Source organism: Sus scrofa, chromosome X, assembly GCF_000003025.6.
Source record: "Sus scrofa isolate TJ Tabasco breed Duroc chromosome X, Sscrofa11.1, whole genome shotgun sequence".
NCBI classification, from domain to species: Eukaryota; Metazoa; Chordata; class Mammalia; order Artiodactyla; family Suidae; genus Sus; species Sus scrofa.
This window is the reverse complement of record NC_010461.5, coordinates 100,623,996-101,165,230: the sequence shown is the minus strand read 5'-3', so window position 1 is coordinate 101,165,230 and position 541,235 is coordinate 100,623,996. Positions and strand designations below refer to the sequence as shown.

General features: G+C 40.3%; 1 protein-coding gene and 1 long non-coding RNA gene across 7 annotated transcripts; one reads left to right on the top strand and one right to left on the bottom strand.

Moving 5' to 3' along the window:
• On the bottom strand, positions 56,018 to 337,938 carry GRIA3 (glutamate ionotropic receptor AMPA type subunit 3). 6 transcript variants are annotated; one of them, XR_002340866.1, is made up of 17 exons: positions 337,110 to 337,935; positions 335,805 to 335,963; positions 260,836 to 261,075; positions 197,612 to 197,799; positions 165,522 to 165,575; positions 150,310 to 150,471; positions 146,083 to 146,250; positions 141,378 to 141,482; positions 140,367 to 140,474; positions 137,999 to 138,205; positions 126,632 to 127,008; positions 117,185 to 117,383; positions 81,381 to 81,628; positions 80,705 to 80,819; positions 66,372 to 66,486; positions 63,537 to 63,784; positions 56,018 to 58,200 (listed from the first exon to the last, which is right to left on the bottom strand). XR_002340866.1 is itself a non-coding variant. In XM_021080767.1 (17 exons), exons 2-16 carry the CDS (start codon positions 337,216 to 337,218, stop codon positions 63,539 to 63,541), a joined length of 2,685 nt encoding a protein of 894 aa, XP_020936426.1. In that variant the 5' UTR covers positions 337,219 to 337,236; positions 337,503 to 337,936; the 3' UTR covers positions 57,746 to 58,200; positions 63,537 to 63,538. The 6 variants fall into 6 exon arrangements, 4 of the variants coding, with proteins under 4 accessions (XP_003135404.1, XP_013841852.1, XP_020936426.1 ...); XM_021080767.1 differs by lacking the exon at positions 80,705 to 80,819 and having other exon boundaries at positions 57,746 to 58,200; positions 337,110 to 337,236; positions 337,503 to 337,936; XM_021080768.1 differs by lacking the exon at positions 80,705 to 80,819 and having other exon boundaries at positions 57,746 to 58,200; positions 337,110 to 337,236; positions 337,508 to 337,936.
• LOC110257741 lies at positions 470,671 to 539,600 on the top strand. The gene is made up of 2 exons (XR_002340681.1): positions 470,671 to 470,780; positions 539,498 to 539,600. It is a non-coding gene; the product is annotated as an uncharacterized LOC110257741 (long non-coding RNA).

Here is a 541,235-nt window from a genome sequence, read left to right as displayed (position 1 = left end):
ACATTTTTTTCTAACCACTACTCTAGCTGTGTCTTACAGATTTGATGTGTGGTATTTTCTTTTCTTTTTTGCCATTTCTTGGGCCGTTCCCATGGCATGTGGATGTTCCCAGGCTAGGGGTCTAATCAGAGCTGTAGCCACCGGCCTACACCACAGCTCACAGCAACGCCGGATCCTTAACCCACTGAGCGAGGCCAGGGATCAAACCCGCAACCTCGTGATTTGTTAACCACTGAGCCACGACGGGAATTCCTGTGGTATTTTCATTTTCATTCAGCTCAAAATATTTTTCAACTTCCCTTGTGGTTTATTCTTTGACCCATATATTGTTTAGAAGTGTGTTGCTTAATTTCCAAATATTTGCAGACCTTCCAGATATCCTTCCGTTATTGATATCTACTTTAGTTCTGTTGTGGTCAAAGAACTTACTTTGAATTATTTAAATCCTCTTAAATTTACTGAGACTTGTTTTATGGCACAGCAGCTGGTCTACTATGGTGTTACACGTGCACTTGAAAAGACTGGGTATTCTGTTTTAGTTGGACGCAGTATTTTATAAATGTCAATTAGGTCAAGTTGGTTAGTAGCATTCCAGATCTTCTGTATCCTTGCTGATTTTCTGTTTGGTCTATCAACTACTGAGAGAGGTATTTTGAAATTTAGAAATTTAATTGTGGATTTGTCTTATTATTTTAGATTAGTCAGTTTTTGCTTCATGTATTTTGAAACTCTGTGATTAGGCACATGCACATTTAGGATTGTATATTCTTGGTGAATTGACACCTTTATCAACATGGAATATTCTTCTTTACCTTTGGTAATATTCCTCATTCTAAAATCTACTGGGAGTTCCCACTGTGGCACAATGGAAACGAATCCAACTAGTACCCATGAGGATTTGGTACAACCCCTGGCCTCCCTCACTCAGTGGGTGGAGATCCAGTGTTGCCGTGAGCTGTGGTGTAGGTCACAGATGCAGCTCAGATCCCATGTGGCTGTGGCTGGTGTAGGCTGGCAGCTAAGGCTCTGATTTGACCTCTAGCCTGGAAACTTCCATATGCCTCGGGTGTGGTCCTAAAAAGCAAAATAAATAAATGAATAAGTTCTCTCACTAGCACTGAAGCACAAGTGGTTTCTGATGATACTGCATCATCCTCCCATATTCCCTAGGAAAGCACTGAGAGGTTTTACTTTGGTGAAAATCAGAGAAAGGGATATGGCCTGATCCTGGAAGAGTGCCACAGTGGGCAGCTTGGCTACTTGAAGGTGAAAGGAGAGGTGGAAAAGTTGCCAAAAAGTGCCCGGCCCACTTGGTGGTTTTACCTTGGGCTGGTTAAGTTAAGCTTCTCGGTTTTGTATTTGCTTGTTCCCTCCAGGTTCATTGTAGGAATATATCACAATTGATATTTCATTGTTTGACTCTTGGCAATAGTTGACTTGGTCGTACTTTCCATTTCGTTCACCTGCAAAAGGTAAGGTCGCTGGTTTGGAAGTCCGAGTCATAGTTGGTTGGGAGCAATTGTGCTTTTCCTTCTCTTGCCTCTTCATTGAGGATTTGTTTGGTTCCTGTGAACTCTTCAACACTGATCCAGAATATAAGCTCCATGAGTGTAGGAACTGACAACAGTGCACGGCACAGTGTGGGTGCACAATAACTATTCGGCCTATTTATAATTTCCTCCAAATGAATAATAACGTTTACATCAGATAAATAGATCATTATCACCTGCTTGATTCCCTGCCTTCACTGTCTTCAGTTCATCTCACTTGGGCCATTAACCTCCTCTAAACTGAGCCCTGAACTTGGGCTCTGGGCCCAGTCTTACCCTGGGCTGGAGAAGTATGAAAGGTGCTAGACAAGTGTTTCAACAGCTCAAGCATTAGCTTTGCTGCTGGTTCCGCTCCAGCCATGAGTACAGGTTTTGGTAACAGGATTTTTCTCTTGCTCCTTATGGCTAACCCTACCTATGCACCCAAGATCCATAAACAGAGTCCTTTCTCTGTATCCCAATTTGTCTAGAGTTGGTGTCCATATCTCATATACAAGACATCATAGCTGACTCCTTAATATCTGCTCCTCAGCCTGCTGTCATCTGCATCAACAAACATGAAACTAGGGGTTGTGTTAACCTTGAGGAGTTTAAGAGAGGTTAAAGACAGTGGGAAGAGGATTATTAGGAGAGCAGATGGTATTGTACCTAAACTAGGCCTTTTGGGAAAGTTTTCTTTAAATTGCTCTGCAACAGGAAGGGAAAAAGATCCTTTTCCTCTTTTCTCCTGTACTTGACCTATTGTTATCAGAATCCAGCCTGATACCAGCAGCTCCATGGTTGAGGTAGATTTACAATCTCTAGGCTTTCTTAAACTAATCTGAGACCCTAAGTACTTTTTGTTGTTATGGGAAAATATGTTTTCCCATACAAATAAATTTTGGAGCACATCCCATTGATAAATTAGAGGTGACTGGTAAGCTAATTCATCCATGCTTTTTTTCATCAGGGAGCCTGAGTAAATGAATTTCCAGATTGGTCTCTCTGTAACAATAGGTCCCACTCCTTTTCTATATCTCTTGATAAATAGCAGATTTTTTTTTCTTTTCAAGGTTAATATAATTATTTTTGACAGAAGATGAGTTAGCTGGAGAAAATTCTTTTTCTGGCTATTTTTATTTTGGTGGAAGTGACCATTTTGGATAGAATATTAGTTTAGAGCACCTTTAAAAAACCATTGGAGTTCAAACTTTTTCAAACACATTTTTTTTTCTCTTTAAAATAACACTCATCGAGTCAATTTTACATGGCACGTTTTCCCAGGGTCTATTTAATTGTTCAATTCTGTTGGCAGACATAAAATGTAGATATCTAATGTCCTATGAACAAAAATAGGCTAAACTTTGAAGAGAACATTATGGATAATAGAAGATATCATCCAGAGGGACCTGCCATGCAGTCATACTTCCAATTATTTTAGAGCTAGTATGTTGAAAGATGAAGTCGTTAGGAATATTTCAGGAGACACATCTTGCCTTTCCATGTGGGATATGTCTAGGAAATTCTGACTGGCTACTAGTGCAAATAGAGTTTAAATTCTTTCTCAAAGTAAGAAGTATATGTCCAATATGCATTCTGTGCTTTGGTGAAGTATTAAAGCTTGCTGAGGTATGAAATAAGTGATTTGCTTTTATGTGGATCAGAAAGCTTTCTTAGGACATTTAAAAACCACAGTTCAATTAACTAAACTTTCACTTACCTATCGCATTTGGCTTAACTGAAAAACATGCTAAAATTAAAGTGATAAATTTCCATTAAAATTCTGATTAATGTAGCTTAGTTAAATACTTGCATTATTAAAAATATGTCCTCTTTTGAGGAAGGATGGAGGATATACTTTGTTTTCAAGGGGGAGGGGAGGCTTGATCAGGAAGAAAGTGAAGTAAGATGGCAAGCACTGAAAGTGCTAAAATGAAGCATAAAAACATGATTCTTTCTTCCCTTCCCTTTTTTTTTTTTTTAAATCCAAAGGCCTTTATGGTTGAGAGCCTGTAAGCTAAACTTGTTCATTATCCTAGGTACTCCTGGTTTACTTTACACAATAAATATGTTCTTACGAAGTGCTCTAGAGCACACACATGCATAAATCAAATAATTTTCTTACTGACTGATGTTTTCACTTCCGATTTTCATTTGTGAACAGATTCTAATACTAACCCAGTCAGGTAGTTAATAAGAGGTACTTAAACACAGAAGGAGATCATATTGTTTCAGGGAACTCTAGTAATTATTTCATGAAATAAAGAAGCTTTAGGAAAATCAATGTGTACTCTTGTATCCTAAATTTGAATTTCATAGGTTGGCTTTTCTGAAAGTAAGGACCAGCTATATTTTCTTTCCTTAATTTTTTTCCATGGCCACTATGTTTATTGTGTTATCTCCCCCTGAATTCTAAAGACCAAGTTTTCTTTCTTCATTCATTCATTTTAGGTACTTGGCATCAACCTGCTACAATCACGCAGCAATCATTCATTTTACAAATGTTGATTGATTATGTAGGATGTGTGAGACACCTGTACTTGGCCCTGGGGCTCCATTCCTTGGAGCAAGATCTATGCCAAGGTGCTCATAGTTTGGTAAGGGAGGAAGATAAATCAATAGGCAATTGCTATGCAACATGTATAGTGCTTTGATAGGAAAGGTACAGGTTGCTGTGAAAGTATGGAAGATGGGTGAGAGGTTGGAAGAAGGGAGGTTCGAGGGAAATTGCTTGAACTAGGTGATGTCTAGAAAAGCACGAGTCCGAGACAAAGTAATTAGTTGGCACATGTCAATGTTTTACTCTAAACAAGTAATGAAAGAATCATCAGAGATATAAGAATGTTTGTTCAAAGAACATTTGAAAAGCAGGGATTTGTTTAGTTAGCTTGGAAAACAATGCCACAATAAAATGACTAAGTTAGATTTAAGACTGGCTAATGTTTTATAGTACAATAAACTGAAACTTTTGAGGTGAACCAAGCACCCTCGAACCTCCTCTTCTTAGTAGTTTTCTTCGAGTTAACCTCTAACTTTATAAGATTAAAAATCTCTGGACTCTAATCAGTTATGGTTAGTCAAAGTTACCTTGAGAGAATCAGGTGACTGAAAGGCTTATTAGAGAATGTGCTGCCATGATATTTAACAGGTCATGCAGTCATCATTTTTTTCTTATTTTTGAAGTTTGGGTTTTTTTGCTTTTTAAGGCCCACACCCACAGCATATGAAAGTTCCTGGGATAGGGGTCAAATCAGACTTGCAGCTGCTGACCACAGCCACAGCCACAGCCACAGCAACGCCATATCTGAGCTGTATCTGCGACCTATACCACAGTTCATAGCAATGCTGGATCCTCAACCCACTGAATGGGGCCAGGGATCTAACCTGTGTCCTCATGTATACTACTCAGGTTCATTACCTCTAAGCCAAAGTGGGAACTCAATTATTTTGAAATTTTAGATAACTTTTCCTATAAAGTCTTCCCTGTGACCTCAGACAATTTCTAAAGGTGGTCTTGGTAACAAAAAATAGCTGGCCTCATTGTGTTTCTGTGTCGAGATAGTAATTGAACTTAATTGCTTAATCATTTAGTTAATAAAAATTTTCTATAATTCTTAAAGATAATGGAAATTAAGATTTTTTTAAATTTTATTTTTTTTTTTTGCTTTTTAGGGCCACACCTGTGGCATATGGAGGTTCCCAGGCTAAGGGTTGAATCGGAGCTGTAGCCACCAGCCTACACTACAGCCACAGCAATGAGGGATCCGAGCCGTGTCTGCAACCTACACCACAGCTCATGGCAATGCTGGATCCTTAACCCAGTGAGTGAGGCCAGGGATCAAAACTGCATCCTCATGGATGCTAGTTGTATTCAGTTTCTGCTGCACCACAATGGGAACTCCAATAATGGAAATTAAATATAGACTCAATAGGGTAGATGATGTTATTGTTCAAAGTTATTTACTCCCCACCTTTCCCTTAAGAGGATTATGTATCCTTACCCATTGTCAGGTCACTTGCCATGCCTCCTGTGGGAGGAGTACAGATGCTGACTGACGTGCTTTAGCAAGAGAGTGTGATTGGATATGACATATGCCACATCCAGGTACAGGTTTAAGGTGATTATGTGGTTTGGTTTGGCCTTGTGTTTTTGCCCTCTGCCAAGAGAATAGTATAGCCCAGGTAAGGCCTCAGGCTGGGTCCTAGAATAAGAAGACATCTGTGTCTACAGAGAAAAGCTAAGAACTGAGCACAGTTGCAACTGAACCTCCAATAGCCTATGGCTTACATATAATATGAGCAAAAAATAAAGGGTGTAAGCCACTGAGATTTGTCCCTAAGATGAGGAACAATACAAGAAAGTTCACTCTCACTACTTTTATTCCACATTTTACTGGAGTTTTAGCCAGGGCAAATAGACAAGACAATGAAATTGAAGGCATTTAACTTGTAAAGAAAGGAGAAAAACTATCTCTGTTTGCAGATGGTATGATTTAGGTATATAAAAAAATAATAAGGAATCCACTAAAAACTATTAGAACAAATAAACAAGTTAAGCAAAATTGGAGGATGCAGACTCAATATGTAAAAATCAATTGTATTTCTATACAACAGCAATGAGCAAACTGAAAATGAAATTAGGAAAACAATTTCATTTATAATAGCATCAAAAAGATTAAAATATGTAGGAATAAAGTCAACAGAAGGAATGTAAACTTTATATTCTTGACTATAAAACATTACTGAAAGAAATTAAACATGCTATGAACATGCATACACATGTACTTAATTGAGTACCTGTTTCCAGTTCTTTGAGGTATATACTTAGCAGCGCTCTCCCCCTCCCAAACTGAATGTATTCCAATCTGTGCTTAGATGGAACAGAAGAAAGCTCAAGCCTAGGGACTTGATGTGCCATTAGACAGAGTTCAAGGTCAGTAGGAGAGCTGGTAATTAAGTGTGAAACCTTAGAGGCAGGGAAACTGCAGAAAGGCTGAGCCTCATCTCTGTCCACATTCTTAGCTGTCAAATTACACAGGCACAAGGGAGACTCAACAGGGGGCCAGGCTAAATGTCTAAGTGGATAACCATAAGAACAAAGCAGATGTAGCAGTTGCTGCATACCACAAGGGACACAAAGTTTGCAGTTTCAGTTCAGGTAAGTCAGTGGTCTACTAGAATAAAAACTCAGTAATCAGAAGAACATATCAGAATCCAGAGTCACTACATCATATTTTCTGTAAGGTCTAATTTTCAACCCCAAATAGTGCCATTGAATGAAACAGAAAAATGAGACCCAGGGCTAGAGGCAGTCAATAGAAACTAACTCTGAGTGGGCCCAAACATCAGAGTTAGCAAAGACTTTAAAAAGTCTATTGTAGATATGTTCAAATAATTAAAGTAAAATTTTCAAAGAATTAAAGGAAAATGTGATATCAACAACTGAGAACATTGTAACAGATATGGAAAACTACAAGGAAAAAAATAAATACTAGAACTGAAAAACACAATAACTGAAATTACTAGAAGGGCTCAACAACAAATAGGAGATGGCAGAAGAAAGAATTACTGGGCTGGGGGGCAGAGCTTCCTTGCCTGCCCACTTGCATCTCTCATAAGCATCCTATCTTAATCTTTTTCTTGCCTATCAAAAAAATAATTACTGGACTCAATTTCAAGAATCAATTTGAAGAACAGAGAGAAAGACAAGAAAAATGAAGATGTGGGAGAATATCAGGCAGTTCAATGGATGTGTAAAGTGATATCCCAAAAGTGGAGGAGAAACAAAGGCAGAAAAAATATTTGAAAATATCGTGGCTGAAAAATTTAAAGGATATCAAACACACCTAAAGTGGAGGAGCAGACCTTTGGTGCTACCTAGTGATCATCTAGGAAGTGCTGGCAATAATTTGGGTATAAAAGAACACCTTGATGATTTTATTACTTTGAATCTCTGTATTTGTGGTCTGTCTCAGAGAAGGGCAACATCAAGAGTTACCAGTTAATAAGACTGATGCCCCACAAGGAGAATGACCACAGACTTGTCTGTATTATTAGTCAGGAAAAAATACTTTATAATAACTAACATAAAGAAAATTAATAATTTTGTACACTTTATTTATTTATTTATTTATTTTTTGTCTTTTTGTCTTTGTTGTTGCTATTTCTTGGGCCGCTCCCGTGGCATATGGAGGTTCCCAGGCCAAGGGTCGAATCGGAGCTGTAGTCATTGGCCTACGCCAGAGCCACAGCAACACGGGATCCGAGCCGCGTCTGCAACCTACACCACAGCTCACGGCAACGCCGGATCGTTAACCCACTGAGCAAGGGCAGGGACCGAACCCGCAACCTCATGGTTCCTAGTCGGATTCGTTAACCGCTGTGCCACAACAGGAACTCCAATTTTGTACACTTTATAACCGTGGAAGCCCTTATTCTGTTTAATTATAAATGTTTACAATTTTAAAGTATGTAAAATCAGCATGGAAACAAGAAAGTTAACAGATTCTTGAATGATTGTATTTAGGTAGGGTGAGGAAAACTTGTGCCATCTCCCTAGAACGTGCAGAAAGTAAATAACACTTTACACCCTCATGGCTGAGAATAAACCATGCACTCAATGACCACTTTTTTTCCTAAGTTATTTGTCCTCTACATAGCTTCGTTTGTTTGTTTTTTAGGGCTGCACCCGAGGCATATGGAGGTTCCTAGGCTAGAGATGCAATCAGAGATATAGCCGTCAGGGTTCCCGTCATGGCGACTAGGAACTATGAGGTTGCGGGTTCGATTCCTGGCTCTTGCTCAGTACAGGATCCGGCTTTGCCGTGAACCTGTGGTGTAGTGTAGGTCACAGACGTGGCTCGGATCCAACATTGCTGTGGCTGTGGTGTAGGCCGGCAGCTACAGCTCTGATTAGATCCCTAGCCTGGGAACCTCCATGTGTCATGGGTGCAGCCCTAATAAGACACAAGGCAAAAGGAAAAAAAAAACAAATTCTTTTAAGTTTAGGAAAATGTTAATCACTTCAGAAACTAGCTTGAAAAGAGTTAAGCCTTTTTGCCTTACAAACAACATGATATCCTTAGCAATTAAAATTCAGGTCATCAGTGTTCCTGTTGCAGCTCAATGGTTTAAGAATCTGACTAGTTAGTATCCATGAGGATGCAGGTTTGATTCCTTGCCTTTCTCAGTGGGTTAAAGGATCCGGCAATGCTATGAGCTGCTGAGTAGGTCACAGACGCGGCTTGGATCTGGTGTTTCTGTGGCTGTTGTGAACTGTGGCTCCGATTTGACCCCTAGCCTGGGAACTTCCATATACCACGGGTGTGGCCCTAAAAAGCCAAAAAAAAAAAAAAAAACCCAAACATTTGGGCTATAATTTACATATAGAAAGTAGCTTACTGACAAAGGATAGAAAGAGTTGTTAGGTTTTAATCTAAGAAACTAGATGGGAGACATGGGCTTCAGTCCAAAGTGGTTACGACAAAGACTACAGGGCAACAAGAGGTAAAAGAAAAACCCCGCTTTGGTTTTGGTTTTAGATAGTAGTACACTCCGAAGATTGCTTCATTGGAGGAAAACCTAAGAATTCTTAAACATGATGTTAAAAGTTATTTGACATTGCACTTTTGGAGAAGTCAAAAGATTCACAAAGTGAGAAAATAATCTACTCTTTTAGAGCCATCACAAATTCTAAAAACATCTGGAAAACTTCCATGCCTAGTTTATAAAAATTCATGTTGGTTAAATGTTTGTTGAAATTCCTGTCCTGACTCTCCTTTGATGAACATAAACATTTATTACACTTTAAAAATCTAATTTTAAATTCAATGTAAGTCCATCTGGTGGCTAAAAATACAAATGAAAGGAGAGGCATTTCCAGAATGGTGGAACAGGACTTCTAAAAATTTGCTCCATCATAAAAACAAGGGCTTCCCGTCGTGGCTCAGTAGTTAACGACTAGTACCCATGAGGACATGGGATCGATCCCTGGCCTTGCTCAGTGGGTTAAGGATCTGGTGTTGCCATGAGCTGTGGTGTAGGTCACAGACGTGGCTCGGATTCCGCATTGCTGTGGCTCTGGCGTAGGCTGGTGGCTACAGCTCTGATTCAACCTCTAGCCTGGGAACCTCCATATGTTGTGGGTACAGCCCTAAAAAGACAAAAAATAAAAGGGAGGGGGAGTTCCCACTATGGCTCATTGGTAATGAATCTGACTAGTATCCATGAGGACTCAGGTTCAATCCCTCAATGGGTTAAGGATCCAGCATTGCTGTGAGCTGTGGTGTAGATTGCAGATGCGGCACAGATGCTGCATTGCTGTGGCTGTGGTGTAGGCTGGCAGCTGCAACTCTGGTTCAGCCCCTAGCCTGGGAACTTCTATATGCCATAGGTGCAGCCCCAAAAAGAAAAAAAATAGAAAACAAAATGATGGACCTAAGTCGTATTTATAAGCAATTACATTAAATACAAGTGGATTAAACACTCCAATTAAAAGGCAGAAATGGGCATAATGAATTAAAGGCACATGATCCAGCTGTATGCTGTTTATAAGAAACATACTTTAGGAGTTCCCATTATGGCCCAGCAGGTTAAAAATCCAACTAGTATCCATGAGGATGTGGGTTTGATCTCTGGCCTCCCTCAGTGGGTTAAAGATCCAGTGTTGCTGTGAGCTGCAGTATAGGTTGCAGATGCAGCTCAGATCTGGCATTGCTGTGGCTATGGTGTTAAGTTGACAACTGCAGCTCCAATTTGACCCCTAGCCTGGGGACTTCCATATGCTGTGGGTGCGGCCCAAAAAAGATAAAAAAGAAACATACTTTAGACTTATTGACACAAATAGATTGAAAGTAAATGGATGGAAAAAGACAATGACCTAGCATCAGTTCCTTTGAGGTATTATTATTTTAATCATTGAAATGAAATTTAATGGAAACATTTCAAACAAAAACATAGATGGAATAATATAGTGAACCTTTATGTCTTTGATAATTTCCTTGCTCTCTGGTATGACAGGAGTTTCCAGGCTCATTTTGTACATTTATTGCCCCGTACCTGGTATCAATCATTTCTCTAGGAAGCCTTGGTTTCTTTTATTAATTGGTTGTCAAATTTGCAAATTAGGAGAGTTCCCTTGTGGCATAGTGGACTAAGTATCTAGCATTGTTACTGCAATGGCCTGGGGCTGCTGCTTGGGGCATGGTTTGATCCCTGGTGCAAGAACTTCCACATGCTGTGGGTGTGGCCAAAAAAATTTGCCAGCTAGTGCTCATTGTCTTGCAGGCTTTCATATATTATTTGATAAAAGTATACTAGAAGGAAAAAAGTTTACAAGTCAGGGTACTTACTTCAGGCTCTTAAAATTTCCTTGTACTCAGCACAGGAAGCCTTTCTGTGACAGGGGAAATATTGGGGTTATAGGTTAACAAATACCCAAAGACTGATTTATTCATTAAAATATATCCCCATCTAATTAGTCTTTCTCTTGGTTAGGCACACAGTCTAGGTGATTCTATGAGATTTGAGTCTGTTCTCTGGAATGTCTATCACGAACAAGGTCATATACCAAAAGTGTTTCAAAACTTTGTTTATTGCAAGAAGAAACACATTTGAGTGAGGGAAAAACTGCCTCTCAGGTGGCTTTGCATTGAGAACTGTATATGTGTCCTGGTATAGCTATGATTCTTATTCCAGGTATGACAACTCTTAGACTTCCATCTCCTACTCAGGCCTCTCATCTAACATTGGAGGCTACTAGACATCTCTGTTTGGGTGTCCTACAAGCATGTCAGTTTTCTTTCTCACTCTTGTTCTTCTTCCCTGTATTTCAGTGAATGAGACCTCCTGAATTACCATGATCATGGTGGTTGAGTTAATTCATAAGACAGAGTCCTGCTCTTTTGGAGTTTGGTAACACAAATAGTTAACACATAAACAGAAACATGAATAAATACAGAAATTATTAGCTAGAGGTAAATACTATGTGGAGAACTAAATTAGAGTTGTGTGATATATTGTTACCAGATGGGAAGAATCAGTCTAGGCATTTCTAAGGAGGTGACATTTCAGCTGATATGTGAAGGATGCTAAGTGGCCAATAAAGCAAAATTGGGGAAAAGTCCTTCTAAGTAGAAGGAATAGCCAGTGCAAAGTCCCTGAGGTAGAAAAGTTTGATCTCTTCCAGGTACAGGAATATGTGTTAATGGGTAAAGTAGAGCAAGCAAGGGGGAGAATAGAAAATGGAGCTGGAGAGAGACAGGATGAGATCACGCAGGCCTGTTGTAGGCTCTGGTAAGGAGTTTGTATTTTATTCTCAATGCAATAGGAAGTTATCAGAGGGTATTAGGCAGGAGAGTGACCCAACTGGTTTATAGTTTCTTTCTTTTTTTTTTGTTTTAAATCACTTTAGCTGCTATGTGAACTAGAGGTAAATGGCTTTACCGTGGAACTAAAGGCAATGTGTTCACATCACCATATGTTTTGATAATATTTTGCAGAAGTAAGATATTTTAACAGCCATCAGTTATGGCTGCCACCTCTTCCCATTCCACCTTCCCCTCCATCATACTTCCTCTGTTGTTGGTTGTTGGCTGTGGGAATCTGGGGGATCTGGCTCCTGGACAGTTGATGGAAATGCATTGAGTTTGAGCTTAGATATTATTTATGAGATTCAAAATGATTTTTGTGAATAGTTAAATTATTGATAAAGTAGGAATGTTTTCCAGGAATACTCCTATTGCCCCGTCTGCCCAAAGTGCAGGGCCACACTTTGTGCTGCGATAACAAATGTACCTCTGGCATCTGGCACAGACAGAGTGTGGTTAGTGAAAGGGAAACAAAATTTGAGGTGTACAGGGCCAGAAAGTAGTCTGTGGAAAGTTCTTCCAATGACCAGAATGTAAAATTTTATGTGGAGGGTTTGGTTCCTATCGGTGCCTAATCAAAACACAAATTCTTGCCTGACAAGAATGGATGATAAATGATTACAAATCGACCACAAAAATTTTCCTCTATTTTTGGTGGAAATCAAACTAAAGAGAATTTATCAGAATTCCTGTGTTTGCAAGCCCAAACCTCTGGTGGTACTACCAGCAATGAGTATATGTATGAATTCTTGTGTTTTATGCTTCTCAATGTATCAGACTGGATTGTGTTTAGTATATATGATCCATGTTGTCTTGGTGGAGTCTAGCAGTTATGCATGCAACGGCATGTAAAATTGCCACTAATGCAACAAAATGGCCTGAAGAAACAAAGGTTCCAGTGACAAAATGCCTACATGAAGTCATCAGTACATCAATCAATGTATGGAGCATAAAAGAAATTTAATACCTAACAGACAATTATGTAGCTCAGTAATAGCATGTGACTTGCTCTTGTGAATGTCTTAATTTCATATTAAATTTGTGTATTTTTATTCAACATTTCGTTATATTGACCAACTAAAATTTGGATATGACAGGAATAAAGTATTCTAGTGAAAGTCAAAACCAAAAACTGAAAAAAGATTGACAGAAGCTTCAACATGTTAAAAACTCTTCATTGGAGTTCCTGTCGTGGCGCAGTGGTTAACGAATCCGACTAGGAACCATGAGGTTGCGGTTCGACCCCTGGCCTTGCTCAGTAGGTCAAGGATCCGGCATTGCTGTGAGCTGTGGTGTAGGTCGAAGACGCGGCTCGGATCCCGCGTTACTGTGGCTCTGGCATAGGCCGGAGGCTACAGCTCCGATTAGACCCCTAGCCTGGGAACCTCCATATGCCGCGGGAGCAGCCCAAGAAATGGCAAAAAGACAAAAAAATTTTTAAAAAATTAAAAAAAAATAAAAATACACATGCCAATGTGGACTCTTAGTCTGTGTAATAAAATCATCTGCCCATTATAAGCCTGTTCAAGCCTTACAACATGGTTATAATGACATTTTAAGAACTCTAAAATGTATTTGTGAAACTTGGAGAGAAAACCCAAACCCAAACGAGATAACAAAACTGTTCAAAAGGTTGGACTTTCCGTGCGGCTCACAACATAACTACTAGTTGTTGCTTCTACAAAACTGTTCAAAAGGTTGATAAAATGTTAATGCCATAAGGAAAGAGATTTTGAAACATCTCAGTAAAACAAATGAGAAATTTCTGAATCCTGATAGAGGTGTATTCCTGGGGTGCTGTATTCATTGACTGCAGCTGTGATAAAAAGCATGAAATTTAGTGGCTTAAAACAACACGATCAAATACTCGGTTCTGGAGGTCAGAAGTGCAAAATCAGTTTCAATGGGCTGAATTCAAGGTGTTGGCAGGCTTCTAGAGGCTCTAGGGAAGAACTCAGCCTTTGTCTTTTCCAGCTTCTAGGGTCTGCTTGCACTCCTTAGCTCATGGCCCTTCCTCTGTCTTCAAAGTCTGTAGCACTACATCTTCCTCTGACTTGGACCTTCCTGCCTTCCTTTTATCAGGACCTTTGTGATTACCTTGAGTTGACCCAGATTATCTAGGATAAACTCCTCATATTTAGATTCTTAATTTACATCCACAAAGTTCTTTTTGCCATGAATTTAACTCACTCACAGGTTCTGGGAATTAAGCTCTGGACATCTTTGGGGAGCATTATTCTCTCTATCACAGTCTGCCCTCTGGCTCCCAAAGATTCGTGTCCATCTCACATGCAAAATACCTCACTCCATCCCAAGGTTCTCCAACATCTCACCCCATTACAACATCAACTCAAGTCCAAAATCTCATCTAAGTCGCATCAGTTCAAAAGCCCCAAATATCACATAAATCATCAAATTTAGGTATGGGTGAGGCTCTGGGTATGATCCGTCTTGGGGCAAAATTTCTGTTCCTTTGTGACTCATCAAAGTAGAAAACAAGTATATACTTTTTTGAAAATACAATGCTGGGATAAACCCGGATACCTGTTACGTACACTCATGTTCGTAAATAGAAGAAAATGGAAGGCAGAAGAGAGTCCCCTGTTCTAAGCAGTTTCAAATCTAGCTGGGCAAACATTAGGCTTCAAAGCATGGGAAAAAACCTCTGTGGTTTGTGGTCTGGGCTTGCAGCTCTGCTCTCAGAATCATTCTTCCTTTTTCATGAAGTGTACCATGTGTTTGCAGCTGAGGCATTTTATTGGCCTGTTCCCTGCCTGCAAATTTTGGGAGTTGATAGTGGTGTCAGGGAGTTAATTATAGAACATTACATTGTTTTTCTGGATTTTGTGATGCTATCAGTACTTGTGAGTCTTCAAAATTTTATATTTTGTGGTGATTTTTTTTTCAGTCTAAATATTCTCTTCTATCTAATTTTGTATTCTTTTTATTAAAGGGGCCCTGCAAATTGTTATGAACTTCAGGTCTCATAAAGCTTGGATCCACCCCTGGTAGAGACCAGTGGATTTTAGTCTGTCTGTCTGTCTGTCTGTCTTTCTTTCTTTCTTTCTCTTTCCTTCCTTCCTTCCTTCCTTCCTTCCTTCCTTCCTTCCTTCCTTCTTTCTTTCTTTCTTTCTTTCTTTCTTTCTTTCTTTCTTTCTTTCTTTCTTTCTTTCTTCACCTGTGGCATATGGACGTTCCCAGGCTAGGGGTCGAATCAGAGCTTTAGCCGCCAACCTATGACAGCCACAGCAACGTGGAATCTGAGCCGCGTCTGTGACCTACACCACAGCTCACAGAAACGCCAGATCCTTAACCCACTGAGCAAGGCCAGGGATTGAACATGCGTCCTCATGGATGCTAGTCAGATTTGTTTCCTCTGAGCCACAATGGGAACTCCTATATTTATTTCTATATTTATGCCTCTCTCTATATATAACTGAATTACTTTGCTAGACCCCTGAAACTAACACATTATAAATGAACTCTACTTCATTTTTTAAAAAAATCTTATAACTCCTTAAGATCTTATTATCTCAAGAAAATAATAGGCTTGGGGAGATGTCTATCATTAATAATGTGGGATGCAGATTTACAAATATTTTAGATACTTTTTGATTACCGCAGTTTTAGGGGCTGACATTGTCTGATGTGACTAGATTGCTCATTGTCATCAATGAAGAGCTTGTCTTTGGAGCAGGAGCAATGTCAGCTCTGCCACTTTTTTATTATTGGCTTGTGCTTGTATCATTATTAGATTTATTTTCAATTAGCAATTATTGGTCATTTTCAGAGTTATTTTCATTCAGTTTCTTTGCAAGAATCTATTCAAGCCACTTGTCCCTGTTTTAAACATGGTCTATTTAAAACTAGATAATATAAATGAAACTCCTCTTAAGGAGTCAAAGGTAAACCCCAATTTCTTGCAATTTCCTGCAAGAGAATAAAGAGGTGAAGATGCCCCTGAGGGCCCCTCTGCCTTGTGGACTCTCCCTCCTCTCCGGAGTCCTCATGACTAGTTCACACATGAACTAGGAGAGGGCAGTGCTGGCAAAATGTCTTTGAAGATAGTTTAATAAAAGAGATATCCATGCACCTATCACCCAGAATTAGCATATGTTGATGTTTTATCATATTTATTTTGGATTTTAAATTTTTTTTCTTTCTGGATTTTTAAATTTTATTAAAGAGAGAAAACATAGTTTAAGTCAGGGTCCATTTGTACCTCTTCCTAATCCTTCTCTTGGTACCCGGAAGAACCACATCCTGAAGTTGGTGACCATTCTCCTCATCCATTTGCATGTCTGTGATTTTAATATATGCATGTACACTTAGACCAAAGCTAATACTGTCATGTGTTTTTAACCTTATATATGTTTTCTATATATATATATATATATATATATCACCCTGTACATATAATTACAACTTCCTTACTACCATTATGTTTTTGATATTCACTTGTGTTAATACTTACAATATCATATATTGATCAGTTGAAAAATATTGCTTCAGGAGATGCAGGTTTGATCCCCAGCCTGGGGCAGTGGGTTAAGTGATCTGGCATTGCCAACAGCTGTGGTGTAGGTCACAGCTGTGGCTCAGATTCAATCCCTGGCCCCAGAATTTCCATATGCCACAGGTGCGGCCATTAAAAATTTTTTTCTTAAAAAAGGATAAATACTGCTTCACTGAGTTATGCAGATCTTTCAAATATTGACGTATTTCATGATAAAATATAAAAATATTACATTTGTTACTATAACCATTGATCTCATCAGGAAAGTATGTGTTGGAAAGCTGTCAAGCTCATGGTGGCAGATACAAGTTTTCTAAAATTCTAATTTTTAGCTGAAAACTTGAATTTTATAGTTAGCAAAAAAAAAAAAAATGCTGTCAGTTGTTTGCCTTGAAGTGACAGGCTCACTTTGTTTAGAAAAAACGTCTGTCAGGAACCCAAGTCTGAATAACCAAAGTTAGACTGTCAATAATTCTTTTATGCAAAAATGGTGTTTTATGAAAAAAGTTGCTTTTAAATTGCACAAGTGTTTGTCTTTGAGGCAATTATAATTCAGAATGCAGCAGAAATGCTTTATACATGCTTCTCATTTTGTCATCCAAAGTATTAAAAACTCATGGGTCAACATTTGTAACATGAATGACTTTCATGGCTCCATTAAAGACATTCTTAAGTGCAACTGACTTTTTTTTTTTTTTTTAATAAAACTGCATGTGGTGGTGATGAATACAATGACTACTAGGACCATTTGGCACCACTCCCTAATTTCCCAGGGCTGCTTTAACACATTACGATGAATTTGGTGATTTAAAACAACACACCTTGGGAGTTATGCTGCAGCTCAGCGGTAACAAATCCGACTAGTATCCATGTAGGACCCGTGTTTGATCCCCGGATCCTGCGTTGCTGTGAGCTGTGGCATAGGCTGGCAGCTACAGCTCTGATTCAACCTAGCCTGGGAATTTCCATAAGCTGTGAGTGAGGTCCTAAAAAAGACAATAATATAAAGCAATACACCTTTACTCTCTTTCAGTTCTGGAGGCCAAAATCAGTTTCACTGCGAGGAAATGAAGGTGCTGGCAGGGCTACTCTCTCACTCCAAACTTTTGCTTTTTCCAGCTTCCTTCATTCCTTGGTTCGAGATGCCTTCCTCCACCTTCCAAGCCAGCAGTGTAGCATCTTGCTTTCGTCATATTTCCATCTTCATCTGTCCACGTCTCCCTCTATCTCCAGTATGTCCATCTTAAAGAGACAGGGAGGACCTGCACCACCCCAAAATTGGTTTGGATGACAAGCCTGATGGTGGTGTGCACACACCAAGAGGATAATGAAAGCTTTATTATCCTGATTGAGGCTTTTCTGGGGAGGGCGGGGAAAGACTCTCAAGCAGGTCTGAAAATGATTTGAGAGAGCAAGAAAAAGAGACTAGCTTGAGTTTCTTTTTTTTTTTTTCTTTTGTCCTTTTAGGGCTGCATCTGCAGCATATGGAAGTTCCCAGGCTGGGGTTGCATCGGACCTGCAGCTACCAGCCTACACCACAGCCTCAGCAACGTGGGATCTGAGCTGCACCTGCGACCTACACCATAGCTTACAGCAATGCTGGATCTCTAACCCACTGAGCAAGGCCAGGGATCAAACCCCTCATCCTCATGGATACTAGTTGGGTTTGTAATACACTGAGCCATAACAGGAACTACTGGGTTTCTTTCTTTTCTTTTTTCTTTTCTTTTTTTTTTCCTTTTTTCTTTCTTTTTTCCTTCTTTCTTTCTTTCTTTCTTTCTTTCCTTCTTTTTTGTCTTTTTGCATTTTCTAGGGCTGCTCTTGCGGCACACGGAAGTTCCCAGGCTAGGGGTCTACTCGGAGCTGTAGCCGCTGGCCTACGCCAGAGCCACAGCAACTCGAGATCCGAACCACGTCTTCGACCTACACCACAGCTCACGGCAACGCCGGATCCTTGACCCACTGAGCAAGGCCAGGGATCGAACCTGCAACCTGATGGTTCCTAGTCGGATTCGTTAACCACTGAGCCATGACAGGAACTCCACTTTATTTCTTTAACAAATAAATGAATACTTTTTTGGGGTATGGTTAGGGGATTGGGCCAGGGTGAGAGTTCCTGTGCACAAGTAGAGGCTTATGTGGTTTGACTCTCCTATCAGTGCCGAAGGAGGGAGTACACAGGCTTTTGTATCAGCTTGCCCAAATGTGAGGCAGAAGAGGGAGGAAAAAGGGGTCAAGCTTGAAAGTTGTCAGCAGTCAAACATCAGAAAATGGAGTCAGATTCCTCATTATAGGCCCCCTGTCAGGCGGACAGTTGTAATTACATTTAGAGCCCACACAGATGATCCAGGATAATCTATCTCAAGATCTCTAACTTAATCACATCAGCCAAGTTCTTCTTGTCATACAGGGTAACATTGACAGGTTGCAGGGCATTAGAAACTGGATATATTCGGGGACCATTATTCAGCCTACCACAGCCCACCATTGGTTTTGCATTATTAGTGCAAATAGCAACACTGTGAAAACGATTTCTTAGTATTAGGAAAACAGTTGTCATGGACCCCTTAAAAGGATCTCAGAGAACCCCATGTGTCCATGGGCCACACTTTGAGAACTGGAGCTCTGTGGTATGTAGGTAGCCATGGAATGGCTGAGTTTGTCGGGATGCACATCTTCAATTTTACTTGATACTGTCAAATTGTTTTCCCTGAAGGTTGTAGACATTTGCATTCCCACCACTTGTTTCCCCACATCCTCACCAACACCTGGTGTTATCACCTTTAAAATTCTTTGCCATTATGACAGATGTGACACAAATCTTGTTCTCGTTTTATTTTGTATTTCTTTGATTTTAAGTGAGGTGGTTGTTATTTTTTCATATTATCTATTGGCCAGATCGGTTTCCTCTTTCTCCACCTATTTTGCTATTGTGTTGTTTTTTTCTTAGTGTTTTAGTGAGCTCCTTATATATTTTAGATACTAATATATAAGTACAATAAATAATATAAATATATAAAATAATACAAATATGTTTTCCTAGTGTGGCTCATATTGTAACTATGTGGCTTTTATCATTTGAAAGTTTTAAATTTAAATATACTCAAAGATCCATTTTCCCTCTATTGTTTGTGCCTTTAGAGTTGAATTTAATAAATCCTTTCTTAGGTCTGCTAGAGTCTCTTAAATTTGTTTCTAAAAAGTTTTACAACATTCCATTTGGGTCTTTAAATCATTGGAATTTATTTTGCGTAAATGATGTGAGGTGTAGTTTTCTAACGTCTCATTTTCAATCCGGAAAGCACAACTGTTTGAATAATCTATTTTTTTCACCACTGAATTATGATCCCATCTCTTTCATATGCCAAATTTTATATACACATAGACTGTTTCTTGACTTTGTTCCAATTGTCTGCCTATATATTACTATAGCAATACCACGTTTAAAATATACTATTCCTGGAGTTCTTGAGGTGGCACGGCAGCTTAAGGATCTGGTGTTGTCTCTGTGGTGGAGTGGGTTCAATCCCCAGTCTTGCAAAGTGGTATGGGTAGCAGCTGTGGCTCGGAGTCTATCCCTGGCCTGGAAACTTCCACATGTCACAGGTGTGGCCATTACTAATCTTAAAATTTGGTAGAGCAAGTTTCCCTGTTCTTCTCCAAGATCATTTTGTCTATTCTTGACCCTCTACTCTTAATTCCAGTTGGAATTTTGATTGGAATTTCAATGAATTTGAGGAGAACTGACGTCTATATACAATTTCCACCTATGAACATGACATTCATTTATCTAGGTCTTCCTTTATACCCTATATATTATCTTCAGAAAGATCTTATATAACTTTTACTATATTTATTCCTAGGTAGCATAGAGTTTTGAAATTTATGGTAAATAAATTTTTTTTTGTCTTTTTACTTTTCTAGGGCCACTCCCGCAGCATATGGAGGTTCCCAGGCTAGGGGTTGAATTGGAGCTGTAGCCACCTGTAGCCGCCGGCCTACACCAGAGCCACAGCAATGTGGGATCCGAGCTGCGTCTGCAACCTACACCACAGCTCACGGCACTGCCAGATCCTTAACCCACTGAGCAAGGGCAGGGACCGAACCCGCAACCTCATGGTTCCTAGTCAGATTCGTTAACCACTGCGCCACGACAGGAACTCCAATAACTTAAAATTTTTAAAAATTAATTCTGCATTTTAAAGTGGTTGCTGCATAAATAAGAATATATATTGTATTAAATAATTTGTAAACTCTTTTAGTTCTAATTTTTTTTAGCTTTGGGTGGATTTTCTAATAGGTTATTTTGTCTAAGAACAATGATGATTTTGTCTCTTCCTTTCCAGTTCTAACGTATTAGTTATTTCCGTCTTACTGATATAATATGTCTATGACCTCCAATACAATGATAAATAATAATGCTAATAGGTTATCCTTGACTTCATCCTAATTTTAAGGGGAATGCTTCTAAAATTTCACAATGAGGAGTTCCCTTTGTGGCTCAGTGGGTTACAAACCTGACTAGTATCTACTAGGATACAGGTTTGATCCCCAGCCTTGCCCAGTGGGTTGAGAATCTGGTGCTGCCATGAGCTGTGGTGTGGGTCGCAGATATGGCTTGGATCCTGTGTTGCTCTGGCTGTGGCATAGGTCAGCAACTGCAGCTCTGATTCAACCCCTAGCCTGGGAGCTTCCATATGCCATAGGTGCGGGCCTAAAAATAAATAAATAAATAAATAAAAATTCACAATGATCTTTCATATAGGTATTTAGGAGAGACCCATTTTCATGTTTAAGTTCCCTTTTATTCTTGTTCCAACCTGTACCCCATACTCTTTAAGTCTATTCTGTTTTAGTTGCTATCAAAATATTTTCATCGTATATTGTATTTTTTAGGGTCTTTAAAGGCTACTGGCTGGCACAGTTATAATAACAGACAAGAATTTAAAGTGTGAATTAGCATCACTATAGCTAGTGGTTGAAAGAGAGGTTTTGAGTTATATCATTTGGATTTGCATCCAAAGCTGCCATTTACTGGGGATCCAGGTCACTGAAGATTTTTTTTTGTCTTCTGCCTTTTTAGGGCTGCACCCACGGCATATGGAGGTTCCCAGGTTAAGGGTCTAATCGGAGCTACAGCTGCCAACCTACACCACAGCCACCGCAACGCCAGATCCTTAACCCACTGAGTGAGGCCAGTGATCGAACCTGCAGCCTCATGGTTCCTAGTCAGATTCGTTTCTGCTGCACCATGACGGGAACTCCCCTAGAGATTTTTAAGTCTCAGATTCTTCATGTGCATAAGGGGTATGATAATATCTACTTTAGATTCATTCATTGAACAAATATTTATTGAGACAGTCCTGTTTTAAGCACTGAGGACAAACCAGTGAATGAACAGTAAAAATCCATGGCCTTATGAAGCTTATATGGTTGTAATAAGGATTGAAAGAATTAGTGATGTATTCCTAGTATTTGGCACAGTACTTAGCACATAATAACTTCTTGATAATTGTTATTTATTGCTATTATAATGCTATTATAATATTTATTTTGCACCTATATCAGGCTAGGTATTTTGCTAAGAAATAGGGCTAGAATTTTGGGGAACTCTCTCCTCAGGGCCCAAATTTCATCAAATCAAAACATTACAAGTAATGATTCAGAAGAAAATTGAGGATCTTTCCTTCTCATTTGGAAGCATTTTTGATTCATCTGGCACTTGAAGCAGATTTTCTTTTTAACAAAAAATTATTGTTGGACTTCCCGTTGTGGCTCAGCAGTAATGAACCTGTCTAGTATCCATGAGGTTGCGGGTTCAATCCCTGGCCTCGCTTAGCGGGTTAAGGATCCAGCGTTGCCATGAGCTGTGGTGTAGGTTGCAGATATGGCTTGCATCTGGCGCTGCTGTGGCTGTAGCTCAGGCTGGCAGCTGTAGCTCTGATTTGACCCCTAGCCTGCGAATTTCCATATGCCACAGGTGTGGCCCTAAAAAGAAAAAAAATATTGTTGAAATAATCAAATATTTTCAAATACAGAGAAAATAATATAATGAACACACAGTGCCTATTGTTCAGCTTCAACAATTATCAGTGATAGTCACTCTTGTTTCAATATATATCTCCACCCACTCTCCCCCAATATTTTGAAGCAAATCCCAGACATCATATCATTTCATCTTTAACTATTTCGGTGTGTAGGCACAGCTGTTTTAATCAACCCTGCACATTCTTACTATGACACTCATTATTCCCAGTCTATAGTCCGATATAGTAAGTCTTCTAAATCAGGAAGACTGAGATGGGCTTAGGAAAATCAGAAACTAATAGGCTCTTTTTCCATGAGGCAATTCTATAGTAGTTAAGATAGAAGAAGCACAGGGCCTTTGATAACTATTTTCCAGGAAAATAGAATTCTGGCAAGCATGATCAAATATGAAGCATTTTGGTTTCCGAGACAAAGGGTAAAAAGGTATTGCCAGTGAAAAGGACATAGAATTTTCTTTTGTTGTTCAAAAAGAGATTTATTTAGAGGAAGAAATTGTTTTGCTTTTGGTACATTGTGATGTCTATATGCTATCTCAACTTCATTTATATGGTTTAAAACAAGTAATAGATGTTTACCATCTCACTTCTTCTCCCTTCTTTCAATCTTCCCGAAAGCTCAAAGAGTGAGTGGCTAATTCAGTTACTGCAGTGGTCATCAACCTTTTTATGTGAAAGACCAGAGAGTAAATATTTTAAGCTTCGTAGGCTAAGGCAAGCCCTCATGACAAAACATTTTTTGACCAAAATGTCAGTAAAGGCAAAGTTCAGAAATCCTGGTCTAGGACAGGGCCCAGGCATTGATCTAGATGAAAAGTTCCCCAAGTGAGTTTGCAAGTGATGGCTTCTATCTATTCTCTATCTGTGGGCTGAGGGCTCAGTGACAACTTGGATAATTCATATCAACAGACAATTGTGAATTTTCAAGAAAATATGATTCTTGCTCTTCACTGACAACGTTTTTTTCCTTTTTCTTTTCTTTTTTTTCTTTTTAGGGCCACACCCATGGCATATGGAGGTTCCCAGGCTAGGGGTCAAATCGGAGCTACAGCTGCCGGCCTACACCACAGCAATGCCAGATCTGAGCTGCATCTGCGACCTACACCACAGCTCAAAGCAACGCCAGATCCGTAACCCACTGAGTAAGGCCAGGGATCAAACCCACCTCCTCGTGGATACTATTCAGGCTCGTTACCGCTGAGCTGCACCGGGAACTTGCAGACAACTTTTTTTTTTTTCTTAAGCTGTTAATAAAATGTTAAATATATGGGTTTGAGGTCCTTCTCCTTTGTTTTATCTCGTCCAACCTGTGGAATAGTATCGAGGACACTGAAGGCTTAGATAAGCCTTTCCTTGGTAACAGGGAAGTTTATAATAAATAGAGTTTATGTGTTTATTTGAAGAGCATCTGCTATGAAACACTTAGGAATCTGACTGGCTTAGGGAAGACTGGAAGCTTTCCAGAAGTGTCTACCTAACTGGTGCTTTCAAAGGAGACTGCACGAAGTCCTAAGAGGCATGAATCTGGAATTGGAAAATGTAGAAAATGTAACTTCTTCCAGTTCAGGCTAATGAGATGAGGTGGGGCCCAGGGAGTATTAGTGGAGGTTGATTAAGGCATGCAAAAAGCACCCAAGAGAAATACTGAAAGGATTTATATTGCGAGGATTCAAAACAGTGTAATGCCAGGGGAGAAGGAAACATTGTGTGGGTAACTCTTTCTCAGTTTGGTCCTCGGATCATTTACAAAAGAACTGCCTGGGTTATTTGTGAAAATACAGATTTTTCAGGCCCCACCCAAACCTTCTGAATCAAGACTAGTGTGGGGCCCTGGAATATGTATGTTTAACAGTCTCTCTGAGTATTTCTGACATGTCCCCAAAATTGAGACGCACTGGTGTAAGCAGAACTTTGGCTCTAGATAGAGAGTGATCAAGATAACAGTGGAATCTGAAATAAAGATGTCCTTTGCCTTAGGAAAGAATGTCTTCCTGAGAAGTTGTGTGTTAATAGATTTTCCAAATTTACATTTAGTGTACCTGCACCAGTGGGACTCATTATTACTCAAAGGAAGCCAAAGGTTTGGACTTTCATTGAATGAATGTTTATGTTCAACAATTTTTTTCAAATGTTTGGAGGAATGTAATGTCATAATATTAGCCAGCTCTCTAAAAGAACACAGGCATTTAAAAATATTCACTTTTATACCTATTTCTGTGATCCTTTAGCATTTTTGCCTTTCACGAGAACGTTTTGTGTCAATTTTAAGCTAAGAAAATAGAGTGAATTAGGTTTAATTAATTTTGACAACCATGATAACATGCTTGTTATGATTATATAAAAGAGAGTTTTGTGGCTTCCATATCTGTTGCATCTCATGTTCAAACAAAGATCTCACATTGGAGCAGAAATATGCTGATTAGATGAGTAACATTAAGTACAAAATTGTATTGTGCTGGGTGCATTTGAATTCTACACAAAGAACAGACTTGGATCTGATTATCCCTGTCTCTGATTGCTTTGTCATTCACAGTTTTGATAAATGGTTTAATCATTTAGTCAATTGATAATTTGCTATTGAGTCAACAGAATGTTAAATTGCAAACCTTACTTATGAAAGTCTGAAGACTAGTTGGATTCTCATCTGCTGCATTATTTAAGAGTGTATATACAATTGTTCTAATTTTTCCTACTGTCCTTAATCACTTCCACTTGATTTGATAAGGCCCTTGCAGGCTCTCTGTAAGATTTTCATTTTGACAGGATGATGATAATACATGGCACGTTGAGAATTACAGGAAATCCAATAGAGGAGAATAACGGCTTTATAGTGTGGAAATGTAGAGTCTCTATTTAGAAAATCAAATCAGTGGATAAATGAAACGCATTGCCATCTTGTTTCCAAATTATCTGTTCAATGAGGCCCATGTCATTCCACAATGGTTTCAGTGTAAAGGAATCCAGAAGAGTGTAGAGTCTCAGAATTAAAGATTATTAGGGTTGGGGATTTCCCACTGTGGTGCAGTGGAAACAAATCCAACTAGTATCCATGAAGAGGCAGGTTTGATCCCTGGTCGGGGATCTGGTGTTGCTGTGAGCTGTGGTGTAGGTCACAGATGAGGCTTGGATCCTGGGTTGATGTGGCTGTGGCCAGCAGCTGTAGCTCTGATTCGACCCCTACCGTGGGAACTTCCATATGCTACTGGTGCAATCCTAAAAAGAAAATAAATAAATAAATAAATGAATAAATAAATAAAATTGTTAGAGCTGGAAGAAACTTGGGATTTCTCAAACTGAATGGCTGAAAGGGCCAGGTAATTAACAAAAGTGAGTGACGGGCAGCAAACTGCAATATTAAGGGGAGCTCCTTCCCCCTGTTGCCTGTGGAAATGTGGGCTGTTTCCTAATCTGATTTTTTGAATGATGCCAAAATATGGTCCTGCCTGTTCATTCTCTTGCTGAGTAGCTTCCAGGACCTGGGACTCTTTCCTCTCAGTCACAGCTGATTGGACGAGGGAGAGAGATGCTTGCCTTTGAGGGATGCTGCCCGTCCATAGGCTGGCAGCTAACTTTTGTGGCCCAGGCTTAAGGCGAACAGGGACAGATTATTCCCTTGGGAAGTTTGATTCATGACACAAAGGAGATTTACCAGTTGGTAGGCTAGCAGAAAGAAGTAGACACAGAGATTGCAGCCAAGTCATGTTAATTGCAGAGCCCTCGACACAAGGTCATATCCTTCTGGAACTGAGGTCCTCAGAGTTGCTTGGGATCTAGACCCATTTACCACCTGCATTCCTATGCTAGGTAAGATATTTTCTGTTAACAGCGATCTGAACCTGAGAGAAATGGACATACTATATTCAGAAATGTGTGTGTGCAGGTTTCAGTTAATTGGAGACAATTGTACTTACTTTTCAGAGTGGTGTAAGAATTAAATAGAATATGCGAAATGGTCTAGCTTAGTACCTGACACATAGTAGACACTTTGTGTTACCTTCCTGGTTCCCTTCCTCTCTGCTCCTCCACCCCTCATGTATTTACATCTAATATTGGTTCCACCAAGGGCAGGACAGCAGTATCTGTGACTCAGGCCAGTGATGAATACAGTATATTAGCCAACTGTTACCTGAAAGGCCCCTGTCATTAACCCACATTTTTCCAGACTCATGTCTTGAGGGGAATTGGTGAAAGATTCTGCACCCTGACCCTGTCTGCCTGTATCTGTCAGGATGCAGTATAGGAAGCAGAAACCATGCTAGGTATTTTCAGTAAAAAGGGATTCAAAAAGGAAATTAGATTAAAAAAACACAAAAAAACAAAAAACAAACAAACAAAAAAAACTTGGAAAGGTTGGCGGAGTGAAATCTAGGCTAGGCTTAAAGTAATGGCACCCAGAATCTTATAGAACCGAGGCACAAGCTGGCTACTATCTCTGACACCACCACTGGAATGCTTGAGTTCAAGAACACAGCACCATGCCTGCGGCTCAAGGAACAGAAGCTGGAGTCAGGAAATATCATTGTCACTGATGTGCTGCATCTTGATACCCACAAACCTGGAGACTAGCTGCTGGTACACTGTTGCAGAACATTCTTATGTCTGCATGACCTTGACTGCCAGGGTAAAGGAGTCCATGGGAGCAGGGAAGTTGGTCTTGGCTTCATTTCCGCCTTCCAGATCTCACATAAATGCACATATTTGGTAGAAGCTATTTCAAACCCAGAACTTAAGCTGCAAAAGAGTCTGTGAATTGCGGTTTTCAGTTTTCCAGTCTTTAGAGAACAGAAGGCTCACTAGAAGGAAGTGGGAATAAAGGATGAGCGATCCAATACCCAGTGTCTGCAACACTGTCTACCATACTAGTTAGTGAAACCCTCAGGATCTCCCTGTACTGGGCCTGCCACCTGGTACCATCTAAATTCTAAACTACAGTGAAAACTATTGATGTTGCTAATTCTGATAAAACATTTTTGTTGTTTTGTGTCTGTCCTTTACCTTCCCCAGTTCTCACCTTGAGACTTGAAGGTGGCAAAAAAATTAAGGAGAAAGTATTATTTCTGCTAGTTAACAATTGTGGCACCACAATTCAATCAAATTATAACCTGACCTCACATTTCACCAAAACAAATTCCAGATGGAGTAAATAGTTAAGTGTAATTAATAAAACAAGCGACCCAAAGGAAAAAACCAAAATACATATAATTTAGGAGAAGGGAAGGCCTTTTTAAACATGGCATCAAGGACAGAAAACATAAGGGAAAAGACAAATAGATTTGAATTTGAATGTATAAAAGTCAAACGTCTATATGCCAAAGAACCAGAAAAACAATGACATGCTGACAAAAATTTGTATGGTATGACAAATGGTTAACGCTGAAGAGTGTTTACAAATCAATAAAGAAGATAAACATTCCAATAGAAAAAAAGGGCAAAAGACAAGGACAGGCAATTTACAAAGGAACAAATACAAATAGCTAATGGAAAAAGTAAGAGAAGTTCAAATTCATTTACAATAAAAATTGAAAACTAAAAAAAATGCCATGCCATTTTAAAAAATTTCCATTTTTTGCCTATCATTTGAACCTGTCAAAGAAGAGTAGTAATGATAATACCCAGTGTTGACCTGGGCATGAGGAAATAAGCACTTTTGAATCCAGCTGTTGGGAGTATAAGTTGGTATAATTCTTCTGGAGGGTAAGTTGGCAATATATTTCAAAAGTATTAAATACGAATGCTCTTTAACTGAGTTATTACAATTGTAGGCATCAATGCTAAGGAAATAATCAGATAGGTTATTTGTAAGGAAACTCCTACAATATTATTTTACAATGTTGAAAATTAAGAGATGATCTGAATACTTTAACAATATGGAATTGGTTAACTAATTATGATGCATCTGTAAGTGAATCAGTGCACCCATGTGTTGGACTACAATTTGGCCATTATAAATAATGTTGTAGGAGAATGACATGGAAAGATGTCCACGATATATCGCTAAGTGCAGAAAGCAGGCAATGAGTGTGTGTGTTTTGAGTGATAACAATGTATGATTCATAGAAAGACAGGAAGGAAATCAATTAAAATGTTAATGAGTTATTTCTGGGTGGTGAGGTGGTGGATGATTTTAACATTTTGTGCTTTTCAAATTTTTATTCCCTTTTTTGCATTAAGGAAGAATTAATGCTTCCTTAATGCTATTACCTAGGGAAAAAATTAAACATTGGTATTACAATGTAAGCTCTTTTGGTTTGTTCTTTTGTCTAAGGCAACTGAATGAGGATAAATAGCATGTGTTAGGTAGTAGTTTTGGGCCGGTTCCAGCCTATTTAGCCCTATGCTAAATTTCTATAAGCCATAGATTGTGCTGGTTTAAGGGGAAAAATGACTGGAAAACTTGCATTACTCCATCCTGCAACACAAAGACAAATGCTTTCTCTGACACTTGTTTTTCAACCTCCAATGGCCACTGAATGTCACTGTGGTTCCAAGGAAATGCAGTGAAGATCCAACTTCTTTGGTCATGGTAATGACTGTGGAGACTGCGGCAGGAAAAATACATAGGCAAATCAGTCCCAGAATTATCTAGAGGCCTGCACAATGCCTACAACCTCCTATTTCTACAAACAATACTTTGGGCTGATAAATGAGCAATGAGAACAAAGTGTTTGAGTCAACACTTCTCAGCATCTAGGACTTTCGAAGTGCCATGGACTAAGAACCAAAAGCCTCAGCTTGTGATCCTAGTTCTGTCAAACCCTGGTCAGATTCTTCAATGGACAGATGGGGAAACTGAGCTCAGAGGTGATGAATAGCCTCAGGAGGTGGAAGAGTGTCACCCAATAGGCAGACTAAGGAAGAGTGTCGCCCGACCAGCCAAGCAAGAGCACCAACTAAGGATGCCCTTCTTGGAGGCAGAGGCTGCATAGGATTCATCTCCATAACACTAGTGTGTGGTACAGGGTCTGGCACAATAGTAGGTGCTCGGAAAAGTTGGAATGACATCCCTGACTATTACCCCCCTAGCCTGGATTAGGTGTCCCTCCTCAATGGTGCCATAGTATTTGTACCTACTTCTGTCTTAACAGTTATGACGTTGAATTACAATGATCCATTTACATGTGGTTGGATGCTTGAGGCTAGGGAGTGTGTCTTTCGGTATAGGCCTCAGCACTTAATGCAAATGAAAGAGTTTTAATGATTCCTCCCTGCTCTTCCCAATTCCCCGCACACCCAAGGGGGTAGATCGCAGTAACTAGAAAATCCTCCCCCCTCTTTTTTCCCAGAATGAGCTGAGTCACAAGTTTTACAAGTTTGGAGAAGCTGGAGTTGGGTTAGGGGCAGGGAAGGTTAATGAGGCAAAGCAGCTGTAAGTGGATGAAGGAAAAAATATCCCATGGGTGGGATGGTTGGAGAGAGAGGCTGAGACTAAAAGACATGTCAAGAGGGGGTTGATGAGGTTGTATGTAATGTACATGTTTCTTCTATCTTCCCTGTGAAATCTTCACCATATTTTTTTTCTTTTTCCTTTTTTCTTTTTTTCTTTTTTTTCTTTTTAGGGCAGCACCTGTGGCATATGGAAGTTCCCAGGTGAGGGGTTGAATCAGAGCTGCGGCTGCCGGCCTACATCCACAGCCACAGCAGCTCGGGATCCAAGCCATGTCTGTGACCTACACCGCAGCTCATGGCAACGCTGGACCCTTAACCATGAGTGAGGCGAGGGATCGAACTCGTGTCCTCATGGCTTCTAGTTGGGTTCGTTTCTGCTGCACCACAACAAGAACTCCCTTTTTTCTTTTCCACCATAGTATTCAATGCTTGTCAGTAGCTTTTCTTTTGGTGGTGTGTGAAGTATCAAGATTTGTGGGCCAAAATCAGTGTGGCCCATGGCGAATTGCTAATCTGCAGGTTGCAGCAGCTCATCACACATTCCCTCCTGTTCCATGCTCTTTCCAGGAAAGCCAGTTTGTCTTATTTACATAGCCCTGTCATAATTGTGTATCCTGATATCTGAGAGCCTCAGAGACCAAGTGCAACTATGTAAAGTAACCCCCAAGTGAACAGAGTGGCTATTTCTACAGTGCTGATCCCTTTCTTTTTAGCTCATTACTTTGACTCATTAGTAAAAAGGGGAAAATAAGAGAGAGAGAGTTACTCTGAACTGTGAGTCCCACTGTCCCTTTCCTTGGACACTCCCTTGTCTGTTCTCCATATCATCCTGTTTCCTATCTGAACCATCCCCACTCCATCCTCTCTGCCTCTCCCCTGGTGATCTGCTCGCTGTTAAGTCTCCAGGCCATGACTCTTGTAGATGTCCTGGACTCCTCTTTTTCTTTTTCAGCCTTTATCCAACTCATCAGCAAATTCTTTGGCTCTACTTCAAAACAGAATCGGACATCTTCTTATCACTTGTACTGCTGCCACCCTGGTCCAAACTGTCATCTTCTCTCTCACAATATGGAGAAGGATATATTGCCTTCTTCCTGCACCTACCCTTGTCTTCTATGGTTTATTCTCAACACGGCAGTCGGAGGTCCTTTTCCCTTTCTTTCTTTCTTTTTTTCTTTCTTTTTTTCTTTCTTTCTTTCTTTCTTTCTTTCTTTCTTTCTTTCTTTCTTTCTTTCTTTCTTTCTTTCTTTCTTTCTCTTTCTTTCTCTCTCTCTCTGGTTTCTTTTTCCTTTTAGGGCCACACTTGCAGCATATTGAAGTTTCTGGGGCCAGGGGTCAAACTGGGGCTGCATCTGTGACCTACACCACAGCCAGAGCAACATGAGATCCTTAGCCCACTGAGTGAGGCCAGAGATCAAACCCGAATCGTCACAGAAACAATGTCGGGTCCTTAACCTGCTGAGCCACAAGGGGCAATCACAGATGTCTTTTTCAAAAACTGAAGTCAAATCCTATCACTTCTCTGACTGAGTGCCCAACAGCTCCCCATTTCCATCAAAGAAAAACCCAAAGTCCTTCTGGCAATCTTTAAGCCCCTCCATAAAGTCACTGATTTCATGTTTTTCTCACCTGATTAGTCACTGCACTGTAGCCCCTTAAGTGATTTCCTTGCTGTTCCTCAAACACGGCAGGTATGCTCTTGCTCAGGGCCTGTGCTTACCGTTCACACTGCCTGCAGTGATCATTCACTTGGGTCTCTGCTTAAACGCTGACCGCAACAGGAATATCCACTGTGGCTCAGCGGTTAAGGACTTGACATTGTCTCTGTGAGAATGTGGATTTGATCACTGGCCCCGCTCAGTGGGTTAAGGATCCGTGTTGCTGCAAGCTGCAGTGTAGGTGGCAGATGCGGCTTGGATCTGGTGTTACCGTGGCTGTGGTATAGGCTAGCAACTGCTGCTCTGATTCAACCCCTATCCCGGGAACTTCCATATGCCACAGTTCAGCCCTAAAAAGAAAAGAAAATGCTGACCACAACAGATTTTGTACAAGTCCTTCCTTTGGGACTGTGATCTCAGGAAGCAAGAGTGAGGGGAAAGTACATCAGGGGAGAAGCACGAGCCAGTATAAGGATCAGTTGGGGAACTGACCACAGTTATGGGTTGTTGTTTCCACAATCCTGCTGTGTATCTGGGAAGGTTTATGAAAGATGGCTTGGCACCATTCTCTGGGGGTGAGAAAAGGAAGAGCATTTCTCCATCAGCTCCACATTCCTCATGCAGGACTGGCTTTGTATTATGCAGGACTCAGTGCAAAATGAAAATGCAGGGCCCCTTGTTCTGCTTAGGCTGGAGGAAGAACTTGACAATGTTAGCAGGCCTCTCTTTGTTCCTCCATTACTCTTCTTTTCCATATGGCCAAGGAGCTAGGGAAAGTTGCATGTACTCCCTAGCACCATCTCTACCCCCATGGGGTCATGACAGCCATATGCTGGGGGATGAACAATGCAGTTTTTCATTCTTATTCTTCCTCAGGCCTGTGACTTTCCCTAGACTGCTATCTTCCTTCCTCTAGTTTGTGGCCTCAGTTGGGTGATGGATATTAATTTGGAAAATGACATGCTATCACCGACCTTGTGCTAGAGACACCTCTTCTTCCAAGTGTTGTTTTGAGTATGCAAACAGCAAAATAGGAATGGTCTTAACTTTCCATCTGTGGCGAAGACCACTGGTCGGTTGCTAAAACATATTCTCCCTTTCTTCCTAGGAACATGGTGCATGGCTATGCCTTCTTCAGTCCTCTGTGCAGTAGGCTTAGGCATTGGACTAAGTTCTCCCCAGTAGAATACAAATGCAAGTGATGTGTACCATGTCTAGGACTTAAGAAATTAAATATGCCCCTTTACACTACAACCCATGGCATCCTAACTTTAATCAAACAGATGACATTCATGTTTAAGAGATAGAGGGGCAGCTCCCTAAAAGGAAACCAGATCCCTATATGAGCATGGCTCACAACTACCTTGCTCATCTGGACTATGTACTTCTATTACAAATATACAAGAGAGATACATCACCTTCTTTTTTAAAATCACCCTTGTCAGTACTGTTTGTTATAGTGCTCATCATTTTGCCCTCAAACACTGTAAAGGTGCTTTATATAGACTCATGCCAGAGCCCCAAATTCAAGTTAGTACCTGCTTACTGCAGTTAAATCTTGCTTAGGTAAAAGCAAGCCTCATTACACCTGTAAACAGAGGTGGCATTATTCCCATGGTGGGAATGTTTGCACAGATGCAGCCATAATAGCACTTCTCCTTCTGGAGTTGGAAAATGACCTGGCCAAAATAACGGGTCAGACTGAAGTTGACGTCAAGGGTGTAGTCTGCCTCTGGAAAACCCAAATGGCCCACATGGAGACTGAATTCATGGAGACCTTAGCCTCATTAACAATAAGCACAAATCACTTGAGTTAATGATCCCAGGAGAAGAAAGTCTAAAAGTATGGTGACTTGTTTTCTTGAAAAGCAGTGAACAAAACCTTTACAATTCTGATAAAAGGGCCTAGATATGGAAGAGGAAAATCACATTTTTCATTCTAACTTGATTCTACGGTTACTAAAGATTGTATTCTGTGGGAAATTTCACTTAAACGGCTTATTAGAGCTTCAGATTTTCTTGACCAGAGAAAAGTAGGGTTGTCAAAGAGTTGCCAAACCTCAAAGACACTTGATACAAGGTATTCTGAATCTTTATGGTACAGAAAAGCTATCCTTTCTTTAGGTGGCTGGAAGTGGAATCTTTTGTCTTCCTAGAAAAGCCACAGAAGGCCTTTGTTGATTTCATGAAAGCAGAATTGTGGGTTTAAGAAACATCGGCTGTGTCACCTTCTTGAAGACACTGAGAAATGCACACCCTTTAAACATGAAAGAAGTAGAGTGTAAATTATGTTAGCTGGAAGTTTAAAGGGTGATCTTAGAAACGTAATTCTTTAGCAAGTAAGATTTACTCCTCTTTATAATTGGGGGAATAGGAGGTGAAACCACATAAAGAACTAAGCCCATGTAAGAATTAAATATTTGTTTGCCTTCTAAAGGAGATTGAAGCAATAAATCATAAAAATTTCTTTGAAAAAAGTCTTTGATAATAAATTTCCATCTCTCTCAGGGGGGAAAAAATGCCACCTGTTTAGCATCAGGTGGTATTAAGTAGTTGATGGAAGTTTTTCAAATAGGCAGCGTGTATTTTGAAGTCATTGGGGAAGTTTTGTGTATATTTTTCCTGAAAGTGAATGCCATTCTCTCCTATATGGAGTAACCAACATTTGTGTGCCATGAACTTCCTGTTACCTCACATCTTTGGATCCTGGGGGAGCAGTGGTTTCCCTTTATTGTCAGGCGATGTCTCGGTTAGCTTGGCTTTGTAACCAAGTCCTTCCCACCCCCACACCACACTCCCCCAAACTTAGTGGCTTAGATCATAATCATTTCACTTGCTCACAGTTCTGTTAGTCAGTGATTTGGGCTGAGCAGTTATTTTGCTGGTCCTCTTTGGGATCACCTATGCACTCTTCCCTCCCACTTCATTATCTCATGAAAGGGCCTTCCATGGGCAAAAGCTAACGAAACTAGCTGGAAGAGAGTCTTGAAATGTAGGTTTTCTGGCTTGCAGTAGTACAAGGGAAGATTATAGAAAGTTAGGTTTGGGGGGTTGTTTCCATTGTGGCGCAGCAGAAATGAATCCGACTAGGAACCATGAGGTTTTGGGTTTGATCCCTGGCCTCGCTCAGTGGATTGGGGATCTGGCGTTGCCATGAGCTGTGGTGAGGGCCACAGATGCAGCTCGGATCTGATGTTGCTATGGCTGTGGTGTAGGCCGGCAGCTGTAGTTTCAATTAGACCCCTAGCCTGGTAACTTCCATATGCCACGAGTGTGGCCCTAAAAAGCAAAAAAAAAAAAAAAAAAAAAAAAAAAAAAAAAAAAAGAAAGAAAGAAAGAAAGAAAGAAAATTAGGTGTGGGGACTTCCCTTTGTGGCTCAGCAGTTAGGATGCATGAGGATGCGTGTTCGATCCCTGGCCCCGCTCAGTGAGTGGGTTAAGGATCTGGCGTTGCTGTGAGCTGTGGTATAGGTCACAGACATGGCTTGGATCCCGTGTTGCTGTGGTGGTAGTGTAGGCTGGCAGCTGTAGCTCTGATTCAACCCCTAGCCTGGGAACTTCCTAAAAAAAAAAAGTTAGGTGTGGCCTTAAGTACCCACAGACAATGTGTGCATAAGTACCTACCTCAAAGGATCTTAGTTGAAATGATTAGTGAGATATTATGCACAAGTTGCGTAATGTAGTACCTGGCACACAGAAAGCACTAAAAAAGCGGTAGGTAGTGTTGTGTGTATTTCTGGGTCTAAATACATATTCTTATTTATCTATTTATTTATTTTTAAATTACTCAAATGAATTTATCACATCTGTAGTTGTATAATAATCACAACAATGATTTCACAGGATTTCCATCCCACAGCCCAAGCACATCCCACCACCTTCCAAACTGTCTCCTCCAGAGACCATAAGTTTTTCAGTGTCTGTGAGTCAGCATCTGTTCTGCAAAGAAGTTCAGTCTGTCCTTTTTTCAGATTCCACATGTCAGTGAAAGCATTGGATGTTGGTGTCTCATCGTATGGCTGGCTTCACTTAGCATGATAGTTTCTAGGTCCAACCATGTTGCTAAAAATGCTAAATACATATATATTCTTAATAGTCACTTTAAATGTATATAACTTGCTTCTGTTGAATAGTTTTTTAAAAACTGGAATTTTGTAATTTTCTTTTTCTTTTGAATTTTTCTCTTTATTCCCTATCCCTTCTTAGACCTCATTAAGAGCTCCATATAGAATATTTTCTGATTTATTTCAAAATGTTTAGCTGACAGAAGTAGATGTTAAGAATTTTTTCCCTATGAAATATCCTAAAAATGTAAATGTAGCATGCCAACACCTTTTAACATATTTCATTTTGCTTCAATGGCTATAACATGTGGGTTACCTCTTGTCTCCAACTTAAGTTGTTGAACTCTATTGAATATGAGTATCCTAGTGACTAATTTTCATTTCATTGCTTTGGGTTTTTTTTTTTTTTTTTTGCATTTTGTTGCTCAAATTTCTGAGCTTTAAAGTATGATGAAGTTTGCATTCACATAAATCTTGGAGATGACAGTAGCATTTAAATTTCTTTGTGAAAGCAGCTTCAGATCTGAGTTTTTTTTTTTTTTTCCTTTTGCTTTTTAGGGCTGCAGTGAGGCATGTGGAAGTTCCCAGACTGGGGGGCAAATTGGAGCTGCATCTGCTGGCCTACGCAACCACCAAAGCAACATGGGATCCAAGCCACATCTGTGACCTACACCACAGCTCATGGCAATGCCAGATCCTTAACCCACTGAGCAAGGCCAGGGATCAAACCCGGATCCTCATGGATACTAGTTGAGTTTGTTACTTCTGAGCCATGACAAGAACTCCACATCTGAGATTTTTCATTCCACCAAACTTGGCTAACTTCTCAAGACCCTTGGAGCATTCAAATGGTCTCTTATTCCTCTGAACTCAGTTTTTCCACTAAGGCCAGATTTCTAGGTCCATTCACAAAGGCAGTTTCTGGCTAGAAGAGCATTGCTAAACCTGGTGTTCTCATGGGCATGCTCAGCAGTAGAATAATGCCACTGAGTGGTAGGAAATGAATTGGAAAAGTGATAATGAAGTGAAAAAAAAGGTGGGGGGGAGTCCTGTATGAGAAACCAGGAAGCATTCCAACTCACGTTTGTCCAGATGGTTGTCAAATGTCAGATATGAGTTATGACAACACGATCTGCATTAGACAACTAATTAGACCACTTCTGCTCTTGTGCTCTGTCAAATACATACTGGTTGGTCCACTACCCTTGGCCTTACTCCACACATAATTGTCTCACTTTATATTTGTACTTGAAGCATCAACAGATAGATATATTTAAAATAATTCAGTGGTTCCTATTGTCTTTATGATGAAATTTGCATCTCTTGCCATGGTGGTCAAGGCCTTTCCTATTTGGCCCTTTGCTACCTTTCCATCCAGCCTAAACTCCTTCTGCTCTCCACCTCATGTTGGATATCACACCCACACCCATCCACAGCTCACCACCAATAATCAATAACCCCTAACCACACTCACCAGCCCTAACTATGCCCATTAAGTGCTGCTTACTGGGTCTGTCCATTAGCTCCACTCCACCACCAACCATATCTCAACAGCCCTGGTCACCACCACAACTTCTGCCCATCAGATATGTCTATCAGCAGCAGCTCTACTTACTCCATTTCCCTCTTTCACAACTTTGACTTAGTCCTATTGATTCTCTTTATTATCTCATTAAATGTCTCAGGGGGAGTTCCCGTCATAGCACAGCAGAAACAAGTCCAACTGGTGTCTTTGAGGATGTGAGTTCGATCCCTGGCCTCACTCAGTGGGTTAAGGATCTGGCAATGCCGTGAGCTGTGGTGTATGCTGCAGATGTGGCTTGGATCTTGTGTTGCTGTGGCTGTGGTGGAGGCTGGCAGCTGCAGCTTCGATTTGACCCCTAGCCTGGGAACTTTGGGGGATTAAGATGGTGGAGTGGAAGGACTGGAGCTCAACTTCTCTCCTAAAAACAAAATTTACAACCAAATACTGAGCAATCTACAACCAAATGGACCCGAAACGTTCAAAAAGATATCCTACTCCAGGAGATAAAGAGGAGGCCACATCAAGAGGTAGGAGGGGCGATTACACAATATAAGCAACCCCATACATCCCAGGTGGGAAGCCTCACAGACTGGAAACTAACTGGTTCACAGAGACTCACCTACAGGAGTGAGAGTTCTGAGCCCCACATCAAACTCCCACATGTGGGTATCTGACACTGGGAAAAAGAGCCCCCAGAGCATCTGGCATTGAAGGCCAGTGGGGCTTGTGTGCAGGAGCTCAATGGGACTGGGGGAAATAGAGACCCCATTCTTAAAAGGTGCACACAGACTTTCACAGGCACTAGGTCCCAGGGCAAAGCAAAGTCTCCATAGGAATCTGGGTCAAACCTGACTGCAGTTCTTGGAGGACCTCCTGGGAAAACAGGGGTGAATGTGGCTTGTTGTGGGGGAAGGACATTGGAAGCAAAGCTCTTGGGAATATTCATCAGCATTCGTTTCTCTGGAGGTGGACATTTTGGGAAAATCCGGCTCCACCCACCAGTAAACATGCTGGGAAGCCCCAAGCAAACAACAATTCCAGGTGAGATCACAGCCCCACCCATCAGTAAACATGCTGCCTAAAGACCCCCCAGGCACAGAGCTGCTTCTAATCTCACCCAGAGACAAAGCCTCACCCACCAGAGGGATAGGAATCAGTTCCATCTACCAGTGGGCAGGCATCAGTCCCTCCCATCAGGAAGCCTACAGCAAGCCCCCATACCAACTTCAGCCAGAAGGGGGACAGACACCAGAAGTAAGAGAGGCTACAACTCTATTATCTGTAAAAAGGTCACCACACCAAAAACCTATAAAAATGAAAAGACAGAGAACTATAACTCAGATGAGGGAGAAAGAAAAAACCCCAGAAAATCAGCTAAGTGACCAGGAGATTCTCAGCCTCCAGGAAAAAGATTTTATTTAGACTGTTGATGCTGAAGATGATGCAAGGCTTTGGAAATAAACTGGAGGCAAAGATGGATAACTTACAGGAAACACTGACCAAAGAGATACAAGATATAAAACTTAAACAAGAAGAGATGCAAGATACAATAACTGAAATAAAAAACTCACTAGAAGCAGCTAATAGCAGAATACAGGAGGCAGAAGAACGAATAAGTGAGGTGGGGGACAGACTAGTGGAAATTACAGATGTGGAACAGAAAAGAGAAAAAAGATTGAAAACAAATGGAGAAAATCTCAGAGAACTCTGGGACAATGTGAAAGGCACCAACATCTGTATTATAGGGGTGCCGGAAGGAGAAGAGAGAGAGAAGGGGACAGAAAAAATATTCCAAGAGATAATAGCCAAAAACTTCCCTAATATGGGAAAGGAGCCACTCACTCAAATCCAGGAAGCACAACGAGTACCATATAAAATAAACCCAAGGAGGAATACACCGAGACACATATTAATCGAACTGACCAAAATTAAAGACAGAGAAAATCTTGAAAGCAGCTAGGGAAAAGATACAAGTAACATACAAGGGAACCCCAATAAGGTTATTGGCAGATTTTTTCAGCAGAAACTCTGCAGGCCAGAAGGGAGTGGCACGATATACTTAACGTGATGAAAGGAAAAACTCTCCAACCCAGCAATGTTCTCATTCAGATTTGAAGGAGAAATCCAAAGCTTCACAGATAAGCAAAAGCTGAGAGAATTCAGCACTAAACCAGCTTTATACCAAATACTAAAGAACTTCTCTAGGCAGAAAAGAAATGGCCGCAACCAGAAACAAAAATACCACAAATGACAAAGCTCACCAGTAAAGGCTTATATATAGTAAAGATACGAAATCATCCATGCACAATTATGCCACCAAAATCAGAAATCGTGAGAAGAGGAGGGTACAAATGCAGGACACTGGGGATGCAGTTGCAATTAAGAGACCAACAACTTAAAACAATCTATTTATTATATATATATATATAGAGAGAGAGACTCATATCAAAACTTCAGAATAAATGCAAACCGAAAATCTACAATCAATACACAAACAAATAAGAAAAATCAACTCAAATAGCCTGGGAACTTCGGTATGCCACTGGTGCGGCCCTGAAAAGAAAAAAAAAAAGTCTCAGGCATCAGTCCCCTTCTAATTCCCTCACCTTGCTCTACATCAGCCCACCACCATCTCTCACCTGGAATACTGCACCAGCCTTCTGACTAGGCTCCCTGCCTCTGGGGAACCTCTGTCCAATCTGTCCCACTCTGCTAATGGGATTCTTCTGATATCTGAATACAACCCTATCCTCCTCCTTAGCACAGACCATGGTAGCTACTAGAGTTGTCTACTCAATATATCTCTCCACTCTTCTAGACACATGGTAGGATTGCACTTCCCCACCCTCTTGAAGTTAGGTGTGGACCTGACTCGTTTAGCCAGTGAAATGTGAGCAGAAGTGATGCATGACATCTTGGGGCAGAAGCTTTAAGAGCTAGTATAAAATTTGCTCTGTCCTATGTCCCTCTGGTTCCAGGTGGTGGCTGCTCTGTTGGGCTGAGTCCACGAATGTAAGGCTCGCAGACTACCCAGAATAGATATGTAGCATAAGTAAGAAATAAAACCTTTTTGTTTGAAGTCACTGACTGTGGAGATTTTACTGCCGCACAACCTGGCATGCTTTGAGTAATACAAAGACTATGGTAAAGTGCAGGCTCCTTAGCACGATACTGATAATCCTTTACAATCTAACCTCCACCTTCTGATTTCACTTTAAACTATTCCTTGCTCCACATCCAACATTCCAAACAAACTGCTGTTCCTGGCATGTGCTCTTGTGTTTCTCGCTTTGGTTATTTGCTCTTCCATCTCTGCTTCCAACACAGCTAGTCTAAAAACAGTCTCTCCCTCCTTAGACTTCCATAAGCATAATATGTGGATCATTTTCCTACTTGGATCAGAGTTTCTTATATACGTATCTTATCTGTTCTGCCTGGAATCTCCTTCATGTCAGCATTTGTGTCTGAATCATCTTGGTATACATCTACAATATTTAGAACAATGCCTCCCATCATGTTAGTGCTTAAAGATTTGTCAAATGAGTGTACTCTCTTCCTGAAATACACTACAGTTAGAATACTTGTCTTAAATTTTGTTGTAGGGTTCTGTTTTGTTTTTGTTTTTGTCTTTTTGTCTTTTTTAGGGCTGCTCCCATGGCATATGGAGGTTCCCATGCTAGGGGTTTAATCGGAGCTGTAGCCGCTGGCCTACACCACAGCCACAGCAACGCGGGATCTTTAACCCACTGAGCAAGGCCAAGGATCGAACCCGCAACCTTGTGGTTCCTAGTTGGATTCATTAACCACTGAGCCACCAGGGGAACACCATTGTAGGGTTTTTTCTTAAAGGACAGCTGTATTTAGGTATAAGTGATATACAAAAAGCTGTATGTTTTAAGTGCACAATACCATTGTTAACTGTAGGTGCAATGTACAGCAGATCTTTAGAACTTGTTCATCTTTTACAACTGAAATTTTTTTCACTCCCCTTTTCCTGTAGCCCTTAGCAACCACCATTCCTTCTTTTTTTTAGGGCTGAAGTTATGGCATATGGAAGTTCCCAGGCCAGGGGTCAAATCAGAGCTATAGCTGCTGGCCTACACCACAGCTGCAGCAATGCCAGATCCGAGCCGTGTCTCAGTGGATCCTTAACCCACTGAGTGGGGCCAGGGGTGGAACCCACATCCCCATGGATAGTAGTCGGGTTCGTTTCCACTGAGCCACAATGGGAACTACACCATTGTAATCTTTGCTTCAGTGAGTTTGACTACTTCAGATATATCATATAAATGGCGTCATATGTATTTGTCCTTCTGAAACTGGCTTATTCATTTAGCATAGTTTCCTCAAGGTTCATACATGGTGTCACAAATGGTAGGATTTCCTTCTCTTTTAAGGCTGAATAATATTCCATCATATATATAACCCTAACTCATATATATATACATATATATATATATATATATATATATTTCTCTTTATCCATTCATCCATCAATGGACATTTGGGTTGTTTCCATACCTTGACTATTGTGAATAATGGCAGAATTTATTTTGTACGACTGGATGGATTAGGGAGTAGCTGTGAGAAGGTGTAGGGTAACTCATTAGGGGGATGGGATAGAGAAGGATCTAGGGCAGGAAACAATACAGTTAATGCATTGTTACCTGACATCTGCTCACAACCTAACACTGTGCTAGGCACTGTGAAGAATTTCAGTAAAGAAGACATTATTCTTGACCCCAATGAACTTACACTCTGGTTTGGTGGCAAAGCATTATATGCATGTAGCCATGTAAAATTGGAGTTTATAGTACAAACTTGAGTTACTAAAATCCTGTTCCAGGCAGTGAATCTTCAACTATTCCTGTTGCACGTTCTGTTGCATTGCTAAGAATATTGTAAATATGTTCAAGCACTGTTAGTGACAGTTTACCTCAAAAACTTGACATGCACTTTAACTTAAGCAGTGTGGGCAATTCGCAAAATTGTGATTGTTATAAAACCAATCCACAACCAGTGGCAGCTGTTGTGAATTTGAAAAGACTGGCTGAGTTGAAACTTGTTTCTACTGGGTTTTCTGTGACCAGGTAGCATTTTTATCGCCAAAGCTCTTTGAAACCATTTGACATGATTTGAATGTATTGTGTGTGTGTGTGTGTGTGTGTGTGTATGTATGTGTGGGTGTGGTGTAGTGGTCAGTGGTGATAAATATTTAGCAATTATCCCAGGGGTCTAGGGGATCCTGATGTATAGCATTTGCCAATTTATGTGGTATAAATATTCTCACCCTGGCCAATTTTATTTTTATTTATATATGTTTTGTCTTTTGTCTTTTTAGGGCCACACCTGCAGCATATGTATGTTCCCAGGCTAGGGATGGAATTGGAGCTGTAGCTGCCAGCCTACACCACAGCTCACAGCAACACCGGATCCTTAACCCACTGAGCAAGGCCAGGGATTGAACCTGTGTACTCATGGATGCTAGTCAGATTCTTTCCTCTAAGCCACGACGGGAACACCCACCCTGGCCAATTTTAAACTACCAACTGAAAAGCACTGAAGGTGGAGTTGGGAAAAAATGTGAACAATTAGCTCTCAAAAGCTCCTGCAATCAGGGCTCCCTGCCTCCGCCCCCACCAGCACACCATTGTGCAGGGGTGCCGGGCAGTGAGGAGGGAGGCAGAATGAGGAATGAGGATGGGCAGGGGTATAAACAAGGAAAGGAAAGGTTTTAAAAACTCTAAAGGGGTCGTGGTTTTCTCTGGGTAGATGCCCAGGAGTGGGATTGCTGGATCAAATGGTAGTTCTATTTTTAGTTTTCTGAGGAATCTCCATAGTGTTTTCCACAGTGGTTGCACCTATTTACAATCCCACCAACAGTGTACTAGGGTTCCTTTTTCTCCACCCCCTCTCCAGCACTTATTGTTTGTAGACTTTTTGATGCTGGCCCTTCTGGCTGGTGGAAGGTGGTACCTCAGAGTGGTTTTGATTTGCATCTCTCTAATAATAAGCGATGTTGAACATTCTTTCATGTGTTTCTCTGCCATCTGTATGTCTTCTTTGGAGAACTGTCTCTTTAGATCTTCTGCCCATTTTTTGATGGTTTTTTTTTTTTTTTGGTATGGAGCTGCAGAAGGTGTTTATAAATTTTGGAGATTAATCCCTGTCAGTCGATTCACTTGCGAAGATTTTCTCCCATTCTGTGGGTTGTCTTTTTGTGTTGTTTAGGGTTTCCTTTGCTGTGCAGAGACTTTGAAGTTTGATTAGGTCCCATTTGCTTATTTTTGTTTTTGTTGTCAATACTCTAAGAGGTGGATCTGTGAAGATGTTGCTGTTGTTTATGTCAGAGAGTGTTTGGCCTATGTTTTCTTCTAAGAGTTTTATAGTATCTGGTCTTATATCTAGGTCTTTAATCCATTTGGAGTTTATTTTTGTGTATGGTGTTAGGGAGTGTTCTAATTTCATTCTTTTCCATGTGGCTGTCCAGTTTTCCCAGCACCACTTATTAAACAAGCTGTCCTTTCTCCATTGTATATTCTTGCTTCCTTTGTCATAGATTAGTTGGCTGTAGGTGCCATGACTTGCAAAGACACATGTACTCCAATGTTCATTGTAGCACTATTTACAATAGCCAAAACATGGAAACAACCTAAATGTCCATTGACAGAGAAATGGATCAAGAAGATGTGGTATATATACACAATGGAATATTACTCAGCCATTAAAAAGAACGAAATACTGGCATTTTTAGCAACATGGATGGACCTAGAAACTATCATGCTAAGTGAAGCCAGCCATACGATGAGACACCAACATCCAACGCTTTCACTGACATGTGGAATCTGAAAAAAGGACAGACTGAACTTCTTTGCAGACAGATGCTGACTCACAGACACTGAAAAACTTATGGTCTCTGAAGGAGACAGTTTAGGGGGTGGTGGGATGTGCTTGGGCTGTGGGATGGATGTCCTGTGAAATCAGATTGTTATGATTATTATACAACTACAGATGTGATAAATTCATTTGAGTAATAAAAAAAGAGAGAAAAAAAAAAACTCTAAAGGAAGAAGCAAAGTCAGAGGTTTGGATAATTTTGAACTACCTAAGCAGTTTCCTGAAAACAGAGTTATCATTAAGCTGTGCTGCTAAAGGTGCGAGACTTCTGTCTGAGCTACTTTGACAACTGTGACAGATAACTTCAGTCTTCACTTTAGGAGATTTTTAAGTACCGAATTTACGTTTTTAAGAAGTTGCTCACTTGGAAACTAGTCTATGGTGATACAAATCAGAATAGTGGTTACTTCTTGGGAGGGGGGACAGGAGAACTTTCTGGGATGCTGATCTAGGTTATAACTACTTGTATGTTCATTTTTATCTCAATAATAAATAAATAATTACAGAAAGTTGCTCACTTGGGACATCCTCCACCCTCCCTCCAAAATGTTTCTTCTAGGTGTATGTTAGCTAAAAAATAGCAGGAAGGGAGTGGGAAGCAGGGAAGAAATACAAATTCTCTATTAGGTGATGTACATACCAATAACTGCACTGTGTATGATGTGTTTTTGCAGAGTGTACATTTCACACCGTGCATTATTCATTACACACACAGTGGTATTAGCTAGGAAATTGGGTTCAGGTAAATAACACCAGGAAGTAATGACTGTTGACATTACATGTAGTAATCTGTTTTCCCAGAACAAACTGCAAATGTATTCTGTTTGGAATTAATACAGTATTTTAAATTTTATCCATAAAAATGACTTATGAGATTGAATCCATTAGTTTAATAGAATATCACAATCATTATTCCAAACTTATTTATATTGCAATCAGTAGAATGGGATGCCTCTTCTGAATAAGAAAATGAATGTGAATGCCAAAGATTTTCTCTTATTTAATTTTAATAATTGTAAATCATCATATGTGATATGTATTTTTCATATTTATGCCTGTAAGCAAATTCTACCAGAGAAAATAGAAGATAGGAGAAAGCCACATTAAAACTTGCAAGCTGTTTCTCTCAGATGGTTTTAGAGCTTTATGTTTCCACAATGAAATGATCAGCATCAAGGCATGTCCCCTAAATTAGGGTCAGGTATGGACCAGGGGTAATGAGCAAGGGAAGGCCCATGGCATGGCGCTCATTCCTTAAACCATTTCATAAGATCCTTGTATGTCATCAGGATACTTGTTGAGGCTAGAGCTTCCAACCAAGACCTTGGAAGATCCTGGAATGGCAAGTCCTTTTGCAGACAGTGTTCAAAAATGTTGGGTGGCATGTCGTTGGCTTCATTGCCTCCAGAAATTAGCCAATTAGCAGGCTTAAAATTTCCATATGCCATTCATCGCCTTAGTTTGTAGTATGACCTCTGCAGGATGGCCCAGTTAAAATATTCTGCCACTTACAAGTGTTTTTTAGCAGGTTTCTTGACTTGTCCATGTGGCTCAGTTTCCTCATTTGTAAAATGGAGAGAAAAAGAGTACTGACATCAGGCTTGTGATGATACAATGCCTAAACATGCCTCTCACATGAAGGCATGATTGATTTATCATATTGTCAAATCTCTCTCCTAAAGGCACAATTTCAAAGGCAACACTCAGAAAGAATGAATTAAATCAGAGACCTCTTCAGAGGTGCTGTGTACTCAGAGGAAGAAGAGCAGGATAAGGCAACAAGGAGTAGGATTAGGAATGGCCCCACTAACCATCACTCCCAGTGACCTGCTGGAGGATTTTTTTGTTTCCTGTCCCTGTGACTAAGCTTTACAGTGTTAGAAGTCAGTCCTTTTCCCCAAATGGGCTTCACTCCTATCGGGTGTCATAACAAGGATCCCACTGACCTACAAGCTACTGCTGACACTGACCATTTGGCTTCTTTGTGTTCAGTGACCAGCAGCCAAACTGACAAGACCTAATTGACCCTAGTCAGCAAGAGGAGAGGGATAATGTTCCATGATGAGAAGAGAGAGATGTATGTGTGGAACTCAGATGACCCACATGCGTCCCTCCCCACTCCCTGCTATTCCGCAGTCCATTACAACTATGATGAACACATGCAGCACCCGCAGTCTGAGAAGGGTGTGACTTGCCAGGGATTCAGAACTCTCAGTAATTAAGCCTTGGGTTAAACTACCAGATAAGTCCCTGAAACCTGCCAAGGTAAAAGCTGAGGGTGAGGGGAATTTAGAATGAATAATGGAAGAGGGAGGCATTGAATACCAGTTTGCAGTCCAAGACCAAGTGAATTGGGTGTTGGGAGGCTGTAGTTTACCCCACTAATTTCCCTCTTCTTAGGCCCATGAGAACCATGGTTGGGCTTCTCCTTGGTCACGTATGGAGATGTGGATGTGTGATACCGTGATGGACTGTGACAGACCCAGAGCTATGTTGATCAGATCCCTCTCCCGAAAGGACTCACTATCCAGCTATTTGCACCTTCAGGGTTGATCTCAGCTTTTAAGTCAAGGTCATGCTCTTCTCGGAGCAGCCTCTGGCTAAAGACTGAGCAAGGAAGTAGTAAAAGAGTCTAGCCACCTCTGTCCAACTTAGGACTCATCAAATGGGCATCTTTGCTTCAGAATTTTCTTGCTGGACTGGCAGACCTCTCTCAGCTCTGCACTGAGTCTGATGGCTCCCTTTACCACAATCCTGCTTCCTTCCTTTTTCTTTACAGATGCCACTCCTCAATACATTTCAGTGTTTGCTTCCCAACAACCCATCCTTCTTGAATTCTAGTTTTCTGTGTGGCTGGCTGCTTCTGGATAGTGTGGCATGTGATATGATCACTGAATCCCATGGTCACGAGCCACACCCACACCTTCTTTGCTGTGAAGTGGGATGTTGGATGGCTTGCTCTGTGGAATTTCATACTTGTGGATCAAGCATTCTATAAGCCCCTGGGTAGTGGTCCTCTCCACCCCCCAGCAATAGAGTCCAAATAATAGAGCTTCACCACCAGCAGCCAGGGGTTTGTAATTATTGTAACAACGGGCAAGATTAGAGTGGTAACCAAGTGGGCCTGCTCAGTGGAGAGCTAAGGAGATGGTTAATAAAACACAGCAACTCTAAAAAATAAAAATAAAACTCAGCATCACTAGAGGCAAAATAGATAGACAAAAGAGTATTGCTTAATGTATAAAATAAAATAAAAAGTGTAAGAATAAATGAGCAACCTAAGCTACGAGTTTACACTAACTTCTGGGGGCCCTGCTAGTGTGTTAAGTTCTGTGTCCTAAGAAAGTGCCTCCAAACCAACCAACTCTCCCTTGTTCTGTCTTGGGATAAAACATGTCTTGATCAAGCACCTTCAGAATCCAGTCCGGCGGCTATTTCCCTGATTCCTGCCAGCACTTTCTGGCTAGGTCTTCCAGTTCTTTCGGGGTATAGCCCCCTTCCTTCGCTATTACGTCCAGCTTGCTCTTGGAAGATTAATGCTGCTTGTAGACCTGTGACTTTGTGAGGGACAGACCTCTGTATTGTCTCTCATACGGAGGAAGTTTTAGCTGTTATTAGGGAAGACTGGGCCACTGCCACAGGCTCAGAAATTTTAGACAAGACTGGAGAATCAGAGTCTTCAGGAGCATCCACTTACCCATCCCCATCCCAGGTGCCAGGGTGCTGAGTTATTGCAACTAGGACCCTGACTTTGGCATAACATACCTGCCTCAGCTGAGCAATCAACAATCCTTGAAGTTCAGCCACGCTAATGATAAAATCCTGGGTTAGATCTGTACCTTTTTATGCTCTTCATTGCTTGAAATGAGAGCTCCTTTGCAAGCTAGAGACTATTGGGTTCTTGTGTACAGTTTTTGTTATTTGCCCTCAGCTTTTTATTATCTGTTTTTAGGGCATCAATGTCACTTTCATAATGTCATTTCCATTTTCTTTATGTTTTTAATTCTACCATACATTTCAAATGCTTGAATCACTCCCAGCTAGTACATCCTCCTGACAGGCACATGCTTCCAAAACACCACAGGTAAAAACTTTAAAAATTCAGCTACCTCATGCCAGGGGCTGTCTGTGCACAACCTCCTACCAGGAAGAGGGTCCTCATTACCAGTCAAGTGATGAAGGATCTATGGCCTTTCTTGGACCATTTATGTTGCCAAATATTACCTGCGAGAAGCAGGTGCTGAGGAGTTAGGAGTGCAAAAGGTTTATTTGGTGTATGGTCAAGCCATTCCATAAGGCTGTTCTCTTGCTCTTTGTACATCCCCTGCTCCACCAGTCCCTGCTTCACGTGCACCTTACTCATATGAATGTGCGTGCCCGCTGCTCTGACTAGTGAGTATTCTAAATCCTTAGGCCAGAATGACCTAGTTTATTCAAGGGAAACACCTGCCCTCCTGATGGTTGTTAACGTGAGAGGCAGGACAGACGTGCCTTATCTGGTTTCCCTGGTAACTGATGAGCCAACCTGATGTTAATTCCCAGTATAAATAGTAGCCTCCTTCTGCCCCAAGTAGTCAAGATGGTTGCCATAGTTTGTCTGCTGTACGTGGTGGGGGTGTGGTCCAGGAACTATTGCTTCAGACGTGTAAGATCCCTTGTCCAACAAACCATTCATGTCTCTGTCTATCTCTGGACTCTTTCTTTCTTCAGTCTTGAGGCTGGGCAACCACAAGGCTTGCAGGCCTGCATGGTGCAGCCCAACATTAGGGAATAACACCTGTGAAGGGATAGGGACAAGAAGCATAATTGAGTAGGGGGAGCCATCAGACTGTGATATGGACCTGACAAAGCCTCTGCCAGCCCAAGGGGGCACTCTGGAACAGCTTGCTCATTAGAGAAGTCCTATGTTGGGTGCAAATAGCTGGGCTTTTGTGCCACTGATTTGCTTGGTCATTAGCTGGGGGTTATCCTGAGACGGCATGTCTTTGATTATCACTCCTTTGCTCAGTCATTGGCTTCAAGCTGCCCCAATAAGAGTGTGACCCCAGTTCAAAAACTCAAGCAGATTCTGAAGAAGCTAAGAGCTGGAGGCTGTTAGCTACCTACAAGGAGGCAGCTGGCAGTTTTTTCTTGACAGGGAATATGAGGGATGTAGAGATATGTCTGCTAATGGACTAACCTAATACCATTGTGTGTGAGCTAAATTTACCTGTTTAGACGAAAATTTATATTGCCCACCCACTATCCAGTGGTTGAGTCTCACAGAGGAGACTAGACTTGCACATCTGAGTGTTCTGTGAGTGAACATACAACCTTGATATAGTACAGTAGCTTGGGGCATTGGCCAGGGAGGCCACCCATGGGGACGGTGATGGTGACTAGTGCAGGAGATATCCCACATCCATCCAAAGGAAGCTGAGGGCTTGGCTGCCTCTCTGGTGGGGCATGAGGTAAGGCTGATGTGGTGAGAAGAGAGACGTTGGAAAGATGGAAGGCTATGAAAACTGCCTTGGCTAACTGATTGATTACATGGAAGTTAGACCTTTTCAGACAGAAAATTTGTGAGTTTTTTAATTTTCATTTTGTGCGGGGTAAGGTGGCACTTCTTTTCTTTTTTCTTTTTCTTTTTTTTTTTTTTTTGTCTTTTTGTCTTTTCTTGGGCCACTCCTGTGGCATATGGAGGTTCCCAGGCTAGGGGTCGAATCGGAGCTGTAGCTGCCAGCCTACGCCAGAGCCAAAGCAACACGGGATCCGAGCTGTGTCTGTGATCTACACCACAGCTCATGGCAATGCCGGATCGTTAACCCACTGAGCAAGGGCAGGGATTGAACCCTCAACCTCATGGTTCCTAGTCAGATTCGTTAACCACTGCACCACGACGGGAACTCCAGGCGGCACTTCTTTGTCTTCAACACTACTTCTTAAGTTATGCCTCTGTTTTTTGTTTCCACCCCCACATTTCATTCATTTGTTCATCCATTGATTTTTTCAACAGATACTTAAAACTTTGTTTCAGTTATGGAAATAAGAGCGAAGATAGTATGATAAAAACAATGTATATATATAAAATATATATGTATGACTGGTTCACTATGCAGTACAGCAGAAATTGACACCACACTGTAAATCAACTATACTTAAAAAAATTTTTTTTTTGCTTTTTTTTAGGCTGCTCCCATGGCATATGCAGGTTCCCAGGCTAGGGGTCTAATCGGAGATGTAGCCGCCAGCCTACACCACAGCCACAGCAACACCAGATCTGAGCCGAGTCTGCAACCTACACCACAGCTCATGGCAATGCCAGATCCTTAACCCACCGAGTGAGGCCAGGGATTGAACCCACAACCTCAGGGTTCCTAGTTGGATCCATTTCCTCTGTGCCATGACGGGAACTCCTAAATTAATTATACTTCAATAAAAATAAGAGAAAAATTTAAAAAGAATCTGCCCATGATCTCAGCCCATGATCCAGTAGGTAAGCACTACTGAGATGGGAAAACTGAGGTAGAGTCTCTAGCCCAATCCTAAGGAGAGAGGGAAGTCAGGGAAGATTTCCAATGAGAAGTGATGTCAATTTAGTCTTAAAGACAGAGTGTGAGTTAGGCATAAAAGTGAGGGGAAGTAAATTCTAGGCAGATGGAGAAGCATGGTCAAAAACCTGGAAGCATGAAAAGACATGGTGAATGGTGAAGCCAGACATTTTAAGTAGTAGAATATAATGGGATCTTAGTGGATATTTGTGATGAAGTGGAGACTGGAGGTGAGGGGTGGTAAACTGTAAAACCGAAGACATGGGCAGGAACCAGATCACGAAGGGCTTTTTTTAAATGATAAAGTCATTCACTGTTACGCCAAAGGACAATAAGAACCCATTGATGCTGAGGTGTTATGAAATCCGAAAGATCATTGTGGCTGCAGTACAGAGGGTGAATTAAAGGAATTAAAGACTAGAAATGGGAGGAAAAATAAAAACTAAGAGGCTATTGTATTAAGCCACATAGAAAGTGTTTGCTTAAACCAGGGTGGTGATTTCATAGAAGTAGGCAGACCTCAGAGACGTTAAGGGGGTAGAATGATCAGGACTTGGCTGTGGGTAAGGATGAAGAAGGGAGCAGACCATGTTGATTGTTAGGTTTCTGGATTCACCCCCTGCCCTACTCTCTTTGTGTGGCCTAACCCTCTGTGTGATGGCAAGGGTAAAAGAAACACATCTAAAGAGCGGGCTGTTTACAGTGCTCTGTACGCTTACACAAACACACAGGCTTAGGTTTCTGTAAACCAAATACCGCTCTCCCCCCCCCTTGCTTGTTTTTTCTCTGATTCCATCCAAGTTCCTCCTCATATCTCCCCCAGGATGATCACAACCACCTCATGTTTCAGGGACTGGTTTGGGTACCTTGGTTGGAGTTGGCATATTCCTTCTTTGGTGACAATACCAGTTGGTTTTCTTCCACGAGTGCAAAGCATGCTGTGATTCTGGGATCCAAAAAGAGGAAAAGAATCACACACTTACTTTTCACTACATCTTAGAGCTGTACAAGTTGATGTTAAACAGATTCATCTGTTTTTTCATTGTCATTGTACTGTGGGTTCTGCTTTTTGAGTGCAAGCTGATTTTTTTCCCCCTCAGATTGTCAAATTGTAGAATTCTACCAATTTGGAATTCATTAAATTTATTCTTATTTTACTCTACATTAATGTAGTTTTAAATCAAGATAGAGATTCAGAGGGATCCCTGGTTTAGCAGTGAGGTGAGGGTAAGAGCAGAGATGATAGTTTCTGTGTTGGAAATGTTGAGTTGGATGTGCTTATGGGATAATCCAAGTGAGGAGGTGCATTAGATGTGGTCTGGAGTTCAGGAGAGCATTTTGAACTGGAAATGAAGAATTGGGGGACATAGGTGGAAATGGAAACCACGAGAGAGTACCCAGAGAGAGTGTACCAAGGGAGAAGAGATGAAGGAACATGGTAGAACTTGGAGGAAATTGACATTGAGAGAGAGGAGAGGGGAGCAGGGAGCAGGAATTGGAAGACAAACTAGCAGCAGGGTAGGAGGAAAACCAGGAAAGAATGCTGTCACAGAAGCCAAAGGAATAGAGACCTCCAAGATGGGAGAGGTTAATAGCACCAAATTCTGGAAAGAACTCAAATAAGATAAGGGCTCATGAGGTGGGTAAAGTCGGAGTTAACAAGGCTTTTCTGTAAAGAGGAAGTAAGTAAGTAAATATTTTAGACGTTGTGGCCAATAACTCTTGCAACTATTCAATTCTGCCACTGGAGGGTAAGAACAGTCACAGATAATATGTAAATGAATGGGTGTGGCTATGTTTCAATAAAACTTTATTAACAAAAATAAGTTGTGGCCCAGATTTGACTTGTGGGCCACAGTTTGCCATCCTTTATAGTAAAGTAGGACCACAGTTTATTGGTGACCTTGGCAAGAGTAGTCCCTATGGAATAGTGAGGCAGAAGTCATAGTACCATAATTAAGGAAGAGGTGATGGGGTGTAGCAAGCTTTTCTGAAGCTATCTTGTAAATGGGGAAAATGTGGGCCCTAGAGGGTTTACCAGGTCTAGAGAGTCTCTGGCCTTTCAGGAAAACTGTCACTCTCAAGGGGTAAGACTGCAATGTTGTTTGGAAATATTTGTAAAATTGTTTCACCCTATCAGCCTTGCATTCAAGCTTCTTGAGAGCCGCTGCCAGAACTTTAATTGATTTGTTCAGACTTAATGAATATTTATTAGGAAAAATTTAAATCAACCATTTTGCTACAGGACTGAAGCTCAATGAAACCACTGTAGGGGTAATTTTGCCAAAGCTGCTGTCATGGGGAGAGGATTATTTTTTAGGCTGTCATTGCAGGTTCTTTTATGCTTTTATAGCTAAGGCATTGTGAGTCAATAAATAAGCAAATAGCTCCTGTTTGGAGGGTGGGCAGGTTGTCAGGAAGGTGGTCATTCTGAGGTTCTTGGCAGCTAGAGGCTTACAGGGGCCAGTGTGACTCCTAAGTTCAAAAGGCTCATAGCTTCTGAGGCTCAGAGAGAAATTCAGTTAGGCTCCACCTGATTATATTAGGAAGTGCAAGTCCAAGGGCAGGGGCAGAGGGAAACTCTTCATTTGGGTCTCCCTCTAATTCTTTCTCTGAGCACAGCATTGAGCATGGATGTATATAGATTCTTTCTAGTCAGCATCTACCTCACTGCTAAGACTGCCAGTCTCTGAGGGCAGGAGCCAGGTGTGCTTTCCCCTTAGCCTGGAGAAGAGAGGAAGAAAGTGTGTTCCCTCACCCATCCATCATGTCCAGGGGATGTTTGGTTACAAAGAAGACAATGGCTGTCAAAGAACTTGCCTACTGAAATGGGTTCGTGAACTCTCAGTGTTGAGAATGCTAAGAAAGTGGCAGTGGGTTTGGGACAAACCCTCCTAATACCCTCCTCCATCCTCTCCTAACAACAGTGCCCTCCTAGGGAGACTTTTGAGAAAGTCCAATTGCACGGTCTTCACCAAATATAAATGGCTTTGGAGTTCCCGTTGTGGCACAGTGGAAAAGAATCCGACTAGGAACCATGAGGTTGCGGGTTTGATTCCTGGTCTTGCTCAGTGGGTTAAGGATTCAGTATTGCCATGAGCTGTGGTGTAGGTCACAGATTCGGCTTGGATCTGATGTGGCTGTGGCTGTGTGTGGTGTAGGCCAGCTCCAAATAGACCCCTAGCCTGGGAACCTCCATATGCTGTGAGTGCGGCCCTAAAAAGACAAAAAGACTAAATAAATAAATAAATAAATAAATAAATGGCTTGTCTGTGATTCTCACTCTTGGTTGTGTAGGACATCTTCTAGTCCCTCATTATTTCACTTTCAATGCTGATGGCAGGTTTTATTAATTCTCAGTGCTATCCATCACTCTTTTCCAAGACTTTGCCTTTTCTTCAGTCCAGAATAAAAGGGGTGAAACTATAAAGCCTCCCAGTACCCCCAGATTCAAAAGAGATTTCCTGATGGAACACCAAGTTCTGTGTTCTCCCACAACTGAAGGCAGATCTACTGCTGCTGAATTTCACATCTGCCAAGATCTGATAATAAATTAGTGCCCAGGAAGCCCGGTCCAACAGCATGAGGATAAGAAGGGAGGCGTATGGCTGAAAGTAGCTGAACAGTTGCCTCAGATTTTGAAAGCAACTCTCCAGCTTATAATAGCCTTTAGTGGTTTATGATCCTTATGAAACAGCATATCAGTGCATCTTCTGCTTCACTGAGTCTGGACTCTAAGGAATAAATGGTTTTGCTTTTGCTTCTCAGTTTGTTCTCTTCCTCCTCTATGTTCATCTCCCCAAGTCACAGTCAGCTCTTTGTCCCCACTCAATAACCAGGAAAGTGATTTGCAATACTTTCTTTCATTAGCCTACCAAGGTTTCCTTAAACACATTTGCCCTTCCTATTTGAAGACTGTCCTATAGACAGTGTGACCAGATGTGAGTGTTAACAGGGCAAGAAAACCAGTGCAGAGACCAAGGGCCATTCTCCTCTGGTGTACTTGGGAAGTGTGACATTTGAAGGTCAAAGAGTTTCTTGCAGACCTGGTTGGCGGGTCTGATCCTATGTGTCAGCAAGACAGGTAGCTACCTATGGTCTAACTGAGAAGGACTAAAAGCACATTTTTGCTTCTCCCTTCCTCCCAGGAGAAAGACTCTCAGACCCTGCCTAGACCCAAACTGTGCTCCGCCATCATGTGCTGCAAGACCTGAGTTGAACTTCTTCGAGGTAAGGAAGTGGAGTTCCTGTTAAAATAGAAATCTATTATTTTGGAAGATTTGGGGACAACATTTTGTACTTGAACCGACTGCCTCAGCCACTAAGGGGACCATCACTCTAGTCACTGAATCTGCTCCCTAGAGAATCGCTTCTCATTTTCTGGCACTGCTACAGGTGTCCTAATCAAGCAAAAGGAAAGTGGTTGAAGAGTTATAAAGCGTGAGTCGGTCACCAGGTAAGTGGCATTTCAGAGGATAGTGAAAATGGTAGTAATATGCTGAAGCCTACAGGCCAAATTGACTGTGATGTGTTCATATCTGCCTACACTGCAGAATCTTTTGAGAATTTTCCCTTCCTGCTCCTAATTTTCTCTCTCCAAGGCCTTATGTTCCCTAACCCCAGATACCTTTCTTTCTAACATCTCAACTGCACTCTTTTTCTTTCCTGGTTTAGTTGTAAATTATCCCCTTTCCCATTCTCCTATCATTGCCTCCTGTTTTCTTTGATCATCATAAAAAATTGGTCTGAATTTAAACATGGTATTTATTGGATAAAATTACATTCCATGTTCAGTACATACAATTCAGACTAGGTCACTAGCCTTTTGTTTCTCTCTCAGAAACCTTCTAAGATCAGTATAGTCCTAAATTCATTATTTCTCCCCCGCTCTCTAGATCAGTGGCCCTTGGTGAAATGGAGATTTTTCCACTGGGACATTGCTGTTATCACTCATTAAAGCAGCAGCACAAAATGAAGCCAATTAACTCAGAGTACTAGGGCACATACTCTGTGATGACATGGGAAAGTAATTGGGAGTGTTTTCAAAGATCATTAGTCTTGAGTTTGGGCATTTCTTGGGGAGGTCAGATCTGGTGATGGGAGGATGGGAGATCAGAGTGAGTGGAAGGCAGGTGTCTGAGGAGAGGATCCCAAAGGGTGGAAGCGATGATGAATAGGAAAGATGGCCCTGAAGTCAAATTTTCCTCCTTCCCATATTAACCAAAGTCCTGCTTCTTGCTGTTTGTTGGTACCATCTCACTGGTGGTGCTCCTGACCAACTTAATCTAGGGTCTCGGTGATACAGTTCCCTTTAAGTTACAGGTCTGAACTTGACTGCACTTGCACTTGGGATGGGGAGAGGCATAATCTTTTGTGATGGTTACCATGTGGGTGACTGTACGTCATTGGCAAATCTTCTGATGGGAAGAAAATTGGTGAATAATAACTTCTTGGCACCTGCATCCACGTAAAGTTTAAGCAGTCAAAGCCCAGGAACAGAATTCTTTCTTTACAGTTTTATTTACAAAATGTATTAAAACTTTGTACAATACCTCATGGCAATGAGGCTCTGTAATTTATGCCCACACATGCAATTTACGTGTTTACGGCCATTAGTTTGCTTGGTAATGTTTCTGTTCATTGAAGTACAGCTTTAACAACAAAAAGAAAACAACTGGAGAAAAAATCTTCAAGTGACTACCGCCAAACTCCCGTAGCTTGAAGTTAGTAGCAGAAATTTGAAGCAATCAATGTTTTTTTTTAAACATGCAAGTTTTTTAAAAAAATAACAAACCAATTTACCCGCCTCTTCATTCCCAGTGAAGTTTCCTCTCTGAAAAACTGATTTGAGTCAATAAACATCCACTTCTCTTTATATAGTGCCTATGAGAAGTTTGTATGTAGGTTGGTTTGTTTTCTACAACTTCATAGAGCGTCAGCTTCCCGTGCTGGGACATTATAGCATTCAGAAGTTGAAAGTCACAGTTTCATGAAAACAAAACAAAAACACGACAGCTTTCTTTTTTTTTTTTTCAATACCATTTAAAATTTGACAGGTGAGTAATTCGCTTATGACAATTTTTGGAATGAAAGTTTATATTACACTTTTCTGGACACGTTTCGTTGGAAACGAGACTTCTTTTCCTTTTCTGAAGACAAGAGCACATGTGCAGCAAGTCAACTAAAGCATCTAAGGGTCACACTTGGGAAATGAACTCAGGCTCCTAGTTTTTTACAGTCTGGAAAACTTCCCAATGCACATCACTGATGAGAGGAAGATACTGAACTACAGAAAGCATACGTCGTTATATAGGAGGTAATTAGTGAGCGGAGACTAGTTCCTCTGACTGTTCTGATGATGCCAATGGCAGGTACGCAGTTAGTTACTTGATAGCCCGTGGAGCAGTGGAGCGATCTTCGGAGTCAATAGAGTGACAGCTCCAAGCAAGGACGTGGGATTGCTGCTGAGGCCCTCGGTTTAGCAGTAGGTTTGGGAATGCATCTTAGTCTTGGCAAACTAGAAAAGGACACATGCAGTCTGACGGAGAGCCACGGGCAATAACAGGCAACGGCTGGTAAGACAAACCTAGCAAGAGTAAAAGTCAGATTGAGAACTGGGGTCTGAACCCACTGGCCCGCCTTGCGACGTGGTCCTGTCTCCGTGGTGTACACTTGAAAGGCATACTTAGCAGAGAAAGCAGAGCTAAACACAGTGTTGTTTCTGAGAAAGATATTCTAAACACATTTGGGAGTGTAGGCAGAATTTCCCTCACCTCAAGGCTAACTACTCAGCTATCCGGACCTAAAATGCACACTGAAGCAAGAAAAACAGATCTGTGAGCTGAAATTCCAAGCTTCTTAGAAAATCCCGGAATCCGTTTTGAGGAAAGCACCGAGAGGTATGCCTAATAGTGCCCCATCCCCTGCTACACACAAGTCGATTTCGAAAGCTCTGTTAATCCCTTTACCGAGTGGGAAGGTAGCAAAGCATTTTCACAAAACCATTTCAAAACACAGAAGTCACCGTTTAGTCCCTTTTCCAAAAGTGTTTGAATTTTCCTAAGTGTTGCATTTACATTCTAAAGATATACACATGTCAGCAAGATTGAAAGGAAACAGGTGCACAGAACATCACCGCCAACAGGAAATACCAAAAACATCTGGTCAACAGATCCTAGAAGAAATGCCAGTCTGTCCTCCCAGACAGAGGGAGTCAGATTTTTTTTTTCCATAAATCAGGAGGAATGAATTATTTTAGCTAAGATGGGCCTGTTTGCTGAATTGGAATTTTGAATTTGTGTGTGTGTGTATTCAAGAACATGGTGTTTGTGTACTGTGCAGTGGTATCAAAGAATGGCTTTTGTTGAATTGACTTTTTTTCAAAATAAGATTTGTTTTCGCATACTGGAATCTTGCACGTCCATTTTTTTGTTGGTTTTATTTTAATTTCTTTTCAAGCGAAGCAAAAAGATTTCAATGATGCTTTGCATTGTCGCGAGTCTCAGAGTATTCCATAAGGCACTGAAGGAAAAAAAAATCAGTTTTTCCTATTGAAAGGTCATTGCACCATCAGCAATATTCGTGTCATGCCCGACACCAAGGAGAGTGAAATCTGGCTCAGGATCCTTGAAGCAGCCACGTTTTCGGTGATTCCTCGCATCACATGCCTCCAGTGGGAAGGGATCTGCAAAGGCAAGGGGGAAATTTAAATTTGGATGGATTTCCTTTTGGGAATTGAAGTCTATCATGGCTCAGTATATCTTGGACAAGAAGCAAGGCTATTTTCTCAAACTGGCATCTCTAAGGCTGCACCTGGTTTGACTGGCTTTAGGCAACAGGTTGGTTTAAAAGCTTTCACTTGACCATAATGGAAGATAATATGAGAAAAAGGTGTCTATGTATATATGTATGACTGGGTCACTATGCTGAACAGAAATTGATTCAACACTGTAAATCAGCTATACCCTAATAAAGAATACATTTTAAAAAATACTTTCACTTGAAGCAAATGCTTTGCAGTAGGTAAAATTAAATTTGTTTTTTTTACTATGCATTGTGCTAAGGAATACATGGGCCTTGCATGAAGTCTAACTCAAAATGTTAATCGCTTAGCAAGTAGGTATACTAGAAAGCCTTAGTGGCATTTCAATATAGATACTCAAGATGACTCTACCATGGATTGCAGAACCTGTTTACTTAGGACAGAGTGTAAAGTGTGTTCCAGGGCTTGATCCATTGAAATCCATTTGACTGTGAGAGGAAAATGTGCTGCTCATTGCCAGAAAGGTGACAGCTTGTTTCTCTTGATATCTACAACCTTAGTTAGTGATGTCTGAAAATAGCACATGAACTTTAAAGAGATAGCACATTCCAAGTAGAGGCCAGAACAGTGATACCCATGAAGGGGCTTGGCATCCATGGAGTCTTTGTCCTGACATTCTGGGTCTGATTGACATGCTGATGCTGCCCTCCTTTTGGAGGCCTTAACTAATGCAACGGGTTCATTGGTCCCTGACTCTGAAACCTTAAGGCCAATTTCCTGCCTCCTTTTCAAGTTCACATCCTTCCTCTCCATCCTTTCCCTCTAGGCTAATGGGACATTTCCTTTTCTCCTGAGCTAACACTGTTTTTTTGTTTGTTTGTTTGGTTTTTTTTTTTTTTTTTTTTTTGGTCCCAATGGAATGATATGATCACTAGATACCACTGGCCCTGGAATAAAAGTATTATAAAAGTATTTGTAATATTAATGTCAATGATACATCTGAAGGCCAAAAGCCCCAAAGAGGGTAGAATTAGACTAACATGGAAGTGGATAAACCTCTTCCTTGGGATCCCTATGGTCCATGGTCATATCTATATCAGAAGTTTGGAGAAATTTTATATCTATGGCAGAAAGATCAAAGTCCCCTCTTCCTTCCCCATTGGCCATAGGAATGTCACTACCTAGCTGCACAACTTTGGGAAAACCACCTAATCTCTCAATGCGTCTGTTTCCTGCTTTTAAATGGGGGGGGGTATAGATAAAGTATTATCACTGAAGTATAAGTCTCCTGGGGACAAAGAACATCAGTACCTATTATCTAGACTGTTTTCTACTTAATGTAAGATGAGCTCTTAAAAGCAGGGACACTTTCCCAACAAGAATATCTATGGCTGCAGAAGGAAAATTGATTCCTTTGAAATGGGTGGCCTAAACAAAGGTAATATTTTCTAGGAAGGCTAACCAGAACTGTTTTAGAGGGAAGAAGGAAGCTTTTTCCTTAATTTCATGCATTTTGAGGTCTTGAAAATGAGAAAGATTTCTAAAATGCCAAAGAAACCAAAGAAGCCAGAAGTAATTGTGAATAGCAATGAAGAAATCGGAAAGAATTTCTTAGAACAATTAGCCCAGTCAACCCTAGGGTGTAGTGAAGCTGGAACTCTTGATAGTGGGTCCTCTGCCCAGGCGTGCTGGGACCACACTTGTGGTGGTTTATCAGTAAACAGACAGGCAGGGGGTGGTTAAGAGGTTATCTGCTCCCAAGTGGGTGCTGGACCTGAGGTGCACTCCCACAAGGGGCCCAACTCCACTGTCACCCCTAGCAAATTAGCAATGACTGATTTCTCTTTAAAGGATGGTTTTTTTTATTAATCAGATTTCACTTGGATCATAGTTTTGCGGCTGATTTGCCCTTGGGTCATTCTTCCTGAAGAATTACTGGTACCAGAAACTCCCAAGGCTGGCTCTGATAATTAGCAATAAAAGTAAAATCTCAGGGTGCCTCTCCATCGCTGTGCCCCTGAATAGACCCTGACAGATCTAGGCCAACTCAGGGAACTGGAAGCCTAATAACTGGGTAACAAATTAGAAGTCACTAGGAGATATCCAGAACTTCTTGGGAAATAAAATATGAATGGATGAAGAGCTCATCCTTCACGTAGCCAAGATTCCTCTAACGATACGTCACCAAACTGGCTGAGGAGGGCAGAGAAGTCAATTTTTCCCGCTCTGCCTGCTTTTATGTCTGACTGACACATGTCAGGTTTTTTCCTGGCATCTTCTGAGGCTCTTCCTTCCTGTCTGGGGACTTCACACAGACTTGGAGGACAGATTTGTTTGCAGAGGCTTTCCCCAGGTTTTCTTCTCAACCTAGGGATGACTGCCAAGGTGCTAGCTAACTGGGCTGGAACCACGTTGGCATCAATGTCTATTCAAATGTGATTTTTGCCTCAATTAGACTGAATTTTTGCCTCATGAAATGGATCAACCAAAATGACTACAGGAAAGCCAGGGTGTCCGAAGTTGTGGCAAGTTCATTTCTGAGGTTCTTCCCCCATGTTTACTGTTCTGGGCCTCCACTTCAGGACTGTAACATCCTGCCCAATGTTTGCTGACCCCAGTTTTTTCTTTTTTTTCCTCTTTCTCTCTTGTTCTCTCTCCCCTCCCACTTCTCCTTTGTCTCTTTCTTTTTGTCACTCTCCTCCTCCCACTCCCTCCCTGCTTCTATCCTTTCCTTTCCTCAAGTTACATGCTCTGAGGTAATTTTCTACAGAATCTTATTCCCTGGGCCAGCAACATCAACATGCCCTGTGAGCTTGTGAGAAATGTAGAACCCCAGGCTGAGGTAGGGGCTGTGTTTTTGTCAGCCCCCCAGGTGATTCACATGCACAGTGCCATCTGAGAATCACAGCTCTGGGATTTTAGTAAGAGACTGAGGCTATAGGAGGTGAGGAGCAGGGACATAGATCCTCACATGGAATGGCTGATAATAAAGAGGGTCTGGAGGCTGTGTGACCCTAAGCCCTTCTGCCCTTGTGTTTTAGAAAGATTCCTTTTGGGGAATGTAGGAGTGATTCAATATATACCCTCATGTCAAGTGCATAAGAAGTAGGGCAAATGGAGGCTTGGTGAAGTCCTTCAAGACATATTCGTAAACATGTGAGACATGGTTTCTGCTCTCCATTTAACGGGATCACATTGGGGCCTCAAGGTTTCTGGAGACCACCAGGCCATGTGTGATTAGAGGTGGCAGGGTTAGTAAAGAAAACGGGCTATCTCCCACATGGTCTAGCGGTTAGGATTCCTGGTTGGAGTTCCCATCGTGGCACAGTGGTTAACAAATCCGACTAGGAACCATGAGGTTGCGGGTTCGATCCCTGGCCTCGCTCAGTGGGTTAAGGATCTGGTGTTGCCGTGAGCTGTGGTGTAGGTCGCAGACGCGGCTCAGATCCCGCATTGCTGTGGCTCTGGTATAGGCTATAGGGGTCCGATTAGACCCCTAGCCTAGGAACCTCCATATGCCGCAGGAGTGGCCCTAGAAAAGGCAAAAAGACAAAAAAAAAAAAAAAAAAAAAAAAAGAAAGAAAGAAAAAAAATGGGATGAAGAAGAGCTGGCCTCTAGTCCCTAAACTGTCACTACCTAGTTGTGTTGCCTTGAGTGAGTCATTTGATGAGGCTGGAGCTTAGTTACCTGAAAGAGAAAATATTTTCTGACCCATTACCTCAAATGAGGCAGTAGATATGAAAGCGATTGGAAAACTGATATGCAGATTTAAGGTGTAATTATTTCTTTGGATGCTAGTATCTCAGGATTTGGGATAATTACGCTAGGCTGAAATCACCCATGTACTATCCTATGAGAAAGCAAATAACATGCCCCAAATTGTAATGGGCCTATACAACCTACTCAGGAGTAAAATATTTTAAGCACACTGGAACATTAAATGCATGCAAACAATGCTAATTACAGATGAATCCATGTATCGTACATTCAGCAACGCAGTGGGAACGCTTTGTTAGTGGGTTAGTCAGTGTACTGAGTATGTTGTGGCAAAAAGCTGAAGTCTGCAGCAGGAAAGAACAACTAGCAATTTCATCAAACAAAATAATGCCTTCCATGGTAAGGACGAATGATTTATTTGGATTAAATATTATTTAAAAATTGGATGAATTTAGATCCACACCATGAAATGTAAGTAGGTCAAAAAACAATTACATGTGTAGAAATTCAAGCACATTGACTTTGACTCATGAGGTCAAAAGTCTCCCATCTAAAATAAGGGCCACAAAGTTGCTAATTGTTCTATTCCACTTCAGATAGGTGTGTTAGTGATGAGAGATGCACTTGAAAGTAACAAAACTATATTCTCTTAAACACTTCCAGAATGGAGACATTGTCCTAATTTAAGCTTGCCTTTGAACGTGTCTAAATTATTGGTGAGTTTTGGCTATAGTAGCCAGAGTCAACATGGCATTAGTCATGTCTATTTAAGTATGGATTCGGGGACAGTCAGCAGCAGGGAACTTAGACTGTCCTTTGGGAGACACTTACCTGAACATCAGTTCCAAGAAAGGGACAACAAAGGAACTCGAGGATTAAAGATATTGTCTCAGGCTTACACTTAAGAGAACGACCACTCCCCTATGGAAACACTACATTCACCCCACTTCCATTCCTCTTTTTAATAAAAATTCCAGAGAGCTGCTTTCTCTAGAGCTGTCCTGTCCAACATGGTAGTCAACAGTCACGTGTGACTATTGAACACTTGATATGTGGCTGGTATGGGTTGAGATGGGACATAAGTATAAAACACAACCCTGATATCTAAGACTTGGTATGAAGAATAAAAGTAAAATTTTCTCATTTATTTTTATATTGATGACATGTTAAAATGATAATATTTTGCATATTCTGGGTTAAATACAATATATCATTAAATTAATTTCACTTGTGTTACTTTTGAAAATGTGGCTACAAGAGCACTTAAAATTACATGTATGGTTTATATGCATGGCTTGCAAGTTTTCCCATTGAACAGTGCTGCTCTAGAGAAATTTTTTTTTTCTCTTGGGTCACAGACCATAATTTCATTACAGCTATGCTATTAGAAAAGCATCATTGTTTGACAAGAAAACACAATGTTTTCAAATGGTTGCAAAGAATAGACAATTGAAACAATAAACCAAACTGGAAAACAAAGAGAAAAAGAGATTAACATACAGTAACATAAGCTGATTAGTTTACTAGACCTTAACCGTACCCCTAGATCTTAACACTCTCTGTTCCATACACGTTGTAGCCTTCTCTGTATGTAGCGTAATTTTGAGTGTTGGTGGCAGGAGCAGGCTTAAAGTTTTGGGTGTTCTTTGTGAGTTTCATGCGTTTGGACTCTGCCCGTGATTTGTAACAGAACTCTATCAAAGCCACCATCATGGCCAGCCCCAGACCTCCGACAAGTATATAGAAAACGCCTGCCACATTGCTCAGGCTCAGAGCGCTGGTCTTGTCCTAAGAAAAATGAACAATGCGATTAGTTCTTGGGGAAAACAAAGACAATAGGACATTATAATACATTACAACAATATAAGGTAGTCCTAAGTTGTAAAAAATAACTAAACATTGATGTAAGTGTTATGACTCAACTCTGGTAACTGGCTGATGTTTGACAATGGCTAGCAAGATGGTAGATTGTGCTTCTGTTGACAGTTGTGATCCTCACCTAAATGTTCTTTTATTTTAGACTCCTTAAATCCTTTGGTACCTCGAAATGGTGTCAATAACTAAATACAACAGCCCTTGGCCATGGAAGCAAAAGTGTAAACACAAGCACAATTTGTTCCTCTGCCGGCTTTGATAAACACCATTTGCCAGAGTTGAGCTGTGACATATCTCTGTAAATGTAACACTCTTGGCATTTGGGAACTTGAAGCACTCTTGCCCCTCTCTGCCCCGCAACACCCCTTTCTCCCTTGTTCTCCCTGTGACAAACTTGTCAACAACTAGTCTTTAAGATACTAGGTGAGAATGTTAGAGGTTCCTGATATTCCTATCTGGGGAGTTACTTCTCAAGGGTTTGTTAAAAAAGGATTCACTCTTCCCTTTCACCCAGTGGCTGAGAAATTGCTCCCTTTGGGGACTGGTTGCTAAGTTCTCATCCTCAGGGCGGCAAGTCTTTGTGCTGCAGGAACAAGGGCACAGCACAAAGAATTGGCTCTGTCCCCTCTTCCTGAGAGTTTAAGGAAACTATCGGGAGGACGCACTGGGTCCTGCATTGGCTCCATACAAATCAGAAAGCTTTTCTAGGAGGCTGATGATTAAAAAAAAAAAAAAATCCAGCTCATTTTTAGCTTTTACTCCAGGGAATGTAGAGAATAATTACGGGGAAAAAAAAAACCCTACACTTATCCACTTTCTATTTAAAATGGGGGGAAAATCGAGGAAGACGGTCAGTGACTTTCAGGTCAAACAGTGCAAATCTGACTATGCTGTCTGCCTGTATGAACTGTTGAACAATGGAAGGAAAAAAGTTGGTGCCTTGAGCCCTACCTTGAGGTAGGACACACCAAGGGCCAGGAGCCTTTCTTTGAAAAAATAAAATAAAATAGCATTTTGTAGTCTTTTTAGAGGGAATGTAACCATTTTGCTGCTGAATACAATTGAATGAAATATCCAAACTGTTAAGCCAGTGAACTGAATATCTTGTTCAAATGATAGCACAGTGAACAGATGATGGCCATGGCTGACACCCAGCACTCTGAGGCCCAGCAGGACCTGCTATAACTTAAAGAATTAAATGTAAAGATGGTATGGCCATGTTCTGATTCTATTTTCATAGGAGCCAGTCCTGTATTTAATTTTTACCTTAATACAAAGGCCAATTGGAATTGAACTGCATCATCGGGAAGCGGGGTATGGCCATGCTTCACGTCCAAAACAACCTTGTAAATAGTTACTCTTTTAGGATGAATGTCAGCTAGACAAGTGGTAAGAATTTCTGTTGCTCATGAAACAGTGAATCACCTCCTTAGGAAGGCTGGCGAAGCTATCAGCAAGGAGGTTCCACAGTCCATTAGGAAATGGACCAGTTTCTGGTAACTCAAGCTCTTCTGTTAGATTTTTATATGTATATGTGGTTTTTGATGGGGAAAAAAATGTCCTTTCCATAACCCATGTAAACGGTAACAACAGTTTCAACTTCCATGTATTTAAGTTTCGCAGAAATCCCTGTTGTGGGAGGTAGAAAACCAGCAGCAAAATGGTTCGCTGCACAAGGAAAATGAGTGGCATTTCATGAAATGAATTAACTGATACCACAATATTAGTTCAAAAAAAGGAAAGGCAAAAATTGAAACTAAAAAAAGAACTTTCTTAGGGGAGCAACGGGGGGCAGGAAGGAGGCGGGGAAGAGTGTTTCATGCTTATCAATGTGATGTTATCCTGACAATGTATACCCTTAAGGAGCATGCGACTGAATTTTAAAAGTATTACGTACAGAAATTCAAATGACACCTTTGGAAGAGAGAAGTGTGACAGACTTAATGAGATTCGAGATCCAAATAGATGCTGAACTCAATACGACAGCAGCTGAGAGGAGGCTAATCATTCCGCTTACAGAGACCAATCTTTGTTATTTATTTCTTTGACTGTTTTCAGGTGGGATGGACATATTGTATTAATAACCAAAGGCATTTACAGCTACAGAGTCTCTGACAGTGTAAGAGGTTCAGAAAAAGTACTGTCACAACTGCATCGTTTTGGGGGGTGGTGGTGGTTCTATTTTTGCTTTGAACTTTCGCAATGTGAAATACAGTAAAACCCCCTTATAACACAGCTCATGGTCGCATGGCTTTGGGAACGTGCTGGGCCAGATTGAGTTCCCTAAATGTAATGGTAGCTCTGCGGAGTTGATGATTGGTGTTACCCGGCAGGCCTCGGAGGCTGGGGTTTGCCTTAGTCCTTTAAGCGCTGCTGTTATAAAGGGGTCCCACTGTGCCAGGGAGTGTGTGTTGGGAAGGAAAGCCGTTTTAGGGTAGAAAATAAACAGTGGTTCAAAATGTGATTGCTAATCAGTACAAAAAGACCTTCAGCGACTGACCTTACTCCCGGAGTCCTTGGCTCCACATTCCCCCTTATCGTACCACCATTTGTTTTTCAGCTTGTCTAAGATGCCTTGTTCACTGAGTTTCAATACTGCAAGGTTTACAGGCGTTCTTCACGTGGGAAATAACATAAATAACATTATATTATGTTATTTTATGTTATTCAAGCTTCAAACTACTTTAAAACTATAGAAAGCGATAAAGCAGGGGGCCCTGGCCACAGAGTAATTTTAGACACTGCAGGCAACCTGAGCATTACCTTATAAAAATTAACACTACAGCAACGCTATATTTACCAGGGCCTGCCCATATCGCTTTGAGTAATCGGCACACACTGTTAAATAATGAGGATAGAAAAAAGGCACTCCTCAGCTAGGCTGTGTGTGGTGAGGAGGGTCTCCCCTCAAGTGACAATTGTCGGCGGCAGCTTGCAGTCGCTTTGTGACTGAAGGGTGTCAGGTTTGATCTAACTGGGTGTCTTGTTGTACTTCCAGACAGAAAGCAAGTTTTATGGAGGAGTGGGGGAGGGAACGGGGCCAGAAGGGGAAGCATTTCCACATGTGGATGCACAAGGATGAAGCTGAACAGAATATAAAGTATGTTCTATGTGAATAACATGACTTCTGATTAGCTGTCCTTTATTACACAAATCTGTTGCCCCGCTGAACATGATCTCCAGAAGAACTGTACTATGTACGTGTCTTCACTCCACAAACTGAATTCTTAGGCACATACCGGTCTCAGTATTAATGGTATAACGTGGACCTGTGAGTTTTGGGCTAAGAGTACTTTCAACAGTGAGCGAACTGGTCTATAGACTGTTTTTGAGTTATTGATCAGCTGTCTCTCTGTTATGGTCATATGTCTGTGGGCAACACGGATCACCAGAAAGTGAACCAGACTGTTGAAAAGGATTATTCATGTGGCATGAACTAAAATGTCAATCTGAGTCTGCCGCAGAGGGTAGCGCTGTAGAGGAAGTTTAGATAAGCCATTCTAGTAAGATGAGACTTCCTCAACTGAGAGGCCAACATAGTCCCAGGAGGCCAGACCAATGCTCCGCCATCCTCCACCTCTTAAAGTATAAGGACTGCATTCAGAGCCATTGGGCAAATGCAGGAAACCCTACTAGTCCAAGGATAATGGTTTTCTCTTTTAGGAATTTCCTCAGCAGTAAAAATGAGGAAATAATAACCTTTGCTCTGTCTTCCTTCTAGAGCTAATGAATCTTAAATGAAGTATCTCTAATAACTTTAAATTGAAAATGCATTATATAGAGAGGGTGGCATATTTCTATTATGAGGCAATGCATTACTGTGTGTTCAGAGCCGCATGAACAATATTGCCGATACTGGTGCATGTTTCTCTGAATGTCACCAATTTACAAGGAGGAAAACAGATACATTTATGGAACTAGGAACATTCCAGAGAATTTCTTAGCTTATTTTGGGTAACTTGGACCCACCAACATATGGAGTCATGGACAAGACTTTCTATAGTTATAGAGATCTGGCCTCTATCCGACCATGTCCCCAAAGCCTATTTTCAGCAGAAGGACCATCTCATCTTGAGATATTCTGAGAAAGGTGTCATCATTTAAAAATAATAGGCAATTTCAGAGCACTTGGGATTTGAAAAACTATAAACCTTTAATGTCAGGGAGGTGACATTTTCTTGGTTAGTGCAAGGCTTGGCAGCCCGAATATCTGCATTTTGTATCTCACTAGGAAATTGAGGTTCTTTTATAGTTGAAACAAGTTCCTTCAGTCAATGTTCAGAAGTGTAGGCTTCTTAAATGCTAGCCAGAGTTGCTTGGAATGCAGAGCAACAGAGATACTCGAATAAAAATTGGATCCTCGTTAGGATGTTACTGGCAGGGAAAGTTAAGTCTTAGACTTTTAAAGGATAGGCAGGCCGTCTATGGTCCTGAGATCAGTATTGGAACTCCCTTCTCTTCTTCCCCTCCCTGCACCGGTCTGGCCTCTTGCTCTCTCCTATCCCTCTATGAGTTTTTGCTTTACCACCACCACCACCTGTCCCCCAGTGCTGTGCCTTAAGCTAGGCATTGGCACCCAGGTTCAGGACTGTGACAGTTGCCTCAAATTGCAGGGGAGATGCTTCTTAGTAGCATATGGGTCACTGATACCATCAGGACCACAGGGAAGAGTACAAAGCATTTTTTTCATCCTCTCTTCTTACGGCAGTGTCTTCATGCCACTCTCTAAGCCCTTACTGGGCCCTGACCTCCCTCGAGCTACCATATTCTTCAAATTATTTATTTCCATTTCTTCGGTATAGCTGCTCTGACCAGATCTGAGAAACAGAGAAGTCTGACTGAAGGCAGTCACACTAAGGGCCAAACAGAAATCTCTCCATGGAGATCTTGGCTTGAAAAAAAAAATTATCAACCCTTAGGTGAGCTAGGATGATAGAAGTGTGACGTGTTAGTTTAGGGCAGTAGTCCTCAAAGTCTGGTCTGAGGACCCCTAGGGGATCCCTGAAACCTTTTCATCACAGGGTCTGCAAGGTCAAAACTATTTTTGTGATGATACCAAGGCATTCTTTGCCCTTCTCACTCTTATTCTCTCATGATTCACAGTGGGGGTTCCTGGAGGCTACATGACATGTGGTATCCCAACACACTGAATGAAGGAGCAGAAATGAGAATCCTCTTCTCTAACATTAAGACAGATATTAAAGATATTTGCAAAGATTGGACAATACCATTCCTCGCTAATTTTTTAAAAATAGTTATTTTTCACAAAAGTATGTTGTATATGAGAACATACATTGGGTTTGTTTTTTAAAAAATGAGTTAACGAATACACTACTTAAAAATTCTTCAGTTTTAATTTCTGATATGGTGCATATTAATAGACATGATACATGAGAACAAAATCTTTTGGGGTTCCCCATAAATTTTAAGTGTGTGAAGGGACCCTGGGACAAAAAAAAAAAAAGTGTGAGAAGTACTGGTTTTAGAGGAGGGAAGACTTTTCCCCCTGCTGGGGCCAATTCTAGGCTGTCACCCTCTACTCTTGCCAAAGCCCAGGCCAGGTTTGTCAGCAATTTAGCACCCTCCTTCTGACAAATGGCCTCTCCCTGACTTAGGCTGTTGAGTGGCTCCCACAGAATGGTTGGTAAGCTCTCCACTTCCAAGGCCTCCACAGTTATAGTGGAGGTTACCTTTGAGCAATGGTTCTCAATGGGGGGTCATTTTGTCCTCCAGGTGACATTGGGCAATGTCTGGAGTCATTTTTCGTTGTCATAAAGGCAGGGTGTGCGTGTGATGCTATAGGCATCTAGTGGGTAGAGGCCAGGGATGCTTTTAAACACTGATGTGCCAAGGACAGTTCCCATAACAAAGCCCCCAATGTCAACAGCGCCAAGGCTGAGAAACCCTGCCTTAGAGCATCCAGACCTCATCTGATGCCCCAGGACTTGAGAGAAATCTGACAAATGATATTTCCTTAGACATTTAGTCTTTGATTTGAAAAAAAAATCACAGGGCCTATGAAATCTGGCAGGGAACCAATGTGCATTTGGGAACTTCTAAATAAAAATGAAGGAGAAAAACAAACATTTTAAGCAGTGGCACAGCCAAAGAGCATAAAAGCTGTAATCAGAAATCACAGATAATACCACTTAACAAGGTTAGGATAGCTGCCAAGAAAAGAAAGTACTTTAAAGGCCAAAGCTCCTAGAATTGTATGTTGCTGCAGGGTAGAATAAATTCCCAAGATGACAGAGAAAAACTGCTTTTATCTACATAATTTTCTCTTACTGTACCTTACTGGATGTTTTGTCAAACTCAATTCAAGTTAATGAAATGTACTGACACCCTCCTCCCAATACACACACACACACACACACACACACACACACACACAATTTGGTATTTTAAAGGAAGTGGAATTAGATGGGCATTCGGTCATTTTTAATGTCATTTTCCTCATGCTGTCATTTTTGCTCCTCCAATATTTTCTCTCCCTTCCTTCATCTATGTTGCCTTCTTATTTGTGCCCACGTCTTGTGTCTCCCTCTGGATTGTGTAAGGGCAGGGACCGTGGCTTATATATTTGTATCTCCACTTAGGAGAGTTCTGTTAATAAATACTTGAGTAGAAAATTCTCTTTTAGCATTTTGTTTTTCAGCCAAGTGGCTCACACATAACAGTTAAAATTATTATTATTATTATTGATCAAGTTTAATAATCACTCTTAGAAGGTGGAATTGTGGTCTCTATAAGTAAAGATATGGAGGCACAGATAGATTAAGTAATCTGTGCAAGCCTGCATGGAAAAATATGGGGCAGGCTAGAAGGTAAATTAATAGACATCCAACTCTGCACTGTACATCTTCCAATGGAACACACAAAAGGGTAGCAGCCCTCATTGTTCTTGTTCTTAGGGCTTGGATGTTCATAATGAACATGGTCTCTTTAGGGACCCCCATGCTCCAAATAACTATCAGCCTAGCAAGGGCATATCTAGCAGCTGGGGCCTTCCAGCTGTGGTGCAGCAGTATGTCTCCAGGGGAATGTTTCAGAGCAATTACTGCGGGCCCTTAACTGGTACCTAAGAGAATTAGAAGTCAGAAATATTTATTGTACTCACTTCAACAGAGAACAGAGAGAATTAAACAAAATAGGTCAGATCCCTATCATGGAAATTAGTCAGGCAGTCTCCCCTCTGAAGGGCTTGCTGTGAATGTTTCGCTGAACAGGGCCCTCTGAAGACAAAAAGCAGGGTCGGCGAAGCTTAGAGAGAGAACAGGAGAGGCTTGTGATATGATTTCGGGGGCTCTGGGAACAACCCCTTGTCAACAAATATTTTCCTCACTGGTACCTGAAATTCCATCATGAGAACTTGGCACCTTTAAGTTTGGGCAACTTTCCTTGTTAAAATAGAGAGCTTCTTGAGAAATGGGAGAAGCAGCAGAGTAATGATTTACAAACTCCAACTCTTTGTTCCGTTTTGCTTAAAAGCTGTTCAGGGTGGAGGGGGAAGGTATAAACTTCTCCCATGTAAAGGGTGTAAATTGCACTTGCATCATAAAAATGTATATGGTTTGTTGATCAGATGGACAGAGTGAGAGCAAATGAGAACTGGATAGTCAGCAGGATGTGAAGGCAGCTCTGACCTGTAGCACCATGATGATTCCTGAGTGTGGGAAAGAGTCATGAAGTAGCATCTATTTTTTTTTAATATGGAGTGGTAATGCAACTCATAATGCTTTGAAAATGAGTTCTATTTTTGAAGAAAACATAACTAGTTGACACAAATTTCTGCTTATCTCTGCCATCCACACCTGGCAACAACATGGCAACAAAGCCCTGCGCTTATTAAGCCAAGGCATCCAGCCCCAGGTGGCGGTTGTCTGGGTTCCCAGCTTGTTTCTGGGAGCTATGAACCAGCCATTGCAAAGTTCAGTGTTATTGTAGTGATGGCCAGTGTTACATATGGAGACAGTCTGAGGATAAGAAGCCCATTTTTTTTCCCCTGTGAAATTAGAAACTGCTTATTTAAAAGAAACAAAGTAACTAAAATTTTTGATATATTTTAAAAGGACTGTCCAATTTACTTCTCAATTTTGATTTCAGGAAATACCTAAAATAGGTAGCTTGGAGCCATATTGGATTCTTTCTTATGAAGAAAGAAATGTGGAGAGAGTGATGTGAGGGTGGAAAAGAAGGAAAAATGGCCTTATGAATAAATGGCCAAGTTGATTCTTCCATCTGGTGATCCTAGACGTGTTGAGATAAGAATTTATACTATGGATATGGTTCTGGGCCTGAAAAATATAGGAATCCAAGGTGTAGTATGATTTATCTAAGAGACCTGCTCTCAATGGCTTCATTTCTCCTTTCTGAGCAGGGGCACCTAAAGAGCAAGTGCCTGTTTAATTAATAATGCGAGAATATCTTCAATGGTGCCCTTAGGAGGGATAGATATACGTGTAAAAACATAGGTCATGGAGAGAAACACAAGATCACAGAGAGGTAAAAGAAATACATGAGCAAGGTTGGTGCATTTACATAGTTAATTAGAAACCCGCTCTAACAAAACCATATCTGAATGATGAAAACAGAAATTTATCACAGACAAAAGTGGGAAGCCCTCCTTTCACCCTATGCTTCATCCAAACCTCACTTTAAGTGACTACATTTGCTTCTTGGTACCTAGTGATTTTTTGAGGGAACAACCTCTAAAAATTATCTTCAGCCCAGTGGAGGGAGGCCAGCCATCCTCTCTTCCACTTGCTTTCCTACTGAAGATATTTCAGGTTTTCATGGTGACAAGTCACCTTTCCCAGTTGCTCCCTTGCTTCCCTATTCTTTTCTGGAGAACTCTCAGCATTATTCAGGAAGTCACAGGCATGTACAGGAAGGCAGTCACAGACAACTCTGCTCAGGCAGGACTTCATTTATTAAGCTGAAGCCAATTGATGACCAAGCAAGAGAAGATTCTTTGCTGGATGAAAGGATTTACGTTACAGCCCTTTGTACTCTTTTCCATAGGTCACCTTGGAATATGTGTAGCGAAAGGATTTACCTCTCCATGTAGAGTACCTGTTGGAGGCTGGGCAGTTCAAAATATGCCCTCAACTACACTAGTATCTGGAGCCCCTTAGAATCTCTACCCATTTTTTTTTTTCAAAAAGGTTTGTTCACAGGATTCTAGGAGAATGAGGATTTAAGTTATTTTTATCCTTCAGCCTGAGCTTCCTCCACAACCTGGGAGCATGCACATTATGACTACTGACATTACTGGACTCTGGCCACCCAAGTGGCCCTCATTCCATGGGGGCAGCCACAATGATTTGCAGAGTTATGCAGTGCCTGGCTGCTAGATGCTCCCTCTGAGACAGTATTTATATAATGTAGTTCACAAATGAAGCTCAAACCTATTTAACTCCTTGCTAATGAGATCATAATTTAAGTGCAAAGAGCAAATTCAGTAATGCTTGTATATAACCTTAGGAGTTGAAATCTGTGAGTCATTTTACTAAGGGCCCACCCATGATAGTGACTGAAACCTATTGAGAAGCATCTGTGCCAGGGGAGCAGCCCCCATACTCACTTGGAGATATATGGATAAAGCCAGGGCACTTCAAATGATAACCTCTCAAATTCAAAGTGATAGACCCCGTGATTCCACAAGTTGTGAATTTCACTGATGGATTTCTGCCAAACTGGGCCTTTGTCCAACTTCTCCCTCTAGAACAGGAATCCTAAGCCATTATCGGTTGTGGACTATCTCACGTAACCCAATTTGTCTGGGAAGACTTCTTACTCAGTTTGTCCCTGACAGGGAGAAGGGGCTCAGGGAAGATGCTAAGCTTGTGGAGAAGTCAGTTTTGTTTAAAATGTGGCTACAGATAATTTCCAAAGTATGGTATTGATAGGATTCACTTGAAGACTGTTTTTAAGATCCGTTAAAAGTTCAAACCATCCCTGAAACTAACATAACATTGTAAATCAATTGTACTTCAATTAAAAATTCAAGCTATGACATTTGGTTAGGTGTTATTACATACAAGGACATTTTCTTTAGTTCAGCCCAATGGCCCTGAGAAAGAAAGGCATAGTCTGATAGACAGAAATTGATCTTTACCAGAAACTCACATGACACATGTTTCTGAAGACTTCTAGTTCATGCCCCTGATTCTAGGCAAAATATTCATTGAGAGTTTAACCTGATGGGTGCCAGCATCCTCTTTTCTCCCCAGTACTCCCCCCCCACCTTTACCATAACCCATAGAAAAACATCAGTTTTAGCTTACACTCCAATAGATCACAACAAATGGGGTCTATACATCAGATCTGAAAGCTGAATTCCAGTTGACATGCCAGGGCACATACTACCCTTTTCCAGCTTGCATCCTACCATCCACTTCTCTGAATTTCCAGTAGCGATGCTATATAGGACACACTGGCGGAGTCAATCTCTCCCTATCATTCTATCTATATCTCTTTTTTAAAAAAATGTAATGTATGCTATTGTCCTAGGTCTGTATTTTGAGAAATATTGTTTTAAGGCCAGGTGAAATTAAGTTGAAATTAAGGTAAATCTAGCACTTGGACCACACTTTTGCCACCTCTGACCAATGGGGATTTGCCTCATGTGCCAAGGGCCAAATGCTGTACCGCTCTCTAGAAAGTCAAAAGAGAATGGATTTTAATTGTTCTCCATAAAAGAAATCTGCCCCCACCCTGTTCCACCAACCTCAATTCCCACCCTCCTTGAACGTGTTTTAATCATTTCAAATTTTTCGTGTTTCTTTTCCATGGCTGTCCTACCTTTCAGAGAGTGTAGTTCTATAATCTTCTCTCCAAATGAAAGGGAATCAAATGATTTGATCTTAGAGGGGCAGAAAGGGCATAGACATAAACCATTTCACTCTGTCCCTGCAGCGGTGTCTTTCTTCTTGGCAATTGTACCAATAGCATTCTTACCTTCAGGCTTTTCAGTCCTTCTGCTCTTTCTGTAGTTCTGGTGTTGGACATTTGGTCTTTATTTGTCAAGAAGAAACACATTCAAGTTATCAGGATAACACCAAAGGCAAATAATCATGTCCTAATCATAGAAATCATGTTAAGGCCACACAGTCAACTTCAAAATCAATGACTAGAATGGATTAATTTTTTTTTTAAAAGTTTCCTTTCTGGATTACAATTTTTTTTCTGGTGGTAGAATTTATTCTTTAACACCATCTGGTAAAATCAATGGTTTTGGTAGTCACTGGACTGGTTCAGTTCTTAAGGCAAAAAGGTCCCTTGTTTGAAGCAGCCACTTGAGAGAAAGTGAGGGTTTGCTCTTGGGAAGAAGACCTGAGTTAAGTTCAAGGAGCAAATTTAGTCACTACCAGGAAAGAAAACTGTCAGTTTCTTCATACTTCCAGGAGGCAGCACCAGCATAGAGACATGCAAACCAACGAAGAGCATACCATACTCACCCTCCTCCTTGATCCCAAACCAGCCTCAGGGATTCATAAGAACTTCTTCTAAGACCCAGGAAGTGCCATCCATCTGTAATGATTCTTGGCTACACACATAACAGTGTCAACAGAGAGTCATTGGGATCCATCTGAACCCTGGGTATCCAAAATGTCTACCTTTAGGGATGGCTCCTGCCAATAAAAGGTCCGTCTTGTAGCAGGTAAAAGGCAGATGCAGATTCACATCCATTACCCAAGGCCCAAGAATGTCAAAGAATTCTGGGTGTGGAAGAGAAGTGGTTAAGAGACGGTGGCATAGGAGAGGAGAATTGTAGACATACATGGAAGAAGGAGAAATACACAGAAATCTGAGGATCTCATTTATACATACAGGAAACACAGTACCACCTCATTCATCTAGGTACCACCAAATAGAAGCTGAGGGCATTTGGAAATGGGCTGTCCTAAAGTATAAATTTTTTTAAACTATTTTTGAATAGAGGATTTGCTAAGCAAATGCATGGAATTTAATAAAAAAGATTGCTAGTGATAGGAGGAATGTGTTCGAATTTCTTAAGAGAACAAATTTTTAGCTATTTTAAAAGCGCCTATATGAAAGGAATTGCAAGCCATTTTTGGAATTTATTAAAAACAAGTTCCCTAAGTGCTTACATAGCATCACATTGGTTGGTTTATTCTAGTCCCTATATATTTATGAAGATGATAAACTGCATTTCTCTATAAATATTCTATAAATTTTAATGATCATCTGACCATTCGTTTAATTAATGGAAGCTTAAGGGACCTCCCTCAGATGCCTTACAAGTTAGGGCACCAATTGTACAACTCTCATTGCAGTCAAGAGGTTCAGGGTGGTGGTCTCATTTAAACATTCTGTTCCAATGTTCCCCAAAGCATACAAAGTGTGCTGGTTTTCGGCTTGGAAAATATGGCCACTGGAAGTCTATTTAAATGCCTGGATAAAACTGAAACCAGGACAATTCTAGGGTGAAGTAGGGTAGGGTTTAGAATGACTTGTTACCCCAGTCAGTAACCAGACCTCTTCTAGTAAGTTAAGGTTACCTGGGGAAGCTGAGCTGGTAACCTTTACCCAAGATTAGGGGAATGAACCTCTGTGGACGCGGGGAGCAGAATTTAAAAGTTTGAAGCGACAAGCAGCTGTGGAGGGAGGTTGATGTGGTAATTCAGCACCAAAGTTCCCATTTTGCTGTGATTTACAGTGACAGACTTTCACTGGCTGTGTCACAGACCCCCGGTGATCTGGGTTTATTGCTGAAACAATCTACTGGCTCTTAATTACTGTATTTGCACACACATTGTAATAAAGCACTAACACAAAAGGGTGATTTGCAGGTTAAAAATTCCCAAACCACAGCTCTAATTTCCATGATCCTTGCCTGTGCATTTACAGTCCATCAAGGAAGGATCAAGTCTGATTTGTTTAGGCCCTACAAGTGCAGGTTTAGGAAATTGGTAAAACCAAGCACCCCCTTTTTTTTTTTTTTAAAGTGGCCACACTTGTGGCATATGGAAGTAGCTGGGCCAGAGGTCGAATTGGAGCTGCAGCTGACAGCTTACCCACAGCCATGGCAACACTGAATCCAAGCTGCATCTGTCGCCTATGCCGCAGCTTGCAGCAATGCCTGATCCTTAACCCACTGAGTGAGGCCAAGGATTGAACCTTCATCCTCACAGAGACAATTATGGGTCCTTAACCTGCTAAGCCACAATGGGAACTCCAGAACCAAGCAGTCTTGATTCTAGACTGTAGGTCTGGTTTAGGGGCTACCTTCGTAACTGATCTTGTCTTAATTTCCTGTATTCAGGAAATTTTCTAAAGATCTATTTCATTAGTTGGAGCATGTGCACATTTAAAACAGCCTAATCATTGCTGGTTCCTTCCATAGAATAGTAACTTTTTGAGAATAGGCTTTGAACGAGTAATGTTTCATGCTGGGGGGAGGAGGGGGAAAATTCAACAACTTAATATAATTGCCCATTTATCATTATTTAAAGGTTGCAAGAGAGAGACAGAGAGATAAGTAATATATGTTTTTCTTCCTCTCCTGGTTTCTGAGATAATAGGTATAGAAGTGTTTTTGAAAAAGTAAAGGCACTCATAAATGTCAGGCTTTGTGATTATTGTCATTTTTAGTAATCAGTACTGAGGGCTGGAATGGCTTAAATATGCTATTTGCCTTGTAACCAAGGTAGTTGAGGATGAACCTGATTTTTATGGAAATATATCACACGCAATCAGATTCACATTGCTCATTGGATGGGTAGATGTGATAAATTGCTGTCTGCAATATTATCACAAGGGGTGACCCTGAAAGTCAGCAGAGATTTGTGACAGCATTAGCTGTGTGACCTTCTCAAAGTCACCACCATCTCTGGGTCTCACTTTCTCTATGAAATGATGGTATATCTGTCAATTGTCATATTAATGGGGGGTAGAATACATAAAGAAATGTAATTCTCCAGCCATTTTACTAATACAGTTAAAACTCACTGATTTGGACTAACGGTGGGGAAGGACTATCTGAATGGAAAAGTCCTGAATTACAAAATAGGTTTGAAGAATGACAGTTTCATTACTTTAAGTCTGTTTTGTAATTCAAACTCACTATAAAACATTGCTTTAGTGGAGGTCCTCGTGAGAACTACTTTAGCAGATAAATTTGTAATGAATATGATTATATCCAAAAGAATGCTTCCAACATTTGAAAAAGGTTTGTTCTCTTAAGGGAAAATTCAACTGACAATCTAGTCCAAACCCTTCATTTGCTTAACAAATCTCTCTTGGCCTCATCCTTGATAAAGTTAGACCGCGAACTGGTCCCTGGCCAGTTTATCACAAATTGTAAATTAGAAGGCTCCAAATTAATGAGGTTTCACTGCCTTTTCTACCTTCTCCACTGATTTGTTTTGGGAGTCACCACTCAATAGTGGTAAAACATTCAAGTTCATCCCTTGCCCCTTCTTTTGCTCACTCTCAGAAAACAGCAGGTAGCAAGAAGGAAGAAGATAAAGGCAAGTTCCTTGGTTATCCAGAAATGGAATATAAAATCGTTGGATATACAGCACTGATCCTACTATTATCCGTGGTTGAGAAAGGGGTCGACTTATTTCAAACTGTTGGCTCGAGAAATGACCTCAGAAAAATGATTTGAAAGACGCCTGGCAGGTAGCACTATGGTCAAAGAAGTTGGAACATTTAGGATCTACTGAAATATTTTCCTATTTGCATATCAAAAGTCAGATAACCTGGAAATCGTGGGCTGGCAATACGTGACTTGATAATTTTGCAGCAGTATCAGCTGAGGATATATTTGGTGAAAAGTAAAAATTCAGCCAAAAGCTTGCAGGTTTTGTTTGTTTATGTAACATCACACATCTGGTTATTTGAAAACTTCTGGGCCCTTGGCATGATGCGGCTGTTTTAGAGTCATCTTGATACAGTCCATGGCTCCTTTTTAACCATGCTGGGTATGAATGATGAATTCGTGACAATCATGTATCCAATCCAGCTCAATTTTCGCTCTGCAACTCACTTGAATGATATAATTAGGTTCTCTGTGGCCTGATAATAATGCAAGAAAAAGACCAGGAAGAGGGTGTTAAATACTCTATGCATCAGGTGAGCCATTGCAAAACCCAAATGAGCCAAAAACTTGGCTAAACTCTCAAGGCCATCAGTTGACACTGGTGGGAAGGGAAGATACTGCTTTTTGACACATAGTAAAACCTTGATTAATTGGAATCCATAAGGGATGAATGGAATTTTCAATAAGAATATTCATTTGGTTTCATTCTTGGCTAATAAGACTTTTTTTTTCCCCCTCAAAATTCTTGTATCCACTTTCTTGTCTCAGGCAAGCAGCCTCTAATGTTTGAGGCTCAATCCAGATGGAGAGACTCTTTAGGAGACAGAACTGAACGTGACCTAACCATAGGTCCTCTCTTGGCAAGTGCTTTAAAAAAATCAATTCCTTGTGATCTTCTTTTTGGTACTATTGCTGCTTTCTCATCAATGTGGAGTTCTGGGGGCGGGGAGCAATTCAGTTAGTTGGGGTACTGGTTAGGTGAGTTCTGGTTAATCAAGGTTTTACAATAAAGAGACCTCACCAAGGCTTGGTATGATTATGTTCTGAAGAAAGTTGTTTTTAAATTTATTTCTTTGCCAGTGCTCTGTATCAGTGTTTTCAAGCCCAGCTTATCCTGCAGACTGGCAAACTAACTTTTCCATCAGGATCCTGAGGAGTGGAGAGAGAGAGGGAGGAGAAGAGGTAACCATTGTCTCTGAAGGAGAAAAGTTTGGACTTGCCTGTCTGTTGGCCTGTGATTGGGAAACACTATTCTTCACCTTAAGATGCCCATGGTATCTTGGTCGTACAAGAGCCGATCTTACATGCTTCAGTATAATTCTCATGCCCTTTGGGCCATGGAGGATTCTGCTTTCAGGTTCTCTCCTGTACTTACCCAACGTGTCTTTCCATCACTTGGTATTGTGGCTTCTGGGCTTGCCCCTATTTCTTGTTGCTTGGATGAAGACTATTCATTTTTTCTACCCCTGAAGAGCATTAAGGAGCCAAAGGAATGCCAAGTAAGACGGGTTTTCTCATGATGGCAGCCTGGATAACAATTAGACCTACCTGAACCAAGAACACAGCTAAGGAAAAGCCAAATCAGGGATTCATACACATAGAGTATTGGTTAGGTGACGCACTTGTTTAAATATACAACATTTCTTTGCCAAGTCGTCTGTATATGTGGGGGCCTATTGAAGAAAGACCCCATTTAACTTGAAACCGAGCTTGTTCTTTGGCTTTCAAGTTAAGTGGGGCCAGCTTAAGCAGGCCACCACATATAGAGAACACCACCTCATCACTCACACACGTCACTGAAGAATCCAACGTCAGTCAGCCAACCGACTGCTGTGAGCAACCACCATGCCCTAGGGAAGAAGACAGGCTATAACCTGACTTTCCAGTAGATGGATTTGATTTCTCACACCCCTCACTGGAGGCAGGCGGGGACAGTCTTAAGGAAAGCCTCAGGCTCTTGAAAGCCTACGGCATTAAAACCCACACCACAGCCTTCTTAAAGCAAGCAGTCTGGTGTGTAGGGGAGGGAAGGGCTGTGGGTCGGGAGCCTCTGTCTGGGAGTTTAAGAAGGGACCCAAGTTAGATCAAAAATTTGGGCAATGCCCTGAAATCTTTCTGGTTCCCAAAGCTGCCAGGCAGGGGAATAACCTGGTCATTCTACTATATGTGCGAGTCTTGTGCTCTTTCCTCAATAATAATATAACAGTCTTGCCGATTACTCGTCACTAAGGGTACCCGGTTGTGGTGACATTGAGGCTGACCTTGGAGTCACCGCCCCCGCTGCCGCACTCTCCTTTGTCGTACCACCATTTGTTTTTCAATTTGTCCAAGAGGCCTTGCTCATTCAGTTTTAATACTGCCAGGTTAACAGCATTTCTTGAAACGATAAAACATAACTTGTAAGAAAATGCACAAATGCTTAGGAAATCGTTAACGTATAAAAAGGAGCACAAGAGGACAAATTGGCTAAATTTCACAGAACGTGGAGCTATAAAAATGTCTGTACAGCAAATACAGGGTTAAATATTGGAAGGTGGCATGGAGGATAACATTTGCTCAAAACTGAAGTGTGCGGGATGGGGAAATTGTCTTTGAGAAAAAAAGTAACAAGAACACCACATCCATGCAATTAACATTCGTCACATATGGCACCATAACTTGGCTTTTACCATTTAAATTGAAAAAGCCGTTGAACTGTAAAATTAAAACAGCAACAAACAGTCAGAGAGGACAACACAGAGAGAGAACATTAAAAAAAATGGATGCATTAAATAGATGAAACCATAATTTACCGTCTTATTTAACTCCATGGAATATTGTAGATTTTAAACTTTTAAAAGTTACCTCAAAATCCACAAGAAAGAAAATGACAACAAAATGCATCAGGGTAGGTGGAATACTATAACAACACGGATATTGTTATATTATTCCACCCACCTTAATGCTGAGCCTTTAGGGGTTGCCACACCATAGCCTTTGGAATCCAGATTTCCACCAACTTTCATCGTATCACATGGTTTTCTCTGCTCAATGTACTCATTCATGGTTGACTCCAGCAGGAAGGCGAATTTCCCCTTGGACTTGCGCACTCGGGCCACTCCGTCTGCTGTTGTTTTGGTAAACACAGATGGCTCTGCTGATTTCATGTAAGACCACATTTTCTCATAGACGGCAATTTTGGATCTCTGCAACAGAGAGAAGAATTCTTGGAGCTACCAGATATTAAAACTAGAGGATGCCTCAGTGCCGTGCTTTTTAAGCATTTTTGGTTGCCATCCACAGTAAGAAAAGCATGTTACACTGCAGTCCGGTAGGCATATTCATACATACATGGTTCTGAAATGGGTTTCTCAAAACCCCATTCATCTTTGCTATGTGTGATGCTCTCTGATTATTTTCTAATCTATTTGAATTCACTTAGAAAAATGCTGGTCAGGAACCACTAAATTGATTTCATGGCTCCAATAATGGGTTGCAATCCAGTTTGAAAAACACTTTCTTATTTCATTCTTTCTCTCAATTCAGAAATCACCCCTATAGTAGTTTGCTATGTGATTACTCTTTACCTGCCTGTAAAAACAAACAAGACAAAACAAACAAACAAAAAACCCCAAGGTCTTTGGAAGAGAGTGTACAACCATTTGAGTTAGCCCATTCCTGTAAGAAAGCACTGCCTTATTCTGAGCTGAAATTCGTTTCTCTGTAACTCTGACACTTTACTACTCTCCACTAGAGCTGTGCAAAGCAATGCTGTTCCTTCTGCATGATGGTCCTTCAGATATTGCAAGACTGTTGTTATGCTCCCTCTTCATCTCTTCATCAGGGCTAACTCCACTGATGTCTAATCCTATGCCCAGAACCCTCACAATTTTTGTCTTTCCCCCATAGGATTCTAGCTAGTGATGTCTCTTCAGTTGGAGTGTCTAGAAATAAATGTGGTACCCCCAATATATGACAAGGACAGAATGAAAAGAAAAACTGTTTGCTTCCTGTCATTGGAACATTATTTTCTATCAACATGGCTTGAATTTTCGTTAAGATATTTAGTCTTTTATCCATCCTTTCAACAAATACTTTTTGAGCACCTGCTGTATACAAAGCCCTCTACTGGGGGAGTAAAGAATATAAGAGAGTCCCTCCCTCAGCTCAGGTTGAGATCAAACCCAAACTGTTAGTTCCTTCTTCCAACCCAAGTTTCTTTTTTCTTAACTTTTGGAATTTAATTTCATTAAATATCATCTCAACTCAGGTGATCTTTAGAACATGTACTAAATACTCAAAGCTCTATGTTAAGCTTTCTGGAGCATATAAAGGAAGCATGGTTTCAATGACCCCATGACTTAAATTGGGAGCTAGATCCTTAGGAATGAAAACCCTAGAGAAAAATTCAAAAGAAACTTTGACCAGAAGTGAGATAGCATGGTGGAAGCTATAAACATATGCCTTGTTTTCAAGTGTCTTTGACGGGTTTTCTGGCCCCAACCTCAGCTTTTTGGACTGCTTATTTAGCTGCTTTTCTCTGGACTTTGGCCAGCTGCATTGCATCTTTCTTGAGGCTTGCTTGGACCTGCTCAAATAACCTTAGAATTATTTGAACTCCCAGAATAATCACTATGGAAATTAAGCATTGTGTTTATGAAAATCTGATCCTCACTGAGGCCCTTGCTGAGTCACTGAAACTATTCACTGAGATGAAATATGCTTGGTTAGCATAAAGATTAGAAAAAAATCCAATATGGCTGAAGCCAAATGGACAAAAGGGAGAGTGGTAGGAAAAGATCTTAGAAGGCTAATCAGAGGTCAGCTCTTGTATGACCCTATAGGTCATGGTAAAAAGTTTGTATGTGTCCTACATGTGGTAGGAAACTAATGGAGGATTTTGAGGAGAGATGTGATAAGATCTGATTTAAAATTTTAAAGCATTACTCTCACTGCTGTATGGAGACTTGACTATAGGGTGGGCCAAAGTGGAAGCAAGTAGATTGGTTAGAAGGCTATTCTAATGATCCAGGGGAGAGATGGTTGTGACTTGGACCAGGCTGGGAGCAAAGGAGGTAGAGGGAAAAGGTTGGATTCAAGATAGGTTTTGGGGAGACAGCAAACAAGCCTTGCTGATGGACATCTTCACCTGATGGTCCTAGAGACACTTTCAGATTGAACATTTCCAAACCAAACTTACTTTCTTCCTTGTAAGGCTGGCTCTCCTTCTAAATTCTACCAGCAAACTACCTAACAGCCAAGCTATAGAGTTTGTTTTTTTTTTATAAAATAAACATGTTATAACATCTCATTATAACATGTTTATTTTAACATAGAAACGCCTGTAGGATCTGTCCTTTGGCGTTTTTGTTTTGTTTTGTTTTGTTTTGCTTTTTAGGGCCACACCTGTGGCATTGTTCTCAGGTAGGGGTCTATTTGGAGCTGCAGCTGCCAGCCACAGTCATAGCCACAGTAATGCAGGTTCTGAGCAGCGTCTGTGACCTATACCACAGCTCACTGCAATGCTGGATCCCCCACCCACTGAGGCCAGGGATTGAACCTGCATCCTCATGGATACTAGTTGGATGCATTTCCACTCTGCCACAATGGGAATTCCTGTCCTATGGTCTTTCTATTGTCATTACTGTTGCAATGGGGCAGGCTCTCCTTAGTTTTTGGACTAGACTACATTGCCTCCTAGCTAGTCTCTCAGCTTCATCTTTCTCTTCAGTTTATCCTCCTGTGACTCTTTCCAAAATGTAGATCTGACCAAGTTACTTCATTCTTTAAAATTCTCTGATAATTCCCTATACCTACAGGCCCAAATCCAAACTCTTATGGATGATATTCAAGAGTCTTTATGATCTTGTCTACTTCTGTGAGTCAGCCGCAATGGTCTACTTACTTGTCACTGAAATATGCCACACATTTTCACGTTTTCTGCCTTCTACCTGAATTATCCCTATTCATCCTACAAGACCCTGAGTGAATATCATGTCTTCTGTGAAATCTTTCCTTACTCTCTCCTGGCCCCACAGAAGTGCTTTCTTCACTCTTCTCCCAATGTACTTTTGCTCATAGTAAGCTATAAAGCTCACTAAATTGCATTAAGGTGAGCTGGCTGTGTGTCTGTCTTCCCCATGTTCCTGGGTATTTTTGAGGGCAAGTTCATACCTGATTCATTTTGGCAGCGCTCTTGGAAGCTGGCACAATGCCTGATGCACGGCAGCACTCAAGACATATTTAAGTAAATCATTTATACTTTAATACATTTTTTTTTGTCTTTTTGCTATTTCTTTGGGCCGCTCCCGCGGCATATGGAGGTTCCCAGGCTGGGGGTCCAATCGGAACTGTAGCCCCTGGCCTATGCCAGAGCCACAGCAACACAGGATCCGAGCCACGTCTGCAACCTATACCACAGCTCATGGCAACGCCGGATCATTAACCCACTGAGCAAGGGCAGGGACCGAACCCACAACCTCATGGTTCCTAGTCGGATTCGTTAACCACTGCACCACAACGGGAACTCCAAAATTTTTTTAATTTTTAAAAAAGATGTACTTAGTAACTAAACCTTAGGTCTGATCAGGGTGACAACCAGACTTTTGGTCAAAGATATTAGAAGGTTGGTGAAAAATGACTACCAACACTAATTTTATAGTGCTGTAGAATTCTAGAGCTGAAGTTAATTTAAAGAGCATTGGAGCTTTCTCAGCTAAACCAATCAGGATATATGTTTTATAATCTGTGGTTTGTTTATTTGTTTGTTTGACACAGCCTGCCTTTGATGTCCATACCAATAACTTTCTTCCTAATAAGATGATTTTCCTTCTAAGATTGAAATCTCATCCATTGACATTTATGTTTATTTCACATCACATTATCCTCATCTGACATATGAAACAATTTCTAAGCATCATAATGAAATAGTCTTGGACTTCCCCTGTGGCTCACATCTCTCATAATGAAATATTCTCAATGACTTTATTTCAGTAGGAATTTCTTAGTCAATTGTTTAAAGAATTTTGAAAAGTCACAACCTAGAATAGATTTACAAGGAGATCCTGCTGAATAGCATCGAGAACTATGTCTAGATACTCATGTTGCAACAGAAGAAAGGGTGGGGGAAAAACTGTAATTGCAATGTATACATGTAAGGATAACCTGACCCCCTTGCTGTACAGTGGGAAAATAAAAAAAAATAAAGAATTTTGAAAAGTAATAAATAATTCAGATGCACAAAGATATAAAATATTATGTAAGAACACTTGTGCACCTGCCACAAAATTTAAAAAATAAAATATCATGAAGTTGATGGGCCAAAAGTAACCACTTTATAGAATCTAGTTTTTATCATTCCTTTGCATCTCTTTATACTTTTACAAGAATAAACTTTTCTCCTTTGTAATGGCTAAATGGCATTTTAATCTATGGATATATCATACTTTATTTGCCCAATTCCCTATTGAAGGAGTCTTAGGTTGGTTCCAATATTTTTTGCTATTATAGACAACACTGTGGTGGGTATGTACCTCTGTTCAGTTACAAGGAGGTATTTTGTGTTCTTCGTCTTGGCCCAATCAAATCTGAGAGAAAGGGAAAGGGAGTTAGAACAAGTTGTCTCTTACACAATTTGTAAACAGGTCATTGCTTCCAAAGATACATTTATAAGCCAAAGGCAAGGGGGTCTGTGAATTTTGATCTGAGTGTACTATAATTTGGACTCATTTACTTCATCATTTACTTGAGCTCTTTGATTGCTGATACAAGTTAAATGGTTTATTCCTTTAGGTAATGATGCATTTCTAGAAGAATAAATGGCAGTGCTTGATGTGGGTACTTGAAATGTGTGTGGTGTACATGCAACTGATATTAATGAACACAGTAAATGAAAGTTAGTGGCAGAAATGATTGGGTCCCAGTTGATGACTGAATTCTGATGGAGGTTAGAAAGGGGGAAAAGAAATGGTTCATCAGTGAGAATAATTGAGCTGAAATGTTTCTCTTCCTAACTAGCGGTTAAGTGACAGTCTAATGTTGAGTACAAAAAGAAGAAAAAATATCACTGGCATTTTTTTTGCAGTCTTATTTTGTCTGAAATATTGAAGGCAATAAAGGGATTGGATCTTAGCTCAATCATCTGGGAAAAATTTTAAAAATTATGGGCAGAATGTGTAACAGCAAGTTCATTTTTCTCCAACCCACCATGATTCATTTATTTCATCCCACAGAACACCATCTTGGATCTAAGAAGGAATAGACAATGGTTATGTAGTGAGGTCATAGGAGATTCTTTGAGCACTGCTAGATACTTAGCAAATGAAATCCAAAATGAGAAATGCACGAATGGAGGAGGAGTAGATGAACTCAAAACAGTAGATGAAATAGTGCTCTAGTGTCCATGGATTCCAGTCACTGTTCAAACTATTTGTAATAGATCATGAAGGTCAATGATATGGAGAAATTTGCTTTTTTGTTGAGGTGAGAGTTTGAATCTTGGGCCCTCTGAGGCTGGTGTGTGTGTGTAGAAGCAAGTGATTAGTGAGGACACTCCTTGGATCTCTTTTCTATGGTGTTGGTCACTCCTTGTCATTGTGCATGAAAATGTTCCTCTGTGGACCCAGGTTGGTACAAGGTTTAGTGTGGTGGTTGAGAGTGTGTGATAACCCTACTTGCCTAGTGCATAAATGATCTGGCCTCTATGTATCTTTCTTTCCTCATCCATAAAATGGGGTGATTTTTTTTTTAAATGCCCACTTCAAATGTGTATTAGGAGAAATTACGTGAGTTAATACATGCATCTCACTTAGAACAGTGCCTGACACACAGGAAGTGCTGAAAAACATTACACAGAAAGCGTAATTTGTTTTAGGGACAGAATTTCATAGCATTATAAATTATTCCAATCCCATATGTACCAAATCATTACTTCATTTTATGGAGGAAATCATATGCTCAAGTATTATTCACATATATGGATCTCCAAACATATCCCATGATCTGCCATCCACAAAAATCATTACCATTTAATTTGAATTTTAAAAATTTTGTTGATGGAATAAAAGTGGGCAGGATGCAAATTCCCTTTTACATTTATGTTTTATAGTTTAGTTGAAGTTCATACATTAAAGCCTCACTGATCAGTACACTGCTGTTGGAAGTTCCTATTCTGGCTCAGCGGTAACGAACCCGACAAGTATCCATGAGGATGTGGGTTCAAACCCTGGCCTCGCTCAGTGGGTTAAGGATCTGGCATTGCCATAAACTGTGGGTGTAGGTTGCAAAAGCCCCTAGGATCCTGTGTTGCAGTGGCTGTGGCAGCTGTAGCTCCGATTTGACCCCTAGCCTAGGAACTTCCATATGCTGCATGTGTGGCCCTAAAAAGCAAAACAAACAAACAAAAAAAACAAAAAAACACTGCTATTGAGGAGACCCCCCTGAATGAAATTCTTCCCTTCCCTGAGAGTTAAATGAGAACAGCTGCTTGGTCAATGGACTATCAGGTTGGAGTCAGTAGAGGAACAGGCTTAGAGACACAGGAGCCCTTAAAACCCTTGTTCAGCATTTTCACCCAGCATAGCAATAGTTTCTCTGCTCAAACACCTCTAGTGGTGAGGCACTCCCTAGCTTAGAAGAGGCTCAGGAAGTAGCTTACTCCATGGTAGGAGAGTTCAAATGGATGGAAAGTTCTTTTGGTTGGACTGACATCTCTCATGAAAGCCTCTCTCCCTTCCAATACTACTTCTGCCTTTTGCTTGAATTGGGCAGTCTCACCTCTCTGCTTCCATTTCTCCACTGTCTCCATTACTGCTTTGCAATGGTCATCCTCAGTGGACCCTGATCTTCTAAAGAGTAGGGATTATGTCTTTTTTTTGTCTCTGCATTCCCAGCATCTTGCGTAATGCCGGGCATGTAGGCTTGTCTGTTATCCCTGAACAAGGGATAATTTTTCTTGTTTTTTTTTTTTTAATTTTATTTCATTTTAGACCTTAGAAATCTATACATAGAACTTCCATATGACCCCACAATCCCACTCTTGGGCATATATCTGGACAAAACGCTACTTAAAAGAGACACATGCACCCGCATGTTCATTGTTTTTTTTTTTTTTTTTTCATAGTTGATTTACAATGTTGTGCCAATTTCTGCGGTAAAGTGACCCAGTCATATAGACATATATGAATATATATACATAAAGAATACATATATTATTTTTCTCATGTTATCTTCCATCATGCACAAGGGATAATTTTTATTTGAATAGGAGACTCACATTCCTAAAAGGAGTGTGGGTTTCCTGGTATTGTATAAGTTAACTTCTAGGGACAGGAGAAAGCCAGCTCTATGAACAGAACAAAAAGGGGAAAATGGCAAAAGTTTCAAACAAAAATGCCTTACCCTCATTCATTTTGCCTTCTCTAACTTTATTGTGGAGTTATTTATTACTTAACAATTTGGTCAATTTCTTCTCTAGATTGTACTTTTAATTGAAAGAATATCTTTTAAAACTTCAATCTGCTTTTTCTTTTGAGTTATTTAGCCCCCTCTCACATTTCGGCTTTTAATAAAGGTTCAGGTGGCATTACTAGCTGGTACAAATTTTAAAAGGTGGCTTTGGGCCTCTGTCTGCAGATTCTAGTTTGTATTCTGCATATTGGTGATGTCAAGAGAGGCCACAGAGGGCTTTTAGACTCCCTGCTCATTTCCACTAATCTACCCCAAAGTCAACACAAATAAGTCTGGGGAAAATTGTGTGTTTGCTTTGCAAACATTGTTTTCAGATAGACCCCAACGAGAATGCCATCCTGAAGGGCCTTCTACATAGAAATTCAGAGATTGCCCCTGGCTCAATAACTTGCCCCAGGTTACACAGTTAATAAGGAACAAAGCTGAGACCCCATCCAAGTCTACTGAATTCAAGGCTACAGACAGATTTTTTTTTCCACTACAAATCCAGCCTCTTTAGCTCTAACACTGACCATATCCTTTCTGGTCACCTTCAAAAATGTTTCTTATTTCTTATTCAAGTTTTTTTTTTTTTTTAAGTTGGGGCAAATGTAAATTAACCACTGTAACCCTGAGACAGAACCCTAGAGTCCACACTTCAATATGTGAAGGGATCAGAGCAATTTGAGACAGAAGAGGAAAAGCACATCTGGCAGCTAAAGAAATCAGTAGCTCTGATGAGGTGCATTTGGTAAAAGGAATCATTGAATTTTACAAGCTTTTTCCTTAAAGCAAAGGAAATGATTTCCATGTTGACTTGGAGCAAGGCATGCAGGAAATGATTTCATTTCTAAAGCACCAGAACCCCAATTTCATTGCCTTTCCCCCCCTTCACTTCTGTTTGTACCTTTCTAAACATTCAGATGACTGCTTGGTGGTGTCCTTTTGCCACAGACCATCGGTGGCTGCGCTGTAACTGGGTATTGGTGGAGGCTTAGGAGGAAGGGAATAGAACCCTGGCTTCTGGTCTTCATTTTTCTCTTGCTGTGTTAGAGTCCTGGCTGACTTATTTTGGGGGCTGGGCTTTTAGATAACTTAGGTGCAGGCAAGGTCACCTTTTGCCTAGATGTTAAGTCTTACTTGCAAACGTTGTCAAGTACACATTCCGAGTGCCCTTGCCTGCCTTTTTCACACAGTGCTCTAAAGCCCAGGAACAGCTTTCCTTCTTCCTCAAGGAATACTATGTCAGATATCCCCTTTCTGAAGGTGCAGATGAAAACCCAGATCAGTTTCTGGTCACCTTCCTAGTGTTCCTCCATGACATGCAAGGTCAGATTACTATTCTGATTTGTTTCCTGCTTCTCTGGTCAGGTCAGACTAAGAATCGTCCAGTGGGTTGAAAGTAGTATCGGGGCTGTATGACTTTGAAAGCCAGAGTCAACAAAGTCTTGGAAATAGTGGTTTTAAGGTCCTATTGCTCTAGTCTGAGCAACGGAAGAAGGGACACAGTATCCTCTACCCCCATGGCTCTTAATCAGCAATGGTTTTGCCTCCCAGGAGATTTTTTTTTTTTTTTTTGGTCACAACTTGAAGAGAGGAGCTGCTTCTAGTGGATATAAGCTAGGGGTGCTGTTAAACATCCGCAACGCATAAGACAGTGCCACAGCCAACAATAGTCAGTGATTAAACAAGAACACCCCGAATGTCAGCAGCACTATGCTTAAGAACCCCTGCTTTATGACTTTTGTTGGAGTCACCATTAAGTGGGCAAAGCAATAATGAACATTTGAGCCCATACTTTGTTCTGCGCTCTGTTTTAGGTGTTTTACATGTGTTAACTCAGGTAATACTCATGACAACTCTATGAAATAGATTATATTATTATCCCATTTTAAAAGTGCAGAAACAGAGGCACAAAGAAATTCAGTAACTTGCCCAAAGCCATATGGTTAGTAGAGAGAGCAGCTGAGATCTCATTCATGCAGGCTTCAGAGTCTGTGCTCACAGACAGCACACTGTTCCCAGGTGGGGTAGGTGGTGGTTGTAAATTGTATGCTAGGGCTGGATCAAATCCACATAAATTCTGTTTGAAATGGTTCTTATACTTTTGCATAATTTCAAGGGGCATGATATTTCTATTATTCCCTTCCCAAAATGTTAGATTGGAGACCAGGATGTCTTGCTCTTAACCAACATGAAAGCCCCACTTTTAAAAAGAAGTTAACAAGTTATATTCTTCTATTTTGGGAATGAAAATACATAAATATGGACCACTAGGGCTGTTATCAAGCAAGACCGTATCAACTTTTATTATTTCTGATACACTTCACTTGCTACCTGGGCAGTACCACCTCTTCTCCATTTATCTTACTAGGTATAAGATGCCCCCTCCCCTCCCCTGCTCACAGAAAAGGATTGGAAATATTTCCACTGAGCAATACATGATGGAAAACAGCAAAAAGGGTGACCCCATTGCAGGAGAACTTGCATTTCAGCAAATATCGAAACATAGCTAAAGGAACTATAGCCTAAATGCTGGACGCATCAACTGGTTAAGTGAGAGGTGTGTATTGAAAAGCTGCTTTTGCTCTCTACATACCCTCACCTTTACATTGCAGAATGTGTGGCTAAAGCTGCTTTTGCTCTCTACATACCCTCACCTTTACATTGCAGAATGTGTGCTACATCCTTTCACTGCTAATTAGAGCAAAGCCTCAAATTCCTCGACTTCCAAGCAAATGGATTGGCTTTAGGGCTGCCATCACTATTGAACACTCCAGGGTCATTTTCCTCAGCTTGATAGAGTTCTATTAATGAAATTTCATCTTCAGCAAAAGAGCCAATCCATCCTTGACCAATTGGATTTCAATTTCCAACTGTATCTTTATTTTCTATCACCAAGATATTTAAAAGAGAAGTTCAATACTCTTACTATTCTTGAATCAATTGATTGTAATGCAGAGGCCAAACCTGGAATGCAGAGCCTAGGAAATGTGAGGAACAAATACTCTCTCATTAAGGAGAAAAAAAATCTATCCTGGAATTTCAATACTTTGAGTTTCCACAGTGGCTGCTTCTTCCAGGTCCTTAGAGTGAGAAATATTTTCATACTAAGGGGAAAAAAGCAATGAAAAAGAAAAGAAGAAATTTTGCTCAGGGGTATCAAGAAAAGCCCAAATTTTTCACGTAGTGTTTTTTTTGGGAGAGTTAGTTTCCCAGAAGGTGAGCTGGAACTAATCTGAAGAGTTCTCTTAAAGCCAGCTCATCTATTCTCTATCTGTAGGTAATATATACCCAGCAAGCTACTGATCATTGCTCCTGTGATACTGATTTAATTGGCCTGAAGTGGGGGCCAAAATTGACAAAAAACTTCCTGGGTGATTCCAATATTCAACCTGGGTTTAGAACCATCAGCCAAGATTCTGCAACAGCAACAGCTATGCAATGAATACTGACAGTGAGGCAGCCATCATTAATTAAGCACTTATGTGTACTGGGAATGATGCTTCACACTTAACATGCATTATTGAGCATTCTTAAAATGACCTTGTGAAGCAAATCTTAGCCCCATTTTATTGATGAGGTAACTGGTGCGTAGAGAAGTTAATTTACTGGTTCCAGATAATACAGCTGGTGAAATTTCTAGCTCTGCCCTCTTTAAACTCCAGGTTCATTTATCCACCTGTCTTCCTGACATCCCCACTTGGATATCTCCTAGATATCTCCACCTTGGCAGGGCCAAAATGCAGCTCTTGATTCTTCCCCACCCCCATGTTCTCCTCCTCCAGTGTTCTCCGTCAGAGAAAATGGCGCTACCATCCAATTCTTTGAGTTGTGCAGGCCAAAATCTTTGTAGTTATTCTTCGACTTTTTCTCTTTGGTTGCACATCTCATGCCCTGTCAGCACAACCTTCAAAGTATATTCAAAATCCAACTTCTTCTTACCACCTACATCCTAGTCCAAGCCCATCATTTTTCACCTGAAATCTTGCATGGACTTCTTAAGTGGTCTCCCTTCTCCTCAATTTTCACCCTCTTGCCTAGCAGTCTGAAGGATCCTTTTGCATGTACATTGGATCATGTCATTCCTCTGCTCAAAGCCCCTGAAAGGACTTCCTATCAAACATAGAATAAAATCCAAAGTTCTTACCAGGGTTTAGAAACCCAGCACAATGGGCTCTAGTTTGTCTTTGCTGCCTTCATTTCTTAGCACACTTTCCCTCTCTCACTTCACCCATGCCACATGGGCCATTATCCACAAACCTACCAAGCCCATGGGCATGTCAGGGCCTTTGCTCACGCCTTTTACAGCTGGAATGCCTTTCTCCCACCCTCAATCAGCTGAGATGAAATAGCACTCCCAACATTTTGTCTTCTTACCTGCTTGGTTTCTGTTTTTGTTTATCATTTTACTTGCACCAACTGAAACATGTTATTTATGTATTTATTTTTTTGGTCTCATCCACTGCAATGAGCACAAGGACCGGTTTCATTTGAGCACTTAGAGCAAGGGCTGTCACATAGAATATACTCAGTAAATATTAACTGGATGCATAAATTATCTAAAAATATTAACTGGAGTGGCTGAGATTTAAATCTAGATTGACTCTAGAGACTATATTCTTTTAAATTTTTTTTTCTATTTTTGGCCATACCTGCAGCAAATGGAAATTCCTGGGTCAGGGATTGAATCCGACCTATGCCACAGCTACGGCAATGCTGGATCCTTAACCCACTGTGCCGGGCTGGGGATCAAACTGGAAATGCCACAGAGACAAGTTGGGTCATCAACACATGGGGCCACAGTGGGAACTCCCAGATCTATATTCTTAACTACATTATCATCATTGGTCTTCCCTCCAACCCCTTTCATAGCTTAGGGAGGTAAAGTGGTAATTCCAAGGTTGCGTAAATGTGAGGTTGTGGAAGTAGTACTCAAATCTAGGTATGTTAGCTTCCAAAACCTGTGCTTTTTCTACTGCTCCATACTGCTTTCCAGTGGAGAAATTGCTAGGACTACATTAACCAAAATGCCAGGGAAATGAATGAGGTTTACTTCTTTGAGCAGTCATTTTGACATGATTTTATATAGCCTTAATCTTCTTCGGTTCAACTTTAAAGTTTGTGCAATATGCTATGCGGTAAAAGGCACCTATATAATATTCCACCAGCCTGTCATAAGGCCCTAAATCCTACCATTAGAGATCATGCCTTCTGTTTGACTTGGGCAAATTAAATTCCTCTAAGGCTCTAATAATTATCTCCGAAATGGAGATGGAATATTAGATGATTTATTTAAAGCACTCTTCAGAGTGCCTGGCATGTAGTAAATCCTCAACAAATTAGATTATGCTATCATGGTGAATGGAAGGGTCACACAATCCATTACCATCATCTTTGTATGACTTGGTTTGTCAGAGAATTTTTGCCAGAGGAATACTGGAGGGAAGGAAAACCAAGACAGGTCCTGGGGAGGGCAGGCAAGATGAGGCACCACCCTGATGAATCAGGGCAGATGAAGGCATGGGCAGAAGAATGGGACCAGGTTATACGCTGTCTGTGGGACTGAGGCACCGACTGGAATCAAAGCAAATTCACTAGGTACTTCACAGGAAATACCTTATAAGGCCAAATGGGGCTATTGAAGTGTTCAGTTTCAACACACATTTCACCTTCTCCTGTGGCTCTCAATTTTGAACAGTTGGGTTGAAGATTTAAGTCTTTTCCTTTTTGCTGTATTAGGAGTGTTCCGGTAAGTATTATTTCTAAAGGTATTATGCTGATTAAAAAACGTGGCTGGCTGGGGTTTTGTCTGGCAAACAGACTGACTGTGAAAGCTGCAGGAAAATTGATTTTCTGGCATTTGTGTTTCCTGGCACAAACTCTGTGGCATGGAATCTCAAGGTATAGAAATTTCTGGTAAACGCAGCATGTGGAGGTGACTTCACAAAATGATTGTTTTTCACTAATCTTCACCACTGGGGACCAAGGCAATGGTTCCCATATGCAAAATGGCAGATAAAACTACCAATTTACTGTTATCTAATTTAGAGAAGTAGTCAGCCATTTAATTTGATACTTACACTCAAACACAAATCAACATACTTTTTTACAGCCTTATTCTTCATCTCAGGCCTTGATCCCTACCTGTCTTTATTCTGCCTCGACCAGCATGAGTGCTGTGGAGAAGCCACCCAGTGACCATTTGTTCTGCAAAAGGCTTGCTTGTCTGTGGAGAAATTTTCAGTGATGTGTTTCCCTTGGGTGCCTAGAGCAGTAGTCAAAAGCATAGGTTCTGAAGTTAGAAAGACATGGATTTGGTACTTATTAGCTCTGTGCCTCATTGAGTCTCAGTTTCCTCATCTGAAAAATGAGGATAGTAATAGAACCCACCTCATGGTATTCTCACAATGTTGAAATGAGAGATCGCTTATAATGAATTTAGCATAGCTCTTGACAACATAGTAAGCACTGAGTTAGTTAAGAAATTTTAGTTAAGTTAGAAACTTAATTAAGTTTCTCCCCCCGGCCTTATATCAGGCACCGTGGAAGACTGCTGCGGGTGTGGGGGATGGAGATTTGGAAGACACAATCCTTATGCTCAAGAGGCTAAGGTAACTAACAGTTGGAAACCTTGTCCAATAGCACTTTCTGAAATATTCTATGTGTTGTCCAATGTGGTAGCTTATAGCCACTCATGTCTGTTGAACACTTGGAATGTGGCTAGTGCTACTGAGCAACAGAATTCTAAATTTAATTTTAATTACTTTAAATAGTCACACGTGGCTAGTGGGCACCATATTGGATAGTGCAGGTCTACAGCTTAAGGAGAAGGCAGAGAGGTACTAAAAAACAGCAAAAGGGCACCAAGAACTATTTTGTCTGCTTCACAGTATCTTTCTTACTTTTGTTGCTGCATCAAATGCAAGTCCTTCCTGCACCAGTTGGAGGAGCTGGCTATAGCCTAAACTGAGGGGCAGAGGAGGAGGTGGAATAACTGCTGCCCAATTCAGAGCTAATCTGTAGCTCTGGAATAGTTTACCCAGCCTGTGTTTATGGAAGGCTCTCTAGGAAAAAGGTAGGTTGTGTTATTTGTGTGGGCCAAAATCTCTTGGGTGTATGCAGGAACTATTTCCTTTAAATTTATTCTACTTGTGTAAAATTGAAAATAAATGAACCCCTGGATATAGGTATGCCATGAAAGAATATTCTTGTTACTGCTCTCTGAGAACCATACTTTTCTTCAAAAGACCGTATCATTATACAAGGAAACATTTGTGCCAAAGAAATAGAGTATGCTCCCTAAACTTCCACCTGGCCTGGAAGGTGGATTTTTCTTTTTCTGGCTCTGTGAGTTGCTACATTAAGTTGCTGGAACACCCTTCTCTCTGATTCTCCTTTCCAAGGGAAAAATTACAACAGAGGTGGGTAGGCAGGTGACAACATTCACAATTTCCCCCTCGTTTTTGAAAAATAGTACTTTCCTGTATCAGCTCTAATAGATGGGTTGAAGTATTGAGTATAATCAAAATTGAAAGTGCTAGAATCTCCAGAGATGCTTTCCTCTAAAAATTCCAAATAACTTTGTCCAATATCCACTCCAAATGACTTTGCCTAGCATTTTCAAATTGTGTTAGAGTTATATCAAGGTCACAGCTATAAATTTGCCTTTTCTGAGTCACCAAAGGAAGGATGGGACCAGCATTTGGTATGGAGGTAAGACTGGGGGTGATTAGGTTGAATGTTACACATTCATACAGTGACCAAGGGCTTGAATCAAGCTATACCAAAAGCCCCACACTGAAACCAAGGCTGCCATATTGCCTATTTGTAAATCAAACTCCATTAGAAATACAAAAACAAGAAACAATAATGAGCTTCAGCCAAGCAGTTGTTTAAAAAAAATCATCTGTAAAACTAGATTGTTTTGTTTTCAGCCTGTGTATTTACTGCCACTGTTGAATAAAAACAAAAGCAAAGTGTGAAAGTTCTCTAAACTTAATCAAACCATTATTTCTTTTGACTTGAGTTTTCTGATAGTTATCACCTCTATTCAGTAAAGATCAATAGTCAAACTGCAGAAGGAAGCCATGTTGAACCCTGAAGGATTAAGAACAGTAAAGGGAGATGGAAAGCCTAGGTTGCAATTCCAAATTTCATGTATTTTATATTACCTGGGAAATCTGTGGCCTGTGGGATAATTTATTAGCAGATGTTAGTTTGAAGTGGATTTCTCTTAAGTCTCTCTTTCTTTGCTAGGACCAAAGAAAACAGAAACTTGAAAAACAGGCCCTCTATATCTCAAGCAAGACTGTTATTATCTGTTGCTATTTCAGAAAAGTCAAGTAGGCCAATAATAAAAGTTATGTATTTTCCTTAAAAATTAAAACTAATTTGACAAGATACATGCATCCCAGTGTTGAAAGCAACACTATTTATAGTAGCCAACACATGGAAGCAACCCGACTGTCCATCAACAGATAAAAGGATAAAGATGTAATATTTATAATATTATATATAATTACATAAAAATCTATAATATATTTTAATATTTTATATGACTGAGTAATATCCCTACAAAAGAATGAAAATCTGCCATTTGCAGCAATATGGATGGACCTAGAGAATATTATGTTTAGTGAAGTAAGTCAGATAAAGACAAATACTGTATGATATTACTTACATGTGGAATCTAAAAAAGAATTCAAATGAATTCATATGTAAAAACAGATATAGAGAAAAAACCAGCATTTACCCTCTTCCTGGGGAGCAGGAAGAGGGAATAAGCAAGATGGGGGTATGGGATTAAGAGAAGCAAACGACTGTGTATAAAATAGATAAGCAATGAGGATATATTGTACAGCACAGAGAATCATAGCCATTATCTTGTAATAACTTTTAATGGAGTATAATTTGTAAAAAAAAAAAAATACCATGCTGTACACCTGAAACTAACATAAGATAATAAATCAACTCTACTTCAATTTAAAAAAGGAAAAAAAATTTTCAGGTAAAAAAAGAAAAGTTATGTAAAGTCCTTTGAAAAACTCCAAACTCTCTTGCCTTTTATTCCAACTCTGATCAACCAGTGGTAGATCTTTGTCAGCTGGACTGCTTTCTGTCCACACCTCCCTTTCTCCATCACACCAGTGCCACAAATAGTACCTAACTCAACAAATTAAGAATGCTTATGCAGATCTGTTTGGTTTTCAGAGCCCTTTAGGATAATCTGTGCCTAAGAGTTATCTGGTTTCCTTCTTCATAATTAAATGGCTTGTTTCCATTAACCCAAGATTTTAAAAGTCATCTGCAAATTTCAATTTCCATCAGAACAACTTTTTCCAGCACAGTCCTGCATGTAAAGACAACACAATATTTCATTACGAATCCTCCTAGATAGTCTTTGAGGCTTTTTTTCTTTACCTTCTGCCTTGAAATTGCTTATCAGCGGACAAAGTGGATTGCCTCCCCCTCCTCCACCTAATGGCAATCTGCATTTCTACTGATTTCTATCCAGGTCATTCATTATCCACTCACTGCAAAGTATGTTATTAATGAGAATCAGGTAGGAGTCATGCTGTCCTCCCCAGGTTTAAATGAATCTTTAAGATGGTACAATCAAACAGATATGCAAAACAGGCCATTAATGCAACATTAAAGTTACAGATTTAAGCACAGAATCAGGGAATGCAGAACTTTGAAAGTTTCTCAGCGTTTCAGCATTGGCAATGTGGGGCATGAATATATAGTACAGCCTTATGAAGACATGGACTCAAAAGTATTGAACAATGACTGATGCTTGTAAGGGAGGCTCTATGATTAGCTTTTGGACTTCTGGAATGCTGTAACCATACCTATGTAGATTGGCTCAGCCTCAACAAGTAAATTTACCTATGCCTTTGAACTTTCCTTTCCCTGGTTAGTGTTGCTTTGCCTACATAAGAGCATGCCTTCCATCATGTAACAGATAAATTCCTAGAAAAAGCTGTGCCATGGATTAGATTCATTTTTGAAAATCAAAATTTATTTCTCTATCGATGCATGGGCTGTTTTATGTTTATTTCCGAGAGCCCTCCTCTTAGTTTTCTCTGACAAGCAGTTAATGATCTGTAAATACCAAAATGCACTAGGGGGAATCTCTGTTTTCCAGGGAAGAATATGTTTCTGATGTGAGTAATTACTATTTATTACTTTTATCATTTGTGAATTTGCTGATATTTGGATTACTTAAGGTAGGGTCCAGCTGTGTTTTGTAGCCAAAGGTTTTGGAATAAAAGGGAAGCCTTAAAGTTACCAAATGGTTTTAATAGTTCTTGTTAATCTCTGGGCTGGCAGAAGGGCAAGCCCAGTAATTGCTGGGAAGACAAAAAAGCCAGTACAAAGTGATTCAAGGTGGGAGGTCCTGATGTAATGCATAATATGCTGTACCCCTTAAGTGCCACTGGCCACTGAAAGAGGTATCTATGGTAACAGCAAGGGGCCCAGTGGAACAGAGTGGGAAAAAAGATAGATCAGACACTAGCCTTACCAAAACTATTCTGGTCTCCATAAAAGAGAAATTACTCTTCCGCAAGGGAGAAGGGTAGCATTCTCTTTTCAGTAGCTATCAGGAGACCCACATTTCTGTTTGAGAGATGATGGCACCCCAAAGGAAGTTAGAAGAAATGATTCCTCTTAAGTATTTGTTAGCATTTCAAATAATTTGTGGTGGGAACACTCTACCTACAGTAATACTTCCCCACATTGGCTTAACTCTATGAGGCTGATCAATGCCCACAGCTTGTGCTGATTAGAAAATTGACCACCTGCCTCCATAACCGATGGTGTGGACGAAGGCTTGGCAATCTGGCCTCTGGGCTGGAGAGCATTTCTCTCCTGCTTGGGAGTCAGAACATTCCTACTACCACCCTGGTGCAGCACACTTCTGTTGACTTAATACCTATAGCACATAAACATGGCAATGGCATTGTAGAATTAACAAAAGGGAGGGAGAGAGAAAAGATCACAGCAATCTCATCACTTTCTTTAAGGCCTATGCTTAAAATCCATGCTCTTTATAATACCCAATACCGACTTCAGTCTGGTTAGAAACGTTTACTATACCACTCTTTTCTAGAAAGATAAGCCCTCACTAACGTTCCTTAGCAGACGTACTGAAAGGAGAGGTCCAGCTCAAATTCCCTTCACCAGTGTCAACCCCACTTACTCACTCTGCCACTCAACAGTCTCCTACACGGGGAAGGTTGAACTCCTTGTCTCCCTAATACTCTGTAGGAAACAAATGCAATTGCATTGGTTGCCCAGTGCCCAGTCCCAGCAAGTAAAATGGGGAAAGGGAACAGGGCGAGAAAAAGGGAATGGTTCATTAGAAAATGCTCCCTGCTGAAGGGTGAGAATTTCCCGACTCATGGTTTATCTTTTCTCTCTGTACCAATTTTAGAGTAGATTCCTCTTCCTGAGAGCATTTATGCCCTCTTCATTTTGAGCCCTTCCTGGTGACTGAGTTCATGTCTACTCAGCTAAGTTCTTCTAGGATGGGAACTTGGAGGTGTGAGACTCCTTGAATCCTCCAAAAAGTAGTAACCAGCCTGTAGAATGACCTCATAATAAAAGGCATGGAAATGGACGAAGAGGGAGGGAAGTGAGGGATAATGTGACAATGAGAGAGCTTTGGCTAATGGCCAAGAGTTCAAAGCTCTTGTTGCCATTTCTCATTCTGCCCCTTCTCATTTTAAAGGACATTTCCCTTGCCCATAACTTCCAACCATATTTTCATCTTGAACTTCCCCAGGTGAAGTCCAGCTCTTCTGTTTGTCTACCTACTGTTCTCTAGCCTGGGACATTTTAAAGCTTGGGATTCCCTGAAGCCTCTGTAAAAATGCCGGAACTGCAGTCCTAACCACCTGAGACCCTGCAGGTTAAATGGGGGAAAGTTAGGGGAAAGGCTGGTAGGACAGCTTCTGTCACATTGGCAAGATATTTCAAGCTCCTGAGCAATGTCTGCCCCCTGTCCCACTGTTTTCTTTCTCTTTATTAAATATCTCGTGTCCCTACTTCCTTCCAGGTTCTATTGCTTTGGTTTTCCCAGGCTGACTAGCATCTAGGGATGTTCCCATAAAATCTTCCAAGTAGAGACATTTGAGGTAAAAATGTTCTCTGAAGCCTCTGTAAAAACATTAATACAGCAGCCCTGAGCACCCAAGACCCAACAGGTAAAAGAAGGAAAGAGAAAGTTAGTTAAGGGCAGTTAAAGGAAATTAGGAGAGAGCTTCTCTGTAGAGGGACTAGGAGTTTCCAGCTCTAGTCTACTACTTCTGTCCCATTTTTTTTTCCCTAAGAAATTCTTCTTACCTAAGTCATACAGATAGAAAATCTGATAACCAATACTTGGACCTGGCCACATCCACTCCTCTAGGGTAGGATAACCAATACTTGGACCTGGCCACATCCACTCCTCTAGGGTAGGAAGTTTAAATTATGGGGCTTGCTGAAGGGTCTGGGAAGACATTAACACAACAGTGCTGGTCACCTAGTCCCCATCCGGTAAATTAGAAATATAAAAGGAAGGGTGTCATACGGATCATAGGAATAAAAGCTCAAAATTGTAAGCATTTCAAGGCTTCTGGGTATTATTCCCCTGCAGCCTCATTTCCCTCTTGCTTTGAGTTTTCATGAACTTTTTGTTGACAACAGTCTCCAACCTGATACCACTGCTTGAGCTTCCCTGCACCTGAGTGCCAGCTCAACCTCAGATTCCAGCCCCTGAAGCAATCATCTCCCTTCAGTCCCTGTTGGTCAGAGGACTGTTCTTACTTTCTCTCCTACCCTGACAGGAACACTCAGAGGAGGAGGTTGCAACTCAGCCAGTCAGCTGGCATCACTCTCAAGATACTTCTTCTACTCAGACTTCTCTCCATCCCTCAGGCTCAGCCTCCAGCCTCTTCCTTACATCTTTCCCACATAGGATTAAAAGAAAAAAAGCAAATCCAAATCATCAAAGCAGAAATTCTCTTATACGTTGCATCGTCAAATGTTCTTTGAAGAATGGCTCTTAGTCATCTGTGTCAGAATCACTTGGGGTGCTAGTTTAAAAATGCAGTTTAATGGAACCTATGGAATAAACATCTTGGGGGAGGTGTGAGAAGCAATAATCTGTGTTTTAAAATAGCTCTGCAAATGATTTTCTCTTCAACCGGTGGTAGAAAACACTGGTCTAGTGTAGTCATTCATTAGATTATTGACTCCCCTATTCAACATCTCTGACAAATAGCCATTAGCCTATTTTTGGCCTATAGCCCTTCAAAGATGAACAGCTCACTATCTATGGAGACAACCCAATCTCTTTTTGGATTCCTCTATTAGAATGTTCTTTTTACAGTAAGCTAAAATCCCTATCCCTGTGATCTCCACTCTTGATTTTTGTTCTGTCCATTAGGGCCCCACAGAAGTATAACTCATCTTTAAAATGTCAACCCTTCAAATATGTGAAGATAATCCTAATATATTCTATAGCTGCATATTTTCTTCAGGCTAAATAGTTCTTGTGATGAGGGAAATAATCTCATAAAAATTGTAGATCAGTTCCTGTCGGTCAGCTCTTTGGGCAATTTCAGATAGAAATGTTTTAAGATGAGACCAGTAGAGAACTATGAGAAGCTAGGATTGTCCTCTTGATGTTGCTAAGTATCTGGAGGTGTCCCTTACCTTTAACAACTTTCCATGGATCCATATTGCACGAGTTTATCTAAGCTTCCTTGAATTTATTTATACTTCCCCTCCATCATTGATCATGCTATTCTCAACCTTCTTATTTGTACAATTGCCTGAAACCCCAGGCCAAGAAAATAAAGTAAAAGTGTCCTTTAGGATCTGGCCAGTGGAGCAATTTAATCCCTGGTGTTTTCACACATAATAAGCTTTAATTATATTTGCTAATCCCAATTACCCAAGTTGTGGGGCATGTGAGTGTGTGCAGTGTGCACCTGCATGTGTGTGTGTGTGTGTGTGTGTGTGTGTGCGCGAGAGCGAGAATGAGAGCACACAAGATACAAATATTTTGAAATTAAACTTCAAAATTCTGTGTAAGGGGCTTTAATATGATTATTATCTTCATGATTACCCTATTACTATCACATAGGAAAAGAGCTTTTTATTTTGGATAAAAGAATGTCTAATACAGTAGGGTCATTTTTAAATATGAAAGGTTCTTTCATTCAATTTGGTATTTCATTCAATTTGGTATTATTTGCCATAGCATAGATGGATTTTGCTTTTCAAAATTGATTCCTCAGACTCATTTAAAAGAAAGCAAAACATTCATTGGAGTTCTTTTTAATGAAGCTCATCTTCAAGATGTGAATTATGAAACTAGAAATAAGACAGTGCTCAGAGCACCTTGGTCTCAGGCAACTATTTACAATTTACTCTTGGCAGTCCATTGATTTCTACCATGATACTACTGTTTCAAGGCAATAATTTTTTCCCCAACATATATACATACACTATTTTGTGCAAACAAATCTTATTGTGAACACTACAGAGAACTAACAGCTCTTCAGTCAATAGTGGCCACAGTCTAACATGATATAAAGCCATGGTCTGTCTTCTTGTTGCTGTTGTTTTCGTCACATATATTCTTACCTACCCTTTGAGCTATTTCTAAATTCTTTTTTGTCTCCAAATATTTTTTAAATGCCTCATTTCCCAGAAATCTTTCCTGATTAATTCCTTTATTGCCTGCATACTCCCATGCATTCCCACAGTATCTAGGACAGAATTCTTTACCCAGTGAATTTGAGAATCATTGTTACTGAATGATACAAGAAGTAGTCTCTATGGGGGGTGGGGGGATGTGCCTGGGCTGTGGGATGGAAATCCTGTGAAATCAGATTGTTATGATCATTATACAACTACAAATATGATAAATTCATTTGAGTAAAAAAATAAAAATAAATAAATAAAATGGGGAAAAAAAAGAAAAAAAAGGAAGAGAGAAAGAAGTAGTCTCTAATCTGGACCACAGACTCAAGCGAAATAAAATTGAGAGTGAGATAGAATTTTGATAAAACTGGGAAGTAAGAATCAGCTTTGAAATGCAGGTTTTTCTAGGTGTATCAGCTCACTACCTTCAGGAGCATCTTCATTTAGGGCACCAAGGAGATAGGAGATGAGTTTTGAGGATAACATACAGATGAATACCTACAATCAGAACTAGAAAGAAATGCAATTGATCATCTCTATCTGAATCAGTCCCTTCAAACAGGTAACATTCTAAACCATTTAGAACAGGAGGGAGATGAGTTGCGTTCTGCCATCCATCACCTGCATTCTAGTGCAGTCTTGCTGAGGTATCAGAGTTGCAGCCCAAACATAGAAAGGGGAAGTGTGTTCCCCTACAATTTTGCTACTAGCTAAAATATCAAGGACTCCCCTGTGCATATATGTAGTGTGTGGTATAGACAAGAATTTAGGGTTATTTTCAACACATACATAATGCATACCTTCCACTTGACTTAAGTCATATATCAAGACAAAACTTTGTGATATTAACTAAAGTTCTGCCCCCAACATCAGATACTCAGTGACCCCCTTTCTACTGGGACACGGGCATCAGTGGCCTAAGAGAAGATTAGGATTGTTCGAACAGGAATAGGAAGAAAACAGAACAGAAAATGCCCTCATCTTTTGTTTCAAAATAGACTTTCAAAAAGTTACAGCAGAAAAAAAAAATAGAATTGGCACATGATCCAGCAATTCCACTCCTAGGTAAATACGAAAGGGAATTTAAAGCAGGGGTTTGAACAGATGTTTGTACATCAATGTTCATTGCAGCATTATTTACAATAGCCGAAATGTGTAAACAACCCAAGTGACCATTAAAAGATGAATGGATAAGCAAAATGTGGTATAGATAGATAGATGAGTTCAGCTGTAAAAAGGAATGAAGGTCTGGCACATGCTACAACATCAATGAACTCTGAAGGCATTATGTTAAGTGAAATAAGCCAGACACAAAAAGACAAATATTGTATGATACTATATAGATCCACAGAAATGGAAAGTAGAATAGTTGTTACTAGTGGCTGGGGGTGTGGGAGAATGGGAAGTTATTGATTAAAGTTTATGGAGTTTCCGTTTGAGGTGATGATAATATCTTGGAAATAGACAGTGGTGATGGTTGCACAATATTGTAAATGCAATTAATGCCACTAAATTAAAAACTTAAAAATGGTTAAAGTGACAGAGCCCCTGCTGACCTAGAAGGACTCTGATGTGAGAAAGAAATAACCTTGTCATGCTAGGCCAAGATTTTGAAGTTTGTTACAACAATGAATCTTTCTGACCAATACAGAAGAACAGACCAGGAATATGTGTAATGGGCAGATTAGAGAATATGGTAGGCAGGATTCCAAGATGGCCCCCATGACCTCTACCTCCTGGTGTTACCTTCATGATGATGTGTTCCATGGAAGAAGGGATTTGCCAGTTGTAATTAAAGTGACAGATCAGTTGGCAGAGAGACTAATTACTTGGGGCTGACCTAATCAGGATTTTTTCTAAAGCAGAGAATATTCTCTAGCTGATAGAATCGGGATTGAGAGAGATTGGAGGTGTGAAAGGGATTTGATACTAAAATGGGGGGAGGGCATGTGGCAAGGACCTGAGAGGGGCTTATAGGAGCTGAGAGTGATGCCTGGACAACAGCTGGCATGACAATGGAACACGTCCTAGTCCTAAAAGGAAATAAATTCTGCAAACAACCTGAGGGAACTTTGAAGTAAGCCTTTCCCTAATTCAGTCTCTAAATGAGTATGTAGCCAGGGGACACCTTAATGTCAGCCTTATGAGATTCTTGGTAGAAGACTCAGCTAAAACATGCCTGGTTCCTGACCCATGGTTGTAGTGAGATAATAAATATATATTGTTTTATTTTTATTGTTTTTTTTTGGCTGCACCTGCAGCATTTGGAAGTTCCTGGGCCAGGGATTGAACCCGCACTATAGCAGTGACAACACTGGATACTTAACCTGCCGTGCCACAAGGGAACTCTATTGTTTTAAACCACTAAGTTTATAGTAATTTGTTTTGTAAAAATAGAAAATTAATGTAGAGCTTAAGTGCTGTGTCTAAAATATGTGGTAAAATCAGGATGGACCCAAGCTGATATCAACATTCAAGGGGTTGGATTTGATGAGAAGGACCTACCTGGCAGCAGAAGATGCAGGGTGCAAGGGTGACTCTCATAGCCAGATGGCCTCTTGTGCTGTGGGTCTAGGGTTAAATTGGAATTCTGGCAAGACCTCAGGTCTTGCCAACCAAATGGTCAGGGGTCACTGGTTGAGTGTGAATCCCAGTGATAAGAACTAGAGATCCTGATTTAATGAGTAGTTTCAAGGTCTTTATTTACTTATAATTCTGCAGAATTATCTCAGAGGGATCAGACAGAGGCTGAGTAGACATTGCATTGTTCTCCATCTGTATCGTAGCTCTGAGTTTAAGTTTTATATTTGGGGTTTCTTGTAAACTTAATTTGGAACACATATTTTATTGTGGAAACTTGTTAGAAACTCCAAATTTAGGGAAAAGCTGTGTATCTTTAGGGAAATGTGGGAGCCTATCATACATAGGGCAGCAAGACTAATTTGAGAGCCCAAAACAAAGTGGTGATGGGGCCCTAAATTAATCATCAGGCCTGGATCTCATTATTTTTTGGCTGCGCCCACAGCAAGTGGAAGTTCTTAGGGCAGGGATTGAACCTGTGCCACAGCAGTGACCTGAGCCACTGCAGTGACAGCACAAGATCCTTAACCTGCTGAGCCACCAGGGAACTCTAGGCCTGGTTCTCACTGACTCAGAATCTGACTTGAACTGAATCTGCAGTATAACATTCTTTCATTGGAGTGATCAGTGACTAAGGTCCTGTTTGGCTTTACTATTATTTTCTTACTAAAGTATAATTAACATACAACATTAGTTTCAGATGTACAGTGTACTAATTCGGTATTTTTATATATTGTGAGATGATCACCATGGTTAAGTGTCTTTAACATAGTTATAAATTAGTTTGGCTGTAAAAGATCACCTATATGATACCAGAGAGGAAACATAATAGGTATATAGATATGTAATAAATATTATGTATATAAAATTCCTCACCTGCTCATCTAAAAAAACGGTTAAGGAGTTCTCACTGTGGCATAGTGGGTTAAGGATCTGGCACTGTTTCTGCAGTGGCTCGGGTTGCTGCTGAGGCATGGGTTTAATCCCTGACCTGGCACAGTGGGTTACAGATCCAGTGTTGCCGCAGCTATGACATAGGTTGCAGCTGTGGCTTGGATTCAATCCCTGGCTCAGAATCTTCCATATGCCTGGGTGCAGAAAACAAAATTAATTTTAAAAAATGGTTAAAATGGCAAATTATATATATATATTTATAATTAAAAGTAATGTAATATACCAAAACTCATTGAATGGTACATAAGTGGGTGAAATGTGTCTTTATTATCTTGAAAGCCAAATTTTAGATTAGTAAGAACCAAGTTTTTGATTAAAAAAGAAAGGTTTTTGAGTTTCCAAATTCCAATGTGAAGATTATACCATACTCAATAAATTAGAAAGCTGATGAATAAAGAGCCTGACTAGCTTCCCTTGGGGGCCAGATAAGAGCTGAGGCAGAGAGGAGTATAAGAGAAGTCAGACTGGGCTATACACCTCTGAGAAATGTCTCTGTGCCCTGTCCCCTCTCCTCCCACCCTCACCTCCGCCTCTCCAAAAGGGGGAGGGAGGATGGGACTCCCATGGCAGAAATAATGAGGCTTCCCTTCCTGGGGTTTAGCATAGGGATAATAAATAGAAGAGAACAGCCCACAGCTAGCTTGGTGCTGGTATCATAGAACAGCAATAGCTACATAAGGTCTCTAGGAGGAAGGAGTTGTCCCCAGACTGGTGGAAGGAAAGGAAGAGACTATTTCAGTAGCCCTACAAATGTCAGTGTTTGTGTGTGTGTGTGTGTGTGTGTGTGTATGCGTGCGGGGGGAAGACTACTTGACATCCAAACTGGATGGTACAGCTCAGTGGATGCCTGGAAGTGATCCTGATGATCTGGGGTTAGATGGCTGCCCCTGATGCCATGACACCATGTAAACTCCCTGGAACTTGGATATTATCCCAGGGAACAGGGAGTGAAAAATCCTGAAATGACTAGGAAATCACTAAATTTGCCTGAATTTATCTGGGTATATCTTTTCTGTCATGTGGCAAGAATTAGGTACCAGTAATAGGAATATAAAGAAAATTATGTTTTTGCAAAATGGAGTTTTCATTTGTGAAATTATACCCCTACTATCAAACCATCTTCTAAGAAGATCACAATAAGACACAGTAAAGGCATGCATCATCAGGGGGATTCTAGATTTCTAAAATGTTTTGATGATTAACTTTAAGACCTTTTGTTTTCCCACTTGGAAAAATTTCCTAACAAGTCCTAGTGTATTTGTACCTTTTCAACCATTGTTAACTACAGTTTACTTTGTTACTATAATTGTTTGCAGTTACTACAAGTATCCTTGTGTCAAAGAATGTAGGACTTATAGATTTCATTTAGTGACCACTAAAAAGAAAAGCCAAAAATCTGGGCTCTTCCACTTTGCTCACAAATGTTCTGTAATCCATCAGCAAATTCTGTGACTCTTATCTCCAAAATATATCCCAAATCTGACCACTTTACACAATGTCCATCACTAAACTCTAGCATGAAATTCCATTCTTTAGGCAATCTGGTCATCTTCCTGTCCATTACACATGCCAGGATTGTTCCTGCCCCAGGACCTTTGCACTTCTTATTCCTTCTGTTTGGAATACTCTTCCATCATATTTTCACATGGCTAACTCTTATCATTCAAGTCTTTAAGTGTTACCTCCTTAAAGAGGCTCTCCCTGAGCCATTCTCTCCCAAAGCTCCCAGTTAAAACAGTCCTTTCTCTAAGTCATTCTCTATCATAATATGCAGAGCACTTACTGGTACCTCCAAATTATCTTTTTTTTGTCTTTTTGCCATTTCTTGGACCGCTCTCGTGGCATATGGAGTTTCCCAGGCTAGGGGTCCAATCGGAGCTGTAGCCACCAGCCCATGCCAGAGCCACCGGCCTACGCCAGAGCCACAGCAACGCGTGATCTGAGTCTCGTCTGCAACCTACAGCACAGCTCATGGCAATGCCGGATCCCCAACCCACTGAGCAAGGCCAGGGACCGAACCCACAACCTCATGGTTCCTAGTTGGATTCGTTAACCACTGCGCCACGACGGGAACTCCCAAATTATCTTGTATAATTGTTTACATGCTTAACTGTTTGTCTCCTTCCAACAGAATGTGAGCTCCTTGAAGGTAGGGATTCTGTCATGTTTCCTCTACTGCATCCCTGGTGCCTAACTTAGTACTGTAGACACTCAATATTTCTGTATACACTGATTGAAAATGGAGAAGATGTTGAAGACTGGAATGAATCTAACCACAGGGCATCACCTAGTAGCCTTTTAGAAAAAAAAATTCGTATCAAGGTTTTCTTTATGTGAGTTTCTTTATCTTTCAAAAGTGAATCGAAACCAAGCATTCCAGTTAATTACATGTTTTTGTGAGTTGAGTTTCAGTAAGTTGAAATTTTAGGTCATCCTTATGGTCAAGTATTTCAACTTCTTATTGTGATGAAAAGGGATTGTAAATAATCAACCTCTGTAGGCTTGCCGGGTGAACTCAAGGAAAGTCTAATTGAACAGATGGGCTCCCATCCTCTAACTGGAAGGCTATCAGGTGATTTCACTTTGTCAAATAAGAAAAGCAAGTGTGGTCCAGAGATGAGTTCCTCTAGGGATAAGGGTTTAAGAATTCACAGCTGCTTGGGAATCTCCACCTGCCACAGGTGTGGCCCTAGAAAAAGACAAAAAAAAAAAAAAAAAAAAAAAAAAAAAAGAATTCACAGTTCTCCTGGAGTCCTGTGTGATGTTAATTATCCTGGTGTGGTCTGAGAGAGTTGGCAGCCTCAAAGAGAATGAAGGCTTAACCCCCTTAGGCTTTCTGAACTGTGAAATGCTCTCATAAGCAAGTAGGTTACCTGAGAGGACTAAAGGAGACAGGCTAATGAAATCCATATGGTTGGTTATTTTGGACAGATGGCCTGTGTGTCACCTTGGAAGCACCTGAAGTGTCTAGGTGGTCTTCAAGGGCAGCTTTAAATTGTGCAAGTTGAAGTTATTGAATCTGTAGATGACAATGGAATGACTAAAGATGGACTAAGAGATGAGGTCAGCAGTCAGATTTTACAGTAGGGGTAGGAATGGGATCAAGAGGATGGGGAAGGATATACCTGAGCTTTTTGTCTCCTCCCAAAGTCAGGAAAAAACCCCACCTCTCTTCCATTGAGCAAGCAGGGATTCTTTTCTTTTCGAGAAGTACCAGTTCCTCACATCTCCACAGAGCTTTATTTGGACAGTCTCTATGCTTCAATTACTCTGTTGTTGGGCCCAATTCATAAAGACTCCTGGGATTTGTAGACCCTTTCATACCATTAAAGAGCTTTTTGTGATATTATCCTCTTACCAACCCCATAAGGAGGGTAGAACAGGGAATAGTCCCCTTGAGAGATGGGGAAACTGAGACCAAATACCCCTTACCCAAAGAAGAACAAGAATGTCATAAATGGATGTGGAACTAGAAATCATTTTCATCTTTTCTTATTCTTTCCAGTTTTATCCACCTCATGACATAACCCTTGTTATATCAGAAGCTATAATGAGCCATGAATAATAGAGATTTGCTGCATTTGTGGTATTCAATCTGGTTTTATGGATGTCTTCCTTTTCTTTGCCTTATCTTGGATCCTTTTGAGATTGTCAAGGCAGGGGAAAATGGCATTTAAAAGTGTGTATAGATTTCCTTTTCTAATTGATCCATTAGGGGAAATAAAAACAAAGATCAACCAGGAGGTGATATAGATGCTTTAACGTGTGCTGCCCTAGAGGCTTGACTCATGCATAATACCCCACGTTTTTATGAATACTCACACCAGAAAGGCACTGAGATGGAATGGAAAGAGGCCCAACCTGGTCTCAGAATTCTAGTTTGTCCCTGTTGAGCTAAGTGACTTTCAGCAAGCCACAACGTCATCTTGCCTCAAGTGTTTCCTCTCTGAAGCAGGTGTAATAATGCCTGTTCTGGGTTCATGGCAGGATTGTGCAAATAGAATATGGCAACGTATAGGAATATATGTTGAAAATTGACAGCCCACTAGATTGTGAGCTCCCAGAAGGTAGAGGCCATTTCTGTTTTATTCATCACTTAGCTTGACCTTCCTGCTGGGGTTATAGAGAAACATTAACCCTACTGTTATTCACCAGGAAGCATACCCAGAGACTGGCACAAGCGGGGAACTAACTCCATAGAAATAAACACCATTAGCTGCCCTGGAGGGATGATAATCTAGTTCTCTGAGATGCCTATATTTTATGTCACTCAGTTCCCCCAAATAACCTCTAAATATGATGAGAAAAGCCTATCTTGGTATTTTCATGTGATTTGGCAAAAGGTAGAAATTTAATTTCTTTTATAGAGATGGCTCTTCAGTGCTTAGCCTGGAGCTTGGCACAAAGAAGGCACCAAAAAAAAAAAAAAAAGAGTTATTGAGAGTGATGAATAAGTAATAGAATCTAGGGCATTATTATTAGCCTGTCTTCATTGCCACATTTTCCCCTTTCTCTTGAAAAGCGGTATCAGGTGTGTTGTGTGCATTGCAGTCAGGTCAGCATCTACTTCCTTGGGGAGTGTCCTTTCCTTTCCGCTTGAGACTTGCCTGCAAGGAAGATCTAGGGAACCACAGACCGTGGCTGCTGAGGGATGGGAAAGACTAGCAGCTGTCTGAATGAATCATTCCCCCTTTGAGAGGCCTGTTTGGCCAGGCCTTAGCATTCTCACATTGTACCTGCTGCTCTACCGCCAGTCTTGACCTATAAGCTCTATGAGTCTTACTGTGTAATGTATTATATGACCCAGGAAAATAAGATATTTTGGGGGGGATAAGACAGCATCAAAACAGCCACATCAAAATTAAAAAACCAAATTTCTTAAAAAATTGTCAAATAGGATTTCCAGCTGTGGCACAGCAGGCCAATGATCTGGCGTTGTCTCTGTGGTGGTGTGGGTTCAATCCCCAACCCAGCACTGTGGGTTAAGGATCTGTCATTGCTACAGCTGTGGCATAGGTCTCAGCTGTGGCTCGGATTCAATCTCTGGCCCAGGAACTTCCATATGCCATGGATGCAGCTGAAAAAGAAAAGAATGTCAAATAATACATACAGTAAATGTCTCTGACCCACCATTCCTTGGTATCAACTCATCTCCTATTGATGCTCTTATCTGTTCCCTAGTGTGTGGTTTGGCTGTGTCCTCAAACATTTGGTCATATCCTATATGTCTTCATACTAATTAAATTTGGTTGCAGTCATCCAGGGACAGTGTCAATATCTCAAATTCATCATTGTACTTGGTGAGAAAATTTGTAACAAAATTATTTTTACATTTTAACGTGTTTCTTAAGGCAAGGGGATGGGTTAATGGGTAAGGGAGATCTGTTGTAATAAAATTTAAAGATGAATGGTTCATTTTCTTTCTTTTCTTTTCCTTTCTTTCTTTCCTTCCTTCGTTTTAGGACTGCGCCTGCGGCATATGGAAGTTCCCAGGCTAGGGGTCAAATCAGAGCTACAGCTGCCGGCCTACACCACAGCCACAGCAATGCCAGATCTGAGATGCATTTGCGGCCCACACCAAGGCTTGCAGTAACACTGGATCCTTAACCCACTGAGTAAGGCCAGATATCAAACCTGCATCCTCACAGAGGCAATGTTGGGTCCTTAACCCACTGAGCCACAATGGAAACTCCAGTGGTTCATTTTCTTGATCATGTCCAAATGTCAACATACTCAGCATAGGTACATTTGTGGAGAGATTGTTCTTCTTTCCCCATATACTTCAAAAACCCTGTATTTAGCTGTTGAAATGTGGACTCCAATTGAAAACGCATGCATGCAAGTGAGTGTGCATGTGCATGCGTGCATGTGTGTGTGTGTGTGTGTGAGAGAGAGAGAGAGAGAGAGAATAGAAGCAGAACACAAATACCCTTAGAAGGACTACTTCCCAAATCAATTTGGTAGCGTTCTTCTTTTTGCTGCCTACATTTTTAAAAAATTAAAAGATGAAGTGACCACTGACAAGAGTGACAGAGTCTAATATTGAGACAAAACATTATCCATGAGCAGTTCAACTGTGCTCTGTGGGGCTTACAGTGTCTGCAACTCAGAAGACAGGGCAGTTCCCTCAGTGGCCTCTAGATGAAGTTCAAATCTCTGTCCTGCCTGGGGCAGTGGAGCAAGTCAGTTTCTTCCCACTCCTTTCCATTAATATATATTTTCTTGGGGTTCCCATTGTGGCTCAGCGGTTAATGAACCTGACTAGCATCCGCGAGGCCTCAGGTTTGATCCCTGGCCTCACTCAGTGGGTTAAGGATCTGGCATTGCTGCGAGCTGTGATGTAGGTTACAGATGTAGCTCAGATCCTGAGTTGCTGTGGCTGTGGCATAGGCTGGCGACTACAGCTCCAATTGGACCCCTAGATTGGGAACCTCCATATGCCACGGGTATAGCTCTAAAAAGACACAAAGACAAAAAAATTTTATTTTCCTAAAGCATTTTAAATTAGCATTAACATTTCATTTAAAAAAGCAATCTCCTTTTATTCCCTGAACTATGTTCAGTGGGCATATAGCCAAGTGTCTGGAAAAGAAATCAAGCATTGTAGTTGACTTCTAATATTTCTAGGAGTCTGAGGGCAGAGAGAAATTTGGAATTGCTTTTTCTCCCACTGACACTTTTTTAACATGAATCTGTCTCAGGTTAAATTTTCAAAACCTGGTGGAGAATGATCATTTCGGTGCAGTTTTCCAAATCATAGTGGCGTTTCTCTGGGCAATGACAATGAAGCTGTCGACTTGTTTTTTAGCAAGGGTGCATCCTCCTCTGGTTGGGACATTTAGTTTTGGAGCTTCTGTCTAAGGAAATCAGTTTTCAAGTCAAGAAGGTTGATGGTAATATTTCAGATGTCTCTTCTAGCTGCATGCATTCTTGCTCAGTCCCTCCCTGCCTTTCCTTAAGGAACAGGTCCCTGTGATTTTATGTTGATTGTTAAGATAACAGCTAAGGATAGCTCAGAAAATGAGAGAAACAAAAGAATCATTTAAAGACATCATCATTTTAATTGCAGCCTTACCCAGGACAGGCAAAAATGTCTGCAGGGCAATTAGAAAGGAATTTTATTTTATTTATTTGTCTCTTAGTGGAAGAACTAGAGGGCTGGCCCCAGGCTGTTTTATGGTATTACTCTTTAGTCCCTGTGGTTTTAATATGGAGTGAGAATGGAAGAAAGGAGCTCATGTTATGTTTGTAAATGTTGCATGTGATCTTGTTTTATCCTCTCAAGTTCAGAAGGCAGGCTGTCAGGGGTCCTCACTATTTTTTGTATGTGGAGTTACTGTTCTTAAAATTGCTTTGAGATCATGGAGTGTTGAGGAGAAAGTGACATGCTATGGCAGTTAAGTCCCTGCATAGGAGAAGATCTATTTTTGCTGTCTGCCTTCTCTGATTTATGTGGTTCAAGGAGGGGTAGAGTAAAGGACATTGAGTAGACAAATGGCTTGGAGAACAATTGGTTGGGCCCCCCTCTGGTATATGAATCGAAAGCATTCCCTTTGTTAGGTTTACATAACATGTTCAGCACAGGCAGGCTAAGAGCTGATTGTCCTATACTGCTCAGTTCCACTCTTGGATCATCAACTTTTGTGTGTGCTGTCCTAAAGAACTTCCCCACAGAGTCCTTAATGCTGTCACTGGCAACCAATTGAGGAAAAAGAAAAGTGGCACGTGGGAATTAGAAAATGATTTGCACTTTTTATACCTAGAATTATCCAGCTCCTTTTCTAATCAGATTTTCAAAACAGCTCCATTTCCATACGAATTACTCATTGGCTGTAAAGTTCAGGAGGAATTGGTGAGCACTAGAAACTGCAAACCAATTAGAATGTGGCAATAGCTTTGCTCAGAATTGAATGTTGATTCAAATTGGCTCTGGTAATAAGATGCTCTTTAATGAAACCCTCATCGAATGGATTAGTAGATAGATGCTTTCCTAGTTTTTAAGAAAGACACAAAATGTGTGGGGGATGGGGTCTGGGCATGGGGACAATGACTATTTGGTCACAGTTTTAAGCCTTCGTGCTAATAAATCTTCCCAGAGAGCCTCTTTTGCCTGCAATATGGATGAATGGCCTTTGAAAGCTTAATGGGAATTGATGCCACCTATTGATTACCATTTAACGCACACCTTCCTAATTTCTAATCGTTGTTGAAGGAGAAATACTTTCCAGTGGAACAAGTAACCCTTACTGGAGGGTCCAAGTCTTGTGTCTTGATAGCTTAAGTGGTCAATTACTTCTTACAGCAACTTGATGCCTTTTGGGATGGCCAACATCAGCTTTGCTGAAGGTGGATACCAAACCAAATTTCCATGGAGCTGATTATGTGCTGACTACCCAGCAGATGGAAATCCCTGGCTTACTGCCTTGAAATGTGTAAGTGATTTCATGAGGGCAGGGGATTAGTCCCAGATAAGCTTCTGGAACTGTCATCATAGTGAGGGTCAAGGCCAGGTCAGTTCCAGAGGATCTTCATATCATTTTGATTCTTCTAAGACTGGGTCCCTTTCACTGGTTGGGGATTATAAGCCTCCCAATAAACAGTGGTAGAGGTGAGTTAAGGAAATCCTGAGCTAATAAGAATTCTTGAAAAGGTCTCAGGACCAACCTTTTTCAGCTATTACTATAATTTCAAGAAACACACTCCTCCTGGTGTCCCATGAAACAATTGGACAAATCCCATGATAAGAATGTTGAAATAGGAGTTCCCCTCATGGTGCAGTGGAAATGAATTGGACTAGGAACCATGAGGTTGTGGGTTTGATCCCTGGCCTTGCTCAGTGGGTTAAGGATCCAGCATTGCCATGAACTGTGGTGTAGATCACAGACATGGCTTGGATCTGCCGTTGCTGTGGTGTAGACCGGCAGCTTCAGCTCCAATTAGACCCCTAGCCTTGGACCCTCCATGTGCCGTGCGTGCGGCCCTAAAAAGACAAAAAGACCAAAAAAAATGTTGAAAAATATCAACTGTGATATCCGTAAGTTTTAATGATTTCTTAAAACAGGCTGGTTAGAACCAATATTTGTTTACTGTGAATCTTTGAGGAAAATCAGTAATTGTACCTGCCATCCAATAATTTGATTATTGGTTGGAGTGGATGGCTAAAGTTTTCTTCTCTACCTACTATACAAGTGACTTCTGGATCATTTCTACAACCAGTTACATGGGTTGGAGTAGCAGGCAGTGGTATGTATAGAATGCATCCATTTTCTCACTGAAACCACCATATTTTCCTGGTTGGGGCAACTGAAAATACGGTTGGGTTCTTAAACATTCCATTGGTAGCCTTTTTTATAGACTAGTTGCTATAGAGCAAAGATCTTAAGACTTTATGCAAAAGTAGTTTGTCCATCATATTATCCTTCTATGTTCTACTTCAATCTCCTTTCATCTCTCTCCTTGACAATGTTTATGCTTGACTAACTTCTGCTAGTGAATAGCTTGCTATTTCCCCACTAAGATTTGGCCAATGTGGGGGTAGAGAGGGGGAAAGAAATCTACTCAAGAAATTAAAACAATTAATTATCAGCATGTACATGAATACTTGAAACAACTGTAATACATTTCAATAGAAAACCAATGTCTAAAATAGAATATGTAATTTTATAGTCCATCACTCCTCAGATTCTTAGAGTCAGTTACCTGACTTCCGCGAGTTGCTTATACATAAAATCACTGCTTTTGTAAAAGCCAAAAAGGAGTTTAGTTCCCTCATTCTTCAAGTAAGGGGACCAAGGCCAACAGAAATTAAATGACTTGCCCAACGACAAACAATCACTTTGTTTGGGTTGGGATTCAAACCTATGTGTTCAAACTTAGCGCTCTTGACCTGCCCCTTGTGATGTTGTGTATGAGTCTTAGTTCTAAAGGACTGTGAATCAGGTCACCAAGGAAATACTGTATTTAAGATGCTCTGCTTTGACAACATTCCCACCCTTTCCCAACCCTCCCTTAAAACACTGTCAGTTTGCCTTTGTGAGCAGATGATGGAAACCAGCAGGCCCAGTTAACTGTAAAGCACTTACTCTGAAAAATTCTTTTGTTGAGCCGGAGTCCAGGGTCCCATATGCAATTTCAGTCTGCTTAGCTAAGTCTTCAGCACTCTCTATGGGAGAAACCATCCTCTCCACAGTCAGGAAAGCAGCAAGATTGGCAGTATAGGAAGAAATTATGATCAGGGTGAAGAACCACCAAACCCCTCCAACAATGCGTCCGGAGAGCGATCTGCAAAAAACAATCCAGACCCAGAGGGGTTGGATTTCAGTTGAAGAAATCGTCATCTTTATTTTTGGAAAGAGGAATGGGTTCAGTGCAGCTGATGAAAGAGGGAGGTCAATGATGTTGGGGAATTAACATGTCAAATAGAAGTAACACGTTAACAGCAACACCCCATGTTGAGATGTCATGTGATAATGGTGCATGCATGATGTTCTTCAGGCCTATACAAGTTTCAAAGCAAGACTGTTTATTTAATCACAGGAAAAAATATCTTCTTTGTACCAGCCCCTGCTTAGATGTACTCATCCTAGTCGCTTCCTATGAGCCTGGCTGGCACCTGTGGAAGACTGCTCTGTTTCCTTGAAGTCAAGTGGTTCCCAGCCTTGCCTGTACATTAAAATCACCTTGGATCTTAAAAACAAAACATAACAAAAAACAAAAAACAACTCTCATGCTGAGGCCAGCCAAGATCAATGAAATCAGAACCCAAGAGGTGGGACCCAGACATATATTTTTTAAAAAATCTCTCCAGGTGATTATAGTGTGCAGTCAACTTTGAAAGACACTGATGTAGGGTGATGTCATGGGAGAAACACAGAGTCAAAAACCTTTACATATTTGAAGAGAAAAGGGTAGGTGCTAATAAATGAGCACTATTGACTACGTTTAATAAATTTAATATAGACATTGCCATTCTGTGCTATTGGTCATCCATAAGGCAAGGGCCCAGAAGATAATAGCTATTAATTGTCTTCCTATAAATGATTAGTGGGGATTGAAACTCTTTCCTTTTATGGACTGAGACTAAGGACCTAAGACAGGCCCCATGTGAAGTAGGAAACTACTTGTGTAATAGGATTTGAGAAGCACTAAAAGTTTTGTCTCTTCTGTACCCTACCTTGCCCACCGAAATAACCAAAACAGAGCCGTCTTCCCTGGTCTGCCTTAGAAATTCTACTGTTGGAATTATTCACTGTGTTTTTTTCAGGAGGCTTGGTCAGAATGTAACACTTCACTTCAACAGCACCCATTACCATATTACCCTGGATTCATCTATCCAAATCAGTGGAGAATGGGACAGAAGATGAGGAAGTTTATTTATTTATTTAATTTATTTTTTTGTCTTTTTACCTTTTCTAGGGCTGCTTCCCAAGGCATCTGGAGGTTCCCAGGCTAGGGGTCCAATTGGAGCTGTAACCGCCGGTCTGCACCAGAGCCACAGCAACACCAGATCCAAGCCACGTCTGTGACACACACACAGCTTACGGCAATGCCGGATCCTTAACCCACTGAGCAAGGCCAGGGATCGAACCCACAACCTCATGGTTCCTAGTCTGATTCATTTCCGCTGTGCCACAACGGGAACTCCCAAAGATGAGGAAGTTTTAATAAGGGAAATTTTGTCCTGAAACATAACTCTGCATTGGCAATACTTGGGGTATTTGTTAAAATGCAGATTCAGAGTATCTGAGGGCTCAAAAATCTATACTTCTTAAGCCTCACTGGTGATTGCAGTGGTCTGTAGAACAAACTGAGAAATATTGTTCTTCTCCATTGGTGATTCTCAACTCAGCCTGCACATCAATACCATCTGGGGAATTTGACACAAAATAAAACAACCAAAAAAAAAAAAAAATCCTAGGCTCCACCCTAGACCAATCCAATCAAAATCTCTGGGGGTTGGACCTAAGCAGAAGCATTTTTGTAAAGCTCTTGTACAAGTAAGGTTGGAAATCATGGTCCTGCCTTGTGAGTGCTATTCAGGGAAAGGGTTTGTGGGAAGTTAGGGGCAGTGTGAGGGTACTGAATGCTCAGTGATGGGTTAGGGGGAACCTCATCCCCTTGGCGATGCTGCTGAAGGCTGGCTCTGTCTGCAGAAATGAAATCTGGTCCCTAGGTTTTGTAAAAACATTGCCACGTTATACTTAGGATAGTTCTGTTCTGTGGTGGAGCTGTATCCTGGTTAAGCTGTGTTCTCTCATGCCCAGAAAAGCTCCCAGCAAAAGAACCCACTCTGTCATAGAGTCAAGAATAAGCGTAGGAGCCTGGCTCATCTCCAGGCTCTGTGGGAAGAGGGCAGTTCTGGGCTGAAAGCTGGCAAGTCAAGCACTTCTCTGTCTGTACTCACATTTTACCACTTTAAAGCAAATTTAAATTCTTGTGTCCCTAAATAACCTTTTTTAGGCTGTGGAAAATTCAGTTGTTTTAGGTTTTACACTCTAATCAACTAATTTTGGCAGGTGTTTTGAGCCATAATATTCTTTCTTGATTAATTGTAACAAAACTACTTGCATTTTTAAAGCATGTAATTCCTGTTGGGCCCAGAATGCTTAAATGACCCTTATTTATTTCTGAACATAATCACTTTTAGCTTTTCAGATGTGCAAATATGCTTTGCCACAGATTTTCCCTAGCTAATAGTTATCCTCTCATTCACCTAGGAACATTTCCCTTTTAGTCAGAAGAGGTAAAGACATCTGGATGAGTCAGAAAGAAGGTGTCATATTTCTGAATGCTAAAAGTATACAGACTATTTCAATTATGAATTTGAACCTTTTATAGTCTTTCCCCATTGCTGCCGTATACATTTCATCTATGCTGGGCCAGTCTGATACTGCATCCTCTTTTACTGTATAAAAGATGAATGCTCAAAGTAGAATTCGTAGTAATAGTGTAATAAAAATGATAATAATTGCTAACATTTAAGGAGCACTCCCCTGTGTGCCAGACTCTTGTAATTGTTTACATGTGTCACTTTTAATCTTCTACCCCTATGCTTCGGCAATAGTTTACAGATAAGAAAAGGGAGGCATTCTACAGATAAAGAAACTGAGGTACAGAAAGGAAAAATAGGAAATAAATCATCTATACTTGCACAATAGGAAAGACATGCTCATATTTTTGTAGTATAAAGTACTCATATTTTGTATAAGAAAATCCAGAATCATGCGTAAATTAAAGGAGGAATTTTCCTACAAACACTGAGAAATATAGTTGTAGGAAAAGCAAATGCGTTTGGGTAATTATTGTTTATTATCTTTTATTCATTTGGAATGGAACTGTGAATGTCATCCTTATTTGGGATGATAGGGTTTTACTGAGACCAAGGCAAAAACTGATTTGGGAGTATTTCCAGAATCATGGTTTGGTATGGAAAAGGGTGTAGTCTTCTGCTGTGAATACTAATGGTAGTTTATGTATTGTCTACTTGAAATGTGGAAAACAACACAGTAATTTATGGAAATTACCCTTGTGCCATTCTATTGAGGCTAATGGACTATGACTGTGTCTATGTGATCTAAAATCAAGCCTGCACATCATAATCTGGTTATTTTGGCTGTCTTAATAGCTGATGCAGACAGTCCTGTGGTTGATCTATAGGACTCAGCTGAAATTGGCTGTTGACATGACTGAAAATAAACTTAAAAGCAAAATGGTCATTTTCATGGCTTATTGTCCACATGGCTATTGATTTTGTAAATTACGTGGTTAATATCATGATAGACTGATAATCATGGAGGATTTTGGTGAATATCCACATAGAAATGGGGAAATAGTATCCATACATCATTTCCACACTCCATTCAATGCTATGTCTATGACAGATTTTTTTTTTTAATGTACAGAATCAATCTTTGGCTCTTACAGTCTTCTTTGATGGGGAATAACAAACTGTCTCTTAAAGACTGAAAAATATGGCTTTCAGCCAGAAAAGTCATGAAATAGTTGTAATAAAAATCCTGCTATTACAATTAATTTATTACCACATCACTACTGCTTTGAAGTGAATTTGCAGTAGGATGAAGATACTGGTCATACATCAGCAAAGGAAAGGATATTGCTTTAAATAGGGCCCCCAACCCCTGTTGTCTTTGATCCCATTCATTTTTTTACCCTTGGTATATTTTATTTTTTTGCACATACTTTCCATTTTAAAGGGGAATCTATCTGTCAACTAACCTGGACAGATGCCCTGCCTGCTTCTCCAAAATATTTGATACCTTGAAAGCTTAACTGGAGAATAATGCCCTTGGAATAGTCTGTATACAGTAATTAAGTTCAAGTTAGTCTGTTCTTTACATTTTTTTTTTTCTGTTGTAATTCCCTCTCACGTCTTCAACATGGCTAGACCTCAGCTGTTCATGCAGCTCCAAGAGAAAGTCAGCAGGGGGAGCATTTGTCTGGAAGGACTTGGACTCGGCTGCTTAGCAGTTCTATCAACATTTTATGAAGGACATAAATTTCAGATTAAAAAAAAATGACAACCACCTGTCAATATCAGTAAGACACTGTGGAATAATACAATCAAAATATTTGCAAGTGGTGTAATCTTTAAGGAAAGTGCTTTATGGTTTCCAGAAGGAATGTTGCCAGTTATTTCTCATCCGAAATCAGCTATTTGGCACTGACTAAAATTTCAACTGTATTCTGAAGGAGTATTAGGAGCTCACATGCAAATGCAATATTAACTATTAGTATTTGTGAAGCCAGGATGGTTAAGAGCAGCCAGTTTAAAAATGATAATAGCTGACATGTATTGAAAACCTACTCTTATGTCCAGCACTGTCCTTTACAGATGAGGAATTGAGGCTTTTAGCAAGATTTAGTAACTTGCCCCACGTTACACAACAGCTAAGCAGATTGTGAATCTGGTGAGACTAACTCCAGCACCCACGTACTTAACCACTATGCTCCCTCCATCTGGCTACACCCACTGGCTATCCCCCCATCCCCCAATCAGGGGGAAGACGATTGAATGTAATCTGCTTATACTTCCTCCTGACTCCCCTGACTCCCTCCCCCACCCCAATTAGTTTGTGTATGGATATAACCTCAGCTTATTATATTGCTTACTCTATCAGTGACTCAGTCTCCCCCTGAATGTCACTCTGAAAAACTGGGGTAGTTGAAAATATCAGACCTACTATTGGCATGGACTCTTTAAGCTTCTAGGTTACTGTTAATAGCTTTCTTTGATGGAAAGGGAGCCTTGCTCTGTTTTCATCATGATGTCTCATTGCTGATTTCCCAGTCTTTTACTTTGAGTGAACACATGTTCTGGGGCATTTTAAAATGCTCCCTGCCTACCTTCTTTAACAGCCAGGGCAAAGGTACTGTTTCATCAGAGGTTGAGAGACAGGAAAACAGCTCTTGTGCATGAGTGCAAGGAAAGGAATGGAACCCACAGTGTACCTTTAGGTTGGTAGTGGGAGGCAGTGAGTGGTGGTGGAAATAATTGTACTGCTGGCTCTTAGAGCCTCCATGACCTTGGGTTCCATCACATTATCTCTTTGTGTATTGTTCCTTTGTCTCTGATATAAGAAAAGCAGTGTGAAGTAGAAAGAGCATGGGTTTGGAAACTGGAGTTAGGTTTGAATACTGGCATTGTCATTAGCTGTGTGTGACTGGGCAAATTATTTAACCTGAGCATCACCTTCGACTTAAAAATAAGTATAATGCCCACCCTGTGGTAGTGTTTTGAGGATTAAATTTCATATGATAATGCAGGTAAAGTACCCAGACGCAGTGGGAACTCAGAGATGGTTGTTGTTCCTCTGCCCTCTGTAAATGGAAGCGGTTGGATTAATTTATCTCTGACATCTCCTTCTGCTATGATATTTGACACTTCTCCTTTAAATTGTGATCTCATAAATCCTTGAATTGCTTCCATTTTGAGGAAAGTCAGAGTGTACAATGCATGCTCACACTCTAGGCTTCCTGGAGAGTTTGCATTCCAAGTGTGGCTATCGAACAGAAATAAAGTGTAATGCTGGCATTTGCAGCAAAGGCAACCATGAATCTTAGGGTTCAACTATGTTATTATCGGGAATTTATAAATCAGTTAATAGAGAAGCACATTACAGTGGGGTTTGCTGCTATGTAATTGAGCACAAATATATAACCAATAGAGCTTTCAAGACAAGGAGAAACATGTTTCCTCCTTACTTGTATGTAATAAATATGCTGAGAAGCATAACATTTTTATCAAGACTCTTAAAGATATAATTTCTTTTGAGGGACACAAAAGATAGTGTTGAAAGAGGGAGAACTCATATGGAAGGAAATGTAAAGCTCATAAAGGTAATAATTTATTACTCAAAAGCACAGTAAGGATAATACTTGTTACTCTAGACCAGCATTATTCCATAGGCTGTGTTGGGTTGAGTTGCGACCAGCATTTAAAAAAAAATGAAACAGAATAGAGAATATGATAATGCATGGCACACTGGAAGGGTAATGTCTGGTGAAACTTTCGTTATGTACATATATGTGTACTGAGTTGTGATGGAAAATGTGTTTTGTACTGAAAGCCATGGTCAAAACATTTGAAAGCCATTGCTCTGCAGGGTAGAATCTAGTGCAGTATAATAAAATCTGTATCTTGGGGGGAAAAAGCGTTTGATATATTTCGGTGCCATAGAGCTTAAATTCTGCTACCAAGAAAAAAAAAAAAAAGAAAAGAAAGAAAGAAAGGAAAGAATCTTTCCAGCTGGTCATTTTCAGGTCATCATCTTTTAAGTTATTACTTAATGAGGCAATATGCATAAATACTTCTAAGAACAAAAGGCCTTTTAAGAGTCTTGTTTGAGTATGCATAGTAGTATGCAGCACTCTAGTGGGGATATCACAAATTTAGTTTTGAAAATTCACTTATAGAAACCAATAAAATCTCCAGCCTTCATAAGTCTTTAGCATTGTCTCAACACAGATTACCAGCCATGTAAAAATCATTCAATTACAGGATCATTCAGAAATCCTCCTCTCTTGAAATGAACATTTAAAAAAAATAAGAAAGAAACAAGCAGAATGAACTCCCAGATGATATCACAAAACGACACACATTCTAAGCACAAAAGGAACAGGGAGTGAAATAATTTGGAGACTCTGACCAAGCAGATTGAGGGTGGCAAAAATAATGACTTAGACAAATGAGACTTGCCCCACACATGCTATACTAAAAAGCTGCTGAAGATGGTTACCAGTGATTTATACAGCAAAACTTCATTTTAAATGTTTTGTGCTCTAAGTGGATAATCTCAAAATGAAGTGCACTCTAACAACATGGTAGGCAACCTTCTGATTACTTCTAGTCTAAGTGAAAAAAAAAAACCCTATATGTTTGTATAGTTGACTCTGCTCAGTATTTGAATTAATGTTCAACTTTACCAAAGCTACAACTTTTTGTATTTTGTATTTATGTTTACAAAAAATGTTTTGTAAACATTTTTTTTGATTATAAAGATGTAACATTTGCTTACAATATTTTATGATTATGAGTGTGCTGCCATTTTTGTTTAGGTGAGTCAACACTTTAAGTGGGGGAGGTCTAGGACATTCACATTCAATATTTTCAATAGACTCACTGAGATAAAATTTGCATACTCTAAAATTCACCAGTGTGAGTGATTTTAGTAAATTTAGAGTTGTGCAACAATTGTTACCACCTAGTTTTAGAATATTTCCATCTGAAAAATTCCCTCATGCCCATCTGTAGTTAATCCTGATAGGGATGGGACTAGGGACTAGGCCTCATTTGCACCACACAAAATTTAGGGGGTTGCCAAAATCTCACTAATCAAGATAAATAGCGTTTTTGTACAATATTTTTTAAAAAAATACAAAATTAATGCAAAATATCCATGATGAACAAAATAGCAACTTTTATAATAAAGACTGGATCTAATCCCTGTACTTGATCTACTCAGCCTCACACGCCTCACCCTAATCCTGATTCTGATTAACCCCTATCTGCTCCTTCCAGGGCCCCAGAAACCATTAAGATGATTTCCGTCTCTGTGGATTTGCCTATTCTGGACAAATGGAATAATACAATATGGGATAGTCAATACATGGCATTCAAAAAGCGGAGTCATATGATACGTGCCCTCTTGTGTCTAGCTTCTTTCATATAGCATCATGTTTCCAAAGTTTATGTGGTAGCATGTGTTGGTAGTCTTTTTTTTTTTTCCTCTAGTTGTTGAATAGTTTCCCATTCCAAATGTGGTATGGATATGCCACATTTTGTTTATCCATTTATCTGTTGATGGACATTTGGGTTGTTCCACTTTTGGGCTAAAATAAAGCTCCTGTGAACATTTGTGTATAAGTCTTTGTGTAGATATATGTTTTCTTTTCTCTTAGGTATTAAATAAGAATGGAATTGCTATGTCATGTCTTAAATGCATGTCTAATTATAAGAAACTGTCAGACCATTTTCCAATTTGGCTGTAGCATTTTGCATTCATACTACTAACAGATGAGAGCTAAAGTCATTCCACACCATTGTCACTATTTGGTATTGTCTGTCTTGATTATAACTATTCTAGAGGATGTGTTGAGGTGTCTCAATGTGATTTAATTTGCGTTTCTCTAATGACTAATAATGTCAAGCATCTTTTCAAGTGATTATTAACCATGCGTATATCTTCTTTGGGGAAATGTCTATTTGAATCTTTTGTCCATTTTAGAATTGCGTTGTTTATCTTCTCTTTATTGAGTTGCAAGAGGTCTGTATATATTCTAGATACAAGTCTTTTATCACATGTATGATTGTTAACATTTTCTCCCACTGTGGCTTGTCTTCTCATTTTCTCAATGCTGTATTTTGAAATGCAAAAGTTTTGAATTTTGATGAAGTCCAGTTTATCAAGTAGGATTGTGCTTTTTGTGTTCTGAAAACTCTTTGTCCAATCCAAGGTCACAGAGACTTCTTCCCATGTTTTCTTTTAGAAGTTTTATAGTTTTAGTGAGGAAACTTGGGCAAGATACTAAAATGAAATAGTTTTAGGCAGTCTGGGAGCAAAATGAAAAGTGGAGGTCACTGAAAGGCAAAGGTAGGAGGGTTTTAAAGAGTTCTATCTTTTAAATTTTTCCTTACTCTCTGGACAAATGAGAAAATGTTCTAGCTCAATTAATGAGGAAACCATGCCTATTTGATCTGATCAAGATTTAACGTCCACTTTATCTGAATAATATCAGTATTAGCTGGCAATGTTTCCTTCCTCCAGAGTTCAGTGTTTGCTATAATGTGTATAAATATATGATACCATGGAAATGCATGAGGGACATTCAAAGCAACACCAATAACACACTCACTTCATGGACACAAGGAAGCAAAATGGTTTGATGATGATTTGTTGTCAGATGGAATGTTAAGGGAAGAAATCTGGACTAGATGGGTGAAGACCAGATGTGCATGAAGGGATCATGGTCATAGAATGCAAGGAGGCATTGGGTATGACATGGAAACAAACCTTGGAGAAATATCACATCCTTGCTGCATAAAGGCACCCAAGGAAAACCAAAGACTGTTAAATATTCCAAATTCATTTGGAGGATCCGGAGGGCTTTGCGGGTCACGAGGTTCTTCATTGTTGTCTTCCAAGTGCCATTCGTAAGGGCTGAATCGGCTGACTAGGAAAAGAACTACACTGACTCCAATGTAAGCGAAGACGATGCACATCCAGATTTCATAAGCCAAGGGATCCAGAAACGAGAATACGCCTGGTTTTGATTTCTGAGGCTTCTTGATCATGATGGAGATGCCCAAGCTCATAAAGGGCTTTGAGAAATCTATGACTTCTTCACGGACCAGTGTTATAGTGAGTGGAGCAACAGCTATATCGGCTCTCTGGAAAAAATAAAAAACATTTTCGACTTTTATTAGAGATAGTATTTCCATCAGTCACTCACCACTTAATATACCTCTTTGGTGGAAATATAAAATCTTAAGTCACTACAACCAACTGATTGTCAATGCTTTGGTTAGACAAGTAGCATTCAATGGGTCCTAAAATATTTTAACTTGGTTGTAAGTTGAGAGGACACTTTATCCTCTGAGGCGTATTGGCTCAGGGCAACTGATTCAATTTTTTTTCCTAAAATTATTTTCTACCTTGTAACTCAACTCATGCTCCCTTGTGACATATCAATGTTTAACTCTTATATTCTCATTTTAATTTTCATGCTCTTTTGTCTTATCTCCCTTACTTGACTGGAAATTCTTGTTTCTTAATGGGAAGCATAATAGTCTATACTTTTTCTATGTGCCTCCCTTCCTACCATGAGGTGCAACACAGGACTACAGTCCTCAACTGAATACTTGAGTGTTTGTCATTATTCTTGATTTATATGTTTGAGAGTATGTCTATAAAAACATAGGTTCTTAGAAGCCAGGGGCTCAATCTCCTATTTTTGTATCTATAACTGCAGAAGATCCTAAAGAAACTCTAGATGCCTAAAAAATAAGCTGTTTATTATTGATTATGATATATGCAAATATGAAAGAATTTTGCATGGGCAATAACAAGGGTAAAGCAGTTATTAGAATACACATTAATTTATATATTAAGCCATCATTTCTAGTGATAAATATCAGCATAGCATTCACATGTATTGGATTAATAAAATAGATGTGTCAGTAGTGTACTGCATAATTAGCTCTGGCAAAGGCAGAGAATGTTTTTATATTAGTCCCATGAAAATAGACAGTGGGAACATCTGCACTTATTTCTTTTGTCTTCTACAATATTTCCTTTATGTCAGTCATAGGTTTTAGTCTAGAGCCAGGCCTTAAAATGCACATTTAGAAAAATGCTTCTGACTAAGGAAAGGCTTTTGGATGGTATATCAGGTATAAAATGAAAACAGCAACTTTGATGATCTTTGTGTGTGTGTGCGTGTGTGTGTGTGTGCTTTTTAGGGCCACACCTGTGCATAGGAAGTTCCCAGGCTAGGGGTTGAATCAGAGCTGTAGCTGCCGGCCTATGCCACAGCAACGGGGGCGTGGGGGGGGGTGGGTCCGAGTTGAGTCTGCAACCTACACCATAGCTCACGGCAACACCAGGTCCTTAACCCACTGAACAAGGCCAGGGATCAAACCCGAATCCTCATGGATGCTAGTTGGGTTGGTAACCCGCTGAGCCACAGTGAGAACTCCAATCTTATTTTTTTTATGTTAAATAGAATTGTGCCTCAATATCTGTATCAGTAGGGAGAGGTGGAGGAAGAGTGACGAAGTCTGAGACAGGGTATTTTTTTATTTAAATGATGTTTTACTACTTTGATTTACAGATAGTGACTCAAACTGGTTAAGAAAAACTCCTTAATTAACTTAAAGGGAACTATAGTAAGAAACAGCCAGCTAGCAGTGTTTTAGTGCTTACTCTGTGTGAGGCAGTGTGCTAAGCAGCTAATATATGTTATGTCGTTTAATTCTCACAGCAACCATAAGGTTGGTACATGATCGTTCCCATGCTAGAGAAAGAGAAAGTGAGGCACTGGGGGCTGAGATTACAACCTTAGTCTTCCGATTCCAGAACTCACTCTCTTAACTGCCATAATATAACTCCATAGACACTTGCAGGTTTCTACTATAAATTACTTTTATATACAATAACCAACCTCAGCCAACACCTCTCAGGTTCATTTGAGTGCCTATTCTGTGCCAAGCACTATTCTTGGCACTAGGGATGAAGCAATGAGCAAGGCAGACAAAACAGACAAAAATCTGCTGCTGAAAGTATGCCAACAGCCTGCTGACCAAATCTACCTTGAAGGCTGACTACCATCTCAAACTCACCATTTTAAAAATTAAAAGTCCATTATCTATCACTGTAAGGTTGATTCTCCTTTAAATCTGTGAATGGTGCTTAGTTCAAACCTTCCCCAGTTCCTAATCCTCACCAGTCCTGTTTTCTCTATAGAAAAGCTTGCCTCTTCCTTTACTCAGAAGATGGAAACCATTTGAGATGAGCACCATCACCTCAGTGTCTTTCATTTCCTCTGCTATATCTTCACCCATCCCTTCCGTCATTCTCACCTCATGGAAAGTGAAGTCTTTCTCATGTCTAATCTACTTATTCCTTGCATCTCATACCCTTCTACCTCTTCTTTTTTTTTTGTAATGATTTTAATTTTTTTCCATTATAACTGGTTTACAGTGTTCACAGCTCTGCTTATTCTTTTACATTTTTTTTTTCATTCTCAATCAATTCCAGTGGTTCTCAGCATGTGATTCCCCAGACTAACAGCAGCAGAGTGGCCTGGGAACTTGTTAGAAATGCCAATTCTCAGGCCTGACCCTTTGTTTATGAAATAAACTTCGGTGGGGGGCTCAGCTGGCCCACTAGGTGATTCTAATGCTTGCTGTAATTTGAAAACCATTGACAGATCTTATTCGCTTAATAATTTCCTCCTACTTTGGTAATTCTATTTACTGACAAAGAAAAATGAAACAAATCACTTCTTCCACCTTCTTTTGATACTCTTAATCATATGATACCACTTCTTATCACCGCCTATCTTGAAAAAATATGCCTTTACTATCTCAATTTTAATACAGCATTTCCCTTATACACCCATGGCCTACCTCCCATCCCCTCCAATTTAGTGAAATTGCTTCTCGAACCGTACACTTGGCGACCAAATTTAGACTGCCCACATGAAACCACTGGCCTTCGGCACTGTATATACCACCTTTCCTTGGCTCTTTGATACTGAAGACTATGGGTTCTCCTCCTACTTCTCTTAATGTTCATTTTCTGTCTCTTCTTCCTAGTTCTGCTCTCTCAATTACGGTGCACCTTTGTACCCCCAGAGTCTATTCACAGGACCTGGTTTGGGACATAATTAATGTAGGTTTATGGGATAAGTAAATCTCCTTTAATGTTCTGTTCTTTACTTTCTCCCCTCAGTATTATTATGTATGGCTTCAGCTCTTCCTTCATTACACCTAACTCCCAATTCACCAGTTCCACATTTCTAACTGGAGGGAGCCAATCACAAATTTTAATATTTTACCCTTTTTCCTGGGGCCATACCTGGTGGTAGAAATGAAAGCAACTGAGGAGAATGGAATTGGCCACAAAGCTAGTGGGGAACGGGTTGGCAGAGAGAATCTGAATCAGCTAGAAAGAGCCTTGTCATGCCAAGAGAATTCGCAGATAAAGCCACCTTCTATCCCTGCCAACATATTTCTACCTCCTGCTTAGAACATGCAAATGTCCCGCTAGTATCATTTTCCATTTGATCTCATTTGATTTAATTACTCCATTTAACTAGTCTTTGATCTCTGAAGTCATAATAATGAATAGCTCTAAGAGAAACTGCCATTTCTTTGTTTTGGAAGAAAGAACTAAGGGACATTTGTGTGAGAAAATCACTTTGGATTGAATTTAGGGATGTTGGATTATTTTTCAAGCAGGTAAAGAAAGGATTTTGAAAATCTTGACAACTTTTAGGAGAAAAAACCCTACTTCTATTAACCAGATGATAAACACAGCTAAATGCTAATGAGACAAGGTAGGACTTCTGGTCTGGTTCCCCAGAACATGCAGCAAAAGAACAGACTCCCAAAGGAAGCCATTCCTAGTTGGAAGTACTTTTGAAGTAACCCAAGACAATGGGAAGAACCTGCTCCTCTCAGGAAATTTCCTTTTCTCTTCAGCCTGGCTTGTCCACCTTTATTAAATTGTTTCTTTCTAAGGAGCTTTTTCAAAGATGGCAGAGTTTGTCTGTTTTTTGGGGGGTGCTTTGTCAATGAAGAACAGTGTTAAATCTGTGCTTGTTTAAGCCTCATTGATGTGGACCTGGCTCCAAAATGAGAATTACCATGCTGAATCTTAAAAAAGCCATGCGGGCAGAAGATGACAAATCAAAAAGCAGGTGGAAGAAGTCTCAACTGATAGAGGGAAAGGGAGCTGCTAATCAAGCCTCAAGGACAGCCAACTTGGTAGGAGTCTTAACTCCTCCCATTTCTTGTACACTTGCTGAGACCAATGCAGCAGTACTGTCATGTTGGCTCATCATCAGCCTTGGAGAAGCCCTTGCCCTCTGCCACTCCTATTACTGCCTCCATATGAAATGGCTCTCGTAATGGTTGGTTATTTCAGAGCTCAAGGCCTGCTGGCATATCGTTTGTGGGGCAATCAACATGCTTCTTAGAGGAAATGGGGAGGAGCAGGTAACTAATGTCAGAAAATACCCAGGTAGCCCTCCTGAGACTGCCATAGCATGCAGATGAGTGGGAAGGTCATTTTCAAGGCAAGTTAAAGATTCTGGAGGCCAACATTGATGAAAAGTGAAAATGGCAACTCCCCAAATGGTATTCTTTTCCTGCTCCTGGTCTCTGCTCCTTATGAAACACATCTGTGGTTGGGAGTGAGCGTTAAGAATTATTGATGGGGCTAGGAAGCAGCTGAAATTCTGACTCATTCATGAAGTACCACACCTGTGGTCTTCTGAACCAGTCCAGCGGCCTTTTGTTCTCAAGCCTCTGGCTGTGCTACTAACAGCAGCCAGAAGGCTGTTTCCAGAAACCTAGGTGGGTAAGTAGATGGCGTGAGGGTGCTCCAGGTGATGGACAAAACCCCAGCAAACAGAAAGAGCTCAGGGTGAGAGTTTGCTAGCGCTTTTGCTTGCATCTTGACTACTTAAAGGATTCTAATCAAGCAGCTTAAGAGTGGCTGTGTGGGCTCAGTAAACACACCAAATTAGGTTTGATTTTTCCACTCACCAGTGGCAAACTCAGAGCAACTGCATTATTGGAGGGGATTTAGCCTGAGGGGATTTATAATCCTTTTCATAGGTGGGTTGCCAAAGTCGTAAATTTCATACAACTGAAAACCCAACAAACTCATATTATGGTCTGACAGGTTTAAGACAGAAATGACACTTAGTTTAAATGTCATTGAAAACAGGTGTGTGTGTGTGTGTGCGCGCGTGCCGAAAGGCTTATGTTATAGCTTAATCATCTGATGACCTGGTACAAAATTTTTAACCCACCTGGAGACTGTGTGTGAGCGGGAGCTTGTCAGCCACCATTTTAGAGCACTTGCCAAAAGTGAGAGGGAGAACATGGGGGGTGGGGGGCGGTCAGCAAGGCATTGGCATGTAGTGCATGAGATATTATATGTCATCTGAGAGAAGAGGCAGACATGACCTGACACCTCATTCCTATATCAACCAGAAGGTTCTAGTAGTCACTGACAGACATTTTATTTGGCAAGTTTAAATGTGGCAGAGAAAGGAGTGGGGCAGAATCGAGGTAGACAATAGGACTGTAATTGCTGCCTGTTGCAGGACAGGACCTAAGCTGCATTACTGGCTGGACTCTATGGGATATTTACTGCCCGCAATTGTTTGGATCAGGAAAAAGTGATGAGGTCTATTTAAATCCGTGCAACAACAAGAAGTGTCACAACAGGATCTTTTTGTTTCTTTATCCGGAACAGATGTCCCAGTCTGGATCTGTTGCTTAAGGGCTCCTTGTCCTTGGGGAGCTGAGAGAGGTAAAGACAAAGTGAAGATAAAGGAGTGTTCCTGGAGCTGGGTAGAGGCCTCGTGAGACTAAATTTGGTTGGAAATATTTCCCTATTCTCTCTACTCAGAATGGCAGACTTCCATGCGTCATAAATGCTCCTTCCTGGAGTTCATATGCCTCATTTGAAAGAGAGGGGTGCTTTTATCAGCCCATCAGCCCTTCTGCCAAAGCCCAGTGTAATCACCTGAAGAACAGAGGAGAATATTTGGCATCTGTTACTGTACCCTTGCTTCCCTGCCTTTTAGCTGGAAGGACAGATCGACTTTCTGCCTTTCTTAATGGAAAATGAATCTATCTTAGGATAGTGACAACCTAAGAGATAATTTCTTCTAGGTAGAGAAATGTCAGTGTGAATAGCATCTATAAAATTGCCATTTGTCCTGGGAGTGTGAAGGAGTCTGAGGATGCCCAGGGGATATGACCTGGAATCAACTGTTTCCCAACCCCATCTCCATTCCCAAGCTCTCTGCTGTCTTCAAAGCCAGAGGTACCAATTTGGGCAGTATTTTGTCTGGCCTTTCCTAAGGCAATTCCCCATCCCCCCTGCCCACCTTTGTCCTTAGTTCTAAGTGCTAGGAACATAAGGAACATGGCAGCTACTCACTAGGAGTGTTCTTTTGTCAATTAGGACCTCAATTTCCTCCCAGCCCTTGTCCTGAGTTTTTTTTTTTTTTTTCTTTTAGACCCTATCTCCTCTCAATGGGTAGAAAACCTGGGTGTTCAAATATTCCAAGTGATAACTAGAGATGTGTATTACTTTATCCTGGAGGCCACAGATAAACAGGATGGGTATCTCAGATGGAAAAGCTCATAATCCAATTAGATTGCAAACCCCCGAAAGCTGGTGGGATTATCTTTCCATAATCTGACAAGGTTAGTAAATGGAGCCAATGTGATCCAGTGGATAGAGCACTGGACCAGGAGTCATGAAATCTGAGTTATAGTCTAAGTTCTGCCAAGCTGTGTGGTTTTTGTGACCTTGTCACAATTGCTGCCACTATTCCTGACATCCCGTCCTATATCAGGCCTTGGTTTCCTGGTTTACCCAATGGTCAGTTCTAATGTTCAGTCCCTGGCTTGTCTCCACATTTATGTGCAAAGTGAATGAAAAGGTAGGCTAAAGCACATCTAAGAGCCCTGCTGGCAACAAAATGTTTTTCAGTGTCCTCTTAAAACACAGGCTATTTGGGATCCATAAAAACTTGCGGTCTGTAAGCCACAATTGAGCTGGAGACAATTACCATGTGGTGATGTTATAGATATCCAGCTCAAAATCAAAACTTCTAAAAGCAGGTGGACAGTTTCAAGTCCATGATGTTCTGAAGAGCTTACATAATGGGGGCACATTGTGTCGTACTGACGTTTGTTTCAAAAATAGCCTTCTTAGCGATACAAGGTGGCCCAAACATCAACCTCGATTTGATTTTCTTTAGAGAAAAAAAAACCCATTTAGGAAAAGAGACTGATTGGCTTCTTTCTTCTTTAACAAGTTTAATTCATCTTGACTCTTTCTTGCGACTTTATGGTGGATACTGAAATCTCCTTTGCAAAGCTTTTCCCATCTCTGCCTTTCTTCATTTTTTTTCCAACTCAGATCTGTTGTAAATACTAAACGTGTAAGAAAAAATACCCTAAAGGTAAAGCTGTGCCTATCTGTGTAGTTTTCATGTTATTGCAAGGAATAGTTTCATGTTTTCTGTCCTTCTGCTTATTAAGCACTTTGGGAAGTCACTGGGCAGTGGTGGGAGGGGGGATTTCTACCCTCCTTTTTCTTAAGCAACTTGCAAACCATAAGAGACCAGGTTGGCCAGAAATGAATGCCTGTTTGTACTTTTCTCCATTTCTATCAGTGATAGAGAAGTTGCGAGCTTCCCAATGCTACAAGATGAAAATTTCTAAATGAAAATGAATATGCACTTAGCTTAAGAGGTCATCCTCCCTATCAGAGCTCTCACTCCAAGCAATTTTCATAGTCACATGTCTGAGAGGAAAGTAGAATGCTGCAGTCCCCTCAAATTTTTTTTTTTTCCTTTTTAGGGCACCGGTAGCATATGGAAGTTCCTAGGCTACAGGTCAAATTGGAGCTGCAGTTGCTGACCTATGCCACAGCTACAGCAACACCAGATCCAAGCCAGATCTGCAACCTACACCACAGCTCACAGCAACGCTGGGTCCCCAACCTGCTGAATGAGGCCAGGGATCAAACCCGCATCCTCATGGATACTAGTTGGATTCGTTTCTGCTGAGCCACAGCAGAACTCCAGTCCCCTCAAATTGGTTGGTTTGCTGTCAGTTCCTGGGAATCCCCTTGTGTTATAATCCCAGAAATCACTGGACACACGTCCGAGGGCAGGGAGGAGGACATTTCTGTAAGGGGCTTCCCTAACTATTGCTTTTGTCTTTAGTTGAAAGAACTGGCGGAAAAAGATGGGTAGGTTCCTCTGGGAGAATTTTCACCTATTCAGCAATAGAGAGCTGGTTTCCAAATTAACAAATGAGGGACTCACTAATTCTTAAGCTCCCTCACTCACACAAACTGGAAAGAGGAAGAGAATATGGAAGTTAAATGGATGCAAGACAGAGGACATGCTAGAGGAGAAACCAAAATCTTTGGAAAAGAGCTGGTTTTTGTCTGAACAATGTCAGGAAATCTGCCTTGCTCTATGTCATGGTGTTTAATGTCCTATGCAATGCCAGGAGGGCACTGAGATACTTATAGATTCTGACAGTATTTCTTTTGAGACACTAGAAAGCTCTGGCAACTGAGCCATGATGGACTGATAGAGCTCATGCCAGTTATTCTGTCCTGGTAGAAACAGATCCACAATTCCTTGTCAGGCTTCTGTAGCCAAACACTCTTCCCCTAGAATGGCTAAGGTGCTGTGGGTATGTGCAATACATTTTAATGGTCTTAGGATGGGATGGGCCTGCAGCCTGTTGGCTATGAGGTAGTATAGGGCAATGGTTAAAGAACACAAACTTGAGCATTAGACACATGGGTTCAAATCACTGTGTCAGTACAAGCTGTTTGTTCTTGGCATGAGACTTCACCTCTCTAGGCTTCCATTTTTCACATCTGTAGAATGATGTTAAGAATGTTTAGAGGATTAAATTACATAATGCTTATAAAGCACTTGGCACAATGTCTGGTATCTGGTAAATATGCAACAAGTGGTAGCTGATAATAATAATATAAGTATTATAGCTTACCTCCAACCATGTATATTCAATTTAGTGAATACTGGCTAGGCATTATGACATGTCAGGTACCCATTCATTACAAGAAAAAGTGAGCATCTCTTAAGCACCAGGTAACGGGCTAAGAGCAGGGGAGAGCCATGAACAAGACAGGACCTCTTGGAGCCTGAGTGTTGGGGCGATGAGAGACAGGGGCTGGAAGAAGACTTGATGACCAACTTGCTAAGTAAGAGTTTAGTGCTATGTCAAGATGGCCCAGAGTTTCTCAGAGTCCTCAAAAGCATGATGCTCTGTTCTGTCTTCAGCTTCCCTCTCTCTGGCTTTAGAAGTTCTCTTTCTTCTAACTGGGTTCACTAGAATCTCATCTGCAATTCAGCCTTGACCCAAGACGGGCTAACTGGCTTGAGCCCCATAGCTGCAGCTAAGGTTCAAATTGCCTTGCAGCATGTCTAACTGGAGGACCGTGCCTCAATTTTGATACTCGAGGTCCAGTCTCATTTTAAGCCTTAATTCCCTTTCCGTGCCCTTATTTTTAGAAATGAGCTTCTGCCTTTGTTCTTGTTCCTGAGGACCTGTTCCAAAAACTTATTTTGTGACCCCAGTACTATATTACAATTGCAGAGCTATACTTTTTTCTTGCTGATTCCTAACTCAAGCACTAGAGTCGTTATCCTAAACCTCAGTGCAATAGCTAACTTGGACATTTGCTTCTTGCCAGATTCTTCTCAATATATCCACCCCCTAGATTCCTCTGTTTTCCCCTAAACTGTTGTCTGGACAGGGACTAGTCATTGCAAATAATCTTTGTTAGAACTAAACCTCTGCCACTGCTACCTGCTCTAGGGTTAGTTTTCTAGTGGCTGGTTCACCCAATGGGTGGTTCTCATTCCTGGTTTTGCTTGCCTCCATATGCCTCACTGGGTGGCCTAAGATATGATATTCCTAATCAGAGGCCAAAACTTTTTAAAACTAAGCCCCCGAGAAGCTCTTAAGATACTACTGAACCCCTTTTAAAATATCTATTAGCATAATTCTTTTATTATTGACCCATGAGCAAGCCCTTGAAAGAGCCATTCCATTCATTCATTAATTCATTCAAAATGTATTTATTGAACTTGTGTTCAATACAACTTCCTTATGTGCCAGGCCATGAGATATTGAAATTAATCAGACATGGCTTCTGTCTTCAAGGACTTCGTAGTCTAGTTGGAACAGCTGAACTTGTAAACAGATCATTATGCTACAGGTTCAAAAGTACTATAAGAAAGCAAAAAATACCATAAGGAAGCAAAAACCAGGGGCAGCTAACCGGACTACAGGTGGGTAAATGGGATTAGCGAAGGTGTCCTGAAAAAGGTGACATCTCTGAGTTCTGAAATGCTGGTAGAGAGGTGAAGAGAGGTGAAGGCACTTCCAGGCATGACTTCAGGGAACACCATATACTTTGCTACACCTGGAACATTGAGGTGAAGGAGGATGAGTACAAGGGAAGACTAGAGGAGTAGGTGGGGGCCAGATTATGAAGTGCATTATTTGTCATGCTAAGGAATTTGAATGTTATCCTGATTTCTAAAGTGAGAAAGTATAATAATGTGGATCTGATTTGCCAGGGTAAGAGCAGAGGCAGGGAAACCAAGAGTGTCAAATGGTAAGAAACATAACTAACATGATAACGGTGGGAATGAAGACTGTTTCTGGATTTGAGAGACAGAAGAGTAGAATTAATAGGCCATGCTGACTGCATATGAGGGGAGCAACAAGGAAAGATAACCTGGTTGCTTAGGCAACTAGTGAGTAGTGATTCTGTTGTGTTAGACAGGGAACTTGGAAGGAATGGATTTTCAATAGAAGGCAAGCTATACTTAATGCTGCCAAATAAAGTTCCCCAATTCTACTTTCCTTTTAGTAAAATAATCCTGTTGCCTAAAGGATGCTATTGACAAGCTACCTTTATAGAATTCAACTGTAGATTTGAGTGTTTTCTGTACAGACTATATGAAAACCATACAATTGGATAAGTATTGCACTTGAAAATTAAATTCTCTATCTTTGTTAGTTGGGAGGCATAGAAGTAAATAAAAACCGAGTTGAAAAAACTTACCCCATAGACAAGTTCCCCAACCATGCCATTCCATATTTTAGTCTCCGGATCCCTTGCACCATATTTCCCATCACCGACAATGGACAATTTGTATTTGATCCTTACATGTTTGGCTATTTCATAGGCTAAGTCTACACAGTAGCCTTCATATCGCTCATTTCCTTCCAGTTGCTCATGGTTCTTCTTATACATTACATACGGTGATTCCTTTGGGACCAGAAGGAAGATCAAAGGATTATTCCTATACATTTTTCTAAGACATAATACATATAATAATGATTTTTCTCCCTGTGGCTATTGAGGTTTGGTGTGTTGAGAGTCCTTAAAACGTTTATTTAATAAGCAGAAAAGGCTCAATCAACTATTCATGGGGGTACATGTTTCTTGGAGTCTTTTAATTCATGATTTAAAGAAGTAGAGAAGGATTTAAGTTCTTTCTGAGAGTTTGAAAGAAGAACAGTTTCCACCCATAAAGTCAAATTGGGCTGAAGAATTTCCCTTAGGTACATGAAGATGAACTGCCTTTGCTTTCTTGGGATTTACCATGTAGGAAACACAGCCAGCCCAGGCAAGCACTAAGGAAGCATGGTGATGTTTGTGAGGTCAGGGCCTGTAGCTTATTCATTTTTAAGTTCTCAGGGCCTAGTACAATACCTAGGACAAAGTGGGTATTTGATATATGTATTTAAATGAAAGGTAAACTTCAGCTGAATCTCCATTCAATTGATCACAATTTCAGACCTAGTGGCATGCTCCTTTTTAACCCAGGCTTGGAGTTCATTCAGAAGTGAAACATACTAGCTTTCAGATAAACTTTTCAAAATAAATGAAAATGCTATTTCATATCTCAATAGTGCTTTGAGTTTTCAGAAAAGATTTACATGGTGAATATTGCCTTGAAACATCTTATGCATAGGAGATTATTATTATTATGCCCATTCCATAAGTTAAAAAATAATGTAAACTGAGGCTCAGAGAAGTTGTTATTTGCACTGTTAAACTCAGGTTAGTGGTAGACCTAATATTGGAACCCTGAGCCACTCTTTCCTCCACACAACACTGTCTCCCCCACAGTGAAGAATTAGATTTTTAGTGCAGATGAAGCTTCAGTCCATGGTATGGAGGTGGTAAGGAGGATAATGACATCTAAAACTGTTCTGAATTTCTATTCTTTTTTATAAACATTAAAAAATTATAGTTGATTTACAGAGTTGTGCCAGTTTCTGCTGTACAGCAAAATAACTCAGTTATATATAACACAAACACACACACATATATGTATACATCCATACTTTTTAAAATATTCTTCTCCATCACGGTCTATCCCAGGAGATTGGATATAGGTCCCTGTGCTATAGAGTAGGACTTTATTGTTTATCCATTCTAAATGTAATAGTTTGCATCTACTAACCCCAAACTGCCAATCCATCCCACTCTCTCCCCACTTCCCCTTGGCAACCAAATTCTGTTCTCTATGTCTGTGATTCTGTTTCTATTTTATAAATAGGTTCATTTGTGCTATATTTTAGATTCCACATATAAATGGTATCATACAGCATTTGTCTTTCTCTTTCTGACTTACTTCACTTAGTATGATAATCTCTAGATGCATCCATGTTGCTGTAAATGGCACTATTTCATTTTTTTTTTCTTTTTATTGATGCACCTGCGGCATATGGAAGTTCCCAGGCTGGGTTGAATTGGAGCTGTAGCTACAGGCCTAGGCCACAGCCATGGCAAAACTGGATCCCAACCACATCTGTGGCAATGCTGGATCCTTAACCCACTGAGCAAGGCCAGGGATCAAAGCTTCATCCTCACAGAAACAATGTTGGGTTCTTCACCCACTGATCCACATTGAAACCCCCTTTTTTAAAAAAAATCTCATTCTTTTTCTATTTGTACCACATCATCTTAATCCATTCACCCGTCAGTGGACATTTAGGTTGTTTCCATGTCTTAGCTATTGTGAAGAGTGCTGCAATGAACACAAGGGGGCATATATCTTTTTGAATTATAGTTTTGTCAGGATATATTCCCAGGAAGGGGATTGCTGGATCATATGGTAATTCTATTTTTAGTTTTTTTGAGGAACCTCCATACTGTTTTCCATAGTGGTTTTGCCAACTTACATTCCTACCAACAGCATAGGAAGGTTCCTTTTTCTCCATATCATCTCCAGCATTTGTTTCTTTTTTTAAATGGCATTCTGTTCATCATCATGGCAAGATATTTCAAAAGGTTCCTAAGCTGACCTGTTGGACGTTACCACTGTTTGAACTTGAAGTCTTTCCTACTGGCTGAATAATGCTTTTCAGAAAACAGTCTCACTGTACAGAAAGCCCACCTACCTTCTGTCTGTACTTACCAGAATGGTAGTCACTACTATGGTCCGGTTCTCTGCAGATGCGCTGTCATTGCTGATTTGCTGATCTGAGAAAGGCACAAACCTTTCATACTCATTCCAGTAGCCAGCCTAGAAAGAGCAGACATTTGTCTGGTTGCATATTTTTCACTCAAAAAGTGATGCAAGAAATTTAAGTGCTAGTGTGGAACAAAACTTTGTTTTTAGTTGCTTGAACTTTACAAGAATTGAGGTCCTGTCTCCCTTTGTCTTGCCATCCCCATCAGAAACCCAGCACTGACACACAGATATGCTGTTCTTTTATCCTGGGGGTTTCCATCCCTACCTTGCCTGTACTGATATTTGGTAAAATAAGGTACCCCCACTGTAGGATGATCAGCCTTTTTGTTTCTTTAAACTCAGTAGAAAAATACTTTCCTCTGAACCATAGGAGAGACTGGATGTGGGAGGTGGGAAACCAGTTGAATGTCCTGTAGAAATGGCACAAGATATTTTATGTGCTAAGGGTTTGTCAAATGGCTACTAAATGCCCACTTCATGACTAACTCGCTATTAGTATGATAGAAGCAAAGTGATTAGTATGAAATTTAGCTGTAGAGAAAGGTCCTTTATCCAGCATCCTTTTGGTGAGTGAGTTGGCAAAATGGAGAGATTATTGACTTTCTAATTCTTTTGCTAAAATCGTGTGTGTTTTGGCAGCTTCTGTTTAAATAACAACATGCTATCAAGTTTGTAATTCTTTCCCCGTATTGTAGGAAGCTGTTAATGAGTCTTGAGTCTACCACTTTTATAGGCCCAGCTTCAGAGGGAAATAATCCTTTAAAAATATGTAGACGGAACAGGTTGAATACAAACCAGCTCTGCATCATATCTACACCATTCATTGAACGTAAAGGCAAAAATGACGTGTGCAAATTTGCTTTGGGTGTGTTTCCTAAGACCTATTTTCTTGCATCTGAGGGCTGTCACTTTCTGAGAGATTTTTTTATTTGGATATATGTTTTGGTTACTTACTTTCCGAGAGCCAGTGACTTTCATTTCATACACATCGATGGTATAATTTGTCCTACGTCCATAAGTGTCAAATTGGATGTTGCCAGTCATTCCTTGTACTTGCACCTGGTAGAAAGGGAAAGTGTAAAAATTTAAAATAGCACCACATTATGGCCTTCTAGGTCTCTGCTATGGGGTCTCCTGACAGATCATGGAATCTTGGAGAATGTTTTTCTGGAGCCATTGAGCTGTATCCACCAGACCAGGTCTGCACAGACCTTCATTTGCTCCCAGTATTTTCTAAGTATGCCTTTTACTTAATGAAGCTTCAAGTGAGTGTGACAGGCACTTACTTATGATATAGTAAGGGGTCCACCAATATGTTTTCAAGGACCTGAAATTTCTACCATTAGTCTCTTCTGAAGAGAGTAGACTGAAGAGTATTCTTTATGCTATTGGACAGAGCGTTCTTCTGAACTATGAGTTCCTTGGGGGCTGTGGCTGTGTCTTATCTTAGTATTCCCAATATCCAAACATTAACTGGTTTCAGTAATGTGGGCTCTGGAGCTCCTAGATTTATATCCTAACTTCATTACTTACTAAATGTATAACCTTGGATATGTTACTTAATGTTTTCTTACCTCACTGTCCTAATCTGTGAAATGGGAAATCCTAGTAGTACCTATCCCATAGATTTGTTGGGGGGATCAAATGTTACATATATATAATGTTTAGATCAGTGTCTGGCATGTAGTAAGCATCACAGTACATGTTAGCTCTATTAATAATAATTATTATTAATCAAAATGAATTTAGTTCTGTTTCCTGAGAAGTTTCACATTTACCAGCTACCATAGTAACAGGGGTGAGTTTTTCCTCTTATTTAACCTATGCCCACCTATGGACAGGTAGTGGAGAGTTAGGCCATGGAGAGATAATCCATAGACTGATGAAATTTGTTGAGTCTAGGGATCAGAGGTATGGAGGCACTGGAATAGCTGGATACCTAGCTGGGATCCCAAATGCAGGTGCACGTATGCCACAATTTTTCCTGGGTCTGGCCCAGAATTATGAACTAATAAGCGGCCATCTCTACTGGGTAGAGAGATTTCCTTACTTATTTTACAGTTAAAGGACACTGGATAGAAGACCCTCTGAAAATACGTCATTATTGTTACTCACTTGAAACACTTATCTGGTGAGTATGGGTCAACAGACTTGCTTCCAAGAAAAAAAAACTGGTCTTTTTTTTCCCAGGATGAGAGGATGGAATACTTTTTCATCACTTATGGAAAAATGACAAGCTGTTTGTTAAGCAAGTCAGAAGTGGTAATGGGCTTGTGCTGTGGAAGAGAAAACTGATGGCAAATATTAGGGAGCATCTTTTTAAAGGGAAGGGGGCTTGTTTGCCACCATTGGGAGACTATGGAATATCTGCTGGAGGAGAAATGGTCTGGTGTGACTTCCTGAAGACAAGATGATTGTCCTTCTGACCCAACAAACCTAAGTGCTATTGTTAGCTTAGGCTTGCAGAGAAGGTAATGTCACACTTGTGGTTAAAGAAAAGGTCCTTTGTTGAGGTAGAAATTGCTTAGCCAGTAGGATGGGTCTGATGCATACTTCGATGCATAAAGGGTTCTTCACACTCTAGTTTGAGCATTGAATTCTAGGAGAGGAGCTAGGCAGGGTAAGGACACTGGCAGAGGAGCTTATTAAGGCCATCCTTCATTACTGAAAATAGCAAAGGCTTCAAGTTTCATTAAGAATTGTCTATTTCTAAAGATTCAGCCTGTCTGAGCATGATCTGCAAACTGGACAATAGCCTAGGCTGATTAGGACTTTTAGTGAGCACAAGTAGAATTGGACTACCACTCAGAGAGAAGTATTTTTAAGGATGTTAATGTCAGTGACAGTTTCCCTCCATCCCATTTGGGAGCCCTTCTTTAATCCTCTCCACTCCCAGCCCAGTCTGTATTAGGTTCTTCTCCTCCAAGTTCCCACAGCACTCTGTGCAGAACTTCAATATAACATTTTAATCATCTATGCATTTCTGTCTCCCCTGCTAGATTGGGAGCATCTCAAGATGGGAGACATTCTCTTCCGTGTTCTCAGCAACTAACACAGAGCCTGAGCTAGAGTAGGCACTCAACACATAATGACTGAACAAGTGGACAAATTTTGATGACTTAGAGTTGTGACATTATTTCAGCAGACCAGGCTGAGGCTGATCTTTGCCCTTCTGGTAGATTGTAAGGATAATGACTACCCAACTTCTGAGTGGCTTCAATGTTTTAAAAGCATTTGTTTACCTATTAACCATTTAAATACAAGCTCCCCTCATCTTATTTCATGTTTGCCTATTGGAGGCTGATACATATTCAATGGTGCTCAATAAATATTCGCTAAATGAATGGTGTGATTATTCATTAAAATAGGCCCCTTAGGAGCCTCTATCACGCAATGATTTTGTTTGCCAGATTTCTTTGAAGGAAGGGAATGATTGATTGAGCAACAGCTATGTGCTACTCACAATGAGGGATGCTTTTACACCAGGCATTCTCACATTTAATTAACTCAAATAAAATGGGATTTCTTTGAATAAGGTAAAACCTTTGGTGCTTCAGATCATCCTCCCTTGCAGTGCCCTGAATAGTGGAGTTCACTGAGCATTTGTCATGAGGCAACAATGTGCTTTTGGAAGATGCTGATACTTTCCAGCCTCTCTGAAGCCTTAGGAAGAGGCAGGCTTGTAGAAAGAGGGAAAGCATCCTTTCTATTGAGTGTTGGATCATAAAGGCCTGGGGAGGAAGGTTACTTACCTGGCTTGCAGCTTGAGATTCATCAGTGAATTAGACCTGCAGAAACTATTTGTGAAATAATGTGATCAATCTACTTTTTTTTCTTGCCACAATCATTTCTCGTCTTTCACTCTGGTAGCCAGTTTTGTATTTGAGGAAGAGAGTCATTCGTGTCATGAATGTGTAGTCACTCAGAGATGCTAGCACTTGCCCCTTGAGGTTTTGTTGATGAAAACTCCTTTTGATTCACTTGGAGGAAGTTTTATATTTCACTCATCATTATGTTTCACCTGACAATACAAATCTTGTAGCTGCTATGAAGGTTGAATGTAATTAACTGCTCTTCAGAATTATGCAGTGCTACCTCCATAAAACTACACTTAGGGCATTTGTTAGGGAACTGACATGATGACATAAAAATCTGCATGGTGGTAGAATGAGTCACCTCTCTTTCTTGGAGAGAGACACAGGGGCTACTAACCCCTTTTGATTGAATGCTTCCATCTTGGCAAATTTAAAGCAGCAGTAAGAACGCCAAGTACACAAAATGATGTACGTTATGTGGCCATTACAGATTCTCTGTTGCTGGTTGTGCATGGAATTATCACTGCCCATCTCTTTGTTGACTTGGATGATCCAAACATCAGGATAATTAAAGAAGTAGATATGAGAGTCTTATACTCTCAAAGGCTCATTTTAATGCACTTAGGCACATGCAGCATAAAACAAAATATTTAGAGAAGAGCTGTTGCTTGGGAAGCTGCCGTGAATGGGTGACAAGTCTCCTAGTATAAATAACGAAATCTGTTCAAAGGATACTGCTTGAAGCCTTCAGTGCTCTCCTACCCAGTAAATACTAAAAACAAGTGACCTATTTGACTGTCTAACCACTGATTCCTTCTTGTACCCTTCTTTAGGCTTTTTCTCTAGGGCATTGGGGGAAAATCCTCTTAAGTAGGCCTAGAAATGTATCATATTCCTGCCTTTCACCAGGTAGAAGAGCATAAACATTCTTTTTGCCTTTTTAAAAAATTATTTATTTATTTATTTATTTATTTTAGGGCTGCACCTGAAGCATATGGAACTTCCCAGGCTAGAAGTTAGGCCTACACCACAGCCACAGCAACACAGGATCCAAGATGTGTCTTCAACCTACATCACAGCTCACAGCAACGCCGGATCCTTAACCCACTGAGCAAGGCCAGGGATCGAACCGGCAACCTCATGGTTCCTAGTTGCATTCGTTTCCACTGCACCACAACAGGAACTCCATAAAGGTTCTTTTTGACAACAGCAATTCTATCATGCTGGCTCAGTTCCACAGTCCATTCAGGCTAATCATTTGCCTATAGAATGTCCCAGTCCCCCTAAGTAACACCAGACTTCTGGAAAGTCTGAATTTTTGGAAGCTGTTTACATGTTCAGTCCATAACTTTAGAGGGTGCTAAGTTTGATTTTCTAACCGCACTATAGTCCAGAACTAAATATTCATTTGCCTGAAATTTACCATTTATCAAGCTTCAAGGAAGAACCTTCTAGTTTTAGATTTCTAGATTTTGATGAATAAAATATCCATGCCCATCTTTCTTTACACTTTGAAAATTCTGTAGACTTGGATCCTATTCCTTTTAGGATGTCTTTTTAGGGCCAGGCCTATGGCATATGGAAGTTCCCGGGCTAGGAGTCAAATCAGAGCTGCAGCTGCTGGCATACACCATAGCCACAGCAAACGCCAGATCCAAGACGTGTCTGCAACTTATACCACGGATCATAGCAATGCTGGATCCTTAACCCACTGGGTGAGGTGGGGATTGTTTCGTCTGAGTTACAACGGGACATCCTAGAAAGTCTTTCCTCAAGATTGAGATCTTACATTTTTTGTGTCTTTATAAGGCACCCCCACCCTAACAGCTCATTGTGGTCATTACCATTTTTAGAGCTCTCTCGATATCAATCCCTTGACTCCAGGGCACAGCAGGATTTGCTAAGCAGTCTCCAGCACTGCCTCTCCGGGACACATCTACTCGTTGTCTTCTCAGATAGCGGAAAGCTTCTGCTATGACCAGTATTGCGTCGTGCGTCAATGCAGATGTATACTGAAATGGGTGTATGGAAAAAAAAGATATTGTGACAAACCATGCCCTCAAAACTTGCCTTGTTTCTCATGATTTTTATTCATCACCAACTCTTGCTCTATGAAGTCACCCCCTTAATTATTTAAAACAAGAGAGCTCTCTGGGCAAGCCTGATTTTGATCCATTCTAGAATGATCCATCTTACCTCATGTGTGCACATGCTAAGATTACTAAGATCATATGGCTCAAGGGAATCTTTCTCTTGCTCTCAATACCATATTTTGGAATGAGTGAGTGACTACTAAAAGACCGGGTCCTTTATAGAGGAAGAAAAAAGTGTGACGTTAGAGGATGTCCTATGCAGATTGGAGAGGAAACAGCATATCCTAAAGCGAGGCTGGGTTATTGCTGTTTATAATAGAAAATTCAGATCTGGTGTTTACTTAGGGAAAAATGGAAAGGGCTAAGTTAGACAGCTTGAAATTAATTTGGAGGGAAACATTAATCATTTCTGTCTGGGCCACGTTTCTGGCGAACTAGAACCTCTGGCCTGCAATAAATCAGTTTTTGTTTCCTGGGGGGTGGGGGGTGGGGAGTGAAATCCAAAGCTGGTTTTTGATTGTAGAAAATTTCAATTGTCATTGAGTTTTAAATCTGATAACACTGACACTTCATAGGCAGTACTGCATGATGCTACATTTTCTTGGCAAGAACACTTAACGTTCTATTGCTTTGGATATACTGTGCTGATATGCTCCACTAATGATGAGGCCTGCCACTTAATACAAAGGATTTGATTATCCACAACTTGACATGGTGGTGACCTTTTGGTTAAATTAATCAACAAAGTATGATTAAAACAAGCTGGCCCGTGTTTTGCAGTGGTGTTGAATATTGGTAGTATATAGAAATCTGTTGATTTTTTTAAAAAATGAAGCAAAATGCCCTAGCAGCAGTTTTCTTCCTCTATAGTAGGTCCCAAAACAATTGTGAGTGAATACATTGTCATCTTTACAACATTAGTTTACTTTTCTGATTTTTCTGTCACTTTTCTTTTGGGGCCAAGTCATCAAGTATGACTGTAACTGGGGGCATATGTTCTTTGTGTTTGCTCATCCTAGCACTGTAGAAAGCCAGCATGGTGGTGATTTTTCTCTAGCTGACTGCATAAATTGTCAGCAATCTTAATATAGTCCTTTCCAAGCCATGCATGCCAAAATAGCTATTTAATTTTCTAATTTTTCAGCTTCTACTTACCAATGTGTGAACATCTAAAAAAAAAGACCCCAAAGGAAATGTTCACAAAATATAGAATAAATTAAGCATCGGGATTTTAATCTCTAGACAATTTTATTTCCTAATCACAAATATTGTACATCATTTTTTAAGTGGGCTTTTTGTCTAATTGATATAGAGCAAGTTTTCATAATGACAAGTACTTAGTCAAAGTAATCTGAAAGTTTCAATCAACTATTTAAATACTCCGTCTTCTTAAGTTATTTAAAAGGTTTTACTGATAAGCCTGAATAGTTCTTCTCAGTAAGTTCTGAGAACTTTACATTATCGCGAGTTACCAACAAATAATCCGGAGCTCAGATTGTCTTCCTTCTCTTTTGTACAAGCTCTACAACTTCTGAGCAGGCATAAATTACTGTTTAGTACCCTTTTCATACTTTTTACTCTTGTCCATTTTTTTTTGTGCCTAACAAAGTGCCTGACACATTATAGATAACCCCCTAAAATACTGAATAACTGACCTACTGTCTGCTAACTCTAAGGATGGCCGAGCAGTGGATAGGCAGTTGTATGAACATATAAATTTGTATAAGCTCACCTAAATGTAGTGGGATGATTTAGTCCATAAAAAAGATTTGAATCATCAGGGAAATGCAAATCAAAACCACAATGAGATATGATCTCACAGTCGTCAGAATGGTGATTATCAAAAAGACAAGTAATGGCAAGTGTTGGCAAGGATGTGGAGAAAAGCAAAGGCTCGTGCTCTGTTAGTAGGAATGTAAATTGGTGCAGCCAGTATGGAAAACAGTATGGCGATTCCTCAACAAATTAAAAATAGAACTGCCATATAATCCAGCAATTCCATTCCTGGGTATACATCTGAAGGAAATAAAATCACTGTCTCAAAGTGATACCTGCACCCTCATGTTCATTGCAGCATTATTTCCAATAGCCAACACATGGAAAAAACCTACGTGTCCATCAAATGATGAATGGATAAAGAAAATGTGAGATATGTACGTGTAACATGTCAATTATATTTCAATAAAAAATATATATGTGCACACAAACACACAATGGAATATTATTCAGCCATAACAAGAAAGAAATCCTGCCAATTTTGTCACACAGGTGGCCCTTGAAGGTGTTACGCTAAGTAAAGCAAGTCAGACAGAGAAAGACAAATACTATATCATCTCACTTTTATGTGGAATCTTAAAAAAAACAAACTCATAGAAACAGAGAACAGACTGGTGGTTGCCAGGTGGTTGCCAGAGTTGGGGGCAGGGGAATAAGGAAAATGAATGAAGGTTGTCAAAAGGTATAAACTTCCAGTTACAGATAAGTTCTGGAATGTAATGTATATCATGGTTACTATAATGAACAATATTGCACTGTATTTTAGAAAGTTGCAAAGAGAGTAGATCTTAAAAATTCTCATCATAAGAAAAAATTTGTAGCTGTAGTGGTGATGTTAGTTGAACTTATTGTGGTGATGACTTTGCAATATATGCATACATGAGATCATTATGCTGTATACTTACAACAAATATAATGTCACATGTCAATTATATCTCAACAAAACCGAAATGATCATCTTAAAAGAAAGATTTAACTACAAAGTATTCATCTTAGGAATTATGACCATATTTACTGAGACATATGAGGACACCTGGAAAAATCTGGCGTGTGTAATGTGATCACTACAGCTATAGGGGACCACTGAGCTAGTAAGTGGCTTTAATTAAAAATGAAGGTTTAACTCATAACTTTTCTAGAACATACCAACTGCATAAAGTAAGGTCCCACTGGTATTACGTTGATGCGACCTGTTCAGGGTGGACCTGCGTAGGTAATTCAGGAAATGTTTTTTTGGTCTATGTCCCATGTTCTTCCTTATTTGATTCTTGCCAGGGAGGAAGGATGTGAGGATGGGTATCTTGAAACCACAAGAAAGTAAATGCACCCTCCCCTTTCCTTTTTTAGGGCAGGGCCTTGAGCCTTGACTCTTATTTTGATCCCTCATCTTGATCCAGGGATACCACAGCCATGGTACATACACACTTTCATGATATCAGGAAGGAAGAATTTAAAGTCCGTTTCATGCTTGAATCAGTGCACTGAGGGAATGGGTTACTTAAAAAACAACAACACATTGGAAGGATCTTTTGTGTAATAATAACTTTCCCCTAATTTATCTGCTTTAATTCCTGATGTTTAAATAATCAAATTTCTAGCCATAGGAGAACACATATGAGAAATGTGCACTTTAAGTATGACTTTCTGCTTTTAATGTTGTTATCTTGATTTCAGAAAAATGAGCAACTTAGGTAATCTAATTATTTAAAGATACTTTTACAGGGAGGAAAACATTTCCATTCAATATATATACAGGCAGCATGCACTCTGTATGAGAGCCCAATTCACTTGGGTGTACTGAGATTCATGAAACTTATTAACACAAAGCAATCATATAAATAATGTAAGATCTAATTTTCTGTTTCAGACTATCAATCTTCCGTACCTATTCCCATTGCCTCCGCCCTCTGCCTGACTCAGGTTCTTGTAATATTGTTAATTAGGAGCATACTCCAAATGAAATTCATTAAAAAATTAACATTCCCAAACACTGGGTGTTAAAAGACCTCCTTCTCAATAGCTTCTTTATTTGGGAGTTGAGTTTTCAAATGCAGCAGAATCACTTGTGGTTTTGTTTTTAGCGTCCTAGAAAGATTTCTGAGGGACAACCACATGATCACCCACTGGCCATAAATATATAAAGGCCATATTGAGGTGCTCTGAAAAGCTGGCCTAAGGTTTCTACATGCCATGGGACATTACCTTTAGTGGTGCATTCTTGGCTTCAGGAAATTCTCTTTCATCCAGCCTCACCCAGCGCTGTATGAACTGCTGAACCATAGGGTTTTCATTGTTGACAATCTGGAATCCTGTAATGTTGGCTCCCCCATGCATCACTCTTTCTAGCAAAATATCAGTAAAACCCTAGAGAGAGATTGAAAGAGAATCATGACTGTAGGAGGTTGTGCATCTTTATTGACTGTATCTGTTGGTTAGAGTGCTAAGGGGGAAATGAAAGTTCCTCCCCCAGGGTCATTCTTAAGCAATCAAGAAAATCCTGGACACATTGTTAGATGTCAGTTACACCTCAATTAACACCACAAACCACCACAAACAACCCTAATATAGACTAATTCTTAGGGCACTCTGGCTCTGAAACTACAGGTATGATAGAGAAAATATACATTTTAGTGCCTGTGTCTTTAGTGTAGCTGCCGCAAGACAAACATAGGTGCCAACTTCAAGCAAATGTTTTCATTTCTTTTGTTTACTTGTATTTTTAGTCTTCTTGAATACAAATACAATGATTCACATAACCGGAAAAATGTTGAAAAAGTTGATCCTGGGTAGTGGGTATAAAAAACTTTTCTTTAGTTTAATGTGTCAAGTACAGCAGATTGCTTTAGATTCTAATCTTGAGTACTTTCAACATTTGTAGTTTACAGAAATGCCAAGGAGTGAAACTGACAGCTTGGTTGTATAGGATGGTATAAACCCCAGGGTATGTCTCACATGTGCCCATGAATGAGTTTTGACATCTACTGCATAGCATCCACCATTTTCTTCTTCTTTTTCTCTGGTTACCATCTGGTCTCTCTGCCACCTAAGCCTTCTCAAGGAATCTCTTCAAGTTCACAACAAGCCATCTTCACCTGGGCACCAGCAGTTTCACTGGGCACTGCTATCTTTCTGGGGCACCTCTCACGAGGATTCCTGCTGTTTCTGCTGGGTAACAGTCTCTTGCTAGTTGCTGCTGATGGATTTGGGTCCTCTTAGGGCTGGAGCCCATATTTCTATTCATAAAGAGATGGGAAAAATTCTTCTTTCCTGTAGATTCTCCCCGCCATCATTTAAATATAAAAAATGTTAAATATTCAGAAAAGCTGCAAGGATTGTACAATGAACAACCAAATAGTCACTATTCAGATCTTACAGTTAATATTTTTCTATTCATCCATTCAATCCATTTCATTTTTTGGATGCCTTTCAAAGTAAATTGCAGATATTAGTATACTTCACACCAAAAGACTTGAGCATACAGGTCATTAACTAGAGTTCAGTGTTTGCAGTTTCCTTCCTTTCTCTTCCTTCCCCTCTTCCTTCCTTCTTTTGGTAAAACTTACATCCAATAAAATGCACACGTCTTAAATGTACCATTCAATGAGTTATTAAATGCATATACTGTATTACTCAAAATCTTGCTAGTTCTCTAAAGTTTTCTGGTTTTTTTGCATTCCAAGTTTTCATAACTATAATAATCCCATAGAAAAGCATACTTGTCTTTAACTATAGCCTGATTAATTTTCACAACCTGAACACTAGAATGTAACCAATATCCAGAATCCCGGCTCATGAATGCTCTCTCTAGTCACCATTTCCAACCCTGCTTCTTTTACTGTTACACTTCTTTAACATGGGCAACAAAGCAGTTATAGAAAACATTTTAATGGAGCAGCTTTTTCAGTTTTTACTCTCAGCCCCATTCCTCTTTCTTGCATGAATGGGATGTGAGCCAATGGAGACTGGACAGAAGGCCAAATAGTTTGCCTCACTGAGAACCATTCCTCCTTTCTAATGACCACAAAGTGTTTTTAAAATTAACTTGTTAGGATGAGTTTTCTCCCAAAGGTCTCCTTCCTGAAAGAAACTTAAGACTCAGTGTTTTCTTCCATTCTCTCCCCACTGCCCTACAGTTAGCAGAGAGGCTTGCTTGTGTGTAAAGCCTAGCAGAGGCTCCAGTTTGGGCTTAAGCCTAATTTATCCAACTCCTGACTGGCACCCCCTAAACATATATAAAAATAAAGAGCCAAAGACAAAACTGTATCAAGTAGCTTCAAGTCACTTACTGTGCCAAACCACGTTTGCCAGTTAACAAGTATTACATAAGAGCATTGAGCAACTGCCCATCTGTCTGCTGGCTGGGGTGAATTGTGGGCTCTCTAGTGCTCTCTTGTGTCAAAAAAGCCTGGCCTGGAAGGTGGAGCCCTCTTCCTTGAAAGAAAGTTATTGAGAATGCTTCTGCCATCATCTTGGTTCCCAGGATCAACAGCCATAGTATGCACCAGGGAGTAGTATTTCTTGAGCCACTTATGTTTTGATAAGCATCACACTCCTCTTTACCCATAGCATGTTAAAATGGCAACAGAGGATTAACAAAAGGTGGGGAGAGAGAAAGGATCCCAGAAATCTCATGTCTGCCTTAAGGCATAAGAGCCAACACTTCAGTATTGTTAGTCTTTTTAACTATACCACTCTTTTCCACAACCCCCCCCTTTTTTTTTGGTCTTTTTAGGGCCACACCTGATGCATGTGGAAGTTCCCAGGCTAGGGGTTGAATTGGAGCTGTAGCCACTGGCCTATGCCACAGCCATAGCAACGCCAGATCCAAGCTGTGTTTGCAACCTACACCACAGCTCATGGCAACACCAGATCCCTAACCCACTGAGCAGGGCCAGGGATTGAACCTGCATCCTCATGGATACTAGTTGGGTTCATTCTTACTGCACCACAATGGGAATTCCTCCACAAGCATTTTACCTCACTACATTGTTCTTAGCAGAGATACTAAAAGGAGAGGTCCAACTCAAATTTACCTCACCAGTTATCTCAACTTAATGCTGGGAGATTTCGCTCTGCTACACAGGCCCCACATATTCCCACTCAGGTATCTTCCTCTCCAATAAACAGACTGTAATTTGAAAGCATCTTCATAGGTATACTCTGCATTCATCTCTTTGCCACACAGCAACCATACCACTGAAGACCTAGAGGTTTCTCTGTCAACCCATGTTTTATGACAGACATACCTGCGAATGAGTTCCAGCACACCTCAGACTGGAATCAGCCTGGCTGTCCTTGTGGGATAAAATGCTTCCAGGGCAGCACAAATCAAGGCAGGGGAAGGTTGCCTCAAATGGCTCTTCTGTCTGGCAAGACCTCTGCAACAGTAGCTTCTGCCAAATGCCCTGGAGAATTATCCATCCACATGGGCAGAAAGCACTAACACAGCCCCGTAGACAAAATGGAGAGGGCAGAAGTGTGGTAGAAAAAGAAAGGAGGTAATAGGTTTGTACGGAGATGAAAGGAGAGATCTTGTTGCTAAATGGCAAGAGTTGGCTGGTTCCTGGTTCTAATTCTCCCTCTGTCCTATTGGGGTACATTTTGCTTGTTTGTGATCTCTAACCAGACTCTATGGCTTGAATGTCGCTCTGGTGCCCAGGATTTAGATGCAGCAAGTCACAGTTCTCAAGGTTGAGATAATCAAGGCTGAATTTTCCCTAATCCCTCAAAAAAACTACTGCAGTAGAGCTAACCAACAAATATCAAGGATGTAGAAGAGAAAAAGAGAAAGGAGGTGGATGGTGGAGAAGGGTATATAAGGAAAGCTGTTCTGGCTAAAAGCCCGGAGTTGGTTGCGTCTTGATCATCCTTCTATTTCTCATACCTTCTTTAAGAATTTTATTTTTCTATCAAATGTTGTATCAAACATTCCATGGTTTAAGTGGCACTGACAGTCCACAAGGTTGTAAAAATGAAAGCTTGATTTTTTTCTATAGCGTCTTTCAGAGATACTAATGCAGCAGAGCTGACATCCAACAGGTAAGAGGGGAAAGGAGAAAAGAGAGGGAAGGATGATGGTAATTTGGAGAGAGGGCAGGTTTTGCAGGATTCTGGTCCTCCTTCTCCTCCTGTCCCACCATTTGAAGACATTACACCATCTTTGATGGATATTTTATGATTCTGACATCTGTAACCCTAAAGACAGGCTGAAGATCTCCCCAAACCTATATAAAGACACTAACACAACACAGGTGATGATACACCAACCAGAAAGGAAAATGGAGAAAGTGAAAGAGTAAGTGGTAAGAAGATGGAAGTTAGGTGCAGGAGCTGCTTCTACCCCAGTATAATTATTTTTCAAAACCAATAGTACTAAATCTATTTCTAAAAATTAAAATGGAGATTTAACATCCCTTCCTCATCACTTTTTTTTTCTTTTTGTATTTTTAGGGCCGCACCTGCGGCATATGGAGGTTCCCAGGCTAGGGGTCGAATTGGAGCTGTAGCCACTGGCCTACACCAGAGCCACAGCAATGTGGGATCCAAGCCTCGTCTGTAACCTACACCACAGCTCACAGCAACGCCAGATCCTTAACCCACTGAGCAAGGGCAGGGACCGAACCCACAACCTCATGGTTCCTAGTCGGATTAGTTAACCACTGCGCCATGACGGGAACTCCCATCACTTTTGTTATTGATAAAACAATTAGGAAACAGAGACATAGAAATGGAAAGATTTTAACAATAACATTTTAACAGATTATCCCATTATTTTAAAAAATTTCACCCATTCATAACATGTGGTTAATAGCTCTTCTTTTGGTTGGTGAACCGTGGTCTTCAAGGTGGTAAAATTGAAGCTGAGTTGCTTAAAACATCTCAAAAGACATGAAAACAAAAGGGATGATCACCAATATATGGAGGGTGAAATGGGAGAATAAAAGGGTAGAGGTCAAGTGTAAATTAGGAGAGAGGAGATGGCTAAGAAAGGAGATTTTACTGGTTCCTGGTCCACTCCCTCTATCTATCCCACTGTTTTTTATTTCTAGAAAAAGTTGCTAGAGGCTACTATCATGTACAACCATAGTCGGGAGAGTTGTGAGTTGGGGCCTGGATCTACCTACAGCTTCAGTGAAATAACTAACACAACAGAGTCAACCAGCAAACATAAAACATGTAGGCAGGACAAAAGGAAGAGGAGACAGTGGTGGGAACAGGTGGTGTAAAAGATGGATTACGGATAAAAAGTAAGAGGTGCCTTGCTCCTGGTCTTCTTTCTCTGATACTGAATTTAAGACACTGCAGTATTCTAGAGTATGTTGTTAGATTTTAGTGGTTGGGCTCATCGTGTTTATATTGAGGCCATGTTTCCCTGAAACTGGGGTAGAGGCACTGAAGCAGAATGGGAAAACAAACCATGCAGAGTGTAATAAAAAGGGAAATAAAATGATGGTGGCAGAGTATTCTGGTAGAATGATGGCATTTAGTAGAAATGTATTGATTCAAGAAAGAAGTTGGCTTCTGGTTCACTTTCTCTGTCTCATTATTTTAAGACATCTCACTTGTCCCATACCTCTTGCCAGAATTCACTTCTTAAGTTGGCTACATAGAGACCCTGAGGTGGGACAATGTCTGTCTAAAAACTCTGAGCATGCACTAATGCAACAGAAATCACCTTCAACCATCTGGATGATAGAAAGGAAAATAAAAGATGAAACACAATTATAGAAATTAGAAGTTGTGGTATGAGTTCTAGCTACGGGGAAGGAGTTGGCTGCCTCCTGGTCCATATTCACCTCTTATCTCATTATTTTAAGGCATTGCACTTGTCCACAGTTCCTTCTAGGATTCTCCTTAAGAGATGGTCACAAAAGGGCTTCAAGTTGGTAATACTGAGACTGAGTCTCCCTAAAATCTCTGTAAAGACACTCGCACAACAAAAATGAACACTGAACACCTGAGTCATAAAGGGAAAATGAAGGGCGGAAGATCAGTGGCAGAAAGAGGGAAGTTAGGAGGCAGGTAGTGCATTCAATTTGTTAATGCATGTATTGTTTTCCTTCACAAATTGCTGCATTCTGATGTTGTGAGAAACCCCAGTCTATGAGGATTGAAAATAGAGGCCTAATTTTTCCCACAGGCTCATCAAAGACACTGATGGGGGAGAAGTGACTATAAAACATTTAGCAAGTCTGAGAACCTATGTTAAAATGGTATAAAAGATGGAGACTAAGAACCACAGCTGGTCCCATTTGCTTGAAATTTTGTGTTTTTTGCTTTTTGTTTGCTCACTGCCACGGTGGTCTCCTTTCTTTGGTTGGTCCAGTAAACTGTGTGCAGAGGGAGAGATTAAAAGAGATGGAAGAAGACAGAGAATGGTTGGAGGCAACCCTGCTGTTCACAGATAGGGTGAGTTGAAGGGCCACTTTCTCATTTCTATCTATTCACTTGACTATTTGCTTCTGTGCAACAATGACAACATTTGTTGGAAATATGAATATAATCTCCAGAAATTATTCCTTTGAGAGGGAAACTCCTCATTTAGATTTGTAAGTTCTGCTATATTTCATCAACTGCCTTGCTTCTCAACCACAGAACATCCATTTGAGCCAGGGCCCTATAGCCCACATTGGAATCCAACAGTATAAAACCAACCGCAACCTCTGTGTCTAATGTTGGGCCTTGTCAGCTACCTTTGATCAATTCTCTGAGGCCATCCTTTACACACACAGACACTAGTTACACAACTGGCACCTAAACACAGACTGATTTTAGAAGAGCCAGACAACTCAGTCTTCCAAAGATTCAAATGACTTTGGTGTTATCCTTTCTCCCTTGATTTATACATATGGTACGGCAATTCAGTTTCCTTGTGGTAGTGTAGATAATTGAGATTTGGAAATAAAGTATTCAAGGCTTACTTTGAGAGCACTTATTTTAAAGATATTATGTGGAGATTTATTTCACATAATAGTGTTCCTAGGGTACATTTTGTGCAGAGAGGAAAACAGAAAAGATAAGTCGGGTGACTTTCATGGAGTTGATAGTAGATTATGGGTGAGGAATGAGAAAGGTGGCAGTAGAACGAAGGGTGGAAGGCTGCCAAGGATGGGTATCTATCTCACAATCTGGATGAAGGCTGGCTCTGCCTTTAGCGCCATCGGAATTGTTCATCTGGGTGATGCTTTGATAGGGAAATGCATAGTAATTGTGGTGACTCAAGTTATCAGATTGCTAATGAGAGATACAAGTTTTTTTCTAGAAGCAGATCCATCCTCCTAGGAAGGTGTAATGTGCAGAGTTAAAGACTACACCATATAAATTAGCACTTGATTACAGGTTGCTTGTATCGTTCACTCACTGTTTTAGTCTCTAATCCAATCAACAAGCATACTTTGAAACCTTCTAAGTGCTATCTGTTGGTACAATGGTGAACCATATCAAACCTGGACCCTGACCTCGTGACACTTCAGTCCAGTGGGGGTTATTTGTATGAATATATACAAATAATTACAGGTTGACACTACTGCTATTAGTGGGAAAATAGCCACTGTTTCTTTTTTTATTTTTATTTTTAATTTTGACCACACCTGTGGCATGCATAAGTTCCCAGGGCCAGAGATTGAACCCACACCACATCAGTGACAATGCCAAATCCTTAACTGCTAGGCCACCAGAGAACTCTGATCTCTTTTTTTAATTAACAGTTACACTGAGATATAATTTAAATATCAAGATCCGTGCATTTGATACTGATTTTTTTAAAGCAAAAACCAGATCTTGTTTCTCCCCTGCTTTAAGCTCTTCAGTAGCTTTCAGTGCTGCTGAAAAAAGCTAAAACTTAACCAGGCAATAGGCCTTAGATAATTTGGATCTTGTCACTCTCTCTGCTGTAGCCAAAACTGCCTTCTAATGGTTTCCTGCTTCAGGACCTTGGCACATGTTGTTCCTTATGCATTACATGAACTTTCCCTGATTCTTCATATAATTGGCCCTTTCTCACCATTTAGATCATTATTTCAAAATCACCTCTTCTGAAAGCCCTTCCCTGGCCATGCTATGCAGAGTTTTAGCTCCTTATCCTCTACCTTTTCTTCATTTCATGTCCCAGCACCTATTCTACCTCCATGTAATTACCATAAGTTGTGCAAGTTTGGTCTGTTCAATATGTGGATACAGTTCTTAAAGAGACCACCATCTGTCTTCCTTGGAGTGGAGTGAATAAGGTATTGAGCACATAAGTGATATACAGAAAAAAGAACTTGTCACAAAGATCTTTAGAGCAGCACTACCCAAAGTATGTGTAGACTGGTACCAATCTGCTGTGTGTTACCAGTCTGACATGACAGACAGAAAGAAATGAGTACAAGCCTTTATAAACCTTTATAGCAATTTGACAAGGTAATATGGCTGTTGAATCTAACACTAAGAAAAAAAATCTGGGCTTGTATTTTATGTGTTTTCTTTTGCTTATTTCATGTTTTATAGTAATTTATTTTTGTTGTGTTTTTATTGTGTGAATATTTGGGGAAAATCTGGCCCTTATTCACAGACAGTTTAAGAAACACTGTCTGAGAAGACATGATGTGGGGGACCTGGGGGAGAAAACAGAATTCTTTCAATTCATCTTGATAAACATTGGGTAGGAAGTGATCTTTCCTTGTTAATTTCAGGTAGCGAGGTGGCAGCAGGGAGGGAGTGAGGGAAGGAGAGAGGTAGAGAGAGAGGTAGGGGAGTGTGGGGGAGGAAGGGATGGTTGGCTATAATGGAGGTGTTTTTCAGAGGGGGAGTGAGCATCTCAAAATTGGCTACTACTGTAGCTGACAATGGCCTGTGTCTTTGTAAATGTGTGGTAGGATGTTGGACCCCTGCCCAGTCCCCGGTCCTCACTCCCTTGGTGCTCTGCTGTATCCTATCTCTGTTTGGAGAAGAAAGTGAATCCCAAGCCACCAGAGAAGTTGTGTACCCAGGGGAGGTGACTGGGCTTCTGGCATTGGGGACCAGTGGGAGTCTTTCCGTCCAAGCCCACCTCCTTTGCCTGTAAGGCCAGGCTCCAGCTCAGTGAGCTCTGTGTTTACATGCCATCTGTTGAGGTGTCAGTGATCACAACACATGACTTTGAGCATTTGAATTTTAAATATAGAACATTAAAAATGGAAGAACAAAGGAAGGGAAAGAGTAGAGAACAGAACAAGAAGACCTGAGGGGTGGGGATGGGGAGCGGAAGGGAACAGTTGTTATTGGCAAGCAAAACAGCATGACTCAGTCTCATTCAAACTGGGTTTCTCTTTAAACCAAGTGGGCCCCTCTTGGTTTCAGGTACATCCTAAGATTTGGGAAGCTGCAGAGTTCACTTCTTCAAGCTTAGGTTATTCCTGGATATCTCTTTGGAGTTCTATTTTTTTCAATAGTGCTTTTGTTTCAGTAAAATTTTAGAAAAATTAGGTATAATCTAGTACTCCCCATCATTATTTCCTGGCATACTAATAATATGAATGGGGTACCTGGGGAGGGGAAGAGAGAGCAAGAGAAAGAGGGGGGATGAGAGAGCAGGGGAAAGAGTGTGTGTGAGAGAAAGAATGAATGAATCAATCAATGAATATGAAGGTGGTGGGGGAAGATAGCGATGGAGATGTAGTTAGTGCCTGCTAAGATATATTTCCTATTAGCCCTTTCCATGGGTTTCAAACCCATATTCACAAAGCTGTCCTTGTTTTTTAAGCCTTTTTCTCTCTAATTACTTCTCCCTCATAAATTTATACATCATTCATATACATTTATGTCTTTGCAAATGCTGTGACCTTTGTGCCACTGGCCTTCCATCTCACTGAGATGCTTGAGTGGGTAAAATGAGAAGAGCAAAGTGCTCTTAGTAAAGAGTCTGACCAACTTGGGTGGGAAACTTAGCTTGGTAACGAATTAGCTGAGAGACTTTGAACAAGTCCTGTATCTTTTCTGAGCCCATTTCCTGATCTCTAAAAATCTTGGGGAATTTGGTGGGTAAGAAGCCTCTCCTCATTGGAGTTCCAAGGTGGCGAAAGGAAAAGTCCAAGGGAAACAGCTAGCAGAGCAGGGAGGAGTCTCAGACTGTCATCTGGCTTCCCCTTGTCTCCCCAGCACAATGGCCTGCTCCTGTGGCTTTCTACTGCTGGAGGCTGACATGACCCAGTTTCCACCTGCAGGGCCCGAAACTGTCCCTGGCCCTGGGATGGGTCTCAGCATAGGCGAGGAGATTGGTGGGTCTTCTAAGGTAGAGGTTAACTGATGCAACACTGAATGAGTCCTACTATGGTTCCCAGCCTCCCATGGGCACCTCAAATGCTTGCAGACTTTTGGTTTTATTTGGGGGGCTGGGTCCTGAACATCTGTCGTTGGACCATCTCAACCCAGATCCCATTTGTTTTGTATCAACTGTTAGACAATTTTCATGGATCCTCCAGATCTGCAGCTCTGTTTAGAACATCCTAAGGGCACCCAACACCTCTCTTGGCTTTTGCCATCCTGGACTGATTTGAAGTCTGCCTTGTGACTTTATATCCCTAAGGCTAATAAGGTTCTGGTTGTGCTCCCCCCATTATGTGCTCGGCTTTCATCCAGCTGCTGTGCCTATACTCTCACCCCTGGCCTTTTCTGGTCTAAATTGACTCGCCACCAGGGAAGAGATGAAGAGCTGGAAGGGACTTTGGACTGTTTTCCAGATTTTGGTCATTAACATATCATCTTTGCAGTTTTTTTTTTTTTTTTGCCATATAGGTGGGCCATCTGAGCCATAATTTACCTATTTTTCTTTGCATTGACTAAGTTTTTTTTAAAATTTACTATTACTATTTTTTTTGTCTTTTTGTCTTTTTAGGGCCACACCTGCAGCATATGGAGGTTCCCAGGCTAGGGGTCGAATTGGAGCTGTAGCTGCCAGCCCATGCCACAGGCACAGCAACTCGGGATCCAAGCCACGTCTGTGACCTACACAGCTCACGGCAATGCCAGATCCTTAACCCACTGAGCAAGGCCAGGGATCAAACCCGCAACCTCATGGTTCCTAGTCGGATTCATTTCTGCTGTGCCATGATGGGAACTCCAGCATTGACTAAGTTTTTTTAACAAATAATCTACTTTAGTCTCATAGAATTGACAAGAGAGTTACCTTTTTCTAATACATAATAAATTCAAAACTAATCAGTTTAATAAGTTTTGGTATGTCCCACCTAAAATCACCCTCATGTACAGATGGCACACTTTGGGAAACACTGATGTGGTCTATGTCTTCATTTTACAGATTAAGAAACAAATTCAGAGAGGCTTGGTTTGTCACAAGCTAATTAGAAGAATTGGAAATCAACCTGTCTCCTAACCTTGGTCTAGTGGGTTTTTTTTTATTATGCCTAGGGTTTTTCACACTATTATTGATATATATGAGAAATTAAATCACAATACACAACATGCCTGGGAATGCAGTATAAAGGATTGTGATCCTTCAAAGAAAGAGAGGTTGCTTGACGAACAGATTGTATACATGCTGGTTTTCTCTAGTACTAAAGTAGAGAAACATTACCACCTTAGAGTTCTGGAAGAGGAAATAACAATCGTGAAACAACCCATAAAAAGAAACTACAGCACCGACTGATAGAGACCTTATAAGAGACTGACTGACTTCTGTTATTGCCCTGTCCGCTTCACACCTGACCAGATCACATGTCTGGCCGGTGCTCCCAATGGAATCTTTTGTTTCTTCCAAGGATTTCACTAAATTAGAACTTTCTGCAGCTTGTGGTCCACTCTGAAATGTACAACTTGACCTATGAAGGGCCTTCATTGAAGCATTCATAGAAGATTTGGGTCTTCTCACTTTGGAATTGCCACTAGGGAAGGTCTATGCAAAAGCACATAGAGGTCTGTGCCAGATAGATGGAAATTGGAAGCAAAGGAGACACTTGGGGCTCTGGTGCATGTGGTGTGAGTGTTTTTGGCTTTGTGTTTGTAGAAGAAGGCAGTGGTTCTATGCCGTTGTTACACCCAGATTCAAATTAGAACTTGTTCCCTTGTATATGTGTCCTCAACTTTTGTCCAGCTGGCTCATCTTGAAAGGAAACATCTTCTTAGCTCCACTTACCCTTTTTTGATCATCTAAATGACTTTTAAATAGTTTTAGTTTGTTTTATGCATACGTGTATGTGTGTCTTTGGGGGCATTTTTAATCTGCTTTGAAAAATCTGGTAGCCATGGAAGGGATAATGTGTCTCATTAGTTTATCTGAGATTAGGATCGGTTTCTATCTGTATTGCTTATATGCTATTTGACAGGGTACAGGGACTAAGGGAAACACATGGGCTGGGTTCAAATGAAAAGAAGGTCACTAGAGGAAGAGAAGGGGTGGTGACTTGAAGTATGGTAAAAGAATTCATGTTTTCGTTATCCAGACTGACATGACACTATATATTACATTCTCTCTGAGGGAACAGACTTTGCTTATTCTTGTAGTAGGCATCTTTCCAAGGTTTCATAATTCTGAGATCTGTGTTAGGCATCCAGTTTACCATTCTTTCCCCCAACTTTGTCCTAGTGCTTCTCTCTTGCAGTTCTGTCACTCCACACGCTTTCACTTCCAGCAGGTCTGGCTCTCAAAATTGAAACCAAAGTTCTGAAGGACTGTCAGTAGGATTAGGGAGGCACCATTAGAAATCCAGAATGGAAAAGGTCTTTATAGGTCATCTGGTCACCTTAGGCCAACTGAGACAGCCATTGATGTGTACGGCGCAGGCTCAGATCTCCCTTTGACTTAGAGCCTGCCTCCAGGACGTGAGTCAGCTGATAGTTTCCAACTGCAGGTGCCTTCAGGATTTGCCCCAGCTTTCAAGCCGGAGGTATGTGCTTCCCAGGCAGCTGCCAGCCAATGGCTGAGCAAGGATGGGGTACAATGACTCACCATTTCAGAGCATCATGGAGTTCTTCCGTGTGAAGTCTTTGCACTGAAGCTCCCAGTTGTGCTAACCCATGGTCTGAAGATATTATCAAACTTCCCCTTTGCTGATATCAGGCCTATATTGTGGTGTAAAGCACCCCCTTTCTACCTGAGTCCCTCGCCCTCTTATTTTTCACAGGTATTAACTCCCAAGAAATGTCTTGCACTATTTATATCTCAGCATCTGCCTCCAAAGGACCAATCAATACATCAATGAACTCCTCACTCCCATCTGAGTTTTACAGTAAAGAAACTGAGGTCCTTAAAGCTAAGGTGGCTTACCTCAGGTCCCATAGCTACCTGGCAGCAAAGTCAGTATGATAACCCAAACTTTCTGACCCTCCAGTTAAAGGCTCTTTCCCAAACTTCAATCATCCATATACCACTGCAAATGCACATACAAAACCCAGATTTTGCTGTCTCTATTCATTTCCATGCCATTGTTTATTGACACATTTGACACGTTAAAAATGATTTCATTTGTTAAATCTCTAGCTTTGTGTGAAGTAATAATATTCATAAAATTTGGATTTTTTTTTTTTTTGCTTTTTAGGGCCACACCCCTGGAATATGGAGGTTCCCAGGCTAGGGGTCTAATCAAGCTGTTGCCGCTGGCCTATACCACAGCCACAGCAACGCCAAATCTGAGCTGTGTCTGTAACCTACACCACAGCTCACAGCAACACCTGATCCTCAACCCAATGAGCAAGGCCAGGGATCGGACCTGCAACCTCATGTTTCCTAGTCAGATTTGTTTCTGCTGTGCCACAACAGGAACCCCCAAATTTGGATTTTTGATGTGTTAATTTAATGTTTTTCTAATACATAGTATATACATAATTTGCCATTGTAATAAAAGTTTGCGGGTGAACTACTTAAAGTCATCTCGTGTGCCATCAGTGATGAGTGAACTCTAGGACATGTAAGGCAGAGGGAAAAAAGAGAGAGGGAGGGAGAAAGGAAGGAAGGGAGGGAGGGAGGGAGGAAGAGAGGAAGGGAGGGGAGCAAAATACTTATTGGTGATGAAGAAATGGTGAAAATCTGTCAATAACTGCCTCAGGTACTTTGTTGTGACCTCCATGTTTCTGCCAAGCCCTGGACTAACCTCTAGTGAGTCAACAAACATCCTTTAATTATCAGTTGTCTAAAAACAAATTGAATGTGCTCAGATGTCAATTAAGAATCAAGATTTCTTCTCTTAAAAGGGTTGATTCATTTAGCCCTAAAATGGCCTGAAGGGCTCCACTTGGAGCAATTTACTGGGGAAGATGCATACGACATTTCAAAGCAGTAGCTCTAATCTTCATCTTATCAAGTGTTTGAGTGTACACACTTCCTAAGAATGAGGTTTAAGTAACATTTCCTTTCTCATTTAAAAAAATACTCATTATTAAAACAAAATAAGATATTTTTCTTTGATTTAAGAAATCTAAGAATATAATTACAATGATTTTTCACTTTTGTTGCTATTCTTTTGGTTTAAGAGCTCTGTAATGATTATGATTCTCTTGTGTTAATGAAATAAAATTGGGGCTAGAACTCATGTTATGTAATAATTTAATAGATTCTTAGTATCATCATGATAATTTAACATTCCTCTTTCATTCCATGGAGATAATATTATTCAGAACCTCTGCCAAACAGATATTACTGATTTAGAAGCCATCTTGTTAATTCCTAAACCAATTGTCCTTTTAGAGAAAGAAGAGCTATAAACCAACCTTGATGAAATACTAGCTTCTAGAATGTCATGAATTTTAGAGGCATGGGAAGTTTGAAGGTAAAGATTCAAGCTGTGTTCTCTTATAGGTAAAAAGGTGGCTATACACTTTGACAGGATCACTTAATGTGTCATGTTCAAACCTACTTTTCACATCTGGTCTGAAAAGATTTGGTAGTGGTCTGTTTCTAGGAAGACAGATCCAGTACTAATGTATACATACACTTGGGTTAATTGGGGAAAGAGTTAGTTTCTTGTATCCCCTGTCCTTTGTTTCACATTTCAAACCTGGTTACAATGATTTACATTGCTTTTTCCTTTTTTTAGGGCCGCACCTGCGGCATATAGAACTTCCCAGGCTAGGGGTCGAATTGGAGCTGCAGCAGCTGGCCTACACCACAGCAACACTAGATCCTAGCTGCATCTGCCACCTACACCGCAGCTCATGGCAAAATGGTTGACATTTCAAATCCAAATTAAATTCAAGAATAATCAGTGAAGAACCATATCAAATTATTATTTTTTAAATGAGGAAAGAATGTGAGCTTCACAGCTAAAACAGAGACAGCATAATTGAAAACAAGGCTATTGCATTCAGGTTTTGGTATTTACAGACTCATTTCTCCTAGAGAACACATTAGGTTTTCCTTGTATTTCTTTTTGGGATAATTGCAGGTGACACAAACAAAATAGAATATATTGCCCTGAAAAACTTAAAACTCTGCTTGTTCTTACCAGGTTAGCAAGCATGTAGTGGTAACCTCTTGAATGTTTTCCCAGGATCACAACCTGCAGAAATAAAAAAAAAGGGGGAACTATTACTCAAAAAGGACATTTTGTTTTGGCTGTGCCAGTTACACGTGGAAGTTTCTGGGCTAGGGATTGGACCTGCACCCCAGCAGTGACCCAAGCTGCTGCAATGACAATGCTAGATCCTTAACCCGCTGCACCACAAGGGAACTCCAACAAGGACATTTTCAACTGCACAATCATTAGGATGGCTAGCTCAAATTACTTTGTAAGTAATCAACACAGTGTTAGGTCTTTTAAATATAGTAAGTAAATTATAGTTAATTGGGCCAGATTTCTTTTTGTTGTATTTTACTTTCAGGCAGAGGATATAGGAAGAATTGCTGATATGAAAGTTAAAAATGTCATCATCAAGGGGGAAAAAGCCCTCTAAACTTCCAGGTCAGTAGCATCCTTGTCACTTAAAATAGATGGCAAGAGTGACAAAGCTGATGATCCCTCACCCATGAACTTGATTTCTGTACTTAGCTGTTGAGCCGGAAAAAGGCTGAACTTTGCATACAAATTAGAAAATAGAATGTATGGTACATTTTTTTTCTTTATCTGGAATTCTTAGGGAATAGAACACACAAGGAGTAGGATTAATGGGATTTTCAGGTTAATCGAGGTAGCTTTTGCTTATTGAAAACTTTTCCACCTGGAGTGAGTTGAGAAAAAAAAAAAAGACTTTTCTAAAACACTTGCCTGCCTTTTTCCTACCTTAAAGTAAAAGACTTGTGCACATCTGTACATCTTTTGGGACTGAATGTGATTGCCTTAGTAGTGGGGGGAGGAGATTTTCCCATAGGGGACATTTGGCAATGCCTGGAGACATTTTTGGTTGTCGCATCTGGGAGGGGTGACTAGCATCTAGAGGCCAGGGATACAGTCTCCGCCACAAAGAATTATCCAGCCCAAAATGTCTGTAGTGATGAGGTTGAGAAACCCTGACTGAGGGTCATCACTATTAGCATAATTTTCATGAGTAACACTGTATTAATACTAAGCTTTACAGTTTGCAAAATGCATTTTTATTATCTCAAAATATGTCAGGGGATTGAATATTTTCCAACTAAATATTTTGGTTGGCAGTTGGAAATTTTTGATGAAATACCTGACATAAGCTTATTTCCTTAGAGTTAAGTACAGGAAAATTTCTGATTGAAGATTTTATAAAATGTCATTTTATTGAGTACGGACTATGTGCAAAGTAGTATGCAGGAGTGGGAATGAAGAGGGGGATAACATAGAGGTTAAAAACCCAACTAGAGGCAGAACCAGGTTTTGTACATGACTGAAGCTAATATCATTTTAAAGGGCCACTTTAAGAAAAATAACAGAAAGTTATGAATATAATATTTGGAATAGGGCCTCAGAAAGAACCTGTGCAAGTAAAGGGCCATTAAACTTGACCTTCATGATATGTTTCTTTATGAACACAGTTGTCAAGGGATTAAAAATAACTTGAGAAAACAACATCATACACATATCTAACCAGAACTATATATAAAAAGGTGATAATGCTAATTTTAAAAAACTGCCCTTAAAGATAGCCTATAGAATGGGAGAAAATAGTTGCAAGTGATGCAACCCACAAGGGCTTAATCTCCAAAATATACAAACAACTCATACAACCCAAAACCAAAAAAAAAAAAAAACCAATTAAAAAATGGGCATTAGATCTAAATAGACATTTCTCCAAAGACAGACAGATGGCCAGTAAGCATACTAAAAGATATTCGACATCCCTGATTATTAGAGAAATGCAAATCAAAACTACCATGAGGTACCACCTCACACCAGTAAAAATGTCCATCATTAATAAGTCTACAAATAACCAATGCTGGAGAGGGTGTGGAGAAAAGGGAACTCTCCTACACTTTGGTGGGAATGTAAATTGGTATAACTGCTATGAAAAACAGTATGCAGGTTCCTCAGAAAACTAAATATAGAACTACCATATTATCCAGCAATCCTACTCCTAGGCATATATTTAGAGAAAACCATAATTCAAAAAGATACATGCACCCCAGTGTTCATTGCAGCACTCTTTACAATAGCCAAGACTTGGAAGCAACCCAAATGTCCATTGACAGAGGAATGGATAAAGGTGTGGTACATATATTCAATGGAATATTACTTGGCCATAAAAAGAATGAAATTATGCCATTTCCAGCAACATGGATGCAGTTAGAGATCATCATGCTGAGTAAGTCAGAAAGAGAAAGACAAATATCATATTGCTTATATGTAGAATCTTAAAAAAATGATACAAATGAACTTATTTACAAAACAGAAATAGACTCACAGACTTAGAGAACAGACTTATGATTGCCAAGTGGGAGGAGGGGATGGGCTGGGAGTTTGGGGTTAATAGATGCAAACTATTACATTTAGAATGGATAGACAAAAAGTTCCTACTGTAGAGCCCAGGGAACTATATCCAATCTTTTGATATAGACCACGGTGGAAGATAATATAAGAAAAGGAATATGTGTTATTACACACACACACACACACACACACACACACACACACACACACAACAGGGTCAATTCACACAACATTGTAAATCAACTATACCTTAATAAATAAATATTCTAAAAAACCCTGCATTTGAGTGCCTAGTATATACCAGACACTGTGCTAGGGGCTTTATATGTAATCCCTAGAACACTTTAACAAATTGTTATTAGTTTCATTTTACAGATCAGGAATCTCAACCAAAGAGAGTTTAAGTGATTTTCCCAAGACCACACAGCTAAGAAATGCTAAAGCTGCTATTAGAACCTGGTTATGTCTGCCTTTAGAAACCCATACTTTGGGCATGGTTTCTTAATATGTGCTAAATGTCAACTATCAATAATTACTCTAGATTCTTGGAGAAGAGGAAGAAGAGCTGTCTAAGGTCTGCTGAGATGGATAGGGAAGGCTTCCTGGAGGAGATGAGGTTTCAGCTGGCCCAGGGGAGCAGAACCATGTATTTAAATATGCTTATCATGCTGGGATTAGAAGCCCTCAAGTCACATACCGTCCGGGGTGGGGAGTGGGGGAGGAAGAGAGGGAAAGAGAAGGAAGGAGGGAGAGATGGAGGGATATAGAGCTGTTTTCTATTAATTTAAAATATGAGCCCTGTGTCTGACTGATTATTTATGGAGGAAATGAAACGTTAATGAATGCTTGAGCAGGTGATTTCTCACACTGCCATGGCACAAAATGAGCTGTTAGGTGTCTATTGGGATGTATTCCTCAGTGTCCGCTTGTGGGAAACATTCTTACTGGTGACATTTGTTAACTTTTGATGGCAAGTTGGGGCCATACATTTGTTGAATTTTTAATTTACTGACAACCCTCAACATAATAAAATCAAAGGGTTTGAGTTCTACTAGAAAAATGAGCAAGATTCCTAAGGACATCTGGCAGAGCTCGAAGAGAAATAAAGAAGCAAGCCCTAAGGAAGCAGAGGAAGTCTGTTTCACCAGAGGCAGGGTTTAGTGTCCTTTTGAGCATAAGGAAGGCAAGAGGGAGCCACAGCAAAGATAAGTGTTGTTAGAAGAGGCTTGAAAGAGAACCCAGGAGCCCAGCCCTGTCAGATATTCAGCTTGATTGTGGGCAAATTACTCCACTTTCTCTAGCCTCCATTTCCTTATGGGACCAAGAGCCTGCCTTTTCCTATCTCAGGAGTGTTGTCAGGATCAAACTGAGTAAGGTCTACAAAAGTGTTGGGGATGGGCATTATGTACTTGCATGAGGTTAAGTAACTATGGAAAGGCGTTATTCACTGAGATATTGTTTTTCCAGCTCAGAAAAACTTGAAGCTATTGGAATATTCGCTTTAACCCATGCCCAGTTGGTCTGTACAGAGCAAACTCACTTATTTGAAGGTAGCACTCTTACAGCATTACCCTTTCAAAATTTTGCTTAAACTGGAAGAGATGGGGAGTTATCTAAAGATAGGAACTTTTAGGTGTCACAAAGCTGCTGCCTTAAAGGCTGTAATTATTTCCTCATCCTTGCTTTCAGTGCCTTCTTAACTCTGATTTAACACACGATTCTTAACAATCTTGATTTTCTAGCTCACAGTAAATGAAAAGTTACAAATTAGAAGGGGTGTATGTGGAGAAAGGGGGTGATGTTAGAAAGAGGGACATTAGCAGCAGAGGAAGTGACAGACTGGCTTAAAGGAGAAGGAGGAGTCCCCCTCCCCCCCAAAAAGCCGACAACGTTGTACTACACAGTATAATCATGGATATTTAACGTGAGTGCCTGAGTCATCAGGGTATGGCTTACTGTGTTGAGTAATTCCTGCTGAAAAACCTAGGAAAATTATGATACATTGAGGGAAGGTTTCCATCAGAAAGGCTTAAATTTCCAATACTTGGAGTTCCCGTCATGGTGCAGTGGTTAACGAATCCGACTAGGAACCATGAGGTTGCGGGTTCGGTCCCTGCCCTTGCTCAGTGGGTTAATGATCTGGCATTGCCGTGAGCTGTGCTGTAGGTTGCAGATGTGGCTCAGATCCCGCGTTGCTGTGGCTCTGGCATAGGCCGGAGACTACAGCTCCGATTAGACCCCTAGCCTGGGAACCTCCATATGCCGCAGGAGCGGCCCAAGAAATAGCAAAAAGACAAAAAAACCAAACAAAAAAAATTTTCCAATACTTAAGAGTATACTTGAGTTATCTTGAAATCTTACTTACGTAGGCCAGTAATGATCCTACTGATGGGAGCTAAATGAGGCCTCACTGCAAAACGTGTCATGTTTTGCTCTTGGTCTTGCCTTTTTTAAAATTTTTAGTGCAGGGCTTGTGGGAGTAAGGGTGGGATGGGAAGGTTGTGTGTAATATGGTGCACAAAGGAGCTAGTTAATGGGAGCCGTTCTTGTTCAGTTAGTCTTAAATCTTTATTCTTTCCATCTGTTACAGATGAACAAGGCATAAATTGTACCCTCCGTTATTTAATGACTCTGGTAACCAAGAGAATATTCAACTTTGCTTTTACAGTAATTATAATAGCTCTTTCTGAATTAGTTTTAGAACTTCAAGTATAAAAGCTGTTTCCCAGTCTCCTGTGAAATTTTAAGAGGAAATACCAAGTTCTTGAATCCATGTTCTGTATTCATGGTGCCTTTGTAAGATTTGTTGGAGATGATGGGTGGCTTGATACGACAGCAGATATGACAAATGTGATAATGGAACATGTGTGAAATGTAGATACAATTCATTGTTTTAAGGAGATTTATTGTTATGCCCGCAAATAGACCCTGAAAGAACAAATGCCCCCATCCTCATTGACTGAAACCTAACAGTTTCATTCACTGAAGAAAAAGCTCTTCTATACTGACTCAGTGAACCATGCATATAGCAGAGCCTTAAATTATTTGGTAAAGAAGTCAGCGAATCATAATCTATCCATTTAGGGGAGACCTCCATTTACTGACTCTCCCATCCCCTTATCTGTGAAATTAGGGTCTGGGTATCACTGAGCAGTTAAAAATAATTCAGAAAATAAATCTTCAGTTGGTTTTCTACAGAAGAGGCCCTTTCTTTTCCAATTTAATGTTTAATCTAGACATTTTTATAATTTTAGAAATTTGAAGTGAAATTGCTCCACAAGACTACTCCAGAGAGGCCCACAGACCCTTGGGGAGCAAAAGCATCTGTTTTTCTATGCTCACATTAAAAGAAAATACGTGTGTGGAAAGTGTCTATGATTTTTCCCCCTTAGATCCATCTGGTATGCAGATTAGGCTATTTGCAGACCTAAGTATCTACATGTTTGGATTTTCTACATTGGCGCCAAAAAAGGATCTCTGTATAAAGATTGATCTTGCTTTGAGTACAGAACATGCCTTACCATTCATCCTAACCTGTTTCTCTTAAAACATTTTTTTGGAGTATAATTGCCTGACAGTGTTGTGTTAGTTTCAGGTGTATAGCAAAGTGAATCAGTTCTACATATAAATATATCCATTTCCCCCCCTATAGGTTATTATGAACTATTGAGTAGATTTTCCTGTGCTATATGGTAAGTTCTTCTTCATCTTCCATTTTATACAGTAGTGTGTATATGTTATTCCCACACTCCCTTTGATTTAAGTACCCTGAGAATGTTTGGCGGGCTGGGGAGAGAAATGAGGGAGGTTTCTGATTTTAACACACCAGATTTACCTGCTGTATAAGGTAAGCTTTTAAGAAAAAGCTATTAGACCACATTTGTGCGTGTGTTTTCAAAGAGACGATATTTTTTAACCCCTCTCCCTTTCCTGCTCCTCAGTTACAAAAAAGTGCTATTGTTCTAATTTCAGCTGTGTTGGAAATTAAATAGTGGCATGCTATAGAAATCAGCCTCTGATGATGCCATACTTCCCAGAAGAAATCTTCCATCAGATATGATAAAAGCCATTCATTTTCTTGAATGAAAACCCTGAGCTACTAAATTGCTTTAGTCTTAGTAAACATATATCAGAAGTCAATTCCTTTTGCATTATTTTCTAATAATCTCATCCTGCACACACATGCTCCCCTGTAACTGAATGACACTGCTTCATATTGCAGTCATCTGACTTGAATAAATGCACTGGATTAGTGAGGCAGAGAAGAACCAATCACCTGTACCAAAGTCAGCCCAATGGCAGTGGGGTGGGGGTGGAGCAGATGGAGAAAGGCCAAAGATTTTCGCAAAGAAGAAAAATGGGAGTATAACTGAGAAATCTTATCAGTGTATGTACTGTCTACAGGGGAAGCTTATGCAGAGAGAAGGCCATTGAATGAGACATCAAATAACATGCTAGGATGTGAGGATTAGAGAACAAGGATTTCACTAAGGAACATGTCTTGGGGAAGTTTCACTTCCCAGTCTTCAATATTGCATTCACGGTGCCTCAGTGGAACATATGGAAGATTTAAACAATGGTAGAGGCAAAGAGAACATACAAATAAGAGGCAATAAATGGCCACAAGTAAATTAAAAGAGCAACAGATTATTCTTGCTTGGAGGAATAAGGAAGCACTTCAGGGCATGTTGATCTTGGTGCGAACACCTCATTCTATTAACCCTAAAACATTATTTCTCCGATTTCATTTCCTCACAAACTTCCTTAATGATTTGTGATCTATCCACAAATCACAATACTATTATTTTCTTAATATTTATCTTTATGGCTACTCCTTTACTCAAATTTAGAGGTGTCCAAAGCAATAATATCCATGAAACTCCACACGAGAAAATAAGTATATGAAAATAAACTCTATTCATCCAGATGTCACTGAAAATCCTCTGGTGTGCCATCAGGAGTGGTGGGTAATGTCTTAATACAGTCATATCCTAAGGGAAGAGAATACAGATCATGTCTTGCTGTCCATATAAAATAAGGTTAATTTGACACATGGTTCAAATCTTAAGAATATTCCCATCTACTTTCAAAGGCTCATGAGTCTTGTAAGGGAGCAAAATGATCGGCAGAGTTTGGGAGGCAGCAAATAATGCCTTGGACGGTGTGCAAATGACAAATTTGGAAACTTACAAAGCCTTTCCTAGGGCAATTTACATGCAATGCCCCACCCAGGAAGCCCAGCAGCTTTGATCAGCTGCAGTCCTTGGTCATGGTGCCAATAATAAATACTTAAAACACCTGGACTTTTCCATCAGCTAACTTCCTGTAAAATGATGCATTTCCACACACCATGTCTTTTCCTGGAATACTTCATCTAGAAAACCTTTCACAGCCTTCTATGTATATTTGGAAATATTCTAGATGTTTTTTCAGGGAGGGTAAGGTAGGAGTGATTTGAACTAGTGTCCAGCCTAGAATAATATAGCAAAAAGGATAGTAGTTTCTCTACAACATAGCAATAGGTAAGACTGTTTTAGTCTTTGCACTTTGTATTGGCTATCTCCCCAAATTACTGATGATTTAAATAATTCATTTTCAATAACAGTGTTCTTCATACATTCTTACATGAAATTTACTGTCAACGATTTCATGTTCACATTTACAGCAACTTTTAATATTTACAACTGTATTCTAAATATCAAGTTGTAATCTTTTTCTTTGTAGATTTTATAAAATTGTTTGGGCCCAAAGCGCTATAATCTTGAATATCTGCCTAAGACCTACTTGAAGGACTGTATGGGTAGCACAGAGAAGGCTCATTACTTGGATTCCCAAAAAAAAAAAAAAAAAAAAAAGGAAAGGCAACATCTGGCACGAGGCTGAGTAGCCACTCTAACGTGCTTTATTCCAGCCATAACCGCTTGGGGATAGGTGGGATAATGCAGGACTTTCTTCATTGCCCCCCAGAGTCAAACTTTTCCATCTTTAGATATTTATCAGATCAGCAGCACTAGCATCTCACCTGAAATGACACCTTATAGAGCTGAAACCTGTAAGAGTCTAAAACTCTTTATAGATGTGATCTGAGTCACCATGAAGTCTTAGAACAAATAGGTATTTATTAAAGGTGATTTACCTAAAAAGAGCTATGAACCTTGAAGTCAGATGGTTCTGGATTCAAATCCTGCATTTAGAATTAGCCTTGTTACTTAACTATGTGTGAAATTGACCCATGGATGGTTGGGTAGAGTATTAGAGTATTAGGTCTTTAAGTCAAGAGAGGAGAGGAAGAAACACATGGTGTAGGGGTGTGTAGAATGAGGAGTTCTTAGAACTCCCTGATCAGGCCTCTCCGAATGCATTTTCTGTCTGTCTGTGCAATGCTTCCAACATTCGACACCATGATCTGTGAAATTTTCTAATTGCTAAAGGAGGCAATTGAACATGTTTTTATTTTCAGATGGAAGTAAATATCAGTAACCCATGTGTTTTTGGAGCTTTTGGTTTTCAGGATAGTAGCTCACTTGGCAGGTTTCTCCCTCTTCTGGGAGCCATATCATTTAACTTTATCTCAATTGGCAAATGGATGAGAAATGATAGAGGCTTAGTTTCTGGGAGGTAAAACACAGAATTCTCCTAATTCATAAATGTTTGGTTTGGTCTTTCACTCTTGCTCTTTGAATTTCCGTTATCTTTCTTATCTGTTAGCTTATCCAGCTTTGTGATCACACTGACACAGTAAACCACTGGGAGCTTGAAGTCAGCCATGGTGGCAGTATTTACACCACAGAAACCAACCAACACTACAAGACAGGGCTTTTCCTCCTGACTTTGAGAGCCAGTTTACCTGCATACATACCATTGGACTCAGAAGGAATACGGATGGAAATCCTAGTGAGCGGAAAGGTTGCTTCTCTTAACCACATTTCATTCATCTCTTCTTTCAATGAACATTTATTGAGTGCCTGCTCTGTACCAATCCTGGAGCCAGACACTGGGGACACAGAGGTCACCAAAACCTGGTCCCTGGCCTGGAGAATTTTGCTCTAGAGTATGAAAGACTGCTAAGTTCACAGACAACCATAACCCAGCAGAAATGTGAGAACAGAAATATAGACGGAGAACTGAGGAGAGAATGATTAACTCATAACTTTCTAGAGACAGAAGTACTTTGTCTCCAACTAAAGACTTAAAGAATGTTTTTTCCTGTGGTTTTTATAAGTGGGAGCCTGACAAACAGGTAGCTTAAAAAGAATGCTATTTTGAAAACAGAGATGTATTTCAGAGGGCTATTTCTCTTGATTTCAGGAGAACCTTGCTGTTTTACAGTGCTTACACTCTAGAGGAAAGATTTTTATTTGGAGTAACTACGGACATTTGTTGTGATGGTAAGCCAGGGTTGGCTCCATAAGAAATTGTGACTGAAATGATTCATTGCAAAAACTAAGAAGGGGATAAATGGTAATATTGTAAATAGAAGATGATCTGCTAAAAGCAATGCATCCCAGCTTTGCCAGTGACAAGCTATGTAATCTTAATGAAGCTACTTAACCTCTCAGTTTCAGTTTTCTATCTGTAGAAGAGTGAACATAATAGTTCAGAGGCAGCAAAGTCAGGTGGTCAAGAGTATAGGCTGGACTGCCTGGGTTTGGGTCCCTACTTTTCCCTTTAATAGCTACGTAACTTTGGGCAGTTAAACTCTCTGTGTATCAGTAGAGTTTAATCTGTAAAATTAAAATGTAAAATTGGTCTATCATTGGTACCTACTTCATAGAACTGCAATAAGGAATAAATACATTAAATGATGTATCTACAGCTCTGAACACAGTGCCTGATGCTCATCCTACTGATATTACTTATGTTTTCCCTTCCTTATTCCTATTGCAATGCTCCCTCCCTCTATCCTCCCCTACAGCAGTCACATCTGTTCTTCAAGGCCCAGTTTATATGCAGCCTCCTCCACGAAGCCTTCCCTGATTTTATGTCCTCACTTTTAAAATGTAGAGGAGTAGTTTCCTGCTACTATGAGGTGAGGGACTTGGAGAGGCACCAGAGCTGGGTGCAGAGGGGTGTTGAGGCCATGGGTTAGGATAGCACTGGGTTGGAGGTACAGGGAAGGAGCTGAGGTTTGTATTTAGAGTTCAGGGGTGTAAGCAGAACTGGGGGTAAACCAACACAAAGTAACACACTTTGCCACCCTCTACCACCCTCTCCTCTCATGCCTCCATTATTGATCAGAATCAGGAACTCAAACCACACAGAACCTGTGGTTAGGAAGAAGATGTGTGTAGGGTGGTGAAGGCAGAGGATGGTTCTACCCAGAGACAAAGGAGTGAACAAGACATAACCTCATTTTTCATGTGTCGTTGTTCTGGTGTTTCTAGCACAGGAGAGAATGGGGGTTGGGGTGGTGTCAAGAGAGGCAAGAGTGGAAATTTGCAAGGTCAGTAAGATGGATCTCTCCTCTGCCTTGTGCACCACTGCTCAGGCCTCGGGCCACCCCACTCTGATAGTAACAACTGGACTTGGCTTATCTATGCTTCACTTCAGGAGCAGGACACCTACCTATTCTGGGCTTTCTCACCTGAATCCACAGAGGATTTGGTGGTAGAGAGAACACCAGGGAACACAATCCACATTCCTTGGAGGCCTTCCTTGGGAAGGTCTTAGGACAGTCTTTGTCCAAGTGGCTGCTGTGTGGATCACCTGGAGGATCTCTGAAGATGCAAGCACCTGGGCACCTCTCTGGAGAGTCTTGTTCACAGTCTGGGTTAGAGGCAGGGGATCTACATTTTAACACTCAGATGCTTCTGATGCACACGGGACTGGAAGAACTACTTCTCCATGTGATGATAAAGGCCCTTTGAAAAGCTAAAAAGCAGGACCATCAATGATGGATATTCACAAAAGGGGGCAGGAAGGGAGACATTAAGCTTGTGGGGTGCTCCCTTGGGGAACTCCTGTGAGAAGCCCTGGGCAGGCAGAGGCCAGCCTGAGGACACTCACCCTGACTCCTGGGAAAGGCGCCAAAGGAGGAATTTCTGAAAGACTCTTATTTTAGCCAGGACTGCACCAGAGGCAGACCCTGAGGCAGAGATTTGCAGGTCAGTCGTCTAATTGGGAGTTGATTCCAAGATGCACTGGTAGGAGAGTGAGGACATGAGATGGCAAAGGGAGAGAAGTCTGCACAGGGGCAGAGAGGAGCAGGGTAGCTCAGAGCGCTGCTGGGAGTGGCTGCCACACACCCACCTGAAGGGCTAGGAAGCTGATGTCTGTGTCTTTCAATTCTCCTTGACCGTTGGCTGGTAGCTTCTGTCAGGAGGATTAATTCCTCCCCTGACACTTCTGACTGGTCTCACTCTCAGGCTGACAGAAAGTCAAGTGCAGAATAGCCATTGGCATGCACGGAAAAGGCTAGTGCCAAATACGGGTAGGGCATCAACAGCATCTGCTGTAACTGCAGTGACCTTATGTCACATATATTGCACTTTATAGTTTACATATTGCTTTGATATGCATCATTGCATTTGATAAGAAAAGAGGTGGGCAGTGAAGCACAATGGTGGCGGGAGTGAACTCTGGAGTCAGAACAACCTAGAACACCAGTTCTTTCTCTTTGTTGCTGAGTGACCTTGGACACATCATTTTCCCTCACTGAACCTCACTTTCCACATCTGTAAAGCAGGGATCAGAATGGCACCTCCAGGAGTTCCCGTCGTGGCTCAGTGGTTAATGAATCTGACTAGGAACCATGAAGTTGCAGGTTCAGTCCCTGGCCTTGCTCAGTGAGTTAAGGATCCGGCGTTGCTGTGAGCTGTGGTGTAGGCCGGCGGCTACAGCTCTGATTAGACCCCTAGCCTGGGAACCTCCATATGCCGCGGGAGCGGCCCCAGAAAAAAAAAAGTGGCATCTCCTTCTTAAGGTTATTGTGAGGACTAAATGCAGAATTTCTAGCAGAGTGCCTGAGCCAAAAGGGGATTCAACCAGAAGCATTTCCCTTTCTGCCACCCCTACCTCTCTACTCATCGTTGTACCCCACAGTGCACAGCCCCAATGTATGGCACCACGGTGCTGCTTAATAAATGTTACTGACATGGAAGGCTTACATGCATCCTAGAGAGGAGTCCACGCTGTTTATGAAGCAGTAGATGAAAGGGCCATTTAAAATAATATAAAATCTAGAAAAGTGTACTGAGGCGATGGGCATCGAACAAGTTCAGATGCAAGGAAGGCTTTCCCCCTGGAGAGGAAGATGTCTTTTAGACTAGATTTTGAATGATTCAGGGGAACTGTTTTTGGCCGAGATGGGAAAGAAGATCCCAGGTAGGAAGAACAGACAACAAACATAAGCTAACATTTAATGAGCACTTACTGTGTATAAGGCATTGTGTAGAGTAATTTTTTATGTGCTTTATTTCACCGAATCCACCACAACCTTGCAAATGAGATGCTGTTGTAAACTTCATCTTCCATATTATGAAAATGAAGCACAGAGAAGCTGGATAACTTGCCCAAGGCCTTACAATGATGGCGCCTGGACTCAAAATCAGATGTGTCTGACTCCAAGCCCAGTCACTAAGTGTTAGCAGCTATGATAATAATTACCAATTATAAGAACTATCATTATTTCTGTGGAATGATCAGCTCCCACCATGAATTCAATTCAACAAAGACTGAGAACCTACCATTATTATACATTATTACCTAAGTAAGAAGCAGTTACAGCCTGAATCTTTGGAAATTCTCCTTTATTGTGGGGCATCCTGGGAATTTCCCTTTGGTTTCCCCTAATTACTTCTCAAAGCCTTGGGCTTGGTTCATATGATTATGACTCCAATTTTCGATTCCCTATCAGCATATGACATGAGTTGTCATTGTTTAATCACAAGCTGCACTTGTGATGAATGTTGGATAATCAGAACAAAAGCACTGGAAAAATAATTAGAGGGAACCAAAGGGAAGAGGCTCACAGTCTTGAACAAGAGCCTGTGCGAAGGTTTCTAGGACTCAGTCCCTGAAGATGAATTTTGATCCTTGTCTGAATACAAATGAATGACTCCATCAAATCATAGGCAGTTTGTCACAGTGCAGGTTATTTAGCTAGTTAATTAAAAGTCTGAGTGAGCCGGTGCCTCTCTGCACTGGGCTCTGAAGATAACCAAACCTGTGTTCTGACCAGGCAAGTTAATTTAAAATAAGTGACCTCAATTGGGTAATGGCTGCAAGTTCAAATTCCAGAATCGCTATAATGAGTCCCAGATGGATCTTAATTGTTCTTTCAGGAAACAGTGAGGAAGGGGGAAAGAGAAATGCACAAGCCCAAAGTAAAGGTTATTAGCCATATCTTTCAAAAACAGGGGAGCTGATTGGGGCAGGGCACAGTTAATGTGGTCTAACAAGACTTCCATTGCTGCTTTCCAGATGCATCCTTCTAAAGTGGGTGTAGCTCTTTTTGGAAATAAGAACTGGGATTCAGCACACTTAACCATGTGATCTCAGGCAAATTATTTAAACTTCTCAGGTCTGTTTCTCATCTATGTCACTGAGAAAACACTATTACCCTACCAACCTCAAAGGATTGAGGGAGTTACTTTGCAAAAAAAAAAAAAAAAAAAAAAAAAAGCTTTGAAAAAAAAATATGTAAAGGGCTACAAGGCAGCTTTTATTTTAACTTTAATCCAGGAAAATTTCCTAATGAAAGACTTGATTTTACAGTATAGGGCTACTCTAGGTGTGTGCCTCTTTATTTTTTAAAACCTTCTACTCTGCCATAAACTGGGTACCTTCTGAACTACATAGAGCCCTTGAAAGGTGAAAGGATCACAGCGGGCAGTATGTTCGGCACCGTATCTGCGTGGTGTACCTGATGTTCTAATTTCTTAGGAGGTGCGCCTGCAGAGCTGAAAATGATTTCGGCTTTGTGGGCCTTGGGAAGGCATCAGAGAGCACACACATTTAGCATTTTTTATTACAAAACCGGATCCTTCTCCGTTCATGTTAATATAAATCTTTGACTTGAGATTACATGCTGGCACAGCACTGTGGTACCACGAGGTTACTGTAAGCCACAGTGAGAGCGGGATGGCTTTATTTCCACTTATTTTTTTTAATGTGAATGCTTGGGTTTCTTTCACTGTTCTGATACATTCTAATTACCCCAATCTTCCCGAGCTCTGGAAGCCAAACATAATAAGAATTTGTACCATGATAAAAATAAGTGAAAAAACCCATAACCCAGTACAAAAGCCTTGGAAGACCAAGAACTTGACCATTTGGGATGCACATATCACTGCTTTTGAAGCTACTTTTCTTTCCTGATTCCACTTTTTAAAGAGAATTGTATTGTGATGCCTATTTGAGTCCCCCTTAATGGAATGTAAGCATCTAAGACAGATTTTTAACCTATACCTACTGACAGTAATCACAACTGTTTATCCTTCAAGCCTAACCAAAACTCATTAAAGGAGTTTGCTTTTAAATCAGAATCTGCGTTCTGTCTTGTTAGATGAGCCAAGCAAATAATGGAGTTGTGTCTCCTAGAATTGCATTGCTATCGAAGGGCTGTGCCTTTTGCTGAAAAGAGCTTGAGATCATAATGAACAAATAAACAAAAAGCCTTGGCTCCTCATTACCCGTCATTACTGGAACACCCATCCACGGTAGGGAGCAGCAGAGGACACAGCTTTTGTGAGGATTTTGCAAAGGTTTAAGCCATAGGCTGAGCAGCCATCACTCCAAGCCTCCCTGGGGAGTTTGGGCTATGCACCATGGGTAAAAGCCACAATGTGCGGTGCACCTAGGGCAGCAAATTATTCGCTAAGTGACAAACATCAGGACTTCCCCCTACCCCTGCACCGAAAAATGTTAAGAAGCTATTTATTTAATTCAACAAATACTTACTGAGCACTTACTGGTTCCAAACTGTTTTAGGGCCTGGGAGTATGGCAGTAAACAAAACACAAAGCCTCCAAGAAGCCTGTATTCTAGTTGAGATATCTAGTGATCACTCTTGTGAATTCCTAGCTGGTTTCTACCTCTCATCTTCTGACTACTCATCATTTACACAAATTAGGCATGTCCTACCATCCCTATTAGACTATAAGTCCTTGAGGAGAGGGCCCCCATTTAAACTCATTAGTGTGTACATCACTCAGCACAGTGCCCTCTAGGCAGGTACTCAATCAATATTTGTGGAGAGTGAGAAAGGAGAGGACTCCAAATATGAGGAAGAAGGATGAGAAGCTGTATTAACTTCAGATGTTATCTTTCTGGTGTAGTTTATTTTCTTAAGAATAGACTCTTAACCTAAACACTAATTCCAGGCAGTTGGGGGTTGGTGGAACTGAGATGGGGTGAGAAGGCAGGTGACTTTTACAGGGAAGCCCATATGTAGATATCTGTTTTGTCCATGTGTTGCCATAGTCTTGGATGGTGTGTCACCAAAAGGTTTACACTGGAATCCTTACTACTTGTGTGGCCACTATGTTTCAGTCCTCTCAGTGCCTCAGTTTCTTCATTGTAAAATGATGGGGTAGTTAAAAGCTTCTCATTTCAGATATCATGTTATATATTTCCTAGTGGAAAAATTAATTTCCTTGAGGATCACAGAGTCATGATGAAAGGTAGAGTCATGTTCTGGCCAATGTAGCCAATTGGTATCAAGTTTCCACCATTTTGCTTTGTGATATCTGAGTTATTCTCAGTTTCCTAACTGGCACTCCTTATTAGCATTCACTATGACAAGTAAGTGGGGCTGGTCAAACTAGGCATATATAAATTTCCAACCCCTTCCATAAAACCAGATGAACTATTGATCCTTGAAGACTCAGTTCAACAAACCATCAGAAGAAAGACTCTCTGATCTGAGTCAGGCTGAGTTGGGCATTTTCTTGTGCATTCCCATTAGGATCTATGTTCCCCTCTGTAACTGCACTGATCACACTTGACTGCGATCATCTGTTTACTTGATTGCTTCCCTACTAACCAACGAGCTCCTTGAGGGCTGGAAGCATGAATTACTTGTTTTTTCACTTTTTCCTTAAACTTATTACTAGTTCTTATCCAGGACAACAGACACAAGCAGTGTGAATAGGAATGTCTTGCTTTCAAGGACAACTTGAAACCATCTCTTCACATTTCAGCAGTTCTACTGGAAAGGATTGTGCAAAAGAGCCTTCTGTTTCCTTTTTTGTGTGTAGTTAAGAAAATAAAATCATTTGTTTCTCCCACTTCAAATATTATTCCTATTTATGTAGATTCTATGAAGAGGACCCCCCTTGAGTAACAACAGATCCATCCTTTCCAGTTTTCACAAAAAACCGAGTCTGAACTGGTCCTCTTTATGCAAAAAAAAAGGTCTTTGTTAGACGTGTTGGGTTCAGTTGCAATGAGATTGCAAACAAATCTATCCCCATCTTCATCTGGAGTACAGTAAAGGGAAATTCATCTCCATCTGACAACTTTCAGCTAAGCTTTCTGAGCAAAGCCAATAATATGGAACTCACGAAAACAATCTGTAGACTGAACAGCTTTCTCTGTATTTGGAGAAACCATACCATTTTTTCTTGGTGCATAAATCCTCCAGTACCTGGACCACTATTAACATTGCTCTTTTTCTTTGAAAAAAAAAAAAAAAACCATAGTTTGATGGCGAGATAATCATGCATGCATTCTTGACATGAGTTCAATGAAGAGAACAAGTTGTAGGTCACTGAGCAGTAAGGACCATGAAAGAAAGTAGCTAGGATTTCATATGGATTTTTTAGGGGGTACAATTCACTGGCATTATGAGTAGAGGCTGCAATGGATAGAGTCACTGAGGCAGAATACTCCCCTTCTACTTAGTTTCTTGGGCAAAACCTTCCATCCTACTTAGTTTCAATATTTTGCAATTAGTGCTTTATCTTCAACAGGATGTATGTGAGAAGTAGCTCATAACTCCTCTGGGAAGGAGACATGAACACTCTGCCCCTCCCCAATGAAAGCAAATGCCTGAGGATTGGGTCTGCTGCCACCTGTTATCAGTGTAGCAAATGCAGAAGACTAATGGCTCTGTTGGGAGATGCACTTTCCTGCCACTCCTTGCAACTCTCTCTCAGGGGCTTGGTGGTGGTTGCCATGGACACCAAATAGTGAAGGGGCTAGGGTCAGAGTTTGAAGGATTGTGCTGTGCTTGAGTGGGTGAGACTGAAATTAAGTTAATGTGTGTACAAATAAGGTGTGTTTCTTTCCTTTGTGCCTTTGAGAAAACTTCAACAAAGCAGTCTGTCAAGCAACAATTGATTTTATATTGGCCAGGGAAGAGGGAGGAGAAGCAATTTATCGAGTAGGAGGTTCTCAAGTTAAGCACAGGTGGTAGTTTGAAATAGGTCAAGAGAAGTGAAAAGGGCTCTTAGAGCTGTTGAAGAGATAGTAATGATGGAAAGGCACTTAACAATGGCCATTAAGAAGCTTCCTATAGTGCCTGCTTTGACTGGGACCATTGCTTCACAGGTGCTGGAGCCTCATTTCTTAATCTAAGATGCAGTATTATTGAGATTTCACTCCATTTGGATTTTCCCTGTTATTTACCTCTGCAACTGTGTGTGTGTGTGTGTGTGTGTGTGTCTGTCTGTCTGTCTGTCTTTTAGGTAACATTGTTTCAGTTGGTTCATCCAGTTTTCCCTTTTATGCATCCCCATTCTTAAGATTGGTGGGCCCATTTTCTGCCAATGCTGAACTCAGAAAGACATTGCACCCTTCCTGCCCCCATCCTCAAGAATCATCCAGTTATAGCTGGTGCCAAATTTTCTACTGTTGGGACAATTAAAGGCATGAAAACAATTTAAACCAAACCACCTAAGTTGGAATAAAGTGCCCTTGTTTATGACCAGTTAACCCCACTAGGGTGGGACAGTCCTCTTTGGCCCCTCAAACCATATGCAAAGCCCTTGCCACTGTCTTGGTAGCACTCAAATCCAAACCTTTAAGATGGTCAGAGTTAAGTAACAGCACATCATCACAGACAAAGATGAAGACTCCAAACAGCAAGGGAGCACGTCCTAGCCACCAAACCCTTCTCAGTCTCCCTCTCTTGAAACCTGCCTAGAGGATTATAGAAGGAGCTTAAATGCTCTTAGAGTTCTCAGGAGCGGTGACCACATGTTCCTTTATTCATTTCATTTTAAGAAATGAGGTGCAGCCACTCTAATTATAACGCTTGATATTTGTGAACTTGCCCTCTCTGAGGAGTCTTAGAATACCTTAGAGAAATTGTCTGATTTGTCTTAACATCATTCTGGTAAGGCAGGGAAGGATTTTTATATTTTATGGCTCAGATGCTGAAAGGTGAGATGGCTGTGCAAGGTCATGCAGTAATCTTGAGATAGAACTCAGCCAGCTTTCTGGTCTTTGGCCTAGTGCTCCATGACTTTAGAGGGTATTTGTCAATTTCTGTTCTTTTTCAGAGTAGGCTGTTGGTGGTACATGTATATCAGGGAGGCTGCTTGGTAGTTTATATATATATATATACACATATATGTTTTAAAAGGTTGCAGAGAAAGTGTGGTGTCTGGCTACTAATCTCTTCCACTTTAGCTCTATCTCTAGTGACGTGACACTAATTGTCACCCATCTCCCTAAGCCCTGGTCCATTGAATGGTGCACCTTACCTGTCAATTTGTTATAACCTTCGGGCAGAGCCAGTTTGACTCTGTCAAATATGGACAGAAGGCAAGCTGCCCCTACCAGGGTGGGATTAATTTGACTGAAAGGGCCAGGTGGGTGGTTAGTAACAATGGTATCAAGCTGATTGAGGGCTCTTTCCCACACTTAGTCTCATCAAAGTCCAGGCCTTGGCATGGATCAATGGCCTTTGCCCTTCAGTGTTAGTGCAGTAAGAACTCGAATCTTCACATTTTGTTGCATTTTTTGTCACTGCACTTTGCCTTTGCTTGGTGTCTCTCTGTAAGGGAGTCTAGAGGTCTAAGTTATTTTAAAAATAAGGGTCCTGTGGCAATATGAGCTTGAACAGTAAGTGTTGCTGTTGTAAAATGTGGTTCTTGCAGCCCTTATGGAACTGTTTGTTATGGCATATGTCAGCATTTAGGACAAGACTCCAGTAATCATACAGCTATGGGATGAACCTTCTAATTGCTATATTTTTGTTGCTTTTAATCCAGGAAATTTTCCTAATAAAGCTGAATGATGATTCTGAAAAATTCATTAATGTTTACAAGCCAGTAATTCTACTCCATAGGACTTTGTTAATCTCTCAGTGCCTGCAAAGGCTCATAGTGTAAGCCATACAAAGGAACAGGTGTCTGGGTGTTTTTCTCCCATGCCAACTAAAAACATATTCATTGCCTGTGGAGGGATAAAATAGTTATATGTGGTTAATATTTCCTTTCTTTCTGTTTTTTTTTAAAGAACAGATCTGAGGTCTCACATGGTTTAAGTGATGAGATTAACTCAAAGAAGGGTAAAGAAACAAATGAACCAAAAAAAAAAAAAAAAAAAAAAACAAAAAAAAATGAAGGAGGGTATTTGTATTTTATTTTTCTACTTGAATTGGTTAATATTTTATAATTTTAGAATAAAGTACCAGCTTTTATCCTAAAATGTTGATGGCAATGGATGGGAGAGAAAGTCTTTTTTTTTTTTTTTTTTTTTGTCTTTTTGCCTTTTCTAGGGCCACTCCCGTACATATGGAGATTCCCAGGCTAGGGGTCCAATCAGAGCTGTAGCCACCGGTGTATGCCAGAGCCACAGCAACACGGGATCCAAGCCGCATTGGCAACCTACACCACAACTCATGGCAACGCCAGATCCTTAACCCACTGAGCAAGGCCAGGGATCGGACCCACAATCTCATGGTTCCTAGTCGGATTCGTTAACCACTGAGCCATGACAGGAACTGAGAGAAAGTCTTTTGACTTAATACATCTTTGCCACAGTGTATTATATATTCCTATGTGCAAAGGGCATGTGAGCAGGAGTATAGCAGTAGATATGGCTATAATGAGGAAGTTATGATATGCTTGTGATGAACAAACAGACCTCAGCTAATCAGAATCCAATGGCCAGAAATTCTTAATTAATAGGAATTTCCCCAGGCATTTTACATATAAGAACTGTTGTGATATTTTATATGCATATATGTGGCAAAGCTTTGATCCACCAGAAATTTCTATTAGTGGGACATTTGTTGTTCTGTACTCCAAGGATAGAGCTGAATTATAAACTTCCAGGCTGTGTCCTGGCCTTGGAACATATCATCTCTATCTCCCCTTCATATGTGTCTCCAAGGCTAAGCAAAGCTCACTGATGTTGAGACTTGCAAGATTCTCAGTCAGCAAAGAAATAGTCAGTGATGGTCACTAGCCTGGAAATCTGAGAATGCAGGGCAGTTGACTCAGTCTTAGATCCTTATCGCATTCTGCCTTCCAGAGTCAGCATGTTATCTTATCACCCCTACTACTTGGGCAGGAAAAACATCTTCTCGCCCCTCCCACCATATCTAGCAGTGAGTATGGTACAATGGCTCAGGACTCAATCAATAGTTCTTGAATTGAATTTCCTATCTTGTTATTTGCAGCACTGGGACTCATAGCCTGTTGGAACTGGAAGGGACCATCATATTGAACACATTCATTTTGCAGTTTAGGAAATGTAGGCACAGAGAGCTAAGGTGACTTTTTGAAGTCTTGGAGCTAGATCCGAGGTCTCCTACCTCCAGGCCTCTGTACTCTGCTTTATAAAACTCTGGGCTGTTTCCAGTCATCCCAAGGATTCTCACGAGGTTCCCTAATGAAAATTAATTTGAATTTGTGTTTATTTTTAAAAACAAAATCTCCAAACCTCATGGGAAATAATCAAGCAAATGATGAGGTTATCGTATTTTTTTAAGTGGGGGAGGGGAGTGAACTCTTGGTTGAACAGGAGCATTTTCTTTTTGAGACCAAAAAGTTTCTATCATCTGAAATAAACAAGAGTCTTGCTGTTTCAAAGTAATGATCTTGAATGTGTTTTTTTTATCTTTATTTTCCCAGAGGGGATTTGCTTCTAAATATTCACAAAGCCAGTCTAGCCAGTCTAGTGTGAAGTATGACCAGAGCATCAGACCATCTTTTTCAACAAACTGAAGATAAATTTTCTAAATATAGAATACTGGTATCTGCTACTAACTCTTAGGATAAATGTCTTTGCATTTTAGTGAAGAAGTTTATTTAAGGCTGCCAGTGAGTATTAATATCACCTAACATGTTGAAGGATTTTATTGCAAGTACAGAGTCCCACTCATTTGGGGCCTAGAGGATGGTAGACTGGACTTAATAGAAACCATGTTTGCAGTGAACATCTTTAAGAAATCCAGCCATAGCTTTTGCTTTAGGGATAATGAACCTGCGATTTTGGGGTGCATTTGTGCCTCAAAAGATTAGGGTAGTCTAATATACGTTAAGTAATAGCATAAAATCACCACATCATTAGGATAAGAAATAGAGACCACTGGATACCATGATTAGTGAGGTAAGAAAAAGGCTCCACGAAAGGGATGAATGAGGCAGCCACTTTATAGGGAGAAATCTGGAGTGGTCGGAAGTGGGGAAAGAAAGGGTACATTGAGCGAGATACAGGAAGAGATGCAGGCAGGCCAGTGGGTATGCTTGGCTCTGTACTCATCTAGGTCTGGAAGCATGCTCTCGAGGAGACTGGGGAGCAGGCAAAGCAAAGGGGAACGGGCTCTTTTTTTTTTTTTCCACATATGGGCCTTAAAATATGCCTGGGAGAAGAAGGAGAGGCATAGCTCTTAGAAACACTTTGACCTTACATTTTATGATTAGTTTACTCATATACAAAAATAAGCTTGCAGACATTTATTTTTGGCTTTTAGAGCTGCACCTGCGGCACATGGAAGTTCCCAAGCTAGGGATCAAATGGGAGTTGTAGCTGCCAGTCTATGCCAGAGCCACAGCAATGTGGGATCCGGGTCAGATCTGTGACCTATACCACAGCTCATGGCAATGCCAGAGCCTTACCCACTGATTGAAGCCAGGGATCAAACCCGTGTCCTTATGGATACTAGTTGGGTTTGTTACCACTGAGCCACGATAGGAACTCCTATACACTTTTTGTGGCCACACTCACAACATGAAGAAGTTACAGGGCCAGGGATCAAACCCAAGCCATGGCAGTGACCCAAGCCACAGCATTGACAGCACTGGATCCTTAACCCACTGAGCCTCCAGGGAACTCCAACAGCAGGCTTTTATTCCTTTTATTGTATAACACGTATGTACCTAGTCTTTATTACATAATTTTCCATGTAAGCTCTCTAACTTGGTTCACATGGCTAGGGGCTATTACAAATTTAAAAAGGAAAGAAAAAAAATGTGTGTTTCTCCCAATAGTTCCTAATACAGTACTCTGAATATAGCCCTTGTATGATCTCAGAACAGTTGCCTGGCCCTTGTCTGGGAAATTTTCTGTGTAAATGACAATGCCTATTCTAGAGGTTGATATCTCTGCCTTGTTTCTTCTTCGTGAGTTACCTCTTGATTACGCAGTGATTTCTTAGGTAGCTAAGTGATTTTATCCATTCCAAGAGGTCCTATTTTGTGTGGCATCTTGTTTCTCTGTCACAGGGGTATGGCCTCAGATTAGCCTTTGAAATACAGGTAAGTAATAGCTGCTAAATCCCTAACCTGTCTTTGTCTTTTGAAGATTCTGAAGGACTTCTCAATTTAGCCCACCTGTTGACATGAGCTGGTAAATAAATGGCATCCTGCTCTGGTTCAAGGGGTCTCCAGTTTAGTTGTACTGTCTCCCATCTAGTACTGGGCCCACCACGTAATTTGAATGTCATGGAGGACATAGACCTACATGTGAAGGATAGAAGCACTACCATGTGGTAGTGGAAGAAAGCTTAATTCTCAGCTTATAACCACACTTCTGAAAGCAGGTCTCTAGAAGAACTTGGGACTTCTAAGTAGAGAGACTCTTCCTTAGACAACCTCTAGAGTTAAAAAGGATCTCACCAGCCATAGGGTGGGTGGTGACAGTGGGCAGTGGGCAGGAAACTGGGAGGACAAATTTGAGTAATTTACTTTCCTATCATCCCCCCCCCAACCTATAATTTATCCTAACCAGGTCCTCCAACCATATTCCTTTTTTGGACTTTGGATAGGGTAAAAGAGAATATATATCTATGGGATAAAGCAAAAAATGCAAGAGTATCAGGAAGATTCTCTGGAATAGCTTCTACCCCTGAGAAATAGATGTAGGTTTAAAATCTTCCAAAAGAATGATGGGAGCATCACTCTCTAGCCCTTTTCTACCAGATACTTGATTAACTTGCCACAGCATTTAAACTAGTCAGAGAGAGAATCCGTTACAGTGGAAAGCACCTTCCACAGCCCTGCCTCACCAGGCAGCTATCACAATAGGGGATCGGAAGAGCTACATTCCCATTGGACGAGACTAGAGTGTTCAGAAAAACCTGCTCTCGGGGGATAAACTGGACATTTTGACAGGGGCATTTATATCTTGAGGCCATGAGAGATATAGGAGCAGACTCACCCCTAACACTTTTGGGGCCCACAGCAAGGGTACAAATGGAGGACCATGTGCCACATATCTAAACGTTACAAAGGCCAAAAACAAGGTATGCCTTGGCCTGGTCTCTACCTGTCAGCCTAAAAAAAAAATAAACTGAGGCAAGCTCAAATGACCAGAAACTGAGTATATTCTAGAACAGCAGAGAAATGGCAGTTCAGGAAATGAAGACTGTAGCAAGCTCCAGGTGAGTCTGTTGAGGGTACTGGGTGGGCTGCATTTATGGGCAAGGAGTGCAAAGAGAGGGAAGTCCAGCCAGAGTCCAAGCAGTAGGTTCACTGGCTTGATGGGGAGAGAGGTTCCTTGGTCAGGAGGTAAGACTCAGAGTTCTGTAAATTAGGCATTTATGAGAAACCAATCTCTCAGTTTCATTTTCCTGAGTACACACATGTGAGATTCTCTATTTCATATCCTCTGGTTTTGTTTTAGATTAAAATCCTTTCACACTTCCAGACCCTGAAGCCTACTCCCTTGAAATAGACTGGGAGGCTGATGGGCTCAGGCTCCCTCCCAGGCTGGCCCTACTACCTGTGAGATACCCCGTTGAGGAAGGGCAGGGTGGGGTGGGGTGGGTTAGCTGGGCCCTGGGCTCAGGACTTCTGGGTGGAGACTGGACCCACCTGAAGTTGGGATGGGGTGGACCTGTCAAGTCATCCAAGAAGCCAAGGATAGTAAGTTCCCCACCTTTACAGCTTACTGCTCTGACTTGGGGTTTCTAGGCAATTCTGCATGTCTTCCAAAACTACATCATTCAAGTGGTGTCCAGGGATGAAATGCAGATACCTGGAAAAACTTATCTGCCAAACCCTTTCATTTAGGGTGATTTGGGGAGGGCACTTTAAAACAAAATTAACCATTGTCTCTGGTTTCCTATGGCAAGAGTTGTCATTTTCTCCTTCACTGCCCCTGCCCCCGACCCCCCCCCCCTGACCCCATGTGCCTTTGTTCTCTGATCTGGGGATCCCAGTTTGGCTTATGTGTCCCCACCCCCAATGTTCAACCAGCTACTAACCTTTTAAAAACTCTCAAGACCCCGAAGAAAAAAATGTCTTTGTGTCCCAGTGTTTATGGTATTAGGAGACCTGTATAGCATGGAGCTCAAGGCAGTGGCCCTTCTTACCTGGGTTTAAGGGTGATGCTAGGTGTGAGAGAGGAGTGTTCCCCTCAGAGCACTGCTACTCAAGTGTAGTGGCCCAGGAAAGCTGAGCACCCACCCCAAGTATTTATCCTGTGGACATTTAGGCTTTCCCAGAGCCAGTCTTATGTTATGCTGTATTTTCCAGGGCTTAAAGAAGGGAAGACGTGATGTACCTTCCAGACTTTGCCAGTTACATTCAAGTTATTCCTTAGCAAGGAAAGGAGGAAACGGGCAACCTCTAGGGCAGTTTTTGGTAAAATAATGAGGACTGCGGTTCTTTATCTGGGAATAAATGCAGGAAGATGGGAATTCTAATTGTGCTTACATATCACTCTGAGAAAATGCCCCTCACAATTTATTCCTGCTCTTGTGGAGCCCACTGCATAGTTAGATTGCTTTGGCACCACGAGTAAATGAACCTGTTCATCATAAATGAGTTCTTCACCAAAGGGTAAGTTTAAGGGGCATATTTTCAATTCCGTGTGTTAATGGAATATGGATCCTCATCAGTGGAGAAAATATCTGTGAAATGCTTGTTGTTTAACAAAGCTTGTTGTAAACAAAACTGCTGCTCCAGGCTTCATCAGGATGCTTATCTCTTATAACTTCTGGTTGAATCTACTCCAATTGAAAACCTCCATCAAATACAGGGCTGATTAGTGCAAAGATTAACAACATTTGGAGCCAGTCTCCCTGGGTTCAAACTCTGGCTCCACCAATCATTAGCTGTATAACCTCTAAGTTTCAATTCCTACATATGTTAAATGGAGATAATATTCCTATCTACTTTATAGGGCTCATGTCAGGATTAACTCACATGAGATATATAAATGCAGATATCGATTAAAAGAGTATCTGGGAGTTCCCGTCATGGTGTAGAGGAAATGAATCTGACTAGGAACCATGAGGTGGCAGGTTTGATCCCTGGCCTTGCTCAGTGGGTTAAAGATTTGGCATGGCTATGGCTGTGGCGTAGGCTGGCCCCTACAACTCCAATTAGACTCCTAGCCTGGGAACCTCCATATGCTGCGGGTGCAGCCCTAAACAGACAGAAAGACAAAAAAAAAAAAAAAAAAAAAAAAGAGTATCTGGAACAATGTAAGCATTGAATACATATTTGTTATTAAAAATGCCCAGTTGGTATATGTAGCTCAAGGCTTTAGTGCCTTTAATTACTTTAAGTGATGCTGAAAAATCTAGTTTATTCTCAAATAGTCCTTGAGCTTATCAATCAATGTGTGCTACCCAAACACAGAGGTTGTCTAACATGCCAAACTCATATTAGTGAGAACTAAGCATGGCTCAAGTCTTAGACTCTGTTTTCATGATAAGACCTTAGATGGAACTGATATCTTGGAATATCCATGAGGACACTGTTGCTAGTCGCTAAATAACTCATTTTCATAAGCACATAAACTTACCCCTCATGAACAAATAGCTATGGTTACCAGGTATTGGGTGCTCTCCACATGTTACTTTGTATGTTACCTTCACATGTTACCTTGCTTGATCCTCACAACACATGAGAATCCCATGAAAGAAGGTAGTGAAACGGTCTTTTTAGATGAGAAAATTGAGCTTCAAAAACTTAAATCTCTTCTATGTCATGCAACAGGGGAGTGAGGGAGCTGGGATTTGAAATCACGTCTGTTTGATTCCCAAGTTTGTGTTTATTGACCTCGACCACAGACACTATTTCAAGAAGAGATGATACCCCCATCCTGTCTTTGGCCTGGCAAGTCAAATAAATGTTGTACAAGGATCATTGAGAAAGAAGGACTGGGACAAAAATGGGAGAGGCACTAGACTGTACCACTTGTGCTAAGTGGAGGTTGAAGTGAGGAGCCAACACAAGGCTTTAAGATTTTTACTTCACTTGACCTAGGGCTGGCCTTTGTCAACAGTGCTCTGTGACCCCATATTTTGGAGACATATTTTGGAGTGAGCACTGTGTCTTTTGTGTTATAGCCTCATACTTTACAAGGGCCTCCAATATTGGTTCATCTTGTTTGAACTGTTGTCTATAGAAACACGACTTTCTAATTTGGATTTTTTGTATCTTAAAATGACTTTTTGAAGTGATAGGGTCAAATGAAAGGAACCTAAGGGATTGACCTGCTTCAGGATTCTGTCCTTAAGAAGCACTACTTTCTGGAGTTCCCTGGTGACCTAGCAGTTGGGGACTTGGCATTGTCACTGCTGTGCCTGGGGTTACTGCTGTGACATGGGTTTGATTCCTGGACTGGGAACTTTTGCATGCTGTGGGCATGGCCAAAGGAAAAAAAAAAAGCACTACTTTCCATGAGGAGGTGATTTTACCTTGTAATATTTCCAGGGGAAATCACACATTCTATATTTTCCGGCATAGCACATTGAAACCTACTGGTTTGGGCTCCACTAAATTTGCATATGCTATAATCCAAGCAGGGGCTATCCTGAGATCTACCTTTGAATTATCTATGGAAAAATAAAAACATGGTAACACCAAAGGGGGATGTTTAAGTCTCTTTAAGCAAACGACCTTTCAGGTATCCAATGACTAGGCAATTAGGAAATATTCTTACCTATTTATTAAGATAAGTCTCTGTAAGGATATTTACTTGTCAACACACAGGATTAATTTGGAGTATTTGCATATTCCTGAAAGCAATCTACAACTATCCTAGATGTGACTTTTCACTCATTCAGAATGGCCTCACCTTCACATAGCCCAGCTGGTGAGATTTTACTTTCCTCCAGTTTCCTGTCTCCCTGTAATGAGTCCTTCCTAATGTTGACACTCTCTCTAGTCTAGTTAAGCTCATTTGCTCTGGTACTGTCCTTAGGCATGCAGAACAGTTGGTCAGTGCCCTCTTTATGATAACTCTTTATACTTGAGGATGGTGATTAAACTGCCTCTTGGCTCTTTTTCACCAGGCTAAATAACCCCAACTCATTTAGCCTTTCCTCGTAGGCCCTATTTCCTAATGCTTTAATCATTTTTTGTTACACTTCTCTGGATTGTCTCCAATTGCTTTGCAATTGTTTTAAGATGTAACCTGATGAATGGGCCAAGTCTAGGGTTTGGCATTGGCTAACTATTGAATAAATGACCTAGAAATTAATGAAGATCTTTTAGTGCGGGGTTAAGAGCACTGGACTAGGAGTCAAAGACTTGAGTTTTGTCCTTGCTCTGCCACTGACTAGGGTTGAGCAGAGAGCCACATTTGGACAAATCATCTAGATGTCTCTAAGCATCAATTTATCATCTGTAAATTTGAGATAAACACATCTGCCCTGCCTGCTTCCCATAGTGAGGCTCAAATGACATAATCTACGTGAAAATGCTTAGGATCAAAGCACTACACAGACACTGTGTGTCAGGAACTTTTCTAAAAGCTTTGCATATATTAACCCATTAAGTACAGTTATTATTTCCACTTTACAACCGGGAAATGGAGGCACAGAGAGTTCAGTAACTTGCTCTAGGTCACATAACTAGTAAGAGACAGAATCCATGCATATTAGCTCCAGAGACCATGCTCTGAAACTCTATGCTATGCTGTCTCTCCAAACAAACATTAACCATCCAACTGAGCCGTTCATTTTATGCGACCTGACCTTCAAAAGCAGTCCACAGGGAAATACTACTGGGATGGAGGGTCTATTCAGTATGGGTATATAACTCTGTGAGAGGCAACTTTTTCACAAGTTAATGTTTAGACTGGTCACTGAATTGGGGCAGCTGTCCACCAGTGGAGAGGGCCTCATGAACACAGTACAGTAATGGGAATGCTCTGTCAGGTTAGGTCAATGGTTCATTCTTCCTAGTACACTTAAATCTTCCTATGGAAAGCGCTCATAATTCTTGGATTGAGGATCTATAGTTTCTAAATATTCTCTGTAAGTTCTGGCAACCTTTCATGGTTTCATCAGTCTCTAACTCTGTCCTTTTGTATGTTGATTCTTGTAGCTATAAATTTGGAATACTTTCCTTATAGATTAACTGTTAGGGAGAAATGTTAAAGACAGATTAGCACCTAATTGGATCTTTTTTTTCCTGCTGTGATCTGAAAGGTTGGCAGAAATTAAAAAGAACTTTGGAAAGAAATGTTGGAAGAATTTTGATTTACCCCATAAGTGTTTGAATATTCATAGGGAAAATTAGAACCTATATCATGAAATGGGGAGGTACATTGAAGACCTACTTAGATTTGAAAAATTGTACCATATTGAGGTCTTTTCATTAATACCCATTGGCTTTAGAATACAATATGAACTTTATGACCAAATCTGATCTAGAGGGAATTGGGTTGTAGTGGTGTAACAGGCGCTTCTACCTTAAACAGTGGCATGAAGTGTCATTTTATGGGAGACTACAGAAGTTTCCTTCTATAAAAATAAAGTTGAGGAGTTCCTGTCTTGGCGCAGTGGAAACAAGGATCTGGTGGGTTAAGGATCTGGTGTTGCTGTGAGCTGTGGTGTAGGCTGGTGGCTACAGCTCCAATTAGACCCCTAGCCTGGGAACCTCCATATGCCGCAGGTGTGGCCCTAAAAAGACAAAAGACAAAAAATAAATAAATAAATAAATAAAGTTGAAAGAAAATACCTTTGAACGATGGGAACATTTTGGGGGAGGACTTGAGTAGTAGTCAATTATTTAAAAGTTTAAAGAAACATCATGTTGAATTTGTTGCTTAAGTAATTCATTTAATGAGAAATCTTTTTATATAAAGAAATAAATTTTGGTAAATACATGATATCAAAACAGGCTTGGGCAGAGAACTACTATCTTAAACCTTTGAAAAAATGACTACTTTAATAATCATATTGTGTGGCTACAGGCACTACTTTGCCTCTTAATGGAAGCATATCAAAATCATAGTAGAACTTACTGAAATGTGCTTGTTCAATATTCATCCACCCATCCATCTATCCATCCAGCAGTACTTGCCAGGTACTCTGTTGGACACTACATATACAACAGCGACCAAGATAAACATGATTCCTATCTCATAGTACTTAATGGCTCAGTAGAAATTCCTTAAATGGTAAAGAAAACATTCATTAGTTGATAGTTGTGTGACAATTTTTTTGAAAGAGGGAAAAAGAGTAAGTGCAATTAACTCTCTAACCTTATCTGGATGTTGTTGAAATTTTTCTTTGAACAATATTCCCTGAGTGTTTTGAGGGCTGCTGTGAATGTGCATATAGAAGAAAGGAAGATAGAAAGTGAGCCATTCAAAGAGAGAGCAGGGTTTCTGAATTAGTTTAGTTTTCCTGAAAATGTTTAGTAATAGCGATTATTTTTTTCTATACATTTATGCCTTTCAAAGCAATTATACCAACCATATGAGGAAGAGAAAATTTTATATTTCCCATTATGTAGATGAGACAACTAAGGCGTAGAGATTTTAAATAGCCAAGATCCCGCAGCTATAGAGAATTCACAGCTCTACCCATGGCTTTTTCTATTACATCGTGCTGAAAAATCCTAGACTCCCATATAAGGTCCTATAAAACCCCAAACACTTATCAGAATGTAAAATATTCAAGAAGCCAAAGTCACTAGTACAAAAGAAGGAAAACAAAGTATGACAAGGAGGATGTTCCTCTGCTTTAGGCTATTAAGTAGGTCACCCACTAAAAGGCTATTTTGGTATCAGATTTTAGAGGGCATGTAGTACATACACCAACATCACTGACCTGATTCTTCACTTTCAAGATCTAAGAAAATCACAGGCAGCAGCTTTTTTTTTTTTCTCTTTTGGAAGGGAGGGGTGGATCATTTGGGTAGCAATGGAATTTGATTTAGCCAGGCTAGTGCTCTGGATTTTTTGTGAGGTTGATTCACTAGAGGTGATAGTGTTCTTAAGAAGCGGACAGCTTTGTATCTCTAGGATGCAGAGGCAGCCCTTCCTTCCTTCTGTCTTTCCTCCCTTCCTCCTCTTCTTTCCCCTCCCTTCCCTTCCCTTTTCTCACTGATTTTTTTTTTTTTTTTGCATTCTCTTCTTATGGGGACATAGCTGACAAATTGTTAATATTTAATTTGCTATAAAACCGCTCTCCCAGGCAAAGGCTGCTCACTATAATTTCAATCTCTGAAGCTGTTTTGGCCCGTAGGTACACTGGGATCGAATTAGAATGGAAATGTTTCCCTTACAGTTTTGTTTATGGCAGCATAGGCGCTTTGTTATTAACTGGCAAATTGAGACTTCTAAGGAAAATAATAAACTTTCACCATATTTCTATTTGTCTCTTTACTCCAAACTGAATATCCATCTGGTTTAGAGTGAAACATTTCTTCTAATATTTTGCAGTCTTAAATTTAAATCTCCAAGATTAATAATAAATATATTTTGGCCCGTTGAATTGTACTTCCCCCAAGTCTAATTCTTTTTCACTTTCTTCACACTTTAAAAACCATAAACATTTTTTTCTCTTATCCCATCTTACTTTAAAAGTGGTCTTCAATTATATACACACATATTCTCATTCATTTTCTCTCTCTCTTGCCCTCTCTCTCAAATCAGAGGATATTCTGCAAAAATATCCCAAATTCAAGCTTAGTGAATACTGCTCTGACACTTTGCGACTAGGCCCCTGAAACAAAAACCTTATCCTTCTGCCCCGCCTAATCCCTTGTCTATTCCTTGCTGGGAGGAAGGTATGAGAAAGGAAGGGGATTACTTTGAAATAGTCAGCTATCTATGAAACAGGTGTGGAAGGGTGTGTTTATCTGATAGGTAGCATTAAATTGCAGAGACTACCAGATCAATCATGGTATGCAATTTTCAACAGCTTAGATTTTTTCTTTCTTTCTCTCACTTTTTTTTTTTCTGCAGCCACTGGGGAGGAAAAAAGGATTAGAGAGACTATCAAAAACTGTTGGCACATTTAGTCTGTTAGCTACTTAATTTATTAACAAATATGGGAACTGCCTCAAGTTGATGATTTAACAGGTTGGCTGGGGGTGAAATAAATCTCAAACTACCTGTTCCAAAATTGTGTTAATCCTTTCGACTTCACAGTCAATCAAGTATCGCTTTTCCTGCCTTCTGTCCATTTCTTCAATGATGCGCCTGAATTCTTGGACGTCCTTAATGTTTCCCACAGACCTTGCTGTCACTTGCCAGTTGTTTTGCACTGCTGCTTCCATAATTGCTTGGAGGATGGAAAATCCTGAAAGAAGGAAAAAGTTACATTGATTATTTTTTCTTTTAAAAATCTTCTATAGGTATTAAAGTTTCTACAGACTTTTTATTCACAGTCCATTGGGTCCCCTTGAACTTTATCCATTGTGGACAGCAGGCTTCATTATAACCTCAGCCTTAACCTTCCAGACAGTTGGCATCTCTATCCTGTTTTAAAGGAAAGAAGATTCTGCAACTTGTGGGCAACGGGCTAGTTGTTTATCAAGCCTGTACTTAAGCAAGCACAGCTGAATTATAGTACCTAATGGTTTTTATTGACATGCACCATCAAAATACCTATGGAATGAATGCCAGTAGCTTCTTTCTTATTTCTGGCCACAATCTTTCCTATTGCAGTTGAAGCTCATCTTCCACATCAACATTCTTCAGAATTAGAAATAGCTTTAGTAGAGATAGAACCTCATTATAATATGGCTGATCCTTACATAGATATGACTAGCCAACAAGGTAAATTATGTCTCCCAAATAATATAACTCTCAGAAAACCTGACACAAACAGTCTGGGAAAAAAGATATTATACTGGTTCTTTGTTCACAGCATTATGAAAAGTTCAATCATATTAAATCTCCCTGAGTTCTTCCCCTTTCTCAACTAAATTTACCAGAGATTCTTGGTGCCTTTTTAGTTAATTTATATCAGACTACTGCTAACTACTAACACTGAATCTATGCTGAATGGAAAGTGAAAAGGTCTGATGCTTGAGTTCGGGGGAAGCTTTTTGGAGTCAGGGTTGGAGAAGGTGGAAAGAACAGTATGTCTTAAAGTATGAACCACAGAATAGCACAAGGGTTTCCTATGCACTGGTCTTTTAGAGTATTCCTGTCTCTTTTTTTGACTGTTTCCTAGTCTTTTTATGTTTATCTTAAATTTTTTAAATGATTTTTCTTTGTTCCATTATAGTTGGTTTGAGTATTCCTGTCTTTAACATTCTAGCATGTCTATATTTTTGCATAATCTGAGTGTAATTTCGTCAGCTATAGATATCATTTTCATGGGACATGGTCAAAAGCAGCTCCTTTCCTCTCATTAAATGTAAATTGTTTTCCATTTATATTTAGGTAATGACTAATGGGAGTGGGTAATGGGGGTGATTTGCAAGGCTGAAATGATCTGCAGCCTGACAGTTTGGCCACCGGAGGAGTAGAGAATGGAGGACGATTATGCTGCCCTTGGAAGCATCTGGGTTCTGTGCCGCCTTGGGCTCACCCTGTAATGGAAGCAGGTTACGGTTGGCAATCTTCTTCACCGCACCATAGAAAATGGTATTGACATTTGGAGAGCACGCTTCGGGGAGATGGCAGCGGTGACTCAGCCGGTCATTATGACTCCTTTGTGTGCTGGGTGTATGCAGGAAGATCACAAATGAGACCCAAGCACTTGGCAATTTCCAAGTGAGCAATTTCAGCACAGGAGCTCAAAATTACAGATCAGACTAAATTACCATCGTTTTAAATGTTAATTCTTCCTCTTTCTCAACCAACCACACATATTTATTTCTCAGATTTACATTTTCGTGTGGGTTTGCGATGTGCTCTCTGCTTCCGTGGGAGTTGAGGGCACATGGTGGGCTAAGGCAGGAGATTAAGAAATAAACCTAGGAAGAAAAAGATTAAAGTATTTGAAAATCTTCCTTCAGAAATATACAATAAGGCCTCATTATTTTCAATCCCACTAATTAAGAATTTATGAAAATTCAGCAAGGACTAGGTTGAATTTTACTTCTGTACTGTTTATGAAGCAAGTGTCAGCTGAATAATAATGGTAATGAAATTACACAGGGCATCCTCGCTATATTTAAACTTTAAAAAATACCCTTTAGCAAAATACAAGTTTTTTTGGCCTGTGGAGTCAAAACCTATATTCCTGTAATCTCGACTCCTTAGGCCTATTCTATCATTTTGGAATAAAAGGGACAAATTTAATCCCTTTTTCATGTGACACCCCTTCACATTTTTAAAATCAGCACATGCCTCCCATTAGCTTCTTTTCTTCAGGCTAAAAGTGTTCCAGTCTTTCAACAATTACTTCATGACATGATAATAGGTTCCCTTATCATTCTGTATCTCTCCTGTGGACATTTGTCAATATTTTATTGATCCTGACAATTCAGATGGGATTTGACCAGTGTGGATTTTTGCTCACTTTGATATGGACTCTTATTTTAGCAGCCTAGGATTGCTAATACTTCTGAATAGCCACATTGTATTGTTCATTGATATCAAGCTTGGATTCAAGTAAAGCTTGTCAATTCTCTCTGTAAAATCTCTGCTCTGTAACAACTCACCATGTATCAAGACTCATTCTATTCCAAGCTGCTTTTTTTTTTTTTGTCTTTTTTTTAGGGCCACACCTGAAGCATATGGAGGTTCCCAGGCTAGGGGTCCAGTCAGAGCCACAGCTGCCAGCCTACGCCACAGCCACAGCCACAGCAACACCAGATCCGAGCTGTGTCTGCAGCCTACACCAGAGGTCACAGCAACGCCAGATCCTTAACCTACTGAACAGGCTAGGGACTGAACCCTCAACCTCATGGTTCCTAGTTGGATTCGTTTCCACTGCCCCACAACGGGAACTCCCCAAGCTGCTTTTATCTCCATTTTTCTTTACTCCTTCACCCCATCCCATTTTCCATCTCCCCTATTTTCACGTTTGCTCAAATCTGGGAAGATGATATTGCCCACTTAAGCAGTGCTCTTATTGTTACCTACTCAAGGCAATTGTACCTGTCTGCCTCCTTTTTCTGGCATCCCCTGCTACCTATAGACCTTTGTGAATGACTCTTGTCCTCCATGAAGCTTCTTTTACTGACTGCTCATACATTCCCCAGAGATGAGTAAATTTAAAAGATGGTAAATTAGTTATAAGTAGTGGAGAAAACAATTCGAAGAACTGTAGACAGACATTTAAAGATTCAAAATAAAACTGGATAAATAAATTACGGTACACACGTGGATTACTATGCTGCTGTTAAAAAGATAGCTCAATATATAGCGAAAGGAAACATTTCAGCAATATACTATTACATAGAAGAAAGCTTCAAAATAGCATTTATCATATAATTCCATTTTTATAAAAAATATATACACATTTGTAGTGTTTAGAAAAAACTGGAAGGAGTTGGCAGTAGTTATCTCAGAGGTGTAGGATGACCAAGAACTTCTTACTTGCACTGTCATTTATTTATGTAATGTTTGACTTTTTTACAAGAAGCAGGTATTATTTTCTGTAAGTACAAAAACAATAAAGATTAAAAAGTACAACTCATGCTGTCCTCTCAGAGCAAAGCTTCTGGAAGATATGGATGACAAATGAGGGCCGCTCTATATGCTCGGCTGCCTCAAATGCTAGGCCTCTTAATAAACACTGATTTCATAGATCTTTTTAGACTTCTTTTCTTTGAACCATGGGAAGGTATTACTCATTCAAAAATTAAATAGAAAAATCATACTGATTTCTTAATGAACTTGGGTCTGAGGCCTCCTGGGCTATGAGTCTCACTCACATTTCTGAGCAAATCAGAACTGTAGCTTAACACCGCAGTATCTTTTTTATCATGCAGAGTTTCTCTGTGTCTGCTTGAGCATGTGGCTGTGGACTCAAGCACCCTGGGGGCAACGGTCACCTCAATTCTGTACATGTCAGTGAGCAATCCACCAAAAAAGAGCTTTCGTTTGTTTTCGTGCCTAATTTATTATAGTTTGACTGCATCCTGTGACAGCTGACTGAAGAGAGTAAATATGAGTTTGAGGGAGGAAAAAAAAAGAAAAAAGAAGAGTTTGGCTCTGGAAGCAGAGCAGAAGCAGGCGTTGGTGCTTGTAGGAGGTGAGGGGCGTAACAAAGCCTTGGCTTTGTAAAAATAAGCCTGCTGTTTTAGCAGCTTCAGAATTGTCCTCGGCTCTGTGTGAGCTTCAATGTGCTCAGCTTTGCAAGACTGAAAGCTCCTTTCATTTGAGCAGCAAATTCTCTCAACCTAATTCCAAACCACCATTGCTGTCCACCTTCTGTTTCTTCTTCAGTTTAAGGAATGGGAGTTACCACATAGGTAACTGGGTGAATGGTTGATTGTCATCTGCACTCAACCTAGATGGCATAGGAGGAGTGGCAAGGTGATTATGGATGAAGAGTTGTGCCACAGCTATGACTGATCCAATCCTTCTGGGCTGGTGGTTGGGCACCTCTTGCTAAACAAGGAGACCATCTTGACCATCAAGGTGCAGTGCTATGCAACCCAGACCCCCCTTTACCACCAAAGGACTTATTCCTTCAGTTTCTCGTAAGGTCATTGGCTCAAGAGAGCTTCCTAACTTAGGGTAATAGTCCCTTCCCAGGGCAGCCTGCAACCAGTGACTGGTTGTTACGGGGAATCAAAGAACAACCTCTTCACTCCAAATGGGGTAACTCTAATGGACCATGCCAACTTCAGGGCTCCCTGAAGGGTAGGTTGAGGTCTTGTTATGACTGCACCACAGCCCATCTCCTTCTGCCGAAACCTGCTTCCTTCTTTTCCTCCCACAAGTGTTTTCAATGAGAATACTCATCAATAAAATTTTGCATGCAAATCTCCATCTCAGAATCTCCTCTCAGGGAACTCAATCCATGACAATTAGCTTGACCTCATGACAGGAGTGACAGCAGATGCAAAAGAATCTCAAATATATAATCAGAAGCATTTTCACAGGCCAGGATTTTGTTCAATGTGCAAACAAAATAAGAAGCTGTTCCATGCTGAACACCTTTAGTATTTGATCTGAAAACACAGAAGAACAAGAAATAGGATATTATGATATATGGATATTAGTGATGAAGACACCCAGGAAATATAGTTGAGGATAATTTCGTTCTTGGGGCTGGCACCACCTGTGTTGCTCATGAACCTGTACCAGTTCTCTCTGAGCTATTCCATCTGTAGTTCTGACATGGTCTCTAGCAGTCCTTGAAATGATGGGGATCTCTGATATTGACTAATGGGCTCCACATTCATAGCATTCTGTGACTGGCTAGGATTCTAGGAGAATTTTCCATAAAGCTCCAAAAGGGATTGCTGACTCTCTAGAAATGTTCTAGAGTGGTAAATTGATCTTTCCCAGAGGGTAATTCAGTATTTGTCCCATTGGCCTGTGCCAGAAACCGCCTTTTTAGTATTTGCAGGTTGAAAAAGAGAGGCTCAAACTGGCCTATGAAAATTCTCATGGTCTTCACTTTTCAGTCATAGAATCACAGCATTGCAGGCTAGAAGGACTCTTATAGATGGCTCAGAGCAGTCATACAAAATTTTTAAATCTCTGGAACTTCTTTTTCATATGAAGTTTTCATCTGTCTTATGAGATAAATGTGGGGCTTCTCTGGTTGGAGGGGTGGTAGTTAGAAGAAGTGACTTGCCTATGATCACACAGAGTCAGAAGCAAAACTAGAATCTAAGTAAACCAGGTCAGGACTAGGACGAAGCAAGAGGATCAGCTAGGGTACAAAGTTTTGTTTGTTTGGTTCGTTGTCTTTTTTTTTTTTTAACTGTATTGACATCTAATTGACACATAGAAATTATACATATTTAAGGTGTACAGCTTGATGTTTTGATGTACATATACAATGTGAAATGATTAGCACAATCAAGCTAATGAATATATCTATCACCTCACGTGGTTACCATTTTAGCTTTTTTTTTTTTTTTTTGGTATGTGTGGTGAGATCACTTAATATTTACCCTCCTAGCAAATGTTAAGTGTACAATACAGTATTATTTACTGTAGTCACCAAAAAGTATTGTTAACTGCAGTTAAGGTACACCATGCTGGGCATTCCCATTGTGGCGCAGCAGAAACGAATCCGACTAGGAACCGTGAGGCTGTGGGTTCGATCCCTGCCCTCCCTCAGTGGGTTAAGGATTCGGCATTGCCATGAGCTGGGGTGTAGGTCGCAGATGCAGCTTGGATCTGGCATTGCTATGGCTGTGGTGTAGGCCGGCAGCTGTAGCTCCAATTCGACCCCTAGCCTGGGAACCTCCATATGCCCTAAAAAGACAAAAGACAAAAAAAAAAAAAAAACAAAACCAAAAAAAAAAAACAACAAAAAACGGTATACTATGCTGTACATTAGGAATCCAGAATTTATTTGCCTTGCATAATGGAAACTTTGTACCCTTTGACCAACTCTCCTCACTTCCTCCAGGCCCCCAAGAAGGCACTTCTACAGGGTTGTGCAAATGTAGCTTCACTTGCCTCACTCTAGTCCTGGCCCTAAAGCAAGTCTCTTCACTTCCAACTCTGTGCTCTTTCAAGCACAGAGCCTGCTTTATAGGTCTCGTTTCAGGATGTCCTTTGGCAATCTTCTGAAGTGGACAGAGCTTGTCTCTTTGTGTGTCCTTTCATCTTCTTGATGCCACACAAGATCCTGATGTTCCCTGTCTACCCAATACCCCAACTGGACCTATCACCCCCACTTCTGGCTTTTTCTTTCCTCCTTTCACACATTGAAACATCCCTGTCCTATGTCCCATTCTCTCAGCATTCTGTCCTTATCTAGGTGCTAGCATAAGAATGGCTAATGGCTTAGTGTGTTACCCCTCCAGCTAACATAGTTGCTTTTTAGCAGTGGCCTTAACACAAACGAGTTAGGAAGAAAAGGAAAAGAGGATGTTGAACCTTGTTTTGGGGTCTGCTCATCTCCTGGGGTCATTCAGATAATGAATGTGAAAGTTGGTGATGTGCTTTTTGATCTTTAGGCTATTACATTTACAAATCAACATCTGGTAGCTTGTCAGTATCTCAGGTGTCAGTGGTGGAAAAAGTCCTCTAAGGGTTAGTGTCAATCCTGCCTATCTTACTAACTGAATTCAGCTGAAGAAAGCATCATTCAATTTTCTGTATCTTCACTTACCTCTGTGTTTCTCAACTCTGGTTGTACATTATAATCACCTTCTGAGCTTTAAAAAATTGATGTTCATGAAGTTCCCTGGTGGCCTAGCAGGTTAAGGATACAGTGTTGTCACTGCTGTGGCATGGATTCGGTCCCTGGCCTGGGAACTTCTGCGTGCCATAGCTGCGGCCAAAAAAGAATACTGATATCCAAGCTTTACCCTGGACCAATTAAATCAGAATCACTGGAAGTGATTTTGGGTTTCGTTTCATTTTATTTTAAACTCCCTGGGTAATCCTCATTTACAACCAGAGTTGAGAACCACTGACCTAATGTAAAGGCTAGCCAATGCAAATGAGATTCATAGAAGCAGGTCTCTTTTCTTAGGTGTCCTTCATGTCTGGCAGTAAAGTTCTGGGTAATAGAAGCATGATCCAAGAAAGGCTCTAAACCATCCAGAAATAAACAGACAAAGGCACAAAGGCTAGGGGGAAGGCTCAGGCCAGGGTTACAAATTGCTTCTTCCTGTAGCAGATGAGAAACCTGGGAACACTCTGTGGGAGGCTGACTCTAATGGACTCAAAGCACTTGACAAATGTCTGTCGTCTTCTGAGGTAGCATCTGTGTTCTTCTTAGTATAAAATTAATATGTGCTCATTTTGGACATTTGAGAAGACACAAAAATGAAAAAAATAAAATCGATAAAAAAAATCTATTCCTCAGAACCATTGTTAACATTTGATGTATTTCTTTCCATTCTACTTTATATACATATGCTGCATACTTTTAATTTTAGTAAAATGGATTGAATAATCTGTGTCCTGTCTTTTAAAAAAATCTAACATTATATCTTGGACTTTTTCTTAAGTTACTAAATGTTTTCAAACATGATTTTAGTGGCTACACAATATCCCATCCATTAAACATACTGTAATTGATTTAACCATTCCCCAACATGATCATTTCAACTGTTTCCAATCTCTACTTATTGTGAATAATGGTGTGATGACAACACTCATACAGCATCTCTAATAATTTCCAGAGGATAAATGTCTAGAGGTAGGGATGTCAGGCCAAACATTTATGAACACTTTGAAGGCTTTTGATACATATTGCCAATTTGCCCTCCAGAAAGGTTGTACCACTTTATGTTCCATCAGCAGAATATGAGAGAACTTGTCTCTCTGCCCCCTTCTTAGCATTGAATCATATATTTGCCCATTTAATAGGGAAATACAAAAAGATTCTTTTTCGTTAGCATTTCTTTTGTTATTAGTAAAGTTAGTGGCTTTTTTCATTTTTGTGTCCATCTTTATGCCTTATTTTGAGAATTTGCTGTTTATTTCCTTGTTCAGTTTTTTATTGTTTTTTTGTTTGTTTGTTTGTATTTTTAGGGCTGCACCCGAGGCAAATGGAAGTTCCCAGGCTAGGGGTCTAATTGGAGATGTGGCTGCCAGCCTACGCCACAGCAACGCTGGATCTGAGCCACGACTGTGACTTGCACCACAGCTCACAGCAAGGCTGGATGCTTAACTCACTGAGTGACGCCAGAGATCAAACCCACACCCTCATGGATACTAGTCGGATACGTTTCCGCTGTGCCACAACAGGAACTCCCATGAGAGTTCTATTGTGATGTTAATGTCCTTCTTATTGATTTATGGGAGACTTTATATATTAATGATATTATGTGTCTGTAGTATATGTCACATATTTTAATTCCGTTTATTTGACATTTAATGTTTGGGACACAGTTTATTTAACTGGTTTGACATTTTATGAAATTAACATTCTTATTCGTCAAAAAATTATGTAAGATGGAAGGAGGCAAATGAAAATTACTCTTCTGCCCTTGTTCTGGTCCTCAGCTGGGCTTTGAACACAAATCTTATGCAAACCACTCTCTCCATTTATTATAATTCCTTTGGTGTCATGGGATTTCAGATAAATTTCTCTTGTATATTGTGACAAAGCAAGTGAATAGGAGAAGCTACATATGAAATCTGACGGCATTTGCTGAGATACAAGGAAAGAGCAGAAAAAGAGGCAGAGGAAAGAGAGATGCTGAGCCCAATTCAGATATTTCGTGTTCTATTTTGCCATATCTAAGAAATCTGACATTCAAAAGTCTGAACTTAAATCCAGTACTTCAGGGTATGAGTATTCCTATTACAAAATATACTTTTCTTTAAAAACAATTCATGGGAAGATTCCCACAGCACTTTTGAATCCGCATTTTGTTGTTTGAACTTGATTTTAACATATTTGGTTTCCACAAAAATCAATATAGTGGTTGTCTAAATTTGAGCTGCTAGTGCAGAAACTCTTCTGCATGTGAGGTGTTTGGGAAGGGAAGATTGAGAACCCCTCTGTGTTTGCATATGGATGTCAGTCTGTGGATTTTATGGAACAAGATAAAAACAAATATTCACCCACATCCAGCCCAATTTACCAATGGCAAATTAAGATTTCCCTGAGGTCTTCATTCCTCATAATTGTGTTTGTTTAAGTTTCCCTTTAATTAAGAGCTGACCCTCTGCAAATCTTCTCTTCCTCACAGCTGCATTATTAGAATGAGTCCTTAGCTAGTTGGTGGCGTCAGTGAACAGAAGGTGCCCCCAGTGTCCCAGTTCTGCGTCCTTTTCCTCTCCCCCAGTACAAATCCTCCTTCATACTAGACTGGCCACGTCTGATTAAAGCTTCAGTTGTGATCCCCTCCGTGAAGGATTTGTTTGACTTAGAATCAAAGCCTTAAAAAAACAAAAGGGGCAACTGTAACGGAGAAATTGTAGACAGTAGTAAGTGGGAGATACCCAGATACCCAAATATCCCAGAAAGGCAACTTCCAACTACCTGTCAAGTTTAAAGCCCTAAAGCTAGCAGCGCATGTCATCCTACTTTTTCCATTTTTCTCTTTCATCCAGTTCTTTGTTATGAATGCTGTCTCCCTGCTGGTTAGTTAGGGAGCCCCATTCTCCAACCATAAGCTGAGAAAGAAAGTATGCCCAAATAGTTCTATCAGTTTCATTGAATAAACCTGCTTTGCACTGTCAGCTGAACAAAATTTGGAAGACCATCTGGAGCAGATTTGCTGATGGTCTGGGAAAAGCAGAATAGGCAAGTCTTCTGATCTTCAACCACACAAAAGTCTGACATAAGAAAGTAAAGAATAAAAACAACTGAGAGCAACTGGAGTTTGGATGAAAGGGGACACTACAGTGCTTGGGCACAGTTCCTCTATGTTTCTGTTTGGTATCTCAATAATTGCCCTGGGATAGGCTGCCTGCAGTGCAGACTCATGGGGGATACAAGTCATCTCAAAGTTGCTCTGTGGAGTGCTGTACACTGAATAGATGTCATAGGATGATCAATCCTGCCATTAATTGGGTTTCTTATATAACATTTCCTCACTTGGCTTTTAATCCACCTGAAATTAACAAGTTCTAGCACTGATCGCATGACTGAATCTGCCAGCCAAGTGAATGGTGAGCAGTCGGGGGGTGGGGGGGGAGGTAGCAGACACTTTACAGGCACCTGGGGGAGGGAGCAGACTGTGGACCTCAACTGGAGAATGTACTTGCCAGCTTTGGTGGTGGGGCAGTGGGGAGTGGCTTTATGCATGATTTAAAAGGGCCCCAACTTGCAGGTTGGGGGAAAAAGTTGCTACCAATTGGCCACATTTTATCTTCTTCCCAAGTCTGATCTATTCTAAATAGAACCTAGCAGCCACAATTATGAAGATGGCCCCTCACGCTGCCACCCATCAGTTCCCAGGAGTGGGTACATTTTGTGTTGAGCTTTCGGATCCTGGACTTCCCTTTGCACACTGTAGTTTACACTGTGGCCTGTGCCTGTGGAGTAGTAACGTGGATTGACCCAGCTGGGACATGAGCTCAGAAAATATATGCTTGCTTTCCATTAAGCAAAAGTGTTCGCATCAGGAAAGTGACTTATCTGGAAACATTCTTCAGCATTCCCAATTCTGAGAAAGCAAGGCCAAATTCCAAACCCCTTAACATTTCAGAGCTTTGCGGAGGGGAAGGTATGGATGATGGCTGCCAGGGATAAGGGAAGGAGGTGGAAAGTGGGGGTGAATTTATGTCAGAGAGGAATGGGGTCCAGATCTGACTGCAAAGGGCTGTAGCTTATTCTATCTACTGGACTGCTCAGACTTCTTGATCCTGATGCTATTGGAAGGCTGTCAAAGGTAATATTAAGGGCAAGCTTTTGCCTAGAGGATACAGGTGGGTGAAATAAACAGTCCTGAGGACAATGGAGAACACACTTTTCCCTTGAGGAAAAAAGTTTCCTTTGACTTAATACTGCGGTCTAAAAACTGTTTGAGAAACACCCAAAAAGATATGTGCAAAACTTCCAAGGTAAATAAGAGTTTTCATGTGCCCTCCCCCATACTAAACAAAAGAAGCACACATATAAATACGTCACCAAGATCAACTCATTTTGTTAGTTGTTTTCTTTCCACTGAGTTTTCCAAATGGAGATATGAGAGTGGATTTAGAAGTACAGAGGAGGTTTACAGGCTAATGTTTCATCTTGTGCAGACCTTGAGCTCCAGGAAGAGTGGCTGAATCTTGCCTGAGCTGCAGAGAAGTTAGGTTGTCTGAGGTGTCCAGAATTCTTCTCAGTCTCTTAGAATTCTCAAGTATGAGAGCCAGAATTTAGTGATGTTCTCAATCGCTTAATTGTACAAACGAGAAACTGAAGTTCAGAGAGAGAGAAAATGGGTGGTAGATCCCTTTCTCTATTTTAACTTCCTTCCTTCTTCCTTCCTTCCCTTTCTCTCTCTCCTTGCGTTTTTTTTTTTTTTTTTTTTTTTCTTTCTTAGGGCCACACCTGCAGCATATGAAAGTTCCCAGGCTAGGGGTTGAATCGGAGCTACAGCTGCTGGCTTACACCACAGCCACAGCAACGCAGAATCCAAGCCATGTCTGCGACCTACCCCACAGCTCACAGCAAGGCCAGGGATCAAACCCACATCCTCATGGATCCTAGTCGGGTTTGTAAACCACTGAGCCACAACAGAAACTCCTGTGTTGTAACTTTCAACCGGACTGTGAAATGATGTTTCTGTTATGTTTGCTGGATTAAGATTTATTTTGATATCGAGTAAGAGTTAAAATCCAACAGGAACATCTATGAATACCCTTTTTAGCTTTGTCTACGAGACTCCTGTGACTTCCTTAAAGGCTCTGCCGCTCCTTCCTTCAATACCTGTGCATGGAGAAGCCCGAGATTCCTCAATTTAGTTTGTATATTGGAGCATATTTTCCTCCTCAAATCTAGCTGGGACTCCCATTTGCTACTGGGGCCCACTCTAATCTACACAGGCTTCAAACCCATGGCTTAGCTTATCCTGCCTAAGCACACAGTCCTCATGCAGGGCACAGCCTTCTCTAGCATCTTCAATATCTAGTGTCTAACTCTGGCTGCCCTTGACACCTAGAAAAGCCTCCCTCCTGTCCCACAAACCTCTCATTCATGATGACTCAGCTCAAAACGGAGCTCACCAAAGAGATCGCCTGATTGGGATGGAGGGAAATGAAGGGTCCAAGCTTTCACATGCATCTGCTATTAGCTTGAGAAACTTAGGCTACAGGGGGTGAGCACTCTCTCTCAAGTGTGATGCTATGCCACCTTTAAATCATCACTGAAATAATAGATTTTTTGTACTGTATTTTTCACTCTCATTCCTCAAATTTTAAATTAAACCCCTTTTCCTTTCACTGTCAAGTCTGGGACAAGAGAATGAACCAACATTTACTGAATGCCTGCTTTGGACTGGGCTCTATGCTAAGCATCTATACATACTACATTTAATCTTCTGAACAACCCTAAGCATAGAGAGTTATCCCCAATTAACAGCTGAGGAAATTGAGTCTCAGAGAGGTACACATTTATGAATAAATACATAACAAGTAAATTTTGGAGCTGGGATCTATACCCAGGTTTGGCTTCCAAGCTCATACTCTTCTTATTCCTTATCAGTGGCTGAAATTACTCTGCAATGTTCAGGTGCCCAGGAAAGATGAAACCATACATTTTCCTAAGTATTTCTCCATGACGGGGAGGGCTCTAGAATACATTGTTGTATAACTACCTGAAGACACCCCAGGATTTTTCAGGCCCACCAGGATGTATGCCATGCAATCAACTGTAAGTGAATGCTTAGCAGAAACACAGTCAGAGTTCTCTGCATAATGGCATATCTTTCATCAGTTAATCACCACTTTTGGAGCTGAGCTGGAGTTACTAGACTGGGTGGTTTTATCATCCCTTGTGTCCTTATTTATTTCTCACTCTGTCTCAGATGCCTCCTGCCTCCAAAGCAGCTGTTTTTTTTTTTTTCCCTGACGTTCCTATTTCTGTCAAATTTCCTAATTATCAAATCTGAGCATTATCTTTCTTTAAGATAATTTTTATTGGAGTATAGTTGTCTTACAAAGTTGTGTTAGTTTTGGGTGTACAGCAAAGTAAAGCAGCTATACATATACATATATCCATTCCTTTTCAGATTCTGTTCCATCTAGGTTATTATGCAGTACTGAGTAGATTTCCCTGTGCTATAAGTAGGTCCTTGTAATCTATTTTACATATAGTACATATAGTAGTATATATATGTCAGTCCCAACTCCCTAATTATCCCTCCCCACCCCACATTTCACATTTGGTAACCATAAATTTGGATTTGAAAATCTTTGAGTCTGTTTCTCTTTTGTAAGTTCTTTTGTATCATTTAAAAAAATAGATTCCACATATTAGTGATCTCATGATATTTACAATAGCCAAGATATGGAAGCAAACTAAATGCCCATCAATAGAGGACTGTATAAAGAAGATGTAGTACACATATACAGCGGAATATTACTCAGCCATAAAAAAGAATGAGATAATGATATTTGCAGCAACATGGATAGACCTAGAAATGATCATACTAAGTGAAGTCAGAGAAAGACAAATATTATCTGAGCATTAGCTTTGACTCTTCCATTGTCCTAGGCAAACATGAAATCAAATTAATTCATCCTTTCTCTGTCTTCCCTTTATTTACATTCCCATTACTACCAGTTATTTTGAAGTTATTAGTAGCATTTGCTTGGGCTACTCCAATAGTCCTTCTTCTGACATTCAAGCTCCTCACTAAGACCAGCTCTAACCTTTTCACCCTTTTGATTATGTAATTGCCATGCTCTTTCTCTAAAATCTTCAACAGTTTTTCTTTGCTCATAGGATAAAGTTCAGAGGAGGTATTATAAATGTTTCAACTTGCTTGCAATCTAGGATTTATCTTCTAAGAAAGTCTTGAGAGGCTTATTAAACTGGGTGAGCATGTGGTTGTTCATTTCACATTCTGGGACTCAGTTTCTTCAATATTCTATTTTGAGGGGTCCCTTAGGATTATATAAATAGGTACTGTCAGAAAGTTTGGAGGGTGGATCATGAATGTTCTATTCTGATAATAGGCAAATGGAGGCTAGGACTTAGAGAAAAGGAAAGATAACCTGAAAGAGGGACAGATAGAGAAAACATAAAAATTTCTGCTCATATGCCTGCACCCTCATTGTTCCTAATTAGCATTTCACTTGGAAATTGACACTTTGGCCAGAGCTATGAGTACAAAGCAAAGAGATGTAAACAAAGTCAGCCCCACTATTAGGCCCAGCCTCCTTTGCCACCAATGGCACAGATTACTAAGAACTGGCTGGCTAAGATGGAGGAGCAAGTCTAGACCTGCGGACTAGAAGGAAGCTAATTGGCCCTAAGCAGCCATCAAAGTCATAGCCTTTGGTTCATTTAGCCAGGAGAGCTCCCCAACTGAGTTAGCTAGTTGCAAAGGATGAACAAGGCTATATGGAGTGATTCAGCAAATTAGAATCTGGAAGGTTTACAGAGGGAGAGCCCTGAATTGCTTAGAGTTAAGATGCCAACCCTAGTAATGAACTACTGGGAAACTGCACTGGATAGAAATTTATTTTAATAAAGTGAATCTAATTCAGAACATGTAGCTGGTCATCATAATAATTAGTGGAGGGACTAGTCAACCATGCTCAGAAAGCTCCTGTGCTCATTTAGACAAAGTGCTCAGTGACAGACCACATCAAAACGGCTAAGTGCATTCGCCTTGGCTGGAAATTTGATCCCACTGGCTGGTGTGCTAGTTCTTATATATCATTTTGAAGGAAAAGTGGAGGGGTAGGGTCCTGTGAAGATCAACATATTTATTAAACTCTCCAGGAGAGATAAGTAACCAGTGGCATTGTACAAGAGGGAAGCAGTTAATGACAAAGATTTCTTTAGCTTGGAGACACCACCAGAGCTAGCAGTGGCCAATCCAGTAAGATTTGTGCCCATGTAGCCACCCGGGAGTGTAGGTGTGGGGCCATTCTGGATCCCCAAGTAGGCCTACTTTTAAAACCATCTTAAATTTGCCAGCATGTTTTAAAACATTGTTTGATGACGCCCTTAGGCCATAAAACATGTTTATATTTTGGATCATAACCACGTAATCGTAATGCTCTGGAATCTTCTTAGGGGAACCTTCCCATCTGCAGTGTTTAGTTCTGCAAAAATGAATGTAACAGAGCATCCCCTAAACCAAATACAAATGTTCTAAAAGGTTTATTTTGAGCAAAGAACACAATCAGCAGCAATGCTAAAGAGGAAAGAATTCAGAATTACTTTAGGAGAGGGAGAAGCAAGGCAGTGAATTTCTTTAGCAAAGTTATGTTTTAAAAACCCCGAGAGTTATACACCTTGTGCCTCAGAGGAGAGATGGGCTTGCTCTGTCCAGCGTGGCATTGATGCACTAAGACATCTGAGGCCTACTCAGGGGTACATTGCTCTCTACCGAGGAGCTAACTAGTGCAAAAAGCCTATTTCCTATAACCTTAAAGCTAGGCAACTGCCCAGAACTTAGCTGGCCCCACTTGGATAGAAGATTGTTTTTTCCAGCATGAAATAAATGGATTGTGCCTTGGATGATGTAGCTACTTCCGTTGTCTTAACCACTGATGCAGATCACAGCATGAGTGATGTGGCAGTAGCAGCCATCCAGAGCCACTGTGAGAATGGATGCAATGAATGGAGTGGCTGGACCCCAAATGAGTTTGGCCTGCATGACTGGCTTTGGGAAGCAGGGCAGGTGCCAAGGAGGGCTTATTCAAGTAAACCAGGTCCCAAGAAAAATAGCCTCTGCCAAGGTCCACATTTGCCACACCCTCTGCACAGCTCTGGTTACACTAAAGGATTATTTTAGCTTCCACATAAAAGAATGCTATCATTAACTGTTAAGGAGAGAGGTCATAATCTCTTACTCCAAGCAGCAGGGTGGGGTTTAGCTCTTTCAGAAGATGGTATATGCTCTTGCTACTTAAAGTGTGGTCCCTGGATCAGCATATCAATTATAGAAGATCCTAAAGATGCTGTACTGACACCTTTACTGTTTAAGGTATGGTCCATGGATCACAACATTGGGCATCACCAAGGCTGCTTGTTAAAAATGCAGACTCTCAGGTCCCACGCCAGACTTAAATGAATCAGAATCTGCATTTTAACAAGGTCCCCAGGTGATTTGTAATCACATCACAGTTTAAGAAGCACTAGTTGTCATTGCTGTGGCTCGGTCACTGCTCTGGTGTGGGAACTTTTGCAGGCCACAAAGAAGAGGCACTAGTCTGGTCTTATTATTCATCTACTGAGAACCACACTTCGGTGGTTATCCCAGATGAGTGATTTGGGGCGGGAGGGAAAGCCCAGGCTTCAGTAGAGGTAATAGATGGGAAGTGAACAGCATAGGGCTAGAAGGGGACAAGGGCATGAACTGACAAAAGCTGGCGATTGACTCACTAAACCTAGGCCCAGGAGAAGCGTCTTAGTTCCCAGGCTAGGGGGGTCAATTGTAGTTGCAGCTGCCGGCTTACGCCACAGCCACAGCAATGCAGAATCCTTAAGACACTGAGCGAGGCCAGGGATTGAACCCTCATCCTCATGGACACTAGTTGGGTTTATAACCTGCTGAACCACCACGGTAACTCCCAGGAGAAACATCTTGACAACATGCTGAGAAATGTATGCTGATGGTTCTATGACACACTGAGGAGCAAGTCAGGGTTCTTGTCTACTGGGTGGATGCGGGGAAAATCCTAGCATTACTGCGCTGGAAGGAACCCTACTACTCAGTCCAAATGGGCAGCCTAATTGCATCTGTTACTCTGTTGCCCTCCCTTTCCCAGCAGCCATGGTGGCTCACAAGGGCTGCAGCCAAAGAGTTTTCGGAAGGGAGACTCTGGAACACAGCAGCTTCCCAGACAGGTATGAAGGGCTGAATGTAGGGAAGACCTTGGACTGAATCCTGCAGCAAGGAGGATCAAAGCATCCAGAGGACTGTCCCCAGCCCTATCTTCCTAGGCAGCATGGAGGCTGTAGATAGCTGGTGGTGGCAGTGAGTGGGGGATTAAATCTACCACAGGAAGAACTGCAGTATTGTTATTCCTCAGTTGTGTCTCTGTTCTACATGAAATATCTTCACTTCCAGGTTTTGAAATCCTCCAGGAGTTTTGGCTCCAGTGGTGGTTGCCAAACAACAAATCCCATATATCCCACATCAAATCCTGCTAACTTGAACCATTCAGTTTTTGTTCTCCTTGAACCAACAATAAAACTGTGATATGGTACACAGGGAAATGCCATAGCTATTAGCATCCCACCTCTTACCCCAACCAGCTTAGCCAGCAAGTGCTCTGAAGCTATGCAAAATTTTGTTGCTGATGGTAGATGCTCATTGATGAAAAATCTGACAGGAGTTCTCAAGGTATCCCAAGGTTGTTTCAAGAGGGAAGATGTTATGAGGTCTTTGTCCTGACTTTGCCTTGCTGGTGGCTGCTTGGAGATGAAAGACTTGTAAACTATTTCCTATCCCTAGAGCCTGACAGTCCCCTGTACCATTTTAATTTGAGCTTTTTGGATTGGAATAGAATGAACAAGCAGGGGAGGTTAATTATCCTAATTAGAAAAGAAGTGATGCCATGGCCCTTCTAGGTCAGACATTGGACAAACCTCCCCTCGCTCCAAGCTTTGGGCATTAGATTGTCACTTGAATGCCAGCAGATATACAAAGCATCCTCCCCAATCTTCTGCCAGGGTCCCCAGAGCAAGACAGAGGAGAATCCTTTTCAGGAAGTTGTTTGTGATAAGCCTGTGCCCAAGGACCCGAGGGTTACCTGAAGGTGGCAAATATGTGGGCATAGTTGGATGGGTACATGGGTGTTGCTTCAACCCCAGGCTCTCCTTCTCAGTAGTGCTGAGCAAGCTCAATGTAGCTTGCTTGAAATGTGATTATTTCAAAAGGTATGCATCTTTCCCTGAGCTTCTTGGTCCCTATTTTTAGCTGGACTGAGGATATTGATGTCTTTCTGGAAGGTGAGCTCCTCTGGTGTATTCTTGCTGGTACTTCTTAGACCAATGTTTTGTTGTTGGATTTATTGATTCCCAGATCCCTCTCTCCAAAGAACCATCTATTCTTGAAATTGATCAATCCTGCTCCCAATATAGAACCTACTTTACATGATGTATTTGAAAGTTCCTAGCACAGTGTCTGGCACATAGTAGGTCTCATTAAGTGTTAGTTTACTCCCTTCCTTCTTACAGAGAAGAGTGTGTGGAACACAGCCACAATAGTCACTTGTTCTGCTCTTTGAGCCTTGTATTTGATGTATGATATCTCGTCAATTTGTGAACTGGTGACAAAGGGAAGCATAAAGGTAGAGAGTAGTGACTGTGTGATATTAAATATCAAACTGGCCAATTAGCCGGACATGCCCAACAGATACGCCTAGTACTTGCCTTTGAATTATCCACATACCCAAGGGATGAATAAAAAAAGAACTTAAACTCCATCTTTCAAAATAGGCCTCAGATTGTTGAACGATCAGTCTGTGGATCTATTACAATTTGCTTTATTCATACAGAATAGTCCAATAACATTAACATCAATGACTCCTAGCAGAATAATAGAGCAAGTGGCGCTCTCAATAGACCATTTAGTCTACCCAACCCTGCTTCCCCCTGCCTCCTCTCTCCAGCCATTCTGTCTACCTGCTCTTTAAAATTTACTCTTCTTGATCATTTGCAGTAGGGACAGCCAACCCAAGGTGTGAATAGTACTGAAGAGTGAATACACTTAAATTCACTTGTACTTAATTTTAGAATCTTTCTTATACATTGTAATTGAACAGGTGTCTGCATGATACATATTCACGGGAATGAATTTAAATATAAAGGGCTGGTGCTAGAGGAAATGGGAACAAACCCAGGGTCGTATAGTACTTATCGCTGGTGTGTTTTGCATCCACAACTCTCCATGCTCATCTCTCAGACTTTACAAGATGCCCAAGTAGAATTGTCCTCTCCCAAATCTTCCCTAGTGCAGAGGGGTGGCTGTCAGTTTTAAAAGATAAATAGAAAGTAAATATAGGCTGTTTGAGATATTGGGAAAAACAGTAATTTAAACTGGATACCGGAGTTCCTGTCGTGGTGCAGTGGTTAACGAATCCGACTAGGAACCATGAGGTTGCGGGTTCGGTCCCTGCCCTTGCTTAGTGGGTTGAGGATCCGGCGTTGCCGTGAGCTGTGGTGTAGGTTGCAGACGCGGCTCAGATCCTGCGTTGCTGTGGCTCTGGCGTAGGCCAGTGGCTACAGCTCCGATTGGACCCCTAGCCTGGGAACCTCCATATGCCGCGGGAGCGGCCCAAGAAATAGCAACAACAACAACAACAAAAAGACAAAAGACAAAAAAAAAAAAATTAAAAAAAAATAAACTGGATACCAATGGTCACACTCTATAACTGAATGAGGACAATACAGGAGAGAAGACTTCTGAAACCTTGATGTTTAATCTTGGTCTGAGAATTATCTTTTGAATCTGTGTAGAAAATCTCTATGTTGGGATAGATAACATGCAGATAATACAGTACTCATGAGGTTGTTTTTCTGACTTGGTTTTCTTTATTTTTTGTTGTTTTGTTAGTTTCTAAGTCTTGGTGTCACACTCTTCAGTAACTAGAATAAGTCACCCTCTAGTAGTCAGAATTGGCAGCAGAGTTTGACTTTGCATTAAGGTGGGTGTGAGTTCAAAATTAGGCCATCATATATAAACTTTATTTGAAAGTTTTTCTCAGCCTCCTAGAAGCGTAAGTCCCAATATTGCTGACTGGTGCAGGGAAGCTTCTGAGAGCAAGTTTTGTGAGAGGAAGTGCTCAGGTGCTAGATTTATTTGCGTGATGAGTCATATTCTCCGAAATATTTAATATTCTAGAACTTTCAAGGTACTCTCTCTCTCTCTCTTTTTTTTTGTCATTGAAGCTTTATACTATCACCACTTAGGAAAGAGAGGACCAGACATGCATTTTGAACTTGCTGAGAGTTGGCAGAGAGAATCTTAAGAAGATAAGGCATTTTTGTTAAGACTGCCACCAAATCCCAAGACTGCCTGTGGCATTATTGACAATAAGTAAAATCTTCTCTTTATTTATTTTATCTGATTTATTCCAAGACACTCTTCTTGCCTTTCAATTAATGATACAAACTTAATTTCAAGCTAGCTCCAGGCCAGTATACCCTCTTGGAAGCAGTTGCCGAACTCTCCTTTATTTAATTTTTTATTTAATATTTCTATGCTTGTCAGATGGATTTCTGTTCTTCCATGGCAAGCTGGCCTCATCAACCATCAAAGGTACCTGATAAACTTCCACAGATGGGACCAGCGAGACCTCTGCCCTTAGTAAACTTGGCCTAATAGCCCTGAGATGGACTCCCTGGCCTTTGCTACTTCAAAGGCACTGAATGGGAGTGGGAATCTCAGAGAAACTATTTTCTTCTGAGGTAGGTCCTGCTAGGATTATGCATAGTGCCAAAAATACAGAGGCCAGGCAAAAGATCATAGAAATGACATAATCAGAGTTCCCGTCATGGCTCAGTGGTTAACAAATCTGACTAGGAACCATGAGGTTGTGGGTTCGATCCCTGGCCTTGCTCAGTGGGTTAAGGATCCGGCGTTGCCATGAGCTGTGGTGTAGGTTGCCGATGCGGCTCGGATCCTGTGTTGCTGTGGCTCTGGTGTAGACCAGCGGCTACAGCTCCGATTAGACCCCTAGCCTAGGAACCTTCATATGTTGTGGGTGCAACCCTAGAAAAAGACAAAAAAAAAAAAAAAAGAAATGACATAATTATGGAGCATCAGAATGGAAATGGACCTTAGATCTAACCTAATCTAAGCTTATTTTGCAGATGTACACACTAAGGGCCAGAGGGGAATGTGGCATGCTCAGAGAATTGCAAAGGGAGGGGAAGGAGAAAAATGCCTTCTAGTAAAGTGTACATAACTTTCTGGGTACCTGAGTGCTTGACAGAAAGTCCTTGTTGTTATTATTAAAGTGCTATTGAAATGTTTCTAATTCATGTAAGCCTACCATTCTTCCTTAATAAATGTAACCAAGTGAATATTGCAGAATCTCTCTTGGTGCCCAAGGATCTTGCAGCATTTCAGGGTCATCATGCTGAACATAGTATTCACTACCCAGGACTGTGGAAGTCAAAAGTAGAAGCAGTTGGCCAATGTATACTGATCCTGGAGCAGTGCAAGGAAATTGTCACTTTTACTAAATCTCTGATATCACCTGTTCTTTATGTTTTTTCAGCCACTTCCTACAAACTCTGGGCAGAAATTTTGACTATTTGAAGATTCTGACCCATCAGATGCTGATTGATGTAATTTTACTATAAAAAGATAACCAATGTTATTTTGGAACCTGAAACTAGGGCAGATACATGATAGGCATTCATTGGATTCTCCTTGGGCTTAGCACTAAAAGTGAGGCCTTTGGAGTTATGGGAGGGCCTCTCCACAGGGGAAGGGCCTGAAGCAAGGCAGAATGCTCCTGGGGCAGGGCCATTGGAAGTCGAGGTAGAGTGGTCAAAATTGTGGTTCCAAAGAACCACACAGCCTTATTGCAAAGAGTGGTATAAATTAGTCTGGACCCTGCCTGAAATCAGTAATGCAAAGCATTAAGCATAGATGAAACTTCAGGGAAAGTGATGGACCTTTTAACCACAGAGCCTTCCCCAATACGCGTTTCCTTAAAATGTTTCAATAGTAAAGCATGTGACTCTCATAAATGGATGACAGATCATTCCCAGCAGATGTGCCACTGGATGAATTATACATTTTAATTCAACTTAATATCTTTTCCCGTATATAGCACATTGTCACCCAAACCAGGATGACAAATGCTCCTTGGAAGCATCCTTTTATTTCTCAGGATAGTCTGGGGAGAACTAAGCCTTTCTACCTGGACCAAAGTGCTTCTCTGAAAACAAGTGAATGATTTTATGACTTCTTTTGATCAAACGACAAGCCTGAATCCCAGCCACTGCTGAGTAACTATGCCTCCCTGTGTGATTAGTCAGGAACCTAGACACACCCTTGCTAGATTCTGCAGCCTACCTTTCCATTAGAGTGCCACAGGGCATATCTGAATAAAATCTAAATGCACTAAAATTAATTGTATTTTAAAGAAATTTTACAGTAGTCCTTGAAAGTAATAGGAGACTCTTCAGAGGTGAGAAAATGGTGAAAGGATTGGCAGTGGAAATTTTATGCTTTAAAACTTGAATTTGAAACAGTCCCAGGGCACTCAGGCCATAGGAAAAAAGTCCTATTGCAGGTGTGTTATATTGGATACTTGTCCTTTTAGGCCTAGACAAAGGATGGCATTGCAAAGGGGAAAGCCATGACCTTTGAAATAGTTACTTACCCAGCCTTTCTCTGACCTTTTCAAAAGATAAAAACTCAACGGAAACTTCTGGAAAGAAATGTCAGTGGTAGGAGAACATGTTTGGCTTGTGTTATTGTTGACTTCTCTTATCACAACAAAGTAGCTCAGGGCAGATAGAGTAATAAACTTCTTAACGATCCCCCGAAAGGCATGGAGAGAGCTGCATCAATAAACTGAGTGTCTGCTAGTTCATAAGCACCCCTGCCCCCCGCCACATAAGCCTGTGAGGTGGCAATATTATCTCTAAGAGGAAACTCAGGCCCCAGAGAGGAGCATGTTTTGGCCAAGATCACCCATCTTCTGAGTGTTAGGGGAGCAAGGAGGTAGTCCTAGGTCTGTCTGGCTCCAAAGCCCGTGCTCTTTTCACCTTATTAGAGACTGGGGAGCAGAAAACTGGTATGGATGAAAGATGCTTTCCAAACTGTAAAGAACATATTGTGGTTGGGAAGAATTTAGTCTTCCTTTACAGATATGGAAAATGAAATCCAGAGAATACCAGTTGACTCAAGGTCACAGGGAAGAGAGCTTAGCCAAAATTTTAACACCAAATCCATCCTATCTGAACAAGAACCCAGGTTAAAAAGAACCAACACCTATTCTCTAATCCAGTGACATCTGATTCCATGACTAAAAATAAGATTTCAGGAGTTCCCATTGTGGCTCAGTGGTAATGAACCTGACTAGTATCCATATGCCACAGGTGCGACCCTAAAAAGAAAAAAAAAAAGATTCCAAACCATCCTGAACATTTTCAATCTGTCTTTTAAAGGTGTGGTTTGTATAGAAAGCCTATTAATTACATAATGGGCTCATCAGGGCTTGATGTCTTTATCTTGGGCCTTGGGTACAGCCCATGCCCTTACTCCTGTCAGCTATCTAGGGAGTCCCTGTTACTTGTCATGAAGTTATCCAGGAAGAGGAGTGTAAACTGTTGGGTGAAGCCATACCTACTCCTCAAAAAACAAAAGTTTTTAGGAACTTTGTTTCAAGTGACATCTGCCTGAAAACATATGAAGACATCACAAGAAACATTTTTAGTTAATTGTCTAATTCTTCCGTAGGCCCAGCATCCACAGCAGGATTTGGCTCACAAGTTATTTCAGAAGTTTGGATTTGGAGTGATTTTCTTCTTTCCCCCCACCAGGGGTACATTTTAAGGTATGTAACAGAGTTAAGAAAATGGGCTATGTAGTTATACAAAGTAGTGTTCAAATTCTAGCTCCATCACTTACAAACTGTGTGACTTTGGAGTAGTTATTTAACTTCTCTCTGCATCAGTTTCCGTATTCATAAAGTGAAAATATTAAGACTGACATTTATTGTATGGTTACTACATGCTGGGCATTGTTCTAAGTATTTCATACACATCAGTTCCTTTAAGCCTCACAGGTAGGTATCCCCTGAGGTAAGTACTACTATTATCCCCATTGTGCAGATAAAGAAATTAAGGCACATAGAGTTTAAATATCTTGCCCATGATCACACAGCTAGTAAGCAACAAAAGCAGGATTCAAACCCAGACCACTGGATTTCAGAGCTGGTGCACTCAGCCACTACATTAAACCTAACTCATTGAGTTAATAATGTAAGGATAAGTGGGACAATATATTAAAAAGTGAAACCTATGGCCTTGACAAATAGAAGTATTTGCTGAACATTAGCTACTGTTACCTATTTTCCCTACTGCCCCAAATATTGGTTGGTTACATGTGAATAGCTCCTTTTAAAAAAATCATTTATATATATATATATATATTTTTTTTTCCTACTGTACGGCATGGTGACCCAGTTACACATACATGCGTACATTCTTTTTTCTCACATTACATGTTCCATCATAAGTGTCTAGAAAGAGTTCCCAGTGCTACACAGCAGGATCCCATTGCTAATCCATCCCGAAGGCTACATTCTACATGTCCATTTTTAAAATGCCTTCCTTGAATAACCCAACCTGCCTGATCTTCCCTATGACTACATTATTGCAATAAAAAGCATACAATTTAGGGCTAGATTATGCATTGTCCTGAATAAAAGCCATATCTTTTCCTTCTTCTGTATTCTCCATAGAGCCTAATAAACCCACAGGGGCTTAAGGAGTGTTTGTGGACTGGAATATACAGTGTGACAATTGGTGTGTGGTGACAGGACCAACACCTGTTCCCAAAGCACAGTGCTGCCCAAGCTTTCACTTGCACATGGATCACATCAGAATCTTGTGAATATGATTTCTGATTCCATAGGTCTGTGGTGGGGTCTACATTTCTGAAAAGCTCCCAGATGACGCTGATGCTTCTAGTCTGTGAGCCACACTTTAAGTAGCAAGGCTCTAGGGTACAGTGTCTTTAGGGTCTTGTCCATAATTGATACGTTTTGGTAGAGGTGTGCTTGAAGCCATGTAATAAGTTAAGGTATATAAAGACTCATTTATCACCGTACAAGGAGAAATCAAGCATTTTATTATGGAATAAACAATAATCTGGAAATTTGAGGCTGGCCATCAATAGCCATTCACTTAACATGTCTTCATTAAAAACCCTACTACAGGCAAAAGCTTTGTGTGAACAGTTACTGTGGACAATATAAATAGGAGTTTAAGGCTTAGGCTACATATTGCCATGTGGATTGTCAGCTTTGGTAAAGGCTTCTGCTTTCTGCTCTAGTGAACTAAGTGGACTCTGTATGTCCAAATTGAAATCTGGAAGTAAACTGGCATAATTATTTATTTGTGTGCAGGAATTAGTAATGCCAATTAAGACCATTTAGATTTGCTGATTGTACTTAACACTGTATTTTCTACTGTTTATTATTGGAGTAATTATTTGTGTCAAAGTAATTTCTGAGGGAACATAGTGTAATTTTATCTCAAGTCCCAATTAGATGATCTGGATGTTGCAGCCTCTTGCATAGTAGCAGGATACATGGGCTTTTAAGTGGTGTCTGGAGGTGGGTGGGAGGTGGGGAGGGTGCTGGTAACAGGAGTGGGGAGATGAACCAGTTTGATTCATGAGCATAGGGTAAGAAAACAACATCCCAGACATTTATTTACATATTCTTCTCAAAGTAAATTAATCAGGGGCAGCACAGGCCATAGAAAGCATAGTTTGTTAGTAAGAACATTGGGCCGAAAGTCAGGAGACCTGCAATCTAGTCCTTCTTCTATATTGATCTAGTGTGGGACCTTGGATAAGGTGCCCTACCTCTCCAAGCCTGCCAAAGTGGAATCAGCCTGTCTTAGTGGTCAGATCCATAGACATTACCTGAGGATATTCATTGCCAGGCAGAAGTAGTATAAAAAGGCAATGTAGCATTAGCAGTTATTAGCAATTATTGTGCATTCATTTAAATCAAAAACTGTTCTTCAAACTTCCTACGTATATGATGGAAAGACAAGGATCATTCTCCATTTATTCCAAGATGTGAGTGGGAGAAATACCATTTTACTTACAGAATATCTTTAAAGCCAGAGAAGGAAAGGGTCCTTACCCACCTATCATTTATCTTAGTGACACCTTCCAACATTTTAAAGGATGGAGATAGAAAAGAGATTTAGAGGATCGGACCTTCTCCCATTCTTCTGCCAAATATGTCCTTGATCAGAAAAAAAAAAAAAAAGTAATGTGAGCATTGTGTGTGGGGGGGTGTGATTTGCCTCTTCCATTTGAAAATTAGATGTGCCTGAAACCCAATCAGAACTAAAAACTGTTTCTAATCAATCTGCTCCTGTCCAACTTGGGTTTTATTGGAACAATTATTTGTTCCCTTTCTTATAGATCCTAATTCTGACTCAGTGAGCATCTGGATCCAGCTATGGACCGACACTTAAATCATAATGTACTTTGGATGGTGTCCCTCTTGCAGGGTTACTATAACTCAGAACACTTCCTGGGCATGCTATTTAAATATCCAGCTCAGCATCCTGCCATATAAAGAACCCTTCCATGCCATTTGCTATGATGGGTGCTGTGAGGCACGCCTCTGATTCCTGGGACTCAAATGTACAATAAATCTGACTACACTCTGCTGGCAGTGCACATAATTATAAAATATGCAGAATGCTTGTTATTAACTAGTCTCATGGAGAAGATCTACCGTGCTATGAAGGATATATTTTGGAATAGAGCTACAAACAGTGATTGATTTTTTAAAATTCACATCTCTCCTATCCTTTTAATCATTCAACCTCTAAGAACTAGAAAACATTTATAGACATTTAATGAATGGGAAGCAAGGCCCATCGCAAAGGCTGGTAAAAATTATTGTTTGCCTCTTAAGTGAAGATTAAGTTCCAGTTTTGTTTTTAATATGAAATTACTTAACATAGCTTTTTTTTATGGTGTCTATGCAGAAATAGAGACCTAAACATAAATCAGTCAGGAATTATCAAGGGAGCCTCCTAATAGTTATAAAAACAATGAAAGCCATTCATCATCTTTAACTGTTTGAATCCCAATTGGATAGGCTATCTTTCTTCGGCCAATATTTATTCCCAGAAGATAGGCTTTCATGTACATTAAAAATAAAGCAACAAAGTCATCAAAAATATACACACCATTTCTTCTGCAGCGAAGCTACAGCAGTTAATGGTATGGAAGACCCTTTTAGAAGAAGGAATGCTCATAGGGATTGACTGAAAGCCCTAAGGATGATGCCAGACTCCATTGCAGTGAGAGGCTGCAGGCACGTAAAAACAGAGCTAGGCTTTTCTCAGTTGATGCTAGCTCTGAACCTTAGTATGGTGCTCCCCACAGTGTGATGCTACTGGTTTCCTGTTCCAAGAAATATTCCAGGCCAGAGCTACAGAGATACATGCCTTCATCATGGCTTCTTCCTTTTCCTGTTTAGAAGGGAGTCTCTTTGGGAACAGGAAGTTCTAGAGCTAGCTTCTGTTAGTGCTAAGGGACTCATCACTGGAGAGCCAAGACTGCAAGGCCTCAGAAATAACAGGTTCTGGAAATTAAGGAGCCTCCAAACACATGCTTCTCCTGTGTAGCAGCTGGTGTCTTAGAAATATGAAGGGGCATCTATAACTGTATCAGGTTACTTATTAAAGGGAACACCTGAAATTCAGCTGCCTTCAGTTTCTGCTATTCACTGCCGATTGGTGACATTTTCTTCTATTTGTCCATCAAAGATTGGTAGAGCTTTACCAGCAGAGTCTGGAGTCAGACTGCAGAAGTTTATCTCCCAGCTTGGCTACCTAATAGCTGCATGACTCTGGGTGAGTTACTTAACCTCTTTGTCCTTTCAGTTTCTTTGTTTTTAAAATGGGGATACTAAAACAGTACTTAACCAATTGGGTTGTGAGATTCAATAAAATATTGTCTATAAAGCACTTAAGCCAGTGTCTTATCCATGATAAACAGCCAATAGATTTTTTTTTTAATTAGTAAGAACTCTTTGGCTCTAAGGGACAGAAGCTTGAGTTAAACTGAATTTAAAAAAAGGCATTATTTGAGTTCCCGTCGTGGCGCAGTGGGTAACGAATCCGACTAGGAACCATGAGGTTGCGGGTTCGGTCCCTGGCCTTGCTCAGTGGGTTAACGATCCGGCGTTGCCGTGAGCTGTGGTGTAGGTTGCAGACGCGGCTCGGATCCTGCGCTGCTGTGGCTCTGGTGTAGGCCGGGGACTACAGCTCCGATTCGACCCCTAGCCTGGGAACCTCCATATGCCGCGGGAGTGGCCCAAAGAAATAGCAAAAAGACAAAAAAAAATAAAAAAAAATAAAAAAAAAATAAAAAAAGGCATTATTAATCAAAGACCTGGGAATACACCTGACCAAGGAGGTAAAAGACTTATATGCCAAGAACTATAAAACATTAATCAAGGAAATTAAAAAAGATGTAAAGAAATGGAAAGATATTCCATGATTCTGGGTTGGAAAAATTAATGTTGTAAAAATGGCCGTACTACCCAAAGCAATCTACAGATTCAATGTGATCCCTATCAAATTACCCACGACATTTTTCACAGAACTAGAACAATCCAAAAATTTTTATGGAACCACAAAAGACCCAGAATTGCCAAAGCAATTCTGAGGAACAAAAATCAAGCAGGAGGCATAACTCTTCCAGACTTCAGGCAATATCACAAAGCCACAGTCATCAAGACAGTGTGGGACTGGTACCAAAACAGACAGACAGACCAATGGGACAGAATAGAGAACCCAGAAATAAACCTTGACACCTATGGTCAATTAATCTTTGACAAGGGAGGCAAGAACATAAAATTGGAAAAAGAAAGCCTATTCAGCAAGCATTGCTGGGAAACCTGGACAGCTGCATGCAAATCAATGAAACTAGAACACACCCTCACACCATGCACAAAAATAAACTCAAAATGGTCTAAAGACTTAAATATAAGACAAGACACCATCAAAATACTGAAAGAGAACATAGGCAAAACATTCTCTGACATCAACCTTATGAATATTTTCTCAGGTCAGTCTCCCAAAGCATCAGAAATAAAAGCAAAAATAAAGCAATGGGACCTAATCAAACTGACAAGCTTTTGCACAGCAAAGGAAACCAAAAAGACAACTTTCAGAATGGGAGGAAATAGTTTCAAATGATGCAACTGACAAGGGCTTAATCTCTAGAATAGACAAGCAATTCATACAACTCAACACCAAAAAAGCCAACAACCCAATGGAAAAATGGTCAAAAGACCTGAATAGACATTTCTCCAAGGAAAATATACAGATGGCCAACAAGCACATGAAAAAAAATGCTCAACATCCCTGATTATTAGAGAAATGCAAATGAAAACTACCATGAGATACCACCTCACACCAGTCAGAATGGCCATCATTAATAAATGTACAAATAACAATTGCTGGGAGGGGGTGTGAAGTAAAGGGAACCCTCCTGCACTGTTGGGAATGGAAGCTGGTACAACCACTATGGAGAACAGTATGGAGGTACCTTAGAAATTTATACATAGAACTACCATATGACCCAGCAACCCCACTCTTGGGCATATATCCGGACACAATTTTCCTTGAAAAAGACACATGCACCCGCATGTTCAATGGAGCAGTATTCACAATAGGCAAAACATGGAAACAACCCAAATGTCCATCAACAGATGATTGGATGAGGAAGATGTGGTATATATACACAATGGAATACTACTCAGCCATTAAAAAGAATGACATAATGCCATTTGCAGCAACATGGATGAAACTAGAGACTCTCATACTGAGTGAAGTAAGTCAGAAAGAGAAAGACAATTACCATATGATATCACATATCTGGAACCTAATATATGGCACAAATGAACCTTTCCATGGAAAAGAAAATCATGGAGTTAGAGAATAGACTTGTGGTTGCCTAGGGAGAGCAGGAGGGAGTGGGATGGATTGGGAGCTTGGGATTAATAGATGCAAACTATTGCTTTTAGAGTGGATTAGCAATGAGATCCTGCTGTGTAGCACTGAGAACTATGTCTAGTCACTTATGACGGAGCCTGATAATGGAAGAAAAAAGAATGTATACATGTATATGTAACTGGGTCACCATGCTGTACAGTAAAAAAAAAATGTATTGGGGAAATAACAAGAAAAAAAATTTAAAAAGGCATTATTGGCTTAAGTAATTGAAAAGTCCAGAGATCAAATGACATCAAGACTCTTTCTCCATTGCTTGTCTTTTGCTTTACAAATATCAAATTTTGGCTTAAACTCTTTGCCCCCATTTCTTAGTCTGTAAAATAGAATAATAATAATGAAAAATCTACTTCATGAGATCATTGAGAAAATTAAATGAGTCAATGCATGTGAGGTGTTTCCAACAGGGCTTGTACATATCAGGCCTTATGTAAGTGTTAGCTATCATTAGTGTTATTGTTGTTATTATTATTTTAATATCCAATGTCTCTTCTGCCTGTGTTTTCCCTTTACCTCTTGACATCCCTCCTCCCTTTTGCTTCTGCTCTCAGATGCTTCTTTTATTCTCCTTCCCATGTCCCTTCCCTACCTATTCTATTTATCCTGCTTCACAACTTATATTCACCCTGCCCGCCCACCCATTCCAATGCCTCTATCTATAGAGGTGTGTGTTGGGTGGGTTTTCCTATCAGGTACAGGCAAGCAAAAGCACAGGGCATATGCTAGGTGTTACAAAGTAGGAATGAACACATTTATTCCATCAGCCATATCCTCCCCCTCAACCCTCACACAATCTTTCATGGTTTGGATTTAGTAGATACTTCCTATAAGTAAAGTAAGACACTGCCTGGCCACTTTGCTACACTCTGCTTCATTTAAAGAATGGCCTAAAGACCCCAGTATGGATATACTTCTCTGATTCAAATAGAAGATTTGCAAGGACAAGTGTCACAATTGCCTACTCCTTCCAGGGCCCTGCCACTCTTCTGCTCCTTTGTCAGCATCCTCTCTCCCCAGGAGTCTGGTGTCCATGTCTTCTCCCTTGCCTGTCCTAGACCTCCTCCTTACACCTTACTGAGTTCTGCTTGGGCCCAAAATTACAAACCATCTCTTCCTTATTCCTCAAAAAAAAAAAAAAAAAAAAAGGTTTGCATTTTATGTGCCTTAACTTTGGCTCCCTGATCTCATCTGGGAGACAGTTGGCCCGGATAAATGAATCTCAGGTAATATGTTATCCTTCACAAAAATGGAATGCACCTGTCACCAGAAGACCCTTAAGAAACAGCATTAATGCGACTTTCACCTTGATAAACCATGGAAAACAAAGTCTGTGGTCAAGAAGTTCCTTTCCAAATCACATCATGTGGGTAGTTTTGCTCAACCGCAACAAGGTTGATTTTGTAGAGTCTATGCAGTGGGATCCTACTGGCTTCTCCCAGACTTCCCCAGAGTTGTTTTTCATTCTGCCTTTACTAAAAACAAAATATTAACTGCAGGGATTATCTGGTTGGCTCCATACGCCTCAAAGTAGCAAAGATCTTTTCTTTCCTGAGAGTCATTTATTCATCTCTCCTTGGAGAGAGAATCCCCTTAATTGAAATCCTTCTAGAGCTCTTTATCATTTGGCCTTTGCTTTGTTTTGAGGGCTGAGGGGCAGAGTTCCTCAAAGTTCATTCTTAGGTTACAAGAAGTCCTCTGTACCGACCAGTCACCAAGTAGGTTGAAACTGGAGGCTGTGGGGGTGAATGTAGGGAGGCAAGATGGCCCCTCCTTAATGTGACTATTGCCATTGTACTGCTGTCCATAGCTGGAACCTATTCTGCAGTCCATCTTCAAAAGCAATTTGCACTACATCCAGGCACAAATCCAATTAAAAAGCAGAAAGGGATTTGCATGCATAAAATAACTCTGATGCAGGGTTTTAAAAAATGACCCTGATAGCTAAAATTCAAAGGTCTTTCTTTGTGAAGGTTCATATCTGGAGTAGGTTAGCTGATGTTTGACTATCTGCCCCAAAATATCTGAAAGATTAGATGAAATTACCTTCTCCAAGCTCAGCGCAGCTTGGTGGTTAGGAACAAAATAAAACTCGATGCACAGCTAGACATTCATTTTGGTAACTTACCCCTGTGAAGAAGCTTCATTCTTTGAATTCTGGATAGCCTGAGTTAAAAGCCAGATGTCAAAGCACATGGCACAGTGTCTGACACCTAGTAGGTGCCCAGTGAGTACTGGTGGAAATGAATGAGAGCAGCCAAAGCTCTCCTTTAGTCTTTGGCAGGCACTGTTTGTTGTCTACCCAAGATCAATTTCCCTCTTCTTTGCTAGCATAATCCTGGTTTTGTTTAAGGTGGCAATGTGCCCAGCTGAATACTCCCTTTCCCAGTCTCCCTTGCAACTGGTGTTGGGTAGGTGGGGCATGTAACATAGCTCTAGCCAAGGGGTTTTAAATGGAAGTCTATTGGGAGTTTCTGGCAAAGATTTTGTTTTCCTGATAAAAAGTGATGGATGTGGTGGTACAGTTCTTTCCTCATCTCTTAGGAGCATGGATGTCACAGCCATCTTGTGACCATAGGGTAGCAACCATGAAGGTGAAAGCCAGTGTGCTAAGGATGGTGAAGCAGAAAGGAAAGCTTAGGTCTTTGATGGCATTCTTGAGCAGTGGAACCAATGCCTACAACTACCTCCTTGGAAACCTCTGTTAGATATATTAAAAATCCCTATTTGTTTAAACTTCTGATAGTATTTTCTTTCTTTCAGCCTAATAGGATCCTAATAGATACAGATCTCCCTACCACCAGGGTTCCAGGGCCTTAAAATTAGCTCCTGGCTATTCAGTGTGCCTCACTAGGCACTTCACCCAGGTCAGCCTGCTATGCCAGTGTGCCTAGCTTTAGGCCTTTCCTGACCTCCATCCATCACTGCCAATAAAACCAAAGCTTAATCTGTTCTGTGTCTTATTTCCTCAGGGCCTTGAGAAGTGATAAAAACAAATAAATGTATATGCGTTAAATCTTAATTTATAGTTCTCCAATGTGTTGGCCTCAAGGGGTGGCTCCTTGCATTCCAACAATTGGGTTTTGATAGTTATGGCAGGAACATCATAGGACACATTTTGGGCCAGAGAAAGACTTTGGTTGTCCGTCAACCCCATGTCAGAAGTGGTTGCTTTCAAAGGTTTGGAATGACTGCGGGGATGACTTTTAAACTCCTTTCACAGATTTTATTTAGTTGTCAATAACATTTGCATGATTCTAGTAAGTAATGCAAAAAAGAGTAATGGATATGATTCTCTGCAGAACTATGAAGTTACTATGCTATATAAATTGAGAACATGATTGTGATATCTAGTGCAAATACAGTTTTTCCAAACATTCACTATCTTTTACACACACACACACACACACACACACACACACACGTACCTTGAGGAGAGGGAGCAAGAGAAACAGAATTTAGAAACTTGTTAAAGCTGAGCACTGATGAACTGCATGTGGCCGGTGCCCCACCCATACAAAGGACTCACTTGTTTGTTTCTATGTCTCTGTGTCCTAGCAACCTATGCCCCCATGGTGTTTTCTGACCTTCATTAGTTAATACATTGTGTGTGGAATTGTATTGAGAAAACAATAATGAAAAAAATATAATTTATACTGTGACTAGCCCAGGAGACACAAAATATATACTTGCTCTAACTCAACAATGAACCAAAAAGCAAAAATACTGGCAGACTTCGAGCTGCCAAAGCAAATCAAAAGATTGCATTTTATCTTCAAACTTCCAAGTGTTCCCCATTCTAGAATGATAGGAAGAAAAGGAGGCCAAGTAATGAGCTGATGATATTTTAGTGCTATGGAAGGAGATTTCTAACCCTTTTGTCTGACTGTCTTTCTAATCAGTGTTGTTCTCAGTTATTTTCCTTCCCACTTTTGCCTCCTCCTCGCTCTCTTTTCCTCTCGTACCTTATTGCATCATTTCAATATAAGCTAGGGCATTTCTCAGAACATTAAAAAGACTAAAGTCACTATGGAATATAAATGGCTTTGAAACGTCTCCAGGATGTGTCATAAAGAAGCAGGAGAGATAAAAATTTAGAGAGAAGGTATAAACATAAAATAAAATAAAAGCATCTTTAAAAAAATAAAGGAATATTTTCCTCAGTCAGTGGAAATTGTCAGAGACTTAGGGGTGTGTGCTTTAGTTATCTGAGAAATGTCCCAGGAGAATGGATTCATATGGGTTGGTGAGGGATTGTGCGAAAAGGTAAAGGAGGGAGGGGTTGGTGTCTCTCCCAATCACATGTGCTTTCTTATGGGACATGTTGGTCCAGGGAAGGGGTAGTTAGTGGTGGTCAGTTCAGAAAAGCGGGACTTTGTTCAGGGTCCTTGTCCAAACCTAATATTGGGAAAATGCTTTTTCTAGGGGTCTCCAACTTTAGTGTACATCGGAAACCCTGATAACCTGGGGCTGCTTAAGACTCCACGTTACCAGTTCTCAATTGCGGAAATTCTTCTTTTAAAAAATGATTTTTATTTTTTCCATTATAGCTAGTTTAGTGTTCTGTCAGTTTTATACTGTACAGCAAAGTGACCCAGTCACACATACATATATACATTCTTTTTCTCACATTATCCTCCATCACGTTCCATCACAAGCGACTGGATATAGTTCCCTATGCTATACAGCAGGATCTCATTGCTCATCCATTTCAGATGCAATAGTTTGCATCTATTAACCCCAGATTTCCAGATCATCCCACTCTGATTCACTGCAATGGATCCTGTGATTTCCATTCTTAATAAATACCCCAGGCAATTCTGTCCCTGTTCATTTTCTTGAGAAAATGGGCCATGAAGGAAGCAAATATTTCCATTTGAAATGGTGCCAGCCAACACATTTGTGATAAGAAAATGAGATGGTTTTTCAGGGGTCAGGGAGATCTCTTTCTGTGACCGAGGTTCATGGGTATATGCATGTGTTAGAGGTGAAGGAAAAGATGAGGAGGACACCAGGGAGGCAATAATATACCACAGTGGATTTCGTCTTCTTATGTCTTATTTTTCTTTCATACATATATTCTGAAATATCTCTTTTAAACCCCAAGACAGCCATAAGATTGAAAAGGATGCCTAGGCTAGTGTTTGCCAGTGTGGTCCTTGGACTAGCAGCATCAGCATCAACTGGGAACTTGTGAAAATTTCAGATTCTTGATTTCTACCTCTAGACCTGTCGAGACAGAAATTCTGGGGCTGGGGATTGGTAAAGGGTGTTATAACAAGATGTTCAGATGATTCTGATGCCTGTTAGAGTTCAAGAACCACTGACCTAGCAACAATCTATGTTATAAACTCTGCAAGGCCAGCCAGAGTCCTGTGTATGTTGTATCCTGTGTAATCCCACCTCCAACAAGGGATATGGTGCTGATCACAGAGTAGGATCATGAAATTGTTGCTCTAAGCAGCTGCCATTCTCTAGTATCTTAATGCCTTCATTTTCAATAATAAAATTATAGAGGGAGAGGAATGGAGTGGGAGTGTGGGGTTAGTAGATGCAAACTATGACATTTAGAATGGATAAGCAATGAGGTCCTACTGCACAGCACAGGGAACTATATCCAGTCTCTTGGGATAGACCATAATGGAAGATAATAGAAAAAGGATGTATATATGTATGACTAGGTCACTTTGCTGTACACCAGAAATTGGCACAACACTGTAAGTCAGCTATACTTTAATAAAAAATAAAAAATATATCAATTGATTTTGAATAATAATGTCACATGATTGATAATAGCAGGAAATTTTACAAATTGATCAACCAATTGATTAAAATATCTTCGTTATCTTCATTTTGAGTCTCATCCCTGGAAATTCTGACTCAGGATGTTTGGGGTGGAGCCGGGAAAGTTATGTTTGTAACAAGCTCTCAGTGCATTCCGATGATAAGTGAGCTTTGGTGAGTGCCAGAGGGGAAAGTTATGTGCAGCCAGGTTTAGGTACCATGACAACTGAGCTGAACCTCAGGACTCACTCTGCAAAATTGGACCCTGATACCTGCTCTACCAACTTCATAAGATTACCCTAAAGACCAGTGGATATGATTTATTTTTAGTACTTAAAGGACATACAAGAATGTCCAAGCATACATTCTTCCTCCATTTCAAATATTAGCATTCTTTGGCCACTCAGAAATCCAGCAGTGTATCTTTGAAGACACTAAAACCTTTCCAAAGAAAATGGATCCCCACAGACAGTGATACCACAGACAAGTAAAGTGTCCTGAATGCAAGGAGGTAAATAGTATTTACTATGCCAAGATCATATTATGCAGAATAAATAGCTCTCAACTGGGATGCTTAAGGACATTATTATCATGCAACTGTTATTCTCTTAGCCATGACTCTTACTTAAGCTATTCTGAGTGCTACAAAAGTTGAACACACATTCAGATATTTCTCCAACTGTGGTGAGATTAGCTGAGTCCAGTGTGGCCTGATTGGGAGGCAGTCAACACAAATACAGTGAAAGTATAATTGACATGGGTATCACTATGTGATGTTCTGAAAGGAACACTTAAATGAGACTTCAGGTTCTTGATACATTGATTTTAGTCCTGGGCAAGCCCCAGAGCCTCCCTCGGCCTCAGTTTATAAAATGAGGGATCTGTACAGCAGAAAAAGAAATATACATATAAATAAAAGATAAAAAAAATAAAATGAGGGATCTGCCTTTCAAAAGTAGAATGGGGAGCAAATGAGATCCAGGTGTGAAAATCTGCATTAAAGTAGAAAGCACCATTACATTAATTTTGTTTAACCAAAACCTTCAATTAATAGGATTGTCTTCTTCCCATGCCCTTGACTTAAAGGAGGCAAATAGAAGATATACTTTCAAAACTGGAGATTTCATCAAAGATACCTCCTGAGCTCAGCCTGTGTTGTTGCTGGGTCTATCTTCATTTCTTCTCCTGGACATTAAGAACAGATGTACAAAATGATAACACCCAAGCCCAGCAAGAGCCTCAAATACCAAACAAAGATTCAATAATATCTTTAAGGCAGATTCATGAAAGCAGACATTTCAGAACATTTGCCAAAAGTAGACCTAACTAGAAGGATTGTTTCAACATTCTTTTAATTTTAGCCAAACAGTTTATCAGAAGATTCTGTTAATTAGAACAGTCCATTCCCTGAGAATTTCAATTAACTAATCCTCGTCTGCTTTGTTTTTAATACAAAAAAAGTAAGTGTATTTCATTTGGCTTTCTGCCATAGAACTTGTTCAATAGCCAAACCCTGAAGCACCACAAAGATTATATGTTTTCTGTACAGTTTAAGGGCAACAGTTGAACAAGAAAGAAGGTGAGGATATAGCAGAAAGAAGAAACATCTGCAGTATCTGGTTTGCTTTTGGTGTGCTAAACCTTGGGCTTGTCTTTTCAAGCCTGGCTCAGGAGTGTGGCTATGACCGATGATTGGTGATTAGTGTGCCCCGGGAGGCTTTCTTGGAGTTGACATTGGTTTGTGAAGTAAAAGCTACTGATATCCATTTGATTCTTTTCCTCTGGTTGTAAGGTGGAAGTACAAACACCCACAGTCCTGCGAATTTTGTTGTATGTAGTTGGGAATGAGGTGCCTTGATTCATCAAATATTTCTAGATTCACAGAGTGCTTCCTTAGTCACCCTTAGGAATTTCTGATTTTCAAAGAGCGAATATAAAGCAAAATATCATTAATAATGTTGCATCAGGTTGAGTGTAATTTTATCTTTCTTTGGTAATTCAAGTGGGTACTTCAAGGCCTTGAAGTAGTCCTAAGCCATGAGGTGGAACGTTGGGTCTCTGTGTATTGCGGATGTGCAGAAGGGCTGGTTAACAGAGAGGCCTTTAGAGGATTAAAGTGCTGAGAAATCAGTTTTGCTGTGCTATTCTATTGGGGCTCAGATGGATGCTATCTGAATTAGAATATTCCCCTCTATTTCTCTCTCCCTATGCCAGTTTCTTTTCTTTTTTTTTTTTTGTCTTTTGTCTTTTGTTGTTGTTGCTATTTCTTGGGCCGCTCCCGCGGCATATGGAGGTTCCCAGGCTAGGGGTCGAATCGGAGCTGTAGCCACTGGCCTATGCCAGAGCCACAGCAACGCGGGATCCGAGCCGCGTCTGCAACCTACACCACAGCTCACGGCAACGCCGGATCGTTAACCCACTGAGCAAGGGCAGGGACCGAACTCGCAACCTCATGGTTCCTAGTCGGATTCGTTAACCACTGTGCCAGGACGGGAACTCCACCTATGCCAGTTTCTTTCACCTCATGAAGTAAGAGGTCTTACTTCCATCTACCTGCTGTTTTGAAACCTCCATTTCCTTGAAATTAAGCCATTTTGTGTGATAGGAGAAACCTTTGAACCAACCTCCAAAGTCTAAATCCATTGGTGCTTTTTTAATGCCTCATTTTGAGGAAGATTAAAATGCATGGTGATGTCGTCCCAGGTTGGAGGTTCTGGGTGCATCTGTCACTTGGTGGAGACAGACTCTGCCAAGAAGACAACACCAACCCCATGCTCTCATCAGAGATGCTGCTTCACTTGGAAATCTGATGGCTGCAACACTGACTGCTTGTGAACACTGACTGCTTGTGAAGCCTGCAGCTAGGTAAGGAGGTTGTCCAAACTGACTTCTGACCTTTCTTGCTATGGGTTAAGGCTTGAGCTCGAAAGCTGGAAGGGACCTTAAAGATCATGTCATTCAATGATTTTCAACCCTGGCTACTCCCTACAATCACCCGAAGGAGCCGAAAGGCCCGGTCCTACCCCAGACCATTACCTGACTTTCCTCATTATCTTCATTGATCGTCACACAGATCTGGAGAGGTATAATGGCTCAGTGTTACAGAGAGGGAAACAGAAGCTCGATGATGTTAATTGGCAGTGCCCTATATATTATACACTTATAAGTAGAAGTGTTGTGATTTGAGCATATGTCCTTGACTCCATTCTGAATGTAAGGTCTTTCTCTTTTCTGTAAGCATTGGACCCCTTCCTATCACTGCTGGAGAGCACCTAGTCAACCGCATGACATGCTCTTTTGGCCTCTCTGGTTATTTAATTGGACTTCCTGAAAGAGGTGAATTTGAGTCTGGCTCCAGCACGCAGTATGCATCCTTAAGGAGGAAGGCCATTGTGTCCTAAAGGCTGGGGCTTCACTTCCTTGGTGTAGCATAGAAGGCTCCTGTTCCTTCCTCCAGCCTCAGTTTTTATTCCTCATTTTCTGCCTTTCTGCTTAGACCAGATTGCAGAACACCTGAAATACTAGGCAGAGGTGTTCATAGTTTAGTCTCTAGAGCAGTACTATCCAATAGAACTTTCTGCAATGATGGAAATACTCTCTGCAGATGGCCTTTGAGCCCTTGAGATGTGGTTGATGAGACTGAGGAACTGCATTTTAAATTTTACTTCATTTTAATTAATTAAAATTATATTTAAACAGCCACATGTGTCTAGTATCTTCCATATTGGAAAGAAAATATCTAGATGCAGTAGGCACAGTTTACGAAAAGTATTCTGGCAGCAGTATGTCAGATGTTCCAAATTGGATCTTGTAATGGACACTAAAATCTTGAATGGACACTAAAGTTAGACTGCCTGGATTCAAATTCCAGTTGTGTCACTTACTAGCTATGTAACCTTGGGATCTTCACTTAAGCTCTCTGAACCACAGGAGCCTCACCTGCAACGTGGAATCAATTATAGTGCCTACATGATAGAGTTACTGTGAGGATAAAATAAAATTCATGTATTGTTTTAGAACAGTGCCTGGCACACAGTGGACACAGCTCAGTGGAAATTTTAGAATTTTCATCTGTTCATGGCTGAGTGAAGGAGGGAAGAGGGAGGGGTCCTGTGTTGTTCAGCTGTTATGCAGGATGCAGCTGCATTTCTGTCAACTAAAAAATATAATATTCAGAAAATCATCATCTAGATATGGGAGTTTATGGAGAGGATGGAAAAGCAATCCCGAGAGTGGTGGGAAAGGAAACAGAGTGACTGTTTTGCAAAAGAACTTCAGAAAGCATGGAACCAGCAGATCCTGGAAGTAAAAGAAAATGTGCTAAAGAGCAAGAACATAAAGAACTCACTGCCTAGACCAGGAAACTCTTCCTCTCTCTTTCTCTCTTTTTTTTTCAGGGCCACCAGCAGCATATGGAAGTTCCTAGGCTAGGGGTCGAATTGGAGCAGTAGCCACTGGCCTATACCACAGCCCCAGCCCCAAAGCCACAGCAATGCCAAATCCGAGCTGCATCTATGACTTACAGCACAGCTCACGGAGATGCTGGATCCCTAACCCACTGAGCAAGGCTAGGGATCAAACCCACATCCACATGGATACTGGTCGGGTTTATAACCCCCTGAGCCACAATGAGAGCTCCATCCACTATATTTTTTTCAAGGAGTTTTACAGTTTCAGACCTTACATTTACATCTTTTATCCATTTTGAGTTGATTTTCATGTATGATGTAAGATAATGGTCCAATTTCATTCTTTTGCATGTGCATATCCAGTTTCCCCAACACCATTTGTTGAAGAAAATGTGGATGGAGAAACTTTCTCCATCTCTTGTGTGTTCTTTGCACACTTGTTGAAGATCAGTTAACTCTATATGCTTGGGTTTATTTCTGAATTCTTTATTCTGTTCTATTGGTCTCTATGTATGTTTTTATGCCAGTACCATACTGATTTTAATTACTATAGCTTTCTAATTAATATATTTTGAAATCAGAAAGTGTGATGCCTCCAGCTTTATTCTTTTTTCTCAAGACTGCTTTGACTAGTGGAAGTCTTTTGTAGTTATGTATAAATTTTAGCATTTTTAAAATATTTCCTTAAAAAATAGGGATTGATAGGGATTGCACTGAATCTGTAAATCCTAAGCAATTATTTTTTGGATATGACATGAAAAGCGCAAACAACAAATGCAAAAATAGACAAGGGGGGGCTACATCAAACTAAACAAAAAACCTTTTTTTTCTGTATAGCAAAGGAAATAATCAACAGAGTAAAAAGACAATATGCAGAATGAGAGAAAATATTTGCACACCATTTTTTTCTGATAAGAGGTTAATCTCCAAAATATATAAGGAACTCTTTCAAATTCAATAGCAAAAAAACAAATAATCTGACTATAAAATGGACAAAGGACTTGAATGGATATTCAAATGCCCAACAGGTATATGAAAAGGTGTTCAGTATCACTAATCCTCAGGGAAATGCAAATCTACACCACAATAAGATAGTCACCTCACACCTTTGGGATACCTATTATCAGAGCAAAAACAAGAACAAAAAACAGAAGACAAGAAGTGCTGGTGAGGATGTGGAGAAACTGGGATCCTTATACAGTGTTGGTAGGACTTTAAAATGGTGCAGATGTGGAGTTCCCATCGTGGCGCAGTGGAAATGAATCCAAGTAGGAACCATGAGGTTGCGGGTTCAATCCCTGGCCTTGCTCAGTGGGTTAAGGATCCAGCGTTGCCGTGAGCTGTGGTGTGGGTTGCAGATGCAGCTCAGATCCTGTGCTGCTGTGGCTGTGGTGTAGGCCAGAGGCTACAGCTCTGATTGGACCCCTAGCCTGGGAACCCCATATGCTGCAGGTGCGGCCCTAAAAAGCAAAAAAAAAAAAAAAAAAAAAAAAAAAGAGAAAAAAATGGTGCAGATGTTATAGAAAACAGTATGGAGGTTCCTCAAAAAAATTTAAAAACAGAACTTCCATATGATCCAGCAATCTCACTTATGGGTACAGATCCAAAAGAACTGAAAGCAGGATTGTGCACAGATGTCTATACTTCTATACCTATTGCTGTATTATTTATAATAATCAAGATATAGGTAAATGTTCATTGACAAGATGAATGAGTAAACAAAATATGGTAAGTACTTACAAAGGAATATTATGTACCCTTAAAAAAGAAGGAAATATGCCACATGTGACAACATGGAGGACATTGTGCTAAGTGAAAGAAGCCAGTCTTGGACAGATAATGCATGACCCCACTTATAGTGAGGTACCCGAAAGGGTCAAAATCGTAGAAACAGTAAAATTGTGATTGCCAGGGGCCGGAAAGAGAGGAGTTGCTGTTTGAGGGTATAAAGTTTCAGTTATACAAAGCAGATAAGTTCTGGTGATCTGCTGTACTGTGACTATAGTTAACAACGTTGTGTTGTGCACTTACAGTTTTTTATGAGGGTAGATGTTAAGTGTTCTTACATCAATAAAAACAAAGTAAAACAAAGCAAAACTAAAAGCATTACAAAAAAATGAATATGAAGGAGAAAAACTCAGCCAGTTTAGAATCTCATGAAAAGTATCTGTGGACAGTGAGAGGAATGCTGGATTGGGACTCAAGATACAGCCACTGACCTGCAGTGTGATGTGAGGTAAGTTATTTCCCTTCTCTGGGCTTTTGTCTCATCTGTCAAGTGATAGCTTAGACTAGCTTTCTTTGTTTAAAACACTCAATGTGTGTTTGGGGAAATGTATGCTTTAAAGCTTGACCATTGTTCTCATCATCATTATTATCATTGTTATTCTTACCCAAAGGCTTAATTTCTGGAGTTTGCATTCCTTAGCCTCTATTATTGCCTAGGAAATGAATCAGCCCACCATTCCTGCTCTCAATTGGTCATTTTCTCAATTTGAATGTCTTAGTAGGCACCTTAGCCACTGGACCTGCCCAGCTAGCAAGAGCCTAGGTCACCCTCTTCCCTTGGGTCCACTTCTGCTTCCATGGTGTCAGTCCACAAAGCTGCCTGACACTCGCACACATTTTAACTACGGAGTTGTGCAAGTTGCTAATTAGGCTTGTAAACATTCTCCACTTCACTTCCCTAATATTTTTTTGGTCATGGAACTCTTCCCACCATTACTCCTGGGGTCTGTGCCTTGTGCTTAATTACATTTGGGCAGCCCTGAAGTCCGTGCAGAGGGCTGGCCACGCCCCTCCAGCCCGCCTTGCTGTTTGCTTGCAATATGCCTTCTGAGGCCTAGCTCACTCCTGGGGAACATAAGGCTTGGCCCTTGCCAAAACTGGTTCCTTTCTCATTTATCAAAGAGCCGAATAGAATAGAGCAGAATAGCATAGCAGATGGGTGCAGGGGGAGGAGTTGATGATGAGAGGCAAAGAGGACTTGTTATATTTTCTAAAAAGGCCTAGTAACATTATTTTATGTCATGTACAAGTGACTAAGACCAGTCTCCCGATGGGCAGGATGGTATACACTGTTTCTCTCTCACAGCTGCTTTCTCTCTTTCTCCCTCACTATCTCCCGCCCCTCTAGTACAGTGATCCATGATGTGGGCTCAGTCACAACCAAGTGTCACCAGCAATCACATGCCTAAGAGGCTCTTTTTGATGGTAATTATTAGCCAGGGTGGCCAGTTTTAGCAAATGAAAAATCAGGAAGCTCAGGAAGTTTGTATTTCAAACAAACAGTGAATAATTGTTAGCCTAAGTATGTCCCATGCAATATTTGGGACACGCTTATACTAAAACATTGTTATTTATCTGAAAACCAAATTTAACTAGACAGCCTGTATTTTATCTGGCAGCCATAAATTAGGTAGACTAGAGGTCATTTAGGGAACATAGGTTAGAAACCTTAGAAGTCCATTTGCCCAATGATGTTGCCCTCACTGGCCTGGCTCATTGCTTGAAATCCTTGCATACACAGCATCGTTGAGTTAAGGCATTAGAAGCTTCTGTCAAAATGTGTATGACTTGGGAGAAGTTGTAGCTTGAGCCATTAACCAGTATTAATGCCCTATCCCAGATTAGTTCCACAGGCAAATCACTGATCATCGAATGACATGTCCATGAAATAAGACACAGGTGAATTTAATTTGGGAGAGGGGACAATGGGATAGAGCCAGGGTGGTACCCAAAAATGGGCAGCGGAATGGGACCCCACCGTTAACTTCATTCTATATAATGGTCACCTGAATGATAGGATTGAAGAGGTTTTGGGTACAGTCACAGGCAGCCCAACACACTCCCTCCCCCCACCCCAGCCAAAGTGCCTGACAGGTTGCCATTATTCTTCCCCTGGGGTTACCACTGCTTTCTCTCCAGGCATCCTCCCAGATGAGAAGCAACCTTGTGTAATGATAAGACCCCAGATCTAAGAGTCAGACCTGAGTTCGAGTCTTTTTTTTTTTTTTTTCCTAACCACACCTGTGGCATATGGAAGTTCCCCGGACAGGGATTTGAATCCAAGCCACAGCTGTGACCTACACCACAGCTATGGCAACACTGGTTCCTTTTTTTTTTTTTTTTTTTTTTGCTTTTTAGGGCCACACCCACGGCATATGTAAATTCCCAGGCTAGGGGTCTAATCACAGCCACAGCAATGCAGGATCTAAGCCGAGTCTAACACCACAGCTCACAGCAACACTGGATCCTTAACCCACTGAGCAAGGCCATGGATTGAACCTGTGTTCTCATGATTACCAGTCACATTTGTTTCCACTGTGCCACAACAGGAACTCCAACACTGGATCCACTGCCCTGGGCTGGGGCTTGAACCTGTGCCTCCACAGCAACCTGAACCACTGCAGTCGGATTCTTAACCCACTGTGCCACAGCAAGAACTCCATGAGTTTGCGTCTCAACTCTGCCACTACTAATCATGGGACTTAGGTTGGACAAGCAGAGTGCCCTCTTTTATTTCTTCATCTCTAAGCCTTAAAAAAGTAATTCTTGCCTCCGAAGTCTCATCAGATTGTTGGAGAAGCAATCGGAACACCGTAGGTATATATACTTTCAAAAGAAGCACTGACAAAATGCTTTAGCTCTATTAAAATGCATGTCCTCCCGGGAGGGGTGGCACAGTCCTGGTTACCTGATGTATCACAAATCTGTCCTCCCTAGGGGGGAGATGTGGGCCATAGGAAGGACAGAGATAGCAGGGGTGGTGGCCGCTGTGGGCTAGTGTATGAGGAGGAAGGTCCCAGGCAAGGAAAGTCGTGACTGTCCCTCCTGCTCCCAAATAAACTGCTGGCTCTAGCGTTTTGCCAACGACTGATCCTATGGCATGAGCTCAGAGCAGGAAGGCAGGCCTGGAGGGAGGAGGTACGGAAGACTGCCTTGAAATACTGCGGGTGGCATTCACCAGCTCTCAAGGAAGAGCTCCAAGTTTAGGGGGGCAGGTGGCCAGCGGAGGTTTTGAATCTACCAGAGGAAATTATCCTCCCTCTGTGTGCCCAGGATAAGATCTCAGAGCCAGGGAATGTTTGTAAATGGACTCTCTCATTTAAATAAATCCCACTTAAATATTTATCAGATCATGAATATGCATGTGCCTCTCTCTCAGCGCTGGAAAGAGAACGGGCATGTAATTTTTAGATGGCACATAAATAATGTAAGGGGGAAAAAGGGATCTTTGTTCTGTGTTGACTGTGTATTTACAGCATCACAAGAGGTCTTGAAATAATGAACTGATTTTTCCCTTTCCCAGTCTAAACGTGCACATGGAACTTCACCTTTCCTGTCTTTCGGGTGATTTGCATTCATTTGTATCCTCGGGAAGGATTTTAGAGGCAAGAAAAGGAGGATGGTCAAGTTCCAATGATCAGTGAGTGAGATAGCCAGAGAAGCCCATACCCCATGTCCCTCTTAGCTGGCTCTCCCACCCCAGACCGGGATGGAAGAGGGCAGTGAGCAGAGCCGGTCCTGCATCCCCCAACTCAGATGCTCAGAGGGGAAGGCCTATAAGGCACTTCTTTAAAAAGCAAATGTCAGTGGGGTGTGCAACCATTGTCCTCCCCAGCCACAAGAACTTGGACTTGGCTCCAGACATCTAGCAGAGCTCTAGGGAAAGAGAACAGGGCAGTTTTGAGGAGGGAGTGGGCTAGACTGGAACGTGAGCAGGGCCCTAAGCTCCCACAGGAGGATGGGAGCTACAGGCTGACTGTTGCTATTCTACCCTTCTATGCGGCTGAGAACTAACTGTGACTGGAGCCCAGGGCATGAGCAGGTAGGAGAAGATATACTCCAAGCCCTGAGTTCTTGCTACTGGATTCTGTGTCCCTAACTGTCCTTCCACTGCTGCACAGTCATGGCTTTGGGGATTAGGCATGATTTGCTTGCTTTCTCTACTTTTCTCCTCTATCAGCCTAAGGAATTGAGAGAGAACTGGCTTATCTTTTTGCCCTAAAGCATCTTTAAAGATAATATCCTTTCCTTGTTAATAAGTGAGCTGAAAGTTCCTGTCTGTGTTGCATGGTAGAAGGAACACTTTACTGGGACCTAGGAAACAGGGTGTCTAGGACCAGCTCCACCACTTACTCAGAGTATGATGTTAAGCAAATCGCTTAACCTTGCCTCTGTTTCCTCATTTGTAAAGTGAGGATCATGACAGTACCTCCCTTGTAAAATTGTTGTGAGGCTTAAAGGAGATGATGCATTAAACGGCTTAGCACAGAGCCTGGCACTTAGTGAGTGCTCAGTCAAGGGAGCTATTAGTCTGAAGAACTGATTACTCATTAGTCCCCAAACTTCCCCCCAAAGCCTGAGCCTTTCATAGTCAGTAAGGAAATAATCCCTTGACCTAAAATTGTGTGATAGTCTGGTGGAGTGGAAATACTGTTGGGCTTGGTATTAGGAAACTTGGACCTTAGTCCCACTATGGCTACTCATGAGCTATGTGACCTTGAACGAGAATACAGACTTTTTCATTTGTAGACCAGCAATGATACACTTGCATTGCCTCCCTCACTGGATATGAATGATGATCAAAGACATGGCAAAAGTGCTTAGAAGTGTAAAGTGGTAGGTTTTCTTTTGAACGATATTAATTAGATTAACTGGCTGCTCTTCCATTTTGAGGGTTCCAGTGAAGCAATAATTTTGAGATCTCAATGACATATACTGAAGACCACGAAGGCAAATAGTTTATGGAAATAATTCTCTATAATTTTAAGTTAGAACACTCAGTGAGTAGAAAAGATGAGTGCTAGAAGCAGAAGTCAGATCCACGGAGCTCTAAATAGCTTAGCGACAGCTATAAGGAATTATGGGGTCAGTGAGAAGGTTGCTTTTGCCTCCTATTTTTGTCTTCTTTCCATCTCTTCTTCTAAGATGCCTTATTAAACTGAAGCGAGAGGAGTACCTTTAGATATAGTGATAAGACATCCAGGATTTGCTGGAGCAGTCCAAATTTCATGTATCTTCCTTCCTTTCGAAAAAGGTGATGTGTGAAGTTAGAAACTCAATGTGGTTTCATATTGATGCTTTTGTGAAGTTTTAATCATTATCATAAGTAATAATAGCTAAAATGTACTTATCGAGTATCTTTCTGTTTATCAGACACCATCCTATGTGCTTTCACCACATCTTATTTAGTTTTGATAACAGTCCAATTAGATAGATACTATAACCATTGCCATTTTATGGATACTCGGCTTTTGGCTCAAGGTCACACAGCAGACTGATGTCAGAGCTGGGATTGAAATTCTCAGGCCTGTCTTGGAATAAACCAGAAAGAAAAAGAAAACACATTGCCAGACCACGTGCCCTGTTTGTATGTTCAGAAGATATGGCCACTGTGCCATGGTATCTTGAACATCTGTTTGGTGGAGATAACCCCTAAGATAAAGTGGTGAGGAAGCTGGAGTTTGGGGCATGTTGACTTTTTTCTGAAGACTGTCAGTGAGGGTGGTTGTTATAGCTAAACATAGGATCCTTCCTATGATCTCCCACAAAATGACCAGATGTCTCCCAGGCTCTCTAACTGTTGCCCTTGGCTTTCTTTTCATAGCCCTCCTAGTGGGTGATGCACTCAAATGACGTCCATCTGGTCCTATGGCAATGACTGCAGGTAATGAACCTACAGGTGAAGGAAAAGAGGCTGGAAGGGAATTTGCAACTAGAGACAAGGTCATTCCTCCCCTTTCCCAAGATTTGCCAGCTTAAGCCAAACAAATGTCAGACCGTCAACTGAGCCTTGCTTCACAATTCTAGGATTCAATGTGTATACTGCGAATCCAAGGGAGCCTAAAATGTGTCAGGAAAGACATATGCTCTGCTTTCTGTCAGCTTATTTAAAAATGAAAATATAGATATATTTTTGGTGGAGCCACTGGCTTCAAGATTTTTCCAAAGAGGTTGTCTGTTCAGCTTAAGTTGCCTCGAGGCATTTCTATCTGCTTGTGAATGAAGAGAATGCAATTTTCAGCTTTATTATTCTCCACATCATGTGCCCAGTAAAACCACAAAAATGTACTGGTCCTGCTTTTCCAATCACTCCCTTCTCTTCAGCCATGCACCTGGCCTTAGCAATATATGGGGTAAAAAGAGGGCTGGCTATGAAGTTAGAACTGCCAGAAACAAATGAGCCCCCCACCCCATCACCAGTATTGCAATTCCAAAAGCACGACTTCCTTCTTTTGGCCTGAGGCTTTTTGCACTTGACTAAAACCCAATGAGGTTGTGTATCAGCCATTTCTACCTCTGTGCAATGTAAATAAGTTTCCCAGTTCCTTTCCTGGGAACAGGTTCTGACTCTGTCAGAGGAGGGCCAAAATTAGGACACTGGAGACATGAGCAGGGGGGCCCCAAGGCACAGACAGGACCAGATAGGGCAGCTAAGCACCTTCATTCTATATCTCAGTGGTCACCCCTTTCCTGTGACCCTAGTAAGCATGTAATAATAATGGCTAATACAGAATGCTAAGTAGGTGCTGGGAAGAGTTCTAGATGCCTTTCATGGATGTAATCTATACAACAATCTTATGAGTTAGTACAATTATTATCTCACTCTAAGGGTGAAAAAATAGACATGCAACCCAAATCCTAGTGCCTGTGACCATTCTTGCTAGCCACGGTGTGGCCCAGGGAGTATATCAAAGGAGTCATCAGTCTGATTAGCATTTGTGAACTATTCCCATTTAATGCAGTGGCTTGACTTGCTAATCAATACAAGGAATGAATAGAACTGGGTGGATCCTTTGGGTGGGTGAGTACCCGAGGAACATGGGAAGTTACATAAACTCTTTCAGTCCTGTTGGACAAAGCCTTACAGATGGACTTCATTTGAGTGCATCACCCACTAGGAGGGCTATGAAAAGAAAGCCAAGGGCAACAGTTAGAGAGCCTGGGAGACATCTGGTCATTTTGTGGGAGATCATAGGAAGGATACACTGTGACTCTGGGGGCACAATAGGATAAGCCTGTCTTCTTGCGTCTTAACCACTTAATCTGCAGAGCAGTTCTTTTAGTTGTAGGCAACTGCCCAGTCATACTTGGCATTTGATTTTAGCTTACGTCATTATGCCACTCCTCTTTATTCCTGCGAGATAGGGTGCAAAGTATATTACTACCATTATGTAGATAAAAGAATTCAGACAGAGTAGAAAAAACACAACAAATCCCTGACTAGCCTTTAGATTTTTGGAATCCCACATTTTATGTAGAATTACAGATTAGAAAACTCACCAACTCAGCAAAATATAGGGCCAATACATTTATTGGATGCTGAGACCTCAGACTTAAGAACCATAGAGACCTTTCCAGCTTGACATGTCTAAGATTTTTTTTTTTTTATGCTACCATCCAGCACTGTGCTAGGTGGTTGAAAGTGGTGGGATAAAAACTCATATAAGCCTTAGTCTTTGTTCTTGAAAGTTACCACCTGATTGATTAACAATAACACGTTTATATTGCTGGAAAAAGTAAAAAAAAAAAGGAAGATAATGGGTAGTTTTGATAAATAATATTACACTGCCTCTTGCCACATTGTACCAAATAGAAACCAATTATTCCTTCTCCAGGATTTTTAAGAGGAATACACCTCCGCCAAGAGCTTCCCAAGAGAAAAAGAGACCTGACTAATCTTTAGAATCCTTTTATCAGCCTCTCAGAGGTGTATAAAATGTTTCTGAGTAATAATTCTGTGGTTTGTTGGTCGGAACCTGGAAATTTTATAGCTGATGCAATTCTTTTGAATTTCAAGTAATAAGAATTTTAGGTAATATAAGGCCTCATGTCAAATCTCTTTACCAAAAATTACTAGGCTTACGATGTTTACTTTTGATTACCTTTGTTCCCGATTTGGGTCTGTCAGTAATTATGGTCTCAGGAACAGGGCTGGTCATTATAAGATCAGCAAAATTTGTACTGCAGTCCTTGACCCTTTTTCATCCTGGATTCAGGGTCCCACTCTTTTCTTTTGTGTCCCCTTTGGCCCCTTCTGTTTCTCCATACAACTATTTTGTATCCTATTCCTGGAACCTCCTGTCTTTTGGGAATTTGTAATTGAAGGGATAATTTTAAAGATCCCTTTCCCTGGGGCCACCTCCCTTTATTCCCAGATTCTGCCAAGCCTAGGCTGGAGAGAAGCAAGACAGGAAATCTGTTGTGAAAAGCCTACAAAAATGCCATTGGATTATTTGTGTGTGACTCGCTTCATCTGGTACAGATAACTGAGAGCTGACAGCACCAGCTCTCACATCGCTTTTCATCCTTGTTGCATTGCCTGCACAAACAATTTAAAATAATGTGCCTTGCTTACTTTTTTACTGGGAGCTGTGGAAATTAATATCATGCTGTTCTTGTCTTTAGAGAACACAGGTGGATCTCTAAATATCGTTGGTTTGTATGAAACAGTGCAGTATTTGTACCCTAGCCTTTGAGAGTCTTCAAATGTTAATGATGCTGTATTAGTTGAGATTGAGGGACCACCTAGTGCACTGCAGGTTTGTCCTTTAGCTAGAAACCCATAACTCAAGTTCCTAGCACTAAAATGTTTGTTTTGCTTCCACGTTGGTTGAATCAGAAAGGTGATATCTTTGGTAAGGAAGTGGGGTCACAGACAACTCAAAAATCAGGATTAGTGCAGTATATAAGAGGTATTTGAGCATCTAATGTATGATCTGAGGACATAATCTACCTAAATCCATGTCCTTTACCAGTTCCTCAATGTCCCTGACATCTCCTATTTTGTTTCTGGTTAAGGTCTTTCCTTCATTGATTCACTTGTTCAGTTTACAAATAATAATAATCCAGGCACTGTACTATATACTCAGAGTGCTGGCACAGATGAATAAGACAACAATCTTGTCTTTAAGATGTCCACAGTCTTGTGAGGAAGATAAAGACATAAACAGATAATAGTAACACTATACTATAACCAGAGCTATACCACAGGCATACGCAGAGTACTATGAGGACACGGGGCAGGCAGGGGTGAACCCCTAGGCCTGCGGAAGAGAATATTTGGGCAGAGTTTTGAAGGGTATGTCATTTGCCAGATAGGGAGCATATTTGTATGTGTGTGCAAGGGGTGGGTAGGATGGAAAAGTGCAGTGAGGGGGCTGAATGCCAGAAATTTGGAATAGTATGTGCAAAGGCATGGAGGTGATCCCCCCTCCAAAACAAAAACAAAACAAAATAAAACAAAAAACAAAAACAAGGGCATAGTACGTGTTGCTTATTGAAAGCGGCAAACTTCCATATGGCTAGAGTATAGAGAACTAGTGAGTGAGGACTGGGAGGAGATGAGGCTAGGAAAATGGGTCAGAGTTTAATTGGATCATGAAAGACCTTCTGTGCCATGCTAAGAAACTAGGACATGATCCTAGGAGTAACAGGGTTGCCACTGAAAGCTTTTAGGTGGGGGGGGGACATAATGGGAAGATGGCTGTCTGGCGACAGTGGAGGGAGTAAGATCAGGGAGGTCAGTTAGGAGGACAGTGCAGGAGGTAATGGTAGCCTGAACCTGAGTCAGCAATAGTGGGAATGTAGGAGAGGGTCTTTGATGATGAGAGGTGACAGAAGATGAAGGAAGATGCAAGGACGAGGGTTCTGCTTTGGGCAACTGGACAGTGCCATTTGTTGAACCCAGGGACATAGGTGGAGTAGAGGGCTTTCTGGGAAGATGATAAGTTCAGTTTGTCATGTTGAGTTTAAGGTATAGGTTAAGCATAGAGGAAAAGGTTTTAGGGAAATACTAGACATATGGATCTAGACTTGGAGAGGGCCTCTGGAAAGCCCAGGTGAAATTGTAACTGTCCTGCCTAGTGCAGCATTTTGAATCTTTAAAGAAATTGGATATATTTAAGAAACAAAACTGTATTATCTATTATCCTAGAAACTTGTATCATTTTTGGTAGGAAACAATCCGCTCATTTTACAGAAGCCTTGAGATTGCAAACGAGGTTGCCATTTTAAGAACGTGAAGGGCATTGGCTTAAAGATGTTGAATGGAGGGGAAGGCACTGTTGAGCATCCCAGTAAAACTTGTTAGGCATGTACTGTGGCCGTCCCTAACTTGGAGATCTGCGGGGAAGGGTTTTAAGACCTACTGGATAGCTCATTTACCAACTAAGCACTGTTAGCTTTTCTCTTCTACCTAGCAGTGTCCTAGAAAGGTTAAGGGATGAGCACTAAGGGGTGAGCAAGACAAAATGAGAGTGTGCTGAGGGTCTCTGGTAAGTTCCAAAGCCAATGTGGGGGAATATTTGTATTTCCATAACCCTCCCTAAGAGCGATCATTTGAAAAAGAATTCTGGCTTCATTATAAATGGAAGTGCTGGAGTTCCCATTGTGGCTCAGTGGTTAACAAATCTGACTAGGAACCATGAGGTTGCGGGTTCGATCCCTGACCTTGCTCAGTGGGTTAAGGATCTGGCGTTGCCGTGAGCTGTGGTGTAGGTCGCAGACGTGGCTCGGATCTCGTGTTGCTGTGGCTCTGGTGTAGGCTGGCAGCTCCAGCTCCGATTAGACCCCTAGCCTGGGAAGCTCCATATATATGCCGCGAGTGAGGCCCTAGGAAAAAAAAAAAAAAAAAAAAAAAGGAAGTGCTATAATAGCTCACAAGATTTTAGAACTGAAAATAATCCCTCTAGCTTCTATTTACTTACTAACATGTCTATACTCCCCTTCTAAACTGTGAGCTTATTTAGGGCAGGCACTCTGTTTCGTTCACTTTCATAATGCTAGTAATGTCCCTGGCATCCAATCCCTGCACTCAGGAGTTGTTAGCTGGAGACTGAATGAGGCCACACCCTCATTTTCCAAATGTGGAATCTGAGGACTGGAAATGCTACATGACTTGCCCAGGATCACGCAGCTACATAGAGGAAGAGCTGGGCATGGAACTGAGGTTATGGTTTAACGATGCTTTTCCTCAACAACCTTAACTGAGCCAATCACCTCTCACAACAGGATGTTCTTGATGGGTGGTTGGAGGCTCTGATTATATGCGATGAGACAGAATGTTTCCGGAGAACGTTCTATTTCTCAGCAATTCCTCCCCACTTCCTGGATGCATAATTGACTCTCGAAATTATCTTTAAAAATTTAGGACACCGAATACCAGTACTCTCTGTGACCATTTGCCTCTGAGAGGGCAAACATGGTACCTTACCTCTACTATGTAATTTGTGTCAACCTCAGTTTAGAGAAATCTCCAAACATCTCTCCCTTAATAACTCATTATGGGTCTGTCATCCATGAATTCATCTAAGCCTTTATTTGGGGGGAGAGGGAAGCTATTTATATTTTCAGCCTAATCCACCACTTGGTATAATGAGTTCCATATGTTTCCTCCATTTTCTACCTGCTGTGAGAAGTAAAGCTTCCTTCATCTGTCCTAAACTCACCTCTGTGGGCTATATGCTGGTAAGTCTCTGCCTCTCTCTCTCTCTCTCTCTCTCACACACACACACACACACACACACGATTTAGGAGGGAAAATGACCCCAGTATTAATTGTTATCTTTCTTTACAAGCATACGAAAAATTCTAATGAAAGGAAGCTGAAATAATGCAATTCAAAGTGAACACAGTGGCAGCTAATTACCCCAAGGAGAAGGATGTAAATCCTTGACAAAACGGAGGCCCCTTCACACAGGAATCGGCGGAAATAAATAAGAGGCCTGTTCTGGAAGCAGTGCCTGGCCAAGCACTGGCTGCCTGTGGTGAAGTTGGGGCACCCTCTCAAAGTTCAGTGTAGCCCAAGAACGTAACCTGTCAGCCTCCTCGCCTGACATGATCTTAATTAGCCTCCGTTCTACTGCTGAGGAAGCCCTGCCGAGGCAGTTAGCACCAGAGAATTAATCAGATCGTTTGTGGAGTTGACAAAGCAGGACAGCAGTCCACACCGGCAACTTATTGAATGGAAAGGATCCAGGAAGCCTGGCAGTGCTGGAGTCTCTATTTGTGCCCCTCTTTTTCCCCTGAATGCGGGTGCTCCGCAGAGACTGGGGCGAGGGGTGTGGGCAAGAGAGAGTTGTGCTGCACCTTAACCTCTGCCCCCCTCCCCTCCTCAGTCATATTCCGTCTTCCTAGCCGCTGTACACTTGACTGCTGAGGCATCATGCATAGCCGTGCTGATGCCAAACGATGTGTTTGACTGCAAGAGTGAGGGAGAGAGCACTGTTGATTTTGTTGCAAATTGCACTTTTGCTTCAGGATTAGTTGGGAAAATGGAATTTTGCCAGTATTTCCCTCCCTCCTTTTGTTTACTGCCTATTTTCAACAGCTCTGTAATTGCTTTCCATTTAGTAAAAGGAACATTGTTCCTTTTTTGGTTTTTCTTTTAATTGTGTTTCTTGCCCTAAGCTCTGACGTTTGGGAGCATTGATGGGAATGCCATGTTGTTTTGGTTCTAGATACCAACCTGGCCTTAGCAATCAAAGCAAGGTCATTGTTAGGGAAGGCAGTTGGATGGTGGGCTCAGAACACTGAGTTATGCATGGAGCCTTCCCTGATGGGGCCAGCTTGCCTATTATGAACTCTATCTTATTTGGACTCTCATAGTACTTCAAGTCTGTACTATACAATCTAGCTCCTATATATACTATTTTGTACTTTGCTTCATGTGCATAAACCTTAGGCCATCTCTCTGACCATAATGTAAGCTCTTCCAACCTAAAGGCTCCACGTCCTACTGAGTGTAGCTCTTAACACCAGTCTGGGCACAGTAAGAGACAATAAATGCTAGATTGGTTCATTATAACCCCTAAGGAACACTTGCAACCATTTGTCCTTTGACCTTGCTGACACCTTGGCATTATTGATATTTTGGTCCAGATTATTCTTTAGGGGTGGGGTACTGTCCTGTGCACTGTAGGATGTTTTAGCAGCATTCCTGGTCTCTACTTATTATGAAAAATATCTCCAAACATTGCCAAAAGTCCTCTGGAGGGGGAAAAAAATTCACCCTGCCTCCCTCCCCATTGAGGACCACTGTTAAAATAATAAGAAGCAAAATTTTGTGAGCATGTTACTGTGTTCAGCTTGGTGCTCAAGACATTACATGCATTCCTTTGTTTGACTTCCAAGCAACCCTGTCCTGGCTTTAACTGTTGTCTAAGGGGGCTCCAGGGGATGAACCTCAAAGTCACAGTTGTAGATCCACACCAGTTTGTCTCTTTGCCAAGGAACATTTAGAAGAAAAGACCTCTCAGGCTCAACCCTGAATTTATGGGACAAACCAGCTCCCCCTTAATGGTGTAAGGACTACCCATTCATTGAAAACTAGATATTCAGCTTAGTGAGGGTTAATTCCTCAAGGAGCTTGATGAAAAGCAATGGAAGGTCAGAGCAAAAGCAAACCTGCCAGCTGTCACCTCCTTTTTTCAGAGATGTGAATACCGTTCCGAACAGCTAATGCACGGTAGGAGGGCTAGAGATCTATTTCTTTCATTCTTATGGTGGCATTTTAGCTCGGGAAGCAGAATTTCTAGCTAAACCACTGAAGTATCATTCCTACCCTAAATCCTGACCGGCTTTCTTGCAAACAATGCAATCGGTCAGAAGAGGGACAGAGCAAAAGAAGGCAGATAAACCAGTGCAAATTTGTCCTTCTGCCAGGGAGGGGACTACTCAAAGAACCATCTTCGAATATGAAGGACAACCCAGGAGAAAAAAAGTTGACATTTTAGCTTAATGTGTCTCTGGAGAGGGATGCATCTCTGGCTACAAAGTCAATTCAACTGCCACCAAGGAGTTAACAATACATTAAAATTAGTCATGTCACTTGATGGAGAAATATTCTACTTATGGAAAATACCTTTATAGGAAAACTGCCTTTCTGAGTCTGAGCTGGAAATATTACAGTAAACAGGATCTAATCACAACGAAGCCTTTTTTCAGCTTTGCATGACAGCTGTAAAATATGACAGTATTTATTAATAGTCGCTGCAGTCTAATCTGCAGCACTGGAGAGATACAGCGAAATATGTTAAGCTACTGAGAGAACAATTTCCACAGTAACTAATATTCAGCTTTTGAAAGAGTAGTTTAATGTCTTGTGATTTTTTTTTCCCCCTACTGATGGTCCAACCCTAGGAACAAGCTACTAAGCTAATAACCTTTGTGGAAAGGAAGTGTTTAAATGATAATTTATTTCAAGAGCTGAAAACAAATTGCTCCGCACTTTCCCTTTTTATGCCCCAAAGCAGTCAGGGATGTGCAAATCGAAGCATTAAAAAATATGACAGTTTTAGTATTTTCATTTTCAATGAAATTCTCATTATAGACATACGTACAGTCTTTTATTCATAATCCCAGTCCAAATAGTAATTCCCTGTTATTATTGTGCAGGCCCTCGAGATGCTCTTGTAGTTGAAACCTCATAACAATAGATTAGGCAGGCTGCAGAAACTACCGCATGTCTCAGGTACTGTCAACCCCGATTATTGCTGCTCAAACAGGGGAATTTAGTATCTGTCTCTCGCAGGATAATGTACTCTCTGGGTCTCCCTAATTTATTCAGATGTAAAAAGTAGCTTGAATTTCAGTGTAAAAAAAAAAAAGTCTTTTGGCTTCATTTTTCCCAGAAGGCAAATGGACATGACTAGAATTGGAGCCATCTGTTCATCCTTTAATCAGTTCTTAAAGTGGAGGAGGAAAAAAAAAATCCATGATAATTAAAAAAAAAATTAAGAAAATCAACTTACCTGCTACTGTCTTTAAACTTCCTGCCAAGTAGCCATGTCAGAACCTATTAGTGGTCTCTCCTTGTTTTCTTCTTCTCCAATCCCAAACAATCCCTTAGTGATGAGGACCTGCAGGCTCAGGTCTTTCTGGGCTCTGGCAGTGGCCTTTGCCCCAGAGAGGAAGCTTTGAGCTCTGTTCCCCTCAGAGTCAGGTCCCCATGGTAGAACTCCATGAGTGTGCACAGGGACAAACCCACTTGTCTCGCTGCATTTCCTATATTGCTATCCATCTGCCCCTTAACCTGGATTTTGCACCCGTTGCCCATCTGGATCCCTTGGACTCTGGAGCCGAAGGCTCTTGTGTCTCTTGTGTTCATTTGTGGATCCCAGACTTTAAAAACGAAATGGACAACTGGCATATATCCATAGGAAGGCAGCTAGGATCGGGAGGGTCTAGGAAATAAGTCCTTTGAAGAATGGCTGAAGGAAAGACTCAGGGAAGAGATAATAACAATTTTCAAGTGTTAAAAGTGTGGGAAGCAACACAGCAGCCCAGTGAATAGGCTGTGGGATGTGGCAGGCTTTGGTCAAATTCCTGGGTTTCATTACTTTGGCACACCAATCTCTGTGACCCTAGGTGTCTTTATTTAATCTTCTTCTGTCTTGGTTTCCTTCTGTTATAAAGAGGCAGGAATGCCATGAGGATTAAGTGTGATCATTCATAAATTCAGTACGTAATAAGTGCTTAAAACATGACAACTGTTCTTATCAAAGTAAGGTAATAAAATGATGACAATGATAATAGGAGGTTGTTGACTGGTATTGCCGGTTGGTACTGGCATGTTCATGTGTGTAGAAAGGGAGAGAGAGGGAGGATCAGGGAGGAAGGGAGAGAGGCAGAAACAGAGAGACACAGAGAGAGTCTGTGCCTCATTTGGGAAAGTAGAGCTGTGTGGAGGGGACGAAGGGAGGGGATGTAAGTAGAGCTAAAAGACAACACACAGGAAGGTGTGAGTACTGGAAGCTCTACTCGTCTCATTAGAGTTAAAATCCAGCCAATCTGAAAACATTCACAGTGTTCTGAGGAAAGGCCTTTTTCTTCCTGTCTTGGGAATCTCTTTACCTCTGTTCAACCTGTCAGGATTTTTCAACATTTCCTCACCTTCCTAGCTATCTGGCAACACTTTAATCTTTTCATGAGCTGCCTTGCTTTAATGAATGCAAGTGTGATTGGTGGAGGGGGAACAGTTGGGTTAAAAAATTAATTTTTCCAGGCCCCTGAGACAAATAGCTGTTTCAGCAACAGGACTGTCAACTTCTCAAAGGCAGGGCCCGAATTCTGCTTCAACCCCTCCAGGGGCCTAGCACAAGATAGCACTAGGAAAAGCCCAATAATTCCTTGTGGACTTATGGACTGTACCTTTTCCACTGCCCATGTTCCTGCCACAACCTTCTTGAGCAGACAGATAGAGGTCTGTTGGAAGGCTGGTGACTATCTGAGAGTTACGGGGGAACTGAGGAGGGAGTTTCAGGTTGAAAACGGGAAACAGCAGGAGTTTATTGAACACTGAGAGAAGGTAGGGACTGGTTGCCTCAAAGGGCACTTAGAGCTATTATCTCATTATCTAAGCTGAGAGCCACCGCCTGGGCCAGATTCTTTCATCTCTGTGGGTTGTACCCATTGAAGCCAAGGAGAGTTTGTCAGGTGCACGAGAGAGTCTGGCTGCAGTTCTCAAGTGTGTTGCTATTCTGGGGGAAGCGTTAGCACCACGGAGAGCTAGGTCCCCTGCACCCAAAATGGAAGAGTTTTTATGGACGAGTAGAGGCAGATTAGGACAGAGGTGTCGAGGGAGGACAGGTGTAGACAAGTGAGGAGGCCTGGTAAATTTTAAAAAGGTGTCGATAAGGAGGAGAGGGTACAAAGGAGGCAGATACCACACTTAATCAACCTCATCAGTTTTCCAAGAGCTGACTTTTGATGTCTGTTACATCAAGATCATAAACTTCCACTTTGTGCAACCCAACTAAGGTGGTTATTTTTGTAACTAAGCAAAGCGATGACCTGCAAACACAAAATCAGACCTTTCTCTCAGACAGAAATCAAGGCGTAACTAATAAAGCCTTGAAATTCATTCAGTGTTTCATAATTTCAGAGATAAAATTACCCTGATTGTGCTACAAATCTTTTAAATGACCTCAAATGTTTAACCCATTTCTCAGCTCCTCACTCATCCCTGCCCTCATACAGTGGAGTCATGTCATTTGTATATTTAGCTTATTTGAATGTAATTATAGGTGCTCCCTTCTGTCTCTCTCTGTCTCCCATTTTTCTCTTAGTAATTTAAAATATTCTAAAATTATACTTTGCAGTTGTAATTTCTCCCCATAATGTTTATTACTGAAGCAGTAGGTGATCACCATAGAAAAAGAAGAAATACAAAATAGTTACATTATTGAATATTTTAAAGAGCCGTACCACATAGTTTGATTTATAAATTGGATTTTATTTTTCTTTCTCTCTTTCTTAATTGCTTTCTCTCTTTCTCTTTCTCTTTCTTTTCTTTCTTTCTTTCTCCCTCTCCCTCTCTCTCCTTCCTTCCTTTCCTCCCTCCCTCCCTTTGTTTTTCTCTTTCTTCAGTCCAACACTGAGAAAAAGACATGGGCTTATTCTGGATGAATCACTAATGGAATTGAAAAAACACTATATATGCATCCAGGCCTGTGCCAGGAACCAGGGGAGGCACAAAGTTTAAATCTAGGGGCTAACCAATTGTTTACTATCACAACGGAGAGCAAGTGCTTAGGAAGGTAAAGAGCAGACCCAGTGAATGAATGACATGGATAAAAGAGAGGTGTTCTTGGAGATGGGCAAGATCTCTGTTCCTTAAGACTGGTTCTCCTCCTTCCCCCAGTCACCCCCAGTCACCTCAATGAATAGCAATAACCATCTTACCCAGTTTCTCAGGCCAAAATCTTAGTAGTCTTTTGCGAATTCTTCCTTTCCCTCACCTCCCACAGTCAATCTGTCTCCGAGTTCTGTTGGTTCTGTGTCCAAAATGTATTTCAATTCCATCTACTTTTCTCCATCTCCAGCCTAGTCTAATTTGCCATCATTTCTCACCTACATGACCACGATGGTCTTTTAACTGGTTTCCCTTCCTTCACTTTTGCACCTCACTCCATTCTCTACAGAAACTTAAATGATATTATGTCATATCCCCCCCTGCCTCCCCTCAGAATCCTCCAATGACTTCCCACTGTAGTTAGAATAAAATTCATGTTCCTTATCCTAGCTCCTGCCTACCTTTACAGCCTTATCTTAGGCCACACTCAACCTCATTACCCTTCAGCCACACTTGTCTTCTTTCAGTTCCTTAAATAAATCAAGCTCTTCCCTGCCACAGGGCCTTTGCACTTACTATTTCCACCACTTGAAACTCTTGCCTTCTATTCTTCACATGGCTGTCTCTAGTTCTTTAGTTCTCAGCTTAAATGCCCCTTCTTGATGAGGCTGTCACTGAGAATCCTGTTAAAATTAGATCCTATCCAATAGTATCCATCTCTTTGTTGCCTTCAGAGTACCTTATCTAAATGTATAATTATTTTATTTGTTGGCTTGCTTATTTTTTTCTATGTCCTTCTATCAGGTTTGTTAGTTGGTTGAGGCATAATTATGTCGAATCTTGAGGAATAGACTGCTATACTTTTTCAATGTGGGCAACAGTAGCCATTGAAAAGTTTTGGACAGGATTATGGTATGTAGTGTTTTAAGAAGGCTTTCCACGGAGGCAGTTAGTATAAAACTTTATGTCAAGTATTTCCTAAGCAGAGCATATTAGTCTCATGAGCTAAATGGCTATAGAGGAAAAAATATGAACACACATGGGTCAGAAAGGTTTCTTTGGGCTCCGAGACCATAAGATTGAGCAAACTATTTAGTGAGATGATTTGAGAAAAAAAACGCAGGAGTAAGAAATAGACATAGATGGACTTTTGCTTCCTTTCCTCTTATGGAGAGCTCATGGGCAAAGGAGGGTCATGGGAGATGAGGAGAGAATACACAAACTATATTTCCTGCTTTTCAATAAATGAGAGGTTGCAGTATTAGCAGAAATGATTTTTAGTTTTAAAAACGTTTCATGAGAGAAGGTGTCTAGTTTACAAACCTCGGTTCTAAAGATTAGCTTGTTATGCTCTAGATTACACTGTACATAGTACAGGGAAATAGGTTAATTCATCCTCAGTGTTTGAAAGAAATGAAATGCATTAAAATTTAGCAAATTCAAACTATTTGGGTACCCCCCTCGTCACAAAGATCTGCAGGAACACACAGTGCTCCTTCCTGGTTCTGCCCTTTGTTTATGTTCTTTTCCTCTTTCCTAAAACTCTATCTCCCTCTTCTCTTCCAATCTACAACTTATACATCGTTTAAGACCTATCTCCTCTAGCCAGCCTCTTCTGAGAACTCTACCTGCTTGGAGTGCTAACTTTTCACATTCTCATAGCAGAATCTGTAGTGTAGCACTCAATGTGATACTGTTCCGTGTTGTTCATGAATTGTTTCATGAATGTCCTTTTCTGTCTACCCCCATTGGAACTATATTTTAAAAGCATCCATCACAAGATGTGAATAAACCATTGAGGGTTGATAGTAGCCTGTAGATTTGTTGGCTAATTAACTTATATAATTTAGGATTAGTAGCACGATGCAAAGTATCCTGTGTCTGGTATAATATCTCAAAAAAAATCATAGAATATTACATTAAGAAGGGCCATAGCTTTGGTGAGGAGACCAAGGCCAAGAGAGTTTCAGTGAGTTGGTCAAGGTCAGGAAGCTAGTTAGTGGCAGAGTTTGAACTATAACTCAGCTTTCCTGCTTTGGTTTCATGAAATTTGAAAATATTTTGGAGATAAGTACCATAAGCAAATGCAGGCCTTAGTGTTTCTGGACAGGCTTTGACAATGCATCAAAATGAGAGTTAAATGGAGTACTCTGGATTCCTAAAAAAATGGCCCTTCGAATTGTTACCTATCAGCACATCATTTCCAAGGACCTTGCAGGCAGAGAGGCTTTCTGTTTGCTCCCTCTTTTTCTGAGTCAGAGAGAGCCATTCCTTGTATATAACCAGGATTACAAGCAAACAAGGCATCAAGTAAGGTTATCTTTTGGAATCTCATGGTGATGGGATCCTTTGGCTTTACTGAGGAACCCCTCAAAGATAACTGGGTTTTAGACAAGTCTATGTAGCTGAATTATTATGTGTACCCCTAACTGTATACTATTTAAGGTTAGACCCTTAATTTTTGAGACTCTTTCGATAGGTCCTAAATAGGAATATATCCTCAATAGATTCAATATAATATGTGTCAGTGTTAAGAAAAACCATCCATCCTCAAAACCCACGTTAGCCAGTGTTTGTTCATTATTTCCATTGGATAACTGTTGCCCTACAGCTGAGGACCTAATGTGATCTGGTGGAACAAGCCTGGAAGTGGGAAATGTTGACACCAGTCCCAGCTCTGTAGCTAAACTACTGCATGAAAAAGCACTTTTCCTCTTTGGGCTTCAGTTTTCTCATCTATGAAATGAGGATAATTATAGTCTCTGACAGGATTAATTCTCCAAAAACTTTCCAGCTTGGGCCTCTCTCTATTTTAGACTAAGCTGCTTTTACTTTGTGTAGTTTAGACCAGACAAATTATTTTAGGAGGAAGCGTTCTTTTTCAACAACAGTGACTCAGCCAGGAGGATATCCCAAACCCTTTTTCAAAGTCAGGGGTGGGAGGACATATATAGTTTGAAAAATTTGATTCTAAAATTACTATTGCTTTGATTATTTTTGGTCTTACCCTTCAATGCATTTTGAATATTAATTACAATTTCAAAAGAGTATGGGGTTTTATTTATTGGAAGAAAAGGGCACAAATAGGAGGAAGGCTGAACACCACTGTTACATGAATATTCAAAGAGGAGAGCAGATGCCTCTTCTTACCTCTTTCTGTGTCATAAAGGTACACAAACTTCTCCCACTTGTAGTGACCCAGCAGACTCAGAATAGCGCCCTTCAAGGCTGGGCGCATCTGGATGACAAACTGCACATCTGCATCGGTGGGGAAGCTGGGTGTGACAAAGGATGTGTGCAGGGCTCCACAGAAGGAGGTCAGGGTGTTCATTGACATCTGGTCATAGAATCCAAAAATGGCATACACCCCTCTCGAAAACTGGGAGCAGACTGCAATGAGAAAAAGAGAAAGCCATGTCAATAACCCTATGGTCCTTTGCCGCAGCTCATAGGGTTGGAAATACAATGACATTGTAAATGACATGCCTCAAAAGAAAACCCAGATCTCTGAAATCACTAGAAACCCTTGAAAGTCAGTTGCCCAACAGGAAGAGAAAAGAAAGGGAAGGATTTACTTGATGCAGTTGCATATTCTCTATGTCTACATGAACAAGAAGCTAAGAAATGTGGGAAGGAAAGAGGTGAAGGCTGCCTTACCCTCCTTCAGAAACCCTCCCTGCCCACCCCAAGGCCTGTACTTCTATGATAGCTGCCAAGGCACCTCTTAATGATCCCAGGCCCCACCAAGGTAGAACTGTCTTATGTCCCACCCCTTCAGTGCTTTTCCTACTAGGTGACAATAGTGACTGATGATTTAGTTGGGTAAGCTGCTAATGTGTCTTCTAGGAAATGTGTTAGTTCTCTTAGGTTACATAACACTTTAACTGTAGTTATGTTATGCCTAAAACCCTTTATGTAGGCTATTAATGAAGAGAATTTCAGATTCTGGGCATGCCATTGGGAAGACTGGCCTCTCAATGGGGTAGGTGGGCCTATTCTGCCCATGTGTAATTGGCAAAGTTCTATCCTGATCCTTTTGCATTGATCTATATCTATTAGCCCACACATAGAACGTTCATGTCCCCCTCATGATCATGCTCAACCTTCTTTTATCTCAAAGTGGGTTACACCACTACCACCTCTTCCCTCTTCTGGCCCAGATGAACTTAAAACATGTGAACCAATCTCAATATTAGTTTAAGTAGAACATAATTAGCAAAGCAAATCAGCTACAACAACACCATGTGGTCCATTCCCAAACCAAGTGGAAATGATCTTTAGATTATTTGCACTACTGCTCCCTTCCATTCATGCAAAGCAGACAGAACAGGCAGCTGATAATGTGATGTGATTTAAGGGGTCCTGCATGGTCACCCTTATCTGCTAGGAAGCAAGTATTAGACTTACTTTTTCAGGTATAGGGTTATGGAAAAAAGCCTATGGCTTGGAAGGGGGATTAAATAGAATCTTTTTTTTTTTTTAGCCATTAGCATGTCTGATTAGGTGCCGTGACAAGTAGGAAAGTAGAGGGGTAAGTTTTGATGGGGCTTGTGGGCCAGAGAAGAGAATGTGAAGGGTCTGCTCTCTTTTATCAGCCAAACTGATTAGTCATTGGCCTGAGGGTAGCATTTCAAAGGTGATTATTAGTTGCTCCAGCATCTCCTTCAGGGAAGACAACAGCCACCAACTTGAGGAATTCGAAGTGACCTCCAAACACAGGCACAAAAAAGCCTTTATATTAAAAGGAGAAAGCCAACTAGAGAATGAATCTGGGGCACTTCATAACAGGAGGCCAAAAGAAGTATTCAACAACAAAAAGGAAGTGGCTAGATGTCACTGCGTCTTGGTCATCACCAAAGGGGCCACCAAGGAGAGTCCCACTCCCAAATTAATGCTGTCAGTGTAGAATTTGGTAATATTAGGTCAAATCTTGGCCAGTGCACATAATGTTCTGTGTAAAACTGACAATAATAATAATAGCTATTTAGTACTTAGTAGGTAACAGAGCCTGTGCTAAGTACTATACAAATATTATCTCTTAATATTACCAACAACCTCATGAAGTATTGCTACTATTTAATAGATAAGCATTCTGACACGAAGAAAATAATATTCTCTCTCTTGAATGGAAGAGCCAGGATTTGAGTCTGAGTCTGTCCAGCTCCAAAACTCACACTCCCTGGGATTCAAACCCAACAGTGGCATTGGAGAATACTTATTGGCTGAAATGAGATAGAGTTTGCAGATTTAGTAAATAAAAATAAGCAACGTCCAATTACATTTGAATTTCAGATAAATAACAAATTATTTTTTGGTATAAGTATGCCTAAAATTCATACATATACTAAAAAATTGTTTATTTAAAATCAAATTTAGGAGTTCCTGTTGTGGCTCAGTGGTTAACAAATCTGACTAGGAACCATGAGGTTGCGAGTTCAATCCCTGGCCTCACTCAGTGGGTTAAGGATCTGGCGTTGCCAAGAGCTGTGGTGTAGGTTGCAAACATGGCTCAGATCCTGCATTGCTGTGGCTGTGGTGTAGGCCAGTAGCTACAGCTCCAATTAGACCCCTAGCCTGGGAACCTCCATATGCCACAGGTGCGGCCCTAAAAAGACAACATAAATAAATAAAAGGACAAAAATTCAAATTTAACTGAAGAACTTGAATTTTATCTGGGAACCCTAGAAAGAACCCATATTTATTAATGGTCTTAGGGCTGGATGGCTAGAACAAGCAATCATGGCCTTTCACCCCAAATGATTCAGGAGGTAGCTGGTAATTCCTAGATCTATACCAACTAGCATGCAAGGCCCAAGAGGAAGATGAGGATTCATGGATCCATGAATCCTACAGAAATAGCCTGTGGGGAAATGCAACTATTTTCACCAAAATATTCCAACCTAACTAAACTTCAGGCAATAATTGAGGGAGAAATAAACTTGGAGAGAGGCAAACGTGTAGTTATGATACACTCAGTTTCAAAAAGCCCTTAATGTAGTGGAAGGAAACAGAAAGTAAAAGAATGTTATTGCATTAAGATTCTGGTTAGTTTAAAATTAATCCTTGCATCACTCTTATAATCATTGTTTTTGAATAACAGAGGTGCAGAATTAGTCATTACTAGTTCACATTTAATTAATTAATTAAAATACAATGAATACTCATAAAACCATCACCCAACCCCAAAACTACAGCATCACTAGTAACTTAGTTTTACCTATGTCTTCTTCCTCTACTCCATCGCCCTGTTTTGATCTCTCCTTCCCCTCGAGGTAACTACTATCCTGAATTTTATATTTATCATTACCTTGGTTTTTAGAAAACATACAAATACACACACCTAAACAATTTAATGTTATGTTTGCTTGTTTTAAAACTAAGAAGGGAGTCATATTGTATATGTGAAACCCAGACTCCAGGCAGGAGCACCCAGTGAAATCTTTAAGCCTATGTACAACAAGAAGCAGAGTGAGACAAAGGAAGACCTTATGCAAATGTGTGAGTGAGCTGGGGTGAGGGAGCCCAGTGAAAATAGACAGTTCCAAACTAAGCTCACAGCTTTGGTCATGGCTCAGGCAAGCAGTATTAGAAATCAGTGGCAACCCTCAGGGAACATTCGGTTACTGTGATCTAATGGCCAGACACGTGGCAGTGGACAGCAACAACAAGAGTGTTCGGAGAAAACCAGTAAGTGTTCTATTCCCTTTGTATAAAACCAGGGGCAGCTAGCCTGTAAATACTCTTGTGCATGGTTACCCTTGCTCCATCTCAATATACGTAGGTAACCTAAGTGGAAAGCCCAATGCGAATCAAGTGCCGCAGGAGGACAGGGGCATGAGGAACCTGGGATGGTCTCTCACAGCAGATCCCCAAGCTCCTTCCTGGCTGCAGAAAATAGGGCTGAATGGAATAATGAACTGACCCAAAGGCCAGTGTCTATGTCCTTAGGTTCTTAGAATGTTTGAGCTGGAAGGACCTTAAATACTATTTCATTCAGTGGTTTTTCCAGCATAGTTTTCAGTGTAGAATTCCTTCCCCCAAATGAAATTTTATGCAAAAAGAAGCCCAATATATCAGAGGTAAAGTGGGGCTCTTCTGATTCAACAGAGAGTTCCACTGACACCTCCCTGGCATAAAGAAACTATGACACAAAGAGAGCAAGTGTCTTGCACAAAGTCACGCAATGAATTATGAACCAGTCTCTTAGAACTGCTTTATCAGCACCTCCACATCATCCCTACTCCAGAGCTAACTAGGGCAGCATGGGTCAGGATTTGCCTGGCATGAAAGTGACTTCCCCTCAATCCCCAGCTCCCAGACTAGATGGATGGATCCACCAGGGGTTTCCCAGGACTCATTACCTGCCGGCTGCTGCTCTCAGTCCCCTCCAGCCTCAAATATCAGTGAAAGCAGGTGAGGGACTGGTCGGTGATCTTTGGGGCAATGTATGTTATCTTTCTCTGAATCCTTAACAAACCACACCCACTTCTTTATCTCAGGAGACTAGTCCTGGTAAAATGATGATGGAAGAAATAGTTGTCCTGGCAAGCTTACGGAGCCATGAAGTGTAAAGGGGAGGGCAACAGCTTCTGAGATGCGTAGACCTTGCTTCCAGTCATGGCTCTGCCAGTCTTAAGCTACACGACTTAACCTCTCTGAACCTCAGTATGGGATAGTGATTACGAAGACAGGTTCTAGAGTTAGACCGTATAGGTTGAAATCCTAAATCCATCACTTATTAGGCAGGTTACTTAGTATCTCTGTGTCTCTGACCCAGTTTCTTTATCTCAGCATTGGTTGTGAAAGTTAAAATCAGTTCATTCATGGGGAGCTTCTATCTATAACTGCCTGGCACATAAGAGATATTCAATTAATGCTATTTACTCACACAACAAATAGTTATTGAGCGTCTATAATGTGCTGACATTGTTACAGGTAGTGAGAGCCACAGGAGAGAAAAAGGATCCTGTCCTCTTGAAACTTATATACCAGTTGAGGGGAAAGTAATAAATGAGATCTGCTTTTGGCTTTTGTCATGGAGTGAGGAGTAAATGAAATGGAATGTGGAAAATACATGGTGCCTAACATACAACTTGGCAACTAAACTGTTTTTTCTCTACTTCTTTTCTCTTGCCAATTCTTTGTGGCATACTTTGCCCTCTGTTGATCCCACCAAGTTACCCACCTCATAGCAACCAGTGCCCTTGACTTCACACTGAGCACCCAGGTAGCACAGCTTTGCTTCTCTTTCACCTTCCCTACACATTTCTTTGTTTTTTTTCTTTTTATTTGTTTTATTATTATTATTTTTTACAGCAAGAGAGATTGATTAAAGCATCAGAGGGGAATGGGCTGAGCTCAAGATGGCACCAGCCTGTTTTTTTCTTTTTCTTTTCTTTTTTTTTTTTTTTTTGTCTTTTTGCCATTTTTTGGGCTGCTCCCTCCGCATATGGAGGTTCCCAGGCTAGGGGTCTAATCAGAGCCGTAGCTGCCGGCCTACACCACAGCTCACAGCAACGCCAGATCCTTAACCTGCTGAGCAAGGCCAGGGATGGAACCGCAACCTCCTGGTTCCTAGTTGGATTCTTTAACCACTGCACCATGACGGAACTCCATCTTTTTAAATGATAGTTGATTTACAGTGTCGTGCCAATTTCTGCTATACAGCAAAGTGACCCAGTGTCATACACACACACACACACACACACACACACACACACATCTTTTTTTCATACTATCTTCCATCATGTTCTATCACAAGAGATTGGATATAGTTCCCTGTGCTGTACAGTAGGACCTCATTGCCCATCCATTCTAAATGTCATAGTTTCTATACATTTCTTCAGTGCTCTATCCTATTCTCACTCCTGGGTAGTAATAGGTTAAGAAAGAAACCCTGCTAATTTGACTTTGTCCTCTAATTTCCCCTCCCTACATAAAGCCTTTTCTCTGGTAAAATGCTGTCCCCACTCAGGGCCTCTGTGCCTTCCCAATATGAAATATCATGGTTGTCTGCTTCCTAGGAGTGTTCTATCTCTTCCTACTTACAAAACACCAAATTCCTCTAGTTGAAGACGTCGTTTCTGACTACATTCTGGATTCCTGGGGATTCTAGTGTAGCTCCCCGGCTGCGTTCCCTTCCACGGTGAGTGACAGGCAAGGCTGGAGCCAGCTGTCATGCTTTTATTTATAGTCCCCAAGTCTGTAGGGTCGGGACAGGTATTGTTAATGTACAGTGTGGCAGCTAATTACACCACCCATATTCCAAAAGGTATCATTACAAAAATGTCAAACAACTTGATTACTCCAAAGCTCGGAATAACAATATTGCATATCATTTGAAGAACACTTTTCATAGCCTTTTGAATCGGGGGAAAAAAGGAAACTGAAGTCTCTTGCTGACTTAATGATCATGTTTGAAACAAGCAGGAAGAGGAAAAATATAGCTATGGAGGAACAGAGATATATCACAAGAAGGTTCTCCAGGTAATACTATAGTACAGTGAATTCCAGGGGATCAAAGGATCTAAGAGATGGGAGACCACATTGTCCAATGTTTTCTAAAGCTGTGATGTTGGTCCATGGTGAAGCTTCCAGTCTGGGGAAATACGTATGTGTGTGGGGGTGGGGGAGGGGGTAAGGTTGACAATTGTTCTTTTTTAGGAAAGAGACTTTTTCTCTATATTATTTCTATTGTCTGGGTATTGTGTGTGGAGTCCTTTCTCTTCTGAAATGATGATGATAATACTATACACACACATTTATTTCTATGTAAATAGAAAATTAATACACTTAACATAGCAAAATTTAAAAGTTGCTAACTCCCTAGATCGATCTATACACCACTCACCTTTTTTCCTCCTTAAAATATTTACCGATCTGAGAAGCAAAAGTTTGGAAACTAAAGATCTAGTCTAATTTCCCATTCAGTATAGGAGCCATTTCCTGTGAGGCCATATTACCTCTCTTTGAATATTTCCAGTGACAGGTAGGTCATTACTCACAAACAGTGCTTCGCTTGCAGGGCAGCCCTGATGACAAGGGAGCACTTCCTTAAACTGAACCTAAGTCTACCTGCTGGGCCTCTTGAGTGCCATATGATACACTGAATCCCAATTCCACATGACCTCCACTTAGTTTTATAGGAAGCTCAAAAATACAATTGACATACTCAAGAGATACATAATGGCTAATCTCTATTCAAGTGTGTGCCTTTATTTTCTCTATGCGGCTTTCTTCCTGTGAGGCTAAAAATCTGCTGTAAGATTCCAACTCCCCCTGAATCCCTACCACCTCCATAAACTACCATCCTAACTCCTTCTTTACCATCATCACTAATAATGGCATGATGAGGACCTTGCAGCCCTCTGCATCTGCAACCTAGCTTCTGTCTGCATCACTTTACTGAACCTGCATCACTTTACTGAACCTGTCCTCTTGAGTTGGATGATGACTGCTCACTGCCAAATCCAACTCTATTCACAGGCATCATTTGACTTGATTGCTGAGCACCATTTGATATTGTTTGCCAACCCCCTGCCCCTTTAAACTCCTTTCTCCTGTTTCAAGAGCAATAAGCTCTGTTGGTTCAACCTTCCTTACTGCTCCCTTTCAGTTTCCTCTTGGTCCACTCCCTTGATGAAGATGTGTCCAAATATTTCTGTCCTTGGTCCTCTTCTCTCCTCACTCTAAATGTTTTTTCTCCATTCAGCAAATATCAGTGGAGTTCCTGGTGTCTGCCAGGCGGGGGATCTCATCTCACTACTTCCGTGTTGATGATTCCAAGTATGTACCTCTAGCTTCAGGCACACTCCTAAGTTCCAGACCCACATTTCTGACTGCTCATAGAGTAGCCTCATCTAGAGGCATTCACAGCACCACACACTCAGTGCATCATTTTTCCACTCCCACCCTCCATCACACATCTGCTCCTCTTGCCCCTGTTCTCCTAATGTTCTTGTTCCTGTCACAAACACTCAAACCATCCTTGCCACATTCCCCTATCCCATTCTTTTGTAATGCTTCATCAGATCTACCTCTACAGCATGGGGGCAATGGTCTTATTTCTTGTTCATCTGCAGGTCAGGTTCTAGTCCTTCTCTTTCAGACTATGAGAATAGGTCACCTGCTTCTGGTCTTTCCCCCAGTCTGTCACTGGCACTGCTCTCAGATTTACTGGTCCTCCTTTCTGTTCCAACCGTCTGATCAAAATATACCCATTCCAGCTTGCATTTCTACAGGAATCTGCTCCATGTAGGAGTTGTTTATGGACTAATAAATGAATATTTGCAAATGAGTCAGTTCAGGGTTTCTCAACCTTGGTGCTTTTGACATTTTGGGCTGGATAATTCTTTGTCATGAGAGACTGGCCTGTGCACTGTGGGATGTTTAGCAGCATTCCTGAATTCTACCTATTAGATGCTAGGGAGCACCACCACCACCTGCCAACTGTGACTGCCCCAAATGCCTGAAAACAGAGGCAAATGTCCCCCTAAGGGGACATTATCAGTCCCTGCTCCCATTTTCCTTCTCCATCCTGTTTGACAACCAGAAGTTTAGCTTATGACTTCCTCTCCACAGAGAATAAGACCTTAACCTAGTGAAAATACATACATATCCAGATAATCCCAAAGGAGTGATCTTAATGATGAAAACTTAGGAAGGGTGGACTCTTCAAAGCCTACCATACAGTCAGATACCTCCCTGGTCTTGCCCTTAAGTTGGCTATTTGTATTTAAACTGGGGATGTAGGAAAGGAAGAATTAAGATAAAGGATGGAGGTGGTGGTGTGGGTGTGGGGTAGAGCCAGATCTACCTTTCCTGGGTCCATATAGATCAGCTCCCAAGCCCCTTGACTATCCCTTGATCTTGGGTTCTAGTAAACCACAGTGAGTGCTCACAGGCTCAAGAATCAGAACGAGGTGTCAGCCCTTCAGCTGATGACTCCATGGTTTAATTACCATCTTTGGGTTAATTCCCTTGAACATTTTGTTCTGCTCTCAAGGGTATACTGCCTCCCGATAGTCTAACTAGTTATTTTTGCAATTACATGGCATGTATCTAAACGCTGGCAAAGAAAACACTCATTATCAACATTTGATCCTACTTGACTATAGAGGCTTGCAAATGCAAGCATTAACATATGAACACATGTATTTTGGAAAATTCGTTTTTGCAACTGTAAGTGCAAACCACCCTTCCATAGCAATGTCAGAAATGGCTCGAGAAGTGCTGAGATGGGTTGGGGTAAGGGGGTGCTTTTTAGACCCTTTCAATATCAAGATATACAGTTAAGGACTGGAGCTCAGGAGCTGAAAATTTTTCCTTATTCATTCCTTAATTTATTCATTCATCAAATAAAATTTTGAGTTCCTCTTGTATGATGAACACTGTTGAGGTGCTGGGATACAGCAGTGAGCAAAACAGATATGATCTCTGTCCTCATGGTGCTTATAGTCTAGTATTGGTAGCAAATGGTAATAAAAGACTCAGACTAGTGTGTGTTTACCATGTTCTAAGTAGTAAGAGGGGGAGGTATGTATAAGGGTACTGTGAGACTATGTGACAAGGAGGTTTTAACTTAGATTAGATCAGTGGAAAGTTATCTGATGATGTGACATTTGAGCTGATGCCTGAGAGTAACAGAGCATCCCATGCAGAGAGAATAGCACTTGCTAAGGCCCAGATGGAGGACAGCATTTGATGTCCTTGAGGCGCTGAAAGAAGACTAGCTTGGCATTATTGTGGCCAGTAGGAGGAGGGTACAAGATAAACCTGGAAGAAGGCACGGACCCAACCATGGAGGACTTTGTAGAATGTTGGTAAGGAATTTAGATTTTATCCTAAGGACCATAGGAGGAAATCATGGAAGGATTTTGATCATGGTTATTCCATGAGACGATTTATATTTTTAAGAGATTTCTCTGCCTGGTGTATGGACAGTAGATCTGAGGGGGGATCTGTGAAAGCAGGGAGAACATTTGGGATGTTTTCCTGCAGTGTAGATGAGAGACAATCATAGTCTGGATTTGAGTTGTGGCAATGGAGGTGGAAAAGTTTGGAGTTTATTTTCAAGGTCAAACTACTGATCTTGGGCTGGTTATCTAAACTCCCCAAACCTCATTTCCATACCACTAACCATTGATATGATCGTACCTACCCCAAAGCATTGTTGGGTAGATTAAATGAACATGTGCCAAATGTTTGACTCTCAGTGAAGTCTGTGATCAATTGATAAATGATATCTGATATTAATATTATTTTGAAAATTATTTCATGGTGCTTTTGCACTGCTATGGCTTTTTTTTTTTTTTTTTTTGTCTTTCTAGGGCTGTACTTTTGGCATATGGAAATTCCCAGGCTGGGGGTGGGGGGGTCAAATCAGCTGTGGCTGCCAGTCTACACCACAGCCACAGCAATGTGGGATCCAAGCCACATCTGTGAGCTACACCACAGCTCATGGCAATGCCAGATCCTTAACCCACTGAGAGAGGCCAGGGATCAAACCCCATCCTCATGGATACTAGTTGGGTTTGTTACTGCTGCGCCAGCACAGGAACTTCTACTATAGGTTTTTATATGGTCCAGTCCCTAATTTGCTGTGTGGTCTTGGGCCAGTTACCTTACTGGTTCAGGTCTGTCATTTGTAAGCTAGTAGAACTAATACCTGCCCTGCTCACCTCATGAGGATGCACTGAAAATAAATGGAAATAACAGCTGAAACTCTCCTTTAAAAAATTACAAAAGCTGCTATCTAAGTGTCAATGAGTAAGTGCTATTGGTTCTTGACTCCCAGTCCTCATCATCCACTTAACAAATAACAGAATCGTTGTTCTTCCCAGCCTCCCTCTCTGCTATTCACCCACGTATTTCCATCAATCGTCTTAGGTTGTCAGGGGCCTGTCTTGACTTGCAACTCATTTTACATGGGATTTTAGCACAACTCATAATGGAAAAAACTAATGGATTCAGTGATCCAGTCACAGTCAATGAAACAATTTCAAAAGCTGGGCCAGAAAGTGATGAACTCTTGCGATGCCTTTGAATCAGCCCTAAGATTTCTCATTGGCAGAAAGAGCGTCAAGTTTGATGTTGTGTCATATAGCACTTAAGAGCCATTTTCTTTAATTCTGCAGCCAATGCTGGGAAGAAGGGAGGGTGAGCTGGGCCCCTAAACAAAAATTATTCTAATCAAAATATAGCTCATCAATGATTATCTGTTATTTCCCATATGCATGAAATATTTCATAATTAAAACCAAAACCATATAAACATAATAAAATGTTTAGGTCCATTGTCAGTCAGGAAGACTTTTTTTTTTTTTTTTTGTCTTTTTAGGGCCACACCCATGGCATATGGAGGTTCCCAAGCTAGGGGTCTAATCAGAGCTATAGCTGCCAGCCTACACCACAGCCACAACAACACCAGATCTGAACCACGTCTGCAACCTACACCACAGCTCACGGCAAGGCCGGATCCTTAACTCACTGAGCGCTGCGAGGGATCGAACCCGCAACCTCATGGTTCCTAGTTGGATTCCTTAACCACCGAGCCACGACGGGAACTCCAGGAGGACATATTTTTATCTCCCTTTCTGTTTGAATTCCTCAGCATCACACTCTCAATGTTGAGTGCAAGTCCTAGGTCACCCCCTCCTAAACAAAGCTAAAGTCCCCTCTATAGTTTAATTGACAGCTGGACATTCCATCTCCTCCCAGACACTTCTGATGATGGTGAACTCACCACTTTCCAAAGTAGTACATTCTGCTTTGGGGTAGCTCTAATTATTAGAAATAACTTTATTATATTGAGCATATATCTGCCTCTCATAACTTTCACCACTTCTGGTTCCCTCTTTTTGTCTGAGGTTCACTGAACTATCTGCTCTCTCTTCTAATGACAGGCCCTCAAACATCTGTAGATATAAATCCCACCTGTCTGAGCCTTCTTGTGTTCGGGCTAATCACTCCTAGCATTTCAGATGTATGTCATAGATCCAAGGTCTTCACCACTCTGACCATCTTCCTCTTGATGTGTTTCAGGCTGTTAAATGCCACTCTTAAGATGCTGGTGTCTGGGACTGAGCGTCACACTGCAAGTGGGGTTGAACTCATCTGGAAGACAGCGAACTGATGCTTTCTCACTGCTCATTTTGGACTAGAAAGCATGTGTTTATCAGTTCTGCCTAGGATGGTACTGATTTTTTTTTACCAGGCTACTATAGGATTCTATGACACCTACTCTTATGTTGTGGTCTTGAATTTATATTCCAGGAAGCATGTTAAGTAGCTTCTGCCATGCCAGGCTTCCCTGAACTTTGGATATGTGCTGTTAATATTTTTCCCCCTTTCAAACTATCCTCATGGTTTTGGCCCAGTCTTTTTTTTAATTATTTTTCCTGTAAGGAAAATATTTCATTTTTTTCTACTGTACAGCATGGTGACCCAGTTACACATACATGTACACATTCTTTTTTTCTCACATTATCATGCTCCATCATAAGTGACTAGACATAATTCCCAGGAGTTCCCATCGTGGTTCAGTGGTTAACGAATCCAACTACGAACCAGGAGGTTGTGGGTTCGATCCCTGGCCTTGCTCAGTGGTTAAGGATCCGGCGTTGCCATGAGCTGTGGTGTAGGTCGCAGATGCTGCTCGGATCCCACATTGCTGTGGCTGTGGTGTAGGCCGGCAGCTACAGCTCTGATTAGACCCCTAGCCTGGGAACCTCCATATGCCATGGGAGCGGCTCTAGAAAAGGCAAAAAGACAAAAAAAAAAAAAAAAAAAAAAAAAGACATAGTTCCCAGTGCTACACAGCAGGATCTCATTGCTAATCCATTCCAAAGGCAATAGTTTGCATTTATTAACCCCAAGCTCCCAATCCACCCCACTCCCTCCCGCTCCCCCTTGGCAACCACAAGTCTATTCTCCAAGTCCATGATTTTCTTTTCTGTGGAAAGGTTCATTTGTGCTGTATATTAGATTCCAGATATAAGTGATATCATATGGTGTTTGTCTTTCTCTTCCTTTTTAAAAAATTTTTAAAGTATAGTTGATTTACAATGTTGTGCCAATTTTTGCTGTGAAGCAAAGTGACTCAGTTATACAGATATATACATTCTTTTAAATTTTCTTTTCTATCATGTTCTGTCCCAGGAGATTGGATATAGTCCCTATGCTATATATACAGCAGGACCTTGTTTGTCCACTCTAAATGTAATAGGTTGCATCTCTTAACCCCAAACTCCCAGTCCATCCCACTCATCTCTCATCCCTCTTGGCAACCATAAGTCTGTTCTCTATGTTGACTCGGTCTTTTAAGTATTGATTTGTTTAACAAGTTTATTAGCTATCACTCCCAGTTATGTGTCATCTACAAATTTGATCAGCCTGCTTTGGGTGGCATTATCCAAGTTATTCACAAAAATGCTGAAGAAGACAGGGTCAAGGATAGAATCAATTGCTGGGCTACTTCATTCTTCATCCCTACACTTACCAGGATGACAACAATTAGGTAGTAAGTACACTGGCTAGAAGTCCACAGTCTGCTCCAAATGTATCTTTAATACACTTGCAGTTCAGGCAACACAAATAACTTTTTTGGGGGGAGGGGGTTGCTGCACCTGTAGCATATGGACGTTCCCAGGGTAGGGGTGGAATCAGAGCTGCAGCTGCCAGCCTATGCCAGCCACAGCAATGCAGGATCCGAGCCAAATCCATTACCTACACCACAGCTCACGGCAACATGGGATCCTTAACCCACTGACCGAGGCCAGGGATCAAATCTGTGTCCTCATGATTACTAGTCAGATTCATTTCTGCTGCGCCACAATGGGAACTCCCATAAAGGGTCACTTTTTTTTTTTTGGTCATTTTTTTGGCCACCCCAAGGCAAATGGAGCTCCTGGGCCAAGGAACAGAACGAACCACCCTCACGACCTAAGCCACAGCTATAGCAATGCTGGATCCCTAAGCCACTGTGCTAGGCCTGGGCCAGGGATTGAACCCCTGTCCCAGTGGCTCCCAAGATGCTGCTGATCCCATTGAACCACAACCAGAGCTCCCAAATAACTCTTAATACTGACCTCGGTTCTTCAGACACATTCACAGGTCTGAATTTCAGAAAAAAAATAACTGGAATTATTTCCTTTTCTCCTGGTCCCATTATCTCTGACCATGCATCTTTACTATTTATTATTGAGCTTTATAGGGAGGAAGTGAAAAAAGAAGAGGGTCTGAGAGGACACAGAGAAATACCTTCTGGTAAAGAAGGAATTACCAGAATAATTGGGAAACTGATCCTTTCTACCTCTAACTCAAGCAGTTTGTCATTACCTCAGGTCCAAAAAAGCTGACTTATTGCCCTATGTGGACAGAAAAGTGAAAATGGCTTACCCATTTCATAGGTAGAATAAATTGATGTCTGATCAGTTGTTCCTGGGGTCCATGGTCCTTAGCACCCCTATCTGCTAGTTGACTTTAAACAAATTGTCAACAGCCTTATCAAATGTCCCAAATGCAATCCTGATGGGAGGCAACTCTTGAAAAACTATCCTCGCAACACCCAGAATTGGTGGTTATACAAAGCGGTTCATCTTATTGCTGCATTAAAAATCTATGCAGCCTCAGTTTTCTCAAATATGTTCCAACAGGCTGAAGAGGAAAGAATCCATTTTTCTTCCAGAGAAAAAGGGCAAGTTTAAATGAAAGGCACTTTTTTTTTTAACTTGCCTTCAATTGGTTGGATTTTTTTTCCAGTTAATTCTCCAGTCTTGGTTTGGGGAGGTCATCCTGGGTCTGTGGGGAAAATTGTGCCAAAGAAGTTCAGTCAGAGTCCTATCCTGTCAAGCACAGGGCTTCTGTGCAGGCAAACCCCAGAGGCCCTTGTAACACATTTCAGGGTCCAGCTACTCTATTTTAACAACACTTTGATTGGGAACTACAAGTACTGTTGCTCAAATCTGAGAACAAACCCTCTGATACCAGCTCCAATACTACTCCCATACTCCTTTGTCCTGAAAAAAGGAGGACATTCTTAGAGGAATTTCAGGTCTTGGAGCTAATTTAGGAAATGACAAAGGCACTACTGAGAGATAGGCACTCACTCAAAATGTGTTCCCTTTGTCTAGTGACTGTGTAGCCTGCATTGTCTGATCCAGTCACCACTAGCCCTGGGTGGCTATGTGAATTAAAATTATTTGAAATTAAATAAAGATTCCAGGGAGTTCCCTTCGTGGCTCAGTGGTTAACGAAACTGACTAGGATCCATGAGGATGAGGGTTCCATCCCTGGCCTTGCTCAGTAGGTTAAGGATCCAGGCATTGCTGTGAGCTGTGGTGGTAGGTTGCAGATGCGGCTTGGATCTGTTGATGTGGCTGTGGTGTAGGCCAGAAGCTAGAGCTCAGATTTGACCCTTAGCCTGGGAACTTCCATATGCTGCAGGTGTGGCCCTAAAAAGAAAAAAAAGTTTCTGTTGATGCAACCTATTATATATATTATATATAAATCACTTTGCTGCATACCAGAAACTAACACATTATAAATCAACTGTACTTCAATAAAGTAAATTAAAAATATTGTTTCTTAGTTGCACTATCCACATTTCAAGTGCTCCATAGCAATATGTATTGGATAGGGCAACATGGTACATTTCCATCATCACAGACAGTGCTGATCAAGTAGGTCCTATTAAAGTTGCGTACTGTGTCTACCCAACTAAATGTTTTAGATTCTAATTTAACCAGCATTTATTCAGTACTCACTCTGTTCTATGCATCATACTAGCAACGTTCATACTTTTTGTGGCAGATTGGGGGGCACTGCCTAACAGTGAATGGAAACTGCCAATGTGTTGGTAGAGCAGGTAGTTGCCTTGTAGTATGATTGGATGGCCCCTGGGAAGTCTTCCTGCTCTCAGTGGTCTTCTCCATTGACTTCTGCAAGGTTTGAAACACCCATCTCTATGGGTCATTTCCCTGTTAAATGACACATGTGGCCTGGAAGGAGAACATGTGGTTGATATTACTCATGACAATTTCACTATGGATTGGTTTGTTAGATTCTGAGAACCAGGCACTGGGGCAAGAGGACACAGGTCAGGCAAATTGGAAGGGCCAGTAGGAGGAATTGGGAGTCTTTCAGGTATCTCCATGATGAGACTGCCTCTCCATGTGGGGGCTCCACAGGTTGGGGGCCTTTTGCCATCTGAAGGCAGTGCTGGATGCTATTAGGGGAGAGACAAAGGCAAGGCTAAGGCTGCTAACAGAAAACCTTGACAATACTGCTATTTGCCAAAGGTAGGTTCTGATCTTCACTGTGTTTTGATCAGACATGAATGTTCAAGTAGCCTCTAACTTGGGTGTATCGATTCAGCAGATATTTTGTCATTATATCGAACAGTACCAAGTGCTGTACCAGATGCTGGAGATGTGGAGTTCTACACTCAAGTTCTCTTTCACATGATCTCTTTCTAGCACCTTCATAGCTGGCCCACTGACAGCAAGACCTCACCTTTCTCCTCCATTTTCCTCTTCTCCCTGTGTATAACCTGGATCCCACCTTCACCACTCTTATTCCAGTCTCCATTTTTTTTCAACCTTACTCCTCACTTGTTCCAGGTCAGAGTCTATGATTGATAAGGAAGAGAGGAAATATAAGGGAAAACTATCTTCCTTTCCTTTCCTTGCAGCAGTGTTTTGCAAATTGCAGGGCACAACCCACTAGTGGGTTATTAAATCAAGGTAGTGAGTCATGACCTAGCCTTTTAAAAATAAATGAAATAAAATAGAAAACTGCCAAAATGTGTCTAGGTAGTAAGGGTAAATATTTTTTCATCATTTTTTTTTGTTTTGGTTATCAAACATGCATGTATGTTGTGGGCCATTAAATAAAATGTATTTCTTTACCACCTTACACCATTGTTGCTCCCTATCCCAAGTCTAGCACTAGTTTGATCTACATGTGTGTCCTCACTATTTATTGCCTCCTGCAGAAGTCCCATCTTATTCCTTCTATTTTCCCAATCCATCCCCCTCCTCAGATCCTCCGAGCCTCCATGTAAACTCACCCTCTCCCTATCCAGCTGGATTCGATTGAACTGCCACCTGGGGATGGAGCTGGTAGAAACTCTTTCGCCACTATCTTAGATGGGAGAAATTAGGGAACATGGGTTACTGAACTTGAGAGCTGTGACTTTGAAAAGCCTGAGTATGCCCTGAGGTTTGGCCAGTCCTTCAGGGCAACCCTGGAGCCCATGGACTTTAATGGACAGTTCTGGTACCCAGGCCACCTGTATGCTAGCCACATTGCAAGTCTTCTTTTGGAACTCAATCCATGTGTCCACTGGGAAGAGAAACTACTGGTACAGAGTGTCATTCAAATGGAATCTACTTTAACTTCTTGCAGCAATGCAGAACAGCTGAGTCCTTGTCACAGAAAGCAAGACCGTGTATCCCAAAGTGCCTAGCTTCCTCCACAGGGAAGAATCAGACTAAAAATAGCTAGAAATAGCTCGAATTAAGTAAAGACATGTAACTTGTAGAATGTGGTTTCAGCTGCAGAGTCAGTAGCCCCCTCTAGCACTTTGCTGCTCAATCATGTATTAAACTTGTGGCTTTTATGTGCTGCCAATGATTACATCTGACCACATCAGAGTTGTCCGTTTACTGCAAGAGGAAGAGGAATTAGGCCTCTGTAATTCTCTGTGTGCAATGCCATGCAAAATTAAAGTCTTCATATTTTCAGATGACAATGGCATTGCCTGAGAGAAGCTGTAGATTTAGTCACAAAAACACTCCAGTAGGTCCTCAGGGGTTGGCCAAGGACATGTGAATGAGGTAACTGAGCACACTCTCTGTCTTATTCCATGTAGTAGGACTCAGTAACTTGGCCCTTGACTCCCTACTGCCTGTCAGATAATGACCAAACCCTTCAGCTTGGAATTCACCCTAGAAAAACATGGTACATGGAGCTGTACATAACAGATGCTCAGAAAATAGTGCATATTTGTTTTCTACCCTTTGGCCCTCCATCATGAGGGCTTACAATGTACCCCACATTGTCTCCCAGCGACTTTTTGCCCCAACTGCCTAGTTGGTCTTACTCATTCCTGCTGCTGAGCATCTGTTCATGCTGTGTCCCCATCCTGGGATGCCATTTCCCAAATCCCTACCATTCCAATTCTTGCCCACCTTTCAAAACCTGCTGAGGCTCCCTAATCCATGGAGCTTTTGCTGGCATTTCATCCTCCAAGAGACCCGTTCCTTTTCTGAATTGCCAGCAACACTTGGGCCGAAGCCCCCATTTTGGCACTTGATCACAGCATGCCTCACCCAAGCTGTGGCATGTTGACTCATGGATGTGAATGTCAATTTTTTTTTTGTCTTTTTGTCTTTTCTAGGGCCACACCCACAGCACATGGAGGTTCCCAGGCTAGGGGTCCAATTGAAGCTGTAGCCACTGGCCTACACCAGAGCCACAGCAACGCGGGATCCAAGCCGTGTCTGCAACCTACACCACAGCTCACGGCAATGCCAATCCTTAACCCACTGAGTGAGGCCAGGGATCAAACCTGCAACCTCATGGTTCCTAGTCAGGTTCATTAACCACTGCACCACAATGGGAACTCCGCGAATGTGAATTTCTACCAATGGCTGGGAAGCTTTTGGAGAGCCAGGAAACACATAACACATGTGCTGCTAGTTTTGTGTCTGGCTCAGGATATATGGTATATACTGTAGGCACTTAATGAGCTGATGACATAAATTGGTACTGAAAAGCAGAATTTTCCAGTTCTGTTTCCTAAGTCACTGCTGACTCAATCCATGACCTTCATTTGACCTTTCCCTGGGCTCTCACTCCTCTCCAGCATACTGGCAAGGACAGTATTTATATACCCTAAAGAGATGTTTTGTGGATTAGCCATAATGAGCATAAGACATGTAAAAATATGAAGATCTGTAGGAACCCTATTATTATAGGAATAATAATAATTACAGCTGCACTTGGTTAAATGCTCCAGAAATCATATAGAAGACGCCTTCTCTAGGGGGAAAAGCAGCCAACTGTACTAGCAATTAGTCAATTATGAGTATTTAATTTTATTTTATTGCTTGTGATTTTTGTTTCTGTGCACAATCGGAGCCTGTTTGCCTCTTTGCCTTTTAAATGGAAGCTCTGATGGAGTTGGTTAAAGAGCTGTCTTTCTGGGGCCTAGGCTCCCCAAAACAATGCTGCACAGACCCAGTAGTTCTAGGACTATTTTGCTCTCTTCACCCCAAAGGCTCACACTGTGGCCAATGTTCCTTCCCATGTTGGTTTTCTTTTTTTTTTTTTTTCATTTTAAATTAAATTTAATTTTTTTAAGAGCCAAACCCATGGCATATGGAGGTTCCCAGGCTAGGGGTCAAATCAGAGCTACAGCTGCCAGCCTACATCATAGCCACAGCAATGCCAGATCCAAGCCACGTCTGTGACCTATACCACAGCTCACAGCAACACTGGATCACTAACACACTGAGGGAGACCAGGGATTGAACCTGCAACCTCATGGTCCTAGAAAGATTCGTTTCTGATGCACCACAATGGGAACTCCCCATGTTGGTTTCCATGTGTCCCTCCCTGGGAAGGAGTCTCAGCTCAAGTGGTGTGGGTGCTACTAAACATTAGTGTTGGCCAGGCAGCAATGGCATAGGAGGGCACACCACGTGCAGGGTCCTTTGACAGGTACCTGGGAGAAACAAAACATATATTCCCTTAGCTGTGAGTGATGGTTTGTAAGAGGCTTGGAAAGACTAGGAGAGGCCCTTAGAAAAATGGAAGAATCCTTCTAGAATCCAGGTGCACTTGATTTCCTCAGAAAGGCTTCCATGTAGTCTTGATTGGAGGCAGAAAGATGACTTCTAGATAGATAGTTCTACCTCCACCAAGAACCTCCAATGTTAAGACATTTTAAAGGCACTATGCTTTGGAACTCATTCTGTGTCCCTGTCTTTTTCCTTATTTATCTGACCGCCTGAATCATTGTACACAATGAATTTCTCTAAAGCGTTCTGAGATTTCTAAGTCAAAATTCTCTTGTGCATAATTAAGAATTTCTCTGGGGCAAGCATATGAATATATTTGATGCAAAAATAATTGAATGATAACACAAGTTCCCTTCTCTTTCATCTATCCAGCTAATACAAAAAAGTATTATCAATGTGCTGTAATTCATTAAACAAATATTTATGTGTCTGGCCATCAAAATTAGAAATCAGGAGGAAGATGAAGGATTTTTTTTGTTTATTTACTGTGCTTTATGTTCATCATCTGGCAGGCACTGACTTTTTCTCTTTTTTGAAGGTTGGGTTGCAGAATGCTTATGTGATATGAGGTTTTTGTTGTGCTGTTTCTCTGAAGATCTCAACATGAGCAGCTTTGGAAGGATTACAGGGAATATACTTGAAAAGACATTTTGAGTATCACAAAACATTCCTTTTCAGGAGTGCTGCTTTTGCTTTCTGAGTTTGGGGACTTCCTCTTGGGTGAAGAGTCACCCATGTCTGGTCCTGCCCTGCCTTGCTCCTTCCTTTCCTCCTCTGGAGCCACCCCAATGCCAATGCCAAGTTCCTTCTGTTTTTGAGGAACTGTGGAGCCAGGTTGGTCACCCTCTGCTTTCAGAAGCAGAAGTGATGGCTCTGGGATCTGCTACATCAGGAGGAGGTATCACTGGGAACTGCATTATTTTCCTGGGTGGTTCTTCTATGTGCTTCAGAATTTCCAATTCTTCTGCTTTTGCTTTTTCCTCCTTTTTTCCCCTTTTTTTTGGGGGGGGTTATAGCTTTAGATTTCTGATTATGTATTCAGCACACACCCCAGGGTGCCAATTGAATTTTATTGGCCCATTTAAGGGGCAAATAAACCTTTGTTTTTATAAGGAGAAGATAAAGGACCAATTATCCTGGCCCTTAATGAATATTTGCTATTGGAGCTTACAATCCAGTTATGCATCTTTAGAGGAGACTTTGCCATTTGCACCCTCTTGCCTTATTTCTTGGTGTATTGTTGCTGTGACATAACACATTTACCAGTGAATACCTTACCCCTTAATGAACAGTTATTATTTTATTAGCTGCCATTGCCTTATTTATGCGCTAAGGACCCATTAAAGAGCAGGCTGAGCATTGAGGGGAATTCCTTACTCCCCTGAATTGAAGGTTCTCCTGATCACAATATGTTGCCACAATGTATGAAATGATCAGATACATGTTGTAATTGGATTGTCATCCAATCAATATCAGGGAGCTGGGACAGCACTGCCTGCTGCCTGCTTGGAATGTAATTTCCTCTGAGAAGCTCACCCTGAACTGACCCATCCCCCAGAGTTATTGCCTCTACATACCACTTTGCCAGTCCAGTTTCAATAATACTGTCAGTATTCCAGACTCAGAGACATTTGTGGATTGGGCTCCAGGAGAGAAAATACAAATCCTTTCAGTGTAGAAGCCTTGGGGAATAGTGTAAGGACCAGGAAGGGATTTGTCATGGGGATGACTCTATTGCTGTGTGTGCAAATGATGGGCTCAGAGACAGTGAGAGAAGCGGCTGGAAATCCCCTGCCCTGCTGAGGCCAAAGTCACAGGCCAGTTTGTAAGGGGACCAGTTGAACTTCTACCACCCCTGGCACCCAGGTGGTGGCACCATTGAGGGTGACTGTCATGAGAAGGAGAGCCTGGGACAGCAGTGTTATTTTCATCTATGAGGATAGCACTCTTTTTTCCTAGGGCCCCATGGTGTTACTCATGAAAATGGAAGGAAGCAAGAAGAAAAGGAGTGGAATATTTCTGGCTATAAATCAGGGGCTGTTATTTTCCTAATTTTAGTGTAGTCTTTGAGAAAAGGAAAACATGAAAAAAAAAGGTAAGTATGTAGGAATTATTCATAGGAGTGCTTCTAGCACCTATCAACAAGCTAACAGCTTTATATAGCTAATACTTCTCAAATACTTACTATTCATGGCTTCAACCTCTGATCATCAAATTTCCTGGCAGAAGACATCCTGCTTATTCTTTCATTTTTAGATTTTAAGCATAAAAAAGACTTAGGTAGGGATAAAGACAGAAATTGTAGGAATGGCTCTTCAAAATAGGCAAGAAATTATTGAATTCTGCATATTTGGTAAATGCAGGGGACCCCTTAGTAACTGAAGAAGGTCCAGCAAATTCTCAAGGCACCAGACCTATTTTGCAGGACTTTGGTAAAGGGAGGGAAGGCCCTCAGGTGTGGGACAGCTGGAGACCTGGGGTGCAGTTTATTAGTTATGAAGGCTTGAGAGCTAGAAGAGGCTTGGGAGGTAAACAAGAAACTGAGGCTCAGAGTAGGTAAGCAATTTCCCAAGTCAGTCCCATTTCACAGATAAAGAAATTGAGGCTCAGAGAAGTAACATAACTCGATCAACCTCGCACAAGTAGAAAATGTCAAAGCTAGGATATGAACACGGAACTATCTGAAATGCCATCATGGTGACTAAGCAGAGCCTGGGACATTTGGAAGCCTGTTCATAAGGGGTGTCCTTAAGCATAAGTGTTATGGCAGGAAGAGTTACCAAATTTAGGAAGCCTGGAGATGGCAATGAAGACCAGCAGTTAGGAGCACACTGTGGTTTCTTTCTGGATAAGAGGTTATAAAGACTTAAGTGGATAAAGACTAAAGGATAGAGTCCTTGGAGGCAGTGTGTGTCCAGGGGGTAAGAAGAATCTAGAAGACTCCAACTCCACCAAATATTTACTGAGCACTCATTCTGTGCCAATCACTATTCTCAATGTTGGGGATATGGTAGATGCAGGGCAGACACAGATCCCTGCCCCAGGGAAGCTGATATTCCTGGGAGAGATTTATTATCTGTGTGACCTTAGCCAAATTGGACTGCTCTGCAGAGGCTCAGCACACTCACCTGCAAAATGGCAAGAATGGAGTCCACATCAAAGTGATGCCGTGAGGATGAAATGATATCATGCATGTAAAACATATAGTGCCTGAAACATTAGCTTTTATTAGTGTGTGGCACGTGACTGATCATAGTTTAACATTAACAGTTAATTTTAACCTGCAGTGAAATTTGTTGATGGCGGTAGGGGGCTGGATTGCAGGCACATTCAAGGTGACATGGCAGAAACAGCCCTCTGAGAACATTGGAATTGTCCTTCCACATCTGGGATGTAGGATTCCAAACCCCTTGAGGGGTTAGCACCTGCTACATGTTTTAGTTGCTTGCTCTTGTGGACAGTAAGGCAAGCAAGAGCTGGAAGGGGTTAATGTCTGGTTTCTGCCTGCTGACATATTGCTTCATACATCTTTTTCTGCGTACATATGTGAAAATGCCATCATCTTTATTTCTACTTCACTGTGGTCTTGATTTCTGTGAGCATCACTGAAAATCTACTCTTTGAATATAGGTTTATTTTATTTTTGGGTGCCATGTAAAAAGATGAGGATATGACCTTTTCAGAAGCTTGAAACACTGATTATCTGCCTTGGTGCGTGGCATTGGTAAGTAAAAATATCTGTTTAATCAGAGAAGTGATTTAATAATTATTTTAATAGGTCCAGATGGCTATGTTACCTTTCTCTCCACTACTCTCATACTTCTGAAGAAATACAGTGGAGCTCCTGCTGCTTTTTAAAAAAGGGATGATGTCTAGACTCTGAGAGGGGCAGCATGGGGGAGCTGGGATAGCTTTGGGCTGACTGTCTATAAGCTGTCTAGTATGTTCTCTCACTTCACATTTCCATCCCCAACCACATGGACAATTTCTGCCTCGCTAGTGGTCTCACCCTCACCTTCTGTTTCTTAGCCTAAACCATGATTTCCTCAGGGAGGCTCCTCTTATTCTCTCTTGCTAGGCTAGTTCATTTTCAGCACATCCTGTACTTAGCCTTCACAGCATGGATCATTATAAATCATTTATAAATAATTAATGAGTTGTTTGTTCTGTTTCTCTCCCCCCAGAGCCTTATAAGCACAGAGATAGAGGTCACCTATATAGCCCCCACCCCCTCAAATTTAGCATAATGCCTACTATGTAGTAGGTGTTCAAGAAATTTAGTCGGCTGACTAGCAGGAGGAATAAGTAGCATTCAAGAGCTCTGGATTCTGGGCCCAGCCCTGACATTCTCTGGATTTGTGGCCAGAGGTATGTCATCAATTTGAGCTTTAGTCTCCTCACCCAAACAATAAGGATTTAATGATTTCCAAGGTTCTTTCTAGCTTGAACCATTTACCATTCCCTTGAAATTCAGGATTTTGATTCTTATGGGTGGGAAGAAATAGTCCAGTTAAACTACTCAGGATTTGCTGCCTTTTATTTCCAGAGATCTCCAGTGTGCTAATGATTTGAATTGTCATGGTAAAAACGGTTTAATTAGTGGATTCCTCTGCAAAGACCTTGTAGTGGGGACAAGGTTAGTTTGTTTGGGAAAAGACCAGCAATTTGCCCACTACAGACGTCACTTCTTAGATCAGTTGCTCTTTGTTTAGTTTTACTTCTAAGATTATGCTTTCACATGGAGATCTTCATCGTCTTTGTGTTTGAAACAAAAGAAAGTATTTAAACTAGGGAGTGAAGTCTCTGATGGTAAGTGGTTCTAAGCAAACAGCTGCTAGCTTTTTCTGCTGTTTTATTTCTTCTGTCAATCAAACAAGCAGCTCTGTTTTGTGAGGAGCCTCAGCTGGACCAAACATAGAACTAGGAGCCTCAAGATGTGTCACAGCCTTGTATCCACAGCAGCCATAACAGTGGCAGGTTCAGAATAGGTGTTCAATCTGTCTACAGAATTAGATAAGGTGACAGATGGGAGGCCCTACACATAGGTGGAGTAGGCAATTCCCCATATTTTTGTTACTTCTAAAATTGTACCCAGTTGAATTTCCAGAATGATCTGAAGCAGAGCTGCCTACATGATCTGGTTTTAGGACTAAAAAAATGCTCCTATGTGCTCTGGGATCAATCCTCTACCAGCTTACTTAGGTGCCAGAAATTTCTACTAAGACGCTTTAGGTTGGCATGAAGGGTTTATTAAAAGGAAAATATTACCTCTGGATCAGTTGGGATAAATGAGGTACTAGTGATCAGTAACACCTGGGAATGAATTAGTTTTTGTATTCGTTAATGCCAGTGTCCTTGGGACATAGGACAAGGATGGCTTAGTTTTGATTAGAACTCAGGGGTGAATTAAGAAAATTGTAGAACACGGAGTTCCCTTCAGAAGATCAGGAGAGCATCACAACCAGCATCCCTCAAGTCACTGACATTCAGCCCGAAGGCATCAGTCTCCCCCAATTGGGAGTGGCTCCAAAAGTCCACTGGGTGCTGAAAACCATCTGAGTCTACTCCACAGTGGTGAGAGAGACCTTGCATTGGGTCTTGAGAAAGCTTGAGCACCTCAGATGAAAATGCTGACAAGCTGTCCTTCCCTATAAGAACTGGTAAAATTCTTTTTATTTATTTATTTTTTTCCCTAACCCACATTGACTTCAGGCACCAAGCAAAGACTTCTACATTTTAGCATCCCCACCTCCCTCTCAGCATTTGATTACTGATTTAGACCCCCTGGGCAGCTTTAGTCTTTATGGAACACGTTTTTGCTTAAAATAATGGTAATAATGAATACCATTTGACAAGTACTCACTATTTGCCAGACACCATGCTAGACCCCTACATATGTTATCTCAACTGTCAGATCCATTTAAGTACAAAATGTAGGATCTTTCTGTTAAGCTATAATGACACATCTTACTAATCCCATGGCCCTTTCTTCCATTTTCAGTAGAGCATCATAGTCTGGGGACCTCTGTGATCAACCAGTCAGCAGTTACGGAAATTACTGTGTGCCACATACTGTGCCAAGTGCTAAGGAGGAAACAGAAAGAGAAAATTTAGTCCCAAACACCTCACTCTGAAAGCTGGCTCCTGTCCTCTACTCCCAGTTTCCTTTCTCTAGTTTTTAGATAGAGACATGAATCCCTAAAAAAAAGCCAGGCGATGGATGCTGAGGGAATGAGCATATTTCATTTCCTGATACAATATGCAATCTGGCAGGGTTAGGGAATAGGCTCTTCAGATGAATTCCAAGTTGTGTTTAATGGAGAGTTTTTATAGACACAAAAGTGTGGAAAAGTAAATGTAATGAAATTCATGGCACACCGGCAATGGAAGGAACAGGTTTTGATTTTCTTTAATAATTCAGAAGGTACCTCAGAGTCTTACAGTTTTGGGGTCATCATGATGAATGCATTATAAAGAGTGAGAGGTAGGGGGGTATAGTGCAAAGTGCATCCATTTGGGGAGTCAGAGGATGTGGGTTGTAGTCCTAGCAATGCAACCTTGGTTTTGGCTCTGGGCCTCAGTTTCTCCATCTGCAAAGAAGAGAGGTCTGTCTCAAATCTCTAAGGTATCTTTCAGCTCTCAGACTTTTCCACTGCTCATTTTCACTACACAGCATGGAGATGGGCAAGGTCCTAGTGGGTTGCCTGCCTGACCATAGAGTTTCCAACATTTTAGTCTCAGTGAGACACTCCTCCTTTTGAATTAAGCGAGTATGTTGCCTGTGGTGATCAGGCTTCAATAAAGCGTGTGCCCCATTTCATAACATGTGTTATACAATCAAACCAACTGCTTTGCTGACCTCTGTGTTGAACTGTCCTCCTTCTCTGGCAACCCTAACTTCCCTCCATCAGCAACATCCTGATTTTCCCAGGTCTCTGGCAATTCAAAAGAGCTTCCCTCCTTCCCCAGCCCTGCTAGAATGATTGCCTGATTTGTGGCCTTGGACTGGATATATTTTTACATGTGTTTGCCTAAGTTCTGAAGGTGGGAGTGAAACTAAATGTTGGATGTAGCGAGGCACTGTCATAAAACCTCAGATGCAGACATCTGCTTTTGAATGAATCCTTAATACCAGAAGGCATCACTGAGGCCAGGCCATGAAATCAATGGTGTTATTAAATCTCTCCATAAAAAAATATTCATTTTTGGCTCGCCTGCCAAGTGCTTCTACTCTAAAAAAATGGCCACACTAGCCCTTAACCAAATTCCCAATCACTAAAGTCATTGGACCCATTAGCTAGCCTTGGGCTCAATCCCAGCACAGCGGTGTTTCAAGCCACTGGTTGGAAATGCTCTCTTGATCCTTTGAGGCCCTCCCAAACACCCTAGAACTCAGCAAATGTACAATAATACAATTTACTATAATGTCCTTTTCCTTTTCAAGTAACCCGGCTGTTTGTGATCTCCAAGTCCCAGCTCACTCTATTTGATGGAGGGTATATTTAAAATGAAAAGCTGAAATGGCCCCATAAAATGTCTCCTCCATATCCGTTTTATCCCCTCATTGAAAAGCACAGGGCAGCTCCATGGGGTTGACTGCTGAAAGGCTGACAATGTTATAGGGCAACAAGCCCATGCTATTATGATAATTCCTACTTTTCTTTTTCTTGTGTCCTGTTATTGTTATTAGAGCAAATTTTTCCTAAGAGGTGCCAGAGGGACAGCAGGAGAAGCTGAAAGGCTCCCATCTCTAAAATGGAAGCACTGGAAAAGTACGAATATCTTGAATGCCACTCCTTCTGCATACCCTACATCTTTACCTATTAGTCATTGGCCAGTTGGCTTCAGTCACTTCACTGGAACCTAGATGTCTCTCCAACTTATGTTCCCATTGGCTGAAAGGGATGATGATTCAAGAGAACCATGCAAAAGACAGAAATATTCTCTCTCTCAAATTTGTTCACTTCATGTAGTAGAGAAAAAAATTTACCACGCTACACACAGATATCACTGACAAAAAGTCTGGCAACTGGGCCATTGTGTGTTTCTGACTTATACATAGGTGATTTCCAATTGTAGGCCTACTTTCTCTTGTTTCCCCAGAATATCTATGTCTGGCAGATCGTAGCTGCTCAACAGGTAGTGTTGACTAACTTAATGCTTGCAGGCCATCCTTCTTGCTGGCAGGTGCTCCGAAATCCTTAAGCAGCTAGGTTACGTTTCTTTTGGATGCTGTCTTTCCATCTCTCCATTCATTATTCCATTCATTTATTTCTTTCTTTGTTTGTTTGTTTTGTATTACCATGCTGAAGGCATATGGAAGTTCCCTGGCCAGAGACTGAATTGTTGCTGCAGTTGTGGCAATGCCAGATCCCTTGCTCTGGGCTGGGGAGTTAACTTATACCTCTGGAGCAACCTTAGCCACTATAGTTGGATTCTTAAACCACTGCACCACAGCAGGAACTCCCATTTATTTCTTCATTCAATGTTTACTTTCTTGAGTATATCCCCTATTAGTTATTGCAATAAGTGCTGGGGAGACAAAGGTGAAAAAGGCATACTCCCTGCCTCCGGTAGTTACAATCTGCATGACAAGGACCACAGCAGAGAGAAAGGAACTACTAGGTAAGAACTGTCATGTAATTCATGATCTAGTTAAGGAGGCAAACCTTCAACACATTAAATGATTCAAGAACAGGGGTTCCTGTCGTGGCTCAGTGGTTAACGAACCAACTATGAGGACATGGGTTCGATCCCTGGCTTCACTCAGTGGGCTAGGATCTGGCCTTGCTGTGACCTGAGGTGCAGGTCGCAGACACGGCTCAGATCCCTGGTTGTTGTGGTTTGTGGCATAGGCCAGTGGCTATAGCTCTGTTGGACCCCTAGCCTGGGAACCTCCATATGCCACGGGTGCAGCCCTAAAAAGACGGAAAAAAAAAAGATTCAAGAACAACATAAGATATGAAATACAGCAGTAAAACATGTAGCCTAGATAATTAAATGGAGAAAAAGGTTCACAAGAAGGAGAAGCTGCATGGGTTTAAAGAGGTGTGGAAGACTTAAGGAAGATCAGTTTGCAAAACAAAAGTGAGAAGACCCTAAACCTAAGCTTTCCTTAATTCCAACATCAGGTTTTTATGAGGATACAAAATGTAATCTAAAACAAATATGCGTGTGTGTTATATACGTGGTGGGGAGGAACGGGAAGCAAGAAGTTGCAGGCTCTTTTCTGTTTTAATGGATAATCAATGATATTTGCATATTTTATTCTTTTGGGATCAGAATAGAATTTTTAAATTTTCTCTGCCTTCTATTTTTTAATTTTTTAATATGAAGATCGAAGTCATTGTCATTAGGGAATCCCCTTCTCCCCTCACCCCATTTCTCTTTCAGAGTCCAAATAGAAATAAAAAGTGCTAGTCCTAGCCTTTATCCAAGTTAGTTAACAGGCATGGTTAGTCATCAGAGACACACCAAAGTTCAGTTCATAGGCTGATCCCCAACACCTTGTCTTGGAATGAGTGGTTTATGTACACAGAGATCATTTTTCTTGTGGATTTGGGACATTGTGCCATCTGTAGTCAGAATGTTTTTCTCTGAAAAACTAAAGCCATGGGAAATCTTCTACACAGTCATATAATTAAAATTCTAGTTTCTCTGAAGCTCTTAAAATCTCCTTAGTGTACCTAGGATGCTTGGGAGGCAAGCTTTGAAAAAATGCAGGAAAATGGAAAGAATGGAAAAAAAATATGTATACAAAAATAATTCTAGTTGTATGTAGGTAGTGGAGTTTGGGATGAACAATTACCTTCATTTTCCAAAGTTCCTGTACTATTCTCATATTGTTCTTTTTATAATAATAATAGTGGTATTATTCAAATGTTATTTCTTTATAATAGACTTGACATAAATATTTTCCTCTGGGCCTTTTCTAGGACTAAATAAAGGGAAAAACGATATACAGTGTTTGTCTTTCTCGAAAGAATAGGGCTGCTATTGAAAGCATGCCAGAATTTGGAATTTTTAAAGGATATTCTTTATCAAGGGATATTAAACAGATTATTCTGGTCTGAAAATGAAAGGTAATCTTTTAGGATTTCATGACTAAAACGGAGGTCAAGAGATTAAGATGGATTATAGGTGAAGGGGGGAGAATCAGAAATGCCACTAATTTGAATTTTTATTGGTGGAGGATTCTGGAATGAATTAAACCTATAAGGTCCCAACTTCAAGACATGATGCTGAACCTGACTCAGAGAACAGTATTTTCAAGCATGCTGGATTCAATTAGCATTGTATCTTAAAAGTTATTGCTTGCTGTATTAAATAATTATCACATTAATTGAATCATCCTATTTGTCGAATGTTAAAGTGGAAGAAAATAGTCTTTGGATTTATCTGGGAAAAGAACTTTGAAATGCACACTTAAAAACTTGTATTTGCTGGGAATAAAGATGTAATATGTTCTGGTTCAAAAGATAAAATGCACATACAAAGCTTTTGGTTTCTCCAGTTGCTACTGGTAATGATCTGACTACAGAGAAGGAAATTCATTATATAATTCAATTTTTGTGCCTCTGACAGGAATCCTAAGATCCAACAAAGGAAAAACTCTGTATGTAGCAAGTGTTTTTACATCTTCCATAATATAATTAATTTATTCAGTAACATTTATTGAGTACTTGCTTTCTGCAAGACCATGCACCTGCACGGAAAAATAATAGTAATAGCTAATATTTATTGAGTATTTAGTATATGTGAAGTACTATAAGTTATATTTATGCATTATCTCATTTATTGTTCCTAAAACACTATTGTTACCTCAGTTTTGCAGATGAGAACACTGATGCTTAGAGACATTAGGTAACTTGCCCAAGATCACACAGTAAAGTATCAAGAGTCAATGCTCAAATCCAGATCTGTATGATTCTACCGTCTGAAATATCAAACATGAAGGTTGAGGTAGAAAACCAGTCCTTAAAGAACCCACACATAGCAAATTGTAAAATAATGTGCATGAGTGCTAGAGTTACAGTTTGTAGAAAGTTCAGAGAGGTCTGCAATTAATTCTGCCTGGAAATTTTACATAGATGACATTACAATTAGACAAGGTGATATTTTTAAAATATGAGTTGGAAATCAGAAGGAGAGAAGATTCTTCCAGACTGAAGTAGTGTGGACCAAGAAATAGAGACATGAGCTAGCAAAGCATTATTTAAGGAGCAGCAGAGCACAGCACAGGTGGGATCAGGGTGTTGGGGAGAGGTCAGAACACCAGAAGTAAAACTAGAAAGGTGAAACAGGGCCAGGTCATTGGATACTTTGAATATTATGAGGTAGTAGTTTATTCTATAAGTAGAGGGAAGCCTAAAAGTTTTTAGACAGAGTGACAATATCAGCTATGTCTGTGTATTTGCAAGAGAAAAGTCTGGAGACAATGAGGAGGAGGGATTAGAGGTAAGAAAGAAATTGGAGATGAAGTGACCAAGAAAGTTCTTGTAACAACCGAAACAATACAAGAGGAAGAGCAGACTGGGAATTGGGGTGCATGTCTGCTGGTCTTCCTGGGGAAGAAGTCCAAAAGAGAGTTGGCTGTATGGGTTTGGAGTCTGGAAGAACGATTGTATGAGAGGTAAAGATTGAGAGTCATATAAGTCATATGATAGGAGCATTCATAAAGTGAAAAGACAAAAGGGCCAGGGAAAATGTCCATCGTGGAAGGAATGTAAACAGGAATATGGTCCAAGAAGGTAAGTGAAAATAAAGAAGAAGAAATAGCAGGAGAATCTGGAGAGAGATTGTGTCACAAAGCACAAAGGAGGAGAGAATGGTCAAGAGTGTCGAATAAAATAGCACTGTCAACCTGAAGGAGGCTTGAGAGCTGCCCAAAGATATCTCACTGAGAGCAGTTTTAGGAGTGTGGTGACTATAGGAGGCACATTTGAAGAATGAGTGGAAGCTGAGGAAGCAGAAACAAGGTAAACCAGATGGCTACTCTTCCCCAGCATTTGGCAATGGGGGAAGAGTGATCTCACGTGCTTTTGGAAATCTGATCAAGGGTATACAACAAAGCACCTCTGCACTTTCTCACCCTTATAGGGCACCTAGGCTGTATATCACTAAAAGGCCATGTCAGATTCTAATTTTTCAACCCTGGGTTGTAGGATCTTAGTAGTTTGGAAATTTTTTTATTCAGATTTCTTCCCTATGTTTTCTCCCGCCCTTCTCATGACAGCTTTCCAGCCTCTGTCTATACACAGAACAGGCAAACGTTTCTAGTGGAGTGCTTCTAGAATAAAGCTGTCTTGTGACCTTGAGGGACCCTCTGTTCCTTGTACAGTGTTCACACTGTTCATCTGAGAGAGAGCCTTCCTTAGAAGCCCTATGTTCTGAAAAAGCATTGTTGATAGAATGCTAGTGGTTAAAAAGTCTCATGTCTTTTTGAAAATAGCCCAGCATATTTTAATTTGACATTTCTAAATCCTTGGCATGTCTGCTCTTCAGCAAGCCCAGAGCTCAAGAATGTTTTGACAGGTTAAGAAAACGCAAGGATTTCAGTATATTGGTCTTTCTGGCCGATGAGGCATGGTTCTTGCTGTAGCATTCAAAGGCCATTATGTGGTTTGTATGTTAAATCGATACCTTATAAAACTCCTGTGTAACTGTTGGCTTATTATTTAAAGCAAGGGAAGAACAAATCAATTCTGTAAGTGTCAAGGACATTCTTGACAAAGGGCTGAATGGAATGGGCAGGCTCTGTGCCATGAAAAAGTCCAGTGAAATGGAAAGTTGTGCATTGTGCTTATGGATTCCTTCCAGATGAGCGCGGATACTCCAGGCTGCTCATATTTGCTTGTTTAGGCTTTCCCAGCCTGGAAACAGGGCAGGCTGGCGAGTGCTGTAGGGATGCATCTTGGGACCAGGGGAGCTTCTTTGATGGCTAAAGAACCCATCTAACAATCAAAAAGCAGATCTCAATAACAGTGCTGAGGAGTCCCAAGGATACACACAAAGTTTTAAGTCAATAGGTAAATGGGGTGAAGCAAGACAATGGGCTGTTGAACAATTCAATTGATAGATCTTGTAGTGTGTGGTGTTAGAAAGTGGAGAATAGGCAGGGCAGCTCTGATATCAAGAGAGACCCAGCTGGAGTCAGCATATTGATGTTTAGAGTAAGAAGAGACTTTAGGGACCATCCAGCCCAGTAGGTCTCAACCCCAGAAACAGCAGACTCACTGGAGAGCTTTTTAAAAATACCGATGCTTAGGCCTCATCCCACACCAATTAAATCAGACACCCTGGGGAGAGGATTGAACATCGGTAATTCTAAAGCTCCCCAGGTGATTCTAGTGTGAAGTCGTGGATGAGAACCACTGATCCAGATCAACATTGTTAATTTACAAAAGGGCAGTCTGAGCTTAAAGAGGGGAGATGTTTTCTTCTAGTTCCTCTTGCTAGTGGTGATAGATTTAAGACTAGAACACGTGTTTTTTTGGTTAGTGACTGAGAAAGAGGAGAGTTTCTAAGTAAAAGCTGGTCATTAGTTTCATCCTTTTTCTGTGTATAATCTCTGAAAAAAATTCCCAAGGATTCTAATAAAGTGAAGACATTTGGGACATATTCTTATCATTGCACATGGTAAAAGCAGGGTTTATATTCATTCATCAAGTATCTGGAGTGTCTGCTATGTGTCAAATCTTGTGCTGGATGCTATGGGGTCTATTTGGCTAGAATGCCTCAGAGAGGGTCTTGGCCTTTAAGCACCTCTGTGCCTAGAAGGCTGAGCAAAGAAGAGGGAGACAAGACACAGCCAGGGGTGAGTTTGATCCCATGGGAGAGTCATTAGCTTTGTTAACGGAGAACAGCGCTGTTTCTTGGTCACACATTCTACTCCCTTCGAACAGGGTGACAGTGGTGTTCAGTACTTGTAGGAATGCCTGCAGAGGTTAGTCAAGGTGGGGTGGTCATGGTGATGGGTGCTTAGGTTAGGAAGGACCAGGACCAGGGTCTCACTGTCACCCAAGAGCTTGGCACTATTTCTGAGAGAGGGTGTGTGGTTTGGGGAAGTGGTGCCTTTTTCTTGGCAAAGACATGGATTTGGGCAGGACATATAACTTTGGTTTGGATCCCAATTTCCCTGATTATTAGCTGCATGCCTGGGAAGACAACTTTCTGAGCCCCATTTTCTTGTCTAAAATGAGGATAAAAATGCTGACAACCTCCACGTTTCCTCTCCCCACACTAAGGGTCTTATCACTCCTTTGCTCGCTGTAAGAAACAAGGTGTACCTGTATTAGTAGCTTCTCACTTGTCACACACTATGGGTGTGAAGAGCCCTGGGCATCCTCACATATGTGTGCTGCATTGTCACATTTATATAAATCAACTCTCCTTTCTTTGTTCCCCCCCTCCGGCCATCTTCACTTGGGTGTCTGTAGCACCTCCCTCCCTCAAGGGACTGAAGTTTGAATGGTCCCAGGAGAGGGGGGAGGAATGGGACACCATGGTGCTACTGTAAGCCCAATATAAGTTTGTATTTCTACTTCAGTAACCTGTGTCATTTTAACATGGCTAGTTTTTTGGCTTTATTGGTGACTTTTTGAGCACCTGTGCATTTCTTCCATGGTGATAATCCATATCCTAAATGTTTCTGGTTTATGCAAACCATAAGGTACTTCTGTGATATAAACTATGGAAAGTATCACAGGTTTACTTTCAATTTTATCCTAGAGATGCAAGTTGACACTAAATCGACCTGTCGTATCATTGTCATCTGCACTTTGAATTCAATTTTCGTGCACATGTGAAAGCTTTTTTTTTAAGATCAAATCGACTTATTTCTAAAAGAAAATTAGAGTTTTAATGTACTGATGTATTTTACTGTCTTTTTTATCCCTCATCATTTTACACGCAACAACTAATACTACTTCATGGAATTGTAGGATGAATGGAACTAATGGATGTGCAAGTGCTGGGCACATAGAAGATGTTTGATAAATGCTGGTTTCACATACACCTTGAGCATTTCTACAGACGATCCTATCTCCTTACAGGTTTGGAGGGTGCTGGAGTGTTCAAATAGTTTTCTTATCTATAATATTTTCTTCCTATGCCAACCCAGGAGGCGGATAGTAGCATCATTCCTATTTTATAAATGAGGAAAATAAAACAAGAGAATGTGCCTCCCTTAATGTTACCAAGCGAGTTAGCAGAGTCCACCCTAGAACTCAGACCTTACAAATTCAGACATGGGGCTCTTTCTGCTTCCCTTGATCACAAGTGAGCTTGCTGCAGTTGTAATGATGGACAGCGCTAATCTCTTTAGCTCATGCATAACATGAATTAATTGGAAGCTGATCATTTATGTTAGTGTAAGGTTAACAGTAGCCAAGGTGCACGGGGAGAGAGTGAGCTTTGATCTGAGGCAGAATGAATGAGATCCTTCTTGAGTTACAAATAAAGCAGAAGCTCCCTGTATATTCCCCTATATCCTAAGGCTACTGCCAGTCTGGGCCTCCAGGACAGCTGATTCAAGAGAGATCTACCACTATCATCCTTCTTCCTTACCTACGTGCATTAACATACTTCCAAGGTGTTTCCTTAAGCTATCTATAAATAAAGAGTATGAAACACTTGGCCAGGTCTCTCTCATAGGCTGAGGCAGCACGAGTTAACCCTGTTGCGCGTCGTCGTTTGTTCTCCCTTTCTTTTCAGTCCCCACTCAGTAGCTGACTCATCATATGACCTTGAACGGAGGCTCTTGTTCTAAACTCAGCACTTGAAGCAGGAGGCTAAGAATACAGCCCTGCTCCCAGGGCGCTAAGGTGGACTAGATAATTTCTGCTTTTCAAATGTAAAGGATTTTCTAGTGAGTCCCCTGGGGCCGAGGATCCCCTGAGGTGATGTGACAGGGGGCTGGCCCATCAAGCCCACAGTCTGTGTCTGTAGTCCCCATTGGAGTCTAGGCTGCCCGCCAAGTGCTATTTTGGAAACGGCTCAAATTGTCCGTCTTTTGAAGGTCATGACCGTTCTGCTCCCTGGGAATACATGTGGCAGAGTAGATGGAGACAAACCTCAGTGTCACTACTAGAGGTTTAAGCAAAGTGATTGGGGTCTGCCTTCAGGGTCAACCCTAGTACCTGGTACACAGTAGCTTCCATATTGTGGATGCTATTCACGTAAGGCACAGGAAATGGCAAATCAGAACAGGTTCCATCTATAGTACTGGAGCAAGGACCCAGAGGCCCTTTGCTGTGCCATGTATTACCTATTAGTGGTAAGTATCTCGTGAAAGTCTGGGGATCTCATAGTAGGGTCTGAAGCAGTCAAGGCAAAAGGAGTGACTATTTACCAAGTGGCATGGGAGTATTTACTATTTTAACAACAAGTGTGCCTTGCTGGTCAATCTGGATAAAGATCAGTTTTGTGCTTTTTTAACTGAATGAACAGATCAAATCGGTTGGAATTCTTTACACTAGAGATTGATTTAATGAGGTATGCCTGTTGGCACTGCCCTTCCTCTATAAACTTCTTTTCAGTAGCAGGGTTGTTGGGTAAAGTGATATCTACTTCTAGATCCTTAAGATAAGGTGAACAATGGGGATCAGGGGTAGGGCTCACTTCAAAACATTAGTAAGAAAGACAAGTTTTTACATGATCCAGGAAAAAATTATAAAACCAATCTAGTATCCTCATTTCAATTCAAGTAGACTCAGTTTTTTTGTTTTTTTTTAACTGTTACACCTATAGCATATGGAAGTTCCCAGGCTAGGGGTTGAATCGTAGCTGCAGCTGCTGGCCTATGCCACAGCCATGTGGATCCAAGCCACATCTGCGACCTACTCTGCAGCTTGCAGTAATACTGAATCCTTAACCCACTGAGCCACACAGGAACTCCTCAAGTAGATTCAGTTTTTTAAAAAAAATGCAGAAGTGCAAAGACAAAGCAAAAATCATGGGTAAAATACATAGCCTATTAGGGATGGATGTCTGCCTGCGAATGGATTCCTGGCATCCTTAATAGGTTATTTGTGAATTAAACTGATGGCTTCCGTCCCCTAAACCAGCTAAGGCACCTCTGTTCCATGTTTAGGTCAAAGAAGGCAGCCATTTCCATTATGTGGTGGGAGGTGTGTCAAATGGTGCCCCGTCCCCAAGTACCATCTGCAGCTTACCACAAGCCTGAAATGCTACCGTCCGAAATTCATTCCTTGTCAATAAGCTTGTTGTAATTAGAAGCAGAAAGAATTTAACTCATTATCCATTATGACCCCTTTAACACATAAGCGCTCCTTAGCCCTCAGATGTCTCTTTTGAAAGTAGGCAACTGGGCCCTCAGAGGAGGGACTGGGGATAGAACCTTGGGATGGGAGGCAGGAGGGAACGTCCTGGAGACTGTGGAGGCATCACGAGAAGCCTGGACTGGGTATAGTCACGGGGAGCCCTAAGATGCCAGGGGGCATGGGTTCCCAGGGGTAGTGGAAAAGTGACCTATGGCCAAGGAAGAAGGAACCCCAATACAAGCTTGGTCCATTTACTAGGACTGCTCGGGTAAGTCCACTTGTAACAAGCAATCCAAGCTCACAACATTCTTTGTCCATAGAAAGCCTCATTGTTAGACAGGAATCCTCAGTGAGATTTAGCATCACTAGATGCTTTGTTAGATACTCTGGAACTCGGAATTCTTCACTAGATGCTTTTATTCTGAAAATGCAACTGTAACTCAACACAGTATGCCAGGAAGTCAGACTCACCTACTGCAAGTCAAATGGTGTTCTCAGTAGTCTATAGCCTTGAATAAGCTGGGTCAATGACAGGCCAGGCCTTTATCTCATGCTCAGTCATCTTAGAAAGGCCTTTACTGCCTGCCAATCATCGCCTGCTTCCTCCCGGCGAAGCCCCTGCTCCTCAGTCTCAGGTGCCAGGCACACAAGGTGCCATGGGCAGACCTCCAGGTTCCACACTCTCTTATTTAGAACCTCAGAGCAATGTAAGGTTTCAAAAACTTATAAATGGGCAATTTTCATCATACCGTGTGTTGCTTTAAATTTTTTCTTCTTCACAGTTTGATAATAGGGCCAGTTCTCTTAATTCCTGTATTTGCTTTTTTCCCCCCAAGCCATGAAATCACAAATTAGCAGTTTGCAATCTGTGGGAAATAGTTGAGATAAAGTTTTTATATCTTGGGGCTCACATAAGGAGGTATCCTGGTGTTCTGGGCCCTAATTTGGTTTAGGTTTCTGACCAGGCGACTATCTATGGGGCTGGCTTCATGCTTAAATAAAGCAAGGATTCCCTCCCGTGGAATTGAAGGTGGGGCCTACCAGGGTCTCTCTGCCCGAAGCCCCCCAACCCTCCATTGAAAATCCTTTCATTTTTTTTTTTTTTTTTTTTTTTTAGCACATGGAGCTTCCTGGCCAGGGATCTGAGCCACAGTCACAACCCAAGCCACAGCTGTGGCAATGCTGGATCCCCAACCCACCGTGGCCAGGGATTGAACCTGCGTCGTAGCACTCCTAAGATGCTACTGATCCCGTTACGCCACAGCAGGAGCTCCCTTTCACTCCTCTTTGGAGTAGTGATGCCCTGTTGCTAATAGACAGCTGTTTAATTGACAATATATGACCACACGAACTTATAACCAGCCATTGATTTAGATCAGTTATCATGAAGTGACAACTCAGAAATGAGGAGGGAGCAAGACACTGCTCTGACAAATGCTGGGATATCGGGGAAGGTCTGAGGAAGGTGAGCCTGCTTGGGGAAGGGGAACCTGAGGGTGGTGGGAAACTCCTGGTCAGCTGGCATTAGCTGGGGAGCTCAGGTCCTTTTAAGAAGGGAGAGGACATTGAAAGCGGGGTAGGGGCAGAGCAGGGATAAAACTGGCCTGCTTCCTTCTTTTGTTGACGCTGAGGACGGGTAGTTTTGTCTTTCTGTTGCTTCTTTCCCCCGCCCTCTCGCCATTATCAGGGTGTTCCAGGTTCTTACAGAGCTTTTTCTTTGGCTCCCTTATGAGAGGCCTGGCTCTGGGGACTGGCTGGGCTTTCTCAATTCTCCTGACTCATCCTGCAGACTTAATGTCCTCTCTAGCGACCTTCTGAGGGCCCTGCGCTCATGGCCTTGACTTTGCTGGCTCAGGGAGGTCTCTGATGAGGGGGAGTTTACAGCTGACCTACGCTGCGGTTTTGTTGGCTTTGCAAGATCTGAGCACTATTTGTTCTGCTGGCAGGGGTGGGGGGTGGGGGGGAAGAAAAGGCCTTGCGGAAATGTCCATGATCCCTGTCAGCACCCTTTGCCCTTTAGCTGCATCAGACAGCCCGTGCTGAGAGGTTATCTGCGGAGCTAGATGTTTGGAATGAAGTGCAGCTGTCCAGTGCATTCTAGGCTGAACAGCTGAGACCAGACCAGCTGCAACCTAAACCTCACTTATGCTTTCGTTTGAGATGGTTTACATAGTTTCGTCTTCTAAGTATTTATTTCAGATACGGCTCTTCAATGTAGTCCCTTGCTACACACATTTCTGGAAGAAAATCAAGGAGAAAATGTTTGCCTAATATAATCCCTTCCCCCACCCCTCATTCTCCTGTTTAGAAACAACACCTGTGCTATTCATAGAACCTTCTTTAATTATGGTGTGCCTGCGCCTCTGTGGTGGGGGAGGGGCTTGGCACAGGATTAAAGGGAAGGTGCTAAGAGAGTGGAGGCCAAGTCCGCCCTTCATCCTCTAGTCCTGTCTCTCCACCACTGCCCCCTCCCCTTCCCCCTCCCCAGCCCTGACAGATGCCAACCTTGTCAGTCCTGAAAGTCCCATGAGGTAGGGAAGAGATGCAAGTGGAGACGGGCACTGCAGCAGCTGCCTGTCCTTTGTCCCAGTGACCAAAGAAGCTTAAGGCTGGATAGGAGCACTGACAAGACAGGAAATATTCCATGCAAGCATTGCTGGAAAGGTCACCTCTTTCCCTTTTTCAAAGACAAAGCACAAGGCATTGCCGAAAGGAAGAAGCCATGTTAGGAAAGCCATATTCGGATCAGTCTGGCCACTAATCGTCATGCTATTCTGGTGAAATCAATGTTTTAACCAATAATAATGGCAGGACTCTCTGAGTCTCTTGATGGATTGCAGAGGGAGGGCTGGTTGGGGACCCAAGGCTTACTTATTTTGGTCTCATCTAAGCTTTTCTATCTTAGAGAAAAATGAACAGGAATCCGAGAAGAGAATGATGTGAGTGAACATGGTATTTATCTCTTTGCTTGGTGCTAACTTTTCGATTATTTTCCTGCACTCTGGAGGTTTGCCTCCATCAGTGTTTTTCCTCATAAAGGGCAGGGGTCACCTCTGCATTACTGGCTTTGTCCCATATGTAGTGCAGCAGCAGGCACAGAGCACAACGCAGCCTTTAAGTGCATTTATGCTGGCTGCTGGAACCAAGCCCTGGAACTGCAGCCCTGGGTTAGGTCAGTGCTTGGCTTTTCTGGGTAGATAAAGATAACATTGGGTGTCCTTGGACTCTCTGATTTAACTCAGCCATAATGCGTTTTGCATTAGTTCAGCTTGCCTCTGTGACCAGCTGTACTCCCCTCTCTAGCCCCCAGTAAAAGAGTTCCCATTTAATGCCACAGTAGGCACACGAGGTACCTCTACTGTGCCATGAGCAACCTGAGGGCAGGACTTGTCTTTTCATCTCTGTGTACCCCAGTGCATGCTGACTCCAGTTAACTGAATAGGGGAGGTACTTCAGTACCTTGCACTTGACCTTGTTTTACTGGCACAGGGGCTCATTAAAGAAAACTTCCATTGGAAGAAAGCAGCTACTCCAAAACCAACAGCAACATATCCTGTCCTTACTACTCTAATTAAGCTGACATCAGAGAAGAGGGGAGGGAGGGGGGCGGAGCAAGGAACTAACAATTTTTAAGCTTCCAGTTTGTAACAGAAACTTCACATGCACTGCCTGGTTTACTTCTCACAGTGGCTCTCTGAGGTAGGGATAAACACTCGAATTTTACAGATGAGGAAACTGAGAGTCAGAGAGAGAACGGGACTTTCCTCAAATCCAACAGCCTATCAAGTGGTAGAGCAGACCTTCCTACTCATATTCACCCATTATACCATGTAGTGGCAGCAGAATTAGGGGAACATTTAGTTGGGCTTGTTCTGTACATGGTTTTTGGACCCGAGTTACTTAAGGACACAGATCTCCCGCTGTAAACAGCCCAGTTTTCTGGACCAGTCAGGTGGTGAAATATCAAGTGCCAAAATGTAGTCACCTCAGAGTTTCCATCTTTAGAGTTTTCAGTCAACCTTTCCAATGTAGCTATAAAGAGTTCGCTCGATTGTCACCTTTGGAGTAACCACTAATTCTTCTGGTATAGTCTAGAGCGTTATACTTCAGAGTTACTTAGAATGCAGATTTTTATTATCATCCCTGCCCCCCAACAGAGATGGGCTCTCTATATATGAGGTAGGGCCTGTGACTGTATTTTGACACGGCTGACAACACCTTGAGAAACACTGGTGCATAGCAGCCAAATGTCAAAGTATATATCAGGAGATTTTCCTCATAAAATGGGCATATGGCCAAATAGATTTTGGTAACTCTGACTTAAGGACCAGCAATTGATTTCTTTCAGAAAGGCCCTCTTGGAGTATTTAATAGGTTCATATGCATGAATGTTCAAGAGGCAGTTTACAGGAGGCAAAATTATCTCAGAACCTTTTTGTTTGTTTTTTTGCTTTCTTTTTTCAGGGCCACATAGGAGGCATATGGAAGTTCCCAGGCTAGGGGTTGAATCGGAACAGTAGCTGCTGGCCTGAGCCACAGCCACAGCAAAGCAGGATCTGAGCTGCGTCTGTGACCTACAGCACAGCTTACGGCAATGCCGGATCCTTAATCCACTGAGCAAAGTCAGGAATCGAACCAGCATCTTCTTGGATACTAGTCGGGTTCATTACTGCTGAGCCACAACGGGAACTCCCTCTCAGAACCTTTAATTCAGTACTGTTTCATGTCTATAATAGTTCCTGGTACAGAGTACGCACTCAACTAATTGTTATTTACTCTTACAGAGGCTTTACTCTTGCTTTAGACCTGACTTCAATTGTGAGAAGAAAAATATAGTTCCATTTCATTATTTGGGCCCAAATGAAGATTGTCTTAATTAGGGTAAAGTCTGAGTTACAGAATGCTCTTAGGTGAACAATAGACTTTCCATGAGAACCTTCAAAGGCTAAAGGAAGGCTACTAAGATATTCTGCATGGACATGTCCCAGATCCTTTGTCCTGTTATAATGAATAGATGGAAAGAAGTGAACTAACCTTAATCTTCTGTTTGCAAATAAGTGCTTCTAAAGTACCTTAAAAGCTTATGTTAAGTAGTTGGTTAATGTTAATTTAACTCCAAGGAACCTTTCCCTCCTCATAGAGGGTGAAAACAAATTCATCTCATCTGTGTCTGAGCAGCCTAAAGACCTGCGAGAGGAGAGTTTTATTACTTTGCACAGTGATTCTCTAACTATATTGGATATACAAGCAACCTGGGGCACTGGTTAACATGCATACTCATAGGTCCTGCTCTCAGGGGTTGGGCTTGGGTATCTGCATTTTTAACAATTGCTCCAAGAGATTCTTTGAGAAATGCTGATGGAGTGTTTCTGAGGCTGTTAATGCTTTCAGGCCATTGAGAGTAGGGAACTGCCTTCTTGGTACTGAGGGGTAGATCTCATGGCGTGAAAGAGTTAATTCATCATCTCAGAGGAAGCATGTGGATAAATTTAGATAACTTTACTTTTAGATAATTTACTTTTAATGCCTACTTTTTTCTTTATCTGGCCTGAAGTAATTCTTGAGAATGGCTTCAACCTGTTCCCATTCACGTCTCTGAAAGCTGAAAGAGATGGGAATGCCGTAAGCCTGTGTTCCATAGGATGAAAAAATACTGTGTACAGGAGAAATGGAATTACTCTTGGCATTGACTTTGGGATTGGCTTTCATGACTAAGATTTCAGTTCCAAGAAAATAGACTATGAATTCATTACTAAACTAAAGGTATTTTCTCTTTTGCTGGTTTGACTTTTCATAGTGGAAAGAGCACAGCCTTCAGGATTGAACCTATCTAAATTAACATCCCAGGAGTTCCCGTCATAGTTCAATGGTTAACGAACCCGAATAACATCCACAAGGATGTGAGTTCGATCCCTGGCCCCACTCAGTGGGTTAAGGATCCGGCCTTGCCGTGAGCTGTCGTGTAGGTCGTTCGCAGACTTGGCTCGGATCCTGTGTTGCTGTGGCTCTGGCATGGGTCGGTGGCTACAGCTCTGATTAGACCCCTAGCCTGGGAACCTCCATATGCCATGGGAGCAGCCCTAGAAAAGGCAAAAGAGAAAAAAAAAAAAAAGAAACAAAACAATAATAACAGTCTCATAAGGTTGATGGGAGTATACAATGAGGCAACTTATGTAAAGCACTTGGCCCAGTTCCTGACATATGGTGTATGCTCACTAAATATTAATGCTCCTTCATAGGAAATAAGTAATTCAATTCTCAATGTGTTTCTGCACCCAGGTTATTACTCTGAGCAAAAGATCCTGAGATACCCTTACTTCTCTAGGCCTTGGTTTCCTTATTTGTAAAATGGACCTAACAAAAGTACCTGTATCACAGGTTTGTTGTATGGATTTAAATAACATAATGTGTGACAAAGCATTTAGCAAATGCCTGGCACAAAATAAGAGGTCAATGTTAGTGCCTATTATTACTAATATTATTGTGACCCCATCATGCTCTTCTCGACGCTGCAAAAACTCCCCTGACTAATTCAACAAATGGTGTTGCTTCAGATGGAAGACTGTGGAGATGATTTCTTGTTTTCATAAAATATTATAAGTAATTATTAACTTGTGCCATAAACATAAATATATCTTTTGGCCCATAACAGCAAACTCTTTGTCACTGGCACCACACCACCTGAAGCTCTTGATAGATACATTGGCATTCTGTTGAACCTGATTAAGCTTGTTGCTGTGACGATGCAACACAATACGAATGACCTCTAAGGGTAGTATCTTAAAGGCCCAAAAGATGAATATATTGCTATAGAAGTAAAAATTCTGCATTTCAAAATGAGATACCACATTATTCCTTTTAAGAGCTGAATATTGGGATTTCTCATTTGCAATAAAGGAAAGACAGGGTGGTGTGCAATCTCAAAGTAGGATTTTCTTTTTTGCATTTTACATAGCAATTCTGGCAGTGTTTACTCACTTTTAAAATAATCTAGGTTGTTTCTTTCCCCAGAGACCTTAGGATCAGTTGTTTTACTTAGAACAGACTTTCATGGTCCTATCATTCTAAAGATGGTACATTTTACTTAATGACAAGAAGTCCTTCCAGAGCAGTCCTGAATTATCATTGAAAGATAACTTTCTGTGCAGTATAGTTGTAGTCATGAGTAAATTTTATTTTCTTCTGACTCTAAAAAATTGGTAAACCTTATACGGCATATTTAGTGGTTCTCTAGTAACTTGAATACTCAAGTCTCTTTTTTGTTCACTTGTCATTTGCTTTTTAATTTTTTTTTGTTTTTTAAGTTTTACTGAAGTATAGTTGATTTACACATTGTATTAGTTCCAGATGTACAGCGAAGTGACTCTATTTTATACACACACACACACACACAGACACACACACACACATATATATTCTTTTTTGGATTCTTCTATCTTGTAATAAGTTATATTTGAAATCAAAGTCTATTAGTTTGAATGTTTCCCCAGTCCTTGATAATGCCTGTACAAAACTATATGATACCATAAAAATCAGCCCATTAAGCAGATTTTGGAGAAGCACTCAGATGGGCTATGGTGTCTGCCTGTGAAAGAGGAGGTTGAGAGAGAATGGACAAGAGGAGGAGAGTGAGAGTAAGAACGACAGCCAGTGTTGTTACAGTGTGTGTAAACTGACAGTTTTTGAATTTTGGACAGAGATTTGGGGGCCTGCTAACTCGGCTGCTAGCTCTTATAAGTTTGGACACGTCACTGAATTTCTCTTGTGAAAGAAGGGGTGATAGTACATTATGCCTAGTTGTTTATGTTCCATGGATCAAGAGAACTTTGTGTACAGGGTCTTTCAAAATCACATATTCTTTGTTGATAAACAAACAACCTAAAACCTCAGCTGCTTTTTTAAAATGTGGCTTGCACTGAGAGCAACTTGAGGACCCTTATCCCTACTCATGACTGTGAGGGACAGGCATTTTCTACTTTGTACATGAAGTACACTTCTATTTGCTTTTTGTTTTACCTTCTCATTACCAATGCATATTTATTGTGTTTCCCTTGGATTCAGGCATTGCATTACTGCCTTTTAATTGGAACAAGCTAAACTTCTTATTTGGATGCTACATGGAGATTGCTTTTAAGGCATAGATTGTCAGTCTTTTGCCCTGGGGTCTCAGGCAATTCTCTTAAAGGTGTTATGTATAGAACTTAAAGTGTGTGTGAAGGAAAAAAAATCACTAGAAATTGTATTATAATATTATGTCCTCTAGAATGTCTTTAAGTGATGTTATGTGGAGACTCACAGGGTTCCTTACATCCCTAGAGTTACCTCTGTGTCACACATAAATTCAGTATCAAACTGTCATATATTATTTGTAGCTCTTTTTTGATGATGTTAGTGAATTCTGGCCCTTATGGTTGGTCATGATGCCTTCACTTGGCTTAGAGAAATGTTGTTTTATTTTCTGAACATCCAAATTAAATGGAACAAGGTGAATGATTTCTGATGCCAACATTTTTGAAAGACTAATATTAAGCATAAGCAACAGGATATTGTTCTAGAATGTACCTCGTATTTATTTTCAAGAAAGGTACAGTGTATTATCCAGGTAATTCAAACATACATATTCTTAAGCTGGAAAGCAAACCCACAGATTAAATATACATAAATCTTAAAGGCCCAGCTTTATGAAGTTTGCACAGTCCTATCAATTAATGGAACACTAAAGTAGGCAGGATTACTTTACATCTAAAGCAGCTAGAGAGAGGAAAACAGACAAGACCTAAAGTTAGTAGAAGGAAAGAAATAAAGATCAGAGCAGAAATCAATGAAATAGAAACGAAGAAAACCACAGGAATGATCAATGAAACGAAAAGCTGGTTCTTTGAAAAGATCAACAAAATTGATAAACCCTTAGCCAGACCTATCAAGAAGAAAAGAAAGGACTAAAATCAATAAAATTAGAAATGAAAAAGGAGAAGTTACAACGGACATCACAGAAATACAAAGGATCATAAGAGACTACTACATGCAACTATATGCCAATATAACAGAAAACCTAGAAGAAATAGACAAATTCTTAGAAAAGTACAATCTTCCAAGACTAAACCAAGACAAAATAGAAAAGTTGAACAGACCACTCACAAATACTGAAATTGAAAATTTGATTTAAAAACTTCCAACAAACAAAAGTCCAGGACCAGATGGCTTCACAGGCGAATTCCATCAAATATTTAGAGAAGACCTAACACCTATCCTTCTGAAACTATTCCAAAAAACTGCAGAGGAAGGGACACTCCCAAACTCAATCTATGAGGCCACCATCAACTCTGATACCAAAACCAGACAAAGATTGCACAAAAAAAGAAAATTACAGGCCAATTTCACTGATTAATATAGATGCAAAAATCCTCAACAAAATACTAGCAAACCGAATCCAACAATACATTAAAAGGATTGTACATTATCATCAAGTGGGATTTATCCCAGGGATGCAAGGATTCTTCAATACTCAAATCCATCAGTGTGATACACCACATTAACAAACTGAAGAATAAAAACCGTGTGAGGAGTTCCCGTTGTGGCTCAGTGGTTAATGAGTCCTACTAGGAACCATGAGGTTGCAGGTTCAGTCCCTGCCCTTGCTCAGCGGGTTAACGATCCGGCGTTGCTGTGAGCTGTGGTGTAGGTTGCAGACGCAGCTCGGATCCCGTGTTGCTGTGGCTCTGGCGTAGGCCAGTGGCTGCAGCTCCGATTGGACCCCTAGCCTGGGACCCTCCATATGCCGTGGGAGTGGCCCAAGAAATAGCTAAAAAGACAAAAAAAAAAAAAAAAAAAAAAAAAAAACCCGTGTGACCCTCTCAATAGATGCAGAAAAAGCCTTTGACAAAATCAAACACCCATTTCTGATAAAAACACCCATTTCTGATATAGGTTCATAGCAGGAACCTACCTCAAGATAATAAAGGCCATATATGACAAACCCAGAGCTAACATCATTCTCAATGGTGAAAAGCTGAAAGAATTCCCACTGAGATCAGGAACAAGACAAGGGCATCCACTATTGCCACTACTATTCAACATAGTTTTGAAAGTCCTAGCCATGGCAATCAGAGAAGTAAAAGAAATAAAAGGAATCCAAATTGGAAAGGAAGAAGTAAAACTATCACCATTTTCAGTTGATATGATACTATACTCAGAGAATCCTAAAGGCTCTACCAGAAAACTGTTAGAGCTCACTGATGAATTTGGCAACATCGCAGGATACAAAATTAATACACAGACATTGATGGCATTTCTATATACTAACAAAGAAAGATCGGAAAGAGAAATTAGGGAAACAACCCCATTTACCATCTCATCCAAAAGAATAAAATACTTAGGAATAAACCTACCTAAAGAGACAAAAGACCTGTACTCTGAAAACTGTAAGAAAGATATCAAAGATAGCACAAATGGATGGAAAGACATACCATGCTCTTGGACTGGAATAATCAATATCATCAAAATGATTATACTACCCAAGGCAATCCCTATCAAATTACCAAGACATTTTTCACAGAACTTGAACAAAATATTTTAAAGTTTGTTTGGAAACACAAAAGACCCAGATTAGTCAAAGCCATTCTGAGAAAAAAAAAATAATGGAGCTGGAGAAATCAGGCTTCCTAACTTCAGACTATACTACAAAGCAACAGTCATCAAAACCCTATGGTACTGGCACAAAGACAGAAATATAGATTGGTGGAACAAGACAAAAAGCCCAGAATTCAACCCACGCACCTACAGCCAACTAATCTATGACAAAGGAGGCAAGAATATACAACGGAGAAAACACAGCCCCTTCAATGAGTGGTGCTGGGAAAAATGGACAGCCACATGTAACAGAATGAACTTAGAACACTCCCTAACACCATACACAAACATAAACTCAAAGTGGATTAAAGACCTAAATATAAGACCAGACACTATAAAACTCTTAGAGAAAAACATAGACCACTCTCCAACATAAACGACAACAACATCTTCTCAGATCCACCTCCTAGAGTAATGACAATAAGAACAAACATAAACCAAAGGGACTTAAACTTGAAAGTTTCTGCATAGCAAGGGAAACCCTAAACAAAATGAAAAGACAACCCACAGAATGGGAGAAAATATTTGCAAATGAAGTGACTGACAAGGGTTTAATCTCCAAAATTTATAAACACCTATAGTTCAATACCAAAAAAACAAACAACCCCATCAAAAAATGGGCAGAAGATCTAAACAGACAATTCTCCAAAGAAGACATACAGATGGCCAAGAAACACATGCAAAGATGTTCAACATCACTCATTATTAGAGAAATGCAAATCAAAACCACTATGAGGTACCCCCTTACACCGGCCAGAATGGCCATCATCAAAAAGTCTACAAACAATAAAGTGCTGGAGAGGATGCGGAGAAAAGGGAACCCAATTACACTGTTGGTGAGAATGTAAATTGGTGCAACCACTGTGGAGATTCCTCAGAAAACTAAAAATAGAACTACTATTTGATCCAGCAATCCCACTCCTGGGCATCTATCCGAGAAAACCATGACTCAAAAAGACACATGTATTCCAATGTTCATGCAGCACTATATACAATAGCCAAGACATGGAAACAACCTAAATGTCCATCAACAGAAGAGTGGATAAGGAAGATGTGGTACATATACACAATGGAATACTACTCAGCTGTTACAAGGAAAGAAATAACGGCATTTGCAGCAAACATGGATGGACCTAGAAATTATCATGCTAAATGAAGTCAGTCAGACGGTGAGACACCAACATCAGATGCTATCACTGACATGTGGAATCTGAAAAAAGGACACAGTGAACTTCTTTGCAGAACAGGTAATGACTCACAGACTTTGAAAGGCTTACGGTTTCCGAACGAGACAGGGTGGGGGGTAGGGGATGGGCTGGGGGTTTGAGATGGAAATGCTATAAAATTGGGTTGTGATGATTATTGTACAACTATAAATGTAATACAATTCATTGAATAATTAAAAATAAATGATCCAAAAATATAAAAATTAAATAAAGTAGACAGGAGTAGCTCGATATTAAAAACATTACAACGTGTTGAAGTCAAAGGGTCTAGGGTATATCTCACTGACTCTTAGAACCATAGAATGTTAGATATGGAAGGGTTTTTGGATATTATCCTCTTTAAATCCCTGCGTGAAGGTGTAATCAAGGACAGACACATCAAAGGCCATTTTACTGATGAAGGAATTCAAGCCCAGAAGGGAGAAGCGATTTGCTAATGGCACAAAAGGAATAGGTAGAAAATAAGAGGAGGATCCAGAAAGTTCAGTGTCAGCAGAAGCTAAAGAAAGAGAGAACTTCAATGCATCATCACAAAGACATTGAGGATGAGTAAATGAAGAAATGCCCTTGGATTTGGCAAGGAGATCACCAGTGAACTCAAAAGAGAAATGTTGGTAGATCAGTGAGAATAGAAGCAGATTGTGGAATCGAAAATAGAGGCAATTCAGATTAGAAGTGAGGAAGCAAAAGGAAGAAGATGGTCAAAAACATAATACCTTGGAAGAGTGATTTTTTTAAAAAAAGAGAGCATTGATCTCTCTATAAAAGGAAGACAAGGATCCCTGAGCCCCAAACTTAATGTGTTTCTATGATAGAAAATAATTGGGAGCAGCCCCTTCCAACCAGCACTACCTCCCAACTTAAAAAAAAAAAAAAAAAAAACCACAATAAGACCAAATCCTAAACCTGACAGCATTCTAGCTAATCATGTAAAAGGACATAGGCCACAAGTCAACTGATGGAGACTGAAAGCTGTCCAGCAGAATGACCAGAGGCCAACCCCTAACCCTCCTGGAATTATCTTTGATAAGTATACTGACTCAGCACCTGCCCCTACACCTAAAACTCAAACTGAAACCACAACATTTCGTTTGTTCGTTTCTTCTTTCATAGTAAAGTTGAAATATATGTTGGGCACCTTTTTCAAGAAAGCCATGGAGTACAGTTACTTCTGCTTGGAGCTAATCAATAAGGGAAACCACTTTGAATTCCTGTTAAATGGGCTAAGTTGGACATGCTTGAAAACTATGGCATCCCTCAAATTATAAGCACATAACTTGTCTCTTTGTGGTTGTAAATACTGACCAACATCTAAGTTGGCATTTCAGTTGCGTAACAATAGATATTCTGGCTGATGCTTAAATCAGATAGTCAGCTCTATGGATGGTTAAGACAGTGTACAGTGGACAGTATCACTGGTGGCTGCAGACCAGAGCATCAAAAACATTCATACCTGTGAGTGCTGCAGAGGTATAATTAAGGGCAGACACATCACAGGCCATCCATCTATGACAACACTGGATTTAGGTCTGAAAGCATATTGAAATCAAGTATACTGCAATTATGCATTTGCATGATTGCCTCACTTCTCAACAATAGCTATGTGTAGTAGATATTATTATCCCCATATTACAGTTTGGATAACTAAGACTCAGGGAAGTTAAGAGACTTGCACATGGTAATACAGCAGATAAGTGGCATAGATGAGATGTAAACTCAAGTTTGACTCCAAATTGCTACACATTCTATTAGGCTACCACTTTAGATTCTCCACCCTTCCCTCCATTCCTGTTCTACATAACTTTTCCCGATCATGGAAGTCTGTTTCACTCTCTTCAAGAATCCTGTATCTTTGGGCTCTCTTTCCTACTGAAATCTTCTTTCATGATAAGATCTCCTATGTTGTTCACATGAATCACGAAATGAACTCATACTGTGTCACCTCTTCCCAAGGGATTTATATTGTATACATTCATTTTCAGTGTAGAATAAAAGTCAAGGCCCTCTGTTAAAGAGGTCTTTGGCATTAGTGAGAATGAGGAAGAGCGATTTGGGGGTGAGGGTGAGAGAGTGCATGCCAGCACCTGTGATATCCACTCAGGCAAGCACCATCTCTTCTGCTTATGTAAAAGCCTGCACTGGTCCCATGCTTAGATTGGGTGTGTTTGGACAAAAGGGGGCCCAGACCTAAAAGGAGATGGCAAAAGCTGGCCTTTAAGGTTCTTTCCATCCTAGGGATTCAATGAACCTATGATTTGATGACTCAGAGTGGTGAGCAATTATCCAGCGATATCAACTGAAAGAGATCGGGCCAAAACAGAATCTACATTTTTACTTCAGTGGTCTGAGTTGGATGCTCAGAAACCACCTCCCCCAAAATAGCTCAAATACCTGCTTCATCTGGTCAAATCATCCTCTGAGTAGCCTTCTGTCTCTAGGGAGAATCATCATTCATTAAAAGGGAGGGGGGCTACAATCAGACTATTTAATGTTGGAAAAGCCCCTGTAGCCTATTCACTCTAACCCTTTTAATTTACAAAAGTTCTAAGACCCAGAGATGGCATGGTTGGTTAGAGACAGAGCTGGAGCTGGAACCCAGGACTCCTGGCTCCCAGCCCAGAGTTTTGTTTAACATACCCTGCGGTTTAGTAATATTCTTTTCCAAACTCATATTTTCATCTAGTCACTGGTAAGGCCAGAAAAGTATAACTACAAAATTGAGGTTTAGCAAGGGAAATGACTGCCTCGCTGCTTAGTCCCTTCCCACTAGGGGCTTTTTCTTTTGAACGACTTGATACCCCAGTAAATCCCTAGGCCCAGAATTCATATATTTAGAAAGCCAAATCTTCTTGTTTGTATTTCCAGTTGAACTGGCATTTGAAAAACAGGAGAAAGGCTGGACTTCAAAGGCATTTGTTTTGTGTAGTGGCCCTACTTGTAGGTGGAGGGAAGTGCAGAACTGGAAGCAGGATGACCAGAGGGTGTGTCTCAGCAGAGTCTCTACCCAGTCAATTGGTGCAGATGGGGGCTTTGTGGGCTGTACTGTCTTTGGGCAGTTTCTTATCAGGACTGTTGGGTGTACTAGCGCATGGCCCTGAGCCGACTGACCTGGTGACTAGCACTCCACCTCCCACCTGGAAACCCAGGCTTCTCTCCTGCCCGCCTGCTGCCTCAGCGTGATTTGCCTGACTCACCTTAGTCTTAATGGCAGTGACACATGCAGATAAGCACATGCATTTAGCAAGGAGCAAGCCCCACTGAAGTAAAAGCCTAATTCTAACTTGCACAGCAGTTGGAGCAAAGAAAACCTCCCACGGGTCTGAAAGAAAACAGTAGCTTACTTCCAAGGAGGTTGGAAGCTGCAGATCTCCCAGCATCTTATAGCCCAGTATTGTGGTTATAAGCAAAAGTTCTGGGGCCAGGCTGACCGTGTTTAGCTCCAGCTGTCACTTACCGGTGTGTAGCATTAGGCAACTTACTTAACATCTCTATGCCTCAGTTTCCTCACCTGTGAAATAGGCCTAAATAAATCATAGGGATTTTTTGATGATTGAAAGAGTAAATGAATATAAATCACTTAGAAGGATGCCTGGTATGTAGGAGGCCCTGTGTTAGCTCTTATTATTCCCAACACTCTTTCTAGCAGGATCTACAAAGCCGTCATAGGAAGAACAAATGTGGTCAAATGTAGGTGTGGTCTTCTGCAGTCCTTTGAAACTGCCATTCTTTTGGTTTCTAAAATTTGAGGGAAATTAAAATATTGAGGTGATCTCCCCTCAACCAGGTGTGTCAACATCAGTGTCATCCTTTCCTCTCTAAATTGAAGTTGAAAATTTGTCTCACATAGACAATCCTGCACACACACACACATTTTCTTCCAAGAGGGGAGTGGTCCTGTTGCTGCAACAGGAATGAATATTGTGCTGAATGCAGAGAATGTGAAGGGCCCTTGTAAATAAAGTAGCAAATTAGCAATGATTTTGCCAGGAGTTTTAAAGCAAATGGATTGAAAGAGATTTCAATAACTACATGCCTTACTTAGAGCTGCACTTGAAGCATTTAGTAAACATGTCATTCCAGTATTGAAAACAGCATCTAATCAAAGCATGTTTATAATTAGACATCACATATAATATCTCTCAAAATTACATTCTGCTAGGTGAGATGCCATTCCCTGGAACACTGAAATCTACTGTTTGTTAGGCCTTTGTTATTATTAAAAAGAACAGGTTGGGGGTACCAAGAGAGACTCAGATAAATGAGAGTGCTTGATTTTAATTAGAGAGAGAGAAAAAAAAAAAAAAAAACCCGACATGAGTAGCCTGTATGGAGAACTTTGTGCCAGTAAAATTCTGCCTCAAAAGGTATGACTCTATATTAATTTAAATCAGACAGACATTGGCACTACGTTCTTTTATTTTTCATTAACATTTTGATTTAGAACAACAGATTGCTGCAGTGAGGGGACAAGAACGGCAGCCAGTGAGCCATCTGCCGAGCATCTCGCTGACGACTCCACTAGCGAAAGAAGCCAGTGAATCTGGAATGTATGCAAGAGGGACACACACCATTAGCTAAGTGACAGGATGAAAGATGGGAAACTTTGCTGGGTCAGAGGAGACAGAGATGGAAAAGGCAAAGCAGAGCCCATTCTGATTGGAACTTGAAAAGATCCAAGTAATCGCATGAAGCCAATAGGATGGCAATCTGTGGTGGGCTTCCTCCCAGGGATTTTTTTTTTCTTTCAAATTACAGGTGGGACAAGGAAAGCGAAGTGACAGGCTAAACAGATAGTAATTTGCCATGCATCTCACATGGGATACATTTTTCAGAGCAGTAAAGATCTGCCTCTTTAGCCACACCCACCCTTGAGCCATTTGAGATGAAAATTTTTCTAAAATGGAAAATATCTCCTCCCTGCCTTTTTAAACAGAGTTGAGTGGTGGCACTAAGGTGAAGGTGGCGGGAAGGGTCTGCCCGGTATACAGAGAATAAGAGGGTGCATTGCATGTGTGTATACAGAAGTTAAGGACAGTCATACATTGCCTTAAAGTACCTTTTATTACCACTATGAACAGGCAATTCTAAACAGTATTAGTGAAAATAATACTACCCTCCCCCCAGCTGGAAGGGACCTTTCCCATCATCCTTCCCCCATGGGTACACCAGTGTAATAGAGCAACACGATTCCATTTTATATTGATAATTCTGGGTCTTTAGCAGGGGCTCCAGTTCCAGTGCCGGCTGTGCTGTCTGTGAGGCTCTTTAGCCTCTCGGGCACATTTGACCCTGCATTAAATAGCCGCGGGCTGCTGAACCTTTATACCTGGCATTTCCGCATGCTGTTCCCTCACTGTCAACTGTCACATTTCTGTGTGCCCGCTTCCAGGAGCACCCCATCTCTAATATGTTATCTTCAGTAACCTAGGAAGTATTGAACGTCGTCAGCCTTGGGGTGAGAGAAGAGATAGAGGGCTATGGAAACAGAAGATTAAAAGCACAGTAATCGGTATCCTCTGCATAATAAGATGTGGAGGTGCATTGTAGAAAGTTTTTCTTCAAAAATGGTTAAAATAAAAATAGCACTTGTATTGCTGAAAGACTTGTGCTTCAATTATCTGGAAAAATAGCTGTGATGGAACCCTTTGCAATGTTAGTTAAATGGAGACAGCGTGGTGAATGGGAGGAGCACAAGATTAGGAGACAGATTTGGGTCCTGCCCCTGCCACTTACTGGGGACAACACTAAGTTCTCCGAGCCTCAGTTTCTTTAACTGTGAAATGGGTATAATCATAATATCTACCTTGCCTACCCTGCTGTGAAGTGGATTTTCCACCAACCTTCATCCACATATGCTCCTGGTAAAGCTCCACCTGTCAGTGCAGGTCACCACCTCGCTTGCCTTCCCATACGTCTGGTATACCTTGAGGGATGATCTCTCTCTCTCTCTCTTTCTCCTTACTCAGTTCATTAAGCTCTTAAGACATATCTGTGTCCAAGCATGTAATTACTTGGGTCTCTCCCCCAAAGATTAAGGGCGTCTCATGCAGAATAGCCTAAGGTGAGAAACTATCTTTAGGAACCCTGCATAAGATGAGCTATGGGGTTTCCAGATCAAAGCAGACACTCTTGAAAATCGTCAAGTGGAATTAAGAGAAGCTGATCCTCCACGCTATATGTTCCCACCTCCCCCTCCACGCCCAAATACACGCCCACACAGCAGAACAGGGACTTGATGGATAAAGGAATGGCCCTTTATTTACCTTTCCTATAATTCCATCATCTTTGATGCTGTCCCAGCTCAGCTTCATCTTGTTATTTTATCTGGAAAGGGCAGCTCCTCCCGTCTCTATAGTGATGTTGGCCTCAACCTGCCATCTGCCAGGTGCGCCCACCCAGGCTGAACCTCTCTCTTTATTCTCCCTCCATGGGGCTTGCTCAGTGAGAACTGGAGAAGGGAGGAGATAGTGGCAACTTTAGTGGCCTTGTTCTCACCTCACATTTTGACTTTACACCCTGAACAGGAAAGGTGACATACTGGTCAGCCCAGTGAGTGAATGAGTCCCATCGAGGAGTCACCTTTCGGGTCCTCCCTCTCTGTCAGCCTCCCCGTAGGCCAGGCTGGCTCTTCAGGGAGATGAATGGACCATCCATCCTAGTAGTGTGATTTGGTGGGTAACCCAAAGGCCACCAGAAATAGCTCTCTTATTGGCCTGTGAAGTTTCAGAATGGTCCTCGAACCAAAACACAGGGGCTCTGAAAAGCTGAATAATTTGCCACTGCTGGAAAGTTTTGGCCTTGATTATAAGCTCAATATTGATTGAGTTCCTGGTTTTGATTTTTAGCTCAACATCTATTTAGTGGAGAGTGGAGAAGTATGCCCACTTGTGGCAGCATTTACTATGTGCCGGGCATTGTACTGAGCATCTGCTGTGAATTTTCTCATTTAATCCTGACAAGCACTCTAGAAGGAAGGCAGTGTGGTTACTGTCAGTCTGCAGATGAGGAAGAAGAAGCACAGAGAGCTTAGGTTCCTTGCTGAAGATCACAGAGCTGGAAATGACAGAATCAGATTTCTAACCCAGGTGGGCTCTAGCTTTAAAGCCCAAACAATGTTGTCTTTAATATGCCTATTGCACTTAAGCAAATCAAACCCCCATATAGAACCATATGGAACCAGTTCTACTTCTTTACAAGGAAGCTGGGGGCTGGGGAAGCCAGTAGGTGTAAATTGCAGAGCATGGGCCTCCGCTGCAGATGCCAGCCTTGAGGGAGACCTTTGCATGAAGTCTGAGGGATGTTCAGAGCATCCTGACAGACCCTGAGCTCCTGAGCAGAGGCGGGCAAGGAAAGGTGCTGAGCCTCTCCGACACCCTCCAAGCGAACACTGTGATATCACCTGAATGGAAGGTGTTTGAAGCTGTTAGAGAATCGGGGGTCACCAAGTCTAATGCCCTTATTTTACAAATGGGCAAAGGTGAGACCCAGAGAGAGGCAATCACATAGCTAGTTAGTTGTGACAGGGCCAGGGCAAGGTTTTTTCCTTCCATAACATATTGCCTCCCTTATATGTGTGGAAGAATTAAACTCTGAACAAATCAGAGATTTTAGCAACTCATTCTGAGCCAACCAACCCTAAACATCACCTTTTTCCTTTTCCCCCCTAGCTTAACTGGAAAATGCAATCACAATTCTGAGGCCATATCTTCAGGACTCCTTCACTAAGGCTGGCAGAGGATCTGGTTGTCCTCACTAATTTTGAGCTCAGAGGTGAAAGATGTCCCCAAACGGCATGAAAGTATCAAACCTCCTCTGACTGGATATATATTTTCAGCTGGCACCAACTCTGGGCTAAGGGGTTCCATATGTTTACTTCCCACTGTGTAAAGTGGGCCTGCCTGAAATTGGTTCCTTTCCAGTTTTCAAGGGGAGCCCTTTGTTTTAGCAAAACAGAGCTTGATGAACAAGGCCATTTCCATCCATCTTTCTGATTTCAGACTATGGCCACTTACTCCGGATACAAGGGGCCTGATGTGGCCTGGCCTTCACCTGGTGAACATTTTACGAGCAGTGACCAGCTATCTCTGCAGTGTGACAGACTGCCTTTAACTGCTTTCTCCTCCCATCCCCCAGTGCTTCCTGGACCAGGCAGGGAGTCCCTCTCTGCAGGAGCTGTGTGGAAGACAGGGCGAGGGTCAGCTGAGTCTGGCAATGGGGTCTCCCTCAGCTGAAGCAGGTATGAGGAAGGGGATAAACCCTGATGGACTCTGTCCTGTCACAGTGGCTGCTGGGGAAGGCAGCCAAATTCTGCACCTAAGAATAGTGAGACCTCATTTGGGTTTATCATATTAACACATTTCACACTACATTTCTTAACGGGCTGCCTTGTTGGATGGCATTTTTGGTCACCTTTGGAGCCTGCTATTGAAAAACTCCTTTCTTGTTTCTTTTTCAAATAACCTTCTGTGGTGTTGAACTTGAAAAGGTTGTCAGATGGAAGTGTTTATGTGCTCTCATCTCAGCTAAAATAGCGTAAAGATGAAAGTAACCAACACATATATTTACTGAGTACCTGGAGGGATATAATTCAGGGGATGCAGTGGTATCTGAGCTGCCATCAGCGATGCAGTGCTCGCTTGCCGTAGGCTGTATGCGTGCCAGGGTGAAATGAATAGTCCTCCGGCCCTAATCAATTTACTTCATCCAAACAATTGGCAATTGTATTTTCAGGCAACTGGCAATTTCATCTGCTTTACCAACTTTTCCAAAAACAAACAACTGAGGACTGACTGCAAAGATAAATATTAACAATCAAAGAAAAGCCATCTGCTGCTGCGGTCATTCTGGGGAACCACAGAAGTCCCTTCGGATTCTGTTTACACTGAGGGAACTCACCAACCTGAGTGCAATGCCCCCTCCCATCACCTTCTTGCTCCCCTACTCTCCCTTACCTGGAATAAGGTTGGCATTTTAAAATATAGATGAGCTCTGCTATATGTGGTCTGTCCTTGCAGTAAAACCCCAATTAGTCAGTTTCCACCTACACGAGTTCCTGAAATAACTGAATTTTTTCCCCCTATCCCTTTTTAGACGAAGGTCAATAAAAAGCTGCCCTGACTGCTTTAGGACGCTGCTCAGAAAATCAGGAGCCCTGAGTTCTAGTCCCATTTCTGTGACTGGCTCTGTGACCTCAAACTCTCTCCTCTCTGAATCACTTTGCTCATGACATTAAGATGTTGGGCACGATGATCTATACAGTCTCTTCTCTAACAGTCACTATTTCCTGTACCAGGGGTTCAATTTTAGAAACATTTTTCTATACTCAGTATATTTTTCTCGGTCTCCTGTACCTTCTGCTTCTCTAGTCCTCCCTACGACAACCATATATCCCATCTAACTTTACATACGTAACAATCATATTTTACTTCATAGTTTTCAAAACACCTTCACATTCACTCATGTGATCATCATAAAATCCCTGTAAGGTACAAAGCTCAAGTATTCTTATTCCCATTTTGTAGATGAATAAATTGAGACCTAGACAAGTAAAAGAACTCATGCCAGGTCATGGTGCCAAGAAAGAGCAAAGACAGAATGAGAAGCTGGGTATTTTGACTTCAAGTCTGGTGCTTTATTCCTTTAACAAGGAATATAATATACAATATTATATAATATTACTAGTGGCAACTAATATTTGTTGAATGCTCACTATATATCAAGCACTTTCCACATACTTTATCATTTAATTTTTACCACAACCTTATGAGGCAGACACTACCATTCTCCCCATTTGTCAGACAGAAAAGCTGAGGCTTGGAGGGGTTAAGTTCCTCACCCTTGGCTATACAACGAAAAAGTGATGGATCCAGGATTTGAGCCTGGAGAGTCCGACTTCTGAGCAAAACCATCATTGTTATACTGACTATCTTGAATTACATAACATGTACCTTAAAGAGGTTGGAATGCAAGTTCTCACTTTGGTTGCCCTATCTAATAGAATAATAATGCTCATTCTAGAAAGGTCAAAGCAACTAATCAGTCAGTGAGTATTTTTTTTTTTTTGTCTTTTTGTCTTTTGTTGTTGTTGTTGTTGCTATTTCTTGGGCCGCTCCCGCGGCATATGGAGGTTTCCAGGCCAGGGGTTGAATCGAGCTGTAGCCACCGGCCTACGCCAGAGCCACAGCAACGCGGGATCCGAGCCGCGTCTGCAACCTACACCACAGCTCACGGCAACGCCAGATTGTTAACCCACTGAGCAAGGGCAGGGACCGAACCCACAACCTCATGGTTCCTAGTCGGATTCGTTAACCACTGCGCCATGACGGGAACTCCAGTCAGTGACTATTTATTAAACATTTACTGTGTGTTCAGACTTGTACCAGGACGCAAATATTACAAGGGCATAATTAGAAACCTCAGTTAACTGGGACTCCACCTAAATGCATAAAACTGGGTGATGGTTATATAAATCATGGCATATATATGTCATAAAATGATACAATGTGATACAATAATTTATAGACATTTTAAAATCAAATTTTCTTTTTTCTTTTTCTTTCTTTCTTTTTTTTGGTCTTTTTAGGGCTGCACCCACAGCATAGGGAAGTTCCCAGGCTAGGGGTGGAAATGGAGCTGCAGCTGCAGTCCTCCTACATAGCCATAGCAATATTGGATCCAAGCCACATCTGTGACCTAGGCTGCAGCTTGCGTCAATGCCAGATCCTTAACCTACTGAACAAGGCCAGGGATCAAACCTGCATCATCATGGATACTAGTTGGGTTCTTAACCCACTGAGCCACAATGAGAACTCCCAAATTTTCACAGAACATTTAAGAGGTCCAGAAAAATGTTCCCTATATAATATAAAAAGATAGCATACAAGTCTGTACATATGGTAAAACCCAATTTGGGGTGATTTTTTTTTTCTCTACTTGGAGGATTTTTTTCTTATCTACATTTTTGAAATTTTTTTACAATGAGCATGAATGAATTTTACATTTTAACCTCAATAATCATAAAATACCCTATATTTTAAAAAAAAATCTAGTTGAGGAGTTCCTGTTGTGATATAGCAGAAATGAATCCAACTAGTATCCATGAGGATGCTGGTTCGATCCCTGGCCTCGCTCAGTGGGTTAAGGATCTGGCGTTGCTGTGAGCTATGCTGTAGGTTGCAAATGCAGCTCAGATCTGGTGTTGCTGTGGCTGTGGCGTAGGCCGGCAGCTATAGCTCTGATTCAACACCTAGCCTGGGAACTTCCATATGCTGTGGGTGCAGCCCTAAAAAGAAAAAAAAAATCTAATTGAGATATTATGACTTATATACATGAAACAATTAGAGAAAAAAGGTACCAGGAAATGATAGCATAATAAAAATTTGTGGTGTTGCTTTAGTACAACACTCTGCTGTTACAAAATGTGGTAGCAAAGACCCCACTCTTTCTTCTGCCACAAGGGAGATGCATTGCCTTTGGCAAATCTCTCCTCTTTTCTTGGCCTCGCTTTCCTCATCCACAAAATGAAGTAGTTGGACTAGAACTACTTGATCTATCTCCAATAGTTTGTGATCTATAGCAGGGTTTCAAGACTTTGTTTCGCTCATTCCTGACCAGAAATCAGAGGATGGGAAAATGACAGCTCAACATTGGAGGCACTAAATGGAAGATACCATTAACCGTGGTCCCTGAAACTCATGCTTTACTGCATTTCCAATTCACTTGCTATGGATTTATTCTTCCTCTCTACCACCTATTTAAAAAAGACAGAGCTGTCATTATTTTCATATATAACATCATTATGTAGCAGTGAAAGTTAAAAGATGAATGATCTTGCTGGGAAGACATCTTAGAGAAGTGCCAAGAGTTAGATGGCCTGCATTATAATCTCAGCTCAGCCATCTACTGGCTGTGTCACCTTGGGAAAGTTACTTTGCCTCTCTGTTCCTTAGTTTTCTTACCTGAGTGGGGAAAAAAATCAGTGATCCCATAAGGCAACATGGCAGTGGGATTGGATAGGAAAAGAGAAGAGAAGGTGAGGCAGGTAGAGCAAGGGCACCCTGGGATATGAGGTAACAAAATGCTTTTGGTCATCACCCAGGTATGTGCCTGCTGGAAAAGCAAGCTGGGTGATGAGCCCAGAATACAGAGCAGAGGTTAGCAGTCCTCAGCAGGATCCTTTCTAGTGAGTCTGTGCTTATGGAATCAGCTAGTTAACCTTTGCTCTGGAGAGAATGGAGACTAAAATGCTGGAAAATCACATTAGCAAAATTTCTCTTTTAACCTTTTCCATATCTCCTTCCTTTGCTATTTTTGGTCTGACTTAGGCAAGCAACATCAAAAGAAGAAAATCCATCCAGTCAGAAAAATCAACTGGCACCATGTTTTTCCTAGTCTAAGTGAAGGATGAAGGAGACTTCTCCAGTCTCGCATTTTCAACTACATTCAAATAGACTTTACCTTTTGAAGAAATGTTGTTTTTTCCTTCAAGCCAGCAAGTGGCAAGATTATCACATCCATGCGCCTTTATCCTAATCATATCTAGTTCAGATAAAAAATCACAAGAGATCATGTCTTTCTAGACAATTTCGCTCAATGATGGCATGATTCAATGTAGTGGCATGTATTCCCTGGCTATTTCAGGCATTGAGTCAATTCTTTCTTTCTCCTTTACTTTGCCCCAAAGCAAATCCCTCATGCCTGAGGCAGCACTGTGAATTCTCAAAGATGACCCCATCTGGCCTGGTTCCAGCTACAGATTCACAGAGGATGAATATTAGTTTGCAAGGCTTTGGAGATGGCCATAGATGGGGAAGAATCTATTCCACAGTTTGTTTTTGATTAATTCTATTCCTCTGTTCCACTTACCAACCACCTCAGTACTTTGTGTTAATAATAGCTACCGTTTATTGAACACTTACTATATGACAGGCATCATGGCACATATTTTACATGGGTAATCTCATTAAGTCTTCACAACAAATTTATGAGGTAATTACTGTTGTAATCATCTTCATTTCACAAATGAGGAAACTGAGGCTTGGAGAAAGAAGTAATTTGCCCAAGGTCATATAGCCAATAAGAGATAGAGCCAAGATTCAAACACAGGCAATGCAATTTAGAGCCATTCGTTGCCCTCTGGTTGCTCCCAAACTAAGTAGGAGAAACAGCCTTCTACTAGGCAAGGGCCAAACAGCAACCACTTGCTCCAGAGAGTTAGGTGCCAAATATAAGGGACAGGAATTACTGCATAAAGAGCTGGGCAGTTCTACTTCTCTTTACCTGGGAGAAAGCAACTTTCCTCATTGTTTCCTCCTCTCCATGTTCTGCAGATATGTGGGCAGTAGAGGGAAGAAATGGGGGCAGTAGGAGTTGGGACTGACAGAAACTAGGTCAAAGGACACTCTTAGTGACTCTTGCCCAAAGTGCGTTGAACTCCTGTAAGAGGTTGTGATCGTCAAAGGGTTGACTAGACACGAAGATGTTCCAGAAGTGGGTTTCTGTTGAGGTGTCATCATCTGGATGGCAGGAGACTAAAGGGACTGTCAAATACTAAGTGTCCCCAGGAAGTGGGAAGGGCCAGGGGAAGACGTATGCAATGTGTAGATGTGTATGTGCCAGAGCAGGGCCTGCTCTAGAGGAGAAGGGCAGAATGGAGGGCCTCAACCCTCACTTCCCTGGGCTCTTGACTCCAGGACCCACAGAGAAGTCTCACTCAGTAGTGGCCCTACAGTGTCCAAGGAAATGAAGGGGCTTCCTCCAGGGAGGCCCTGAGCAATTCCTTGTGGTTCTTCCTTGTGTTCCTCAGGAGGCAGCCCAATTTCTCAGAGAAGCTCTGGGCCCTTGCTGCACAGCCAGTCTCCTGGGTGCTTAGCCCAAGTGTTCTCCAAATCAATCACCAGAAGATATGTGGATGCCTCCTGAGCCTTTTGGAAGTCAGGGGGACTACTTCTGTACCATTTGGATAATGGATTGTCACAAAAGAACAGAAAGAACGATTTATTTGTGATTGGAAGCTAATGGAATTACAGATGAAGACAGTTTCTTTGGGAAAGAAGACTTTCAGTCATCCCTAGAACTTACAGTTTTTACATTATGCAGAAAGATGCATCTCTGAGTTTGTGAGTATAGAATAAATATCTGAGTAGCTGTTGCTCACAAGAGGCAAACTAGGTGGGCAAATTTGAATGCATGGGGGTCACAGTGGTGAGCTGGTGATCTGAAAGGGTGCTGTGATGGGTTTCTTGGCAGAAAAAAATTAATCTTGGGTTTGGGCAGAGCTGAGACCTATAGACAGGCTCAGAGGGCAGCTGCTCAGAAAGGAAACCTTCTGGTCCCTAAAGTGACAAGACATTTTACTTTTCAAGTAAAACTAGGTTTCTGTTTTTAGGACAAAAAGCTCAAAGGATTTTAAATTAATGATTATGTTGATAATAATAATATCCAATATGTGCCAGGCACTATTCTAAGTACTTTATGTGGATTTGTGAATTATTTCATTTAAAACTCTCAATGACCCATGAAGTGAGGGCTATTATTAGCCCCATTTTATAACTGGGAAATCAGGCACAACCAAGTTAAGTAACTTGCCCCCAGATTTTACAACTAGTAAGTGGAAAAGCTAGGATGCAAGCAAGGATAAGCCACAACTGGCTGGAAGAACTGTCCATTGGTTTCAAGGATTCAATAGTTTCATCAGAGTCTTATAAAGGCAGTGAATCGATGAATATGAAGAGAAATTTCTAGATGTAATAGAAGAATCTGAGGGGCATTTTGGATAATAGTTCCTCAGTAAGAAATGAAGTGAGCCTGTTAATGGGATGGGAGGTGCTAGGAATTGGACAGGAGTGAAGGATGGGGTGTAAAAAATGGCAGCCTCCACAGAGATCATCCAGAAGAACGTCCCCATTTTACAAATGATAAAAATTATAACAGAGGATGGAGTAGCTTGTTCAAGGTCATATAGGCAGTAGGTGGCAGACTTGAGACTGGAACCCAGATCTCCTAATTCTTGCTCCATTGCTCATTCTAATGTACCCCATATCCCTCTACAGCTGTAACTGCTTCCCAAGGCCCTAAGAAACATGGTATCTCAAATGTTATAGTTTCTGTAATTTATTTTTGTAAGACTTAAACATAAATTGTGTGGTATATATGCAGGTTATTTAGTCTGAATCTATACCCTTGGGGGGGGGGTCAATTAACTTTATTGAGAAATGTGAAGGGCAGGAGTAGTTATCTAGCATTTAATAATTTTAATCAAGAATTTATTCTACAAGCACTTCAGGTATCTTTCTCTTTAATGCATACCAGAAGCTTGGTTAATTAACATTAAATTTCTCATTGGTGAAATCATTACTTTTTAACATATGTGGATCCCCTAGAAATATGGTAGAAGTGTTCCCAAACAAGCAGAAAGAAGATACAAGGATCTCACAAGCTCTATACTGTTATCCCTTTGAATGGCACCCTAGGCTTAATTTGTAAAGTGTCCTGTGGGCAGCCACTAATGAGGACTCTTAGTTAGCTGCATCTTGCCACTAGGGTATTGTTTTGTGTGCCTCAAGTGAACCTTCTTGCAAGGTGCTGTTGGCACACCTAAAAAGAAAGGGAGCCTAAAGAACAGGCTATTCAATTGTTTTTATGCCTGTTTGCCATTATTTTAGTGAGAAAAAGAATTTTGGGAGTTCCCACCATGGCGCAGTGGAAATGAATCCAACTAGGAACCATGAGGTTGCAGGTTCAATCCCTGGCCTCGCTCAGTGGGTTAAGGATCTGGCGTTGCCTTGAGCTGTGGTGTAGGTTGCAGATGCACCTCAGATCTGGTGTGGTTGTAGCTGTGGCGGAGGCCAGTGGCTACAGCTCCAATTGGACCCCTAGCCTGGGAACCTCCATGTGCTGCGGGTGCAGCCCAAACACCCCCCCCCAAAAAAAATAGAATTTTGTATGAGGCTTACTTTTATACTTGGTAGTGAGCTTATGGGGAGAAGACCTATAGAAAACCTGACTCTTAACAAAGACATGCTGTTGACATCCAACAAAATCTAATGATTGTGAACGATCAGTTGGCTTAGGTCAGTTTACAACTCCAAGCAACTACATATGCATCTCCATTTTGGACCCCTGTCTAAAGTTGGTGGCCCTTTATCTTGGGGTATATGGGGAGCTCCTATCCTGGGTGAGTGTTCACAGAGCCTTATCTGGCCCATCAGCCTCCCAGTCGTGGGCCTGGGATTTGCAGGTACCACAATCAAAGCTGTTTCCCCCATAGAACTCCCTAGAAGTACCTCTTTTTACCTGCTGAGCATCATTAATGACTCTGTACCAGTGTTCTGACCTAGCCGTAGGCCTCAGCATTGCCTGGGAGAAGACTAGTCAGAGTTGAGCTGGCACTCAACCATGAAAGGCCAACAGATGTACAGCGTATGCATGTAGGGCCATAAGGACAAAGGAAGGAAAGTTCTGCCATATTGAAGTACCTTGATGGAACACTAAGAAGATAAAATACAGTTTTTTTAACTAAAAATAGATATTGATTTCTGGGTTTTTTTTCAGTAATTATAACTACCAGTTAATAGAGCTTCCTTCAGTCAGTAAGTCAGCTGCCAGAGAGTGGTGAATAGTGTAGCACGGAGGTCAAAAACTTGTACTTTCTACTTTTCACCACCCAAAGTACTATTGCAGATGTTTTGTTTGTCTCACAGTGGTTTGAAAATTGGATGTCAATGTCTTCAGGTAGCAACATGGACTCTCCATATTGCCACAGGCCTTGCTACTCCATACCTAGCTCAATTTCCACATTTATGTGATCTACCCGGCCCCTGAAATCATTGCAATTTCAACCCTAGTTGAAATTGAGTCCAGGCTCTATAAGCAGGAAGATTTCAGGTAGAATCCTGGCTTCACTCATTACCCATATGTGTAACCTTGAGCTAGTTGCTTATATATATTTTGAACTACACCTGATTCTTCTCTTATAAAATGGAGATGAGAGTAGCTCCTTCCTAGCTATGTTGTGATGATTCCATGAGATCAGGCATGAATGGTGCTTAGTGCAATGTCTTCTAAGTGGCTTGAGTAGGTATTATTTCATCCCTAGTTTTCAATTTGTTGGTAGCAAAGATGGCACAACGAATGCTATGTAAACTTATTGCAGCACATCTATTTTTAACAAATGGGATGGCATTTGCCATGACATCTAGTTTACAGCACAGCTAAGGACCAAGCATTAGCTAACAAGCAAAGAAGGGATGAAGCAATGTCAAAATGAAAATCATTTCCTTGTCTCTACTTACTATATCAAGGAACATTTTTGCTTTGTTTGGTTGCCTCAGAGACTGTGACTTGAGGCTAATCTCTGAGTTCTTTCAAGCCTTGAACTTCCAATCTAAGAACCAAACTCTCCAAGGCTTACAGGGGCTGACAGTACCTCACCTACAGAAGTAACATGTATGAAAGTGCATGATACAATGCCTGGTGCTTAGTGGATGCTCAAAAGATATTCAATATGAATCTATATATCTACCTCCATTTGCAGTACCAGCATAAATTAAACTAGTGATTCCCAAATTGAGGGTGCATTAGAATCACCCATAGAGCTTGTTAAAAACGACTATCCTTATATATTTTCTGATGTAATATATCTGGAGTGTGACCTAGGAATCCATATGTTTACCAAGCATTTCTGGTGATTCTGCTGCAAGTGGTCCAATTCAAGAAACCCTGTTTTAAACTAACCAACGAGTAACCTTGGAAATAGCAATCAAATACAAGAATATTTGGGACTCTATAAGAGGTTCTGATGGACAGTGGATGTTAGTGGCCTTTCTACCTTAAATTCACAAAGGTGTTCATCCACACAGAAACCCACACCCATATACACACGATAGTTCCTCTATAGGTTGGGTCCTGATCTCTTTCTGTCTCATCCATTGCTGGTAGCCTGATCCCTTTCTGGGAAGCGGCAAGGATGAGGGCTCTGATTGCAACAAGCAATTGGCAAGGTAGATCAGTCAATCACAGATAACTGAAAGGGGACTATTTTTGATGGCAACATTCTTTTAAAGGTTAAAAAAATCCTCACTACCTCCCATCACAAACTGATTATACTTCTGAAAAAATCCTATAGTCATTACGTGGAATCCAGAAGCTGGGATCATTTATTGCAACACCATGCATGAAAGAGGCAGCAGACCCACTACTGTTGGAACGGTGTGACCTGGAGGGTCAAGAGAATCTAAAATCCTAGTGAATAAACTACCAGAGTATATCTATGGAGAAGTTCAAGTGTTGCAAACAAGGTGAAGTATATTCGAGGGACCCTTGCTCATCTTCAAGTCTCCCAGTGCCCTCATTTGGTGGCTCATTTTCTTGGACAGGTCCATTGTTCTGGATCACTTACCTGTCTTAGAAAACCTCCTTTGAGGACACTGCAAGGTAACAGGTGGTAATCTGATCAGAGACTTCTGGTTGAAATATTAATGACTGATAAGGAATAAACTCATCCCTTCCAAAGAGCATGTTTGCATTTTAGCACAGGCCTTCAGTGAAGTAACACACATAAATTCTGAATTTGTGGAATTTCAGACAAATGGCAAACTGTTGGTGGGGCAAATTTTTAGGTAATAGGGTGCCATTTGGCAGTCCTTAAATGACACTGTGTAAACTTTTAATGACTTCCCTGGAGCAGTCCTTATCTCAGATATGTTAGAAAGTGACGCTACTTCCCCTCCACTCCATCTACCCCACAATGAGTGCCTGGTGCTGGTCTTGAAAATGGAGTCAATTTTTCAGGCTCTTAGGGAACCAGACAGAATTCGGGTTGTGTTGTACTTCATGTTTCTAACCCCACTGAAGGGAAGTCAGACAGCTGAGGAGCAGATGCTACATGCCCCCTTCTGGCATGCCTTGACCCAGAGAAGCAAAGTGGAAAGGCAGTTGGAGCTGCATGCCAACCTTAGCTCTCTTGGGCAGGTTTTTTCTAAAAGGGACACTTTGGGGTGTGGCAAGAAGCCAAGATCCTGTCATCCTGGCTCATGAGCTATGTCCTCTCTCAGCCTGACTTCCAGTCTCCATTCCAAATCCCTATACAAAGCAATCTAAGTAGCTGCTCTCATCAGACACCTACAGACATGGCTGAAACGAACATAGGGTGGTTGGGAATATGATAGGAATACTCTTGAGTCAGAATAAGCCAAACGTGTCTCTTATAGAACTTTCTTTGGAAGGCAAGAAAGTACAGATGTGGGTAAGAGCTTATCCGGGAGAACCATTTTCTTTGGTAATCACAGTCTCCTTGCGAAGTGTGGTCTGAGTACCAGCAGTGTTGGTGTCACCTAGGAACTCACTAGAAACGCAAATTCTTGGACACCGAAGATCTACTGAATCAGAATCTTTATTTTAACAAGATCTCCAGGTGAGTGGCATGTACATGAAAGGTTAGAAGTGCTCTTCTAGACTGAATTGTACCCCCACAGGGTTAAGGGGTCATAACCAGCTGTGTTTCCTTTCCTTATCCTTGTCCCCAAGACCCCTCAAAAGAAGGACAAAGAATGGTTATTTTGAGGACAAGTGCTAAAGAAGCCAATGGCAGGAACTGAGGAGAAAGGAAATTTAGGCAGAGGGTTGGAAACACTTCTCTGACCAATGCTGGAACAGAAATCCGAAGAGAATATTCTGCTTCTTTCCACTGGGAGGGAAACCAGAGTGTGCACTTGAGAAAAGGCAAGAGAGGGAGGGGGGAAGCAACACTGCTTGGCTAGGCTTCCCTCCAGGGTTAGATGCTGCCTCATAATCACTGTATCGACATACCATCCCAGGGAGAGAAAGCTTTCATTCTGAGAGCCAGCTTCCTCACCACCTTTCTCGCCCCTTTTGACCTCCTTTCCATGCTGGCGCATCCCCTGCTCATGCCTACATAGGCCCCTTCAGATCTAAGGCAGCCTCTTCTTTTTTTTTTTCTTTGGTAGGACATATACAAATTTTCTACTTTTTTAAGAAGCACTTTATTGAGGTATGAGTGACATGCAAAAAGCTGTACATATTTACTTCTTTAATAAAATGAATCCCTGTGACCTTTGGCTGCTTCCCAAAGGACCACAAAGGCTTTGAAATTCAATGTGGGGAAGCTACACCTGCTCTATGCCTTGGGGGCGCTTACACCAAATCTACCAGGTGCAGGGGGAGCTTTTGACTTTGGCCTGTAGAGGTCTTCCATGACCAGGCTCAGCTGATCTCTGGTCTGAGTAGAGGGAGCAGCTACTCCGCACCTCATGCCCAGAAACAAACCTATTTGAATATCTTTCCTGGAATTGAGGTATTATGGTTACCATGGTCCCTGGTTTTAAAGCAAATACTTTCCAGTTAGGTATATTAACCCCTTGTCAGCTGCTTTCAGCTAGATTCTTATATTGGATAAAAAGCTATCACCCTCAAGAGAGAGAACAGGCCCTGAGAACATGGACCAAGAACAGAGATATTCTGATGGATAAGCAGCATTAGGTCTGGATAAGCCCAGAGCAGGAAACAGTCCGTAGGTAAGTTTGCTGCGTGTGGGAGGGATACCAGAATCAGGGGCCAGCCAGATACCAGAAAAAAGGCATGGGATGGGCAGGTAGAACAGGAGCAGGAAATGATGGCAAGAGAAGAGGCAGAAGTGTGAAGAAGGCAGATTCTCTCCATGTTAAACTTTTGCCAAGTACTGACCCTTTTTGGGGGCTGCTGCCCTGGCTCAAGGCTCACCCCACACACAGGCTGAAGCTATTCCTAGCTCTTTGATGGGAGCCCAGACAGTTCCCAAGTGGAGCGGGACTTCCTTTTATGTCTGCACAACTCCCACACTCCTGCTGAAAAATGCCCACAGCCCCCACATAGGGTTTTAATTGCACCCTCCTGTGGACGTTTCATCTAATTAGACCCTACGTATCAAAGACAAAGGAACAAAGTCAAAACTTGATTTTTGTAATGGCCCAGGTAAAGGATGCAGATAATTTTCCTGACCTTCAGAGAAGACAAAGTTTTCTGAAAGGTCCTTCAAATATATTTGCTGTCTCCATCTAAGTTCAAAGTTAAATCGTCTGAATTAGCATGTTTATCTCCTTCCCCTGAAGTTATGAATTCTACCTTCTAAAATTCTGGCCTTCTCTTAAAATCCATGCTGTCTTTTAATCCTTTAACCAATTGTATAAAAATGACAAATCTCTCATCCACAAAGGAAGACAATGCCTCAGAACTACGATGCCTCAGAAGCTTCATTTATTTTCCAATTTGTTAAAATGAAACCAGCCAATCACCTCTGACTACCCATCATAATGAACTTTAAAAATATACCAGGAGCCAAAAGGATATAATAAAAATCTTAACCAGCTCCCACTATTCTCATTCAATTTTGAGGAGTAGGAAGGGAAATGCAGAATTAAGGAAATGACCTCTGATGTGAGAAACCAGTTTCATTTTAAGGAAAAAAGTTAGAATTGCTGAAAGGAATAAGAACTGGGGCTAATTTTTGCAGTAGGCATAGGTGGAGAACAAAGTAGTGCTGTTTGTTCCTTCCCCTCGAACCCTTCCTGCCGCCCCCAATCCCACCCCCAACACACACACACACTTAGTACATCAACAGGAAGTTGCCTTCTAGGGGAGGTAATACACTTTGCTGGAAGCTCACCTTTACAGCCTACTGAGTGCTGTCTATTTTTATGGCCCAAATGAACAGCATCACCTTCCTCCCTCCTCGCCACATAAAAAATAGATTTAAAAAAAAAAAGTATAATAAACCCTGTGAGAAGGTGACTTAAATCTTTGACTGTCACCACAGAGGCAACCTCTTTGTGCTCCAGAGGGCTAAGCCCACTGGCCAGAGGGGCTGAAGAGTGAACTAAGCCACTGAGCTTGTGGAAGACCAGCCAGCAAACAGAGAGAGGGAGAGCAGCAAAGGCGCTATAGGAGGGGGTTGGGGGGTGTGAGGTGGAACTGGAGCTGGAGCTGGAGTGATGGACACTGGTTAGTATGTGAAGATCTATTTGAAGACAGGAGCCATGATACCATGGGTCTTTGCCCTGCTTCCAAAGATTACATGAAAAGAACAACCAAAACTACTAAAGAGCACAGAATAGGATCTGTGGAGACATTTCTTCCCCAAATGGAGCCTGCAATTAGAAAAATTAGATAATTAGATTGCGACTCTGTGGGCAAGATTCGGAAACCTGCTTCGGCTAAGTACACTTGGTAGCAAAATGCGCTCAGTTATAAAAGGAGCTACTCTGTTAACAGGTATATTTCAAATGGCTCAAAGAAAATTAATGGAATAAAAATTTGCAGCTGATGAGCTAGATTTAGCCAGCAAAAGGGATTTTGCCTGGGGCTCCATTATAGCCTGTACTCCTAAGTCCCACTCTCAGTCCCACCATCACTATCACGCCTCCATCAACAGATTTGTATTTACCAATGCATTAAAAGCACAATTCTGTGGTGAATAACCTTAAAGGTTACATTTGCCTTTTCCTTGCTTTTTACAAACAGTGCGTAATCCACGAGCACATTTGTTGGCTGTAAAGGTGTACAACAGCAATTTTTGCAATGACAGTGCGGAGAGGGAATATGAGATCTGTGTGCTAATGAGCTGACACTGCAGAGGCTGGGGCGATGTAGTGTAGAGTGCACTACAAGTGCACAGCAGCAAGACACAGGAGGGGACTTCAAGGGAATCGGAGGCATTTCCTGAAGAATGAGGGCAGCAAAGCCACACCACCAGTGGGACACAGCATTCCCTTGGTGTTGCCACATCCTCCAAAGCCCTAGGATGATCAAATCTGTTTATATATTTTTAAGAACAGATGTGTCTGTACAACTTAAAACGTGTGCACATCTCTTTTCACATATACTGATTATGTGTGTATGGGTGCCTGTGTCTGTGTATGAATGCATGTATCCTGAAATCACAATACTCAAACTATCCTTCTTTCTGGAGCTACCTAGCCAAATTGAAAAGTAAGGTGGCAAACTCAATTAATCCCTATGAAATAGGAACATGTGCTCCAAATCAGATGGGTCTTTTCAATAAACTTCAATTCACCTCTGAGCTGAGATCCCAAATGAACCACCTTTCAAAGCTGGAGATGCTTTTATTGGCCTCTTAAGACAGGGAATGAAGTTGGAGTCTGTCTTAAGCAAACCTCTTGGGGGTGGTGTAAAAAAAATTGGTTGCTGATGAAGAAGAGTCTTTAAATAACAGATGCCTGGGATTCATGGCAAGAAACCCCCTGAATACACCGGGGGAGGGGTGTGGAAGGAGAGCTAGAACATATACAGAAAGCATTACCCTTTGTTTATTCTTGGGTATTTGTTTACCTGCATACCTGTGTCTTCAAAAGTGTGTGCCTGCCACAAGATTGAGGGTACAGGAAAGATTATGGGAAGAAATCAATTCTAGTGTTAGGGGAAGCTAAAACTAGGAATTCTGAATGGGAACAGAAGAAAGTTTCCTTAATTTTTGCCATCCTATTCCATACTTAATCAGGTAGGAGAGGGGGGTGACCAGATTTGAATTCATCTGGAGTTTTCTCAAGTTCTCCCTAGGTCCTTTTTTTTTTTTTTTTTTTTTTGGTCCTCTGTGCAATAGTGCAATCAAGTGCAAGAATGGAACCTGGGGTCACCTGCCAGGCTCCAGTGCTGAACTAGTACTATGGTGATATCTGTGATATGTGATCTTCACTTCCACAAGAAAAAGAAAAATCAAGGCCAGGGAAATAAATGAGATACACCTGCAGGGCTTCTCTGGTCCCCTGAAATGATTGTTTTCTACATTCAGAGACTATCAGACTGTGGTTTGACTAGTCATCTTTCTCATACTAAAATTCTAGGAAGCAGCTGCCAGGAGACAGCTTTGAGATCTGGCCCCCATTCAATGATTGTGACATTCAGAGAGGACTGTTTTGGGGACCAGAGAAGATGACAGCTTTCCTCCTCTGTCTTCTGAGCTGTAAAGTCTGAGTGTGCAACAGGCAGCTGGGTACACATCACTGGTTTCTGGAAATTTCTCCTGTGTGTGTCAGTGTGTGTTTATGTGTGCATTTGACATAATTAAGGGCAAGGTCACCTTTTTGTTTTATCTTTCCTGTTGTCCAGTGAGGGATAGCCCTTATCCCACGTTTTCAAGCCCCCAGCCATAAGCCAGCTTTGTAAGCTTATGTACTGAAGTACTATGGACTTAGGGTGGGGTGGGGGTTCTGATCAATTTATTTTCCTTTCATAGCTGTTCCTTTATTGCCCTGAGAGGTAAGGCAGTAAGGCAACTCAACACCAACATGGATGACTTATTGCCTTTTCTCAAACCTGAGCTTTTCACATGTCAAGGATCATTTCCTGACTGCTTCATGAGTAGGAATCTGATGACCCTGGGCTGGTGAGTGTCAATCTGATTTGACCATAAAAAACAAGCTGAAAAACCTAGGAAATCAATCATTCCTGAGAAGTCAATTAACACTCTTATCTCAGTCCTCATCAGTGGGAAGACACTAAAGGGAGTTTAAATAAATATTATTCATTAATAATAATAATAAATCTGGGTAGTTTCATGTATTTGGCTTTCAATCTGTTCTAACTGATACTTAGGAAGTTGCATTTGAAATTCAACCTCTTGACAAAACCACAGGGCTGCAGGATTAAGAGTCAGATGTGCGTTGCAAGTTGCTGTAGAGACAGGCTGGGATTACCGAAATAAGATGCAAAGTATAGACAGACATTTTGTAACTTTCACACTTAGCTGGAATTAATAAGTTCCTATTTTTGTCAATGTCGGAAAGCCAAAGAATGTCAAATACAGAGTATCTCAGAACATGTTCATATAAGGATCTGTACCTTCAGCTAAAATTTTCTTAAAGCTGGTAACTGTCACAATTTCTTGCAAAGTACTGCAACTCCATCTCCTTGACCTAAGTCTTCAAATCCAAGGAATCTGTGCCCCGGGAGACCCTTTCAACAGATATTGAAAATCACACATCCTTTGAGGCAAAAGGATTTGAAGAAAGTCTTATACAAAGTTTCACCCAACCAAATATAAATATCATTTCTCCCCTGAAACAAAATCAAAAAACAAAAATTCCAAACTACACAAGCCATAAGACCAAAACATACTCATGTCATCATCACCCTCATTGTTGTGAAAACTTCAAGCTTAGATGAAGAATTATCCATCTTCTTCATCAAACATTCTATTCAAGAAAAAACCTGTGTCTAACATGCTAATTTGGGTTCCCAGTGGTTTTTACTTTTCAAAATATCCTCTTTCTACAGGAACAATCCTGGGGGCACAACTAGCAGTTTTGGAACTGGCTTTGGGGCTGCTGAAATTCCTCCCTTTTGATATTCAGTTTTCTTGCTGCAAGCCGCCCCCTTCCACCTTTTGCTCTAAGTTAAGAACAGTGTTGTCCTTAAGGATTGGGGGTGGGTGGGTGGGGAGGGAATGAACAACTCAGGGGAGGTGGAGCAGAAGTAGCTTCCCCAGTAGTCATCTGAGCACTTTCTCCCTTCCCCTCAGTTTGCCAGGCATTTATCACTTTAATCATTCTGTAGTCTCATCAGTTCCCATCAGAGCTTTCTGGGTAAGAAAGGTGATATTCTAGGACAGAAAGAGGCTAGGAAACCCAGCCTAATCTGTAGCTCAAGGTCACTTGTTTGCAGAATTTCTCGTATTTGGTTCCCATATATTAGGCAACTGTCAAATTCATCTCATTCCTACAGCCAAGTGCTGGCTTTGACTCTCAAGCACTGTACATCCTGAATTGACTCAATCATGAGGCTTTTTTTAAAAAAAAAATCCTATCTGAAGAAATTTCCCTGAACACCCATGCTATTTTTTTTCTTTTTTTCATTTTTTTTCCCAGCCAAAAGGGGGAAGAAAAAACTGGAGGGGGTTGTGGTGAAGGGAACGCCAGTTTACCAGGAAGGAAAAATGAAACTTTTGCATCAAACATTACTCAGGACAGTTTTGTCTACTGCCCTAAGTCCCTCCCTCAGTAGGATCCTCTGGAGTTGGTTTATGTCGCATGAAACCTGGATTGACTAGAGCCCCTGAAACGTCTACTGAGGCAATCACCCCTCCAAGCACATACGCAGACCCCAAGTTCCACAAGCAAGATGCAAATGAGGTCCCCACGTCCCAAATGGAGGAAAAGCAGATCTACTTACAAGCATTAGTCACAGAAAAACTATTGGAAGAATCCAAGTGATCTACGTGGTAATTCAAATGGAAGGGCTTCTCGGTGGTGTTCTGGTTGGTGTTGTATAACTGCACGGCAAAGCGGAAAGCGCTGTGCTCCTGCACCGTGTTTCTCATGAAAAGTCCGCCTATAAGCAAAGGGAACCGAGATTTGGCTTGTGTCCCCCCAGGAGCGGTTAGAAATTGGGGAGCACTACAGATACACGATAACCTCTCAATGGCACTGGGGTACGCGATGATGATTGATTTTCAACCTGTGTGTCTTTGAAGACTCTTGTGAACTCAAATTTTGGCCAAGAGAAACCTGGTTTTCCTCTAAAGAGTCGGAGGAGACTGGAGAGAAGGGGGAATGAAGGAGATGGGGGCTGCTTTGGGGTAGGACGGTAGAACCAAGAGTAGGACTTGGTTCTTTTTCAAGGCGATAGCTTTCTCTCCCCTCTCCACCTCACCCCCGCCACTTCCCATCTCCACAAGCTGGTCCATCTTTTCCTGGCGCAAAGGGAAAGGTTGGGAAGAAAAACAATTCCATACCCCTGCTCTTCCCCCCCACCCCATGACAATACAGGGGCTTAGTTCGGAAAAGGCAACAATTCTAACTTCTTGACTTGTAAATACCAGCAGAAAACTCCCTCCTGGCGCCCGGGGAGCCGGGCTCCAGACAGACACAGCTGCAATTCATGAATTCGTGGTCTGCGTGACTTCGCCGCTCTCAGGCTCAGCTCCTAGTCTCACCCCCGCCTCCTACCCCATCCACCATCGATCTCGGTGGCTGCCCGGGTCTGGAGGATCCAGAGTGGGCTTCCAACCTCCCCGCCCCTCGGCACTAGCCGGTCTCACGGGATCTGGAGACTCGGGACGGGGCGCCCCGGACCGGGTTACGCGCCCTGGCGCAGCCAGACAGGCGGCATCACCCTGGGACAACTTCCAGCGGCGGCGCGCACGCCATGGCAAAGTCCTGAGCAGCGAGCCCCAAAGCCGCGACTCTTCGCCCGGGTGCAGCCTGACAGCCTCCCTCATCCTCCCCTGCTCAGTTTAGCTCAGAAAAGCCGGCAGCCCACCTCCTCTAGCCCCAGGAGACCCCTCTTTAGTTCCCGATGCTCCCCACCCCAGCCAGCTCTCTGGGGCTCAGATCCCTGCGATTCCTGCCAGATCCCGGTCCCCAGTCCCCTCCCAGGCCACGCAGGACAGGGACCCGCGGCCGCAGTCGCCACGCCAGGGCAGTGGTCTCGGGTGCAGGAGAGCCCGGCCTGACCGGCTGGCTGGCTCGCGCTTACCTATGCTGATGGTGTTGGGGAATCCTCCGTGAGAATGACCCAAAAGCCCCAGGACTAAAAAGAAGACCGCCTGGAGCACGCTTTGCCCCATTTTCTTCTGCCTGGCCATGCTACGCCTAGAACGAAGCTGACAAGAGCATGGGCGCAACTCGGGAGTCGTCAAAATAATAAAAGAAAAAGAAAAAGAATTCGCCGGCTCTTACACCCCCTCCCCTCAACTTGCTCTCGCTCACTCTTCCTTTCCACCCCACACTAGTCCTAGTCCTCCTCCTCCACCACCTCCTCTCTCTCTCTCTCTCCGTCTCTATAGCTCGCTCCCTCTCTAGCTCGCTCTCTCCCTCTCTCTCTTTCTCTTGCTCCCAGGCTCTCTCACACCCCCTCCCCGCCCCCCACCTCACTTCTGTCTTCACACCAATCTGGAAGGCGGGTTCATTGGCTGCAAGCTCGGTTCGCCAAAGCGATCTCTCTCCCTACCACTAAGAGAAAGGGATAGAGATACAGAGAGAGAGAGAGACTAAAAACCAAAAACCCCAAACAAAACCAAAAAGACAAAACACCGAAAAACAAATATGCAAAACCGCAGAGAAACGAAAGAGAGAAAGAAAGAAATTAAAAAGAAAAGAAAATCCAAGACTTCTCTCCCTCAAAATATGGTGGGTCTAAAGAGGGGGAAAAAGAAGGAAAGAGCGAAAAGGCTCAGCAGCGGTGAATTGGGCTCTTCCAATTGGGCCGGTAGGGGGATATTGATCAAAGTTGATCTGACGTGGAATTAAAGCCGCACACCGCTTAGCTCCACTGCAAACTGCAGCCGCGGACTGCAAAGCCCCGGTGCTGGCGTTTGTCAACACGAGAGATGGAATCGATAGAAATACACTAGTCCTCACGTGGGCCAGCCTTTCAAGCTGCAGCCGGCTTTTTAAAGAAAGAAAGAAAAGCTGCATTGCCTGTGCGTTTGTGTGTCTGTCTTAAAGAAGCTGGGGGGGGGGGGTCTTGTGGGGGAGCGGTGAGCGGTTACTCTCGAGTCTTTGTAGAGACTCAGAGAAGCAGTTCCCATCACAATGCGCCCAAAGATGCTGCGCATGCCCGGGCCGTGCCGCTCAGTTTTTCCACAGGAGAAGAGATCCAAGAGCAGTGAAGAACCCCCACCCCACCCCACGGCTCTGGGAGGCGAGTACCTTCCCTGACCCAAGTGCTGAGCCTGGCTTACGGGATAGGGGGGAGAGGGCAGGGTGGTGTTGGGCAGCAAGGGACTGACTGCTTTGGAGGGCTTAGAAAATTGTGTGCCTGGAGGTGGTAACTAAAAGGTTAATGAAAAGGACGCTGAGTCCCAACAACATAGGAGGAGAGAGGTGTGGGAATGAGTAGGGATGAGAGTGGGGATTGAAAGTTAAGTTTGGAGTAACTGTCCCTAGCTGTCTTCCTCCCTTGGACTAGCAGCAGCCCAGGCCCCTGACTGATGGCCCCTGAACTGAAGCCATCAGTTCCTCCTACTCCTCTTTCACTCTCTGGTCTAAGGGGAGGTAAGAACCCTGGAAGTGCAGCCTGGATCTGCACTGTAGGTGATCCCCTCCACAGCACCCCATGGACTAACTTCTTGGGCTGCAGGTGCCTCTCCCTAGCCCCTCTCTCCAGTGGTGAGAAAAAAGAAGCCTCTATCTCCCAAGTCTTTCACGCCTACCCCAGCTCCTCTGGAAGAGATGGATTTTATCCCTTCCCACACCAGCTGTTCTTTTTTTTTTTTTTTTTTTTCATAGCCTCTCCTCCTGGTCTACGTGGAAAACAAAACTTCCTGCCAGTATACAGCAAAGTGGTACACATTGGGCAGGGGATACCAAGGCAGGGGCCCAAGGCCCCAACTGCCAGACTGATTACACCAGAAATTTGGCTTTGACATGATCTTTGTTGGAGCCTGGGCCAGAAAGTCTCCAAACCCTTGGGCAATCAGAAAAATGGTTCTAGGCTCCTCCCAAATTTCTCTCCATCTCTTTCTACCCTACCACCCATGGAGATCTTTTGTCCATTTGAATAGTCCATGGCAACAAGTGTGAGAGAAACCTGGGGGTCACAGAAGACTAAATTTGGAGTATTAGGACAAAAGGGGTAGCACAGACTACACCGTGACAAATGTGGAACGTGAAATAGCATGGTTCAGGAACACAGGCATAGGAGACAGGTCCAGGTTCAAATCTCTATTCCATCATATAAAGGCCTTGTGTGACCTTGAGTGACTTTAATATGAACCCCAGTTCAGATTTCCACCTGCAAAATGGGAATATCTCTTTCTTGATAGAGTGGTTATAGATGAAATAAAATAGTGGATGTGAATGCATCTAATTCAGTGCCTGACTCAGAGAAGAACCAATAAATGTTAATTTTCAAACTCTCTTCCCTCTTCCTCACCTTTAGAAAGTGCCCTCCTCTCTCCCAAAGTACCTCTGCTTTCTCCACCATCCCCCAAACCTCAGTCTCTGCTACCAAATTGTTGCCAGTGTTTCATATCAGTCTCCCCATTGTAGCTCCTCAAGAGCCTTAGGAGACAGGAAAGAATCTGGTAGATGAATGTTTACTAAGGTTCTAATGGCAAGCAATGACAATTTAATATTAAAAATGACACATTTAGAGAACCTCTACTCTGTGCCAGGCACTGTATGTTCCTTCTTTTAGATAACATAGTTGCATTTTAATAGGCGCCTTCAATGCCTTGACCCAAAGGAATAACACGAATGAGGATTTTCAGTTTTTATCTCAGGGGGGTGGACAACATATTTTGGATGAAGGAGGGCAGCTTTCAGCATAGCCCTCCTGAAGGCAGCCAGGTCCCCATCCATGCTTGGCTAACCGTGAGAAGCGGTGGATAAGGAGATTTGTGGGCATCTTCAGTCATTTGGCTTGAAGAGTAATGGGCTGAGTCAGTAGTGAAAGATGAGAGGAAGAAAGGCATCTCGGTGCCTCTGCACCTGAAAACCCTCCATTGAATTCATCACTGTAAATGGCACCCATCCCTCCTGTATTCAGTCTCCCCTCTCCACTACCTTTTCCCCTCTTTCATCGGCTGCCACTCTTTCAACTTTTAACTGTCAGTGGCAGTTGTTGGCAGAATTGGACTAGTCCCATCTGAGCCAGCAGGGATGCAGTGGTGGTCTAAGCATATTGCTGTTGGTTGAAAAGCCTGCTTAATACATGTAGATTCTTTTGCAATGGATCCCTCATCCAAGAAAGCAGTGAGAAGCTCTTTGAAGTTCATCTCTGGTTTTCCAAAGAGGAACTAGAAAGTGTACTAGTAGCATCATAGCCACCAGAAATTGCCAACAAAGCCCCCAATCTGGCTCTCCCTCTGTGGTTAAAAGGTGTCCCTTTTCCACTCAGGGTTACCTGCTAGTCTTAGGACCCATGGTTTGTACTTTTAAATGAGCTCTATGATACAGTTTAATCAGCAAGAAAGTAATTTGTGGCCACTCTTATTGAGAAGTTGTTCTGCAGTCTTTCATGAGATGGTTAGTCAGGTGCAGTCACAAGAGGGGACACAAGAGAGGCATAAGGAAGAAAGGTTATTATACTCACAGGTCCTAGAGGAACTAGTCAAGTATACCACAAAGGGGGATCACATAAGGGGGTGCCAGTGAAACCAAGCAAGTGGGGAGATGAAAAAGAGATGGAGGGAGAAACAGACGCAATAGAGCCCCGGGGAAGTGCCTTTATTGGAGGTCAGGATGGGGTATACAAGCAAAAGGCTTTTCATTGGTACATTTGAATGACATTAGGTCAAAGTCAAGGGAGGCAAGAAAGGGATCTTGTGTCAGGGCCCAGCCTTATCACAGTGATACACCTGGTCGCCTGGCAGTGTGCTCACAGCCTGTTTATGGGGATGTTGAGGCAGGGAAGAAAAAAAAAGGAAGTTTTAAAATTTACAATACAAAAGTGAAAATAGTACTTCTCTTTTGAGGTTTCTGTTTGTTTCAGGTTGGGATGGGGCACTTGGATAAGGAAAAAGAAATGTCAGCCAGTGGAATTTGGAGACCAGGCCTATACCATACATTAAGCCTCCTACTTGCTAACTTGATACTTTGCAAATAAGGAAAATAATGATGAAAATCATTCTGATTCATTGAGAGGAAACTGCTCTACTGTTTAAAGTTAATGAAGCTAAAATACTGTATCCTTTGCCTAATGAAAAGAGAGTTTTCTCGCTGTTTGACCTGAAACTTTGATTTCTTCAACAAACATTTGACCACCTGCTATATGACAAGCTCTGCTAGGCACCAGGGGTATAAGTAAGCAAGACAGTTTCTTCTTTCAATGAATTTCGGGTTTAAAGAGGACCAGATATATTTATTGGCAATGACAATGTAATGTGGTAAGTGCTGTGAAAACAGTAAGCACCAGCTACTGTGGCAGTGCAGAGGAAGGTGTTTAAATGTCTGAAACAAAGTACTTCCCTTTCCCAGATTCAATCCCATGCCACTAAAAAGAGAAGATAGTAGAAGATGGTTTTTTGTTTTTGTTTTTTTTTTTTTTTTTTTTGCTTCTTAGGGCCTCACCTGCAGCACATGGAGGTTCCCAGGCTGAGGGTTGAATCTGAGATGCAGCTGCAGGCCTACGCCACAGCCACAGCAACACAGGATCCACCCTGCTTCTGTGACCTACACCACAGCTCACGGCAACACCGCATCACCAACCCACTGAGGGAGGCCAGGGATCGAACCTGCATCCTCATGTATACTAGTCAGATTCGTTTCTGCTGAGCCACAATGGGAACTCCTCATTTTTTTAATTTTTTTAAATTTTTATTATAGTTGATTTACAATGTTCTGTTCATTTTTGATGTACAGCACAGTAACCCAATCATACCCTTTTTTTTTTTTTTCCTTTTTTGCCTCACTCGAGGCATATGGAAGTTCCCAGGCCAGGGATTGAATCCGAGCCACAGCTGCAGCCTATGCCACAGCTGCAGCAACATCCGATCCTTAACCCACCGAGCCATGGTGGGACTCCAGAACAAGATGTTTTCTAAGGACCCATCTTGCTCCTGTATGGGTTCTATGGTCCTATGATTCCATGAGGCAGAATTATCTTAGGGTCAGAAATACTGTCTAAACTTCAGCCTACATTCTAATCAAGGAACTAATCTAGGTACCACTGATTCTCTAGGGTTGTCTTCTGAACTTCCATTCATTGACTCTTTGGGAACAATAGGGTGCAGCTATATTTGGAGACACAGGTTGGGTGTGACGTCTAAGAAAGATTGGGCCCTCCGTGTTGCTTCTTTATCGTCCAAGCTTCTCCATTATACCACCTCCTCCAGAAACTTTTGTAGAAATCCTCTATGTAGGTATCAACCTGGGTGGTGTTGAATAAATCCACAGCCCTAAGGATCTGAAATTCCAGGCATGGGCCTAGTTGGAATTGCCTTTGGTGGGAGTATATTTGTGGGTCAGAGGAGAAGCCTCCTGAGCTGGATTTAATATGCCCAGAAATGGATCCATAGCAACTTCCAGGAGACAGTCACACCAAATGAGCTGTGGTCATGGAAGCAATTGTTTATCTTAAATGCTTTTCAGATTGGCTTGCTTTTTACAGATGGTAAGGATGTTTAGAACTCAATTTCTTTTTTATTTTTTTGCCCTGAAGACATCTCCAGGAGCTGTTTTGGGCCCAATTACTTTGAGGTGATCTTTCACTTTTAGTATCCTTCTTCCAACTTTCTCTGGACCAAGAATTTTCACATTGCCTCTTTTAGTCTCTTTCAGAGCTAGGGAGCATGGTCTTGACACTTTCAGTTCTTAGATCAGTTAGGATGCTTCATGCTTCAGGTAAGTTAAGACCCATGAAAACTGGCACAAACTTAGTAAGAAAAAAAACTGGCACAAATAATAAGGGAGATGCATTGGCTCAGGTAACTGGAAGGGGCAGAGATAGGACTGGCTTGAGATTTGATTAGACTCAATAGTTCAAAAATTTTATCAAAGATTGAATTTCTTCCCCTGTCCTTTCTACTTCCCACACATTGGAAAAATGACTGTAGCATTTCTTTGTATTTGCATCACAGCTTTTTATATTATTGGTTCAAAATGAATTACATGACCATACATGACCTAACCCCATGGCCAGTAATGTCATGCTTAGAAAAGAATTACCTGAACCAGTCACCATGGGATGGTGGATTATGCCTCGTCCATAGAGCTGAGAGTAGTGGGTAGGTTACTCCTCCCCTACCTCTCACCAAAATAAATGATTGACACAGTGGGAGGAGTGAGACATGGAGGTTGGGAAACAACCACAATAACCACAAAAATCCATCTTCCCAAATGCCAGTCCTCTGAGATTTGTGAGTGGGAATAATTTTTTTTTTTGCCTTCCTTTTTTTTTTTTTTCCCCTAGGGCCGCTCCCACGGCATATGGAGGTTCCCAGGCTAGGGGTCGAATTGGAGCTGTAGCCTCCGGCCTACACCAGAGCCACAGCAACGCATGATCTGAGCCGTGTCTGAGACCTACACCACAGCTCACGGCAATGCAGGATCCTTAACCCACTGAGCAAGGCCAGGGATCAAACCTGCAACCTCATGGTTCCTAGTCGGATGCGTTAACCACTGTGCCAGGATGGGAACTCCAGTGAGTGGGAATAATTTTACTCTTGAAATATCTCCAGCCTCCTGGTGACTTGCTGAAATGGTTTTATCTTTGGATGGAGGTAAGACTGCTCATAGGTGAGATCCTTTGTTACTTTAGTAATTCAGTCCACTAAAGTCAGTTCATGATGCATCTGCCTGCTATTTAATCCTGCTTTTAAGAGAATCATGTTATATTGAGTGTCCAGGGTGAGAAACTATTACAAAAATATTTTTTTTTCCCCTAGGGGTAGAGGCAAATCGACTTCCAGGCCTTTTCAGATAGGGATCTAGTGACTTGTCCCCAAGTCCTTTTCAGGTTAAGCAGAGATCTAGGGTGTTCAACAGACTATGAAACTAATGAATCAGAGAGGTTTAGTGAACAGCCCAAGGTCACACAGCCAAGTGGTGGGGAATGGAGTTTCTTATTCCTCTAGGGCTTTATGCACCAGACCAGAGTCTCCTTCATGCTGTGTGAGAATTGAATCATAACAGATACATTCTGCTAGGATGGGTATATCTTTGCAAGTAATTATCCCCTGGTGGGCTCTGAATGGGCGTGAAAACTGCAGATGGAAATCACTTAGCTTAGGGACTCCAACCTCTCACAAAGTGACACAAGGCTGCAATGTTTCTCTGATGGGAAGTGTTAATTTATTGTGAATTATTCCAGGTTACCTCCCAAAGATGATATTGTTGGCATTTTTAGTAATGTAAACTTTTTTTTTTTTTTTTTTACCCCTCTTGGAAGGATAGAAACTGTCACTGTGAAATAGCACAAGTCAGGGGGAGATTAACCCCCTAGGCTCTGCATCCCAGTCCTAGTTGGGAACGGATTGCATATTTGAACAGATTTGAGAATTTTATTGAGGAATTCTGGGTGCCAGTTGGTTGAGGAGTTATGCTTTTATACTCAGCTGGAAAAGTTTCCATTTTTTGGAGTACTTATGAAAATTAGAAACCGACTCCAGATTCTGAAACTCACATGACTGTATATCAGGAACTGAGTCAACACTGCCATATCATATGAAGACACATAGGCTTTTTTCCTCATTTTTAAGAAGTGTGTCTGTGTGGGGGTGGTGAGTTTGGGAATGGGTAAAGCGTATGCATTAGATGGAATGAGTGCTTCAATTAGTCCATCCTTCCTGCATCCCTACCTTTCTCAAGGCCTCATTTCTCTGTGGGCAATTTATTTCTCTGCCTCTTGACTATGGTTTTGGTCATAGGACTTGCTTTGGCTAATGGCATGGGGGGTAGGAGTGACAGTATACATTTTCCAGCCTACATCTTAACAAACCTCTTGTTGTTCTGTTTTCCATCATCACCTCTTTCAGTAGCATGAGAAGAACATGTACCAGCTAGTTTGCTGGTATAAGAAGGATGAAAGACACAGGGAGTGGAACTGCCTGGGTTTACTCTTAGACCTGAAGTAGGAAACAGAACCATCTCAGCTACCACAATCTGTAGCAGAGCTGCCCATTTGAGCTCAGGCTAATCAGCTGAACCACAGCCAACCTGCAGATGGGTGAGACATGATTAAATGGTTGTTGTTTTAAGCCACTAACATTTGGGGGCTAACTAATAGAGCAGGCATCTTGCAGTGGTGTGTTTCTATGAGTGATCCAGGCTAGGGTAATCATGGATCCTGATTTGCCAGGACAGTTCAGTTATGACCATTGTCCTGGAACAATTATTACTAGCCCCCTTTCATCTGCAGAAGTATCCCACTTTGCATGATAAACTCTATGGCCCATCTAGCTGAGGCAATGTGTGGCTTATGGGATTGCTCTAAGGGCCAGATGAGAGAATTGCTATCTGCTTATCTGCCGCTTCCATCTCTTAGTTTCTGTTTTCCAATCTGCCAACTGGAGCTTTGACTCAAGCCATCTTGAGGAATAGGTATTTTTAACCCTCCTTTGGATGTGGGAAGTTCTGGGTTTCCTGCTTTAAAAATGAATTCAGAGTATTTAGAGGAATGAAAAGATAACTGGAAACAGTTGAATTTTAGGATACTTGAGTGTAGCTAATTCTTAAAGTGGAATCTCTGGGTTTCCCAAATCTAATCTCTTTAATCTGTGTGCTGTGAGCATATTCTGTTGAATCTTTATGACATCACTTTCATAGACATCATAATATTTTGAGGGAAAAGAAAAGCATATGAACCATTCACATTTTTCTGGGTGATGACCCACACAATCAAAATCAATGATGTTTGCCTTTGAAGATAAGATATTTCCTAGTTTAAGAAAATCCAACATGTGGAAATACAAATTTGGAGAGAGTTTTGTTTGCTAAAGGATTCACCAAAATTTTCCTTTAAAAAGTGAACTGCTCTTGTGCAGTGGTTATCGGTTGGATGTGGTTTTGCCCCACAGGGAACAAGCGGTGGGGGTGGGGGTGGTTTGCTATGGCACTTAGTGGGTAGAGGCTGGGGATACTGCTAAACTTCCCATAAAACACAGGACAGCCCTTGACAACAAAAGATTTATCCAGCCGCAAAGGTCAGTAGCGCCACTGCTGAGAAACCCTACTCCTATGTACTCAGAATAGGAGTTTTCAAAAAACCAAAACATTTACACATGCCTTTTTAGAAATGTGAATATTGGATTAGGTATCTGAAAACCTGGATTCCAATTGTAGTTCTGCCCAAATTACATTCGTGGCCTTCGGTGTCTTGATTTTGAATTGGGGCTACCTCTTGTCTACCTCTCCATATAAGATAATAAAGGGGGTGGTGGGGAGAGAGATGTGTCTATTTAATATTGTGGAATTCAGATTGGTGACATTGAGTAGCTCAAGTTATAGAAATGAGGAAATGTGAACTTATTGAGAGTACTTCTTTTTCTTTTTTGTAATAGCAGCTTTATTGAGATGTAACTCACCTATCATAAAATTTACCCTTAAATTTAAAAGCATAAATTCAGTGATTTTTATACATTTACAGAGCTGTCCAACTATTATTACCGCTATCTAATTTTAGAACATTTCCATCATCCTCAAAAGAAAACCCATACCTAGTAGCAGTCATTCTCCATTTGCCCCTCCCCCAGACCCTGGTAACCACCAATCTACTTTCTGCCTCTATGGATCAGCCTAGTCTGGATACTTTATATACATAGAATCATAACATGTGGTCTTTTGTGTCTGGCTCCTTTCACTTAGCATACTGTTTTCAAGGTTTATTCATGCTGTAATGTATATCAGAGCATCATTGCTTTTTTAAGGCTAATAATAATACATTGTGTGAATACACTACATTTTGTTTATTCATTCACAAGTTGATGGACATTTGGGTTATTTCCACCTTTTGCCTATTATTAATAATGCTGCTATGAGCTTTCTTTTTTCAATTTTTAAAGTTTTCTTGAAGTATGGTTGATTTGCAATGTTGTGATAATTTCTGCTATACAACAAAAAGATTCAGTTATACATGTAACACACATCCATTATTTTTCAGAGTCCTTTCCCATATAGATTATTACAGAATATTGGGTAGAGTTCCCTGTGCTATACAGCAGGTCCCCATTGGCCAGTCATTCCATATGCCACATTGTACACATGCCAATCGCAAATCCCCATCCATCCCTCCCCTGAGAGTATTTCTAACTGCCTTTACTTTTCTAGACATGCTATAGCAATAACTCATTGGTGAAGAAACCGAGGCAGGACAGAATGTCAATTCTCCAAATCTGCCACAGAATCCATGTCTTTCTGAATTCCTGTGCTACCTCTTTTGCCTTAATTCACTGCAAGATTCCGACAGTGCTTGTTACTAGTCAAGTACTTCAAGGAATATTATTGTTGTTATTATTATTGCTCCTTTTTTTTTTTTTGTCTTTTTGCCATTTCTTGGGCCGCTCCTGCAGCATATGGAGGTTCCCAGGCTAGGGGTCTAATTGGAGCTGTAGCCACCAGCCTACGCCAGAGCCACAGCAACATGGGATCTGAGCCACGTCTGCAACCTACACCACAGCTCACGGCAATGCCAGATCGTTAACCCACTGAGCAAGGGCAGGGATCAAACCCACAACCTTATGGTTCCTAGTTGGATTCATTAACCACTGAGCCACGACAGGAACTCCTATTGCTCCTTTTTGTAGTTCAGAGAAAATGTTAACAGGAGAGGAAGCTGAAGTTATGAAAATATCTCTATAGTGATCCTTCGAGCTTAGGGTTAGGAGAGAGCTAGTTTCTACTGAGCCAGGATCACTTGGTTCTACTCAAGGGTGAAGAGTGAGATTGACTTTGCTAAGTGGAGCAGGAAGGAGGGAGACTAAGAACAAAGCCCTTCCAGTGTTTAGAAACTCTTCAAGGCAAACAGCATTGCCTATCTATATTGTGAGGTCCAATGCAAAATGAAAATGCTGGGCTCTTGTTAAACATTTATTAAGAATTTCAAGACAGAGACACCAAGAACAGGGCCCTTCTATCAGGGGCCACGTGTGCCTGCACAGGTCATGCTTATGAAGCCTTCCCTGGTGGGCAGTGCCTGTGCTACGGGAGGATGGGCCATATGGAGGGCATCCCTCCTCAGTTCCCTGGGCTCTTGACTCTGGGCCTCAGGGAGAAAGCACACTCACTAAGGGCCCTACAGGTCCAAAAGAAACCAAGGGATTTCCTCTAGGGAGGCCATAAACAGTTCCTCAACTGCTTCTCCTGGCCTCCCTCAGCATGTAGCCTCAGTCCCAAGAGAAGTTCCATGTTACAAAGGAAGAGAAAAATCACTTAAAATCACTGTATCTTGGCAGGAGGCCAGTCAAAGAGTGGCCTTACAATCTTACCTACCCTGCTATCTAAACTCAAGTTGAGTTCCCTGGGGAAAGATGGATCCGCATTCAGAGCCACCACACCTCCGAAAGTCCTTGTAAAGGCAATGCCTTTAAATTCAGATAAAACAGAGGAAAACCAAACATCCCTCCCTTTTAAAGTTCTGCTTAAGAATTTAGAACATTATCATATTTTGCTAATAAAGGGAAAGTAGTGACTCCTCCCCAATTCTGAATTGCCTTTCCTTAGATTTCTGGTATGTGCAGATTAAGTTGGTATTTCACTCTGATGATGATGACAATAATGAAGATGATGATGATAAGTAACATTATTTCTTACCACATGCCAGGTACTCTGCTAAATGAGTTATGTGTATGGTCTCATTGAATCCTTATAGCAACTCTTTAAGGGAAGTATTATTATTAGTCCCATATTTAATGAAAGCCAAAATTAGAAACATGTCATACAAACTTTAAAGGAAAGAGACCCTGAGAAGTATCTGTCAAACACGGGATGGTGAATGGAAAGTAACTGTATAGTTCTTATTATTAACAAGTTAGAATGTGAAAATTGTCATTGCTTGTCCCTTTTATTTAGGATGCTTCCTTTACTGTGTTTTTTGCAAACACAAAGTTTATTTTTAAATGCTTTTCATAATGCTTAGTACCCAGACACTTCTCAATAAAGGTGTGCTGAATGAATTAATAAATGAAGGCTTTCATGGGCTTACTCAAGATCTCAACTTCTTAAGAAGTTTAATGAAAGCATCCTAAGCTCTTTAATCATGAATTCTGCCACAAGAGTTTTGAGAAACAAAATTTTGTGGTTGGAGAAGTACACTGTACCTTTGTTTCAGGTAAATCATACCTGTAATACTGTAATATTAGCCAGCTCTTCTTCCTTCCTTCCTTCGTTTCCTCCCTCCCTCCCTCCTTCCTTGCTTCCTTTGTGTGTGTGTGTGTGTGTGTGTGTGTGTGTGTGTGTGTGTGTGTGTGTGTGTTTTGCCCTGCTCATGGCATGCAGAACTTCCCAGGCCAGAGATCTAACTTGCACTGCAGTAATGACAATGCTGGATCCTTAACTCACTGAGCCACCAGAGGACTCTCAGCCTGCCCTCCTGATATGGTTATAAACTAAGGTATCACTACCACCACCTTGCAAATGTTTCCAATAATTGCAGACAAATTACCCAAACAGGAAGCCAGAGTTGTCTTGACTATTGAACCTTATACTTCTTCAGTACATTACTTGACTTTTGCTATAGTTAGATTTATGGGTAATAAATTAAAACAATAAATTTCTATGTCTTTTAGAAAACTTCAAATTCTTTTTGGAATTAGAGCAATGTGATATTAATAAGTACAGGAGTGAATAGAATGATTACGTTTCCAAATTAATCAATTTTTTAAAAATCGTGAATACTTTATTGTCCTTATATCCAGAGTGAAGCTTGAGGAAACCAACTTCTTTCATATTGGGATATAATGTATACCTATATTTTTAACTCTAACTAGATATTTTACTAATTTTGTTTTTTTAGGATTATGAGCTCTTTGAGTACAGGGATTTTTTTTTGTCTGTTTTGTTTATTGCTGTAATCATGGTACCCAGAACAATGCCTGGAATGTAATTGATGCTAAATAATATTTTTCAAATGAGTGAGTAAATGCTTGAATTAACCAAAAGCAGGATCCCGTGATGCTCTGTTTAGTGTTGTGGCTCGTGAGTCAGGAGGAATACAAGGGAGAAATCCATCTGATTTCTTGGAGGGGCTTTTTAGGAGGGAACCAAATGCCCTTTTGTCTGGGTGGTTACATTTGGCAAACTCTTAGCAGTGGCCATATGTTATGCTTAAGACAAGGCTTCCTGACGCAGTGCACAGTGGGAAAAGCTGGAGGGTGGATCTGGTGGGAGAAAAGGAGAATGAATAACCTTTCTCTTCTTGCCTCCTCATGATCAAAACTTACCCATCCTTTCATCTTCTTTTCAGAATTCTGTTAGATAAGTGGTTGGTGTATTCAACAAGGTACTTGGCAGAAAGCAGTCCTTGTGATACCATTAAGGAACGGGTGGCAGTTGAGAAGAATTGAAGTCTGAGTCAGTATAACATTTCCTGTTTCTTAAGAATGTGAAAATTGGCTGACAATGTCTGTAGCTGGCCACAGCATGATAAGAGGCTGGGTGGCAAATTCTGACAAAGTGGAAATGGACATCAGCAATTTGCTTCTATGCCTTATAATATGGGCAAATCTTGCTTTATGCAATAGGCATGCATCTATAAAGTTTTGTGGAAATGAATTTAGGTAAATTGAATCCTATTTTAAATTCAGGACAGGTGATTGCCACTTAAAGGAACCCCGAAGCAAATCATTTTTTCAAATGAAAAAAAAATCAGCTATTTTGTCATTTTTGTGGTTTCCTACATGTACTAAAAAACCAGAGTTCTCTATAAGTTAGAGAGCAGACACCTTTGGATAAAAAATATGTAGTTGGGGCTATTTATTTTTCAAACTTCTCTGCTGCTAAAGCTTAAATTGTGTAATATTGGCTTTCTCAAAACCCCAATATTCCAATCTGGTATCTTTTCATAGTATATTTCTCAAGCAGGGTCAGTAATTTGCCAGACTATATGGGAACTAAGTCAAAGTGTTAATGAAACATATACAGTACTGCTCTCACCTGCCTCAAATTACCAGCATTTCCTTCACTGAAACCTTGGAGATTTTATATATATATAAAACTCTAGATTTTATATATATATAAACTCTAGATTTCATGTCAAGAAAGGAATTATAATCTGAGTAAGTATTTATCAAGGACTTACTATGTGCCAGGTTAGCTCATCCAATCTTCATAGTCTCCTATCAAGTAGGTACTATTATTATTGCCATTTTATAGCTGAGGAAACTGAGACACATGGAGAGATTAAATGACTTGCCCAAGGTCATCTAGCTCTAAGTCACGGAGGTGAAATCGAATCCAGGAAGCCTCTATGTCACCCTGACTCCACTTCATACTCTGCGTGTGTATGTGTGTGAGTGTGTGTGTGTGTTCTGACATCCCCACTAGTTTGTGTGCTCTCAAAGGGCAGGGAACAGGTAACTGCCTCTATGCCATACTAACTCAGTTGCCACTTAGTAGACTGCATTGTAGACAGACTGGGGCAAATCAAGACTTGGGAAAGAGTTTTGTTTTGTTTTTATAAATTTCCTTCTCCACTTTAGCTAAAGCATATTTTTTTTTTCAGGGGATGGAGAGACAACTGTTTATGTGTCCTAGAAAACAGTTATTTAGGGAATGGTGATCACTGCGTGCCCTGGAAGGGTTAACTTTCCTGTCTGAGAGAGGGTGAGGTAACTTGTAGAGTGGCATACTTGTCTTCTTCCATCAGAACCATGGTGGGGGGTTCAGGCAAGGATAGAGCACTCTCCTTGAGTTTAAAATCCTCCATCTACTACTAGTATTAGGGTGATTTGACTTCCCTGGGTCTTACTGTCCTCATCAGTACAATGGGGATGATAATAGTCACACACACCCCACAAGGCTATTGTGAGGATGAATGAGATAATTAAAGTGCATAGAATGATGCTTGGAACGTAATAAATGCTCAGTAATGTTAGCTGTTATTATTATCTCCAGGCCCAGCAGCATATTTTAGCACAGTTCCCCGTGAGCTTCTTTTGGTTCTGGGGACTCTGAGCGAGCCCATTTTGCCAAGGTGGAGAAAGCAGGGGAAGTTTGTGCATTTGCAGAATCTGTCAGCATTGAAGTTTGTTTCACCCTGGCTTCCTGCTTTGAAAACAAAGAAAAAAAATGTATTTTTTTAAGGGAAGAAACACCTCTTTAAAAATACTCAGAAGACTTATTAGACAGAAAACAGCTTTCACAGAGCAGCGTTGTGGTGATTGAGGGGAAAACATTGTCAAGTGTGTGAATCGGATTGCTTTTAATGGGGATGCGGAGTTGAGCATGCTAAGAGATGGCTGGGATGATGGGGGTGGGGAGAGAAGGGTGTGGAGGGTGCCAAAGGTTTGCCAAGGAGCCACGGAGATTAGATTGTGCCAGTCCAGAAACCACTTGCCAGTGGAAAGCTGCAGTTGCTCTCCCCCACTGCCGCTCTGCGGTAATGAATGCATTTTTGATTAGCGTTGCTGATTACCTGCTCTCTATGCACACAGCAGAAGATAGAATAGCCGAGTCTGGGGCTCTTGGTGAAGACTTTAGAGGCAAGGGGGGCGGGGACAGCGGGAGGGCTTTGATTATCTTTTTTTATTTTCTTCTCCTCACCTGCTCCTCCGTGTACATTGAGATAACGCTGACTTTTTCTGGGAGCAGCCAAGAGGCCAGAACCTTGTGGTTTTTTTCCACACCTCGGTGCTGTTGCAGAGTAATAAAACTAGTGCCAGAGGGGCAAGGAGCTACACAGAAGCCCCCGTCCACTCCCCTCTGATTTCTTTGCAGCGTTTAACTCATCCCCTCAACCACAGGAGACGAATGTCTTTGCATATATTGAAAAAGAAATTATGTCTTTGATTTCCTAGATACATTACAAGTATTTACCAAGAGATGAGAATTAGGTGGGGAAATAGGTTTAGGCTCAGAAGGCAATGTCTCTAAAGATTTAGTGCAATTTGAATGGGAACATGAACTTTGGGAAGGAAAAACACAAGTTATCAATTTTGGAACAATTTCCTCTCTGGTGCTGTAAGATGAGAACTGAAATCCAATGTTTATAATCAAATGATTCTTCCTTTCCACATCAGATGGAACAGATTTTTTTTTCATATTGTATTTCCTCTGTGCATGGGCTATTAATTTTTTTTTTGATTGTTGTAATTGCTGTTCTGGACTTGGCATTGCACAAATCCTGATCTGTTTCTAACAAGTCTAAGGGCTAAGCAAATAGCCAGACTCATCCACGAATGTCAGCCCAGCCCAGGGCTGAATGATGCTGTCTAGAGCAAGCATTGTTTCCTTTATGGGTGGAAGACTTGACAACTGTTTGGATACAGAGCTCGGGTCCAGCCCTATGCTTAGGCAGTGAGGGAGTGCTTTTGCAGAATATGATTTGAAGGGCTTCTAGTGCTTCCCCCTTCACCCCTTTGTGTTCTCACCACTGGCTTTGTGCTTTCTGAAATTCTCATTTTCACCCTCTCCTTTGGGAGGCCCTCTGTTAAAATGGCTGTGCTGCCTGCATTTGGTACTAGCTTCCCACCAGTTCTACATCATGGCACACAGACAGCTCCTCAGAACCGGAGTCAACAAGTTGGGGGTGGGGTGGGATTCTGGCTACTCCAGGCCTTGAGATCTGAAAGCTATTAGTAACTCAGCCACATGGCACCATCACCAGTCTTGCATAAGGGTAACCATATCATTTATTGTCCAGACTGGGATACTTTTGAGAGTGGAAGGGGACATTGTTAATAATTAAACCAGGACATCGGGAAACCTGTATAATCTAGGAAATTTAGTCCCCCTAGTCAAACACACCTTAACCCAGGCTAGTTTTCCAGATTAGCCTAACTGATATCAGACCTCTGAAATGTGTATTTTTCTAGTTTGTTTCCTCCATTAGTCCTTTTCCTTATCTGTCTTTCTGTTTATATAGCTGCTACCACCTACTATCATTTTGTTTTTCTTCAGCCTCCATTTTCACAGATGAAGAGGCAGATAAGAGACTAAATGATGTTTTTTCCCCTTAGGTTTCCATTAGAAGTGAGCAATTAGGTGGCACTAGGGTCATCTGGGACTCTGTGAGCAAATCATGCTGTTCATGTCTTTACCAGCTTTCTCTTGATGTTTTACTTGCCTCTTTTTATATCTCTCTTTCTCCACCTTTCCAATGCCTTTGTTCCCTCCCATGTCCAGAATTTTCTTTCTTTTCTTACATCCACAAAAGCTTAACTGTTCTCTATAGTATTCCATTTCCTCAGGACTTTGACCTCTGTTCAAAAATGAATGCTGAAAAATTAATGTATTACCATATCTAGGTAGTATACTCACATTTAAATAGGGGACTTCTATAGACACAGCTCTATTAGTCCAATGAAGCAGTGATAATTGTGGGGATTCAGAAATTTAGCAAACTGGGGTTAATTTGGTTAGAAGATACAATCTTTCAATAGGGCCCAACTCATACCACATGAAGCCCTGCCTTGGTCAGGGCTTTCAAAGTTGGATAAGCTATAATGCCTCTGGACAAGGCTTCTGCCATTTCCTAGATAAAATGCTCTATGGGATTGTGCTATCATCTTAGATTTACTTGACTATGTGAAAAGACAATAAAAATGCTTTTCATAATGGTCAAAACTGATAAAAGAGTGAAGAAGTAAAATAATCCCAGTTATGTGCCTGATCTGCTCCAGGCAGAAACATGAACTCACTTTATTGTGGTAGAGGTTTGGAAATGATTATCTTTTGTCATTTCTTTTCTTGGGATGATGAGACATAGATTAAGTGGAGGATGAACAAGAATTCTTAGAGGTAAAATTCCCAGCCCTCCATTTTAGTACCTTCCCTTTTGAAGCTAAAGTTTAAAACATCAGGCATTAGGATTCTTTGGGAAATCATCTTCAAAGGACAATTGCAATTTAATTCTTAGTGTTTGTATATATCCTCTGCCCCACCAAACATTAAATCAGATAGTTCTCCCCATGGATGTGACATTTGGTTTATTCATTTAGCAAATATTTCTTGAGTACCTATCATGCACCAGATAGTATGGGAGACACTAGGGAACACAATAGACTCTGCTCTCATGGAAGTTAAACAAACAAAAAAGCAAACAAGTAACAAATATAGTAACAACCCATTTTGATTTGTTTAAAAAAGAAAACCAATAGGTTGCTTCAGTAGAGAATAGAAAGTTAAGGACCAACTTTTAACTACTGGTAACAGAAAACCAAACTGAAGTTAGGTCAAATAATATGAAATTTGTCAGTTCATTGAATAAGAAATTTGGAGGTAGGGAATTCAGAGTCAATTATTCAATTGTACATTGAATAATTACCATTCAATGTAATTATTATGAGAGACCCCATCACATTCCGTCTTTCTAGTCTACCATTCTTAGCGCATGGGTAATGCTTCATTCATGGTTTTAAGATGTCTTCCACAGTTGCAAGCATTACATGTAGACACACAACAACTAGTTAAAGGAGATTGTTGTTTTCTTTTTCTGTCCCTCTCTTGCTCTTTCTCTTTGCTTCTTAGCAAGGACCTTTTCAAAGCATACTTTCCTTTATGTCTCATTGGTCAGATCCAGATCATGTGCTCATCTCTAAACCAGTCACTGACAAAAGGGCAAGGTATGATTATGATTATCTAACACCAGTTAGGATCCACCATTTCAGACTAGGAAGGGACCAATTTCCCCTGACCATGGGATAGCCATATCCTTGAACAAAATAACCATTGTGCTGGCAAAGAATGAAATCGATGGGAGTTGTTGCTGGGAGGGCAGTCAGCGTTTTCTGCCTCATAGGGTAGTCAGCAAAGTCCCATTTGATGGACTGATGTGTTAACTGAGACAAGAAGGATGAGATAGATTCAGTCAAAGGAAGTGGGGGAGATAGGGCTTTTTAGGAAGAGGAAAGAGCCTGTGCAAAGTACCTGAGATTGAAATAATTTGGTATCTTCGAGGACCAGAAAGAGGACCGGTATGACTAAAATATAGCAAGTGAGGAGAAAGTTCCATGAAATAAAGTTTGGGAGAAAGTCAGGGGTTGTGTAATTACAACTTTGTAGAGCATGGTATAGATTTAAGATTTGTTCTAAGCGCAGAAGAAAGCCACTGAAGGATTTTAAATAGGTGTTGGACGTGACCTATATTTTAGGACACTCATGCTGCTATATAGAGAATGATTTGAGGGTTAGACAGGAGTATAATTTGGAGATCAATTAAGAAATTTTTCATCTGGTCCAGGTAACAATAGTGGGAGCTTAGAATAGGGAGGTAGAACTGTAGATGGAGAGAAGTAGATAGGAAAATTTTATAGGTAGAACTGACATAGCTAATGGCTTAGTTTAGGGTGGGAGGGAACAGGAAGAGTAGCAAAGATATTTCCTAGGCTTTTGCCTTGAAAGACTCCTCTACCTTCATCACCACCACCTCCTCCACCTCCTTCTCTTCCTTCCTCATCCTTGTCGTCCTTTTTTTCAGCTGAGACGAGAAAGTCTAGGCAAGGAACAGGGTTTTGCAGAAATGAGAGTGTTGGTCCAAGAATTGTGCTTAGACATGTTAAGTTTGAGGCATTTGTTAAATATCTCAGTGGAATGGTCAAGTGGGTAGTTGCATAGGAGACTTTATCTCAAAGGAAGGTCTAGGTCAGAGATACATATTTGGAAGTCAGCTGTGTATAAATGGCACTCAAATCCAGAGGATTAGATGAAGGAAAATGGGTAAAAAGAGAAGGGAAGAGGGTTTAGTACCATGTCCTAAAGGTGGACGTTGAAACAGTGGGGAGATAAAGAGGAGTCTGCAAAGGAAATTGTGAAGTAGAAGCTGTTGAGGTTAAGAGGAAAACCAAAAGAGACCACAATCATTCCAGGTCCCCCATAGATACTAAAGTCCAAGGGTGCTCAAATCACCCACATAAAATGGCTTAGTATTTACATATAACCTACACACATCCTCCTTTATACTTTAAATCATATCTGGATTACTCATTATACCTAATATAATGCAAATGCTATGTAAATAGTTTAACATGAAATGAAAATGCTCTGTAAATAGTTGCATGGCATATTCAAGTTCTGCTTCTTGGAATTTTCTGGAAATTTTTTTCTTTTTTTTTCTTTTTTGTCTTTTTGCCATTTTCTTGGGCCACTCTCGCGGCATATGGAGGTTCCCAGGCTAGGGGTTGAATCGGAGCTGTAGCCGCCAGCCTACGCCAGAACCACAGCAACGCGGGATCCAAGCCGCGTCTGCAACCTACACCACAGCTCACGGCAACACCGGATCGTTAACCCACTGAGCAAGGGCAGGGATCGAACCCGCAACCTCATGGTTCCTAGTCGGATTCGTTAACCACTGCGCCACGACGGGAACTCCCTGGAAATTTTTTTCAAATATCTTCAATCTTTGCTTGGTTGAATCTGTGATAAGGAGGGTTGATGGTATATGATTTCCCTAGGGCTACACAGGGAACCTCTCTCTTAAGGGCTCAAGAGAATTGTATAGAAGTCTTTGAAGGGACAAAATAGATAGGAAAATGAAGAAGTAATTTTATATACATTAAAAATTGTTTTTCTTAATATGAAATATGAAAATAATACATACAATTGGCCCTCCATATCTGTGGATTCTGCATCTGAAGAGTCTTCCAATCTTGAATCAAAAATATTACCAAAAAATTCAGAAAGTTCCAAAAACAAAACTTGAAATTTGCTGCACACCAGCAACTATTTACATAGCATTTACATTTATTTACAATGATTTACATAGCATTGACATTATATTAGGTGTTAGAAATAATCTAAAGGTGATTGCAAATATACAGGAGAAAGTGTATAAGTTATATGCAATACTATGACTTTTATATAAAGGACTTCTATAAAATGAGCATCCATGAATTTGGTAGGGGGTAGGGGGGCTGTCCTGAAACTAGTCCCCTGCAGATACCAGGGGACAGACTATATTCATTGTCAGAAATTTGGAAGAGATATAAAAACATGACAATGAAAATCACTCATTTGTAACTGTATAGCCTTACTCCTCCCCTCCTTTTCCCTCTTTATTCCTCTCTCTCTCTCTGTGTCTCTGTCTCTGTCTCTCTCTCTCTCTCTCACACACACACACACACACACACACACACACACACACACTATGAGCAACAATGGACTAAGCTATGTTGTGATAACAACCCAAAATATCTGTGACTTTATGCACTAAACCTTTTGAAATCCAACACATGTAGGCAGAGAGCCTCTGCACATCATAGTTATTTAGAGACAAGGCTAATAGAAGACATTTTCAACATGTGCTTCCATGATTTCCAAGGTGGAAAAAGGGGCATGTGGCAAATTGATCACTAACCCTTAACTGTTCCACTCTCATCTCACTTGTCCAGTTGTATTGGATGGCCATGCCTTATATCAAAGGGATTGGGAGCTACAATCATTCTATGTACCTTAAAGGAGGGTATGAAAAATATTTATGAATAGCCCTAATGATACATACATATATACATATTATATTACATATTATTTTTCAGCCAGCTTTTTAAGCTCAATATATTTTTAAAATAGTATATTTAAACATTCTCCATGCTACTAAATCTTCTCATGCAATGTTTTTAATAGCTGCATCTATCTATCTATATATATATATACACACACACACACACACACACTAATTTATTTTATAGTAACTTATTTAATCAATGACTTATTATTGGCTATGTAAGCTGTTTCCAATATTTCATTATGGCAAATTATGCTACAGTGAAGCCCAATTGACATGTATCTTTGTTCTCATTTGTGATTCTTTCTACAGGATAAATTCCTAGATATGGTGTTGCAGAGTTGATGAAAGATATGCAAAAATGTGAAGACTTTGGGAACTTACTGTTAAATTTTCCTCCAGAAAAGGTTTATAAATTTCTGCTCCTATACGTAATGTGTAAGAGTGTACATTTCCCTAGATCTCACCAATTCTGGCTATTATCCTATTTTTTAAGTGTGCTAATTTTCTCAAAGGGTAACATTGATTTTATGTTTTTCATGGGTTAATGCTGAGACTGAGCATTTTTGTATGCCTTTTGTCCATTCTTACTTTGCAAGTTGCTATTTGTGTCTTCTGCAGTTGTTTTTGGAGTGACACATCAATGTCAGTACTTCCTTCCTGCACAGCGGGGGTCGGGGGGGCCCTCTCTCCCACCCTACCATCCTTCTTTTCTCTCTTTCCCTTCTGAGCTTAAAATGATTAATAGTAACTAAGGCAACAAAACACGCTAGGTGCTTGGACTCCAAAATAGTAGCAGTAATCAATCTGAAACCGTCACCAAAAGCTTTATTAACTGTGTATTATCTAAACAAAATAGTATTGTACATTCTGAGTGTCTATCAGGCATACAGAGACATTTCTCATAAGTGATTTTCTAGGCATATGGAGTCCCTATCCTGAGGACAGTTCTACTACCTTCTGTGTGAATGGTGCCACCTGCAGTTGTGCGATGTGCTTGCCTGAAGGTCTGAGGACATGGGTTCTGATTCTAATATTGTCATTTTCTACTTCTTTCCTCTTCTTTAGTTCTAACCATGAAGCAGATACTATTTTTCATCATAAAGGACTTTTTAAGTTAGTATGGGTAAATGACTGCTTATTCTTTTTTTTTTTTCCTGTCTTTTTGCCATTTCTTGGGCCACTCCCACAGCATATGGAGGTTCCCAGGCTAGGGGTCCAATCATAGCTGTAGCCGCCGGCCTACACCACAGCCACAGCAACACCAGATCTGAGCTGCATCTGTGACCTACACCACAGCTCACGGCAACGCTGGACCCTTAACCCACTGAGCAAGGCCAGGGATCGAACTCACAACCTCATGGTTCCCAGTCGGATTCGTTACCCACTGCGCCATGACGGGAACTCCAACTGCTTATTCTTAAGAAAAAAAATAGTAGCACAATAAATGAGTCAGGTAAAATCTGACACTAAACCTCAATATGAAAAATGGATGAATGTAAAGATGCTCTGATTTGAGCAGTTGTGTTATATTGGCCTCCCCATCATGCTCCCTGCACAATTCAAGATTTCCATGGAAGACAATTTGAAAATTATTGGTCTAAAGGAATGGGCAATGGCCCTGGAATGAAGAGTGGAACTAACTGGATGTCGAGCCTTAACACACATCTCAGCCTTACTTTCTAAATCTATAAAATGGGGAACCTATAATTATATATTGACTACTTACTTCGTATAAAATCACCCTACTGGATATTAGGGAGGATTCAAATAATATAATGGCAATCCTTTCCCTTAAGAGGTTTATAATTCACTTAATGCTTACTCCACTGATCTTCTAAGATGCCTAAAATAACTGGTGCAAAAAAAGAATGACAGTGTAAAGAAATGTTTGGAGGAAGTGAAAAATCATACAAATGCAAAATAATATTATACACATTGAACTAGCATTAATATTTTAATGAGAAAGTCAGAGGCTGCTTAAACGTTGATCAAGGCTGCTTTATAGAGCTTGAGAGATCAATTGAGAAGTGGTAGTTGCCATCCTATCTCCTTTCCCCTTCCCCAGAGCTTATCAGTATTTCAAAGCGTCATGAAAAGTGCTTCCCCCTTGGAAACCACTGGCAAGTCCTGAGACCTGGCATGAAACCCACCCACTGGCAAAGGGCAATCACTTGAAGAAACTTCCCAGGATTCAGAAACTGGGCTTGGCCTGGAGGTACAACTATCTCAGCAGGATTCAGGCAACAGTCAACACCAGAGTGTATGTTATATTAGTGTGTTAGGAATCAGAGTGCAACATATGGTGGTAAGTCTCTGAGCTCAGCAAGCAGGCAGGTGCATTTGGGAGATCTGTCTCTGCAGCAGAATCCTAGCCAATAGATGAAAATCCAGGAGAGGGAGCTGAGCTGAGTAGGAGTATTGGCTCCCTTCTCAGGAGAAGTTGGAAGAATGAAGAAGTAGGAACCACAGAGTGTCCGACGTGGCTCAGTGGAAATGAATCTGACTAGTATCCATGAGGACGCAGGTTTGATCCCTGGCCTTGCTCAGTGGGTTAAGGATCCTGCGTTGCCATGAGCTGTGGTATAGGTCGAAGACGTGGCTCTGATCTGGCATTGCTGTGGCTGTGGTGTAGGCTGGCAGCTGTAGCTCTGATTCGATCCCCAGCCTGGGAACCTCCATATGACACAAGTGCAGCCCTGAAAAGCCAAAAAAAAAGTAGGAACCAGGTCAGAAGCCTGGGCTAGTTGGAGGAGACCTTTGGCTTCTTAGGGTCTTTCAGGATATAAACTTGCCCATGGTGAATAGAATGCAAGGAGATTTTTTTTCTACTGTAATACTTGTGATAGCGAAAGTGGCAAGAGAATACATGGGGCATGGTTGCTAGAGGAACTCCCAAGACACAAACTCTTTCAATACCCTCCCTGCCTCCAAGGCAAAGGATATCTCTGGGTAGAATTTAAAGTGCATTTTATTGTTACATTTCCTGTGCTCAGTGGCACCAGAAACAATGTATTGGGGGAAGGGATTTATGACTCAAAATGTTTCTCAGATACCAAAGCTGTTGTTATTTTAATAACAAAAGGCAATTGAATTCTTCAGGCTATGATTATGATAATATTGCATTGTTTCTGTCTGATCAAGAGCGATTAAGGCAAAAGCTTTCCAGATTGACAACTCTCTTTGCTTTCAAAATACTGAGCAGAGGATGAATTAAGGTGGGTTAGAGTTAATATAGAGAAACTAATCAGGTGAGAATATTGTAGCAATCCAAATGAGAGAAGCTGGTAATTTGCTGTAGAGTGGTGGTAATGGATCAATGAAAATAGTTTGAACATGTATTTTGGTTATAAAATCAACAGAACTTGGTGGTGGTTGGAAATGTGTGTAGTGTAGGAAAGGTGCATGGTGAGAAAATGACATGAGAGAGAGTGAGTTGTTACAGATAAATCTTGGGCTTCTGACTCATATCTGCATGTACAATGCCATTAACTAGGAAAGGGGACACTGGAAGCAGTTAGATTTGGAGATAGAAAACTCTGAGTTCAGTTTTGGACATACAGCATTCACAGTGCTTTTGAGTCTTTAAAAGGGAATGTTGAGTGGGAAGTCTGAAGTTCAAGGCTGAGAGGTCTATGTTGGAGATATAAATTAGGTGAGTCATTTATGAGTCACACTATACATATTATTCTGTAATTTGCTTTCATCTTTAATATGTCCTGTACATCTTTGATTATATATATATGTGTATATCTTAATCTCATTTAATAGCCATATAGTATTCTATAGTATGTACAAATGCACTATAATTTTATTCAACCATTCTCTTATCAGTGGACATTTGGATTGCCTCCAATATTTTTAAAAGTATTATGAATGCTGTAATAAACTTACACATATAGCTTGATATACTAGTGTTTTTATGTCTGATGGATAAATTTTCGAAAGTGGGATTGCTGGATCAAAAGCTGTGTACATTTTATTTTTAATAAATATTTCCAGGTTGGCAGAATAGTACAGTGGTTGAGAGCATGAGCTCCACAGTGAAAGTACCAGGTTTCAAATCTTGACTTTACCACTTGCCAGCTTTATAACCATGGATGAGTTAATTAATCTCCTCTGCCTTACTCAGTTTCCTCTTCTGTAATTCAAAGTACCTAGTTCATATGGCTGTTATGAGGATTAAATGACATAATAGATGTATATAAACAGCATAGAAATTTTTAGACACACCATGAACTCAATAAATGTTATTTGTTATTATAATTTTAAAATGCTGTTATTTATTTATGATTCCACCCACAATGTTGGAGAATACATATTCCTCCCTACCAAACTCAACAGCACAGTGTGTTATCAACTAAAAAAAAAAAAAAATGCTGCCATGACTTCAAGTTCTGATCTTGACAGAATAGCTGGTATCAGGCTACTCTCCTGCCACAAATGACTATAAAAACTTGACAAATATATGTACAACAACTATTCGCAGGCATTTGGCAGCAATTAAAGCAGGACTGCAATCCTTGGGGGAGAGAGGAAGTATATGACTTGGAACATTCCCCTGGAGTTCTCCCTGGGTATTTCCCACGGTGGCAGAACCCAAGCAGGGAACGGTGGTTTCGCTGAGCAGAAAAGGCCGAAATAATACTTTGGGGCCTACTAAAGTGGTTAGAATTTGTGAACAGGTTATCAGAGAGCTTGGACCCATGAGAGGCAACCCCAGAAGGCTGCATGTTGTCAGAATAATTCCCAGCAGTGTCAGTCAGATTTTTAGTTTTAAGTGAATTCTCATAATAATCCTATGAACATGATTTATTAGAAGTAGGGTTATTATTATCCCTATTTTACAGATGTATGTTTACTATTATCTCTTTTTATAGACAAAAGAAAAATGGAAGTACAGAGAGGTTAAGAAATTTTTCCCAAGTCACACAGCTCCCAGTGGTGAGCTTGGATATGACTCCAGGCAGGTCCTATACCATACTGCCTTTCTGAAGAGCAGACACTGGTCTTATATATATTAACTCATAAAGGAACTATCATCATTCCCACTTTAAAGGTAATTTCCAGCTAGGAATTGCTGGAGCTGAGATTCGAAGTCAAGGTAGTTAGGTTCTAATGTTTTTGCTCTCAAACTCCACATCACATCTATTCATTCATTCTTTGGAGTTTTTATCTGGAATGGTTGAAGATTTTAATATCTTTTAATTGTTATTTGTTGGCATAATTGTATGGATTTTCTCTTTTTTGAAACAAATGATATTGTTAGATTTCCTAATGTTTTCCATAAACTGCTAGATTTTTTGCTGCTTTATTTAGAATTTTTACACTTTTATGATGAATGACTTTTATTTTTTGTATGTTTATAACATTTTATATTTAAGTCTTAAAAACTTTATAAAATAAATTGGGGAGTTTTCTATCTTATACACATCCCATGTTGTTTTAAATTTTTAAAATTAAAAAATTATTATAGTTGATTTACAATGTTCTATCAATTTCTGCTGTATTTTTTAATAGTTATTTCCTCAATACAATTTTTTTTTCTACTGTACAGCATGGTGACCCAGTTATACATACATGTACACATTCTATTTTCACACATTATCATGCTCCATCATAAGTGACTAGACATAGTTCTCAGTGCTACACAGCAGGATCTCATTGTTAATCCATTCCAAAAGCAATAGTTTGCATCCGTTAACTCCAAGCACCCTATCCCTCCCACTTCCTTCCGACCCCCTGGGGCAACCACAAGTCTATTCTCCAAGTCCATGATTTTCTTTTCTGTGGAAAGGTTCATGTGTGCTGTATATTAGATTCCAGATATAAGTGATATCATATGGTATTTGTCGTTCTCTTTCGGACTTACTTCACTCAGTATGAGAGTCTCTAGTTCCATCCCTGTTGCTGCAAATGGCATTATTTCGTTCTTTTTTATGGCTGAGTAGTATTCTATTATGTATATATATAATACCTCTTCCTAATCCAATTGTCTGTCAATAGACATTTGGGTTGTATCCATTCATCTTTCAATGGACATTTAGGTTGCTTCCATGTCTTGGCTATTGTAAATAGTGCTGCTGTGAATATTGGGGTGTATACATTTCTTGAGTTAGAGTTTTCTTCAGAAAAGTAATATGGCTTTTTAAAACTTTTGCGTATATTAAAGTTCCTTTGTGTCAAGTACATTATTGTTTTTTATAAATGTTTCATAAGACAAAGTGGACATACTTTACATGGAGGGGACAGAAAATTTTGATTGAATGACTCCCATCCTCCATTTTTCCTCTTGCTTTGTCATATTCTGAAAGACATCTATTAACATTCCTTACTATGTATAGTTACACTGCTTTGTCTTTCTAATTCTGGGAGCTTTTGCTGTTATATCATTTGGTTCATAAATATTAGTTATGTTAATATCTTAGAATCTTTTTTTCCGTTACAACAGCTTTAAGTTTTTGCTCAAATGTTACCTAATTAGGCTTCTCCCACCCCCACCTGAAGCATTCCCTGCTCTTCTCTCCTGCTTTTTTTCTCTCTCCATATTTATCATATTCTAATATATCAGATTATTTACTTTTTTGTTTAATACCTGTCTTCTGGTACTATAATGCAAGTCCATAAGAGCAGTTCTTTTACTGTTTAGTCATTGTTTTTCCCTTGTACTCCCCAAAATGCCTGACATGTAGTAGGTACTCAATTAATAAATCAATTATAAATTACTCCTTTTTTGTGCCAATTAACACTTTTCACTTTGATTTTCAATTCCTGAAATGAATCAAATATCACCACTCTTGCTTTCTTTCTGTTAATATTTGCCTGGGTATATTTTTGCTTATTTCTTTATCTTCACCACTTATTTCTTAATTCAATCTGGGATAGTTTTGGTCTTTTTATGGGGAATTCAGTCAATTCACATTTGTTGGGATAACTGATATACTTCTATTTTTCCTATTTTTTTATTTTGTTTTTATTACTTATTATAGTTGTTCTTATTTGCTCATTTACTCCTTACTATATGTGATAGATTCTCAGAGTGTGAAAAATTCTTTTAGTCTTCTATTAATTCATAAATTCTCTATTTTCTAGTGATACAGTTTTGTAGTATTTAAAGCTACATCCTTTATCAAAATTCCAAAATTGAATAAGTTATGCTTGTCAATCTTCAAAATGTTTTACTACTATGTTCAAATTTCTTACTGAAATGAGAGCTTTACAAAGCTTTAAATGTCTTACTTCCTCTCTTCTCTACCAAATCCTGACCTTTGTTAAAATAATGGTTTATTTCCAGTATATGACCATATTTTCCTTTACAAAATGTAAATTATAGTTCAATACTTTAAGAAGGACGTTTATATTATAGTCTATGTTAATATTTTTATTCATTTAGATTTTAACTATATACTTGCAAGAAGCACTGATTACTGCCTTTTTTTTTATGGCTTCATCTTCAACCTGCACCACAGCTTGTGGCAATGCCAGAACCTTAACTTACTGAGTGAGGCCAGGGATTGAACCTGCATCCTCACAGAGATAACATTAGGCCCTTAACCCTCTGAACCACAGTGGGAACTCCTTCACTCTTTTGTATAGATTTCATCTTCCCTTGTGTTCTTTGATGTGCTGTATTTTTCATTTGGAAATATTCTTTCTTTGAGTGATTTCCTTGTAACGAGTACATGAGTGGTATAGTTTCTGAACTCACTCATGTTCACAAAATTTTTTTTTTACTCTCGTATGTGAATATTACTTTGGTTAAATCCCCCTCCACCTCTCCCTTTCTCTCTCTCACACACGCACACACACACACACACACACACACACACACACACACACACACACTTTCAATGTCCCCCAACTTTCAGTGTTGAAGAAGAGAAATTTCATGCTAGCCTAATTCTCTTTGTTATCAATAACCTGTTTTTATCTATCTGGCTATCTATAACATTTTCCTTTTTTGTAGCTTAGAAGTTTCAGTAGGATTTCTAGGTGTGCCTCTTTATTAGTTAATGGTTCAAGAGATCCGGGGTCACTTTTAATCTGAAAACTAAAGTTTTCCTACTTTAGGGAAGTTTATTGTTTCTGTGATTATTGATTTCCATCTATTTTTTTCCCTCCTCTACAACTATTGTTTAGTTATTAGTTTTCTGGACCTGCTTTCAATATCTTTTCATTAATAAATTCTATTTCAGTGTACTTTTCTGTACATTTAAAATATGTCTTTCGTTTGATCTCCCAATTTTCAGCATTGGCTATTATACTTGGCATTTTCACTACTGAATTTTTAAATTGTGAAAAAAAATATTTTTTCACTCCCCCTTTTTTTGCACATCTTAATGTCTATTTAGGGGTTCTCACTATTTTCATTTAAAGTTTTCCTCTTTCTCTTAAAGTTAATTGTGTCCCAATAACAGTCATGCATTCTGGTTGTTCATCTGGTTGTTTCCTCAGATTACTGGGTCTCCTTAGCTGGACTGTGAATTTTCAATGCTTGCTTATGATTGGGTTCATTCAGTACACATATACTTCACATTGTTATGGAACTCTCTGGCAATAATGGAACTGGAAGGTGTTGGAAGATAAAGAATTTTTATTCCAATTGTCCCATAGCAAGTCAAAGAAAAAAATGGAACCTCTCTCTGGCATATGTGTGTGCACGTATATGTGGCCCTTCTGTTCTCAGTCTTCTTTAGATGCAAGTAGAAAAGTGCAAAATGAGAGCAATGCAGCTATTGCCTTCTGGAGATGCCTGGGTCAGCATAATGAATTATTTTCCTTGGACTACTCTGAAAATGAGAAGAACTGGTCAATTAATATTTGCTTCCTCCTCAACCCCTCCTTTATTGTTCTGAAAAATTACATCATGCACTTGTTATGTCCTCTGGAGATGTGGCATTCTCAGATCCAATTAAGATTCTAAGTTTCTTCACCCTCAAACCATACTTATTTAAACTTAGTAGCCCTCAAAAATGACTAGATATTAGAATCACCTTGGGGCAGTAGAAAAAATACTATCTGCCTCCTTCCCCTCTCCCAGGACAACTGGATCAGAAGTTTTGGTGGTGGCACCTGAGCACTCAGGCTGCTATTTTCCAAATTGTTTACCGGATAGTTTCCTCTGCTAGATATATTGTTTATTACTCTACCCTCAGATAAGAGGTCAGTAAATGTTTGCTAAATGAATCAATTAATGCAATAGAATTTTTAAAATTATAATAATTTTATGGATTATTTCAGATTTTATGTAATGTGTAGTATTTAAGCCCCAAAATATATACAGCAATATCCCTCCCAGCTCTGTTTCTTAGTTATCCAATTCCTCTCCCTAGTGGAAACCACCATTGCTGGTTTCATATGTATTCTGCCAGAGACATTCTATGCATATTTGAGCTTATAGTACCAACCAGTATCCCATTAACAGACCTTTAGATGATTTTCAGTCTGTTGCTGTTACAAGTGATGCTGCAATGAATAAATACTTTTCTTACCTAGATCTCATCTTGTGTCTGTGTATCTGTATGAGTCCTAGAAATAGTTTTTAGATCAAAGAATATGAAATGTCCTTCTATTCCTGGTGTTAGCCTTACTTAGTTATGATTGTTTGTTTGTTTATTTATTTATTTATTTATTTTGCCTTGTCTGGGACCGCTCCCATGGCATATGGAGGTTCCCAAGCTAGGGGTCTAATTGGAGCTGTAGCTGCTGGCCTACGCCAGAGCCACAGCAATGCAGGATCCACCCTGCTTCTGCGACCTACACCACAGCTCTTGGCAATGCTGGATCCTTAACCCACTGAGCAAGGGCAGAGATCGAACCCGCAACCTCATGGTTCCTAGTCGGATTCGTTAACCACTGAGCCACGACAGGAACTCCAGTTTATTCTTTTAAAATAATAATATAATATAGGATTCTATCTAATAATATTTAATTTAGGATTTTGCATAGCTTTTACATAGTCATTCATAAATGAGATCCATGTGTCCTTTGTTCTAATTTCCTGTGCTTTTATGTTTTAAAAAATTTTTTTTCTTGTAGTTGATTTACAATGTTCTGTCAATTTCTGCTGTACAGCAAGTGACCCAGTCATACATATGTATACATTCTTTTTCTTACATTATCCTCCGTCATGTTCCATTAAAAGTGACTAGATATATTTCCCTGTGCTATACAGCAGTCCTGTGTTTTTTAAATTTACTATTAGATAAAACTTAGGTTAGGATTGATGAAGTATTAATGTGTTACCCTCTCATAAGTAACACATTTGTACTCAAACGGAAGCTTTCTGGAAAATGATATTCTAATGGTATTCTAATATGGTATTCTAATTCAGTATTTTCCCAATACTTTTTGCTGTGCATTTGAATCACTTGTAGAACTTTAAAAAATACAGGTGCCCATGCCTGTCCAGTGTCTAAGTTATTGAGGAGTAGGTGAGGAACCCATATAGTGCCAAGATATTGGGAGGTGATCTGTTATATGTATCTTCAATATCATCTTCCAATGTATTATCTGCCAAGATGGCCTTGGCCCCATCTGAGTCTACATCAATGGTCTATAGACACTATCAGGAGAGACTATTCATGTTCTTATCTTCGTGGCTCCATTAGCTTGACTGTTTCTCTTTCCTGCTACTTCCATGTCACTCTTGTGCTCATAGAAATCACTCAGCTCTTCCTGCATCATGGTGAGATATAGCAAAGCTCTGTGAAGCTAAGTTCCCTTTTGCCTAGACACGTTTAAGAGCCATTTGTCCCTGTGTATCTCATCGTGTCCCAAATGCTTTATCTGAAAATGGGGCCTGAATTCCCTATATCTTGGAAACAAAAAAAAAAAACCTATGTGGCTTTTATTTCAGCCCCCCTCTTGGAATATTTGATGTCTATATTCTCATTGTTTCCTCTCCACCTTTTCTTAGTTCTCTCATCTTAGGAAAGCTTTTCCTGGTCTGTTGGGGAGTGGTTGGGGTAATTTTTGCTTTCTCACAATTATTATTTGTCTACATTGTAAGCTCTTTGTTAGAATTTTGAAACCCAAATTCCAAGATGAGAAGTCTTTTGCTCCCCACTGCTTTATGCTGTTTCTGCTGTCTACCAAAGCAAATGAGCACAGAATTGTTTAGCTGTTCAGTGAGGGAAAGGGCAAGAAGAAAAAGGAACTCTCAGGAAGAAATCATTGATATTTAAAAAATATCCTGCCCCAAAGGTACATAACTGTCACTTAACAACCATAAATTAGCATGCACGTGATTTGTTATTGTTTTCTCCTTTTTACTATGTTCCTTTGTCTCTCCCTGTTAAGTCCTTAAAGAATCTAAAGAACTCTCTTTCAACTTATCAAGAGCTGTTTATTAAACACCTATTCTAGGCTTAGCCATGATCCCTTGAAGAGACTCAGGCAGTGAATAAATGTGAAATCCCATTTATTTGCTTCTGTGGCTTTTTCAGGTACTTATTTTTATTGAAATGGTCAATGATCATAAAAGGTTGAGTCCCTGGTGGGTGGAAATGGAAATCTGGATAAGCTGTAGAAGACAAATCAACTATCTAAAAATAAACAGAGAAGTTAAGAAAATGCACAGCTATTCCTTTAGGTTCCTGGGTTAAGTATCCCATAGAGACAGTAGGTGAAGTTTATATCTTACTTTCAGAATTTAATAAGGTGTATTTCCTATTGTATTAGTCTATTATGTTCACATGCAAAATGCGGTGAGTTAAGAACTGGATAGAAGTCTCGCCTCCAGAATTCATGTTCGTTTTTCCTTCTTCCTGAGCCAGAGCTTTTTGCATTGGTTTGATGTACTGTAGTTACTTGGGGTTTAATCTTGTATAATAATTAACTTCAATTGATCCACTGCAGTGTGTTAGCAAAGTGCCTGAGCCTATTAAATCCGACTAAGAATCCTCCATTGCTTTCCTAATTTCCAGCATCATTATGCTGCCGGGAAAACTGATTAATGTAAAGGCATTCCAAACTGGGGCTTTTGCCTGGTGAAATTTTGGAGAAGGCGCACACTATTCCATTTTATAATATTGCATCTAATAAATTCCAAGATAAAGGATCTCCATTTATAGGAGAGCCCTGGATATATGAGTGTGGTCCCTATTCTTCTTTATAATGGACCCCTTCTGTTAAAGAGGGAAGCCAGAATCATCAGAGCTTCTTAATGGGGGCACATATGGTTGATTTAAAAGCAGGTAGAGAAATGGAACATTATTGAAAGTGTTCCATGCTCAGGAGGCCTCTGGAAAAGAAAACAAAAGGCTGCGAATGAGAAAGAGAGGACAAGAGGAAGAAACTGCAAAAAAAAAAGTTGAGATAGATGTAAATTAAGCTGTTAAACTGAATATCTACAGTAGACATTTTCAGCCTTTGAAGAAATTTTATTTTTTATTTATTTATTTTATTTTTTTTGTCTTTTTGCCATTTCTTGGGTCACTCCCGTGGCATATGGAGGTTCCCAGGCTAGGGGTCTAATCGGAGCTGTAGTCTCCGGCCTACGCCAGAGCCAGAGTAATGCGGGATCCGAGCTGCGTCTGCGACCTACACCACAGCTCACGGCAACTCCGGATCGTTAACCCACTGAGCAAGGGCAGGGATCAAACCCGCACCCTCATGGTTCCTAGTCGGATTCATCAACCACTGCGCTGCGACGGGAACTCCTGAAGAAATTTTAAATAAAACATCCAAATTGATCTATTGAAAAGCTCTGGATAGGGAGTTTCTAGTGAAATAATCCATTTGGAAAACTGAGACTCTACTGTATGTCAAGGTAGACAAAGAAGATTAAGACTTGGTGCATATCTTTGAGGAGCTTACACTTTCTTTTAAACTGTCTTGATTGCCTTGGTGAAGTGAAATCCTGTTTTGGGTTTCCTCATGTTCTTGGAAATTTTTTAGTTTGAGTCTACTTCTCCTGCCTCAGCAAGTAGAATCTGGTGAGCATCATACTTTTACAGATTCACAGGCTCATCATCTCAAGAATCAGGGATCACTCTCTAAGAATGGATGAAACAGATGTTGGACATAAGCCTGAGTATCTACCAAGACCAATAACCTGGAAGGTTATTAAAAATTAAAATTATCTTTTTTTTGTTTTGCCTAATTATCTTAAAAGTTGTATGCAAAAAAGAATTCTATTTAATGAAGGGTTTTGGTTAGTTTAGTTTCAAATAAATTTTTCACTGTAAATGATTATATTACTCTCAGTTTTATCATCAGAAGGAGATAAAGAGAGATTATCTTGATGACTTAATTAAAGTTATCAGGAATATCAGAGGTAGTAAAAGTACTGAAACTTGGACTCCTTAGGAATACATCATTTTCTAACAGATGGATTTCAATCCCATTGACATTTGCTTTATTTCCTATCCAAGGGAAAGAGAGGCCACTGAGGTCTGCAGTTGTAGGGGAAAACTCTATGGACAAGGTGGGATTTGAATTAGGCATTAAGGGGAGGTAGATAGTCTATTGTGGGGGGAAAGAGGAAGGGTATTTCCAGTTAAGGAAACAGCATGAGCAAAACTGTTGAGGTGGTAGCAAGCATGACACATAAGGAGGATAATAATGAAACATATTTGCTCATATGGGCAAATAAATTTTGGTTAAGAGTAGGATGAAGATGAAAGTATTTGATGAAAATCTGAATACCGAACTTGGGGAGTCTGAGTCTGAATTTGAACCAATTCAGATGTAAATGTAAGTATTACAAACACTAAGCCAAAGAACTGATTAAGAACTGAAATATCATGAAGAAATATATAGCAATTATTAGTTGGATATTATAAAAATTAACACCATTTTTAGGCTTTTGTCCCATTGTCTGTTGCCATGTATAGACTAAACTGATCATTTCAGAACAGTTAATTGAATGAGGTTCATGATAGCCAGGGAAGCCAAACAATGCTGCATCATAGACAAGCTAGAAAAGCTCTTTTATGGCTTTTGGAGAGGAGTTCCCTGGAGGCCTAGCAGTTAAAGACCTGATGTTGTCACCACTGTGGCTATGGTCATTGTTATGGCATGGATTCGATCCCTGGCCCAGGAACTTCTGCATGCTGCAGTGTGGCCAAAAAAAAAAAAAAGCTTTTAGAGAACTTGAAACAGCATTAGATAGTCAGTGGATGGAATACGATTTGGAGTTAGAGTTTGGGTTCTAGTTTTATCACTAATTGGCTCTCTGTGACATTAGGCAAGTCATTTAACTTCTCTGAGCCTCAGTTTCCTTAGCTCTAAAATGAGAATAATAGTACTTATTGTCATGTTGTAAGAAATAAATGAAACTATGTGTTTTATGAACTTTAAAGCGCTACTTAAGAATAAATAATGCTGATAATAAATTACCAAAAAGTAATTATATAGAATTGTAACCTGAATAATGAAACCATCTAAAATACATCATTGTTATATAGGTTTGGCCATGAAGCATATGGGTAGGGTCTCAGTAGAAGCTTGTGAAAAAGTAGGCAGCAATAAGCTAGGACTTGGAAGTAGGACAGGGCCTAGTGGACACTGAACCTACTGGACCTGGCCCCCAAAGAGGAGGCTGGTAGAATATTCCAGAAGAGGTAATGAAATCCTTTTTATTCTCAGTAGCTAGCCATAACAAAGGCATGGTATGAGAAGTGGAAATTGGGACCCCCATGTATTTCTTGTGGAAATGTAAAATTGTGTCACCACTTTGGAAAGCAGTTTGATAGTTTTCAAAATATTAAATATTGGCATTCACTCTCAATTTCCCCCTACCTTCAACCTCTGGCAACCATTAATCCATTTTCTGTCTCTATGGACTTGCCTATTCTGGAAATTTTATGTAAAAGAATTAAGCAATATGCAACCTTTTGCGGTCTGTTCTTTTCTTTAGCATAATATTTTTAAGGTTCATATGTGATATAATATGTATCAGAACTTCATTCCTTTTTATTGCCAAATAATATTCCATTGCATAGATATACCATATTTTTATTTTTTAATGTACTTTTGGGTTGGTTCCACTTTGGCTCAGGGAAGTTAAATGGCTTTGGGGCTATGATGAATAATGCCACTGTATATAGTTGAGTATAAGTTTTCAAATGGACTTATGTTTTCATTTGTCATTCATTATGCTAAAGCATTATGTGGCTTTTGTGTCTGATCTTTTCTTAGAATAAATGGAATTAAATAACTATAACTCAAAGATAGGTTTTAAATGTTATTTTATTTAGCTAGTATATAAATACTCTTATAAATATTAAAATTATAATAAAATATTACTCAGCTTTATAAGTATTTTTAATTATTATATTATTATTTGCCTTTATAAATATCTATAAACATTTGGTGGCTCAAAAATATATAGTATTCTTCTTAAATTTATCTGACTAAAGCATTATTTTAAAGCATTATTTTAATGTCAAATTTCCCAATTGATTTAACCATTTGGAAGTCTTTAATAATTGCTTTTGTATGTAAGAACAGTTTCCACAATCTTCACAAATTGTTATAACATTTTATATGTCATAACATATAACACATATTTACATTTCAACTAGCTGATGAGAATTTCAATATATAAAGTGCATATATTTACATTTCAACTAGCTGATGAGAATTTCAAAATATAAAGCCAGGTGAGTTTTACTACAGGTTTCAACAAGAATGCTCTCCTACACTGGTGGTGGGCAAGTAAATTGGTACAACCACTATGGAATACAATATGGAGGTACTTTAGAAAACTAAATATAGAACTACTGTATGACCCAGCCATCCTCCTCCTGGGCATATATCCAGAAAAACTTTCATTCAAAAGACACATGTGGAGTTCCTGCCTTGGCGCAGCAGAAATGAATCTGAGTAGGAACCATGAGGTTGTGGGTTTGATCCATGGACTTGCTCAGTGTGTTAAGGATCCAGCGTTGCTGTGAGCTGTGGTGTAGGTTGCAGACACAGCTTGGATCCTAGCTGTGGCTCTGGCATTGGCTGGTGGCTGTAGCTCGGACTGGACCCCTAGCCTGGGAACATCCTTTCTAGGATGTGGCCCTATAAAGACAAAAAGACAAAAAGACAAAAAAAAAAAAAAGACATATGCAGCCATATGTTCATTGAAGCACAATTCACAATAGCCAAGACATGGAAGCAATCTAAATGTCCATCAACAGATGAATGGATTAAGAGGATATAGTATATATATACAATGGAATACTACTCAGCCATAAAAAGAACAACAATAATGCCACTTGCAGCAACATGAATGCAACTAGAGGGTCTCATACTCAGTGAAGTAAGTCAGAAAGAGAGAGACAAATATTGTATGATATCACATATCTGGAATCTAATATATAGCACGAATGAACCTATCTACAGAACAGAGACAAACTCATGGACATAGAGAACAGACTCATGGCTGCCAAGGTGGGGGGAGAGAGAGTGGAATGGAGTAGGTTGGACTTGAAGTTTGGGGTTAGTAGATGCAAACCATTGCATTTGGAGTGGATAAGTAATAAGATCCTGCTGTATAGCACAGGGAACTATATCCAATCATTTGCGATGGAACATGATGGAAGATATGAGAAATGAATGTATATATATGTATAACTGAGTCACTTTACTATATAGCAGTAATTGACAGAATGTTGTAATCAAGTATAATAAAAAATTTAAAAAAACAGGAATGCTCACCTATTTTACAAGTGAATATTCAGATATTCACAGTAAATCCAAATAGTGTGATTTGTTTCTATTGCTAATACTGGTGTGACAATTAGAGGTGATGGTAACTTCATGGACTCATGGTTAATGCCCTCACACAAGTTCAAGGTTGCTAATATAATGTTGAAGTATGTAGTTGGCTATTTGGCCTTGTCCAAGCCTGGAGTTGAAGCTTAAGCAAATAGAATTTGCCTGAATATTGAGACTGAGGCTGGACTTCGCTGCAGTTCTCATATATAGGTTCTTCCCGCTCATCCCAGCTATACTAAATGTTAGGTTTTAGGTGGTAGGCTCATTTCATACCTCTTCCTGCTAGAACTCCTTATTGTTTATAGGACTTGTCAGTAGAGGTGGGTAGGTATCCTCTTTGCTTCCATTTCTTCTTTTTCTTTTAGACATCCCAGATTCTATGTCATGCCATCCTAATCCACTGCTACCCTCCTTGTGATCCTTAAAACCAGTCACTTCCTTTCAATTCATAAATATTTTAGTACTTGACCAATTTTCTTCCTCTCCCTCCTTATTTACTTAGTGTTTTGGGCCACACCTGTGGCATATGAAAAGTTCCCAGGCTAGGGTTTGAATGGGAGCTGTGGCTGCCACCTATGCCACATCCACAGTCACACGGGATCTGAGTCGTGTCTGTGACCTACACTGCAGCTCATGGCAACACCATATCCTTAACGCACTGAGTGAGGCCAGGGATCAAACCCGCATCCTCATGGATACTAGTAAAGTTCTTTACCACTATACTAGTGGTATGGGAAGAGGAATGGGAAGAGGAACAGGAAATCCCTTCCTCTCCCTCCTTACTGCTAATGACATTCTTAGTAACCTCAACATTCACTTGGAAGCGTCATCTAATCCTCTGGCTCTTCAGTTCCTTGACTTTCTCATCTCCAATGACTTTTTTTTTTTTAATCTTGCCTGATCAACCCAATCTCAGGGGCATATCCTTGAACTGTCCTTACCAAAACTGAACCACTCCTCAAATCTTGATTTTAATTACCATTAGAATCGTTTCCTTGCACACCTCTTCAACTCTTACCCATCTTGCTCTCTCACTTATCCTTTGCTTGCAAAACCCACATCCTGTTAATATCCTTCTTTCTGCCTATTCCAGGGTTGCACATAAGCACCCAGACACTACTGGGGAAAATATACAATCATTCTGTGCTTGGCAGAAAAATGGCCCCTTAAAGATATCCATCCCCTAATCCAAGTAACCTGTGAATATTACCTTACATGGCAAAAGGGCTTTGCAGACGCGATTAAGGTTACAGATCCTTAGTGGAGAATGTAACCTGGATCATCCAGGTGGGCCCAATCTAATTTCATGAGTCCTTAAATATAGGGAACTTTTCTCAGCTGTGATTGGAGAGAAGCAACAATGGAAGAAGGATAGGGGAGCTGCAACATAAGAGGGACTCCCGCCGTTGCTCGATTTGAAGATGGAGGAAGCGAGCTAGAACCAAGGAAAGTGTGTGGCTCAGGGAATGCTGGAAAAGGTAAGGAACTTGATTCTATCCTAGAGCCTTCAGAAAGTAAGGCAGCCTGCTGATATCTTGAGTTTAACCCAGTAAGTCCCACGTTGGACTTCTGACTTACAGAGCTGAGATAATTTGTTTTAAGTTTGTGGTAATTTGTTATAGCCTCAACAGAGACTAATCTATATGCTAACGGGTTTCATTTTAAATTCATGTCCTTAAATTTCAAACTTAACAACTGCCTGGGCATTCCATTGTACTATCTTTGCACATTTGCCTTTCTGCTTCTTGAAACAGTCATTTCGTACATTTTCTTCTGCTGAAACTTTTGAAACATTCCACCCCATCAAAACCATGTTTTTATATAGGAGTTCCCTCACCTTTCTCCTATTAAATCTATCAAATTGTATATACTTTGTTTGTATCAAAGACAACCCCTCCACTTATGCTCTATATCTGATGGGCTCTTGACTTCTCAAGGACTTTTCACCTGACATTATCTTCTCTCTGTTTAGCTTTGTCAATTCTCCTTTTATTGTGGAATGTTCCCTCTATCTACATAGACATGTTCCTGTATTTCCCTTGATTCATACCTCTTCTTACTGTTGCCACCCATTTTCCTGATCCCCTTCATCACAAAACTTTCTTTAAAGGATTTGTTCATAGTTGTCTCAATTTCCTCATGACCCATTCTCTTTCTTCAACCTACAGTGAGCTTCTGACTTGAATACTGTAATGACTTTTCTGTTTCCAAATCCAGTGTCCATTTTTTAACCCTCATCTTAATAGACCTCTCATAAACATCTGACATAATTGACCACTACCTTATTCTTGAAACCACTTCTTTTTTTGGTTTCTAGGACACCATATTTTCTTCATAACTGTTCATTATGTGGCTGTTCATTCTTAATCTGTTTTGCTGGCTCCTTTCCTCTGCCCTATTTCTAAATGTAGAAATGCCCCAGGACTCAGTCCTGGCCCACCTTTTCTTGTCTATGCTCTTGCTCTCTTTCTCTAAGTGCTTTTACCTAGTCCTATGATTTTCAGTACTGCCTATATGCCAGTGACCCCAAAATCTGTGTCTCCAACGACCCCCAAATTTGTATCTCCAACCCTGACTTCTCTAAACTCAATATTTTTAACTGTTAACTTGAAATCTCCACCTTAATATCTAATAGGCATCTCAAACTTCACATATTAAAAATAGTTGGATTTTCTATGAGTCATCTATAATTTCCCCATCCAGTGAAATATATTTGTAAGACTTTTGGGCCTGGGTAACATCTCTAGTCTGTGATTGAAGAGCCAATTTTATAAATAATCTTTGGTTTTTTTTAGTCTCATTAATATTGTGGGTTAAAGCTCTTTTGATTGCTAATTCAAGTAAAGGGGGGTTATTTAAGGGATAAAGAAATGTGTTGCTCAAATCCAGATAAAGAAATGAAATGTAGCCAGGCCTCAGTGAAACTGGTAGCTACATTACCATCCAGAAAGGAGGATTTTTTCTCAGGGATGGATTTTCTCTCATTGTTTCTGTGCATCTCTCTGTGAATTTTCTCTACTTTCTCCTCTCTTCTGGCATTTTCTGCTTACTCATCTTACACATGGTTTTTAATGACTTTGGAACCCACAACCAAATTTCACTATAGGTGGATTTCCTATCAGAAAGCTAATGCAGTGATGTACTGGTAAATGTCTAATAACTAGCTCATGCAGTGGAGGAGAGGGAAAATGTCCTAGTTTGTCACATTTGTCAATTTATAAAATTTTAATATTCTCCCCATGGCTGATTTCAAGCTACCAACTTGACATCAACAAGCTTGCAAAGTTCAGAAAATTTAACACTGGTCTTTTACAAATGTATGGATTGACCCTAGTACACCACTACTTAAAGAGCTTAAGCTTCTGGAGTTCCTGTCGTGGCTCAGTGGTTTGTGAACCCGACTGGTAACCATGGGTTGCAGGTTCGATCCCTGGCCTCGCTCAATGGGTTGGGGAACCGGAGTTGCCTTGAGCTGTGATGTAGTTCACAGATGAGGCTCGGATCCTGCATTGCTGTGGCTGTGGCATGGGCGGGCAGCTACAGCTCCTATTGGACCCTAGACTGGGAATCTCCATGTGCCATGGGTGTGACCCTAAAAAGACAAAAGACAAAAAAAAAAAAAAGAGCTTAAGCTTCTGGCTACTCACTTGCACGAGTCCTTCGAGGCTCTGAGCCTATTTTCATGTTCTTTTTCCTCATGTTCTTCTGCCCCACCCTAATGGTTTAAGCCTTATGCTGCATAAAATCTAGATTTTCCTTGCTAATATCTTTTAAGCTCAGTTCTTATAGCTAACTTGCAATCTCCGCTATGACTTTAAAAAAAAAACTAGAATAAAGGAAATTATTGGCTTAGTTCAGCTCTTTCAGGGCTAATCTCTTTATGCCAGGCCATGTCATAGGTCAGTTATAAATCTATGGTTGTTAGGAGTCCATCTCTGAACAACTACAGTAGCTAGGAAGGTGAAATCATGAATTTCATTGTCAACTTTATAAGGATTGTGTGGGGACCAATTTCCCTGAGAAGAATCTGTCAGTGGAACATGTTTTACCTAGAAATGTCAAACTTGCTGAGTGTCTTAGCTATCAACACAAGTAAGACCTCTAGCACAATAAAGCACAGTCTGTCTTTTATATAAGAGTTGAAAGCAAAAATGATCAGTCTGCCTTCTAAGTACAACCATGAAGAGAATCTTCTAATCAAGAGACTACTCACATTTCTGATCTAGATTACTCTAGGAGCCAATGAAAGCAATAGATAATGATACAAGATTTGTGGTGTTGATCAAATTAACAAATGACTATATGGGAATTCCAAGTGGGGGTGGATGGTAGACATGTTAGCATCTGTATAAACTGAGTGTCATTGTATTTGTGTGATCCAACTCACAAGATGGGTCAGGAGAAATGAAGACCTATGGTGATTACCCTTGAGGATTCTTTTATGCTATTACCATTATGATGAGTTCCTCTCTGTAAGTGAGCCCTTTTCACCAGAACATTCCCACTTCCAACTGTCTATAATATGAAAATTCCTGAGTTGCCCCAAACTCTCTGAAAAAGATTCTCATGGGGCTGAGGGTGGGGGATGCTTAGGAGCCTGTCTTTTTAGCACAGCCCTGGTAGCTATATTTTATTAAGTAATTCTGATGCACACTGAAGTTTGAGAGCACCATGCCAGACTATCTGGTACTATTCACCGCTGCATCACCAGCACTTAGAATAAGTCTTGACATCGAGTGGACACTTAATAAAGATGGTTGAATGATTGAATGAATGAATATGTCCCTTGGGGTCCAGGCATTTTGTCACCTTACATCTTTAGAAGTCACAGAGAGGAGGACATGAGTTATATACAACATAATTTTGATTGCTGGAAACACTAGCCCATTTTGGATGGTATCCAGGACATATGTATGGCAAACATATTCATTTTTATTTCCTTCTTTCACTCAGCTAATCATCTAAATCTCTGCCTTATTCAGCCCATTTAACTCTGTAGGCTGCCTTGCTCAAGGATTCACTCTAATTGCTCACACCATAAGGGTGGCACTTCTCAAGTTGTCATTGTCACCAGGGTGATAGTTGAAATATTTAACAACTAATACAGCACAGGCATCAGTCAATTGGTACAGATTCTGGCTGTGAGCATCTGGTAGGGCCATACCAGTGCATAATGGCCGAAGATCAGCCTTGACCATTAGCCTTGTGTAGAAGACTGTGCTTCTAGGCATTGGCTCTCTGGGTCCTTACCAAAAGTGATTTATACAAGGGTGATACTTACTGGCTTGGGTCATAGCTCAGATTATCCTGTGAGCTAAGCTAGAATAATGATTAGAAATAGTTACCTTAGAAATACCTATACCCTATTCCCTGAAACCTGTAAATGTTACCTTAAATGGCAAAAGAGACTTTGCTGCTGTGGTTAAGTTAAGGATCTTGAATTGGGGTGATTATCCTGGATTATGTAGGTGGGCCCAACATAATCAGAAGGATTCTTAAAAGGGAAAGAGGAAACTGGAGAGTCTGAGTCAAAAAAAAAAAAGGGATGTGATGATGGAAGGAGTAAAGAGGAGAGAGTTGAAGGTGCTATGCTGCTGGAAGATGGCAGAAGAGGCTATGAGCCCCCAAATTGGTTGCTTAAAAGCTGGAAAAGCCAAGCAAGCTAATCTAACTTAACTTCATTTTGGATGTGGAAAATAGGCTCTTCTTTCATCATGAATTCTTTCCAACACTCTTGTTTATAAGATAACCTTTGTGCTCTAAGTCTTTGCACTATGTCTTTAAACTTTTTGAAACTGAAAAGCTTTATTTCTCTCAAAAATCTTGGGTTTTATAATCTAAAGCTTTATCTATTGAGACAGTAGCTCTGCCAAGGGTTCCAGAGGTCTAATTCCAAAGTAAACTCCAAGAATGTGACTCTTTGTTTTATACATTGGGCCCTTGCCCGAGGTAGTAAGTCTCAGCCTCAAGGTCTAATTTTAATGGGAAATGTTACGAGGTAATGAGGAGTAAAAAGAGAATGAAAACCTATCTATTAATACTTCAAGATATTATGCTTCTACATTTTTTCTCCCTAGTAAATCATTGCATTTTGACTCCTCAACATAGGTGTTTCCCTTACTGCTTACTGCCCCCATCCCCATCAAGTTATGCAAGGCCACTGTGAGACTCACCCGAGCTCTGTGGAGGCTCTGCATTTGGTTGTGGCAGAAGTCAGAGAAGAACTAAGTCTCTGATCAGAATCTGTGCATCCAGAATAAACAGCTCCCATATATAAAGATTCAGAATTCATGGGTATAGTTATGAGGATAAGCTCCAAAAATGAAAGTAGTAAATTTTTAACCCCTGAGCTAAAAAAGCTACTGTTTTAAGTATAATTGAGAAGAAGATAGAAAGAATCCAAATTTAAATCTGAGCAGGTTTTCTCCTGCCTTTTCATACTCTCCTCATACCCATCACAGGGCATGCACCACACACATGCAAAAAAGACCTTTCAAGTGGGGAATGGTAAGAGCAGAGAGGTAAGAAGAAAACGAGACAGTATTTGGAGGTCCTTGTATTCTGTTCCCCCATCCTATTGGGTCAAATAGCAGAGTGGTAAAACATGATGGAAATCTCACTTAAAATTTGAGGAACTCAAAGGAGGCAGGATTTAAGCTTTACATGCTGGATGGGGACCAGTGAGCTGGGAAGCCTGGTTGAGCAATCCATTTCCTTTCAGTCCATTGCAGCAGTCTTACAGTAGAGCTATTCTGTGTGGCAGGCTAGGCAAGAAAAAGTCAAAGATAAGTTGCCACTACTTTTACCACCTGCCAAGCCCCAACCCCTGAGTTTTCTGAACCTTTCAGGGACATGAGAGACCATATGGAAAAGTCCTATGGTCCATGAATTGAACAGGGAAGTTATCTGAGAGAAAGAGAATCAATGTGTTTCTGATATGCTTTTATCCAGGATGAGAGGATTCTGTGTATGATTTCAAAAGTCGCTGCTGTGGGTTGGGATATGTAATACTTTCTTACTGGCTTATCAGAACAAGAGAGCTAAGTGGGAACTAAATACCCATAAAAAAGCAATTTCCATTTGTGATAGGTTGATGCAGTAATGACTTCTAACTTATCTGCTATTTACCGTTTCTATACTCTGTGATAGCACCCTTCACATTGACTCTAGGCTTGTCATGTCGCTTGACTTGGCCAATGAGGGCACATAAAATGTGAGGGCAAGTAGACACTTGAAGGAGTGCTTACATATTGGGGTTTGCCTTCTCTTGTTTCTGTTGGAACTCCTGATCGGCCTGTTGGATTATGAAAGACATGTGGTCCAGTTATTCTCTCATCCCATCTGCCAGACAGCCAATCTCTAGACATGGTGAATGAGGTCCTTGACTGCCAGCCAACTATAGATGCATGAATGAGTCCAGCTGAGTCCAGCCAAATTGCTTACCCACAAAGTTGTGAGCTAAATAAATGGTTTTTATTTTAAGCCACTAAGTTTTGAGGTAGCTTTTAAACAGCAAATGCCAACTGATACAGAATTTAAGGGAACATTATGCAACATGTGTACCCAGGAACAGATGGGATGAGTTACACCTGGAGCAGTAAGGAAGTGATCCAACACAGTGGCCTTCCCTTTAGTTGCCTCCCCACTCCCAAACAGACCCAGATCTGATCATTGATCCTGAGGAAGGGGTGGACCAAAAGGAAAAATCATGAATGACCGAGGACTCGAATTGACTGAGAAATTATTGATCTTACCTGGCTTAAATTTTTTGCATTAGGCAGAATGATGGCTCAGAGGAGGATATTTCTTCTTAAAGCACGTCTGAACTCATGACCAGGGAAACCTGTGCTTGCTATATCTAGTATCTCTGTATTAATGCCCTAGACTGAACCTGATGTATCGAAATGATTAACTCTAGAGCCATGCATTATACTCATGTACAAATATGAAGACTTGAGTCAAAATCAGTTTCGAGTCACTTTCCAAGGTTCAGGAAAGGGGCTGCCTTGCTGTGAGTTGGAGAAACATGAGAACATATGGACACCTGTAATGGGTTCTCATTATTGGTTTAGTTTTGCTATAATGGAGGGTAAAATAGAAAGGAAAATAAATATTTTTTACTGGTCAAATTTATTAATGTTATTATTTTAACATCTAACATTAGATTGAACACTTAGCCCTGCACAAAATGCTGTATTCATTGCCTCATTTAGTCCTCACAACAACCTATGAGGTAATACAGTATTTTTCCCATTTCATAGGTGAAGAAACTGAGACTCAGATTACATTACTTAAGTTCATGCAGTGAATAAAATGGCTGAAATCCAGAACTGACTCCAAAGAATTTGATTTCATTTTGGCAAAACATTGCCTCTTAAATGCATGGTAGCATTTTGAAATTTATTGCTAGCAATGATTTTCCTTGCAAGAGAAAACAAGAATTGTGAGGGACTGGAGAGTAAAATTAAGTGCTGAGGGACCAGTTACAATTTCATTGGGGGACTCGGGACATTGGGCAATGCAAAGTTGAGCAAGGGGCCACTTGTGCTTTTGGATGGATGATCTTGCTCAAGGGGCTTCACATAGACAAAAGATGATGGCAATGATTCCTATTGAATTTGGCCTGGGGAGGGAAAAGCCAAGTTTTTCTCTTTAAAATAATAGTGCTTTGCAATGAATTATCCTGATAATAGCTTTCTTCTGAAGAAAATAAAGAAGATATATAATCAAAGAAAGCACAGCTGGCCTTCAGGCCTCCCTCAGTATCCAGGTAAACACTGATTCCCAGCATTTGGAATTTATATATTTCATAAAGTGTGTCCTGTTTGTGATTTTCTGCATACGACCATTGAATTTAAAAATGTGATAATTTGTAGGCAAAGAGGATTCTCATCTGAAATAACTTGCTACGTATCGTAGTCATTACATCTTTCAATCACAGCTCCCAGGTTCCAGGAGAGGTCTTAGAATATTGAAGGCACTTTGCTGTCTATCTGTTCTATCTTAGGGTATCATCAGCATGGCAACAGGATTTGGCAGAGCTGTTTGACTCTGTGCTATTCTGACATTCTTGCAGTCTATGCTAGAAATCAACATGACTTGGCCTCGCAGCAATGACCATTTTGGCCATTAGGTCACTGGAGCCCCAACTGCCCCAACTACTGGCAGACCTGATTCCATCCTTGAATGCCAATCAAAACGTGGCCACCCAATGGACTGGCTATATTTGACGCCCACTTTTTTCTACCAAAGTAAACTGTGTTCATTAGGAAGTATCTTTCGGAGTTCCCGTGGTGGCTCAGTGGTTAACGCATCCGACGAGGAACCATGAGGTTGCGGGTTCGATCCCTGGCCTTGCTCAGTGGGTTAAGGATCCGGTGTGGCCGTGAGCTGTGTAGGTTGCAGATGTGGCTCAGATCCCGAGTTGCTGTGGCTCTGGCGTAGGCCGGTGGCTACAGCTCCAATTTGACCCCTAGCCTGGGAACCTCCATATGCCGCAGAAGCGGCCTAAGAAGAGACAAAAAAAAGACAAAAGAAAAAAAAAAAAGGAAGTATATTTCTTGGGGTCAGGAAACAAAATGATTGGGTTAAATGTATGGTATGAAAGCAATTTTTAGACTAAAAAGAGATCATGTATATGAAAGTACCTAAATAGGGGACACACCAAACATTTGTTTCCTTCTCTTTTCACTTTTATTTTCAAATGAATGAATATGATGAAATATGATGTGAGAAAAAAATAAGTGTATATTTTTCTATGACAAGATGAACTATTTTGAAGACAGTTAACAATCTAGTTTTTAAATTCTTTTTCAATGAACCCTCTATAATTTTGTGAAATGTGTGCATTTCGATTAGGCTAGAGGTTGTCAACGTTCATCAAAACTGCTTTCAATATTTTCAATATCTTTTTAAAAGTACATTTGCTTTTCTTTATTAATATTAGACAAAATGCATGATGCTGTATGAGATATTTCATCCCTTAAAATATAATTTCTAAAATCTTAGAAATTTCATTTTGACTCCAAACAGCCAAGTTGTTACTTCCTTGTTGCTAAGGAAACCACTGTGTATAAACCACCAGTAAATACAGTAGATGGTAGTTAGACTCTTGTCTGGTGGGGGCAAGTGCCTCTCTCCTTTGAGATTAGAAAATTACTACCTTTTGATTGGAAAGAAAAAGTCATGTGGGTTTAGGCAATTGATTTAGAGAAACATACCTGCAGGACTCTCATTTCTTTTTATCATTCTGTTTTAGTCATGGATGAAGAGGCAGGAAACCTAGGGGTAGCTTTTAGAGAGAACTGGCAAGACCAGTAGCACTGTCTTTCTCCTGCCCTACAGATATCTTGTTCCTAATACTGAGAGACACAGATCCTTTGCCAGTGTTTCTCAAATTGACTCCTTCCCTTCTTTTCCACCTCTATCACTCTGATCCACCCCTAATCATCTTGAACTGAGACTTTACAGTAACCTCCACGTTGGATTTCCAATGTACAATCTCTTTTTCCTATCTTTCATTCTTCACGTGACGGGTCAGATTAATTTCTGAGCCAGATTGCTTGTGTTCAAATCCCAGCTCTGTCACTACAAACTGGCATGTTACTTAACCTTTCTGTCTCAATTTCTACCTCTGTAATAAAATCGAGATAATAATAATATCTATCTCATACGGTTGTTGGGATGAATCAATAAGTTAATTCATGTAAAGTGCTTATTACAATGCCTGACACATAATAAGCACTCAATAAAAATTAGCTCTTACTAGTGTCCCTACAACATCACTTTCCATTCCAGTATTTTCTCCTCTCAGTTCAAATACCTCAATGATTCTCCATCATACTCCTTGCACTGAAATTTAGAGCCTTTCTGAATCTCAATATACAGAATATATAATGCAATAAATGGCAGTCTATAGTTAATTCTTACATTTCCAAATGTATCTAAGTAGCCCTGGGAGGTGGTGGCAGGTGTGTAGCGGCAAGAATACTGGCTTGGGAGTAATTTACACTTGACATTGAATTTCAACTCAATTACTGTATAATCTTAAGCTATTTAGTCTTCAGTTTCCTCTTCTGTAAAATTCAAATAATAAGTGCCAATCTCATGGGAGTTCTTTTGAGAATTAAATGGGAAAACCTTTACAGAAGCACCTAGGTACTATAGAAGTACCTCCTACAGCAGATGCTTAACAAACCTTGTTTTCTTCCCCCGTTCCCTCGCCTCCACTTCAGTCATGCTGATTGTTATGGACTGAGTTATGCTATATTCATATGGCGAAGACCTAATCTCCAGTACTTCAGAATATGACTATATTTGAAGAGAGTACGTTTAACTAGGGAGCTAAGTTCACATGAGGCTGTTTGGGTGAGTATTAATCCAATCTGACTGTTATTCTAAGGAGAGGAGATTTGAACACATGGAGAAAAACCAGGGATGTGCACACATAGAGGAAAGACCATGTGAGGACACCAAGAGAAGGTGGCCATCTGCAAACCAAGGAGAGGAGCTCAGGAGAAACCAAACCCGCTGACACCATGATCTTGGACTTACAGACTCTAGAAATGTGGGAGAATAACTAATAACTATATGTTGTTTAAGCCACCCAGTCTGTGGTATTTTATGGCAGCCCTAGCAAATTGATACAAGGATGTACTCATTATTTCTCAAACATGTGTAAATTGTCACCTTTTTATCTCCAGCTTGGTAGAAAGACTATGAAAGATGGGACCAGATATACTACTGCCAGAGAGCAATTATTCATATGGCTCCTTCTGAGAACTTCACCATGGATCACCACCATGTTTTATGCCAAAATACCCTATCATCCCAGCCATAACTGGGCCTTCCCCAAACTCAGTCATCCAGACAGGTCAGTGGCTTAGCAGAAGAGCTCTTTTAAAATGGTGCTTTAAACTCAATAGTGACAGTGTAGTCCGTTTAGTTTCTCTGTGCTGTGGCACATGTATGGAAAACACATGGAGTATATCAGTAGACGGTAGAATGGGCAAACAGCTAGAGACACACAGGATATTAGAATAACCAAAAGCTACAAACAAGCAGAGAGACTGTTGACAGAGAGACTATCGACTCATTTGTAGGAGAGCAGGAAGATAGAAGGATGCAAGTAGAGAGAAAAACAGAGACATGGTGAAAATAGTTGAAGATGTAAAAATCATGATTTGAGTTGAAAGTAATAGATGCCTACTTGTCCAGTTACTTATATTTTTTTAGAGTTGCTATTCAATGACTAAAACTGCACATCCTAAAAGATATTTAAGGTTCACACAAGGCTGTGAAACTGCCGAGACCATTTTGTGTATTTCCAACTTCCCTAAGTAGGCTTACACTGTACGATTACTTCTCTTCTCACTGAATATGATTGAGCCTTTGTTCCTTGACCTTAAAGGCACAAACTGACACACTTGCAAAATTATCACCTCTCCTCTTTGCTTTTCTAAATCCTTGCCCTTTCCTTATGACCTGACTCAAGTCCTACTGTTGCAATAAAGCTCACTTCAGCTGCTTCAGGATTGGGCCATACCTATAGCACTTACTGGCTTAACTATGTGGCCCTTAGTAGTTAATTTAAATATTTATTTCTGCATTAAAAATATCCATGGGGAGTTCCCGTCGTGGCGCAGTGGTTAACAAATCTGACTAGGAACCATGAGGTTGCGGGTTCGGTCCCTGCCCTTGCTTAGTGGGTTAATGATCCGGCGTTGCCTTGAGCTGTGGTGTAGGTTGCAGACGCAGCTTGGATCCCGCGTTGCTGTGGCTCTGGTGTAGGCCGGTGGCTACAGCTCCGATTCAACCCCTAGCCTGGGAACCTCCATATGCTGCGGGAGCGGCCCAAGAAATAGCAACAACAACAAAAAGACAAAAGACAAAAAAAAAAAAAAAAAAAAATCCATGGAATGATTTATTTGCTTATGAACTCCTGAGTCATTGAATATGCTCTAGGGGTCTTTACATTTATAAATATGGAATTTATACTTACACTAATGAACAGTAGTCTTCTCCATATTATTCAAATTAGTGCAGTAAGATTGTGTCAGCCCAACCTTACATGTGGTCTTCCTTGTTATCAAGAAAGGTCCTTATAGGGCATTATTTGGCACCTAACTTTCTGTTTTTTGTTGTTGTTGTTGTCTTTTTGCCTTTTCTAGGTCCACTTCCTGAGGCATATGGAGGTTCCCAGGCTAGGGGTCTAATCGGAGCTGTAGCTGCCAGCTTATGCCAGAGCCACAGCAACGTGGGATCCAAGCTGTGTCTGCAACCTACACCACAGCTCATGGCAACGCCGCATCCTTAACCCACCGAGCAAGGCCAGGGATCAAACCCGCAACCTCATGGTTCCTAGTAGGATTCATTAACTACTGTGCCACGACAGGAACTCCTGGCACCTAACTTTCTAGTGTCTTAACAATTGTGGCACTCAGAAGAGGCCTGATGTCACATGAATTGTATCAAGGCATGAGATTTATCTGCAAAGTCATTCTCTAAAGACCATAAGGTCAACTTTATGCCCTGGGATGATTCTGTTGTGTGTTTTTAATAAGCAGTCATCAAAAATCTTGTACATTTCCCCCATGCTGCCATTGGAACGGACCTCCCCTCAGGTAGCACCTGGGCACACTGATGATTGTGAGTGCCTGACTGTCCAGAGTAATAAAGGTAATGGCCACAGCCAGCTCCTCAGCTACTGTCCAAAAGTTATAATTTGCTCTTCTGTGATTTAAACCCTGGAGGATTCAACTAGCTGTCCTAGTAATGACCTAATGAGCAAAGGTGTTTCTAAGCTAATGTTGACCCTTTCTGTTCTCTGCCCTCTAGATGTATTAGTGTCCAAAGATTTGGATGAGTTTGAAAATGTCTGGAGTAGATACTCAGAGAATGAAGGCCCCTGTGCAATATTTGAAAAAAGTGGATGTGCTATTATCACTCTGAGGAAGACAGCATTGATATTTCCTGGACACTACAATAACAATGGGTTTGTCCTGGAATGACTTTACTCTAAGCTCAAGGTCCTTCCTTTACTGTCCCTTATTATTGCAGTTCCTTATATGTTGATTAGCTTCACTAAATGCCTTTGGGAAGGTGTTCCACAAACCAGGAAATGTTGAATTGCTACCTATTCTGGATAAATTGAAGGCATCAAAAGCTGACAGAATCTCTGGGGAAGAGATGAAGCCATGCAGTGTCCTGGTTAATAGCCTCCCAGGACCTATTTGGTGCCAACATATTGAGCTTTTGTTTCCTTTATCATGATCACTGGTTAACGCATGGGTGGAATCAAAACAGAAGACCACTGAGAACTAGAACAGTGGATTGTTTTGGCAAAAAAGTGGAAATGAGGAAGAGAGGGATAGAGAAAGATACTGAACAACTTCTCTGTATTAGATATTCCATTTGATGCTTTATGTCAGGTAACACAAAACTCTGTGAAGTAAGTACTATCCAGTTGCTCAGAATAGGGAAACTGAGGCACAGAGGGATTAAATGATTTGTTCAAGGTTGCACAGATTATAAAAGTGGCTGCTGGAGTTCCTGTTGTGACTCAGCAGTAACAAACCAGACTAGGATCCATAAGGATACACGTTCTGTAAGTATCTGGCATTGCCATGAGCTATGGTGTAAGTCACAGACGAGGCTTGGATCCTGAGTGGCTGTGGCTGTGGCCAGCACCCATAGCTCCTGATTCAACCCCTAGCCTGGGAACCTCCATATGCCACATCTGCAGCCCTAAAAAGCAAAAAAGCAAAAAAAAAAAAACAAAAAAAAAAAACAAAAAAAAAGGTGGTAGAGCTGCAGTCAGAAACCATATTTGTTTTATTCCAGAGCCAACATTTTATTTTTTTTTTTTTTTTTTTTTTTTTTTTTTTTTTTTTTTTTTTTTATATTAAATTTTATTTTATTTTCCCACTGTACAGCAAGGGGGTCAGGTTATCCTTACATGTATACATTACAATTACAGTTTTTCCCCCCACCATTTCTTCTGTTGCAACATGAGTATCTAGACATAGTTCTCAATGCTATTCAGCGGGATCTCCTTGTAAATCTATTCTACGTTGTGACTGATAAGCCCAAGCTCCCGATCCCTCCCACTCCCTCCCCCTCCCATCAGGCAACCACAAGTCTCTTCTCCAAGTCCATGATTGATTTTCTTTTCTGAGGAGATGTTCATTTGTGCTGGATATTAGATTCCAGTTATAAGTGATGTCATATGGTATTTGTCTTTGTCTTTCTGGCTCATTTCACTCAGTATGAGATTCTCTAGTTCCATCCATGTTGCTGCAAATGGCATGATGTCATCCTTTTTAATGGCTGAGTAGTATTCCATCGTGTATATATACCACATCTTCCGAATCCAATCCTCTGTCGATGGACATTTGGATTGTTTCCATGTCCTGGCTATTGTGAATAGTGCTGCAATGAACATGCGGGTGCATGTGTCTCTTTTAAGTAGAGCTTTGTCCGGATAGATGCCCAAGAGTGGGATTGCAGGGTCATATGGAAGTTCTATGTATAGATTTCTAAGGTATCTCCAAACTGTTCTCCATAGTGGCTGTACCAGTTTACATTCCCACCAACAGTGCAGGAGGGTTCCCTTTTCTCCACAGCCCCTCCAGCACTTGTTATTTGTGGATTTATTAATGATGGCCATTCTGACTGGTGTGAGGTGGTATCTCATGGTAGTTTTGATTTGCATTTCTCTTATAATCAGCGATGTTGAGCATTTTTTCATGTGTTTGTTGGCCATCTGTATATCTTCTTTGGAGAAATGTCTATTCAGGTCTTTTGCCCATTTTTCCATTGATTGATTGGTTTTTTTGCTGTTGAGTTGTATAAGTTGCTTGTATATTCTAGAGATTAAGCCCTTGTCAGTTGCATCATTTGAAACTATTTTCTCCCATTCTGTAAGTTGTCTTTTTGTTTTCTTTTGGGTTTCCTTTGCTGTGCAAAAGCTTTTCAGTTTGATGAGGTCCCATGGGTTTATTTTTGCTCTAGTTTCTATTGCTTTGGGAGACTGACCTGAGAAAATATTCATGATGTTGATGTCAGAGAGTGTTTTGCCTATGTTTTCTTCTAGGAGTTTGATGGTGTCCTGTCGTATATTTAAGTCTTTCAGCCATTTGGAGTTTATTTTTGTGCATGGTGTGAGGGTGTGTTCTAGTTTCATTGCTTTGCATACAGCTGTCCAGGTTTCCCAGCAATGCTTGCTGAATAGACTTTCCTTTTCCCATTTTATGTTCTTGCCTCCCTTGTCAAAGATTAATTGACCATAGGTGTCAGGGTTAATTTCCAGATTCTCTATTCTGTTCCATTGGTCTGTCTGTCTGTTTTGATACCAGTACCACACTGTTTTGATGACTGTGGCTTTGTAGTATTTCTTGAAGTCTGGGAGAGTTATGCCTCCTGCTTGGTTTTTGTTTCTCAGGATTGCTTTGGCGATTCTGGGTCTTTTGTTGTTCCATATAAATGTTTGGATTGTTTGTTCTAGTTCTGTGAAAAATGTCATGGGTAATTTGATAGGGATTGCATTGAATCTGTAGATTGCTTTGGGTAGGATGGCCATTTTCACAATATTGATTTTTCCAATCCAGGAACATGGAATATCTTTCCATTTTTTTACATCTTCTTTGATTTCTTTGATTAAGGTTTTATAGTTCTCGGCATATAGGTCCTTTACCTCTTTGGTTAGGTGTATTCCGAGGTATTTGATTTTGTGAGGTACAATTTTAATAGGTATCGTATTTTTGTATTCCTTTTCTAATGCTTCATTGCTGGTATACAGAAATGCAACTGACTTCTGAATGTTAATCTTATATCCTGCCACTTTGCTGAATTTATTAATCAGTTCAAGGAGTTTTGGGGTTGAGTCCTTAGGGTTTTCTAGGTATAGAATCATGTCATCTGCATACAGTGACAGTTTGATCTCTTCTCTTCCTATATGGATGCCTTTGATTTCTTTTGTTTGTCTAATTGCTGTGGCTAAGACTTCCAAAACTATGTTGAAGAGCAGTGGTGAGAGTGGGCATCCCTGTCTTGTTCCAGATTTGAGTGAGAAGGCTTTCAGTTTTTCCCCATTGAGGATTATATTTGCTGTGGGTTTATCATAAATGGCTTTGATTATATTCAGGAATGTTCCCTCTATACCCACTTTGGCGAGGGTCTTGATCATGAATGGATGTTGAACTTTGTCAAATGCTTTTTCTGCATCTATTGAGATGATCATATGATTTTTGACTTTTTTTTTGTTAATGTGGTGTATGATGTTGATTGATTTGCGTATGTTGAACCATCCTTGTGAACCTGGGATGAACCCAACCTGGTCATGGTGTATAATTTTTTTGATATGTTGTTGGATTCGGTTGGCTAAGATTTTGTTGAGAAGTTTTGCATCTATATTCATCAATGATATTGGGCGATAGTTTTCTTTTTTGGTGGTATCTCTGCCTGGTTTTGGAATGAGGGTGATGGTGGCCTCATAGAATGTCTTTGGGAGTATTCCTTCTTCTTCAACCTTTTGAAAGAGTTTAAGGAGGATGGGCACCAATTCCTCTTTATATGTTTGATAGAATTCACCTGTGAAGCCATCTGGTCCTGGGCTTTTATTTGTAGGGAGTGATTTTATGACCTCTTCAATTTCATTTCTAGTGATTGGTCTGTTCAGTTGGTCTGTTTCTGCTTGATTCAGTTTTGGCAGGCTGTAAGATTCTAGAAAATTGTCCATTTCTTCCAGATTGTCAAACTTATTGCCATATAGTTGTTCATAGTATTCTCTTATGGTTTTTTGTATTTCTGCTGTATCCGTTGTGATTTCTCCTTTTTCATTTATAATTTTGGTGATTTGGGTTCTTTCTCTCCTCTTTTTAGTGAGTCTGGCCAGGGGTTTATCAATTTTGTTCACCTTTTCAAAGAACCAGCTCTTGGTTTTATTAATTTTCTCTATTGTTTTTTGAGTCTCTATTTTATTGATTTCTTCTTTGATCTTTACAATTTCCTTCCTTCTGCTGACTTTAGGACTTCTTTGTTCTTCTTTTTCTAATTCATTTAGGTGGAGGGTTAAGTTGTCAATTTGGGATCTTTCTTCTTTTTTGAGAAAGGCCTGGATTGCTATAAATTTCCCTCTGAGCACTGCTTTCGCAGCATCCCATAGATTTTGAGAGGTTATGTCTTCATTATCATTTGTTTCAAGATAGTTTTTAATTTCCTTCTTGATTTCCTCATTGACCCATTGGTTTTTTAGTAGCATGTTGTTTAGTCTCCATGGAGTAGGTTTTTTCTCTTTCCTTTTCCCATGGTTGATTTCTAATTTCATGGCATTGTGGTCAGAGAAGATACTTGAGATAATTTCTATGCTCCTAAATTTATTGAGATTCGCTTTATGTCCCAATATGTGGTCGATTCTTGAGAATGTTCCATGAGCATTTGAGAAGAATGTGTATTCTGATTTTTTTGGATGTAGTGTCCTGAAGATATCAATTAAGTCTAACTTTTCTATTGTTTCCTTTAGGATCTCTGTTGCTTTATTGGTTTTCTGTCTAGAGGATCTGTCCATTGATGTGAGGGGGGTATTTAGGTCTCCTACTATGATTGTATTCTCATCAATATCTCCCTTTATGTCTGTTAATATTTGTTGTATGTATCTGGGTGCTCCTATGTTTGGGGCATATATGTTGATGATAGTAACATCCTCTCCTTGGATGGATCCCTTAATCATTAAATAGTGTCCTTCTTTGTCTTTCTTTATGTCTTTTGTTTTAAAGTCTATTTTGTCTGATATGAGCGTTGCAACTCCTGCTTTTCTGTCATGTCTATTGGCATGAAATACTTTTCCCCAGCCTTTCACTTTCAATCTATATGTATCTTTTGTCCTAAGGTGAGTTTCTTGTAGGCAGCATATTGAAGGTTTTTGCCGTTTTATCCACTCAGCCATTCTGTGTCTTTTGATTGGGGCATTCAGTCCATTGACATTTAAGGTGATAATTGATAGATGATTATTTATTGCCATTTGATCCTCGTGTTCCAGTTGATTCTATGGTTCTCCATTCTTCTTTTTTTTTTTTTTTTTTTGGTTGGATGGTCTCCTGTTATTATCTGCTTGAGTGTATTTTTTTTTTTTCATTTTTTGCAAATGCAATATTTGGTTTTGGCTTGTGGTTGCCCTGTTTTTTAAGTATGCTAACCCCTTCCCATAATTGTGTGTTTTAGCCTGATGGTCCTGTAAGTTCAAACACTTCATTATTATATTAAAATTAAGAAGAGAGACATACATACAAACAAAAAGGATTATTTACCTCCTAACATCCCTTGCCCACATTTTATGGTTTTGATGACTCTTTTATTTTTTTCTTTTTAATTTTATTTTGTTTGAAGCATGTTCATGATTAAATCTGTATGCTGGCTTATTTGAGTGACTGCTCTCTGATTGTATCTTCCTCAGTCCTAGTTCTTCCTCTTCTTCTTCTTCTTCTTTTTTTTTTTTTTTTTCTTTTCTTTTTTCTTCCCTTTCCTTCCTTTCTTTTTGGTTTAGAGAAGCCCTTTCAATATTTCCTTTAACCTGGGTTTTGTGTTGCTGTATTCTTTAAGTTTTTGTTTGTTGGGAAAAATTTTTATTTCCCCTTCTATTTTAAATGATATTCTTGCTGGATAAAGTATTCTAGGTTGCATATTTTTTCCTTTGAGCACTTTAAATATCTCTTGCCATTCCCTCCTGGCCTGTAGTGTTTCTGTAGAGAAATCAGCTGATATTCTTATGGGGGTTCCCTTGTAGGTAACATTCTGTTTTTCTCTTGCTGCCTTTAGGATCCTCTCTTTATCACTAACTTTTGCCATTTTTATTATGATGTGTCTTGGTGTGGGTCTGTTTGGGTTCAGTTTGTTTGGGGCCCCCAGAGCCAACATTTTAAAGCACAAAGACAATATGCCTTAATTAATTTTCATGTTCCTATTAGGCCTTAAATGGTCATTAACCCACTTGATTGATTTATCAGATTAGTGAGCATCCATCTTTTGTAGACCTGAGTTAATAGTACACAAGGAAGAGGAGTTTTAAAAAGAGTGGTTGAAAGAAGGGAGACATAGTGCAAAACAAGGCTCTAAACCTCATCTATTTCATTGGTATACTGGGAAGTTATGACTATTTCAGTAAGGGACTTCTGCAGTGGTGACAGGAATAACCTTAACATATAGATTATCATCTACTAGTAGAATCTGAAACTTTACCTGGTAGGTCCCCAAGTTACTTGTCACTGTTATTCCCTACTCTTCCATCAAAACTTGCTCTCCTGACAAGATCCATTAGTTGCATCTTTGTGTTTAGTGCTGACAAGTTTCAAACATGTCAAGGATACTAAGTAGTTGTAATATTTAGATTCCTTGTATAGTATATATTGTGTTTATTACTTTATTTTACCATCGTCACAAAAACAATTCTGATGCATGGTAGGGCTAACTGGTTGGAAATTGAATAATCCATGTGGACAATGACTACATTTACTAGAATCAACTTTTGGCTAACCTCAAGGACAAATCTTTGTAAGTCTTTACTGACCTTGCCTACCTAGTTTGCTGATTTAAGCCTTTTGTTGACAGAAAGAAGATCATTATTTATTCTATCTCAGCAGGAATACTAACAGTTCTCTGCCCTCGCCTTACCCACTCCTCCTTTTGCCTGCAGGCTGACTTCCTTATTATATATTAGAATAATAAAATAAAGCTTATATCAACTGACCATAGAAACTTAGCATTATTAGAAACTCTAGAAAGCATTGGCTAACACCATTGTTTATGCAGAGATTGAAGATGGAAAGCAATAGGAATGATGAGACCTGCACAAGGTTATTCAGAGAGTTAATGCTAAAATTTAAAAATCTCTGATCTCTAATTCAATGCTGATATTCTATGTTCCTTCTTTTTTTTTTTTTAAATCTGTGAGTCACAGTAGGACCTATTCCTCTCATCTTTATTATTGTTAATGATATTATTTACAAGTCATCATCAGCTTTTAAAAACAGATATCTTCAATTAGTTTTGATCTTGGTTTCTTAGTGTAACTTTCCTGAGTGGGAATTGATCCCTCCGCTGGAGAGTTGGGCTTGGGAAAGAGAGGCACAGAGAGGAAGAACAAATAGTTTTAAAAGGTTCTCAATTGCTGCAAATTGCATTTTCCTCACAAATGGTTCCTGCAGTCACATTCCTCTATGTCTCCCTTAAATGTCAATGGCAGCTCAAAGTCTCACAATTTTCGAGGCCCTTAAGATGAAATTTCTTAAGTGGCAGCATAGGTGATTGAAACACAAATTCCCTTTCATGACCAACATCTCAAATTACAAATAATACATGAGGCTCAAATAATCCCTCTGTCTCATCTTTGCATTTTGATTTTCTGGAAAAGCTAGCAAAGGTTTTCCAAAATTCTTATGCTGAAATATTCATTCCTGGTCTATGAGGCTAAAGGACACATTTATAAGACAGAGGCCTCTCTAACATAAATGGGAGGCTTTGGGCCCAGCTGGTGTTTGACAGTGGGTATATTTATCTTCAGTTAGCCTTTTGTTGGGGGACTTTCTTCTATCACAAAAGCCCCCTTGTAGTATTCCCAAGTAGAATTCATTAACTCCTTTGAATCTGAACTATTGCTGTTACAAACTGATATCTCAAGAGAAATCAATTTATTGGGCCATATCAGACATCAAAATCTGGCAAGAAAATAACTTATTTGGTAATGTGGGACACAGGTCTGGTCTGTAAGGGAAAAATATGAAATGACTATATGGGAAGAAATAGTTTTATTCCATTCAAGGGGAATATTAACAATTAGCACAGATGAAAATATAAGCAAAAATTTCTACTTAGTTTTATCTTAAAAATAAAGGTCTCAATATACAAATGGTACTTAATATACAATATAAAATGCCTGGACCAGGCATTTTGAAAAGAATATAAATTTCTTGAGTCTTCAGAACTAAGAAAAAAAAAGAACCTGTATTGAGTGCAGGTTTGTATTGGGCATTATATCAGGCACTTTACATTAAATTACCTCAACAACTCAGGGAGGTGGATACTATTGTTCATACTTTATTGAAAGGGAAATGAGTGTGTCAGCTCTGTACCAGTTTGCCCTCAGATCTGTTCCTTGCTTTTCCTTTTCCTGCCAACCCCTGCAGACTCTTATTTCTCAGGCTCCTGTGATAACTAGCTTCTGGATGTGTTCAGCCAAAGGGAGATGCAAGTAGGAAGTTGAAGGGCAGGAGGAAGGAAGAGGCCAGGATTATTTCTTACCACCCTTCTCTTCACCCCAGCCTGGTGCACCACCTTTAGAAGTGGCTGCCTTTCCCCTGTGGCTCCAGCTCCCACCAGACAGACTTGCTCTAGTTCTCGTTTCTTTTGGGGGACTCTGGTCCCCAGGTTCTGGAAACCCTGTCTGCTCTCCTTGCCTCTCCTGTCCTCGGGTTGGTGATGGCCTCCTGCTGTTGCTCGTCTCTGGGTTGCCTCCCTTTCCTCTATTTGGCTTCTCAGCTCCTCCATCAACTGTGCAATGCATTTCTTATCTTAAATACCCTCTATTTCTTAAATACCCTCTATTTTCGAGACTATATCTAAAATTGTTTCTGATTTCCTGGTTGGGCCCTCATATATACTGAGGCTTTATGCCAAATCATGTGGCTACAAGGTGATTAAGACTCAAAAATGTATATTCTTTCCTCTTGGTTTGAAAATACCACAGTTTTATGACCTCTCTCTAAGACTTTGAAAGTCTTTGGAGAAGAAATAGTTTTAAAATATTTACTTGACAAAATCATATTTGGGAGTTCCTCAGTGGCCTAGCAGTTAAGGATTTGGTGTTGTTACAAACTGGTATCTTAAGAGAAATCAATTTATTGGGCCATATCAGACATCAAAATCTGGCAAGAAAATAGCTTATTTGGTAAAATGGGACCCAGGTCTGGTCTGCAAGGGAAAAATATGAAATGACTATATGGGAAGAAATAGCCACTGCTGTGACTTCAGCTAGCTCTCTGGCCCGGGAACTTCTACGTGCTGCGGATATGGCCCCCCAAAAAATCATATTTCCACTTCCCTGGTAGTCTCCATCCTTACCTTACTAGAATCCAAACTGACAAGGATTTGTTTATCTTCTAGCTAGCCATTAATGTTACAAATTGAGGTTTCAAAAGGCCTTCATTATAGAGTTAATCCTTTGCTAGCCCAGTGGAAACATTTTTCTTTAGGTTTCTTAATTCTCATTGTCATCCCACTCTACCTTAGAACAGTATTCCCTTTTAATTTTTCCAATTTCATTTCTTCAAGTTATGTCAAATCTAGTGTAGCACACTTTTCTGAGACCTAGACCTCTGCAAAGAAAAAAGTCCCCAAGGTCATACTAGATCCGAGCATACTAGTCTAGATCTGAGCTTGCTTCATGTCAGTGAGAGAGATGGGAATGGGGGAGAGAAGGATGGATGCAGGGAGGGAAAGAAGTGACAAAGGTGGGGGAGAGAGAGAGAGAGAGAGAAAGCGAGAAGGAGAAGGAAGAGAAAAGGTAGTGAACAGCAAAAGAGGGGAAGTCATAAGGAAGGAGGGAGAGAAAAACAGTTCCATTGGATTAAGGCAAATGTTCTGTTGAGTTTTTCAGATCATATTTAATAATATGGGGACTTGTAATGACAGAACATGAAGGTAATAATTGTCATTTTTCCTTCATTGTCATTTTTTTCCTCATGGAACTGAGACAATTTTCTAAACAAAGACACCACCTTATGTAAATGATAGATCTTGCTTTAAAAGAACTTGCCATTATTAAAGAACAAATCAGCAGAAAACCAGCTAAGCCTCCATCCTGGGAATGTCATTGAAATTGGCTTGATTTGGTCAAATTCTTTTCATCTAAGTTTATGGAAATTAAGTATGCCTCCCTCATTCCCTATCCATAATTGGGACATATTTTATTTGGGGTCTGCTATTTGGGGTGGGGACAGTGATTTGCAGAAGGTTTATAGGATACCTGGCTCAGCTGGATTCCGCTAGCCTTATGTTGGAGGCTGTCATTCTCTCCATCTGACAGGTGGCAGAAGCTTGGTTTAAAATATAGCACAAACACCTTTTCACTTGGTTGGATATTTATTACTGACTTCTCCTATAAACAGGCAGCAGATGCCTAGACTGAAGTAACATTTTTAGTGATAGCCTAGTGGCCTAAGGAGGAGGTTTTGGGAAGTTTGTCAACACCTCCTTCCTCTACTGGTACCTGGACTAGTCCCAGAAAGACTGTGAAGTCAATGACCTTTTTTCCTTCCTTCTTTTCTTTTCTTCTTTCTTTCTTCCTTTCTTCCTTCCTTCTTTCCTTCCTTCCTTCCTTTCTTCCTTTTGTCTTTTTAGGGCTATACTCATAGCATATGGAAATTCCCAGGCTAGGAGTTGAATTGGAGCTGCAGCTGCTGGCCTGCATCACAGTTGCAGCAAAGCAGGATTGGAGTAGCATCTGCAACCTAAACCTCAGCTCATGGCCACACCAGATACTTAACCCAATGATCGAGGCCAGGGATAGAAGCCACATCCTCATGGTTACTAGCTGGGTTCGTTACCACTGAGCCACAATAGGAACTCCAAAGGACCTTTTCATTGGATGTTCCCTCCACTTTCAGTGACTGTTTCTTGCTCTCTAACTTCTTTATCTACCCTTTCACAACTTTCTCAATCTCCCTCTCTTGCTCGCTCGATCCCTTGCTCTCGCTTTCTCACTGTTCAGAACCCCAGGGGCCTCAGGGCATTCTTCCCTGGAAGTAAACAAGACTCTCTTTGCTCATCATAATGCTTAGGCACTGGGCCTTTTTACTCAGGGATAAGTCTCTAGCACAATCTAATTTGAGATCTAGGGAATTCACCTGTGGCGCAGTGGGTTAAGGATCCAGCATTGTTACCCCAGTGACTTGGGTTGCTGCTGTGGTGCATGTTTGATCCTTGGCCCAGGAACTTCCATATGCTGTTGTTGTGGCTGATAATGATAATAATAACAACAATAATACTTTGAGATCTGAAATCATTTTAGAAAGGTCTACTAGTGTCTTAATGCCTTTCTTAAGCATTTGATATTTGATAGAGGTCTTCAGCTCACAAAGGATTTGTAGGTCCCGCAAGGAGTTTGATTTGTCTCTTGTTTTTTTCTTTTTTAATTCTTCTTAAATCAGGTCTGCCTTAGAGCTTTGGTGATGGGACAAAAGTCTCCTTCCCACCAGTCCAATGTCTGACATTGAAAGGAGACCTGAAATCTGTACCCTCACTGAAGCCAGTGTTAGAAAATCTCATCATTTTTATCAGCAAAAGTGCTGATTGCTTTGCTGTCTACTTTGGTGAAGTTTTGGAAGTCCCTCTAGTCAGTAATCTGACATTAAAATGTGGGAGGGATTCTCAGAGTTCCCATTGTGGCTCAAAGGATTAAGAGTCCCACTATATCCATGAGGATGCAGGTTTGATCCCTGGCCTCGATCAGTGGGTTAAGGATCCAGCATTGCTGTGAGCTTCAGTATAGGTCACAGACATGGCTCAGATCTGGCATTGCTGTGGCTGTGGTGTAGGCCGCCGGCAGCTACAGCTCCGTTTCAGCCCCTAGCCTGGGAACTTCCATATGCCATGGGTGCAGCCCTGAAAAAAAAAGTGGGAGGGATTCTCAGTTAGTTAGTGGCTATCACTGTTTAAACTGCATCTTAGAAACAACTGTAAATCAGTCATCTCATTGTCTGACATGTCCCCATTAGTGACACTCCCTTGGGTTAAAGCAGAATTTCCTAGGTAACTTATTTGCTATATACTGATTACTAAGGCATTGCCATTGGAAAGTTCTGTGCTGGGGGCAAGGAGACTGGACCCATGAGGCAGTTTCAACCATGTTCAGTGCTGCAGCTCTGGGCATGGTGGGGCTGTTGGGCACTGGAAACCAGAGGAAAGGAGTGCTGGAAAGAAAAGGCTGATTAAAGGGAGTGGCAAGGGCTGACTCTGTTGGGGGTGGGGGAGCATGGAGGGAATTTGTGGTGTATTCTGTTCTTGGCCATTGATTGGGCTCATCTGTTTCCACCACAGGAGTCCATTTGATTTCTTAACCACTGACCATTAACTTGTCCTTACTTATTCAGACTGTTTTTTTTTTTCCCCTATGTAGGGTGAAGAGTTCAGAGAGACAACTACTTTGACCATTTCTGTTTCTCAAATTTAATTTGAATTGTTTGAAATTACCTATTTCCCCATAATATGTGTCATTCCAAATTCCTTCGTTTTCTCGGCAAATCATGTATTTGTCCTGAAGCTTTTGGGATTCTTTTTCCTGAAAGCTACCAAACAGATCCTGGTGGATCTCTATAGAGGAAATGGTAATATTGAATCAAGCTAACATTAAAACTTAATACAGTGCCTGGGACACAGAAGGACCTCAGTGTTTGCTGGGTTTAATTCCTTACTGGAACACAAACAATGAAAATCCACGGCTCTTATGATGCTAACAGATCCCAGCCCCCTGGGATTTGTTCCCAGTTTTTGCAAATTCAGCTTCAGTACAACTGGACTGTCATTCATGTCACAGAGCTGTACCTTATATCCCTGTGTCTCTCCTTTGAGCCATTTATTCTCCCTTACTTTCATTCCATATTAGTGACTCTTTGGCTCTGTGGAATAACTATGTGCATATATACAGTTTATTGACCCCTCCAAAGGCAAAGTAACTAATTTGCTAGAAAGAATTTGGTGACCATGCTGACTTTTTGTAAGACAATTTTCTATGCTTTCCTATAGTTTAGGCTAAATAACATACTATTAGTCTTCCAGATGTGAGCAATAAAAAAAATAAGTGCTATAGCCAAGGCCCTTTTGATTGGGCCCATTAGAATAGGAAACAAGCATTTCTGCCCTCAGTTCTTTTGGTCTAATTTTTGTTGTGTGTCCTCTGTACTTAACTGCTAGCAAGTATATCTCCTCTGCCATCATTTTTTTGGGTTGAGAAGCTTAGGAAATTCCATTCTAGTTCTTCTAAGGGTTTTCTCTTCACTTTCTTCTTGTGAGTTCTGGATCTATATTTTGGAGCCAAGTGACCTTGACTAACTGCTTGAATTTTAAGCTGTAACTTTTCCCATCTGCAAGATCTGGATAAATTAAATACCTGACAGAATTGCTGTGAGGATTGTTAAAAAGTAATTAGAACACTTAATGCACTAGAAAACACTATATAAACATGATATTAGGAGAGAATCAAAGAAAAACTTGGAGGTGAGATGTGATAGGCATGTTTCGAGACTGGAGAATGTGGCTAGATCTTAGAGGCCTGGTGTTCTTCTATTTAGCCTCTCACTTGCCTTCTTTTCATGCTGTCTCTTGTGTGTGTGTGTTTTTTTTTCCTCACACATCATTGTCAGTGTTGGGGAATATGGGAAGGGTTGGATAGAGGTGAAGGAGAACTGAGCAATGCTCACTGCCATTCTATATCTCTGGCAAGCTTGCCACCCCAGCCCCTAAATGGATCCTTTGCCCACCCCACCCCCCAACAAGTATGTCCATGTCCTAATCCCAAGAACCTGTGAATGTTGTGTTGTAGGGGCTTTGCAAATCTATTCAAGTTAAAGATCTCAAGGTGGGGAGATTATCCTGGATTATCTGGGTGGGCCCATTGTAAGCACAAAGATTTTATGAGAGCTGCAGGAGGAGCCAGAGGTAGACAGAAGGCGATATGAAGAGAGAAGTAGAAAGATTTGAAGATGCTGCACTGCTGCTTTGAACTTGGAAGAGGGAACCGCTAACTAAGGCATGTAAGGAATATAGCTCTATAAGCTGGAAAAAGCAAGGAAACGTTCTTCCTAGAACCTCTGGAGGGAGGATAAGCCCTGCTGCCACTTTGGTTTCAGCCTAGTGATACACATTTCTGACTTTAGTTTTATAAAACTGTCAGGTTAATAAATTTGTGTTGTTTTAAATCACTAAATTGTGGTATATTGCTATAGCAATTGGAAATTAATGCACTAAGAATAGTGATAAAATCACATTTGGAGATTCTAGGATTGACTATATTACGTGCTCTCCACATCTTTAGCTCTACCTGGCTTGATAACTATTTCCCAGAACCAGATGTACCTGGAGTGACCAACCATTCCAGCTTACCTTGTCTTAGCACTGAAAGTCTGACCTTCCAAAAAACCCCTTAATGCCATGCAAACAGGGACATTCGGTCACCCTACATTTTCCAATTTTCCAGACTTTTATTAGTCTTGGTTATGGTGCTCTGTCTCTAAGATCTCTTCTGTTGTGTGTGTTCCTAATTTGTGACCCATTTTTTAAGCTCCTATTCAAGCACTAAACTTGACATAGGTGGCTTCTCTTCATTCTTCCAACACTGGTTCTGGCCTCACCCTGAGTCACTTATCTTTGCTTCATGTTCTGAATGGATGTTATAGCTTCTTCTCTAACAGTGTCTTTTCCAATCCCCATGCTTGTAACACTGTTGTCCAGTGTTGCTTTGGTTTTGAAAGACCTTGTTTTGCCTTGGAACATCTATGAATTTTTATGCAAAGTTGTGTCACTCTTGCTTGAACTCTGAGGCAATGGAAGTAACCTTGAATTACTGCCTTTTAAATGTCACATCCTGAGCCTGGCAGGGTGGGGAGTGTTTAACACTCATGAGTAGTGCCTCAGTTCCACATTAAGTGGCTCTAATACACAAATATACACACATAATTGGGAGAAAATTATTCATATAACACAAGAGATTCTCAACTTTACAAAAGGTTTATCTTCATGGTTTACTTAAATAGCAAGTCTCCATAGTGAATTTAAAATGATTTGATTTTCAAAAGGGAGATTTACAGTTTTCAAGGACATTTCTGGTGATAAATGCTAGAAGCTTGCATTAATTCTATACTATAAATGGATGTATGATATTTGAATTCTCTTGATTGACTTAATGCATTTCTGATCTTAAAATGCACTACATTCCAAGGAAGTAAGGCATCTTGTAGCTATGTCACATTCTTACATCCCTCTGAGAGGTAGGTTGCCAGCCAGTCAGGCATCCACACGGACCTGATGCTAATTGGTAAGACTTTGCTTCCTCTTTTCTTCTCTATTTCTTCCTCCCTGCCCCTCTCATCAACAGGAGGAGGACAGTTCATTTTGACTCTAGGATGTATCCTTGTCAGAGGCTTTCAGCTGTTGCAGACCAATATTCTCATACTCATCTTCAATTCTCTTTATTGCCAGGCTAGCCCTGACCTTTCCCTTCCATTCTGATAATTGGCCAACTGTCTTATGCTGAGAGCCAGTCCTTACTTTGCATCTTGGCTCTGATTAATATCTTGTTTCCTGTGCTTGAGACCTTATCTTGGTAGCCTGCCCTAACATCCTCATTCCCCTAGGACTGACCCCTATCTTGATTTTATCAGCACTACTGTCCCTCCCACCACAATGTGAAGACCCCCTGAATTCCAGCCCAGTGTCTGGGTCCTGCTAGTTGCTAACATGTCAATAGAATGCCAGTTTCAAGGAATATCTAAATATCAGCCTTTCTTGGGTTTTCTGTTGCTGCTTTCCTTCTAAAAGTATGAGGACAAGAACTATGTTTCACTCATCACAGTTTTCTAAGTAGAGTTTGTTCAATAGGTAAGAAATTGAATAAATGATGAATGAATAAGTGAATTAATAAATGAAATACCAATCAGGAGACAAACCAATAAGGAGACACCTATCATTTTGATATTGGGCTCTCTGATAACAACTGATTATCTGGACTTCTGTCCATTACCTATTGCTCATCCTTCAGATATCCTGCTCTGCCTGCCACATTGGGTACATCATTGGTAACCAGCACCTGGTACATCCCCTGACATCTCTGCCCAATCTTAACATGTAGATTTGTTACCAGATATTGGCTCTATCCATCCCTTGTCCTCAAGCTGTTTATATTCTACAGGGACATTCAAGACAAATGGAAATCAACACAAAGAGATGTGATTCAATGCTGAGAAATTTCTGGATTCATTTGAGAAGACTATAGCCATGCTAGTCCCCAGAGGATTCATTCATTAATTCACAAATAGTTTTGGAGCACCTGCATGTGTGTCAGGATCCCACAGAAAAGAGAGGACATACATACATTAGGATAATTTGAAGAGGGCTTATTTACAAAGAGACATTTAAAAAAATGTGGACGGGGTGTATGGAACCATAAAGGCTAGTCAGCAATGAGGTTTTGGCAGTTGTAGAGATGTTGCAAGATGAGGGGGAGAAGTGTATATTGGAACCTGAAGGAGAGAGTGGTGTAGAGGAGGCCAGGCTGAGAGAAATATCGACCTTCCATTGAGGGATGCAATGAGGTCAAGATGACCCTGTGAGGAAGGGCCAGGGAAATAAATGCTGTCACCTTTTTTTTTTCTTCCTATTTTCCACTGGAACTCCTCTTCAGCTGAGCCTCAACTGAAAGCCAGAGGGCAAGGAAGCCCTCCTGTGGCAGGGAGCAGGGAAGAGAAGCATAGATAGTATCTCTGGAGAGGTAAGAAGATTTCTAGCACAGTTTGCTCTGTTGGATAACTTTGAACTAAGTACTGAGAAGCTTCTAGAAGGCATGGAGTTTTCATTGGAATGCTGAATCAATCATGTGACAGGAAAGCAGACACATTAATATTGTCTTGTAGAGAGTTTTAATTAACTCAAAATAATACACATGTGAATAAGATAATTCAAGACCACAGCCTAACACACATTCAAGCCCAGTACCCCTTTAATTAATACAAGGTTTTCCTTATACACAGATTCCTTTTCTGATCCTCCCCCAAGGGCCAAATGTGAATGAAACTTTTGATTTTGTCTCTTTTCCTGACTTGCTGTAGCTGCTAGAGACAAGAGCCCTAGCCATCAATGGTTCCTACCTTGACTTTCCCCCCCTAAAAGTTGGTGATAGATGCATAACAGTTTTTATGGTGTTGCGTGACAGCTGGGATGTGACTCTGGCCTGTATGGAGTCCTAATAATATGCTCATTAGTTTCCTTAGGAGATCTAGTTCATTCATTCCTTTATTCTACTTACTATGTGTTAAGATATAGGGAGGCAATTAGCAATTAAAATCAGCAGTAGGAGAATGGAGCCCATTGGGATGAAATTATTGGGGTTTATTTAGAAGGTTCTATGACTGCCCTGAGGTATACAGAAGGAATGAGATTGCTACAAAGCCTATGGTCAAAGGAAACGAATAACAAAGTAGCCAGCATCAGGCCCTGATAAAATAAAACAGGACTCATAGAGAATGTGATGTTGGATGTTGGCTGGCTCTACAGTGGCAACTGTGCAAACCAAAGCACCCTTCCACCTAAGAGTATTCACAAAGTTTAGAATAAAACTGTGCAAGACAGACATGTCTGAGGGCAACATCTGATTTTCATTTCATCAAGTCTATGTTTTATGACTTACAAATTCTGCTTGATAACCTTGAGGGTGATTGGCAGCCAAGTTGAGAAATCTGGGAACTGTGATAAAATGGCTATACTGTAGATAGCTGAAAGGTGGGAAGGGGTTCTTAATACTCACTTGAAGACTCAGGAAAGAATTCTCAGAGATGTCTGACGTGTTATCAGGGGATTCTGAGGCTACCCTTGGGCCAGTCTCTAGTTTCTTGCTGACTGCTGCTCTTCTGAAAACAGTTTATTGATGGACAATATATCTTTCTCTCGCTGACTCTCAATGGGAGAGATTTGGGAGGAATTGAGCCTACCCAAGCAGGAGATAGCTTAAGCTATTTTCATGACTATTATTTTTAAAATCCACATAAATTCTTAGAGGATATAATTTGTGAGTTAGGTATTAGTATTACTTTAAAATTTAGTGCAATATTTATTCTTTTAAGCTGCTTTTATGTTAGTAAATCATGATAAGATTAGCATTAATCTGACAGTAATATATTGAGGATCCAATTCTCTATTAATTCTGTTAGGCCAAAATTTTCACCTAGTTCTTTAATATGCTCTCTTTGATGACCAGACAGTATAGCTATCCACCCACGCCCACCTCCACAATGCACTTGTGAGGTGTAATATATTCTGAAAACCCTTGGAACTGTTTTGGAGCTGTAGTAGTTTAAGGAATGTGAATGTAGAAGAAGCTATGATAGGATTGTCAGAATTGAAACTGGGGAGACTTAGATGCAGAGTACAGCCAAAAGTGGAGTCCAACAGATGGCCATAAATCAGTGCAGAAATGGAATCAAGTCCAGAAAGGCCAACTTAAGCCATGTGGTAGCAGGCAAGGTCCACAGTCTAGGGAGTGTCTAACAACATGAATCACCGGATGTGTCAATCTTGAGACTGGTATCTCAAAGTGCTTGTAAATCCACAGAGCTATTCCCCTGGTGATTGGGTAGTCAAAGATCTATATATCAAAGGTACTGGGATCATTAGGTATTTTTCTCACCTAGTTTCTTACCATATATGTCTTAGATAATGCTGTGGGCAACCCAGGGTAAAAGCTGGAGCTCAAATAACCTATCTGTACTATAAGACAATTATTCCCAAAATGGACCTGGGACAGCTTTATATGCAGATGTAAATTGGCTAATGTTGATGCCTTCCCAGAAATGAAGGAAGTATACCAAATATAGGCAGTGACGTTGAGTGAGCTTCTTATAGGCATTCTCGAACATAATTCTTGGAAATTAATCCAGTTGTTGTGGCACCTTGCCATTGGTTCTGAAGAAATAGCAGGCATTGGAAATTTCTGCACATAATAGTTCTCTAGGAGAATAGAAATAAACTTAGGTATTACAGAACCCAAATGACATACACACAGGTTTTATTTTTCCACTGAATTCAACTGTTTAATTCTTTTTACTTCAATCGCACAGATTTGATTTTCTTACTTTGTACAAGTATGGAAGGAAAAAAAGAATCCCAACATTTATTTAGCATTTAAAAGTGCTAGGCATTGTACTGTTTACCTACATCATTGTTGTCAGCAGCCTAGTTGGGTATGAATTGTTATCTTCATTTTAGAAATAAGACAAATGTAGATCAGAGAGGTTAAGTAACTTGTCCAAAGTCACATAGCTAGTAAATGGCAGAGCCAAGATTGGAACTTGTGTCTGCCTCAAAGGTCCACATTCTTTTGTTATGAGATGTGTCCTTGAGCAGGTGTTATATGCAGACAATTTAAATCCCACATAATGGCAATAGAAGTGCGACTCATTTTGTAAGAGTACTATACCTGTGATAGATGCATGAAAAATGTTTGTTGCATTAGTGAAAAGCTGAATACTTGAAAATACAGTGGCTTAGTAGCAATGCTCACATTTGACTTTTTTTTTTATAGAACTATGTGTCAAATAAAATCTTTCTGAATTTTAGTGTAAGATTTTACCTCTTGGATTTTAATTACTGTATTTTTCATTACACGATGGTGCTTCTGTGTTTTAATAATCATCAGCTTTCAGTAAATAATACCAGTGTGTATCAGTAATAAGCTTTGCTTTATGAATGAATTAATGAATGTATCGACCATCTTTTCCCCAGAGGAGATGTTAATGACATTTCCTGAAACCCAGTGAGGCTAGTGAGTCTTCGACATGTAAAATCTTAAATCTGTGATTTTAATCTGGAGATTGTGCATTTTATTTCACTCTGGAATCAACCCCAATGTTTCTTTATTGTTATTTTCTTAGTTGTTGCTTTTGAGTCTCACGATTCAAGTAATGCTTTGGAAAATACGAGAAGCTAAATGCCACATTTACAATTGTTTTTGAAAGGTTTAACCTTTATTAAAGTAACTGGGTAAATACAATTCAAAAGGGTTTACTTCTCTTGTAAATTAAATGGTATGTTTGTAGACTGAAAGGTCAATTTTCCAGCAGAGTCTGGTTTTCAAAAACTATCACTTTTTGTCTATGATAAATCAAGAAAACTAATTTGTTTTACATGTATGATACATAAGCCATAATACTGTTTGTCTCATTTCAAGCTCAGTCACTTGTGGCATGAGAGCACTTTTTATGATGAAGTGTAAATGTTGGCTTCTAAAGACAAATGTGAAAGAACTGTGGACTGAAGTATTTGGCTTCCTACACGCAAAGAACTGAATTCATCTTCTGAGATTTGTAACCCAATCATGTTCTACATGTCACTTTGGGTCTATTGAGTCATTTCATACCTTGCTACAGTAAATATTATTTTTCCTCTTTTCATTAGAGAGAAAAATCACCTTTTCCTTTTCATTATCCAAAAAATTCACTAAAAAGTATAGCCCACTTTAAAAACTCACACACGCGTGCAGACATACAGAGTGAGATTCCTCCTTCTGGCTTTGGTTGCAGATACTTGTTTTGGCTCTAAAGTCAGTTTTAAAATCCTACTAGTTAAAGAAGAAATGCATGAGGGAAATCATGCTTTGAGACTTCTGGCTTTAGGGAGAGCCTGCACAGAAAAGATGTAATTGAGAGGTAGAGTCGTAGGCCTGATTCATTCCATGAGTTTTAAGGGTTTTGGTTGGTTTTGCACAAATGAACAGGTAGCCATCTATAAAATGATGGAACTACATGAATAATAATGGTGGATACTAAATGTTAAGTAAATGCCAAATAAAAAGAATAGTAAACACTTGTTCCAACAAGGGTATTTGAACAATTGTTTCTCTTAATATGCTTTATTTTTTGTCAAAGTAGGAGTTCAGTTTAGTTCAACACGTTAATTAAGTACTTATGTGATAGGCTTTGTGCTCAGGACTGGGAGTTGAAAGACAATGGGAATAGGTACCAGCTGTCTCTTCCTTTTCCTTTCTTCTTAATTCAGTTTTCTTGGTCACAGAAGCTTTCCCCTTTTCTCCCTTCCTTCCCTCCTTTCCTCCTTCCCTCTCTCCTTCCCTTCCTCCTCCTTTTCTTCCCTTCTTTCTCCATCTCTCTCTTCCCTCCCTCCCTTCCGTCCTTCCTTTTCTTCCTTCCTTCCATCAGCAAAGTGTGTGAAAACGTCTATCCTACAATCTTAGGTTGGGAGATTGTTGGCATTTTTTTCTCCCAGTTTTGCACTCATAGGCTTGCCTTGAGGAGAGATAAGTATGTGGCAAGATCTTATCATAGACCTGTGGATAACTAAAAGTCAGAGGTGTGACAAATCATTTTACCTCTCTGAACTTGTATTAGATTAGCTTCTTATTTTTTATAGTCCTCACATTGCCTTATTGGCCCAAGATATTTGGCCTTGGCTCCTTGTAATTTAGCCTAATACTATGTTTGTAGCAACAGCAATGGATTTAACTCAACCAATTTGCCTAATTTTATAAAAGCAGTCTGCTTGGCCCTGTGGGTAAGACAACGAGTAAGATCCAGTTCTTTTTGGGCTTGCCCATTATTGCCTGGGGAGAAGATAATTATACAAGTAATTTTAATAAGACAGGATTTAAGAAATGCCATAGCAGAGGAATGAACAAAACGCTATAGTGATATGAAGGAGAGAGAGAGCACATCTGTACCTGGAAACATCTGAAAAGGTTTCCTGGAGCTTGAGATAGACTTTGGAGAATAGGTGTGATTTAATAAGCAGAAATGCAGAGAAGCTCCTCTAAGAAAAAGGACTAAGAGCAAACACCTGTGATGGAAACACACACAGGGGCTATTTGTTTGCAATGCGGGGTTTCTGGACGGATTGGTGGGAGATAAGACTAGAAAGAAAATTTGGAATCATATGAGGAGGGATTTGTATGCCAAGCTGAGGCGTTTACATTTAATTCTGTAGGCAGTGTTGAGATGACACTAAAGCTTTTTAAAACATTTGTTTGTTTACTTATTTAACAGAGTGACATGATTTTTCAGGGAAAATAATTTAACACTTTCTGTTCACTGGACTGAAAGGGGAAAGCCAATATAAAATAACCAATAGAGCCCCTTTCCTCTGATTACAGCAGCAAGGCAAGCTCATTTCAGAAACTCCAAAACATAAAAAGAAGCACAAAGAAAAAAATCATCTGCAATTTTACCATCCAGGCTTACCCAGTATTTACACTTTAATATATCTCTTATGCTCAATTTTTCATGACATTGTCTATCATCGGCTTGTTGTGCTTCCTCACATGTTAGGAACAATTATCAGGGCCATTCAAGTGAATTGAAAACTATATTTTAAAAAGGTAAATTGTGTATTTGTATTGTTCCTTTGTCTAAACCAACTTGTGATTGCCATGGGGGAGAGGGGAGGGAGTGGGATGTACGTGGAGTTTGGTGTTGGTAGATGCCAACACTATTTCATTTAGAATGGGTAAGCAATGAGGTACTACTGTGCAGCACAGGGAACTATGTCCAGTCCCTTGGGGTAGAACATGATGGAAGATAGTATGAGAAAAAGAATGTATATATATGTATGACTGGGTTACTATGCTGTATAGCAGAAATTGACACAACACTACATCAACTATATTCTAATAAAAAAGGTAAATTGTATTACTCTTAAGAACAAACTAAGTTTACAATGTTACCAAGTCCTGCTAAGCCTACGTTAGCCTACGTTAATAAGAATTTCTTGTAATTAGAATGCCAGTTATTTGATTACAGTTAGTGTTTTTATGATAAGTAATTTTCTAAGTCAATTTAACTGCTACGTTGTCCTATTTTTCCGTAGCTCACTAATATCTTAAATATTAAAATATTATATTAAAATATTACTATAATGTAAATGTAACTTTATTTCTTTCTAGCTTTTCAAGAATTCTAAGTTACTATATTCCAAATCAATGATGATTTTTCAGTATTAGCAAGTTTATTTAGGAAGAAAATTTTTCATCACTCTTTGTGCTTTTTTTTTTCTTTTTAATGGTCACTGAATTGATAATTTTCTGGTCAGTTTTCCTCTATCGCTAATGCTTCGCTTATTTGGAGGGACTACTCTGCAAGTCCAACTGAATTTTAAAATCCTAGACAGAATGACACAATTTTTTTAAAATGCACTTATTTGTCAGAAAAAAAAAAATGTAGCTGTTAAGGGTCCCAGAGCCTTCAGTACTATGGATATCCTGTTCTTTTTTTTTTTTTTTTTAATGAGATTTGTTTTCTAATGTTTTATTGTTTGATCAAAGGGTTCCAAAAAAAAAAAAAAATCACCTCACCATCCCTCTTTTGGTCCTTAATCCTTTAAATTCATTTTTAGTGTCCGTCCCTTTATAAGTCACGACAATGTCTCAGTTGTATAAATTAGTGTCTTATCTGTCACAGATTCTCAATTAATGTGATATTTCAGGGCTACTTTCTCAGTTTAGCTTGTCGGCAGCCTTCCCCAGACCCCATCTACTTTATAGCCCTGTGTTTCATAATCAGGATGTGGCTCCACCAGGCTCTTGTGGATGATACCATAAACTGTGTTGTAATGGCCCGTGGGATTAGATAGAGGCTATTATAAATCTCAGCTGGAGTGCTAATGTCTAAAATTAGGCATGGCTTTTGTAAACTGTAATGAAATGGAGAGAAATGAATTTCAGATGTATCTTGGCTCTGTGCTATGTGATCACAATTCTAGTGTATTAGGGAACCTTGTCTGTCTTCCCCCTCATGATTAAATTCTGTACTCTTCCTTAACTAGAGCATTGAGTTGTGTGTGTAAATCTTGGTGTCCCTTAAGTATTATTAATGCCGTAAAGCTGGGATGCTCTAATTACTAACAGTTCTCCCTTCTTAAATTGTTTGCCCTTTCTGGACCGCCTCTGTGATTTGAGCACATTAATGGTTGACCCAGTCTCAGACCTACAGCCTTTTCCCCCTCATATAGTGTTTCTGTTTTAAAGAGGTGATAAGAATGCATTTAGAACATTTGCCTTAAATGATGGGGTTTGAAAAAAATGGAGTCATTTCTGTTCAAAAGTTCTCTAAAAGAGAAGAGTCTATAAATTGTTATGCAGGATAACCCTTTATATAGGATTTCAAGAAAACACAATTTGGCTAAACCCAGAAATGTATGAACATAGAAAGCATATAAATTGATGATTACAATCCTATAAGAGGGATTTTCATTTTGCAAAGGGACTTACCACAAGGTTCTTAAAATGGGGAATACATTTTATGGCATGTAAGTTTTTGTTTTTGTTTTTGTTTTTTTGCTTTTTGGGCCGCACCCATGGCATTTGCAGGTTCCCAGGCTAGGGGTCTAATCAGAGCTGCAGCTGCCAGCCTATACCACAACCACAACAATGCCAGATCTGAGCTGCATCTGTGACCTACACTACAGCTTATAGCAATGCCAGATCCTTAACCCACTGAGTGAGGCCAGGGATCGAACCCACAACCTCATGGTTCCTAGAGGGATTCGTTAACTACTGAGCCACAACGGGAACTCCCATGTAAGTTTTTATTGAGAGAGTATTCCCTATTTGGCAACCACTGTGGAACAAGCCAAGAGAAGGTTAGTGTAGGAATTACTGCCTGTGAAGATCTACCTTGATGACTCATCAAGAACATGAGTCATCTTGTTTCAGAAAATGGAGTATAAGTCAGTGGGAAAAATGGTGAGTTGTTACATTTCTATTTCTTGAGCACTTACTATGTTCCAGGTACTTTGTGCATGTTGTCTAAATATCACATCAACTCTATGAATTTTAAACCAGCTTTCAGACAAACAGACTGAAGTTTGCTCAATGTTGTATAGCAAGTGAGTAGTGAAACTGACTCAAATTCACTTCTGTCTCCAAGGATTGTATGTACTCTTTTTGTACAGTATAAGCTAAAGGAATTGAATTAGAAAATGTTCATGTATGTGCATTTTTTCCAGACTCAGAACTAATAAATACAGTAAAGGATACATGCATGGATAAATCTGGTTTTAAATCCTTGAACATTATTCAATAAATAGTCTAAGATGCTTTCCCTGCTGTTCATTCAGTATGGACTCCAAGAACTTCCTTTAATAAGAAGGTCATCTACTTGGACAGTGATCTTAAAATAAAACATTCCAAAGCCAAATAGAGAAGGTTTCTGAATTTGTCTCTGGGACAGTCTAGGTTGGGGATCCCTTCCATTAGGATGACTGTATTATGTATAGCTTTAGGTTTTGAGGTTTCTTTTTTTTTCTTCTAGTTTTACTGAGATATAATTGACATGTACAGCAGTATGTAAGTTTACGGTGTACAGCATAGTGATTTTATTTACATATATAAATCACAATATCAATTATCACAAAAAATTTAGTGAACATCCATCACCTCATTTAGGTACAAAATTAAAGAAATAGAAGAGCTGTGTGATGAGAACTCTTGGGATTTACTGTCTTAACTTTCACATATAACATACAGCAGTGTGAATTATATTTACCATGTTGTACATTACATCCCTAGTACTTATTTATTTCATAAGTGTAAGATTGTACCTTTCAACTACCTTCATCCAATTCCCCTTTCCCCATCCCCCACCTCTAGTACTACAAATCTGATCTCTTTTTCTATGAGTTAGTTTTTTTATTTGGTTTTAAAATATAGTTGACCTACAACACTGTGTTAGTTCCTGTTACATGACACAGTGATCTGATATTTCTATACATTTCAAACTGATCATCATGATGAGTGTCACCACACAAAGCTGTTACATAGTTATTAAGTATATTCCCCATGCTGTACATTTCATACTTATGACTCATTTATTTTGCAACTGAACTTTGTACCTCTTAATATCTTTCGCCTACTTATTTCTGGTTTTGAGGTTTTTTGACAAGTCCAATTAAGGTGCATTTATTAAGAGTGTGTAGTATGATTATAGGAACATGGACATTGGTGTTAGCAAGACTAAGTTCTAATTCCTCTCCCAGTCATTGGCTGTAAAACCGTGGTGAAATCAATTAAACACTCTGGGCCTCAGTATCTTCATCGGTTTGCCATTTTCTATTAAAAAACAATGTCCAATTTCCATAGGTAGAATAACCTTCTCTTTGCTTTCACCTCTAATTATAAAGTTTCAGCCAATCATATCCCTAATCACATGGATGAATTTTTGAATGGATACATAATCAAATTAAGAGAGTCATACCCCTGACTTTTGGGGAAGAGAAACAGTTTTCCCACTGGATGTGAAGCCGAGGTTATGTGATTCTGGAGCTGCTGTGGCCATCCTGTGATTACAAGGAGAGAGACTGTCTCAAGATAAACCTGACTGAAACCAAGATTCTGAGAGATTCAGGTCCTGGTGATATCGTTTGAGTGCCCGCGTCAGGCTCTGCCTAAAGTTAGCAAGACTCACCCTTGAGGTTTTCATTTATATGAATCATAAATCCTCCTTACCCTTTAAAAAATTCTCTTTTTTTTAAAAGACCAATTTGAGTTATCTTTTCTATTGATTGAGATTAAGATAGTATTAATTGTTATACGATTTATTAAGGCTGTGACTCTAAAGATTAAGTGAAATATTTTTTGAAAAAATGCTTGGTAGAGAACCTAACACAAGAGTCTATGAAGGTTATCCTTTCTCTTCCTTAAATGGTGTCCTTAGCATCTGGACTCAATAGGAGACTACCGTTTAATTCTAGTGATATCATTTGTGTCTCTGTGACTTAGCTTACCTCTGTACAGGAAGAGATGAGGGTTATTCAGCAGTTATCATCAGCTGAACTTTTCCACTTTCTCTCCCTAATCTTTTTATATGGGCCATAGACCATTTCAATGAATCCTCATCAACGCTCAAGTGAGCTTTTCTTTTTCTTTTTTTCTTTTCTTTTCTTTTTTTTTTTTTTTTTTTTTTTTAGGGCTGCACTCACGGCGTATGGAAGCTCACAGGCTGGAGGTCGAATTGGAGCTGCAGCTACCAGCCTACCCCACAGCCACAGCAAGGTCAGATCCGAGCTGAGTCTGCGACCTACAACACCACAGCTCACCACAATACTGGATCCTTAACCCACAGAGTGGGGGCCAGGGATCAAACCCACGTCCTCATGGATGTCCCCATCAGATTCATTACTGCTGAGCCACAATGGGGGCTCCCCCTTATTTTTCTTTCTACATAAGCTGTATAAACAAAGGTCCACTTCAAGTTGTGGGCACTGATGACATGACTGATGGCTCATATGTACCAGGATCAGGGAGAAGAAGTGTAGCTCAGCTCCTGATCACTGCTGGTGAGCTTCTGTAGTCAGACTTGACTATTCCGTATTTGTTTTTAATTTTCAATGCTTTTGAATGAAGTAGTATTAGTATTGGACCACAAGTTAATTGGACTGGTATGGCTAGTGGAAGCAGATTGTGTCACTTCTCTACTTAAAACCTTGTATTTTTTCATTACTTTTGGAGTAAAATTCAAGCATCTTACATGGAAAGTCCTTCCTGAACTGAATTCTTACTAATTCTCAAGCTCTGTATCATGCTATTTTCCAATACGAAGCACATACCTCAGCCAGGCCAAACCATGGGCAATTCCTTGAGCATCTCTGGCTTTCACACAAGCTATTTCTACTGCCTGGAATGACCTTTCCTCACCTTTTTCATCCTGCTAACTCCCTCGTGCCATAAAAACTCAACTCAAACTATAGTGTCTCTGTGCAAGTCTTAATGACACCCTTTCTCCCCATCTGAGTTAGATGCTCCCTGCACTTACCCTATAAGTCTGTAGCACCATCATGTCTGACTTATTTCTCTGTCCTCTTCTCTAGAATATGAACTCCTTTGAAGGCAGGGCCACATTTTATTTATCTGTGTTCCTAGCACCTGGTATAGTACTCACAACAGAGTAGGTATTCAAAGTATGTTTAATGCTGCAACATCATTTGATTTGTAATAAATAGCAGAACTCTAATGATTGTGCTACAAGTCCTCAAGGATAGAAGTGTTGTTTTGTGTTAATATAAAAATGAGTGACTAAAATATTCTATTTTTCTTACTATAATAATGCCTAAAGTTGAAAAAAATCTAAGTTGAGCTCTTGCTTTGTTAAAGCTATAGTAATACAGAATGGTATCAGTACGCGAATAATTAGATTGACGAGAATAGCAAAGACAAGAAAGCAGTTTAAGATTATGTTAGAATTCAGTATTTCTTAAAACTTGCATTAAGAATGCTTATTCATTAACTGATATTGGGAAAACTGAGTAGCCACTTGGGAAAAAAAAGTTTCATAGTATGCACCAAGGAGTTGCAGATGGATTAAAGGTCTAAATGTAAAAATTAAATAGTAACATTTTAAAGACAATATAAATTGAAGTTAAGAATGCCTGAATTCAGGGTTCCCATTGTGGCCCCTCAGTAATGAACCCAATGAATCCATGAGGTTGCAGGTTCAATCCCTGGCCTCTCTCAGTGGGTTAAGGATCCAGCATTACTGTGAGCTGTGGTGTAAGTCACAGACTTGGCTTGGGTCTAGTATTGTTGTGGCTGTGGTGAAGGCTGGCAGCTGAAGCTCCAATTTGACCCCTAGCCTGGGAACCTCCATATGCTGTGGGTGTGGCCCTAAAAACCAAAAAATAAAATAAAATCCCTTGATGTCTTATATTCCTCATCTATAAAATGGGAATAATAAAAGTAGTTACTTGGTAGGGTTACTGTGAGGAGTAAGTGAATTAATGCATGTAATTAGAAGAGTGGCACATTAGGGAACACTATAGAAATGTTGTTATTGCTAGAAAAAAAAACACAGGTTAATCATTATAATATCCTGAGGTGAGGAAAGGTTGTCAAGGGATTGTAAATAGCAAAGGCACTCTTGAAAAGGGATAGATTAATATATTTGATTACATAGAAAATAAGTTTCCCTCAGTACCTGCTTCAACTTCACTCATTCTCATTCTCAGGACTCAGCTTATACGTTCTTCCCTCAGAGGGGCCTTCCTTGATGTTCCAATTTAAATCACCTGTCCTCCCCATTTTCCTTTCTCATAACACCCTATATTTTTGCCTTCAAAGTATTCGTCACAATAATGCTTTATATATGTGTGTTTGTTAATATGCTTCGTGCCTCCCTAGATACCTCTCTCTAACAAACTAAGTTCCATGAGATAAGGAACCATGTTTGGTTTTTTCACCATCTTTTTTTAGCCACTGTCAGGCATTGTGTCTGGAACATAATAAACACTTTGTACATTTTGCTGAATTGTTGAATTTAATATAGTAAAATCCTGAGTATGCTGAAGGTTTATGCCAGAGAAGTCGGATTGATCATGGATTTTTTAAAAGAGCTTTCTTTGAGAGGCAGTATAGTGTAGTGATAAAGAGTAAAGACAGTAGAACCAGGTATCTTGAGTTCAAACCTGGGTTTTGCATTCAATAATTATATAGCCATTAAGCAAATTACTTCATTTCACTTGCCTTCAATTTTCTCATCTATAAATTGTTGCTAATATTAGTGATTTATATTGAGGTCTAGGGATGAACATGGAGGAAGAGAAGGAAAAGTGTGTAAGGGGAAGAGCTAATGCCTTTTCAGCTCAGAAAATATGCTAGAGTTTATTTTCTTTTTAAACTAAGTCCTGGATTCTGCTTCTTTTATTCTGAGTAGTATTGCATTGATAATTAAATGACCATATGAATGAATGAATGGTTTGGATCTAATAAAACTTCTCGCTAATCCTCTTTTAAAAAGAAATTGGCTAATTTTACCTCTATTTTTTCATATAAACATTATAACCATCCTGTTGCAAATTCCAAACAAAATTTTATTGAATTTTTTCTTTCTTTTTAGGGCCATACCTGCAGCATATAGAAGTTCTTGTTCTTTGGCTAGAGTTCGAACTGGAGCTGCAGCTGCCAGCCTATACCACAGCTCATGGCAATGTTGGATCCTTAACCTACTGAGTGAGGTTGGGGATCAAACCCGCATCCTCATGGATACTAGTCAGGTTCATAACCAGCTGAGCCCCAACAGGAACTCCCATTATTGAAAATTTTGATTGGAATTTTCTTCAGCTTAAAGACTTAATGTAGGAATGACTTGTCATCTATATACTATTGATTCTTTCCGTTCAGGAACATGGTATGAATCTTCATTTAATAAAATCTTTGAAGTCCCTTAATAAATTTTAAAGTTTTTTAAAAAATATTCATTCTGTAGATTTTGCAAAGTTGACTACTATTGTTAATCATATCTTTTTAATAGTTTCTAACTGGTCATTTTGTGCTTGTATATAAGGAAGATGCAGATTTTTAAGTAATCATTTTATAACTAGTTATCTTTCTTATTAGTTCTAATACAATTTCAGTTAATCTTCCAAGTAAGCAGTAATATCTGTAGTAAATAAAACTTTTAAAGACTATACTTGCAGGGATCATTACTATAGTTTGTAATAAATAAAACTTTTATTTCTTATTTTCTAATACTTCTATCTCACTGCAATATCTAGAATTTCTGAAAAAAATATTAAATGATAGTATTAATATTGTCCATATTGCCTTCATCCTTATTGTATTACTTCCAAAGTTTTATTGTCAAGTATATTATTTTTATGATGTTAAAATAATATATTCATGGTCCTTATTTGCTAAGAGTGGTTTTATTTAGGAATGGATGTTGAATTACTATCAAAAATTTTTTCCTCTTTGATCTATTGATTGGATAAAATACATTTGTCACATATCAGTAAAATGGCACATTGTTGATATGAAGTATATAGATTTTATTTTATTTTATTTATTTTTTTAGGACCGCATCTGCAGCATATAGAAGTTCCCAGGCAAGGGGCCGAATAGGAGCCATAGTGCCGGCCTATGCCACAGCCACAACGAGGGATCTAAGCCTCATCTGGGACCTACACCATGGCTCATGGCAATGCCAGATCCCCAACCCACTGGGCGAGGCCAGGGATTGAACCTATGTCCTCATGGATCCTAGTCAAGTTTGCTAAACACTGAGCCATGAAGGGAACTCCTAAAGTATATAGATTTTATTTTAATTTTATATTTTCTTTATTATTATTATTTTTTAATAGTTATTTGCCCAATACATTTTTTTTCTACTGTATAGCGTGGTGACCCAGTTACACATACGTATATACATTCTATTTTCACACATTATCATGCTCCATAAGTGACTAGACATAGTTCCCAGTGCTACACAGCAGGATCTCATTGCTAATCCATTTCAAAGGCAATAGTTTGTATCTATTAACCCCAAGCTCCCCAACCACACTACTCCCTCCCTCCCCCCACCCCTTGGCAACCACAAGTCTATTCTCCAAGTCCATGATTTTCTTTTCTGTGGAAAGGTTCATTTGTGCTGGATATTAGATTCCAGTTATAGGTGATTCATATGGTATTTGCGAAGTATATAGATTTTAAATCATTGACTTCTTGGGGAAAAGGCAAACTTGGTAATAATTACTTTCTTTTGTAACATTCTTTTAAATTCAATTAGTATTTTACTTAGGAGTTTTGCATTTATAACGATAAGTAAGTTTGATCCGTCAGTTTTTTTTTCTTAACTTTCATTTGAGAAATCATTTGTTGAGTGTCTATTTTATCTCAGACACTATGCTAAGCACTGGGTGCTCTTTATTTTTTTAAACTTTTCAAGCCACAGACCTCTCATATGTGTTAAGAGAATATGAAAACAGCACATAGTGTTGGGATTATCATATGTTTATAAGGTGAATTGGAACCTTTTCAATGATTTGTAACAATTTAAATAACATAGGAATTAGGAATTATCACACTTTGGAGATGTGAAATAACATACCTGTAAAATCACCAAGTGTTTTTTTTTTTAAAGTAAATATTTGACCTTTTACCTATTTTTTCCTCTTTTTTTTGCTGTAGTTAATTTTGTGGGTTATTCTTACATAAAAATTTGACTGGTCACATTTACCTGAAAATCAGCTGTATTTTGAGGATTATTATGACAATACAGATCCTGCCATATGAAAGGGAACACTGGGAACACAACACTCCTTTCCCCAATAATGTAGTTCTCTTTTCTTCTTTCTTTTTAAGTTTTGTTTATATTTTATATATTTCCATTACAAAGTTTTAAAATGAGGGATATTAAAAGACATTTAAAAAAATTAAATAACGACTCAATGTTGAAGAGATCAGATATTTTATTCATTCAACTAGATGATAAACTTTGAGAGTACTGGCTAGCAAGATAACTTTAAATACAGCAGCAATTAGATTCATCTGAGAGAAAAAAAATGAATACAGAAAAAGATTCTGTGAAGATTATGTCATGCATTCTGATCTGATAAATAGAAACCCTGAACATGTGACATTTATTATGACTTTTCAAGGGGGAAAAGGGCCAAATAACATGCCTTTGAGGAAAATAGTAACTCAGGATAAAACACGTCATTTTCAGCCTGAGCTTAGAAAGACAGTCATGGCAAAACCAGCTTTTTTAAGCCCTCAAAAGGCCAACAAGACTAAACAACATGTGAGGATTGGGTTGGAATGCTTTTGTTACCTATAGTCATCCTATGGAGTAACACATTCAGCTTGGATAATGACATACTAATCATGGAGGAAGGGAAGAGGATCAAACGACTTGGGGAATTATAATGTACTTTGCATGTATTTTCTCTTGTAAGCTATATATCCACCCCACCCAAACTTATGAGTCAAGTACTCTTATGGTTGTTTCTTTTTTTTCTTTCTTTCTTTTTTTTTTTTTTTTTTTTTTGCTTTTTAGGGCTGCACCAGTGGCATATGGAGGTTCCCAGGCCAGGGGTTGAATTGGAGCTGTAGCTGCTGGCCTTTGCCACAGCCACAGCCACAGCAAAGTGGGATCCGAGCCATGTCTGAGACCTACAGCGCAGTTTATGACAACGCAAGATCCTTAACCCACTGAGCAAGGCCAGGCATGGAACCTGTATCCTCATGGATACTAGCTGGGTTCATTACTGCTGAGCCACGACGGGAACTCCGGATTGTTTCTTTAAAATGAGAAAATAGTATCTCAAAAGGAGTAACTTGCTTGAGATCAGACTACTAAAAATTAGCAGAACCTAGGCTATGTCTGACTTGAGATTCTAAGTATTTTAACCTCCAGATTTCCCTTGGTGTAGACAGGGCTCAGGTTAAGGTGAGTAGACATTGCTAATATGGCCTGATCTAACTGGCATATTTTCTCTCATTATTTTTGAAGCCCCCAATTAGTTTATGGAGGGTACTTTCTCCCTTTTTTAACAGGGTAGATCTTTCTAACAACTTCTTCCCGCCTCCCCTTTGGCAACTGCCACACTGGCAGAGTATAGCCAGCTGTAAAGTCCTACCAGCAGAAGCCAAAAGAGGATTTAGCTGGCAGAGCAATTGTTAGGGAATATTGGGGAAATCAAATAAACAATTTTCAAAAATGCTACCAAAACTCTGTCCTTTGAGCAGCTGTTTAGAGCAATCACTGCTGGCCATAGCTCTCTGGAAGCCCCTGCTCCAAGAAGAGGGGAACTAACCCAGGGTAATTAGTGACCAGCAAAATCTCGGCAAAATCCACACCAACTATTGATACTGATCAAGTTGTGATTTGCTTTATACATATGAACAGAAAATGGAAAATCATTAGACATATGGTAGAATCTACAGTTTGATAGAGGGTGATTAAGCTGAAGAATCAGCACATTTGGCCCCACTAAAACAGAGTTAATGTAGGAAACAGGAAATAACTTTGAGAAAATTACAATCTAGTTTCTTAATGACATTTGAGAGGTTATTGCATCAATAAAATAAGAGCAAGCTGCCATGATAAAGAGGAATTGGGTAATAAAAATTACTTTCTCTGGTTTTCCACCTACCCTCTCCTAAACTTGATCTTAGTACCTTATTTGTCTACTTCCTAGCACTTACTAAATTTTGCAAGCATTTTATTTATTTTCCTGTTTACTTTTTCTCTACCTCCTTTCCTGTATTCTACTAAAATACATTTCTATGAGAACAGTGATACTACTGGTTTTATTCATGATAACTTTTTATCCTCATACTAATTTTATATTGTACAATGCTTGATATGAAGTAAGCAATCAGTAAATATTTGCTGGGTGAATTAGAATTTAAAAATTGTATTACTAATATAAAATAAATGCAATGATACAACAGAGGCAGAAAATAGAAAAAAGGAATGCTTTTGAAACCTAAATACTGAATTACTGTACTCAGCAACAACTCTCCCCATAAAACTTGGATGAGGATGAAACAGAACAGAAAAGATAGTTTTGAAATTATGGTTTTAAACAACTCATCAGTTGGTGAGGAGATAGTAGATTACATTTCAATGTTACTATTGATAAATACATGTAGGTTAAAATGAGTGTTTTGAAATATAAAAGCAAATTCAGAAGACATAAAATAAAAGTTCATATTAATTTATATTGTTGGTTACATGAAAATCAAAACTTCTATATGGCTAAAATTATACAACACATGAAAATAAAAATACAATTGAAAACTGGGAAAACATAATTACATAATTGTAACATTTAAGACAGGGCTAATTTACTTAATTTACAAAAAGTATTTATGAATCAATAAGAAAATGATGAACAACCCAATACAAAAATGCACAGAAGATATAAATAGGGAGTTTACCAAAGAAAAGAAATGAAAATGACCAACATATAATTCTTAACATTATACATAATCAAAGAAATAAAAATGAAAACAAATGAGATTTACTTTTCATTTATAAAATCAGCAAAAAATAAAATGTTAGCTAAAACCTCATGCTGATAATGATGGAAAATGAGGGAGTTCCCCTCGTGGATCGGCAGAAACGAGTCCGACTAGTATCCATGAGGATGTGGGTTTGATCCCTGCCCTCGCTCAGTGGGTTGGGGATCCAGCGTTGCCATGAGCTGCGGTGTAGGCCACAGATGCAGTTTGGATCCTGTGTTGCTGTGGCTGTGGTGTAGGCTGGCAGCTATGGCTCGGATTCAACCCCTAGCCTGGGAACTTCCATATTCTGTGGGTGTGGCTCAAAAGCAAAAAAAAAAGATGGATAGATGGAAAATGAGTAATTTTTTTATTGTTTAGAGTAAATTTGTGTAAACTTTGTGGAAAATAATTTACAGTACCTATAACAAAGTACTTATGGGTTTTGATTCAACAAATTGATTTTTAGCGAAATTTTAAGAAATGTCCCCACGAATGTTAGCTTAGATGTTCATTGCAGCATATGTATGTATGTGTGTGTGTACTTGTTCATGTGTGTCAGCATATGACAACAAAAAAGTGAAAACAGCCAAAGTGTCCACTATCCAAGAACTGGTTAAATAAGTTGTGATTGATTCATATATACTATGTATTGTTGAAAGAATTAGGTAGCTCTGAAAGTATACATATAGAATTCCTGAGATATATAGTATTACCTCATAAAGTATGTGTAAATAAATATTTGGGCATATAAGATTTTTTTTGAAGGAATCACAAGAAATTGTGGTTGCCAGGTGTATGGTTGGATGAAAGAGACTTTCAATTTTCATGTTGTGCCCTTTAGTACTATTTGATTTTCAAAGCTTCATTATTACTTTTGGTTTTAAAATATTCATATGGGTTATTAAGGTGGGGGAGATTCTGAGATTCTTTTTATTGTTATTTTGTTTTCTCTTTATTTCTCTGTACTTAAAAATGTTACATTAAAAATAATAGAATTTATTAGTAGCATGGACCTAGATTATAGCTTTTCTAAATAACTAGAGAAGCGTAGAAGCAGACAGCACACTTGATCAATTAGTCAAAGTCAGGAAAACATGAAAATACGTAATTATAGTAGGGGACTATAACATCTCACTTGAAACTTGGTAGTTCAAGTAAGTATAAAATAAAGAATAACAAAGATTTGAATAGCATTATTAATACACTCAGTTTTATATAGGTACACTTACACATAGTATTTTAAGCTTGCCACAGATAATTTACAATTTAACATGTACTAGTTAAGAAAGAATGAATGGAGGGACACCCTCACATTCCTTGGGAGGAATTGGATGGAAAGACTCGGTATTTGTAAAGTGTCAATTATCTTTATATAATTCCAGGGGAATTTCAAATAGAACACTTCAAAGACTTTTGGGAAATTTGACAAGTTTATATTCTAGTTTATCTTGAAAAATAAGAGAGTGTACCCAAGACAATGGAGAAAAAACTAATTGTGGGGGAGGGGAATTGTCCTACCAGATGTCCAAACATCCTATAAAATAAAGTAATTAAAATATGAAACTGATGTAGAAACAGCTAAGTAGATCAATGTAATTGAATAGAGGGTCCAGAAACTAATAAATATCTACCTATGTAATAACATACTGATCTAGTATGTATTAACCCATTTCAAAAGACTGGACTATTCTGTAAAGGATTTGGGGACAATTAGATGGCACTCTGTGAACAATTAATATATCTAATTCTCAAAAAAATATACTAGGGAGTTCCTATCGTGGCTCAGCGGAAACGAATCCAACTAGTAACCATGAGGTTGCAGATTTGATCCCTGGCCTCGCTCAGAGGGTTAAGGATCCAACGTTGCTGTGAGCTGCAGTGTAGGTTGCAGACATGGCTCAGATCTGGCATTGCTGTGGCTGTGGCGTAGGCTGGCAGCTGTAGCTCAAATTAGACCCCTAGCCTGGGAACCTCCATATGCTACAGGTGCGGCCCTAAAAAGACAAAAGACAAAAAAAAAATTCTAGAAGGTTTAAATATTTAAATAGTGGTATTAGAAGAAAATGTAAGTGAATGTTAACATAATCTTGAAGGTTGATAAATATTTTCTGTGCACAAAATCAAGGCCAGGGGAAAAAAGAAGGAAATAATTTGAATCATTATTGAAACATACACATGTACACACACACACACACGCTGCTCCCTACATATGTCTTTTTTTGGATAAAAGACCAATTTAATAATGCTAAAAGATGAAAAAAATGGGAAAACTATTTGCAATGTTTATGACAGACAAAAAGGTAATATTGTTAATATATTAAAAGACTTACGAGTTGTGTCAGACAGAACACTTTCATTTGCAAGAGATAGAATTCAACTTGAATGGAAAAATGAGCAAAAGAAAGAAACAAGAAATTCAGGCCAGTAATTATGGGAAAATATATCCAGTCTCACCAATAATTGACAATACAGTGGTTGGAAAGGATTAAGGACGTGATGCAGGATAATGTGAGAAAAAGAATACATACATATATATATATATATATATATGTATGTATGACTGGGTCACTTTGCTGTACAGTAGAAATTGACAGAACTCTAAATCAACTATAATGGAAAAAATTAAAATCTTAAATTTTTAAAAATTAAAAAAGGAAAAGATATTTAAATGGCAAAAAAATTTAAAAAATAAAAGGATTAAGGCAATTTATAGATGCTAATGTGGATGTATGGCCATGTTGTTAAGAGAAAAAAATTAATGAAGATATAAATAACATGCTTCCATTTATGTGAAGCAACAAATAAATGTATTTATTATACATACAAAAGTCTGGAAGTTTATACTGTTAACCTGCTTTGTCAAAAATGGTCGCCACAAGCTGTATTAGCTATTGAGCAAATTGTGGCTTAGTCAGAATTGAGATGTGCTATAAATGTAAATACTAGATTTTGAGGATTCAATACAAAATTGTGTAAAATATTTTATCGATAATTTACAGTAATTGCATGTTGAAATGGTAATATTTTGGATTATTAGATTAAGTAAAATGTTATTTTTAAAATTTACTTTCCTATTTTAAAAATTGTTTTGTCTTTTTTTTTTTTACATTTAGTCTGGCTACTAGAAAATTAAATTATATATGACGATGCCTCAGGGGCTGCCAAGGGAGGGAAAAAAGGTAGCTCAGTGAGTGAGGTCTAGGTCTTTCAGATTACATGTGTATAATCTCTCTCTCTCTCTCTCTCTCTCTCTCTCTATATATATATATATATATATATATATATACATTACTTAATCAGTTGATAGAGATCAAAGTTTGAAAATCACTGGGTTAAGTGATCTCCAAAGCTCCATCTAGCTTTGACAGATTGCATTTTTTAGACTTTTCACAAACTTCCCAAAGACTTCTGAATTGGTCTAAATTTGTGAAGTTTTATATTAAGTTTGGGATAACATACTTAGTGCCAAGAAATAGACATTTTCTTACCCTGCTTGCATATAAGGCCACTGCAGTGTTGCAGACACAGGACTATGCAGTCAGTAGAGTGGATTATCCTGGTTCTGTATGGAATTAGAAAGCTAATCAACAGGGGAAGAGTTAGTTCCTTGGTGGTAAAGGGCTCCTTTGAAGCCTGGTACAATATTTTGAAGCAGTTGTAAAATGATGTCTCTAATGACCTATGGCAAGAAATCTACATATTTTCTTGAGAGAGGCAAACTAATAGTTTCTCAGGGGTTTTTTTGTTGTTGTTGTGGTTTTTTTTTTTTGCCTTTTTAGGGCTACACCAGTGGCACATGGAAGTTCCCAGGCTAGGGGTCTAATTGGAGCTGTAGCTGCTGGCCTACACCACGGCTCACGGCAACGCTGGATCCTTAACCCACTGAGCAAGGATGGATGCTAGTTAGATTTGTTTCCTCTGAGCCACGACAGGAACTCCTGTTTCTCAGTTTTAAGTATTGAACACTAGAGTGGGAGAGAGGGCATGCCCTTTTGTGACTTCTTGGGTTCATGAATCTTCTGCAACTGTATGCCCTTGCTGGTGTGGAAGAGGGAGCTGAGTAATGACATGCTTAGCAGGAGAAATGCAAGCCCAACCTCTAGTTGACATCCCTTCTCAACATCCATCCTCATAGACAAGAGTTCTCAGGAGTTAGTTGGACTCCTGTGCTCCAAAAGGTAGGGAAATATGGCAGTACAGCTACTGATTAGAAGGGTTGGCTGATAGAGTTGGAATTTGAAGGCAGAACTAGTTTTACTCTTAACCCAAGGGTTCTGTTGGGATCCAGCCTACTCAAAACAAAGTAGATTTGTCTCTAGAACACTTAGCTTCCTATTTATATACTTTTTCTCCAACCCTGCACCCTGTTCTTCATCCTCCTACATTCTAGGTATCTCATATTCTCCTGATCTCATTTTATTCCCTTGATTATCAGGCACAACTGCTGATAAATTCATTCTCTAAGTTGCAAATGACTCATAATTACCCCTTCATAATAAAAGATATCATAAATATAATTAAGGCAGAGGTATACCCCAGATATATGCCCAAGAATGGGATTGCCAGATCATATGGTAATTCTACGTTTAGTTTTCTGAGGAACCTCTATACTGTTTTCCATAGTGGTTGTTCTAATTTACATTCCCACCAACAGTATAGGAGGGTTCCCTTTTTTTCTTCACACCCTCTCCATCATTTATTTTTTGTAGACTTTTTGATGATGGCCATTCTCACTAGTGTGAGGTGATACTTCAATTGTAGTTTTGATTTGCATTTCTCTAATAATTAGTGATGTTGAGCATCTTTTCATGTGCTTTTTGTCCATCTATCTGTCTTCTTTGGAGAAATGTCTATTTAGATCTTCTGACCATTTTTTGATTTGGTTGTTTGGTTTTTTTGGTATAAAACTGTATGAGATATTTGTATATTTTAGAGATTAATGCCTTGTTGGACTCTTTATTTACAAAGATTTTCTCCCATTTCATGTTTCGAAAAGATACATGCACCCCAATGTTCATCACAGCACCATTTACGATAGCTAAGCCATGGAAGCAACCTTAATATCCATGAACAGAGGATTGGATAAACAAGATGTGGTACATATATACAATAGGTTATTTTTAAGCCATAAAAAAGAATGAAACAATGCCATTTGCAGCAACGTGGATGAACCTAGAGATTATCATTCTAAGTGAATTAAGTCAGAGAAAGATAAATAGCATATGAGATCACTAATATGTGGAAGCTAATAAAAATGATATAAAATAATTTACAAAACAGAAAGAGACACAAAGATTTTTAAACCAAATTTATGTTTACCAAAGGGGAAATGTGGGTGGGAGAGGGATAAAGTGGGGGGTTGGGATTGACATATATACAACACTATAATATAAAATAGGTAACAGTGACCTACTGTATAGCACAGGGTAATCTATTCAATTCTGTGTAATAACTTATATGCGAAAAGAATCTGAAAAGGAATGTGTGTATGTATAACTGCTTTATTTTGCTGTACACCTAAAACTTACACAACTTTGTAAGTGAACTACAATCCAATAAAAATTATATATAAAAAAGACAGGTATAAATCCACAATGGTAGAATTTTAGGTAGCATTGAGTACATGGAGGGAGTGTCTTGATGAAGGGACCCAGCCTGGTATTCCACTCTGTTTAAAAAGGCTCTAAACCCCACTCCTTGGGTAGCCATCTAATCACAGGCCTGAGCCTGTTCTTATTTTCCTAAATATGTGTTTGTTGTGATGATTAGGAAAAGTGTATGAGTGTAAAAATTGGATACTCATTAGCCTTGGTGATATAATAGCCTCCCAGGGGGCCTGGGAAAGGAAGTTCTCTGAAAAACCACTCTTTCCTTAGGGATAAAGGGGTTAGGAGATAAAATAAACAAATCTATGAAAGCAATTCAGAGGACCAAAGGAATTGTTAGGGAGTTAGAAGAAAATTGCATGCAGTCTCTTGCCACTGTTTTGAATGGTAGTCAAAACTTATCAGAGGTGTTTAATCTTAGCACAAAAGAGAAGAACAAGTAGTTTAAAAATAAACCATAAATTTAGAAAAAAAAAAAAAGCTGGTGAGCCTAGTTTAATCTCAAGCATAAAAGACACAAATTTCCCAAGTTGAATAGAAGGGAAAGGATTAAGAATACTGGGAGACAGCTTGAAAATGACCATCTATGACATTTTAGGTCTGACTACTTGTCAATAACATTTCCAGAGTGTTCATATTGGGCTGGATTGTGGGGGTGGATAGGTAGTTTTCACAAATGAAATGGAAGACCTATTTCATCCTCACTATTAGTATTTATGTAGGAAGATTTTATTCTTCCTCCCTCCTCTTCCCACAAATTCAAACACCTAAAGAAAAATAGTTACAAATGAATTGGAGCAGAGTAGGTCCAATTCAGAAAGGCTTTCTACCAAGAGGAAATATTTTTTGTGAGTGCTATTGACATGCAGCATGGCAGTGAATTGCAAAGGAAACTGCATGTCAGAATTATTTGGAGCGCTTTCAAAAAATACGATTTCTTGGGTTCCATTTCAGTGGTTGGGAGTAGAGTCTGGGAATGTAGATTTTCAACAAACTTCCCAAGTGATTTGGAACCAGCCAAGTTAGGGGAACACTGACTTGAGGAAGATGAGAAAGTGCCTGACAGAGAGGATGACTCTCTGTGAACCATGGGCAGAGTAGCATGGTGAGAAGGATCGCTTGTTCATTTGGCAAATATTTCCTGAGTGTTTAATGGCCAGAGCCAAGAATGGGACAGATGTGGCCCCACCCTTAAAAGATGTTCCCAGTCTATACCGGTAGTTTTAGGCCCTCACTGTGGGTCAAATCACCTGGATGATGTAAGATGCCATTGCCCTCACCCAGGAATTTATTTCACTTGTTGAGTGTGGGGCCCGATTATCAGTGGTTTTCAGAGTTGTCCAGGTGACTTTAAAGTGCAACCAGGGTTGAGGGAGTTAGCAAGTAGACATGCTATTACAGTTCAGAGAGGTAAATGCTGCTGGGGTCTTGGAGGCTGAGAGAAACCGAAGCATCTTCCATGTTTTGAGGTACTTTGTATATTAAAAAAATGAAGAAATGCCAAAAGAGGATTTAAAATGTTGATTCAAATTTAACTAATGAATCCTTTTTACATACAAAAAGAATACAATGTAATGTAATTATGCTATTCATAAGATAATTACACAGAATTTATGAATTTATTATTTCATAGTACACTACAGGCAGTGTAGTCTGGTAATTAGATACTATTTAAAGTTTCATGAAGAATTTTGTTTTCTCCAGTCCTGCAGTGTATCTCTGTGACTATGTGTTATCTCCATTGAGGCCCCTCTGGGTGCAGTGAGCACTGAAGGACAATTGACCCAGATTTTGAGGGTCACTTTTTAGGGTTAGCGCTTTCTATGCATGTTTCGTTATGACTGTGGAATTGTATTGTCAAATTATAAGGGGCAAAATTTTACAAGGCTACTTTGCTGTGTGAGAAAGGAAGCGACTGCAAAGCAACTGCATGAGTCATCAGAGAATGCCCCTGAGGTGAATGGTGATACTGAAGGGAGTCAGGAAGGCTACATCCATTTGGACTCAGGGATTCTGGTCTCCACAGCCTTCTTGGTCAGCATGGCCCCCAGGCTGGAACTTAGAGGCTTGTGTGGGGGTGAGACATATTTGGAAAAGGCTTAATTTGAGTTGTTTGCTTTTTTTGACTATGGTTTTAATTCTTAAGTGAGGTGACACCCTCCCCCCGGAAGACTAGGTTGGTTCTTTTTATTTATTTAATTTTATTTTATTTTCCCACTGTACAGCAAGGGGATCAAGTTATCCTTACATGTATACATTACATTTACATTTTTTCCCCCACCCTTTGTTCTGTTGCAACATGAGTATCTAGACAAAGTTCTCAATGCTACTCAGCAGAATCTCCTTATAAATCTATTCTAAGTTGTGTCTGATAAGCCCAAGCTCCCGATCCCTCCCACTCCCTCCCTCTCCCATCAGGCAGCCACAAGTCTTTTCTCCAAGTCCATGATTTTCTTTTCTGAGGAGATGTTCATTTGTACTGGATATTATATTCCAGTTATAAGTGATATCATATGGTATTTGTCTTTCTCTTTCTGGCTCATTTCACTCAGGATGAGATTCTCTAGTTCCATCCATGTTGCTGCAAATGGTATTATGTCATTCTTTTTTATGGCTGAGTAGTATTCCATTGTGTATATATACCACCTCTTCCGAATCCAATCATCTGTCGATGGACATTTGGGTTGTTTCCATGTCCTGGCTATTGTGAATAGTGCTGCAATGAACATGCGGGTGCATGTGTCTCTTTTAAGCAGAGTTTTGTCCGATAGATGCCCAAGAGTGGGATTGTGGGGTCATATGGAAGTTCTATGTATAGATTTCTAAGGTATCTCCAAACTGTTCTCCATAGTGGCTGTACCAGTTTACATTCCCACCAACAGTGCAGGAGGGTTTCCTTTTCTCCACAGCCCCTCCAGCAGTTGATATTTGTGGATTTATTAATGAGGGCCATTCTGACTGGTGTGAGATGGTATCTCATGGTAGTTTTGATTTGCATTTCTCTTATGATCAGCGATGTTGAGCATTTTTTCATGTGCTTGTTGGCCATCTGTATATCTTCCTTGGAGAAATGTCTATTCAGGTCCTTTGCCCATTTTTCCATTGGTTGATTGGCTTTTTTGCTGTTGGGTTGTATAAGTTGTTTATATATTTTAGAGATTAAGCCCTTGTTGGTTGCATCATTTGAAACTATTTTCTCCCATTCTGAAAGTTGTCTTTTAGGATTGGTTCTTAAAGAGAATGAAAGACAGTAAAAACTTAGGGAGGAGCAAAAACTCAGTAGAAATGGTTTAGGGTCTATAAGAACAATTATCCATTACCCACTAGAGATTTTCTTTCAGAACTTCTCCTCTGCTCACTTAGAGAATGTGTCACTTATTTCGGGGTACAAATCCTTAAGGAAGGCAAAGGAGTTGGTTTGCCTGGAGTACAGAGTCCATTTCAGAAAATATGACAAGACAGGAGGCTGAAGGCAATTGAAGTAGTTGGTGGAGCATCCTAAGTTTATTGTTGGAGTTTGCTTTTGAGATGACTGATTATTGTATGCAAGCCCAATGGATTGGAATGCCTGAAGATTAGTAGGCTTTGACTATAGCTGACTGTGTTTATCTCCACCCTGAACTTTCAACCCACCCACAGGCAAGGCCTAGAATGACTTGTGTTGCCCTGTGTACCTGGACTCATCATATATGGCATGAGTCTGTGGAATTGCAGCTCTTCTTTCCTCTCACACTTATGATCCTCCACTGGATTTTTAGTCTTCTATTTAGTACTATATTTCCTGGCTGGGACTAGAGCCTTGCCCTGCTTTTCAGCCTTTGTTCATGGGCCCCTGACTCTCTCTCTGGTTCTTGCCACTGCTTCCTTTGAACTTATTTTCCTCATCTGTAATACAGGGTTACATATAATGAAAACATATTTTATAGAGGCTTCCTATGATGATTAAAACAAATGAATAGTGCTGGCCTGAGTAGCCAGAGAAAAACTGGCTGCTTTCATTGTTATTTTAATTGCTATTCATGCTGCTTAAATTTGTACTTTTAGCTCCCAGTCATTTAATGAGGTCTTGGTTCCTAACACATTGATCATCCAGTCCTAAGATATCACCTTGGGTGCCTATTCTTGTCATTCCCCACCCATGAGCCCCAGGAGGTGAATATTGGACCACACAAACCCTTAACTGGTCATGCCCCTTTGGATACTATTTATTAGACCTCTTCTATTGGTTTCCTCTTGCTGCTACACCAAATACGGCCAACTTCATGGTTTTAAACAGCACAGATTTATTATCTTACAGTTCCAGAGGTTCTAAGTTTGAAATGGGTCTCACTGGGCTAAAATCAAAGTGTCTGCAGGCCTGTATTCCTTTTGGAGGCTCTAGGGGATCACCAATTCCCTTGTCTTTTCCCGTTTCTGTAGGTTGCCTGCATTTCTTGGCTCATGAGCATGTCCCATCTTTAAAGCTAGCAGCCACATTACTGCATCCTCTTGTTGGCATTATCACATCTTCTATGAGTCTAATCTTCCTGCCTTCTTCTTTCACTTATGAGGACCCTGGTGATTACGTTGGGTCCATCCTCATAATTCAGCGAAGTTTCCTCATCCCAGGTCCCCCTTAATACAGGAAGTAACATATATACATGTTCTGGGTATTAGGACTTAGAAATTGTTGAGGGCCATTATTCTGCCTACCATACTGCCTCAAAGTTCACATCCCCATGGCTGAATGAAGTGGAAAGCTGGATCCATGTGTAAAGGTGTTAGGGAATATTAGCCTTCTGGAGAAATCTTTACTACTACCATTTGTACCTCAAAGCCCATAGGTATCATTGGCTTCACCTGGCCTGGTTCTGTATTCACATGCTATTCATACTCTCCTTCAGGCCTTTGCTCACACCTTGAATTCACTATGTGTTCCTCTCAGCCAGTTCAGATTCTACCATCCCTCCTGATGTAGCTCCAGGCCCAACTTCTATAAGGAGTCTTCCCTTTATATTCTTATTTTATAGTAACCGTCAACCTCATACATCTTCCTACCTGATATTTTACTTCTTCTGTCTCTCTGCTATCCTCTTTGGGGGATACATGGAAGATAGAATGGCATTCCCCAGAAAGTGGGCATTTCAGCTGTCATCTCAAAGTAAGGAAGAGAAAGAGTAGGAGACTATTTTGCTTCTAAGTCCCTAAGCATCTTTGACAGCAGGAAATCTGCCAAATCTAGTCCATTGCTTCGAATCTGATAATCCTTTGAGGCTGAGCATTTGCTCTTGGTTACTATAACTACGGGTTTGTAGGCGGACATTACAGCACAAAAAGATGTGAGTCTTCGGCTAGTTTAATGAAATCTGGAAATGAAATCTCCCTGAAAGCCAGACCTTAGGACTAATCATGTCAACTGGTTAAAGTAATTATGCCAGCCTGTGCCTAGGGGGTCTTCTTTCAGGATGGGCATCACAACAATTGGAAATTGTTAGAAAGTATATGTCAAAACAGTTGCTTAATTGAACTAACAAGGAAGTTCAAAGTTCAGTCAAGGAATCTGGAAGTGTCACCTTCTAAATTAATGACTGCCTGATAAATGTCTGATAAATAATGATCAAGGTATATGATAGTATATCCTTTCAAAAAAATATTGACTTTGTTGTTTATTCATCTGCCAGAAATCTCCTGGAGATGTGTCAAGTATCCACAAGTATTTCTGAACAGGTTATAGGCAGACTGAATCAAGCCAGACCTAAAGCGCACCACCATAAGAGCAGTGGTGAAAACAGCAAACATCTGGATTCAAATGGAAAAAAATCATGAAGCATCCAAATATTCTAGATACCACCATGTTCAAGTATCTAAATGATTGCTTGACTTTCCTACTTTTTTTCTTGATGTCCCTTGGCTTAGAGGTACAATTGAGGTATCAACAGTTGAGGTATCAAAATAGCTGATGGGCTATATGGGCCCAGGCCATCTTCTGATTATTTGGATTACCTCTAACTATCTGGCTTTTGAGACTCAAATAAGGCAAAGTAAAACCCATTCAAAGAAGGATGAAAATATAACAATGGGACTTAAATTAACGCATGCAAGAGACGAATTAAAAAGATATGCTGAGGCATATGCTTCATTGAGTCTATTTCTAATTTTTTTGTGCACAAGTTTCAGCAGTAAACAAGTTTTTACAGAGAGCTTAATGTTTTGGTATTAAAAAAAAATTCTTTCTCTTCTTGGCCAGTTGCCATTTGAGTAGCATTCAGTATGCATCATAGGTAATATCTCCATTTGAGAATATTATTTTTTTTAGATAAAGGCACATTGTAGCCTTTGTGCTCTTTGGATAGAATAATCACTTTTATTTATGCTCCCTTCTTTCATCACTTTTCTTAGAATTGTTGAGTCTTACGCTGTATCCACCAAAAGTATTTAAAAGCGTGAAATCCAGTCTCTAAACCGGGATTTATTTTAGTTGGTGTGTTGAAACAAATACACCAGTTTGACAAAGAAAGCAGCCAAATCAGATGGAACAATTAGGCATTCATTGTGAACATAAAGCCCCAGAGAAAGACATGCCAATTTTACTATCCTCAAAATACAGCTCAAATGTACTCATTTCGCTTCCACTCTACTGCTACCACCCTATTTGAAACCCCTCTCACCTGGACTACTGTAATAGTCTCCTTTTTGGTCTTAATGCAAGACAGGCTGGCATTAGATACTGCGAAACCAGAGATGGGGCAAGACGCAGGAAGTGTAAATTTTGAACTCTTCATGGCTGACTGAGGGTTCAGGAACTCCGTGGGATAGTTGCAGGAACCAAGCTTCAAGGGATGCTAGAGTAGCATTCTCTGGAACCTGTCGTAGTGGTAGCCAGAAGATGTCTAAGGCCATAGAAGTAGTGATGGTTGTCTTAGAGTTTCTGTAATCTTTTCTGCCAGAACAGGTATGCCTCATGTCTCCCTCCACTCCTATTTCTCCTGGCTAACCCCTGTGGGTTTCTTTTACTGATTTTGCTGGTTTCTGATGGGGTTCCCTCATTCTCAGTCTGCTATATAAGGTCATGCTTAATAAACATATTAGCACAGGGCCTGGCATAGAGTAAGTGTTCAATAAATATTATCTAGAAAATATTATAATAGAAACATAATATACATATTATGTAAATGGTATAAATATTATCTATAGAAATATTATTTGGACATTGTCTTCTCTGGCTGGACAAAGAAGCCCAGAAAGGCATGTGAATGTTCTAAAGCCCAGACCATCACCATCATTAATTGTTGTCACCCTCTGAAGGCTGATCAGAGTCTAAAAGGGTGTATTTTCCTTAGAGAAGAGTATAGCAAGAATATTCTGGAATATGAAGTTTGTAGGTATAGATTCCTGGTAAATCACTATTTTACTGCTTATCATTAAGAGCACTGAAAAAAAACTAATACCCATCTTGTCTCTGGCAAAATGTGTGGTTCATATTTAATGCAGACATTTCAACAGATATTTTTTCTTCTAAACCATTCTTATGAAATATGTTTCTAGTTCTCTCCTGCTTAGATTATTAGGAGGCATTGAATTGTATGGTATTTGAAAGTGTTTCTGAAGGTAACTTCATTTACCTGCAAGTATCAGCATAGGTTCCTTGGAAACAGTTTTTAATTAAACTCCTTTTCTGGAGTAAAGGGCATTTATTAAAGATTCTGATTTGTTTTTATTCCTTTTTGAATTGTGGTGAGCATGTTAATAATCACTTAATAGTGATGTTATTACAAAGCATTCAGGACCTGGACAAGAGGAGAGCAATAACAAAGGTAAAGAAGTTTTTCCGTGGCTTTATTCGGAGTTGATTTTGCTAAGAGTGGGAGTCTCAGCTTTTCTGCCCTTGTGGCTATTGCAGAATGACTATACTTTTTTTTTCTTTTTTTGGCTGTATCCATGGAAATTCCTTGGGCCAGAGGTCGAATCTGAACCGCATCTGAGACCTACACCACAGCTGTAGCAACACTAGGTCCTTAGCCCACTGCACCACAGCAGGAATTCCTAGAATGACTATACTTCTAAAGTAGAATCACAGAATCTTGGTGCCAACTCATTCATTTTTAGGATGGAGAATCCTAGACCCAGAGAGGTGAAGTTGCTTGGTCATCGTCATATCGTGAGCGAGAGTCCAGAGATACACAAAATCTCAATTTGAAGGGAATTCAGAGGTTATATTGTTTTTTCTTTTTTTTTTTTTTTTTTTTTTTTTTTTTTTTTTTTTTTTTATTTTATTTATTTTTTTTTTTTATTAAATTTTATTTTCCCACTGTACAGCAAGGGGGTCTGGTTATCCTTACATGTATACATTACAATTACAGTTTTTCCCCCACCATTTCTTCTGTTGCAACATAAGTATCTAGACATAGTTCTCAATGCTATTCAGCGGGATCTCCTTGTAAATCTATTCTACGTTGTGACTGATAAGCCCAAGCTCCCGATCCCTCCCACTCCCTCCCCCTCCCATCAGGCAACCACAAGTCTCTTCTCCAAGTCCATGATTAATTTTCTTTTCTGAGGAGATGTTCATTTGTGCTGGATATTAGATTCCAGTTATAAGTGATGTCATATGGTATTTGTCTTTGTCTTTCTGGCTCATTTCACTCAGTATGAGATTCTCTAGTTCCATCCATGTTGCTGCAAATGGCATGATGTCATCCTTTTTTATGGCTGAGTAGTATTCCATCGTGTATATATACCACATCTTCCGAATCCAATCCTCTGTCGATGGACATTTGGATTGTTTCCATGTCCTGGCTATTGTGAATAGTGCTGCAATGAACATGCGGGTGCATGTGTCTCTTTTAAGTAGAGCTTTGTCCGGATAGATGCCCAAGAGTGGGATTGCAGGGTCATATGGAAGTTCTATGTATAGATTTCTAAGGTATCTCCAAACTGTTCTCCATAGTGGCTGTACCAGTTTACATTCCCACCAACAGTGCAGGAGGGTTCCCTTTTCTCCACAGCCCCTCCAGCACTTGTTATTTGTGGATTTATTAATGATGGCCATTCTGACTGGTGTGAGGTGGTATCTCATGGTAGTTTTGATTTGCATTTCTCTTATAATCAGCGATGTTGAGCATTTTTTCATGTGTTTGTTGGCCATCTGTATATCTTCCTTGGAGAAATGTCTATTCAGGTCTTTTGCCCATTTTTCCATTGATTGATTGGTTTTTTTGCTGTTGAGTTGTATAAGTTGCTTGTATATTCTAGAGATTAAGCCCTTGTCAGTTGCATCATTTGAAACTATTTTCTCCCATTCTGTAAGTTGTCTTTTTGTTTTCTTTTGGGTTTCCTTTGCTGTGCAAAAGCTTTTCAGTTTGATGAGGTCCCATGGGTTTATTTTTGCTCTAGTTTCTATTGCTTTGGGAGACTGACCTGAGAAAATATTCATGATGTTGATGTCAGAGAGTGTTTTGCCTATGTTTTCTTCTAGGAGTTTGATGGTGTCCTGTCGTATATTTAAGTCTTTCAGCCATTTGGAGTTTATTTTTGTGCATGGTGTGAGGGTGTGTTCTAGTTTCATTGCTTTGCATACAGCTGTCCAGGTTTCCCAGCAATGCTTGCTGAATAGACTTTCCTTTTCCCATTTGATGTTCTTGCCTCCCTTGTCAAAGATCAATTGACCATAGGTGTCAGGGTTAATTTCCAGATTCTCTATTCTGTTCCATTGGTCTGTCTGTCTGTTTTGATACCAGTACCACACTGTTTTGATGACTGTGGCTTTGTAGTATTTCTTGAAGTCTGGGAGAGTGATGCCTCCTGCTTGGTTTTTGTTTCTCAGGATTGCTTTGGCGATTCTCGGTCTTTTGTGGTTCCATATAAATGTTTGGATTGTTTGTTCTAGTTCTGTGAAAAATGTCGTGGGTAATTTGATAGGGATTGCATTGAATCTGTAGATTGCTTTGGGTAGGATGGCCATTTTCACAATATTGATTTTTCCAATCCAGGAACATGGAATATCTTTCCATTTTTTTACATCTTCTTTGATTTCTTTGATTAAGGTTTTATAGTTCTCGGCATATAGGTCCTTTACCTCTTTGGTTAGGTGTATTCCGAGGTATTTGATTTTGTGAGGTACAATTTTAAAAGGTATCATTTTTTTGTATTCCTTTTCTAATGTTTCATTGCTGGTATACAGAAATGCAACTGACTTCTGAATGTTAATCTTATATCCTGCCACTTTGCTGAATTTATTAATCAGTTCAAGGAGTTTTGGGGTTGAGTCCTTAGGGTTTTCTAGGTATAGAATCATGTCATCTGCATACAGTGACAGTTTGATCTCTTCTCTTCCTATATGGATGCCTTTGATTTCTTTTGTTTGTCTAATTGCTGTGGCTAAGACTTCCAAAACGATGTTGAAGAGCAGTGGTGAGAGTGGGCATCCCTGTCTTGTTCCAGATTTGAGTGAGAAGGCTTTCAGTTTTTCCCCATTGAGGATTATATTTGCTGTGGGTTTATCATAAATGGCTTTGATTATATTCAGGAATGTTCCCTCTATACCCACTTTGGCGAGGGTCTTGATCATGAATGGATGTTGAACTTTGTCAAATGCTTTTTCTGCATCTATTGAGATGATCATATGATTTTTGACTTTTTTTTTGTTAATGTGGTGTATGATGTTGATTGATTTGCGTATGTTGAACCATCCTTGTGAACCTGGGATGAACCCAACCTGGTCATGGTGTATAATTTTTTTGATATGTTGTTGGATTCGGTTGGCTAAGATTTTGTTGAGAAGTTTTGCATCTATATTCATCAATGATATTGGGCGATAGTTTTCTTTTTTGGTGGTATCTCTGCCTGGTTTTGGAATGAGGGTGATGGTGGCCTCATAGAATGTCTTTGGGAGTATTCCTTCTTCTTCAACCTTTTGAAAGAGTTTAAGGAGGATGGGCACCAATTCCTCTTTATATGTTTGATAGAATTCACCTGTGAAGCCATCTGGTCCTGGGCTTTTATTTGTAGGGAGTGATTTTATGACCTCTTCAATTTCATTTCTAGTGATTGGTCTGTTCAGTTGGTCTGTTTCTGCTTGACTCAGTTTTGGCAGGCTGTAAGATTCTAGAAAATTGTCCATTTCTTCCAGATTGTCAAACTTATTGCCATATAGTTGTTCATAGTATTCTCTTATGGTTTTTTGTATTTCTGCTGTATCCGTTGTGATTTCTCCTTTTTCATTTATAATTTTGGTGATTTGGGTTCTTTCTCTCCTCTTTTTAGTGAGTCTGGCCAGGGGTTTATCAATTTTGTTCACCTTTTCAAAGAACCAGCTCTTGGTTTTATTAATTTTCTCTATTGTTTTTTGAGTCTCTATTTTATTGATTTCTTCTTTGATCTTTACAATTTCCTTCCTTCTGCTGACTTTAGGACTTCTTTGTTCTTCTTTTTCTAATTCATTTAGGTGGAGGGTTAAGTTGTCAATTTGGGATCTTTCTTCTTTTTTGAGAAAGGCCTGGATTGCTATAAATTTCCCTCTGAGCACTGCTTTCGCAGCATCCCATAGATTTTGAGAGGTTGTGTCTTCATTATCATTTGTTTCAAGATAGTTTTTAATTTCCTTCTTGATTTCCTCATTGACCCATTGGTTTTTTAGTAGCATGTTGTTTAGTCTCCATGGAGTAGGTTTTTTCTCTTTCCTTTTCCCATGGTTGATTTCTAATTTCATGGCATTGTGGTCAGAGAAGATACTTGAGATAATTTCTATGCTCCTAAATTTATTGAGATTCGCTTTATGTCCCAATATGTGGTCGATTCTTGAGAATGTTCCATGAGCATTTGAGAAGAATGTGTATTCTGATTTTTTTGGATGTAGTGTCCTGAAGATATCAATTAAGTCTAACTTTTCTATTGTTTCCTTTAGGATCTCTGTTGCTTTATTGGTTTTCTGTCTAGAGGATCTGTCCATTGATGTGAGGGGGGTATTTAGGTCTCCTACTATGATTGTATTCTCATCAATATCTCCCTTTATGTCTGTTAATATTTGTTGTATGTATCTGGGTGCTCCTATGTTTGGGGCATATATGTTGATGATAGTAACATCCTCTCCTTGGATGGATCCCTTAATCATTAAATAGTGTCCTTCTTTGTCTTTCTTTATGTCTTTTGTTTTAAAGTCTATTTTGTCTGATATGAGCGTTGCAACTCCTGCTTTTCTGTCATGTCTATTGGCATGAAATACTTTTCCCCAGCCTTTCACTTTCAATCTATATGTATCTTTTGTCCTAAGGTGAGTTTCTTGTAGGCAGCATATTGAAGGTTTTTGCCGTTTTATCCACTCAGCCATTCTGTGTCTTTTGATTGGGGCATTCAGTCCATTGACATTTAAGGTGATAATTGATAGATGATTATTTATTGCCATTTGATCCTCGTGTTCCAGTTGATTCTATGGTTCTCCATTCTTCTTTTTTTTTTTTTTTTTTTTGGTTGGATGGTCTCCTGTTATTATCTGCTTGAGTGTATTTTTTTTTCATTTTTTGCAAATGCAATATTTGGTTTTGGCTTGTGGTTGCCCTGTTTTTTAAGTATGCTAACCCCTTCCCATAATTGTGTGTTTTAGCCTGATGGTCCTGTAAGTTCAAACACTTCATTATTATATTAAAATTAAGAAGAGAGACATACATACAAACAAAAAGGATTATTTACCTCCTAACATCCCTTACCCACATTTTATGGTTTTGATGACTCTTTTATTTTTTTCCTTTTTTTTAATTTTATTTTGTTTGAAGCATGTTCATGATTAAATCTGTATGCTGGCTTATTTGAGTGACTGCTCTCTGATTGTATCTTCCTCAGTCCTAGTTCTTCCTCTTCTTCTTCTTCTTCTTTTTTTTTTTTTTTTCTTTTCTTTTTTCTTCCCTTTCCTTCCTTTCTTTTTGGTTTAGAGAAGCCCTTTCAATATTTCCTTTAACCTGGGCTTTGTGTTGCTGTATTCTTTAAGTTTTTGTTTGTTGGGAAAAATTTTTATTTCCCCTTCTATTTTAAATGATATTCTTGCTGGATAAAGTATTCTAGGTTGCATATTTTTTCCTTTGAGCACTTTAAATATCTCTTGCCATTCCCTCCTGGCCTGTAGTGTTTCTGTAGAGAAATCAGCTGATATTCTTATGGGGGTTCCCTTGTAGGTAACATTCTGTTTTTCTCTTGCTGCCTTTAGGATCCTCTCTTTATCACTAACTTTTGCCATTTTTATTATGATGTGTCTTGGTGTGGGTCTGTTTGGGTTCAGTTTGTTTGGGGCCCTCTGTGCTTCTTGTATCTTGAATCCAGTATCCTTTAGATTTGGGAAGTTTCCAGCGATAATTTCTTCAAATATATTTTCCATTCCTTTATCTTTTTCTACTCCTTCTGGAATTCCTATTATGCGTAGATTGGCCCGTTTTATATTATCCCATAGGTCTCTTATATTGCTTTCCAGTTTTTTGATTCGGTTTTCTGTCTGTTGACCAGATTGAGTGATTTCCATTATTCTATCTTCCATATCACTGATTCGTTCTTCTGCATTATTCATTCTGGTTTTTACTGCCCCTAGTTCAGTTTGCATCTCTGCAAATGAATGTTCTAGTTTTTCTTGGCTCCTCCTTATATTTTCTAGCTCCTTTCTGAGGGTATCTGCATTGCTGTTCATATCTTCTCTTAATTCCTTCAGTATTTTCACTATTTCTCTTTTGAACTCCAGGTCTGTCAGACTGCAGAGATCAGTTTCATTGTTGACTGTTTTAGGTGAGTTCTCCTGTTGGTTTGACTGGGGGTGGTTTCTCAGCTTCTTCATCTTGCTTGTTGTCTTCTTTCTCCTGAGGGAGTTGTACTCTCCGTTATCGGGTAGTGTTTGCCTTGTCACTGCCCTGGAATATTTCCTGAGGGCTGTCGTTGTTGGTCAATCTTTTTTTGAGGCAGTGTGGCTTTTCTGGAGTGTTGATGGGACTAACAGTGTTTCTTTGAAGCAAAGGAGGACTTCCTGAGGGCAGACAGGACTGGGAGGTCCACCCCACGATGGTAGCAGATTTCACTTGGTTCTCAGCACCCCCTGGGGTCTTGGGCGGGTAGCAGGGCCCTTGGAGACTCAAGAGGTTCCTCCCCAGGGCAGCCCGACTCAGAAAGACCGTCTGAGATCTTTTCCCGATTCCGCCAGGCTTGTTGCAGCTTTTCTGGGCTGCAGGGGTCCTGCCTGGAGCTGGCAGTCCTATGCAGCTGGTCCACTAGGTCTCAGCACCCCCTGGGGTCTTGGGCGGGTAGCAGGGCCTTTGGAGGCTCAAGAGGCTCCTCCCCAGAACAGCCCGACTCAGAAAGACCGTCTGAGATCTTTTCCCAAGTCGGCCAGGCTTGTTGCAGCTTTTCTGGGCTGCAGGGGGTCCTGCCTGGAGCTGGCAGTCCTATGCAGCTGGTCCACTAGGTCTCAGCACCCCCTGGGGTCTTGGGCGGGTAGCAGGGCCCTTGGAGGCTCAAGAGGCTCCTCCCCAGGACAGCCTGACTCAGAAAGACCGTCTGAGATCTTTTCCCGATTCGGCCAGGCTTGTTGCAGCTTTTCTGGGCTGCAGGGGGTCCTGCCTGGAGCTGGCAGTCCTATGCAGCTGGTCCACTAGGTCTCAGCACCCCCTGGGGTCTTGGGCGGGTAGCAGGGCCCTTGGAGACTCAAGAGGCTCCTCCCCAGAACAGCCCGACTCAGAAAGACCGTCTGAGATCTTTTCCTAAGTCGGCCAGGCTTGTTGCAGCTTTTCTGGGCTGCAGGGGGTCCTGCCTGGAGCTGGCAGTCCTATGCAGCTGGTCCACTAGGTCTCAGCACCCCCTGGGGTCTTGGGCGGGTAGCAGGGCCATTGGAGGCTCAAGAGGCTCCTCCCCAGGACAGCCCGACTCAGAAAGACCGTCTGAAATCTTTTCCCAAGTCGGCCAGGCTTGTTGCAGCTTTTCTGGGCTGCAGGGGGTCCTGCCTGGAGCTGGCAGTCCTATGCAGCTGGTCCACTAGGTCTCAGCACCCCCTGGGGTCTTGGGCGGGTAGCAGGGCCCTTGGAGGCTCAAGAGGCTCCTCCCCAGGACAGCCTGACTCAGAGAGACCGTCTGAGATCTTTTCCCAAGTCGGCCAGGCTTGTTGCAGCTTTTCTGGGCTGCAGGGGGTCCTGCCTGGAGCTGGCAGTCCTATGCAGCTGGTCCACTAGGTCTCAGCACCCCCTGGGGTCTTGGGCGGGTAGCAGGGCCCTTGGAGGCTCAAGAGGCTCCTCCCCAGGGCAGCCCGATTCAGAAAGACCGTTTGAGAACTTTTCCCGATTCGGCCAGGCTTGTTGCAGCTTTTCTGGGCTGCAGGGGTCCTGCCTGGAGCTGGCAGTCCTATGCAGCTGGTCCACTAGGTCTCAGCACCCCCTGGGGTCTTGGGCGGGTAGCAGGGCCCTTGGAGACTCAAGAGGCTCCTCCCCAGGACAGCCCGACTCCGAAAGACCGTCTGAGATCTTTTCCCGATTCGGCCAGGCTTGTTGCAGCTTTTCTAGGCTGCAGGGGGTCCTGCCTGGAGCTGGCAGTCCTATGCAGCTGGTCCACTAGGTCTCAGCACCCCTTGGGGTCTTGGGCGGGTAGCAGGGCCCTTGGAGACTCAAGAGGCTCCTCCCCAGGACAGCCCGACTCAGAAAGACCGTCTGAGATCTTTTCCCAATTCGGCCAGGCTTGTTGCAGCTTTTCTGGGCTGCAGGGGGTCCTGCCTGGAGCTGGCAGTCCTATGCAGCTGGTCCACTAGGTCTTAGCACCCCCTGGGGTCTTGGGCGTGTAGCAAGGCCCTTGGAGACTCAAGAGGCTCCTCCCCGGGGGAGCCCGTCTCAGAAAAACCGTCGGAGAATTAGGTCGATCTATTCACGGCCTGGCTAGGCTTGTTCTAGCTTTTCTGGGCTGCAGGCCTTTTCTAGGGGGCTGGTGGTGTTTGGTGCTGCTCTGTGGAAGTGTAGCCCCTCCAAAGGGCAAGCAGGCCTGTGCAGGGAGAGCCCCTGCGGTGGTAGGCTTCAGGCAATTGTTGAGGCCAGCCCTCCTGGATGGCAGGCAGCCCCAGGTTCGGCGAGAGCGTAGGGAGTGGCGGGGGTGGGGGGAGGGAATGCACTGGGAAGCACAGCTTTCTGCTAGCTAGCGGGCCTGTAAGCTTGTTGTGGCGTGGGGGGTATTCTATGGGGACCCACCCCTTCTTCTCTCCCCTCCCCAGCACGGGCGCAGACCAGGCTCTTCTCTCAGGTTCCCTCTGAGGCGGCTTTCCACTTCCCCGCCCCTAGAGTATTGCTCCCTTCCTCTGCGACAGCTTTGTTTTCTAGTCTCCCAGGCAGTCTCTGCCCCGTCAAATGGTTTAGAGACCTCCCAAGCAGTTTCCGCTCTTCCCCGCCCCCCTAGCCCGGGGACTAATCTCTGGAGCCGAGGTCTCGGTGCCCAGCCCCCCCCCCCAGGCGTCCCCCGGCCCTTTCTTGGGGACTAACCTTCGGAGGCGAGGTCTCGGTGCCCAGCCCCAACCCAGGCGTCCCCCGGCCCCCTCTCGGGGACCAACCTTCAGAGCTGAGGTCTCGGTGCCCAGCCCCCACCCAGGCGTCTCCCGGCCCTTTCCCGGGGACTAACCTCTGGAGCCGAGGATTCGGTGCCCAGCCCCCACCCAGGCGTCTCAATTTTTGGTGACTGTGCCCGTAGTTCAGATGGTCCGTTGGGTTCTTGATCGTTTTTCCGTACTCCGACTTACTGCTACACTCTTCTCTGCATCTGGAGATTCCTCCGGTTCGTTTGATCTTTCCCCCGGTAGGAGACTTTCCAGGGTGCGGGATCCCTTTCTCCTCCGCAGTTCCCTTTCGGGAGCGCCCGTCCCGCTCGGATTCACCTTCTCTCACTCTCCTCTTTTCTCCCGTTCTGCCCAATAATGTCACGAATTTCTTGCCGTTATTGGAGTTTAGGTTCCTCTGCCAGCGATTGGTTGTTGTTCTGTGCGAGTCATTTCTTCTGTAGATGTGCTTTTTTTGTTGTGTTTGTGGGAGAGGGCGAGCGTGTCCCCCTACTCCTCCGCCATCTTGTCCTCTCTCCATATTGTTTTTTTCTTATGCATCCTGCTGACTTTTTTGTTCATTGGAAGGTACAACCCTAAAAATGAATGTGGATTCTTACTTTCCAGTAGATAGAATATCAAATAATTAGTTCAGGCCAATGAGAGTCAGCATTAGGCCAGGTATACCCTGTGATAACACGATTGATTCCAAACAGGAATCATTTCTTCAGCGCCTTTTTTCAGGCTGTGCTGCTCAAATATCAGTAAGTTCAATGGAAAGTTTTGTTTTGCTTTAGTTCATACTGGTTTTACTAAGTTTACTTTTTATAAAAATCAGATAGCTCAAATCAGCTGTTGAAATAGCCCTAGGAGTTCCCATCATGGTTCAGTGGTTAACGAATCTGACTAGCATCCACGAGGACACAGGTTCAATCCCTGGCCTTGCTCAGTGGGTTAAGGATCTGGCATTGCCATGAGCTGTGGTGTAGGTTGCAGACATGGCTCAGATCCTGCGTTGCTGTGGCTGTGGTGTAGGCTGGGAGGCTACAGTTGCGATTTGACCCCTAGCCTGGGAACCTCCATGTGTTGTGGGTGAGGCCTTAAAAACAAATAAACAAACACAAACAAATAACAACAAAAGAAATAGCCCTAGTTTTTTTTTTTCTTTTTGGCCTGGCTTAGGTTTCCTTTTGGAATTCAACATATGTGTATCTCATTATGAAGTAAACAATAATGTTAGAAAAATAATAATTGCTACCATTTATTGATTTTTAACTTATCAGGCACTGTGATTAATAGAAATTTACATGTTTCTTCACTCTTCCCAACAACCTTCAGGAGTGGGTTTTTACTAAATCCATTTCATTCATAAAGAAATGAAAGCTCAGTGATGTTGAAGAACTTGCCTAATGCAAAATGTTTGGTAGCAGAACTGGGATTTGAATCCAGAGGGCTATCTGATGCCAAAGCCCATGTACCCTACAACACCATGTCAATGACAAAATCATTAAGAAATAAAAATGAATGAAATAAAAATTAATATAAAGTGCCAGTTGAAAAAAGTGGGGCTCATGGAAAGCCTCATATTTACCAAATACTTTCCCCTTATTATTTCATATAATCCTCTCAGTAAGCCCATGAAATAGGCATTGATATTGCCCCCATTTAATATGTGAGAAAACAGGCATATTATTTAAATTTTTTAAACCTTAGGCTTGCACACACATAAGTGGTAGAGAAGTAGAAGAGGAGGTATTTAAATCCCCACTCTTCAAAACTTACACTCTTTCCACTATCCCAAACAGTATTATTATTAAGAACTTGCATTTAGGTAGGACAATTGTAAATATAATGCTGTTTTCAAAGCACTAGGAATACTCACGATCTGAGCATCCTATTGTAAATCTGTTCAAAAAACGATGAAAATAGTTTGTTTCTTTTTTAAAATTTCTTGGGAAGCAAATAACCACTTGCTTTTAAATTGGTTTTTGTAATGAATTGAAATATTTTGTGTATTGCCTTAGCTTAATCAGGGTACATCTGTGACATCAAATGGTTTCTCATTTTATGTTAGAGGGCATTGAATCTTTAATAGGAGGTGAAAACTGCTAAATAGTATTACTTCTGGTTTGTCTCTGTCATATTGTATATCAAATGAGAGACAACTGAGCTCAATTCTGCCAAAGATTGAAACCCTATTACCAGAACCAGATGAATGTTGTAACATCTGAGTAGAAAATAATTAGGTCTTACAAGAGTGTTGGACTCTCTTGTGTTATGAAGATGGGTACCACAGCCTTCTGTATAGGTGTGACAACGACACCTGACTGATCAATAATATTTGATGGAGCAAATTTGTGTGTTGGAGCAGATAACCATATACTGGATTTCATTTATTGCCTAAATGTTCATGAAAGAATATTTCTGCTTTGATCCATCTCTTCACTGACCACTAACACTGCAAAGGAGGAAATGAAAGTTCTGAATCAGTCTTGGGGCATTGGGGAAAAGAGCAAATGCACCGAATTCTTGCTTGGGTTTCTTTTGCTAATTGTAGAATGACTGGAAGTTTGATTTCATCAATTCGGTCTAGCCTGGGGGCCTGTCCTGGGGGCCATGCATGAATGGGTGGTTTGATTTGTTTCAGTGATATTTATTTTCACTGTTTAATTAATTTGATAAATTAATTTTTAAAATCCACAAGATCATTCAAGAGATGTTTATTGTGCACCCAATATGTGCTAGCCACTCTTATAGGCACTATAACTTTGATAGTGAACAGGGTATATTGTGACTTAATTGATGTCAGGACCCTATATAGCAGAAGAGACATACAAATAGATGGTATTTATAGTGGAGTATAGTAACTACTGATGGGGGAAGTACAAAGTGCCCTGGGAAATAAGAGGGACATGGAATACAGAATCTAAGTTTCAGGGAAGTTTTCCTTTAGGAGATCAATTTTAAGAGGAAATTTGAAAGAAAGTAAAAATTAGCCAAGAAGTTGATAGAGTAGGGAATAGATAGATAGATGAAACACAGGGAGGGGAGAAAGGTAGAAAGTAATTCAGTAAGACAGGGGCACAGAGTGCATTGAGGGGAGTGGCAACATATGTGATGGAAGAGATAAGCAGGGGAAGATCATAAAGCGCCTTGTAAACTATGTTCAAAACTTTGAACTTTGCCCTAAAGGAAATGGGAAGCCATAGAAGACTTTTAAGCATTTGGTTCAGAAGTATCACCTGATGTCTTTGGAGAGCTGTAGTGGAGTCTGTGACAACTTTTTGCCTCCAAAGAAGACACAGTATTTATCACTTATTCCCATTTTCCTTGTCTATCCCATATCTCATTGTCTTTGCTGTAATCAAAGGAACGTCTGGTTGCAAAGGCTATCACAATTATGATGCCCAGAGGAACCATTTTTGCTCTAAGCATCATTGGTGTACTAGTTTTAGTATCCTAATCTCTTCATATAGGTCCAACCTTCCTTCACTCTATGTCTTTTTCTTTTTAGGGCTGCGCCTGTGGCATATGAAAGTTCCCAGGCTAGGGCATTGAATCGGAGCTACAGCTGCTGGCCTATGCCACAGCCACAGCAACACCAGTTCCAAGCCATGTCTGTGACCTACACCACAGCTCACGGCAAAGCTAGATCCTTAACCCACTGAGCAAGGCCTGGGATCGAACCCAGGTCCTCATGGATACTAGTCAGATTTGTTTCTGCTACACCACAACAGGAACTCCAGTCTCACTCCATTTCTCAAGAGTGCTTCCTCTGCAACTGCTGGTCTGTTCCTGTGCCCTAAAGTAGTTCCTTTTCATATCCATTCTTTTGCAGATGTTGTATCATCCATCAAGAAATGCCATCCACTTTTCTCTTTGCCAGTTCAAATCTTACCCATCATGGTGCAGCTTTGGTCTCATCTTCTCTGGAAAGCCTTTTCTGATCAATCCTGCCTCATTGATCCTTTTATTCTATAATTTCCTGAGGCATTTTGATTTTCCCTCTTTTCCTCCATCAAAAAATTTATCTTCATGTGCTCTTTTCCATTGTCTCTCCTTTAGTCGTTCCCAAAATGTATGGATCAGAATTATTGGAAGAGCTTGTTAAAGATACAGTTTTCTCAGAGTTCCTGCTATGGTGCAGTGGGTTAAGAACCTGACTGCAGCGGCTTGGGTTGCTGTGGAGGCGAGGGCTTGAGCCCTGGCCTGGTATAGTGGGTTAAATGGTCTGGCATTGCCACAGCTGCAGCATAGGTTGAAGCTGCAAGCTGGGATTCAGTCCCTGGCCTGGAAGCTTCCATATGCTAAGAATGCGGTCATAAAAAACAAACAAACAAAACAATAACAATGAAAAAACAGATTTCTGATCAACACCACTAGAGATTTTGTTTCAGTAAGTTGTTGATGGGCCCAGGAATCTGAATTTTTATGAGCCCAAATTAATTCTGGTGGTTAACTGCTCGACATGTTTCACGTAGATTAATATTTCCTCTGAATGTAGATGGAAGTTCCTTGAGAAGAGCTCTCATCTTCAAATCCCTTTGTATTTTTTCCTCTACTGCTGATCCTTCCAGAAGCCGACAGGAAATACTTGTTGACATGATTCCCTCATCTCATTATTTATTCTGTTATTTTTTGTATTCAGTTATAATTTACTCTCCTTTCTCATCTCTAGATGTAAGAATAGAGGATGTAGTAAATATGTCAACAATTTGCATAAATGTGTGTGTGTGTGTGTTGTTTGGAGTTGGGGTGACTAAAATTCAATCTCAAAGAATTCTTAAGCCTCTTGCTGAAATTGTATGAGACCATACCTGCCTCCTCAGATCCCCTGTCATTTTGCATAATTCCTGTAATATTGCAATCACTGTTATCCACCTATCCAAAGAGTGCTGTGAACTGCCCTTTGTATTGGGAGTCTCTTTTTAATGTAATTTCAGAAAAGAAACAGTAGTCTTTGAAGGGAATTACGTTGTTATAACCCAGGAGGGTTTTCCCAGTGTGAGTTGTTGTACATAAGAAGCTCCAAGATTGAAATATGAAACCTGCTGCTCTTTTGCTAAAGATGGTAGGTGTGGGTAACATCAAATGCATCTATCTGAATGTTCCTGGAATGTCAAACTAAACCTTTTGAAGATAGGTCATTTTTGTGACCAATAATTGTGCATGGAAATTGTGCTTTAGACTTTATGAATTCTAGGATCTCAGAGTTAAGCATTTTTAGAAGTTTCTTCCTCTCATCTCTGTATGTTCATATGTATGTGAGTATCTGTTAATCATTATATGTATTATAGAAGGATAATTATCTATAAAGAAGTAGCAGAAACATAGTTATAAAAAATGAATTAAAGCACATGCCCACAAAAACACGGAATGCACAAAATAGTGAGACTTAGATTTGGAAATAATATACTCAATCATTCTATACTCAATCATTCTAACTGGGTAACTCACTGTATTCTTTTTTTTTTTTTTTTTTTTTTTTTTTTGGCCACTTTGTGTCATATGGAGTTCCTGGGCTGGGGATCAGATCTGAGCCACAGTTGTGACCAACACCACAGGTGCAGCATCTCTGGAGCCTTTAACCCAGTATGCTGGGACAGGGATCAAACCTGCATCCCAGGGCTGCAGACACTGTCAATCCTGTTGCACCACAGCAGGAACTCCATAACTCACTGTATTCTAACTCAGATGTTTGGTTGGTTACATTTATGACCTTGGTTTTACATGAGGTTCTATTTTTTCCTCACTCTCTGATAATTTTTGATAAGTGGCTTGAAGTTGATTTTGAAAGGGCAGGTGTGTGTGGGGATGTGTGCACATGCATGTGTGCCTGTTAGAATGTATTTGGGGAGAGTGGCTGCATAGCCATCCATGCTCGTGGATGTCTGGTGGGATGGATAAAGGAATTTTCTTGCATAAAATAATGAGTCCTAGCAGAGATACATATGCAAAATTTTGAACAAAGAGTGGAAACTTTGGCACAGTCTATCTCTGATATATGTGCCACAGATATTGGTAGCTTAGGCCACACTATCTTTTTCCCTTCATTATTTTTCTTTTTTAAAACTACACAAATAGTATATGAATGCATACCTATTATTAAAAAAATTAGGAGTTCCTATTGTGGCTCAGCTGGTTAAGAACCTGACATTGTGTTAGTGAGGAAGAGGGTTCAATCCCTGGCCTTGCTCAGTGGGTTAAGGATCTGGTGCAAGCTGCAGCATAGGTTGCAGATGTGGCTCAGATCTGGTGTTGCCATGGCTGTGGCATAGAATGGTGGCTGCAGCTCAGATTCAACTCATAGCCTGGAAACTTCATATGCCATGGGTGTGGCTATAAAAAGAAAAAAAATTAGATTGCAGAAATATACAATAAAGGATGAAATCCCTCTCCAAATCCCAATCCTGTCTAAAGAATAAACATTTTTTTTTTTGTCTTTTTAGGGCTCCACCCACAGCATACAGACAATCCCAGGCTAGGGGTCTGTTCAGAGCTGTAGCTTCTGGCCTACACCACAGCTATGGCAACATGGGATCCGAGCCACGTCTGCGACCTACACCCCAGGTCATGGCAACGCCAGATCCCTGACCCACTGAGTGAGGCCAGAGATCAAACCTGCATCCTCATGGATTCTAGTCGGATTCATTTCTGCTGTCAACAGGAACGCCAATAATTTTTAAAAAGATGGTTTTACATGCATTTTCCAAACACATGTCAATTGATGAAGTTAAGTCCTCATGGGGTGAGGGCAGGAAGAGGAAGTTTGCTTCTGTTTCAGTTGCAGTCTCTCTAAACAATCACAGTCCCATGGGCTTTATGGTTAGTTCCTGTTTGACTTCTCTGTGGCTGAACCTTTTAAATAAGTTTGCAGTAGTCCCAGGGCTGCCCTTTGCTCTTCAGGGTCTGTTCAGTGGTTGCAGGATGAACTTTTGATAGAGAGGCAGTCAGCACTATTACAGGTTCATTATAATTTTTGTTTGTTAACCATCTGTGGGCTGAGTCCTGACTTAGAATTTTTTCCTTTAACAGTAGTAGTATATATTTCCAAGCCCCCTTGAGAACTCTTTCCTGAATATCAGTGCAATATGGTGAAATGAAAGTCTCTTTGGTTTGACATGTGGGTTGGTGACTCAACTCATCACGAAATCCATTCTACTTGCAAGAATGGATTTGCCTAAGTAGGGATGCTTCTAAGCAGTTAGTCGTTAAAAATGATTGTGTCACTGCTGCCTCTTTTGAAATTAAAATAATTTAAAATGCCAATTGAGTCATGGCAAAGAACTCTGTGTCTGCCAAATCATCATAAATAACTCTATAAATGGGGGATGGATTTAGAGGCTCAGAAAAAGATCTAAAAAAGGAAACTAATGAAAATCATGGTTTGTGTCTCAAGAACAAGGAAGCCTGGAGTGGGGAATAATGGCAGTTTGCTTATATCTGAGTAGGTTCTAATATCAAAAAAGTTTGTTCTTGGTATGGGCTGACATGATTCGTGTACAAGACTAAAGTTATGGCTAAGGAATTCTTTCCCATCTGGACCAGTCCACTGTACCATTTGTTTCTTCTTGTTTTGTACATTGTTTATTCCTAATATAGACACACTATGGCAAACATAAGTTATCAGTCACTCACAAGGAGAACCAGGCAAGGGATTCTGCATACTCAGTGCAAATTCATGCCCACATGAAAACATGATAAATTTCACCATTTTTTCTGAATCTTTAATCTTTGCCAGGCATTTGCTGGATTCTTGAAAGTATGAAGTGTGTATGAAATGGGTTCCAGTTCCAAGGATACATGCAAGTATGTGTGTGTGGGCACATGTGTATGCACATGGCCAAATTCACAGATATGCTCACTAGTGATTGTGACATAGAAACACAGTGTTAGACTCTGTTGGAATCTCTATAGAGGCTGTAAACAAGGCCAAGAAGATGGTTACTCCTGGTGATGCTGGGATGGTTTCACAATGCTAGGTCTTAAATGATGGGTAGAGAAGAGGGGGAAAATTGGAGGAAAGAGCATGTGTAAAGTTGGACAGGCCTGAAAGTGCCTGGCATGTTTGAGAGATGGAAAGTATTTCAGAGTGTTGAGAATGAAGTATTTTTAGGGAGGTTTGGGGGAATGGCAGCAGATGAGGCTGTAAAAGTAGGAAAGAGCAAACGTGTGAAGGACTTTATATGCTGCAAGAAGGACTATATCCTGAAATATGTTGGGAGCCATGACGATTTTTTTTAAGACCTCACCTGCTGCATATGAGGTTCGAAGGCTAGGGGTCAAATTGGAGCTGCATCCACCAGCCTATGCCAAAGCCACAGCAATGTCAGATCCTAGCCACATCTGCGACCTACACCATAGCTCACAGCAATGCTGGATCCTTAACCCACTGAGCAAGGCCAGGGCTCAGACCTGTGTCCTCATGGATGCTAGCCAGATTAGTTTCCACTAAGCCACGATGGGAACTCTGAGAGCCATGAAGATTTTTTTTAAGTGAGGGGTATTATGGTGCATTATTAGTGCCATTTGCTGACATAACAGTAATGTACATTTCAAAATAAAGCTTTTGTTTCAGCCAACGAAAACTTTAAGTGGGGCCAGCACTGCCCACAATTTGTCTTTAATCTACTGCTTATTAAACAGAAAGGTTAGTTTCAGTTGTTGCATCTGACACAGATGTTTGCTGTAAGCCAGTTAGAACGTCCAAGAATTTGGGCTTCATTTCCATTATTATTGAAATAGGAAAAGGCTGCTTACAAAGGTTTTCATAGAACTCTTGGACCTTTGGGATACCAGGATTTTTCACAGTGGTTGCTTTTAATCCCCTATTTTTTCTCTTTCCATATTAAAAAAAGCAAATAATAATAAATATTCTAATGTTCTCTCCATTTTTGTACCTCTTTTGCATTCTTTAATCTTGACAAGAGATGTTATATATGATAAAAGGACTTGATTACTACTATTAAAATGTCTTTCAGTATTCTGACTGTAACCACAGAGAATTCATTTATTGTCTCCCAGATCAAAGTTACTGAAATAGTCTGTGAACTAAAGGAAAGGACTGTGTTTGCATATTGGCTTGAAATCATTGTCAATAGATCATTTATATATAAAAAAACATTCAACCTGGCTAGTACTCTGTAGTTTGTACTTCCTCTTCATCCTAGAAATAGGTTGCTGAGGCTCTGGGTAACCGATCTTAAATCAGTGGGATATCTGCCAAGCAGAAGAGGCAAGAGTCTACAGCATTTCACGATGCTGTAGTTTCAGATATTAGATCTAAAGCCATCAGCAAATCTGGAATTCTTTTGTGAGAGACCCTAGGCTTGATGGAAAATAGTATGTCACAGCCAGGCTAATTTCATGTTGGCTTATGATACCCATTAGAATTTAGGCTTAGGAAGTGGCATGACCCAAACCAGTTGCCTGAGATTGTCTCATTAATGGTGATCATGTGAAATTTCCCAGGATTTAGGTGCCTTAGAAGGTTCACTTCATCACATTTAGATCACTCACAGCAGTGGAGGGTGTTTAGAAGCCCTATAGCAGTCTCTATTAAATGATACATTAGTAAGAGCTGATGGTGAGAATTTTCCATGTGAAGAGCTTTTAGTGAGTCTATGTGAGCGTTCAAAGCCTTGGACGTGTCTTAGCAGCTGATTCAAGATTAGCTCAGGTGGGTGTGGAGCTACAGATGCTCAGAGCTCTGAGAGCCAAGATTTTTCTGAATCAAAGCTGGAAATCAGCATAATGTCTCCCCACTCTTTACATGTTCTGCAAAGAGAAGAAATGTGCAGATCTATTCTGGTCAGTCTCATTGAATATTTATGGAAGTTCTGAAGCGAGTGAAATATTCCCAGATATCTCTTCAAGTCGAAACAGGCAGCTTGGAAATAGATAACCAGCAGTACTGGGTTTGTCTGTGTAGGGCAGCATAAATTAAAAAAAAAAAAATCACACAGGAATTGTCGAACATGCCATGTCTTTGTGATTACCATAAAATTAGTGAATTTTTCTGAAATCCAACATATTAGGAAGAAAGCAAAGCAAAGCAAAATTAAAAAGAAAAAGAGGCATTTAAAAATAGCTGTTCATCAGTGCTTAATGATGCGAGTACTTGATTTAGTTGACCAATAAGATAGAAGTTTCTGTTTTAGTCCAACTCCTTGTCATTTTATACCATACACCATACATATATTTGGTTTTCCCTAAATTATTTCCACTAAATTTAGGACTTTTTAAATAACCAATTTCTTGATTGCAAAGAAAAGAAATCCACTTCAAAAAAGTCCAGGTGAGGAGGATTTGTTATAAGAAAACTATAGCCAGTGTCATAGACTGAGGGAGCAGAGCACAGTCACAACTCTTGGGAAGTGGCTTTGAGAAGGTGCTAAGCCAAAGCCATTCTCTTTTTCTCAGGGACTGTGGAAGACTGATTGCATTAGGGTTCTGATGAATGGTTTTCATATATCCTCATCCAGTGCCCTATAACTTTGAGGCCCCCTCCCACTCTGACTCTGGGCTCAGCCATTTTACTTACTTTGGCCAATGAGAGATCAACATACCTGATGTAAGCAGAGACTTGAAAAGTGTGCAAAGAAAAGTCTGTCTTACTCCTCTGGCTTTGCCATAAGAACATGCCCAGGATAGCCTATGGGACAATGACATACATGGAGTAGAGCCAAGTCAGGTCAGTTGTCTCAGCTGAAGCTCCAAATATGTGAGAAAGTCCAACTAATATTAGCAAAGCTACCTAGCCAATACACAGCTGGCCACAGATGTATGAGTGATACCGTGGAGCCTAGGTCAGATCGAAGAAGTGCCTGGTTAACACAGAGATTCAACAGCACAAATAGATGGTTATTGTTGCATGCTACTAATGTTTTCTAGTTTACTCTACAGCAATATTGTGGCAAATAGATAACAAGGGCTAAATTTTGTCTTTCATTTCTGCTTCTCCCTTCCCCTCCCCTTCCGTAACCCAGTCCCCAGCTTGTACACCACCCAGCATCATTGCCAGACCTTTGTCTAACTTTTTAAGTCCAGTGCACATCACCAACTATCATCTTTGTGTCTCTTGCTTCAAATTCTTAATATAGGAAAAACTGATTAGTCTATGGAAAGCTACTGAATTGGTTTGTTTGGGGTCAGGTGTCTACCTAGTCCAATCAGCCATGGTTCAGGTGGTGGCAGTGGTGAAAGAGGACAATGTTACATGGTCTGGGAGTGAGGTTCAAGGGGGAATTTATTTTTGAAAGGGGGCTCTGGCCAGAAAGCCATTCTAATTTATATCTCCAATCGAAGGGCAAGCCTAAAAAGTAGCAAGGTACACAGCAAATTTGATTTGTGGATCAGTATGCCATCTTAAAATGCTAATAAATTCTTTCAAGTGTGCCAATAATAATACAGCTTACATTAGTCTTGGCTATGTGATAGACACTGTGATATATATCTTATTTAATTTTCATTACAATGTAATGACTGTGATACTATTATTATTCCCATTTTACAGGTGGGAACTGAGGCTTAGGGAGGTTAAGTTGCCCTCTGTTGTACAACTAGAGAAAGGAAGATTTAGAAGTAGAATCTAGATTAAGCTGAATCCAGAGCCCATGAACTCTATCCTTCTGCCTTTACCATTTATGTAATGACTGGAAGAGCAAAACTGTGTAAATTGATAACTAATGTAAAGCTTACCATGTGCCTAGTTGGGCAAACAGAGATTAATTAACCTCTTTATTATTGAGAAGGTGATGAGAAGAGAGTGCTTCTGGGTATAAGATTCTTTCTTGATTGTGTCTTGTCTTTCATTTTAGAGATCAACTCAACCACTCATGGGGAATTAATGTCAGCTTCCATTTTCTGTTCTCAGATTTCACTATTCAGTAGGGAGGTAGATTTCACTTAATTTCCCTGCTTTTAGTCTTATGCCTCACTTCCGTTTTCCATGTCTGGTTTTACCACATTCAAAGCCTCTCAGGTTCAATATCTTTAAAGAGTAAACCACTTGTCTCCTTTGGGAGGAAAGGTGGTGAATTGGCTGCTCAGGGTCGATGTTTGAGATCTCAAGATTCAATTGCTCACCAGAGAGACTTGAATCAATCTTACTGTTTCCTGTACTATCATCACTGCCTTCTGTGGTACCTGGTGCCTCTAAGACATGCCATTTCCTTTGCTCTTCAGGATAAACTGATTTTTCTCTAAGAAATATCATCTCCCTCTGTAGGTTCTTAGATTGTAACATCCTCTACTCTGCTAAATTAATTACCTCACCTCCATCTACTTTAAATCTTCAAAAATTTTATGAAGATCTCTAGTCCATTGTTTCTTTTTTCTTTGTCCTTATGAATTTATCTATTATGAAAATCTGTTTACTATAATTACAGTTGGGTTTTGGGAAGAGAAGAGACCAATATGTGATTAATTAACTGTGTTTAGGAAATTATCACCCCTCCGCATGAGCTTTTAAATGGAAACTTTTCCATTTGGGTTGTTCCAAGCTTTATCTGAAAATTTCATCAGCAATATTAGTTAATATTAAAGTATAGCATCACTTTCTTGTGAAACTTCCAAGCAAATAAACCAAACACTGAATAAATTTTGGTTCTAAATTCAGTGATAAGATTTTTTCCTCTGTATAAATTTTAATTTGGTAGTACTCTAATTTTAATAGTACCCTCATTTTTCATACTTTCCTTATCTAGCTAACACTGTTTGTGAGATAGCCATTCATCTAATTTTCTTCTGGGGCAGAGGAATACCCCTTGGTCTTCACCTTAAGAGAAGATAAAGGACAGTGCTGGACTAAGGAGTTTATATTTAAACACTAGATATTCTGATGTGTTGCTAATTCCCACCACCAATATCATTTCTAGTTCATGATTCGAGATTCATCTCAGTTACTTTGGCCTTATGTGCTTTTGCAGTTCATATATTGCTGTATAGTTTATAATATTTTAAAAGAGTATTGTTGGTTTCCCAGAAATCTATGAGACTGTTATTTCTAACAATAACACACTCATATAACTGCCATTAGAAATGTTTAGTTCTGCCTAGGAAGAAAGCTCTTAAAAAGAACTTCCATGGTTTTTGAGGGTTGGTAAATCCATTCCAGTCTATAGCGGTCTTTTTGGCAAGAATATGCCTACTGTTATTGTTGCTTAAGAAAAAGATAGCCTTCAGCAAGGCCTCGTGTTGTTAGCCCCCATGCCAATTAGGAGGAAACTAATTGAACATCCATAGACATTGTAGGCATGTAGGCATTTAAAATATTACTGTATTATTATAGCAACTTATGGAAAAACCCCCCAAATATACACACTATAGAGAGACACCTCCTCCAAGTCTCTATAAATTATCAGATGGAATTCTTGGCAAATTACCTGAACATTTTGGGGGGATCAGTTCATATGACATTAAATTAGTTCTTTGATAAAGACTGAACAAGTGGCTCAGTTTGCTAGATAAATTTCCCCATAAAAGTTGTGTCTTGTTGAGGGGAGTTTTCTAGATCAAAACCACCTTTTTGTATTTTAGTAAAGTACTTCATCCATTCAACACATATGTTTTAAAATCCTACCCTATTCTAGACACTTGGTTAAACTGATAGTTTAATGTGGGTATATTAGATATGCATTTATATAAATATAAAACAAAATGGTATAATATAGATGCTGTGATGTGTCAGGGAAGCAATATAAATGATGTGTCAGGGGAGAGAGTCTGTCCACTTCAGGAAGGTGTGACCAGGTAAATAACCCTATTTGATCTAGACCCCATAGTTTAGTTAGCAAAGGAGAAAGAGAGCTTAGGTAAAGAGAATGCCACAATCAAATAGAGAAACAAGAAGGCACAAGGTATTTAGATAAACAGTAAGTAGGAATTTTTGATTGGAGCTTGTGACTCATATTGGGGATTAATGAAAAGAAGACTAAAAAGTTAATCAAGGCTATCCTGCAGGGAACTGAAAAGCCAAGTAAAGTAGTTTATGTTTTAATTTGTTCTTGGTAGAGAGGTAGATAAAGTTTGAATGGAGCTATAGTAAATTTAAAAAGTGGACATTTATTAGATAATTTAGGGAGAAGATTCTAGACGCAGGCAGTTTCAATAGGAGTTTGAAGCAATCTGGCCATGAGGGGATTGGGGCTTAAACTATGGAGACAACATTGAGAATGCCAAGGAAGAAAATGCAAAAAGAAAAATTATACATAAATAGACAATTTATGGGTTGAGGCAACTGACCAGATATGGGGAGAGGAAAGTAATGAAGAATCCATAATCATTGAGATTTTAAGTCTAGGTGACATATGGCACTCTCAACAGAAATAAGAAATCATTAGGTTGGGGGAAGAAATAGTTTAATTTGTTTAGTTTGGGGTTTCTGCAGAATACAGGTAGAACTATCCAGTAGATTAGGCAGATACATAATTTTAAATTTTCAGTGAATGGTTAGACTAAGAAATAAAGATGATACTAATCATCATAAAAGTGCTAGCTAAGGAGTTCCCGTCGTGGCGCAGTGGTTAACGAATCCGACTAGGAACCATGAGGTTGCGGGTTCGGTCCCTGCCCTTGCTCAGTGGGTTAACGATCCGGCGTTGCCATGAGCTGTGGTGTAGGTTGCAGACGCGGCTCGGATCCCACGTTGCTGTGGCTCTGGTGTAGGCTGGTGGCTACAGCTCCAATTCAACCCCTAGCCTGGGAACCTCCATATGCCGCAGGAGCGGCCCAAGGAATAGCAACAACAACAACAAAGGACAAAAGACAAAAAAAAAAAAAAAAAAAAAAAAAAAAGTGCTAGCTAAGCCAAGGGAGTGGGAAAGCTCTTCAAGAAAGAGGATATACAGAGAGAGAATGAGCTAAACCTTGGGAAAGGGAAATAGCCGAGGAGACAGAGGAGCAACAGTAATAGAGGTTAAGAGTAGAGCTAGACAATGAATAGAAGGTGGTGAAGGAGCAAGTGGTTGGTTGAGAGTGCCAAAAGCAGAAGAGAAGCAAATTTTCTAGTTGTTCTAGGATGGAGGACTGATCTGCTCCAAACTAGTCCATAATAGCTGTAAGTGGAAAAAATTTTTTTGACTATTGCAAAGTACTTTCTCCTAGGAATGTGTAATTTGTACTTAAAAAATCTTTGTTATGATTGCAAAATAATACATGATTTTTGTAAAAATTTGAAAAAAATCTAACTGTATAAATGATTTAAATAAAACTTTCCCCTAATGCTTACATCTAGAAATAACCAGTTTATGATTTCTGTGTATTTCCTTCCATTAATTTTCTTGTATTTTTCATGAAATTGAGATTGACATATGTGCACTTGCCAGCATTCTTCATAAATCATCCATGAGAGCACAATTCTGTCATGTATCTGCTTTTATCACTAAAATCATTTGATGAGTTCTCCATGGGTTTTTGGTAGGCACTGTCTTAATGACTGAATAATATTCCTTTAAGTGACATATCAAAATGCATTCTCATTCATATTTGTTTCCAAACCTTGACCTTATGAAATAATAATTTCTATCAAATTTTTTTGCACTTTGGTTTGTATCTTTAGGAATGAGTTTACTAGGTTAAAGCTTATGCACATCATTTTAAGGTCTTTTGATACATTTACCAAATTACTTTCCCTAAATCTATTGTAGTTTGCTTTTTTCCTTTGCAGATAGGATATTCCATAGTTAATGAGCAAAGTGACTCCTGCATTAACTGAAGGTTGTCTTTAGTTCTCCATCTCCCTGGGCTATCATTTTCCCACAAAACATTTTAATGAGCATAATTAAGAAATATTACCAATCAGTGCACATGGCAATAGTGTGTAATTTAATGTAGAGTGATTTAGGTGGTCTTGCACCACTCTTAACGTTTTTCAATCATAAATTATAGACAACTAATCTAATAAAAATCCCATACATACTCCTATCAAATGCTAAGGTCATTATCTAGTTTGCACCTGAAAAGGTCTGTAAAGCCTCTCAACACGGATGATAAGAGATATTTAAATTCACTTAACGAGAGCCAATTAAGTTGGCCTGGTCATATTGATCTTTTATTCATTTTTCTTTACTCATCTCTTGGTTTCCCATTCTTTAGAATCAGCTTCTCATGCCTGACTCATATAGAACTTTGATGATACGTTATTTGATTAAAAATAAATTTTAACATTAAAAAGAATGTCATCTTTTGTATAAAAAGGGGAAATAATATATATCCATATTCCTTTTAAAATGCATAAAACACTCTGGAAGTATATACAAGTACTTACTAAGAGTAGTTATCTGGGGATGTGGATGAACTGGTTTTCTTGTGGAGTAGATGAGAGATGGCGTGGCAGAGACTTTTGAGCTATGTCGATGTCTTATTCAAAAAATTAAATTAAAAAAATAAGATCAAGATTTTATGACTTTTAAAAAGCAAAGAAACATGTAAAACGATATCTATTGTGATTTTTTATGGACAAAAATGGAAAAACTTAAGTATTCATTAAATAGGGGAGGAATAATAAAATTATAGTATGGTCAAAGAATTAATAGGATTTGGTAACCACTTGAATGGAAGATATGGGTACCAGATTTCTAGCTTGGGTGGATGCTGTTAGCATTAGCTAGGAAAGGGTGTAGAGGAGGTATGGTTGTGATTTGTGTTTCTTTTCCTTCAGTTCAGGGGACATGTGTAGGAGGTGTTTGTGGAACATCTAAGTAGATATGTCTAGTAGGCATTTAAATATATGAGCCTGGAACTCAGAAGAGATTTCAAGATTGAATTTATAGATGTTTGAACTATCAGCATAAAAGTGATAGTTGCAGCCACATATATAGAGTGATATTGAAAGAGAGAAGGGGGATTGAAGACATGTTTTATTGCTGAAGACATTACTTCCATGGAGCAAAGAATATAATCAATATTATTTTATAAAATCATACATGATTTACAAGGTAGTCACTAGCATTTTTAATATTTTTACTTATTTCTACTTTATTTCTTAGGTGTTTTGTGCATTTTCATTATTCTGGGTTTAATAGAAAGACAGTGATTTGTGACTAGTTGGTGCTGGATAAGGGTTATACTATACTTTCTTGGAGTCAGGGATCAAGATTGTGAAAGCTTTAGCACTTGTAAATGCTAAATATAAAACCTTAGTATCTTTGGGTGATTGGGCCAGTTATTTTGAAGGTAGGCTTCAGGGCAAGGGGAAGGACATGGGAAAGAAAAGGGAATGGACATTTTATTGAGCACTATCCATGTGTGAGAAACTGTTAGGTGTATATATATATATATATATAACCCTACTTAATCATAAAAATAGATCTATGAGGCTAGTATTTTATCCACAGTTTACAGATGATAGAGCAGCCTCAAAGAGGTTAAGTGACTTACCCAAAGTCAATTCGAGGAAATGTATAACAAAAGCTAGTGCTTCTCAACCCTGCTGTCCATAACAGTCATCTGTGGAACTTTAAAAAAAAATACACAATCCAGGGCTCCCCAGGAGATTTTGATTTAGTAGCTTTTTTTTTGCCTTTAAAAAAATTATTAAAAAAATTATTATTATTATTATTATTATTTTAGTTCCTAGGGTATGGGTTGAATCAGAGCTGCAGCTGCCAGCCTACGCCACAGCTCACAGCAACGCCAGATCCAGGCTGCGTCTGGGACCTACACCACAGCTCACAGCTACTCTGGATCCTTAACCCACTAAGCAAGGCCAGGGATCGAACCTGCATCCTCATGGATGCTAGTCAGATTCGTTTCTGCTGAGCCACAATGGGAACTCTCTGATTTAGTAGCTTCTTGATGTGGCCCTGGACAATGCAATTTTATAGTGCTACAGGTGACTCTGTTGTGCAGATAGGGTGGTGGTTAAGAGCTCTAGATTCAGACAGGTTATGGTGTGAGTCCTGGCTTCAGTTACTGGCATTGGGCTCTTGGGCTAATTAATCTCTCAAAACCTCAGTATTTATTCATCTGTTAAATGAGGATTATAGTAGACCTACCTTGTGCCAATGTTGTAGAGATTCAAAACATGTGTGCTGAATAGTCTCCCATTTCCTCTCCAAATGCCTGCTCTTCCTTGCTCTATGTCCTGAGAGGCTGGCTTGTAGTGCCTTCATCAAGGGGTTGCCTTGCCTTCCAGCATGTGATTGGGTTCAGCCAGCAGGAGGTCAGAGGTTGTGAGGAGAGTGCGAGTATTTATTCTCCCCCAGTTTCTTCTCTGATAATTTGTCATGAGCTAGCAGTGGCTGTGTTTTTCTATCCAAAGTTTTCAAATAGCTCTCTTCTAGAGCTATACCTATAGCTCTAATATTTTCTGGATCCCAACAAATGCCCTCTCCCCCTTGTCTCTTCAGCAAAGATGGGAAAGGATTTGTGGCTATTGCTATTCCCAAGCGCTCCATCATCCTTTAACCTTGATCACCCTTTTGCAAATAGTCTCTTCATTAAACTCTCAATTATTCCATTTGAGTGTGCCATCTGTTTCCTACTTGGACCCTGACCGGTACTATATACAAAGTACTTAGCACAGTTCCCAGCACATATTAGATTCTAAATAAATGTTTATCATTAAAGAAAAAGTTCTGTGTAATATATTCTTCAAATTTATGTGTTCATTTTGTTATTTCCTTTGGAATTTATGCTTCATTTGGTTTAATTACAAGTTTAATTCTAAGTTTAAATTTAATTTCAGTAAAATCTTGCTTAGAATTCAGGTAACAAGGACACTCAAATAAGCAGTATTCATTCTCTTTTTCCTCCTACACTTTGCTTTTTAGAAAAGGAGATAAATTATTGGAAGATAAATTTACATTTAGGTTTTTAGAATGTTCTAGAATGAGTGGGCAGAATGTTTTAAAAAGATTTTCAATAATGGTACAGAATCCAAAGTAGATTTTTAGTTATTTCTGAAAACCTAAAATTTCCAATAATAGGATTCCCCATATTTTTTTCAGAATTTTGTCTGAAACACCTTTTTGTTATTATTTAAGCTAATTGTTAAACTCCAAGTGTGTGGTGTGTGTGTGTGTGTGTGTGTATAGCTTAGAATAGCAAAAAATTCAGATGTGCCAGCCTTGTGTTCTCCATTGTACTAAACTCTTTCATTAAACAACAAGAATTAGAATGTTGTTGTGGTCTGATAGAATGGAGGAACGGAGATAGGGTCATAACCAGCAAATAGCATCATGTGTTTTGAATTTTAGTTTCCATTCCACCTATCAATTTTAGGATATTAATTAAAGGCCATTTTGAAGAGTCAGAGCTTTAGGGAACACATGTTAAAATACAAAAATTATATTTTATACCATTATTTTATGGAAAGGATTGAAAGAAAGTGGTATCTTAAAGTGACATGTGATTTATTCTCCAAATATGGTTTCTTCTTTGTACTATATAAAATGAAGCTTGGAGACACTTACTAACTGGCAATGATAGTGATTTTGATTATTTTTAAATTTAATATCCTTTCCTATTATAGCTTATTATAAGACATTGAATATAGTTCCCTATGCTATACAGGAGGATCTTTTTGTTTATCTATTTTATATGTAGTACCTTATAACTGTTAATCCCAAACTCCTAATTTATCCCTCCCCTACCCACTTTCCTCTTTGGTAATGATAAATTTTGTTTTCTATGTCTGTGAGTCTATTTCTGTTTTGTAAATAAGTTCATTTGTATCACATTTTTGATTCCACAAACAGTGAAATTTATTTTTCTCTGACTTACTTCATTTAGTATGATAATCTCTGGGTCCACCCATGTTGAGGCAAATGGCATTATTTCATTTTTTTTTATGACTGAGTAGTGTTCAATTGTTTACATACTACATCTTTATCCATTCATCTGTTGATGGACATTTAAGTTGCTTCCATGTCTTGGCTATTTTAAATACTGTATGTATCTTTTTGAATTATAATTTTCTCCAGATATATGCACAGGAGTGGGATTGTTGGATCATATGGCAACTCTATTTTTATTTTTTAAGGAATTCCATTCTGTTCTATGTACTGGCTACGCCAATTTACTTTCCCACCAACAGTTTAGGGGGGTTCCTTTTTCTCTACACCCTTTCCAGCATTTATTATTTGTAGACTTTTTGATGATGATCATTCTGACTGCTGTGAAGTGATACCTCACTGTGATTTTGATTTGCATTTCTCTAATAATTAGCAAATGTTTACCATCTTTTCATGTGCTTATTGGCCATCTGTGGGTCTTCTTTGGAGAAATGTCTATTTAGATCTTCTGCCCATTTTGAGGGGAATATTTGGTTTTTTTTGTTATTGAGTTGTGTGCCCTGTCTGTATATTTTGGCAATTAAGTCCTTGGTTGCATTGTTTGTAAATATTTACTCCCAGTCTGTTTTTTTGTCTTTTTGTTTTATTTATGGTTTCCTTTGCTGTGCAAAACTTATAAGTTTGTTTAGGTCCAATTTGTTTATTTTTTATTTTATTTCTATCATTTTGGGAGACTGACCTAAGAAAGCCTTGCTACAATTTATATTGGAATGTTTTGCCTATATTCTCTTCTAGTTTTATGGTGTCATGTCTTACATTTAAGTCTTTAAGCCATTTTGAGCTTATTTTTTATGTATAGTTTGAGGAAGTGTTCTAACTTCATTGATTTAAATGCAACTGATCAGCTTTCCCAACACTATTTGGTGAAGAGACTGTCTTTTCTCCATTTTAGATTCTTGGCCTCCTTTGTCAAAGAGTAATTATCCATAGGTATGTGGGTTTATTTATGGGCTTTCTATTCTGTTTTATTGATCTGTGTGTCTATTTTTTTGTGCCAGTACCATGCTGTTTTGATTACTATAGCTTTATAGTACTTTCTGAAGTCTGGGATGGTTATGTCTCCAGCTTTGTTCTTTTTCCTTAGGTTTGCTTTGGCAATTCTAGATTTTTGTGGTTCCATATAAATTTCAGGACTATTTCTTCTAGTTCTGTGAAAAAATGTCATGGGTAATTTGATAGGGATCATATTAAATCTGTAGATTGCTTTGGGGAGTATGGCCATCTTAACAATATTAATTCTTCTTATCCAAGAGCATGGGATAACTATTTTTTTATTGTAGAAACCTCATTACATTATGTTGCATAATGATAGAATATTAACTTTGCTTGATGACTCCAGTCTAAAAAATGAGTCCAATTGGTAGGATATGTAAATGAGCAAAGTGAACAGTGATAGGCAGTCAGTATTTCTTCCTCTCTATAATTTTATACCAGACTAATTGCTATTTCCATAAAATCTGATTCATGGTTTTACATATGTTCTGCATGAATTAAGGAGATTTATTTACTTTACAATTTAAAAAAAGGATTATTTGTTTTCAAAGTGGTTCAGTAACAAAACATTCCTTTAAGTCCCTATATTTTCAAATGCATTTAGGTGTTTGTTTAGTGATTCACTGCTGGAAGTCAAGCTGAAAACCAAAGAGTTAGGAGCCACTAGCCTTTGAAAATCCTTCAGAAAAGAGAAAATAACTAAATGATTGTGCAGACCAATGGGAAATATAATTGAATCAACAAAAGTCCCATTTATTGATGCATTTTTGGAAGTTCAAGTCTATACATAGACCTCTGTCTTCTCTCTTGAGCACAGGGTTAGAGTCCAAGGCTTTCTTTCTTCTCTAAACCTGGGTCAGGTTGGTGATTCTTACAGACCAATACCTTCATGGGTTATATTCCTGTTTACTTGAATATTCTCTCTCCCTTTTATGCAATTCACTTTACATGTTACCATTTTAAAGATTCCACTATGTTCTGCATAAAGGAAACCTTTTTAACCTTGCTGAGCATAGCAGTTCCCAAACTTATTTTACCGTATGACCTCTTTTTTTTCATTATAATACTTTATTAATTGGTGGTTGTTCTGGGAATAGTTGTGATTTTGGTGTGCTTGTAAGAGGAGGTGAACTCAGGGTCTTTCTACTGCACCATCTTGCACAGTTCCCTCTCTCCCTATAATAACTTAAAACACCTAAAAGGATTTAAAAGAAGTCCAAAGAGCTTCTGGTACACTTTCCAGCATTACCACTGAAGTCTGTAGAGGAGGCCTTTATGAAGTTTATAAAAATTTTTTAAAAACACCCAGAGCTCCTGTTGTAGCTCAGCAGGTTAAGAACCCAACTAGTATCCATGAGGATGTGGGTTCAACCCCTGGCCTTGATCAGTGGGTCAGGGATCTGGTGTTGCCATGAGCTGTGGTGTAGGTCACAGATGAGGCCTGGATCTGGTGTGGCTGTGGCTGTGGCCTAGGCTGGCAGCTGCAGCTCCGATTTGACCCCTAGCCTGGGAACTTTATATGCCACAGGTGTGACCCTAAAAAGCAAAAAAACAACAAGAAACCCCCCAAACAAACAAACTAACCACTAAAGAAAACCCTGAGAACTTCTAGATTTAAACTAGTCTTTCAGAGCTCCAATAAGACCACACCCTCCTTCCAGAACTGGATTTAAGGAAGGCTTTAGTTTCCATGTGCTGAAGGAAAGCCTGCCCCTCTCAAGGCAGTAATATTACCCATTGCAGGACTAAGGGTGATGTATATTGTTTCTTGTGCTTAATGTAATAGCCTCCTCAACAATGTCAGCCTCACTACTACAAATTTCCTAGGAGAGTGTCCCCTAGAAAAAAGCTATAATTAGATTGAATTATCCACCTTCCCATAAGAGAGCTCCTATAGACTGTTTCTATCCCCCCCAAATTCATATGTAGAAACCTAATCCCCAATGTGATAGTATGTGGAGGTGGGGCCTTTGGAGCTGATTAGATCATAAGACTGAAGCCGTCATGAATGGAATTAGTGTCCTTATAAAAGAGACCCAAGGAGCTCCCTTGTTCTTTCTGCTGTGTGAGGACGCAGTAAGAAGTTGGCTATCTGTGAACCTGGAAATAGTTTCTCACCAGATGCCACATCTGCCAGTGCCTTGATCTTGGACTTCCCAGCCTCTAGAACGATGAGAAATTAATGTTATTTAACTATCCAGACCAGGAGTTCTCACTGTGGTGCAGCAGAAATTAATCCAACTAGTATCCATGAGAATACGGGTTCAATCCCTGGCCGCGCTTGGTGGGTCAAGCAAGGATCCAGCGTTTGCTGTGAGCTGTGGTATAGGTTGCAGATGCAGCTCGGATCCCATGTTGCTGTGGCTGTGGTGTAGGCCAGCAGCTGTAGCTCCAATTGGGCCCCTAACCTGGGAACCTCCATATGCCAAGGGTGCACCCCTAAAAAAAGCAAAAAAAAAAAAAAAAAAAAAGAGAGAAAAAACAAACTACCCAGTCTATGATATTTTTGTAGCAACCCAGAAGGACTAAAACAAGACCTAGGCCCATGACTAAATACATTCAAGCCCCAGGTAATCTTTCATTTCCTAGATTTCCTTAAACTGACCCAATATCCTACTCCTCCCTAATCCCTCAACCATTCTAATGATTATTTGTAACCCATGGTCTGCTATTGAAACTGACAGCACTAAGGGCCTGAACCTAGCCAGAACACAGACTGGGACTTGAACCCACATGCTGGGACTCAAACCCAGCCAAAACCCAGATTGGGACTTGAACCCATGGTTTTAAATTAGAATCACTCACCCAAGTGTCTGGACTCACTGAGGTTCAGATTCTTCATGTCTCTGTGCAGAAGGAATTCAGCAAGGGACAAAGTGATAGGAGGAAATAGATTTATTAAGATAGGACACTTGTGAGAGATGCAAGCGGGCAGGCAAGGAGGCTCTCCCCCAAGGATCCGGAGGGCTATGGTTTTATCATCCAAGGGCAGTCGGGTCAGAAAAGATTACCTCTTCTTTCTGGGAGTAGCAGCTCCTCCTTGGTATCTGGTAAGGTGTGTATTCAAATCAGCAGAAGGGAGGTCCTCAAACTCCTGCCTTTGGTCTGAATCTGAATGCAGGCCTCATCCCATCTCCCACCCAATGACCTGAGGCAATTCTCACATCTCCACTAGTCAAGCAAGCCTGCCTTGTTCTGATGGCTTTTTTGAGCCATTTATTAACTTACAGTGATCTCCCAAAGTCCCCTAAGTTTCCCTCTTTATCTATGGTCCCTTATTGGGACATCAACTACGCTTGCCTACTCCATCCCTATCACTATGGACAATATCCTTAAAGTTTGCAACTGCATCTATGAGCACCTTTTTCATTTTTGTCCTGATGGAAACCTGACTTTCCTTGAAGATATAACTTGTCCTGAACCCCTTGCAAGTGGTGCTGTTTTTTTTTTTAATCATATAGTCCCCATTTCTCAGGTTTTTCCACTCTTGTCTTTCAAAAACTTAATCTCTACTGAAACTCCAGCCATCAGACCAACTGTTATCAACCATTTGGAGGTGGGCTCTAACAGGAGTCCTCCTGGCCAGTGTCATCTGAATCTGTAGAATAAAACTGAGTTCAGGAAAGGAAACAAAAAAAGCTTGATTCTTTGATCAAAGAATCGAAATGTGCAAGCTTGCCCTACAGAGCACACACACTCCTTGCTGCCAGGCACTGGGCAGGGCTGCTTTATAAGGTTCTGGTTGGGAGGGGCGGGGCGGGGCGGAGTCCTTGTGGGGAAGACACAGCTGTGCTGCATTGGCTGGTTCATCCTCGCTTCCCCAGAGGCCCACCGCCGCTGCCGCCATCTTGAACTGAGGTGTCTGCGGTAGTCTGAGGTGCCTGGTGTGAGGCCTCTGTACACAGCACCTTGTGAGCAACTGAAACTAGATGAAGCACAAAGGAAACAAATGGAAACCAAAAGGTCAGACTTTATTATCTAGTTTCTATTGTTATTCCTAGGAAATTGTTAGTGGGCTTTGCCAGTGATAAATCCCTCATCTGTCTTTTGTCCTGCTTCTCATTGTTGAGGGGTGCTGAGGGGTGCAGGTCCATCTTTTGTAACTGCTTCCTGCTGATTTGGGGTGTTATCATAACCCTAGGTAGAGGAGCGGAAATTTTCCCAGCTGCCTTTATATGTGTTTGTCCCCAGGCCTCAGCCCTGTTTTTATTCCTGAGCAACCATTTGTTTGACCTTTTGGAGGGAAAGGAAACCAGACAATTTAAGATACATGGCCCAAATATTAGCAAGAGAATGATGGTCACATGTCAAGTTTTCCTAAAAATGAAGCATTTATGTTTTTGTCTGGCAAGAGTGTGCCCTGATGTTGAGGCCCACTACTGGGGCCCAAGTATCCCTAGTCACACTTTTGTGGTTTTTCGGAAGAGAAGTTTAGGTCAAAGAGAGGTTCACATGAGTAGTCAAGGGGTCCATTGCCCCAAATTGTCTCTCGGAGGTTGAGACTGGGGGCCTCTTCACTTGATGTCCCCACGGAGTTATCATCCTGCAGCTCCAGAGCAGAGGGGTTTAGTAGGGTCACCAAGAGGGTCACTCTCCAGGAGTGAGCTGATTGTTGTGAGTTGCCAGTTTTCCAGGTTTTTAGGTGCACGCAGTCTGGTTGCTGGAAGGGATTTAGGGCCAGGTTTGGTCTGTGGGTGTGGGCAACTCCTGGTTACTGTATTCCATGGCTTCCCCTACCTGGAGGGCATACTGTGTTCTATTTTGAGGAGGTTAAGGTATCCCTTTTCTGAGTTTTGGGAAGTGAGTACCATACAGGAGTTCAAATATACTTTCACTTATCACTTGGAGCTAACCACATGCAGAGCAGGGTAATCGGAAGCAATTTTGAGTTTCCTTACATAGCTTGGATAAAGCCTGTTTCAAAGTCTGATTGGATCTTTCTACTTTTCTCAATAATTGGGGTCTCCAGCCTGAATGCAAGGTCTATTTTATGCCCAGGGCATTCGTTATCCCATTCATCACTTGAGACACAAATGCTGGACCATTATCACTTTGCAGGGGTGCTGGGAGCCCAAGTCTGGGGATTTGAGTAATGCCTTAGCCACTTCAGCTACCATTTCGGTCCTAGCAGGGAAAGCTTCTATCCACCCAGATAATGTGTCTACTAGCACCTAAGTGATAGCTGAAATTGCCCACTACTCTTGGGATGACAGTGAAGTCAACCTGCCAGTTTTCTCCAGGATATGTCCCTCTGGTCCAAATGAGCCTTATCTTGGTGGGGGTGGGGAGTTCTAGTGTTGGGATTGCTCATTGTGCAGATGGGGCATATCTCCATTCTCTGATAATACCAGCCAATTATATAGGGCTTTCCTCCCATGGTGAGTTCTTTAATGAGCCTCCCTGATGGCTCGACAAACTGCAGTTTGGGAAAGAAGTATTGCCCATTTCATTAACTAGCCACACATGGCCTCCTAGATCTCTATTGAAACCCCATTTTAGGGCTCTGTCTAATTCTTTCTTTGTGTAGATTGGGGAATAATTGAATGTATCTGGCCTTCAAGGTATGAAGGGTAGTTGCCAAGTTACTGGTTCTCCAGGGCTGCCCTTTGGGCAGTTAGATCTGCCTTGTTTCCCTTTATTACTTATACATCCCCCTTTTGGTGACCCCTACAATGAATTCCTGCCATCTCTTTTAGAAGCTGCACTGCTTTTAAGAACTGCAATATCCTTAAGCCATGTTTCACCTGTTTATTCTCCACAGTAAGCATACCTCTTTTCTCTGAAATAACCCTATGTGCCTGTAGGTTGGCATACACATACTGGAATCTGTGTAAACATTTAAGATCTTCCCAGTCCTGAGCTCTAAGGCTTGGGTGAGGGCTATTAGCTCTGCCTTTGGGGCAGAAATCCCTGAGGAAAGGCTTCTTGCTTCTATGACCTGGGACTGGGAGGTTACTGTATCTCACCAGCCTTTTCACCTCTCCGTTAAAACTACTCCTGTCTGTGTCTCTTTGGCCTTTAGGAGAGGCTCACTTCCTATGTCAGGGATACTGGAATAGATGGATTGTGTCTGTGATTTCTGTACTGTCATGCTCCAGGGACCCCATTCATGGGTAGCAGGGTGGCAGGATTTAGCGTGTGACAGATTTTTTATCGTAGCCACTGGGCTGTCTAAAAGCATAGCCAGAACTTGAATCCACCTTCCAAGTGGATTCTTTTCCTTTACAACCTGCTAATGCCTGAACCTGGTGTGGAGCCCATATGGTGATTGGTTGACCAAACATTGACTTTTCAGCCTCCTTTAGCAGGATTATAGTTGTTACTACTGCCTGTAGGCAAGGAGGCCATCCCTTAGTGGTTTGATCAGATTGTTCAAAGAAATCAGCAACCAAATGAGTAAAAGATCCCAGTTTTTGAGATAACACCCCCAGGGCAATTCGCCTTTTCTCTTGGTTATAAAGGTAAAAGGGTTTAGCTAAATCTGGGAGGGCCAGGGCAGGGGCCTGCAGTACTTGCTTTTTCAATTCTTAAAAAGCCCCTTTGCATTCTGAATTCAGCTCAAAATGGTCATCATCCTTTGCTTTCAACTTTTCATATAAAGGCCTAGCTATTAGACCATAGTTAGAGATCCAGGAAAAACCTGGCTGTCCCCAGGAAACCTCTAGTCTGTCTTCTAGTTTTAGGAGGGGCAGGGCTGCAAGTGACTTCTGTCCTTTCCTGGGGTAGGCTTCACTGACCTTCTGTAAGAATGAAGCCTAGATAGGTCCCCCTAGTTTCTGATATTTGAGCCTTTTTCTTGGACATTTTAGATCCTTATTGGATACGTGGTTCAGAGTGGTTACAGTATTGTTGTCAGAAGCCTCCTTAGTAAGGCTGGTGATCAGAATGCTATGTACCTACTGGAGGAGCATTCCCACCCAGTATACCCCACTGGATTTCTTTAGAGAGAGAATGGGGATATTAGATGTTGACTGGCATGGTCTAAGAAGGCCCCACTGGGGCAATACCCAACAAGGCCTACAGATAGAGTACTGTTTTCTATTGAGCCATGTATGTCCGGGTTTTAGGTGGACTATCACAGAACTGGCTCCTACAACTTGTCCCACTCATCCCTAGGCCCAGGCTTCGGGATTTATTCTGGGGAGGTCAACTTGCTCTGTCCAGGGAAATTTGTCCTCAGCCATTAACATCACCATCTTGTGCCCTTTGTCTAAAGGGACACCAATCTCCAGTTTGTCTCCCATTAGTTGGATAGTAGCTCCCAATTATGTAAGATAGCCTTTCCTAGCAGTGGTATAAGGGCATTCAAGAACCTATAGGAAATAATGGGTGAGAGTATGTTAATCTAGTTTGCATTCTAATGGCTCTACAAATTCCTGTTCTTGGGTCTTCCCTTCATAATTTTACAACCCTTGTGGCTGAGTTTACCTGATCTGGTGTTCAGAGCTAAATAAGTGATACCAGTGTCAACTAAGAATTCAACAGACTTTCCCCCATGTCCAGTGTCAGCTGGGGCTCTTCTGGGATCAATTGGAATGCCAGATTAGGAGCCCCTGACCCCATCATTTGGACCATCTGCCTTCCAGTGTAGTGGCCAGGATTTGCCATTTCCATCCTCCTTCAGGGGCAGTGAGGGCATTCCAGTGTCTCATTTACATATGGCACACTGGTTGGATCCCAGTAGCCTTGGCTTTCTATCCCTTGGTGGGGGTGGACAGCATTCACCCTAGTCAAAAGTCTCCTTGGGCGGTTAGTCTGGAGTGCTGTGCCAGCTGATAGGTATTAGAGGGCAATAGCCAGTAGGTGGGTTTACCTCCAGGTCTTTTTATACTCTGACTTTTCCTCCCCTATGTCTCTATTATTAAGCACCCAGTAGGCAACCTTGCAAAGGCAGGAGGTAAGGGTATCTGGTTTTATTTCCAGTTTCTGATGCTTATGCCTAATGTCAGGGGCACTTTGGGAAATGAAATATGACCTCAGGATTGTATTCCCTTCCAATGACTCGGGGTCAGTTGTATACATTGAAAAGCATTCCATAAGGTGTTCTAGAAATGTTGAAGTGTTTTCTTTGGCTCCTGATGATTTCCTTTATCTTATTCCAATTGACAAGTTTCTCTCTTGCTGCCTGGATTCCCTTTAGGATCATATTTTTATAATGAGTCAGCCTCTGTCTTCTACTCCCTTCTCCATTGTCTTGGTGGTTCTCGTTGGGTTTGTTACCTGGGACCGCTTGATTCCCCAGTCTGAAAATAGCATGACCTGCATTGCTTCTGTTCTCTTTGTCTGCTTCCTTTCAGACTTTTGAAAAGGACGTGGCCTTTTCTTCCCCCATTAGGAGTTAATTGAGGAGGCTCTGGATGCCATACCAGGTGGAGTCATGGGTCTGAAACATTCCCTTAATCAGGTTCAGGAACCCCTCTGGATCTTCCCTCAGCCTCTTATTATGATTTTTCCAGTTTACAGATAAGAAGTAGTAAATGGGACGTGTACCTGGATTAGCCCTCCATTTGGCTAGAGGCCTCCATCAAAGGGAATACTTTTCCTGGTGGGTTGCTTGACCCCGGATAGTAATTAGTCCCATTTTGCGTAGTTGTTGGGCTGAATTCTGGGATGGTAGTTGGCTTGGAGGGGGCCCCTTGGGCCTGTGGCCTAAATTGGGACATTTGAAGGAAGTGGGTAGGGAGGGAACATGAGGAGGAAGATTAAGGAGGAGATCAAGGAGACTCAAAAAGGAAGGGCTAAGGACTCAGTGGAGGAGAGCCCACATCCATTTTGAAGACCTTTGCATTGATATAAAGCCTTAAAAAACTGGACATAGGAAATTTCATCCCGTTTCTTTTGCCTCTGGCATAACAGGTCCAGTTATAAAATGGTGTTGTAATTTACAGACCTATTGGCTGGCCAATTTTTTCCATCTCTCAGCCAGTATTGGGGCCAGGCTGCATTACATAGGAAGATTAAGTGTTTTGGGATCAGGGAATGATAACTGAAAAACTTCCAGGTCTGCAGGATGCACCTTAACAGGCTATCCTTTGGTATGATGTATGTTTTGTTCCCCATAATTTAAGTGTTCTGTTTTGGATTTGTTTCCAGCTACCAAGAGGCAGGGGTTGTATGTGTGCAGCTGGAATGACTTATTGCCATGCAAATGCCATAAGATTTGACCCAGATAAAATTTCTGACTTGGAAAAACTGGAACCAGGACCAAATTGTTAATGGATTCCTCAAAAGACCAAAATGGAAGTGTTCAGTTGGTATGGATTGTGATATAACTGGGCGTCCCCCTTGAATTTGTAACAGCTTATGCTTCATATAGTTAGTCCCTTCTTAGTCAGAATGTGCCGCAGGAGTTTAGATGGGACTTTGGTCAGGCCAGAGCATCTTAGCCATGTTAGTTCCTGACAAACTTGCTTCATTAGGGAGCAGCACAATTGTCTGAAGGGAGGGTCTTCTCTTCTCAGCTGAAAAGGAGGAGTTTTTGAAATATCCACCAGGTAAGCAAGCTAAAGGCAGGCATGGGAGATTCCCATGGGGGTTCTCATCATATTTCTGGGGTAGCTGGTATTCTTTGCTGATATTAGGAGGAGAGCCCATGGAAACTTGATTGATAAAGAATCACCCAGCATTTGCCTTAGAAGCAGAGAGAGGAGGAGAGGTCAAATGGTATATTTTCTTGTTCTTGTCAGTAACTCACAGGGCTTCCCAATAATGGGGTTCCTGGTCTTGCAGGTGGCTCACAGGGCTCCCCATCTTACTTCAGAGAAACTAGCACTGACCAGAAGAGGTCAAATCCTTGGTCGCATACCTACCTTGGGACCCTTGCACACTTGGGCATCCCTGGTGCCTTTTCCTGTTTTGTCAGGTGTCCTTATTACCTAGGCCTTTGCCTGGTCTTGCCTCTTGACTCACGGGGCTTGCCACTTGTCTTTACCAAACCAAAAGTGACTATGGAGAATGTTACTGTTGATCCCTGGAGGTCAATGAGAGGGGCAAAAAGCTCTGGTGCAGCCTCTACTGCCTCATATGGGGTCAAAAGGACAGTGCTACTGGTGAGACAGTGGGTGAAATTGCTTGCTGTGGCTCCCTCTCACCCACAGGTCCCCACTGCCCCCGGGTGTCCAGTACCATGGGAAGGCTAGCCAGAAGCAGTGAGCAGACATGTGCGAGTTTCAGTCTCCAATCCCCAATGATGCCACAATATGATGCCTGAAGGGGGCACAGACCAGATTATTCTGGGGGCTGTACTGTGTGTGCACCACACCTGATTATTAGGTTATTGGGCAGAGTTGCTCTGAATTTGGCTGAAGGCTGCTGCCATTCCACCCCATCAGAGTGTACTCAAAAACCAGATTAAATCATTTTTACACAAACATCCCAAAGCTCCTCCCATCCTCCTACTAGGGTCAGGGCAAGCCTGGAACCTACTGGATAGGTGGAGGCAAAAAGACCATGGTTGGTGCCTTCATGGTTGCCAAAATTTACCAACCCTTTTGAGTTAGGCTTCAACAGGGATTCTCCTGTCACAGGTTACAATATAACAAGACTGAATTCAGTTCAGAAACAAAGGAAATCTTTATTCTTTGATCAACAAATAGAGAGACATGAGCTTGAACTCTAAAGTACATGCTCTCCTCCAAAAGCCATTGGTGTAGCTGCTTTATAGGGCTCTTGTCAGTGAGGAGGCCAGAACAAAGTTCTTGTGGGTCAGGCACAGCTGTGCTGCTCTTAGCACTCCAGATGGAAGTACTGAGAACAACATTTTTGCAGACATCCCACTGCTGCCATTTTGAACTGAAGTGTCATGTGCAGTGCTTCTGCCCACGAGCCACCAAGCTGAACTATTGGCTGCAGCCATTTTGCATTAGGAACTATTGTCCGAAGTGCCTTGTGCAAGGCCTCTGCATGTGGCACCACATAAGCAGGTGAAACTACAGGGGGGGGGAAAGTTAGGTTTTATTTTATTACCCAGATTCTTTTTTCATTACCTGGGAATTCTTAATGGGATTTGTTGTTGACACAATCACATGTCCTTGTCAGAGTCATCTACTGAATTTCTGGTCAGTATCCACGATTCCCTGGAGATTTTAGCTTTTGACACATTGCTTTCTCTCTGTCTCTTCTCCTTTCATTATCCTTGATGACTGGAGTGTCCATGGAGGTTTCTCTGCAACTCTCTGACTTCTCCATTACTTAACATCTTCTCTTTGAGTTATCTTGCTATTCATACCACCCCACCCCAACACTTTCCATGGTCATAGTTCAGACATTGTTATTACTAATAAACTGCCTTCCTTCCCCAGAAACTTAGAATATTTTATTCTCTGAACACCATCTACTATCTTTCTAGCGGTGGCTCTAACTCAATGATTTTAAAAATACTTTGGGGTCTCCAATCCAGTGACTTTTCAACTTGTTCAATTGCCCATGATTTGCTTCATAACCTCATTTTATCCTCACCAAACTTAGATTCCATGGTCTATCGCTATAATCTCAGTTTTGCAAAATACTGAACTACTTTGTTTCTCTCTACTTTCATCATACTTACTTGGAAAACCTTAAACCCAGTTCAATCTAACACTTGGAGTCTGTACGCAAGTAGCCAAATCTGACTGCAAAAAAAGAAAAAAAAAATCACAGCTCTTCTGACTGGTTTAACTTTAAATTTATAAATCTCATTATCCTAACATACTTTTCAAGAAAATTTATGCTACCATTTTTCCAAAAAATATTTTTACCTGCTCCCCTTAGAAACTCCAACAGCTCCTTTACTACTCAACCTGAGCTGATAATCTTATTTCACTGAGAAAATAGAAGCAATCAGAATGAAGCTATTTAATCTTCCCAACCCATCTCTGGTATCTTCTTACAATAGGTAAACTGTCCTTGGTCTCATCTAAGGTCAGTCCTTTACATATGTACTGGATCTCATCCCCTTTCAGTCTCTCACCTTTTCACCTATTTTGCTCCAGCAGTTATCTTTTCTTTATCACACAAAATCAAATTTCTCCCTCTCAGGGATCATTATCGTCAGTGTACAAGCATGTAATTTTCTTCATCTCAAAAAATTCCTTCATTGACTCTACATCCTTCTCCAGCTTTCCACCCCATTTCTCTGCTTTCTTTTATAACAGAAATCCTAGAAATAAGACATTTGTATTCACTGTTTCTATCTCCCATTCTTTTTTCTTAAAAAACTTTTTTTATTAAAATATAGTTGATTTACATTGTTCTGTCAATCCCATTCTTTCCTGAACAAACTCCAATCATACTCTCATTTCCACCGCTTAACTAAAATGGCTTCTGTTAACATCATGAATGACCATTGTCTTGTTTAAGATGGTGAGCACATATCCTTCCTCATCTTAACTTGCCTCTCAATGTCATTGATACAATTAATCCTTCTGTGTCAATTTGGGTCCTTGGAGGAGCAGATGCCAAGATATGATTAGAGGTGTAAGGAAATTATTATTTTTTTTTGTTTGTTTGTTTTTTTTTTGTCTTTTGTCTTTTTTTTGTTGTTGTTGTTTTGTTGTTGTTGTTGTTGCTATTTCTTGGGCCGCTCCTGCGGCATATGGAGGTTCCCAGGCTAGGGGTTGAATCGGAGCTGTAGCCACCGGCCTACGCCAGAGCCACAGCAACGCGGGATCCAAGCCACGTCTGCAACCTACACCACAGCTCACAGCAATGCCAGATCCCCAACCCACTGAGCAAGGGCAGGGACTGAACCCGCAACCTCATGGTTCCTAGTCGGATTCGTTAACCACTGCGCCACGACGGGAACTCCAGGAAATTATTGATGGCAATACTTATGAATAATTAAAGGGAGGGAATGGAAGGTAGGGGAAGCTTCAGTCTGTGATGTAGGTCAGATAACTTCTGAAAAGAGAGAAGGAAAAAAGTATAAAGTGGGAAGAGGCTCAGAGGAGTCACTGAACCATAGTCACCCACTTGAAGAGTTCTACATCCTACAGTAGAACCCCACACTGTGCTCAGTCATGAGGGAAGCATAGCCTCAACACATATGGCATGGTAGATACAGAAAAATGAAAGCTGGGGTCGCTGTTGAATTATACCCCTGCAAGAAACATCTTAGTGGAGCATTAACATGGCTACATATACTTTGTGCCTTTTGAAATAACATTCTCTACTTGATTCTTGGTATGCCACACTGTCTTAATTTTCCACCATCCTAGTACTTTTGTTGAATCCTCCTTATCTTTCTAAACTCCAGTGAATAGAATATTTTCAGGACTAAACCCTGTACTCTCTTATCTATGCATAGCACTTAGGGGAGTTCATCCAGTCTGATTGATGATAGATTTGTATCATAAGCTACTACTCCTATATTTGTATATCCAAAAATGCCTCAAGAAAATGAAAATAGTAATTTGAAAAGATATAGGCACCTCAATGTTCTTAGAAGCATTATTTATAACAGCCAAGATATGGAAGCAACCTAAGTGTCCATCAACAGATAAATGGATAAATAAAAAGTGGTATACATATACAATGGAGTATTACTTAACCATAAAAATGAATGAAATTTTGTCATTTGCAATAACATGAATGAACTGGAGGGTACTATGTTTAGTGAAATAAGTCAAACAGAGAAAGGCAAATACTATATGTTTTCACCTGTATGTGCAATCTAAAAAAATAAATAACAACAGACTCAGAAACAGAGAACAAAGTGGTAGCTGCCAGAGGGGATGGGGTAGATGAGGGACAAAAATGGGTGAAGATGATTAAGAGGTACAAACTAATAGATATAAAATAGGTGGGTTATAAGGATGTAATGTATAGCACAAGGAAATAGCCATTATTTTATAATAGCTTTATATAATGTATAATCTATAAAAATATCAAATTATTATGCACCATGAAACTAATATAGTATTTTAAGTCAACTATAAATAAATAAATGCCTCAAATTTAACACATTGAAAAAAGAATTATTGATTTTCTAGTGCCCTACATCTCACAAAACTTCTTCCAGTGTTACTTAACTCTGTAAAAGGCAACAAAACTATTCCTTAGTTTTTCAAGCCAAAAGACTGGGAGTCATATGTAAGTCTTCTCTTTCTCTCACCCTGGAATATTTAATTGATCATCAAATTTTGTCAGCTTTGTTTCAAAATTTGTCCTAGTATGACCATTTCTAATCAACTCTACCTTTACTATCTAGTTGTAAGATAATGCTTCAGGCTCCACCTTTTACTCTCCTAACAGAATTCTGTTGTTTTGTCCTGGTGTTTCTGGTCTTCTGCATCTTTGTATTCCTCTTCCCATGCCTTTGATACTTATACTTCACTTGACATATCTGTTTGGTTCTTGATTCAAGCCTCACCCCTGAACTCTACTTTTTTTAAATTTCCTGCAGCTCTGGTGCAGATGGCAACTCATTACTTCTTTCAATAGGTATTTATAGGATTTCCCCCATCTATAAAGAATGTTCTAGGTAGGAGTTCCCGTCGTGGCGCAGTGGTTAACGAATCCGACTAGGAACCATGAGGTTGCGGGTTCGGTCCCTGCCCTTGCTCAGTGGGTTAACGATCCGGTGTTGCCGTGAGCTGTGGTGTAGGTTGCAGACGCGGCTCGGATCCCGCGTTGCTGTGGCTCTGGCGTAGGCCGGTGGCTACAGCTCTGATTGGACCCCTAGCCTGGGAACCTCCATGTGCCGCGGGAGCGGCCCAAGAAATAGCAACAACAACAACAACAACAACAATAACAACAACGACAAAAAAGACAAAAAAAAAAAAAAGAATGTTCTAGGTAATGACAAGATAGCATGAACAAAATGGATAATATTATAGCTCTCTATAGAACTTTTATTCTAATGGAGGAATACAATGAATTAATAAATATATAAAAATAGAAAAATAAAAAGAGGTATGGGGGTCTCAGAAGCCCTGTGTAGTGTTTGCTGTTTTTTATATACAGTGGTTAGGGAAGGCTACTCTGTGAAAGTGACATTTGAGCAGAGCTGGAGGGAGAGAACCATGCAACTATGGAGAAAGAGTATTAGGGGCAGAGAGAAGAGTTACACAAAAGCCCTTTAGTAGGAGTGTCCTGGGTATGTTCAGTGAGGCTGTATTAGTTATCTATTATTGTGTAATGTTACCCCCAAACCCAGTGGCTAAGACAAAAATTATTTATTATGCCACAGTATCTATAGGTAAAATTACAGAGAGGAAGAAATATTGACTGCCTGTTACTATCAACTTTTCTCATTTACATGTGTGACTTAACTGTCTACCTCTCTCTTGCAAGGCTGCAATCAAGGTGTTAGCTAGGGTGAATTTATCTCGAGGTTCAACTTCATAGTTTTCTTGCATGGCTGCTGGTGGGATTTAGCTCTTGAAGCATGTTGAAGACCTCAGTACTTTGCTGGTGTTGGTCAGACACCTCCCTCAGTCTCTTCCCACCCTCTCCATAGAGAAGCTCACCATGTGGCAGCTGTCTTCCCTCTGATTAAGCAAGGGAGAGAGAGAACAGGAGAGGATGAAGATAGTATCCAGATTTCTTTTTTAACCCGGTCTCTGAGGTGACATCCCATCATTTTGTCATACTCTGTTTCTAGAAACAAGTCACCACTCAAGTCCAGTCTCCACTCAAGGGTACAATATTACACAAGGATGTGAATACCAGGAGGCAAGGATCATTGGGGGTCATTAAAAAAAGACTGCTTACTACAGAGGTCATCGTGGCTGAAGCAGAATGATCAGGGGATATAGTGATAGGAAATGATGTCAGAGAGGTTGAGGAAGGACCATATCCTGTACAGTCTTATAGATAGGCATTTGTATGGATCTTAATTTAAAAGAATCACCCTAGGTGCTTTGGGGAAAATGGACTATGAAGGGCTGAAGCAGGAAGAGCAGTTAAGAGACTCCAGCAATAACTCAGGTAAGATGTATGAGGGTAGTTTGAACCTGTGTAGTAGTAGTGGAGGTTGGATATTTTGGATATTTTCTGGACATGGGGTGTGAAAGAGGAGAGTCAAGGATGACTAAAGATTTTAATCTGAGCAACTGGATAAAATATGCATTAACTGAGATGAGGAATTCTATGGGAGAAGCAGGTTTAGAGAGAAAAAAATTTTGATTTTGATTTTGGACACAGTAACTTTCAGTTGCCCATTATACAAAATCAAGTAGGAAATTAAATATATGAGTCTGTTAATACAGGGAAAAGTCAAGGCTGGATATACAAATTTGGGCAATATCAGCATGAAGATATCATTTAATGCCAGGAGGCTGGATAACATCCCTTACAGAGAGAATGCAGAAAATGGCATAGGCCTTAGAACTGAGCTGTGGGACACCTCATTTGGAACTTGGAAAGAGGAGAAGGGGCCAGCAAGAAAAACTGAGAAGCAGCAGCCAGTGAAGTAGAGGAAAATTAGGAAGAATTCCGTGGGACAGAAGCATGTATTTGCAGTACCATTTAATTCTTATGGCTTCAGGCAGGAGTGTGACTTGAGGCTATAAAGATAAAAGTGAAAAGATAGTACAGTTAAGCTGATTCCGCTCAGCATCCTTAGCAGAGCTTGAAAATCCAATAGCTCTAGCCCCGATCCGAGGATATGAGAGAGAGGGGAGACAAAGGTGGGGAGGGATTGGAGAGAATGTGTATGTGTCTACTCAAACACACACATTCTGAATTTGAATACCCTCTATGGCTTGGCAGAGGCCTACTATTATTGTTACACTATTGTGTTGTTATTGACCCAACTCACACATCAGTGTCCTCTAACAGGATCCTGGAGGCATTTGAGTTTGAGAGGCATGTAGTTGGAACCACTTAAAATATTTTATATTTCTAGGTTTATCATATTCAGCTCACTTCAATAAAAAACAGAAACATAAATAATCCATTTCAATAAAAATATCAGTGAAGTCAGTTTCCTAACATGGATGAAATGAAATATTTTTTCTTTGGAGTTCCTGTCTTGACGCAGTGGAAATGAATCCGACTAGGAACCATGAGGTTGCAGGTTCCATCGCTGGCCTCGCTCAGTGGGTTAAGGATCCAGTGTTGTGGTGAGCTGTGGTGTCGGTCGCAGATGTGGCTCAGATCTGGTGTTGCTGTGGCTGTGGTGTAGGCCTGAGGCTACAGCTCTGATTAAACCCCTAGCCTGGGAACCTCCATATGCTGAGGGTGCGGCCCTAAAAAGACCAAAAAAAAAAAAAAGTTTTTTTCTCTCCAGTAAAAAATCAATGATATTAATGATAACTAATGTTGTATAGCATTTTACCCACATTATCTCATTTAAATTCCACTGTAATGATGTGATATATTTATTATTATTATCATAATAATTTTATAGATGAGGTAAATGAAGTTCAGAGAGCTTAAGCAGCTTATTCAATGGCATGCAGTAAGAAGGCAGAGCTGGCTCTTGCACCCAGTTTGTGATCAATTTCCCAGCCTAGGTAGAAGCAATGATGGTACTGGTCATCCTCAGTGGGGGCTGTGAAAACAAACTCTGAGAAGGGCTTGGGAAGGTGCAGGCAAATCAACACAATTTGAAATATTGTGTACTGCATAGATAAAAATTTTTATCTCTGAATGTGAGGTTAAAAAATATTTGCTATGAACTAGATTGAAAGAAGCTGTGCTTTTTTGCAGCTAGCTGAATTTCTTCAGTCTCACTGGTTTCTCCTGGAGGACAAAATCACTCATACCTGTAGCAACACCACATCTGTGTATTCAGTGGAACCCTCTCCCTGAATGGTGGCATCCACTTTAGATACTCAGGTATAAAGTCCTTCTTGAATAGTCACAGGAAGACATGGTATTTAGGGATTCAGATCCAGTTATCTCAGACTCATATTGTCAAATGCCATATGTATTTTCTTCCCTGAAGCTATTTTCCCTCAACTTTGTTTTAGTATGAAACAAATTAGGAAGCCACAGTGACACCATTGGCATACATGTCAACATCTTCCTTTTTCCCAGGCTTCAAGGAGAAACTGCTTGTTAAAGGAGATTTAAATTACGGTGCGACAAGTATGCTGTTGCTGCTCACAGATCCTTTCTGCAGTATTTCAAACTTCAGTGCCTTAGCTGGTTACAGAAATAAATCTTTAATGTTATTATTGCATTCATATTATTTCTTGTAGAGGTGCCTGAAGCTTGCCCTTTGTCCAGTGATGCAACATTTATTGTTTCTTTCTTTGGAACGAACCAAAATTCAACAGTATCAAATTTTGACAGCATGGAGCTCAAATCCATCTTCTGTTTTGAACTGATAGCATATCTTTGTTTACAGAGTAATTTGTAGTTTTTTACCTGTCAGCACCAGGCTTATAGATTAACTGAGTCATAAATTAATGGAAGAGTTACTAAATCTAGGCTAATTGTAAAGGGTACACACACACACACACACACACACACACACACACACACACATATATAATATTTTAGACAATTTTTTTCAAGTGGCATTTTCTATGAAACTCAGTATCAAAAAAAGACAAAAGCAGAGCTGTGCTGTAGTTCCTGTCATGGCTCAGCTGGTTAAGAAACTGACTAGTACCCATGAGGATGTGGGTTCGATCCCTAGCCTTGCTCAGTGGATTAAGGATCAGGCCTTGCAGCAGGCTGCAGTCTAGGTCACAGATGCAGCTCAGGTCTGGTGTGGCCGGCAGCTACAGCTCTGATTTGACCCCGAGCCTGGAAACTTCCATATGCCAGAGGTACAGCACCCCCAACCCCCCAAAAAAAGAAAAAAAAAAAAAAAACCAAAAACAAACGGAGCTGCACTGGTGAAAGCTCTCATTGGTGAGGATCCTAGAGCCATGTATCCTGTGTCTCTCACTTATTCTATAGTGACCTTGGAGTAACTCAATACAACCCCTAAGACTTTGAGTAGTTCGAAAATCACAAGAGTATAGGATTAATGCAAGGGTACACAGAACTTCGGGTAGGGCTCAGAAATTTATGGTTAAGAATGGAGCTGGGAGGTAGAGAAATAGTGGGAACACTCACTCTGGAATGAAAACTTATTTAAATATTGAGAGAAAATGTGGACATGTCTCTGGGAGTCAGGCAATTACATCATAGCTTACTATAGAGAGGGAAGGTTAAGGTAAGTGAAACTTTCCAGACCAAGCAAACAGAGAATGACTGACATGCTGGAAAGGAGAGGAAGGAAAGTCACTGGAATGTTAGAAACCAGAAGATTCCCCAAGAGCTAGGAACAGATAGAGCAAGTAGGAAGGAAGGGAGGGATGGAGGGAGGCAGACAGACAGACAGAGTGAAAGAGCAAGAGAAATGCCAGTCTCAGGTTGAGAATTTATATAAATAAATAAGGGGTATATTGCTGGAAAGAAATATCCTGCTTGGAAAGCCATTAAATGAGTGTATAAAAAAGTTGGCCTATTATTTATGAAATTAGAATGCACGATGGTGCCTATTAAAATGTCAAGTTCCACAAGGATCTGGGGAAAATTTGCCTTTAGAGGAAAAGTATTTTCTGTGAGGGACCAGACAGGATAGGGTTAAATAAATAAAATATGCTGAGGAGAGTCTAATGTGGAGAGGAACCATCTGGCAAAATCTCCACTATGCCCACACTGCCTTCTTTCTCAGTGCCCTTCCCTAGGGGCCTTGGAACAGCTGTGTTGAGATACTATACCCAGAGTTTTCACATTCATATCAGAAGTGAAACCCAAAATGTCTGCACTGCTGCTGATTAGAGAGAGCATTTGAGTCATTCAATATTGAAAAGATTTGTGGCACATTGGACTCCTTTGCTTTGAAACACCCAACTTGTTATGAGTTTGTTTCCCAATGCTACTTGGCTCAGCTTTTATTTTCAAATCTTCTTGCTTTACTGCTGTATTGTTTTTACTGGTGATAAATACAGAATTTCAAGGAATACTTGAAATGCTTTTAGGCATTCTATTGAGCCAGTATTTTAGCACTGTGTAGTGTGTTGAAAAGAGAAAAGGTTTTAGGGTCAGTGAAGCTTGCGTGCAAATCTATCACTTAGATAGGCAAACTGCTTAACCTCTCCAACCCCAGTTTCATCATCTGTAAAATGGGAGTAGTCATAGTTATCTTGCATGGTTGCTGGGAATAATAAACGATGCACAGAGGGCAAAGCACTCAATACGGTGTCTGACATAATTTTTGCCCTATAAATGTTACTATTGTTGTTATTATTATTCACTTTTCCTATTGAAAAAATAAGTTTCCTAACTTGATTCGCAGTGTATGTATGTGTGTTTGTGTGTGTAGAACACATTTGAGTTTTGTGACAGAATTTAATTTATCCCTGAGTGATCTAAATTGCAAATACCGCGTACATATTATCATCACATATAATTGTTCTTAAAACATGTTTTCTCATGGTTTGCACTTTACGAACTTCTAGACACTTTGGGGATTATATTGATTTACTAGAAGGCCATTATGGGTAAGGGAAAGCAAGTGGGAGGCTCAGGGATCATTGTTCAGGGAGCCTTACTCCTACCTTTGTTTTAGTCAGAGAAACTCCATTTTTACCAAAAAAGCATAGAATCCAAGGGAGGAAAGTATGTCAAGGAGTAAGGAGTGATCAACAATTTCAAATATAAGGAGCATTCAAACAACATTCAAAGAAAATGTGAAGTTCAAAAAAGTCTATTGGCCTTTGTAGAGAAAGTAGGAATCCTAAGCAGCAGTGATTTTATAGATATGGTCCAAAGTGTTGGGGGCAGCAGCCCAAGGGTCTGACAAATAAAATGCTATGAAACCATCTATCAGGAGACCTACATAAGATCAAGAAGTCAGGGATGGAGGAATAGCCTTCCAAACTCCTGGAATCCTATTCTCTATGGGAATTGAGGGCTTTTGTTTTTATCTTATTTACCCGTAGAGGGAAATTAAACCCTATGGAGTCTCTATAAGGTGTTCATTAAAGGGAAAAAAATTTAGTATAATGTTGTACCAGAGCAACTAGAGGATTAGGCAAAGTGGTGTAAGAACAAGGCTGGTAAATTAGATTAGTCATAGATCAAGCTCTTGAACAGCAGCTAAATCATGCTACTGCAAGCCAGGGCTGAAAAGTAGCTAGGGCCAAGGAGGTTATCAAAGGCAGTGATAAGGAAGTGAATTTGTCAAAGTAAGACAAAGGGGACCAAATTCTTAAACAAAAGGAAAAGTCACCCAAAGAGCAGCCCAGTGGAGAGTAGGGGTAGAGATCAAAGAATTAAATTATGTTGGACTCCAACATCCCCGAGAACCTCTGTAGTTCTGACATGTTATCATTCTGTCTGGTGAACAGGTGATGAAGCATTGCATTTGAACATTTTTTTCTTAGACATGACCATGCCTTTGAAGATCATGTAGTCCATTGGAAATAATTGGACAGGATCTAAGTAGAAAATTAGGACATTTATAGAGTTTGCCCTCCAGGCATCCAATGTTCCTTTCCCCAAATCTGTTGTCAAATGGAAAGAATCATACACTTTTTGCCATAATGTCTGCTATGTTACTCCAAGAAGATCTGATCTGACATTTTAACTTTCAAATGACAAAATTTCTGTCATCAGTGATAGGTCAGTGACCTTTTTAGAATACTCTAATTATATGCACTGTTTGCTAGTGTTTCTCAAATGGTGGCCCACTGACCAATTATATTGAACTTGCTTGAAGGACCATATTTAAAATATGGACTAACAGACTCTCTATCAAATTAGCTGATTCAGAATATTTGAGGGTAAGATCTGGGAATCTTCATTTTAACATACTTATCTGGTAATATTTATCCAAGAGTTTGAGAACTACTGACATGTGAAGTCATCCACTCAACTTCTTCATTGAGGCTAGTTTTGAGATGTGATACACAAGAACATCTTAAATAGATTCCTTCCTTGGAGTGGATAGTATATATATGTGACATCCTAAATATAGCTTATTTATTTAACCCAAAGTGAGTTTAGGTTTGCTGCTATTGGCTGACACCTTTTTTTTCCTAGATGCTTTTAAACAATTTTCACAGACTTTTACTTTCATTTTAATATGTTCTGAGTACAGAAGTCAGTGTGGTGGGATTTTTTAAAAAGAACTTCTGTTTTTAGTGGAGCTAAGATTCATTCACCATAGCTCCTGTAAGCACTGACAGAATACAAGTTTTACCTCATTTTCACATACAATGCAATAAGGGATAAGCTGAAGGAAATGCACTCCAAATTTCTTTTCTTTTTGTAGTCATGTTTTCTGAAGTTTGGGGAAAAATATAGAAGAAAGCACTAGATTAAGGGAAAAAGGCATCTAAATCATACCCAAGTACTAAATAATGGAAACATTGACCTCTGGATGGCTAGGATTGATCTTACGATAGTTGGGAAGAACAAAAACTGCCATTATCATAAAGTTGATTTAGGGATAGAAGTCTGACCTTTCTTCATTCAGGGGAAGTTATATTATTAAAGACCTGATAAATTATGATACTGCTGAAGTGAAATATTGCTATTATGCTCCGTAGGGTTTTTTTTTTCCTAAAGAAAATTTTTGATTCTTTTGTTTTCTTCATAAAGTCTCAGAGATAGGCTAACGAAAAAATATAGGCATTATGAAATGCAAAACTCAGGCAGAGATAATGACATGTTTCTAGGAAAACAAAAACTTCCCCCTTCACTTCCCAGAAAAGTTCTGTTTTACTTTGGTTCAATCCTTAAAAATATGACTAAGCCTCCCAGCTACTCAGAAGCTGCTAGGGGTGGGGGTTGGAGGGACTGTGAGAGGTTAGGCTATTGTTTTGAAGAGTTATTCTGGCAGGTTACTTACTGAATGTCTTTAGTATGCCCAATATTATGGTTACTACTATATTAAGATCACATCGACTTATTCCTTTCTGCATTTTTTTCTTGAAAAGACAGCAATAATATAGACATTAGCTTTGCCTCTAAGTCACCTGAATCAAGCGTTCAATGGGCTCAACAATTCAGTCAAGTTGGTTTTCTGGCATTTATTAAAATTAGCTCCACTCCTTTCCACTCACTACCTTCAGTTAATTGAACTCAATCAGTCAGCATTCTGAATTTGGTCGGCCTGATTTGTACATGTAGACATAGCCTTTGGTATTCAAAAAAATAATGCTTAACGAAATATCGTAAGCCACTCAACTTCAATTGAATTGCTTGAGTTACTCTCAACAAGCCAAGTTGGAAACAGGAAAAATCTCCCTTTGCCTAATTCAACTCAAGGATTGAACTCCCAGACAGTATCAACCCTGATAAAATATGAGGCTAGATAAAACACGGCGTGAGAGGATCATTTCGAGGACTGATCAAGTGTCAGAAGGCTCTTTTTATTGCTATTGAGATTTCAAGGCAGAACCGAAGCTAATAGTCTCTTTGGTGGTTATCTTGCAGTAGGTGTGACTTCAGGGTCATAGATAAATAAAGATGATTACCATCTGTATATCCAGACACCATACAGTCCCTCAACTCTGAAAATTCCCATTATGCCCATCCAACAAGATTTTATTACAGGTCAATAAATAAGAGGGATGGAGAGTGATTGTAGCTGGTGCTCTGAGGCTGAAGGAAAGGAACACAGCTGCATTTAATTGTGTCCTGAATGTTGTGTTTGGCTTCAGGTTTGCATTCAGTTAATCATAATTTGTTTCTCAAGCAAGTTTTAGGTCTCCCTTCATAACTGACTCTTCAATTTACCTCCTCAAATGGCTTTTCAGTGCTTAACGATCTTACTACAGTGGTCTCCTGTGAGATACTAGCAATAAAATTAAAAGGAGGAGATCATGAATCACCAGCTTTGTTCATGGCCCATGTTTTTTTCTGGGTATTAGCCTTAAGATGCTAATTAATGTGTATCTCATTAATCAGGTAGGTAGATAGACACTTGACTGCTTGTTCAGCCCAGAGGAGGACCTAACAGTACATCTGTAGTTCTCTGCCACTTTGGGTTAATATCAATCTAACTACTATGCCTGCCTCTTTATTCTGGTGAAATTAGGAGGAGACATGACAAAATATGAATATAGGATGGTAAAAAAAAGAGGTAGAGAAAAGAATAATAAGGCTGTCCACTGTCTGGTTCAAGGTTATGGTTGGTAGGTAAGATAGGAATACCTGAAGAACTTGGCAACTTGTGTGAATGTGGCATTGGATCTGTGAAAACATAGACCATTGGCCTATTATCTTGGAACACTGAGTCCTTAAAATATAATCTTAAAAAAAGAAAGAAGTGTGGCATAATGTCTTTAGCAATGTATTTTCTACTCAGATCTTGCCCATTACTGCTGGAAATCCCAGAGGGTAATGGCCCAGTTAGCAGTGGCCTTCTTCTAATGGGAATAATAAAGTGAGGAAGTAATTATTATGCTCTCATTGTAGACCTAGAACTGTATTATACACAGTAGGGATTTGAGAAATAAAATAATAAGAAAGGCAAGATTCTTTCTAACAATTAGTTTCCTGTGTAAAAGAGTGGGTGAGTGCCTTATATACATAAATAGAGAACGATGCACAAATCATTGATTCTTAGAATCTTAATTCTGATGCTTGAATATTCTTAAACTATATCAGTCAAGAGGTTGCTTGGTATCTGAATACTGCTAGTAATAGGTATCCCATTACCATGTCATCTACTTGGTATTCAGATAGCTGACTTATTATTTTTTTTACATTAAAAATTATTTATGGTCTTTTTTGTCTTCTTAGGGCCACACCTGTGACATATGGAGGTCCCCAGGCTAGAGTCTAATCAGAGCTATAACTGCCCTCCTGCGCCACAGCCACAGCAGTATGGGATCCAAACCATGTCTGCAACCTATACCACAGCTCACAGCAACACCGGATCCTTAACCCACTGAGCAAGGCCAGGGATTGAACCGGTGTCCTCATGGATACTAGTTGGGTTCGTTAACCATTGATCCACAATGGAACCTCCTCAGATAGCAGACTTTTAGAAGCTAGATGCTTATGTGGGGCTCAAATCTGCTTTCCTGGAGTATTCACCAGGTTCTTTTCCTTTGGATCACTGATGGCAAGTATACGTCCTTCTTCTACATATTATTGAAAATAAGCAGCTATGCATCATGAAATCTCTTTTTATTTTTCAAAAAACATATCTTGTTCCTTCAACAATTCTGTTATAAAATAGTGAATAATCAAACACAAAACCTTGTGACACAGTTATTGACAGAGAAATTCAGAGGAAGGAGAGCTGAATTGGGCTGGGTTGTCAAGAAAAATGAGGAGGTGATACTTGAATTATTTAGTTGTTTATTTTCTGTCTCTCCCACTGGACTATGAGCTCCATGAGGACAAAGACTCTGTCTTATTTGTTGTTGTGTTCCCAGGGCCTAAAATTTTTCCTTGTAATGTGACCTTGTCTGATGTTGGCATTCTGTGAAATTGTTTTTGACCAAAAGGAAAACAACATGGCCTACCTATGAACACCAGGCTAGGTTCTAACAACACTGAAGCCTAAGTGTCAGACCTGTTCCCATTATCAGGGCTGTTTTTTCTTGGCAGCATTTTGGAAACAGAATGTCATTTCGACAATGGTGATGTTTCCTCCTTTCCAGATCATTCCCCACGCACTGACACTGTACTCAACTAGGGGAATCTTTTTTTTTTTTCTTTTATTTGGCCACACCTGTGGCATATGGAAGTTCCCAGGCCAGGAATTGAATGCACATAACAGCAGTAATGAGAGCCACAGCAGTGACAACACCAGATCCTTCAGCTGCTGAGCCACTAGGGAACTTTGAAGGGAGACTTTTGCCCAGGGGATTTTGCCAATGTGTGATGAGCTTGATCTTGTTGATTAATTTTTGCTTTTTGTGAGGCCAATAGATACCCACAGATGCTACTATAATATTTTGTCAGAGTCTGTCTGTGGTCTCCACAGTGGTTATGAAGTGCATTGACAGAATTGTTCAATATGGCAACTCTATCCTCATTCACTGTCCCAATTTTTACTCTTCTTCTCAGTCATTTTTGAATGAAAAATATACTAATACTTTCCACTCTGCACACTGGGCTCCTTCCCACTGAGCACAAACTAACTGCTGTATTTACCTACACAGCCTCTTCTGCTGCAGTTATAAAGACTATTAGTGTTTGTTAGGAATTCATTCTGCATAATATATTAGGCCACAGTCTACCTTTGGTTCATTTAGGAACACCCTCCCCTTTGTTGTAGATAATTAATATCATTTGACCACCTGCAAAACAGTCTAAACTGGCCAGCAAAGAGGTAGAAAGAACAATTCATTTTTACTTGTGATAGGTCTTCTGGGTAAATTTGCTCAGTCTTATACAATGCTGGTGTTTGGACAGTGATTAATTAAATGAACAGAAAATACATCCAGTGGAACAACCTCCTCTTGCTTCCCTAATGTTCCATGGTTTCAGAAACATTGGGCAATCTCACCGTGTGCCCCTACCACCATGAATGAGCTTTGCTTTCCAAACCTAGGACTCTGTGTTAACCATAGGGAATATTCTGGTTTTTATGCACTGAGACTGAGATGTTTACATGAATAAAGGCCTCACAAAAATAGCAGAGCCTTAGGAAGATCTGTGACAGTGGAGAGAAGATGGAGGAGGTGACAGAGTTGTTGGAAGTTGCAGACTTAATCTAGGAAAAAAGAATTGATCTGCATGGGAGTGGCCAGATTGATTCCATTACAGCTGCTGAAAAACAACTATTTCTCAGTCTTTACCTTCCACCAGATAATAGTAATGAATCACAGAAAAATGTCATTGACTGAACTGATTGGTCAATTTTGACCTATCTAGTCATACAATAAATACAGGCTTAAAAGAAAATAGTACATGCCTTTGATTCCTTCTGATTTGTCCTTTAGGTGCTATTTCTGTTTCTTATATCTCTTCCCTGCTGCTGAGTGCCCTCAGTTGCCCTAAGGTGCATCAGGATCAATCACTCCCAGACATATACATATGTATTTTTAATGATTTTTATTTTTTCCATTATTGTTGGTTTACAGGGTTCTGTCAATTTTCTACTGTACAGCAAAGTGACCCAGTCACACATACATATACACATTCTTTTTCTCACATTATCCTCCATCATGCTCCATCATAAGTGACTAGATATAGTTCCCAGTGCTATGCAGCAGGATCTCATTGCTTATCCACTCCAAATGCAATAGTTTGCATCTATTAACCCCAGACACCCAGTCCCTCCCCCTCCCCCTTGGCAACCACAAGTCTGTTCTCCATGTCCATGAGTTTCTTTTCTGTGGAAAGATTTATTTGTGCCATATATTAGATTCCAGATTTAAGTGTTATCATATGGTATTTGCCTTCTCTGACTTCACTCAGTATGAGAGTCTCGTTCCATCCATGTTGCTGCAAATGGCATTCTTTTGTTCTTTTTTATGGCGAGTAGTATTCTACTGTGTATATATACCACATCTTCTGAATCCATTTATCTGTTGATGGACATTTAGGTTGTTTCCATGTCTTGGCTTTTGTGAATAATGCTGCAATGAACATACAGGTGCATGTGTCTTTTTCTTTTTTTCCTAATTAATTTTAAAAATTACTTAATGAATTTTATTACATATATAGGTGTACAACAATCATCACAACCAAATTTTACAGCATTTCCATCCCAAACCCTCAATGCATCCTCCCACACCAATCTATCTCATTTGGAAACCAAAAGTTTTTCAAAGTCTCTGAGTCAGTATATGTTCTGCAAAGAAGTTGACTGTGTCATTTTTTAGATTCCACATGTCAGTGAAAGCATTTGATGTTGGTGGCTCATTGTATGGCTGACTTCACTTAGCATGGTAACTTCTAGGTCCATCCATGTTGCTAAAAATGCTGGTATTACATTCCTTTTAATGGCTGAGTAATATTCCACTGTGCATATGTACCACATCACCACATCTTCTTGATCCATTCCTCTGTTGATGGACATTTAGGTTGTTTCCATGTCTTGGCTATTGCAGATAGGGCTACAATGAACATTGGAGTGCATGTGTCTTTTCGCGTCATGGTTTTCTCTGGATAGATGATCCAGGATTGCTGGATCAAATGGTGGTTCTATTTTTAGTTTTCTGAGGAATCTCCATACTGCTTTCCACAGTGGTTGCACCAATTTACAATCCCACCAACAGTGTACTAGGGTTCCTTTTTCTCCACCCCCTCTCCAGCACTTACTGTTTGTAGACTCTTGGATGATGGCCATTCTGGCTGGTGTAAGGTGGTACCTCAGAGTGGTTTTGATTTGCATTTCTCTAATAATGAGTGATGTTGAACATCTTTTCATGTGTTTTTTGGCCATCGGTATGTCTTCTTTGGAGAACTGTCTGTTTAGATCTTCTGCCCATTTTTTGATGGGGTTGTTTGTTTTTTTGGTATGGAGCTGCAGAAGGTGTTTGTAAATTTTGGAGATTAATCCCTTGTCAGTTGATTCACTTGCAAAAATTTTCTCCCATTCTGTGGGTTGTCTTTTCGTTTTTTTTAGGGTTTCCTTTGCTGTGCAGAAACTTTTGAAGTTTGATTAGATCCCATTTGTTTACTTTTGTTTTTATTGTCAATACTCTAAGAGGTGGATCTGAGAAGATGGTGCTGTCGTTTATGTCAGAGAGTGTTTGGCCTATGTTTTCCTCAAGGAGATTGATAGTGTCTGGTCTTATATCTAGGTCTTTAACCCATTTTCAGTTTATGTTTGTGTATGGTGTTAGGGAGTGTTCTAAGTTATTCTTTTCCATGTGGCTGTCCAGTTTTCCCAGCATCACTTATTGAAGGGGCTGTTTTTTCTCCATTGTATATTCTTGCCTCCTTTGTGATATATGAGTTGGCTGTATATGCGTGGGTTTAATTCTGGGCTTTTTATCTTGTTCCACTGATCTATCTTTCTATCTTTGTGCCAGTACCATACGGTTTTGATGGCTCTAGCTTTTTAGTATAGTCTGAAGTCAGGAGGCCTGATTCCTCCAGCTCCATTTTTCTTTTTCAGGATGTCTTTGGCTATTCTGGGTTTTTTGTGCTTCCAAACAAATTTTGAAATATTTTTTTCTGGTTCTGTGAAAAATGTCCTTGGTAATTTGATAGGGATGGCATTGAATCTGTAGATTTCCTTGGGTAGTAGAGTCATTTTGATAATATTAACTCTTCAAATCCAAGAGCATGGTATGTCTTTCTATCTGTTTGTGTCATCATTGATTTCTTTCATCAGCATCTTATACTTTTCAGAGTACAGGTCTTTTGTCTCTTTAGGTAGGTTTATTCCTAAGTATTTTATTCTTTTTGATGTGATGGCAAATGGGATTCCTTCCTAATTTCTCTTTTTGATATTTCATTATTAGCATATAGAAATGCAGTTGATTTCTGTGTATTAATTTTCTGTCTTGCAACTTTGCCAAATTCATGGATGAGCTCTAACAGTTCTCTGGTAGAGTCTTTAGGATTCTCTAGGTATAGTATCATGTCATCTGCAAATAGAGATAGTTTTACTTCTTCCTTTCCAATTTGTATTCCTTTTCTTTCCTTCTTTTTTTTTTTTTTTTTTTTGTCTTTTGTCTTTTTAGGGCCGTACGCACAGCATATGGATGTTCCCAGGCTAGGGGTCCAGTTGGAGCTGTTGCTGCTGGCCTGTGCCAGAGCTATAGCAATGCCAGATCCGAGCTGCATCTGTGACCTACACCACAGCTCACAGCAACGCTGGATCCTTAACCCACTGAGTGGGGCCAGGGATTGAACCCGCAACCTCATGGTTCCTAGTCATGTTCATTTCCACTGTGTCAAGATGGCAACTCCTTTTATTTCTTTTACTTCTCTGATTGCTATGGCTAGGTCTTCCAAAACTATGTTGAATAGTAAGTGGCGAGAGAGGATATACTTGTCTTGTTCCTGATCTCAGTGGGAATTCTTTCAGCTTTTCACCATTGAGAATGATGTTAGCTCTGGCTTTGTCATATATGGCCTTTATTATGTTGGTAATATGCCCACTTTCTGAAATTTTTTTTTTATCAGAAATGGGTGTTGGATTTTGTCAAAGGTTTTTTTCTGCATCTATTGAGAGGATCATATGGTTTTTATTCTCCAGTTTGTTAATGTGGTGTATCACAATGATTGATTTGTGAATATTGAAGAACCCTTTCATCCCTGAGATAAATCCCACTTGATCATGATGTACAATTCTTTTAATGTATTGTTGGATGTGATTTGGTAGCATTTTGTTGAGGATTTCTGCATCTATGTTAATCAGTGAAATTGGCCTGTAATTTTCTTTTTTGTGTGTGATCTTTGTCTGGTTTTGGTATCAGGGTGACGGTGGCCTCATAGAATGAGTTTGGGAGTGTCCCTTCTTCTGCAATTTTTTGAAATCGTTTCATAAGGATTGGTGTTAGCTCTTCTGCAAATGTTTGATAGAATTCACCTGTGAAGCCATCTGGTCCTGGACTTTTGTTTGTTGGAAGTTTTTTAATCACAGTTTCAATTTCAGTACTTGTGATTGGTCCTTTCATCTTTTCTATTTCATCTTGGTTTAGTCTTGGAAGATTATACTTTTCTAAGAATTTGTCCATTTCTTCTAGGTTTTCTGTTATATTGGCATATAGTTGCATATAGTAGTCTCTTATGATCCTTTGTATTTCTGTGATGTCGTAACTTCTTTTTCATTTCTAATTTTATTGATTTGTCTTTTTTTCTTGATAAGTCTGGCTAAGGGTTTATCAATTTTGTTGATCTTTTCAAAGAGCCAGTTTTTCATTTCATTGATCTTTTCTATGGTTTTCTTTGTTTCCATTTCACTGATTTCTGCTTTAATCTTTATGATTTCTTTCCATCTACTAACTTTAGGTCTTGTCTGTTCTCCTCTCATGAGCTGCTTTAGATGTAAAGTTAGCTTGTTTATTTGAGCTTTTTCTAATTTCCTGAGTTAAGCTTGTATTGCTATATACTTTCCTCTTAGAATGGCTTTTGCTGCATCCCATAGGTTTTGGAGTGTCCTATCTTTGTTGTCATTTGCTTCTATGTATTTTTAAATTTCCTCTTTGATTTCTTTAGTGATCTATTGGTTGTTTAGTAGCGTGTTGTTTAGTCTCCATGTGTTTGTGTTTTTTGCACTTTTATTTCTTGTTGTTGATTTCCAGTCGTACAGTGTTGTGGCCAGAAAAGATGCTTGATATGATTTAAATTTTCATAAAGTTACCAAGGCTTGATTTGTAGCCCAGGATGTGATCAATCTTGGAGAATGTTCCATGCGTGCTTGAGAAGAATGTGTATTCTGCTGCTTTTGGATGGAATGGTCTATAAATATCTATTAAGACCATCTGGTCTAATGCTAATTCAGAGCATGTGTTTCCTTATTGATTTTCTATCTGGATGATCTGTCCATTACTATAAGTGGGGTGTTAAAGTCCCCCGCTATTATTGTGTTATCAATTTCTCCTTTTAAGGTTGTTAGCAATTTCCTTGTATATTGTGGTGATCTTCTGTTGTGTGCAAAGATATTTAAAATTGTTATATCTTCTTCTTGGATTGATCCTTTGATCATTATGTGGTGTTCTTATTTGTCTCTTAAAATATTCTTCATTTTAAGGTCTATTTTGTCTGATATGAGTATTGCCAGCTTTCTTTTGATTCCCATTTGCATGGAGTATTTTCTTCCATCTTCTCACTTTCAGTTTGTATGTGTCCACAAAAGTGAAGTGGGTCTCTTGAAGATAGCATATATATGGGTCTTGTTTTTGTATCCATTCAGCCAGTCTATGTCTTTTGGTTGGAGCATTTAATCCATTAACATTCAAGGTAATTATTGATATGTATGTTCTTATTGCCATTTTATTAACTGTTTTGGATTTGTTTTTGTTGCTCTTTTTTTTCCCCCTTATTCTCTCCTCTTCTGGTTTGATGACTATCTTTAGTGTTGTATTTGAGTTGGTTTTTCTTGTTTGTGTGTGTATCAATTGTGGATTTTTGGTTTGCGGTTGCCCTGAAGTTTTGATATAGGAGTGTATATATGTATATGTGTGTGTGTGTGTGTGTGTGTGTGTGTGTGTGTGTGTATATATATATATATATATATAATATAAATATATATATATAATATACATATATATATGATTGTTTTAAGTTTTTGGTCTCTTAATTGCAAGTACATCTCCAGTGCTCCAGTGTCCTGCATTCGTACCCTCCTCTTCTCATGATTTCTGATTTTGGTAGCATAATTGTGCGTGGATCATTTCATATCTTTACTGTATATGTGCCTTTACTGGTGAGCCTTGTCTTTTGTGGTATTTTTGTTTCTGGTTGTGGCCTTTTCTCTTCTGTGAAGAGAAGTTCCTTTAGTATTTGTTGTAAAGCCAGTTTAGTGTTGCTGAATTCTCTTAGCTTTTGCTTTTCTATGAAGCTTCTGATTTCTCCTTCAAATCTGAATGAGAGCTTTGCTGGTTAAAGTAATCTTGGTTGGAGGTTTTTTCCCTTTCATCACATTAAGTATATCATGCCACTCCCTTCTGGCCTGCAGTTTCTGCTGGAAAATCTGCTGATAACCTTATCGGGTTCCCTTGTATGTTATTTGTTTTTCTTCCCTACCTGCTTTCAATATTTTCTTTTGTCTTTAATTTTGGTCATTTTGAGTAATATGTGTCTCAGGATGTTCCTCCTTGCATTTGTTTTATATGGTACTTGTTGCACTTCCTGGATTTAAGTGAGTAGTTCCTTTCCCATGTTAGGGAAGTTTTTGGCTGTTATCTCTTTGAATATTTTCTGTCCCTTTCTCTCTCTCTTCTCCTTCTGGCACCCCTATAATATGGATGTAGGTACATTTAATGTTGTCTCAGAGTTCTCTGAGACTCTCTTCATTTCTTTTCAATCTTTTTTCTCTTTTCTTTTCCGCATTAGTGATTTTCACTAGTCTGTCCTCCACCTTGCTTATTCATTCTTCTGCCTCCTGAATTCTGTTGTTGCCTGCTTCTAATGAACTTTTCATTTCAGGTATTGTATTTTGCATCTCTTCTTGCTTAAGTTTTATAGCTTGTATTTCTTTGCTCAGTGTTTCCTGTAAATTATCCGTCTTTGCCTCCAGTTTATTTCCAATGTCTTGCATCATCTTCAGCATCAACAGTCTGAAGTCTTTTTCCTGGAGGCTGAGAATCTCCCGATCACTTAGCTGATTTTCTGGGTTTTTTTCTTTATCCCTTATCTGAGTTATAGTTCTCTGTCTTTTCATTTTTATAGGTTTTTGGTGTGGTGACCTTTTTGCAGACAATAGAGTTGTAGCCTCTCTTACTTCTGGTGTCTGCCCCCCATGTGGATAAAGTTAGTATGGGGGCTTGATGTAGGCTTCCTCATGGGAGGGACTGGCACCTTCCTCCTGGTAGGTGGGGCTGATTCCTATCCTTCTGGTGGGTGTGGCTTTGTCTCTGGGTGAGATTAGAAGTGGCTGTGTGCCTGGGGGTCTTTAGGTAGCCTGTTTACTGATAGATGGGGCTGTGATCCCATCTGGATTGTTGTTTGGCCTGGGGCTTCTCAGCACTGATGGGTGGAGCCAGATTTTCCTAAAATGGCCACCTCCAGAGAAATGCACACTGATGAATAGCCCCAAGAGCTTTGCCTCCAATGCCCTTCCCTCAAAACAAGCCACAATCCCCCCCCCCTGTTTTCCCAGGGGATCCTCCAAGAACTGCAGTCAGATCTGACCCATTTTCCTATGGAACCTTTGCTTTGCCCTGGGACCTAGTGCACATGAAAGTCTGTGTGTGCCTTTCAAGAATGGGGTCTCCGTTTCCTCCAGTCCCATGGAGCTCCAGTGCACAAGCACCACTGTCCTTCAGTGTCAGTTGCTCCAGAGGCTCTTTCTCCCAGTGCCAGATCCCCCACACGTGAGAGTTTGATGTGTGGCTCAGAATTCTCACTCCTGTAGGTGAGTCTCTGTGATACAGTTACTTTCCAGTCTGTGGGGCTTCCTACCCAGGAGGTATGGGGTTGCTTATATCATGTAATCGCCCCTCCTACCTCTTGATGTGGCCTCCTCTTTGTCTTCTGGAGTAGGATATCTTTTTGAAAGTTTGCAGTCCATTTGATTTAAGGTTGCTCAGCATTTGGTTGTAATTTTGTTGTTTTTGTGAGAGAAGTTGAGCTCCAGTCCTTTTATTCCACCATCTTAATCCCGTCTCCTTGCTTGTGTCTTTTTCAAGGAAAGTTTTGTCTGGATATATGCCCAAGAGTGGGATTGCTGGGTCATATGGTAGTCCTATATTTAGTTTTCTGAGGTATCTCCATACTGTTTTCCATAGTGGTTGTACCAGTTTACATTCCCACCAAAAGTGTAGGAGGGTTCCCTTTTCTTCATACCCTCTCCAGCATTTGTTATTGATAGACTTATTAATGATGGCCACTCTGACTGGGTGAGGTGGTACCTCATAATATTTTGATTTGCATTTGTCTAATAATCAGTGATGTTGAGCATTGTTTCATGTGCTTGTTGTCTTCTTTGGAGAAATATCTATTCAGGTCTTTTGCCCAGTTTTTAATTGTTTTTTTTTTTTTTTTTTTTGCTGTTTAGTTGTATAAGTTGTTTTAGAGATTAAGCCCATGTCAGTTGAATCGTTTGAACCTATTTTCTCCTATTCCATAGGTTGTCTTTTTTTATGGTTTCCTTTGCTGGGCCAAAGCTGGTGAATTTGATTAGGTCCCATTGGTTTCCCAGACATATTCACATTGCAGCTATGGTTCACATTTTCCTTTTTTTGGCCACACCTGTGGCATTGCAAATTCCTAGGCCAGGGATTGAATCCTGGCCACATCTTTGACCTACACCATAGCTGCTGCAACACCAGATCCTTTAATCCTTTGCATTGGGCCAGGAATCCAACCTGCACCTCTACAGTAACCTGAGCCACTGCAGTTGGATTCTTAACTCACTCTGCCTCAGTGGGAATGCTTTTTTTTTATTGAAGTATAGTTTATTTACAATTTTATGTTAATTTCTGCTGTAAAGCACAGTGACTCAGTTTTATATATATATATATATATGTATGTATGTATTTTTCATATTCTTTTCATTATAGTTTATTAAAGGATATCAAATACTGTTCAACTCAAACCTTCTTAAGTTGTTCAAGACAGTTAAAACCAGACAAAGAAGCAATTAGAATTAATCTATCCTAGGTAGGAGCTCTGTGATTTAGTTGCGGGACTTAGAATCTCACCAGGAAGAACAAAGGGAAATCTTTGGCTGACCTGACTTACCAAGTCAAGCAATACAATCACAATGGTTTGTCAGCCTATGTCCATTTCATCCAACCCTTAAGGTCAGTTCATCTTTCATTTTAATTCATTTTGAATTATTCAATCATTTTGGCTGAAATAACCAATGAATCTTATAGTTTTATAATGAAACACACTTAGAATGGGCTACCTTTTCCAGCTCTATTTAATAAGGGTTAATAGACCTAGGAAACACATGAATAAGGGAGTCTGTGAACCTATAAGATGGTCAAGGGAGGGAGTTCATACCATAGTGCAATGGAAATGTAACTGACTAGAATTCATGAGGATGTGGGTTTGTTCCCTGGCTTTGCTCAGTGGGTTGGTGATTCAGTGTTGCCATGAAGTGTGGTGTAGTTTGCAGATGTGGATCCTGTGTTGTTGTGGCATAGGCTGGCAGCCTCAGCTCCAATTTGATCCCTAGCCTGGGAATTTCCATATGTTGTAGGTGTGGACCTAAAAAAAAAAGGTCAAAGGAAGTGATTACATGATTGAAATAAATGGCTGTTACAAATTTACTTAGTAATTACTATTACTAAGCTATTACATGATGAACTAAATGAAGGAACCAGATCACATTAAACTTGTTAGTTTCTTGAAACTAACTTGATCTGTTTTTTAGCTGTCCATACTAAAAAAGACCCTGCTGAATGGAGTCTACTGAGGAAAATGATCTTACACAGTCAGGCTGGTTTGTTGGTCATCCTTCACTGCCAGTACAAAACCAAATATTTAAAGCAACATATCAGAAAAAGTAATAAAAGAGAAAAATTATTACAACTTCCTACCTGATCTCAAAAGATTTTATTCATAAGAAGAGAACCCCATATCCTGAAGAAACATTAATTCAATTCGTGTTCTACTCCTTTGAGGATTACAGTATAAATTCTTTCTCCATTGCCCGGCTCCTACCCTGAATAAATTTCAAAGATTTTTTTTTCTTCAAAGAAAAGCAAATTAAGATTTTCCCTTCTCCCTCAAAAGCAAACCATGTCACTACAGATCAGAATGGTGTCAGAATATAACTTGAATACTGTACATAGACTGCAGAAAAACAACCCAAACCAAAATGACAACACCAACTTTTTCCCCAAGATTTGGATTTAAGTAAATAAAAGCTATTTAGAGCAAAATGTAGACAAGAAACAATTCAGAGGCAGAGTGTACAATTTATGTCCTGCAGTTTTCTACTTTGAGAATTTCTAGGGTTAATGTTTAACCCAGGCTAACATCTCCCTGCCATCCTGCATTCTGTCCACCTGCATCTGGAAGGAAGAATGCTTTACTATACTATAGTGCACTAATTTTCAAACTATGGGTCACATAATGAGTTGTGAAATAAATTTAGTAGGGAAAGATTCACTTCCTCCCCTTCACCCCATTTTTTAACTGAAATAGAATAGAGTAGAAAATATTAGAGTGCATTGCCCACAGTAGTGGTAGTATTATTTTATGAAATTATGTTAGTTATGTGATCATTGGTGTGTGTTTCTACCTGTCTATCATGCATGCATCATGTGTGTGTGTTTGTTCTGGATCTTACGTAAAATAAATTGCTCATTGAGGCCTGTGGTCAAAAAACTTTGAAAGATACTGCTCCAATGGAAGAAACATGAATTTTATAGTCACACAAATCTGATTCCAGAAGTGTACCCAGAATTGGAGGCATGAGGAAGATCAGCAGGCGTATTCCTCCTGGGCAGGGAGAGAAATTATTTAGAATTAATGTTAATAATGTTAATAATAAAAAAGAACTACTAAAGTCACTGTTATTATTGTTTTAAAATTCTTTCCTGATAATGTAGTTTTTTATTGCTTGTACCCAAGATAGAGTGCCTAATACGTGGTAGGTGCACAACAAAATATTTTTGAGTAAATAAACCCAAGATTTGTTTGAGATTTTACCAGTCATGCCACTGTTTGGGCTCATATTGACATTGTGGTCAACAGAGATGTCCATTCTTTTTTGTATGTTAATCTCTGGAAGGTCTTCTTTCAGTTTGCCTTTGTTCACTTTATTTTTTAATATACAGTTGCTCCTTGAAGAGTGAAAGAGAGAAACCAACCCTCCAAGCAGTTGAAATCTGAATGTAATTTATAGTTGGACTTCCTATACATGGTTCTCCAACACTTGAGATTCTTCCATGTCCACAGATCTTCATCCATGGATTTAATCAACCACAGATCATGTAGTAATGTAGTATTTATTTAAAAATATACATGTATAAGTGGGTCCATGGAGTTTAAACCCATATTATTCAAGGGTCAACTGTACATAAGAATCTTTCATTTGGCTCTGTTGATTTGGGATACTTGTATCCTATTGAATAATTTGAATCTTTATTCTGTTTTTCCTTTCCTTCCCAGTATTTTGAAACTGGGGCAGAAAGTAAAACAGCAACAAAAATGAAACAAAATAAAAGTGAGCAATCATCAATAAATTCCAATTCTAGAACAATAAGATGTCTTTATACCTTTATCTAAACTTGACTCAGAACTGTTAAATCAGATAAAATTAAAGAATATGCTGTAAAAATCATATGCATTATAAACCAAATAGTCAGACATTTTGCATTTAGTTCACAAATTTGGGGTTGATAATTCTGTTAGCCGCCTGTATAGTAGATTCTCAAGGATTTGCTATGGTACCTTTTGCCATATATGGTTGTCCCCGAAATGTGCACCTTCAGTTAAAAAGGACATGCCTGACTTAGCACAAAGGTAACTTTGCTAGCACTAAGCATTATTAGTGGGGACTTAAAGGGCAAAAATGTACATCACAGAGTGAATCAGGAGGTGGCTGACTTTGGGGAGAATTGCTGAGAATACTGCCAGAAGTTTAAGAGTAAACTGATTTTTAAATATTAAGGTGCTGGTGTTATATAATTCAGAACTCATACAGAATTCCCTTGTAGATAAGTTTACCTTCTAAGCTTGATGATTTACGTTCTGTTCATTCTTTCAGTTAAAAAAAAAAAAACCCTATAGGCCATTGTTTCTTCTCTTTTTTTTCCTTCACATCTGATGTGAGGAAAGGGTCATCTCTTTGTCTGGAGTCAGTTAGAACTAGGTTTGAGTTCTGCCTCTGCTTCTTACTTGCTCACTTTCCTCCACAGTAAACTGTCAGGTATTTAATGCTCAAAAATGTTTTATATTTTTTTCATCTTCTCTCACAGTATCTTTGAAACTTGTTCCTTTGTTTCCATTGCTACTGCTACCATTTATTATCTCATACTCAAAATGCTGAATTAAGTTCCTAGATCAATGGGATTTTGACTTTTTCCTGTTACAGCATACTGGGGAAATGACATGCTCTAATCAACTTAACAGTAATGTGTTTCCCTGTTTGTAGTGATCATCTTCTGGACATGTATGAGGGAAAGGGATTTATCAGATTATAAGGGAGAAGGAACAAATGAACAAACAAATAGTAGCCCTTGGAAGTTCTGATTCAGTCCTGTAGCCACTTGCCCACATCTCCCATTGAGAATCATTGTTACCTTTCCTGACTAGAAGATCCCCCAAGATTTGATCCTGTCTACATATAACAATAGGTATACATATAATGACAGGTAATAATAACTGACACATATAGAACTTTACAGTATTAAAACTCTTTCATATATGGTCTCATTTAATTCCTCAGTATCACCCCATATTGTATGTATTGTTATACCTCTTCCACTGATGAGAAAATAGGCTCAGAAGAGTTAGATAGAGAGTATGTGGAAAAGTACCATTCAAACCTAAGTTAGTCTGGCCACAGAATACATAGCCTGGGTCCTGGTGGCTGTTGATACTCTTTGGTTCTCAGTACTTGCCTCCCTCTCTGGTCTTTAGCTTCTGGGCTCTCTAGTTTGATTCATACCTTTAGTGAACACATTTACTTCTCAGATTGCATTGGTTGATTTGGAGCTCTCATCTAACATATCTCTAGTTTCTGTTCAGGTCCCTGAATCATGCCACTGCCTCAGGAGGCCTGTGTCAGACTGTTCCTTCAGACTAGGAGTGGCCTTGTTCCTTTCCTCTCCCATCACTTCAAGTCCTCCCTACTTTAAGGCCTCGCTAGTGTCTTAGTCTCCAAGAAGCTGTCTCTGAATGAATAAACTCAGTTTTCTCCCTTATCTAACTCCCTTAAGCATTTTTTTTTGTACTGAGTAAGTGAGCATATTTTTTTCATGAATGTATTTTCTAGTAATTGTTTCATTGAAATTCATTGTCTCTTCACTAGAGTGTAGCTTCTTTGTTGGTAAGCACTGTGTCTTATACATTATTGTACTCCTCATAGTGTTTGATGTAATGATAGATGCTCATGCATACTTACTGATTGAGTGATTTCAAATGGGACAGCATTGATGAAAATGAAATGAAGATGACTCTCTCTTGAATAGATGATCTGAAATACTCTTCAAACATGAGAACCTCCATGGGAATCTTAGGATTTTAGAACCTGTCAAGACATTCTTTTTGTGGCTGCATTAATTCTATGACATCTTGACAGACTTTGAGTTAACATCTTGCTGCTAGGGCAGAGCCCAAGGAGGGCTGACTTGATGCTACAATGAATGCCATTTTCCAGTTTTTCTATGACCTTATGAGAAACTTGTATTGTGAACATCTTGGAGACTTTCTAATCACCAAGATATCTGGAAACCTTTGCTACCCATTCTCTTTACTTCTGTGCTTTTTCTTACACTCTCAATGCTTATCACAGTGGGAGACATGTAGCAGGCACTTGATAAAAATTTGTTGAATACTGTTCTAGTATTTACATCTTTTGCTATGTGAGGCAGTATCAGAAAGTGGCTAAGAGTATACTCTGAAGTATAAGTTGGGTTCAAGTACCAGCACTAGCACCTATTAATCCTATTACCTTAGGAAATTTACTTTATTATTATGTATCTCAGCTTCTTCACCTACAAAATGGGAATAGCAATGGTAACCACATCCCAGAGTTTTTGTTTATATTAACTACAATAAATATATGAAGTAAAATTCATATATTAAATCCAGTGCCTAAAACATTGCATATTTTTATTGATGTTAGCATTTTCCTTTTTTTCTGCAGCAAATATCTCTGTGTTATTTCATTGCTTGACCATTTCTTCTGTAAAATGTGACCAATGTTTATATATAGATATATAGTATCTTCTAATTGTGTCCCATGTAGCCTGTCTCCCACTGAGATATTTCCTCAGCATGCTGAATACTTAATATCTGTAATTACTATAGAATTAACTGCTGAAATGCACCCTCATATAGTATGAATGTGAAACTGAAAGCTGGGTCATTAAGAAAACAGTACAGAAAAAGTAATATAGTTGAATCGATTTGCATTATTCATGCATCATCCTTAATGTCTTTAAACAGTTCTGTTTATTGGGTTTAGTAAACTCAGAGCAAGGTTGATACGTTGCCTGGAATATTTTAGTGATTTTCTAACTTTAAACTGTTCTCTAAATCTTCCTCTGCAGCTGCTAGTTGAAGCCAATCTTATATTTTCATTGATGGACATCAGACTAAATCATTTTCCTGACTGAAGAACCCCGAAAGAGCACTATATTAAAAAACAGATTTCCTTTTTTTTTGGAGTGAGGCATTTGAATGGTAGATACTATATATATGTACGTTCACACTGCATCCTCCATCCCACTTTTGAAGAGTTAATATGATACTTTTCCTCTTACTCCTTATGATGTCCTCAGTAGAAATCTGAGTGATCCTGTGTGTTGGAAGGGAAAAACAATGTGCTTTAGCCACTATTCACACCTCCTTAGTTGCTCTGACAAACCCTCTTGTGGCAATGCTGATGACAGATGATACTACAGACTGTAACTTCTTGCTTCATGAAAAAAAAATAAAGGCATCTGGCCCTATAATTATATTTTACTGTTGAGTGTTAAAACTCCTGTTGGAATGCAATAGGAGATGACACTAGCAAATGCAAGTAAATATGGGCAGCATCGCAAAATTGTTAAGCTCATGTACTTTGGAGCCAATCTATCTGGAGAAACCCTGGCTCAGATAATATCTGTGTAGCCTTTAGCAATTTACTTAACCTCTTCATGCCTCAGTTTCTACATCTGTAAATGAGTTAGTAAATGTAAAGCATTTGCAAAAGTACCCAGCACATAGTAAGTGTTCAGTAGATGGATCTATTATTACTCATGGGTAACATATAGAGATTTGTTGATGAGAGAGTGTTGTATCTAGAGAATTTTCTAAGGAAGCTTCTGGCAAGCTCTTAGTTTTCAGCTGTTACTGAACTAGAATCTACCTATAGGAATAATCTGGTTGTACTATACCTATGCACTTGGAGAATCCAATTTCTCAATAGAATGTGGTGGTGAAGATGAGCCTGAAGAGGATTATTTCCCTCTGGCTACAGTTGTTGTATGCTGATTTTGGAAACATAGTCTGAAAAGCTCAGTGTAACTGTGAACATGAACGGTGGCGTAGTGTAGTGGAAAGGCCACGTATTTGACTTCCATTTCTAGAAATAACATATACTATATAGTTTGGAAACTCTCATGCTAACTACAAAACACCAGATATTCTGGCTAAAATTAACTTATTCATTCACCAAATATTATTGGACAGCTCTCCTATGTGCTCAATAGTGTTCTAGGTGCTGTGGAAGTTAATCAGACATGAATTCCTGACTTCGTGGAGTTTACATTTTGGTGAATAGAAAAAACAGTTTTCAAGGCATAGTCAAGTGTTCCAGGCAGAAGGACATTTCCAGGGGTTAAACACGAAGAGGAAACTGTAAACTAGAGTGATACCCATGGTTTAGCACTGGTTTCCCTGGATATGTTGGAAGTTTGGATATTGGTAACCAAGGTCTGTATTTTAATACCCATGCACAGTGTCAGAGTTGAGACTGAGACCTCTGTATAAAATGAGGTCTCTTAAAGTGTTTTATGTGCAGTGAAAGCATGTGCTGGGAAAACTCTTCTTAGTAGAGGAAGATGTAAGGGAGTTTGTCTGTCTCAGGAAAAGAAAAATGTTTTGGCAGAGAAAAATGTCTTTTCTGAGTATTTGTAATCATGGGCTTGCCCTCAGGTGGCCTTGGAGTTTGAATTTAAGCCCTTTGCATAGTCTAGAAATGTACAAGCAAAAAGCAATCACACAAAAGTGCTGGAATTTACTGCCAGGTGTTCTATGTGAGAAATTCTAGCAGCAGGAATAAGACAAGGAGATAAGGTTGTCACATGCCCTGTGTTGGCTAGAGCTGCCATAGACATTGTGAATGATGAAGTAGAGAATTCTGAGAATTACAGAACAAGATAGATTTGTTAATTTGGGTTCTTGATAATTATGGAGCAACCATAATGGCTTTTAATTTCCTACATTAATGTAAGAGGAAAATATGCTTCTATATCATTTACATTAGTTTTATTATTCACAACTAAATAATACAAATACAAATAGTGAGACTAAAACATTAGATGCAAACCTGATTTTCGAGCAAATAAGTTGGAATATAAGTAAGCAAATCAAAAGTAGCATTGATGACATAAACCAATTATAATAGTTTTGAAAGAGTATGAATTTTAGAGTTAGAGAATAGGAATCAAATCTAAGCTTAACCATTTACTTTGGTGGGACCAAAAGACAAATTACGTTCGTAATTTGTAATCTCTTTGTGTCTCAGTGTCCTCATCTGTAAATTGGAAGAATTATAATAATATCTACATAACATAGTTACTTAAAAATAATTTATGTAAGACTAGACATGGTGCTCAACATTGAACTTAAAATACATCAAATTATAGTATGAATAATTATAGAGACTCAAAAAAAATGTTTTCTAGTGAGCACAAATGCCATTGAATATGGCTGATACTTTGCTTGGATAATGCCATTTGACTATCTCCCCAGATATTTCACAGGGTAGTAGTTAGTACACTGGGTCTTGTACTTTGGTTTGAGACCTAGACTTCAGCTTATTTTCTTAGATATATGGTGGTGTCAGCATATTGAGGGTGAACTCAGATGCAGATACATACTAACTATTCTCACAAGAGTAATGTATAAAACTAGGATGTCAGTGTATTAATGAATCATGAACAACATGATTGTTACCAAAATACTTGTTTTGGCATGACCAGAAATTTCTCTGACTTCAGGACAGTCTACATGGGAAACTAAATCATAATAATACCAGCATATTAAATCACAATGAGAAATAAATTTTACAGGAACTGGAATCTATAAAGTCTTTATGACCAACATATCCTCTCCTTCTAGGCAGATGGATATGGAGAGTCATATCAAAATTGTAGGACCTTTAGCAAGTCACCTAAACATGAAGCCTGATGAGCTTTGAATTGGGTCAAGGCGAGTCAGTTAAAATGATTATCTAATGACATACAACTAAGATAGATTGACATCTCAAATAAAGGGAGATCTTTACATGAGAATACCATACTTGATTTAAACTTCTATATCATTATCATTATAGAAATGGAGAGACTTGCTAATGTGATCAGAATGAAAAATCCTTTTGCTAAGTTATTTTATCCCCTGGACAGTGTCTAGATGGGCACTGTCAAAGGCCAGTATTTATTCATTGATTATCATATTTCCTAGTGAGCCTGTTCGTTCCTCTTCTTATAGAAAATGATTCCTCTAACTTTATTAGTAAAGTTAATCTGTTTAAGGTCAATTCTGCTGGCCTGTAAAAATTCAGTTTCTTGAAAATGATTTTGCCTATTATTCTTCTAATGTATTATATGGTTTCTTATTAATTCTGAAGGCAATCTTTATTGCCCTCATTTCCAAGTTCTTGTGCATATATGTAGGGGGTAATGTCTCTCATTGTAGTCTCCTATACAAAGTCTGTATTGCTGATCCACCACTGATTATTCAATCAAGATGCATTTTAGCTCAGCCTTGTAAATACAGGCAGCATATATGTTGTTCTTCCAATAGTGGGGAATAGATCTTCACTGAGTCATCCACACATTTGTTGACAAATTTCTCATGGCTCAGTCGCTAGGTGTGTATGGTACTTCAGCAGCCCAGACCAGTGGGGAAGAGAAAAAGCTTGAGATGTGGTAGTGCCAAGGCCTAAGAGGAATGACCCACCTGTAGCACTGCACTCTGGGAGGCGACCTGAAATCCAAAGTGATCTGGTTTGGTAGAATTTGGCTCCATTGTGGTCAACATTAATACCTAAAGATAATCTCACAGATAGAAATCAGCAATAGTTTAAAACATCCTTCAGGTTTAAAGAAGGTCTTTAAGCTCTAGCTGAAAGTACAGAGACAAAATTCAGTCCCTAAGTAAAAAAATTTGGCAATTGTTCAAAAGGGAATCAGGATCCCAATTATAGGGGGCTGAGACATGGTGTCTGCAAGTTATTATTTAGCACCTACCTGCCCACCCCCAAGAGCAGAAAGACTAGATGACATGAAGATAACACTTGAAACTTACATGCCATGATCTTCCTGAGTTGAGAGCATAGAATGAAAGATAGGGGTTGAGAGTCCCAAATTTACTCAGCTACTTCTGATAAGATGAACTCCCTGCTATAAATGGAATTATGGGGATAACATTGCTACTTTCTGAGAGTATTTAGAAGTTTTTTTGAGACTAAAATAATTTATAATGGAATTTAAAAATCATGGATGAGCTTCAGATGAGAATGAGAAAAACAATTTTATATATAATCTAGTAAATTCTCTCAGTAGAGATATTTGGCTTCTGTAATAGGAGGAAATACAGGTTTGAATGGCCTAAAATGTTGCATATGCCTGGAGTTGGTGTGGGAAGCTGTTATCTCCATGGCTACAAGAGCATCCAGCAGCAGAAGGCTAATAGTAAAAGAATAGTCTGAGATTTTTTTGCTCTTCAAGTATATTTCTTGATTGAATCCAAATTGATCAAAAGCGTTTTTGAACAAAATCTTTTTTTAGATATTGACTTTGATTGCTATTTCTCTTTAAAAATCATGAGTTCAACTATCAGTTGTTTTTATGACTGTTTTAAATCCCCCAAATATCTGTTCACTGGACCTCTCTATTTGGATGTCACATGGGGCCCTCAAATTTGATAGATAAAAATGAACTACCTTTTTTCTTTGCTGTATTTCCAATTTTTGTTTATTATAGCAATGATTTAAAGACTCAGGCCATCAGAGGTTAATAGTTTTCCCAAAGTTATATAGCTGACAGGTGGCAGAACTAGAACTAGAATCCAGATCTTCTGATTTCAAAACCTGTATATTGTCATGGATTGGACAAGGTCTCAGATAGTCAAACCACTGAGTCAGACATTCAAGGCCCTTCACACTTCAGTCCTTAACCTACCTTTCGAACATCACCTCCCACCACTTCCTTTCATGTTTTTGTTTAACCACGCTGTTCTCCTTTTAGTCTAACAAGCATGCCTGGCATTTTTTCCATTTCCATGCCGTTGTTTACACTGTTCACTTCACATGACATGTCTTCCCTCATGCCCACATCCAATCTTGTTTGATCTTCATAGACAAGCACAAAAATAATCTTCTATTAACCCCTCCCACCTCGTCTTGGTTAGAAGTGCCCACTCTCTCCAATAAATGTCCATAGCAACTTATCTATGTCACTCATGATGACTTTTTACCTTGTATTGTTTACCTTATATTTTTTATAGTTGATTTACAATGTTCTTTCAAATTTTGCTATACAGCAAAGTGATCCAGTCATACATATATATACATTCTTTTTCTCACATTTTCCTCCATTATGTTCCATCTCAAGGGATTGGATATAGTTCCCTGTGCTATACAGCAGGATCTCATTGCTTATCTACTTCAAATGCAGTAGTTTGCATCTACTAACCCCAAACTCCCAAACTCCCTTGGCAACTGCAAGTCTGTTCTCCATGTCCATGAGTTGGTTTCTTTTCTGTAGGTAGGTTCATTTGTGCCATATATTAGATTCCAGATATGTGATGTTATATGGTATTTATTTTACTCTTTCTGATTTACTTCACTTAGTCTGAGACTCTCTAGTTGCATCCATGTTGCTGCAAATGGCATTATTTTGTTCTTTTTTATGCCTGAGTAGTATTCCATTGTGTATATTTACCATATGTTCATAATCCATTCATCTGTTGATGGACATTTAGGTTGTTTCTATGCTTGCCCATTGTGAATTGTGCTGCAATGAACATACGGGTGCATTGTATTTTTTTCAAGGAAAGTTTTGTCTGGATATATGCCCAGAAGTGGGATTGCTGGATCATATGTTAGTTCTATATTTAGTTTTCTGAGGAACCTCCCTACTGTTTTCCATAGTGGTTATACCAATTTACATTCCCACCAACAGTGCAGGAGGGTTTCCTTTTCTCCACACCCCCTCCAGCCTTTGTTATTTGTGGACTTAAATGATGGCCATTCTAACTGTTATGAGGTGGTACCTTGTTGTAGTTTTGATTTGCATTTCTCTAATAATTAGTGATGTTGAGCATATTTTCATGTGCCTGTTGGCCATCTGTATATCTTCTTTGAAGAAATGTCTATTTAGGTCTTCTGCCCATTTTTCCATTGGGTTGTTGGCTTTTTTGCTGTTGAGTTGTATAAGTTGTTTGTATATTGTAGATATTAAGTTCTTGGTTGCATAATTTGCAACTATTTTCTCCCATTTCATAGGTTGTCTTTTTTTTTTTATGGTTTCCTTTGCTGTGCGCAAGCTTGTAAATTTGATTAGGTCCCATTGGTTTATCTCTGTTGCCTTGGGAGACTGACCTAAGAAAACATTTGTATGGTTGATGTCAGAATGTTTTGCCTATGTTCTTGTCTAGGAGTTTGGTGGTGTTTTGTATTCTGTTTAAATCTTTCAGCCATTTTGAGCTTATTTTGGTGCATGGTGTGAGGGTGTGTTCTAGTTTCATTGATTTACATGCAGCTGTCCAGTTTTCCCAGCACCACTTGCTGAAGAGACTGCCTTCTTACAATTTTTGTTTTTGCCTCCTTTGTCAAAGATTAATTGACTGTAGGTGTCTGGGTTTCTTTCTGGGTTCTCTATTCTGTTCCATTGGTCTTTCTGTCTGTTTTGGTACCAGTACCACCCTGTCTTGATGACTGTGGCTTTGTAATATTGCCCGAAGTCTGGGAGAGTTATGTCTCCTGCTTGGTTTCATATAAATTTTTGTTGTAGTTCTGTGAAATATGTCATAGGTAATTCAATAGGGATTGCATATGAGTAGATTGCATTGGGTAATATGGCCACTTTAACAATATTAATATTCTTCCAATCCAGGAGCATGAGATATTTTTCCATTTCTTTGAGCTTTCTTTAATTTCCTTGATTAATGTTTTATTGTTTTCAGCATATAGTTCTTTCACCTCCTTGATCAGGTTTATTCCTAGGTATTTAATATTTGGGGTACAATTTTAAAAAGGTATGGTACTTTTATATTCTTTTTCTAATATTTCATTTCTAATATATAGAAATGCAACCAATTTCTGAATGTTAATCTTGTTTCCTGCTACTTTGGTGAATTTGTTGATCCGTTCAAGTAGTTTTTGTGTGGAGTCCTTAGGGTTTTCTATATATAGTATCATGTAATCTGCATACAGTTATAGTTTTACCTCTTCTCTTCCAATTTGTATACCTTTTATTTCTTTTGTTTGTCTGATTGCTGTGGCTAGGACTTCCAATACTATGTTGAATAACAGTGGTGAGAGTGGGCATCCTTGTCTTGTTCCAAATTTTAGTGGGAAGGTGTTCAGCTTTTCTCCACTGAGTATTATATTTGCTGTGGGTTTGTCATAAATGGCTTTTATTATGTTAAGGTATGTTCCCTCCATACCCACTTTGGTAAGAGTTTGTATCATGAATGGATGTTGGATTATTTTCAAATGCTTTTTCTGCCATCTATTGAGATGACCATGTGGTTTTTGACTTTTGTTAATGTGGTATATGATGTTGATTGATTTGGGCATTTTGAACCATCCTTGTGAACTTGGAATGAATCCCACTTGGTCGTGGTGTGTGATCTTTTTTATATGTTGTTGGATTCAGTTGGCTAAAATTTTGTTGAGAATTTTTTTGTCTATATCCATCAAAAATATTGGCCTATAATATTCTTTTTTGGTAGTATCTTTGTCTGGTTTTAGTATTAGGGTGATATTGGCTTCATAGAATGTCTTTGGGATTATTCCTTCTTCAACATTTTGGAAAAGTTTAAGAACAATGGTATAAGTTATTCTTTGTATGTTTGGTATAATTCTCCTATGAAGCCATCAGACAGGTATAGGTGGTGCCCAGAGTTTTTTGCAGTGGCAACAGCAGGGCCTGTGCTTTCCCATGGGAGTGAGAGCAATAATGGATGGTGCTTGGTTTCAGTGCCCTTCTGCGTGACGACCTCTGAGGTGACTGGAGTCACAGGTGGTGCATGTTCTCATACCCCTAATGATAGTGGGCTGTGCTCATCTCTGGTGTCTTACTTCCCTTGTTTGTCCCCACTGCCTTTAGATCACACAAGAGGCGCAGCGTGGCATTTAGTCCCCCACTGTCCTTAGTCTGTGTAAGAGGTGCTCAGCCACCCGTAGCCTGCACAAAAGGCATCCCATTGCCCATAACCTGAGCAAGTGGTGCCTCACCGCCCATAGCCTGTGCCAGAGGTGCCCCATCCTCTGAGAGTTCACAGGTGCTCAGGGAAATGTATCCCTATGATGGTCTGCCCTTCTTCCCCTTGTCCTCCCCAACAGTGGTGCCATGCTTCTCCTGTGGGCCCAGAACTCCTCCTGGGTTCCCTTTGCTGTGGCACTCCACTCCTCAGCCTGTGTCACATCACTCCCTAGTCCCTCAGGCTGTCTCCACAGGCCAAACCTAGTCCTCTCCCCAGAAATGACCTCCAGAGCCTGAGTCTCAGCTGCTGTGTCCAGTGTTGGTGGTACCAATTGTCTGTGCAGCTCTTACTCTGCTTTGCCCTCCTTGGTCCAGCTGCTGCCCTTTTCTCCAAGTCTTTGAGGTCCTCCCATCTTGGCTGATCTCCCTGTCAGTAAAGTGGCTTCCCAGAGTGTGATTGCCTTTCCTCTTTCACAGCTCCCTCTCAGGAGTGCAAGTCCCATCCTGATTCCTTCTCTCTCTCTCTCTTTTTTCCTTTTGCTCTACCCAGTTAGGTGGAGAGTTTCTTGCCTTTCTTGGAGGTTTAAAGTGTTCTTCCAGTGTTCAGTAGATATTCTGTACAAATTGTTCTACATGTAGATGTTTCTTATGTGTTTGGGAGAAGGTGAGTGCCACGTCTTCTTCCTCCCCCATCTTGATCCCTACCACCTTATATTATTATTTCATCATGTATTGAGCACCATCATGTGCCATTTCTTTGGACTTTTTATGGCCACAAGTGTGGCATATGTAAGTTACTGGGCTATGGGTTGACTTGGAGCTGCAGCACAGGCTTATGCCACAGCCATGGCAACACCAGATCCCAGCCATATCTATGATCCTACACCACAGCTTGTGGCAACATGGGATCCTTAACCCACTGAGCCAGGCCAGGGATCAAACCTGCATCCACACTATGTCAGGTTCTTAACTGCTGAGCCACAATAGAATCTCCACATGTATCATTTTTTTTGTCTTTTTGCTATTTCTTTGGGCCGCTCCCCACGGCATATGGAGGTTCCCAGGCTAGGGGTCCAATCGGAGCTGTAGCCACCAGCCTACGCCAGAGCCACAGCAACGCGGGATCGAAGCCGCGTCTGCAACCTACACCACAGCTCATGGCAACGCTGGATCCTTAACCCACTGAGCAAGGGCAGGGACTGAACCTGCAACCTCATGGTTCCTAGTCGGATTCATTAACCAGTTGCGCCACGACGGGAACTCCCCACATGTATCATTTTTATTTGAAATTTGGGGACACCTCATTGAACAAGCTGACCAGTGTCACTGGCTTTTTGGGATTCATTGTCTAGTCAGGGAAGAAAGACAAGTTCAAAAGCAGTAGCCATAGAGACTAGAGTAATAGAGTCATAAAGAGGAGGTGCTGGGAATTCCTGTTGTGACCCAGCAGGTTAAGAACCCAACTAGTATCCATGAGGATGTGGATTCAATCCCTGGCCTCACTCAGTGGGTTAAGGATCCAGTGTTGCTATGAGCTGTGGTGTAGGTTGCAGTCATGGCTCAGATCTCATGTTACTGTGGCTGTGGCATAGGCTGGCAGCTGCAGCTCTGATTCAGCCCTAGCCTGGGAACTTCTATATGCTGTGGATGAGGCTCTAAAAAGCAAAAATAAATAAGTAAATAAATAAATAAAGAGCAGGTCCTATTGGATGCTAGAGAAGGGTGCCTTACCAGGACTTGAAATGGTAGGGACAATCAGGAAAATATTCTTGGAAGACATGACACTGTAGCTTCTTTAGGGAGGGGTCCTTGCTTGATCAGTGTCCTTCTGCAGAACCCTCCAGCTCTGTTCTGTGTACTGAGGAGGGTCTTTATGGCGTTGTAGTTCCTTTTGGGGGCTACTCCTTTATTTTAATGTAGTCAGTTACACTTCATTCTTTTTTTTCCTCAATTTAAAAAATTTTTTAAAATAATTTTTATTTTTTCCATTATAGTTGGTTTACAGTGTTCTATCAATATCTACTGTAGAGCAGAGTTGCCCAGTCACACACATATATACATTCTTTTTCTCACATTATCCTCCATCATGTTCCATCATAAGTGACTAGATATAGTTCCCTGTGCTATGCAGCAGGATCTCATTACTTATCCACTCCAAATGCAATAGCATCTATTAACCCCAGACTCCCAGTCCCTCCCCCTCCCCCTTGGCAACCACGAGTCTGTTCTCCATGTCCATGAGTTTCTTTTTTGTGGAAAAGTTCATTTGTGCCACATATCAGATTCCAGATATCAAATGGTATTTGTCTTTCTCTTTCTGACTTACTTCACTTAGTATGAGAGTCTCTAGTTCCATCCATGTTGCTGTAAATGGCATTATTGCATTCTTTTTATGGCTAAGTAGTATTCCATTGTGTATATATATTACATTTGCTTAATTCATTTGTCTGTCGATGAACATTTAGGTTGTTTCCATGTCTTGACTATTGTGAATAGTGCTGCAATGAACATGCAGGTACACTGTATCTTTTTTAAGGAAAGTTTTGTCCGGATATATGCCCAAGAGTGGGATTGCTGGATCATATCGTAGTTCTATGTACAGTTTTTGAAGGTACCTCCATGCTATTTTCCATAGTGGTTGTACCAATTCACATTCCCACCGACAGTGCAGGAGGGTTCCCTTTTCTCCACACCCCCTCCAGCCTTTGTTATTTGTGGACTTGTTAATGATGGCCATTCTGAATGGTGTGAGGTAGTATGTTATTGTAGTTTTGATTTGCATTTCTCTAATAATTAGTGATGTTGAGCATATTTTCATGTGCCTGTTGGCCATCTGTGTATCTTCTTTGAAGAAATATCTATTCAGGTCTTTTGCCCGTTCTTCAATTGGGTCATTGGTTTATTTGCTGTTGAGTTGTATTTGACTTCATTCTTTTCCTGATATTGGGGGTGCAGCTATAATTAAAACTGGGCAGTGTATGTCTAATGTTAGATTGAAAATCCGAATTAAGTTTTTTCTTGAATAGGTTTCCCCCCTCACATGTGTCCTAGTCTTAAATCACAGTGCAAAAGACCACATACTCACTGCAAAAAATTAATATAATAGATAAGTCTTGCAGAGCAGCCTGTTTTCCTTAATAGCATTTATCATGATTTGTGATTATGTCTGTGTATTATCTCATAGATATCCATGTCCCACATAAGGTCAAAAACTTCATGAAGGAAGTTATTTCTGTTTTCTTCAGATTTGTTTCCCCAGGATCTAGCACAATGCATGACACTTAGTAGCAACTCAATAATTACTTGTTGAATTAATGAATGAATTGCCTAAATAGCTATAATATAGTATAATTTCTTATCATTTACTTTGAAGGTTTTGTTTTATTGCTTTACATTGCAACAAAAAATGATGAGTGATGGAGAAGTGTATTATGGATTCTATTTTCTTAATAAGGGAGAAACATTGTTCTTCCCTAAAAAGATAAAAGATGTACAGATACAAATTTTTATTTATAGCCTCCTAATAGGTCTCCCTGCTTCTACTCCTGGTCCTCTAGAGTCTATTCTCAGCATGGCAGCCAGAGGATCCTTTTAAAAATGTAAATGAAATCACATTACTTACTTTTTAAAACCCTTGATATACTCAGGTTGAAACCATTCTCCTTGGCTATGACCTATAAAACCCTCCATGAGCTTGCCTCTCTTCCTTTTGCTTATTCTACTCCAGACACACTGGCTTTGTTTCTGACCCTTGAACCTGTCATGTTCTTTTCCTTCTGAGAACCTTGATACTTACTTTTCCTTCTACCTGGAGTGTTCTTCCCCTGGATATTTTACATAATTTGCTCCCTTTTCAAAGAGCTCTTCTTCAGCCACCTTATCTAAAGTAAGTGGTGCTGGGAAAACTGGACAGCCACATGGAAAAGAATGAACTTAGAACACTCCCTAACACCATACACAAACATAAACTGAAAATGGGTTAAAGACCTAGATATAAGACCAGACACTATCAATCTCCTTGAGGAAAACATAGGCCAAACACTCTCTGACATAAACGACAGCACCATCTTCTCAGATCCACCTCTTAGAGTATTGACAATAAAAACAAAAGTAAACAAATGGGATCTAATCAAACTTCAAAGTTTCTGCACAGCAAAGGAAACCCTAAACAAAACGAAAAGACAACCCACAGAATGGGAGAAAATCTTTGCGAGTGAATCAACTGACAAGGGATTAATCTCCAAAATTTACAAACACCTTCTGCAGCTCCATACCAAAAAAACAAACAACCCTATCAAAAAATGGGCAGAAGATCTAAACAGACAGTTCTCCAAAGAAGACATACCGATGGCCAAAAAACACATGAAAAGATGTTCAACATCACTCATTATTAGAGAAATGCAAATCAAAACCACTCTGAGGTACCACCTTACACCAGCCAGAATGGCCATCATCCAAGAGTCTACAAACAGTAAGTGCTGGAGAGGGGGTGGAGAAAAAGGAACCCTAGTACACTGTTGGTGGGATTGTAAATTGGTGCAACCACTGTGGAAAGCAGTATGGAGATTCCTCAGAAAACTAAAAATAGAACCACCATTTGATCCAGCAATCCTGGATCATCTATCCAGAGAAAACCATGACGTGAAAAGACACATGCACTCCAATGTTCATTGTAGCCCTATCTGCAATAGCCAAGACATGGAAACAACCTAAATGTCCATCAACAGAGGAATGGATCAAGAAGATGTGGTGATGTGGTACATATGCACAATGGACTATTACTCAGCCATTAAAAGGAATGTAATACCAGCATTTTTAGCAACATGGATGGACCTAGAAGTTACCATGCTAAGTGAAGTCAGCCATACAATGAGCCACCAACATCAAATGCTTTCACTGACATGTGGAACATGAAAAAAGAACAGACTGACCTTCTTTGCAGAACATATACTGACTCACAGACATTGGAAAACTTACGGTCTCTGGACCAGACAGTTTGGGGGGTGGGGGGATGTGCTTGAGTTGTGGGATGGAAATCCTGTGAAATTGGATTGTGATGATCATTATACAACTATAGATGTGATAAATTCATTTGAGTAATAAAAAATAAAATGTAAAAAAAAAATTAATTAAACCTCATCTCTGCCACAAGATCCTATTACTTAGTTCCATTTTTAATAGCAATTATCATTATCCTAAACAATCTTATTTACTTGTTTACCTTTGGGGTCAATATACTGTAATCTCCAAGAAGGAAAAGATTTTTGTCTGTTTTGCTCACTGTTGTATTTTCAGCACTTAGGGTCAGTGGTAGAGTATACACTCATTAAATATATTTTGAATTAATGACTACCTTGTCATTATCTACCTGCAAAGACTGTAAGCCTTTAGTGGCAGGAATTGCACCTGTTTCCTTCACCATTTTATCCCAGTGCCTTAGGATGTAGTAGTTCACGCTCCATAAGCATGAGTTGAATTGAACATAGTTATGCCCATAAATAATGTGGGTTAAATGAACTCCCAATTTCTTTTTAACCTTGCTGAGCTCTTTGTAAAATGATAAGCTCTTCAGAGAACCCCCCAGAATGTAAACAAACTTTGTTTGCAAATCTTTCATTTTTTTAACTAATGTGAAAAATATGATTAAGTTTTTCTTCCATATCTCCTTTGGCATCCTGTTTGATTTTTCCAATCTAAAACTAGTCATTTACCTTTCCATGCCCATTGACGGTCTCTTAATAAAGCCATCCATTGCCTTTTGTCTGAACTTTCACAGAAACCTTCTAACATTTCATTCTTCTTCCTTCCTGTCTTTCTCACTTCCTAGCCATCCAATGAACAGGATGCCAAATTAATCTTCTGACAGTTCATATTTGATCACACCATTTTTAATTCAGAAAACTCTAGACCTACAAGGTATGTATGGCCATGTATGATTGAACTCTGTCTACTGAATTAATTATAGAATTTTCACCCTAACATCCAAAGCTCTCATTGGCATTCTACTAATCTAATTTTCCAGCTTTACTTTTTATTGTCCACAACATGAACTCTACCGTTTTTCCAGACTTGACTACTTGCATATCTTGGACATACCCATGACTCTAGTAATATTGTTTTATGACTCAAATGCCCTCTTTTTCATACTTGTTTGCTAAAATCCTTCCAACTCTATGTTAGATACCATCTCTTCTTTTCATGCCTTTCCTAAGGGAGACATAAGACAAATACTCAAATACATGGCCTTCATGTTAGGTAAACAAAGGTGAGCTGAATCTCACACCAAAATAAATCACAAATGTCTGTGAAATGAAAGCTCTCTTAGGGCAGGAAATATGTCTGTCTTGTTCTCCATTACCTGCCCAATTCCTAGCACAGTTTTTGGCATAGTAGATACTAAATAAAAATGTAATAAATAAATAGTAGATGAGCTAGAGAAGAGAAAGATCATATTCCATCTTATATGCTTCTGGAAGACAGGGGTTTCTTTTAAGATTTATGCTCATGTCCCTTATAGCCCTACATAGTGGATGCTCAATAACTGTTTGTTGAATTTAATTGAAAACGTAGTGTCCTATAAACAGTGTCATTACTTGAATACTGATTATCTTTGAACTCAGTTTGTACTCGGGCAGTGTCATTAACAAGATGTGGGTCTGAGGTAAAATGATGTATTGCTATTTTACTGACAGATTCAGGGAGAATGGAGTCAGAAAAGCCAAACTAAGGGCTTCCTGGAGCCAGTTAAAATCTCCACATGAAGAAGATTGATTGGAAAATACTCAAAGGCCAAATAAAGTTCTCAGGAAGATGATCAGTCCAATGAAACATTAGTTTTTACTGTTTATCACCAATGAATCATTTCAAACTGTTGTTTGTGAAGGGAGTTGGAACAGCTTTGTCTTCTGGCTTCTGAACCCTGTAATTTTGTTCACTATTGTGAAACAATGAAGCAACAGAGTCCCATTGTGGAGGAGGTAAAAACTTAGATTTTATTGACGTCAGTGTTATTTGATGCCCTTCTTCAGTTGTCTCTTTTTGTTTCCTGCACAGGGGCACATGACTTTTGTATTAGTTCTTTTGTGGTACCCTATGCTAGCCAGCAGACCCTTCCTGATCCGGGCCTTTCCACATATGCTCTTTCTGAATAAAAACTCATATAGGTCCAGGTCCTTAGAATCCAATGTGTAAAAAAAAAGTAAGTCAAAAGTCTTGAGTGGTTGTTTTGGCTTCAAGTGTGACATACTTGCATTTTAATGGGTTTCTAAAAGCAAAGCATTGACCCAACAGAAAAGAGTAATCAGAGGAGTTCCAAGTGCTAAGGTAGGCTAGGACAAACCAGGACAATTCAGAATGCCCTATTTGACCCTGAGTACCCTGTGGACCAAATGAAGTTATATTAGCCAAGACTCTCAGGAGAAGAATTGACATATTCACTTGTTGGGTTATTTGGGGATATCTTTAAAGCACTTGGAACTCATCAAAGACAAGTACTATTACTTGGAGCTTGAGGAGGTAGCTTGAAAGCAATAAAGTAGAAATACCACTTTATCCAGCAGGTGGTAAACATATGGAACCTATTACCTTAGGAAATGATTCAGACTGAAAATAGAAAAAGGGTTAAGAAGGGCTGAAAAAAAATTTTGAATTCTAGACCCAAGGGAAAGTTACCCATACAGTGGGCCTAGTCCTCAGCTTCTTAAGAGAATGCCATAGGTAATATCTTATAAAATTTCTATTTGACTGGATGATAGAACCAAATGCAATTCTTTGACATTTCTTATATTATCGTCTTCTTTTGGAAGCTTCATTCCTTCTCTTTGTCTCCCGTTTACAATTTACCCTCTTTTTATCTCTTTGTTTCTTCCCTTTCTCGATCTAGAGGCATTTCAAATATTATCTCTTTCCATCAGTCTCAGAATTCTGAGCTCTTAGAGCTACATGGTCCAATATGGTAGCAAGAAGATACACATGGCTATTTAAATTTAAATTTTTTTAAATGATTTTTATTTTTTCCATTATAGTTGATTCACAGTACTGTACAGCTAAGTTACCTAGACACACACACACACATACATACGTATATATACACATTCTTTTTCTCACATTATCCTCCATCATGTTCCATCACAAGTGACTAGATGCAGCTCCCCTGTGCTATATAGCAGGTTCTCATTTTATTTATTTATGTATTTTTGTCTTTTGTCTTTTTGAGGGCCACACTGCAGCATATGGAGGTTCCCAGGCTAGGGGTCTAATCAGAGCTGTAGTTGCTGGCCTACACCACAGCCACAGCAACACCAGATCCGAGCCCTATCTGTGGCCTACACCACAGCTCACGGCAATGCCAGATGCTTAACCCACTGAGCAAGGCCAGGGATTGAACCTGCAACCTCATGGTTCTTAGTTGGATTCGTTTCCGCTGTGCCATGACAGGAACTCCAGGATCTCATTTTAAATTAAATGGAACTGATAGTTTAGTTCATCACTTGCACTAGAAAAATTTCAGTTGCTCAGTGGTCCCACTAGCTCAGTAGCTAGTGGCTGGGCTATTACAGTTCAGATAAAGTGTATTTCCATTATTACAGAAACGTCCATCACATAACATTGAACTGTATTTCAGATCTCCTATCTCCTAGACATTAATAAATTCAACAGAAACATTTATTACATATGCTATACCAGGCACTGTACTCAGCTCATTGCATATATAATCTCATTTAATGCTCTCCACAGTCTTGTGAGCTAGATACTGTCATCATCTTCATTTTATAGTTGAGGAAACCAAATCTCAGAGAGGTTAAATAGCTTGTCCAAAGCCACATAGCTAGTAACTGGCAGAGCTGGGTCTGGAACCCAAGTCTGGTTCAAATACCATGCTTTTAACCACTCAACTAGACTGTATCTCATAAATTCCTCATTCTTCCTTCAAGTTCATCTTGTTATCATTTGAATGAGAAGGAGTAGATGACATTGCTTATGGAAAGACTCTGGCATACATCACGTTGTGAGCCCCATAGATTCAATGTGAACATTGCCTTTCTCTTACCTACTATTCAGCTGTCTCTTCTTACTCATTCTTCCATCTCTCCTTTCCTATCCTGAAAGATACATGAATTAATGGGCATTAGTGATTTGTTTCTTAAAGCGAACCACATAAACATTGTTCTAGGTCCAATTGCTTTTCCTTCAAAACCCTCTCTGAGCAAAGGTTGGAGAGAAGATAGGTAAAATAGAAGTCTTCCTGGCAACTGTTAGTGTCAGTGTTTAAGAAGAGAAAATATAGTTCTTTTGTGAGAGTATAAGAACTCTAATCTCCTTTATCCCCAAACCCAGCCCAACTCTATGATCTACTCAGTATCCTGTCTAAAACTAGAACAAAAATGTCTGCATTTGACTACATCATCTGTCTTCCTGTATTCATCTTTATATCTGTATTCTCAGTACATCTTCAAACATTCCATACTACAAAATGGCTATTTCACTTGAAGATTTATCTCAAGTGTTTCCTAAACTTGTGTGCTATGGGATACTGTTATGCAGGATATTAAAATGTATTCTATAAGGATAAAAGTCTTTAGTGATAAGGAGTTCCTGTCGTGGTGCAGTGGTTAATGAATCCGACTGGAAACCATGAGGTTGTGTGTTCGATCCCTGGCCTTGCGCCCTGGGTTAAGGATCCAGCCTTGCTGTGAGCTGTGGTGTAGGTCACAGATGTGACCTGGGTCTGGTGTTGCTGTGGCTGTGGCATAGGCCGGTGGCTACAGCTCTGATTAGACCCCTACCCTGGAAACCTCCATATGCTGCAAGAGCAGCCCTAGAAAAGGCAAAAAGCCAAAAAAAAAAAAAAAAAAAAAGCAAAAAACTAGTCTTTAGTGATCAAACAAGTGCTTGGGAACTACTGGATTAAAAATTCTAAGCAGATTTCTTTAAGGTGGGACTTCTCAAAGTCTTGATGTAAATTGAGTTAAGCCACTTTCCCCACTCAAAATCATTTAATCCCTACCACAGTTCACAAGACCCTACATGAGCTGGCCCTGCCTTCCTTTTCAGCATTATCTGATACCCTTCTTGCCCCTCATGCTCTGCTCCAGCCACATCCGCTCCCTTGATGTTACCTGAACACACTAAACTGTTTATAGTTTCAGGGAATTTCCAGTATTCACTCTTCTCTATTCCTAACTTTTCTTTGTTATTCCAATGGAACAGCCATGATTTTCAGATCAAACATCACCTCCTCAGAGAGCCCTTCCCTGATGATTCTGTTTAAAGTAGTTATAACATATCCTCCTGCCATGCTCAATCTCATCTTTCCATTTTTTAGAAATTCAACTTATTTATTATTATCTAAGATTATCTAATTTATTTATTCATTGACTTGTATATTTTCTGTTTCTCCAACTGGGATGCTAGCTCCATGAGGGCAGGAACAATATTTGCTTTATTCCAACCATTTTATAGCCATTTCAAGAGTACCTGAAACATAGCGGCTGCTCCACAAATATTTGCCAAATCGAAATTGTGAATTATGATCACAACTATAAATAATTGAAATTATTAAAATTGATTGAAATAGTAATAGCCATTTATATAGAAAGTATGTTATAAAAATTTCCCAAAACTAGTTTGAAAATTCAACTCCCCCCCCCCCAAAAAAAACACACTTTAAAAAATTAACTCTGAATTCATGTTCTGCAGTACACAGGTTGGAAAATGATCTAAAATTCTTTGCAGATTTATTTTTCAATTTGAGAGGGGTTAATAATTTCCCGTAAAATTGATAGAGATTTGAACAATTTTGGCCAAAAAGTTGCCACAGTGCATATCCAAGAATAAAAGCTAGCAATTTATTTCCTTCCTTCCTTCCCACTTTCCCACCTCACCCTCCCACCCAATCAAGTCCTCAAATAAAGTTTCTCCGCAGAAAGTTAGCAGAAAGATAAAAAGAAAAACAATGAAAGAGATAGCAATAAATAGCTTTTTCTGGGGGCGATCTGGTAACAGACCCTATCAGGGATAAGGAAATAAAAAACAGAAGGGTCATTCTACTTTCTCAAAATATCAGTGAAATGAAACTGCAATGCAGAGCATCCGTACCTGCAGGCACACAAGAGGAGACCGTAACTAACAGGAATAGCAAGCCAACACACCAACAGTTTTAATTTCATCTTGTGAACAGAAGGTGGCTAGACAGATGCATGGTCCAATGTGATAATTACCAGTGTCTGCTTTGAATATAAACTTTCTTGTCTTCTGCTTCATTTTCTTTCTCAGTGAATGGGTTTAAAGAGCCATTTCTGGGATTTTAGTTAGGCTTTCTGTCTTTCTGCCAAGGACACTTATTAAATATTTAATGAAATTCTGGAAGTTGACTTTTAATTATGATGTGTAAGCAGGCTACATAGTCATAGGTCAGAGAAACACAATATTAATCCAATGAGAGGGGTCTCTGACTGAATGCAATTATAAAAGTAACAGTAATCTGATTATTTTAAAAGAGGTTCAGATTCTAGAAAATTTATTCCAATGATGTTGACATCAATCCTAGTGGAAATATCTAGTGGAATCTAGAAATTAATTGTAAATGCTAAGAAAAGGCACTGGTGACTATAAGGGCTCTCAGTATGGCTTCCCCAGGGTTAAATTATGCCGAGTTAATTCCATTTCATTTGCTCAACAATAAGCATAGGAATATCACAGTGACGGCATGCAGGTTCTAGCACTAGACTTCAGGTTCAAAATCATAGCTCTGCCACTTATTAGCTGTGGATTTTCAGACAACTGACTTTTTCTCTGTTTCTGATCTATAAAATCAAAATAGAGGTAGCACTTATTTCATAGAATTGTTGTGAGTGTAAATGTGTTTATACATGTAAAAATTTTAGAATAGTATCTAAGGGCTTTAGAGCAGTAGTGAGTGATTGATCAGTAAGCATTAGCTACTATTATTTGGGTGCCTGGAATGTGAGCTGTATGGCAATAGTTTTCGGTGGTTCCATAAATAGTTGAGTAACTCTAATGTAAACATACTAATAAATTTATGTCAATCAGAAAGGAAATTTCTAGTGATATTCTGTTCATAATTTTTAGTCAATTAATTGGCTGAATGTATGAATAGCATACTATTGACTCTGTAGATATTAAAAGTTTTTATAGTCTAGAAAAATAGGGTAAAAATGATAATAGCTCATTTAATATGTATAAATTTCAAGTCCCAACTTTGGGGTTTAAACTCAACTGTACAAATGTCGGGTGCAGAAAATGTGGTCCAGTAAGAGTTTTAATATGTGAATCCTAGAGGATTATTTGACCATATGCTCAGCATGAATCAACACTGATCAGCCATGCTAATGGTGCCTTAGCCTACATTGATGAATATGTACATACACAATAGGAGAGGTGCGTTGGTTCAGCCAGTCAGTCCTCTGGTAACATTTAGTTCTAATGTTACATTTTAAGAAGCATTTTGACCACTGGACAACCTTTTTTTGAGGGTAGGAACTGTGTTTCAGTCATTGTTTTATCTCCAATATGTAGCATAGTGCTTAGAATACAGTAGGTGTTTATGAAATATTTGATGAATAAAAATAAACAATGAAATATCATGTATCCGTAAAATATGACCAAGATGATGAAGAGGCTATAAGCTATGTGATATATGGAATTGTTGAAAACACTGAAGCTATTAAGCCTGGGGGTACATGGTAAGCTATCTTCAGGTATTATTATGTAGAAGAGGTATTAGACTTATTCTGTGCAGTCTGAAGTTAGTTTTAGAACTACCAGCTTTCAACCACATCTGATAACATTTATATGGCACTTTATAGTTTATTGAATACTTCGTCATATATTATTTCATATAATTGTTATTTTTTTACCAACTTCTATGAGGTAGTTACTGCATAAATTTTACCCCAATTAAATAGAAAATAGTAATAGCTAACACTTACATTGTACTTACTGTATATCAACCACTTTGCACATATAAACTCATTTACATTTCACCGCATGAGTTGGTTATGTTTATTATCAGGTACACCTTATAGATAACTAACCTTAGGCCTAGAGAGGTTAGATAACATGTCCAAGGTCACATATCTAGCAATGAATAGAGCCAAGTTTTGATTCCCCTCAATCTGGGCTCCAGTCCATACTCTTAACTGTTACAGTGCACTGAATTTCACATTAGCACTTTCTATAGAAAAAGAAACTGAACTGCGGATCAAGTGATTTGCTTAAGATTGCCCAGCTAAAAAGTGGCAATCAGGACTAAATTCTGACTTAAGATCTAGTGCTCTTTCCACTACCCCTGGATGATTTTCTTGTTGGATGAAATTTGGACTTTTGTAGAGCCATTTAGCCATGTGAGACAAGCTGTGGAGAGGATGCCTACACAGAGTGTGAGAAGAACTTCAGTGATCTTTAAGGTTTATTCCAACTCAAGATCTTATGGACACAGTATTTCAGGAAGAGCAAAGGGGGTCTGGCCAAGGAGAACAAGATGATCAGGGAAGATCACTACCACAAGAAAGTGCTTCTCAAAGTGTGGTACTCAGAATATCTGTGTCAGAATAATCTCAGGCATTTGTTCCCATTGCATATTTCCAGGCTTCTCCTCAGATTTTCTGAATCTATTTCTGAGATAGTGCAAAAACACCAAGGGACTCTTATTGAGACAGATTTTGAGAACCATTCATTTAGAGTTGACCAGGACCAGATTAGCAAGTCTTCAAAGTCATGGTAAGGATAAACAAAGAAATGTGTTTAAGAAAAGGAGATATGAAAAGATTTTTCTTTTCTTTTTTCTTTCTTTCTTTCTTTCTTTTTTTTTTTTTTTTTTTTTTTTTTTTGTCTTTTTAGGGCCATACCCATGACATATGAAAGTTTCCAGGCTAGGGGTCTAATGGGTGCTGTAGCTGCCAGCATATACCACAGTCATAGCAATGCCACAGCTACATGGCAATGCAGGATCTTTAACCCACTGAGCGAGGCCAGGGATTGAACCTGTGTCCTTATGGATACTAGTCAGATTTGTTTCCACTGAGCCACAACGGGAACGCCAAGATTTTTCTAATTAGGAAGTTGCTCTACTATAATGAGAAGGATGGGCAAGAGAAAAGTGAAAATGCAGGTGGGAGGAACAGACAGTTGTCTAATTTAGTAATCCAGGTAAGATATATTTCCAATTTCGGAATAGTAGTTCTATATAGGGTTTTGATAGTTTATGATTGGTAATATAGCCCGGGACTCTAAAATCCTTGGTTCCTGCCCTCTCAGTGACCCCTCCTTCTTGGAGAGTTCTATATCAAGGGAGCTATGTGCAAAGAACAATAACCAATGGGAATCTATTTAGTACTTCATTGATAGCTGAGTACTGGTCAATACTCAATAATCTTTGTAAAAATTGAATGGTATGATGGGGTTTAAGCTGGAGGCTTAATGGAGTCCCTCACCCCCACTCCCTTATCCAGATCTTAGGACCTGAGTACTTAGATATGCACTTGGGGCAAGAGGTAAGTGGAGAGTGTGTAGGGTGAGGGAGGGAAAGAAGATGGGGAGAGGGAAAGGGAGAGAAAAAGAGAGAGAGGGAGAGAATGATTGGGTCTGTACCAACAATTTAGACCCTTCTTAGAAGTATAAATGAGAAAGTATCATAAATGAGTTATGGAACAATAACTATATGCACTGTTCAAATGTGACAAGATCTATGTTTCAAGCTTTGACCAATAAGCACATAAAGTCGTCTTCCCTTGTGAAGGTGCTGTTAAGTGGATGGAGGCAGAAGGTTGGGGAGAAAGTAGAATTTCTCTCCGCACTACTCAAAACAAGGAACCTTTTGTTACATAGTGATAGTCTGTTCTATAGCTCCTGGCCATGGTTTTAGCAGAAGGGATCAGGAAGAAAGCAGGGGGATAATTTGGAGGATGTGGGTAGATGCTTCTGAGCCAGTATCTCACTGGAGAAAAAAGTTTGCCTATTGAGTTCCCCAAGAGGCATTTCAAATCTATGTGCTATGAAACAAGAATAAGCTAGTAGTTATTCCACATGACCTATTCAACCAGAGATTTTCAATCCCTTTTAAAAAACCAAATTCAACTATTGTAAAGAAATTGGGATTCAGGTCCAAGTCATTAGTTCCTCAGTGACATTACAGAAAAAGTCCCTCTCTGTTCTCCTTCCTTTTTACCATTTGTTGATTAAAACATTTGTTCATGTTCCTTTAGTGAACTTGGTTGCAGTGGTTTGAAGCTGCATCTTAATCCAAACCACAATCCAAATTCCACCCACAAGTTTTCTTTCTTGAGAGAGTATCCTTCTCAGGCATGAGCCTGGGAGTCACTGCAGCCTAATCAGCTTGTCATCCCTTAGTGCCACATATTCTTGTCTTTGATAAGCTTTCATTCTGGGGGGGCATCCTGTAAAGCTCATGATGCCATCTTCATTGAACTCATGCTTATAAGAAGAAAATAAGGGGCTATAGAAAACTTATTTTTAAATTGAATTTAAGTAGTTTTGCCACATTTTAAATGTCAGACGGAACTGTTCCACAGTATAAATCTGCCAAGTCTATGAAGGCGGCTGTTTTCAATAGGTCTGTTCATGCCCTATTGTACTAATCTTTTTTTAAGCACACACCTTGCTGGAAAAGGCCAAGAACACCCACACAGGCAGTGGGCACTGTTACTTTTTTCTTGCTCTAACTTGATGAATAGGTTCTCATTCCATTTGGTATGTTGCACTGTAAGCGTTTCCCAGTCATTTTCTTTCCTTGATGGACATTGAGCTTTCTTGGGACACAGCAGGCAACAGTCCCTGTACTCTCCCACATGGCCATCCACTCCTCCAGCCATCTGCCCATCTATCTGCCTCCTCTTGATCACCCTCCCCTCTTCTCCCACATAGATTGGATCCTCAATTCAAGAACGATCAAGAATTAAAAGCAATAGATGAGTGTGGGAATGGTCTGGTGAACTAGAATTCCATTTGTTTTCAACCATTAATGCTAAAATCTTCCTATTATGTACACCTTTTCACCTTAGCAAAGTGCAGTCTGGTTACCAACAGTGAAGTGACCTTTAGTAATTTGTAAAGTCCTTAGGATAGCATCTGTCTCTTAGTAAGGCAGTATGCCTCTTGGTTTAGAACTTAGAATCTGGAGTCAAATGATGCAGATCCTGGCTCCTCCACTTACAAGCTGTGTAATCCCAGAAAAGTTCCATAACTTCTGTGAGACTCAGTTTCCTCATCTGTAAAATGGAGCTAATACCTATATCACAGTGTCGTGAGAATGAAATGACATATCTGTCAAGTGCCAGGTGGAGTGTCTGACATGTAGAAAATACTTACTTGTTGTATATAGTTTTTAGTAAATGTAAGTGTTCAATGAAATGTTATCTGCAAGTATTATTATTATTTAATTTTATTATTCTTCAAGCCCTGTGTAATCATCCTGCCAGTCAGTGATTACTGATCCTGCATCTATAATCTTAGATAAGCAAAAAATACTTGGGACGTTCTATCTCTGTATAAAAGATGATGGTATTAAGACATTTCCTATGAGTGACCTCTTATTAAATCTTTAATTTGAGCTTTGGTTTTGTTTCTTCCCTTTTCTTAGAAAAGGAATGATATTAATAATGCCATTTGTTTGAAGTTTTCATGCAGATTTTGTTTATTTAGGGGATTCTCTGGGAAAGTATATAACATATGACAGGCAAGGAAATTATATAACATGTGACAGGCAAGAGAAATTGAGACAGTTCAATTTGCCTTGACCCATCTTTTTTGGTAACACATCAAGTGTCCTTATACCCAGTCTGGGAGTTGGTTGTCTGTCTCTCACTATATGTTGGTGAGGTGAAGAAAATATCACCATGGAAAAGATTTGAATTTCTTCTGATTAGCCAGGAACCACAGAATCTTCTCTAGCATAGTGTTTAAAAACCTGTGAAAATGCCACATGTATAACATAAGCAGTTCCTAACTTGCAAACGAATTGACTTCCACAAGTTCATTTATCAAGAAATTTTTCATAACTTGGAACTCACTGTGCCTTGGAAACAATGCTCTATAAAATGGTGCTTGATTTTTCTCTACAGTGGAGATGATGGAATACTTATGATTCTTTTGAGTAATCTTATGTTCCATAGGAATGAAATAGCTGGTAGTGATTATGCTTTCAAAGGTCTGAAAGGCGAACCAGTCAGAAGATGCTGGTCTGGAAAATTGGTAAAGTTGTACACATTTCCATTTCCAACTATTGTCTATTTTTTTCAAAGAAAATTAAGATTTTCAGAGAAATTCCTGGTTTTCTAAGGATATATCCAAATATTTAGAGGTGTGTAAGTTAAAAAAATCTTCAACAGATCAATGTGATGAGATGCCTTTTTAGAGAATTTCTTTATAGCTAATATACATTCTATAAAGGACTTGCCCCACATCAGGAGGGCACCTGTAGTGTAACTTGAAGGGTCCCCTATTATTTCCTTATATCACAAGTAATAATTCCACTGTTCTGCCAGAGTACCAGAAATTCTACCATAGCTATTCACTTTGTGCTCTGGCACTTTTTCTTCGTAACTAAAGTGGGAATACTTTTGTATATGGCAATTCATCAATGTATTTTCAATGATCAACAACTCAGCATCAGTTAGTTTACCAGGTAGAGTGTGCTGAGGGTACCATCCAGGAAACAGGTAAATTTGATAGCAGGTATAGGGAATTGGAAATGGTATTTTCAAGTTTGATACAAAGCCCAGTAAGAACAGGCTTGGGTGAGGTTTTAACAAGGCATCTGTGCCTAAAGGCATCAGTTTCCTGGTAGAGGCAGAGAATTTGCTCAAGGTGAAAGAGGATAGTTTTTACAGTATGGAATAGGTAGCAGCAGGATAGAGAATGGCTAGGAGGGACCAGAATGTGTGGTTTGGTTAGATAAAGTGGAATCAGCAAAAAGTTGCAGCTTGGAGAGACAAACTGTCTTAAAAAAAAAAAAAAAAAAAAAAAAAACAAGTTGACTTTGCTGATGGGCAAGATTAGTTAACCAAAGGCAGCAGTGTCAGATAGCTAAGCACCTCAGAGGTAGGCTAGCTAAGACAGGAAGGAAGAGTTAACGAGATCCATGTAGGCCCAGAGTTCAGAAAATTGGAAATATTGACAACAATTATGCAAGAAATACTGATGCAAACACTTGTATTGGGGAGAACCCATACCGCTTTGTTCTTTTTACCAGTTAGTGTAACCTTGTTTTCCCAAATGTTAATTATACATAATAAATGCTTAGAGACAGTGGGTATACTTGCTTCTATGTGAGGCTGAGAAAAAGTTTCTTCAACCTGGTCTATTCCAAATTCCACACATAATCTGATATTATTTGCCTGTATTTATGTGTTAAAGGAATTGACTTGGGTCTCAGGCAAGAACATCCCCTTATGCCAGGAGAGATTCATTAGGGAAGTCTCCCTGGAGCTGAGTCAAGAGGTGTCTTTTGAAGGGTGAAACAAATGGTGACAAGTTAAGGAAGGAAGAGTCTAGTTTTATGGCACTTTTTAAAAACTTGTCTGGCAAAATGTAGAAATAAGGGCACAGATGAAACCAATGAAAATCTTAATGTAGCTTGTATTATTAGATTACCAGTACAAGCATTTCTTTTGAATTCAGTGGTGCAGGATACTCTAGTACCTGAAGGCAACAAGCCAGATAAATGATCTTTTGGGAGAGCAGATGCAGAGTTTCTTGTCTTTGGATGATATTAGAGACTGTGCTAGACAGCTTCTAAGATGGCCCCCAAAGATCTCTAACTCTTGGTATTCATGTTCTGTGTAATCCCTGCCCCCACTTTCAGTATAAACTGAAATTATTGACTGCCTTATAACAGATAGAACATCTTAGAAGTAAAGGGATGTCACTTCCTAGATGAGGTTATAAAAGATGGTAACTTTTGTCTTGGGAGCTTCCTCTATTTCTCTGTCTACTTCCTCAGAGGGAAGCCAGGTGCCATGCCGTAAGTTGCACTATGGGAGGCCCAGGACAGAACTGAGGTAGACATCCAGTGAAGACTTGAGTCCTATGACCAATAGCTTGTGAACAACTGAATCCTGCTAACAGTCACATGAGTGAGCTCAGAAGTAGATCCTCCCTCAGTCGAGCCTCAGATAAGACTGCAACCCTGGCTGGCAGTTTGACTGTGACTTCATAAAAGACCTTGAGCCAGAGGCACCTAGCTCAGCTATGCACAAATTCTTCACCTACAGAAACTGAGATATTTTTTATCTTAAGCTCCTGAGTTTTGGGGTAATTATTACTATTTTTTGGCATTTCTTATTATTATTATCATCATCATCATCATCTTTAATAGTGATTTCCCCAATACATTTTTTTTCTACTGTACAACACGGTGACCCAGTTAAACATACATGTACACATTCTATTTTTGCACATTATCATGCTCCATCATAAGTGACTAGACATAGTTCCCAGTGCTACACAGCAGGATCTCATTGCTAATCCATTCCAAAAGCAATAGTTTGCATCTATTAACCCCAAGCTCCAGATCCCTCCCACTCCCTCCTGTTCTCCCTAAGCAACCACAAGTCTATTCTCCAAGTCCATGATTTTCTTTTCCATGGAAAGGTTCATTTGTGCCATATATTAGGTTCCAGATATAAATGATATCATATGGTATTTGTCTTTCTCTTTCGGACTTACTTCACTGAGTATCAGAGTCTCTACTTCCATCCGTGTTGTTCTTTTTATGGCTGAGTAGTATTCCATTGTATATATATACCACATCTTCCTCATCCAATCATCTATCAATGGACATGTGGATTGTTTCCATGTCTTGGCTATTGTGAATAGTGCTGCAATGAACATGCGAGTGCATGTGTCTTTTTTAAGGAAAGTTTTGTCCGGATATATGCCCAAGAGTGGATTGCTGGGTCATACGGTTGTTCTACGTATAGATTTCAAAGGTACCTCCATTCTGTTCTCCATAGTGGTTGTAACAGCTGACATTCCCACCAACAGTCAGGAGGGTTCCCTTTTTTCCACACCCCCTCCAGCATTTATTATTTGTGGACTTGTGAATGATGGCCATTCTGACTGGTGTGAGGTGGTATCTCATGGTAGTTTTGATTTGCATTTCTCTAATAATCAGAGATGTTGAGCATTGTTTCAAGTGCTTGTTGGCCGTCTGTATATCTTCCTTGGAGAAATGTCTCTTCAGGTCTTTTGCCCATTTTTCCATTGGATTGTTGGTTTTTTTGCTGTTGAGTTGTATAAGTTGCTTGTATATTCTAATGATTAAGCCCTTGTCAGTTACATCATTTGAAACTATTTTCTCCCATTCTGTAATGGGGTAATTATTAATGCAGCAAAAGATAACTAAGAGAGATACAAACTCCCATATTTTTGCCTATTCTGTGGATAGGTGTACAAAAATTCCTTATTTGATGTTCTGGCTATCCTCTGCTTTGTGATCAGGGAATTCGCCCAATTTTTAGAGGGTATTAATAAACACCAATCCTCTAGAGTTTTTGGAACTCTGTGGGCTCTCTCAGTCATCCCCAAGAGATGTCCTCATCAGTAACAAGGAAGTCTTGTTTGAGTATGGTAGTATTGTGGGGTATGTTCAAATCCTGGCTCTGCCATTTATTAGCAATGTAATCTTGGACAAGTTACTCTGTGTTTCTATGTCTCAGTTTCTTTATCTGTAAAATAGGAATAATAATATTAATGACTTCATTGGGTTGATATGAGACTTTAATAGATAGTTAAAATAGTACTTAGCGTAAAATAAGTGCCATGTAAATACTGGCTAAGTAAAATACTATGGTTTCTCTATTCTCATTCTCCCACACATATGAACCCATTAGACTAGGAGCTGATTGAGAGGAGGATGATGCCTTATTCTTTCCTATAACCAGCATAGGATCTAACACAGAGTAAGAGATCACAAAATGAGAGTTGAATTGAACTGATGATGGAATGGTCTCTCTTACTACACATTACTGATGGTATTGGAATGATGATCAAAACCCATCATTGGGTTTTTTTCTCCCTGTTTTTGGCCTATTTGGCTTTAAAATTCCACTTACTGAGCACAGGATCTACCCACTGAATTATGCAGACATGACTGTGTTTGTGCCTGAGTAGTTTATTCCAGTTTGGGGCCTAGTCAGAACTCCCAGACTGCCTGCTGAGGTGCTCAGCTCAGCTTGAGGCCCCAAAAGTCAGGGCAGAATGTTCTGTAAGTGGCTGTTTATTGCTCACTTTTGGTGAGCCTATACTCTGGACTAATATTTTCCTCATATTACCTTTTTATTTATTTATTTAATTTATTTTTTTTGGTCTTTTTGCCATTTCTTGGGCTGCTCCCACGGCATATGGAGGTTCCCAGGCTAGGGGTCCAATCGGAGCTGTAGCTGCCGGCTTATGCCAGAGCCGCAGCAACTCGGGATCCGATCCGCGTCTGTGACCCACACCACAGCTCACGGCAATGCTGGATCCTCAACCCATTGAGCAAGGCAGGGATCGAACCCGCAACCTCATGGTTCCTAGTCGGATTCGTTAACCACTGAGCCACATTGGGAACTCCTCATATTACCTTCTTAAACTTAAAAATAATCCCATAGCAATTATTCTCATTTTACAGATGAAGGAACTAAGGTTTGGGAAAGTTTGCTGATGTGCTCAAGCAGAAATTTGAACCTTCAAAGCTTATTCCATGAAGTCAGAAGACACTGCCTTTCTGTTCCTTAATGTCTCTTTATAATAGCCATTGATTTCATAAATTGTGCTTATCTAGGACAGGACCCAGTAATGGTAGCTGTATAATCTGTAGTAGAAATGAAAGACCTAGCTCCTTTAGGGACTGTTCTAGAAGTTTAATTAATTATGAAAGTGTGTCAGGATCCAAGAACCCTGAGGAAACAGAGACGTGGCCCTATATAACCAACTGACTTAGTGGGTGAACAATAGCTCCTTGGAGTTTAAGGCTGGGCAATGACTTGTTCTACTCATACTAGTTCAGGAGAAGTCAGGCCAGAGCAATGATACTGAATTTGAGTTCTGCTAGCTGTGTGATTTTGGACCAGTTAGTTAACATTTCTGATTTTTATATTTACTGTCTATAAAATGATGGTAATATTAACTGCCTTGTATGGCTGTTGTTAGCATTACAGAAAATAGATCATGCAAAATGCTTATCACAATAATTGGCATTAAGGAATGACGGTAGTAATAATAATAAGTATATAGTAATAGTAAACTATTAATATTATAATGAGTACACAGACCTTTGAAGTACTCCTATTCAATTTCTCAGGATCTGACAATTAAATGAATCCAGACATATCAGAGGAAGCAGGATATGGGATATGTGGTTTGGAGTCATTCTGCTCACATCTGATTCTTTATACTCAGTAGCTGTTGTGACCTTGAGCAACTTGATTAACTACTTTGAATCTCATTATTCATCTGTCAAAGTGTTCCATCAGTCAGTATTCTCCAGAGAAATAGAACCAGTAGTGTATATATACACACACACACACACACACACACACACACATGTGTATATATATATATATTTTTTTCAAGAAGTCAGTTCACTTGATTGTGGGGGCTGGCATGCCTGAAATCTGTAGAACAGGCTGGCAGGCTAGAAATTTGGGAAGGAGTTGATGCTGCAGTCTTGAGGCAGAATTTTTTCTTCTCTAGGAAAACTCAGTTTTGCTTTTAAGGTCTTCCGACTGATTGGTTGAGGTACAAACCTCCTTTATTTAAAGTAAACTGATTGTGTTAACCACATATACAAAATACCTTTACAGTAACACCTAGATTAGTGTTTGAATAACTAGGTTACTGTAACCTAGTCAGGTTGACACATAAAACTAACCTCCACAAGTGAGTAATAAGACCATCTGTCTCATAGCTTCATTGAAAGGTTTCAGTGAAATAATTCATGTAGAGAATTCTGCATAGCAAGTACTCAAAACAGTATACAAGAATATAGCTTCTTTACTCATGGCTATTGAGGGTGAGGCCACTCAGCTGTGCTGTGGAAGTAACGGTGGCATCTTGACTTTCTGTGGGCCAATTTAATGTCTCATGTGTTGATGTCGCTGGTTACGAGGTGTCTCTAGTTTCCTGGCTGCAAAAGCACCACTTCAGCAAAATTTTCAGTCTTCAGGCACAGAACAGGTACCAATCCTAAAGTATCTAGAACTGGCCTGAGGCTGATTGGCCTCAGCTAATCCAGCCTCAGCTAATGACACAGCTAATTGGCTGGGTTGGGAGAGAGCAGAAAAGATGGATTCTATAAACCTAAGCAGCTGTAAGGTCAGCAAAAGCAGGCTCAGAGATTTTGGTGTGCTAATCAGCAGAGGTAACAATCTTTGACAACCTTCCTGAAATTATCTCCCTGGTCTGAGCTACTGTCCCCTCTCACCTGGACTAGAGTAATTACCTCCTTACTGGCCTCCATACTGGTAATAACCTCCTTACTTGCCCCCTTCAATCTGTTTCTCACATAGCAGCCAGAGTGGTGGTATTAAAATGTAAGTCAATTTCTTCCACCTCTCTTCTCAAAAGCCCATGACTTCCAATCTCACCTATAGCAAAATCTAAAGTTCTCACAATGAACTATGATTGGGCTTCTAGTTCCTTATCTCATCCTTTTGCTACCCCCACCCCCACCCCGGTTCATACCATTTCAGCCATGCCGGCCTCCTGGCTGTTCCTCAGATTATACCAAGCACACACACATATAAAAAGGGCCCAGCTATTAGAATAAGAAAATATGATAGAACTTAATTATAAGGAATGAACCACAAAACCAGTTGTCAGAGGAGTATCTGCAGCAAGGATTACTGATTATGAATTTCTTAAATTCTCCCTGACTAGGGTTCCAATTGATTCCAGAGGTTGGAACAGCATTGAGTCTGAAGCATGTGCCTAAATGACACCAGCAGAGAGGACTGGAAGTCTTTATGGACAGAGGGGTTGGGTAAGTGGTTATGTTGGTTAATTCACGCTTAACCATGAGAACTGAGCCATCGTCCACAAGCTATCTATTTCCTATTTCAGATTATGCCCTTTAATTTGGGTCCTCAGAATGCAGAAAAAGTCTAGAGTATGAGAAGGTCTGTACCTGAGAAAAGTTTATTTTCAGGTTCATTCTATCCCCCTCCCATTCACCCAAGTCTCATTAGCCTTTTGGATGTGCATTAGAACTAGCAGAACCTTAAGTACTAGAGTTTTTTTGGCTGACTTTTATACTTATGACAATGGTGACTTAAACAGTAACAAAAAAAAATAGTCCATCAATTTTGATAATACAGATACGGTGAATTTGTGCTGACACTGTGGTTAGCCAGTGACTTTATGGCTTCCTGGAAAGTAGCCTCGTTTGGTGATGGGAAATTCCTTTTTCAGATAAAGGACAGTGTGCTATGATGGAAGTTTGCATCACCATCATCACCACCCATCAAAATATGTCTCTGCAACCTAACCATGTCATTCAGGAGTGTGATATATTTGAGTGTGGGTCCTAACTTCTGGAAACAGTATTATAAAAGGATACTTGTATGCTTTGGGGGGAAATGAGCTTCCCATGGCCTCTTCTATTATTTATGGGCTTTCAGCAGAAGAGACAAGGCTATTGTCATGATGTTTTATGAGGCTGGTTAGCTTTATAGTGTGAGAAACCTGAGCTATGCTTTTGGGACCAAAATAATACCCTCACTTCCTCCTGCCAACCCACACTAGAAAAAAAAGAAGAAAGAAAGAAAAAGGAAAAATTATTACCCCCAAACCAAACAGAAATCTGTGCCTATGCTTTGGCCAGAAAGAGGATAGTTTCAGCAGAAGTGATAATCCCAATAAGAAGATAACTTGGAAACTGGTAGCAAAGAAGATCTGGAGAGCAAAGAAATCATCCAATTGAGACCAAGTAGAATAGGAGCCAAACAGGAAGAAGGGACAGAGATATGCGTCCATAGAGCTTGAGTGAACCTGCTAATCACTGTGTTAATTTGCTCTTTCCAGTTTAAGAGACCACACAATAGGCATGGGGCTCTGTCTTTATTGTTGCCACCAGGTGCTAAAGTTGAACAAACCTTGTCCCAATAGAAATACTCTTAGGATTTTAGTTCCCCTTGGGGATTTTGGGTTGAGATAATAACCTTTATACCATTTCCCTTGGCATTTATGGAACTCAATTTTGTTAAAAGTCAGGGGTTTCCTGAATGGCCCTCTCCAGCTATGAGCACCACTGTTAACAGACTGTTTTCACTGGCTCCTTTGACTTGTAGCTGGGTAGCTCACTGGTCAAGATGGTAGGTCTGGTGCAAGGTGAGCTGGGAATGCAGACAAGTTGGAAGTTCTTCAGGGCTGAATTTAATACCAAGAAGGTAACTCTTGATGATCCCTTGTGGCCCAGTCGGTTGAGGATCTGGCAGTGTCACTGCTGTGGTGGGGGTTCAATCCCTGGCCAGGGAACTTCCACAGGTCATGGGCATGGCCATCAGAAAGCAAGTAACTCTTGGAGTTCCTTTTCAGGTTCCTTACACACAACTGGGGGCTTGAGAAGTCCAGAACCCATACTATAGCTGAAATTAGAATTGTAGTTCTGAAATCTTTT

What these genes read in the sequence shown, in the direction of transcription:
- GRIA3 (XM_003135356.5), bottom strand. Translation starts at nt 337,218, where the DNA reads ATGGCCAGGCAGAAGAAAATGGGGCAAAGCGTGCTCCAGGCGGTCTTC. An exon ending in CCTTTATGACACAGAAAGAG is followed by an intron (nt 197,800 to 260,835) that starts GTAAGAAGAGGC and finishes TCCTTCTTTCAG; the next exon opens with GATTTTCCATCCTCCAAGCA. An exon ending in TTAACACAATTTTGGAACAG is followed by an intron (nt 165,576 to 197,611) that starts GTAGTTTGAGAT and finishes TTATTTCTGCAG; the next exon opens with GTTGTGATCCTGGGAAAACA.